This window comes from Leopardus geoffroyi, chromosome B1 (assembly GCF_018350155.1).
Source record: "Leopardus geoffroyi isolate Oge1 chromosome B1, O.geoffroyi_Oge1_pat1.0, whole genome shotgun sequence".
Lineage (NCBI taxonomy): Eukaryota > Metazoa > Chordata > Mammalia > Carnivora > Felidae > Leopardus > Leopardus geoffroyi.
The window spans coordinates 192,707,838-193,284,553 of NC_059327.1; the positions used below are offsets into that span (position 1 = coordinate 192,707,838).

Here is a 576,716-nt window from a genome sequence, read left to right on the forward strand (position 1 = left end):
CCAGAGGATCCTTCTAAAGAGGTGAGTTTGAGACATATTGTCCTACTTGTGTCTCTAATTCCCCCCGCCAGTGAGAACCTGTTTCCCATGTTGTCAGGAGGGAGAAACTGAGGCTCTGGGAGGTTAACGTGCCTGAAGTCACAGGGTCTGGTAAGTGGCAAAGCTGAAACTCTCCTAACTCTCTAGCCAAGTTTTTCTTAGGACTCATCTAACCTCATCCTATTTGTACACTCGCCTTGCACAGAATCTCCCGGCAGGCACTCTACCCCAGCATCCACCTAGATCCCAACACATAATGGGGCTGCTTTATGTCCTTACTGGCCTCCAGTTACCATCACGTGGTTTTTATCCTATTGGTTGTCCTGTATGTGTGTTCCCCCCCTGGGGGCCCCAAATTGAGAAAGTATTTTTGGCTGGGAAGACAAATCTTGGATTTGTAGCCTTTTCATTTCAAGAAATGTTTCTGTTGGTTTTAATTTAATTTCAGGTATGTAAAACACACACACATAAGTGGAATTAAACCATTTCATCTAATGTCAAATATTAATTACAAGGTTAGGAATAGAACTCTGATTAAGTGATTTAGAAGCTGGGAGCAGGCTTCTCTTTAAAATTATATCCAGCCCCAGAGCCATTTCTGGGCATTTCCTCTCCTGCTGCAGAAGCGTCAGGATTGACCCTGCAGGTCACTGGGAAGCCGGGAGGCGCCGTGCTCACTGGGTTACTGAGATGTTTACAACCAAGATGACCAAGCAAGATTTAACATTCTGGGGCTTTTACTCCTCCCGGGTACTGCTGCTTTGTCTTCCACTCTAGATACTAGGAGCAGCAGAGGAGGGGGGAGCCGTATGAGACTCAGCTGAGGGGGGCAAGAAGAAAAGAATCCATTTCGTCACTTAAAATTGTGTTTTTTAATTAACTACGTTTTCTTCCTGCCAGAGGGTGCCACGTTAGACTTTCCATAATATTGCAGAATACACTTACAGGCATTACTTTTAAGTCATATTCTAAGAAGACTAAGATAATAAAAGCATGGGGTTCAGAGACAGGCTTGCATTTAGGTCGAAGTTCCATCACTCGCTGGCTATGGGATCGGAGCAAGCCGCGTACCGGATTGTGGCTCCGTTTCCTCCCTGGCGGAGCAAGGCCAATGGCACTGGATGCGGATCTACGCTACACAGCGTAACCTGAGGTGAGGTCCCCTCCATGCCCCATAGTCCTTCTCTTTCCTTTCAGCATTGAAACCCCAAGCACCAACATGCTGCCTGTGTTCTCTGGCTGAATAAGTTTCCCCTGGTTCCTCTGTTCTCAGTGGCCCAGGGGAACCTCCCTTCTCTCTTACTTCATCACATCAAAACTTACTAGTCTTGTGTCCCTTTCCCTCAGGACACTGCCTTTCGCTCACCCCTCGGTCTAAACAAAGGGTCCTCCGCTAAGCGCTCATAGTTAATGATGACTTAATGGGTCGTTATGGGACTTGTCCCAAGTCATTCAGTAAGGTAGTAAGAAAGCAAGGGCTACAGCTCAGGACAGCTCAGTGTAAAGCCAGGCTGGGCACCACCAGAGCCTCCTTCCCATTCCATCTGGGGCCTCAGAATGGTGTCCTTCAGTCCCTGTTCTTGTTGGGGCTCCCGTGGCTACATCCCTTGACACTATTTACAATGTTGAATATGCTCTGGGTTTGGGATTCAGCTCAGAGACTTCTGAGACCAATAGGGCAGTCTTGTTTTTGTTTCGTTTTGTTTTTTGCTGTTGTGTTTCTTTTCCTTAAGCCAGTAGACTGCTTTGAGAGGGACAGGCGTGTCAGCAGTAGCCTGGACCTCATACTTCCACATTTATTTTGCTCTTAGCTATGCTTTAAGGAATTGGAGAAAATGCCAATTCCTGCTCTACATGGCAACATATTGTGATAGATGCTTCTTCTGAGATCCCATATGCCTCATATTGTCATGGAAAAAGCACTGGCATAGCAAGATTTTTTTTTGCTATAAATTTCCCTAGAGATTGAATTGGATTTCTGTTGGTTGCTTTTATAGCAACATTGTCTCGGGAAGGAGAGAGAGAGAGAGATAAAGAGAGGGAGACAGAGAGACAGAGATTGCACATTAACAAAAGGAGTGTGTTTTAATGAACACTTCCTTTAAGATAGCAGCTTGGAGGACATGGCCCCAGAATATTTCGGGTTATGATTTCATGAGCTAATATTAGAAGAGAGTGGTTGTGGACTAATGGAGAAATAGTGAATTTAGGAGAAGGAAGGGAGCCACAAATCCTGACTTGGCCATTCACCATCTCTGGATCTGAGGCAAGTGTATCCATTAGGTTTTGCTGAAATCATTTAGTGATTCAGACATACTTTGAAGTTCTCACATTCTAGGCTGAGCTGGCTCTGAGAGGGCTGAATGGTAGAAGGTAACTTCGCTCATGTGTCTGGCGGTTGGAGTGAGGTCAGCAGGGGCAACGGGGCAATTTGGTCTTATGTCTCTTCTCTTCCAGCGGCCTAGCCCTCCCTTGTCCCCACGGTGATGGGCATCATCTTGGCAGGACAACCTTCCAAGCCTCTGCTTGCATCACATCTGCTAGTACCCATCTTGGTCAAAGCGAGTCACACATCTAAGCCTACATTCAAGGGGCAGAGAAATAGCCTCCCCCTCTCGACGGGTGATGTCACAAAGTAACACTGCATAGGAGCGGCATAGACAATCCACTGCAGCAATTAAAGTATGCCCTCCGAGCCTAAATGTCCTCAAAGTCCAGATGGCGACCACTATAAGTAGTGCACATCTATCACGTCAAACGTGAACTCTGACTTGGCGTGCCACACCATCCCCTTCTTCCCCATCTCTCCAAAGCACCACCAGCTTCGCGCTGATGAGCTGAAATCAGAAACCTGGGAGTCACCTTTTACTCCTCCTTTCCTCCCGCTATCCCTCCCATGCAATCCATCTGCAGCAAAGATCTAAGAACTCTAACTCTGAAAATGATCTTGAACCTGTCCACTTCTCTCCCCGCTTGCACCCTTGCTCACTCCACAAAGATGATCTCTCTTCTCAGAACAATCTTCTGACAGATATTTGCTTGGCTCTTTCTGGTCTTGGTTCAAGGTCACGTTGAGTGAGGCCATCCTTGACCACCAGATGTTATCATCAACCCCACTCCCACCTTATATTTAATATCCTCTCTTGCTTTATTTTTTCCCGTATACTTCTCACCATGTCATCTATTTTTTAATTGTCTGTCTGCCCCACCAGAAGTTCAGCGCCACGAGAGCATGAGGTTATTTGGCCATTTGGTTCACGATTGAATCCCTTGTGCTTGTAATAGTACCAGAACATGTTTAGTGATATCTGTTTTTTGAATAAATAAAGAAGGAAGATTTTAAGGAGTGTTAAAAGTAATTTATCTAAATTAGTATGCTGACATGTAGCCTTATCCTGAATTACAATGTCCTGTTTCCTTGTACAAAGGCCCTGAGGTACCTAACTAAGACATAAAGAGTCAGAGAAACATGCCAGAGAAGTGAGATCTGAGACATAAATGATAAGTACTAATAAAAAACAGGGTAGTGTGGGGCACCGGGGTGGCTCAGTCGGTTAAGTGTCCGACTTCAGCTCAGGTCATGATCTCGCAGTTTGTGAGTTCGAGCCCCGTGTCGAGCTCTGTGCTGACAGCTCAGAGCCTGAGCCTGCTTCAGATTCTGTGTCTCCCTCTCTCTGCCCCTCCCCTGCTCGTGCTCTGTCTCTCTCTCTCTCTCAAAAATAAATAAACATTAAAAAAAAATTTAATAAAGAAAAAAACAGGGTAGTGAGAAGCTAGAACAGGGTAAGACAGTGGCCCATCTGGCCCGTTGGATAGAGGTAGATCACCCATTTATGTTTATTCTTGATAAGAATAAAATAAGCATTACTTATTTTTAATGTGCTGATTAGTACTGAGATCCTTACTAAGTTCCCAAGGGAGGTAGACAGGGGTCTCTAATGGACACTAGGAGTCTAGGGACACTTGATTGAAGACACTGATCAAACTAGTTATAACGAAACTAACCTTCGCAAAATGGACAAGCGACTTGGAAACACTCCTGGCAAAGAAACCAGCTTGGATAGCAGATCATACTATTAAAGCAAGTATAAAAGAAGGCCAAGAAGGGAGAGCTGATATTTCATCTCCTAAAAACAATGACAATCTAATTAGATTAGACACAAAGGTTTGGGTGGGGGAAGATAACATTGCATGGTCAAGACGATTTGAAAAATAAATTTTTATCAGTTACTGTGAACAATTCTGAACAGATTATGCTCAGGCTATTAGCAAACCAGTGGTATGAAACATCATGTTGAGAAAGATATAAAATATTGCTCACTAAGATTTTAATCTTATTTTAGCCTCCTTTTTAATTGAGATATTATTTATGAACAAAAAACTCTACAGATCTTAAGTTCAATTTGTGTTGAATAATTTTGTAAAATCATATAATAACCACCCCAAACAAAATATGGGATATTTTGATCAACCTGGACATTTATTTATGCCCCCTCTTTGAATAAACCACTCCCCCCCAACTCCATCATTTTCTAACCTCTGTCACCATAGATTACTTTTACTTTCTTGCACTTTATGTAAATGCAGCCATTCAATATATCTTCTATGTGCTTGTAGGGGTTTTTTTGCTCACTATAATGTCTATAAAGTTCACCGTGTTATTCCATCAGTAGTTTGTTCTTTTTTATTGCTAAATAGTATTTCACTGTATAAATTAACCATAAATTTAAAATTCATTTCCTCATTGATGGGCATTTCCCTACTGATGGACATTTCTAGCAGTTGTGAATAAGGCTGTTGTGAACATTCTTATAAAATCTTAGTGGGTATTTGATTTAATTTTTCTCATATAAGCACCAAAGAGAGAAATGGCTGAATTGATGGATAGGTGAATTTTTAGCTTTATAAGTAGTAGTAGCATTCTGCATTGACACTAGGAATGTATGAGTGTTTTAGCTCTTTATCCTTGCCAATGTTTCATGTTATGTCTAATTTTAGTCATATTTTTTTGTGGTGATATCTTATTATAATTTTCATTTTCATTTATGTGTTTCCCAATATCAGTGGAGCATTTTTTCACATGCTTATTGGCCATTCCTGTATCTTTTTTTTTTTTTTTTTTTTGAGTAAGGGGAAGAGAAAGAGAGCAAATCCCTGGAGGGGCAGAGAGAGAGAGGGAGAGAGAAGCGGGCTCACCCAAAGCAGGGTCATGAACTCACCTGATGGGGGACTTGAACTTTTTAAGTGAAAAGTATTTGTTCATGTTTTCTGCCCATTTTCTTCTTACTCTTTTTTCATTATTGAGCTTATATATTTTGAAAGAGCTTATCACGTATATGCATACCATCATCTCTTCCCCATCTGTATCTTAACTGTTTTCTTAATGGTATCTTCTGATGATTCAATTGTTTTAATTTTCCCAAAGTATGATTTATTTTATTTTATTTTTTCTTTTTGATGGTTCACGATTACTGTATCCTTGAAAAGTTATGAAAGATGTTTCTCTCTCTTGTTTCTTTTTTAAGAAGACTTACCTTTCTGGCTTTTATGATTAGTTCTATGATTCATCTCAAATTAACTTTGTATATAATATAAGGTAAGAATGCAGGTATTTTTTTCTATATAGATATTTTTCGGTCAGCACATTTGTCAAATGGAGTTTCCATTCCCCATTGAATTGCTTTGCATCTTTGACAAAAATTAATTAACCATATAAAAGGTTCTATGTCTGAACTGCATTCTGTTCCATTAATTGATTTGTCTATCCTTATGCAAATGTCACTCTCTTGAAGACTATAGCATTATAGCAGATCTTAAATTACTTAGTATAAGTCTTCTAGTTGTATTCGTCTTAAAGACCGATTCGGTTATTCCTGATTGTTTCCATTTCCATATAAATTTTAGATATATTGTGCAAATTTTTATTTAAAAGACCTACCAGGCTCATAATTTAGATTGTGTTGAATTATTGGGGAGGACTGACATCTTACCAATAAGTGTTTTTAACTATAAATGGGGCATACCTTCTTATTTATTTAGGTCTTTTAAATTTTCTTTCTGTAGACTTACAGTCTTGAGAAGAGAGTTCTTGTCTATTTTTAGTTAAAAATTTTCCACAGTGTCTTAAGTATTTTGACACTATTGTAACTGGAATTAAAAAAAAAATTGTTTTCCAATTGTTTGCTGATAGTGCATAGAAAAAGTTAATAATTCGATGTTGACCTTGCTTGTTGAATTGTGAGACCTAAATTTACAGGTTTTTTTTGAGGAGAGGGATTGATTCATTATGATGTTCTGTATAACCAATTACAAATTGCAAATAGAGAAGTTTTACTTTTTAACTTCCAATCTTTATGCATTTCCTTCCTTCCTTTCTTTCTTCCTTTCTCTTTCTCTCTTTCTTTCTTTCTTTCTCTTTCTTTTTCTTTCTCTTTCTTTCTTTCTCTTTCTTTCTTTCTTCTTTCTTTTTTTTCTTTTTCTTTCTTTCTTTCTTTCTTTCTTTCTTTCTTTCTTTCTTTCTTTCTTTTGCCTTATTGAACTGGCTAAGAACTTCAGCAAAATGTTGAACAGAAGTGGTGAGAATGGGTAACCTTACTTTGCTCTTGAACTTATGAGAACATGGTTTAATATTTCACTGTTAAGTATGATTTTAGTTCTAGATTTTTATAGTTGTCTTTTATCAGATTTAGTAATTTTCCTTTTCACTGTAATTTTCTAAGAATTATTGTTATGAATGAAAGTAGAATTTTATGCATTTATTAGGTTGATCTTCTGTTCTTTATTCTATATGATGAATTACTTTGATGTACTTTCAAATGTTAAACCAAACTTGCTTAAATTCCATTTAGTCATAATGTATTTTCCTTTTCTTGTATTGCTATATTATATTTTCTAATTATGTTTGCCTCTAAGCTCATGGGGGATATTGGTGTATATATTTTTTGTCAGGTTTTGGTATCAAAATAATGTTGTTATCATAAAATAAGTAGGTAAGTGTCTCATCCTTTTCTCTTTTTTTTTCTTTTTTTAATGTTTATTTATTTTTGAGAGACAGAGAGAGTGATAGAGTGCAAGCCAGGGAAGGGCAGAGAGAGAGGGAGACACAGAATCTGAAGCAGGCTCCAGGCTCTGAGCTGTCAGCACAGAGCCTGATGCGGGGCTCCAACTCACAGACTGTGAGATCATGACCTGAGCCAAAGTTGGACCCTTAACCGACTGAGCTACCCAGGCATCCGTCTTGTCGATTTTAGTTTGAACAAGTTAGGGTGGAATTGCTATTTCATCTTTAAAGAATAGTACTTTCTCTTATTTGATAGAATTCACCAGGCCTTCTATGTGAAAAAGTTTTTCGTAACAAATTTAAGAAACATGAGTGTATTCAGATTTTGTAGTTCATCTTTGTAAGTTTCGTTAAGTTGTATTTTAATATCATCTATCTCATCTATGTTGCATTTATTGGCATTACACTACTCAACAGTTCTTTTTTTGATCCTTTTCATGTGTATAGAATCTTTAGGAATAACTTTTCTTTCATAGCAGATTGGTTATTTATATTTTTTCTTTGTCATTGATCAGTGCCTAGGAGCTTACCAGTTTTATTAATCTTTTTAAGAAGCTAATTTTCTATTTTGTTAGATTTTCATACGTTCTCTATTCCTTGTTTGTTTTTTATTTTATTGATATCTACTATGATCTTTCCATTCACTTTATTAGGATTTAATTTCACTCTCTTTCTAGCTTTTCAAGATTGGAAACTAAATAATTAATTTACATTTTCTCTTTCTTATATAAGACTTTTGGGTTTAATAATGTCACTGCAAATCGCCTCCCATGTTTTTTGATATATTCTTTTTTTTTTTTATGTTTATTTTTGAAACAGAGAGAGACAGAGCATGAATGGGGGAGGGTCAGAGAGAGAGGGAGACACAGAATCTGAAGCAGGCTCCAGGCTCTGAGCTGTCAGCACAGAGCCCGATGTGGGGCTTGAAGTCAGCAGCCGTGAGATCATGACGTGAGCCGAAGTCGGACGCTCAACCGGCTGAGCCACCCAGGCGCCCCTGATATTTCAAAATCTTTTCTAATTTCATTTTTTATTCATTCTTTGACTCATGGATCAAAGAAATAACTTGTTTAGTTTCCAAGCATAAGGGGGGGGGGTGTTCTCAATGACTTACTGGTATTAATTTCTAATTAAATATTATTGTGGTTAGATAACATACTTATAGATGTCACTGTTTTGAAAGATATTTAACTTGTTTTATGGTGACTTTTAAGACTGTTTGTCTGGGTTTTATAATTGTTATCTGAAATCCTTATATAAGAAAGAGAAGACTTAAATCACTGTCTAGTTTCTAGAGCATGTGGATGGCTCAGTCTATTGAGCATTCAACTCTTGGTTTCAGTTCAGGTTATGATCTCATGGTTTGTGGGATCAAGTCCTACATCAGGCTCTGTGCTGACAGCATGGACCGTGCTTGGAATTCTCTCTCCCTCTCTTTCTGCCCCTCCCCTCCTTGTGCTCTCTCTCTCTCTTAAAATGATTAAATTAATTAACTTATAAAAAATCCCTATCTAGTTTCCAACCAAGTTTCTCCACCTGCATTAGTTATCTGTTGCTGTGTTACAAATTACCACAATTTAGCAGTAAACAGCACAGATTTATTATCTTACACTTCCCGTGCATCACAAGTCTGGGTATGGTTTAGCTTGGTCCTCTGCTCAGGGTCTCACAAAATTGCATTTGAGGTTTTGGCTGGTCTACAGTCCTTTTTGGAACTCAGGATTGTCTTCCAAGCTCGTATAATTGCAGGTATGATTCCGTTCCTTGAGGTCTCCATTTTCTAGATGCCACTGGCAGGGTCCTGCCATGTAGAAGGTCCTCATAGGCAGGTGACAACATGACATTTTGAGGTAATCAAGAGGAGTCTCTCTCATCGTCTCATACATGCTAGGAATATGTGTGTGTGTGTGTGTGTGTGTGTGTGTACATACATATACATATACCTAATTCCAAGAGTAACATCCTGACACCTTTTCGAAACTAATGGATTAGAAGCAAGTTATAGGTTTCCCTCAGCCAATACACAAAAGTATGGAATTCTTCAAGATGTAAGAGGTGCCCGAGATCATGGGGACAATCTTAGAGTTCTAGAGACTACCATACCACTTTTACTAGTAGGCAAAACTCTGTTTTCCTTTTTAAAATATCTTTTTGCTGGATACAGAATTCTGTATTGACAGATTTGTTTTTCTTTCAGCACATAAAAGATATCACTTCATTGTCTTCAAACTTTTTTATTACTGGTGAGAACTTAGTTGCAATTCATATCGTGGTAGTGTATTTTTAATATTTTTAATCTCCCCCCCCCACCCCCCGCACTCCCCTAGCATCTTTTAAGATTTTATTCTTCATCTCTTGTGTTCAGTCAAACAGGTGCCTGTGGTGTGCCTGCATTTATCCTGTTTGAGGCTCACTTGGTTTTTAGATCTATAAATTGAAGTCTGGCAATTTTGAAATGAAACTTTATTTTTCAATAATTGTAGATTGGCATACAGTTGTGAGAAATAATACAGAAAGATCCTGTGGACCTTTTGACCAGTTTCCCACAATGGTAGACTCTGGTAAGACTAGTATAATATCACAACTAGGATCTTGACATTGATACAGTCAAGATACAAATTATTTCCTTCACCACAAAGATGCATATTTCAGTTTTATAGCCATATCCGCTTCCCTCCCAACCTACTTTCCTTAACCTTTGATGACCACTAATCTATTCACTGTATGTATAATTTGGTCATTTCAAGAATTTTACATAAATGAAAGCATAAATTCTGTAAACGTTTGGAATTGGGGTTTTTTTGCTCATCATAATTCTCTGTGTGTATCAATAATTAGTGCTTTTTTTGTTTTTTTTGCTGACTAGTATTTCATCATAGGAGTATATCACACTATATTTAACCATTCACCAATTGAAGGTATCTGGGTTGTTTCCAGTTTGAGGGTATTAACAAATAAAGTGGCTATAACCATTTGTGTATAGGTTTTTGTGTAAACATAAGTCTTTATTTTCCCGAGACAAAAGTCTAGGAGTTCAGTTGCTGGTCTGTTTGGTAGCTGCATGCTTAACTTTTTGAGAAATTGCCAATTTTCATGAGTAACTACAGTTTTATATTCCCACCAGGAATGTATCAGTAATCCTCTTTCTCTGCATCCTTCCCCCATACACGATGTTGTCACTATTTTTTTTAATTTTAACTTGAGATATCTCATTACAGTTTTAATTTACATTGCCCTATTCCTGTACTTATTTGCCATCTGTATATCTTCTTTAGTGAATGATTCTTCATATATTGTGCCCATTTAAAAATTGGGTTGTATGCTCTTTTACTGTTCAGTTTTGAGAGTTCTTTACATATTCTAGATGCTAGTCCCTGTTCAGACATGTGGTTTACAAATATTTTCTCCCAGATATCGCTGGTCTTTTCATTTTTAAATGGGGTCTTTCACAGAGCAAAAATTTTACTTTTGATGAAGTCCCGTTGATCAATTTTTCCTCTTACGAATTGTGCTTTTAGTATTAAATCTAAGAACTCTTTTCTAGCCTCAGAGCCAACATTTTCTCCACCTTTTCCCCTAAAGTTTTATTACATTTTATTCCATAATCAGTTTTGAAATAATTTTTGTATAAGATCTAAGAAAATTTCAAGATGATTTTCATGCCTACCCCTGTCCGACTGCTCCAGCACCGTTTATTGAAAAGACTGTCTTTCTTTTACTGATTCACATTTTTGGGGGTGGGGAGGACGTGGGGTCAAAAATCAGTTGAACTTATTTGTAGTTCTTACAGATATGTAAGGTCTTACAATAGTAGGTCTTACAATCAGGTAAACTGATTCCTCCTACTTTTTTCTTATTTTTCAAAATTGTTTTGCTTTTCTAGTTTCTTTGCTTTTCCATGTATATTGTAGAGTAATCTGTATCTATATTTACAAACTATCTTGCTGAGATTTCAATAAGAATTGTGTTAAACTTGTGAATGGGTTTGGGAAGAATTGACATCTGTACTATGTTGCAACTTCCAATCCCTAAACCTGGTATATCTCTTCATTTATGGAATTCTTCTTTGATTTTTTTTTTCATCACACTAGTTTTCATAATACGAATCCTGCCTGTAATTTGTTAGATTTGCATCTGAGCGATTCCTCATTAATTTTATCTAATATAAATGCATTGTATTTTTTTTTAATTTCTGTGTCCAAATGTTCATTGGTAGCATATAGATATACAGTTGGTTTCTATATGTTTATTTTTCATCCTGTGACCTGGCTGATTCTAGAAATATTTTTAATAGATCTCTTGGGATTTTCTATTCAGAAAATCATGTCATTTTCAAATATAAACAGTTTGATTGCTTCATTTATAACCTATGTGACTTTTATTTTATTATTTTTTCTTGTGGAACTGGATAACTTCTAACATTATGCTAAATAAAAATAGTGAGAGCAGAAATCCTTGCCTTGTTCCTGATCCCAAGAGAAAAGCATTTAGTCTTTCACTTTTAAATATGATGTTAACAGGTATTTTTTTAAAGATGTTCTTTATCAAGTTGAGGAAGTTCTCCTTTATCTTATTTTTCTGAATATGTTCTAATGAATAGGTATTGAACATTGTCTGATTGTTTTTCTGCATTGATTGATAAGATCATGTGATTTTTCTTCTTTAGCCAGTTAATATGGTAAATTACATTGATTGATTTTCAAATATTGAGCCAGGTTTATATCACTGAAATAAAAAAAAAAACATTTGGTCATGATGTATGACTCTTTTTATATATTGCTGAATTCTATTTGCTAATATTTCATTAAGAATTTTGGTGCCCAGGGGCGTCTGGGTGGCTGTCAGTTAAGCATCTGACTCAGTTCAGGTTATGATCTCATGGGTTCGTGAGTTCGAGCCCCTCATTGGGCTCCGTGCTGACAGCTCAGAGCCTGGAGCCTGCTTTGGATTCTGTGTCTCTCTCCCTGTCTGCCCCTCCCTTGCTTGCACTCTGTCTCTCTCTGTCTCTCAAAAATAAATAAATGTCAAAACAAATTTTTTAAAAACAGAATTTTTGTATCTGTATTTATGAAGAATATTGATCTGAGGTTTTCTTTTCTTTCTTTTCTCATTTTTTTATTTTTTGTTTTTTGTCTGGTTTTGGCAATACTAGCTTTATAAAATAATTGGGAATTATTTCTTCCTCTTCTATGTCTGAAAGAAATTGTGTAGGATAGGTTTTCATCCTTCTTTAAATATCTGGAAGAATTCTACATTAAAACCACTTGGGCTTGGAGATTTCTTTCTTGGTAGTTTTTAAATTAAAAATTCAATTTCTTTGGGGTGCCTGGAAGGCTCAGTTGGTTAAGTGTCTGACTTTGGCTTAGATCATGATCTCACGGTTCTTGGGGTCGAGCCCTGCGTCGGGCTCTGTGCTGACAGCTCAAAGCCTGGAACGTGCTTCAGATTCTGTGTCTCCCTCTCTCTCTGCCCTTCCCCCGCTGGTTCTCACTCTCTCTCTCTCTCTCTCTCACTCTCTCACTCTCTCAGAAATAAATAATAAAAAGCATTTAAAAATTTTTTTAAAATCCATTGCTTTAATAGTTACAGAGATATTCAGATTATCTATTTCACATTGGGTGAGTTGTGGTAATTCCTATTTTTCATGAGATTGGTCTATTTTTTCTGTCACAAATGTATATACATAGAGTGGCTATAATATTGCTCATTATGCATAAAAAGTCTGTAATAGCTCCTGTTTCATTCCTGATATTGGTAATTTATGTCTTCTCTCCTTTTTTTTGTTAGTCTTGCTGGAGTTTTGTTGATTTTATTGATCTTTTCAGGGAACTATTTATTTTATTGATTTTTTCTTTATTGTTTTTCTGTCTTTAATTTCAAAAATTTCTGCTTTATCTTTACTATTTCTTTCCTTCTGCTTGCTTTGGGTTTATCTTGCCCTTCTCTCTCTAGTTTCTTGAGGTGGGAGCTTAGATTATTGATTTGAAAATTTTATCTTTTCTAACGTCTACATTTAGTGCTAAAAATTTCCTTCTTGGGACTCATGGGTGACTCAGTCGGTTGAGCATCCGACTTCAGCCCAGGTCATGATCTCGCCATCTGTGAGTTCAAGCCCCATGTTGGGGCTGACAGCTCAGAACCTGGAGCCTGCTTCACATTCTGTGTCTCCCTCTCTCTGCACCTCCCCTGCTTACACACACTCTCTCTCTCAAAAATAAAATAAAACATTAAAAAATTTTTTTTATTTCCTTCTCAACACAGCTTCAGCTGTCTCACAAATTTTGATAAGGTGTATTTTTATTTTTATTCAGTTTTGTATATGTGTATAATTTCCACTAAGACTTAGATTGACCCACAGGCTATTTAGAAGTGTATTGTTTAGCTTCCAAGTGTTTGGAGCTTTTCTTCTTTTCTTTCTGTTACTGATTTCTAGTTTGATTACATTGTGGTTGGAGGACACACTGTGTTCGATATCAGTTCTTTTAAACTTCATTGAGGTTTCTTTTTTGCCTAGAATGTTGTCGGTCTATCCTGGGATATGTTCTTTGGGCACTGGAACAAAAGAGTATTTGGCTATCATCCTCTAAATGTTGATTAGATCTTAGTTTTTGCTCACGTTACTTAGTGATTCTGTATCTTTGCTGATTTTCTGTCTGATTGTTCTATCAGTTATTGAGAAATGGGTGCTAGGGTCTCTAACTATAACTGTGGATTTCAAAAACGGCTTCTTTTGAACTTCTACACTGTAGCTACTCACAAAACTTATTTATTTTATTTTTATTTTTATGTATCTTTTATACAAAAACAATATATTAATAGAGTAGTGTATAAATAGATACACTTTATTTTTTTTTTTTAATTTTTTTTTCAACATTTTATTTATTTTTTTTGGGACAGAGAGAGACAGAGCATGAACGGGGGAGGGGCAGAGAGAGAGGGAGACACAGAATCGGAAACAGGCTCCAGGCTCTGAGCCATCAGCCCAGAGCCTGACGCAGGGCTCGAACAAACGGACCGCGAGATCATGACCTGGCTGAAGTCGGACGCTTAACCGACTGCGCCACCCAGGCGCCCCGTAAATAGATACACTTTAGAAACGCATGTTGAAAAATATTTTTCTGGTAAGGATGTAGAGTAAGAGTTTGGAGAAGTCACCGGAATTAGTGTCAAGGACCATACATTAAGGAGCCTTGTAGGTCATTAAAGCATTTGCATTTTATCCTGATGGCATTGGGAAGTGTCAGAAGACCTTAAATAGGATGCTAAAGTGATGAAATAGGTTATTTAGATAGATTACTCTAACCACAGAGTAGAAGACTGGCATTAAAGGGATCATTTGGAGGTTGGTGAAGTTCTGATTCCGTCAATTTTTTCTAATAAGTTTGTACTGGTATAGGCCATATAAGTATACACGTGTGACATATGAAAGTTGTAGATTTCATAGCAAAGCATTTAATTGCGAACTTTTTCGCCATATTTTTTTCTGCCATTATTTCTGTCCCATTTTGGGTGTCTTTAATATCCCCATGGATCATGTTTCTCTTGGTCTCTTGGTTTCTCCAACTTCTTGACTCCATGATCTTTGATGTTCAATAATCTTACTCTTCCACTGTCATAGTCACACACTACACCTTGTCATAGCCTTGACTTCAAACATCTGTCCCTAGCCATCTCCTGTCTTTGCAACCTACTTACTTCCATACTCTCAATTTAGCAATTATTTGATTTCATCAAGACCTCAAATCCATTGACCCTGTCATTTTCTTACCGTCAATGACCTCTCTTCCTGCTTCTAAGAATGTCCCACATGATTCGGGACATCACAAGTCAATTATAACAATCCATTCATTCCCTCTACCAGTAATTGATTGAAGGCAGGCATATGACTCAGAGCTGATCAGTGAGAAATTATGGAAAGTCTGCACAGAGTATCTTCACACTTAAGAAAGAGATCTTGGGAAGAAAAGATAATATATACATATCGCACATATATTAATATACATTGCATATAATCTTGCTACTCTCCCATCAAGCTTATATTTCTTCTTGAAATATGCCTGCATATTATATATTGTATATAAACTTGGATCTGTGGCAGTGACCTTGAGGCCATAAAGGGAGACATCTTGTAGGAAATCTGCCATGTTGAAGGTGTTCAATTTAATTGAGTCAGAATTTTCTCTTTCTCCCTCCTTTTTTTTTTTTTTTTTTTTTTTTTTTTGATGACTGAGCACATCTAAAGTTAGGCCATCTTTCTCTTTATGAACTTTCTGAACATGCCCAGGTGCTTATCTTTTACCTGTCCTCAGGTGCCATTCTCCATCCCACCCTCCTTTGAAATCTCCTCTCTCCTTTCTTATCTAGCTTCCCTGCACACACATGGTTGATGGTAAATTCCAAAGATAATTGCAGCAGTGTTCTTATCCTATATGCTCTGCTAGAATCTTGCTACTCTCCCATCAAGCTTATATCTCTCCTTGAAATATTTTGATGCGTTGATGAATAAAGCATGGTAAAAATGACACTCTGTCTCCTGTTCGGTTCTGACTTTTTTGTTGGAATATTCACTACTTAATCCTTCCACTACCATGGAAGCAATTTGACTGCCCTGAGACTGCCATGTTGTACAGAAACCCAAGGCAGTTCTTCCCGGGATACTACCTGGAGAATCCCTGATGCCAAATTAAGAAAGAGAATCCCTGCCCATCTCCTGCTCTTCCAGATCTAGCCAAGCCTAACTACAACTCCAAGACAGACCATGGTTCAGAACCACTCAGCCGAATCCTCCCCTAATTCCTGACTACAAAGATCATGAGAGATAATAAAGTTATCATTTTTGCTTAAACTACTAGATATTGGGGTGACTTGTTGCACAACCAATAGAAAACCAGTAAAATTACCCTCATAAGAATTCAAAGTAACGTCATGTGAAATGTACATTTTCTTTTAATATTTGGACTGCTTTGTGAATGGGAAGAATTCACTGTATTTTAGGACAGAGTTTGAGTGGGTAGAAGGAAGGGGAAGCATGATTCAGATAGGGCAGTGGCAAAGAGTTGTCTCTGCCAGAAAGGTCTTCTCTACTTTGTGGAGTGGCTGGTTTCTTTTCCTGCCCAGGTTTCCACTAAATGGCCACCTCCTCCAAGGGACCTTCCCTGAATCTATAAAATAGCTTCTCTGTGTTCTTCTTTGTCACTACGCCTGGACTGATAGTTGCTCTCATTGCATTTATCACAGTCCAAAATTCTATCTTTATTGGCTTGCTTCTATTGTTGATTGCCTTTTTCCTTGCTATAAATCAAGAAGGAAAGAGCAGTGCCATATTTCTCTACCATGGTCTGCCCAACACCTACTCCAAGCTCCAGTCAGGGCTCAGTAAAGATTTTTAAATGAATAGGTAAATGAATTAATAAAACTTGCTTGGGGTCCTTAACTTAGGATCCATTCACATGACCCCACTTGCCTGTCCCACTGTGGTGAGGCTGGAGCTTTTATCTGGTACTAAGAAATAATCCATGGAGCCCTAAACATTAAGATACACTGATCTGGGGACAGGGTATGAGAAGGGATCCGAAAAGGGGTAGAAAAGAAAATTCCAAGGAAACGAAGATGTTCTGTATCTTGGTCGGGATGGTACTTGCATGGGTATATACATTTGTAAAATTCACCAAACTGCCCTTAAAATCTGCGCATTTTGTTAAATTAACACTTAATTTAATAATATTAATGGAAAAATCCATTGAACTTGCTTCATCGTATTTTTTCAAGCTAAAATAAAGAAAAAGGCTCTGAACAAATTATACATTAATTTTAAACCCTGAATCTGCTCTGGCCTTCAGTATGAAGAATTTAGAGCCTATTTAAGTTTTCAATTCCTTTTAGGACCTTTTTCATCCTTTTCTTACACTTACTCTTTTTCCCAAGATTTCCTCACTTTTTTTTCCTTCTGTGCACACGTAAGAGAAGCTAGCTTACAACTCTTAAAATCTTCACGAACCCATAGAAAATGAAATAATTTCTGTTGTAAAATTATAATTGATGACAGAAAACAATAAAATACCAAAAACCATGGAGAGGAAATGTGCTTTTTGACATCAATTAGGAATTGGGGTTTCACTCTTCCTTTCTGTAAAAGGAAGACACAAGGAAACTAATAGATATTGCAGTTCTTGTATGCATGAGACTCTTCTTGGGTAATTTTACATCATCAGGAGCCCACAGAGACCTGCCTTGGTGAGGTTAATTGTAAATGTGTTTGGAAATTGAAATCCAAAATGCCATATGTGCTGGTGCTTTGGAAAGTAAAAGGATTTCACAGCGTGGGAAAAATTTTTCATAACAGAAGTAATAATGACACCTTTGCTTTTTGAGTTTGTTAGGTCTGGAGATTTCGGTGACATTCATTCATTCATTTTGTAAGGATTTGTAAAGACCTCCTTTAAGTAAGAGACCATCTCGGGTCTGAGGGTTCATGAGTGAACACGGATTGGTGTCTGCCTTTGAGGGATTTCTAATATAGTAAGAGACAGGGACCTAAGAAAGACTAGTACGGCATGGTAAGCATTGTGATGGTGGAACATGCCATACGTAATGGGAGTATGCAGGCTGAGGACCACTTAAGGCTGAGAAGTCAGGTAAGCTTTGACTCTGGTGGTTGAATTTTAGTTAGGTGTTCAGATTCTGATCTGATTGACATTTTATTAGCCATTTCTCTGTTCTAGGTTTTTGTATATACGTTCTCTTGGTCAATCCTCTAAGTTAATATCTTGGGAAGTAGGTAATATTCTCCTGAAAGAGAAACCTGAGGCTTGAAAAGGTAAGAAAAACATTTTGTCTGAGCAACACAGGTGGTAAGTGGCAGAGCCAGAAATTGAATCCAGGACTTTCGTTGCAAATGCAGCCTTTCTTCCTTTCTTCCTTCCTCTCTACCATTGTTTCTCTTCCCAGTATCCTTCCTACCATGTCATCTTGGATATTAAAATATTACAAGAAAAATAGGAATTAGGCCACTGGAAAAGGGCATTTCAATCAGTAACCTCACCCCGTGAAAAGTCAAAACAAGGGGTGCCTGAGTGGCTCATTTGGTTAAGCATCTGACTCTTGATTTCTGCTCAGGTCATGATCTCATGGTTCATGGGATCAAGCCCTGCATCAGACTCTGTGCTGACAGCACAGGATTCTCTCCTCCCTCTCTCTCTGCCTCTTCCTCACTCTCTCTCTCTCTTTAAAAATAAATAAACAGGGGTGCCTGGGTGGCTCAGTCGGTTAAGCGTCAGACTTCAGCTCAGGTCATGATCTCGCGGTCCGTGAGTTCGAGCCCCACGTCGGGCTCTGGGCTGATGGCTCAGAGCCTGGAGCCTGCTTCCGATTCTGTGTCTCCCTCTCTCTCTGCCCCTTCCCCGTTCGTGCTCTGTCTCTCTCTGTCTCAAAAATAAATAAACGTTAAAAATAAATAAACATTAAGAAAAAAGTAAAAAGGGGCGCCTGGGTGACTCAGTCGGTTAAGTGTCTGACTTTGGCTCAGGTCATGATCTCAGCTTGTGAGTTAGAACTCGGTGTTGGGCTCTGTGCTGACAGCCCAGAGCCTGGAGCCTGCTTCGGATTCTGTGTCTCCCTCTCTCTCTGCCCCTCCTTCACTCACACTCAGTCTCTCTCTCTCAAAAATAAATAAACATAAAAAAAAGTAAAAAAAAAAAAGTAAAAAGTCATTATGAACAAAAGGCCCAGAAGTATCATAATTTGTTGAGACAACAGTCCAGAGATAGCAGAAGTTTTTCAAGTTCATATCCCATTTTGTTACATTTCTCCATTTTCAAAGCATGTCCTTGCGTCCCAGCTCTACCCATTCCAATCACCATGTTGAGGTTCCAGCTCCAATAACACCTCTCCACACTCAACAATAATTTTCGGATTCCTTATTTTTGTCAAGGTCCTGAACTATGATGTGATACCTCACAGAGTTGGAAAGATGGGAAATAAAATTGCCCTCTAAGAGTTCAAATGCAAACTTAACAGCTGAAAAAAATCATGATAGAGATGTCCACAGTCTCTTTAAGGAGAGAGAATGAGGTCTAGATCATAAGCCGTGTCTGTGACTTGAATGAATGGGTAGGCAAATGAGAAGATCCACAATGAAGCTTGGAGCAGTCCCAGGGAAAACTGGAGTGTTCTTCCCAGAGCAGCCCATGGAAGCCCACATTTGTGTCTTTGGATCTTGATGAGAAGATGAACCTTATGGTAAAATGTCTTCATTGGAATCAATCAGATTAACACTCTACCTTGACAAACTCATTTTGTTCTGATCCGTGCTCACCTAGCACCTTCTAATGGGGGTAGGGCTCCTTGGCCTGCAGCAAGAGGAAGGTATAGGCCATGCCAAAGAGAGCACTGTGGCCCAGTGGACATCATTCAGTGTGAAATAATACATTAGTGTCTCTATTAGAGAAGGCTTGTGGGGGCGGTGGGGGGGGGGGGTGGAAATCCACTGTAGGTCTGAGACCCTAAAATGTTACCATGGGATGACTTTCTGCTCACAGGCAGCAAGTGGGACTAGCAGACTGTGACACTGTTACAAAACAAAACAAAACAAAACTTGAGGGGCGCCTGGGGGGCTCAGTTGGTTAAACATCCAACTTCATCTCAGGTCATGATCTCATGGTTTGTGAGTTTGAGCCCCCAGATCAGATTCACTGCCGTCAGCACAGAGCCCAATTTGCATCCTTTGTCCTCCCTCTCTGGGCCCCTCCCCAACTTGTGCACTCATGCCCTCTGTCTCTCTCTCGAAAATAAATAAACGTTAAAAAAAATAGTTGATGTTCTCTTTTCCATAGGTAGACCACATCAAAGATGGAACCCAATATCACCCCAGAATAATCTTTTGTCCAAATCCTCTTTGTTTACAATTTCTGCTGGCTCGTTTTCCATGCTTCCATTATAGAAATGCAAGACACTTGGCCTTCTGTGTCCACAACAGAAAAGAGGGTTGTGAACGGTTTGCTTCTTCTCTAAAGGAGGACAACCTACAAGATCAAACACATGGAGAAGGATTGGCCACTTGGCCTGAGAGATTTGGCTACAATGTGTGGATACCCCTTTTCTCATTGCCTTCAGATCATTAAGTGATTACGTGTCAGCTTTGGATGTGGTATCATTTGCACAATTCAAGAATCACGCTTGAGCAGAGAGCTGGCAGCTGGGCCAGTGACATCTCAATTTGCCACGGCAGTGCCTTTATCAGGGAGTAAACAATCTATCTGGATAAAACATATTTTTGTCCCTTTGTTTTGTTCCTTGTCCCCCCCCCCCCCAATTTCCATCTCTTTGGGACTAAAAACAACACCAATAACAAACAAAACAAAATGAGAGAGAGTATTCTGTCATTTTGGAGGACTCTAGAAGAGTTTTGTGTCTCAATCATGTGAATTGGTTAGTAGGAGTCTGCCCTTGAGAGAGGGAATTATTCTTCCTACGTTATCAAAATCAAGTGTTTGAACCTGAAGTGCCGATGTAAATTAATCAGGACAAAGCTCTCTGGTGAGTCTCCTTGGAAGGGAGTCAAGGTGCCTCCTCCATCATCACCTCTGATCACACGTCTTTCTTACAGGGAATTGCTAACACTGTTCTGTGCAAGTCAAGGTAATGAATGTTCTCGAGGATAAACACAGGAGTAGCACAAGCCTCCTAAACCTCAAGACGGAACTAGTGGTCAAAACAGACATGCAAACAACTCATTTCCACAGAGGGCAAATAGCTATATGTGCCGGAAGCACCGAGCAAGGAGTGATTCCTTTTGTCTGGAGGGCTGGGAGTTCTTCGCGGAGGTAGCACTTGAGCTATAAAAATCTGTGATGACTGGAGGACAGACGTCTAAGAGATAATGCCTGGCGTGGGGTAAGTGTCCATTAGGTGTGGACGGACAGCTCCTGTACTCCAACTGTTCCTTCCCTAGACTCATGCCACACTTATGAGTCAGCATCATAAAAATACTGCCCCTCCCCCCTCTTTAGGCTTGCTTATTCTTACACACTAAACTCTACATTCCTTAGGTCCACATATTGTAGATCTCTGAATCCCTGCAGCTGGTGAACTGCCTGGTGCGCATCAGGTATTCCAACGATCTTGTTTCTGTAGTTGGTTATTGAAAGGTTCGTAAGCAGCATCTATAATAAGTCTCTTGGGTACCTTCCACTTTCAATATTTAATGCAGACTTGCTTCATACAGTTGGCACATAATAAATGTTGCTGACTATGCCACTGAAGGATTGAGAGAAAAAAACAACAACACCTTTTTTGAGATTCTGAGCCTGTCTCTCTGGGCTAAGGTAATCACACAGATAATTAAGGCAAAAAGAAACTCGCTGTTTTCTTTTGCACTGAACTACCAGGAGTCTAGGTCTGCAGTGATCAAATTCTCTAGTTGATGATTTAACTCTCTGTCTCCCCAACTTTTACAGACAACGCTGGAGCGCTGAGCCATCCTAGAGAGGAACAAAGAGCGAGAGTTAACATAATGGACAAGCATCAGCTTTAAGAGGGAGAAAGGAAGCAAATAGAGATGTCATTTTTATCTTTAGAAAAATGATCACCCCGCTTACTGCATTGTGGTAAATGATGGGTAGATGCCTATTAAGATAATGATCCAAAAGCTGAATAAAATCACAGAGAGAGGTCAAGAGCAGACTGCGGGAGATGGGTATTTGGTATTTGGTAAGATTAAAATATGGTGCCCACTCCCACCTGCCCCCCCTTCCCCATTTATCGCTTAGGATGAGGCTTGTTGTTCTTGTTAGGGAAACCCTGTCTACTAGACAAGAGGGAAACTTGAAACCCGAGAAGGCAGTGATGCTGTTGTGTTTTCCAGGCACACCTAGAGGAAAGGCCTCCTTCAGGCACACAGAAATGTGAGGGACAGGAAATGCAACATGAACTGATGACGAGGGTTTCTGGGATCCAGACCTGTCGCTGTAGCCCCAGGCTGGTGACAGAAGCCTCTGTCCTCTTCTCCAGGGACTCTGGGCACCAGTGCCACACACACAGCAAACAACACAGCCACTGGCCTACCCTCTTCTTTTCATCCTCCACTAAGGAATTTATTAACTATTTTTATAGCATGTCTACACACGCTTGTGTATATATAAACACCATTGTACTAAATTTAGTATTGCAATGACTTTGTCAAGATTGCATTGAAAAGTGTCAAACAACCAGTACAAAAAATACAATTATAGAGTTCTTCCTAATGCAACAGGTCTTAATATTAATTCTTTTACGTGTTTCAAATAAGAACCACTGCAAAAAAATAATACACTGAGGAATCTCAATGACCATTAAAGGCTGCTGAGCGTTGTAGGTGTTATGCTTTTAATCATTTTTTCCTTTTCGCATTTATTGAGGAATAATTTTCGCACAATAAATGACATGTATTTTCAGTGTACAATCCGATCGGTTTCACAGTGGCATATACCCACGAAACCATCACCACGATCCTGATCCAGAACATGCCCAGCACCTGCTAAGGATTCTTCCAGCCCCTTTAGAGGTCATCTGCCCCTCTGCTCAGAACCCGAGGCCGCGACTGAACCGCTTTTTTGTCGTAACAGATTGGTTTGCTTCTGTACGCGTGGAATCATACGTGCACTCAGCAAAATGCCTTTGAGATTCATTCACGTTGTTGTTGATCAATGGTACACTCCTTTTCATTGCTGAGTTGTATTCCACCGCGTGGTTTACATTACATTGGCTTAACCACTCCCTTGTTGATCCCTTTTTGTCTCCACCCCACAGTTTTTGGCTATTGTGAATGAAGCTGCTGTAAATGCATACAAGTTACTGTGTGGACATACAAATTCAGAATACTTACGAGCGGCAGAGCTGTTAGGTGCTTTTGAAAGGTGCAAGAGCTATGCCTCACAGGGACTATGTAACTAGCTCAAAGTCACCAATAAGTGACAGGGCTGGGGGTTGAACTTGACTTGATCTAACTGCAAACCAAGATCTTTTCTGGACTTGCACGTGGAATGGTGTTGCCTGTTGAAAATGCAGGTGCTTCTGGAGCCATAGAGATTCTAAATCCGTCTCAATGGGTTAGCTGTGGTAATCTCTCAGATTGGCTTATTTACGAAGACGTTTGGTGAGCTAGCCCCCGTGTTCAGTCCTGGGTCACATTCCCGTGTCCCTGCCCAGAGTCGCGTGTGGCAATATTATCCGGTGGGGTCAACGGGCGAAGTACATGTTCCACGTGTCATGAATCGGCAAAGCTCGGATTCAGGCTGAGAAGGCATATGAGGAAACACAAGCTGTTCGGTGTTGCTTAAAAATGGGAGACAGGAAAGGGGGAGAGTACAGGGTGGGATAGATGGGGACTCTATCAGGAGTCACAAACGCAGACATCTTGAAGGCCGGACAGGTGTCTGGAAGGAGGGATGGAAGTAGGAGGAGGGGAGGACCACGGAGCACCCCCACCCCTCCCAGGTGGTGCTCGCGTCTCAGCTTCAGCTGACAGGGCCCCGCCATCATCTATTGTCATCATATTGAAAATGACAGGCACTGGTCAAGCACGGTTTCGTTTATTTTGTGTTATTACTGAGAAAATAAATTTTACTGAGAAAAAAACTAAGGCATGAAGAGTCACTTCTCTTCTCAAGAGAAGCTAGAAACGTGCACCTTTTAATGGAAATATTAAAATGATTAGGGCATTACGGGCTGAAAAAACTCCATCTCCAGAAAGTGGAGAATGGGCTTAAAGGCAACAAGCTGTGTCAGCAAGGCCGGGCCGGGGAGGCCAGTGCGGCAGCTAGGGCTCAAGATGTAAGGGGGTGCAGGATATAAGGGGGCACAGGATGAAAGGGGGTGCAGGATGTAAGGGGGCACACACGTGCCCACAAAGAAAGACCTGAACCCAGCTAAAAGAAAGGATCCAAAAGGTGACATCAGGATTATCAGATCTCAGGGTGTGACAGGACTGGGGATAACGCAGGGGTGTTCCTGGCGTCAGATCACCAAATGACTGCGGCCTGGTGAATTCATCTGCATTTAACATCTGGCACCTTCACTCACCCACATGGAGACCTGGTGTGAATCTCTTGAACTGTCTGAGCCTCAGTGTCTCCTGAAGCCAAAGGTGAGAATTTGCCCTGGAGTTGGTATGGGCATCAAAGGAAGTCGAATCTTGTAATTGGAGGGAGGGGGTATTTACAATGACCCCATTGTGGGAGGGGGATACTCCTTCTAGAAAGCCGGGTCTGGTGATTCCCAATCCCTGAGAAACTTGTTTCGGTCAGGACACCATCATCCTGGCCCTGCCCCTTCCTGGCAGTGTAAGTCACTGGGTAAGTCCTCACTTCCTGGGTGAGCCACTTTACCTCTCCGGACGTATTTCCTTTGGCAAAATACAATTATTAGTTTAAATTTCTAAGGTCCTTTCTGACTCCGAAAGAAAAAACACCGTGTCTACGATTCCATAAATATGGAGGAAACAGACTAAAACACTAAAAATTAAAAAGAGAATCCTTCTGGTCTGAAATGATCATGCTGTGGTACAAGTGGACTTTTCCTTGTCTGCCATAGATGTCCCCTGGTCTTCTCCAATCGGGACGGTGCTCCGTGGTAAGGAACGAGGCTGCGTCTAAGGGCTTGGTGGTGGGGTTCTCAGAGTCCTGACCGACCCCTTCTACTGAAGACCTCCCCTGAAGACACCCTTACAGTCCTTTGTTCTGGGGGAGAAAAGGTTCTCCCAGAAGCCTCCTTTCAAATGTAAACATTCAGCTGCAATTTTCCCCGAGGGAGGCTCTTCTTACATTCCCACGCTGGGCCTGGTGTTTCCCCCATTTCTTCTTTCCCAGGTCACCACGCATGGCAGGTGGCAACTGGCTCCTCCGAGAAGCACTGGCTGGGCGTCCAGATTCAGCAAGAGTCCGGGCTTCTCTCTGCACTTCCAGAAAAGGAGGGGGTGGTTCACATCAGAGCCCCAAGATTCGGCGGTTTTATCTTTCTTCTGAGACTTCAAGCTGAAGCCAGACCTGATGTAACCACGCAGGTATGTTTGTACAAAAACGATAGCAGTTACTTAAAAAGCAAAACAAAACAGAACGCCGCAACGGCGGTTATGAGAATTTATGGAGCGGGGTGGACAGTGCGTTATTAGCAGTTGGCATTGGCATGTACCTTAGGGGGTGCTGATCCATTGAGGAAGAATCCTTTGATTAACCTCGTGGGGAGGAGACCCTGAGGGCGTGGAATCGCGGGAGGAAACGGGGTAAAAATCACACAAGGAAGGAGAACCTGGGAGGTGGTAGATGGATGGGAAATTGGTGTGGGGAGTTTGGGGCCAGTTGGAGGTACTCGAGGACATTTTTAACAGCTAACGGTGGTGCTAGTCCCCGCTCACCCTTCCCGCTTGTGAGTAGCAGAATCTTCCTCCCTCCGGGAGTAGAGTTCATTCTTCCTTCACGTGGCTCCACGGGAAGGCCATACCCTGATGTCACCTCTCTATGGAGGCTTCTCGCTCGTCCCAGCAGGGCTAGTCACCCTCCTCTGGACTTGGTGATGCCCAACCCGCCGCTCGCCAGCTCCTTCGTTTCCTTCCAGAAATGCTTCTGCTCTCTGCCCTCTGTTGCGTCTTGCAGCTGACTCTTGTTCTGCTACCTGCAATCACGGGGGGCCGGGGGGAGGCGGTGGACAGCGTGCTACTGGCTCTGTGCGCATGCCGCACAGAGCTCGGGGTTGTGCCGGAGAGCCGCGGGCCTGGGTTCAAATCCCAGTTCTGCTCGCATCCCGCCATGGGACCTTGGGCAAGCCGTTTGACCTCTCGGTACTTGAGCTTTCCCTTCTGTAAAGGGAGGATAATTTCCCTCCCGCATAATTTCCCAGCCGACCGCAGAGGGCTGTTGCAGGAATTAGAGCACTGCCAGGCACAAGGTTAGTGCAGTAGCTGAGTTACCTGTCATTCTATTTGCTCCCCTCCCACCCCACTGGGGCAGGAAAGCCAGGACTCAAAAAACCATTCCCAGGTCTCAGATGTGGTAACTGAGGCTTACAGGGGAATGTGCGTATCCAAATGCGGAGCCGAGGAGCGGTACCAACGGAGCAGGACTCACCTCATTCTGACAACTTTCAAATAGTTCACTCTATACTTGTGACTTAAATACTCACTCAAACGTATATATCTTTGATGTAAAGGAAGATCCAAAATCAGACTTTGTACAGAACCAAAAGTTCCACCGAGTTATTTTTGGTGGGGAGAGTCCGCACTTTTCAGTAAGATAGACTTTTCTAGTAGGTACCCACAGGGAAAGAGCCTGTGATAAAAAGGAATTTGGAGGTAGGAGATACACGGTAGGTGTGCAGGAAATCATCTTTCTTTTTTTTAAGTTTATTTATTTTTCGAGAAGGGGGGTGTTCAGAGAGAGGAAAGAGAATCCCTAGCAGCCTCCTCACATCGGCACGGAACCCGATGCAGGGCTCGAACCCACGAACTGTGAGATGGTAACCTGAGCTGAAATCAAGAGTCTGACGCTTAACCGACTAAGCCACCAGATGCCCCAGGAAATCACCTTGATGCAACAGTGGCCTCAGGTACAATACCAGGCAGGCTATCTCACGGGCCACGAGAAAGGAAGGCTCGGAGACCAAAGTAAGATAATTGAATCCATTTATTTGATCAATTTAAAAAACTCAGCAAGATGCAATAGAAAACAGAAGGTACAGGTTAGCACACTCGGGATAAGGCAAGGTGGGGTAGAGGGGCCATGTCCCTCAGATGCTGGGTTAGTCCTTTTTCATATATTCTCTCCCCCATCCCCTTGCCCCTTCCCCAGTCTTCACCACTGACGGTGTGGCACTAAGGATTAGAACTGAGGATTGGGCAGGGGTGGGGGGCGGGGAGGCATGGCAATAGAAGCCCCTTGTTCCACTGAAGACACTTGGGGAGGCTGGCAAGCGTGGCTGGATTCTAGCTGTAGCTTGCCCACGATCTGCTGAGCAGCTACAGGTTTTATCTGCATTTCTTGGGTAGATAACACTCAGAGCCAGAAGGAGACCACAGTGGATATTGCTGATGGGTGCAGGTGTGTGTGTGTGTGTGTGTGTGTGTGTGTGTGTGTGAGAGAGAGAGAGAGAGAGAGAGAGAGAGAGAGAGAGAGAGATGTGAATTACCAGGCTACCTGCTGGGACCGTCGTACCTTAATGACCAGATCATTCCATCCAGAAACACTCGTGTTTGTTCCATTCATTTCATTTATATTTAACACACATATACCATATGTGTTGTTTTATATCCGGTTTATATCCATATCCGGTTGTTTTATCTGTGCCTAACATAGCTCATGAACTACATGCTTCTGCACTTGGTTTCTATTTTTTATAAGGCAAAAAAATTATCTTAATAAATTAAGCAAGCATACTTTACACTGGGCGAGTCACTTAGGTTTTCCGAACTGCAGAATTGCTCAAAGAGCCAGTCAGATAGACATAAAAGTTTCAGTGGGAGAGAAACGCTGTACAAACATTGATTTTTAGACATGTGACCGTGGACACGATAGGATGTTCAGACAAGGCACTAGGACTCTCTGAGCTGCAACGTCACCACCTGTGAAGTGTGGATATTCGTACACGCCTCACAGATCATGGGGAGGATTAAGCCACACAGTTGCGGAAAAGCCCGGAACCCAATGGACGGCACAGGGAGGAGACAGGTGAACGTTAGTGTCTCTCCTCTTCCGCTTTCCTCTTCTGTCACCTGCCACTAAGTCACAGAGTTAAAATTGAACAAAACTCTTCCCCCCGTGGTTCTTTTACAAAGAAGCACAACATTCAATCTGACCCCTGGAAATGAGTTAATGTTTAATCAACAAACTCACGCATGGAGCTCTTCCTAAGTGTCACTTAATAAGCTAGCAACCTGCCAGGACTCCGAGGTGTGCAGACAAAGGGTATGTATCCATATGTATCTATTCATCTCTATCTATCGATCCACCATCTATCTAGATATATGTTAATTAAAATGCAAGCATTATTCACTGATTTATTCAACAAATATATTTTGAGCATTGTATTACTTTGCTAGAGCTATCATAACAAAATACCCCAGACTGGATAGTTTCAACAATAGAAACTTCTTTTCTCACAGTTTTGGAGGCTAGAAGTCTAAGATCAAGGTGTCTACAGGGTTCCTTCCTTCTGAGATCTCTCTCATTGACTCGGAGGTAGCTTTCTTCTCGTTGCGTCTTATACACGGTCTTCCCCCTGTACTTGTCTGTGTCCTCGTCTCTTCCTGTAAGGAGAAGCCAGATTGTTTTAGGGCTTGACCTAATGAGCTTACTTTTCCTTAATTAATTCTTTATTTTTTTTAAGTTTATTCACTTATTTTGAGAAAGTGAGAGAGGGCATGAGTGGGGGAGGGGCAGAGAGAGAGGAAGAGAGAGAATCCCAAGCAGGCTCCGCCCTGTCAGCACGGAGTCCGATGCAGGGCTTGAACTCACAAACCGCAAGATCATGACCTGAGCCAAAATCAGGAGTCGGACGTTTAACCGATTGAGCCACCCAGGCACCCCTCCTTAACTAACCCTTTAAAGATGATTTCGAACTGCAGTCACCTTCTGAAATACTGGAGGTTAGGACTTCAACATACGAATGGGGAACAAATCAGCTCCTAACAAGAAAGTGGCTCTGTGCCAGGTACTGTTCTAAGGTGCTAGAGACTCAGCAGGGAAGGACAAAAAGGACAAAAGGGGGGAGAGGGGATTATTAATAATAACGAGGGGCACCTGGGTGGCTCAGTCGGTTGGGCACCCAACTTTGGCTCCGGTCATGATCCAGCTCATGGTCTGTAAGCTCAAGCCCTGCATCCAGCTCGGTGCCGACAGCCCAGAGCCTGGAGGCTGCTTCGGATTCTGTGTTTCCCTCTCTCTCCGCCCCTCCTCTGCTTGCACTCACGCTCTCTCTCTCTGTCTTTCTCTCTCTCAAAAATAAATTTTAAAAAGACAATAATAATGAATAAGGGGTGCCTGGCTGGCTCAGTCAGTAGAGAGTGCGACTCTCGATCTCGGGGTTGTAAGTTCGAACCCCATGTTGGGTGTCAAGATTACATAAAAGTAATAAAATCTTAAAAAATAATAACAAATGATAAAGAAAGAGAAAGGAAGGCTGCATTCTTGGAAGTCTCCTTGACTGAGGGCAGAAGCCTTTGACAAGTCTTACACTCTAGAGCCACATGGTCAGTAAGCTCGTCCTGCGGTTGACTTTCTCACTGCCCCTCCTGTGCCCCCTCAAGGGGCTGTAAGTTCTCTCCTCTCTGCTTCCCGATAAACCTTTATCATTGCATCTCCTCATTGGGTTGTAATTACAAAAATATACACGTCTGACTCCTCTCTTGATTCTGAGCTCCCTGAGAATAGAATTGTCTTATCCACCAAGCTGGTTCAGAGCCTCGCACGGCGCCCGACACATAGAAGATGCTCAGTAAATGTTTGATGAATAAATGAATCAAACGAAGGCAGGCTCTGCTCTGCGGGCTTTGCAGTCCGGGGCCTGTGGGATCAGGCTACGGGTGAGACAGAATTTTAATCAGCAGCGGAAAATTCAAGAATCCGAGACATCTGAAGGCTGCTCGTCTGACTTCCCTGCCATCAGCTGCGGGGTTTCTGAAAGGCAAAGACGGATAAAAAATTTTGTGGGCTGGTTAAAATAAAATCTGAAGAGAGAAAGTTTTATTTTCGTTTTTAATTGCGAGGATTTTTGCACGAATTGTGGAAGAATAGCTCTGCTTACCCACAAATGCAAGCCTGAAACTGCGATTTGTCGATTTGTCGTTTCTTTAATCTTAAAAGTGCAAGGCGGGAGGTGTGTGTGGTGGGGGATGGTGAGACTGGGACAGTAATAAAAGGGGGCGGGGGGAGTAATAAAAACTACGATTTATTGAGTTCTTACTTAATGTGTCTGGCACGTTGCTCAACTTGTTACGTACATGATCCTATTCCATCCTCAAATCAACAAGCCAGTCCGAATGCTTTCATTTCAGCTGTGAGAAAACTGCTCAGAGGGTGTGAGAAACAGCTCTAGGACACACAGCATTCTGGTCTCAGAGCCAGAATGCATCCCGTTCCCTCCTGACCTCAATGCCCCTGCCTTAGACCTCTCTACTTAGATCATCTTTCTCCTAAGATGTCTCAGTTGTCTTCTCAATTCTGTCCTCACCAAAATTCCACTCCCACACTACTGTATCTAAGCTGTGCACGGAGACTCTGCATTTAAGTCAAACTCTGGTGCTCATGGATTCTGAGTCAAAAGAAAAGTAACAAATCTTGAAGTTGGGCAGGGAGCTGAGAGATCATTTTTATTTGTTTTTATTGTTGTTGTTTTGTTTTGTTTTTCCAGTTTTTGTCTCTGCAGAGCTTGGTATTCAGTGTTGAAGAAAAAAACAAGGCGATTAACTCAAGAAATTGTATTGCCCAATTTTGCTCTGTGAAAGGTCAATGTGTGCATCTCTTTCTGAAGGTTTCGTCTCCATCTCAGTCAACTTGGGCTGTTAGAACAAAATGCCACAGACTGAGTGGCTCGAACAACAGACATTTCTTTGTAACAGTTCCAGAGGCTGAAAAGCCCAAGATCAAGGTGCTGGATGATTTGGTTCCTGGTGACAGCTCTCTTGCAAAAGGCCGCCTTCTTACAGACTTGTCATCTTCACGTGATGGAAAGAGAGAGCTCTGGTCTCTCTTCCTTGTCTTTAAGGACACTATTCACATCATGGGAGCCCCACCCTCAGGACCTCATCTACACCTAATTCCCTTTCAGAAGACTCGCCTCCAAATAACATTACATGGGGATTAGGGCTTCAACATACCAATTTGGGGAAGACACAAACTTTCAGTCCATAACAGTTCCCTGAGCTGATTTTAGTAACTTAATCTGGAAAGAAAGAAAGAAAGAAAGAAAGAAAGAAAGAAAGAAAGAGAAGGAAAGAAAGGAAAGAAGAAAGAAAGAAAGAAAGAAAGAAAGAAAGAAAGAAGAAAGAAAGAGAAGGAAGGAAAGAAGGAAGGAAGGAAGGAAGGAAGGAAGGAAGGAAGAAAAGAAAACAAACAAGGAAGAAAGAAAGAAAGAGAAAGAAGGAAAGAAGGAAGGAAGGAAGGAAGGAAGGAAGGAAGGAAGAAAAGAAAATAAACGAGGAAGGAAGGAAGAAAGAAAGAAAAGGAAAGAAGAAAAGGAAGGAAGGAGGGAAGGAAGAGAAAGAAGGAAAGAAGAAAGAGAAAGAAGGAAAGAAGGAAGAGAAAGAAGGAAAGAAGAAAGAGAAAGAAGGAAAGAAGGAAGAGAAAGAAGGAAAGAAGAAAAAAGAAAGAAAGAAGAAAAGAAGGAAAGAAAAGAAAAGAAAAGAAAAGAAAAGAAAAGAAAAGAAAGAAAAAAGAAAATCTGTCCTGATCCACAGAAAGCTCATCAAGGTGAACAGGAGACTGGATCTGTACCTGAGACTAAAAACTAGTTTGATGGGTTTGTGATCTGAAAGGACAAAATGCCCAAGAATTTGGTAGCTCAGCTTCATGAAAGGTTTTGACTATAAGCTGAGATGCCTGCTTCTTTGAGCAGCCTAATCTCTATTCATACCACCTCAGAAGCATCTTTCTTCTACCACATTATTTGTGTTAGAAGGTGAAAAAAAATATTTGATACAAGGGACTCATTGACCCAAGTTTTAGGTTGCCTAAAGTGATTTAGTTTCTTGATGTGCTCCCTGGCATCCTAGTGAGTGTAATCACCCGGAATGTGTGTGAAGGTTGAGGCGCCCATCTATAAAAATATGCCCATGTCATCCCACATGCCCATGTTCAATATTACCAATAAGAGAAAATCATTTAAAATAAGTACATGCAGGGCTATATTCTGGGAAGAGATGGAGCAAAGTGGTTTGTTCATTTGGCAATTATTTTTTCACTTGTCTTAAAATTTTATTTTGGGGGTGCCTGGGTGGCTCAGTTGGTTGAGCGTTGGACTTTGACTCAGGTCTTGATCCCATGGTTTGGGAGTTCGAGCCCCGCGTCCAGCTCTGTGCTGACAGCTCGAATCCTGGAGCAGATTCTGTGTCTCCTTCTCTTTCTCTGCCCTTCTCCTGCTTGTGCTCTTTCCCTCTCTGTCTCTCAAAAATAAGAAACGTTGAAAAAAATTTAAAAAATGTTTATTTTGTTCACAGAAGTTCTCCCCCTAGTCCCATTCTTCCAAGATTGTACTGTGCACTCCTTTGACAAATCCAACATGGCGCGTGGGGTAACCTTAGCAGGGAAATTGAGAGAGGAAGCTGCATGCCCACAATAGACCTATGCCCCCTTGTAAGGTTTAAAGAGCACTGAATGTTGAGCTAGATACAGGTCACTAAGCCCTCAGCCTAGATGCTGGGATCAGATGGCTTGGGAATTCAGAATTATTGAAGTTTTACAAAGGTAACCCAGTGGAAATACATTGGATATATTACATGGTGCCCAGAGCAGTAGCCATGAGGAGGCATTCAGTATTGCAGCCTTACTATTTCTGCAGGAAAATATATTAGTAAACACACCAGGTGGGATAAAGACCATCAGTAACCATTAGGTTTTGCGGTTTAAACGAATTTTGAAGAAAACTTCCTATTTCCAAGTATTTTGGATTTCAAAATTCCAAAGAAGGGACTGTGAACCTGTAGTATATGGTTGAAAGAAAGTACAGGCTCTAAAATCTCCTGCTTAGGCCATCAGCTGTCTTGGAGAAGAAAATCCTCTGGAGAAATCCCGGGGAAAATCTTTCCAAGACCTTCTCTCCTACCATAACACACGTCAACTAAGCACAATGGGAACCTGTGCGATTTAGATTCAGTGCCAGAGAAGTCTCTTCCCCACCTCCCCACGCCCCACGCTGTTTCCTTCCTTGGTTTGGAGTCATAGTGATTTTAGATTTGGGGGGAGGGTGGTGTGCTGATGAGTGGGTTTTCTGTTTGGTTTTGTTTTTAGCTTATTGTTCTTTATTCTTTTTTTTTTTTTCTGAAGTCATATGAATTCATGGAAAAAATCAGCTCCAAAAACAACAAGAAAAAGGGTTTTAAGTTCCTGACCACCCAAAGATACTGTCAACAACTTGCTATGTATCTTCCTGGATTTTTATTTTTCTGAGTGTTTAACAGCTTTTTTTCAGCAAAATGAATACATACTATGCACAATTCTGCGACAGAGGATGCTTAGAAAAAACAACATTGTGCAAATGTGGTATCTATTTTCAGCAGGCAGAAAACATCTGTGATCCCACTGTTAATATTTGGGGATGCAGCTTTTTTAAAAAAGAAATCTTACATTTTGTTGAGGAGTTGTGGTAACCTCTTGTGCCAGAGAACCGCGTTCAGAACCTCAGCCTGGAGCTGCGGATGACCAGACTTTGGTTTCCTCTTTATAATTGGGACACGTAGGCTAGAGAGACAGAGAATATTGTGAAATATTAGAGCCGGAAAGAGGTGTAGAAATGAGGCTGAATGGCCAACCCTCTTATTTAACAAGGACCCTGGGGCTGGCGAGTGGTCCGCTCCACAACATCGACATTAGGTCCCAATGCCTGGGTTCCATGCCAGCTACTCCACTGGGCAAATCATTTACCTCCTCTGAGCCTCAGCTTCACAACCTGAAGTAGGGGAGGACTTACACGGATTTCGTAGCACGCCCTAAGGATGAAATGAGCTGATACACTTGGAGGGCTAAGCATAGGGCATGGCTCCTCGTGAGGGCTCAGTGAGTTTAGCTCTGCCTATTGGTGTCAGAACTTGGACCTCTTTACTCTCAGCCAAGGACTCTTTCCCTGACACCATCCAGGAGGACTGGGGGAATAGCCTGTGAGGGCTGGGCTTCTGGATCCGTGAGGCTGGTGGGAAGGGGCCGTGACCAGGAGAGAGCAAGCTGGTTAGACACACCCTCTGTCTTCGTTTAGAATGATCATTGCTGGGGGGAGCAGATATGGGGACAACCTTCCTTTTGTAACTGAAGCTTGAACCATGAGCAGAAGGTCATGTGCCTCAGGACTGTCAACAGAAGAATGGAGAGGGGCATGGCCGGGGATGCAGGGGAATGGAGTAATAATTCTGGAAGGGAGTCATTGTGCAGGGTGTGAATACATCCACCAGGCGGGCACTTGCCCTGACAAAACAGCCTTTCTGCCTAAATATGGCTAGACTTTTTATGAAATTATGATGAAAGGTGAAAGGTGTAGTCACATGCGAGGCAACAATGTATAGATTTCCTCATTAGTGCGTCAACGCTGGGCTGGCGTTTACTACCAACTTGCTACTTGAAAGATGTAAAAACACAATAAAGTTCGCCTTAAGCTTGATTACTGAAGGAGACAGGAAACAGTAACACAGATACGTCTGGCTGGATGAAACACTGCCCTTATGTGGCTCGAAACACCCCGGCACACCCACGCACCCACACCTATGTGTGTGCACGCATAAACACACCCATACACATCTGTGCATGTGCACACACACACACACACCTGTGCACATGCAGAGCCCCGTGCACATGCACGGACACACACCCTTGCACACACACACACACGTATATTCTCTTAAATTTCTTGCTGACCTGATAGATTAGCAAACTGGCATTGGGCTCATGGTATACGATTTGCTGGTCATATGATCCCTTTTCCTTGCTGAAAATCCTTCAGTTGTGAGATCCATCGTCTTCTTTCTAGTCTTTTTTTAGTGAGGCTGTCACAAAAGAGAAGCCGTGTTTGTAACAACCTGCCTGGTCTTCTAATCATATTTACTATTAGATTGCAGGAACTCTTAAATGTTCTTTTGACTTGGAGGATTCAAAGCACCCGTGCTTCTTGGAAGACTGTGATATATAACCTCAATTTACTTAAAAGAAAACCCTAATAGGGTCCAATAATTTGTGGCCCAATACTAATTTTTATGCAACGCTGGGATGGCCATTCATCCTTTTCCCTGGGGACGTTCTGGGGGGAAGGTACCATGTCCCTCTAAATCACAAATGGAATTAGGCTGCAAGCTGGAACAGTGTGCTTTGAAAGAAAGAAAATTCCACACCGTTTCTCTTCCTCGCTGAGAGGAGCCTGCTTGGTGATCCCTGGGGAGTAAAGAATTCGGGGTTTAAATGTAGTCTGGCATCAGTAAAAAGAGCCAAAGGAATCTAAGAGTCCACTTTGGTTTATTAAAAAATTGGGGAGGAGGTGTCAACAGAGGAAAGAAGGAGAGGCTGAGGTTAGTTACCTATTTGAAGAAACGCCATCCACATTTCAAGCACCAAACCTATTTTATCCCTTTTCCGGAAATTAATCCATTAGGGCCTCCAGAAATTCCCTTCTCGGGTGTTTCCTTGACGCATTTGGAGTGGGTGCTGGTGCAAATGGATAATGTACGAGAAAACCCCAAAATGGAAAAACAGAAAAGCCCGAACCATGCAACGTTAACAGCGTCTCAAACTTCCATGAAGCAAATCTGAAATGGATATAGGAAAATTTTTCCTTTCCCCTTTGAAAGAAGAACACACACACGCAAACCCAGTTCCTCCTTTACCAGGAAAGGAAGAAATCCCCTTAAGACCAAGTTTTAGGTCCCTTCAAATGGGTGCTAGGAACCCAGACCCATGCCGTGCGTGCCTCTGTGCTGTTGTTTTAAATGCCCCAGCGTGTCTGCACGAGCTGGGTTCGTGCCCGCCTTCTGGAGATGTGCACGCACATCTAATCCAGCAGCACAAAGCTGCCCGAGCTCTACCCCCAGGAGGCTCTGAGCTCCTGGCAGAATCTCAGCTTCTCTGAATAAGATGGAAATTTATTAGGAGGAAATTATTCTGGTGTCTTCAGAAATACAACATTCCTGATAAAAATCTTGCTCCTGACAGCAAACTAACAAGATACATTTGTTAGCGGTTTCTGTTCCTGGGAATCCATGGTGAATGCGCTGCCCTTTTACCGCACCGTTTGAGGGAGGTGCATATGCAGTGACAGACGTGATTCAAGGTTTTCATTTCGCAGACATTTGAGTTGGATGGTCCGTGCCATGGCCTCTGCTGAATGCACTCCCTATGCCTTGCACGCTTGGAGGGAGGGAGTGTGGGGAAGCACGTTCATCTCATTGGCACCCTTTGCTGAGCACCTACTAAGTGCCAGCGATCGTATTATTCACAGGCGATACAGGGTGGCCTAGTTCCTAGAACAGGGAATAGTTTCCTTTTCGGTCCTGGACAAATCACTCCATCCTTGGTCTCAATTTCTATCTCTGTAAAATGAGGACTAGAATAACTATCTCTGGTGTGTGTGTGTGTGTGTGTGTGTGTGTGTGTGTGTGCATTAAATGAGATTTGTAAAGCATTTTACACAGTGCTGACACATAGGTAGGTGCACAATTTTGGTGCGGAATAAATACTATTAGTATTTCGTATACTATTAGGATAGTAACTATAAGTTACTATTTTCAGTTTTTATTGTTCAGATACAACTTTTGCCTACAGGGAACTGATAGCCTGACAGAAAAACGGATAGCTTCAGATACTGGGAATCAGCCCAAAGGGCCTTTGCTTGGCCAACACATAGGAGTCCTTAACTCATACAGAAGCGTGTATGCACTTCACTCACCAGATAGCTCCTTAGAAAGCTGAGCGTTTATTTATTTCAGAAACTGTTGTTACAAGTTAATTTTCCAAAGTCCTAATTAGTTGTACATCAAAGGCAGCAATTAAGAAAGGCTAGAGCTTGCTAAAAGTGGGCACAGAGGCAGCAGTAAGGAGGTGTCCCATTCATTTAGAAAGCAAGGAAAGAGAAAAAACAATTATAATAATCTGGGCAAAGAGTTCGGGCACCATAGTTGGGGGGGGGAGGGTTTTGAAATAGAAGTTAACAGTCCTGTATTACGTCTCAATACATTAACCACATTTAAGTACATAGATGTCACCTTGTACAGTTGCTTGTGACCATCAGTTACCAAAAAAAAAAACAAAAAACAAAAAAAAAAAAACGCTCAAATCTGTTCAGGGTGGTGTAGTGAAGAAAGAAAACTGGGAATACCTGATTCTCTAAGAAAAAATTTGAACAAGTGATAAAATGTTGAACTTTTGGCACTTTATTTCTTCTTCTTTTTTTTTTTGAGGTTTATTTACGTATTTTGAGAGAGAGAGAGAGAGAGAGAGAGAGATTGCACAAGCAGGGGAGGGGCAGAGAGAGAGGGACACAGAAAATCCCAAGCAGGCTCTGAGCTGAGCCATCAGCACAGACCCTGATGTGGGGCTCGAACTCACGAACTGTGAGATCATGACCTGAGCCGAGATCAAGAGTCAGATGCTTAACTGACTGCACCACCCAGGTACCCCAAACTTTCAGCCCTTTAAAAAGAAGACTCAGGGGCGCCTGGTTGGCGCAGTCGGTTGGGCGTCCGACTTCAGCCAGGTCACGATCTCGCGGAACGTGAGTTCGAGCCCCGCGTCAGGCTCTGGGCTGATGGCTCGGAGCCTGGAGCCTGTTTCCGATTCTGTGTCTCCCTCTCTCTCTGCCCCTCCCCCGTTCATGCTCTGTCTCTCTCTGTCCCAAAAATAAATAAACATTGAAAAAAAAAATAAATTTAAAAAATAAAAATAAAAAGAAGACTCAGTATCTGGACAATTGGCTGATACACTTTTCTCGTTATCCACTCTGCTGGATAAATAAGATCTCACTGCATTCGGGACGGAAGAAGATCCCTGATTTCAGTAGAATTTAGCACATTGCATAATTGGGGTTTTTTGCCTCTTTTTTATTTGAATGAACACAGTGATTTATTAGTGAGTAAATTACCTCCTGTATTAAGTCTAAATTGTTTCAATTGGTTTCCAGAATACTTTACTCTCCATCTTCTTCAAATTACATCTTTTCTTCCACAGCACGTTGCATAATTGTAAGGAAGAGGGGGGATGTGTGTTTCTACTAAGTTCTAGTTAACAGAATCTTCTAAATACTTTTTGTAAATATCAGACACAGTCATTGAATTTTTTAGGATCGTGTATTGGTTTCCTGTTGTTGCTCAACTTTGTGGCTTAAAATAATACAAATTTGTTGCCTTCTAGTTCTGGGAGTCGGAAGTTTGAAATCAGTTTCACTGGGGAAAAGTCAAGGTGTTGGCTTCCCTCTGAAGGGTCTGAGAGGAGGATCTGTCTCCTCGCTCCTCCCTAGCTTCCAGCGGCCTTCTGCATTCTTTGACTCCTGGCCTCTCCCTCCATCTTCAAAGCCAGCTGAATAGCATTGTCACATCTCTCTTCACCTCGTCTGTTCCTTCCATCATCATACAGTCTTTGCCTCCTCTGTGGTCAACTCTGCCTCTGCATCCCTCTTATAAGGACATTTGTGATGACCTTTAGAGTCCAGCTGGAAAATCCAGAATAGTCTCCCCATCTCAAGAGCCTCCATTGAATCATATGTCCAGAGTCTGTTTGCCATGTAAGATAATAATGCCAAATTCCAGGGATTAAGATTTGGATATCTCTTGGGATCCTTATTCAGCCTACCACAGATCATAAGTAAGTAAGTAATCATTGGTACAGGGAAAGACTTCTTCCCCTCCTGACCTGGCTTCCTCACTTTGCCCTCCACCCCCCTCTACTCTAGCTGAGGAGGAGACGCGACTTAATCTGATTGTAAGTATGAAAGGAGAAAGAATCATCCTTGTCTCAGCCCTGCCCATGCAGTAATCTTAGCCTTAAAGGCTGTGTCCTAAGGTTGGGGGCTGGGGGCAGCTGGAACCACTGATATGAACTTCATTAGTAGTGATAATGTCATTTAGAGCCTTAATTTCATTACTGTTTTGTCATATATCACGACTGATGTCGGCCTCAGGTAAAGAAGAGGGTGCCTTGTCCAGGAGAACCCCTATAGTAACACATGCTTCTTACTAAAATTTAATACACATTTTATAAAATAGACTTCATAATCTTTCTCCTTAGAGATAACGGCTATGAATACTTTGATGTACATAATTGAAAGTCTTATGTATATTTAAACAATTATATATGCGGTACTTTTAGCCTCCTTTCTCTACTGAGTAATAATATATCATGGTTATCTGTTCATGTCAACATACGTAGATCCATTTCATTCCTTCCAGCAGAGGCATCCCATTGTATAAATGTACCCTGGTTTATTATACTAACCGCCTGATCTGCTAGGATGCACCCAAGTGTTTACTATCATAGTAGGCTCCACATACAATGTGGGGCTTGAACTCACCACCCTGAGATCAAGAGGCTCAGGCTCAGGTCAGCTAAGTGGCTCAGTCAGTTGAGCATGTGACTCTTGATTTTGGCTCATGTCATGATCTCAGTTTGTGAGTTCAAGCCCTGCACTGGGGCTCTGCACTGACAGCGTGGAAACTGCTTGGGATCTTCTCTCTCTCTCTCTCTCTCTCTCTCTCTCTCTCTCTGCCCTGACTCTGCATGGGTTCACTCTCTATGTCTCTCAAAATAAGTAAATAAACTTTAAAAAGGAGTCGCAGGTCTACCAACTGAGACAGCCAGGCACCCCTCACCTGTTTACTATTATAAACAATGGTACCATCAGTTTGTTTTCATAGTCCCCAAGGAAAGGTGCTAAATTGTTTAACTTCTCTAAAAAACAGTTTTCTCAACTGTAAAATGGGGATGATAGCAGTATCTACCTCAAAGTATATTTTAGGAGCTAAAACAGCTAATGAATTTACTATTGTTTCATTAGGATTTTCACTATACTACTAAGCATCTTTTCACACAATCTTTATTGACTCCTTTGGATAATTTCTTAGAAATGAAATTCCTGGATCAAAGGGTATGCACATTGTAGACTTTTGATTCAGGGGTGCCTGGGTGGCTCAAACTTTAACTCAAAGTTAAGTGTCCAACTCTTGGTTTCAGCTCAGGTGATGATCTCATGGTCGTGGGATGGAGCCCCACGTTGGGCTCTGTGCTGACAGCATGGAGCCTGCTTGGGATTCTCTCTCGCCCCTCTCTCTCTCTGCCCCTCCCCCATTCATGCACACGCTTTCCCCCCTCTCAAAATAAACATTTAAAAAAAATAAAAATAACTAAAAATAAAAATGTTGATTCATATTGCCAAATCTCCCTCTGATATGTGAGATTGTGTTTCCACACCCCTTCATCAATACTAGACAACAGTCGATCTTTGAAGTCTGATTTGGTAAGATTTATGTCTCATTGTTTTAATCTCCATTTACTTGATTAATACGGAGATGACACTGCTTTTATGACCATGGCCTTTTTATTTATTCATGTAGTTAAGATTTGCATGTTTTTAAGAAACTGAATCTTTTTTTCTTATTGATTTGTAGAAGCTCTTTATATACTAAATTTTTCTTATTCTTTTCAGTTCATCTATTTAATTAATTAATTAATTAATTTTAAGTTTATTTATTTATTTTGAGAGAGTGAGTGAGCAAGGGAGGGGCAGAGGGAGGAAGAAAAGGAGAATCCCAAGCAGGTTCCACACTGTCAGTGCAGAGCTAATATATCTATTTTATAAATATTTTTTCACACTTTTTCTTTAGTCATCATACCTTATTTATATTATATTTTCAACACTTCTAAAGCATCAACACTTTAAAATGGTACATTCCTAGAAATTGTATAGTAATAAGAATATTCTGAATACTATTGTAACAACCAGTAAGTAAGTAATTCAAGTAAATATTGAGTCACTGCACCTCCAAGAGAGAATGAATACAGTCTTTCTTCATTCGTAAAACATAAGAAACAAGTTAGTGGATAGATTTTCTTAATTTTTAGTTATTCTCCTTTAATTCACTAATCTACTAGCTAGTGAGAGCTAGTAAATAACAAAATGAATGAAGAATGGCAAGCATGTACTAAAGAGGAAATTTGGAAATCGCCATGCTTAGATATTTACTCTTTTATTTCATAGATATATGTGCGTCTTGGAGTATTTTCACTTGAGATATTTACTTGAAATCTCTCTCTCTATATATGTAGCTGGCTAGCTGTCCTGAATACCTTTTTTGATATTTGTTTATAAATTTATTCAATGAACATCTGTTGAATTTATAAAACTGGGCTCGTATTTGTAGCACATGGTTTTTCACAGTGTAGTGGTTTGAATCGAGCACTGGATTTCCCAACCTTTTCCAACCACAGATGCTCTCCTTACCTCTGTTCTTTCACTGTAGGTCATTTCCCCCCACCTTGCATTACGCAATTTTATTATCTTCAGCCACAGACCCGAGTCACTCCAAGCGGGTTCAAACTTCTTGAGGGCAGGTGACTATCCTGTTCACCTCAGTAGCTCCCCAAAGCCTAGGACGGTGGTTTGTTCATGCAAAGGTCCATTAAGTGTGTTCTCCTTGTGTGAGCTGAGGATTAATGTCAGGTTCTGTTGCTAGTTCTGCGACTCTTCAAAAGCCTCTTACTACTCAGTTTCCTGATCGGTGAAATAAATGGTCCAGATGGAGGACAGATGGGCCAATGGTGTCACCTGTCCTGCCAAAGCTGGTGATGTGTAGTGGCTTCTTGGAGTGAAAGATGCAACAGGGACACACACTGGCCAAGAAAGGAAGAGGCTGCCATTGCCGGCCAATGTCTGCCGCAGGGAAAGCAGAAAGGAACAACGCACCGCGATTTCTCTCCGGTGCGCTAGAACAACTCTACGGGTCTTTCAAGCCGGACAATTCTACGCTTTCCTGTGATCTGCTTATTAGTGACTCGGTTCCTTTGTTTTTATTTGACACGTACTGAGCAGATAGCATTATTCAAATCTGAACTAGCTTTTCTCCTTCCGTACTATTCTGAAACTCGAAGGGATTTACAGCCTGTGGAAAGTTGCCCATTTAAAGTCAGTGACACCAGATGGTCCCCAACCAAAAATATAATTACTTCTGACTTGAGCTCACAAACCAAGCAATGAACTCATAAAAAGGTAATCGTGAGGCATTTGTGATTTTGACAATTTTTAGAGTGTTGGCTTTTGTTTTTTAGCAAAAATGACTTTGGAATTTTTAACAATAAAATTTTTAAATTGTCGGCTTTTGTTTTTTCAGCATAAATGACTTTGGAATTTGTATCAATAAAATCGGGATCTATTTTTTTTTTTTGTCATTGACTCAAAATGTGTATGATCTAAAAGAACATTTAAAAACACCCATAAATCTACTGCTCCAAGATAACTGCCACTAAATGTTCATGCTGCCATTTCAGACTTTTTTCTATTGTTAAATGTTACAATAGAAATGGCGAATAAATGTAGATGTTTGAAACAAAACCAGAATCACAGCATATATTCTACTTCATAATCTTTTCTCCTAACAACATAAAATGAACGCCATGGTATATCATTCTGTCAATGAATCAGTATCTATTAAATTATTTTAAGCATGTAGCAGGATATTCCATGGTATTAGGTTGGACCTTTGAAAATGCCCACAAAATAGCCACCATCCTTCCTGAGTTCTGAACTATTTGAGATATTGAGTATCATTTTCATCCTTGATGAGGCTGATAGTGGACACAAGAGCTAACAGCCAAAGACTGGTAGACTTCCAAATATCGAAGCTTACAGTAGCTTCCAAATATCGAAGCTTAGGGTAGTCTCCTACCCAGCCCCAAGCAGTGCTGGGCAGGCAAATCGGGCCCCTATGCCCATGTGGATATCTCATTCCCAGGAGATGGGAGAGAGGAACCCGCTAAGCCCGCCCAGTTTATTCTTCCAAACTCAGCAGTTAGAAAAGTCACCCCCCTTCCCTATGGAAGAGTGAGGAAGGGTATAGAGGTGGATAGAGACTATGACGCTAGTGGACCTTCCTCTACATCAAAGGAAATATCAGAAATGGGGAAGAAACTCTCCCCAAGGTATGGATGTCCCATAATTCATATAACCAGGCTGGGTGGGACATTTGACTTATTTCCAATCATTCCGTTACATCACAAATTATTTTGTCGGGACATCATCGCTGTTCCCCACGGGTTCAGAAAGGGATGCTCAGTGAAGTTCCCTGTGTTATCTGGGAACTCCAAAGTCTAAAATCCCGCATCTACAAGCTGACTCGGAGATTGCCCAGGCCAGTCCTTCAGGAGGCTTGGGGAGAGGTATGGTAGTAATGGAGAACTTGCTGAGTCTTAACTACGGAGACAGAACGACCAGAAGATCACCCAAGCGTAGGTAAAACGAGCGTGTAATGGTCTAGTACAGACCAAGTGTATACATGTGGCAGGGAATGATCCCCGCAGAATGAAATCAGGTGGGCGAGATTCTGTGAAGAAGGAGCTTGTACCATTGCTGGCAGCCAGCCTGTAAACACAGGAGTCCGTCCTTGAAGCTTCTCTCTAAAGGACTGCCCCGCTTCAGTTCAGCTGACAGTGACCATGCCTTATCTCCGCTTCCTGGAATATGACAAGAGAAATTACAGACATGTGTCTGTAAGTCCCAGAGGCTTTTTATTGGAGACTTTGTCATAAACTATAAAGTAGAGAAAGCAGCACCCAGGTGTCAGCGATGAGACTCAAATGGCAGGGGTTCGCAGCCCCCTTCGTTCGCTGCTAGTCTGATCTGAAGACGGATGTTTCATTGACAGCAGGCACTTCTGGTGTGCCACATCCCACACTAACGGATCACTCTCGTTTTCTAGTTTCTGGCCTAATGGTCTGCCGTGTGTAAGTAGTTTTTTCTCCTCTTCATGTCTCAAAGCCCTGCTATTCGCCGAGACGGGAGACATAGTCACAAGCTTGCCTTTTTTTTTTTTTTTTTTTTTATGTATGATGGGCTTCATTTAGCTGGGATCTGCTAAGATGCTGTAGAAAATGCTTTGCCCAAGCATCACTTGGCCGTTTGTTTCGTAGCAAGTCTTGAATCAGTGCTGGTTGTTTGATTCGGGGAGAAAAACAAGACCGCCCAGTAGAAAATGAAAGCAGATGGGGTGGCGGGGTGGCTCAGTCGGTTAAGCATCCGACTTTGGCTCAGGTCATGATCTCAGGGTTCGTGGGTTCGAGACCAGCATGGAGCTCTGTGCTGACAGCTCAGAGCCTGGAGCCTGCTTTGGTTTCTGTGTCTCCCTCTCTCTCTCTCTCTCTCTCTCTCTCTCTCTCTGTGTCCCTCCCCCATTTGCTCTGTCTCTCAAAAATAAACATTAAAAAGTTAAAAAAAAAAAAAAGAAAGAAAATGGCAGCAGATGGGTCTGAAAAGGCAGAGGGGAGCTCTAGTTCATAAGAGGCCACTGGCAAACCCAAAGGAGAAACGGAGCAGGTTCACAGGAGTGGAAATGCCACAGGACTCATTCACTCATCTGTTTATTCCCTCTAGCCTGTAGGCAATAGGTGCTTAGCACAGGGGAGGCTCTGTATCAAGAATTGCTTTGTATAATGTGCCTGGATGATACAAAGAGGAACAAGACATATTCCCTGTTTCAAAGGGCGTAAAAATGAGACTTGTATATTGCTCTACAGTGAAACAATATGTGATACACATGAAATGGGACGGCTGTTGAGATGCTAATTTGTATCTTGTTTTCACTCTATACCGCCCCCTCCTAGAGTTTCCTGAACCCTCTATACTCTCTTGCCCCAGGGAAGGGGTCTGTTGAGGAGAGGGAAGTAGCCTGGGGGCCATGTATTTGGCCAGTGCTCCCTTAGATCCTGTGTGTCATTGGGGGTGAAGCTAAGCCTAATGGACTCCTTAAATTATCTGATGAATGTTTAGTTTTAATTTTTTTTTTACATTTATCTATTTTTGAGAGACAGAGAGAGGCAGAGCACAAGTGGGGGAGGGGCAGAGAGAGAGAGAGAGAGAGACATAGAATCCAAAGCAGGCTCCAGGCTCTGAGCTGTCAGCACAGAGCCCCACGTGGGGCTCGAACTCACAAACCTTGAGATCATGACCTGAGCTGAAGTCGGACACTTAACCGACTGAGCCACCGAGGCTCCCAGATGAATGTTCAGTTTTAACAATATTTATTAAGCACCACCTTAAAGCCTCTCTATTATTGTAGTAGTTGTCATTGGTGTTGATCCCATTTAAGAGATGAGTAAACTGAGGCCCAGAGTTTAAGAAACTTGTGCCACTTCTCACTGCTAAATTAGTGGCTGAATTGGGGTGTAAATCTGTGCTTGTCTCCATTCCAGCACTTTCTCTGGGTAAAAGTCTTGGATGGTGGGACTGTAAGCAGTACCTTACATTTGGTCAAGAATCAGCCAAGCTATTGTTCTAAGTATGTGGACTCTATAACCTAAGGAATTAAGTAACCCATTGAGGGCTCAGAATTGAGCAAAGGGAAGGTCAGGCTGGTGAAGTGAAAACAAGATTGATTGGTCTTGAGTTGGAGCTCACCTCCATCTTTAAATGCTCTGTAATTTTGGATCAGTTATTTTTCCCATCTGGTCTCATGCTTCTCTTCTACAATGAGGACATTGATCTGACAAATCTCAGATCTCTGCCTGGTGAAAGTGCATTGAAAAGAAAGTTTAAATCAATTCTATAAGAAAAAAAGAAGAGTTGCAATTCTTAAATGTAGAGTTTAGAAGAATGGATGAGCCTAAGACTTCAGTGTTAGAAAGGACACATTCCCTTACAGACGTATTTGCTGACTTGTATTTCTTCAGAAGCCTGGTACGTAGAACAGTGCCCGACACGTAATACTTTCTCTATAAATACTTACTGACTGACTACAGTTTGTATCGTAGGTGCTGAAATTTAAGTCACATTTTTTTAAAAATGTGGCTTATATTAAAGTTAAACCTAGAATAAGGAGGAAAATCAGGAATCTCTGGTCTACTGATTCTCAAGATTAGGCAAATGTCCATCCATTTTGATTACTAAAATAATTGTTACCCAAAGTATATTCTATGATGTGCTTGTCTTCAGGGTCTTAGGTGATGAAAAGGTTTATGTTCAAAAAGTTTAGCAAATGTTCATTCATGCCATATCATAGTCATTCTTGTTAGGGATTCAGTATTTAGCATATCAAAGGCCCTGAGAAGTCCTGCAATAAGTAAATCCATTTAACTTCATCTAAGATTTCCCACCACCACCTGCTCTTTTCTAAAAAAAAAAGTGATATTTAAATGAAGGTTAATCTGTAGTCATTTTTTCAAAGAATTTGGATTATTAAAAGGCACTATTTTAAAATATTTAAATAAAAAGTTTTAAGCCCCCCCCCCAATAAAAGAAAAAAACCTAATATTTATTTACATTTATGGAGTGAACTTCTTGAACACTAAATTAAGTATAGCTAATCCAGGAAAAAGAAAAATAGATTACATCATTCCCGAAAGTCCTCTTTGTAATTATAACATGTCGGCATTATAAATGCATGACTACCTCTTCCCCTTTAAATATTTGGAGATAAATCTGTTATTTTACTTGATTTTAATTTGGTCAACATTTTAAAAGCAATATTTGGAATTCTATTTTTAGGTTCAAAAAATTTTTTAGTTCTCTCTGGTGGTCATTTTCCTGCTTTTCACACAGCACTTTATAATCTAAGGGCATCAGATTGCTTTCAAAGATATATTACTTCTTTTCTCTGGAAAAATAATATTAGACAAGATAAAGACAGGATTTACGTCCATATATTCTCATGGACTTCTCCGTTTTAAGGAGGGTGATCTTTTGAGCTGAAGAAAATGGGGGTACATCTACGTGTCTATACACAGATTTATGTGGAGTAATATTCTGTAAACTAAAGTTTTACCCAAACATTAAGATAGGTCATCATTATAATAATCTAGAAAGTTCATGGTCCTAGACACAGATGAGATTCTTTCATGTATAATTTCTAAGCACTCAGAATACAAAGCCTATGATTCCAAATTTCACGGAAATGGAAACATTTCACCTCTAGATCATCTCAGATTTTGCTTCTCAATCTTTCCTGCTGATGCCCTACCTTCTAAGACATCCAGTCATCCCCAATTCTCAAATGCTACCCAGACATTTGGCCCTAAAGGGTTTGAAGTTAGCCAAGAATGGTATCTCCAGCCGCCTGTCTAAAACTGCACTTATCATCTGTCCCTTGAAATTCTCTTCTCCCTCCTTCCTTTTTATTTTTTTTTTAAATTTTTTTTTCAACGTTTATTTATTTTTTTTGGGACAGAGAGAGACAGAGCATGAACGGGGGAGGGGCAGAGAGAGAGGGAGACACAGAATCGGAAACAGGCTCCAGGCTCTGAGCCATCAGCCCAGAGCCCGACGCGGGGCTCGAACTCACGGACCGCGAGATCGTGACCTGGCTGAGGTCGGACGCTTAACCGACTGCGCCACCCAGGCGACCCCCTCCTTCCTTTTTAAATGAGCTGCGCTAACTATTCACCAGGAATTCACTAGTCACCCACAATTTACCTGAGTCACCTCTCTGAATAATATCTTCGATTCCTTTATAACGCTTTCTATTCCCAAAGAGTCAGTTCCCTGGTAATATCTCTTAAATTCATTTATTTGATTCCATTCATTTGTAGATTGAATCCTGTCTCCTTAAGAACATAAGTTCAGGTCCTAAATCTCTGTACCTGTGAAAGTGACCCCTCCCCGCCTCGCCCCCCCTCCCCCCCATTTTTTGTTTTGTTTTGTTTTGGAAATAAGGTCTTTGCAGATGCAATCAATTAAGGTGAGATCATACTGGATTAGCGTGGGCCCTAACCCAATGACTGGTGTTCTTATAAAAAGAGAGAAATCTGTGCAAAGAGAAAGAGACACACTGGGACAATGCCATGTAACCACGGAGGCAGAGGTTGGAGTTTACAAGCCAAGGGACACGAAAATTGCAGCCAACCATCAGAAGCTAGACAGAGGTAAGGATGATCCTCCCCCAGAGCCTTCAGAGAGAAAGAGTGGCTCTGACGGTTGCTTGATTTCAGACACCTAGCCTCCAGAAGTGTGAGAGAATGTATTTCTGCTGTTTTAAGCCACCAAGCATGTGATGCTGTGTTATGGGAACCTGAGGAAACTAATACACATGCCAGTATCATTTTCCTGGTTCAGGCTCCCACCAGCTCTTGCCTGGATGGCTGGCTACAGGTGCTGCCTATAGATCTTCCTCCTCCGGCCCTGCCTCTCTGCTTCCCAGAGCCGAGTTCCATTTTGCACCTAGCACCTGAATGATCCCTCTAGGACGCGTGCAGATGCTGTTCCTTTCTGGATTAAAATGCAGCACTCTTGAGATAAAGCCTCCACCCTTTCGGGCATAGCTTCTTAGCTCTCTGCCCTCTAACTTAGCTCCCACTCTCTGTCGTCCACTTACACGACATGTCCACTCCCCCCTGCCCCCCAAGCGAGGGCAGTTGTCCTCTCCATGAGCTTTCATAAGACTCTTTACTGGCTCAAAACATTCCGCATGATATTAGAATCGCCAGTTTGTTTGTTGCTCTTCCCTAGACAAGAAACTCCATGAAGAGAAGTCCTGGGTCAGGCTTCACCACTGCTGCTTTCCCAGTCACAGCACACGCAGACATGTGAGCACTTACCATATTGATTAATACGTCCATTCCTGGCTCTAGCTGTGGAGACTGAGGCTTGGTGTTTGCGTGAAATCTCAGAGTAAATGCCATGGAAAGGCCAGCATTATAGCTATCCTAGAATAGCCTGTATTTATCGCCAGGACTGAAATATCTTCACAGTTCTTTGAGGTGGGTTCTTTTATTATCCCTCTGTGCAGATGGAGAACACAGGGCACAAGAGGGTTAAAGAGACCTGCCTAAGGTCAAACCACTAGACCGTCACTGGACCCAGGCAGTCTGACTTTCAACTTCACAGTTTAGCATAGCTCTGCTTTCCCAGTACACTTTGGGTCAAATATTCAAATCTGTTTTGGACCATTTTGTCAGAAAGTCATATGCTTTTATTTTTGTTTTCTGAGTATATAGTCACTATGCAATGTAAAGAAACGGGCACCGTCCGTATACCTTCTGCACAATGCTTTACTGAAGCCTAGATAACAAAGGTCAAGGTCTGACTTTATCTTCATTCAGTATCATTTAGTGAGTACCTACGGTGCCCTGAGGACTACAATAGACACTGGACATACAGGCAGGATCACAACCAGGCATTGGCTTCAGGAGCTCACTGTCGGACAGGGGAGACAGGCAAATAAAAAATGCTGTAGTTCAGTGTGACTGATACGGTTGTGGATTCATATCCAAGGTAAAGAGATGGCCCTGGCAGGATTGGACTCATTCAATGTGGGGAAAGGGAGCAGAGGAAAAGCTTTGGCTGTTGAGTTGTTCAAGATGAAAGAATGTTTCCCAGTGGGGAAGGGCAAAGACTTGGGCGATAGTACACTGTTTTCTTCTTCTTTTGTTATTAATTCTAAGCAACTTAGTAATATCGAAACAGAACAAAGAGGGCAGAGAACAAGCCAAGGGGAAAAGGAGGGAGACAGAAAATAATAGTATATCAATATTATTCTATGAAACCTGAATTTGAGCATGGCAGTGATATAACTACTAAAAAATTTAAGGAAGAGGAGAGACACAAAGGCTTTTTAACATGTATTTATTTTTGAGACAGAGAGAGACAGAGCACGAGTGGGTGGAGGCAGAGAGAGAGGGAGACACAGACTCTGAAACAGGCTCCAGGCTCTGAGCTGTCAGCACAGAGCCCGACAGGGGGTTAGAACTCACTGACCGTGAGATCGTAACCTGAGCCAAAGTTGGATGCTCAACCGACTGAGCCATCCAGGCGCCCCAAGAGACATAGAGGCATTTGCTTTAAAAAGATGAAGTAGGTAGTCTCTGTGCATTATAAAATGTGTGTTATGTTTTATTACACGTACATATGTGCACCCATTTTCTGTGCTGATTTATATGTGTACACATACACATATATTTCTACTGCTATACAGTTGAACTGTATAGTATTGCCATTGTTTCTAGGTCAAAAAAATGGTCCAAGTCACAATTTCACAGTTGGACCTATAATTTACAGTGTGGTGGAACAGATTGTACAGTCAAAAACCTTAGGTTTGAATCTCATTGTCTTGGTCTGAGTTCCCTAGAACCAGACTCTGACGCACGACTCAAAGTCAAGGACTTTATCTGGCAAGCGAAGGATATACTAGCTAGGGAAAGTGACACCGAGATGGGAAGGCCACAGAGGCCATATAGTCAAGCCAGCTACAACAAAGGTCAACAAAAGTTTCATTTCACTGAGGAAATGTGGAAATGCTCTTCTCAGAGGTTTCCTACCTAAGGGGGGAGGTGCTGGGGGATTGACGCACCTTTCCCATCAGTAACTGGTGGGGGCGGCTCCAGGGGGATGGTAATTTCAGGCGCTCCTTGCTGAGAGACAGACAAAGTGACGGTCCAAGCTTCAAAGAAGGCCCCCCATGAATGAGGTTCCCATACTGGCAGTTGGAAGTCAACCAGGCTGCATTAAAATGGGGAGGCTCAAGGGACATGGTCCATCACACCCATCGTTACGTGTCACCAAGCTCTGACCTAGTCCCTTAGTTTCTTGAGGCTCACTTGTCTTATGAGCAAAATGAGGACAATAGGCATTTCACCTGGTTTTATAGGTTAAATTATGTCCCCCCAAATTCACATGTTGAATTCCTAGTCCCCAGTACCTCGAAATGGGACTGTATTTGGAAATAGTGTTTTTAAAGAGGTAATTAAGTTAAAATGAGATCATATGGGTGAGCTTTAATCTGATATGACTGCCGGCCTTATGAGAAGAGATGGGAACGCAGACACACGCAGTGGGGTGACCACAGGAAGACGCTGGAGGAAGACAGCCATCCACAAGTCAAGAAAAGAGACCTTAAAAGAAATGAAACCTGCTGACACCCTCTTGATCTCAGACTTCCAGCCTCCAGGATTGTGAGAAAATTAATTTCTGTTGTTTAAGCCCTCTGGCCTGTGGCCCTTTGTTATGGCAGCCCCTAATATCCCAGGGGAGGATGAATATATTTTACTAATCATTTTCTGTGATCTAGACAAATACTACTAATAGAGTATATTTCTAGTTCATAAACCCCCAAATACACAGTGGTCTCAAAATGTATGAAATAATTTCACTTTTCACTTTATCCCTTCTTATGACTGAGCCTTCATGCCTACTCCCTGAGAAATCCGACAGGTAAGTTGTGGGGACTGAGAGCCCTGAAGTCCATGGGGTAAGCACTTGGACCTGGAAGTAAGGTGTGCCTGTCCACACTGTTCCTTCCAGTCAGATACAACCCACTTATGGCTAATCAGATTTCTGCTTCTTCATCCACGAAGGATGTCAGTGGCAGGGTCACTTGTGTGGCCTGTAGAGAAAGTAACACTGTTTCCATGGTGTTACACTAAGAATTCTGGGTTGCTACTGTAGCAAGAGAAGTTCAGACAGGGAGGACCGCGGACTGCCCTGCACTGATGCTTAAGCAAAGGCGAATTCGGTTTCTCAGGGTGATCGTAAGAGTCCTGAGGCACAGGTTCCCTCCTGGCAGAAAGACCAGGTGGATGTGTCCTTCTACCTTAAAACACCTCCCTTGCTGGGGCGCCTGGGTGGCTCAGGCAGTTAAGCATCTGACTCTTGATTTCGGCTCAGGTCGTGATCTCACGGTTCATGAGGTCGAGCCCTGGGTGGGGCCATGTGCCAACAGCAGAGCACCTGCTTGGGGTTCTCTTTCTCTCTCCCCCTCTCTGCCCCTCCCCCATTCACATGCATGTGCACACACACACACACACACACACACACACTGTCTCTCAAAATAAATAAACTTAAAAAAAAAAACCTCTTTTGCTAATGTCTGAAATACCATCACTGACAACACATTCCTTTGTGTTAGGTATATTCTCCCTCTCTCTCTTTAAGTTGGAGTATAATTATATAGAATAAAATATACAGATCTTGTGTATAGAATTTGATGGATTTTGACAAATGTGTGCACCTGGCTAACCAGTAGCCCACTCAAAATAATAGAACCTTTCTGTTACCCCAGAAAGTTCCCTCCTACCCTTTTCCATTCATCTTCCACTGACAACCATTGTTTTCATTTTTATACCTACAGATCCATTTTGCCCGATCTTGGAATTCTTAACGAAACCATGCAGTATGTATTCTTTTGTGTCTGGATTCTTAAATTGGACACAATGTTTTCAGGATTCACTTATGTTGCTCCATTTAACAAGTAGTTTGTTCTTTTTAATGATGAGTAATATTCCCTTGCATAATATGTCACCATTTCTCTGTCTGTTTTCCTGCTGGTGGACATTTGAGTTGCTTCCTTTTATTTTATTTTATTTTATTTTATTTTATTTTATTTTATTTTATATTTTTTCTGTTACGAATAAAGCTGCCACGAACCTTCTTAGACACATCCTTGTGTGGACACACGGCGTCATTTCCTTAGGGAAAGTTAACTGAAATAATGCTTTACAAAAAAAGACATATAAATGCCCAATATACACATATAAAGATGCTCAACATCGTTAGTCATAAAAGGGATGCAAATTAAAATCAGTATGAGATATCACTATATCTTTTTAGGATGTCTATATTTTGCAAATATTGTCAGAATGGTCAAACTCATTAAAAAAAGTGTCTCTTTAAGTTTTTAATGTTTTTGGTAGGAAAGTTTTGAAACGCACAACAGCAGAAAGAATAGTGTAACGGACTGCCTTGTGCCCATCTCACCGATGCAACAATTACCGACATTTTGCCATAATTACTCTGTGTCATTTTTCAACAACATTTAGGCAATCCCCCAACACCAACTGAGCGATGTCCAACTCCACTGAGTTCTGATACTACCCATTTGGAGCAAGCCCAGATGCCATACATGAGTCAAGAGCTCACTCCCACAGGACTGTCCCCACTTTAGATGCCAGCGCATATGGGGTCCCCAGGTTACCTGCACTTCTGCTTAGCCAGCTACAAATTTGGGACATCTCAGGCTACCTCCCCCGGGTTCGATAACTCACTAGAATGACAAACAGAACTCAAAAAAGCGCCTTGTTTATGATCATCACTTTATGGCAATAGATGCAACTCAGTAACGGCCAAATGGAAGAGAGGCACAGGATAAAATTTGGGGGAACAGCTTCCATTGCCACTCTTCTAGCCTATCAAAGTGTTCACCGATCCAGAAGCTTCCCTGAACCTTGTTTCTCTAGGATCTTTGTGTGGGGTTTCATGATACAGACATGATTGATTAAATCGTCAGCCATTGGTGATTGAACTCAATTTCCAGTCCCCTTTCCCTCCATGAAGGTTGGAAGTGAGGCTGGAAGTTCTAACCCCCTAATCACATGGTTAGTTCCTCTGGTGGTCAGCCCCCATCTTGAAGCCATCTAAGACAACCCCACGGATCACCTCACTAGCATAAACTCAGGTGGGAGTGAGAGGGATTTTTTTTGTTACTGACAAAAGACCTATCGCTCAGGAAATTCCAAGAATTTTAGGAGCTTTGGTTCAGAAATAGGGGACAAAGACCAAATATATGTATTTATTGAACTGCATAACCTACGCATGCCTTATTTGTATTTTTTATCAATTGCTCCATTTATTTTGCTGTAGTATTTTCAGGAAAATCCTTTACATCACATTATTATACCCTTAAATAAGGGCATTTCACTCACAACCAAAATACTGTTTTTATACTTAGTGAACAATAACTTTTAGTATTACCTAATACTCTCTCCCTACTCAGAGTCCCCTAACCATCTCAAAATGTCTCACAACAGGTTTACATGTTGCTATTTGTTGTAATATATTTTTAAGTCTTTTTTATTCTAAAAGAGTCTTCCTGCCTTCTTTTCCCTTCTTTTCCATGCCATTGACTTATTAAAGAAATCAGGTTAGCTGCCCAAAGAATCCACACTGTTTGTTTCCTGATCATATATTACTTGTTCCTCAATGTCTGTCTTTTCTTTAAACAAGAAGCTTGAATTGAAACACACAAGTGTAAGGGTGTCTGTGTAGCTTAATCGATTAAGGGTCCGATTTTGGCTCAGGTCATGATCTCGTGGTCAGTGGGTTCGAGCCCTGTGTTGGGCTCTGTGCTGACAGCTCAGGGCCTGGAGCCTGCTTCAGATTCTATGTCTACCTCTCTCTGTCCCTCCCCTGCTTGTGCTCTCTCTCTCTCTCTCTCTCTCTTTCAAAAATAAATAAACATTAAAAAAAGAAAAAGAAAACACCCAAGTTTATGTGCAATATTTTTAAAGTAAATACTTGATAGATGGTATCATTTTCTCAGAAAGCGTTTAATTTTAAATTTAATTTATTTTATTATTATTTTTTCTAGGGTGTACCATACTTTTAATCCTGGGAATTGCAATGGTAAATACCATATGTCCTAGTCTCACCATTAAAGATCTTACAGTCTCTCTGGGAAGAAAGGCATTGTGGGGGAAGAAAAATAATTTCCCCTCTATCTTTCTAGGCTTTATTACACCCCTATAATAAAAAGACAGATTAAGAGAAGAAAGACATACAATTTTTATAACATATGTACCCCTGTGTATGATACCCAGGAAGAGAAGTAAGTGTTTGAAATAGCCCAGGCCATCACTTGTTGGGACGAGCACCGGGTGTTGTATGTAAGCCAATGTGACAATAAATTATATTTAAAAAAAAATGAAACAGCCTAGGCTGTCATGGTAAAATCATCTCAACCAAAGCAAAGCAGTATGTTGGGGGTTGGGGCACCACTTCCGGGAACTTATTAGAAAGCACAGTAAACAAAAGTATGCTTGTTATGGAGAGTTAAGTCTTTGAATTGTGCGTTGATCAGAGTTTCTGGAGATCTGGCCACCCTCTCTTCCCTGGACAGTGAGGGAGACGCCCTTATAAATGGAGGCTTTCCTTATGTGTGTATGTGACTCTTAAGACGGGTAACTTCTATTTGGTTATCAGAGCTTCTCCTGTGTCTGTAGTTTCTTAAAAACAACAAGCTTAAAATAATCCTTATGCCAAAAGAGCGCATTTTGAAGTGACAAATCCTGATCCCCTTTGGCGTGTATACCAATCAATATAATAGTATAAGGACCATGGAGAATTGGTTGGGGATATAAATTCTGATGGGGCATCAAGGCTGCAAGAGGAAGTGATAAATGAACTGCTTCTGGAGGGAAACATAGGTTTTGCTAGTCAAAGGAAAGAGAGTGTGGAGAAGTATTTTCCTTTTCCTAGCCTGCTCAGTGATGCTAAGCAAGTTCCAGCGGACAGTCTCAGCCGCCTGAGGTCCAGCTTTGGCTGACTTCTTCAGGCCCTTTTCTTCTGTTCTTCTGTTCTGTAGCTGGGGTCTGTGAATTAAACTGACAAAAGACAGATCAACAGGAAAAAAAGGTTAATTTTACATGTATATGGAGGCTTCACAGAAAAGTAAAAACCCCAAAGAGGTGGTTTGACCCAAGAGCTTATATAGCATTTTAACAAACTGTAATCAAGGACAGAGAAGTGAATAGGTAAAGGAAAGCAGAGATTGGGGCTTCTAGGGAGGTAAATTGTGAGCAGGTGACTAAGAATGATTAATAAGGTTTGTCATGCAGATCAAAGTCATCTCAGATGCTAAGAGTTGTCTCCTAAGAGGAGGACACCTTTACAAATGTAAATTTCCTTCACAAAAGGTAATTTTGTGCCCCAGCTTTTAGGCAGAGATAGGACCCAGGTCTCTTGCGTATGCAGTTTCTTTTTCTTTTTCTTTTTAATTTTTTTTAATGTTTTATTTTTGAGAGAGAGACACACAGGGCCTGAGCGGGGGAGGGACAGAGAGAGAGAGGGAGACACAGAATCCGATGCAGGCTCCAGTCTCTGAGCTGTCAGCACAGAGCCCAACGCGGAGCTCGAACCCATGAACCGAGAGATCATGACCTGAGCTGATGCTTAACTGACTGAGCCACCCAGGTGCCCCTGCAGTTTCTTAATTGCCTTCAGCTCAAAATAAGCCTGATGCCAAAGTGGCAGCTTTTGGGATGCCACATTCTGATCCCTCTCACAAACAAGGGAGTCAACACAAGAAACGAAAAACCAACCTAGATGGACAGGCAGGGAGGGGATGGGCTAAATGTTACAACTAAGCACGAAACTTCTCAGCAGCCTCGTAAGAGTTCGGAGAGGAGGCCTCTGGTACTTTTGTACAGAATCCCCCTTCTAGGCCCTATGTGATTGCACAGGTGTGACTGCTACGGCAGTAGAGAGATCCCAGATAGCAAAAGCCGCGGGGAAAGAATCACATTGTTGCATGGTGTTGGCCGTCACTGGCCAATAGACTAGACCAGGTGGCAAAGTGAGCATTCAAGAGCACCCAGCTACAGAGGGAGGCGTCGAACTCATCTCTCAGAGCCCTCTCACCTCAACAGTCCTGGTACCCCCGAGTGGAGAGCTCTGGCTGTACATTCAGAGTTTGCTTGGAATCTTCAGGTGGCGGCAAAGAGTATGTGCTCTGTCGGAAGGCACTTGATTAAAAACACACAAATGAGGGGCGCCTGGGTGGCGCAGTCGGTTGGGCGTCCGGCTTCAGCCAGGTCACGATCTCGCAGTCCATGAGTTCGAGCCCCGCGTCGGGCTCTGGGCTGATGGCTCAGAGCCTGGAGCCTGTTTCCCATTCTGTGTCTCCCTCTCTCTCTGCCCCTCCCCCGTTCATGCTCTGTCTCTCTCTGTCCCAAAAATAAATAAACGTTGAAAAAAAAAAATTAAAAAAAAAAAACAACACACAAATGAAAAACCAGCCCAAGCTGCAATCTACCAGGAGCGTAGGACGCTCAGTGAGGAAACATTTACCAAGTGTGATATGGGAGTATGGGTTCCACTGGACTCTACGGAAGCAATAGATGTGTTGTGTTGCTGAAAGACTGAGAACACCATATGTTAGTATTATGAACTCCAAAGGACTTTTTCCCAAGAACAGAAACTCTTACCAGTAAATTAAGTGGGTGTCAGCAGAAACAATTGTTTGTGAAGTATCAGGAATTGTTCACAGACAACTATCTACAGAGATTGGTAGAAGTCAAATATGTGTGTGTGTGTGTGTGTGTATACATATATATATACATATATATATACATATATACATATATACATATGTACATGTATACATATATACATATATATACATATATATATATATACACACACACACAGTATACACCCACACACCATATACCATATATATACCATATATACACCATATACATATATATATATATATATATATAATCAGTCAGCAAATGTTATTAGACACCTCTTTCATGCTTCTGTACTCATTAATTTTTTCCATGCATATTTCACTATCCACCATACTATGTAATTTATTCATGTAAGATATATTGCTTATTGTCTTGCTAAGGCATAAGCTCTTTTGCATCTGTGTTTAGTGATTGCCTCAATTCCTAGCTCAGACTCGTGCAGGTAGTAGGCAATAGAAACGACTTGTTGAATGCACGAATGAAAGGTGATGGTGCTGGGTTTCTGAGGATCAGAAATTACCCCTAATGTGATAGATTACATTAACAAAATGGAGGAGGGCCTGATATTTAAATCCAAATTGCAATTTATGAATTAATGCAATCTTTTCTGGATTAATAGGAAAGACGAGAAGTTCGTTGAACAGAGGGCAGTGGGTAGGTCCTTTTAGAGAGCAGATCAACACCAGCAGTTGGTGTGGTGAACAAAAACACAAAATATTTCCATTCTTTCAGACTATTTTCATCTGGCAGGGTGCTGCAAACAGAATTTTTTTTTTTTTTCATTTGGGGATTTTTCTAGTTAGATCATCAGAACTAGTTTCACTTCATTTGCAAAACCAGTCGGTGAAACCTTATGATCTTTGCTTATTAGGATAACAGTTTTAGAACTGAAGAAACAGAGATTTACTTTAGACTGTAGATTATTAACACCTCGACATCAGTGACCCAGTTTCTCAGGGTGAGCACACAGAAGACGCTTTCATCTGTATTTCTTAAATGGAACCAAATAACTTGTCCCTAGTTCATAAATGGAAGGGTCAAGATTTGAAAAAGGTCCTTTCTCTTTCCAATGCCCAGGCTGATGATAATCATGATTGCTGAAATTTCCTGACTGTTACCTATGTGCTAGGTACTGTTCTAAGCACTTTGTATTTTATAACTCTAGTTCCAGGTGAGAAGGAATTTGAGTCCAGGCTGTTTTCCTCCAAGCCTTTGTGTTGTTAAGTTTGCATTTTCATGCCCCTGAGATTGGTTTTTATACATAGAAAACACATTCAGAAGTTGCATCTTGCCTTAAACAATTGGAATTCAATTTATTAAAGTTACAGATTCACAAAACCTAGGTCTTCCTTAGGATTTTAGTTTCATCTTGTAAATTTATGCTTCATTTATAAATCTAACAAATGTTAGCAATCTCTGTATTTTTATGAGGTTGACATTTCTTATTATCTTATTTTGGAAAATATCAAATATACACAAAAATCGAATGAATAATATAATGCCTCCACATGTCCTCACCACTCCCTTTCAATGGTTATCAACTGATGGTCAATTTATTTCATCGGTACTCCCACTCATTTCTACTCTGTTATTCTTATGACCTAATTCTCATTATCATATCATTTCATTTATAAATACATCAAGATGTATGTTAAACAGGTAAGAATTCCTTTTTAAGACATAACCCCTGTTTCATTACTATACATAAGCAAAACAGCCATAAGTTATCAATATCAAGTGTCCAGCCTTATTAAAATTTCCAGTCGTCTCTTAAAGGCCACCTCTTAAAAAACATCTTTTCTTGTGTGAATCAGCATTCAATAAGGTCTAACTATTGTGATTGTTTGATAGGTGTTTCAAGTTTATTTTAACCTGTAGGCTGTCTCTCCCTTTCTTTTTCCTACAATTCGTTTACATTGAAGACAATGGATTATTTGCTTCACGGTCCCTTCTTTGCTGTCGTAAAGTTTACATTTGACATAATTATTCAACTGCATTGTCTCTCAAAGCAAATGCAACAATCTCAAAATAATATTGTCATGACCAATATCATCACTTTAAAACTTTTACACGTATTTGGGGGTGGGACCGGTTCTTTTTGTATCCCACTATGAATAAAAAGTCAACTCACTGTGCTTCCCCATCACTTGAATTTCTTGTTCTCTTGTGGATTTGACACAAAAGTGGACTTTCAATGAAGTTCATCTGTTTCATTTCACTTTTATTAAAAAAATGAAAGTTCAACTGAATAAGTTGGAAGGCCTAAATGGTTTTGTCCAGCAGTTCAAGAATCGGGCAGCATCCCGTCTAGCAAGTTGACAGGGGATGAGGAGCTATACAAAACGAAAGACTTCTATAGGCAGAAGTGGGTTGGGACAAGGAAATTACTAGTAAAAGAAAGGAATTGTTTCAGGCAAGGTTCCCTTCCTTTGGGGGAAGGGCAGGACTCTTTCATGCTGCTCACCTCCCTAATGCTAATCAGGAAATTCCAGATTGACTGGGTAAAGGTCACATTCTTGCAATTAAGTCTCGGTTTGTTGTGAGAGGGGCAAGTGGCCCCATTTGGACCCTGTGGTTTCTTTTTTCTCTTCTTTTTAAAAACACTTTCTATTATTAGTAATTGATAATTTAAAATTAAATTGTTTTAAATTGTGTAAATAATTTGCATGATTTGAGAGTCAAACCTACAAAGCAATTCCCCATAGGTACCCATTTTCTTTTGATTTTATGGTTCATCTTCTGAAGGAGTTCCGAAGGAACCTCCCCCAAATGTGCCATTTGGCATGTGGATTACTTTGAACTGAAGTTAGTCAAGGTCCGAAGGACTTAGGCGGATGTTTACCTCCTCCTTAACTGCCTAAAAGAATTTAGATCGAAGAGCTGGTCCAGGACAGAACTATCACTAGGGATAACGACAGAGAATGTGGGTTAGGTGTGGTAGGGCAGAGGTAGGCTCAGTACAACCAAGAGAGCAAATTCCTCTCTGTGTCCCATTGTCTGCAAGGCATAACAAGTATTTGTTTACAACATCAGCTCTTCCTAACTTCCTTAAGTTGTTTTTCTTTCCTTTGAAATCTCAGGCCCCCAACCCCTTCTCTTTAGGTCAGAATGGCATATAAACTTCAATTGCCTGATTACCTTGGGGTCTCATATTCTTGTGGGGCTCCTGTATGTATGTAATTGTTTTTGTTCTGTTAATCTGTTTTCTGTCAATTTAATTAATAGAGAAGTCAAAAGAATCTAGAAGGGTAGAGGGAAATTTTTTTTCTCCCCTACACTTCCATCATTTGCTTTTTACAAATATAAGCAGGTAGGAACTCCTACTCATATGCTCTTTACTTAAAAATAGCACACTATTGGGGCACCCGGGTGGCTCAGTTGCTTAAGCAACAAGACTCTTGATTTCAGCTCAGGTCGTGATCTCACAGTTTGTGAGTTTGAGCCCCACATCCAGCTTTGCAATGACAGTGTGGAGCCTGCTTGGGATTTTCTCTCTCTGCCCCCCCCCCCCCGACTCTCTCTCTCTCTCTCTCTCTCTCAATAAATAAATAAATAAATAAATAAATAAATAAACAAACAAACATTTTAAAAAATAGCACACTATTCACCTTTTCCTTGCCTTGCTTTTTTCATATAGCATGTCCTGGGTATCAATTCTTCTACAGAGCTTCATGTTACTGAACTGTGTTTCAGAATGTATTTATCCAATGCCCAATTGACAAACATTTGGGTCATTTCCATGTTTCTGCTATTATAATTAATATTGCAGATAATAATCTTGAAATCATAGTCTTGTCTTCCTTCCTTCCTTTCCGTATTTTGCCAGTGTATCTTTGGGATATGTTCCCAGAAGTGAAATTGTTAAGTCAAGCTTAAATGCACATATAATTTTGTCAGATATTTCCAAATTCCCTTCTATAAAAAATGTACCATTTTTTATTTCCATAAACAATATATGGAAGTACCTAGTTGCCTAAATAAAGCCTTGTCAACTGGATTTTTGTCAAACCAACACATTTGAATTTGCTACCTAATAGATAAGAAATGATATCTTAATCTGAAACAGATTTCCTTTGTTATAACTGAAATTGAGCAACTATTCATATAATTAAGTCCTTATTTTTTTGTGTGAACCATTTGCTTTATTCTCTTGTCTGCTTTGTATAAAATTGTAGTTATTTAAAAGATTTTTGAAGCTTTATATGTGTTAGGGATATACACTAACATAATTTATTGTTACATAAGGAACTAATGTTTTTGCCAGTTTGGCTTTTATCCTCTTTGTTTATGCTATCTTTTCCTTTGCAAAGGTTTCTTTTTATATATATATATATACAGTTTATTTTTTCTTATGGTTCTTTTGAATTTTGAATAATAGGAAAACATTTTCTAACCCTAAGTTCTCTAGAAATTCACTCATGTTTTTATCTAGTACTTGTGTTTTAATGTTTTTACACTTAAATGTCATCCATTTGGAATCTATCCTGGAGTGGGTATAAGAAATAGATACCTTTTAATTTTTTTCATATTACTACCCAGTTATCTCCATGTTACTTATCAAAAATGTCGATCTATTCTCCACTGATTTGAGATGTTTTTACCATATGCTACATTTGCCCTTGTAATGGTGTATCTTTCTTTGTTTGCTCTCCAGTTTCATTGGTTTGCCCATCTTTTTATGCACCAATATCGCATTTGAGATTTACAAAAAGTTGGTAGTATGTTTTAGCCTCTGAAAGGGCTAGCCTCTCTCACAATTCCTTTCTTCCAGGATTTTTCTGGTGATTCTTGCTTGTTTCTACTGCCAAATGAATTTTGTAATCCACGTGTTTAGCTTGAGAAAAAAAACATCAGCTGTGATTCTTATCGGATTGCATTATATTTATAAGTTGATTTAGAAAAAACTGGCGTCTCTGTCCAGGGACATAGGTGACTTCCTTTTTTTAAGTCTACTTTTGGGTCTTGCAGGAATTTTCTTTAATATGTGAATATATACTAATTATAGAAAATTATGTGATAGTAGTTATATATTATATTAACATTCTATTTTGTTACACTAATAAATTTAAAAATTCCACATACAACCTTAGCAACAGAGTCAGAGTCACTAAAAATGGAATAAGAGGTGCGAAATCCAATGCTATGTAACATTTTGTTTGAAGTATTAGTCATTGCAAATGTTACATAGCAATGGATTCCTCGAGCATCTTTGTGTGGAATTGATAGACATCACTTTTCTTATTACTAATTTTAGCAGCTTGGGTATTAAGGTTATGTATGTAATTTTTATATATGCCAAGGAAATATCCATCAATTCTTATTTTGTTGTTTTATTTGTATAGAAGTGAGTTCTGGCAGGTGCCCTTTTCACATCTCTGGAAATAATCATATAATTTTTCTCTTTCAGCCTATTAGTTTGATCAATTGTGTAAATACAACTCCTCATATTGAAACACGTTTACATTCCTTAAAAAGTGAACATTTTTTGATATATAATATCAGTTTCAGGTGTACAACATAGAGATTTGACAATTGTATACATTACTCGGTGCTCCCCATGCTAAGTGTAGTTACCCTCTGTCAGCAAAGATATAATGTTCTTGCCTATATTCCGTATGCTGTACTTTCCATTCCCATGACTTATTTATTTTATAATTGGAAGTTTGTCCCTTAATCCCCTTCTATTTTACTTATCCCCTACCCCCCTTCCTTTCTGGCAACCATCAGTTTGCTCTCTGTATTTATGCCTTTTCTTGTCTTGTCTTGTCTTTCTTTCTTCTTCTTCTTCTTTTTTTTTTTTTTTTAGTTTCCACATATAGGTGAAATCATATAGTATTTGTCTTTCTTTGTTTAACTTATTTCACTTAGCATATTACAGTTAGGTCCATCCATATTGTTGTGAATAGCCAGGTTCCTTGCTTTTTATGGCTGAGTAATATTCTGTTTTGTATATATAGATATATATATATATGTGATATATATACCACATCTTCTTTATCCATTCACTTATTGATGGACACTTAGTTTGCTTCAATATCTGGGCACATGGTTTTAATGTATATTTTTTAGCGAACTGTTTGCTCAAATTGTATTGAAGAATTTTAATGTGATTAGTCCATTCTGATTTTTTGTTTCATTTTGTTTTATTTCTGTGCAATGTCACCATCTTTTAGTATCGATATTATATTTACTTTATAAAATGCAATTAGAACTTCTCCTTATTTTTAAATATGGAATCCTTAATATTACTATAATTGAAAAATATGTATTTGTTAAGTAGCACTTTTAGTATTCCAATGAACTAAGTTTGCCTAGCTATCAAAGAAGGCAGATAACTTCTCAAGTTAACTATGTAAGACGCTTTGGCTATGAGTGAGGGTTGAAGCTATGTGTCAGACTCTCAGAGCTATTTTTTCTCATTTCAGAAGTTCGGATAGCATATAGTGAACGCTCAAAGACATTAGATATTGTGATAAGACGGCCAAAGAAACATGAGGCTGATGAAAATCATGAATCTGAAAACAAAATCAGTATATGCAGTGCAGCAATAGGATGAAATATTTGAAACTGGGTTTATCCTGGAAAGTCCTGGGTGTTTAGTTATAGCTTTTATAGACCCCCTAAGGTTTAATTGACTTTAACATTTGTTGTATAAGGAGAAGAGAAGAAAAAAACACGAACTAACATTGAGAGCACTTACTAAGCATGAAGCTCTGTGCTCAGAGTGTTTCTTACTTGATATTATTGAATTCAAACCAAGAACCCGTGGGGATAGTTATTAGTTATTAACACTATTTTCGGGTGACAAACTAAGGTTTGGGCTTGCAAAGTAACTTTTAAAAGCTAACTTTCTAGCTCGTAAGTTTAGGGAGTGATCAAGAAAAAATTGAAAGAGAAATGGACATTTGGTTACAAAGCCCACTTTTAACTATGACATTAAGAACTTCTGCATTTCTGAGATTTTTGGGGCAGTTTATATCAGGAGCAGAAAATTTAGAAAACAAAATGAGAAAAAAAAGGAAATGAAAACCTGAAATCTCATCATTTAAGGAAATAAGTTTTGAATATATCCTTCCAGAACTTTTCCTGCGTAAATTCATTCACACACACACACACACACACACACACTTTTTTAGCAAAAGTGGGAACATTATACACATAGCGTTTTGTTAACTTTTTTTTGACTTAATAATACATGGAGGATTTTTAAGGTTTTCGAGATTCTGCTTTTTAAAATTTAATAACAGAATTTTTCTTCTGGCTCCGATGTGCCCATGTGCACACGTGGGTATCTTTTTCGTGGACCCTGATGACTGGGCTTGCTTCCTAAGGCATTGCTTCTTAAGGGTTTGTGCATATTTTATAAGTAAGAGCAAAAGGGTTGAGGACAGATGGCTAAAGCAGGACCTGGCAGAGGTAGGTGGTCAATAAATGTTTGCTAAGTGAATTAAAGAATGCATGATGAATTACATTTTTTAAAAAATGTAAATGCTATCACTACATCCTTTTAGCAAGTTAGGAAGGATGCAAGTTCCTGGGGATGGGGCCACTGCTGAGAAACGATTGTGATTATATTATGGTTTCAGTGCAACTGTTTCTGCTCTTGAGAGTGAAGTGATAAAGCAGTTCAATAGTTCTTCTGCAAAGAAGCGGATTTCAGTGCCCTCTTTGTGCTGCCCTGCGTCTCCAAAGCTTACTCAGCTAACAGTCTACTAGTAGAGAAGCAGGCAGACGTCATACGCTGGCACGTTCAGAATAAGAAAATATGGAGATGAGCAAGTAACAGGAAAAATGCTTAATCTCACTTATATCCAAAGAAATGTCAATGATTATAAACACCTAGGTGCAAAATTGTTGTACACGGGCAGTAGACATTTTGTACTGACAAATTCCCTTCCAAAAAGGCAGGACACGTTCACACTCTTCCCCATGGTAACAATGGCCGTCTCTCCACATCCATGACAGCTTTGGATCTTTTTTGTTTCATTAATGTAATAGGGAAAAGAAAAATCTATCTTGAGTTTCATTTTCTTGATCATAAGTGTGGTTGAATGTCTTTCCACATTGTTGGGGACAAATTCTTTTATTCCACTCTTCTAGGTCCTTTGGCTGGTTTAATGATTAAATTGATAAAGACAGAGGAACAGGAAAAAAGCAAAATTTAATTTCATACGTAGGGGAGCCCTATACCCACATGAGATGCCAAGGCAGTCAGGGAGTCGGGGCTTATATGCCATCCTGAGCTAAGGAATGGGGTAGGGGCCTGGGGCTTCCTAGTGGAGGAGCGTGTCATAGGAAGATAAGAAGAGGGTTATTCGGTAGTCAGATGTTTGCCTGTCCAACAGGTAAGTCTTTCAGGTAAAAGTTATCTCTGGTAGTATCTCCCTTTCCGGACTTCTATGTAAATTCTGTTTGGCAGTTAAGGGAGAGGTAAAGTTTTCCTTGAATCCGCTAAGTCTGGACTGCCTTCACCTCAAATTAGTCCACGTGCCAAAGTGGCACATTTTCGAGTGCCACATCCTGCCCCCTTTCAACATCCTCTTGGGCCGCCTGCATCGTGTGAACTCGTTGTGGATATCTAATGTTCATTTTCTGTCTCACTCTTTTCTTTTTCTTATTAATTTGTATGGTTAAAAAATAGTTAAGGTCAGGGGCGCCTGGGTGGCTCAGTCGGTTGTGCATCCAACTTAGGCTCAGGCCATGATCTCACGGTCCGTGGGTTCGAGCCCCACGTCCGGCTCTGTGCTGGTAGTTCGGAGCCTGGAGCCTGCTTCCAATTCTGTGTCTCCCCTTCTCTCTGCCCTGCCTCTGCTCACACTCTGTCTCTCTCTCAAATATAAATAAACATTTTTTAAAAAAATAGTTAAGGTTATCAACCATTGGTCGGTCATTTACTCTGCAAATATTTCCGCCAAATGTAAACCTCGTCTTTTACCTGGTTGATTGTGCCATACAAACATTCAGCATTCTTAATGTCACATTGTCAAGACTTTCTCCTTACCTTCTTGGCCGTAATTATGCTGAACTTTAGAGTATCTTTTCTCTTTTCTCTTTTTTTAATTTGTTAACATTTATTCATTTTTTTTTTTTTTCAACATTTATTTATTTTTGGGACAGAGAGAGACAGAGCATGAACGGGGGAGGGGCAGAGAGAGAGGGAGACACAGAATCGGAAACAGGCTCCAGGCTCTGAGCCATCAGCCCAGAGCCTGACGCGGGGCTCGAACTCACGGGCCGCGAGATCGTGACCTGGCTGAAGTCGGACGCTTAACCGACTGCGCCACCCAGGCGCCCCAACATTTATTCATTTGTGAGAGACAGACACAGAGCACGCGTGGTGGGGGAGGGGCAGAGAGAGAGGGAAACACAGAATCTGGAACAGGCTCCAGGCTCCAATCTGTCAGCATGGGGCCTGATGCGGGGCCCGAACTCACAAACCATGAGATCATAACCTGAGCTGAAGTCAGATGCTTAACCGACTGAGCCACCCAGGCACCCCTAGAGTATCTTTTCCATTAAGATTCCCACCCCCCCCACCCCCGCCAATGCAATATTATAAGAATAGACCCCTTTAACTATCATCTCTATGTTTCTTTACATGTAGCTCTTTACTCTGTCCGGAATTTGTTTTTGCATATGGAGTCAACTGAGGATCTCCAGCAAATTGTCCTCTTGGTGCCATAATATGCCGTGGAAAGAGCAGCACATTGATTAATTCTGTCATGGCTATTGGATAGGTGAATGGCAGAATGGATTCATTAATAAATGCTCACAGAGCCCCTCCCTACCCTTTGCTGGACAGACTTTAAGGGCTGGGAAGGCAGAACTGAACAATACAAGCAGTGTCCTGGAATGGGGCTACAATGTAAGTTGCAAAGGAAGCAACTTAATACAAAGATAAACAGGAAAATATGAAGTAGTGATAAGTGCCGTGAGAAACCAGTAAAATGGGGCAATCTGACGAAGAAAGAGGGTTTCCTTAGCTGGGGTAGCTAGGGAAGACTTCTCCAAAGAAGTGGTAGTTAAGTAGCGACCTAAGTGATGAGCAGAAGCTCGGCTTAACGAGTCTGGGAGAAGGAAACTCTGGAGACTGAAAAGCAAGTACACAGTATCTAAGGTTGCTGAGCTTGGTATATTTGCAGTCAGAATGAAGACAGAGGTATTGGGAGGAGGAAAGAGAAGGCTGTCCAGGTAAGCAGGGTCCAGATGGTGTTTGCCCTTGTAGAGCCTGGTTAAAAAAAATAGGTTTTATTATAAGTGATGGGGAGAGACACTGGAAGATTTTGAGCAAGGGCTCCCTGTGGTGTGGTTTACAATTTACATCAGCGTACCTGCCATGCCAGAAGCTGCCACCAGAGGGAGACAGGGAGAGATGGGGCAGTCACCCCTCAAACTCCCCAATTCATATCCTTCCCCTCAGGAAATCACCTTCAATTAGGGCATTACCTGCTTCAAGAGAAGGCAATGCCCAGGAGGGGAAGAGTGTGTGTGAATAAGGGAAGAGATCAGAAACTTTGTCTAATTGAAAGAAAAAAAAAAAAAAAAAAAAAAAAAAAAGATGGGTGTTAAATAGATCTTTACGGACACATGTCTGAGATTGTTTTCAGTAGCAACCAAAGAAAGATGCATCCTCGGGACCGACCAGCTGGTTAGTTCCCAGGTAGCCATGCAAACCTCACAGGGTGGCAGGGACTCTGGTGACTTTTCTAGGAGGTATGGACCTGGCTCAGCAAGTTTGGGAGTTTGCTGTTTTATTAGTGATTCCTGAGGCAATGGGATGAGAGAGGCTGAACTACAGTCACCTCTAAAGAGACTGGCATCTACAAGCCAGGATAGCCATGTACCAGATTATAACAAGACCGCCCCCACCCTGTCCCCTGACAGGCAGGTATGCCCTGGTACATCTTCGCTCCAAGGAAACAAAAGCAGAAGTCAAACTTTGCCAGCCATATGCTTGGTGAATACAGCATATGTAAAACAGGTGAAAATGCTTAATGGTAGCCGGCTCTGATTTTCATGGTGGAGACAGCTGCCAGGTCAACATGAATTTGGTGGTGGGGGCAGGGGGTGGTTCCCTACTGGCAGTCCTTGAATGAGCACAACCAGTGCTGGCCTTAGTGGCTCTCTTGTCTGCCGGTGGCACTCAGCTTGCTGCTTCAGAGAGAGAGTGTTGGAATAACACAAGTGAGTTCTAATCGTGGCTGGGTGTCCCGCCAACTCTGTGATCTCGGGCAAGTGACAGCCTGTCTCTAAGAGGGGATGATGGGATCACACTGCCCACTTCCTAAGCTTTACATCCTTCATCTCTAAAAGGGGATGATGGGATCACACTGCCCACTTCCTAAGATTGTTGTAGGACTAAATGAGAACACACGTGGCAAACAAAATGGCGGCTTTCATCCTGTGGTCAATGCTCCTTTTTTTATTGACAGTCTTTCCCTATATGCACTCAGTTAATCTGTTGGATTATGTTTGTTTGTTTGTTTTCGGTATTTAATTCTAAATAGGCAATCCTCTTCCAGATATGGGGGTGGGTGGGTCACTTCCTGTTTACTATGTACTGACAATGCCACCCTGTGGAGGCCACCACCCCCTTCCCCTTGAGTCACTATCTAAGCTTCCAAAGCAGGAACCCTCAGGCCACTACCTTCCAAACTCCATCACCTGGATCTTGGGTAATTATTCAATTTCACCATTACCTTAAGCAGAATCCTGTAAATGGCAAAAATGGGTGGGTCAAATTTTCTTACAGGAAATGCGTTGGAGAGAAAAACGTGCAATCAGGTTAGGTGCCAGTAGATGACGAGCTTATTTTTAAAACTATTGAAACACATGCATCAAAATTCACATACAGCAAAACAATTGGGATTATGTCTTAGATTTTAACATAGCAGAAGTTGGGACAAAGTTGCTGATATGAAGACTGTGACGGCAAAAGAGAAATATCTTCAACATTTTAGACTCAAAAGAACATATTCCTCGCAGGGGAATGTGATCTAAGATCTGGGTCACTGACCACATTGACTACTGCGGCTTGACATGTTGCGGAATTCTAAGACAACACTGTCGTCATTTACGCGGTGACTAAAAGGGATGTCAAAATTTTAACTTGGCTTAGAAAATACACAGCTATGATGAATACTCCAAAGGCAAAATTAAAGTTACTCAATGACTGGGAGACAGGTGGTAACCCATATACATCCTGGAACTAGGAGAGTTAATGGCAACCACAGTTTCCTTTTTTTAATTAAAAAAAATATATATATATATTTTTTTTATTTGAGAGAGAGCGCGTAAGAGCACGTGCTCAGGAGTGGGGGAGGGGCAGAGGGAGAGCAGAGCCTGATGTGGGGTTTGTTTGATCCCATGAACCGTGAGGTCATGATCGGAGCTGAAATCATGACCTGAGTGAAAACCAAGAGTCAGACGCTCAACTGGCTGAGCCACCCAGGCACCCACAAGTTTTCTTTTTATTATTATTATTATCTTCTTACGTTTTCTTTTTAAATAAAGCAAAAACATGAGTATACTTCAGTTAAACATTGCTAGCAGTCAGTCTATATGTTTCTGATAGGCCGAGAGGAGCTTGTATTTAAAAAACTTTCGCCTGCACTCTAGCCATTTCCTGGCATCCATGAGCGTATTTTACATTTTCAAGTAGAAGCTTCAAAGTCAATCAATATCGTGTGATAATTATAATCAGTCTGGGAAATACCTCAACTATGCTGCCTTTTGGCTTGTTCCCTAAATGACTTTGGGGAGTGAGAGAAGTGACAAGAGAACCCACTCATATCAAAAATACCATAAGACAACTGTATTAGAGTTTTCCAGAAACAACCAATAGGAGATATATAGATGTAGATATAAAGATATAGATATAGATCCCATTGGTTCTGTTTCTCTGGAGAACCCTGACTAATACGTATATTTATAGCCCTGTCAGGCAAGAAGAGTTGATGTTGCAGATGAAGTCTGAAGGCAGTCTGTTGGAGAATTTTCTCTTACTTGGGGGTGGTCAGGTTTGGGGGGGGGGTTGTTTTTGTTTTTGTTTTAGTCCTTTGACTGATTGGATGAGGCCCACTCACCTAATGGAAGACAATCTGTTTTACTCAAAGTCCACCAATTTAATGATAATCTTTTCCACAAACACTCTTGAAGAAATGCCCGGAATAATGTTGGACCAAATATCTGGGTATCCCCTGGTCCAGTCAAAGTGACACATGAAATTAATGATCACAGCAACCTGCTTGTGGAGACTGTTCTTGGGTGAGAACACATTCAACCCAGTCTTCAACTCAGCCCTGAGGCTGAGACAGACAACTCAGCCTGGGCGACGTGATGGATTCCTCAAAGGGAGATGTTTTTGTAAACACTAAACTTGGAGACATGGCTAAAGAGAAGGGTGAGAGCAAATATCCCTTTAGTCTGCAGCAGACATGCCTAAAATCTTGGAATTTGTTTCTTCAACTGTAAAAGGAACATAAGAGTATAGTATCTGTCCTCCTTCTCTGGGTTTTTGGCCAGATGAATTTGGAATCGTCACACAGCTGAGGGAGGAGTTTAGCCACCTGGAAAGAGAGGTAGGTTGGTAATGATAGCGTTGAATTCAACACCCGCGGACATCACTTACCTGTACACACGCTAGGCCCTCAAATAACTGCAGAGTGAGTTTCTGTTGATGAGAATCAACATCTGTTGAGTGAATTTCTCAAGTACAGCTTGGTACGGTTTGAGGACTCTACAGAGCAAGATGTCTGACATAGACTGGGCAAGAGGATCCGCCAGGAAGGTAATATTACAAATTCTATTAGTGTATTTAATTTTTTTTTATTTAGAAAAAATTTTAGACTTACATAAAAGTTGCAAAAATGGTACAGAGAGTTCTCCTATGTGCTTTACCCAGCTTCTTCTAACGCTGCATCTCACGTAATCGATCTAAACCAGGAAACTAACGCCGATACAGTACTATCAACTAATACACAGACCTAGCTTGAAGTTTGATTTTTCTACTAACATCCTTTTTTCCTGGTCCTGGGTCCAATTCAGGATTCCACATTGATTTAATTGTCATCTTTAGTCTTGTCCAATCTATAAGAGTACCTCGGTCTTTGTTTTTCATCTTTGAAAGCTAGTGGTCACTTTGTAGAATGTCCCTCAGTTTCGGTTCGTCTGATATTTTCTTCTGATATGACTGAGGTCATGAAGTTTTGGCAAGAACTTCACAGAAGCGATGTGCCCCTCTCATTACATCATATCATACCGTATGCACATGATGTCAATGTGTCTTGTTATGGGTAATGCTGACTTTGATCACTTGGTTACGATGGCACCTGCTAGGTCCACTGTATTCAGTATTTTTTTTTTCAACAATTAAGCTTATGATGGGGAGAGAGTTTGAAACTCTGCATATAGCCCGTTCTCATCCTATCTTTGGTCACTGAGTTAACCTGCACCACTAGCCCCTTCTTGCAACAATAATTGCTGTGGTATTCGCCTAATGGTGATTTTCTAATTTTATCAAACTATAAGAGAGGGGTTTAGGCTTATTAATATTTAATTGGATTTTCACTTTTGCTTTCTTTGAATCTATAAATCAAGATACATATATAGGGTTTAAAAATGATAAAACTGCTAGGGTGCCTGGGTGGCTCAGTCAATTAAGCTTCTGATTTCGGCTCAGGTCATGATCTCATGGTTGGTGAATTTGATCTCTGTGTCGGGCTGTGTGCTGGTAGTTCAGAGCCTAGATCCTGCTTTGGATTCTGTGTCTCCCTCTCTCTCTGCCCCTCCCTTGCTCACACTCTCTCTTTCAAAAATAAATAAACATAAAAAAAAACCCAAAAAATTGTAAAGCTGCTGATATGCCCAACTCCAAATTTGAAAGCTATTTAAGCTATAAATTTATATGTCCATTATCAATAACCATAAACCTCTTTTTGAGTACGTACATATTGCACGATATGAACTTTTCCAAGGTAATTTTTCAGTTCTGACACCTATGATAATCAAATATATAAATAAATTGTACTTAAAATCTAGTTTTTAAATACTATATCCCTGTGTTAAACTATGATCTACCAAATACTGAAGAATGATCAAACCTATTGTTATCGCTAGGCATTTATTTATAATAGCCTTAGTAAGATTTCTCCCAAATTATCATTAATAGTGTTATTTGTTTTAACTTTATCTAATCTTTTAAAATTTCTATGCTGTGAATAGTTAGTGTTCAGGTATAAATAAAAAATAAACAAAACACATTTTTTGTGGTCACTCATTAGATTGGTTTTCCTAATTGGGCCGTATAAGCAGAAGATTTTGGAGTCCATTTTTATTTGAATAAGTAAAATTTCAAAAATGGGTTTCACAAGTTGTCAGCTTTTCATTTTGTCCTTTACAAATCCCATATTGTTTACTGTCAGTGTCATTTGCTAAAACAAAGAACATCTCAATACTAAAAAGCTAAGAAGGACATGATCTTAGAAAAAAGTACAGCCCTTCAAATGGAATACATTTAGCTTTACTTAAAACCTATGTGATAATCTTTCTTACTACTCCCTGGGAAGACTTTCTAGAAGATCCCAGTATTATAGGTTGAATTGTGTCCATCCCTGAAAAAAGAGAGGTTTAAGTCCTAACCCCCAATACCTCAGAAAGTGTCCTTGGAAATATTATTATTGCAGATATAACTAAAGTAAGATGAGGTGATACTGGAATAGGGTGGGCCCCTAATCCAATACGACTGGTGTCCTTATGAGAAGATAGCCACATGAAGGCAGAGACACACAGGGAGAACACCATGTGAAGACAAAGATTGGAGAGATGTATTAACAAGCCAAGTTACACCTGGGGCTACAGAAACTAGGAGAGAGAGCGGCAGGAGACAGATTCTCCGTAGGAGCACTCTGCTCCAAAGCCAACCCTGTCTATACCTTGCTTTTGGATTTCTAGCCTCCAGAACTCTGTGTGTGTGTGTGTGTGTGTGTGTGTGTGTGTGTGTGTGTAATGTACTATAAATAATTTTTATATATTTATGTATACAAATGCATGCCCATATGGTACACATCCCTAGGAAACAAATGCATTCGATAATTAGCAATCTTTGGGGGAATCTGGGTTATACTATACTGTGGAAATTCCATACTGAAGTTCTATTCCTTTGACCCTTAGAAGACTTCTGAACAGGGATGTGGTAGGTCAGAATTGAGCCTTAGTAGAATTATTCTGGCAATGGAGTGTAGAATAGATTATAAAATGAGGTGCCTAGAAGTGGAGAGCACGGTCAGAAGATTACTGCAAAGATTCGCCCAGGAGGTACGAAGGACACAGTCAAGAAAGGAGACCCTGGGAAGGAGCAGATAGTCCCAAGATTAGAGACAGAGTGGAGATTTTTAATTAAAAATCATTTTTTGTACTCATAATTGTTAGAATGTTTATCGAGTAGGAAAGAATTTTTAATATTGTTCAAAAGCCTTAAAATTGGTTCTGTCTTAGAACTTAGAATCCCATTCATGGGAATCTCTCCCATGGTGGTCACAAAAGTGCGCCTCCCAGGTCTTCGAATGCCGGGAGCGTAATTGACTGACATCCCGAATGGTGCTGCTCTCTGAAATCCACCATTGTGGCCCAGCTGAGGCCACTCTTGCCATGGGCTGCCACCCCCAATGGCTGAACTCAGCAGGGATTCTTAGGCAGGATGCTTCTACAAGAAAATGCAGGACCCCTCTGATGGACAACGTTGGCCTGAGTACTCCCCATTAGATTTCTGGCATTTTCTAGGAACTGCCTGTGTAATATTCTTCTACCCAACCTTCCTTCCTTTCCCTCTTTTTTTGTAGACGTTAGATCTGCATCTTGATGGCAGATGCTCCCAGCCTGCCCAGCTTCTTCCTGTTTTCCTGCAGGCACTTCCCCTAAAACAATCTCTTGAATTTCTAATCCTGTCTTGTGTCTGCCTCTCAGAAAACCTGGCCTATGGTATCTCTAAAGGAGGTATTAAGAAACAGTACTGAATGAATGAAATGAATATTCATCACAGTATTTTTCAAAAGAGCAAAAAATTGGAAATTTTCCTAAAAATCCAACAATAGGAAAATGGTTATATCCATTGTGGTACCCCCTTAAACTAAAATATCATGCAGTTATTTAAAACTATGTTTTTAAGATTAATGATATGAGAAAATGGTTTCATATATATATTCATATAATATATATACTTATGTAAATTATATATATATAATATTAAGTTAAAAATTACAAAATTTTATTTATAATATTACCACAAGCATATTAAAAAAATAGTCTATGTGTGCCTAAACTAGGACGTAATATGCCAAAATGTTAGTAATCATTTTCCCGGGTGATAGAATTTCCTCTTTTTTGTCTTCTAATTTTTTTTTTAATTTTCAAAATTTTCTATAATGATTATTACTGTAATTATAAATGGACTTAACAGATTGCACCTTCAGTTTTATTTAAATATGATATATAAAATATATGGTCTATCTAGGGGATTTTTCAATTTTATTGTTTACATTTTCAAGTGATCTCTCACTTCATTCCTTTTTTCAACTCTTGACTAGGTCTTGTGTAGCTGTCTCAGGGAGAGGGTGTTGGCATTTCAGAGGAGATAAATTAAAGAGGGTGATAGGGCGATCCCAATAAGAAATGACCCGTAGAGTCTTGCTCACTGTTAAGGGAAGGCTTCCCAGTTCCCGGAGATTGGAATGAACTACTCTGAACTCCCAATATCCTCAGCTTTTATCCTGATCAATCAGCAGTTCTCACTGCGAAGCACATTCTAGGTACACACATTATCTTGTAAGCACCTCGAGGGCATTTATTTTCTCTCACTCTCAATACTTAGTGCCCAGTTGCAACCAGAGTGAGCATCTGACTATGGCTTGAGCCATCGAATTGAGTCATCTATCACCCATAAGGCAACGTACATTTTTTCTTAACCAATGGGACAAAAAATAGTATTTAATTTAAAGTAATATTATTTGCATATCACTTCTGTTATTTCATACCAGAGACTGTGTGTGGATAGTCTTTTTTTATGTATAATTTTTTTATGTTTACTTATTTTTGAGAGACAGAGAGAGAGAGACAGGGTGTGAGCATGGGAGGGGCAGAGAGAAGGAGACACAGAATCTGAGGCAGGCTCCAGGCTCTGAGCTGACAGCACAGAGCCTGAGGTGGGACTCGAACTCATGGATGGGGCCGTGAGATCGTGACCTGAGCTGAAGTCAGACGCTTAACCGAATGAGCCACCCAGGCATCCCAGTGTGTGGACAGTCTTTGATGCAGATATGCTTTTTTTTTTTTTTAATGTTTATTTTATTTGGGCAGAGAGAGAGGGACAGAGGATCCAAGCAGGCTCTGCACTGACAGCAGGGAGCCTGATGTGGGGCTCGAACTACCCACAAACCATGAGATCATAACCTGAGCTGAAGTCGGATGCTCACCCAACTGAGTCACCCAGGCACCCTGATGCTTGATAATTCTTCAGGGATTTGAGTTTCTCAGTACATAATACTGACTTATTCTTCTATGACTTTGCATATTCTGTTCCTTTGGGCTTGAATGCTATACAATTTTCATGCCTCCACTGGATGATGGAGCTCTGCTGTGCATGCCCAACTTTATGGCATGGTGGATCAGGTAACCCCCAGTTGATGACGCGTAGTTCAGGTCACGTGGGAACTTGGTGGCCTGTGGTTAAACATTTAGTCTCTGTGAAGGTCCTGTAGCAGACCAAGAGCTGTCTTCTCAGAAGACGGCAAAGCTTTGCTCGACCATCTTAAGACCTGTGCTACGATTCACCTTAAGGGAACTGCCAAAGGATCCAGACTGCATTCCTGTCTGCCACTGCCACTCCAGGCACCATTAGATTTGCTGCATGACATGTCCCAAGTGACGGAGCAGCTTGATGGCAACCTGGACCTATCGTAGAACCTTCTTTTGTTCTGGGATCTTGTCAAACCTATCGACTTTTTGAGTTACTTGCTAAGTGGGCCGGAATGACACACGCAGATAAGGAATACAGTGCCTCTAAAATCCAAAGACCCCAGTAGGCACTGTGCCTCCTTTTTGTAGCAGATGTGACAATCTATCTCCACGTGTCCCAGACCCCTGCATTGCTAGAAATCTCACTGGGATAGAAGGCCCCCGAATTTTTGTTGTATTTATTTCCCATCTTAGATGTAAATGTTTTACCAATCCATTCAGAGTGGCTGCTACTTCCTGTTCACTGGGACCAATCAGCGTGATTGCATCAGTGTAACGGACCAATGTGAAGCTGTATAGAAGGGAAGGCGGTCGAGACCCCTGCAAACTACATTATGGCACAGGGCTGGAGAACTCATGTCCACCTGAGGCGGGACAGTGAAGGTGCATTGCTGGCCATGTCATTTGAAGGCAAACTGTTTCTGACGGTCTTTATTGACAAGTACAGAGAAAAAAGCATTTGCCAGATCAACAGTGCATACCATGCGTTCATTTGCTCAAGCAGGGAAACTAGATCTGATACAGCAGCTGCAGTCGAAGTCACCACCCGATTAGGCTTCCAATAATCCACTGTCTTTCTCTAAGATCTGTCTTCTGCACAGGCCAAACATGCAAGTTGAATGGGGATGTGGTGGGAATCACCACCCCTGCGTCTTCCAGGTCCTTGATGGTGGCACTAATCTCTGCCATCCCGCCAGGAATACAGTATCGCTTTTGTTTTTACTATGATTCTAGGTAGAGGCAGTTCTATCGATTTCTACTTGGCCTGTCCTACCATCATAGTCCTCATCCACAGGTCAGGGAACCAGCGTGGAGATTCTGCCTGTTAGTGGGTATGTGTATTCCAATTATGCATTCAGACCTGGGGAAATAGTCACGGGATGGCTCAGAGACCCAGTATGGGAGGGGCCCGAGCTAAAACTCCATTGATCACCTGCGCTCCCTGAGCGCCAGCTCTGACTGGTGCACCATAAGGATGTTTTGGGTCTCCTGGAATCAGTGTTGGTTCAGAGACCGTATCCAGTAGTTTCCAAAAGGCCTGATTATTTTTTTTTTCCTCCCCAAGGCACAGTTATAGATAGAAGACCATAGGTTCCTTTGGGGGAAGGTTGGGAGAAAGATTAACAGTATACATTTTCGGCACTGTACTGCAATCTTTCTTCAAAGGGACCCAACCTCCCCCTCATTCAAGGTGTTTTGGGTCTGTACCCTGGCTCAAGTCTGAGAATTGATTCAAGAGCCATGACTTCCAATTTTTAAGAATCAAGTTATACTTTTCTTTACTTAACCTAGAACTTTTCTGCTTATACGGGTCAAGTAAGAACGTAGCAGGCTTCCCATTTATTTTACTTCCAGGAATACCATGATCACCTAGTCAGTGCTCACGGTCTCTGTGAGTCAAACTATCCCGATTGCTGATTTGACTCTGTTTTCCATTACGGTAACCACATCCACCTTGCCTTTGGCAACTGAGCGCCTCCATTTGGCCCCTGCCACCCTGCGACCCAATTGTTCCCACTGAATTTAAGTTTCCCAGTTTAGTGACTGCAGTTCCCACCACAAGGTCAGGCCTATGGAGACCAGTGATCACAGGGCTTTACAAGGTTGCTGAGGCTCCACTCGGATTTACTTCAGTTATTGTGAAAGAGGTCTTGTGGACACACCCCTGCCCCCTGCAGAGTTGGTGAGTAGGTCTGAAATGACAGATCTACTCCCAGGCTCTGTGAGCCTCCAAATCCCTCCATCTACAATGAAACAAGCAGGTCCAGCATTTCCACCTCCCACACTGTGGGCTCTCTTGGGGTCCGTGTTTCAGCCCATGAACCAAACTGTTCCAGCCTTTCTAACTCCTCAAGCTGCAGCATTAAATGCAGAATCTCTTCTCTGAGCCCAGTGTGGTCTGATCCAACTTTATGTTCCTTCCACCATTATCCCATACCCTTAATATCTATGCTTATGTTTCCAGAGTTGTAAAATTGAAGCAGTTCTTTTGCAACTTAAGGCATGTCCCCATGGGTCACACTTTGTACCTCTCCTTTAAGGGCCTTCTGGGACTTGAGTCTAGTTATCGGTCTAGAAGCAAAAAGAGGTGGTGGGGTTGGTTCCGAGGAGAATCACTGTTGTCTTGCCTAACAACTGCTGTCTCAGGGGAGGCCACTGCTGTTTCCACCCCCCCTGGGCCGATGGAGAAGCCGGCTCACGTCCAGAGTGGAAAGAACTATTCCACTAATAAAGAAGACTTATGCAGAATTCAGGGGCTCAGTGTCCCCAGCCTCATCAGCGTTCCACCACATATTCCCATTTGCATCTCTCAAGATTCCATTTCTTCCCAACCAGTGTCCTCACCTTCACAATGAACAGGCTATGAGGCTGGGTGCTCACCCGCGGTGTCACTCAACCAGTCTCAGGATGCCGCCTCAGGTTTGGTTTGCAGTATTCTCAGCCCTGTGGCTCAACGAAATCCAGAACATACACAGAAGCTTTCAGGTCATTTACTCAGTGCTGGAGCTGAGAATTTGCACCGCTGAGCTCATCCCTTTCTTTCCCCGCTTTTTTTTCAGTGACATTAGAAGCAATGATCAATCTTATTATATTTGTTAGTTTGACAGAAATGTTTAACAGTGTCATATACACAGTCGCTCAGATCATTGCTTCTTGTAAGTGGGTTAGTAGGAGTACCCACTGGTGATATTGTGCATCTTTCTGCTGCAAGATAAGATCATGCCTTGCACCGTCAGCGCTCGCTTTACTACCCTAAATATAGTCATTAGAATCTTTAAATCTGATCGGCTTAGAGATTCAATTCCAGAAACCACAATTTGGAAACTTACCCTTAAAACTGTTCCTCAAGAACCACCCTTAATTCCAAAATCTGTATTAGTCTCATTCTCCAGAGAAACAGAACCAATAGGATATTCATCTCTGTCTCTGTCTCTAGCTCTATAAGGGACTTATCAGAAGGAATTGGCTCATGTGATTATAGGGCTGACAAGTCCTGAGACCTGTGGGTCAGTCAGCAAGCTGGAGACTCAGAAAGCCATTGTTTTAGCTCCAGTCTGAAGCCTGGCTTGAGATCCAGGAAGAGCCAATTCAGTTTCAATTTAAACGCAGGAAAAATTCTTCCTTACTTGTGAGAGGCTCGTTTTTTCTTTTTAGGTCTTCAACTGATTGGATGAGGCCCATCCACACCGGGGAGGGCAATCTGCTCTCCTCAATCTACCAATTTACATGAGATTAATCTCATCCAGAAACACCTTCACAGACAGAAAAATGTCTGACCACATATCTGGTCCAATCAAGTTGATACATAAAATTAACCATCACAGTCCCTAACTCTCGCCTAGGACTTGATACATCCTGATGCCAATAAATGTTTATTCAACTGAACTGAGCATACAGGGCATTGTGTATATAAAATCTCGATCCATTTTGAAATTAGGTGGTACGTGACAAGACATCTCACGGCAAGTATGTTTGGAACTGATCGGTACGTATCAGTAGGGTCATGCAGACGTAGCTTGCCATGATGTACTAAGTATAAGAGACCGTGGGGGTGTCAATTTCTATTCAGAGGGCTTAGGGCCTCTTAGGTCCAGTTAAAGAGTCCAAGAAAAAGTTGAAATGTAGGCTGGGGAGTTGGGGAAGGCCCCTTAAGAAAGTGACATTTACATCTAGACCTGAAGGATGATTATCGACTCGTTTTTTGTTTTTTTTTTTTTAATTTTTTTTTTCAACGTTTATTTATTTTTGGGACAGAGAGAGACAGAGCATGAACGGGGGAGGGGCAGAGAGAGAGGGAGACACAGAATCGGAAACAGGCTCCAGGCTCTGAGCCATCAGCCCAGAGCCCGACGCGGGGCTCGAACTCACGGACCGCGAGATCGTGACCTGGCTGAAGTCGGACGCTTAACCGACTGCGCCACCCAGGTGCCCCTCGACTCGTTTTTTTATAATTGTGAAAAATCAGAAAAGAGCCAGGGATCTGTCAACCCCAAAACTGCATGTTACACAATGGATGGTCTTCCACTAATTCTCAGAGGGGGCATCGCAGCTGGGCGGTGGGGGGGGGGCGGGGTCTACACATCCACCCACAGAGACGAGCTCCTCGGTCCTGTCTCATCCTGTGTGCGTGGAGAAAACCAGGTGCGTTTCACACTTTTCTTCGTACCGTGAAGTATTATGTAAAACTTCCTTCATGAGTATGAATCATGCCTCCTAACATAAAAACTAAGTCATAACTGCTGGTGGCCTATCTCCATCCAACTCATTTAGAGGGCAGCTTGGCAACAGACAACTAAAGGTTTACAAAGTAAATACCCTTTGCCTCAAAATGAGTTTACTTTTAGGAGTTTGTTGTGGATAAATGTGGATGTCCAAAAGATATGGATCGCCACACACACACACACACACACACACACACACAAAAGGTAACCATGTGAGGTGATGGATGTGTTAATTAGCCTGATTGCGGGACTCCTTTCACAGTGAGTATATATATCAAATCATCACATTGTACACTTCACATAGATACAATGTTTATTGGTCAATTATACCTCAATAAATCGGGGGAAAAAGATATGATAATATTCATTCAAGAATCGTTGTATTAGAGAAAAAATTGGAAATAATGCAAATATCAACTCTAGGGGACAGTTAGATCAGTTAAGGCCGACTTACGTAAGGAAACCCTCCACAGGTCTTAAAAACGGAGTGCCGAAAACTAGGTAATGACAATCCACTTGGGAAATAAGCAGATAAAAGCAAAAAGTGGGCTGATAAGGCGGTGGGTAAGTGATAAGTCCCGAGCAAATAGTAGAGGCAGTAAGTGCAGCTTTCGGGAACACGGGACTTTCTTCAAGTTACCTTAGCTGTTAAATACTTCAAAGCCGACGGCAAATGGCAGGGGGAAACCTGGCCAGTTCTAGAAAATGTACCATTATGTACAGTTATTTTCCAAAATAAATTGTTTGATCTTGGATTAGGACAGGGCTTTTATGAAAGAAACACACACACACACTTCCGATGTCAGTTTCAATAATAGAGGGACTCAGAAGTCAATTCTGAGCAGGCACAGGCATCTGGGCTCCTTTGTTCACGAATGATTGTCCAGGTCCAAGTTACACCACACAGGTCCATCCTTGGCGGGCTTAGGAGGCTGTGCGGCCACGCTGTCTTTCTTCCAGGTTTCAGGGTGCCTGTCAGAGTCCTGGGGTCTGCGCGTATCCCTGTGAAGGAAGCTCCAAGGGGAGGAGAGGGAGGCAGGAGGCCCGGGGCTGAAATACAGATGAGTGAAGCTAGTTCTGGCAGGTTGGGTTGGGGGTTGGGCAGCACTAAAAATAAGGTGGGGGGTAAAACAGAGCAGGAGAAAAACGTGCTATCACAGACAGTAATTTTTAGCATGGTAGAAAAAAAAAATTGGTGCACCCGTTGAGACATTTAGCTAGCATAGATTGCTATTTATTCATTTGTGAAGTATTTTTTATTTCTTTTTTTTTTTTAACGTTTATTTATTTTTGAGACAGAGAGAGACAGTGCATGAACGGGGTAGGGTCTCTCTGACACAGAGGGAGACAAAGAATCAGAAGCAGGCTCCAGGCTCTGAGCTGTCGGCACAGAACCCGATGCGGGGCTCGAACTCGCAGACCATGAGAGCATGACCTGAGCCAAAGTCGGACGCTCAACCGACCGAACCACCCAGGCGCCCCTGATTTCTTTTTAAAAAGCGTTTATTTATCTTGAGAGAAAGAGAGAGAGAGAGAACGAGCGGGAGATGGACAGAGACGGAGAGAGAGAATCCCAAGCAAGCTTCATGCTATCAGTGCAGAGCCTGATGTGGGGCTGGAACTCATGAACCGTGACATCATGACCTAGCCGAAACCAAGAGTCAGTCGCTCACATAGACCTGCAACATGTATTGTCAAGAAGAAACAGAAGTATAAATGAGAGGATACAATGTAACATTAGAGACTTTGTTTACAAGTAAAAGAAAAATTACTCTAAATGCCATAGGCAAAAAAGAAAAAAAAAATGAATTTATTGAATCGACTGAGCCACCCAGGCAGGCACCCCTCATTTGTGAAGTATTTGCCACCCGTTTTATTTGCTGCAAACACAGCTTGGTGTTGTGACACAGGTGTGTATGCACATGTGCACTTGTGTGTGTGTGATTTGGGGGGAGGGTGCCATATAAAGTTTAGTGACATATAGAAGCTGCCTTCAGGGATCTTACCCATAATTTCAGAAGTAGGACCATATTCTGTGTATGGTAGCTCCTTCATGCCTAGAGGGAAAGATAGCTAACTCAGCAGGGGTACTACGAAGATATAAGATTTGAAGATGTAATGTCATGTAAAGCAGCAGTCTACATTTGCACGGCAACTGGCAAGCAATCAGTAAATGAGACTGTTATTGTTATTATTATTACAGGGAGAGACGACAAACGGGGTCTCCTTGCACTTCCTTCCAACTCAGCTAAGCAGGCATCTTTGTGCTTGGATATCACAGGCTTTGCATTCCAGCTCCATTTCCTGTCTAGTAAAGTCCCAGGGACTCCGTACCACAAAGTGGGTGGCTTAAATCATCAGAAATGCATTCTTTCAGAGTTCTAGAAGGCAGGACCATGCTACCTCTGAAGGCTCTGGCAAAGAATCCTTCCTTGCCTCTTAGCTTCTGGTGGTTTCTGGCAGTCCTTGGTGATCCTTGGCTTCTAATGACGTCACCATTTGTGCCTCCCTCTTCACGTGGCTGTGTTCCCTCTTTGTGCCTTTGTGTCTCCAGCCACTGGACATAAACCCAATCTAATCCAATAAGATCTCGTTTTGACTTGCCTACATCCATGAAGACCTGATTTACACATAAGGGCACATTCACAGGTACTGGGGGTTAGGACTTGAGGATATATTTTGGGTGGACACCGTTCAATCCACTACACCTATCTTCTAGTGAGGATCCTGACGTTTGGGCAGGCCCCCAGCTTTAGAAGGATGAACTCTGGCCCGGGGCTGGAAGGGTGAACCTTTGACCTAGCACTGGCCAACTCTCTTGGCCACAGTGATTGGTTTAGATGTGGGCATGTATGTCCAAATCAGGCAATGAGATTCAACACCGGCATTTTTACTGAAACTCCCATGGAGGAAACTTCTTTCCGCTGGGCTAATTTGGAGAGGTTAGCCCGGCCCTGCCTGTAGTCACCATACGGATAAAGCTTGTCTGTGAATGAGGAAAGCTTTCAGGGCCTTACTTTGGGCCCCTGGATCCTATTGTACCTGAACTCAGATGCTTCTAACTTTTCCAATGACATAAGCCAATAAATTCACTTCTGTTTTCTTTTTTGCTTATGGCATTCGGAGGGGTTTTTCTTTTACTTGTAAACAAAGCGTCTCCAATGTTACGTTGTATCCTCTCATTTATACTTTTGTTTCTTCTTGACATGTTGCAGGTCTATGTGGCCGTATGCTAGAGAAGGTCTGTTCTCTGTTCTCCGGCAGGTCACAACCTAGTGTAGACATGGACAAAGGCTGTGGACCCTGGTGGCTGACAGTGTGCACAGAGAGAAGCCAGACCGCCTGGCTCCAGCTCCCAACCCCCCAGTGACTGACTGGGTAGCCTTGAGCAAGTTACTCAGCCTTCCTGGGCCTACGCTTCCTCATCTACAAAATAGGAACAATAATAGTTTTTATCTTCTGGGATTGCTGTAAAGACGAAACAAGTCAATATTTATAAACTGCTTAGAATAATGCCTGGCATTTCATAACAGCTATATAAGGGATTACTTATTGTTATGAGGTGTTCTTCCTTGATTCCCATAATGGCCCTATGAAATTTTACAAATAAAGAAATGAAAGCTAACTTCAGCGGTACGGTAATTGGTGAGATCTGGTTTACACAGCGAGGGAGTGACAAAACTGGATCCGGAGTGCAGCGTCTTTGACCCTTGGCCAACATGGTCTCCCGTGGGTTGGAAATAGACTACAGAAATCTCAACAGCAGCTCTGAGGTCTTTTGGATACTGAATAATTCACGACGACAAAGGTCCTCATAGGTAACTGGATCCTGGGAAGGGAGTCGCTGAAACTATAAAATTTGCCCATTTTTGTTTGTCCGGGACCTAGCATCGTACCTGATGTGGAGTAAGGACCCGATACATGCTTTCCAAACGAATAAATGAATGAATGCATAATAGGTTTTACACACCCTTCTTAAATGGAGAGTCTGGTCTGGAATTAGGGAGGCAAATTGCGAGGACAGCTCTCCTAGCTGTCCTTACTCATTTTGATAAGTTTTCATCCATTTGTTCTACAAAAATATACCATGCACCCACATGTGCCAAGCAAATTCTGAGTGCGAATGGGTGCATAAAATGAACACATCACCCACACTTCTAGAATTTACAATCTCGTAGTGAACACAGGCAACACCCAAGTCAATAGTAAATGCAGACGTGATTACAAGTAGTGGTCAGTGTTGGCGACCTCACAGACAAAATTCAGTGACGGAAAGTGATGGCCACGGATGGGTTTTTAGATCATTTGGTTATGGAGGACCTCCTCAAAGGGGTAACATCTTGAGCTGAGAACGAAGGCTAAGGAAGAGACAGGTGGTCATGGCAGCGACGAAGAGAGGACGGTTCTAGAATTTGGAGGAATGAGTTTGCTGTGTACTGCAAATGCAGTGGAAGGAGCAGGGCAGGAAGAAACAGAGTCTGGATGTGGCTGGAAGGGTAAGAAAGGGCCAGATCACACAGAATCTGAGAGAGGAGGTTTCAGCACACAGTGGGCCCTCGGCGAATACTTCTGGAGCGGTTGAGTGTTGGGTGGCCCATGCTGTGGGTTGGATTTTACTGTTGATCCTTGAGAAATGAGTGGGTTTTCAGTGGCTATGGCCTTCTTTGGTCATTACAATTACTTATTAGATTTGGTTGAGTCAAGAGGACATCAGAGAATGACAGTGGACGCCACAAGAAAGGAAACTCAATATGTCTTCAAAACTGTGGGGTGGAGACAGATTTCCAAGCTCCTTGGCGTAGTTAGCAATGCCCTCCTCAACCACGGACTGACTCCATTTGTAAGTTTTAAAGGCCTGGGCAACGATGACTGGTACCGATGAGAAGATGGCCTTTAGGAATCCCACAGCCTCATCAGTCATTTTCATTCCGAGGGAGAGTCAAGAGCAACAGGAGATGTTTTTCAGCCTCTGCTCTGGTTCTTCTGTTTCCTACGTTCAAGAGAGAAGTTTCTGAGCAAAGTGTGCGAGGGATGCCTTTGACTGAAATCGACTTCCCAGGGCAGAGTTCAATTCTTGGGTCTGAGTCCAGTTTATCCCCCTCGTGCCTGCAAAGCATCTTGCTCAAACAAGGCACTTTTCGGGGTGCCTGGGTGACTGAGTCAGTTAGGCTTCCGACTTCGGCTCAGGTCACGATCTCGCGGTCCGTGAGTTCGAGCCCCGCGTTGGGCTCTGTACTGACAGCTCGGAGCCTGGAGCCTGCTTCCGATTCTGTGTCTCCCTCTCTCTCTGCCCCTCCCCCACTCATTCTCTGTTTCTCTCTCTCTCTTTCAAAAGTAAATAAACATTTAAAGGCTGTTTTAAAAAAGTAGATAAACGTTAAAAAAATTAAAAGAAAAAGAAAGCACTCTTCTTGCCTTTTTCTGACTCCCTGCCATCCATGCAATAAACCGCACATTCCTTACACTGGTACTTAAACCTTCTAGAAACAGGCTTCGATAGCATTTTGCTGTCTCTACTTTCACAATATTTCTTGACTTTGCTTGGTGTCAGACATGTTCATTTCCGTTCTGTCTCCTCTGCTTGCGTGGCCTTTCTCTCTGAAAGATATGTTGAGGTTAAATACAAATGCCAACTCCTCTGTGAAGCCTTCCTTGATTTTACTAATTTGAATGAATCCCTCCTTCCTTGGAGGCTCTTTGTAGAATAGCATTTCATTCATCAGTTTGCAGATGCCTACTATATTATGCCTTAGGTTTTTCCTGCCCTGTCTCCACTGCTAATTCCAGGTGCCCCAGAAGATCTTAAGGAGGATCTGAACTAACAGCCGTGAGGCCAATGCAGGGTTTGAACTCAGGAACCATGAGATCATGACCTGAACTCAAGTCAGACGCTCAATCGACTGAACCACTCAGGTACCCTAAGCCTCTTTTTACAGAAGGGAAAACAGAGGCGCAGAGAGGTTAGTTAAGTGCCCAAGGTCACACAGCTAGATGCAGGATTCTGGATTTAAACTAAGTCAGTGAGGCTCCAAAGTTCATCCTCTAAAAGACGATCAAGTCTGCTTCTCTGTGGTCAAGACCCTGGAGGCGGGAATTAGTTCTGCAAGTAAGGTGTATGCTCAGCACTTCGGGGCACAGAGATAGGTAAGGAAGGGCCGAGAGGGGAGCAGAGAGTGCTAAGAAAACCGGCTTTCTGAAACAAGCGAGCAAAAGGAATTGGAGAGGGTGCAGTTGGGTAGATTTTAAAAAGGACGATGACTTTAATACCCAGAGGGATCAGGCGGATAAATGGAAATTAGGGACAGTGGCTGGAGAAGGCCATCAAGAGATCGAGGGAAAAGCAGTAAAGATCAGGTCCCACCACACGCCGCCGACATGGGATGGGGCCAAGGGTGGCCAGAGCTCATGAGGTTTCAAGAGAAGATGAAAATCTGAATTTCCTACGAAACTCTTTATTTTTGTAAACTGTTGGCAAGTATTCCAAATTAAAAGAAAAATAAACACTCTGTGGGCTAAATCTAATGTGAATATGGCAAGAGGAGGTCCCTAGCGTAAAGGTCAGGTCAGCTTTTAAATCGTCTTGAATGTCTGTGTGAAGAGTTTTGGAGTTGATTCAATACACATCATGCAAAATCATATGTAAACTCATGGCTCAGGCTCTGGGGCTAACAGGACTGTCACAACAGGGGTTAGACTCGTTCATTTTTTTACGGTATACAAACGTGGCTGTTGGATTTCTCTACGGTTTCCTGAAGGAGTTGATCTGCAGCCTTCACATGAGCACAGCCTTTCTCTTACTGATGCGCAGCCCTGGGCCAGAATAACATGAGTCATAGCTGGTCCCTTAAGAAATAGGGAACTGGCCAAACCAGCCAGGTGACCGGATGGTGCAAAGGGTTAAGCAGATACCTGCAATTTGGGGAGAACATTCTGGAAGATTTGGAGCAGCAATAAAAGGGGAAGTAATGAGGCCAGGCTTCAGGGAGAATGGGTAGAAGTGGGGGCGGGGGACAAGGGGTGCCTGCAATTAAGCAGGACAAAGAAGACACGTCATCCTCTTGTCTTTTCCTCCACTTACTCAGGTGTGTGTGGTTTGAGCACCCGCGGGGGGCCCAGCGCCACACTAGCCACCGAGGCCAAAGAACAGAGATGCCCTAAAGACGAACGTGGACCTGGATGTCGAGCCGCGAAGTGCGGAAGGATTTTGCCCCCGTGACTTACTAGCTGTATGACTTTGAAGAAGTTTCGTAGCAGCTTGAAGCCCCAGTTTCCATATCTGTAAAATGGGGAGAGTAGTCAAACGAATCACGTAGGCTTACTTCGAGATCAATAAAGAATATTTGTGTATTCCACTGAGCATAGTGCTTCCCACATAGTAAGGACTTAATAAGTGAGAGCAATGAGCACGTTGACATGTAAATTCTCCACTGGAAGAAAACAGAAGATCCAGTGTTGACCGAGATGGGGACATTGTTTTCTGTCCCTTCCTTTTGTTTACAGCAGTCCCTCTCACCCTTCTCCACAGTTTGGCTTTCTGGAGTTTCAAGTACCAGCGGGAAGCAGAAGCTTCTCCTTCTGACGACGAATGTCAACAGTAGGCTGGTACTGCGTCACATGCCTATGTCACTCACCTCCTTCATATCTGATCTCGCTGGCATGTTATCACCTCACATCTTCACAAGTGGGGTGAGTACAATACAGTCAGATCGTTGGAGAGAGGGAGCCGGAGAAGGTGGAGACCACTGTATTTCCTTCATAGCACACACTACAGTTTGAAATTAGGTTCCCAAAGGCTTTTTAGTTCTCCGAAGTTGTGTCCTTTCTCATCCTCAATGGACTGCAAGGGACAAGAGGACAGGGAGCATGTCTGCTACCCACGTTGGCCTCCCGGTGTTCCCTAGCACCTAAGTGTATGTTAGGTACCTAACAATAATAATATTTTTTGAGAATTTATATGTGTGGGTGCTTTTTAAAAAATATTTTTTAAGTTTACTTATTTTTGAGACAGAGAGAGAGAGAGTGTGTGTGTGTGTGTGTGTGTGTGTGAGCAAGCCGGGGAGAGGCAGAGAGAGAGGGAGACAGAGAATCCCAAGCAAGCTCCACACTCAGCACAGAGCCCGATGCGGGGCTTGATCCCTCGAACCGTGAGATCGTGACCTGAGCCAAAATCAGGAGTCGGGTGCTTAACCGACTGAGCCACCCAGGCGCCCCTATATGTTTGGGTTCTAGTACATTGCAGCGCGTTATCTCATCTAATCCTTTGCAACAATCTTATGGGTTGTTACTCTCATTGTCTCTGGTTTGAAAACAGTGTGACAGACGCACAGAGAGATGCAGTCACCTGCCGAAGCTCCCAGGGCAGGCAGGTGGTGGAACCAGAATTGAAAAGTGCTCTGACCAGTGCTACGGTCCTCCGGGCCCCCTTCTACCGTGAATGAAATACCCATGGAATAAATGAATTCATGAAGGATTAATGAAAAAAGATTCAGAGGGGAGGTGATAATTTAATTGGACAGAGGTCGAGTAAGAGTTTACAGGTGAACAAGGGCCAAAAGTACAATGTGCACATGTGTGTGGAACAGGATTGTAAAGTTTAGGAAGACCAAGGATAACAAGCAAACAAACAAACAAAAGGTGTGTGTGTGTGTGTGTGTGTGTGTGTGTGTGTGTGTGATAAAGACAGAGAGGGAGACAGAGAGAGAGAGGGAGTGGGTGCAGGTCTTAAGGCGCCCTGTGTGCCTCACCGAGGAGTATGGACATTTTCTTACTGGTGGCAGGGAAACCGTGAGGGGAAACCATGAGGGAAGAGCAGTTTTTCTTTTCTGCAGCCAGCATTCTGATAATGACAAAGACCAATCCCAAGTCAGAAAAGAATTGTGAATCTGAGCAGGGAGGCCAGTGTGCAGACTCTTGATGCAGCAAAGATGAGAAGCTATGTGGCCCAAGCAGTATAAGGTTTCGGATCTTTCTGCATTTAGTCTTTAGGTATTAACAGGAAGCAATATTTCCAATGATAACTTGGAATGGTCTGTAAGAATTAATGAGAGCAAAATTTTACCTTCTATTAGAAAGAATTTCCCCAAATGGATCTTTGACCTTTTCCTTTCCTTTCCTTCTTTCCTTTCCTTTCCTTTCCTTTCCTTTCCTTTCCTTTCCTCTTTCTTTCTTTCTTTCTTTCTTTCTTTTTTTTTTTTTTTTTTATCATATTGGGCTGCACATGCCTGCTAGGTGTTACTTTGCTTCTTTTTCCGAAAAAGCCACGTAAACACAAACTCAGGCAGGCACTAAACTCTTGGAACGTCCTTAGTTTGGGAATCTAAACACAAGGAACCGTTAGATTTTGCAGTGGCCATCATTCCAAAACATAAATCAAGCCAAATTTGTTTGAAATCTCGTCTTTAGAAGGTTGTGTGTTTTGACAAACCTTGCAGCAAATTTAGTCCAGCTTTTGGATTTGTAATGAAACTTGAAACTAAGCATGCTGGCCTGCCCTGGGGTCTTCTCGAACAAGTTCCAAGCAGCCCGAGTGTAATGCCTCCCCTAATCTCATCCTGGCAAGGGACTTTACTGTGTTGAGTTGCACTACAAGTTTGGGGTGGACCCTACACGTATCTCCTCCAATCAAGACAAAGGGCTGATCGAGACAGCAATTTGGGGGTATTTCTGCTCCTGAGTATTCTTAAAGAGTGTAAATTACAGAATTAGCAATACCTTATCCCCTGTTGGCTAGTGACTTGGAGATACCCCAAGCCATGATTGGGGCAGAAAGTTAATTAATCTGCTTATTAAAAAGAAGAAATGTCTCATTTGCATGCATTTACATTCAGGGGTTTGCATGCATCACCCTTTTTGGTGGTCTCTGCTTTCTCTTCTTAATACCACAGACCTAGCTAGGTCTTAGCTCAATACATTTACATTTTTTGCATCTAGGCTTTGTTTGAGGGGTATACGTCTGGTTATCATTGGGTCCAGTAGAGTGGGATTGCCATATGGATCATTTAGTTCTCTGTAGAGATCCTTTCCCCTCCCTTGAGCTGTGCCCGTTTTCCTCCAGCTATCATGTACCTCGGTTGCAAAAAGATTTATGTTCTTGACCAATCTTGGAAAATAAAGACTTTGCCTCCATCAGAGTTGGACATGTTATTTGGGGATGAGCCATTCAATTATCTGCAATTTCCTACTCAACTGAATTTTCCACGGTCATTTTTGTGGGAGTTTCCCCCTTGTTGCTTTTCCTATCTTATTTGGAGGTCGGCTTTGGGAGGTTTTTTTTTTTTTTTTTTTTTTTTTTTTCTTCTTCTTGGAAAAAAAAAAAAAAGCCCACTGCTCCAAGGGTGTATCCTCGGCATTCCACATTCGGAATGATTGTTTTACCTGAAAATGCTTCCGTAACCTGAACCCAGGCCCCCTTAAACCTGCTTGAACTGAAGCCTTGGGAGAAGAGGGAGGGGCTGGGAAGAGGGGTGATTGGGGAGCGTGGGGGTGAGGAGGGGGTGGAAATACAAAGGCTGTAACAAGCCCTTGGAACAACAGCAAGTAAACCCAAAACTATATGGGGAGATTAGTGCAGAAGGAAATCTTGGCTTGCCAGTGAATCACCAGCTCTAATACAGGGGACCACAGTGCAGTGTTGCTGTATTTTGTGGTAATCACATTTCTGATACATTACAACAGTGTGACTGTCAGGGGTGAGTGGCTCAGGCAGCGGTTAAACCACCTATATGCTAACAAGCTTAGCAATCAGGTTGTGAAGGGTCCTGGCTGGAGGAAAAAAATTAAAACCAAACCTTAGACTTCTGTCAGACTGTGAGGAGAATTATATTTTTGAACTAGTCTACAGTGTGGACAGGAAATGACCTCTCCACAAACTGCTTCTTTAAAAACAAGCAGTGGTGCCTAAAGCCATCCAGCCTCCTCTCTCTCCCTCTCTCTCTCTCTCTCTCTCTCTCTCATTCACTCCCTCCCTCCCTCCTTCCCTCCCTCCTTTCCTCCCTTCCTCCCTACCAACCTCCCTTCCTCTCTGAAGCTCCTGCTCTCTCCCTCTCCCTCCTCTCCCGTGCTCCCTCCCTCCCTCCTTTCCTCCCTCCCTCCCTCCCTCCCTCCCTCCCTCCCTCCCTCCTCTCGCGCTCTCTCTCTCCTCTCCTGCTATAGAGGGCTCCAACAGCAGTTCCCAGCCAGTGTGTTCAGCCTGCCTGCCTGCCTGCCTCTGTGTGTGTATGTGTGTGTGTGTGTGTGTGTGTGAGCGTGTGCGTGCGTCTACTTTGTACTGTGAGGAACACAGCCCATGTGCTCTGCATGGACGTTACTGATACTCTGTTTAGCTTGATTTTCGACAAGCAGGCAAGATGTCCAGCACACCACATGACCCCTTCTATTCTTCTCCTTTCGGCCCATTTTATAGGAGACATACACCATACATGGTACAGCCAGAGTACCGAATCTATGAGATGAACAAGAGGCTGCAGGCTCGCACAGAGGTAAGTACTCCAACCTTGGGTGTATGTTTGTGTGTTTTTTTCAAACTGTGCATGGGCTTTTCCTGGGCTGCTGGCTGAATTCTGTGGGAAGTGTCCCGCTAGATACTACCACGTACGTGGAAATGAGCGCCAGGATGAATCCACTAGTTTGAACGCCGGGCTTCCAGGCACAGCAACTCTTGGAGCTGGGGACAGTTTCTGCCGGAATCTTGAAATAGACAACCCAGCACTTGATTTGCCTGCCGGGGCTCCAGAAATGCTCTTCTTCCAGAACTCTGGGGTTTGCAGGCTCTGAGTCAGTCCCGTTAGTGTTTCGTGAGATATAATTCCAAGGGATTTTGTGATCATTTGCATCTGGCAAAATACATTTTTAACAAATCCCAGAGGAAGTCTGCTTTGACCTGCATTTGCTTTTCAAAGTCATCAAAATCGAGGTGGAGGGGGGAGAAGGGTAAGCCCACACACTTTTCTGAACTAGCCCTGGAGGGACACATTGTTTGTGTATTTCCGTGTTAAATTCAGAAACCAGTTGCTTGGGGCAAGGGGGTTCTCGACTTCTCTTATCGCTGCTGGGAGTGTCTCCTAAGGAGCTCTACCTTCCCCGGGAGCCGGCTCAGCCTTCAAGTCAGCTTGAGTTTTGCATATTTGTAATCTTGAGCCTGAGAGGGGGGAGTGAGCCTCTGCCTCCTCGGCCAGCAACTCTGGGAGCCGAGAGAACAGGACTTTCAGAACTTTGTAAATGCAAAACTCCAGACTGCCTCCTGCAATTTAAATATTTAATGCCAGCTGACTTTTTCTCTGGGCTAGCCTGGCCGGGTCTTGCTGCTGGGCTGCTGGGCTGTCCAATTTGCCTGTAAGTTGGGGCTTTGTGTTGAAGTGTTTTGACAAGGAGTTTGTGATGGGTGCACCAAAGTGACTTTGGGAAGTAGAAATCGCTGGGAATTCCGTCTTCTCTGCCGGAGTACAAAATACCCAGAGGGCTGATGGCACAGAGCTTTAAGGAAATAGCCTTGGTGGAATTTTAGATTGAACACTAAGTCTCAGCTCTGGAAGGGGACTCAGTTAATGTTGTATGATAAAATAAAGCACACTTGCTTTAAATTGTCAACAGAGCCATGGAGAATTCATGACGTTTAATGCATTTAATACAGCTAACAAGATGTGACCTGCTTTCTGATTGGCTAACTCCTGGACAAGGACTGATGTTTTTTTAAAAAACTGGGTTGTCTTTAGTACTGCTGTTTTCTTTATATGTTAATACATCATAGAAGTTAAATATAATTGATGATACTGTTTCTCTCCCCAGAAGCCAGTAGCTTTTACAGAAGTGTAAACTCTGTTTTGCTTAGGGTGGCGACCTGTTGGCAGGAAATGATATTCCTGTGTGTTGTGGTGTGTGTGTGTGTGTGTGTGTGTGTGTGTGTGTGACAGTTTGTATCTTTCATTCAGGTTTTTGCAACTATTTGTTGGACTCTTAAATTCTTGCATGAGCTGTTGGTTGTCATAGCCTGCTTATCAGAATTAGGGGGATAGAAAATGTCTTGTAGTTCAGGCACACATTAATTGCTATACAAATTTGAGGTTAAAAAAGGTCTTAAAAATATACTTGGTTGAAAACAAGAGAACAGGGGCCATGAAGACTCAATTCTTGAACAGCTACAGGATTTAAAAAAATAACCTGTGTCCAGCTCGCGTTTTAGAAAGTTTTTGAGAAGTTGTGGAATGAGGTTTTTCTCCCGTCCTCCTTGGTCAGAAGAACAGGCAGATTTCTCTGATGTCTATGTTCCCCTGTGCTCCTAAATTATCACTTGGCCAGGTCACAGCTAGAAAATCTGGGGGCACTTCTGTGTCCTGGCCCTCACAAAAATCTACAGTTGCAGAAAAGTCCCACATTTGTTTCCCATTTGAGAGAACACCTTCGAAAAGTCCCCCATTTGTGGTATGTTTCTTAAAAATGTCACATTATCTTTTGTGAGAGCTGAACTCAGGAACTCCTACCTTTTGGATTATGGGGTATTACTTTTAAAGATTTTCCCCCGAGTAGAAAAAAAAAACAGCTTCATAGCTCAAGAAACTGGAGAGAAAAGCTTGCTCTGACAAATCTTAAAGATTTTTTTAAAAACCTCTCTGTGACAAAAAAGCACTGTGAACTGTTTTCTGGTATGTTCTAGAGCCAACCCCGAACATTTCCCCACTAATTAGATCTTTTTTACAATTTTCCAAATAATTGCCCTGACACTTCTTTTCTCTTTGCCAAGCCGTAAATGATGTCATGAACCCAAGGCCATAAATTTGTTTTTATTTCATATGTAAAAAGGAGAGAACAAAATAATTTCTACTTAGCCATTTAAATATTAACATTAAATACTACATTTTGATCATAGTTTGTAATTGGAAAAGAAAATACTTCGAAAAAAAAAAACTTTTCGTGAGAAAGTTACATTGTGCCTTTACCAACATTGATTATTGATGATAAAGTTGTTCTGAGCCCTGTAGACAGTTGACATAAAATACAATAATACCCAGCAAGAGTTACCAGGTTATTCACACACAAAATCAAGTAGATTATTGAGTGACTTTTGGAACTTAACCAATGCATTCAATCATTGTGGACAAAAGAGACTCACTTTCTCCTGTCTTCTGGTTCCTGCTCCTATATTACATGGTACTATTTCACTGACTCCTCATTACACCACACACACACACACACACACACACACACACACACAATCTGGGTAATACTCTCAAGTCCCTATTCCTTTTTAAACATAGATTTGGTTAGAAAGAAATTGTAGCAAATCAATGTTGAATGAATAAATTGTAATCGAGTTTGTAGAAATTTCCTAGTAACCTCCTTTTTATGGAAAGGAAAGATAGCGGTAAGGAAGCAAGGGGTTTACCTCTTCTGCCCCAGTAGCTGACCCCCAACCCCTTCCCTGGGGCATTCTCTCAAGTGATTGGTGCATTTCTTCCAATTAAATCAAATCGAAGTCCATCAGAAGCTGAGTAGTTACAGTTTTGAGAGCACTGGATTGGGAGTTCTCCTGTTCCTAACTTGTTTCTGTCACTTACTAGCTATTTGGCAAAGATATCACGGTTCCTCATCTGAAAATTACCTTGCAATACCCCTCTAACTTAAAAATTCAGATTCTGCAAAAGTCCTGGGTTTGGTTTTCTTCTGTATGAGAGAGTGTTGCAAGCCAGCACGAGGAGCACAGACATTATTTCTTGGTTCAGGGTATTCGGTTCAAAGTCACAAATGGCACTGAAATAATGGGGTGATAGTGGAGAAAACACGGAAAGCAGAGACCCTGCCAGCCTTGTTTAAAGTAGCACTTGGAGCCTGAAGTTCCTGGGACATAGTAGTTACTCAGTAAACATCTGTTAACTTGCCAGTGGATGCATCACTACATGGAAGAGGAGAGAAAGTTTGAGAACTAGGTCCTTAGAATTAATTCTGATGCCTTTGGGGGCCTGGTGTTCCCTGAAGCTGCTTTGGGCATCAGCTTCCCCCACCCTAAAAGTGCTCTCTCTTCCCCACACTCTCCACATTTATTTCACCATGATGTAATTTAGATCCATAATCTTTGTGGCAAAAGCAAGCAAGTCTCTAAGAGATTATAGGACCTTTTTAAAGGAATATGAGTGTATTACAAAGCAAACAAAAACAACAAGAATATGTTTTCTATGCTATTGGCTGTTCTGGGAAATAAAGTTTATTTGCAACATCAGAATCTCAGTGGAATTTCGTAAAGAAATGCGTGGGTATCCTCCCTACCCCCCCCCCCCCCCCACTTTTTAAAGGAAATGAAGAGAAACTCTTTGAGATTTGCGTCACAGTTGGTCACTAGTAATTCCCAGGCAGTAGGAAGGGGGTGACATTTTCCGTTGTGTAGGCTACCATGATTTACCCGTGTCTTCCAAAATTCATGGATGGTCTTGCTGTCCCAAATGTATCCAGGAGGGACACAAGTGCACAATTATACAGTTAGTTTAGCATCGCACACAGAGTGCGATCAGGTAGGCTATAAAAACATGGTGTACAGATATCAGAATTTGTTCTCCGAAAAGCTTCAGTAATCACAAAAACAGCATTTTCCCCCCACTTCCTGAGCTCCGTGAAATGAAAATATAGGTAAAATATGAAACACATGATAGTGACCTTCATTTTTCGAGAAAAGATTTCACTGATGTTGGATTCCTCTAGAATTTCAGAAAGTTCATCAAGTTATAAAAATCTCCTTATCGTTGGTAACTTTTCTGTACTTTGTCCTCATTCAAACTGCCAAACTCGTCTGCATTGCAATAAAGCTGTTTTTAAGTATATACATATATTTTTTTCCTGTTGGCAATGCGCTCCTTTTAATAAAATACCACAAACTCCAGGCAAGTGTGGGTTCCATTATGTATTTGTTCTGTTTCGAGGGTTTTTCTCCCCCCCTTTCTTTTATCAACATTACACATCCCACTCCAAAAGAGAAAACCGTGATTACAATTGGAAGCCACACACACAAGGTTTTTATTAGAATTACAGTTTTTGGTTTTACAGGCTTTAATATGAACGTGAAAAATGTTTGAAGACCTTGAAATTTAAATCTGCTGCTTGTACCCCTTCTGGTCCTTCTCTCAAACTCCCTGGGGGGGGGGTGGGAGGGGACTGGGGGGGGCTCTCATTCTTCTCTTTCAGTTACATTTTTATATACTTCAGTCACAGGGTTTCCCGTTGTAACATCATGTTTATTCATGGGGTAGCTGAATATCCCTGATCAGACGGAGTCTAGTTAAAATGAGATTAGGTATTTTGGATAGGTAGAAAAAAAAGAGAAATACTTTGTGATAACTTGGATTTTTTTTCCCCTAGAAATTTAGAAAGAAACGTTGCCGTTGCTCCGCATCATAGGAATGATTTTCAGTGTTAAACACAGAACTTTCCAAGTTTTTCCGAAGGGGGTTGGTGAGGAGTGGGGGGAGGGGGCGTTGGTAGTGGTAAGGAAAGCGGTTTTGAAAATGTGAAATGAAACCAAAAGTGCAGTTTTAAAAAGGAGAACTTCCAAACTCTCTTATTTTTCAGAATCTCTGCATGGCCCCAGAAAACAAACTGCCGGACTCATACCGACTTTATTTTCCTGACGTCTTTTTATTTTCCCCCCATGCTCTTGCGATGGGAACTGTTTTTAATTAAAAATTGCTGCAAACTAACTATTAGTAGGGAGGCCAAGAAGAAGAAGAAAAAAAATCTCTCAACTCCCATTCAACACAGATTCTTATCAGTCTAAAATCAATGCACATTTAAATCTCTCCCTTTTTGGTGTGTAAATGATAATATAGGATTTAAAACAGTATGCATTTTTTATGCATCTAGCTTTTTGTTTGGGTTTCAGAAAGAAATTAATTTAAATTGTATGGAGAACAGGGCTATAAATCTCCTTTTATTACATTTGTCCACATTAACTCATTTTTCACGAGAAACACAGAACACCTCCTTTCTGAACAAGCCAACAAAACATAAAACAAACAACCCTGAATATCCAACTTTATCCATAGTCAAGAACAAGATTCATCAACTTATTTGGATTTGGTTGGTGGGTCTCAAAAATATAATTGATCTGGGAAAATAATCTCTTTTTTAAAGTGTCAGAAAACAGAGCTTTAAAAAATGTTCAACTGATGTGGAGAGTACATATACCTTTGTCATTATCTGACAAAGATATTGTTTGCTTCCCTTTCTGTTTTTTTTTCTTTCTTTCTTCTCTCTCTCTCTTTCTTTCTTTCTTTCTTTCTTTCTTTCTTTCTTTTCTTTTTCTTTCTCTCCCCTTCCTTCCTTCCTTTCTCTTTTTCTTTCTTTCCTTCTTTCTCTTTCTTTCTTTCTTTCTCTTTTTTCTTTCTTTTCCTTCCTTCCTTCCTTCCACCAGTTTGAGCCTAGATTTTTTTTTAAAAACTCACATTGTAGGAGCATGCATCTGGACATAGGCAACTATCAATACTTAAAACAAAATTCTGTTATCTCTTCAAGAATTGCCGTATTTTAGACAATGACAATATCTGGGAATACAGAGGTGATTAAAATATTTTTCTGTCCTCTGAAAGCTTACAACTTGGTAATGAAGGAAGACATACAAACCAAGTCTTACAATGAAGTGCCATGATAGGTTCATAGTGTATTCTGGGTGTGTCCATGTACTGAAACGTATAGACCCTTCTGAAAGGTCGTCAGGATGATAATAGTTAACATCATTGGGGTGCTCGCTATGTGTTGAACATGGGGCTAAGTGCTTTCTGTGGGTCAGTGCCTGTAATCCTTACACTTACCTCATGAGGTAGGTACTACTAACTGCATTTTTACTGAGGAAACAAAGGGTTAAGTAAATTGTCGAAGGTCACACAGATGGTAGTTTAGTTTTAGAGATTGTGCTGTTAACTTCGCTGCTGTAACACCTCTCTTGCGATAAGAAATACTAGCCAGGACTTTGGTTTCACCTGTAGAAATTTATTAGGCACTGCCTGGAAAGTGGACCTCGTCTACGTAACTTGACTTGACCACTTGTCTCTCAAATTCTTGACTGATTTCAAAAGGGATGATGTGAAATCCCAAAGGATGATGCCAGAGGTGGAAAATACACCCTGTTTGTTGACAAAAAGAACCAAAATGATACTCCCTATGGAAGAATGAGTGTCCTCGGTATTCATTGAAGTGGTCTTCTCTGAAGAGTCACTGAAAGTGTTGTGGGCTGTGATGCATAGTCACCTCAAAGTTTAATTCTTTGACTTAAAAATAGTTAGGTTTCCATCCTGTGCTGGAGTCTTCTCAGGCAGGCTCTGTGGAAGACGGTGTTTTAATTGTCTTAAACAATTAAAATATAAGGAGATTAAATTACAGCCAGAGTTGGTCCTGGTGTTAGCTTCCTTTGCATCAATTAGGAATCTTAGAGGTGCCCGGGGTGGCTCAGTGGGTTAAGCGTCTGACTTCGACTTAGATCATGATCTCCCGGTTTGTGGGTTCGAGCCCTGTGTTGGGCTCTGGGCTGACAGCTCAGAGCCCGGAACCTGCTTTGGATTCTGTGTCTCCCTCTCTCTCTACCCCATCCCCTGCTCACAGTCTGTCCCCCTGTTTCTCTCTCTCTCTCTCTCTCTCTCTCAAAAAAAAAAAAAACATAAAAAAAATTAAAAATAAAAGGAATTTTAGAGAAAATAAGGTGTCCAGGGGCTTCCTACCCACCTAGTTTGATCCTGATCCTCTTGTACGAGGCAGTCTCCACACCCTGTGTCTCTGCGTTTCTTTGTGGGAGGTGACGTTCCTTCCTTACCCTTGCACCCCTACTTCGGCTCCCAGTGAGGCCACTGTCTTTACAGTAAATGCCTGCCACTTGTCGGACATAAGATGGGTTTCCTCATTTATCCACCCCAAGCCTGACATGCATGCATTCTCGTTCTCCTTTAACAGATAAAAGTGAAACCCAGAGACGGGGAGGCGGAGTCCATAGCCCGGCATCCCTGGGGACGCCATCTTCTAACTCCTGCCTTCAGTGTTCTCTCCCAAGGCAGGTGGGAAGGGCTCCCCACCCCTTTTGGAGGCCCTGACTTGCCCTCACTTTACCACCACTTTTGACTAATCTAATTTGAAGTGTTAGCCTTCCAAATGAAAACAGAGGCTCAGGGTTAGAGATTTCACAGACCCCTCTGAAGAGGTGGGGAGTACTCTGTCCTGGTGACATCCCAACCCCATCCACTCTTTTCAGGGTTTGGAGGGCCACCCAACTGTGCTCCCTGCTGCCTCTCTCCATCTTAAAATCTGTTCCCCGCAAGCAGCCGCAGTGATATTTTTGAAGCGAAAATCCGATCACATCACTCTCTAGCTTTCCCTCACACCTAGCATCAGCTCCCAACTCCTTGCTCTAGCTGTGAGAATACAATTGATCCCGAGGGCTCGTCTCATCTCCTTCTACATGTTCCGTGGACTCCAGCCACAGGGACCATCTCTGGATCCATTAACTCTTCGAGCTCATTCACGGCTCAACATCTTTGGCCTCGGTGGTGGGATAGCTCTGTTCCTCCATAATAATCCATAGAAGTATTAGCAGGCCTAATGTGAATTAGAGTTTGGCCTGATGTTGACTTTATTTGCAGGTGATCAATTAAATATCTCAAAGAAAGCAATGACCACGAAGGGTAAGCGTCCAGCACTTAGTAGGTCCTCTACTGACCATCTTAAATGTGCCCTTCACAGAAAAGCTGCCCTGGATCACCTCAATTAAAATTCCCTCCCTTAACCCCACTCACTTTCTATCACATGGCCTGATCATTTTCTTCACAGAAATGACAGCAAGCTGATATTTTCTTGCTTCTAGTTTATTTCTTAAGCGTTTGCTTTTCTCCCCCAGAATATGAGCTGTGTGAGGGCAGGGGCCTCATTTGTCTTGTTCAGAGTTGTCAGTCACAGCCCCCCCTCCCCGCCGCACCTCCCCATGCCCCATAGCGCATAGTTGATATGCAAAATATATCAGTTGAATAAAGGAAATTAAGTTGTACTAACACTACCCAGATTCACACTGGAGTTTACCTCGAGTCTTACCAACAGTTACAGCTGGAAAAGAATCTGTAAGCCTAATAGCCTGGTGAATGTTCACTGATAGAATGCTCAGCCAGACCTGCAGAAAAAAAGAAGGCTGAAGAGGGAATTTCTTCTGTGAAGAAAGCATTGACCTGAGAATCTTGCCTTCTGGGTGGTGGTGCGAATCTGTGCGGAGTCTCCTGACTTCTGATTAAAAACCTTTATACTTATCCTAGTGTTTTTCCTCATCTGATATATCTACCACTTATCTCTCTTTGGATCTGCCGAGGGGGCCACAGCCATGAGTTATGATATGAATCGTGACCACACCTTACATTTCCCGGAGCACTTTGCATTTTGGGAAAGGGCTTTCAGGGCCATTAATTAGCTTGTTTGAAGTGATTTGCCCAACAGAAAATAAGAGAAGTTATATCAGTATATGATGTTGTGGTTTATGATAACTTTGTGTTTGCTAACTGTCATGTGTTTGTGTGCGTGTGTGTGTGCGCATGAGAGACAGACAGATAGACACAGAGAGAGAGAGATCCTTGCCCCAATCAGATTGTGTTTGTGTACGTGTGCACCTTCCAGCTGGGAAACATGTGCACCAGTGTCTGTTCCTTTGGAGCAACAAGAGGGACATGCATGGAGTGTAAAGATCTGAACTCAAGTATGACTGATAACAAGTCAGATCCGGATCCAAACCCGGGCTTTGCGTCTTGCCTGCTGTGTGATCTGAGGGAAAGTTTCTTAACTTTTCTGAGGGTTTGTTTTCTTAGCCTGAGTGTTAGGTTGGGAGGGGAATGGCTAAGGCACGTACAATGCCTGGTACAGTAATCCACCCCCCGCCCCGTGTGCAGTATTGCTTTCCTCGGTTTCAATTATCTGCCGTCAACTGAGGTCCAGGAGCCGGTGATCCTCCTGATATGTCGTCAGGAGGTCAGTAGTAGGCTAACACTATATCGCAATGCCTGCGTCTGTCACCTCCCTTCGCCTCATCACATAGCCGTTTTGTCATCTGGCATCATCACTGGAAGAAGAGTGACTACAGGATGCTATGGTATTTCGAGACAGAGAGAGCACCTTCACATAACTTTTATTCCCGCATACTATTATAACTGTCTTATTGTCTTGTTAATTATTATTAATCTCTTTCTGGACCTCATTTAGGAATTACACTTTATCATAGTTCTGTATGATAGGGGAAAACGTGGTAAATATGGGGTTTGGTACTATCCACAATTTCAGGCATCCATTAGGGGGCTTGGAATCATCTCCCACGTGGAAGGGAGGATTTCTATGTGTAGTAAGTGTTCGATAAATGTGAACCAAGATAATGATCATAAGCTGTTGCCCTTATTCTCTATCCTATCAGCAAATCGAGTAGTGTAAGTAATGAAACACTGCTTGACTTCCTGAAAGTATCTTTAAAAATTTTTTTTTTCGCATGGTTTGTACTAGCATATTTCCGTTTAATGAGCAAAGTTTGCTATGATGTTATAAGACTTGTGGATTTGGTATTCTCACAATATATGCTAACGTGACGAGGGTTTTTCAGTGCCATACAGTAGTGCTCACGTGATAATCATATACCTTCTGGTGGCCGCGATCGCCCCCAAAATCCAGGTTGTAATGATCTCTGAGACATACCCGTAGTCTCGGACTAAGGACTGACCGAAGTGTGGGACACATGTCCTCCATTCTGTTGGGAAGAAGCTACGTTCAGGATTTGCTCCGGCTAAGAACTCAGTGGAGAGACCAGAATGTTGAGAGGGTCCCTTGTGCCAGAGAGCCTTTGCAGGGCCACCTAAATGGAGAGCACACACCTGCTGGCCTTGACTGGCCATCTCCTTCAAAGAGGCGCCCTTCTCAACACGCAGCTTCGCACAGACTTCTCCAAGGGAGCTGTGTCAGCAAGGGCTGAAAGCCGGAAGCGCCACCTCCGTGTCTGGACTGATAACAGCCCTGCCAATTGATCATCCACTGTGACACCTTGTGGCTTGCTCCCTAACACAGTGAAAATGCACACGAGTGGAAGTGGCGATGTGCTGAATGGCACCATGCGGCATCCTTCTGGCCTCAGGGCTCAGGTTGATGGGGAGGAAAGCTGCCTCCTTCTGCTTTCCTTAGAGATGCACCTGGGCGTTCCAATGTGCTGGTATGTCCCACTAATACCAGGGTAGAGTTTCCTTGATTTTTCCTTACTGAATTCTTTAAACTACGCATAGCTTCCTACATTACATCTCCTTGACCAACTCACCTGCGATTTTTATTTAGATCTCCACATTAATATTTTTTATAAATCTTTCTAGTCAAGTATCTTGCATAGCTCAAACATTAAGCTATTTGCACATATATGTGTATATATATATATATATATATATTTTTTTTTTTTTTTTTTGAGAGGGTAGTGTTTGTTAAATTTTGCTTCCCAATAGGGTCATTTCTTAGGACTCACGAGGATTTTATCTTGAGACTGAAAATTGTGTAGACAAGCAAAAGCTAAACTAATAAACAAGGCTGACCCTTTGGCAATGCACACACACACACACACACACACGTCTTCTTCTGCCTTATAATTTCAGCCATGATTACCCTGTAGTTGACTAAAATTTCTTGCCTAAAACTGAAATGAAGCAGTTGGTGAATATCTCCTGCCTTTGAAAGGTTCTGATGGAGAACATTTGGTGGAGACTACCACTCTCAAAATAGCTGAATCCTAGAATTTCAGAGCTGGAATAGACATGAAAGATCATCCAGCCCTATAGCTCCTGACTTTGGAAGTGCAGAAACGACGCATAGGCGGGGCTTACCTGGGCTCCCAAGTGCTGTAAAATGGTCTCAGGTTTTCTAAATCTTAACACTGGTTACTTGAGAATAACCAGGAACTGGCCACATTAAACACCATCTTACCAACTACTACCAATCTTACAAAAATTTCCTTTTTTTTTTTTTTTTAAAGTTTATTTATTTATTTTGAGAGAGTATCCCAAGCAGGCTCCACGCTATCAGCACAGAGCTGGATATGGGGCGCCAACTCAGGAACCGGGAGGTCATGACCTGAGCCAAAATCAAGGGTCCGACGCTTAACCCACTGAGCCACCCAGGCACCCCCTACAAAAACTTGTATGTTTGAAATCCCTTTCACCTTTTCCGGTTTTCTGATTGTGCTAAAATAGTATCAGTCTTTAACATCATGCTGCTGATGTTGAAAAACACATCACTAGTCTACATTGCTGCAGACTTTATGGGGCGCCTGGGTGGCTCAGTTGGTTAAGCGTCCGACTTTGGCTCAGGTCATCATCTCATGGTTTTTGGGTTCGAGCCCCGCATCAGGCTCTGTACTGACAACTCAGAGCCTGGAACCTGCTTTGGATTCTGTGTCTCACTCTCTCTCTGCCCCTCCCCCGCTCACACTGTATTTCTCTCTGTCTCTCAAAAATAAATAAATGTTAAAAGAGTTTAGAATTGGGGCGCTTGGGTGGCTCAGTTGGTTGAGCTTCCGACTTCGGCTCAGGTCATGATCTCATGGTCTGTGTGTTCGAGCCTCATGTCGGGCTCTGTGCTGACAGCTCGGAACCTGGAGCCTGCTTCAGATTCTGTGTCTCCCTCTCTCTCTCTGACCCTCCCCTGTTCATGCTCTGTCTGTCTCTCTGTCTCAAAAATAAATAAACATTAAAAAATTTAAAAAAAAATAAAAGAATTTAGAATTTATGATTGTTTTCTCTGCCAATTTATTTAAAATTAAATTGTATATGTTTTAAAACATATATTTAATTTTTCTAATTTTAAAAACATGGTGCATTATTAACATAAAGTATTTATAAAGACAACAATGTGCAAAGAGGCATATACACATTTTCTCTAAAATACAAGCAAAAATGGCTGTTAACATATGTATGTATGTATGTAAATGGAATCCACACAAGCATGTGTATCAACCTTTTCATGCTTAGGAGCATAGTGGGTGCCCTTTTGAATCCAGCTTTCTAAACTAACATTAGGAGCGTTTCACCACGCTCTTAAACCTTTTTCAAATATATTATGAATTCCCTGAATTCTTTACACTTATGCTTATGTTTTGAAACATAAGATAGCATCTAAATATTAAAAAAATTGTCTGGCTCCTTTGTGTCATGATTTGAACTCAAAGAAGTAGAATTTTTAACAATCTGTCTTGTCCCCCAGTTCTGAGATAGGATACTGGTACTAGGGACTTAGCTGTGGTAACTATTATGGTTACCATTAGCATGTAATACTAGTCAGAAATCTTCACTGAGGGCTCTGTGTCTCCTTTTAAGAATGATTTTCCCTCCTGCTTGAAGGCAGATCCTTCCCACCCCCCCCCCCCCCCCGACTGTTTTTCTTTCTCTTGTATTTTTTCTGAGTCAAGAGGCAGCAGGCATGCAACCTTGTGTAAGGTTTATAAATCAAAAGATTTTGCACAATTTATACTGGGAAGAAGGAGCTTGAATTAATGTTAAGAGTTAGTGTTGATCTAGAACCGGTAGGCTGGGCTATAGCAAGTTAATTTATGACACCGTTTGAAGGACATATATTCGATTCAAGGAGAAAAGTGATATCTCAAAAAGTGGGCTGTGTCATGAATTGTATGCAATGTTATCTTATTTTCTTCACTGGATCGAAGAGATCCTTGGGGTCAGGTACTATCTTATTCATGTTTGTATCCTTCATGACAATTTACATTCTCTGTGGCCAATAGTGGTCTTTTTTTAAAGGCACATTTCACAGAGACAGCCATTTTGTAACTAGATTCTGAGTTATCACTGTTTTAATACGGGTAATATACATTTTATAGATAAGCTTCATACACATATGCTTCTATTACAATGTCGTGGTGTGCAATACCCTCCCCAACACAGCACTGGCATTAAATGATTAACTTCTGGAGTCATGCAGACTTATTTTTCTTACTATTTGTATGAACTTGAGTGAATTAATTTACCTTTCTGTGTCTCAGTTGCCCTCCCGGGTAATGTAGGAATGATGACAGAAACTATGTCTTTGGGTTTTTATGAGGATTGAGTGAGATCATTCTTACAAAGTGGTTAGCATGGCGTTTCTCTTCTGTATGTATTAACTATCATTACTATGGCTTATTTGTTTAGTGGATATTGGACACTTACCTTATGTGATATTTACTGGCCTAGAGATGAAGAGGGAAGGAGTTTAGCGAGGGCACAGTAAGGATCTGTAGGAAGGAGGGTCTTGTGGGATGAAGGGGGATTTGCCAATCTGAAAAGAATGGCAGGAAGAAGGTTTTGGCAGAAGGAACAGCACATGCAAAGAAATTGAGCTTTGAAAGGCGATATCCTGTTTGAGGAAGGGTGAGGATTTGGGCATGGCTGGGGCTCAGGGTCTGGGGAGTCAAGTCAGTATGTATGTATTCGTGTCGGGTGGGGTTGGTGAGGGTGGTAGGAGATAAGCATGGAAAGGAAGTGGGATTCTGATGGTGAAGGCCTTGGTGTGCTGAGCCAGGACGTGTGGTCTTCATCGTTGAGAGACTATTTATTTCCTGGACTTCACACGGTAAGTACAAGCAGGACCCTGATGTGATTGTTTAGTTTCTTTGTGCCTTGGTTTTCTCTTTGGGAAAATGATACCACAATAGTACTCACCTCACAGGATTGTTTTGGAGAATTTAATGAGATAAGGCTTATAGGTCAGGTCCCTAGACTAGCACCTGATAAATGGTAGAGATTAAACCAACATTAGCTTCTACCGTATTGGACAAAGGGAACTGATAAAGGTAGTTTTTTTGCCTGTGTGTGTGTGTGTATGTGTGTGTGTGTGTGTGTAACACTTTGATCTGCTTTTGGGCAAGATCCCTCTGGTCACTTTGTGGAGGGGGGACTAGCGGTCTGTCTTGGAACATACTTGTCTGCTGAGAGAAGGGAATCAGTGAATGGGGAGATGCACAAAGGAAAAATTACACACAGTTACTGGCTGATGGAGATATTTTTAGCCCAGCGTGTCTGAAGCAAAGGATGGATTTTCATGGCATTTTTTTCTAAAGATGCAAAATTACCGTGAGCCAGGGTTATGTAACTTGCCCAGGGCCACTTTATTTGTGTACCAGTGAGGCCCATGATATGGTTCATGGAACTTTTAGCAGTCATTTTAGAAGATGGGTCCCCATGTCTCCAGCCCTGACTTTTCCCTCTGCCTTTGACAGATTTGGGAAACCGGAAGTGATGCACTATGCCTTCTGGGAAAACCTCCTTACGTGGTAGCCAGCCTGGCAAGAGGACCCCATAGCGATGTGGCAGTTAGTCAAGTGAAAAGGCAGAGTGGGGACAGACAAGACGGAGAGATCTGAAATTCTACCCCGTCCAGGACGGGGAACATAAGTCTCAGAAACCCAGTTTCCAAGGTGGCAGGCTAGAAATAATCCATCAACATCAGGCACATCTTGAACACTCAGTGGGACCATGGAGGTAAATTGCCAAGACAGGGGCGGTGTTGGGTAGCGAGTCTTCCCTTCCCTCCATGGCATTTGATGCGATGTCACGGAGACTGTAGACTGTTCTCATTTTAGGGGTGGGTTTCCTGAACTCTTCTCATAGCTACTTTCCTCCCCAAACATGAGCCTATGGCCTTGGATAAATCTTTCCCTTTCCTGAGGCTGATTCTTCTTCCGACAGCTCTGGCGTAGACGAGATGTGAATGGCAAGTGTCTTTTGTCGGCCCCAGAGTCTCTGACTCCCATTAGGTGGACTATTTACTTCTGTTTTTAATCTACCACATTAAAAATAAAATCGAGGTAAATAATGTGTTATTGACTCTGTGTCAAGCCTCCTGTTCTTTCTCTCCCACCCTCATTGCTGAGGGGAGCTTGCTGAGTCACAACGCCTTGCCTTTCCTCACCAACCGGCTGGAGCTGGAGAACCACACTTCGTCTCCAAATGCTGTGAGCGCCATTGTCTTAACTGTGCATGAAAGAAGGTCCAGGGATTGTTTTTTCCGGTCATGATAAAAGAACCACAAAATGCAAATGCAGGATGTACTAAAATTACAGAGATCAGTGGGTGCCCTGTACTGTCAGTTGTTTTTTTTTTTTTTAAGAAAGGTTAAAATTCATCTGAACCAAGACTAGAAAATAAGCTTAAGGTGTTAGGTTATTCTGCAAAGACTGTTAATGCCTGTTGGCTAAGTGCATTAAACTGCTTTGAAATGATCACTTGTGTGTACTATTTTAAAAACCGCTTGCTGGGTGGTGATTTAAACCTGTTTTTTTCTGGACTCAAAACTTCACATTTGTCTGTTGAAAAAAAAACCCTGTATTTGAGACAAATAAACATTAAAATATAGTTTATTATATTTCCAGGCATTTGTCTGCAAGGAAAATATGTCAAGACATTTACAGTTAGAAACCTCTACCTTAATTCAGTCCATTGTATTTCCAAGGAGCTTAACCATATATATAGTGTTACCAGGTCTCCGGAGACCTCCTTGAAGGGATACCAGATACTCTTGGTATAACAGGAGAGTGGGGGGTGGGGAGAGAAACAGTGGGGAACGGTCTCCAGTGCTCATTCTATATTTCCTGTGATTTTTTTTTAAGTGGAGGCAGGGGAAAAGGAGAAAAGAGAGAATGCTGTTACTTTTATGATGGCTTTGATTTTAAAACCATTAAAGACGTAGCATTTACTGTGGCACCCTGCAGTGTCTATGATGGGATTGCATTGGCTTATTCATCCCTCAATAAGTGATTGAGTTTTTTTTTTTTTAATTACGTGCTCAATGATGGAGGACAACAAGCAAACCCTGCCCTCAGGAAGCTCATAGCCTAGTGGGGAAGGCAGCCAGTTAAACATCTACTTACAGTGTAGGGGTGTATGGTGACTCCTGATGAGCAAGACCAGACTGTTGAGAACAGTGAGAATAGAAGTTGTCCCAGCAGAAACCGCAATATTGTAACACACACATATGTGCACACATACACATGCACAGGAGCATGCATAAAACATGCATGCATACATGTGCGCACATGCACTCATACATGTGCATGTTCACACTCTAAGTTGCTTATAATATGTAGTAAATTGTGACCCAAATGTTCATAGTTTTAATCTAGGGCACTCTTACTAACTTTTTGACAATGCTGTGTATTTGGTGATCTTTAGAGGAATTGAGCTGCTTAAGCATCCAAACCCAGGGAGATAAAGCCATGCGGCATTAAAGTGATGGCTGCAGATTGAAGGGATGCTGCAGCAATGAAAGTGATGGCAGCAAATCGAAGGGATGGCTGCAGCATTAAAGTGATGGCTGCAACCAGGCCTTTTAACCTATTAGAATCCAAACCTCCGATGAGAGAGAAAGAAAAAAGGCAACCTCTCTAAGTCTGCTTAAAGGCCAAGATATAGCAAAAATAATCCTTTTGTTTTTCCTTGGTCATGAGAAAATGTCTGCGTGTAGGGTAGAAAACCTCATCCTTACCAGGGTGTTGAATGTAGAAATTTCCATGAAACTTTTAGGGTGTTACTTAGCGAATCTTAAAAAAAAAAAAATCCCCCCTCCTCCCACCATCTAGCTAGACAATACTGAGAAAAATTTAGGAAGAAACAAATCATGCAAAGTCTTGAATGGTTAGGTATCCATAAAATTGAAGGCAGAGACTTAATGAGAATTTTGAGAATCTCGCAAAATTCAGCAGCAGGAACAATGAAAATCAAGTGCACATGTATTGAGGGTTTGCTTCATGCCAGTCTCATAGTTAAGTGCTTTACATCATTGTCTCAAGCCGCACACCAATAGTATTGGTAGGATCATTAGGTAATCATAATATTAGTAATAGGTAGTATTATTACTTCCATTTTTCAGATGAAAAAACTGAGGCTGCGAGAGGTTTAGTACTTTGTGCAGGGTTTCATAGTGAGCAGGAATCACACGGTGGCTTGAACCCGGGTGCACCCAAGTCCACGGTTGATCTTCACTTCTCAACTCTACTGACCCTCAAGACAGTGCCCCACTTTACAGATGAAGAAACTGAGGCCCAGAGCACAGGGCCAAGTGCAGAAGAAATGCTGTAGACCTTTCTTGACCAAATAAGAAATATGAGAGAAACAAGAAGCTCAGAATTTTAAACCCAAGGTAGCTGTAAGTTCCACACAGCACTGTCTGTCGTTCCAGGCACAGCAGCCCATAGGACATGTTTATGTGAATTAGTAAAAGGTGTTCCTCCGGGTGAGCCTGCGGTCCTTTTGTACAAATGGAAAGCTTTCTGGTTTTCCTGTCAGGCAGACACCGGCCCCAAACTACCTTGCAAAGTGTTTTGGATTTCAGCCCCCTCTTCCTATTCTCTCGGCCAGTTGTCTCTTTCCAGCGCGGAAACTGCCCGACGGTACGAGAAGCTCTGTTTTTATCTAACTTCATCATCCAGGCTCTAATACAGGACCTGGAATCTGACTGATCTCTACTAAATATTGATTGGACACTTAAAGAAGTGCTAAATTGTCTTCTGGCATTATAATATAATAACTACAGTAGAGCGTTTGTGCTATGTGTCACGGAGAAGGTTGGAATTGAATCGGTCCTGTAAGAAAATTATAGCATTTGGATTTGTTGGAGGAAGAAGTCCTTCCAGCTGGAAGGAACAAAGGCCTGAGGTGCCACCAAGCAAACAGGTATGGGGTGGGAAGAGGATGTAGTTGCCTGACTTCTGCTCGGGGAAGTGTCTGCAGGTGTGAAGGAGATAGCATGTCTGAAAGAGAAACCATTTTCATCCATCCCATGCTTGGGTGCCATGGTCCACAGAATGCAGTGTGAACGGGGCTTCACAGACTTGTTAAATTTGCTTCTTGTTTCTGAGCGGCACACCCTTCCTTCTCTGCCCACTCAGTATTATTCAGAGGTCTACAGAGAAATAGAACTATTAGGATATCTCTCATCCTCTCTCTCTCTCATCTCTATCTCTGTCTGTCTCTGTATCTCTATCTATCTAGGAAGACATTTATTATTAGAAGGTATTGGCTCATGTGATTATGGAGGCTGAGAAGTCCCATGATCTGTCATCTACAAGCTGCAGATTCTGGAAAGCTGGTGATGTGGTTTGAAGACCCGAGAGTCAGAGGGCGAGTGGTCTAGATTCCAGTTTGGAGCCTGAGAACCGGGAGGACCAAGGGTGGGAGAAGATCAGTATTCCAGCTCAATGAGTCAGGAAGTTTATTCGACCATGTTCTGCCTTTTTGTTCTATTCAGGCTCTCACCCAATTGGATGATACCCGCTCACACTGGGGAGGGCCTCTGCTTTCCTCAGGTTTCCAACCGAAACGCCAGTCGCTTCTGGAAACACCTCCCAGACACACCTAGCAATAATGTTTAACCAGATAATCTGGCATTCCATGGCCTGGTCAAGTTAACCCATGGAATTAACCATCACGCTTTTTCCTGCTAAATGTCTGTCTTCTCAGCTATAAGAGAGAGTGGTAAGGAAGGTCCTTGAAAGCTTGGCCGAGGAGTTTGGATTTCACTTTGTAATGATAGGAACCATAACGTATTCTTGAGCAGATCCATTAAAATCTTATTCATTTCCTCATTCAGTATGGTATTTATGTTGAGTAGGGGCCAGGATGTTTAGCATACGGTGGTGCATAAAAATAGACACAGGCCCTTCTTGTAGGAAACGTACAACCAAGTCAGGGAGGTATACAGCCAGTAAATGATCACAGAAATTGATATACAGTTATAACGTGTAAAATGTGTACTATGTGGTGATAAAGGTCACAGGGGACAGATCTGGAATTTGGACACTGATTGACATACTTTGGAACCCAGGATCTGTCATACACTGACACCAAACTTCCCAGACCAGAAAGAACATTAGAAATAATTCAAGCAATAAGGTTTCATTCAGTATAAACAGTTATCATCGCATGGTTGGTGGACTATGTTATCACTTATGCCGTTTCATTTGTTTTTAAAAACTCAACATTACATTTGGATTTGCATAGTTAAATGTGAAAGACAAGGAAAGACTGAGGAACTGTCCTTCACTGGAGGAGACTGAGGGAACAAGATAACTAAGTCCTGTGTAGGAATCTGGTTTGGATCCTGAGCAGGTAAAGGACATTAGTGGGAAAACTGGCAGAATTTGAATAAAAATGTGTGGTTCAGTCAATAGTATTGTACCAATGCTAATTTCTTCGTAGCAGCAATTGTGCTACAGATATACAAGATACTGACATTAGGCGAAGGTAGGCGAAGGTTATAGAAGAACCTTACAATTTTTGCAGTCTTTTTGGAAGTCTAAAATAATTTTTTTTTTAATTTTTTTTTCAATGTTTATTTATTTTTGGGACAGAGAGAGAGCATGAACGGGGGAGGGTCAGAGAGAGAGGGAGACACAGAATCGGAAACAGGCTCCAGGCTCTGAGCCATCAGCCCAGAGCCCGACGCGGGGCTCGAACTCACGGACCGCGAGATCGTGACCTGGCTGAAGTCGGACGCTTAACCGACTGCGCCACCCAGGCGCCCCTAAAATAATTTTTAATAAAAAAGCAGTGCATTAAAAGTAGCACGTCTTATGTCCTCTAGTGTTCTATTGTATATGTATCTCAACTCCTTTTTTATATTCAGTCGTTCTATTAAATCACATTAACATTTAAAAAAAATACAATGTGTACTATATAACACAGTGTGATAAATGCATCAGAGAAATCAAGCTTGTTTCTGGAAAGCATAATATAAAGAAACCTGGTCAGTGCTGGTGGGAGCAGTAGTAAGGAAAGCCTTCTTTGAGGAAGTGAAGTTTCAGCTAAGATTGAAAGAACAGGGGTGCCTGGGTGGCTCAGTCGGTTCAGCGTCTCACTCTTGGTTTGGGCTCGGGTCTTGATCCTGGTCAGTCGTGAGATTGAGTGGGGCTTGGTGCCGGGGCTCTGCGCTGATAGTGTGTGGAGCATGCTTGGGATTCTCTCTCTCCCTCTCTGTCTGCCCCTCCTCTGCTCACGTGTGTGTTCTCTCTCTCTTAGAAATAAATAAACAAGAAAAAATAAAAAAAAAGAACAAATGAGATTCAATTAGAAAAATGGGATTCGTGGGGGGTGTCTGGGTGGCTCAGTTGGTTGAGCGTCTGACTCTTGACTTGGGCTCAGATCAAGATCTCAGGGTCTTGGAATTGAGCTTTGTGTTGGGCTCGCACTGAAGGAAGAGCCTGCTTAAGGTTCTCTCTATCTCTCTGTCCCTCCTCTACTTGTGTGCACTCTTGCACTCTCTCTCTCTGAAATAAAAAATAATGGGATTTGGGACACCAGGAAGGCATTTTAAACGAGGAACAGCAAGCGTTAAGGTCCTGTGGTAGTCGGGGGGGGGGGGCAGGTTGTCTGGAGTGCAGAGTACAGGGAGGAGATCGTAGAAGCATCATGAAGCTAAAGATACATGTTGGGACAGATCATGCTTGACTGTGGTTAGACATGTTAAGGGTTTTGGCTTTTTTTTTAAAAAAAAAATCATGCTGGGGTACCTGGGTGGCTCAGTCAGTTAAGCATCTGACTCTTGGTTTTGGCTCAAGTCATGATCTCACGGTTTGTGAGTTCGAGTCCCTCATTGGACTCTGTCTGCATTGGTGGCCTGCACAGAGCCTGCTTGGGATTCTCTCTCTCTCTCTCTCTCTCTGCTCCTAACCCACTCTCTCTCTCTCTCTCTCAAAATAAAAAACCTTAAAAATAAATAAATAAATAAATAAATAAAATTTAAAAAGTTATGCTAAGATCAGCGGGAGGTGTCCTCCTTTGAATGGAGTTTGAAAGAGGGCACCCCTTTGGAATGGCATTTTGGAAACATTGCTCAGGCTGCTGAGGGGAGAACGATTTGGGAGCATTTAATAGCAGATGCAAGAAGATAGGCTAGAGAAAGCTATTTTACTTTTCCAAGAAAAAGATGACCGTGCACTGGGCCACCAGGAGAGGGGACAGATGAGCACGGATGGGACAGTGCTTGGTGCACTGCATTGACTATGGATGGTTTTGAGCAGAAGAGGTCTCTCGGCTGGGATAAGAGCAGGGAGTCTTTTTAGGTTTCATCTCTATCCGTTCTTGTCAACGGCATGTACCTGTGTCCTCAAGCTGTAAATCGGTGTATGGTTTACTGTTTTCCACTCTGCTTGCTTCGCAGAACCCACTTGAAATGGCTGTAGCAGCATCCTCTGTCCATCCGTTCTGCCAAACCCCTTCATAGCCTGATCCGCCTCCCCTGAGCTGTGCATTTCCCAAGCTCCTCCCCCAACTTGCTTTCGATTACCTTCTACTTTCACGATATCTTTATTACTTACCAGTTTTTCAACATTCTTTGCCTTTTTTCTTTCTTTTTTTTTTTTTTTAAAGCAAAGATTGATTGAGTTCATTCTCTTCCCCATTTTTGAGTCTCGTTATTTCCCTGTTTCTTCTTGGTGATTAGTGGTCCTGTTTTCTTTCAAGTGCCTCTTATCTTTGAAAAGCTCTTGTGATTCTCTTAAACCCATTTGCCATTTTGTTGGCCTGTCTTCCTTTCCGCTATAAGCCTTAAGTATGGCATTATAGTTTTCTTTCACCCCCTCTTTCCTTCTTCAGGTACAACTATAGACACTTCACCGCTCTAAGATTGCTAAGCAGTGTCTGACACAATATAGAAGCTCAATAAATATTGGTTAAATTTGTTCCTTTCATTGCATGCACAGGCTTTGATGGAACCACTTAAAATGCTTCCTGTACATGCTCTCTTTTATATTCAAATATGTATGTGCGTAGCTCCCTGAATCCTGGCTTTCCTTGGGGAGACTCGCAGAATCATTCCTTTCTTTGTGACTGTAACAGGGAGGTAGCATTTCACCCCTGCCTGTGGGAATGCCTCAAAAGTGTTGGGTGAACGTCATAACTGTATGTCAGTTCGATCAACTTTTATCAATGCATTTATGGTCCCCGTTCATTGCTAGATGACTTTTGATATTTTTGCATAATAATTATGGGTCTTAGTTTCTGTGGCTGGTAAGTGAGAATAATCAAGGAATTAGAACAATGCAGGGACATTTAGAGAGGAGGCATTTATTCCACGGGTGGAAATTGTGCTAGCTTTCAAAAACGCAAGGATGACTCAGACTGGGAATAAAAAGGGAAAAGAGGGTGATTTGTTCGGTGATCCCCATGAAGCTCCAATTGAAAGCCAAAGGATTGTTTGCTCCGGGCCGGAAGTAGAGTTGACCCTTGAACCGCACGGAGGTTAGGGGCGCCGACCCCCGTGCAATTGAAAATGCACATATACATCTTGACTCCCCCAAAACTGACTCATTGCCTACTGTTGACTGGAAGCCTTGCTAATAACATAAGCCGTTGATTAACGTATTTTGTACAGAATATGTAGTACACATAGTATCCTTCCAATCCAGTACGTTAGAGAAAAGAAACTGTTATTAAGAAAATCATAAGGAACAGAAAATACATATACAGTACTGGACGGTATTTATGGGAGATAACCTGTGCATAAGAGGCGCCATGGAGTTCAAACCTGTGTTGTTCAAGGGTCGACTATAGTCCCTAAAGCGAAGTCAGTTCTTCCTCAAAACTGTCCGGTTGTCTGTCTCACCGGGTCGATGGTAAGGTGGAAATAAGGTAACAGATACGAAAGTGTGTTGAATAAATGAAATTACTTTACAAATCTATACGGGGAAATTATCACTGCATCCGTGGTTGGAAGGCTTATGCAATGGTATACATTTGGTTAGTGAAAGGAGATTTTTGGGGATCAATGGACATAGTTATTTCTAGAAATAGCCTGTTGTTTGCTGATTACTGTTAGCCGGCATCAGTTTAATGCCTTCCTCCTAATGTACCTAGAGATTTGTGATGGAATTATCTATGCAAATTGAATACTTAAAAAAAAAACTCCCCGCAAACCTTTATGTTATATTTATAAACTTTACATTGTACTAAAGTCAGCAAATGTCACAGAATTAGAATCAGTAAATGCAAAAGTGAAGGTTTCCATAGCAACAGTAACTAACCCATATTGCATGTAAAATGGAGTGTACATTAGGATTTACATTTGATCGTCTATTAGTAGAGAAACATACTATATAGAACAGTGCAGTATGGGTACATTCGGGTGACCTTAGTGGCTCTTTATCTTTACACTTCAGGCTTTAGCTGCTCTTCCTCTTTTGTATCCACCAAGTTTTGACTCCTTCAAGGAAAACGAGGTAGGAAAAATTAGAGGCAACATTGGGCAGAGGTGTGTACCCCTAGATTTAAATGAGCAGAACATCATCCTTGCATAAATTATCAATCAACTCGGTAGTTGTTTCAGAGAAAGAAATAGACCCAGAATACTAAATGTTTAGGAGATTGTTGCACATAGGGTACTTAAGAATTTCTGTCTCCATAGTTAGTGTATCCAAACTAAAACGTGGTAATGCAAGATGGTTTTGTGGCTTTGAGTTGGCTGGGCAGGGGTGGGGGGGCAGGGGGGCGGCGGGGAGCCCAGTAGGTGGGTAGCAGAACCCGAGGCAAAGATGTGGGTCAAAGCCCCAGCCCCTCCCTCCCCCCATTTCTGTGCGTCTGGCCTCCCTCGCTGAACCTCATTTTCCTCCTATTATGCATCCTTTATGACCAGAGGTTTTTGTTATCCCACATCAGAACAGGAGGAGGAGAAGGAGAAGAATCTACTTTCTAGACTCTAAAGCTTCCTACGTGGATGATGGCATTGCTAGTGTGTGAGGTGCCTCATAAGCAAGTGCCCCCACCCCTAAAGTTAGCCTGTCTTCCCTGGGGAGAGCCTGTCCTTGGCTGTGGCTTACATAACAGGATGTCTCCTCACTCTGCTGGCCTTCCCGGCCCTTCTGAGTGGAGAGCTCTGGTGAGTCATCGCCCAGAAACAGTCCTCCCTCTCTGTCAGTCTAGATCGGGAGATGGCTCTAGATAGACGCTCTTTTGTTGGACAAAAATTCCTTTGAGAAAATTGGAAGAAGGGTTGGTACTGACTAAACTTATGATTCACTCCAAAACGCAGTTGATTTTTAAAAATAATTTTAAGTAATATCAATCATGAGGTTTCCCCCCGCCCCCCCGCAGAAACTTGAATCGTCTTAAGTATTCCTTGGCTTTGTTCTCATCCTCTCTGATATCGTAAGTCTGGAGTAGGGCACAGGATCTGCTTTTCATCAAGTAACCATGGTAATTTCTAAAAATTTATTTTTAAATCAATCAGTTAATTTTGTACAGCTTTAAGGAGTTAGGAAGAGGTTATCTGGCTATGCCTGAGATCAGAATTTTGCGGCCAGCGCAGAAGCCCTGTCCCAGCTACATCCCCTCCTTGTACAGTATCAGTGGACTCTTTTGGTATTAACTTTCTAGTGTTTTTCTTCCAGTTTCAGCTGCTATTTTCAAGTTGGTCTGCCTTACTTTCCAGCGGATACCTGTTGGTTATTCTTGGTTCCCTTATTTTCTGTGCCATCAAATGAGCTATAGCCTCCTTCTGCTTCTTCCTGCCCAGACTGTGCCAACATGCATGTCTTGTACTTGTTAGTGGTCTGTCCTACCTGCTTGTGATTGGGAGTTCACCACACCCCCAAATGTCATCTTTTCCTATCACAGAATTTTTATTTTATACTTCTTAAAAAAGCTCCTTTAGCCTTTGACATGTTTTAAAAATCCAACATTACTCTTGTACATACGTAAACAGGAACATAAATTGGTTATGTATTCCTAAGAATTTTCAGATGCAGGGTCTAACTTTTCAGAGTTGTTCTTTGACTCATAGCTGTCCAAGATTTTCCATGTAGTAAAATCTCTGTGCCGTGAAACGTGTTGGTGAGACAGCATTCTTCAAAATAATGCATTAAAAAAAAATGGTGCTGGGCTCTGAGCAGGCTTTGCATTATGTGGAGCTTGCCTGATTTTGAATTCAGTATTTGGAAGGTAGCTAATCTTGTTGAATGTACAATAGCCCTGACTCTTACTCTGAAACATCCATTCCGAGAGGTTAAAGAGTGATCCGTTTTTGTCTTGCATTTTCTTCCAAGTCATTTACACCTGTTCTGCAAATTCTGATACTTCTTTTTTTTTTTTAATATCTGCATATGTGCAATGACAACAATGGTGACAGAGATGGTAAATTAAAGTCTTATTGTAAAACATGCATTGAGAATTCAGAGCCCAGAGCCATTGATAGAATTTATGATATATAATATATACAGATATAAATATTTGGAATTTTATTGCACTTCTTATTTTGAAACCTGCTTTCGCACCTGAAAATATATCCCAAACATTTTTTTTCATTAAGTGTGAGATAAAACTGCACCGTAAAATCTACTTGCTTTCCAGTCTATGTATTACCATGGTGCATGTAATTAAACACCTTTTTGATCTTCTTCTAATTTTGTTGCAAGTATTTTCCATGGGTTTTGGTATGGCACAACTCTGTCTGGTTTATGCGGGGAGTTGAAGATATTTCAAAATGATGCTATTCATTTTTCGTAACAGTCAAAAACCAGAAATGATCTAAATGCTTGTTTATTGGTGAATGAATCAACAAAATGTGGTATATCCATTCGGTGGAATACTTTTAAGCCATCAAAAGGAACAAAAAGGAACAACATGCTACAGCATGAATGAACCTCAAGGATATTATGCTAAAGAAGTCTGTCACAGAAGATCACACATATATACCAAGCAATTATGTGGGTGGATATGGTGTGAGGGCAGGAGTTCCTGCAATCAGCATGAGGACAATATGCTCAAACTGGTTGCAGTGATGATGCACAACTTGGTATATTTACTAAAAATGAAAACACATCAATGTTATGGTTTGTATATTATACTGCAAGAAAATCATTAAAAAAGCTATCTGCCACCCTTGCTGTTTTCTAGAGAGTCGCTTGGGTAGCTCGGTCAGTTAAGCGTCTGACTTTTGATTTGAGCTCAGGTTGTCATCCCAGGATTGTGGGATTGAGTCCTACATCAGGCTCTCTGTGCTGATAGCGGGGAGCCTGCTTGGGATTCTCTCTCCCTCTCTCTCTGCCCCTCCCCAGCTTGAGTGTACTCTCTCTCTCTCTCTCTCTCTCAAAATTAAATAAACTTCAGAAAAATTTTTTTTAATTTAAAAAAGAATATAGAGTTTTAAGACTAAACACTTGCTAAAAATACAAATTATAGAATGTTAAAATGCTACTTTTTAAAGAAAACTTTTGTAGAATTCAAATAATTTGTTTTCTGGGTTTTTTCGTTTGTTTGTTTTTGTTTTTTTTTTTTCTCCCTAAGGTATAAGGTAAAAGTGTAGGAAGCATTAAGGACAAAGAGTATGTTTTGTCAGAAAATTTTGGGGTGAACAGACAATATTTCCCACTGTGTGAGAGTTCCAGCTGTTAGAAGGAATAGAAAAAATGAAACCCAACTCAGTTTTTTAGCTGCTTTCAGTCATAAGGCCTTTTCTGAGCTTGTACAGAACAAGTTCATTCTGTCTTTTCCACTCTCCCAATATTGGGAGCTAATCAGCTCCTGGCTCCCGGTCCTCTCATCGCTGGGCTCCCTACTTGCAGGGGCTCAGCTAGTCCAGTGCCGTGGCGACACCCCGGATAGGCACGCGTGCTGTCTTCCTTCACAGCGTTTTTGACATCCTATCTCTTGACTTGCCCGACTCCCCATTGCACAGCGGCATCTCTCCTGCCTGGTTGCCTTTCCTGGCCACAGGGTTGTCAGTGTGACTCTTAGAATGTGGCCTGGATACAGAAAAGCCACCCCACAGGGGACGGGGCCAGTCTTGGTTCAAATACAGTGGCGGCTTCCCTGCTTTGTTTACAGATGTCATTAGAAGTTGTAGACCCTGTCATCTTTTATGGAATATGGAAAGTTACAGGAGAGTCACAGGCTAGTTACACAACACTGATCAGAAGCCATAAGAACGTTTTTTTTTTCTTTCTTTATTCCTCCCCTCTTGTACTGATTTCTAGGTTATCTGCCAATGTTCTTGAGCTTAACACTATGAGAGGGGTCTAGAGTCCTGCCGGCATTGACTTACAGCAAACGATGCCACGAATTTACCTAAGAAGCCGAGGAGGCCAGTTGCACTCATTCATTTTTTTCAAATATATTTATTAAGTACCTGCTATGTACCAGGCATCTATTCTCAGCAAGGGGAAACATAGACAGTAACCGAAACAAATTATTTTTGTTTTTAGTTCTTTGCTGCTTTAGAACTTACAATTCAGTGGAGGAACCAGATAAACAGGTAAACAGAGATACATAATGACATAGCATTAAGTAGAGATAAAATCGTATGAAGGCAAATAAAGAGGGGTCAGGGGATAGAAAGCCTGATGGACCCCACTAATGTGATCCGAGAAGACTTCTCTGGGCCAATGGAGGTTGAGCAGAGACTCAGACAAAATGCAAGAGGCCACTGGTGGGCTGATAACTAGCAACTAGTTCTTTAAAAAACAAATACATAAACAAACATGTTATACATATATGAATTTTTAAAAATAAGTTTTGCTGACAGAAAGATAGATAGTTCACAGTTGACATGTAATAATAAAATACACAATACTCTTTATTACAAATTCTATATGGCCAGTGAATTCTCCCAAAATGGTTTTGTTGATTTTTGCTAAACTCTTGTTTGTAATCATTTTCTGTAATTTTAATCGGCAGGAGTAGTTCTGACATGAACGTTGGCTGATATTTTCTTTTACCTTAATGAATAAGAAAAAGTGAAATAACAGAGATGAATATCTGAATTTCACCCGTTCATCAATGTCAGGAGTTCCTGTTCTTCTGAACAGGATAAGAGTTTTCCAACGCTGGAAAAATAGGTCCTCAAATGTCATGCTAGTTACAACGTTACGGCTACTGGCATGCCACACTTTTAGGCTTAATCTACATTACTGGCATTTTTGTCCACTGCTTTGGTAAATCTAGAGGAACAACAAAGCAAGCCCTGGTTGGTAGCTTGTGCCAATTTCTGCGGTGTAAATCCGCCCATGGTGGCCAGTTTCCAGCTACCAACATGAAGTTGTGGACGTGGGCTTGTATTCCTACCATCTTGATACAACACCCATAAAGAACGTCAGAAGCGCAAGTAATAGATGGAGCAAAATAATTCGGATGCGCTGAGTTTTATTACCTTTGTTTTTAACATAGTAACTTCTTTAAAACTAACCACTGTCTTAGTAAACTAACCACTGTCTCACAAAATTCCTGAAAATGTGATAATAAGGGACCAGATCTGAGTTGGCGTGTAGGTATTTGAGGAAGGAGCATTCCAGGCAGGGGAAGAGGTATGTGCCAAGGCCCCCAGGTAGGAGCAGGCTCGATAGGTTACAGAAAAACCAGGAGGTTGGGGTTATGGTCACAGAGTGGACGTGAGAAGGGGGGTGGGCAGCAGAGATAATGGGGCCAGATCAGAAAGGAACTTTGCACCTGGTGGAGGGGCCATTTTAAGGGAAGTGGGAATGCCCCACAGGGTTCCATACCCTCCAGGTGAGGCCACCCTCCATTCACACACACCACCCTCTACGTAGATGCAGAGCCCTTAGTCAGCTATGACTTTGAAGGAGTCATTACCTTCTTGGCCATCCCTTTTCTTACATGTAGGATGAGGAAGTGCACCAACGTGGCATTTATGACTCCTTCCCATTCTACCAACCTCTGAATCTAGTTAAGGCTTCAAATCCTTTTCTTAGAGCGAAAAGGGATGCAGTGGGTTCTGCTGCCTATTGACTATGTGGAGATTCCTGGGCTTTCTCTGCACTTCTGCCATGTTGTTTTTTTCCTCAAACACTGTGAATCCCCTGCCTCTTCCGCATCTCCTATTGGCCTCTGAATTTGGTGGCTTGTTTCTGTAGCCGTCTTGCAACAAAACAAAACAAAACAAAACAAAACAAAACAAAACAAACAAAAAGAACAAACCAGTGACTTGCTTTTGCCAGTTAAGCATTTGGGCTCATGGGGAGCAGCCCTGTTCATTTTAAATGTTGTTGCTGGCCGACCTTCCGCGTGGGCACCCACTCACATCAGCTCATGTCACTGTCACCCGGAATAAACAAGTCTCCAAAGACTGAGATGCCTGGCTGACGAAAGGCGGCAAGAGGGGAAATCGACTCAAGGAACTTACTGAGTACTTCTCTTGGATCTCCACATTGCTCTTCTAGGCTGATCGCAAATGAGGAACTGACAACAGCTGGGTACTCTTTATATTGTTAGGGTGGAGGACGATCGAAGGCATCCCTGGGGAGAGTGAGTATCTACATATGACCACATTCCAAACTCAAGAGATGGAGCACAGAAACGTACTCTTGTGACCCAGGAGCTTCCTGCTTCAATAATAATCATAATTTTTAGAAACACTCATAATGCACTGGTTAAGATTTCAGGCTGTAATGCCAGACTGTTGCGTTTGAATCCCAGGCCAACCATTCCTTGGCTAAGTTATCTGACTATGAATCATTTTTCTCATTTTTAAATGAAACGTGGTAGTAATAGTAACTACCTTGGGAAGTTATTAGGATTAGATAAATTAATGCTGTTACACAGTGTTTATGGCACACGGTAGTTGCAGAAGCCCCATCATACCTATGATTTCATTTTCTCTTTAGAACAACATCTGTCTTAGTCAGTTTGGGCTGCTGTAACAAAACTAGTATAGACTGGGTGGCTTAAACAACAAATATTTATTTCTCATAGTTCTGGAGGCTGAAGATCCAAGATCAAGGTGCTGGCAGATCTGGTGTCTGGTGAGATACACTTCTCGGCTTGTGGACAGCTGCCTTCTTGCTGAGTCTTCACATGGCTGAGAATGCCGGCTCTTGGTCTACTTATGAGGACATCAGTCCCATCAGGGAAGCTCTACCTTATTGACCCAATCACCTCCCAAAGGCCCTGTCACCAAATGTCGTCACACTGGGGGATTAACATTTCAGCATATACATTTTGGGAGGACAGATATGAAGTCCATAACAAGTTCCCTCTCTTGAAGGTTGGCCACTATTGCGACCTCCATTTCAGTGGGGTTGGCATAGCATGATCCACTTTTCCTGAAACTTCAGGCATTTGCAAACCATTTCTTAGGATTTTTGCTACATGTGTACCAGAATTCAACTTCTGTAGCTGGTCTGCCTGAGCTTAACTTCTAATTTTAATCATTTTACTACTTGAGTATCTTTGGGGAAGTTAATTACATTCTCTAGGCCTCACTTCCTTACCTGATAAAAGGGGGCAGTGATAACAGTAATGATAACCATGCCCACCTCATAGTGGAATGGAAATTGAATGAAGCAATCTTTATGGAGCACCGAGGCACTCTGCATGGTGCCTGGCAAAGGGTAGTACCAGTCATCATCACCAGTGACATCATCAGCATTATCCTCCTCATTGATATCGTCACCAACATCATCACCACCACCATCATTACCATCATCATCATCATCATCATTGTCTCAGGAGAAGAAACAGAACCCCAAAGAGGTTAAGTGATTGGGCTAAAGAAAAGCACCCAGGTGAAGGTCTCAGGCAGGAAGTGAGGGCCCCATGTGAACAAGACACATTTCTCCATTAGACTCTGCATGTGCACGGTTACGACTCCTTTGGTCTTCCCTTCTCAAGAGACTCCTTTGCCGGACTGACTATGAAACACAATGCAGGGGGGAAAGCATTGGGCCTGGAGTCCAAGTTCTGCTTTTGATTCTCTCTCTTCATTGACTAATCTTCACTGTGACCTCGGGTAATTCACTTTCCTTTGAGGCTCGTTTCTTCATCTGGTAAATGAGGGTGTGAGGGCAGATAGCCGCTATAGTCTTTTGCAAGGTTACAATAGTCTTTGGTTTACTTATGGGATTTAGTTGATTTACATACTTATGTACTTATTTATTAAATGCATTCTTAAAGTTAATACAGTAATGTAAAGTAGTATGTAGAATTTCAAAAAATAAAGAACTATTACTTATTATTCCATCACCTAAATCTCATATGTATCTATTTTATCCCAATCGTTTCCAGTGTAGTTGCAAGAGAAGTGTGCTGCTTTGTAACCCACATTTTCATTAACCTTGTTTCACGTGCACTTTCCATATTGATGCCTTTTTGTGTATTGATTGTTTTTAAACGGCACTTAGGAAAAAAAAAATCCTCTGCACAATCACCTTCCTTTTCTCCAGCTCTTATCACCCAGTCCTCTGTAGATATCCTGTTAGACTACAACAACAATGATTATACTTCCATGGAGCGATAAAGCCTTTGAAGGAAAATAAAATGGGACAAGGGGTTAGAGAGTGACTGGGGTGGGGGCAACTGATTTAGAAATGGCGATGAGGGAAGTCTCGCTGTGGGAACATTCAAGTGGAGGTCACCTGCAGGAAGCAGAGGCATGGACCATGTGAAGGTCTGGGGGAAGAATATTCTAGATGGAGGCAGGAGCAAACTCGAAGGTTGGAACGAGTTTGGGACGCATGTGGGGCAGGAAGAGGACCACTGTGGCTGGAGGCATGAGTGGATCATCCCGTCCCTGAGCTCTCTGGGACGAATGACGCTTCTCTTCTCTTTTCCAAAGTCAAATTGGATCCTTCCCAGAGTGACCACAGACAACTCTACTGAGTTAGAATATAACTGAGTTATATATAACTGAGTTATGTTCTACCTCAGCCGCTCTCCTGGTGTGAGGCTGACTTGGTTTGAAGCCAAAGGGAAGAAAGAGCTTGAGACGCTTTCTTCTCCATCTGAAGGGCTGGCTTCATAGGCGAGGGCATATTCACCAGATGGAAAATGGCCCTTCTCTTGGAAGGGCCAGGGCCGTGTGGTATCCTCACCATTGCTGGGCCTGGCTCGTGAAGACTTTCAGGATGAGTCTCCAGCGGGACTTGTGGAGAGTCCGAGCTCTGAAACATCAGAAACACCAGGCTAGTCACACAGTTAAGAAGGCAGACTCTTCCTGCCATAGGGCTGAGGGCAGTGGATTCTGAGTACCTGTTCATGGAGGCCACGGGGGTCTCAGGATGGCCAAGTGAAGTCTTTCCTAAGAGATGGCTGTGGCTCCCTAGTTCCTGGCTTTGTGGCCAATTCCTTTGTATTCCTGGTGCCCAAAAGGGGCCTTTAATTTCTCTGGGGATAATTACCTACCTCGGTCTTTATTTTACCAGAGCCTAACATTTACTGTATTAGTTTGGCACCAAAATTGGTAGAGGTCTAAGATATAAACTGGGATGAGCAAAGGAAGTCCAAGAGACCTATGACACTTGAAGGCATTTTCATTCTCATACCTGAGGGTAAGACTGGATTTTGATGTCATGAATCAACTTGGACTTTCCTCTGTTTGTTGACCAGTTTTGTCCTTAAAACACTTACCCTGGGGGCGCCTGGGTGGCGCAGTCGGTTAAGCGTCCGACTTCAGCCAGGTCACGATCTCGCGGTCCGTGAGTTCGAGCCCCGTGTCAGGCTCTGGGCTGATGGCTCAGAGCCTGGAGCCTGTTTCCGATTCTGTGTCTCCCTCTCTCTCTGCCCCTCCCCCATTCATGCTCTGTCTCTCTCTGTCCCAAAAATAAATAAACGTTGAAAAAAAAAAAATTAAAAAAAAAAAAAAAAAAACACTTACCCTGGATCTTTATTTATTTGTTTGTTTTTTAATTAATTTATTTATTTTAAGAGAGAGAGAGAGAGAGAGAACATGAGCAGGGGAGGGGCAGGGAGGGAGGGAGAAAGAATCCCAAGCAGGCTCCACACTGCCAGTGCAGAGCCTGCCGCGGGGCTCGGACTCACAAAATCAGGAGGTCATGCCCTGAGCCTAAAACAAGGGTCAGACACTTAACCGACTGCGCTACCCAGGCGCCCCTACCCTGCATCTTTAGAACGAAGCTCTGATAAGATCGCAGAAGAGAGAAGAGTCGTGTGTATTTGGCAGGTTAGACTAACTATGCTAAGAAAAATTCCAGAATCTCTGTGGCTTCATAAAATCAAGTTGTGGTTTCTCCTCCTCTCCCTCCCACTCCCGTGACGGTCCAGTGTGGGTTGGTGGGAGTGGGGATGGGACTCTGCTCCCCCTAATCATTCAGGGACCTCTGTGCTGCCTCCCGGGCCCAGGGCTCCCCTGGGGTCCTCTGCGTCCCACCAGCCGACGACCGCAGGCAGGGTGAGGATGATGTGGGAGGTCTTTGCGCCAGGCCTAGAAGTGGTACAGATTGCTTCTCCCCACCCTGGACAGAACTCGGTCAACCGCCCCAGCTCCGCACAAAGGGGAAGGAAGTCGTGTCCCGGGAACAGTTGTTAAGTGAGACGGAACACAGCTGTCAGCTGTGGAGCCGTGTTTCTCCAAGGGGTTTGCTGCCCACCTGCATCACTCCTTGGCGCGGGAGGTGACTGGTAAGGATGCAAAGTTCCTGGCCCAAACCGAGATCTGTGGGCCCGGGACCTGCTGCCCGGGCCCTCTGCTTTCAACACCCTGGTGTTGAAGATTCACAAAGCTAAGAAGGTGGGGGGGTGAAGTTAGACTGAAGCAAACGTGACCACGCTCCTAGTTCTGCTTTCTCCACCTTTGGCGCCTTTTCAAAGAGGAATTAAATTAATAACTTGTTGATTTGTAACTCTTGCCCTTTAAACGTGTAAGCTCTCAGCACGCTGGATGTCAGAACCATTAGTCAATACATCAATACTCCTGAGGAGTGTGTTCACTTAACTAATAAAGCCGAGGCAAGGTTGTTTTTTTCCTCTGTCCTTGGCCGGCCGGATCTGGTGCCCTCTGTGACTGGAAACGTGCATGCTGCCCGGGAAGCGCTGGTGATGGATGGCTCCTTTGCTCAAGTGGCTGTGACCCTCGGTATCCTCTTTCCTTTACCTCGTCCTCTTCCTTTTCCTGGTGACCAATCTCTGCAGGGCTTGGCATCCTTATAAGTGTTACACAAAGAACTTCCAATTTGCTGGACTTCAGGGGCGGAGGGCTGTGGCATTGTTCCTGTTTCTCTTATCGTTTGGTTTAATAATTCCAATTTCCTTATATTCCCGTGGGAAACTGGAAGCCTTTTGAAAACTACTGACAGTTGCAAACAGTGTGGGTTGCAGATAGCACTGTTTAGAGAGAACTCACCCAGGGCCAGAGCTGGAGGGCTCTTTTGATTCCCACAAGATAGGGCTGTTTCTATAGTTACACTGGTATCCAACTTGTATTCCTGTCTCTGAATATTTAGGGGAAAGATCCAAAAACCAAAAATGGAAAAAAAAAAGTGGAATATTACTCAGGATTCAAAATAAGGAGACTTCAAGGCTTTTGGTTCTATTTCTGTAAATCAGACATGTGAAGATCTTGTAGCCAAGAGAGTGAGCCCGTTCTTGTAAAACAATTTTCATGGGTTGGTAAGAACAGCAAGATAAAAGCACTTTAAATTGAAAGCTTATTATGTGGCAGCCACTTGATGTGCTTTATTTCTCATAAAAACCTTGTGAGGAAGGCATCACTGTGCCCATCCTACAGATGAGAAAATGGAGCTCGAAGACGTTGCGGCAATTGAGCCAGAAGTCAATTCAGTTCAATTCAATTCAATTCTAATAGCTCTTGAGAACCTGTGGAATGTTCATAGAAGGTGCGTTGGCTCAGGAGGATGAATCACACCGTATCTGTCTGGGAGGATGGGAACAGCATTGTGGGCAGAGGGAATAGTATGTGCAAAGGAGGAGTGGCAAGGCATAGTGTGTCTGGGGAATACGTGCAGCTACTATGATTCTGTAGCCGATGAAGGAAAGGCTTGTGAGTTTTAAAGCAGGGGTTCAGCATGACACTACTGTGATTAGAAGGAGGGCTGGTATTGATGAGAAAGTTGGAAGCGAATGGAGTCACCTGGGAAGGAGTGAGGAGTCCTGAGCCAGACCTCAGTCCGGGGAGCTGAAGACTTACTATCCATTCTGTCCTTCTTTGAACATCTGTATCTCTGGCTTTCGCTTGGGGTGATTTTGCCTGAAAACAGAACCTTTGTCAATGTCTGGAGATAGTTTTCCTTGTCAAAACCAGAGGGGAGAGCTACTGACATCTAATGGGCAGAAGTCAGAGATGCCGCTAAAAATCAGACAACATACACGACAGGCATCTACACCAAGAATTACCCAGCCCCAAACATCGATGGTGCCATGTTTGAGAAACCCCGAGCTACGGTGATTTGGGTAGAACTGGCGGGTTAGGACGGAACATCACAATCGGCACAGTCTTTTTTTTTTTTTTTTTTTTTTTTTTAACCTCTTTTGATCAGTGTAGGGAGTCTGTGCTCGAGGTTCCTTACCTGGAACGTAGATATAAGAAGATATTAGAAAGACTCCAGTGGTAAGACAAAAATCATTCTGAACTTTTCCATGATTAATGCATATGTTCTTTATAGACTTCTAAACAAGCATGGGAAGAAGTTCTCCAGAAGTAAACTCCTTGGTGGTGGTGGTGGCGGGGGGGGGGGGGGTCCTTTTAGTTAATTTATCTATTACATTTAAGCACCAGAATCCTTGTTTCAGGACTAGCACTTACCTTCTTGTCAAATTATTTTAGATTGATTTTTTTTAACGTAGCCATAGTTATGCTTCTGGGGTGTTCTCCCCCTCCCCCACTAGGCAGATATGGATCCGTGTAGTAAAGAACCACAGTGTTGCTGAGATCAGTATATTGCTACATATACTGTGAATATACTGTGAATACATTCACCAACTGTGACTTAGTCCACAACTGTGGATCACTGCCAGTATTGCTGCAGCATTATAGAGTCTCTCATTGAATAGGCTGGTCATGAAACAAGTGCTATTTGAATGAGATCATCGTAGAACAATCTGTCAAGGAGCCATAGGGCGTTTGGATGGGAGAGACCATTCTTTTTGTCCAGTCCATCTGCACTTTTACAGACGCACAAATTGGGGACTGGAGATGTGGAGTGAGTTGTATGAGGTCATACAGCTGATGGGTGGCAGTCTTTGGGCCCTATTTATAAGGGCATGGACGTTTAAAACCAGACCACTTGCACCGTGCTGGCATTCTGTACTCACAGATGACCAGGCATCATTTTCCTTGTTGGAGCAGATTTGGATCAGTTACATAGACACCTTTGGGTCTCCATGATACTCGTTGAACTGAAGGGCTTGCATATATGTTCACGCAAGAGGACTACTTGGTTTTCTTTGTGACGGTGGGTCTCTCTGTACCCAAACGATCAAGGCTTTGAATTGGTCTCGAAGTCCTCCTATAACACATGTTTTAAAAGCCCCATCAGTATTTAAATGGTACAGGAAACTACAGGTAAAGGAAAGTGCCTGTGGGGCTGGCAGATAATATTACTTTCCAGGCTACTGAAACCCATCTGTCTTTCTCAGTGTTTGTCTCAGCAGAAATCCATAGTTAGGAAGATCCTTTTCAGCTAGGTTAAGGCATTGGAGGGTAGCATTCTATGTGCATTTTCCCCATGTTTGCAGTAAAGCAAGGGCCATGTTGACAGATACGGCTGGGTCGTTGAATCCTATCCCCATGGCTAAGTTACCTCTCTGAGAATTTTTCCCCTCTGTCAATGGGGACGATGTTAGTACTTGCCTTTAAATTGGAGGATGATTTGTTTAAAATTTGCATTAAGCATTTTGCATAATACCTGACAAATGATAAAAGCTCGGTTTTTATTAGCTTTCGTTAAAAAAAATTTTTTAATGTTTATTTATTTTTGACAGAGAGAGAAAGAGAGCAAGCATGAGTGGAAGAGGGGCAGAGAGAGAGGGAGACACAGAGTCAGAAGCACGCTCCAGGCTCTGAGCTGTCAGCACAGAGCCCGACATGGGGCTCGAACCCACGAACCGTGAGATTATGACCTGAGCCGAAGTCGGACGCTTAACCGACTGAGTCCCCCAGGCGCCCCCCTATTAGCTTTCATTTTTTTATTATTTCTATTATTCTATTATTATTTCATTATGAAATGTGTCATCACATAACAGGTTTTCAACAAAGGCTACCTGTCTTGTTATGAGTGACTCCTCTGCTACCACGTGACTGTGTCGTCCAGAGAAAGGGACCCTCCTCTTGGGGCCTCAGCCTCCTATTTTGAAGGAAATGAAGATGGCCACTGCCCCCCCCCCCCATACATATTCTCAGTAATTAGGCTCTGAGTCTGTGGATCCGGTCACACTGCAGCTAAAGAATCCAAAGTGACAGTGTTGGGGGAAAAAGTGATGAGTGATGCGAACCTGCTGAAGAAAAGAATATTTCTCACGGTGCTGATTCCAGTGGGAAGGCTCACCCCTGCAATCAAATAGAAATAATTAGGACGGGAAAATAGGAATGAGGTGTTGTGGCAGCTCCCATATTGCCATATTGCTCAGGGCTTTCAAAATGCAGTTAAGGGGCTCTTATTAGCTGGGACCCGGGTGAATCATGCACACATACTACTAGTCTTGACAAGGAGAATGGGATCCTCTCTCTGCAGGGCCATTACTCACACAACTCAGTTGGTCACGAGTTAAAGTGGCAAAATGTTTCAAGGACAAGTAATTCCTCCCATCTCCAGGGAGGAGGTCCGCAGGAGGGCTTCCAAAGACCAGAGGACGCATCTGTGACTTACTGAGAGGGTAATGACACCCCTTTCCTTAGCTCACTTTTGTCATCTGTAAAATGGGAAATAGATCAACAGTCATGGACGTGAGATGATGTAGAGCATAGTGCCTGGAACATCATAATCTCAAGAAATGCTATTCTGTTGTTGTTATTATTATTATTATTATTATTATTATTATTTAAATGGAGTGGCTGAGCAAGGTCCTATTGGAGGCCTCTTTTGGTTTAAAAATATATGACTTCGAGGGTGGAGGGATGGCTGATCCCATGGCAATCTGCACAGTCTTGCAATGAATTGTAAAAAATGTCCTAAAGAACGTGGGCAACAATACAGAAAGCACCACGTATTGACGCAGTTTGTGGAGTTCAATAAATACTGTATTGGGTCCAGGATGGAAAAAGGATGTTGCCAAAATAATTGTGATGTGATAGTTTAAAAAAATAAACGCAACAATAGGCCAGTGTGCTGGCCAGCAGGAAGCCCCAACAATACCCCCGCCTTTTTCCTGTACCTTACCCGGAGTTCCTTCCAGGCGACACAGATAACCAGCGGGCGATAAAGCCGGGACCGGGTTCGGTGCCAGCCGAAAATAGAAGGATTAGTGTCTAATTGTTATCTGATCAGAACACGGTCTCAGCAAACACCCTTCCCAAAGTCTGTTAAAGAAAGTCCCTCGTGGAGAAAAAGCCCTTTTCTACCTGCTTGGCCCCCCTGCCCACAAGACGGTGACGCACCGAGGCTCTGCTCACCTGGAGCGTCAGCGCGGGCGCACATCCGGCTCCGGGACCATTATCGCATCCTGCACGCAGCCCTGCGGGGAGCAGTCATGGAAAGAGCCTTGCCTCGCCTTCAGAGAGAGCTCCACGCTTCCAGTGTGTTCGCTCATTCTTTACGCCAGTTAACTCTGGAGGCAGCTCCTGGCTGTGACCTTCATGACTTCCCGCAGGCTGTGAACCTGGGCAAATGACTCTCCCCTCTCTGAGCCTCAGTTTCCTGATCTGTAAAGTGGGAGATCATGATTATAACACCCTGGTTGGATTGTTGTGGAGATTATGTGAGATCATGCAGGGAAAGGGTTTAGCAGTGTGCCTGGCATTTCTTGCCATACTTTAAGAATGAAACAATAATAATTATTAACAATAATCCTGTGGGGGACAGTATTCTTTCCAGTTTAGAAGTAAGGAGACTGAGGCACATTCCATCAATATATTTATGGAGCAGTTGTGTCCCAGACAATATTGTAGGTTGGGGGAGGGGAGAAAGCGTAAACGAATGCATATGGGATTCTGCTAAGGGGTAAGATTAAGCTGAGGAAGGGAAAAGAGAATAAAGGAGCTGGATGGAGGTGGTCTGCTCATCTAGATACAATTGCCAGGCACAGCCTCCCTGATAAGGGACATTTTAGCCAAGACCCTCATGCTGTGAAAGAACGGACCTTGCCAACATCTCAGGGAAGAGTCTCCAGGCAGAGAGGACAGCGTATATATACACGAAGGCTCTGTAGCAGGAGTGACTCAGTCCCTCACAGGGAATGAATGACACTGAGAACCCAGAGCTGAGTGAGACAGGACGGCAGTAGGAAATGAGGTCAGGTCAAAGGAAGTCAAGCTTGGAAGCCCATGGTGATGATTTATAATTTTATCCAATGAGAAGCCATTAGAAGGTTTCAGAAGGGCTACTCTTTTTGTCTAAAGTTAACATTATGTAAAGCTCACTCTAGATCCTGAGGAGGGAACAGGTCACAGGTAGGCAGGATGGGAACGGGGTCATCGATCTGGAGATGGTTTTCGGTTCAGACAAGTTAAGATGGTGACTTGGACAGCGGTGGTGGAAATGGAGACAGACTCTAAGGAATAAAAGGGAGCAGAAGATCCATCTATTCCCAAGCCTTAAACAATTGGTGGTTTGCTAGGGGATGAGAAGACCTATTTAGGCAATATTACACTCCATACACTTCAGAGATTATATCTTCATCATTGTCATCATCTCTGGTGATTAAGAAGAATGGGGATCGTTATGGGCCAGCCGGGTCAACCAGAGCTTTGAGGACATGACACTTTGAATGTAACAGCAAATTTCAGTGGGCAAAGAAATGAAGGCAGGAACCTGCTTAAAGAAGTCTATATGAGGAAACACCCCAACCAGAACGATGTTTAAAGTCTCTAAATGTTTAGGTTGTTCCTAGATTTTTGCTATACAAAGTAATGCTTCGGCCAATATCTGTGCATTAGCTGTGTGGCTTTAGACGAGTTACTTAACATTCTGGGCGTCAGTTTCTTCATCTATAAAATGGAGAAACTGTCAGTATTTACCTGATAAGACTGTTGTGCGAAGACCGTTGTGTCGATTAATACATGTAAACTGATGAAAACAATTCTCAGCCCATAGTAGATAACGATACAGGTGTATTTCTTTCGTAGGCACTTAAGAGCAGAGCAACTGAACATTAAAATATAATTATTTTAAATATAAATAAGCCTTTAAATATAAATAAGGCTCCCCCCCTTCTTTTAGTCTTCGTAGAAGAAGTTTGCCAGCCCCTATAATAGACACAGCCTAATTGTCCTTTAAAGTGACTGTACCAATTTATAACCCATTAAGCAATCCGAGTATGTACTCTTACCAACCCTTGATATTATTAATTTTGAAAATTTTAGCCTGGCTCATGGATCAAACAGAATATCTAAATTTAATTTGCATTTCTTTGACCAGAGGTGCTCAAAGTTTTTGGTCTCAGGAACCCCCTCCCCCCGTCACTCTTAAAAATTTTGAGAACCCCTAAACGCTTTTGCTTCTGTGGGATATCGCTATCAAGAATCACCATATTAGAGGGGCGCCTGGGTGGCGCAGTCGGTTGAGCGTCCGACTTCGGCCAGGTCACGATCTCGCGGTCTGTGAGTTCGAGCCCCGCGTCGGGCTCTGGGCTGATGGCTCGGAGCCTGGAGCCTGTTTCCGATTCTGTGTCTCCCTCTCTCTCTGCCCCTCCCCCGTTCATGCTCTGTCTCTCTCTGTCCCAAAAATAAATAAACGTTGAAAAAAAAATTTTTTTTTAAAGAATCACCATATTAGAAATTAAAGCTGAGAAATTAAAAAAAAATAGTTGCTCCCCATTTAAAAATGGCAATATTAAACCTATTACATGTTAACATAAATGACATTTTTTAAATTAAAAAATTATATTTCCTCAAACAAATTAGAAGCTAGGTGAGAAGGTTGGCATTGTTTTGCACGTGTGCAAATATAATGTTTGCTTTACAGGAGATAGATGGAATCTCTTCCTGGCTTCTGCAGGCAATCTGCTGATATGTTGTTTTGGTTGAAGAAAGTCTGTAGAAAATGAGCCTTGCATAGATTTGTGGTTGGAAAAGGGAGGAATATTCTAATAGGCTTTTGAAATAATTCTTCTTTGTTCCTCTACCCAAACTCTACAAGGGATGGTTTCTTGAAGACGAGCTTCAACGTGGAATCTGAAACCATATCACTGAACTTTTCATGCTCTGTAATATTAAAATTCATTAGTCAGTCTTGCACATTGAACGGATCATTCCACTCACTCGTGAATTTGGAATACCGCATATAGGTTATCTGGAAAATATCTGTTCACTGAATTTTGCCCGTCTTCCAATTCTGACACTTTTCATTATGCAAGAGCAAAAAATCACATTTGTTAATATCACCACCGATCTCCTCAGAAAAGTCTTTAAGTATTATTGGGAAGCTGTCAAGCTCAGAAGGGCAGATATAAGTTTCCCATCATCTAATTGTTGCTCGAAAGCTCAACATTTATCATTGGCAACGAATACTGTCGGTTGTTTTCCTTAAAGTGATTGGCTCACTTTGCTCTTTTTTGAGAAAGTGTCTGCCAAATATACATCTGAATAACTATGGTGGACGGCTAGTTGAGCTTACAACAATCACGCAAGTGCCTTCTAGAGAAGCATTCATGCTTTTCTCATTTTGTCCCTCAGAGTGATAAAAAGGCAAATACTCAATGGTAGAGATATAATATGATTTATCATTTTTACTGCTTCATCAGACTTAGTTTTTAAGTGCCTGGTGGTGAAGAATACAATTACTCATATAGGTTTGAGACCAGTGCCTCGATTTGTGCTAAGGCTCCCCAGTTTTTTTTCCCCCCACCACTGCTGTGCTCTATTACAACAAAAGCCAACACAGAGAAAACAGCAAATGACATAAAATTCTGATAAAAATAGTTTTGATCTCATGTATCTCTTAAAATGATTTTGGGGACCATTTGAGAATGGCTGTCCTAGATAATACTGAGGTTGAGTATATTTTTGCCCGTGTCTTCTTCTGCAAACTGGCTATCCGTATTTTTTGCGAAAATTTTTATAAAGGATTTTTTTTTGTTTATTTCTCGGAGAGAGAGAGAAAGAGGCCACACGTGCTTGCATGAGTGAGGGTGAGGCAGAGAGAGAGGGGGACAGAGGATCCGACGCTGGCTCTGTGTTGACAGCAGAGAGCCCGATACGGGGCTCGAACTCACAAACTGCAAGATCATGAGCTGAGCCAAAGTCAGATGCTTAACTGAGTGAATCACCCAGGAGTCCCTTTTGCCAATTTTTTTATTGAGATTTTTTGCCTTCTTCTTACTGATTTTTAGAAGTGATGTGTATATTGAGAGTAGAGCTCTTTGATACATGTGTTGCAAATATTTCTTCACCAAAAGGGCAAAGCTTAAATAATAGGTACATCCATACAGAGTAAAACACTGCATTACATGGAATAATATAGAATATACTAACCTAGAAAGGCCTAAAAGATATTGTTTAGTATTAAAAAAATGGCAAGTTGTGGGAAATGTAGAGTGTATTATTTATAAATTGCTTTCCTTCATACAAAATAGTTTTTTTTCTATGTATGTATAGATATATATGTAAAATTGTATAACTGTTGCATATACAAAACAGTTACATGTTTACACACCCATAACTGTTACATATATCAAACATATGTATGTACAGATAATGTGTGTGTTTAAATGCACAGGAAAATAAACAATATAAACACCCAGATTATAACACAAATGATAATCATTCTTTTAGATGGAAGAAGAGGATACACAACAGAGAGTTATATTGATTGTGACTTTTGATTTGATATTTTCACATTAAAATTTTTTTTAAATGTTTTATTTATTTTGTTTGAAAGAGAGAGACAGACAAAGCATGAGTGGGGGAGGGGCAGAGAGAGAGAGGGAGACACAGAATCCGAAGCAGGCTCCAGGCTCTGAGCCATCAGCACAGAGCCAGACACGGGGCTCGAACTCACGGACCGCGAGATCATGACCTGAGCCAAAGTCGGACGCTCAACCGACGGAACCACCCAGGAGCCGTTGGATATTTTCATATTTTTATAAGGAGGCTGTATTTGTGAATTTATTAACTAAAATTTAAAATACTAAAATTTTACAAATTTAAATTATAGAATCTAAATATGATGTAAAGCATAGAATTTAAAGATAGCTTCAAATTATAGAAATATGGCTTCCTAATCTTTCCAGCATAATATCACATGAGGACTAGGATTTCCCTCTGCGATAGGAAGAATAGGAGGGCATACACACTTGAAAAAGCAAAACTGAGTTTTGGAAGCTAACGGGCTTTCTTTTGCTTGCTCCCTACTGAAAAGTGATGCCCTACCTATCCCATGATGGGGGTGTGGGCCAGTTTTCACTAACCTTAAAGTGACCTTTCCTTTCTCCATTTTCCAAATTTTGACCAAGTAATGTAAATAAGCCTAGTTCAATATTTATATGCAATCCTGGGTACGGGAACCACTGTTACTTAGAATATTTGGATCAGTTTGCTGGATTTAAATATTAGTGTCTGACTTTTACACTTTTGTAACCACCTGACTTTATCTTTACCATAGGAAAATAAAGTTAAGTTTTCGGCCCCAAAGGCACCATTTAGGGATTTAAAACAAATGTTACTCTTGTGTTGAGTTCATATAAGAAATGAGATCATCAAATCCTAAAAATAACTAATGTCAAATTAGGAAAAGCTGGAACAAGTTAATTCCCTAGGTCTGATGGTCTTCTGAAATCATACACACTTCCTATCTTCCCATGAATCATACCTTACAGAACACGTGATTGGTAATGACCCTGGACCTCCATGTAACATCTTTTGTCCAGATGATTCTCCAAGTGCTTTATGGATAGATTCCCCTGCCCGTGGCAGTGCCTAGCTCAGCCCGTGCGTATAAAAATTTACCACTTCATTGTGCAATCGATGAGTGTGAGGCGGGGGAGGAAAAGTCCGTCCTGTTTATCCCCTCATGCCCTGGGAGCTGCCTGACTTACCCAGCAGAAGAAACATTTCCTTCCTCCCCAGTCATGGGTAGAACACAGGACACCTTTGTAATTTTAGTTGAAATGTCTTAACGCTGTGGTGAAGGGTTGGAGCAGAGAGACGAAAAGGTACGTGAGGTCTACGGTGCGCCGGGCACTCTGATAGGTCCTTCAGATGTTTTAAGTGGTCGCATCTTCAAGAAAACCCCTTGAGGTGAAGTCGTTATTGTCTCCAATTTCCAGCGGAGGAAATGAGTCTTGCCTGAGATCACAAAGCTCAAATGTGACAGGATCAGGGTTGCTCCCGACTGTCTTTGGCTTCAGAAATCAAGGAGGGTCATCATCGCTTCTTTCCTGTTCGCGATAGTGAGAGCCGAGCAGGTGGAGGAACATTGCTCAGAAGTTTTTTTCTTTCTCTAGCATACGGTGGCGCTCCTGACCACCTGACTTGCTTCTTATCCTGTTGACATGGTGGCCATTGTCCTCAATTATGTTTTGGTTGCTATGCTCTTCTGTATTTAGTTGGTCATGCCTCTCAGGTTATTGTCAGACCCTGCCTTGAGCCTGCATCCCATTGTGGCCATGGCTTTATTTCTCTCCTGCCCTTTCTAAACCAGTGTTTTGAAAGAGTTGTCCACACTTGTCTCCACTTCTTTTCCATTTGTTCCCTGTGAAGTCATGGCAACTCGACTTGCCTTCCTCTCCCTTTGCTGAATCTGCCTCTTAGAGCCATCACTCACCTACATGTTGGCAAATCGAATGGTATTTTTTGTGTTGACTTCCTGAGCCTTTCTGTTGCGATTGTCATGGTGTCTACTGAGGAACTCAAGACCCTTGGTTTTCGTAGCACCGTTGTTCTAGTTTTTCCTTCTACTTCCTTGACTATTTCACTGTTCAGCCTTTCCTTCCTGCCATGCGTGGCATGCTGGGTGTGGTTCCTAAATGCTTGTGAAAACCTACTGTGAATTTTTAAGAAACTCTGTGAGCTTGTTGATGTCATGTTGGTAGCTTGAAATTGGCTCCGGTGGAGTATTTACACATAGAAATTAGCAAGTATTAAAAATCAGCCCCCCATCTAAGCCCAAGAGCATTAAGTATTCACCAGCACCCCAATGCTTCAACTTCCCCCATAAAGGAGGGTCTTTCCTTTTCTTTCTTTCTTTCTTTCTTTCTTTCTTTCTTTCTTTCTTTCTTCTCTCAAGAGCGAGACAGAGTGAGCTGGGGAGGGGCAGAGAAAGAAAGTGAGAATTCCAAGTAGGCTCCACACTACCAGCATGGAGCCTGATGTGGGCCTCGAACTCATGAACCATAAGATCATGACCTGAGCCAAAATCAAGAGTTAGACACTTAATCGACTGAGCCACTCAGGTGCCCTAGTATTTTCAATTCTTAACAAGTTGCTCCTCTCTTGACACATTCTTTCTGGGTGATATCTTGCCCTCCCCAACACACACACACACACACATACACACACACACACACGCACACACACACACACACACTTATGCTTTTAACTGTCACCGGTACCATCACATCTAAGTATCTCCCTGCAGACCTAAACTCATTCCAGAGTTTCAGACCTGTATATCCAAACACTTCCTGAAAATGCTCATTTGGATGTTGAACAGACACCATGAGTTCACCAAGTCCTGAACTGAACTCACCATCTTGTTTTTTTCCTATGTCCCTACTTCATTTCCTAGCTCCACTGTCCACCTCCCTTCCCTTCCAGATATTTTGTTGTGTCCTCTCTCTCCTCACCCATGCCGAGCCCAGGAAGACATTATTAAATGGGATTATCATTCTAGGAATTAGTTCCTGGGGTGGTCATGTGAGGCAAGTGGTGATTTTGAGTGATGGTTTTGCTCTCTTTCTGATTCTTAGACTGTTCGAATTTCTGCAGAGTGGGAAATCTGACATCCTCAGGTCCTGCAAAATTTCTGCAGTGAAAACGGCATCCTCCTCTGTGCTCAGGCAAGAGAGGAAATGAGCTCATTTAAATTAAGCATCTCCTCGATGCCCAGACTTTTAGAAGCTTTTCCATACATAAGCTTACTTAATTTCTGAATATTTCTATGGCATAGCTATTCCCAGAGTACTTCTGCAGGCAGGAAACATTGAGCTTCAGCTAAAAGAAATAGCTTGGCCACAGAGTGCAGCTAGTAGGTGGTACAGTTGTGATTTGGATAGGCCTGTTGGACTCCAAAGCTGGTGACCCTTTTGTTACGCCACGTCGTCTCTGCTTAGGTGCTACTGTGCGCAGGAGACTGCTCACTGGCAGCCTCAATGAGACTCCAGAAAGGGCTCTTACCCCCATCCTCTGCAGGACCTGAAAAGGCCCTCATCCTTTCTAGTGTCTTCATATTCTCCTACAGCCAAACCCTAAGGCCCACCAAAGGACCTATGTAGCAACAGCACCTGCTGAAATACCTGGGTGGGTAGAGTATTCATTCTGTTAGTGAAGTTCATTAATATTTTGAGTTTTTAGATGCAAAGGGCTTCATTTTCTTGAAAGCCTTGTTAAAGGCACGGTTTTCACACTTTCAAAAAAGTCAGTCACCAGTATGGAAATGTCTTCCATGAGACTGGCTTGTGCCCTGGGAGGGATCACATGTAACAGGGACCAGAAGTAAAGCTGCCTTCGAGGTGCTGACTCTCCAGTAGGGGATAGGATCTCCACCCATGAAGTGGTCAGAGAGTGAAAGGAGGGACAGTAGGAGCAAGAGCCCACGTGGTCTTGACACTCATATTTCAATGGCTACACTTCAGAGAATGTGTTATTTTTTGATAATCAAGAAGCAGTCATGTCATGAAGTGTCACTTGAGACTATGTTAGTCACTGTATTGGTCAATGGCTCCCAAAGCGTTAATCCCATACATCAGTTGTGTCAGAAGGGTTTGAAGGAAGCTACACAACTCTCTAGGAACGCTCCCCAGTGAGTCACTACGCTCCTTAGATAGTGCCTTTGTGTTCACCCTGTGTGGAATTTGGTCATGATACAGTATATCTAACATGCATTCCATTTGTATTAATTAAACAACTGCTTTGTGCCAGGCAAAAGCACTTTTTGTTTGTTTGTTTGTTTGTTTGTTTTCAACGTTCATTTATTTTTGGGACAGAGAGAGACAGAGCATGAACGGGGGAGGGGCAGAGAGAGAGGGAGACACAGAATCGGAAACAGGCTCCAGGCTCTGAGCCATCAGCCCAGAGCCTGACGTGGGGCTCGAACTCACGGACCGCGAGATCGTGACCTGGCTGAAGTCGGACGCTTGACCGACTGCGCCACCCAGGCGCCCCCAAAAGCACTTTTTGAATGAAGCAATGAACAGGATTGATACACTCCCTTTCTTGTGGAGCTTGCTTTAGACTAAATCAATTTGAAAAATAAGAAAATATCAGATAGTGATCTAAGAAAAGGGATGGGAGAGAATATGTTTGGGGCTACTTTAGATAGGAAAGTTAGAGAAGTCTCTTCCCACCCCTCCATGAGAAGCTGATATTGAAACAGACTTCTATGCAAGGATAAGCCAGCCCCATGAACATCTTGGGGGAGAATATTCTAAACAGAAACCAATGGCAAACACAGAAGGAAAAGGAGAGAGAGAGCAAGCCAATATGACTGAAGCATATAGTCTGAGGTTTGATTGAAGAGACAGTTGGGGCTGGATTTTATTGGTCCTTATAGAGCAGGAAAAAGGATTTCAATTTGGGATTTAATTGTGATGATTTAGGAAGCCTCTGGAAGGTGACAAGTAGGGGAATGGTATGATCTGATGTGCTGTCGATACATCATTCTGGCAGCTGTGCAGAGAGGAATTTCAGGGAGTAGAGAAAGAGTGTGGACAGTTAGGGGGCTCCTCCAGTCTGCACTGGAGACAAGATCCTGGTGTGGAGGAGGGTGGGGGTGGTGAGGTTGGGGAGAAGTAGGTGAATTTGAGATGTATTTTGCTGATGGACTGGATGTGGATGGTAAAGGAAAGACAAGATTCAAATATTTGACTTCAGTGAATATGTGGGTATTGGTGCCACTTACCAAGATGGGGATTACTCTGATGGAGGTGGGAGAAAGTTTAGAGAGGAGATGATTGCTTCTGTATCGTAGCACGCTGCCTTGCAGCTACTGCTAAATTCCTGTCCAAGTTGAGGAGGGTTAGGCTGCCCACTGCTTTGTGTCTGTAAAGGTGAAAAGACTTCCACATACTAATCTAGGCTCCACCTCCTTGCAGGACCATCCATGTTTCCATTCTTGCTCCTCCGGAAACACATGGAACACATCTGCTGTCTTCTCAGAAAGTTTTGTTAAATATTTGAATACTGAGATTCTTGACATTGTTTTAACACATTAAAATTTCAAATTAGTTCGGGTACAAATGCCATTAATTAAATCATGGGGTGTGTATGTGGGACTTCTCCCAACCTACTCTGTGATCTGTGTGGAACCATGTCATCCAGTTCTAGTTTTGAATGGGGTGATAAGTGTGTGTTGTCGGTCTTTTTCTTGTGAAGATTAAATGAGAGAATGCTTCCTGCCCTGCCTGGAGTTGGTTGGAAGGTGCTCTCAGCAGGGTCGGTACCACCTTGGTTCATTTTGCCAGCCCTCTGTTGTCTCAACGTGGGTGGCTTCTTTTCATCGACTGGGTAACTACTGGACCCTGGTCGTGGCCATTTGCCCATGAATAAGGCTGTGCCTTGTGGTCGGTCTCTTTGGCCACTTTCTTGGAAGGCATTTTTAGGAGCATTCTCTATCCTCCAAGCCATTACCCCTCATGGGGGACCCTGTGATGGCAACACCCTATTGGCACACACTCTGAGGCCAGTGCACAGGAGACCCTTTGCTGGTGGCACTGATTAGATATAGGGCAGCTCAGAGACCCAGAAAATGCAGCCACTGGGTGGGACATCCCCTTTTCTTTTCCAAACTTGGGTCTGATGGTTGGAGCTGCCACCTGGTGACTCCGCAGCACCGGGGACTGCATTAGGATGCAGGTGGAGTGATCAATGTTTAGTGATGACTTTTCATCAAGACTCTTTTTAAAAAATTGTTTTAAGTTTATTATTTTTTTAAAAAATTTACTTTGAGAGAGAGAGAGAGAAGGAGATAGAGGGAAAGAGAGAGAGAAAGTGGGAGAAGGGCAGAGAAAGAGGAAGAGAAAGAATCCCAAGAGGAGCCCAACTTGGGGCTCCATCTCATGACTGTGAGAACATGACCTGAGCTGAAATCAAGAGTTGGATGCTTAACCAACTGAGCCACCCAGGAACCCCTCATCAAGACTCTTTATGCAATTTTGTTTTGTTTTGTTTTCTGTTTTCTGCTTTTTATACTTCACTTTGTACTGAATTTCAATGTAATATATGCTTATGGTAGAGTATAAGAAAAATAGAGATGAGTATTTAGATTGAAAAAATAAATACCATCCAGCATCTAAACACCCAAGAACTTGACAGTATTTGGCTTACTTTTTTTGCAGTATTTTTTTCCCTTAAAGAGTTTCTCAAAGAATATTTCTCATAACACTTACTATTATTATTTTTTTTAGTCAATAAGATGACTTAATTTATTGCTAGAGTTTTAATGATTGTTGTTATTTTAATGCTGCAATGGTGAAGAGCTTTGATTATTAGGATTTTTCCACAGTTTGGGTAACGTCGTTAAGGGGGGCACAAATTCAGAGAATGTGGGCATTTCTGAGGCTCTTCATACTAAGTATCACCATCAAATTTCCAACAAGGTGATACAATTGATCCCGTTATTAGTATGCATGTGCATTAGTATGGCCATTTGAGCATGCTCTGGCCTCTGTTGAATATCACTGCAAGAAACATTTGCTGATTTGATAGACAAAACCTGTTTGATGTTGATATTCTCATTTGTATTCTGTGGCTCACTAGTGAGGATAAGTATTTCTCCTATATGTTTATCAGTCATTAAATTTTGTTTCCGAATTGTCTGTCTTTGCTTTTTTCCATTTATCAGTTGAATTTCTGTTATTTTTAAGACACTTGTCTGCCCTCTACATTATTATTCCCTCACTTGTTATAAAAACATTTAGAGGAGATTTTTCATGAACTGGAGTCCAACTAACTTGAACGTTAACTCTTCAAATTTTCGGTGAGAGGCAAATTGAAAAGAGAAAGATATGACACGCACTCCAAACATAGAGAAATTCAAATCGAGCACAGTCTTTCTCCAGCTCTCAGTATAAAACTCATCAAAGCAAAAACTGTTTTATTTAGACATCTGGGAAATGTACTTTGACAAACATCCGCTTGATGACTGTCAGTGTCATAAAGAGACTTTGATATCAAAAATCCACAGAAACTGCTAAAATAAATTATATATTTTTATGACAAAGCTCTCTTTGCTGACTCATTTGCATTGTCCATGTGATGTGGCTTTAGCTTCTTAATACAAAGGAGGGCCTATTTTCATGTAAATGACACGATAGAATTACTAAAGAGCTCCAGGGAGCCTAGGAACTGCAAATGTGGCATTGCCTTCTACCTGTTTGAGCAATGCTTACACATGGTGGCTTTATGGTATTTTTAACATATAAGTGTTTCCAAAATTTACATATTCGGGGCTTTTATAGCTCTGGAAATATTCTCTCAACCTACCACAGAAGGTAACAACGCATCCTTCAAAAGTCTGATTTCTATGCATGTAGGCCATAAAAAATGTATAGATAGAATCTTTAGCCCCATTTCCAATAAGTAAAAACGCAACTAGTTCTGTTGAGAGTCTGATCTTTTGCTTATCAACAGTCCAAGAAAGAACTTACTTTGCCTTCTATTTATAAAACCTGCAACTACTGGGCTATCAGTTGCGTGAAACTATTAAACCCGAGTCAGCCGTGTTGCGGGGCTTGCAAGTTACAGGTGAGCCTTCTCATCTGTTGGCGAACCCAGCGTATTAGGTAATGTGAAGAATGTCAGGAACGGACCAAAGCCTTAGAGACAATATGGCGTGTAGAAAAAGTCTGAGAGCTGAGATCCGAGAGACTTGGCCTGAAATGACAGACCTGCTGCTTCCTAGCTCATTTCTTCTTTGGCAAACAGTTTGACTTCTCTAGCACTCGGTTTCCTCATAAGTGACCCCATAAAGCAGGATTTATCATACCTACCTGGCTTGAAAATTGAGGATTGGATGAGATAGTGTATATAAGATAGGAATTCCTTGAGTCATTATGCTGTTATGATTGGTATGATTATTATTACTGACAACTGCTGTAATCATGGGATTTGTTGCTGGAAGAAGCAGTGCATGTGGGATAATAGGTAAGTTTGTATTTTGTAAGTAGCCTCTGTTATAACTCATATTATCAACCGTAACAAACATTTATTGAGCACCTAACATGTGCCCGGTCCTTGGTCTTGTTAATGGAAGGCAAGAGAGGAGAGTGAGTTCTCTGCATTGTTGTCTGGCTTCCTTTGATAGGAAAGCTGTTACTGAGAGGGAGGGCTAACACTTCTATGCTCAAAAGAAACAGATGCTCATAGAATCTTCACATGACAGAGCTGTAAAGGGACTTCAGGGGCACTTGGTACATTATGGTTGCGGTTACCGGAGCTACTGGGTAACATGGAGGCTCAGTGTCAACTTGGGAGTAGGGGGTCCGCTCACATCTTGCACTCATTTCTCTCGGGCAAGGCCTCTAGATCTTCAAGAACTGCGGAACAAAGATCACCGACATGGTACAACCCCATCCCCCAGCTGTAGATTAGTGATGTCGAGACCCCAAGTCTGAGGAAGGGTCCTCTAATTTGAGTGGATGAAACATTCACTCAACATGTCTACTGTATTGACTCTTAAAGAGCCAGAGTGACCTATCCCCACCGCGGGTGGTGGATTTCACTTCATCTGCTTATGGATGTTTACTCCTGACCTACCATTAGCAGAAACAGGACATGATATAGTTTTCCCTCTTGTACCTTTTAACCGCAGACCACATTCCATTTGCTTTGAACGTTTAATACAGTATCAGGCTTGAAATCAAACAAATGTAGGTGGAAGAAAACATTAGGTTGTAGAGGTCAGGGAAGAGCGATGTTTTCAGGGGCTCTGAAGAATGTGCTAATGCAGTGAAGAAGCTGGGCAATATGATCAGGGAGGTAGCACTTCGAACCACTATCTTCAGAAGTCATTGACAAAAAGCTTCAAGGTGAGGAAAAGCATGGGAAATGTTTTCGTGAAGGCAAAGAGTCAATTATTTGATTCCTTAAAAATTAAAAACTTCTGTGCCTCAAGGACATATTCCAATTACATCATAAAAAGCAGAATTAGAAAAAAAAATTACAAGCAAAATAAAAGACAAATCTTTAATATCTTTACTATTTAAAGGGCCTTGAGGGAGCCACAAGAGTTCTCGTGAAAAAGAGTTTAAAAGTCCCTTTTCCAGATGTAGAACTGCAGAAATGTAAATAAAGCTTGATTGAAAGGGTGTCTTTTTAGTGAAAGGGTATCATTGGCCAAGGAATTTGAAATGAGGCACCCAGGGAAAAGGAGAGGAATGAGGTATTTAGTTTTAATCTATACACCTACTTGCTGACCCACCAATAATTGCTTTTAACAGGGAAGGAACACCTTGATTTTCAAAGAAATAAAAATTAAAAAAACAATGTGGCCCCATTTTTCTGCCATCTGATACCTTCAACAATGGATATAATAAAAATATGCTATATTTTTTATGACTTGGCATTTACATTTTAAAGAATGATATATACATTTTCACCCAATATTTAACATATAAGAATCTGTTGAAGTGATTCATTCATTCAGTCAGTCGGTTAGTCATTCAACAACTATCTGGAACCAGACTTTATACTGGTCTCTGGGGAGTTAATAATAAAGAAGAAAGATGTGGTTTCTGTCCTTAAGAAGAGCACACATAAGGAATGCATCCTTAGGAAATTATCTAGTACGTGGAAAATGCTAAATTCACGAAGATGTTTATTACGGCATTATGTTTCACACTGAAATTGGAAGCAACTTCACTGTTTAAAAACGAAATGATTACTTATAATAAATTTTCTGGATGTAGATATTGAACATGGTGTTTGTGAGAAAAGTGTTTATGCTATATTAAGTAAACACAGCAGAGCACAGATTTGTATATACTGGATGATTACAATTATGCTAACAATGAGGAAAGGAAAAAAAAAATACAACAACAACAAAAATGGTTGTGTGATGAGATTATGGTGGACTTTCTTTTTCACTCCGCAGTGTTTCCATTTTGCTTTAGTATAATGACAACAGTTTTCCTTTCCAGTAAACTAACCCTGCTAGGCTTCATGAGATTTACATACGTTCGCTAATCTAATTTTCATTATAGCCAGACGTTACAGGTGAGGACACTGGGCACTGTAGAGCTTGAGTTCCGACCCGGAAGTCTAGTCCTTGAAACTAACCTCTTAACTGTGTCCAGTTGTTCCTTCAAAGAGATTTGGTTGAGCTTTAAAAATATGAATCCAAGCTGCGGTTCCCAGAGCTGAAGCTATTAAGTGTGGTTGGTAACATGGAGGTCTTAATAATACCCACTGCCCAAAGGCTACTGTGGAAAGTACCACACACAATGATGGTTATGGGTGTCTTCGGTGAATTTTACATTTCCATTCAAATGTCAGTCATTTTACCTTTCCATTCAAAAGGTTTTTGAGTGTCTTAATAAATGTGTACATTGTAAGAAAATTAAGCACATTTTTGTTAAATACACAACTGTAAATTAGCTAGTTTATACATTTTAAATAACTGTTTCGAACACGAAACATTTTTTTAAATTGATGAAAAACTATCCTGATTAAAGTCTGTTTTGAAAATTAGTTTCTTCTGCTGAGTCAGCTTCTCTTTGCTCTTTCTCCCTTTCTCTCTCTCGGACATTCTCAGTCCCACCCATCTATGATTTTCTTGACCTTTTCCTTTCATTGAACAAGCCCCTTCGAGGTCAAGAAACCACTCTAATCTGCACTTTGGAGGTATTTGGCAGCCCGAGTTTTAAACTCCCAGCCAGCAGTTGGGATTCCAGGCTTAGGTTGCTTTATTATGCTTTATATCTGTTGACTATGAGTCAAATATAATATGTGGGTAGAATTACAAAGGTGACTCTTGAAAGCATGTGGAAGGATTATAACCTTAAAATGTGCTCACCAAAGCCATGAAAATAGATGAGTTCCCCAAGAGGTACCCAGCAATATGCCTTTATAGACTTCTAGAATGAATATATGAATTCCACGTGGGCCTTGATGGCCTCCTGGAGAAAATGGGGAAGAGTTTGTGTTCTAAGAGTTTATGATGTTTTAGGCTGCATCATATGCAGTTGACATTTAATTTGAAAGTGGTCTGTTGAAAATGTCATCTGGTTTTCATTTGTAGGGGCCCACTTGAAAATGGGAGGTTGGACTCTGTGACCTCCTGGTTTCCTCCCAACTCTGGAGTTTTTGTAGTTGTTTGATTCTAAGATAAATGTAAAGTTTGTTTTCCAGCACAACAACTGATATTTGTGTAGGGCTTCCAAATTTACAAACCATTTTTCACACACTCTGCCCTGTCTTTTTTTTTTTTTTTTTTTAATTTTTTTTTTCAACGTTTATTTATTTTTGGGACAGAGAGAGACAGAGCATGAACGGGGGAGGGGCAGAGAGAGAGGGAGACACAGAATCGGAAACAGGCTCCAGGCTCTGAGCCATCAGCCCAGAGCCCGACGTGGGGCTCGAACTCACAGACCGCGAGATCGTGACCTGGCTGAAGTCGGACGCTTTAACCGACTGCGCCACCCAGGCGCCCCTGCCCTGTCTTAAAGAAGGGTAAAGGGGGGGGGGGAGGAATTCCCCGTTAAATCTGGGTTTGAATACCTACTATACAGGGCAGTCTGGTATTTTTCTGCGTGTTGTTTGCTTTCAAGATGGAAAGTAATGTTCTCATTCAAAGGTAACTATGTGAGAATTAGAACCTTACTCACATGCAACGTCTTCTAAAGGATTATCAAACACCTGGTAAGTAGGTGCACACATGATGTATAATGCCATTGAAAAAGAGTAGTTTCACCAGGTGGGAGAATGTGAATAAATCATGTCATCATCTAATTTAAATATTTGGTTCATCTGCTTCAGATATTTAAGGGAAAATATTGATTTTCCTGGGATATTGTGAATCCGCTCACATTTTCTGTCTTCTGAAATAGACCTTGGTAGACTGGTTGTGTTAGCTATGCTTTCCCTGGAAATTCAGCCCTGTTCAGAAATGTCAAGGCTAGCTATGGTTATGCCTGCCCTGAATTTTAAAAAATGTAATAACTGAATCTTTTTCTACAGGGGCTAAGGAAAAAAAGTGGTATTCTATAATTTTCCTTAGGGACTTGGGTAGATAAGGCTAGGCATATGTGGTGTACCCAATCAAAACACAATTTCACAGGTTATGAGTTTGCATGAGATGCAGTCTGTCTCGTGGAACCTGGGTTTGGGTGTGCATGCAGAAACGGGGACACTACAGCAACCAAGCAAATACCCTTGGCTATTTTTTTAAGTTTATTTATGTTTTTCAGAGAGAGAGAGAGAGAGAGCATGTGAGTGGGGCGGGGGCAGAGAGAGAGAGAGTCGGAGAGAATCCCAAACAGGCTCCATGCTGTCCATGCAGAGCCCGACGTGGGGCTCGATCCCACTAACCATGAGCTCATAACCTGAGCCAAAATCAAGAGTTGGACATGCAACCAACTGAGCCACCCAGGTACCCCTACTCTTGGATACTCTTAATCGAGGATGTCACTGGCGGCAGTTGGTTCCTTGTAGGGTCTCCTCAGGATGCAACCAGTACGCTGAGAATGGAGTATCACCCCAGTTGCTTCAGGTAGAAGAGAAGGAGATCTCTTTGTTCTTAGACAAGACATGAGAGCTTTGTCATATTAAAAGCTCTTGGGTTCTGCGTACTCTGTGCATGTTACGTTATACATACAGTGCAAGTGCTCTAATACATTTGATCGTCTTTGTGAGTCGAGTGTCTTGGTCTGAGACAGAGAGATGTCAAATGCGTCATCCAGGGTCAGAGTTCGTGGTCTAACCACTGAACTGTTGTATCACTCACGCAATCCAACACAGCCTCCGTGCTGTCTATGTGCTGCTAAAGCCACATGGTAGACATGGCTTTTCCTCTTACACTCTTTCCTCTCCCCAGTGTTGACCTTCTGGGAGTTTTCTTCTCGTACAGTTTCCCGGATAAATGTTTCATGGCTGGGAAAGATGAGATAGAAAATATTGGCATGTATTTGTGCATCAATTTGTAATCAGTTTCATTGAAAAAATGTGAGGTGTGTATATGGTTACATAGCTGTGATCATAGTACGTATGTAAACTTAGGTTACACTTTGTCACTGAAAGTCACGTCTCTGTCAAGTTTACCACTGGTGCTGAGGACCCACTGGGACTAGTGCCTGGCTTTGCCAATATTGGCTGATGAATTTGGAGTCAGTTACTCAACTTCTTAAATCCTTAGCTCTTCATCTGTAAAGTGATTACATTTCCTTCTGGATAGGGTTGTTGGAAGGTTAAAACAAGATTCTGCAAGTGGTTTATAAACTAAAGAAGGCTAAAGGAACAGAAGGTATTTATTACTAGCACACAAGGATTTAGAAGACCTTTGAGGTCCCATTCTACCCAAAGACTTACTGAGTTCCGTGAATATGTTGGCCTCTTTCAAAAGCTCCAAATGTGTGTGTGTGTGTGTGTGTGTGTGTGTGTGTGTGTGTGTGCACTATTAATGGGTCTGTTCACAGACAGCCAGATTCAGACAGAGATGTTTCCTCATCTACAAATCAAGGGTAATAATTTCCTCATTCTTCATAGTTTATTTTTTTAACTTCTTTATTTTGAGAGAGAAAGAAAGAGGGACAGAGCGAGCAGGGGAGGGACAGAGAGAGGGGGAGAGGTTCCCAAGCAGGCTCCTAACTGTCAGCGGGGAGCCTGATGTGAGGCTTGAGCTCACAAACCATGAGATCATGACCTGAGCAGAAACCAAGAGTCAGACGCTTAGCCAACTGAGCCACCCAGGCTCCCCTCATAGTTTAAATAAGAAAACAGATTTGAAGCTCAGAGCCACAGTGCCTGGCACAGAGGCAACTCTTAATAATGGTGTTTTTTTTTTCTTCAGTTTAAAACTTCTTATAAAGAATATTGGCTGGATTCATTCTAAATACCTGTTCTGCCATCAATTAGCTGCTCACCTCCACCCTGGTGAATCATGACAAATTCCTTAACAAAGACATATAACTTAAATCGTGACATATTACTCAATTTGACAAGATTACTTAACCATCTCAGTCTCAGTTTCCTCTTATTTATAATGAAAATAATTCCCACCAAGCCAGGACATGGTTAGGCTCAAATATAAGCATGTATATTGAATGCCTAGAACATAAGAAGTTCAGAAAATGGTTAATTCTCTCCTTCCTTCCCTTCCCATTCCTGGGATATTTGTAGTCCTGGGGAAGCTGTGATTCTCTCTTGTGGGACTTTTTCTTGAACACAGAGCCCAATTCTAACTCCTCATCGGTCCCAAGGAAGGAGACTTAAAAAAAAAATGAAGACAGGGGCGCCTGGGTGGCTCGCCTGGCTAAGCGTCCAACTTTGGCTCAGGTCATGATCTCATGGTTTGTGAGTCCGAGCCCTGATGCAGGCTCTGTGCTGACAGCTCAGAGCCTGGAGCCTGTTTCAGATTCTGTATTCTCCTCACTCTCTGCCCCTACCAGTGCACTCTCTCTCTCTCTCTCTCTCTCTCTCTCCCTCTCTGTCTCTCTCTGTCTCTCTCTCTAAAAAAATAAACATAAAAAAAATGAATACAGTTGGAATCTCTGAGGCAGAGTCACTAATGCGGCTATAGGCCTATTAGACATTTAGAATAAATTCTTCCAGAATGCACAGAACGATGTTTTTGCTTTTGTATGGAAGGCTGGATCATATATTAGCATTAACAGAAGATAGGTTAATGTCCTAAGCCTCACACTGGAAGTTTCCTGCTTTGCCAGGCAGAGAAATGGTTGAGTCAGAGTTTATGATCTCAGGGTTCGTTGAGAGCTCTGCAGCGACGTGCTTCTGCCAGTGCCTTCTGTGGAGGGTGATAGTCCACTCTGGGTGTCCTTCTGTGAACCCTCACCAAGAAGAAGTCCGCTAACATCCCAATAGTGCTTCTTAAATCTTGGTGCGAAGCTCTTAGCTGTAGGTTTCATAATTATGTATCTTATGTCTTTAAAGGCCAAAAGGGAGCCACAAGTGTGCTTGTGAAATCAAGTTTAAAAGTTGCTTTTCCAGATGTGGAGCCATGGAAATGTCAGGACGGCCATGGTGAAGAGTGCCCTCGTGGTCACATGTCGAGGGATTTGCGGGAGGGGGCCTGGATGAAGGAAAGGCAGGTTAGTTGATCCATTTCTGATTTCCCCTAATTAGGGGAGAAATCGGCTTCTTCCAGCATTGAGGCTGGAATGTGCCTTTCAATGAAAACTTTAGTTCACATATTTCTATGTCAGAAAAAGTCCAGGTTGTGAGAGAGGTCATTGCACGAGAAGAGGCTTAACAATCCTAGCTGTTCACATAAACAAAGCATTGATTTTCTTTAAAATGCAAGTGGAATCAAGCTTCGTTTACTGAGAAGATTCTTATTTTGTGCCTTCTCTTTGTCCAAGCTGTGTGAGATATCGTGGAAGCATGAAGCCTAGCTTTTGCCTTCAGAGATATCAATCTCATGCATGAGTTTTGTCCTTTACAGAACTCACTGAATGTGCATCACATGGCTTCCATATATGAGCTAGAGTGCTAAGTGATGGAAAGTTCACATATGAAGGACACATTCCAGTCTAACACACTGTTCCAATATTTAGTGGCTTGAAACAACCACCATTTTATTTGTTTAAAATCCTGTGCATCAACAACTTTGGCCACACTGGGCTGAATGGTCTTCTGTTGGTCTCCCTTGGAATCTCTCATGTGATTGCAGTCTTCTGGCAGCTCTTCTGGGGCTGGATGGTTGCACATGGCCTGGTGTACATATCTGGCAATTGGTGTTGGATATTGGGCAGCAGGCTAGCCCAGAGGGGAGGCAGCATTCTGAGAAAACAATCCCAGGGTACAAGTGACTTTCCAGTCTGTACTTTCCTTCTGTTTACTGATGTTCCAAGGACCAAACCCAAGCCCAGAGTCAATGTGAGAAGAGACAATGCCAAGGCTTGGATACAGGAGGCATCATTTACTGGGGACCATTACTATACCAATCAACGATAGGCTCTGACCTAAATAGTAATAGGGACCATTTCACTTATTTGGTCCCTCCCATATGCCCAGTAAGGGATCTGATGCTTCACGTACTCTATTTTATGAAATCTATAGAATAGTTCTTCAAGGTAGGTATTATTATTCCAAATTTTCTGAGATTAGTTAAGTTGCCTAAGGCCACAGAGATAGTAAGTGGCCAGGATTTCAACCCTGAACTGAATAAGTCCACAAACCAGGATCGATACAGGCCCAGCTAGCAACTATTTGAGACACAAAAGATGAGGTATGGAACCGTGGCAGGCAGGCAATGGTAGTGTAGCAGCTCTCTGTGTGCAAAAGTTTGATTGACCACCAGGGCTAATAATTTGGGAGCATCTTCAGTGAGTTTTTAGAATTTTAATTTGACCTTCCTGCAAAACGGGAAGCTTTTGGGCTTTGGTTATAAAAAGAGCGACGTTCAAAACCTAAGTTTGGTTATAAAAAGACTTAAGGTAAGCGCTACTTCGAGTTTGTGATTATTTCCATTTTATGAGCCTCCGTGATCTCGTCTTTAAAATGGGGACACTGTTCTGAGTGTTTAACGATTCTATGTATGTAGTGTTTTGAGCATGATGTTGGTACATAGATGGAAGTCAGTAAATAGTAGGCCTAAGTAATTTGGGTGGGAAAACGGAAGAGCAAAGAAGAGGATATGTCAGGCAAGAAGAGAAGAGCAATGTTGGACAGAGGGAAGAAGTCTACCCGCAAATACGACTTGGCTTCTGCCTGAGCCACAAGAGCAGCCAGTTTATAGCAGGTGTTAACACAAAGTGACAATGGTTAGGCAAGATAAAGCCCAGGTTCCAGAAGCCCGGATGTCCAGGGAGAGGAGCTAAATTTGCCAAGTCGGCAAATGGACTTCAGGACTTCCTTGGGACCTGCGAGCAACTACAATGGGCATGTGATTTCAAACCATCATCCTCCAAGTACAGTGGGTCCTCTACTATCCAGGTTCATCTTCCCAGCCAAGCTTTTTAATTAGTGCAAATGAGGTTTAGATTTGAGTCCCTTAAGTTCAATAATTTGAGTTTCTTCAAATGTTGCAAGCGGAGCCCATAGTGGAATGGAAAACCCCTTCTCTCTTCTTTGTTAGTGACCTTGATTCGCACCACGGGCACCTTCTTTCATACAGTCATTGTCATTGGAAAATGCAGTTTCTTCTCTATTAATTGAATCTCACCGTGAAGCACCAGACAGTAATACAAGAGCCCAGTGTGCACATTTCTTCCCAATTCTGTGTTTAGTGTTGGTAGCTCAACATGGTCTTTACCCGGAAGTGCCAGTTGTTAAACGTTTACCAGCACATCTCTGTGGCACAACTCACACAAGTGTGACATTGAGGAGGACAGCTATCCGGTGAAGCTGGGAAGAAAGTCCTACCTCTGAAAATAGAGTTTATTTTTTGAGCCACCTTAAAGCAAAGCACCACATATACAGAATGGCTGGTTGGTGAGATTACGGAGTAATTAGAACTCTCGTGTACCGGTGTTAGGAGTATAAGATGGTACGACCGTATTGGAAAACCCTTTGGCAATTCCTTATAAAGTGAAACTTACATCTACCTCTGTGGCCCAGTAATGTCATCCTTAGATATTTACCTAAAAGAAATGAAAATTTATGTCCACAGAAAGACTTGTACACAAATACTTATAGCCACATACAAAAAAATAATAATGATGAGAAATCATGGCAGGAAAAAGGATGAGTAATTTGGGTGTGTCCATGGGATGGAACACTACTCGACCATAAAAAGGAATCAAACTCTGATCCATGCAGCAGCAGGAAAGAATCTCAAAATATTATGTTACATGAAAGAAGCCAGAACAAAAGAGGATATAGCAGTAATTCCATTTATATGAACAGGTGAATGACCAGAACATTGGCTACCTCTGGGGGGTGGAGATAGGATCGACTGGTAAGGAGCCTAAGAGAATGTTTTACAGTGATAGAAATGTTCACATTTTGATAAGGATGGCAGTTACATAGGTATATACATTTTTCAAAACTTAAATTGTAAATCTGAGATCCAAACATTTCATGGTATTCAAATATGACCTCAGTTAAAAAAATCAAGGCCCATATTCTGGAATAGAGGAAATGCCTGAAATGAACTTTTCCTTCACTGCCTTTGTGAAACAGGTAACAAACAATTGGAGTCAAGGGGTGTGGTGTTTGAATTCCATCTACCAGCTCTGTGATTTTGGACAAGTTAGTTAACCTCTCTGAATTTCAACTTCCTCTTCGGAAATATATTCATTTGTTCTTTCAACCAATAATCTCGTGTGTCAGTCACTGTGCAGATACTAAAAATAGGATGTGGATGAGAGAAATTCTTCCCCTCCCTCATGGATCCTACCCTCTAAATCTAGTGCCTATAGGGGTCACATGCTTATAGGGGTTGAGACAATATTGGGCAGGTGGCCAAACTGCAGGACATATGCTGGTGTAAAGGGAACAGCCCTTATTTCATTTCAATGAAACCATGTCCTGGTGGCATGAGGGCCCAGTCATGCCAGATCTGATTTTTTTTTTTTTTTAGTTTGTTATTTATTTGAGAGAGAGAGTGAGAGAGAGAGAGAGAGAGAGAGAGCAGGCAGGGGAGAGCAACAGGCAGGGGGGGCAGGAGAGAGAGAGAGAGAGAGAGAGAGAGAAGATCAAGCAGGCTCCACACTCAGTGCAGAGCTTGATGCAGGGCTTGATTCCATGACCCTGGGATCATGACCTGAGCTAAAATCAAGAGTTGGACACCCAACTGACTAAGCCATCCAGGCACCCCTGCCAGATCTGATTTCTTTTCTTTTCTTTTTTTTTTTTTTAATTTTTTTAATGTTTATTTATTTTTGAGAGAGACAGGGTGCAAGTGGGGGAGGGGCAGAGTTACAGAATACGAAGCAGGATCCGGGCTCTGAGCTGTCAGCAGACACCCCGAAGCGGGGCTTGAACCCATGAACTGTGAGATCATGAACTGAGCCAAAGTTGGACGCTTAACCAGCTGAGCCACCCAGGCGCCTCCAGATCTGATTTCTCAAGAGAATCTGGAAATCCTGGTTGTGAAAGTTTGAGATTTCATGTACTTTTTTCCCAAAACATATTACAGGCCAGCTGCTTAGGGTTTTGATCTCTTGCAAAGTTTACTCATTCATACAATAATTCTTTTTAAACCCCAATCTGAGGTTTATCTGATCTTTTATCACCGTTTCACTTTCTTTATGATTAATTTAAGAATATCGAAGTCAAGTTGTGGAATCATGCGGTAGGTGCTTGGGAGATACTTAGTTTTCCTGAGTCCCTCAACTTACAGGGTTTTGTTTTTGTTTTTGTTTTTTTCAAATTGTTCAGATGGTCCTGCAATTTTGGTGTCTAGGCATGGGAGAGGTTCTCAAAATTTCATCCCCAGCCAACTCTTGTGTCATTCGCGTGCCCATTTGTCAGCAGAATCGGTGGCATCTAGAGAGGTCCCTCGAGTCTGATGATCCTAATCTGAGCAATTTTCTTTCTTAGAGCATTGCGGGGAGACTGTCAAAATGCTGCTCAAAAATTCAAAGCCAGCGATTGACCTCTATTTCAATCAATTTCCAAGACTTAGGGTGTGTCATTTTGTTTCACTCTGAATTTTGAAGTTACGCTCTAGAGTTAGTCTCCATGTGCTTGGCAAATAACCAAAACATTTTCGTTCAACCATTTTATACCTTAAAATCTATTATTCTTTGATTCAGTTATGATTAAGCTCCATTTTGAGCGACACGATATCCAAAATCATAGCGTTTTAAACAGTTGTAAATTTAGTTATTGTTCACGTGATGTTGGCCCTCCGGGGCTAGCGGGGATGCATTAGGGTCAGTGAGGACAAAGTCTTTCCCAACGGGTGCAGCCTCAATGCATTGGTTCCGCGTTAAGTCCAAGATGGCTGCTCCAGCTGAGGTATTATCAGCATGTAGAATAGAAAGAAAATGGGAAGGCAGTGCCCCCTTCCCTTAATGACATCTCCTGGTAGATGCATACACAACTTTAACTGCCTTCCCATTGGCTAGAACATGGCCACATGGTCACAAGGTCACACAGTCACGCTTGGTTGCTGGGGAGATGGGATATATAGACTAAATTTTTTTTTTTTTTTTTTTTTTCTGGGCCGTTGTCTCAGCCAAAATCCATGGTGTCCAATTACTGAGAAAGAATGGAACAACCGGCGTCTTTCCTGTCACATTCTTCATAGCAGAAGCCACATTCTTTTATAAAGTTGTCCTCAGCTACTTGGATTCTTCTTTATTTCTTTTATCTTCGAGCGTGTAGGAATACACGTTAGATATCCTGAGTCTGACTCTTCTTATCATGAGCACGGTCACCGTCGCTGCCCTTGTCCCGGCCACCGATGGAACTCGTGCTTCTGTGCCCACAGTCTTTTCCACACAGTAGCCAGAGTAAGTTTTTGAAATGTAGGTCAGATCACGTCTCTGTTCTCTTCAGTACCCTCCAATGATTTCTTCTTTTCCTCAGAAAAAAATCTGAAATCTTTGTCATGCCCTGTGAGATCCATATGACCCAGCTCTCGGAGATTCTCTCTCTTTCACTCCCCCTCACTATACCCCAGCCACACCAGCCTCCTCACTGCTCTTTTTATACTCGTAAGGAAAGTACAGACTTTCCTTATGCTGTTTGCGCTTCAGAGAGAGGAACAAGCTCAGAGATGCTAAGTAAGTCACCCAAGGTCATGCAGCTTAGAAGTGATGGAGCCAGGATCCCAAACCAGGTCAGTCTGACCACAAGTTCTGTATCTTTGTAGTCAACCCCATCGCATAAGTACTTAATGAACGCTTGATTGCTAGGGATAGGTTCCGTGGAGGCAGTCCGTCCATTCTGAGAAAAGGCTGCTCAGCATTTCTATGAGATCCATGTGTTTCTCTGCAGGAGAAAACAATGTCTTCTTAGGTTCTATCTCTGCCAGAACCATTAGGAGCCCCTTCTCTAAACCCTTTAGCTGTAGAAAACTATAAGCATCATCAGGCATGAGGTCGGCACAGGCTAATTGGATCAGCCATCTTCCTTTCATGGACCAAATAGAATGACAGTCTTTGGGAGTTAAGGTCGGACGTCCTCAGGTCAGAGGACTCTTCTGCTGTTTCCTGTGCAGAGTCCTCTCCGTTTGGCACAAGCAAAGTTAGATGCAGTTCTTACCCCATTCACTGAGTTGAACGTTACTGAACATTGCAGTTGATTTAAAGGAAATGAAAAGGAACATCCTTGCCCTTAAGGACTTCTTTGTTTAGATCAGTTATTTAACCTGGGGAGTTCTTGTTAGGGCTTCAGAGAGTCTGAGATTCCTTTGAAATTATGTGTAAACCCTTGTCTGTGTACGTGTGTGTATTTGTTTTCCTAGCGAGAGAATACAGAGTCTTTATCAAGTTCTCCGAGGGGTCTGCCACTCCAAAACATGGTGAGAACGACTGGTATTAAAAACTTCCCTAGATACCTATCATTTATTAAGTGCGGGTTATACACACTATGTTGCATCGTTCCTTTTAATACTCAAAACAACCCTATGAGTTAGTATATCACCATGGTAATTTTACAGATGCAAAGTCTCAGGTCAGAGAGATTTAATTCTTTTTTAACATCACACATAGATTTTAGGCACGGGAATCATACTTCAAACTTGAATCTGTTAGAGTCCCAAAAATGTACTCTATTTTTATATTGACATATATTTTATCAAAGCAGCATATAGACACATGGTTTTAAAAATCGGATGGTACTTAAAAAAAATGTTTTCTTCTGCTTCCTGCATTGTCTCTTTCCCTTGGATTCCTTCCCCCCTCTTAATTTGTGTTTGTTTCTCTGTTTCATGTTGGAAACTGCTTAAAATCTGGGGTTCCTTGGTTATCTTTTCGTATTAAATATGTGCTGCTAAAAAGCGAATTATAAGCTCTGAGTGCATGAGTAAAGCGTTTTGCCTGGTGGGTCACACCACTGGGGAGTTGGGGGGCCAGCTGGTGTGTTCGCTACAGAGATCTACATGAGTTTCTAGAGTCAGTTTTCTGTTTTTTTGTTTTTGGATCCTTTACGTCTCTACAAACAAGAACTTTCCAACTCTCTGCTTAGGGTGTGAAACACCTGTTCTTGTGAGGAGACAGGAGTTCTAGGTAGGTGGGAGGAGGTTGGGGCCAGGGATATATCTAAGCATGTAAATGCCCTATAAACAGAGACCCCTTCCTAATTCCACACTTCACACCCCTCCTTCAGCCACGCATCCAAGTTCTGAGCCTTTCTGGGGCTGTGTAGGATGTCCTGGCTCACTTCTCTTGCTCTCTCTTTCTGCAGACTGCCGTGGTCTAGGTGTCTCCACTTTTAATGAAGATACTCCCACTTCTCCATTCAATTCTTACCTCCCAAAAACTGGTTGAAATGTCTTACCTACTTTACCTCTTCCATTCCCTTTGAGCCCTGAAGTTGCATCTGTTCTATTCCTTCCCTGTGTCTTCAGATGGAATTAGAAAAAAAAAAAAAAAAAAAGTATGTGGTCCGGCCACAATTCTAAAATGGAAGGTTCTAGGCTTGCTTTTTCTTTCAGGATATTATCTCTCTACATCTGTTACATCCTGCCTACACTCTGGGAGAGATGTAAGAAAAACCTTCTAGGGATTCTGCCCTCAAGTGTCTCATAATCTGACCCCAGTGAAATCCCACCCATAGATTCTGTACCTCTAATGTGGGCACGTAATTGCACACCCAAGAGCGAATTTACACATTAGGGGCTGGAAGGAGGGGCCCTTCCTACCCAGAGGGCTCTAGAGAGATACAGAAGAAGGTGGAGAGAAGAGTGTCCCCAGGGGGGACAATATGCACAAAATCCTCAAGACAGGGAGGTGCAGGGACAGAGAAGAAGCAGTGGGTCCGTCGGCTTGAGGAAAGGAATGCATGAAAGGAAGTATTAATGTACAAACCCTCTGGGCTCCAAGTGGAGGTGGGCCTTGAATGTCTGATTAGAAGTTTGGGTAGTATTTTGTCCTAAGATGATGGCTTGCCACTGACATCCTCCTACAAACAGATGTTATAAAGAATGTCTGTAAGAGCTCTTCTCGAGCCAGGCTCCTAGAAGGGAAGGACTGAAGAGGAGAGAGAGAGAGAGAGGGAAAGAAAGAAAGAGAAACACGCTGGGAAAGGGGAGGAAATGAACTGTGGGCCAGAAAGGAAAGGAAACGGTTTGGCAGAACTGCAGTTGGGGCAAGAGAAAGGTTCCAGGAAGAGACCAGGGGCGTAAACGTGGCAACAACCAAGAGTCAAAGAGGACAAACCAGCTGTGCTTGTCTGCCTGACGTGAGGAGTTTGTGTCAGTTAGGAGATAAGAGGCTGGAAAATCACCGAAGGGCCTGAGGTCTCGTGTGTCACGTGGACGGGGTGACATCCCAGATGCTGATAACCCTGGGGATTTTCCACGAATCTTTGTGATTCCTGCTTGGATTCCCCCCGCCCCCGCCCCCACCCCTCTAGTTATTAAAGCACAGACATATGTGCAAAATTTTGGAATAAGAAAAACAAGATATTGTTGATTTTGCAGTTCTGGCAAAATGTGAATATTGAACTCTATGCAGACAAGAGAATGTTTATGGTCTATTCACATCCCAGATTGCTTATTTATTTATTTATTTATTTATTTATTTTTTTTGCTATTTGCAAAAATAAGGACTCTTCAGCACTAATCTGCTTAGTAAATCTTAGGAACAAAATGGAAAGCCTTGCAAGCCTCTTGCTGAGCAGGTCAGAACTGTAGACTTTCCTTAACCTGTGCTGCTCGTTCTCATCCTGTGTGTATGGTTTTTTGTTTTTTTTTTTCCTTCCCAAGTAGGGTAGGAAAACTCTTAGTATGTTTAAGAGTGTCTTTCAGATGCATGTTAGGAGTTATTTCTTTCATTTTTCTTAACTCCAAATTCTCTTTGAAAGGGTCAGCCTGCATTAGCCCCTCCACGTTGCCCCCAAGCCTATGTGCTGCCCCCCAGCTGTCTCTGTAAGACCACCCACAGTGTAACCATCTTCGGTCCAGGCTAGAGGTAGGCCGTGTCTGCCCCAGAGCACAACTCTAGGGCTGGATTCATGCGTCCCGATGGTGGGGGGGCACTGTTTTTCCTTTATGGGCACTCCTCTAGGTAGGGCGGGCTGTGGAGACGCACAGGGAATGAGAATTGTCTACGTGCCTTTCCTGTGGATCTGGTGGGTGCTTTCTTCAGACCTTGAGGCTTTCACAGGGTGGGGGGAATCTTCCTCTCCCTCTTAGGTTCCGTCTCCGAATCCTGATTATGATTGAACCTCTACACCAATCAAGCCTCGTTCAGTATTTAATCAATCTCGAATTACCCGCCAAGATATTGCAGCTCAAATGGTAGTCCAGAAGCCTCCCTAAGCTCTTTCCATTTGCATTTAGCCGACCCCTCTCTGTTCTCTTTTTCTTTCTCACTTTTCCTTTTTTATTTTTTTCTTTCTGTCCTTGGCCCTGCCCAAAATGTTTAAGCTTGTTGGGAAAAAAAAAGCAGATTTTTCTCAAGCTCTTGCAGTGAAATGAATCAGCTAATAAATTATATCTGGGCTTAGAAAGAGGATTTTCCCCTTTCCACGGCATACACTGGAACTCTGTTTTAGCAGTTGTTGGAAATGCTGTGGAAGAACTGTGTCTATCTTAGAAAACCATCTGCGGGAGGAGCCTTGCTCACCAGAGTGAGGCAAAGGGAATTGCAATGCGTCAGAGAGACCATGTCTTTTGCATAACAATTTAATCCATCCATTTGCGGGTGAATATTCATATTCTGGGGGTAGAAGTTTCAGGATGGACACGTTTGTGGAAGTAGGAGAGGTGGATTGGCAGGCACTCTGTAATGTGGTATTTACTTCTTTGTTTTAAATGGCCACGATCACCGAAACTCACTTACATTCTTGTCCTTCTGCTTTTGTTTACGCTGAGAGAAAGCCTGGAAGATTAGAGATGCTGCACTATTGGGACTAAATGTGCTCTGATGACTTTCATTTTGTGATAAGTGTGTGATTTAAAATCAGTCTGCCCAATTACGATCTGTAATTGTTTCGTCTTCTATCTGGGTCTATCATCTTTCTTTATTGTTTTCTTTCTTTCTTTCATTTTCTATCTACCCATTTCTCTATCTAATCTATAATCCGTAAGTAGATGAGATCGAGCATTAGAGCCAAAGCAATATTACTGATTTTAATACTTTCCATATGCAGAATGATTATATATGATAATATATAATGAATAGATGTGTGTGTGTGTGTGTGTTGTATATACACCCGTATATAAAATCGGTCCATGAGTCATTAATAAACCAAATTTGGAGTTTTTCAATTTTATTAAGACTTTCTAGAGAAAATGAAAATAAAATTGTTATTTATTAACCATCTTGGGAAAGACTTTGGCCTCATATCACATCTCATATATCTGATTCTTTTTTTTTTTTTTAATGTTTATTTATTTAGGGAGAGTATGTGCGCGTGCGCGCATGCACGTACGAGATGGGGAGGGGCGGAGAGAGAGGGAGAGTCCCAAGCAGGCTCCATGCTCAGTGTGGAGCCTGACTTGGGTGGGGCTCGATCCCATGACCACGGGATCATGACCTGAGCCAATATCAAGAATCAGATGCTGAACCAACTGAGCCCCCCCCCGCCCCCCCGGTCCCCCCCCCCCCCCCCGCCTACCCCCCCCCCCCCCCGTCATATATCATCCAATTCTTATAAAGACTCTATGATGCCGACGTGATAAAACCAAATCATGGAGAGTGAAATTGTTTGCCCAAAATTGTTAAGCTGAGTCCGGGGTGTTTTCTGTTTCGCAAGAAAAGCCAATCAGTTTCATCTCAGGAGGTCCCTCCTATTGATTGGTTTAGCTTCTGGAAGTGCAGTAACCCTAGGCTCAATAATAATACTAAAAAAAAAGAGTAGTGATCAACCCACTCATGCCACAAATATTTATTGAGCACCTATAATGTGCTCAATGTTCTAGGAACTGGGAAATACCAGGGAAGGAATAGATAAGTTCCCCGCGCTTAAGAATTTACATTCCAGGTGACAGCAATAGATCAAGCAGTGATGTCTGTCATGGGAAGGAAGAGTGGCCACCCCCCTTATGCATGCTGAATTGTGATCCCTGTGTCTGATTATATGAACAGCATGAGAGCTAAATTGTGTATCAGCCTCATTACCTTAAGGAAAGAACGCTTCTCTTCTTAATCCCCAAGGTCTTGCCTTACATATCATTGCATTACCCTCAAGGTCTTGCATTGGTCTTGTTTTGGATATCGTGTGGTCACCCAAAGACCCACATGGATCACAGATTGAATGTAGGCAACAGACGTTCAGGGTACCATGCTTGACTTGGGGATGTAAAGTCTCGGCAAAGGGCAGGGTCTTTGAGTGTTCTTCACCCTTTGAATCGCTAATATGGAAAACCTTAGCTCCAGTCTCAGAGTCATCGTTTGCACTATTATTTTTTTTTATTTGTTTGTTTTTTGGTTTATCTCTTTATTCCATGAATGGCCACCTCTAAGATTCGTATTTCAGAAAAATGATTGGAGCTGCGTATATCCCAAATCCTTAAATCTCGTTATACAGTGAAGCAGGTCTCTTTCTTCCCCCTGGAGTGTCCTTCTCACGTTACCTCCCCGGTGAACTACTCATTTTGTCAACGGCTCCCTCTACAGCCACCTCCTCCAGGAAGCCTGCCTTTTCTGAACTTACTGGACATAGTATCTCAGCTCCCACTGCACTGCAAATGCTTCTCTGTGATCCATATATATTTACGTAGCACCTGTCACGTGCCAGGTACCATTTAGGTGCCATTAATATGTGTTACTCCACAGTGTGATGCTTGCTGTCCTTAAGTCTCCCCTTTGTGGCCCTTAAGAAGGCTAAGATGCCCACTGTCTTACTCTCTTTCATACCCCAGCACCCAGGCTTGTACTGAGACATAGTTGGCACACTCAGAAGCATGTGTTGACTTAAGAAAATTGCCCTTCATTTTAAAAAGCATGGATTTAGGGGCGCCTGGGTGGCTCAGTCAGTTGAGCGGCCGACTTCGGCTCAGGTCGCGATCTCGCGGTCCGTGAGTTCGAGCCCCGTGTCGGGCTCTGTGCTGACCGCTCAGAGCCTGGAGCCTGTTTCAGATTCTGTGTGTCTCCCTCTCTCTCTGCCCCTCCCCCGTTCATGCTCTGTCTCTCTCTGTCTCAAAAATAAAAATAAACGTTAAAAAATAAATAAATAAATAAAAAGCATGGATGAATTCCCGAGCTGTGGGCATACTTCAGAAACTGGATGGATCCAAGATGCCACAGTTTTGGCCTGCGAGAGAGCAGGGAGAATCAAATAGAGGAGTTAAAGGTTAAGAACACAGACTTTGGGTGCAAAGTTGAGACCACACAGGTTTAGGTTCAAATTCCACTTTGCCTCTTGGACAAAGACACTTAATATTCTTCAAGTTAAAAAAAAAAAAATGATTTGCAGGGGCACCCGGGCGGCTCAGATGGTGAAGCGCTCAACTCTGGATCTCAGTTTGGGTCTTGGATCTCAAGGTCATGAATTTGAGCCCCGGACTGGACCCTCCGCTGGGTGTGAGGCCCACTTACAAAACATGATTGTGATAACCTCCCACGTAAGGTTGCTACGTGCATTCAGTAAGACGGTGTCACAGGGATTAAGACGGTTTTTAGCACACGGACTCCTCACAAACGCCCACGAAGTAACTCGGCCAAGGCGTGAGGGTGGCATGGGGTGTGGCCCGTATTCTAACACTAGTCGGCTCCGTCCGGAAGCCAGCGGTGATTGGGCACCATTCTGCTTTGTAAGAAAACCCCATGCTCCTGAGGGCACACGCACACACACACATACACACTCTCTCTCCCAGTGATCTTCTTAATCTTTCCTTTGGGTCTAAAACCAAAAGACAGTCGTCTGTCCTCCTTTCAACGATGTCCTCGGCGGCGAATGAGGGCATCACACCGTTGACACGCGGGGCTCTCCTTCACTCCTGTTTGTCCGCCCTGTGGAACAGGAGTACAGCACAGCCTCTCAGTGCCACACAGCCACTGGTGTTGTGATGCCGTGTTTAAAAATAGATGTAAATAGTTAACACTTCTTTGCAAAGGAATCAAATCCTCACTTATAGCCTTTATCAACCAGCTGGTTCTTGTAAGCATCTTCCCGATCTGTGTGCAAACATTACTTTTAAGTGATCAGCTGGCATAATTAGGTAAGATTGTACCCTAGAAGCACAATTCAGTTTTCTCTTCATCTCTGCTGGAAGAAGAAACAAACATCAGGGATGATGATACGAGGGAAGTGAGATGTGGGAGGTTTTTCCACAGCAGCTGCAATACCTTGCTAATCAGCAGACCCACTTATTTATTTATTTGTTTTTCTTTTTCAGTTCAAAGGGATGGCTTTGCGGGACCTCAGCCAGAGAGGTAGTTATGAAACCTGGTACCGTGGGCTCTAGACTCCTGCGATTTCTTTCTGGATGTTTTAGTATTAGCACCCCCCCCCCTTTTTTTTTTAATGCACTAAAAACGTTCATTGTATCGTAGATTTAAATCAGGTTTCAGGAAACAGAATTTAAGACCTGGTCGGGGATGGGATCGGGGCGGCGACTTCAGAGACAAGATGCTGTCAGGCGAGTAGGAGGATGTTGAACAAGGAAACCAACACAAGCCCGAGCTTGATGAAGTGCAGAGAGTGGAGGGTAGAGTGAGGAGCCCCACATTCTAAGATCGGCATTGCCCAGTGGGCAGGTCACTAAACGTCTCCTGACCCCACTCTCTAATTGTGAAAATGAGGGTCTGGAAACTTCACATGTATTGAGCGTCTATGGTGATTCTCACCTGGTGGAGGTCAGCTGCCCAGGAAGACAGATGATCCGTGCGCACGGATCAAGTGTGCTGAGTCCGGATCCTGACAGAGTGCGGGTGTGATAGGTTACCAGGTCTGCGCAGTGTTACCTACAGGAAGTCTGGAGCCATACTGTGTGGCGTCACAGCCACCACTGACGTTGCTAGCCGTGTCACCTTGAAGAGAACACCAATACCTACTTATTGGGCTGTTGTGAAATACATAGAATATTACCTGGCATATCGTATGTGCTCAATAAATCCTAGCTGTTAGTAGGGGAGACAGAGAAAACTAAGATTACTTAGAATGTCTGGCAAGACTCTGGGAGGAAAATATTAAACTGAGACCTGTAAAAAAATATAGCAAAAGATCTTTTTTCTTCCCTAAGCTTATTTATTTATTTTTGAGAGACAGTGTCTGTGAGCAGGTTAGGGGAAGAGAGAGAGGAAGAGAGAGAGAATCCCAAGCAGGCTCCACACTGTCAGTGCAAAGCCCCATGCAGGGCTCGAACTCACAAACTGTGAGATCACAACCTGAGCCGAAAGCCAAGAGTTGGACGCTTAACCAACTGAGCCACTGGGCGCCCCAATAGACTGGAAGAGCTTAAGACATCCCCCGTGTACCATGCTTCCTAGGTTAACGGACATGCTTCCTTCCTTCTATAGAACATACTGGTTTTTACCCAAAGCTCATGGCCAGCGGGCCATGCTACTTCTGCTTTACCAATGCTCCATTAACCTACTAATTATCAGGCCTCTTATTCCAGAATAAAGAGAATCTACTGCAAAAATAATTGTTCAGGGGCGCATGGGTGGCTCAGTCGGTTAAGCCTCCTACTTCCACTCGGGTCATGATCTCGCGGTTTGTGAGTTCGAGTCCCACGTGGGGTTCTGTGCTGACAGCTCAGAGCCTGGAGCCTACTTGGTATTGGGTCTCCTTCTGTCTCTGCCCCTCCCCCACTTGTGCTCTGTCTCTCTCTATCAAAAATAAATAAAATGTAAAAAAATAAAATAAAATAAAAAATTGTTCATATTCACAGGGCAGATACACAGCACAGACAGCAGAGGTACACAGACAGTTATACATAGATTATCTCATCTAGCCTTTTTTTTTTTTTTAACAATCCTAATAAGTCATCTTTTATGCTCATTTTACAAATGAACCCCAAAGTCGTAAGAGCTGAGGTTTGAGTCTTGTTCTTTTTTGGGCCAAAGCCGCAGCATCTGAAACTTCTTTAAAGGTATGTCAGGTGAAAGGAGTGAGCCAGGATATTCCAGGGAAAGAGAGCGGCATGTCCAAAGCCTTAGGACAGAGATGAGTTCTAGGATTCTTTCCTTTCCGCTCTACCATCGCGTTATTGATGATAGAGACACAGGTTTTGCTGTAGGAAATGAGGCTCAGGAAGCTTGACCAATCTGCCCAGTGATTTTTCCTGATAAGATCCTTAAAAAAAAAAAAGAAAGAAAGAAAGAAAGAAAGAAGAAAAAGAAAGAAAGAAAGAAAGAAAGAAAGAAAGAAAGAAAGAAAGAAAGAAAAAACATTGGAATGGCTTCCATTTTCAGGTACCAAGGATAAAATTCTTGCAAATATTCTATGTCCGAGGCCAGTGGCTTGAAAGGCTAGTTTCAGCATTTGGAAAAACAAAGACAAAAACAGAGCTCGCTCGGGATATGGAAATGCGTTACTGGTACCAGAACCCTGGGGAGGGCTAATCCGAGCCTTCACCAGTAAGTGATCTCTGCTGCTGCTGGTTGGTCCTCAGAATGAGCGGGAGTGGTGATGGAGGAGGAGGCAGAAGGCGCCAAAGGGGTGAAATATTTGGGGGAAAATTGACTCCGTTTTGCACAGTCACAAAAATAGTACTTTTCGTTTTTCTTTTGCAGCTGTAAAGCTTTTGGTGATTGGTCACCCCAAGTTTTAAATTATCAAATGATGATTAAGAAATAAAAAAGCTTGTCAATATTTAGAACGTGACAAGACCATGCGAATGAAAACGTGGCATTTGGAGAAATCAAGCTCCAGGGAAAGAAGAATATTCTGACACAATCTGATGTTATCAGTCTGATCTTTGTCCTAAAGAGACCTTAAAAATAAGAGTTAAAGATTATCAGACTATTTGGGGGCACCTGGGTGGCTCAATTGGTTAAGCGTGGGACTCTTGGTTTTCAGCTCAGGTCATGATCTCAGGTTCATGAGTTCGAGCCCTGCTGCATGCCCTGTGCTGACAGTGCAGAGCCTGCTTGGGATTCTCTCTCTCTCCTTTGCTCCCTGCCCCTTCCCCACTCTCTCTCTCAAAATAAATAAACTCAAACAAAAATTTTTAAAAAAATTATCAGACTATTTTGAGTGTGTACCGTGCAGAAAAACTTTACTATACTTTTTCCCAATTCTCAGTCTCTCTCTCTCTTTTTTTTGCAAAATATAGAACACCAGGAATTGGGGTTAGAAGGATTAAGAGCAAGCTTTTTAGGCGCCTCGGTGACTCAGTCAGGTATGACTGGCTGGCTCAAGTCGTGATCTCATGGTTCTTCAGCTCGGGTCTTGCCTCGGGCTCTGCACTGGTGATGCAAAGCCTGCTTGGGGTTCTCTGTCTCTCTCCCTCTCTCTGCCCTTTCCCCACTTGTGTTCTCTCTCTCTCTCTCTCTCTCTCTCTCTCTCAAAATAAATAAACTTAAAAAAAAAAAAGAGCAAGCTTTTTAAAGGCAGCATATTCACACGGAAAGGGAGTGTTGGGTATGTGAGATTCTTTGTCCTCTGCCTTTCCCCAGGTCTGTTTCCTCTGGAGGGTCTTTGCCCCAGCAAGTTCACTGCCAGGAAAACTCTGTCCTCAGGTTTGCATGGAGCTGACCCCTTCCTGTCAGCTTTTTATTTTTTAATTTGGTTTAATTTTCGTAAGTTTATTTATTTATTTTTGAGAGGGAGACAGATGAAAGAGTGAGCGGGGGGAGGGGCAGAAAGAGAGGGAGAGAGAGAATCTCAGGCAGGCTCCACACTGTCAGCACAGAGCCCCATGTGGGGCTTGAACTCCCAGACCGTGAGATCATGACCTGAGCGGAAACCAAGAGTCAGAAGATTAACCGCCTGAGCCCCCTGGGCGCCCCTCCTTCCTGCCTTGTACATTTCAGCTCAAATGTTATCTCCTTAGCGTTTCCCTGCACATCTGAAGTCATCGCTGAGCATCACAAGCTGATTTTCTCTTCCGTGACACTTATTGCAATTTGCAATGATCTGGTTCTTTTATTTGTTTTCTTGTTCCTTGTCATCCCCCTCTGCTGAGCTGGAAACTCCAGGGGACCTTGTCTGCCACACCGTTGCCAAGAGTAAGCCCTGCTACAAACTCGGTACCCAATAAATATCTTTGAATGAGTGAATGAAAAAAAGTACCTTAAAGAGAGTGAAGTGCCCCATAAATATATTATGTGAAAATTAAAATCAGGAAAAAACCAAGATGATATTTGTGATGTCATTTCTAAATTTTTTGAGCACACCGTATTATGTATTTTACACAAAGGCTATTTTAACTTTACTTCTCAGGTGCTGTTTACTGAGTGCCAATTTCTAGAAGTTTAGGAAATCAATACTTTCCAAAATAAAGTGCCCTTGCATATAGAGTAAAATGCATATCTTGCTTGTTGGCCAAATATACAGAGAAGAGGCTTCACTCTTCTATATTTGAGAGAAGAAAAATGACCAGGCCCCATATTCTGGCCAACAAAATCCAGTGGATCAGAGAAACAAGGTTATCCACAATTCATGTTGAGTCTTGACACTTCGGAATGTGTGCCTGTGTGAACATTTGTAGAACTGCTGAATCATGGACTTGCAGCATAAAAGGAAACTTCTCATTTCTTTGAGTCACCCAGTCCCCAAATTCGACAGTTGTATCCCTAAATCACTTCCTTAAGTCTGTGGACTGTATCCTCTGAATTAATTTAGCATTGATATGCTATTGCTCACACTTGTGTATTAAAAGATTCTCTTGAGATTTGATTTCTAGAGGTAGCAAAATTTCATTAAAAAAAATACTGCTTGAAATGAATAGAGAATGTGTGAGTTAGGGCTTGGGAATATTTGCTGGCAGAGATTTTTTTTTTTTGCCCTGAGGTTCAGGAAGATTTGGTACAGGATGCTTTTTATTTTCCTCTTTCCTTCCTTCCTTCCTTCCTTCCTTCCTTCCTTCCTTCCTTCCTTCCTTCCTTCCTTCTTTCCGTCTTTCCTTCCTTCTGCCTTTCTTCCTTCCTTCCTTCTTTCCTTCCTTCTTCTTTTCCTTCTTTCTTTCCTTCCATCTTTCCTTCTTTCCTTCCTTCCTTCCACCAAAATTTAACCCAAACTAGAAAAAAGTTTTTGATTTTGAATAATACATGAGCTGATAAATATGTCAAGTCTGCTATAACAAATAGTCATTTTATTCAGGGTCTTATTCAAAGCAAGTTTGATGTAGTCTCTGTTTTATACGAAATTATGGTTGACATCATGACCATTCCCAGAATCATAGCTTTTTGATCTGGAAGGAATCATAAAATGTCACCTAACCCAGTTTGCTTTCCTTCTTTTTTATTATCTACAGTGAGAAATACATTTTTTGGTATGATCCAGTTCTCACCACCCCCCCCCCCCACACACACACATAGGCAACCACAACTGAAACTAAAGATTCACAGTTCTCCCCCTCCCTACATAAGATGTGTTCTGTTCTGTTTTTTTTTTTTTTTTTTTATATATATATATACTTCACTTATTATATGCTGATTTCAAGACACATGAGTTTGGAAAACACTTACGTGGCTCAGGCCACTCACTTTACAAATGGGGAAGACAAAGGTGCAGTGAGGGGAGGTTACCTTCCTCAGGTCGCACCAAATTCAAGTCACCCTGTTGCCAGGTTGTGTGAGGGGGTCCACATACTGTGTCTTCTCTTTCACTCCAATCAGTGACCGAATAAAATCGTAAGAAGCAGCTGCGGTTTAATTAAAAAGAAAAATACGCACCACACAGTTCTTGGGTTTAAGTCCACGTCGCCACGGGCAAGTTCCCCAACCTCTCTGAGCCTTACTGTACTCGTTTTTTTGTTTTGTTTTGTTTTTTTTTCAACGTTTATTTATTTTGGGGACAGAGAGAGACAGAGCATGAACGGGGGAGGGGCAGAGAGAGAGGGAGACACAGAATCGGAAACAGGCTCCAGGCTCTGAGCCATCAGCCCAGAGCCCGACGCGGGGCTCGAACTCACGGACCGCGAGATCGTGACCTGGCCGAAGTCGGACGCTCAACCGACTGCGCCACCCAGGCGCCCCTGTTTTTATGGAGAGACTGAAACCTTCACCATAATGAGACTCAATATAGCTCAGTCAGGTGGTTATTGAAACAGCATGGATAAAAATGCCTGATAGAAATGCCTGGTAGATAAAAATGTCTGCTTTTCTACCTTACTTCCTAATAAGTAATGTTAAAACGAGAGAATGAAAAATAGGAAACGAAATACACAATACTGTATTTTGGTTCAACTGCCTAAAAGCAGGCAACAAATTTGCTGACCTTTCTTCTATCAAGAGGTGGGGTCTGGGGGCGCCCGGGGGGCTCAGTTGGTGAAGGGCCCCACTCTTGATTTCGGCTCAGGTCATGATCTCACAGTTCCTGAGTTCGACTCTGTGCTGACAGTGTAGCGCCTGCTTGGGATTCTCTCTCTCCCTCTCCCTCTGCCCCTCCCCCACTCATGCATGCTCTCTCTCTTTCTATTTCAAAAGTAAATAAATAAACATTAAAAACAATAATATAAATGCAACAGTGGATAACCAGAGATTCGAGTTACTACAATTCAAGTGGGCGGTTTCCTACAGCCAGTATAGCAGGGCACCAATTCTGAAGCAAGACCACCTCGACCGAATCCTCCAGCTAATGACTGAATCTCTTTGTCCTTCGGCTGCCTCATGTGTAAAACGGGGATGATCGTAGTATCTACCTCATATGGTTCCTTTGGGGCTTAAGAAAATATTAATACCGGTACCTATAAAGTTCCTAGAACAGAGCTCTGTACACAGAGAAAGGGCCGTGCAAACACGTGGTGTTATTCTAGGGCACAAAAATTTACGTTTGGTTTGAATGTCGATTTTAGATGACCGCTCAGGACCAGCCGGGACTACTTTTGGATTGCGAACAGGCCTTTGTTCTATGTCTTCAGCTCTCTTGAAATCTGACTTGCAGAATTAATTCAAACTGGTTATAGAAACGAATATCCCCACGGAACCTCAAAGAGGTTGAGGACTGGAAACAAGGGGCAGAGAGACATGCCATTTGCGGGAGTGGCATTTAGTAACAGGCCCGCTATTCTTTAATGTTGTTATTAGTGACGTGGGCAAGAGGTTGAGTAGCACATTAATCATATTTGTGACATCAAATCATGTAGAAGACAGGAGAAAACAGGGATTACATCTCTGTATCCGGAGGGAGTAGGAAGGTGAGCTGGGAAGAAAATGAAACAGTAAGATTAAATGCAGTCAAGTTCAAGATTTTGAATTGGATCTGCCAATGTAGAAATCCTTTCCAAAAAAATGATTTGAAGCATTTCGGTTGAACAAGCATTTACCGAAGGTGTGGCACACGCCAGGCGCTGTGCTCAAAAACGGGAGCCCCTAGGCAGATACGGCCTGTGTCTCCCTATAAGGAGCTCGTGGTCCTGTAGGTAACGCAGACCGAAGCCACTACAAATAAGACAAGGTGACGGGTGCAAAAATAAAAGTACGTACAGATGTCACACACACGAGGGAGTGAATGCTTCTGCTCTGGGATGATGCGTATGACAATGGATATAGAAACAAAATACGTGAAAACTTAGAGACGTAAATAAGAAATCGAGCGTAGGTACATAGAGAGCAAGAGAAACAGAAGCCTATAAGAGTTTGTGCATTTGAGAAGGCGATTTGGCTCTGTCCTTCTTTCTGTGAAGGACAAGAAAAGAAAACAGGGTGAATTAACAAGCTGTCGTTAGAGAGAATGAGAGTTACAAATCAAGACGTAATTGAAGAAAAGTGATCCACGACAAAGACATTTTTGAACTTGGGAAAAATACATTGAGTAAAGGAAAACGGACTTCACTGATATCCACATAGAAGGCACTTGCATTGTCTTTGGAAGCAGTAGGATTTTAAGGCAGACATATTAGAACTCTCTATTTCTTCTCTATTCATTCAGCAAAGCTGACCCAGTGGAGTAACACATAGTCACTGCTTTTCCAACTTTTTTCAGTCCAGCTGGAGAGAATCATTAATCAAATCATAACTTTCTCACTTACGACAGAAAAGCAAAGTGAGCTATGAGAGAGGCAACTGGGATCTGATATTGAGGGACTTCTAAAGAGGTTCTTCTCTAGAAAGATGATGCTTGACTTGAGGCTTGAAGGAAAGTGACAGAGGTAGGAAGAGAAGGGGTAGGGAAGGGCAGTTTAGTTAGAAACTGCAGCCTGTACAAAGGCCCTGTGGTATGGGGATCTTACAAAATACGCTTTGGGAAAAATAGCGATCTGCTGGAAGGGATAATAGATTTCAATATATACCATAAAACCTTTTAGATTTATTCTATTTAACTTCAATAAAAGTTGAGAGGTACGTAAGACCTTAATGACAGTTTCTGGATGGTGGAAACCCTTTTGAATATAGGAAAAACACCGAAGAAGCCTCTTCTATGGTTCTTTGCCCCTAAAGTCGTCAGTCACATCAGGGAAAATTTAGAGGTGATTTTTAAATCTGAGGTATTTGGTCTGGTTAGTGTGCTGACCAATATAGTATAATTATAGCTTTTAGTCAGAAAAATCTGGTTCTAAACCCAGCAGGATTTTATACTCATCCCCGTGATTGATCTGATGACTGCAATGAAAAACATAATACTTTGCTTTGGACTTGCAATTACAAATGTTTGTTAAAGTTCACGTTCTCCTGCTCTGATCACTTTCAGGCACGATGTGAACAAATTCTACATAACACATTTGAATGTTCCAAATATACAGGGTTGTATTCCCCAGAATCTTCTTCTTCTCCATAAATCAGTCATGACTTCTTAGAGGGAAAATAAATTTGCTTTTGCACTGTTTTTTTCTTCCCAGTATTAGACTCTGCATGTTTGAATGTGTTGCAAATCCTGCTCATTTTTCAGGATGCAGGTGAAGTCTCTCCTTGCAGGAAGCCTTCGTTTCCTCTCTAGGTAACTCTGATCTGCGTGTTTTCTGATGCCCATCACTGTATTCCCGATTGTGGCACCTCCTCATATTTTCGTATTAGTTTTTAATTTAACTCGCTTAGATGCTTACATTTTTTTTTCATTCTGATTGTGTTCCATACCATAATTCCTAGCATCGCAGCTGATAAATTCTCTAATAAATTCATAAATTCTCAGTCTGTCTGTTGATGGGACAGACGAGAGAGAGAAGCGGAGAGCATCGGTCCATCAGCTCGGGCTCTTAAATTGCAGAAAACAGGGTGCAGCTGTTGTTAACTTAAGCGAGGAGATAATTTATTGGAGGGTCGCGGGGGTTGCTGGGAGAATGGGCAGGGAGGCGGAGGGATCAGACATAGGGGAGTTGCCACAGTAGGCGCCATAGGATATTAGCAGCGGAAATGACTTCATGCTCTTATCCGGCTGCAGCCACTGGACTGAAACCACTTTTCTTCCAGCTTTGTTTCTGGCTATTTAAAATTCAGAGTCACAGGAGAGAGCGTCCGACCGTTCCGATCCAGGCTCCCCTACTGATCCATGGCTGCACGGGGGCACGAAGAGAAGAGACCGGGAAGAGTAGCATGAAGGGCGCTCAGCTTCCGTAGGTGGTGCCATTTAGCAGCAAACCAGCCCTGCGCACGCTGACCTAGTTTTCCAGAAGGAAATCAAAGTTCTATTAGTAAGATCAGTATGGGTAGGAAAAAAAAAAAAAAAAAAAAAGCCCAGAGATACGCGTTGCAGGTAACGCCACAGTAATGAAGTTGGTTTTGAATTTGTCTCGACTTCCAACAGGCCGGTGACCTTGGGCGTGTCATTTGTCCTCTCTGGTTCTTTGCTTTCCCACTCATTAAATGTAATAACCTTGGCTTCTCTGAAAACCTTGCAGGATGGTTGCAAGGGTCATAGAAGAGAACATATCTAGAAGTGCTTTGTGAACGAGAAGGGCTATATAAACGCAGAATATTCTTTTTATGGGTTTTTCGTGCATTCTGCAGCACCCTTGTTGACTAGGTGGTTGCAGAACGGAATTGAGAGATTTATTCCTGTCTTGAGTGTTGCGGCTCCAAAGGAAACGTGAAGGCGACTCTCTCTTGCTTGTGTATCGTGCATCCTGGTAATAATACTATCTCGACTTCCCTATGTGTTGGGATCTCATCTAGGCCTCTTTCTGCGTTCTTACTCCTCTAATCCTCACCATAACCCTCTGCATAGAGTACTATGAATATTCTTATCCTACAGATAGTAAAGTGAGGCACACCAAAGAGACAGAAGTACCTCCCCTCAACATTATCCACTGCACTCTGTATCCCATTGGTCAAATCCGAATGTTAGTGCTTGCTTTTTAACCATCTTGCCACATTATGAAGAAGATTAAGGAGGAAATTTCTAGGAAGAAAGCTTCTGGTGAATGCAATTATTGTGCGTTTTCATAATAATGAAATATGAAATATCGTATTCTTTTTACACTTTGTGCTTTTTAATTAATCTTCCCAATCCTAGCTCACGACCATCTTACTTTTTAAAGCCAAACACTTCCGAATACTGCCCTTTCTTATTTTTCTCCCTAATTTTATAAACATATATATCATTTATGGATTCCAGTCTTAAGTATTTCTCACTTTTGCTCGTGTTTTTCCCATGAAGGTTAGAGGCGTAGAGCTATAAGGGATTAAGTCCTGGGTCAAAGAAGAGTGGTAATTCATCTGGTGGTCAGATGAGCAGATTTGGATTTGGGGGAAGCAAACAAGCAGTGTTATATTAAAACTTTAACTGCAACCACAAAGTTAATGTCATGCTTCTTAGACCATAATAAGGAGCACTTCCTGTGTTCAGAGAAAAGGGAAGGAGAGAGGGAGAGAAACTGATCTGGAAAGAATTTCCCCTTGATATCTTTCTTGTCACTCACCCAAATGGCTGGTGATAATTGGACATAGGAGACATTTGTAAGATCAGACAGGATATCACTTCCTTAAGAAGCTACATCTCTGACAATGGAGTGTCCATCATTGTCTCCAGACACATGGGGGCTCTATGCCTTGCCAATGTCAGTGTACTAAACCTCAAGTATCAGAACATATGGTGGGAAATTATAAAAGATGGGACAGAAAGTTTCATCTAGGTGATAGAGTTTCAGATTATTTGTGCAAATGCCAAGTTTCTCCGTCAGCAAAATAAAGATGAAGGCATGATGGCACGGGATTGAGAGCCTAAAAGAAAAACAATTGATAAAAACAATGGGAAAGAGTTCCATAAGCCTAGAAATGAGCTCTGATAATTTTGTTGACTAAAATCATCTAGTATTCTTTGTGTCTGTAAAGTCAGTCTTCCAAGTTTAAAAAAGCACCTTCAAAGATCAAGTATACATATATTGGCTTCACTCTTTTTACCTCACTTGCTAATTGCATTTTTATAGCACTCTCCCCAATGGAGAGCAAAATGTTTTACAGCCGAACTAGGTATAAGTTGATATATGTCTGCATTAAAATACAAATGAAATGGTTATTCTGTTAAGTTCAATCTGGATGTTTAAGGGGGAGCAATTAGGTCCACACCTGATTCCTGGTTAGTGCTCAACAAATGTTTATAACATGAAGAAATGAACCCAGAAATCTTCAATGATACCAATGATTTTTTTTTCTTTTTCTTTTTTTTTGGGGGGGGGTAGATACTATGTCCAAAGTACCTCCCATGAACTAGTGTACCCAATCCTTAGAATATAGCTACACGGTAACTGGTTATTCTTCTTATTTTTTTTAATGTTTATTTATTTTTGAGAGAGAGAGAGAGAGAGAGAGAGAGAGAGAGAGAGAGAGAGAATGAGTGGGGGAGGGGCAGGGAGAGAGGGAGACACAGAATCCGAAGCAGGCTCCAGGCTCTGAGTTGTCAGCACAGAGCCCGACATGGGGTTCGAACCCAAGAGCCCTGAGATCATGACCTGAGCCAAAGTCCAATGCTTCACTGACTGAGCCATCCAGGCACCCAGCGTAACTGTTTATTCTTATATTAAGGATGGGTAGGCTGACAGGTTAAGAGACGTATTGGAGGTCAGACATCTGGGAGGTAATGGAACTGGAATTTGGTGCTGGGTTTAATTATATTTTGGGGGGGGGGGTTATGGACTCCCTAGACCTTCTGTGAAACCCTTGAAAGCCTTTTTTTTTAATTCTTTTTTAATTCAACTATAAATTGTTCTAGGGAAACCATTCATACCCTCCATCATCTTCTCAGGGAGATCCATACTGACATCCTGCATCTTCCAAACAAATTTCAAGAGTTTGTATACAATGAAAAAAATAAGATCTAGGGGCACTTGGGTGGCTCAGTAGGTTAAGCATCTGACTTTGGCTCAGGTCACAATTTTGCTGTTCTTGAGTTCAAACACCCCGTTGGGCTCTGTGCTGACAGTGAGGAGCCTGCTTGGGATTCTCTCTCTCTCCCTCTTTCTCTGTCCCTCCCCCACTCATGCTCTTTCTCTCCTAAATAAATACATAAATATATAAATACATAAATAAGTAAATGAAAATAGGGGCTTCTAGGTGGCTCAGTCGGTTAAGCATCTGACTTCAGCTCAGGTCATGATCTCACAGCTTGTGGGTTCAAGCCCCGCATCAGGCTGTGTGCTGACAGCTCAGAGCCTGGAGCTTGCCTCGGATTCTGTGTCTCCCTCTCTCTCTGCCCCCGCCCCGCTCGGTCTCTGTCTCTCTCTCTCAAAAATAAATAAACATTAAAGAATTTAAAAAAAACTTAAAAGAATAGGATTTAGTCATGACACAAAAAAATGAAGTTCACACATGTGGATGAATCACGTGCGATGTAGATAATGTGGGATGAATTGTCGCAAATGGTAGAAACCCCGTGCATGGTGTGGTTTTGGAAGGTCTTTCCTGGGAGGAGGCATTTGAGATGGCCTTGACGGATGCTGCTGTGCATGTGTTGAGAACTGGGTTCCAGCCTTGTGCACCGTGACCAGGCTCTCCCTGCCTCCCTTCTCCCTACTTCTAGTGACATTTGACAGCAAGGAAGAATTAATTACCACACGTTTCCCTCTGCCTACAGCCGATTACCTGCGAGACTGCTCCAACATTAGGCTGAGAACGGCACGGAAAACGCCATTTGGAAATGTTCTGCTCAGAACAGATGTCCAGCTGCTCATTTAGATCATGAACTGTTTGTCAATACTGACAATTAGTGGGCTAAAGATTGCATTGACCACATGACAAGAATCAATACATGCAGTACTTGTTAGTTATTTACCGCCAAGTGTATTAAAGCCTGTAGATTTCTTATAAATCCTTCAAAGCCATCCTGCTATGATCCTCTCGACAACACGCATTGACACATCAATAAATCCTTTTGACAAGGGTGATCTGTGAAAATCAATACCAGTTTATCAGCGATTCCCATGTACTTCTTCTCCTTCTCCTTCTCCTTCTCCTCCTCCTCCTCCTCCTCCTCCTCCTCCTCCTCCTCCTTCTTTTTTCTCCTTTGACAGGCCTGTGGAGGCTTAAGATTATTTCACAAAGCAGGAGAACCGACATGGTCTGGGTGCAAGGCTGGTAGTCACTGTGCCTGGAGGCACTGACCTTGATTAAAGTCCTTTGCTCAGAGACTCTTTGTAAATCCCTGTAAGGAAGAGAGACCCACTCAGGGAAGGTGGTAATGGGCGGCCACCTTCAAAAGTGAAGTGGTGACTTAAAAGTCTCAGTGCATTGGTAATTCGTGTCAATGCCTGCCCAATCTTCAGCTCCTCTCGATCTCAAAGAAAGCCTGAGAACTTATCTGCAGTTATTCACCCTTATTCTGGGACAGCCTTTAAAACTGGCATTCAATATCTGTTTGTTGAACAGGTTTGTTTTACAGTTTTTGTTACGGAGCTGAATTAAACCTTCATGCTAAGCCAAAATACCCTCAACGCAAGTTCATGTACAAAAATAGTGTATTAGGAGAAGGATAGCTGCTGTAACAAACAACCTTCAAAATGTCCATGTCTGCCATGTGATATGTGGTTCCACATAGCGGTTTCTGGACAGTGAGTGATTTTCCTTTACATAATGATTCAGGGGCCCAAACTTCGTCTATCGGTGGCTTGGCAATCCTCTAGTATCTGAGTGATCTGAGACTTTCAGTCTGAGAAAGTAGAAAAAGAGAGGAAGAGAAATATACCTACTTTTCAAAACCTTTGAACTTAAAATAGGACCACAAGAGGCAAAAAAAGACTTGTCAATTAGTCCTACTTGGGCAGCCATCTCCCAGTGACAATCTCATTTTGCAAAGGGAACATACATTTTCTGTGGAGACCTGTCCCATGCAGCCCTATGAACTGCCTGGGATTCGAATACAGACAAGACACTGTTTTGATTCTTCACAAAGTTTTCTAGCAAATGGGGAAGACAGGCCATCTGCCCTAAGTGAGCAGGATTTATGCAGGTTTCTTTCTCCTCTCTCTCTCTCTCTCTTTTATTACTAATCTCCATGGCAAAACTCCCTAAATGCTGATAACCTTTATTTCTCTGGGCTTCCATGAACCTCTGCTTTTGGCATAAAAGTTGCTACATCAAAACTGTGTCTTAAGTCTCTCCTTTGAAAGTTCTGTCATCAGCAGCATTTGAGCAGTTTTAAAGGAGACCGAAAGAGAGTTCATAATCATCTCACGTTCTCTCTCTCTTTTTAAAATATGACCTCAAAAGAGGCAACTGCACTAAACTTTGAGGCTCCCGGGATCCACTGGTCATTAATAAAATCTGCCTGCAGTTCTATTTGTCTCAGGGCTTTCTTGCTATCTCTGCCTTCTCTTTGCCTCTTATAAAACTCTTTGCTGAACAGTTATGCCTGTGTCTTGCTGAAACTAATAAAATTATATCTATCACTCTCTTGGGGAGCTCCATCCAGAGTTGCCTTTGAGCTCCAAAGACAGAAGTTTCTGCTATTGTTTTTGCTGTAATTAAAGATCCCAGAGTTTTCCAGAGAGGCATATTTGAAGAAAGAGATGTCTACTAACTTCAGGATTGTTGAGTTTCTTCCCTCCCTCTCTTCCTTCCTTTCTTCCTTCCTTCTTTTCCTTCCTCCCTCCGTCTCTTCTTTCCTCCCTCCCTTCTTTCCTCTTTCTCCTTCTCCTCTTCCTCTTTCTTAATTTTTTCTTCAATGGCCGTACAGACTACAATGAATATTTAAAGGTATCTCGTTTCTAATACTTTTCTTTTTTAGCATAGAAACTCCTTGACATATGGAGTTGGGAGACGAAAAAAATTGCTTTGGGGAAAGTCCACCTTCACCTTTTGTAGGTGGATGTAAATATTGAAATTCTGGGGGAAAATTCCCGACCTGCAAGAGAAACACTTCCTAAGTGGTCTTTCTTTCTTTCTGAGTTTCTGCCATGATTTGAACTCTCTGACATTTCTCATTTGCTGGGGCTGAGAGATAAATGAGTATTTGGAAGGACACAGGCAAACCAAGATTGGATGAGGGAGAAGAGGAAGCTGGTCTTGGTGTCTCATACGTTAGCCATCCGTAGTTTCTCTAAATACAATATTTCAGGAGGACACCAGTGGGGGGAGGGTTTGATTTCTCTACAGCTCACTTGTCCGTGAGAGTCAGAATGAAAGATCTGGTGGGTTTTCTGCAGCGTAGCAAATGAAAGAGCTCATTAGCTGTAAGCAGCCAATAATCTTCTGTGATTCACCAATAGCTACTATTCCTCGGGGAAATTTATGCCAGGCAGGGCTGGAATAGTAAGAAAGCAAGAAGAAAGGGGACGTGTCAAGCAAGGGAAGCATGAGTGAAAGCATGCTTCACATCCCTGCAGAAGACACAGTTCTGTTTCCGACACACTGAGAATTTTTTCATTGTATTCCATCTTTGTATATGGACTATTTTTAGCATCCAGCATTATTCCTGGTTAGAGTGATGACTTTGTTAGCTATGATTAATTAAGGCCATATGGCTCTTGACGTGTTCTGCTTGTGAATGCAATAATAATGGTAATAATAATAATAATAAATAACACCATAACTGTTTACATTTTTCAAAGCATGATCACATTCATTTTTAACCTCGTGAAGTAAAACAGGGCAGGAATTTACAACCCATTCTACAGATGGGATGATGAAATGAGACATGTATCTTAGGTGTATATTTCATGGATGATGACTTAAAACGGGGCCGTAGCCCCATGGAAGGAGGGCTTGTCAGCGTGGTTCCAGAATGGGGCTGATCCAGGACACCAAGCAGTTTCCTTAACTTCCAAATCCATGGCTCTTTCTGCCAAGAAGATTTGAAATAGAAAAATGCAGTAATAGCTAACACATATATAGCCTTTTGTTAAGCATTTTTCTCATATTAACTCATTTAATCTTCAAAGCAATGCTATGGGATAATTATTAGCATGATTTTCTAGATGAGAGAGTGGAGAGAAGGAGAGGTTAAGTAGCTTACCCTTTGTGACCTAACTGGTAAGGGAAGGAGCCCGGAACACAATCCAGGCAGTTTCTCTTCAAAGCCCGTGTTCTTAACCTCCACGCAACACCTCCTCTCAACATGAAACAGCTAGAAATTCCAAAATCCGTGCTCAGTTCTTGAAGGTGTTCCACGGCTTTGAGGATTCAGAGTTCAGATTTAAGACTTATCAATCTCCTTCCCTGAGTCCTAATGAACTTTTGCGGAAACAGTTTGTAGGTGTGTGGAAATGAAATCCCCCATAAGAAAGGTCCTCTGCAACAGTTCCCTGCCTTAAAAACTGGGGTGCATCTGCGTCCAGCTTCACAGATTGCCAGTGTCCGGTTGTCCCTCCGATGGGCATTTATTCACAGAGTCATCTGCCACGTACTGAGTCCTTACCACGAGCTAGGCACTGAACTAGGCCTATCGAGGGCAGAGATATGAAGAGTTCCTGGTCTTTGCCCTCAAGGACATCAGAGTCTCGAGAGGAGAGAGACGTGGAATCAGGTCATTAGTGATAAGATATGCAGGACGTGCTATAACAGAGCTATGAGCAGTGATCTCCTTGAGCCAGAGAGGAGGGGCTGATCTGGGCTAAAGAACTAGGAGTCAAGGCAGTAGGGTATTAGCTGTCTCCTCAGGAACTGAAACCAGAGAGATTCAGGTTCAAGTCATGGCTAAGTCAGTTTGTACCTGGGAGATGGTCAGGAAAGCTACTTTTCTTCCCTACGACTCAATTTCTTATCCTGGCAAATGGAGATGATAATTCTACCTCCCTCAGGCCACAGTGAGGATCCCGGGAGAGATGTCTCTATAACACTGGTCACACAGCAAGTGTTTGGGAGATGTAATGATAACAATAATAACCATCTCAAGAGCCTCACGGAGGTTGTGACACTTCACAGATGGCACTGTGGTTGACGTGAAGCAGGCTGCCAGGCAGTGAAGAGAGGGTGGGCGAGGAGAGGGAGGAAAATTCCCACACCGGAAGTCGGTGCACACGAACCTACAGAATAATTTGTCCGCACAGCACAGTCCTAAAAACACTGCCTGCCAGTAGCCTCCACCTGCCTTTTCTCTCTGCAGGCTTTGCCTACTCAAGTCGATTCCACATACAGTCAGAGGAATCAGCTTTCATTGCCGTAATTGCTATCATAGCATTTTCCCACCTGAGAAGTAGGCAGTGGCTCCCAATTGCCTCTTGAATCAGCGTCAATGAAATTGATCACGGGCTCCAAGCCCTCCGTCTTACCCAACAGCCTTTTCTCACCTCCTGCCATACCCTGGATTTTCCCTTCACTTCAATCAAGGAAGCTGGTCATGACTCTGTACATAAGTTTCCATGTCTCCCACCCCAAGACAGAGTGGACCCCTGCATAAACACTTGACAGAATTTCTAAGGCAACTGTGTGTGTGTGTGTGTGTGTGTGTGTGTGTGTGTACATGTGTATGTGCATATGCATGTGTGTGTTGTCATTTTAAAGTGATAAAACATGGTGAAGCATGGTGGGTAGAATATATCTGGTTGACCAACCCATGACTATGAGTCAGATGAACACTCCTTTTGGTTTTTAATTTTTTTTTAATGTTCATTTTTTTTTTAATTTTTGAGAGGGAGAGAGAGACAGAGTATGAGTGGGGGAGGGGCAGAGAGAGAGGGAGACACAGAACCCGAAGCAGGCTCCAGGCTCTGAGCTGTCGGCACAGCTCGGATGTAGGGCTTGAGCTCCCAAGCCGCGAGGTCACTCCGACCTCAGACGCTTACCAGACTGAACCACCCAGGCGCCCAGTCAGATGAACACTTCTTGATATAAAGTGAGTTTTGTTGGCCTAATCAGTACTTTCAAATATTTGAACATAATGTTACGGGCTAAATGTGTGTGCCCCTCCCCTGCCCCCAGCCACAGTTCATAAGTTGAAGCCCTAACTCCCAATGTGTAGGTATTTAGAAGGGGTGCCTTTGGGAGGTAATTAGGGTTAAATGAGATCGTGATGGGGGGTGGGGGCATGATAGGATTAGTGTCCTTGTAAAGAGAAAAACCAGAGCTTCCCTCTCTCTTTCTGCCACATGAGGACACAGTGCGTGTCTGCAAGTCAGGAAGAGAGTTCTCACCAGAACTGGGTCATGCTGGCATCCTGATCAAAGGCTTCCAGCCTCTACAACTGTTTCTTTTAAGCCAGGCAGTCCATGGTGCTTGGTTATATTAGTCTGGGCTAATACATCCAGATTTTTTTTTAATTTTTTTAATGTTGATTTATTTTTTGAGAGAGAGAGAGAGAATGCGAGTGGGTTAGGGGCAGAGAGAGAGGGAGACACAGAATCCAAAGCAGGCTCCAGGCTCCGAGCTGTCAGCACAGAGCCTGATGTGGGGCTTGAACTCACGAACCGTGAGATCGTGAACTGAGCTGAAGTCAGACGCTTAACTGACTGAGCCACCCAGGTGCCCCAATACATCCAGTTTTACAGCCACTAAACACAGAAAAAAGCATGAGAAAAACCTAGCAAACAATAAACAAGAAAACAAAATAAAATAAAGCGAGAAAGCTGAGCAAATAACTTGGCTCTCCACCCACATGACAACCAATTGCCCAGACTCAGTCCGGGCTTCCTTCCTTCCGCTGGCCAGCCAGCCAGTGTGCCCCAGTCCTCACTAGTTCCTACTGCCTCCCTCTGCTGGGCACTTGGCAGACCTTTCTGTACATTACCTTCGAGACAAGTGTTGTCATTTGAGCTTTGTATTCCTGCTTTAGAATTCTTTGCTGGGGACACACCTCCATTGAAGAGCAACCATTGAAGAGGTTGATTTATGCAACCTTGTATTTGCATAAATCAAACACAACAAAGTTGCTTATGTGATTCATAATCAGTCTCAATAAATGTGTCAACAGTAAGATGCAAAGGGCAACTTAGAGGAGTTAGGTCTTGTCGTTTTTCATCCTGTTCATCCCCGGGCAGGGGCCTTTAACAAATGTCTACTTATCTCTGTTTCTTTCCCTTTGTTTCACTCTCTCATTGTGTGTGTGTGTGTGTGTGTGTGTGTGTGTGTACGTGTGTGTGTGTATGTATCTATCTCTATCTCTCTCTATATATGTGCACTCCCGTGACAGTGTGTGTAGGTATATATATATATCTATATGCATGCATATCTATATGTGTCTACACATACATGCATCTGCATGTATATATGTATGTGTAGTATGTATACATACCTATATTTGTGTATATATAATATACATAAAACCTACTTGAATGAAAACATGTATCCATCTATCTTCTCAATTTACACATCCACGTGGATCAAAAAAAAGTCCCTACAAACTTTCTCCAAAGTGCAATTCATAATTATATTCTAAGGGCACTCAGTCAAATGGTGAAATCAATTCATAGTCTTAAGGAATCTGATTGATTCCAGTGGTAACTTGAACAGTTCTTAAAGGTTGAAGGGCGTAGATTCTTTATTCCTAACACCTGGCTGATTTGGAAACTATTTCAGACCTGTATTAAGAAGAAAAATTAAAAGATGGCACGCATTTTTATTAACAAGTGAACGTTACTTAAGCAATTACTTTGCGCTCGGCACGGTGCTGAATTTGTTGCTCTCTTCCTCTCGGGACACGAGCAAACCTGAAATAAGTGTGATTATGTCCATTTTACAGATGAGGGAATCAAGAGGCAGTGAGGTTAAGCAACGAATGAAAGCATAGAGGTGTAGCCCAGATTTCCTTGCTCTAGCTCAGTTCTCATGTCATTTTTGTCCTGTTTCTCAAGATTACGTGGTTGAAAAATTGTTTGGTTGTATGTGCAGATGAGATAGATACATTTTCTTCCCGATCAGTTGTTAGCAGTTTGGTGGGTTCACGTGCCTAATGAGCTCTGATTTAATTTTAGAATAAAAACAAACTTTCTCATGGTCAAATCCTCCTTTATAATTTGAACTCTGAACCATTTTTCTTCAGTGGTGTAAATCTCACTCTCCTCTCATTTCCAAACATTCTTACAAAGTATTTATAACATTGCTGGTTTCTTGGAAAGTCAGTATTCTTTTGTGCTATTAAGAGCAGTAATATTTTTTTTGTATCTGATTCCTAGGAAATTTATGAATTCAGTAAGTTGAGTCAGTGCCTTGATACAGGCTTGGAAACTTTTTTTTTAATGTTTATTTATTTATTTTTGAGAGACAGAGTGTGCAAGTGGACAAGGGGCAGAGAGAGAGGGGGACAGAGGATTCAAAATGGGTTCTGCACTGACAACAGTGAGTCCGATGTGGGACTTGAACCCATGAACTGTGAGATCATGACATGATTTCTGAATCAAAGCTAAGTGATTCTTGCCCAATGCACAAATAACTTGAGCTATTCCTTATGTAGTCCAACGGGGAGGGTCCTTACAAGGGGATATATTTCCTTCAAACAGTCTCCCTAGGATGCCAGCCCTGTGAAGTTTCTCCTGTAAGCCATGAGATGGGAAATGTATTTGTTCTCAGAGCCAGGGATGGAGGGAGCCTCTGGGCCCAATGACTGCCCTCTGAATGTCCTATGACTCAGATCCATCTCAAGGAAGTCAAGTTCCTCCAGCTTAGAGGATTTCTCTCTTAAAACCTTGGCCTGAGATCAGTGCTTCTGGTGGCCAGGAACTAATAGGAGCACTCAGAGCCTCTTTCATGAATTCAGGAGTTAATGCCCCCCCCCCCCGCCACGCCGCCACACCCCACCTCCCACCCCATGCCCACTGCAGTTCCATTGACAGCTGGCTACAGGCAGACCTCTCCCCAAAACTACTACATCATTTCCTAGCTGTGTGGTCTGGGACCAGTTCTCTCCATTCCTTATGCTTTGTAAGGGAATCAAACACTTCAGAGTATCAGCAAGAGATAAATGAGAGAGCAGACATAAAAACTCTAGCACCTAATTTCCAAACAAATACATCCTAATTGTTATGAGTTTGGGCCCTAACTTTTGATTTGTCTTAATTCTGTTGCTGCCACCATCATGTTATAAGACCTTGGGGACGTTTTAGAACATCTTCAAGAGTCATTTTCTTCATTTCTCAAGTGAGAACGGAAATGGTTCCCGCCACATAAACCTGGTAAGGAGTAGGTAAGAGAATGCATATAACGCACTTAGCACCAGTGCTTGGCCCATGGTCAGCCCTCAGTATATTTTAGCCCTTGTTCTTTCCTAGAATTCTTTCCTACCGGAGTGTGATTCTTCTGACAGACCTAACTTGTTTCCTGAAATGTGGACATTTGAGCAGGCAGTGTGATGCAGCGATCCAGCGAGACCTGTCAGTGGGGGTCCCTCACCAGCTCTACCCTGGGCACCCACTCACCCGCCTGGTGGTGCACAATCCTGAGTCCTCCCTCCAGAAGGATCAAACCCCCATCCTGACTCCAGCCTGGCCGTTGCATATTTTTCTGAGATTTCTTTTGCCAGTAGGTTGTATTCATTTAAAGGAGGGACGGGGATTCATAGCTGTTGAATGGCGAAGGAACGGCAGGCATTCAGGAGAGACTGCTGTCCCTCTGAGGCTGGCTGGACCTTGTCTCAAGAGCAGTGCAGGTGGAGTGGCACCTGTAGCACTCGGTCCCAGATCTCCCTCTCCCAAGGAGGAATCAGCTTGTACCCGCCGAGGAGACGGCGTGGTGTGTGAGGGGGGCAAGGGGGTGGGCACCCTTGATATTGGCCAAGACTCGGCTCTGCTGTAAACAGCATCTCCCTAATTCACCTGGGCGGGGCAATAAAGGAACTGGCTGTTACAAATGGGAACCACAGCCTCCAGAGCGGGCACTTTGGAAAGAGAGGGCTGGAAACCAGGTTGCCTTTGGGGAATTGTGAGGAGTTACAGGATCCTGGAATTCTATGGGAGCTTTTACTGGGTAATTGAAGGGAGGGATGGGAAAACCCATTAGGAAAAAGGTTTGGGAGTCTGTCTTTCTCCTGGAAGCACTCTTTCTAAATGGATTGGATTTTTTTTTTTTTTTTTTTCCAGACTGGGGAGAGGTAGGGTTCAAAAAATATTTTTTTCTTCTTTTTAAATAGGGAGCTTTTATTTTATTTTATTTTTTAGAAAGGCTGTAAACCACTTTAGAAAGTGTAAACCACTTTTAGGTGGACCTGCCCAGTATTATAATTTAATTTTATATAAAACAGGATGAAAATTGCTATGCTGTTCTTTTGAGTAATATGTTAATTAGTTCTGTGCGTTAGATGGGAGGAAATCGCTGAGTGGAGGGAGGGTGAGTCAGTACCTGGGGGTTGCAGGTAGCTTAGTGACTTGTCCCCTAAAATGTTTTTCTAAGAGAACAGAGCTGGTCCGAGTCCGCTTGCCTCCCTCCCTGTGCCTTCCTAACCTTTCTCGTCGTGTTCACAAGTGATCCTATTATGCTTCCGGTTCCATTTATTCATTCCACGCTCCTGTTTTGAGTCTCACTGTGAGCCAACACCCTCTGCTCGGGGGTGCGGGTGCACAGGTAAACAAATCAAAGCAAGTTTTGGTCCCTGCCCTCCCAGAGTGCAGTCTAATGCAGGCTACAGACAATTAAACAGTAATTGCAACGTAATAAGAAAAGTGCTATGGCTCGTGAAGCCCCAGGGGCTCACGGGAGCCACAGGCTGGGCATCCATCTACGCCAGAGCGGGAGTGGAAGCAGAGCTGGAGGGAGCCCCAGCGAGAGGTGGGGAAAGAGGGCGTCGGCAGCGTGCGAAGGCCCAGTGGCCCAGGAGCAAGCCCCCAGGGCGGCGGGTTCCCACTGGGTCCTCTGGGCCAAGTCCGCCGGGAGTGGGAGGGGGTGGGGCTTTCCCCGAGGAACGCCACGTGATCAGACTTCTGTTTCAGAAATGTCTTCTCTTCCACTCCTCTCCACCCAGTGTTACCTTTCATTTTGCGACCCAGTAACACCACTGCCCCTGCCTCGGCAGCACCCCCTTTGAGACCTCCTTTCAGAGAAGAATGACAAACTGCCAAAAGGTGATTTTTTTTTTTTTTTTTAAATCAAAGGTAACAGAGTGAATCTTATCAACACAGGTCAAAGATTCGCTTAACTCATTCATTAATGAGGGAACAGGTAAGACATTACAGCCAGTTCAAGGGAGAATTCAAAGAAAGAAAGACGGTCTTTTGGTGCCCCGAGGCCCCGCTGGGTTAAGTGTATATAAATAGATGCAGAGAACAGCCCGTCAGCAGCACAGTGATCAATCTCTCACAACTGATACGCAGCTACTAACAAAAGTCACTTACGTTATTAATCTGTTTTCTGCCACTTACACAGCTGTAGGATGGCCCAAAGATAATACGAGGTGGAGACGACCCAGATGCACCAGAAACTCGGAATCTTTTATGCCCATTTCGGGTTTTCACATTTGCTTCCTGACAGGAAAGAAACACGTGTCTGTGTTCATTTCTGAGCTCTGTCACTCTAATACGGACCTAGCAGTCCGGTCACCTTCCCCCTCTGGATCTCAGTCTTTTCATCTTAATTTGTTCATGTACTGGGCAACTGTGTGTGATACCATTCGAACAAAGCAATCTACTGAAGTAGTCTACACTGTATATGGGGTTGCCAGATTTCACAAATAAAAATCCCGGATGCCCAGTTAAATTTGAATTTCAGATAAATATCAAATACTTTTCTAATGTAAGTAGATCTCAAATAGTGAATGGGACATATTTACGCTAAAAAAAAAAGTATTCTTAGTTTGTCTGGAATTCAAATTTAATTAAGCAACCTGTGTTTTATCTGATAACCCTACTTATGTGCCAAATGTTAAGCAAATGGTGTAGACTGTAGAATTAAGAATCCAAGAGACGAAGGTCAATTCAAGAAGACTCAGGAAGCTGGAGATGCCGTTTTTTAAGTTTTTGCTTTTGTTTCGATTGGTGTTTCGTGTAGTTACTCATAAATCCTCAGTAGATGTGAAGGGAGAGATCAAGTTCAACATCAAACTGAGACATAGGCTACAGGTTGACCGGAACCTAAGTTCCTGGAAGGAAAGAGAAGGGAGTGGGAAGAGAAGGAGGGAAAGCAGCCAGTGGAGAGAATTTTCCATTCTCTCGCTCCCACTCCATGTTTATCCGTGATGGGCTTTGACAGGTATTTGCTTGTCGTGGGAGAGGAAAGCATGCCTGTGAGTTACATTACAGGGGTAGCACTTTGCTGGCCTTAGAGAAGAGCTCCATCCCTAATAAGCACCCGGCTCACCCTACAACCTTAGGTTACCATGTGTGTGCTGCAGGTCAGGAGGGACTTCGGGGATCGTGTTGAGTGTTTGGGGATTCTCAGAACACCATGTTAGAGGAACCCATTTCTGGTTCTTCCAGACTTTTATAGGCTTTAGTCATTCTTTTGTGGATTGCTTTGAATTTTCTCTTTTTCCTAATTGTGCAGTTGGCTGACAGATGGAAACCCCAGTCTTATGATGGGTAAGCATGGCAGAATCTCTTGTCACTTCATTTCAAGTGACCGCAGATTACAGAGTCCAGTTTCCCAGGCCAGAGGCAGAGAGAGGAAAGTGTGCAAGAAGTCTTCCACGTTTTCAAGGAGAACCGGACCTTCAGGGGCAAATTCTGTCTTTACAGAGAATGCTGGGTAGAGAAAGGTCCACTAGGCACTGGTCCTTAGGAAATATGGGGAGAGACTTTGGGGTATTTATGGCATTAGCAGAGGTGGTGTCTCTACCCAGACTTGAGAGATGGCCGTTAGTCACCGGGAAGGTGTTTATGAAATTGCAGAGTAGGCAAGATGAGTTTTGATTCTGTGTGCTCATGTTTCTAGTTTCTCTCACTTATCCTTTGGAATTTCCTCTTCATCCTGGGGTTTTGGTAGTGAGGGTCCTTTTACTTCTTTCCAAGATTCTGAGTCTTGTAACTTCTGCCTTGGGCTTCCTCCCAGATGGGCCTGATTCCATAGCTCTGTAACTGTGAGACCTGGGGCAAATTTAGTTGTTTCTCTCTCTCTCTCAAATCGTAGCTGGTTACTACCTCATATGATAATATTTGCTATGTAGGGAAACAACGTACGGAAAGCCCTTAAGAAGTCACAATGAGGGTGTTGAGCAATTTACTGTGTACTGACCACACATTCATCCAAATAAACACACTGAATTTTCATAATAACACTGTGAGACACATAGCATTATTAATCCCATTTTACAGCTAAGGAAACAGAGGCACAATTAAATGAATTTGCCTAAGATTGTGCCGCCTTAAAAAAATTTTTTTTATGTTTATTCATTTTTGAAAGACAGAGAGAGACAGAGCACAAGCAGGGGTGGGGCGGCGAGAGAGGGGGACACAGAATCCGAAACAGGCTCCAGGCTCTGAGCTGTCAGCACAGAGCCCGACACGGGGCTTGAACTCACAACCATGAGATCGTGACCTGAGCCAAAGTCGGATGCTCAACCGACTGAACCACCCAGGCACCCCAGGTCGTGCCGCTTTTAAAGGCTGACACTACAATAAGCAGGCTGGCTCATGGGGCTACATCATTAACCATGGTGCTCAGAACCTTTCTAAAAATGTTAGTTGTTATTATTATTATTATTATTATTATTATTATTACTATTCCCTACCATTCTAGGGAACACCAGGCAGGGCCCAAGAGAATGTAACAGTTATTCAGTCCCTTAATCCTATTAATTTGGGAAGATTCATAATGTATCTCAGCATATTAAAGCATCCGAGAAGTTGGATAGTAAAGGTACTATTTAATTTTTAAAAATAGTCTTATAAAAATTTTAGAATACTCTTAGATATACATAAAAGTTGCAAAGATAGTCCAGAGAATTGTCACATACGCTATGCCTATTTTCCTAGTTGTTAAGATCTTATGCTGGCACGAAACATTTGTCACAACTAATGAACCGATATTAATGCATTATTATTAGCTAAAGTCCATACTCTGCCCAGATTTATTCAGTTTTTATATAATGTTCCCAGGCTCCCATCCAAGATACTACATTACATTTATTTATTTTTTTAATTTTTTTTAACGTTTATTCATCTTTGAGAGACAGAGAGAGACAGAGCACGAGTGGGGAAGGGGTAGAGAGAGGGAGACACAGAATCCAAAGCAGACTCCAGGCTCTGAGCTGTCTGTCAGCACAGAGCCCGACGTGGGGCTCGAACTCACAAACTGTGAGATCATGACCTGAGCCGAAGTCGGACACTCAACCGACTGAGCCACCCAGGCGCCCTGATACTACATTATATTTAGTTATCACATTTCCTTAGGCTCCTCTGGGCTGGGTCAGGTCCTCAGACTCTTCTTGTATTTGATGACCTTGACAGTTTTGAGAAGTACCGGTCAGGTGATTGGCAGAATACGGCCCAGTTTGTGTATGTCAGTTGTATTTCTCGCGGCTAGACAGGGGTATTTGTTCTGGGGAGGAAAACCACAGACGTATAGTGCCACTCTCATGACGTGGTATCAAAGCACATCTTAGCAAATGTTTATTAATGTGCATGTTAAGCTTGATCACCTGGCTGAAGTAGGATTTGTCAGGTTTCTTCATCGTAAAATCGCTCTTTTCTTTCCCTCTTCCTGTGCCACACTGCTTGGAAAGGAATTACTAGGCATAGACCGTGCTCAAGAGGGAGGAAGTTATACCCCACGTCCGTGCAAAGGAGCATCTAGAAGAATTGTTTGTAATTCTTCTGCATGAGAGATCTGTCCCTCTTCTCCTTTTTATTTATGCAACCATATATTTCTATCAGTATGGATTCACGGATACTTATTTTATACCCTGGGTTATAATCCAATGCTATGTTATTTATCTTTTTACTCACTTGTCCACCAATGGCTATTAGAAGCTCTTCAGTTGGTTCCCATGTCTCATATGTCCATCAGTGTGTGTGTGTGTGTATGTGTGTGTGTGCATGCACGCACTTCCTTACTTTATTTTTTTTTAATTTTTTTAATGTTTATTTATTTTGGAGGGAGAGAGAGACAGACAGAACATGAGCAGGGGAGGGGCAGAGAGAAAGGGAGACACAGAATCCGAAGCAGGCTCCAGGCTCCGAGCTGTCAGTGCAGAGCCTGACGCGGGGCTTGAACTCATGAACCGTGAGATCATGAGAGGAGCTGAAGTTGGCTGCTTAACCTACTGAGCTACCCAGGTGCCCTAACACCTCCTTACTTTCTGACACTACAAGGTACTCCAGGCTCATTTTTTTATATTCACTATCCCAGCTCTAGAATTAGCAATCTTTTTTTCAAGGAACCCCGATTCCTCTTTATTGGAGACTCTGGGTGCTTAGTGAGCATGTTGCTACTGGGATGCTATTGATTCTAGAGCCTCTCAGTAGACACAGTTTAGTTAACCCCATTTCATGTTTTTAAGCAAATGTTTTTCAAACTTTGAATATAGGCCTCCCCCCAAATGGCCAAAACTTTGCTTAACATTTCTCAGAATATTAGTATTCCATGGAATCACTTTACCATGTGGAACCATAGCAAAAGCATCTGTGTGTCTGGATTTCAGCAGTAAGTATTAAATAACAATAGTCATAATAATAATAGTTACTATTTATTGACTATCTGGTCTGTCCTAGGCGTGGTGCTGGTCCTGGAGGTAAGGTGGTAGGACAGACTCCTAGGTCCCTATTCTCAAGGGATTCAGTCCAGCGGAACATAAACATACAGAGAGACAGTTGAAAGTCAGCATCCTGGGCAATATGTATGAAGCAAGCCGGTATGTTCTGGGCACCTGTATAAAGGGCCCCACTGCCTGAATAAGTGTCCCAGCTTTCTGTCCCGACTCCCCTTGCTTCCCTCTGGTTCATCAGCCAAGTTGAGCCAAAGTGAGTGGGGGAAGGTGTCTTTTTGCTTTTGAAATCCCTTCAAGGGCTTCCTGTTGGCCCAACAGGGATAGCAGTAGAATGAGATACTGAGGGGGCAGATATTAAGGAGATACTTGCTGTCAGGTACAACCCTGGGTAGCCCTGAGATAATGCCTCCTTAAAGTTTGCCCAAAAGTCTGTAGGTGACTTACAAGGCCTTTTATGACTGGGGCTCTGCTGCTTGTGTTCCCTTTCACTGCCCTCTCAGGACAGCCTCTGTGTCATTACAGCCACACCCAACACCCTTCTCTTCCACGAGCTCTCTCTCTCTCTCTCTTTCTTACTTCTGGACCTTCACAGAAAAGTCTCGATGTTTGGAACAATCTTTCGTCTCTTCTTCATCTGACCAATCTCAACTCGCCCGTCAGGTCTTAGGTAAAGATTACTTGTTCCAAGATTTCCCTGCTCTTAACCCATGTACTCCATCAGGACTCTATTGTTTTTTGTTTTTTTTTTTAATTTTTTTTTTAACATTTATTCATTTTGGAAAGGCAGAGAGAGACAGAGCACGAATGGGGGAGGGGCAGAGAGAGAGGGAGACACAGAAACAGAAGCCGGCTCCAGGCCCGAGCTGTCAGCACAGAGCCTGACGCAGGGCTCGAACTCATGGACCGCGAGATCATGACCTGAGCCGAAGTCGGCCACTTAACCGACTGAGCCACCCGGGCGCCCCAGGACTCTATTGTTAAGTAAGTTTTTTCATAGCCTCTCTACTCGCCTGGAGAGGCACTCACTCCATCAGTTGTCAGTACATGGTTGACTCTCTTCTCTGGGTTTAAGATCTTTGAGGGAAAGACCATTTGGCCTTACTCATCGTTAATTCTCAGTTCCTGGTACTTGGCCATGATGCTCAATACTCTGCTGTTGAGTAAGTGAACAAACACATGAGTGTATGGGGGAATGAACAGACTGGGCATCATGGAAGGCTTCCAGCAGCAGGTGATGCTTGAGTGTTTCTCAAGAGAAGAAAAGATGAGGTTTCAGGAAGTCTGAAAACATTTTTTTTAAATGTTGTATTTATTTTTGAGAGAGAGAGAGAGAGCACGAGAATGGGAGGGTCAGAGAGAGAGGGAAACACAGAATCTGAAGCAGGCTCCAGGCTCCTAGCTGCCAACACAGAGCCCGACACAGGGCTCTAACACATGGACTGTGAGATCATGACCTGAGCCTAAGTCAGATGCTCAAGTGACTGAGCCAACCAGGAGCCCGAAGGCTGAGAACTTTAATAAGTGATTGAACCATATGAAATTGTCAGTTAGCCAAAAATGGCTGACTATTCATAAGGTTCAACCTAATAATGGCTAACATTTCCAAACACTTAATATGTGTTTTAAGTTCTTTTCATGTATGAATTCATTTCTGATGTTATCCACTCAATTAGGGGAATACTCCAATTATTTACATTTGATCAATGAAGCATTTGAGGCACAGGGAAATAACAGACCCAAGGTCAAACATCCCAGCCACAAAACCAGGGCTCCATCCCAGGATGTCTGCTTCAGAACTCTGAAGCTCAGCTTTTATTTTGGAAGCAAAGAGGCTGGGGCACCTGGAGAGGCATTAAGGAGGGGATTGGAGGAGGAGATGTGCACCTTTCATGGAGATCTTTTGGGCCGGCTGAAGGTGAAGTGACCGCTTTGGACGAACTACAGCCATCTGCCTTCAGATGGTCCTCCTGAGATTATCACACCTCCTCCCTCAGCCTGGACACCTCTCGCCCTCACCTTCTGTCAACCAAGGTACCTTAAGGACATATGGACCACAGCCTGGCATCCCAGGCGGTTTACAGCCAACGCATCATAGCTCTGCCCCAGCATTTCAGCCTCCCACCACCTCGCCCTCTGGAGGCCATGTTATTGTGCTGTTTGCTGTGGGATTCAAGCAGGGTCTTCAACGGATTCAGAAAGGGCAAGTCCCTTTCAAGTCCTCTGGCAAGGCAGAGGACTGTTCCCCCCTTTTGCCAAGGCCCTTCTCCTGGAAGAAGGCAAATGGACTTTGGATATGGTAATATTTACTGAGGGAGGCAATGTGGTTTCATGGTCTTTAGCTGTTAAATCTAAGATTTTACTGAAACAGCTGAGAAAAGAGCTTTAATTGCTCTAATGACCGTATGTAGCTTTCGAAGACCTCAGTTAGCTTCGACATCCTTTTACTGCCTGCTCGAGTTTTCTCTGGCCTCTCTGAACCTCCAGTCTGCCTGGAGGGTCTCACCATGTCACGGTTCAGATCACTCCCAGAAGCATGTCACATATGCCGCCCCCAACAGAGTGACTGAGGCTGCAAACACAGGTTTCAAACATTACAAATCCCTTCATAATAATTTGTGAATTATTTACAGGAAGGATTTAGATCTATTCAGGTGTTTCTGTTTTTTTTTTTTTTTTTCCCCACAAACAAAACACTTTGCTTTTTAAAATGGTTGCTTACAAGACAAAAACCCCTTTAACTTGAGTTAAAACACATCTTGGGTAAAGACCCAGGTGATTAGAAATGAGAAGCTTGAAATGACAACCCCAGGAGCTGATGGCTCAAAGTCTTGGGCTTTGGATGAAATCCCACCCGCCGAACCTTTAAGTATAATTAAGCATAAAACACCACCTAAAGGAACACTGCGGATTGGATGTAAACCCGCAGAAGCCAGAAAATTCAGAGTTGAGGCTCTAAGGTCACCAGACTCCTCACGCCCTGGTTCGAAGGTGCTTTGATACTGTTCTCTTCCCTGGGGGCAAGAGCTGCCCCTCCTAAACCGTAAGGACCAAGAATAGGGGCACAGAAGCTTAAATTAAAGGCAACACGCATGCCAATTTTCAGCTGCTTTTCTTTTGTCTGCTGAAGGAAGCCGATAGATTCTACTGAGCACATTGAGAAATGAAGTTTCCTGATTTGGAAAATTAAATGCTTGAGCCGTACAAAGAAAATGGCCGTCTTCGACCTTGACTTACATAACCTGTAATCCTGTTACAAGGCATTGCAGCCAAGGGGAGCAGTTGCTTTGGGGTCCAATTTCTTTCCTTTTGGGTGTGAGGAAGGCTCTGGATGGTCTACCTTGTCCCTGAGAGTGGTGACATCAGGACCTCTCAAACTGCCATTTTCCTTCCCTCCTGCACTTGGGACTATTTCCCTACATTGCAAATAAATGAGAAAATAAATGTTAGCTGCTTCTTCTTCTTCTTCATAGAGGCAGCAAAATGGGACAGAATTGGTATACTGGGTGGAAATCAGCCCACCATGGCACATCTATAAAGTAGAAGCATTTCCTTCCCAGGACTTTGGGGGTGAGGAGGGTCTTTTTTTTTTTTTTTTCTTTTGAAACGTTACTTGTTATTTATTATCTGGTACTTGTGGTAGCAGGTTGCCTTGGAAACATACATGGAAGGAGGAGGAAATGAGGAGAGACCCAACATTTATGAAGCGACCACAAGGGGCCATTATGCTTATATTGTATCATATAATTGAAGTTTACCCAATTTTCATAAAAATCTATTAAGTACGTTTCCTATAGACAAGGCGACAGCTCAGGGAAGTTAAATTACTTGCTCAAAGTCACAGGGCAAGCATGGGGCAAAGCTGGAATTTGAACTCCCATGCCCATGTTTATTTCTACCATAAAACGTGGAAAACACTTTCCCAGCACATTAATACAATGTATCAGTGCATGCTTTCATTCCTTCCTCCCGTGAAAGCTTCTTGCAGGAGTTTTCCTAATTCCTGCCTGCAAGTCAACCAGCAGACTGCTTAATTTCAGAGATGACCAGAGTAAAGGGAAGGTGACAGGGATGTGGATACCTGAGAGGAATGGCGGGTCTTCCCATGTATCTGCCCAGATTGGCAGGGTAATGTCTTTGGGCTTGGTACTTTCCCCACAATCCCCGTGCCTCCTTTGAAAGGAAATGAGAAGTTGCTCAGAAAGAGGAATTACTTAGTTGCTTCTGGGGTGGAAGACTAACCACACCAGGAGCAGCCTTAACTCCATGAGGCTTTCATCTGCTTTAGAATGTGAAACAGGTCTGAAAACAGTTATCCTGGGTGATGCCGTGGCTATCCCACGCAGTAAAGAGGAACAGAATATCATGGCTAGGACTTACGTCAGATCAAATTTAAAGAATAAAAAATTAAGGGGGCAAATCAGTTCCTACCTCACAGGATTATTACAAAGATTCAGTATTTATTTATTTGTTTGTTTTTTGTTTGTTTGTTTGTAGTGAGTGAGCGAGGGGCAGAGGGAGAGATAGAATCTTAAGCAGACACGGCTCGATGTCACAACCATGAGATCATGACCTGAGCCGAAAGGAAGAGCCAGGTGCCACCCAGGCGCCCCGAGGATTCAATATTTATAAAGCGCTTAGAACAGAGACTGGCACCGAGTAGGAATGTAGGTATTTGCTAAGGAGAAGGCAATGGGTTGCCATGCTGTCTTATTGGAACACGAGTTCCCAGGGTAGGTGATATTCCGTCATGTAGTCGTGCTTAATGAAAGTGTGGTGAATGGAAAGCTTGGGGTGACTATAACGATCCCCAAATATGTGGAATTCTCAAATCCTGTCCAATTTGTTTCTCATTAAGTGTGTACATGTTAGGGTGTTGGGAGTATAGTAGCCCTGCCCTCCCCCGCCCCCAATCGGCGGTTTCTTTCTGAAGCTTCCTTCGCCTGCAGTCAACCACACAGGATCCTCTCTTTGAGGTGTCATCAGAAAGTCGGTAGTGGCCTAACTCTGTGTCACATTGCCTACATTGGGCACCTCGCTTCATCCCATCACAGAGGCATTTTATCATTTCACATCATCCCGAGGAGAAGGTGAGCGAGTACAGTACAGTGAGATATTTTGAGAGAGAGAGAGAGTCCACATTTACATAACTTTTGTTACAGTATACTGTTATAATTGTTCTATTTTATTATTGGTTATTGTTAATCTCTTACTGTGCCTAATTTATAAGTTAACCTTTGCCATGGGTATGTATGCACAGGAAAAAAAATAATATATATAGGGTTCATCACCATCCGTGGTTTCAGGCATCCACTGGGGATCCTGGAATGTATCCCCACAGATAAGGCGGTGGGGGGGGGTGGGACTACTATATAGAAAATTGCAAAATCAAGATGGAGATTGATGTACCCTTCTTCTCCAAAATTGGGAATTCATCTATATGCGTCTCTAAAAAGTTAGTACATTTCAAAAGAATTATCACAGGGGCGCCCGAGTGACTCGGTCGTTTAGGCATCTGACTCTTGATTTTGGCTCAGGTCATGATCTCGCAGTTTGGGAGTTCAAGCCTCACATCGGGGTTTCTCTGTCGCCCATTCTCTCTGCTCCTCCCCCTCTTGCTCTCTCTTTCTCTTTCTCAAAAGTAAATAAACATTTTTAATAACAAAAAGAATTATTGCATATAAAACATGTTTGGAGCTTCAAGTCTTAACCACATAAGTGGATCATTCCGTGTGAATCACTGAAATGCTCAAGTTAGTGGCTAAATGAACGTATAGAAGTTATTGTGTTTCTGGAGATTATAGGTAAGCACTTCATGATACCTGAAGGGTCCATTTATAATCTTCAATAAAGTGTTAGTTTATCCATACGCAGCTCCCAACCCCCTCTGCAACAGTGAGGACCAGAGAGGTGCTGCAACAAATTACTTGATTAGCTATCTTTCAAAATTAAATTGGTTCTGATCTGAATGTTGTTAAAAAAAAAAAAAATCTAAGGCCTGGGGAAGGTTACGGTGTTTATAAATCAAAACCAGCTGCTTCTGGTTGTAATGGCATTTTGCTCAAAAAAAAAAAAAAATTCTGATTTGACAATTCCCCTTTCAGGTTTGAGTCCATTACAAATGTGAAAAATAGACAAGGTGTTAAAAAGAATAAAGAACAGGTTTTATCATAGAAATTCTAAAACGCCCTTAACTGTTGAGGTGGTTTGAGATGTTGGCTGGGCTATCTATGGAGAATCCAATTCAGCAGTTGGTAAGGACAGGTAGTTATGAAAATAGGGGCAGTTCCATAGAGCATAGAAGAACGTAGGTCACTGATCAGATAGGATACTAAGGAAGGCCTGGTGTAAAGATACAGGCAGTTTTCATCTGCACACAGCACTAAATCCTGGGTTGCCTATTTGTGTCTTTGTTGAGGACAGCACGATTTAACAAGAGGCCCTTTTAGAGTCACACCATTGCTTTGAGTTCTAGGCATTTTTCTGCTTCTGGTTTATTCCCCAAAGTAAGTTTGCAAGAGTGTTAAGCTTAGCTGCGGGCTGGTTACCTGGAACAACAGCCAGAAAAGTCAGAGGAAATGTTGGTCCTAGCCAGGACATTCTAACATCAGAATCTTTCCTCCTGGTTATCAAGGAAAAAAATATATTAGTTTCAGCAGCTACTTTGTATTATGTTCTGGGGCGGGGGCGGTGACAAGACTGAGGGGTCATTGAGATGTGAGTCTCAATCCTGCCTTTATTCCTTCACGGACTTATCATGCTGGGTCAACTGACTAGGCTCTCCGGGTCTTGGCTGGTAAAAGGCAATGGATCAAACTGCCGACAGCTGATACTGAGAACGTGCTGCAAGGATTGTGTGCCTGGGAGTTAATGGGTGCCTTAATCACTGGTTACTGTTACTGACTGTGGAACTTTGAAAGGCACAGGGGCAACATTGCATTGGAGGTCACCTGCTGTATGTCCTCCAGCAGGTAACTAAAACACTCTGGGCCTCAGTTTCCTCATCTGTGAAACAAGGATAACTATGCTCATCTCAGGGTTTTCTGTGAAGGTTCAATGAAAGGTTAGTGAGCTTCTAGGATATGTGGGTTCTAGAATATCCCTGAGTATGTGGATTCATGGTGGTTGTGTTATTTTTGTTATTGGGTGAGACCGCCAGCCAAAACAACTTAATGAACTTCCCCATCACCTTATTCTGTTCCATTGATTTCATGGCATCTGAAAGTTTTGCTTATCTTCTTATTTCTTGTCTCGCTTCCCTCCTAGAATAGAAGTTCATGAGGTCAGGGAGCCTTTAGTTGTCTGGTTCACCGCAATTCCCTGCACCTCTCACTTCAGTGTCTGACTTGTCTTGGGCCCTCAATAAATATTTGTAGCATGAATGAATGAATGAATAGAGATTTAGGCGGAACACCACTTTCTCCATCCCTTGGGGATCCCTGGAGCACCGCGCAGTAGCTGTCTGTCCAGCCGCTGCCCAGGGCCTGATGGATTGTTCTGCTGTGTGCATCATCCTCTGAGAAGATGCTCTCCACCTCTCGGCATCTTCTCCGGCCACCTCCTACTTCTGCCTGCTCCCCCTCCCCCACCCTGTGTGTGCTCAGGGAATGCAAACTAATTTAACCAAAGCCAAACATAATTAGGAGAGTAAATCTGCTGTTGCCGCTGCTGGAACAGCAGAAAAAAAAAAAAAAATCATAAGAGTTCATTCCGAAATGAAATCCGGTCTGGCAGCTTTTTGGACCCCCTACTGGGCGCGTAATGGCTGCGCTGCTGAGGGCCGCCCCCTTCCCCACTAGCCCTACCGGAAAGAGTTAATTGCAGGGTGGCGCCCCTTTGCTGCCTGCAGTGTCAGGACAACATCCGCCCTACACATTCCCTGCTTCTCGAGGATTCGCCATTGGTGTCCTTTGAAAGAAGGCAGTTCACAATCCCAAGCTGTTTCTTTCCTTTATCCATTTGTTCCTGAGCTCATTCATTCATTCATTCATTCATTCATTTTTTTGTGGTTATTAATGTTCATCTAACTTCTGCTATTTGCCAGGATGTGCTGGGTGTTAGAATTACAGCAGAGAGCAGAAGCTGGTTCCGGGGGGAACTCTGCTGGGGTCGGGGTGTCTTAGGAGCCTACACGTTTTGGAAGACTGCTCTAGGATCTAAGCTGCCTCTTGGTTTCTCTTGGTTTCCGGTTAGACGTTTCGATAGGCCCCACCCTGTGGATCATCCAGAGACGGGAAGATTCTGCGTTTGAAAAATAACCACAGCAAGCACTAACCTTGACTTTGACTTTATGTTCATCTGGGCTGCCTGAGGTGGAGAAATGTGACACAGACAACGCACAGCCCCCTCTTCTCCCTTCCCATCACCCCTCCCCCTCCCCCCCAAAGTCCTTCCTAAGCCAGCCCTGGGCATCCTACCCCCCTGGAGGTCACAGCCTTATCTTAATAGAATGGGAAGGAGCAACATGGCCACTCCTACCATGGCTGAAGGGCAGTAAGGAAGACCTCAGGACTTTCTTGCCCTTTTTAAAAAAATTTTTAAGTTTATTAATTTATTTTGAAAGAGAGAGAGCAGGGGAGGGGCAGAAAGAGAGAGAGAGAGAGAGAGAGAGAGAGAGAATCCCAAGCAGGCTCCATGCTCTAGCACAGAGCCTGACGTGGGACTTGGTCTTACAAACGGTGAGGTCATGACCTGAGCTGAGATCACTTAACTGACACTTAACACTTAACTGACCTAGCCACCCAGGTGACCCAGGACTTTTTTAAAGCTAGAGAGCACACATCTGTCTGAGTCCTGAGGCTCAAATCCCCCCTTAATGGTCAAACTTCCATGCTCTACGGGGAGTGTCCATCGGACACGGAAGAAGGGAAGCGTTTCTGCAACCAGGCAGCAGGGGAGCCATGAGATACACTTACCCCACATCCCAAGCCTTCGCCCCTACCTAAGCCGCAGGAAGCAAATCTCAATTCAGGTCCTTGCATTCCTCTTGCTAGTAACAATATTAACAATGTAGCGAGTGCTTGTCTGCCGTGGGCCGGGCACTTCTTAAGCCCTTTAGTTATGGAAGTGCACTGAATCCTCACCGTAGTGCTACAAGACAGGAAAATGTTCCCACGTTTTGAATACAAAATCAGGGCCGGTCAGTAGGAAGTGATGCCTTCTAAATAAACTAGGGTTCATGTAGAGCTAGGGTTGGAAGGGAGGTATGCCCCTATTTTGCTCTTCTGGCACGCTGGGTTTCATTTACAAGGAGTCTCGTCACACTGTATTTGTATTACCTCCTTATTGTGTATTCTCTCAGTCAGCCGTATACTTTTTGAGGCAGGGCTGTGTCCTTACGGTTCCGCCTGTGTCCCCACCCTTGGCACAGCTGGCCACCACACATTTACTGCGTGAAAAAGGAAGCGAATGAACGAATGCCTCCTCAGCACCTGGTACCTCCTCCCCTCTCTAGAGCAGCCTTGAAAACATCAGAGGGAATGTTTTCACTTCCATTTTGTGGTGTCATTTATTTAAATATCAACAAATGATTCCCCTCCCTCTCAGTGCTCATAAGGCAACTCTGCTTCTGAGGTAAGATGGCAGAGGGAAGAGAGGCATGCTGGGCCATCACTCTGCCAGAGGCAGGGATGCCTTCGTGAATGATTCAGGAGCGAGTCTGCAGGACTTGGAACTCCATTCTGTATGGTAAGGAGAGGCAGACGTCCCTGGATTTGGGTGTGGCATGTGTAGTATTTTCCAAGGACAGGAAGGCTCGACCATTTGAGGAGTTCCCAGTTGTTCTAAGTCTTATGTCAACACTGTTAAGGAGGAGAAAATGCAGCAAGAGAACTTCTTGTCCTGAGAGTGTGATTTCTCCCTTTTCTTAAATCTTTTTTATTTTTTTTTCAATGTTTGTTTACTTATTTATTTATTATTTATTTATTTATGAGAGAGAGAGTGAGTGAGAGAGAGAGAGAGGCAGAGAGGCAGAGAGAGAGAGGGAGACACAGAATATAAAGCAGGTTCCAAGCTCTGAGTTGTCAGCATAGAGCCTGATGCGGGGCTTGAACCCAAGAGCTGTGAGATCATGACCTGAGCCAAAGTCAGCCGGCTTAACTGACTGAGCTGCCCAGGCGCCCCTTCTTAAATCTTTTTTAAAAAGATATTTATTTATTTTGAGAGAGAGAGAGAGAGAGAGAGAGAATGCAAACAGGCAAGGGTGGAGAGAGAGGGAGAGAAAGAATCCCAAGCAGGCTTCATACTGTTGGAGCAGAGTCCACCATGGGGCTCAGTCTCACAAACCTCAACATCATGACCTGAGCTGAAATCAAGAATCAGACACTTGACCCACTGAGCCACTCAGGTGCCCCTCACCCCTGCTTAAAACTTAATGTCTGTGCTGAGCTTTTGACCCTTAGAATACGCTGCCGTAATTTCTGTTTGAATGTGTGTTTTTTCACATGTGCCCATTGCCACCCAGTCAGGGAGACTGAAAGTTCATTTATGGTAGGACCTGTGTGCAGTCCCTAGGCTCCAGTTTCTCAGTACAGTAGAAATGTTTAGTGTAAGGGAGGAAGATAATCTTTTTCCTCTTAGATTCCTGGATTCTCTGATTGGGGCTCTGCAAAATAGGCCAATGAAAGACACATTTGCAAGAGAAAAACAAACAAGTTGATTAACATTTTCATTGTGCATATACATGGGAGCACTCAGTGATGAATCACTCAAAGAGGTGGTTAGAACTTGGGCTTATATAGCATCTTAAAAGAACAGTACATTTGTTGAGGAGTGTCAAGACAAAGGAAAAGGACTTCATACTTCTGGGGTGACATTTGTGGGAAGGTAAAAATATGGGGGAACAAATGGGAAGATCAGGTCTTTGCTAGCTAGCAAAGTTTATTATGTAGATTCTTCTGGGGCTGTCTCTGGCCTAAGATGGGTCTAGAGTTGTCTCAGTGATTGACTTCTGTCCTTCCTGGTGAAGGGGGGAGGATCACCTTTATAAATTTATGTCTTGCTTTTAGTCATATGGGGTAAGGCAGAGAGCTTTCTTGTATCTGCTTCCTCCCAATTGCCTTGAGCTCAAAATTATCCTCATGCCAAAGTGGCATAGTCTTGGGGTGGCAGATTCTAGTTGTCTCCAGTAGTCAGTAAATATGTGTCAGGTACCCCTGAGGGCCAGGTGCTACATGGCTGCTGTAGTGAGCACAACAGATAAAAATGTCTGCTGCATTGTGGTCACATTCTACTTGGGGTAAGACAGACGATAAACAAACAAACATAGAGGGGAGCAGATGCTCCCAACTTTTGTGGTCGGTAATGATGCCGACTTCAGCATTTGCCAGCTCTGTTAATGAGTCTCCCTGGAAACTTGAGTGGTTGATAAGAGGATTAAGAACCTAGAAAAGTCATACTGGTAGATCGACCAACTTATGAGTTACGGACGCCTGTGGATCATGATGGATGGAGGGTTCTATCAATTACAACCTGGCTAGGAAGAAATTCAATTAAAATGTATATGTTTAAACTTTCTTCTTAAGGTATTTGTTCCAGAAATCAGAGCTCCCTTTTAGTGGTTGTTAATATCAGGAAATGAATATCTGATTGCATTTTTCTAAGGCGAGTCCCTTAGCAGCAGGTGGAATCTCATCTTATCATATCTTCTGCATAATTCATTTTGGGGAAAGTCCCTTGAGTTTTGCTCTCAGAACTTGAGGAGACAAATGAAGCTGGTTGGGGGTCGTGAGAGTTTTTAACCTTTCTGGATAAGCAAAAATACCTAATGTGATTCCGGGAACAGACCCTGAAATGTGGATTTCTTGAGTAACGACAGAGGAGCCAGGTCATTCTCTCAGCTGGTGTGGGTGTGGAGGGGGAGGGGAGACAGCACGCCAGCAGCCACGTGCGAGCCTGCCTGCCAGCCCGCGAATGTGTCCTGCACGCCGTCCCGCTTATTCATCCTGCGTGTCTCCAGAACCACTTCCCACGCTTGGCTAGTGCTTATTATCGACAGAACATTATAGAACATTGTTTTCTCTGCTTGCACCCCATGCAGAGCCTTCCCTGCCACTGAAGTCACAGTTAGACGATGCTTGCACGTTACAGTTTGGCCTGTTCGTGGAACCAGAACGGGCACTTGCAACTGTGTATTATGGTGATGTGTCCGTCCTTACCGCAAAGCCCCTGTGTATCTCAGCGGAGCGCGAGGGGTTCCCCTGGGAGGTGACCTTGCCCTCTTCTGTGGTGGCCTTGGCCCTGGAACTAGGGCCCTGGAAGTGACTGGGAAAAGGTTGGAATGGACTTGGGCTTTCTTCCCTCTCTGCTCTTTCTGAGCACTGGGGTAACTGTGGCCTGGGGTCTTTGGGTCATTTAACCACCCAGAGAATTTCTTCTAGGCTTTTAAAAGACAAATGCATATTTACGAAATTGGGGACATTAAAGATACACATGCATGTATACGTTTAACTTTACATGGTGCTTCTTTCTTCACTATTCTATCGGAAGCATCTTCCCATGCTGTTATTAACAATTGAAAAATACCTCTTTTCCTCAATCATAAGGCAACACCCATCGCCCTAGTTTATTTGGGCTTCTATAACACAGTGCCACAGACAGAAACACCACAGAAATTTATTTCTCACAGTTCTGGAGGCTGGAGTCCAACATCAGGGTGCCAGTACGGCAGGGCTCTGGTGAGGACCCACCCCTACCTGCAGACCACCTTCTTCTTCCTGCTGGGACCCTACGTGGCGGAAGGAAGGAAGGGGCTAGGGAGAGCTCTGGGGTTTCTTTATAAGGGCACAGATCCCATTCATGAGGCTCCACCCCCACGACCTAAGCAAAGCCCTTACCTCCTGGTACCAGTACATCGGACAGTAGGTTTCAGCTTATGAATTTTGGGAGGACACAAGCATCCAGATCAGAGCAGCCATTTATTACAGAAAATTAGGTACTGTAGGGGAACGGAGAATATTTAAGGGTGGCAGGTGCAAAGGCATGTGGCAATTTATGCCCCGGGAGCCAGACCTTCAACTAAACGGGATCTTTTATCACTGCTAAAACGATACATTCTGTCACTACTTTAGGGAGAATGTAAAGATGGGCAGGAGCTCTTGCGGTCTGGAATGGGCCAGGGATAGAGTTGTGGGCAGAAGCTGGAAGGAAAGAGATTGATAAACTACCATCGCAGGTTGAGATTAGAACCCAGGGAGCCCTGCTTTGTCTACTGAGGAATTTGAACTTTTTTTTTTTTAGGTAGGGAATTTTGTTCAAGCCTCTGACCAGTGGAGAGAAGGATTAGGTGTGGGCTTAAATCAAAGCTCAGTGTTCTTGATTCACAGACTTTGGCCACCTTGACCTCTGAAACCATTTCCGGTTTTTGAGCCATTCTTCATGAACGGAAGAAAGAAGTGAACTGAGGCTGTTGACATAGACTCCCAGGCTTGGGACCTGTCTCTGAGACCCTGGAAAGCGATGGTGCTTTCTATCTCCCTCTGAAGACTTCATAACAATCTGGAAGTTTGGGATGCTGGTGTCCCGTGCTCCTTTAGAAATCACTTGATCTCGGGGCGCCTGGGTGGCGCAGTCGGTTAAGTGTCCGACTTCAGCCAGGTCACGATCTCGCGGTCCATGAGTTCGAGCCCCGCGTCAGGCTCTGGGCTGATGGCTCAGAGCCTGGAGCCTGTTTCCGGTTCTGGTCTCCCTCCCTCTCTGCCCCTCCCCCGTTCATGCTCTGTCTCTCTCTGTCCCAAAAATAAATTAAAAAAAACGTTGAAAAAAAAAATTAAAAAAAGAAATCACTTGATCTGGTGTATAACCCCATAATTTTGCAGATGGAAAGAAAGATCCACGGAGTGGAGCAAATTAGAGAGACACAGCAATGGCTATAAGCGCTCATCTTTGTGAGTGAGATGCCTGTCTGTCTAGGCCTTGCTGTCTTCATCTGTAAAATGGGACAACAGAGTACTTGCTGCGCAATGTTGTTGATGGGTTTATTTATTTTTTTTATTATTATTATTTTTAACGTTTATTTTATTTTTGAGACAAAGAGAGACAGAGCATGGATGGGGGAGGGGCAGAGAGAGAGGGAGACACAGAATCTGAAACTGGCTCTGGGCTCTGAGCTGTCAGCACAGAGCCCGACGCGGGGCTCAAACTCACGGAACGCGAGATCATGACCTGAGCCGAAGTCGGCCGCTCAACCGACTGAGCCACCCAGGCGCCCCTGTTGATGGGTTTAAATAGCACAGGGCATGAGCATGAATATTTAGTATTGATGCTTGGCGCATGTAAAAAAGTGTTCAGACAGCGGTAACTATAATCGCAATCGTCATCACACATTATCATCGTTATCGTTATTATTCCTGTAGTGGAGGTCATCTAACGTTAGTGGTATTGATGAAATCTAATGTCAGATGGCCAGTAAAAGGAAACTCTTGAATCATTGCCGTGAGCACAGAAACAAGTCCTTAAGCATAGCTCCCTGCCTGCTGGTAATCCTCCTGATCTAACATTTTCCATCCCAAGGCCCTGGGAGATGATTGTTAAGAAATAATTCAATTTCATACCCATTCATGGGAGGGCCGTGGGGCGCTCCATGATTGGGTTATGATGACGAAGTATTTGTTCCTGCCCTGGCCTCTTTGATATGGTGGTGGAGTTAGCCGACTGATTTCTTTCATCCTCAGGCAGAGAAACAGGACTTCCTGTATGCGGCCATGTTTCAAGTGGGATTAGGACATGGGTTTTAGAGACTTCAGCTCTGTCCCAGAGCGTGTCTATACCTTCTCCCATTCCTTCACCTGGTCATAAAACGCTTCCCAGTGGTGCCCTGTATTTCCAGCAACCCGGCCCTCCCAGATGAGCGCTTCTGGCGGCTGTGATTTGCACACACGTGCACACGGGCAGGGCTCTCTTCCGTCCGCCTGGATCAGAGGGCGTGGAGGTGATAGACACTTGGCCAGGGGAGGAAAGGAAAGCAAGATCCGCCACCGTCAGGAATGGGCCAAGCTCTTCACAGATACTCACTCTTTGTGAGGTTGGGGGCTCGATAAAGTCTGGGGGGATTTAAGTCACCAAAGAAGTGTTTTCAGCCTTCCGCCCACTTGTTTATGAGCCGACCACAAGGCAGTGTGGGTCCCAGATGCGTGGAGCTGTCTTCCTCTGGCAGGGGTCTGTCTACTTTGCCTCTGCAGGGCAGGAAAGCCCGAGACTTTTCTAGCTCACTCGTGCCCACAAGACAGGTAAGAAGATGTAGGTCCCTTTTATGAAACACAGGCCCAGGGGGACAATATGCAAATGTGTGCCCTTGGAGACCTCATATTTTAGTGACTGGAGCCTGAAGCTGCGTGAACAGATTTAGGATGGGCGGAGAGTACAGAGACCTGTGGAGTCAGCCATGGTGGGTCTGAGTCCTGGATGCGCTTTAGTTGTTCTTGGCCTCAGTTTCCCTATCTGGAAAATGAGACAAGGGATAATCTATCTCAGAATTGTCCTGGGGATTAGGTGTGAGGTATGCAAAGTGCTGGTACCATATATCGGCTAGACCTCCCAGCAGCTAGTCACTCTTCAACAAACTGCATTCGGTCTTCTTTCTTTTTTTCCCGCTATACAGAGCTTAAGTTTTACGTGATAGGTAGTAGTGATATTATGCTCATGTCACAGATGAGGAGATCAAAACACAGAAGTGAAGTCACTTGCCCAAATCATACACTAAGTAAGGAGCAGAGCTGGGATACGTACCTAGGGATCTGACCCTGAGCCCATGTTCTGAACCACTGTGCTACCCTGCCTTCTACAGGAGGGCTGGCAAGTTCAAAGGCACTGAGGTGGCCTGTACGGGGTGTGTGCAGGCATAATGAGGTATGGCTAGACTAACGTGTGTGCAAGAGGACGTAGAAGGAAATGAGGACTGAGAAGTGACAGTGACCATCTGGATTGCTGAGGGCCTGTGGACGATTCTAGAGATTTCTTTGTCGTCTACATCAATTGGAAAGCTACTAGGGAGGTTTTTGTAGAGAAGGGACATGATCTGTGTTGAGCTCCCGTGTTTTTACTCCCCTCTCTCCTGCTTAACCCTGGCAGGCAATTATTGAATGTTTAATGCGTGCTTTATTGGGCTAAGCACTTTGTGTGCACTTTCTTATTTAATGCTTAAGGCAAATTTCTGAGGTGGGAAACACCAGCCCCAATCTACAGATGAGGAAACTGAGGCTTAGCAAGTTTCAGTAATTGGCTAAAGGTCACATAGCTCGTGGAGAGTATAGTTAAGTTTGGGTTAAAAAAAAAAAAAAGTAGTGTTTGGTTCTGAAACCAGAGCCCTTCCCCTCCCTTCCCCTCCCTTCCATCTCCAAAGAGTTCCTTGTATACTATTGTTTTTCCATCCCGGTCCACAGACTGTGTTCCACATGGTCCACATCTCTTTGACAGAGAGGGCTCTAAGAACTGAGTTAGTACTCCACAGCAGGCCCATCAAATATGAGGAGAGGGGACTTCTCGTAACACCACCTGGCGTTATAGTTCACCGAGCTCCCTCGAGGGTACAGATGAGGAAGGGGGGAGGGATGACAACAGCACTTAGGAAAATTAAGACTCTCTAAGCTGGTTGACCTGGATTCTAGTTCCAGGAATGCCAGCAGCTGGTTGTGTGATCTTAAGCACCGACACTCAGCCAGCTGTAATCAAGACTGTCTATGAATTGTGTTGTAATGTCTGTCTTCCCATATCCCTTCATTTCTTGCTGTGTCCCCATTCCCTGGAGTGGCGTTTGACACATAGCAGACGCCCGATGACTATTTGCTGAATGAAAAATAAAAAGAGCCAGCCAGCGTGGAGTGTTTTCTTCCCTACCAGACCCGTCCCGTGCACTGTCCCATGTCATTTAATCATCACAACTGTTTAAGGGCAAATAGCATCATCATCATCTCCATTTTAGAGATTAGGAAATTGAGGCCAGCAAGTCGTGGCAACTTGCTAAGGTCACATGGATAACTACTTAATGAAGGTGGCCTGAGTTTCAATGTCCTTGAATGTAAAATGAGAGATCTGAATTAGCTCGTGTCGAAGGGTCCTTCCAGTTCTAAAATTAGATATAAAGAGCCTGACTCGCAGGGCAGTGCTCTTTTGTCTCAATCTCATTGTCTACCTATAACTCAGAGGAGGGAAATTTCAGGGCAGATGCATGGTTTTCACAAAGCTCATTTTCTATCTTTCTTGTGTTCCCCTTTTCAGGGAAACGCAACGGGAAGAATGAGTTAGTGTGGCGATCTAGCTGTGGGGGGCAGTGAGCTGGAGGGGAATCTCTTTGCAAAACTTGGCTTAGGTGGCCCAGGGATTTGAACTTGTGTCCCTGCTGGCAGGACTTCTCGCTGCTGCTCAGATGAGCAATGGTTGTGCAATTTGCTCTCCCTGCCCAAGGGCACCACAGGATGCCTGATCTTCTCGAAACCGCTCTCATTTAAGAATCTGTCTTTTTTGAAGTGCATGTGTCATCTGAAACCTTTTATGGCTTTATGGAAATCTAAATGCGCTTGCTAAGCGCGGATGGCCCAGGTTTATGTGTCTTTTTCCCCTCACACTGTTATCCGCATAGGAAGGAGACTGGGTGGCAAGTTAAATGTCTGTTTCACTTTAGTGGTGCCATCTTGGATGATGAGAAAACATGAAAACCCAGGCCCCGGAGAAAGAGTTCAAAGACCCAGAGATGATTAGCTTGAAGAAGAAGAAGGGTCATGGGAACCATGGCTGTGTCCTCCAGGGGTTGACTGCTACTTTTTTCTTTTTTAAGAGACTAACATTTAGGGCCCTCAGGTGGTGAACCAGCCCTAATGCCAAGTAGCCAAGGGAGATGAGGGAATAGGGGAAGCTAATTTCCCCCTCGTCCCCTTGATGTCTTACCTTCAGTTCATTTGACTGTAACCACAATGGCCAGGAATGTCTGAGAATTTTAGGCATCCCTTGGATACTTATTCTAGATTATATACTAGGTTCCTGACATTCTTTTTTTTTTTTTAATTTTTTTTAATGTTTATTTATTTTTGAGACAGAGAGAGACAGAGTATGAATGGGGGAGGGTCAGAGAGAGGGAGACACAGAATCGGAAACAGGCTCCAGGCTCTGAGCTGTCAGCACAGAGCCCGACGTGGGGCTCAAACTCACGGACCGTGAGATCATGACCTGAGCCGAAGCCGGCTGCTTAACCGACTGAGCCACCCAGGCGCCCCAGGTTCCTGACATTCTTAATTGGCTTTAATAATCCCACTAGCAGCAATTACTTTGACTTCTTTCATTTTCTTCTTCAAAATGCACAACCCTCTTCCATTTTTTTAAAGTTTATTTATTATTTTGAGACAGAAAGAGAGAGAGAGAGAGAGAGAGAGAGAGAGAGAGACAGCATGGGAAGGGGGGGGTAGAGAGAAAGGGAGTGAGAGAGAATCCCCAGCAGGCTCTGCACCATCAGCACGGAGCCTGATATAGGGCTACAATTCACAAACTGTGAGATCGTGACCCGAGTTGAAACCAAGAGTCGGAGGCTTAACTGACTGAGCCACCCAGGCAGCCCAAACATTTTCCATTTTTAAAAAAAGAGCTAAAATGATAAGAATATGGCACCTTCTCTATTTGCTGTGACAGGATTTATTGACTTCTTAATTCTTTCTTTTGACAAATTGTATTGATCATGTGGCTCTATACCAGGCACTGGGATTAGAGCAAGATGAACTTAGTATCCTCATGCAGCAAAAAGCGTAGAGGAGGAGACAGACAATAGACACAGTAACAAAATCATCGCTTACATGAGTGGTGTGCGGAAAACAGACAGAGAATAGAGGACAGATGTTGTCTTTTAGGTAAAGTGTTGATAAGACCTCCCTGAGAAGTTGATATTTAAGTTACCTGAAGAACAAGAAGGTACAAGCCCTGGAGGAACAACATGTTTTTGTAAAAAATGAAAATTTACATATTTCTTTCCAGACCTGAATCCAGTATATTCACTCCCTTAAACTTTATGAGCTCTATATTAGGTGTTCCAATTTTCTTAGTGCAATTCAAAAACATTTATTGAATGTATTCCGTGTGTCTTGAACTGTGCCAAATGCATTCTTGTTTTTCTTTAATTTATGTATATTTTAATCTTATTTGGTAGGAATTAACGTAAATGAGACAATCAATAGCCACTAAGAAAGTTAAGCAACTGACCTACGGTGAGATGTCTAATAAAGAGTAGAGCTCAGACTTGGACTCTGGGCTTTTCGATTTCTATTTCCATCTACTCTTTACTGAGGCCTGCTTTGTGGAACTTCCTGGACATCTCTGGGGTTCGGATTACCTAGACGTGGCTGAGATCCCTTCCACTGAGGGCACCAATGACGAACCCTTAATTCGGGCTTCAGAAACCTCAGTTCCCATCACTGACGGGCTAAGACTGTGCCTTGGAAGGAAGCCCTGAAAAAATGGATTAAGGATGGGAGAGCAAACGACCAGGAACGAAGCTAAACAAACAAGAAGAGGCAGCAGGGGGCATGGCCAGGATTTCAGGGGCCACACGGAAGTGGCTGTACTTTATGGCAGTTTCTTTAGCTGTCCTGAGTGCCTCAGAGTGAGTCTTCCCCCAGAGCATCTCCAAGGGGGAGCACTTCACTGGGCTTGTACAGCTGCCTTGGTTGAACCCAGAGCAGACTGCCGAGTTAGAGCATAAAGCTAAGGTGGGTGAGATTGAGCTCTCAGCTCGGGGAGGCCGGAGGAGGGAAGGCATGGCAGTAGGGAGAGTCGGCAGCCAGCCAGTGACCTATTTTGCTCCTCGTCCCCTCTGGAACGTTGACTAGATCAGGGGGAGAAGTATGTGGGTCACTCCTCACACTGTGGCATATCCATGTGCTCAGCAGAGAGTAAAATGCTGTCACACTAAATCCATCAGACAACTGGTGCTTGTGAAAGTAAATATACTTTCCAGAATCAAAGAGTACGACATAGCCAACTGTACTGGATTGAATAGTGTTTTCTTCACTCCCCTCCCCACCCCGTACCACCATGGATCCCGGAATCTCTGAATGAGTGAGCTTATTTGGAAACAGAGTCTTTGCGGATGTACTCTGTTAAGGTCCTACTAGATTAGGATGTACTTGAATCCAGTGTGCTTAGAAGAAAACTGAGACGCAGAGACAGACACACAGGAGGAAGCCCATCTGAAGACGGAGGCAGAGATTGGAGTGACACAACTACAAGCCAAGGGGTGCCAAGGGGTGCCTGCAACTAGCAGAAGCTAGAAGAGATGCATGGAACAGATTCTTCCCAGCCCTCGCTCTGCTGACACCTTGATTCCAGGCTTCCAGACGCCAGAGCTAGGAAAGAATAAGTTGCTATATTTCTTTTTTTTTTAAGTTTACTTATTTATTTTGAGAGAGGGAGAGGGAGAGACAGACGCATGAGCAGGGGAGGGGCAGAGAGAGAGGCAGAGAGAGAATCCCAAGCAGGCTCTGCACTGTCAGCTCAGAACTCGGTGTGGGGCTTGAACCCACGAACTGTAAGATCATGACCCGAGCCAAAATCAAGAGCTGGACGCTTAACTGACGGAGCCACCCAGGTGCCCCAAGTTTCTGTGTTTTTAAGCCACCGAATGTGTGGCAATTTGTCCCAGCAGCCACAGGAAACTAATACACCCAGCTACTTACCAGTGAGGACCTCGGAATTACATTCCTCAGGCCAGGAAGCGTTACCAGCTGCCAAGTGCTGGCCACTCCTTTGTGCCCTTATTCTTCACCTCACATCGTACTCTGGTGGACTCTTTCCTTCTCTCTCTCTCCTCCTCTACCCCGAATTCCTTGTGGGCAGAGACCCAGGTTTAATTCATCACTCTACCCCCAGCTCCTGGAACATACTCAACACTCAACAATGTTGAACGAACAAAGAAGATAAAGCAGTCTTTCCAAAGACTTTGCAAAACTCCAAGCAACCCACTATTTTATGTATTCATTCTATTGATGTCATTAAATGCCTGTTCAGTGCCAGGAATTGTACAAGCAGTTGGGGACACAATGATGAGCAAATAAAAGGTCATCATTTCTGCTTTCTTGGGGCTCAGTAGCTAGAGGGGGGCGGTTGGTAAGGGTTCAGGTTGATCGGAAACAGAAGTTACCACGTGGTGTTTGGAGAATAGAAAGCTGGTGAGCAAGGCATGCGGACCGAGGGGTAGGGGGTCACATCAGGTGTCAAATTTGTCTCCTCCTTCTTCCTCTGAACCCCAGAGAGTTCCAGTCATAGGACAGCGACCTATGTGTTTCTGCAGTGAGGGAGGTTGCTTAAAATCAATATTACATTTGAGGTGTATGGTTGACAAAGGGGAACCCCAAGAATGACCAAGCCCTGTAGGAGGAACGGGGCTAGGGTTTGACCAAGGCCAAAGAGAGGAGATGCCAGACCTCACATTTTCTCCTCCTGAGATCACAGGTCTAAATGGCCACCCATGGAGGCTGTCCTCACTCGCTGTGGCACTTAAGCCTGGACTTGACTTGAAAGTCTCATTTCCTTTGTGTTCTGGCAAAAGGCAAAGCAGACCTGACTTTTGGGGGATCGTGGCTCTGATGTTAGCTGATATTAGCTGTGTATCTCTGGTACAAACTTTTCACCTCTTCTACGTTCTGTGGGTTTGGAGGCAGGGGTAGGGAAGGGGCCTCTTGTTACACAGTTATTTTGTTTGTCCTTGGCTTTTGCATTTTCATTAAATCATACATGTCTCTAATTGCTTCCAAGGAGCCCACATGCTCCTTGATTGGAATTCTATGGAAAATAGAGTTTGCTTTATTAAATAGCGTTTCTTAAGGGATTTGAGTGGTCTTTGGTTTCCTCCCCCCTTCCCCTGCTTTTTTTGAGTTTTTAATTTGTTGCAATGTATAATCGCTTGGTTCTGTGCTGGAATTGCTCTCCAAGCCTCTGCAATTGTGTATTATAATTCCCTTTATTACTGCAGAATCATTTTTAGCCTTCAGTTAGGATGACTGGACAAGAATCAGATTAAACAGAATTAGCATCTACTTTGCATCGTGCACTGCTCCTGAAGTCAATGGTTCCCGTTGCGTGCTAACTTTTTTTGTGTGTGGTTTGGGGAAGAATAAAATTAAAAATAATCAATATCTGATCTCATGTAAACCTTACGGCACCCTGGGGCACACAGGTGTAAGTAATCCACATTTTACCTCCTTGGAGAGGTAAAATGACTTATCCAAGCTCATCCATGAAAAAGTGTGTCAGAGGTACAAGGCCAGCCAAGCTCCTGGAAATTCAAAGCCATCTCTCTGTTCCCAGGTGTGGTGTATTTTCCTGAAATATAAGTGAGCAGGGGGAGAACAAGTTGCTTCTGAGATGTTGGCACAAAACAAATTGCATCTAATAAAGTGTTTGAGTGAGTTCCTTGCTGCATGCTATTGATAATTTATGTTTCTTCTCTACCTGGAGTAAAAGGAATTCTATTGTTACTTAATGCAGGAGATGGTAACATATTAAGGCTTAGGTGTATACCACTGTTTTGGTCAGGGTTCTCCAGAAAGACAGAACCAATCGGATATATGTGTATAGAAGGATATTTATTATAAGGAAGTGGCTCATGTAGTTATGGGGGCTGACAAGTCCCAAGATCTCTAGGGTAGGTTGATGAGCTGGAGACGCAGGGCATCTGATCATGTAGTTCTAGTCTGATCCAAAGGCTGGAGAAGCAACTCAGCCAAAGGTGTAAGTTCCAGCCTGAGAGCAAAAGGAGACCAATGTGCCAACCCAACCAGTCAGGCAGGTGGAGTTTTACTCGTGCCTTTTGTTCTATTCACGTCTTCAGTTGATTTGGTGTGGTCCACCCACATGAAGGAGGGCAATCCGTTTCACCCAGGCTGCTGATTCAAATCTCATCCAGAAACACCCTCAGGGACATACCTAGAAATATCTGGCTACCTTGTGGCCCAGCCAAGTTGACAAACAAAATTAACCGTCACAGTGGAAAAAGAATTTTCTGTTTGTCATTCACTAGGTAGGTGGCCTTGTTTAGATTACTTAACTTCTCTGAGCCTTATCTTCTTTATCTGTAAATTGGACATGATCATATCTACCTCACAGGAATGTTGCAAGAATTAAATGAGACAGTTCTGTATAGGGCCTAGCGCACTGCCTGTGTCAGAGAAAATATTCAGTAATTGTTAGTGATATGATTTGCTATAATCACCACATTATTGTGATGACAGTAAGTCCAGCAACTTATAGGTAATGTTTCTGTTTACACGTGTATGGTGCACAGTTTGAATCTAAAATGTAAGGTTTTGGCAGATGGCACGTTTATTCAAAATAGAAGTCTTACGGGTGCCTGGGTGGCCCAGTCGGTTAAGCATCTGACTCGTGGTCTGAGCTCAGGTCATGATCTCAGGGTTCGTGAGTTCGAGCCCCGCATCGGGCTCTGTGCTGACAGTGCAGAGCCTGCTTGGGATTCTCTCTCTTCTTCTCCCTGCCCCTTCCCTGCTTGTACTTTCTCCTCTCTCAAAATAAATAAATAAACTTAAAAAAATAAATAAAACAAAATAGACATCTCACCAGTGGAAGTTAGGAAATTCTTATATGGCTTATGACTTTGCTGTTTGCTTCCTGGGTAACTCTGAACACGTTGTTCAACCTCTCTGAGCCTTGGTTGTCTCACATGTACAACACCTATGCCTTTGATTTTACTAGCGTGGTGTAAGGATGAACTGGGATGTGGTACGTGACATTGCTGTGTGTGCATCAACCCTCCAGTGGATATTGATGGGGGAGGGAGGGGCCTCTGCTTAGTGCCAGGCCCAGAGCCAGAAGCTGGCATTTCCAGCTAAGCAAAATGGAATTACTGATACTGAAGGTGGCGGGGAAAAGGGATTGGGTGGGCGTGGGGGTGGAGGCTGGGAAGGGAAACTCCAGTAGGTGTTGACTAGTAGAAATTCTCTGGACCACAAAATGGGAAGGGAGGCTGTACATGTAGGGGAGTTGTGTAGGCATTAATGGATTATAAGGACATAGTACAGTATCATTTGTGCATGTTAACTGGGTGGGGTGTGGTTTCATGACCCTCAAAGACGACAGTTGATTGTTTAAGAAGACCTTCCCAAGATAGGACAGAGATTTAAGATACACACGTATGGGATCTTAATGTATTGAAGCAAGAAAGAGGCCTCCTGGATGTTAGTCTTCAAGTGGAAGCATTTGCCCCCAGTAAAGACTATTGATAGGTAATACAAAGGCCAGGTTTGCAAAGAAGCTGGCAGGCAGGTGTGCAATAGAAATGGAAAGCCAGGGCCCTGGGAGTGGAGGCATGAGCTGGCCTGAAGAATGGGTGCAGGAGACAGGGCAGGGACAAGGAGGGTAGATATGAAAGCTTAACCTAGCAATAAATGTCACTTGGGCATTGGTAAGGGAAGAAAGGGAAAGAAAAGAAAGGGAAGGAAAGAAGAGTGATATTCATCAAAACTAAGAGTTTCCTGGGGCGCCTGGGTGGCGCAGTCGGTTAAGCGTCCGACTTCAGCCAGGTCACCATCTCGCGGTCCGTGAGTTCGAGCCCCGCGTCGGGCCCTGGGCTGATGGCTCAGAGCCTGGAGCCTGTTTCCAATTCTGTGTCTCCCTCTCTCTCTGCCCCTCCCCCGTTCATGCTCTGTCTCTCTCTGTCCCAAAAATAAATAAACGTTGAAAAAAAAAAAAACAAAAACAAAAACTAAGAGTTTCCTGAAGTATGTTCTGTGTACCAGGAACAAGGTCTGAGTGCTTTGCACACATTCGGTCCTCACCAGAAACCCACGAAGTAGATCTCTTCTTGTCCCCGTTCCCGATTTCATAGGTAAGGAAATGGAGGCCCAGTGTAGTGAAGGAACTTGCCCAAGGTCACACAGCTCTTCGGGAGTGGAGGTTACTTGGGCTTGTCATTGAAGGTCCCTGGAACCTAGAATACTAAACTGATCACAATACTTCCCTGCTTAAAACCTCCCTGTGAGGTCTCTTTGCTTGTGACAACTTACCTCAGGCCTTCGCCAGGCTCATCTTTGGCCTCTGTCTCCTGGCTCCCAGTAGTTGGCTCAGAGGCCCTCTTTTCAGTTCCTTAAATGCATCACAGTTCTCCCGTCTCTGGGCTGGGGCCCTTGCTGTTTCTTTGCCTAAAGTGACCAAGACCCGTCTTGAGGGCAAATATACTAGACAAGATATTTGTATTTGATATAAATTGCCTCTAGGTCGGGGCTGAGGCCAGCTTCGTTCGCCACTCGGCCTCCATTGCCTACCCAGGATCCTTTTAGATCTCTGTGTGGTTTCCTCTCTCCCTTTCTTCAGGTTTTTAACTCTAAGCCAGTGATGTTCAACCTGGTGGACATCTGGAAATGTCTGGAGATATTTTTGGTTGTTACCATTGAGGGAGGTGCTGTTGGCATCTCATGGGTAGAGGCCAGGGATGCTATCAAACATCTGGCAGTGCATAAGACCGCCCCCACGACGAAGAACCATCCAGCCTCCAATATCAGTAATGCTGAGGTTGAGAAATCTTGCTCAGAAGAGACATTCCCATCAAGGCCGTGCTTGCTCACCCGCTGTAAAATTTCACTGCCCCTTCACCCTCCCCTTTTTTATCCTTGTCCTCATTTTCTGCTCTCTTGTTCTTCTCCTGTGAACCTGCCACTCTATAGTAAATGATATATTTCACTTATCTTCCTTATTGTTTGTCATCCACTGACATGTATGCTTTATGAGGACAGAAATTTGTATCCTTTTTTTTGTTCACTGCTTTATCCTTCATGCCTAAAACATTCTCTAGCACATAGTAGGTGCTCAATACATATTTATTGCAGGTATGAATGAATTCAGAGTCCTCGGTAACAATCACCAGCTCATTAGAGAGGCCCCTTGGGTTGAAATCCATTTGCTGTCCTTGTGGAGACCATTCTTGAACCTGGAAAGTGATGGCATGAGAAATCTTTGCTCTTATATCCTTTGGTGGTGATCCTGCCTCCATTTTCGCTCTGACCAAGATCCCCCCTCCAAAATATTTTCCCTTAAAGGCCAGAGTGGGGAAGGTGGGCAGGTTCTTTTGGTGAGCAGTAAATTCCTGAAGAAATCAGTGTTCTGGCAGGATGCCTTTAAAAGTACCCTGAGAATTGTCCTTATATTTGGGGCCCCTGGGTGGCCCAGTCGGTTAAGCATCTGACTCGTGGTCTCAGCTCATGTCATGATCTCACAGTGGATTTGTGATTTCGAGCCCGATGGGCTCTGTGTTCGCAGTGAGGAGCCTGATACTCTGGCTCCTCTCTCTCTGCCCTTCCCCTGCTCTCTCACTCTCAAAAATAAATAAATGTTTTAAAAAAAAAAAGAATTGTCCTTATATTTGACAGATGGAGAAACCAAGGCACAAGCGCATCCTTTAAGGACATTATGGACACTTAAGATTCTGTTGTTTTTTTGTTTTTTGGGTTTTTTTTTTGATTTGGCATAATGGTTAAGACTCTCTTTCTTTCTTTCTCTCTCTCTCTCTCTCTCTCTCTTTCTTTCTTTCTTTCTTTCTTTTTTCCTTTGATTTGTGTTTGCTTGAGGTCACCCAGCATAGTGTCAGGATTAGAATCAGAACCAGTTTCTTGCCTCCCATGGAGATGGAAGGGGGGAAAGTGAAGAATCCTGCCGGACCATATATGGGAGCTGGCAGGCAAACCAGTTTTCTAAAGCTCTCTTTGCCGTGCGAGTTGTGATCTCTAGTTGACAAGGAAGCAAATCGAATAGCTAAATGCAGAGCTTTCTGAGATGCTGAGATGCAAATTAGCCCCAACCACACGCAACTGTGGATTTAAGGTTGGCGTGCAAAATAGAGACTTTGCTTCTGTCGGGCTGCGTGAAAACTCACTTTGATAGATGTGCACCCTTGTTCTTCCCAGGCAGGCATTGTGTAAGGCACAATTGACACAGTCACAAATAAGACACTTGATCCCGCCCTCAAGGGGTTTTCAGTCTCCTGAGGTGGATGCACAGAAGGCTGTGCCTTGTTTGTAATCCGTGGTCAGTGGCGATACTGCGACAGACTAATTGGGTTATACATTTTCCGAGAACAGGAAGCCCTATCTTGGGTGTCTTTTATAACACTGATGGCCAGAACTATAATGACGGGTAATACTTAGCTTATTGCCCGTCACTGTGCTAAGCATCTGGATGTATCAGCTCATTTCAACCTCGTAACAGCTCTACAATTATTACCATTGTTGTTCTCTTCTTCCCTGAGACTGGGTAACTTGCCCCAAGTCACAGAGCAAAAAAAGTGCTGGCATTGGTGTCTAGACCCAGGCTGTGTGGATGCAAGTGTGCGGGCTGTATCATGAGGTGCGGTCCTGATGGATATTATTTCAGATTCGCAGCAGCCCTGGCCTTGGGATTTTCCCCACCACTTAACGATAGTGCTCTTTACTGGATGTTTACTCTGTTCCAGTCCCTGGCCCATGCATTCTCTACTTTAATCCTCACAATGCAAGATGAGGCATCTTTACATGTGGTGAAACAGACATGGAGCGTTGAGGTAATTTGCCTGAGATCACACAGCTAGTAGTAAATGGTGGAGCCAGAACTCTGGATACTGCATATATTATATGGACATATAATATGGATATATGATATGGATATATGATATGGATATATGATATGGATATATAATATGGATATATAATATAATATAATATAATATAATGTAATATAATATAATATAATATATAGTATAGTATATATATACGATATCCAGAATCATGCAATATATGGCATCGTACAATACATACAATATATGGAATCATGCAATATACAGCATTTTGTGTCTGCCCTCTTTCACTTAGGATAATGTTTTCAAGATATCTGTTATAACATTTGTCAACATTTCATTCCTTTCTTTGCTAATAGTATTCCATTATATGGAGATACCACATTTGGTTTATTTATTCATCATTTGATGGACATTTGGATTGTTTCCATCTCTTGCCTGCTATAAATAATGAAGCCATGAACATTCATGCACAAGTCTTATGTAGGACCTTCTATTACTGATATTCTCCCACAATCCTTTCTCTCTCTCTCAACACACACATCAGTTAAAAGGGACAGGTTCTGAACTCTGAAGACATGGATTTGAACGCTGTCTCCAACGTGTATCACGTGTGTGATTGGGAAGATAAAGTAACCTTTCTGAGCTTTGGTTTTTCCATCTGTGAAATGAGGTTAATAACAGTAGCTGCCTGGAAATGCTCAAATGCTTCAAGTAGATAATGCACAGTGTTCAGTTCATAATTAAACACACAGTAAATGTGTGCCAGGTAAGCGATGGGAATACAAAGAACAACCCAAGGAAGATAATGTATCTGCCCATGGAGTTTGGAGTCTAATTGCTGAGACGTGAAAATATAATAACTAGACATAATGTAAAATAAAATAAAAATATGGTACTAGAGGAGTACTCAGCGTGAAGTTCACACCAGTTGAAAAATTAAAAAAAAAAAAATGTATCTCAGTCTATAAAATGGTGACTTTTCAGTAGGTTGGAAGGCCTGGGGGCTTCCGGCTGGAGGCAAGACTCAGGTGGAGGTCCTAAGGAATTAACACAGATGGTTGGGAAGGAGTGCGGGGAGCGTGTGGGGTGAGAAGGAATTTGCAGGTGGAGGGGATGAGGGGCAAAGCTTGTCGGGTTTCAGGGCCGACGAGGAGGGCGGTAGGTGATGAGTGGAGGAGCATCCTGGAATCCGCCCCTCTGTGTGCTGCCGTCAGACCACAGTGAGACGCGTCCACAGTCCGTGAGTTCCTGTGTCCCCCCACCCGTCCAGAACATGCGGTATTGTTCAGTGTTTTGATTTTTTTTTGACAACTACGTGGGTGGACGATGGCTTACTTTTGACTCACCTTGTCTTGATTACAAGTGAAATAGAGAATCTTTTCAGAGCTCTATTGACCATTTTCTGAGAATGATACTTTCATATCTTTTGCTTGTTTATATTTTATTGATTACTGAGTTTTTTAAAGTTTTTATTTTATTTTATTTTATTTTTTTAATTTTTTTTTCGATATATGAAATTTATTGTCAAATTGGTTTCCATACAACACCCAGTGCTCATCCCAAAAGGTGCCCTCCTCAATATAAAGTTTTAATTTTAATTCCAGTTAGTTAACATACAGTGTTATATTAGTTTCAGGCGTACAGTATAGCGATTCAACGTGATTTTGGATTTTTACAGTTCATTATATATTCTAGTTACTAGTCCTCTCCCAGCCTGTCACTCATATTGAAGCATTGTTTAAGGTCTCTTGTGTCATACGGTCTGTTTCTGTGTTGATATATTCAAGTGGGTGGCTTGTTTCTTGTGCTTTCTCCTTGTAGTGTGTTGTTGACAAAAGTTTCCCCTGTTCTGAGATCACATGTGGTATTCTGCTATCTTCTAATAGCTTCAACATTGTGTTTTTCTTCATTTATATGTTTAATCCATCTGGAATGTGCGTTTGGTCATGTGAGGTAGAATCAAACTTATTGATTTATTCCATGTGAAAAGCCAGTTGTTTCAACACTGCTTATCAAACAGTCCATCCTCCCCGCCGTCCCCAGCATGGCCATCTTGACCATGAACCCAGCTTCTGTCGGCTTCCCGGCTTCCCGGGCGCAATGCTGTCTTGCTCTGAGTTCCATTTGCTTTCTTCCTTTCACATTATAACGTAAGAATGCCTTTGTGTCGTAAACCATGGGCACACACTGTTTTTAAAGATTCCTCTTTTCTTCCTAGTGGACCTACCATGATTTCTTGAATCATTCCTCTCTTTCAGCACTGCGCATTGTTTTAGTTTTTATGCTGTTACGAAAGCTCCTATGGTGAATATTTTTGTGTATAAAGCATTTACATATTTTTGGATTATGTCTTTTGGATGGATTCCCAGAAATAGAATTACTGAGTCAAAGGGCATAAATATTTTTAATGCTCTTAATTCATGGCATATATTTATTTAAAAAATTACAGTGCATAAAGATTCTGGTAAGTTCTTGGTACTTTATTATGTAGTTGTAGTCAACTGGGCCATGACAAGTCTGAGTCCGAGAATGGCTGCCCTGTGGAAGCAATGAACGTGGACTCCTCAACAGATTTAGCTTTTCTTTTTTCTTGTTTGTTTAGCACATTTTTTGTATATTTATTTATTTGGCCATTTACTAAGCAGGTATTATGTGCAAGGTTCCATAGTAAAGCAGGCAGCAGAGTCCTGCGTTCCCAAGAAACTTAACGTTTTTCAAGGAGGTAGGAAGACAATAAACAAAATCGAGCGATAAGTACTTCCTGGAGGAAAAACACTGATGCGATAGTGAGTTGGATCCTATAGATTGCATGGTCACAGATGACAAGGAAGCCGAGAGCTGAATGCCAAGGAAGAGAAAACCAGGCCAAGTAGAGTAGAGGAAAGGCATCCACTCGGTGGCGGAATGGGAAAAGCAAGGGGCCCTGTGGAGGGGCAGAATGTGGCCCCGGAGCAGAAGCCAGGGCCAGGATCTGCAATGTGTGCTGACAGCGAAGTGAACTGAAGCCAGAGAGGAAGACAGAGTCCCAACCACGGGGCAGTGTGCTTCCTGGAGAAATGGCGTGGAGGAGCCATGGGGGGTGGGGGGGCTCTAATAGGGAGAGATGCAACCGGTGGACGTTGTTTAAAGGTCAGGCAGGCTTCTTTGCAGAGCACAGGCTCTAGGGGAACCGGGGGCCTGGCCGAGAGAAGGATTAGGAAGCGGTTACTGTTGTCCAGGCTGCAGTTCCTGGGGCCCAGACAAGGGGCGGGGGTAGAAGGAGAGAAAAACGTGGGTGGGTTCTGTTAAACGTTGAAAGGAGATTCCTGGGGATTGCTGGCAGTTTCGAAGTGTGGGGTTAGGAACAGAGAGGAAGGAAGAACATGCCCGAAAAGGTTGGCCTAAGCGACTGGGAAACTGGAATTACATTGTTGAGATGGAAAAGAAAAAAGGCTCGGAGTGGGGTGGAAAGGGGAGTAGGTCCGGCTTTACACATGCTCCTTCTGCCGTGTCTCCTGGGTTCACAAGTGGGGCAGCTGGAGCCACAGTTGAGGAGCCCCGGAGAGTACCCGAGGGTCGTGACACAGACGTCCGCTGTCCCTGGCAAATCAGAGAGAATCTGATAACAGAAATCTAAATGGAGAAGACAATGGAAGCCTTCAGCCATCATCAAGATAGGTTCATCTTCTGAATACGTTTGTTTTCTTGTATTTATCTTTGTGAACAAAAATCCTTTTTGCCTTTTTCTCAAGTAGGAAGAAAGAACAACTTGAGTTTTCTTTTCCAGTGGCTCCCTAATGCCTCAGCCCTGGCCCGGTCTTCCAATTTTTAGCTATGACTCCAGGAAGTATTTCTGTCACTGGATTCAGGTGCAATTGGGCAGGTCACAAAAACAAGCTTTTGCATCTTGCAAGCGTTTCCAGAAATGTCCTCCTGCCTGCTGTGTGTATGTTGGAACAGAAGATTTGTGCCTTATTTTATGATGAGCTTTTCTCAAGATATATAGGCTGCTGCCTCATCCCATTATGCCGCATCTCAGGACCCCTTGCACCTAGGTGAGGTGATGTAATATGAGGTACGGTGCTCACCGCCACAGAGGGGCCACCAATGAGACCGCTGCTTCTAGAGTAATGCCTCACCGTGCCATTTTCAGAGTGGATTATCGTGGGGTCCCCGATATGTTATTTTTGATATGTTAGAGTGCATGTCTCCGTGTCGAGTAGAAAACAGGAAACTTAATTATGGAGAAAACACTAGTCCTCCTTCACGCCAGCATAATACAGATTAGAACAGGTACTCAAGCCCTGTGGATACGACCAAATGTCTAGGAATCAGAATGATTAGGAATCAAATCCCAGTGCTGTGTCTTACTTGGTCTATGTACTTGGGTACCCCCTGGGGCATCAGTTTCCTCATTTAAATTGGGATAACGAAAGTGCCGCTTTGATTGGAATACTGTAAAGACTAGGAAATAGTTCATTGCAAAACTCGTAGCATTTTCATTGATTCGTATATTAAATATTTAACACCCTTGTGTAACAGGCATGTGAGCAGAGAGTGGAAGTGTTTCACAATCATGAAAAGACAACTATTGTTTTTCTTCAGAGTTTGGAAAATATTCTTGGTTTTCTTTATTTTTTCCTTTTTTTTTTTTTTTTTAAATGTTTATTTATTTTTGAGAGCGAGAGAGAGAGAGAGAGAGCGTGAGCCAGGAGGGACAGAGAAAGAGGGAGACACAGAATCCGAAGCAGGGTCCAGGCTCCGAGCCGTCAGCACAGAGCCCGATGCGGGGCTCGAAGTCACAAGCCATGAGATCATGACATGAGCCGAAGTCAGATGTTTAACCAACTGAGCCGCCCAGGCGCCCTAAAATATTCTTGGTTTTCACTGAATAAATATTTAAATTATGTAATTTAAATAATAAAAACATCAAGTACTTATTTGTGGCCTACTAGCTAGGTGTTTTGGGCCATGGAGGCAAAATGTACAAGACTTGCATATAGATACTACCCTCATAAATCTTACGGAAACCCAAACTTTAAAAGGAAATTATTCTTTTATTATAGTTATGATAAGTCCAGTGGCAAAAAAAAAAACAAAAACACTGAGTTCTGGGTGCACAAAACATGTATCCATTTTAGTCATTATTTTTAGATTATCGTAAATCACATTTCTCTTTGGAATGCTCACAATTAATTAACGATTTAGTAGGTCAAGGATGAAGATCGAAATACATGAATTTTCCCTGGTGTTTGGGGGAAAAGGCGCTGATGTGTCTTTTGCTCAAGAGCCATTACCTGCCGGTTGCCAAGTCTTGTCTTTCTGCCTGTTTTCCTGCCCTTCTTTCCCAAGGCAGCTTCCACTTTCACTAAAGAGTGAAATTCAGGGAGCACTTTCTGAAGGGAAGCCTTGCATTGTGAGTTGAACCCTGAGATATTCTATCAAGACGCCTAGTTTACTGTTGGATAACGTGGCATCTTAAAATTTCTCCGTTAAAATGATCGCTCGTGTTTATTGTCAAGTAAGATGCGATTTAGCTGAGAATGAGCGGAATCGTAGATGGCAGGAGAGAAGAAAAATGCAATCCCAGGGACGGGAGAATAAACACAGCCCCACGAAGATAAATAAAAAAGGGGCTGTAGAATGCTTTCCCTGCGTCCATCACGTGTTCCGGCAGTTAGCAGCTGGTTGGAGCAAATGATGCTTCCTTATTCCTCTCATTCTTGTGTCTCCATGTAGCATTCCACAGATGTGGCGGACAGCCTTGCTTTGGGCTGTGTCTTCAAGAGGGGTAGCCCCAAATAGTCAGTGCGCTTAGCACTAACTGGATGTTGAGACAGGTAAGAGGACAGTAGATGTCTCGAAGAATATTGTTCTGGCTGAAGGAACATCATAGAGTAGTTAAGAGGCGAAACTCAAAAGCCAGCATCCATGTGTTGGAACTCACTGTGTGATCTGAAGTGAATATTGAACTTCTCTGTGCCTCAGTCTTCACATCTATAAAATGGGCTTCTTAGAAGGACTTATAGGGTCACTACGACATTTCACAGGGTTTATATCATTCAGTACGTTCAGAATGGTGGCTGGCACACAGTAAGTGCTCTGGAACTGTTGTCTACTGTTATTAAATGTGCTTAGTTGGGAATAAACACGGTTTGATGCAAGGCTCCCAGGTTTGAAGAAAAAGCAGCTGGGGATTAAGGAAGTGAATAAGACTTTTGTTAGTTAGAGAACATAATTGACCTGCGCTCCCTTCGCATGAGGGGCCGTCCACAAAAGGAAAGGCACGAGATTGGGCTCCTTTACTGTCTCCTGTCTCAATCTAGTAGGAGTGTGACGGGCAAATAAATTTAGGGAAAGCCGGTATGGCCACGCACACTTCTGCCTCTGTCCTTGAGCGTATCATTCTTCCTTCAGTGTCTCCTGAGAGGGGTTGGCCGACATGTGCAAAATGGGAGTGACCGAAATGGTAAGATACAAATTAATAGAGTGCTGTCCATGTGTGTGTACAAGGAGGTAGGGTTATAAGACATCATTATTTTCTAGAACCACGAGATACTGAAGAAAGTCAATGCTCTTCTCATCTTCCTGTTTCCAGACCCCTTCATGCACTCGCTTCACTTTGACCTGTTTAAGTTTGTTTTAATAAAACACACACACACACACACACACACACACCCATTTTTCAAGAAATAGATGCTTTATGTATGGTTTCATTCTTTGGAGGGGGTGTATGTGTGCCATGTGACCAGTGGTTGCCATGGTAATTTCTCATTATTGTTGAATTGAAAAATAATTACTCTGGCAAAAATCCCACATAACCTGTCAGTGCTTAAGTTACAGATGCCGGGGGCCAGCCCTCGCACCGGGGTCCTGGTTTTGGTGGAGAGGGACAGAGATGGGAGCAGGAGAGAATCTGGGATGGAAGGAAAATGCTTTTGTGGATTTTTGAACGTAATTAAGCCTCTCTTCTGCTATTTGACCTGAGTGCGCCTCTCATCCTGATACATGATTTGGCTGCCAGTGGTTCTGGGACTCACCTGTGATGGGACAAAAGGACCAAGGATTTTAATCACAGAAATGCACATAGAAGCTTATTTGGAGTGGAGAAGCTTCCGTGGCATTTTTGCCTAATTAAAATATATGAGAATCACGGATACCACTCCCCCTTCCTGTGTTTAGGCTGAGTTAATTTCGTCTTTATTTACCTGGAGGCTACTCTGTGCTATTGTCGTTTTCCAGCTGTGGGAAAAGAATCCAGTTTTCCTTATTAATATTCACTAAACACTAAATATGTACTGTTCAGACACCAAACAACAGCAGGGATTGGAAGGACCTGTCTGTGTGGAAAAGGTGTGGCCCCGATCAGAAGCCTTGTGGCGGGTTGCACACAGCGAGATCCCCACCTCCTCCCACGCTGGTTCAGTTTCGGGAGTTATTTTGAAGGACCACAAAGAGCCTATGCTTTCTTTCCTCTGTCAGTGTCAAGAAATAATCCTCCTTTTGGTTAATGAAGCCCCTGAGACACACTCTGCCTTCAGAGAATAATGGGCAAATAGTTTAATTTCATTTTTAATTTAATATTTTATTATTATTCCATTATTGAATCTTCTCTGGACTTTTAGATGCCCATCCTTCTCCGGGCAAGCTGGTCTCTGTTTTGTAATTATATTGATCCTCTTATTAGATCCCACTTGGAAAAACATTGCTTAGAAATGCACCTTGTTTCATCTTTGCCCACGCATCAGTCAGACCAGAAATCTTCCATTTGGAAGAACAGAATCCTCGTCATGTATGAGCCAAAATAGAGACCAGTATATACCCTGTGCCTCGGCACAGGGACTTTAGATATATGCCCCAGGGAATTTACACAGGTGCACAAAGGGACACTATAAAGATACTTATCACAACAATGTTGTAATAACAAAAAATTAGAAACTGTCTAGAGATAAGTAGCAAGATGCTTCAGTAAAATATAGGACATGCATTCAGTGCACGACCATGTAGCTTACACAAGAGAATAAGAGGCTCTAATATATAAAATAGGTCTCCAAAAAGCAATGTTGAATGAAAAAAAAAGCAAGCTTAAAGAAAGGAACATAATGTATGATACCATTTAAATAAAATATTAAAACCATAAAATAAGACTGTATATGAATGGAGTCATGTGTGTGTATGAATATAAAAGATGGGGGAGGAAGAGTCACTTGAGCTCTAGGAGACAGTTGTTAATGGGAGCCTGGGGGAGGGGAGGAAAAACAAACAGCAGGATATGGGGACCCAGGGCATTTATTTTTATTTATAATTTTTAATTCCTCTTAAAGAGGAAAATAAGATACCATTTTAATAATTGTTAATTCTGGATAATGGACCCATGGGTCTTTACATTATCTTCTACTCTCTGTTTTTTAAAAAAAATTAATAAGGTAAAACCTCACTTACTTAAGTTACAGTCAGTAAAGTATATTCATTTAGCCAACGTTTTGCTGAAAAGGACAAGAAAAATACCCAAGAGGTGGCACAGTAGAATGGCAACGTGGGTGTGAGATAATTTTGAAAATTTCTGTCTCCATGTGAACCTCTCACATGCAGGGGTGGTATATCCGCTGATGGAAAGCGAGACAACAGAGATGTGACAGAGAGGGGGCTTAGCTGGAATGCCATCTTGGTTCCCTGGCCACTGAGTTTACACTCTCAAAAGATTCCTACGAAATTAGAGGAAGAATTTGTGTGGGTATGGCGTCTTCGTGTGTGTATTCCATTCTTCTGTTCCTTTATTGGGTAATCTACAGGTGGGAGCTCTGCTGAGGATGAACAATACCTAATGCCTAGTCCCTCCCTTAAGTATCACGCCATTTACTACACAATTGTAAGAATGTGATTCAATCATAATTTGATTTGCATTCTAACGGGGGCGTAGTTTTCGAAATTTCCTAGCACAAGATTCAGTGCAAAAGGAGTCCCAAGACTGGGACTTGGCGTTTGCTGCACATTCTGGGCCAAAAGAGCAACCTATTCAAAGACGGGGGGGGGGGGGGGGGGGGGGGGGGGGGAGGGGGGAGGCCACTGTTAACCAGGAATCCTTGGTTCAGGAAGGTAAGTTGCCCGAGGTCCATTGGCTACGCACAGGAAAACGACTAGTGCTGGCTCCTTTATAGCGTGGTAAGAATGGCTTTTCCCTGGATAGAATGTCTTTTTTTTTTTTTTATTTTAAATTTATTTATTTATTTTGAGAGAGAGAGAGAGAGAGAGAGAGGCAGAGAATCCCAAGCAGGACAGCACAGAGCCCAAGGCAGGGCTCGAGCTCATGAACTATGAGATCATGACCTGAGCTAAAATCAAGAGTCGGATGCTTAACCGACTGAGCCACTCAGGTGCCCCTGGATGGAATGCCTTTTACCATATATATTCCAAATGTCGTGTCTATTATCACTGCTAGTAACTGAGGTGCGTGCCCCAACCCACAGCCTAGCAATAAGACCTGTGCCTTGGTTGGCTTTTGAGGTCATTTACCATAACCCTTACTTGGAAGTCCCAAAACATTGGTCTTGACTCACTCGTCAACCTCAAGGCGCTTTTTGGCTAATCTCCAAGTTAGTCTGACGTGAGGGGATTATCGCCTGCGTGAAGTCAGAGTGGTCAGCCACACCTCATCCCCTTCAAAATTCTGACTTAGTGAGCTTCTCTCTGGAATCCTGGCTTCTAAGCAGCTTGGCAACTTCACTCACACAGCCTCCTACTGGTCAACTTGCTAAACTTGGCAATGCTCTCTGCTCTGGAAGGAGAACTGGGAATTTTGTGGTTCTTCCATTTCTCCAAAGACGGAGGCGCTAGGTTTCTGGTCAAGAGGCGGGGGTGCTAACCTGTAGGTTCAACTGTAGAATGTTAACCAGTCTGTCTTTCTTTATATCCCCTTGGCCTCTTACCGTTCTTCCCGTGACCAGGCAGAGCGCCTTCAGCCTTTGCAAGGCTGGCGTCATTTTAGGTGACTGACAATGTGAAGTTGAATGATGGAGGGACTGGTTTGTCATCGTTGTCCACAGCGCATGAGGTGGCCGTGAGCTCTTACCACTAGGCACTGTAAGATCTCTGCCAGAGGTTTCTTATTTGATTTCTCGGAAGCCTTTGTGGCTGCATTTCAGCCAGCCTGGACCCCTAGCGTCATTATTATGCAAATGTCTTCCCCCAAATTGCCTAAGGGATGCCAGGAACGGTAGTCAGCAGCAAAATGGAAGGAAGAGGTGTGCAAAGAGGAAGTTTATTGCTAGGAGAACGTCATGAAGTTGGGGGAAAGGGTACAACATCTGAAAACACCTGAGTCAGAGGTCTGCTCAGGCAGAATTTCCTCTCGGCAATGCCAGCTGCCTTCGTCTTCAACTTAAGGTGAAAAACCACTTTTCAAGTAGAATTTGTTGAGGAAAATCGTGGACTGGTAGTTCATCAATTGTAACAAATGTACCACTCTGGTGGGGGATATTGAGAATGTGGGAGGCTGTATTGGGGGGAGGCAGGGGATATAACAGATATCTGTGCAGTCTGTCATAATTTTGCTGTGAACCAAAACTGCTCTGCAAAAGGAAATCAATTTTAAAAAATGGACTGGAGTTAGGCAGACTTTTAAGTGAACTTTAGATTTACCACTTTGTAGCTGTCTGATCTTTATTCAGTTTAACTTTTCTGAAATTCAGATTCTGTGTTTATAACTATGTTAAGGGTCAAATGAAACAATAATGGATAATAATAGCTTTCATTTCTTGAAAAGCTACTGTGTGCTGGACAGTTACTTTTTCAGTCCTCAGAGTCCACCGAAATTATTATTCCCACTTTACCCATGAGCAAATAGATGCAAAGAAGTCAGGTGACTTGACTAAGGTCCTCCAGCTGATAAGAGGCAGAATTTACATGTATGAAGTTCAATGTGACATTGAGGTTAAAGATGTCTGTTTTCTATAGGCTGCCTGCTCTGCTCCTCGGTAGCAATCAGGACAGTTGTGAATACAAGATCGTTCAAGTCATGTACAGCACTTAGAAAATACCGGGTTATGGATCCTACTATTAACCCAGACCCCTCCCCCCTCCATCCCACCTCCCCACCACCGCGTGTTTCCATAATCTGCTTCCTTCGCATACACTCAACGCAAGACTGGCCTATACTTGACGTTTAGCAAGTTTTTTGTTAAAGCTTCTCTCCTTTTATTCCCTTTCCTACATAAACACCTGTCCTCTCATAATTAAGGACTAATTCAAAAGCGTTATATATGTCTGTTTAGCAGCAGTTGACAATGATAATTTTAAAATATATAAAAAAAATTATGCCATTTTAGAAATATCAGCCAAGAGACAAAGTAGGGTCACAGCAATCAAGATCTCTTGAGAACTTTGGAGAGTGAGTTTCTTGAGTTGGGTTTGTGATGGTACAATAAAGAATTTCATTCATTCATTCATTCTATCCGCCAACCCCCAATATATGTATTTTGTACCTTTTCTGTGTCTGGGATAATTATATATTTCATCTTTAGTTTTGAAAAGTTCTTCTAAGATTCTTCACCAAAACCAATAGATTTTTTTGGTGTGTATGGTTACCTGACCTAACCTGCCCCTGCCGCACCTGTCCTGACACTTCCTGAGACGCAGACTTATCTTATGTTCCCTTGCAGTTGGTTGAATCATCACTTCTTGCATTGTTATGCTCGGCTCTCGCCGACACTCACTTGTCTAGGCAACGTGGCTCCTGTGCGGCTGCTTCTAAGCATTTGCTACCCCTCACTTCACCCGAGTCCTTCCCTTTTTCCCAGTGACTTCGGAGCAGCCTTGGTTCTCCCTGGGCTTTTCCCTCCCACTGCTCCATTTCCTGGCAGAAATGCCAGAAACCCAGAGTTAGATTACGGAGCAATGGAGGTGCAGGATCTGATCTAGTCACTGGGCCTTTGAATAATCACCAGGGCAAAAGAGAATGGATACATTTCTGTTCCGTGTTGCAGACAGGAGCCACTGCCAGGTAAATGGGCTACAAATAGTTGAAATTCTAGGGAAACCTGTTTGATTTATCAACAGGCTGCTTTATAAAGTACATTTGGGGTGCAGTTCTTTAGAACATGCGATGTCTCACCCCTTAAAAATGATACTAAAGACGGTAAGGCAGGGGCGCCTGGGCGGCTCAGTTGGTTAAGTGTCCGACTTTGGCTCGGGTCGTGATCTCTTGGTTCGTAAGTTCGAGTCCCACGTCGGGCTCTGAGCTGACAGCTCGGAGCCTGGAAGCCTGCTTTGCATTCTGCATCCCCCTTTCTCTCTGCCCCTGCCTGCTCGCACACTTCTCTTTCTCTCTCGAAAATAAATAAACTTTAAAAAAATTAGAAAAAAAAAGAGATGGTAAGGTAGAGTCAGGAAAGGAGCATTTTCCTGATCTTCACCGTGTCCTGGGCATTCTGCTGGGCACGTTAGACTCACAAATGTATTTAATCCTCACACCCATCCCGCAAGATGATTATTGCTTTGTTGCCCTTGACCCATGTGCTCTGCCAGAGAATTGTTACTGTGCTCTTGCTATCGTTATCCTCAACGTGCAAGTTAGGAGGCAGGCTCAGGAAGGTGAGATACATTGTGAACCCTCAAGGTGAGATACATTGTGAACGCTCACTTAGCTGGGAAGAGGGATGTAGCCTGGGAATGAGGGTTGCTGGCAGGAGCGAGTTGCATCACTGACAGAGTATCGCCTGCCGAACTGCCCCGAGCTAAGCCGGATGCTGAGCATCCTCCGGGGCGTCAGTCCTGGCAACCGGGGCAGGACCGCGAGGCAAGGAGCTGGACGGAGAAACCAATCTGAGACAAAATCCTTCCTTTGCACTCTCCCTCCCTTCTTTCTAAATCCTAACCCCTGCCTCGGCAAAGTCTGCCAGAGAAAGGAGGCAGGCAGAGGCTGGGGCTCGGATGTCGGAGGGTCTGAGTCGGAATCCCCAGCTGCACTCCGCATCGGCTGAGTGTACCTGGCAAGTTCCATTTACCACCCGTGCTTCGGTTCCTGCAGTTGTACGGTAGGGATGATACATGATGTGAGCAGCTTCATTCATTCCCTGAACGGCTGCTATTGCGTAATACCATGGGCTCGACGCCATTCAGGGGCCTGGGAGATAGAGCAGTGAGCACAGCACAGCCCCTCCTCAGAAGAAAATGATATGAACTGGAGAGAAAGGAGAAGAAGAAAAAAAGAAACAGGGAGGTATTAAGGAGTGAGAGGGAAAATACACATGAAGCACTTAGAATAATGCTTGGCATGTGGTAAGCACTCAATAAATGTTCACTATTATTCTTTTCCCATCTGTGTAGCAATTTGAAAGAAAATAAACCAGTGTGCCCAGGCTCTCGGATAGGGTTTCTTTCCCCAGATGCCTCTTCCACTTCTAAGCCCACTGATTTTTCTAGAAACCCTGAGAGCTTCCACGGCACCCAGGCTTCGTGCTGTGGTCTGGGGCCCGGAGGGAGGCTGTCTGTTCGTTGCTCACTTGGCTGTCTCCTGCTAGTAGGTTTTGAGCGCTTTGAGGGGAGGGACCGGTCTCTCAATCAGCTGTGTACTCTGAGAGCATGCACGTAGTAAGTGCTCAATAAATATTTGTTTTTGGGGGGGAAAAAAGGGGGCGGGGCGGTAGTTTGTATGTGGAGCCAGGCGTTGCCCCGGGTGCTTTTATATTTTACCGTGTTTTACTAAGGAAAGCGTTGGCTTTTGGTATGGTGATTGGGAGGAAGCCAGAAAAAAAAAAGAGACCCCAAGATTCATTTGCCTGAGCGGTTGCTTTTCTGGAACAAGGGACAGACAGCATCAACCTTCAGTGGCCCTTTAATTATCCTTGCCAGGACTGAAGGCTCATTCCTGACGCCCGCCAGTGTCAACGGCTTCATGTTGTCATAAGCAGAGCAACTTAACGGGAAGGAGAGAGGCTTGCAGTGTTTCTGCCCCGGCCAAGCAGTGGGGGCTGCGAGCCCCTCCCTCCCTTCCCTCATCTGACAGACAGCTGCAGAGCATTTCCTCCTAAAGTCTGCCAGTAACCAGTCATTCTCTGGAAGAGGATTGTGCTTCAGAATTTTTTTTTGGGGGGGGGGGGTGGGGTGGGTGTGGCTGGGCGGCTCAGTCGGTTAAGCGTCCGACCTCGGCTCGAGTCGTGATCTCACGCTTCGTGGGTTTGAGCCCCGCGTCGGGCTCTGTGCTGACAGCTCGGAGCCCGGAGCCTGCTTCGGGTTCTGTGTCTCCCTCTCTCTCTCTCTCTCTCTCTCTGCCCCTCCCCCACTTGTGCTCTCTTTGTCTCTCTCAAAAATGAATTAAAAAAAAAAGTATTTACGGCACATGGTGTAAGACATAGAGCACGAGGCCAGGTATGATTTCCCCTTTTGAATACGACACTCTGCCTAATTCACAGTTATAGGAGCCCCCTGCCCCATCACGATTAACAACGATTTTAACTGCCTTCAACTGGGCCAATGTTCAAGTGTTTTCTGGATGAGCAAGAGAAAGGCTCAACCCAAGACAAACAGTTCACATGGATAGTTTGCATTCTGCTGGACTGCTCTATTTTTAATAATCATGTTCATAACAAGGCAACAAGACTGCCCGTAATCTTAAAACAACTCTCAAGAACAATCCACATGCGTGTGATGGGTGTTTCTGCCGCTGTGTGTCCCTCTGTATCATCTGGATAGACCCATGTGGCAAACACGTATCTCATGGGCATATTTGCACAGGGCAGGGCCACCAGTCGCACCAACCCCTTTTTGAGTTAATTATCTCTAAAAATGTACTCCCCTTAAGCTACTTGTGATATGGTGGTTTCCGTTTGTAAAATCAAATTCTTAGAAGAGCAAAGAGAGACAGGGAGAGACAAAAAGAAGTTGAATGAGTTTTACGTGGAATGTAAACCCTTTTGTTAAAAAATGTCACATTGTGTTCCAAAGTACATTTATGAAATCTCCCCAAACACGTCCTCAAGAAGTAATTTTCATCCAGTTTGCATTAACTCATTTATCGAATCGGAATTTGGTCCCCATTTGAGGCAGTTAATTTGAAGAGTGACCACACGCTTGCCCACCCGCCTTCTAGAACACCCACACACATATGCTAAGTAACAAGCGAATGGTGACTGGGTTTTTCTTTCTTTTTCCTTTTCCTCTTTTGTGATATTTTCTGTTCTTGCCTGTTAAATAAATGATCCGTCTCTTTGCAGGATAGCGACAACCTCTGGTGGGACGCATTTGCCACTGAGTTTTTTGAAGATGACGCCACCTTAACCCTTTCATTTTGTTTGGAAGATGGACCAAAGCGATACAGTAAGAAAGCAGTTTATTTTTCTAATATTCCTTTTTTTTTTTTTTTTTTGCGCCTGTAAGAAAACCACAGGGGTCGTCAGAGAATAGCACAAGGCTGACAGGCCGACAGTATCCTCTCCGCTCCTGACGAGGCTCTTGCTTGCGATCAAGGCATTGTCGCCGGGTGGCAGGCAGAGTTGGCTGTGAGAGCTTTCCTTCGAGGCTTACGATGTTTGGGCACCTGCCTGTTTAGCGAGCGAGACAAATACGAACCAAATCACCCAATGATAAGTGGGAGCTGGATTGAGGAGTTTCCATTCATTTCTTTCCTGTGACCCTCCTTTATCCTTGACAGCTGGCACTTGAGACCCAGTGTTCTGCTTCTGAAGGTTCCTTTAAAAAAAGAAATCTTCAGTCACTGTACCAGCCACATCCTTCTAATTTCTTCTTATCAATTATCTCCGGTATTTATTTGACAAGTGCTATCTTTTCTTAGGGGCAGGGGAGGCCACAGCGGCTTTGAGCATACAGTTTGGGATTAGTGTTGACAGAATTATAGTTCCTTGTCTTTCCAGAGAGTGATAACTCTGTAAAGATCCTCAAATTACTGCCTGTGGCACCTTGGGTAACAGCTGATCTGTCCTGATTAGGTTCAGCTAACTTGTCAGAGATCAGATTTGCTAGTTGTGCTATAAGACCAAGAGGCAAAGATACATCAGCACAAAAGCAATTAACGTCTGGTTAGATCAGAAAGAGATGTGTTTTCAGAAATCAGCGTTGCACGTATGAAAGGCTGTGTCAGAGGATAAGACATCCCGAATGTCACAAACACGGAGATGATGGAACCAACCACCGTATGTCTGAACAAGTCAATCCAGAGCACTGGGCAATTGTTAGATAATAAGGCTCATGATAAACATGATGAAAAGGTCTGATTGTTGCTATATGTATTTCAAGGCTGCTAGAGTGTTGTTTTTTTTTTTTTTAAACTTTAGAGGAGTTTGGACAACTTAATGGTATTTGGACTTATTCTGTGACGGGCTGATTAATTACGCTAACATATGCATGGTGATTTTGCCCAATGGCAAACTGGGGACGGCAGGACAACTTGAACTCGCTGCCCAATTGGAACTCATTGCCATGAGCATCTCTTTGGACTTCTTTGCTGTGGGCTTTTAAGGGCATGGGCATTTCCAGTAGGTATTTTGGGTGAGGGGGGCTGTGGGTCTGCCAGACAGCGGGCTGTTTCAGAGTCATTCAACTTACTGACTCCTGTCATAAGCACTGGTGAGCCCACCTCGTGGGGTCCTGAAGAGTTAACTCGCTTTCCTGTGTGTGGGTGCCCCCAGGCAGCCTCACGCCCTGGAGAGTAAAAGAGTCCGGTGCAGAGAAGCTGCTGTTTCCGAAGTCCCGGGAGATAAATGAACTCAGCAATCCAACAATTACTCTCTCCCCAAAAGCCTGCCTGATCAATGGTGAATAATTTCGAGCCATGCAGTCGTCCATCCTCTGAGCCTTCTTATTTTCTTTTGAGGCATAAGCTCAGATAACTTCAAGTTATCATTGTTTTATGTTCCTGTGCTTTTTCCTTTTTTTTTTTTTCCTTTATTTTATTTTTTATTTTTATTTTTTGTGAATCCATCAGAGTCTGCTCAGGGAACTAGGATTACAGTTTTGAAGCCTGTACTAATACAGCAGGGGCTCGATCTTCCCTTTGCCCGCCATCCCACCCCGACACCGTCGGAGGGTAGGGCACGATCAGTATCCGTTTAAGATCTTACTGATATCCGTGCACAGGAGTGAACGCCTGACTCTAAGCCATTGTTGTCCAGCTTCCTTTGTTTCCGTGAGCCAAAATATTTCCCGAGCAGAGAAGGGAAACAAAGATGATTGACAGTTTGGAGCGGAGTCTCATCAGCTGCTTTGCTGACAGCCTGGTGATGTGCACATGCTGCTGATGTGCGGGCAAGTGACAGCTGATTGACAGCCCAGGACGGGGAGACAGGGAAGATGAAGGATGCTTAGAACGCCTGACGCACACTGTTTATGCAGGGCTCTGAGCTCGGGCGACGCCACGTTAACCCGTGTGCGCACCAGGCGGTCCGTGCCAGGTTGGGAAAACACCTGCCAGCCCTGGACTGGAGGTTACAGCTCTTCCCTGAAGACTCCCAGGGAGCTGACAGCCTTGCGTTTTTGAGAAAGAAAACAAGACTTGACTACTACGTTTCTATATGTAAGGAATCGCCCCAAATTACATTTATCCTGGGTACCAAGAAATATGCCAGATGGGGTTTATTTAGCCCTTACTGGAAAAAAAAAATTCCTTCTCTCTTCGCATCTCTATGCATTTAGAGGGTCCCTCTGGCTCTAAGATATCTTATCTCCAAGCTAGAGTAAATCCTATGTGTCTGCTTATTTGTTTGGTGTCTGTCGCCATCCTATTAGAATGTCATCTCCCTGAGAACATGAGCTTCATATTGTTTATTGCTGAATTCTCAGATTAATACTGGGACTTGTACATAATAGGTGCTCAGTAAGTATTTGTTGAACGAATAATTGAACGAGTAATGGACATTTGGGGGGAAGTTCGTAACACCAAACAGAATGTTGGCCAAACAATTCTTTGACCGAGATCACTGGACTTTCTAAAATGGGAAGAACATGATCCACAGCACTCTGTTGGTGTTTTCACATAGGCCATAGGATATGGTCTGATCTACTTGAAGTGGCGGGGGGGGGGGGGGAACCAGTGAGATAATAATTCAGGAAATCATTATGCTTTCCGAGATCTATTACTCTTTCTCTCAGAAAGCTCCTCTGTGTTGATCATGTTCCTTCAGCCACTCTAGTCCTCAGCCCTTTCCTCTCCTGAGGGGGGTGGGACTCCCTCCCCGCAACTCCCCCTCCCCGCAACCCCCCCCCCCCCACCAGGGTGGGATATGGCTGGGGCAGGTGGAGACTGCTGATGTTTTCCTGGAAGACTGGGGCTGGGGGTGAGGTTGGTGTGGACAGGTGCCAGGTGGACAAGATTACCAGACCGTGAAATTGAGCTGTGCATCCCTGCCCCTGCCTTGTGGAAGGTTCAGGGAGGTGTTTCTTCAGCAGCTGGAGAAGTGGGCAGTTCCGAGAGGCAGTTTTCTCCCTGGATGACGCGGAATCTCAGGTGGGCAAGAGAGCAGGGACAAGCAATTCCTTCTCTGTCAGCAGATCGGTAGTTAAAGACTGTTAGAGCTGCAAAGCATCTTTTCCAAAAATGGAAACTTGGTCCAGAGAGCCCCAGCTGGTGAGTCACTGGGCCTCAGGCCATTTGACTCCAAAGTCAAAGCCAGGGCACCTTTCCTTCCCTCTCCGTTTCCTGTCTCCACACTGTCCCATAGCTAAAGGGAAAGGAATGGATTGGTCAATTCACATGTTCCCAGGAACATAAATCACAAATAATTACTGTGGCTTAGTTGACAGGGGAGGCAAGGGAAGTGGAGGACTGGGGCTCTCAAAGCCCCCTGCACACTTACTTTCTAATTCTGCATCCCGCGGGGTGTGTGGTCTCCCTTCCCTAAGGACAGAAGTGATCCCTCTCAGGTTGATCACTCCCGGGGAGCCTCCAAAAAGCACCTCGAGTCCTCCGGCCCTTTTTGAACACGTTGTGGAGTTGTGTCCCACACCATTCTCTCCCTCTGTGACCATCACAAACACCCTTTGGGTAACGGTATGGTAAGCCCCTCCAGAGACCTAGGCTGTGCCCAGGTCCACGCTGGCCATGGTCTTCATCTGTTCCCACTTCACTCAGGAGATCTCTCTTTGCTGGGAGAGATGCAAGGAAAAAGTGCTCCTGGCTCTCACGACATTGGAGAGCCTGGGAGTTTGCACCGTGTAGCAGAAAGGGCAGGAGGATCCCATGTGAACATTTTTGGTTGTCATATCATGCTTTGATGGGTGGACAGAAGCTCCATTTCCTCATCTGTAAGGTGTAATACTACCATCACTGGCTTGGGGTGAAAATTAAGTCCGATAATACAGTCCAAGAGCCTCAGACCATTTGAAACACTGACCGTTATTCTTCTTCTTAAGTTTATTTATTTATTTGGAGAGAGAGAGAGAGAGAGAGAGAGAGCACACATGTGGGAGGGGCAGAGAGAGAGAGAGAGAGAGAGAGAGAGAATGAGAACCGCAGCCAGGGTCCACACTGTCAACGCAGAGCCCGATATGGGGCTTGAACTCACGAATCATGAGATCATGACATGAGCCGAAATCAAGAGTTGGACGCTTAACTGACTGAGCCATCTTGGTGCCCCTAGCACTATTATTATCGATAACAATGCACGGCCTTGGCATTACTGTAGCTTCTGTGCCCTGAAGAGGCGTGCCATTGGGCAGGTGTTTTTCAAGTGGGCTCAATGTGCAGAGACTCACAGGTCAGCTGGGAGGTACACGACCTCACTGATGGGCAGTTTCTACTGAAATGCCGCATTGAAGAGACTATATCCTCCCCAGCTTTCAACTACACACATTCACTGTTATTTCTGGCATGTAGATTATGTTCAGGAAGGGAGAAATAGGGCAAGGGTGATTGAGAATGTGTGGGGCTTTGTACCTCTGGGGGCTGAAGACTCCAGACGCTAAACCGGGTGTAGGTTGGCATTGCCTTGGACATTAGGGAAAAAAGCGACGTAACTACTAAGTGACCATCGTGTTTCAAGGCACTTCTCATCGGCCTACTTTGCGAGGAACAGGGTTCAGGCAGGGGCTTTGGGTCTGATACCTGAGCTCAAATGTGGCTTTGCCTTTTGCTACTTGTGTGGTTTGGTGTACATCACTTTCTAAGCATCAGTGGCCTCATGTGAACAGTGAGGGCTCGATGCAGTGATGTATATTTCCAGCTCCTTGAAAATGTTTCTTAAGTAGCCGTCTTTTGATTGAATTCTAACGTGTGCCTTGCTGACTCTAGATTGAGATCCGAGGCAATTCAGATAAAATTGTCATTAATCCCTTAACTACTATTTGCAATTTGGGGCTGGGGGGCCCAGTAATTTTCTATCATATACTTGTTATTTTATCTTGACTTCCATATTCTGTCTGGACTAAGGATTTCTGGCACGACCACACGTTTCCACAGTCACGTTAGCCAAAGACTGTTGTGTTCCTCTCTGTGGCTGCTGGGGGCACATCTCACTCAACAACAACAAAAGAAAATTGTTCTAAGACATATCATCCTCCATATCATTATTTTCTTGTTTTCCTCAGCCATCAAGTCCTATTGATATTGTGAAGACCGGCCAGTCGGCCTCTCTGTGGAGCCATTTCTACCCTTGCTGTTTCTCCTTAACATTTTCTTTCTCACATCCCTTTTTTTTTTTCTTTGCCACTTCTCGAAAGCTCTGGTACCATTGCAATATTGACTAAGTTCTTCAACGTTGTCTTGTAATATGTGTTTTTATGTCCTGTGTATTTGGATGTGTTCCCCCTAAGGTAGGGAAATTCTATGAGGCTCAAGTAGCTTCACTATCTCTGGTTACTATTTTTCTCCTGCTTTTTATTGGTTCACCTCGTCCAGCTGTGTTTTTACTGTGCTTGCTGTATAGGAATGCTAAAAGCATTTCCCCTCTCTCCCCCACTTTCTCTTTCCCCAATATCATATCGAATGACTAAAAATATATTTCTGAGAAAATCATTCCTTGAATATATGCATAGGCATTTTGACACGGCATTTAATAACTACTGGGGCACAGACGTGGCCATTTTGAAAAGTTACCTGCAAAGAGCATGCACTACAGCACATGGGGAGAAGGGATTTACAAGGCGAGAATCTGTGCCTGTGTATTTTCTATGAATAACACCTCTATGGAGTCCACCTGAGATCTAGAAGGCGCAGGTTTGTGTAGCTGGGACTTAAAAACCCTGTGCTTTCTCAAGAGACGTTTGTTAGCTGGTCCCTGGGATCTTCCTCAGTCAAGTAATTTTGTTTCTCTGAAAACTCCTCCTTTAAAAAAAAAGTTTATTTATTTTTGACAAATGGAGAGAGTATGAGTGGGGAAGGGGCAGAGAGAGAGAGAGAGGGAGAGAGAGAATCCAAAGCAGGCTTCGTGTTGTCGGCGCAGAGCCGGACATGGGGCTCGAACTCATGAACTGTGAGATCATGACCTGAACTCACATCAGACGTTTAACTGATTGAGCCATCCGGGCACCCCTGAAAACTCCTCATTTAAAAAAAAAATTATGGTGGTAGAGATCAAAATCATGGACTTTGGATCCATGCAGATTCATTTTGAGTCTTTGTTCCCCTACAGCTGTGTGATATAGGCATGTGACAGGATGTTCGGCATGTTGCATAAACTATCTTCACCTCCGTTTTTTCACATGCAGCATTAAGATAATAATAATGCCAACATCAGAGAATACTTGTGAAGATTAAGTAAGATTAAATAGCATGTAACTTTAGCTTAGTGCTGCCCATGGAGAGCATACGATAAATATTTATTGTATGAATAAATAAATGGAATGAAAATAGAGGATAATTCCCATTACTCATTCAGTCATTTGGCACATAGCAGGGAAAACTTGGGATTTGGGCAGATCAGACCCGTCTTCTTTCTATATGGAAACCTTAAGAATTTAAAGACCAATTGGGAGAAAAACTGAGTGGAAGATGATGACTTAAATAAACAAGTCCTAAATTATTACAAGTCTGACCTGTCCAGGGAAGGGTGAGATTTCCATCCTCTGTTCTGCTCAGGGAGCAAGGAAGTGTTGAACGCTTGGGCGCCTGGGTGGCTCAGTTAGTTGAGCGTCTGACTCTTGATTTTGGCTCAGGTCATGATCTCGTGGTTGTGAGATAGAGCCCCACGTTGGGCTCCACAGAGCATGGAACCCTGCTTGGGATTCTCTCTGTCTCTCTGACTCTCTGCTCCTCTTCCACTTGTGCTGTCTCGCAAAATACATAAATAAACTTCAAAAAACATTAAAAAAAAAACAACCCTGTATCTTATGGAAAAGAATGCACCCACTCAGAGTAAGCCTTGATGGTAAGTTACTGGATGGCTCTGGCATTTTTGTTTCCTACGGATGTAGATGTCTTTGTCTCAGAAGACTCTGAAAAATGCTTTCCTTTGCATGGAGCTGCACTAAGTGGTTTCTGGATGACTCTAGCCTCTGAAGTTATGATTTTAGCATGTAGCCCTTTTAAATAGCAGTCTTCATTAAGCTGGCAAGATTTGGAGTAAATTAAGTTAGGATGAAAGCAGCCTTTCATTTGAAATTCATTTGCTCCTGCACTCATTCCTTGATTCATTCATTCAGAACTCAACAAGTGTTTGCTATTTGCCAGACATTGTCATAAAGAGACAGTCAATTTTTGAAAGGAGGACAGTTCATCACAAATTTTTCCATTTACTTTTGATTTCATTCTATTTAAAACTCTTACCTTAAGTTAATACAATCAGCTAAGTAGCTCAAAAAGAAAATATTCTTGGGACATTAATAAAAAATCTATGACTAGCTATAAAAAAGACTTAAGAGAGAGCTCGCAACTGATAGATGAACAGACAGACTTCTGAAAGGGAGAAAAAGAGACTAAATACCTCCCCGTTTGTGGTTCCAAATTGATGATATCAACAGTTGCAAATAGGCGGTGACAATAGATTGAGCAGATGTTACATTCTCTCTCTTCACCAATAAATAAGTACCATACTAATGGTCACGTGAGCTAATGGACCGAAAAGTGTTTTGAATAAATTTCAAGTGCTATACAAGTTAAAGGTATAATATCATTGCATTTATAATTGATCTTTAGGATTTGGTGACTTTTAATTTTCCCTTTATATGTCAAACTGTTAAGAAACCTGGACGATTGTTGGATCTTTCATCATAGGGTTAAAATTCACTATCAAATACACAGACTTGAGGATGTTAGGCCTCTGACTGCCCTTAAGAACTTAGTTGGGAGGTCTGAATGAGGTACTAACTAGGAAATGGACATTATATGTTGTTTTTGAGACTCTGTGTGACTAAGATATCTATGGGATCCTGGCACATGCATTTCCTGATTCTTGGTTTCATGGATACATTCCTATTCCCATGTCCTTCCTATGGCTCTCAGACCAAGATGGCAATACGATCTAGAGGGATAAATGTGGCCATGTTTTTTGTTATCACAATGGCAGGAGGTACTAGTGTTATTTATTGTCTGGGGGCTAAAGAAAATAAATATGCCACATAACAAAAAATTATCGAGAAACATCTCACCAAATCCTCTTTCCCTCCAATTTACTCATCATCTTAAAGACAGTGTTGCTAGATAAAATGTAAGTACACAAACGTAATGCTTGGGACATATTTATGCTACATAATTATTTGTTGTTTATCCAAAATTCAAAATTAACTAGGTATCCTGTGTTTTTCTTTCTTAAATCTGGGAGCCATACTTGATCCTTCAAGTATCCCAGTTTATTCTTGGATATGAAATCTTGATAATTCCAGAGCAGCTCCAAAGCAATGTGAGCATGACTCAGCATATGAAAAAAAAACAAAAAAAAAAAAAAACAAAAAAAAAACCTCTAAGAGATTTACCTGTTCCTGTTATTCACAGTGGTCTTGCCTCTGTTTATTTTCAGCAAATGTACTCACCAGCCCCACCTAAAGAATAAAACACCTCAATAGAGGGTGGGAGTGCAGGGTGAAGCCTGCCTAAATTTAAATCCAAAGTCCACCTTGCAGGCATTCCACGGTTGACTTTGCCAGCATTTGTGCAGATGCTGGGCATACATACATGAGTGTGAGAATCGCCTGTGTTAAAGGAGCTTATAGTTTAACGAGGGAGTCAGACACATAAACAATGAACTCTAATGCAATACCATCAACACTGGAGGAGTAGGCGGAGCAAAAGTACCATGGGGCATTGAGAAGTGAGTGATCAAATATGCTTTTAGTGAAAAAAGACTCAGGCTGGCAAAGACTTCTTTCTAAACTCCTAAAACCCTTTGTTTCTTACAGCCGTGACAGAAACCATCATGCCAAAATACCTTGCAAATATGAGGCTTTCAGAATGGATTGAGTGAATAATGCAGCTCTGGTCAATAGTACAAATATTACTCAAGGGGTCTGATTATTTAGACCACAGACACATTATTGCACATATGATTTCCCCCCGGTTTAATACGTTTCTATCATCGCAATCTCAAGTTGTAGCAACTCATTTTGTGTCATGGAGTAACAAAAATGTCAAAGAGCAATTTGGAAATTTAGCCACAAGCAGAATAAGGACTTGAGATTCACATCGACCCAACCTACAACACCAGGATTGATTTTTTTTTTCCTTTAATGCTTTTGGCTATGGGTTGGTAATTTCACTACTTGATTCGTCTGCTAATCTATTAAGTCTGATGGTACCACCAAATTTCATAGAATAAGTAATCCTTAGCAATGGTTAACTAGGTACATGAGTCTCGTTGAGTGAATCTTAATGGACAGAATTTCAGTTGAAACACTTATTTATCCACTGAACATTTCTCGAGGACTTTCCATGTGTCATCTTTCTGTGCCCTGGCAATAAGAAGACGAATGAGCAACATCGCTTGCCTTGGAGGAGCTAAAGGTCTAGTGAACTATTGTTTGTAGGACTTGACTGTTAGCAGGTTTTAGCCAGATCTTTTTAAATACATGCCTTCCGCTTTTGATTGTGAACTTGTTCTTAATAAGGGTCACCACTCTATTTTTAGACTCTGTATCCAAATGTGGTATTGGTATATTTTTAACATAAAGCATTTTGAAAACCCACTGTTAAGCTGGGATGTGTGCAGTATTTCCTTTGTATGACTCTGGCTTGTGACGTTCTTGTTCAGTGGGGTGAGCTTATTTAAGCATCTTCCCCCCTATCGTCACATTTGTGCTGTGTTTTCAGGTTGTGGATGCACCTTATTTATGCAAATGAAGTCAAATAGAGGATTTGTTACAGTCGGGATAAATTAGCACTCTTCTACAACTGTGTTAAGCAACGTTCAGGTGGATTTCATTAAGAATGTAGAGGGTCCATGATTTTTAGATCACCTATCATGGTGTGTTTCATTATTTATTGTTTAATCAAGGTAGTCATGTTGGAATATCTGAAATCAGGAGCTTATAGAACCTGGTGCCTTCATGTAGTTTGCTTTTATTATTCATTCTGAGAGAATGAGCTTCACGCAACTATCATGATGTACTTGTTTATTTTTATGAAGTTGATCCTTTCCCAATTGGTGTTGTCTTTAATCTACTCTCTGATGATAGCTTCCCTGGTGCAACATGTATCTTTGGCTTTTCAATAAGTCAGGAAGACTTCAAACTGACAACAATTGAGGCTCATAATCATTTTGAAGATCTGTAGAAGGAGGAAGTAAGGTCACTTGGGAGCGTGGCAATAAAGCGACTCCTTTTTTATGAGACAAGTTCTCCACCTTATCTGGAGTAAACAGAGCCTTACGTTATTGTTACAAACTTTTCTAAAAGTATGTGTGTCTTACTTCATCCTGCCTTTGAATAATCTTACTTACGCGTTGATCGTTCATCTTCGTTTTACTTTGAAAAATACATTATTTGCTCTGCCAGGTTGGGTTAGTTACCTTGAGAGCAATGAAAAAACAAAGCATTCTTCCAGCATCTTATCAGAAGGCGAGCCTAGTCCGTCATGTTGGGGAGGGTACTGCCTCACAGATGTGCATGGTATCTCCGTGCCACTCCTCTCTTTCCCTTCTGATGGTTCTCAGTGAAAGAACGACTGTTCGCGTGTTGTGTCTCGGACTTAAGGCCAGCTTTGAAAATAGTTCGAACGTGGAAGTTAGCTACCTGAGAGATGTTCAAATCCACATGAAATTTCCTCTGGAAACGTTTATCATGTTATACGTGTGAAGTAGGACCCGCATTTGATGACGCCAGCTACGTTTATTCACGTTTTGGTGGAGGTATTTAAGAAAGTCCAACTTTTATGTTGAAAAAAAAAAAATAGTAACGGTCAACTTTTCTAAGGTTGCCTGCATAAAATAGCAATGTTCCTTTGCTTCTTTGTTTCTCTTCAATAGAACCATAAGAGAAATGATACCTGGTATCTGACTAATTATGTAAGCAAACTGCTCAATATACCCTTAATCGTTCTTCATGCTTTTAGACACTGTACCCAAATGTGTTTCCTATAAAACGCTTTAGTACTTGGAGATCTTTTTTTTTTTTAAAGACGGGCCCCCAAATCAGTAATTATGAGAGTTACTATTCAGGTTCACGGCAGTGAGGCCACTGTTTTTCACTTGATAATTGCCTTGATAAACTAATAGACCGGCGCCATGCCTTATTGAAGAAAATGGTCCGCCGGCCCGTGCAAGCCGGCCCAGCTGTGGAAATATTAAAAGATTTATTAAATCCAGGCTCATTTTCAGCATTGCTTCGTCGGCATTCGTTATGGAAGTTCTCAAAAGTAGTGTATTTCTCGTGAGATATTTGTAGTATCTTCCTGAGGTCTCTTTGCATCTCTTGACAGTTGGCATTTCCACTGTGTTCTTCCCATTCTTAGCTCTGAGCTTTGCTGTAATCAGGGCACTAATTGGCACCATCTGCATTCAGAGCCTTCGGGAAGAGAAGGAGAGATGACCGACCCTCAGGGACACGGGGAGCGCATATGATACCTTTTCTCTTCCTACTTTCCCCGGTTTTGAATTGCAATGTTATTTATTACTTCTTTTTGGAAAGGAAATTAAAAAAAAAAAACAAAAAACAAAAAACAAAAACAAGACCCTCTAATATTAGCTATGGTTTTGTTGAAAAAGAGACACAGATTCCAATTTTTAGTCCAAAATAAGTAGTTCTTGCTATGGTATTATCATTTGAAAGAAAAATGAGCAGATACTTAGTGGATTCTTGTGTTGGCATTTTTCAAATGTGTCCAGTGGTAATCTCCTGGGCTGGTGAATGAGTTCAAATGACCAGCGTTCTGATAATGCTTTGCAGTTTATAAAATTCTGTCATAGATCGGGACCATCTGTAAGCCCGTGGAGGCTACTCGTTTCCGTAGCCTCTGTGTCTGCTGCTCGAGGGGACAGAGAGGAGGTCCGTGGTAAATAGTGGCTAAGCAGGACTGCATGGCAGTGTCTCATCCCATCCTTACTACGTGCCCAGAAGCAGGTGTTGGATTGACCATTTGTACCGCAGAGGTGAAGACAGTGAGGCCCCTTGAGTCTCAGAGCTCGACTCTCCTGCCATAGAGGCCTGCGTTGTGGACCTTATCCTGCTTCTCAGCACCTTTTTTAAATGGGAGAGAATCTTTAAATGTCATCTGTTGGATGAAAAAAAAAAGAATCTAATTTCTTGCTCTGGATTCTGGAGCCTTCTCTCCTTCTTTCCTCATCCGCTTCTCCCAGAAACAGCACAGGTTAAGAATAATTAGTTCTTAATGGCAAATGCATACCCCCAGCATATTTTTCTCATCATAGTTAAGTGTGGATTGCTTAAATCCCTCCAACATTGCTGCTACGAAGCTGACATTTATAAATTTTCTTTTTCAACGCAGTATGGGATCCTCCATATGTCTTCCATAATAACTATCTATGTTTTCAGGGAATCTAAAGATTTATTTCCTTCCAAGTCCTTGTTGCTGGCATTCCCTCCAAGCCTTCGAAACTGCCAAGAGATGAACTTCAATTTAGGGGAACTGTTACATTTGTCATTGTGAATTTGCTAAACTTTGGATAAATTTGAAGATTTATGCTTATTCCCAAATGGGCCCTGAGAATATCTTTGAAGCTCAGAAGTTCACGCTTGACTTCCTTTTCCACTGTTCTAAGTAAACGAGTTCTTAAATCCGTGCCGTTTCCCTGCCCGGGCTCCGGGTCTCTGTCATTGTCTCAGCCTGGCCATATTTGGAGTGCCAGGAACTCACATGTGACTCCCTTCTGAGGTGTGGGGGAGGAGCGTCCTCTCCTTGCCTTATGCTGTGCAAGTTGCACACTCAGTCTGCATTTCCAGGATGGTCTGATTAGAGAGGACTTTACAGTAACCCCTCGTTTTAAAGGCAGATAACCCAGACTGTGAGATAGACAAGCTTTAGGTATCAACCTTGTCCTGCAATAACCATATGACCTTGATTGTTACACCTAAGATCTCTGAGCTTCACTATAAGCCTCACTGTTTTCATCTGTAAAATGAACATAATGCTTATCTGGCAGTGATATAATGGTATTTGCAAATAATATGTATGCAGTCCCCGGTACATGGAAGTTTACCAGCGAGAAGTAGCTATTATAATGATTATTCATAGATAACATACCAAGAAGTTTACTTGGCTTTGACTTGTTCAGGGGAATCCAGCTGGTTAGTGATAGAGCCAGGATTCAAATTCATGTCTCTCGATTCTTTATAAAACACAAGAGTCTACCTAGTGACTAGTTAAAACTTTTACACTCCTCTCCTTTTTTTTTTTTTTTTTTTTTGTGGATATAGTCTTGAAGTAATGTGGTTTCTAGAGACCATATATTACCTAATTTTCTTCTTTGAATCATCTTTGAAATCTCTCAAAGCCAACTGTAATATGAAAGTTCAATAAACTCATTGAATTCAATGATGTGCAAAAAATTGTAGACAACCTATCTGATAGGTGTTTTAGTTGGCTATTGCAGTATATCAAATTATCACAAATGTAGCAGCTGAAAACAAGACACATTTATTATTTCACATTGGGTCAGGAGTTCAGGCACGGGTTAGCTGGATCCTCTGTCCAAGGTCTCACAGAGTTGAAATCAAGGTTTCAGCTGGGACAATGATCCCGCATGAGGCTCAGGGTTGCTGGCAAAATTCAGTTTCTTGCCATTGTAGGACAGAAGTTCCCACTTTCTTGTTTGCTGTTAACTAGAGAATGTTTTCAGCTTCTAGGAGCCTCCCACTCTTTCCTGGCACATGGTCCCCTGCACAACGTGGCAGCTTGTTCTTGCAGGACCGACAGAATTCTCTCTCCCTTCAACTCTCTCTGCCATTCCACTCACCCGATTAGGTCAGGCCCACCATGACAGCAATCTCCCCTTGGATGAACACAGACTCCTCCGTTTCGGGACTTTATTTACATCTGCACAGTCCCTCTGCCATTTAATGTAACATATCTCGGAGTGATATAACATTATAGTCTCAGGTCTTATGCTTGAGGGGAGGCGATTTTGCAGGGTACGTACACCAGGGAGCGGGAATCTTGGGGGCCATCCTGGCATTCTGCCCACCAGGCGTATAAGACAAGTACATAGCTATGATGCAAGGCTTCCTCACAAGTGTCATCAAACAAGTATCAATTGTCCCGTCAAGCCCACGAAGAGAAGTTATTTCTTGTTGGCAGGGGGGTGGGGGCTGCCAGGCCTGGCGGAGACAGTGGGTAGAATTTGGGCAGAGGTCATGGTGAGCGGTGTCAGTGAGGAGGGAATAGAGTGGAAGAAGCACATTCCGAGGGAGGCAAAGAAGGCAGTTTGGGGAAATGATTAATGGTCTGCTTTGGCTTCAAAGAACTTCTCCATGGTTTTCAAGAGGCTGTTGGGTTTTGAGTACACGAAACCTATGGAAAATTGGAGGAGGGCTGTCAGATTCCATGCGTGTCCTTTACTTTTTATTGTACTGACTGGTCCATGGGGGAGGATGGGCTGACCGTGTGTCCTTTGTTTACGGGCTCCTCATCCTCTCTCTGGGGTCACCGCCCTTCAGGGCCTGGGAACAGTTACTTCTTCTCCACCCTTTCTGACAGAGAATTCTAAATTCTGAGGCATCTACTGTTCATAAAATGCCATTCTCTGGAGGCCTGTCCCCTGTGTCTAGAAGCAGGATGGACAAGTCTGCAAGCATAAGTTCAATTCTGTAAACCTACACATTAAACCAACTGGAGCCCGCTGTAGGTTAAAGAATCCCAAACCACGCTGTGTAAGAAATAGCGTGCTTATTCATTCGTGTGTCTGTTCGATAAATACGCACTGTGTTCTTCTGGGCCCTCCTGTCTGCTTTTCCTCTGAAGATACAGTAAACGAGACAGCCATGGTCCCTGCTCTCATGAGGTTTATAATCTAGACCCTGGCATCTAGATAATTCTATATGATTTAGACTTTAGATTCGTGAGGGACAGAGAGCCAATAAAATGAAGATACATTCATTCATCTTTGATTTCAGTTGTGATAAGTGCCGTGACCAAAATATACGGGATGCCATGAGAGCAAATTGGAGGCTTAAACTGGTCTCCACAGAAGTGGCTGTAGAAGGCAGGCCAAGCTAAACCTCCCTGAGGAAGTTACAAAGGGTGAACAGAACCCAGGAAAGTAAGCGTACCGGGGAGAAGAGACCAATTAGAGTGGCCACAAGGGTTGCCCTACATCCATCAAGACGAGGTGAAGAATTTTTAAACTGGGGATAGAATGAACCATCCTGGGTGCTTTCCGTGTCTTCCCTGCCTGGTGTCCCCGTTCTCATCCTTCACGATCCACCTCTCCAGAGGACTAAATTGCTCCCTTCACTCTGTGCTTGTGACATGTGGCACATGGCACCCATCATGGCCTAGCTCTCGTAGTTCATGGTTACCTGTTTACACGAGGCTCAGGTGGGACCTCATTGGAGGTGTCTTCAGACAGTGATTACAGTCTTTTCATCGTTCCTCTCCAATACCTGATACTTCACCTGACACCGCAGTGGGCTCTGAATAGTATTTGTTGAATGAATAAACCAGAACTAGTTGGGAGTGATGGAAGTTAACATGCTGATAGGCTGTCACGCTTTAAAGGGAAGATCTTTCAAAAAAAAACAGTGGTCCAACATGAAATGGTCTGCCTCCGAATGAGAGGCAGAGCTCAGCATCCCCGGAGGCAACAAAAGTCCCATGATTCTGTGTGTGTGAATCAGAACTAAAATAGAATTGGTAAAACTCGATGATAACTATTATCAATTATCAAATTATGTTTTTGATCCTGATCAGTTGAGAACGTTTATGCGTTTTCTTTAAAGGGCTCAATTTAGGCCCACAAGTAGCCTTTTTGATTGGGAGAGTCCTTCCTGGCCATATATTTCTGAGTTGAGCTATGCATTTTGGTCTCATTTCTGAATGTTACATTTGTGATACAGGAGATAAAATTTTTTTAAGTATACCTAAGGTTTCAGCGATTCCATTAAGGAAATAGTCCAAGTAGTCATTAGAACGGAAAAGTCTGTCAAACTATGAATGAGTATACACCTGTAGGGCAGAGTAAGAAATCAAGACAGACAGAATAGTTGTGTCACTTAGTATAGAAGAAAAATATGCATTCATGCACATTGAGAAAAAGTCATCCCAAACGCAGCTCTCCAAGGGCAAAGAGAATCCCAAGGAATGGGTATGCTCTAGAAGTCCATGAATTATATTAGGCAGGTATCACGTTAGCATGAGACAAAAATCAGACTGATACATGAAGTTCATGAATTAGTACCTGACATGCTGACTTTAGTAGCAGGAAAGGCAAAGGATATCGAGGGGCAATCAGATGAACAGCTCACACTATTGGATGCCTGGTGGGATTGATCCATGGGCAAAGAACCAAAGGTCTGCGGTGTAGGTATGCTAGAGACGGCATCCTGATAGACACCTATAGACCTCCACGACTCACAAGAGGCCTGTTTAGGGCAGGGTAAGCTGAGAACATAACCAAATGCAACAGGATGAAAGAAGAATTTCAACAGTTAAGCATCCACAGGAAAGAAATGATGGAAACTGTCTCTTAGAGAATCCAAAACAAAGCTGATTTCTTTCAAATGGAGACGTCATAGTTGCGTGCTACTCCAGCAAAACCGAGAAATAGTCATCGAGGTCTTGCAATAAAATCTGCGGTATCTCTTTCCCGTCTCCATCCTAAGTTTTAAATTTTTTATTGCCATTAATCGTATGACTTGAACCATGTTATGGCGTGATTCCTTTATTTCCTATTTGAGGAACCGCCCTCATATAATCTAACAAGTGAACACATGCTTTTACCATGCATTTTTACTATAATTTTTAGAAGTATAAAAATTTGAATTCTGATATAAAATATAATCGACTTCAGTAAAAAATAAGTTGCTTTAGAGTACTTTAAAACCACAACAATTGACTCATTTTTTTTCTTTTCTGCATTGTACTCTCTGTCAACTCCTCCAAAAAATTATGTGCAAAAGAAAATTTAAAATATTTAGATCATCAAAAGGAGTTTCAGAAACTGATGGAGCGGGGGTGGGGGTGAAGATTCAAGATTCTAAAGAAAAATGATTTTGAGGGTTCCCTAGATTGGTTTAATTAAAGAAAAGCCCAGTTGAAAATTCCACTTGGAAGAATTGGAAGGCTGTCTGTCTCTCTCACTATTTCCCTCTTCCTCCAATTTTTTTAAAAATTAACTTTTCATTTCTTCTCCTATCACAAAGATTTTTGGACAGATAATGAAAAGGATAGAGATTTTCCAATTCTGGAGAAGTGGGTTCAGAATTTTTAGCTGGCCCCTTCATCAAAGGACCCCAAATTTCTAGAAATATCAGCCAGCGTGAATTGAGAAGATTTGCATAAACTACGGGTAAACAATCCACGATGAGAATTTATTCAATATGGGACTGCAAATGTTATTTCATCTATTTGCATATTCATTCATTCTACACTTAACACTCCTAACATTTGTTCAATAATTTGCCAAATGTTCTCTGTCTCCTTGTACTTAATACATATGAACTAGATTTTCACGTCCCTCTGAGGACACCTCTGGTAGCCTTAAAAGCCTTTATAGACTGTTTGAAAGCAAATGCATGTCTTTCCATTTGACATAAATAAATCTGGATTTTTTTATGTGTGTAGCAAAATACAAATTAATGTTATGTAGTGTAGGAATAAACATCAAAAGTCATCAAGGCTGGTGATAGTCTCGAGTTTTGGGCAATATATCATATGAAGGTTGCAGAAAAATAATTTCCAGTGTTCAAAGCTCTTTGTGTGTTTTACCCTTAAGCACTCCTCTCTCTCTTCCTCTTCCTCCTCCTTCCTCTTCTTCATTTTTAGAAATATAACTGTCATTATTTTGGTCTCACAATGCCAAAAGTTTTGGTGGTGGGAGGTCGGTGAGGAACAATGATATACATATGACACAGCTAATGGAATTACTAAATGTTTTCCCAATGTTCTATCTGAGCAACATGCCCCATTTATGGATCCCTCCCAAACAGCTGATGACATCACACATTGATACCACTGGTTGGATATTCTAAACGGATCCCCCAAGTCCTGTACTTCTGACTCTATATCTGTCAGCTTAACTACTACACTTAACTATTAAACTAAGTTGAAAGTAATTTCGGATTAAAACAAACCCATTTCAATGACTCTAGGAATTAGTGGTTTTCAACAATTATTGAATGACCATGAGAGGTAAATCCTTAGTCTAAAGTCCCTTCTTTGAGAAATAATACATTTGTTAAAAAAAAAAAAATCAGTGATATATGGTCTTTGAAGACAATTTTGAAAAGAGAGAAAAGACGTCTTCTTTGGTTAAGTGTCTATTCATGTCTTCGGCTCATTTCAACAACGTGGATGGAACTGTAGAGTATTATGCTGAGTGAAATAAGTCAGTCAGAGAAAGACAGATATTATATGTTTTCATTCATATGTGGAATTTGAGAAACTTAACAGAAGACCATAGGGAAAGGGAAGGAAAAGTAAGTTACAAATCGAGAGGGAGGCAGACCATAGTAGACTCTTAAATATAGAGAACAAACTGAGGGTTGATGGGGGTGGGAGTTTGGGGGGGTGGGGAAGGTGGGTGATGCGCCTCGAGGAGGACACTTGTTGGGATGAGCACTGGGTGTCGTATGTAAGCGATGAATCACAGGAATCTACTCCCAAAGCCAAGACTACACTGTGTACACTGTATCTAGCTAATTTGACAATAAATTATTAAGAGAGAGAGACAAAAGAGAAAAAAGGGAAAATAGAATTATGCCTAGCTTAGAGACAAACCACTTAATATTTGGCTTATGTACTGCTGATCTTTGTTTTCCATGTTCAAATGTCTGTTTATTTGTTTTTTTACAAAACTGAGATTATATTGTATGCCTTCTGTAAGTTGCTCTTACCCTTGCTCAATATATAATCAGCATCTTTTCTCATAGAGGTTTCGTTTACAAGATCCCTTTAAGTACCTGTGTAATATTCTATTTCACGAAAGAACTTCGTATAGTTAGCTGATCTTCTGTTTTGAATCTTTATTTTTTTTGTACTGCTGTTCATTGTGTCTGAGTGAACATGCCCTTACTAAATCTTTGAGAAGAAAGGTCCTCTTTTCCTTTGAATAAATTCATAAAAGAAAAAGTACTGGATAGAAGAAGTGTAGATTTTAAAACTATTTTTATATTTAAAGACTTTTAATGGATATGGCAAATTTTGTTCCTTAAGTTTATTTCCCTCTGAACTCCTGTCAGAAATATAGAAGGAAGGGGCGCCTGGGTGGCTCAGTCAGTTGAGTGTCCGACTTCGGCTCAGGTCATGATCTCACGGTTGGTGAGTTCGGCCCCGCATCGGGCTCTGTGCTGACAGCTCGGAGCCTGGAGCCCGCTTCGGATTCTGTGTCTCCCCCTCTTTCTGCCCCTCCCCACACGCGCTCTGTCTCTCTCTGCCTCTCAAAAACAAAGAAAACTAATAAAAATTCAAAAATATATATACGGAAGTCTATTTTCTTATATACCTAGCAGCACTAGTTATTATTATAAAAAATATAGTTTAAATTTCTATTCTCACCCCCTGTAATTACATATATAAAAATATCCATTTTGCCAATATTTATATTTAACACTAAGTATAAATTAGTTAACATAATTTCTTATGGGGGAATAAATAAAAATTAAGACCTTGCTCTCTCTCTCTGTACCTCCCGACTTACACGCTCTCTCTCTCAAAATAAATAAATAAACTTAAAAAAAGGGGTGCCTGGGTGCCTTAGTCAGTTAAGGGCCCAACTTGTGACTTCGGCTCAGGTTATGATCTCATGGTTCGTGGGTTTGAGCCCCTCGTTGGGCTCTGCACTGGTAGTGTGGAGCCTGCTCGGGATTCTCTCTCTCCCTCTCTCTCTCTCTCCCCCTCCCCTGAATCTCTCTCTCTCAAAATAAATAAATAAACTTCAAAAAAAAACTTAAGACCTCAGAGAAACACTTGAAAGTTTTTCTGTGTTTTTTTTAATTTAAATATTTGATAGCAAATCTTTTTGTGTAGAGGTCTCTATTGACAGGAATTTCTACCACATTTTATTTAAAAGCAAAGGGAGGTAAATTGTAGAATTTTGTTTGTTTAATAAACTGAAGAATAAACTATCAATGCTTCAGAATCTGAAGGTCTGCAGATATGATATAGATTATATTTCAAACCTGCACAATTTGATATTGTGCGTTCATGAAGATTCTGTGACTTGCCCAGGCTCCCCTCTGCTTAAATTGTTTTCTACTAGCAGTATTAACATCCCCTCGTGCCCAGTGCTTTATTCATGCCATTTAAAGAACTGCAGAAATGTTAGATTAGGTGTTAGATAAAAGAGTCAAGTCAAAGTTGAGGGTGGAACGAGCCTTTAAAAAATGTGGGCAAATCGATAATGTAAAGGTTGGATTCTTGTGTTTTGAGGGAACAAACTCAGGAAGACTATGTGGGGAGGTTTAATTTTTCTATCTGGAAAGGTTTTTACTTTATTGCTTTTTCTTTTCTTTCCTTTCTTTCTTTCTTTCTTTCTTTCTTTCTTTCTTTCTTTCTTTCTTTCTTTCTTTCTTTCTTTCTTTCTTTCTTTCTTGTAGTTGTCTGAGAGGGATGGAAGTTTAGAGAAGAATGCATGGTGGTGAGGGGCACCTGGGTGGCTCAGTCGGTTAAGCGTCCAACTTTGGCTCAGGTCATGATCTTGTGGTCATGATTTTGGTTTCGAGCCCCATGTTTGGCTCTGTGCCGACAGCTCGGAGACCGGAACCTGGTTCAGATTCTGTGTCTCCCTTTCTTTCTGCCCCTTCCTCGCTTGCGCTCTGCCCCCATCTCTCTCTCCCTCAAAAATAAATGAACATGAAGGAGCAAATGCATGCCAGTGAATGAGGTAGGTGAGATGGAATCTGTGCAGTGTGTGTTATCGAAAAGCCACAGGGAGGGGCGCCTGGGTGGCGCAGTCGGTTAAGCGTCCGACTTCAGCCAGGTCACGATCTCGTGGTCTGTGAGTTCGAGCCCCGCGTCAGGCTCTGGGCTGATGGCTCAGAGCCTGGAGCCTGTTTCTGATTCTGTGTCTCCCTCTCTCTCTGCCCCTCCCCCGTTCATGCTCTGTCTCTCTCTGTCCCAAAAATAAATAAACGTTAAAAAAAAAATTTTTTTAGAAAGAAAAGCCACAGGGAGCAGATGGGTGGAGGGGCCATTCCTGCCTAGAGCTGAAAATCAGGGGCCCAGAGAGTGGGAGAGAAGAAGGAGCCCTGGACGAGAAGCAGGAGGCTGGGGGTGGCCTCCATCTGCCATGGCTGGTGTCGTTGGACACACACAGGCTGCTGCTCAGAGGCTGTGGCGCCATGCCTGCACCTGCCTACAGGACCAGATCCATGGATGGTTGCTCTTGTCTTTATAGGCCCTCCAGGACCCTTTACATTTCCCCCTCCTTGCCTCCCACCATGGCAGTGTCAGGGGGCCACGGGCAAGTAGTGCAGGAGAGGAAGGTGAACTGGAACACAAACTACAAGGGGCCTGGAGATGAACAAGCACTCATAGTTTGATACCCCATCTGGGTACATAATCAGTCCCCACATTTGAGGAATGTTGACCGTTTGCATGAGTCCTTAGAAGACGGGAATCAGTTCTGCTTCATCCTTGGTGGGAAATGGCGAGGAAGTCGGGGCTTCTTGGATGTGGGCAACAGCCAGAGGGGGGGTACCAGTGATGGCAGAGAGGGATAGGGGTTGGTCAAGAGAGGGAGTGTGCAGATCAACATGTCCGCGTAGCATAAGGTGAAGGCCAGGTAATGGTGGCCCTCAGTGCAACCATGTGTGTTTGGGAATTTTGTTTAATACAGTTTCGTTTCATTCACTATGATACATTCTGAGCACCAGGCACTGTTCTAGGGAGCAGAGCTTCAACTTTTGAAATTTTTAGTGACTAGTAATGTTGGTGTGTTTCTTAAATTTTCTTTCATTTATTTTCTTTCTTTCTTTCTTTCTTTCTTTCTTTCTTTCTTTCTTTCTTTCTTTCTTTCTCTCATTCATGCATTTACTTACTAAATCAATAGGATTCTTTCTCTCATTCATGCATTTACTTACTAAATCAATAAGATTAAATATGTCACTGTTGGGTGAACTGCCTCAGTGTGTGGGCTTTCAAACATCTTACTGCAAAGGTCAGACACAATGGGCTTTTTTTTTTTTTTTTTTTTTTTGGCCATCATCATTAGTATTATAGCCACTTAAGGAGAACTGCTATGATCCACAAACTAGGCTAGGAATATCACATAAAGCATCTTTTCTATCTCTTCTGTCGGGTTCTGAAAAGGTGATTATTATTATTTTCATTTATCAGATGGGAAAACGAAGATCAAGTCAAAATCTGAACTCAGATTATTGGGCTTTGTTTTTTTTTTTTCTACCCAGGTCAAACCCTCTTTTCTTTTGCTGTGTCAAGATGTATCCCTAAAACAATACCTTGCCTTCTGCAGTTCTATCTTTCCCATGTAGCTTCCCCAACTATAAATAAAAATAGATTTTTATTTATTTTATCTGTTGCCGCTAATAACAATATTTTTAAAAATAAGACACTATGTGATGATAACATGAAAAGTAAACATGGTAATTAGGCAACATAGAAATGAAGTTAATTATTGCCTGGATGACTAGCGTACTTTGTGTATGATAGTTAAGACAGAGTAAATCATCGGATCACGTTGCCTGCTATTCCGCAAGGCGACATTCGTCCTATTAGTGGATAACTGGAAAATGAGCAAACTCTGGATTCACTGGCGCCACACAAGTAAGTTTTTACCCCGTGCTGCTGTTTCCATGGGGCTTTCTCCTCCATTATTCCATCGTATCCCAAAGCTTCCCTTTGAGGCAGTTAGAGTAACCCCCAAGTTGTAGATGGTCGGTTTTATAACCCAGAGTCATTTGCCTGGGCTCTGTCAGCAGCCAGATCCCTGATGCCAAGACCAATTCCTGGACTACGTTTGGGCACCTTGTATTTGTCAGGAACTTCCAGAACTTTTCAAGAATCAAGTTCAAGATTCAAGAGTCAATACAAGATGCCAAGTATTCCTGTACAAAAATGGGGTATTTGTTAAAAGTCATCTGAATTATGCTGCTGACAGCATCTTCTGCAGGATGAAATTATATGCCCCCCACCCCCCGCCTCAATTCACTCTATAATCATGAATGACTAGATTAGATCCCTTTTTATTCCTTCCTTTGCATTATTATTAAAGTTGGGGAAATACGCTATATCAAGGTAACAAGCAGGGTCCTTTGATTTGGGACCCTATCTTTCGCTGTGCTGACCTTTCGTCTGAACTCTCCATCTGAGAAGGGGCCTGGGTTTGGTGCCTGTCCTCATTTACAGTTTCATTCTTTTTTGTTCTGGTGGTTTTTAAAGATGTGTGTCCAGTTTCTATCGAGGGTAGTTTCCCCAACTGTGGTTTGTGTAACCGCAGCCACTAGTGCAGATGATTACAAACACCCCCTTTGCCTTTCTCCCCAACTTAACAAAGTCAGCCAGGAGAGCATAACAGTAGCTAGGTGGACAGTGGATGGATTTGCATAATCTGGTTTTCTAAGTGCAGTGCAGAGTGTTCATTTTAAGCTTGCATTGGCTTTGCTTTGTTGGCAAACCCCTTTTCGGGGAAGAATGCATCCCATTTTCTGCACCACCCTCAACCTTGTCCCAACAGCTGATACTTCAGATTTGTGTATTTGTCCAAGCAGATGAGAAACCACCTTGGCTTTCTCTATCAAAATACAACTTTCTGTATTAGGCGATTTCTCACATTTTCCAGTTTGACTTTTGTATAGAACTATAGCTGGAGATGGTAATGAGTTTGCCATGGCAATTTCAGGCTTCTGAACTATATAAATCCTATTCTATCCACGCATAATAATTAAAGTTATTAATGAGGGACTGAATTGGGAGAAAAAACAGTATACTGAGCCACTGTGATTTGCTTGATGTAGGTTAATAATCATACATTATCCAAGATTTGCAGCCTCCTTGGGCTCTGGAATACACACTATGGTGGCAAAGAGCATTGTGATCAAATCCGCACTAATGAAGTAACGTTTGGAGCTCGGCAGGGGATAAAAAGGAAGGTATTGTTATTGTGAGTGCTGTAGTATTGTTCTTTACCATTTTAGGATGTATTGAAATGCATAAGTAATAATTGCATTTCATTTATAAAAGAAAGCTCCAACCAAGTCCCAAGCTCCTTTGAAAAGGCAGAGCTGGGAGGTGAAAAATCATAAAGCTGGGTGTTTGAAATAACGGATCTTTAGGGAGGGAGACTTTTTTTTTTCTCTGTACAGCAGGTTCGAATCCATAATAAGGCAGATTGGAATCTGCACAAGTTGAGATTGATAGGCTAAATTGTTTACAAAAACTTGCTTTGAAGGAACAGATCTACTTGTCAAGGCGAGGCCTCTGAATTCCCGTTGGGACATTCTCAGAATCTCACCCACAGCTTGAAAGGCCAACTGGGTAGGTTTTGAAAAAGGAGTTAGATTTGCCTCAGAGAGCTTTGGGTTGGTTTTGGTTTGCTTTCCTGAAGTGACTACTTTAGGACGGAAGCAGGCAGACCAGATGGGCAGAAAACATTCCCAAAGAACGTTACTAGCCGAAGACAGTCTAGGTCAGACCAAGGGATTTAGAAACTGAAGCAGGCAGAAGAGGGCCCCAAAGGCCTTTTAGGAAAGTCTGAGTATAGTAGTCAGCTCAGGCTGCCGTAATAAAATACTACAGACTGGTGTCTTGAATCGCAAATTAATTTTCTCACAGTTGTGGAGGCTGGAAGGTTCAGGATCGAGGGTCTGGCCAGTTTGGGTCCTCGTGAAAGCTTTCCTCTGGCTTGTAGGTGGCTACCATCTTGCCCTGTGCTCACATGACCTCTTCTCTGTACACACAGTAGGAGGGGAGGGGCAAGCACACTGTCTGGTGCCTCTTCTTACAAGGGCATTAATCTCGTTATGAAGACTTTCTGCTCATGACCTCTTCTAATCCCAATGAGCTGCCCAGAACCCCATCTCCAAATACCATCACGCTGAGGACGATGAAGTCCTGGTTAGGGCCATATGACTTCAGTCCATGGCGGTGAGTAAACCCATATGCCAGAAATTGGAATAGGCCTGTGCCGAGGGCGAAGCTGGCCAGGTGTTTGAATTCCATTCCATTCCATTCCATTCCATTCCATTCCATTCCATTCCATTCCATTCCATTCCATTCCACGCTAATTGAACCAATGCCTCCTTGAGTCCCTGCTATGAGCCCAGCATACTGTGTCCTTTGACTTCCTCTTCCTTCTCCTAAGTATACCCTTTCCCTATTTCTATTTGATTACTTTTGGTGGGCAAGAATAATTCTCCCCACGACACCCCCTTCCCCAATTCCAGCTCCTCTTTGGAAACGCTGGGAAAACTTTGCCCCCCAAAAACATGAGTTTAAACTAAACTCTGCTTCTTACATCCCAAATAGCCTCAGAGAACTCACCTGATGTCTGAGTGGCAGTGCTCTTAACAGTCGATGGGGGTAATAACAGCGATAACACTTAATAGGACGGGGTTGTTGCATGTGCCAGGAAAGTGTCAGGACAAGGAGCGTAGTACCCGGTATCAGGAATCACAATGATGAATCAGACACGACAGTCTCATCCTGATCACTTCTTGGCCCAGTGTGGGACGCAGCTACTTGAAGAGATAGATCTATCGGGTCAGCCCCGGGGCTCTGAAGCCGGCCTCTGTGAACTTAAACCCTGATTCTATCCCATGATTTAATATCTGGGCAAATGACTTAGCCTCCCGAAGCCTCTATTTCTCATCTGAAAAGTGAGAGGATGATACCAGTGGCCACCTTTCACAGTTTGGGGGGAGGCATGTGTGAGATGATATGTATGAAGTGCTTGGTTGATAGTACATACTCTGTAAATATTAGCTGATATTATTATTACCAAAAAAAATCTGTAACGTGGTAAGTGGTGAAGTCTTGAGTCTTTATCACGCCTAGCTCACTGGATCAGGCAGGGAGGATTCAAGCTCTTCCCGTGTGGAACCCCCAGTGTCACAGGTGAGATAGGCGTTAGTCAAAGGTTAAACATTATGCACTTGTTGCCATGATAGTGACCGTGAAGCCGAGGTTTCTGGTGCTGTGCCGCCGGGCAAAGGGCCACGGGGGTTTGGATTGGGGACCTGGAGAGCAGAGCAATGGACGCTGAGCATGTCAGGGTCTCCCACTATGCCAATAATCAGGAAGAAAGCCAGGACAAGAAAGCCATATGCTTCTGACATTGCTGGCCGGAATTGAGAATTCATTGTAAGTAGAAATGCGAGTAGAATGAGACGGGACAGACCCCAGTACCTGGAAGGTGCGTGCCAGTGTTGATGTCAGCGTAAGAAGAATGCGTTTTCTCCAGGAAAAGCTGGATCTTGAGAGCAGATGCTCGCAGGTGGTCCTGGGTATGCCCCGATGTTAAACAGTTACACCACAACGGTTCGGTTCCCTCCCGAGGTGTTAAAGATCAATGCTGATGATGAAACACTTTGGGGTGGTGGCGATTTTAGAAAATCCCCATTCAAAACAAATGCAGGGGCGAAGTGTGCTCAGTGCCAGAGTTTTGTGTGTTCCTCGGAAAGATGCTCCAGTCCCCGGAGAGAAAGGAAAGAATTAGAAATAATAACCACTTTTTAACTACATCAGCTTGCTCATGTGTCGTGTGGTGGTGTATTTTTTTTTTTTTTTTATCAGCTTTTCAGGCAAGGCTTCATTTGATTTGTGCAGGGAGGTGTATAATAGGGGAGTCCAGTGAGCTGATTTTTATAGAGTCCGTTTGTAGCTTAAACAAAGATAGGGGATTTGGAGGATAAAGGCGGCCTGAAATATAGCAGATTATGCAGCTTTATTTTTCAGAGATTTGCTAATTCCCCACCTCCCCCTCTTGCTCCCTGGCTGAGCCGGTGTGTGTTGTGTTTTTTTTTTTTTTTTTTCTTTCCGTTGCCATTCAGAGAGAAAATGGTTAGTTTTAAACTTGAATTTTGGCCGGAATGTCACGTCACCCAGCTCTGTGACGTTGGCTGATCCCCTGTAAGCAAATACATATTATCCTTATACAGTGTGGCCTTATGATAAATAATGAGGCAAATAAAGGCTGAACTTATAAAGCCTCTTTTCATATGAGAAGCATTTGCAGCCTGAGCAGAAAGGGCCAGAGGGCTTGTATTTTTCACGTGAATGATGAAGTTTGCTTTGAAATCGGAAATAATCGGGAATACAATAAGAAAAGGGAGGCTCTTGAATTTTTAGTGAGGCAAAGACTTGCCTCTTCTGCGTAATTCAGGGGCTTGTCATCCATATTTTCAGGATCTGGCTGATAATGACATGGACCATCTTTCACGCATTAGCAGACCACAGATCCAGACCCAAGTCCTTCCAATAAAAAAGGGATCTCATTTGATTTTTAAATGTGGCTTTGATTTCTTGACAGGGTTTAGCACTTTATTTGCATGCAAGCTGCTGGGGCAAACAGTCCTGCGTGGCGTCCTTTTAGACTCGCTCCCCCTTTATTTGTTAGCGAGACCATTACTTTCTCTTACTGACTCATGTAGCAAATATCTATTGTGTTCTCGTGCTGCACAAAGCCTTGGCTGTACCTGTTGAGGGATACCGAGATGCATGTGATGTGGCCCCTGCCCTCCAAGAGAGGCCATTCTGGTGGTAATCCACGGGGACTGAGGTACCGGATGTTTTCGCACTGTGTCTGGTCGAAATGGCATCAATATGAAGGATAGACACATTATGTTAGTTAGTGGGCTATGTGATAATGATGCTCAAATTGTGACTCTATCATTGACTATTAATTATATAGACAATTATAGACTATTTATTATATGTTACAGACTATTCATTATATATGTATACATATCTGTCTCTATGTATCTATATATCTATCTATCTATATCTATATCTATATCTATATCTATATCTATATCTATCTGACTTCCATTCACATATTCTTAGAAGCAAAACAAAATTATAGTTCCCTTTTCCCCTTGCTAGTTTTTGAGTCCTTAAACATGCTTCAGGTTACTATGAATGCTTTGCCTGGTGCTTAATACTGTACTGTTTAATTTTCATTCTCTTTCCCTCTCCTCTCATCTACTAGAAAGCAGAATTGGGGGTGCCTGGGTGGTTCCGTCGGTTAAGCATTTGACTGTTGATTTTGTCTTAGGTCATGATCTCACAGTTCATCGGATCGAGCCCTGCGCTGTCAGTGTGGAGCCTGCTTGGGATTCTCCTTCCTTCCCTCCCTCCCTCCCTGTCTTTCAAAATAAATAAATAAGCAAACATTTTTTAAAAAGGCAGAATTCATGGAAAAGCTGCCTTCTTTAAGCCTCTCGAAGGAGGCTCCACGTCTGACAGCTCATGTGGCCTGTCTCGGCCCCCAAGTGTTTCCTTGTTTTTCTATTCAGGCAGATTTCATCGATTATTCCTTCTTTCCCTATGTGATCTCATGTTTTCTTTCTTTTCCTCCCACCCCCGTCCCATGTCCTTATTCCTTTCATTAGGCCCCTTTGTTCTTACACGCAGAAGTAAGCAACAAACACAACTTTCGGACTGTAGGAAGATGAGAAAGGTCTGTCAATGGCTGGCTGATCCTATGGCCTTGAGAATGTTTAGAAAGTAAAACTTCCCGAGCTTCCATTTCCTTATCTGTAAAACTGGAGCCAGGTAACAACCAAGGCTCCTTCTCCACATTAATGTTCTATTATATGCCCATCCATTTAACTAAATAGGATCTGCCTCCACTTTATTTTATTATTATTATTATTATTATTATTTTGATCTACCTCCACTTTAAAAAGCAAAACAGAGAAATGAAAGGTGAAGCCTTAACCACAGTTTGGAAATTAGTGTGGTTAGTGTTAGCACAGGAAGAGTGGGCTGCTGGCTAAAAATTAGCTTGAGGGATATTAGAAAAATAGACATGCTTATTGATAGGGCAAAACAAAGATTTTGTAAGTGGCTGTAAGTTATCTCTCTTTAAAGGCAAAGTATTAGCTCTTGTGTTTGAAGAATAAAACAGAATTGAGGAGAAAAGTCCGGTGAGGACAAAGGGTTTCTGAGCCACATCTCAACCACTCGCCCTCAACCCCGTGCCCTGGTCCACCTGGTTTATGGAGAGGGCTGTGGAGTGTGCCTCAATAAAGACTCGGGTTCCTTGGACAGAGACAACTTCTGGTCTTGCTTTATATTGCCCCTGATATATCAGCTTTAGCTTGGAAATTGCCAGCGTGGTTTGTTCTTTCTGCAGAATAGAACCTCCTCTGCTCCTCTCCTGGGGGCACCTCCTGGTAACACTGCCCTTTTTGTTCCATCTTCTGGTGGCCGGGCATTTTGCATCCCCTTTGGGTCCATGAATCAGGAACCCTGGGAGCATCTACCTTACTGGTTCTGCTTCCAAGTTACCCCAAGAGAACTGAGCCCCTCCGCCCATCATTTAAATGCATTTCCATTGATTTATTAATCTGTGCAGTTACTTATGAAATAACTTGCCATCAAACCACCTTAATTATGCCAGTTTTCGAAAGCAACCTGACCCACATCAGCACAAACACTAAAAAATAATTATACGTGTAGACCTGTAATGTACATACGCAATTTCCGTGTTCCAGGTTTCTTACTGCTAGGGTCCGCTTGAGGCTTTTGTAAGAGACTTAATCTTTTCTGGAGAATGTGCAAAGATGGAGTCTAGACTATTTTGTCATCTGCTGAATTTTTTTCTCTTTCTTCGGTTTAATTCTGATCAACGTTCAAAGACATTGTAAGCGGCCGTTGAACTCACGTTATTGGTAATGACTGGTTGTCAACAACCACAGGCTGGTCCTCCCTCCCCTTAAAGCCTTATTCGTAGCTAATACCCTGGTTAGGCTAAGGTGCTTTAAATAGCTTTTCATTGCCAGCACTTTGCTTAACGTGGACGAACATTTCCTGGCTGTTGTGCGGCTGACCCATGGCAGACTGCAGATACTCCTTTGGATTTGGACAAAGTTAAGGAACTTTATTCTTCTGGCTGCACTGTCTTCTCATCCTTCTTACTTTCTGTCATTTTGCATTTGTTAAAATATAAATGTATTTATTGAACACCTGTCATACCTGGGGCATTCACAAGTGCCACTGAATGTCATCGTCACCATGACCTTATTATTTTGGAGTTTTCACGGCCATTTGCCAGGGGAGGACCCAAGACTCAGAGAGGCTGCGTCACTTGTGCGAGGCCACGCAGCAGGTGAGGAGAGGAGTGGAGTTCAAACACAGGGCTTTTGTTCCTGCCCTCAGTGTTTGCCTAACGAAGTTGTGCACACTAAATACTGGTAGTATGTGAAGGGTTTTGAGGTGGTAACTGAAGCAACAGATTAACTTAACAGGCATTGTTTTTAGTGCATATTAGAAAATTACTATTGTCTGTTTAAAGATGGTAATGTGGAAATTAATTTTAAACTAAAATGTAGGGGCGCCTGGGTGGCTCAGTCGATTGGGCATCCGACTTCGGCTCAGGTCATGATCTCACTGTCCGTGAGTTCAATCCCCGCGTCGGGTTCTGTGCTGACAGCTCAGAGCCTGGAGCCTGTTTCAGAGTCTGTGTCTCCCTCTCTCTCTGCCCCTCCCCCACTCATGCTCTGTCTCTCTCTCTGTCAATAATAAATAAACACTAAAAAAAAAATTAAACTAAAATGTAAAGACTTTTACAAGGCATATATGTAAAGAAAAATATTAAAGAAACAATAATTCACTAGTTATGTTGGATATAAATTCAGATATATGTACACACATATATAAGTAATTTAGATATGCATATCAATGTTATAAAATAAGTTTATATATGTGTGCACACACACATATAATATATATATACATACATACAGGTATTTTACATACTAATTACATATATATAAATAAACCAACTCCAACCACATGAGAAGAGCAGAGGCCATTTATTCAGAGCCTGCTCCAGAGAGGGAGTGAGCCACCATCACTTCCTCAAAAGCAGGTAGAGGAATGGGAAAGCTTTATAGTGGAAAACAGGAAGGCTTCAGGCATGCCCTGACTGGAAGCTGTGGTCATGGGGCAGCTGGAGGTAGGCCGACTAGGAGCAGGGTAATTGGTCAAGGACCAATTGGTCAAGGACCATGTAATTGGTCAAGAGTGTGTATTTGGCTTTCTCTAGTTGGTCCTAAGTTGGAGGTGGGGACAAAATCTAGGGAAGCTTGGTTGTTGATGAATCAAGACCTGGCCAGTTTAGGCTGATTATCAGAGAAGTTACTGTTTAGCTTTCTGGAACGTCACTAGAGACAGAATTCTGGCTTCCTTGGGGTGCCTGGGTGGCTCAGTCGGTTAAGCGTCTGACTTCGGCTCAGGTCATGATCTCACAGTTTGTGAGTTCGAGCCCCTCATCGGGCTCTGTGCTGACAGCTCGGAGCCTGAAGCCTGCTTCGGATTCTGTGTCTCCCTCTCTCTGTTCCTTCCCCGCTCACACTCTGTCTCTCTCTCAAAAATAAGTAAAGATTAAAAAAAAAATTAAAAAAAAAAAAAAGAAAGAAATCTGGCTTCCTACAGTAACTTACAGCAGACTGGCTTCCTGGGTGGTTTATGGGAGATAAGGGGTCTGGTTCCTGGGAAGGTTGTTATAGATTGTGGGTCAAGGTTCTATTTTTATATATGGTATGACCATTGTCCGTATGTATATTCTCTCTCTCTCTCTCTCTCTCTCTCCATATACATACGTGTATATATACATTATATATATGATAGGGACTATATATATATATTTGTTATATATATTTGTTATATGATTCAATTCCATGTATATATGATATGTCTCTATCTATCTATCTATCTATCTATCTATCTATCATTTATCTATCATCTATCTATCTCTTCCCTCCAGAGAGATAGACATTTGGACATCTTATGTACTAATGGCTTCTCATTACTAATAACTCAAGTCCGTGACAGTGACTAAGTAGCAGTAAGCCAGGGACACTTCTGCAGCTGGCAAAAAGAGAGAACAGGGCAAGTCCTTATTCAAATCAGTTTCTGGTTTCTGAAGCAGAGTAAACAGACCTCAGACTTCTCCTGCTTCTACCAACGCCTTGTGGTGTCACCACCTGCAAATCATTCTGTCTCTGGGCTTCCCTCCCTATACCTGTAAAAGAAAAATCCCAATACCTACCAGTGAACTAAGTGACAAGAACAGCATGCACATGCCCTGGGAACTCCCTCTGAAGTGTTCACCCATCTCTAAGGGGAGCTTTTCTATGAAATCTTTAATTATTCATTTAGGTAGCATTTTTCAGTCTCAAATGCCATATTCTGTGCAGGGACTGAGCTCATATTTGTATACAGTCCTTCCTCATAATTTTGGTTTCCTAATATTGGGGTGGGAGTATTTAAAAAGTATTGATCTGGCTTAGAAGGTATAGATTATAAATGTGAATCCAGGAGGGGAGTTTTCCGGAGGAAGTGACGTGGCTTCAGAACTTTGCCATGATCCAGCTGAGGGTACACCCCAGGCATGGGAAACTTGAAATAGTGCCAGGGGGAGACTTCTGAGTTCAATGCTGGCTTTATCCACTCAGTGAGCATGTAAAACATTTCTTCTGCCTGCCAGGCCCCATCATTAAGGGCTGAGATCATGGAGACAGGATTTGTGACCTTGGGGAGTGCACGGAGAGGCAAATTTTCAGTAACACAACTACCTAGTTGCCAGCACTAAGGTGATTCCCCCCCTACCCGGGGAGGTGGCTGCGTCCAAGGCACCCATATAACTCACACTACCTTTCAGTGTTGGACCATTTACATCCAAACATCACAATGAAGAAACTAGCTGCATATTCTGTTGGTAGTTTTCTTAATATTTGTTAAGAACATTTATGTTCATAACAAGCCACAGCCCAGAAAACTGAGCAGAGATGGACTTTGTTATCAACCTAATGTTTCACATTTAAATTTACTGCTGTTATACCAAACTTCTTAAGGAACATTTTCAGTATCTGTATGATGAAAAATATTTTACTCATTCATTTACCTATGCAGTATTTGATTGACTACAATGTGCTAGGTACCGTTCTAGGCACTGGGGACCCAGCAGTAGTTGAACAGATGGAGGTTTTTAACTTTATGGCACCTTTATTTGATTGGAGGAAAAGCAAGCTATACGAAAATGTATTTGTCCTGTTTTAGGCGGTAGGCAATGCCATCCGCAAGATGAGGCAGCTGTGGGGAGGGAGCAGGGTGCGGGGTGCTGCTCCTTACTATGGATGGTCAGTGAAGGACTCTGACTCATTAGCATTTTAGCACCCATCTAAAATGAGTGACGAGGATCCAAGTGAAGGGCCTTTCAGGTAAGGATGTAAGATAAGGTGACTTCGTGGGTGTCAGGAAAAGGAGGCCAGGTTATTATAATTCCTTACTCTTTTTTTTTAAACATTTATTTTTGAGAGAGAGAGAGTGAGGGGGCTGGGCAGGGGCAGAGAGAGAGGGAAACACAGAATCTGAAGTAGGTTCCAGGCTCCGAGCTGTCATCACAGAGCCCGACGCGGGGTTGAACCCACGAACAGCAAGATCATGACCTGAGCCGAAGTCGGAAGCTTAACCGACTGAGCCACCCAGATGCCCCTATAATTCCCTATTCTTAAATATTCTTTCCTGAAAATCTTGGCTACAATTGGTTCCTTAATGCCTCTGCAGCTTATATGCTATTAATAAGTACTTTAAATATTTGTTGACCACCTATTATGTTACAGCTTCTGGGGTCACACAAAGATGAATGAGTCATGGTGTTGGCCTAGAAGAGAAGCCAACAGCAGTACCTTGTGGTATCATGAGTGTCAAAGCCAGGATTTAAGGCACTACTTATCTCACTTAGGATATACCGGCATATATGTATAAGGTACAGAGGAGGTGCCATTTGATCTGGATCTAGAAGGATGAATATTTCTTCTAATAGATGTTCTCTCTGAGGCTAGCCCTTTAAAATTTTCTATTTAATAGATTTATTTTGCTGTGTCATAGAATCACAGAACACAAGAGCTAAAGAATCCAGAGATGATATCTAATTCAATTCTGTTTTCTAGCTGAGAGGCAATAGAGCATGACGGTTGAGTGGGGGTTGGAATCTTATTTGATCCCAATATATGGCATTGCCATTGGCAAGTCATGTTCTATGCCTCTCTTTGGCCATCTGTAAAATGGGGTTACTAAGGGTACATATTTTTAAGGTCATGGGGAGGATTCTGGGAGTTGAAATGCAAACGTGTTTTTAGAAAATTTGCTGTGACATAGTAAGAAAGCACGTGTTGCTGTCATAAGCAAACTGCAGCCCGGAAGTGAAGCAACTTGCCTTTCACCTTCTAGGTAATCCTCAGCCGATCTGTATTTTGTGTCTACAACGCAAATCATCTATTTTCTGGTCCAGAGGTCTCTCCTGAGCATGGTGTTTCATTTTGTCCTGGAATACTTTATGGTGTTTTCAGTTTTTATTTAAACAAAGCAGAAATGAAGTTGAAACTTTTTCTCACTTTGCCCAGTCATGGCTCATGTTTTGGGAAACGAATTCGGTTGGTTCAGGCTCTATCTCTTTATCACCCTAGAACTCTGAAACCACCTGCAAAGGTCTCTGTGCTGGTACTCTCTAGTCTTTTGTCTTAGAACCATCTAGAAACTGACTGACGGGCAGCCCAATCCTATCAAGAGAGCAAAGGCAGGCAAAGTTTCCGGGTCAAGATAAGACAAGGTGCCTTCCAAAGTGGGAAGGTTTGTTGTGAGCCATCGTTATGATGCAAAGAACTTTTTATCTAAGACAAAACATTTAGCTTCACAATTTGGGTTTGCTAACCCATATACTATGGAAGCATTTGTGTGTAATCATTTTGCCCTTTCTGTCTCAAATTTTCAGTTGAATGGTTTGACCTTCAGGGAAGCCAGGAGAAAAAAAATCTTTTTTAATTTGGTGCTAATTCTTATTAATGATTTCATTAAAAATTCAAATACATTTCATCTAGAGACTTAAAAGTAGGAGGGACTAGAAGACTACCCAGGAAGTATGCACTTTTTGAGCCATTGTCACCTTTTGATTGTGGAGCGAGTGGGGGGCAGAATTTAAAGGCCAAATATAAATACTTCCAGCATGTATCTGCTATTTGGATTATCTGTCCATTTGCTTCAACTATCAATGTGGATAATTGAAAATTCACTCTAATTTAACCCGAATTTTTTGAGCATCTGTTTATAGATCTTTGTAGTTACTCTTGTGGGAGACCACAAAAGAAAAGGTTCACTGATTTATTAATAATTTTGCAAAAAAAAAAAAAAAAGAAAGGGTCCAAACATGTATGTACTCGGTCATTTGAGGGCAGTTTTGTCAGCAGTTTAATAAAGATATGATATGGATTAAATACATAAATTGCTAGAGGACAGAGTTTTGGAATAAGGGAATTTGGGGTTTGCCATCTTTAGCTACCATCCAATGCTGAACTTCCTCCTTAACTTTCCTGTCAAGTGACTTGAACTTGGGCTTGCATATCTTGACCGATGGAGAGTTTTCCTCCTCCTGGATCAGCTCAGCCAATCTTTAGGTTGCTCTTGTGCCTAGGAAATTTTTCTTTGTGTTGAGCAGAATCTTACCTCTTTATAGCTTACACCCATTAAACAAGATAATGAATTCAACGGTCTTGGTCCTTGGCTGGAACATGTCAATTCCTTAGTACATGTTAATTATTATTAGCATTGCTATTATTGTCTTAGAACTAATGGACAAAAGGTAGTGTTACATAAATAAAAAGAACGTTTGCATAGCTTATTCATGGTGTATATGCATAAAGCTGCTTAATTGAGTCAATGGGGACCCAATAAAGTCAAGATCTATTTGACCTAAATGAGTTCAGTTTTGATGGTTACCATGATGTTAGAGGTTGAGAATTGAACTCTGTCTCTGAACACAGAGATTCAGATTTGAATCCAGGTATATCAGTTAGGGTTCAACTAGAGAAACAAAATCAGTAGCAGGCATATATTAGGAAATTTATCGTAAGGAATGTCTTATGCAATTGTGGAGTCTGGCTAGGCAAATCCGAAAATTATAGGGAAGGGAAGAGCAGGATGGGACTCCCAGGCATAAGCTGATATGGCAGTCCACAGGTGAATTTCTTTTTCTTTAGGGGAACATCAGCTCTGTTCTTAAGGTCTTTTTTTTCTTTTTTTTCTTTTTTTTACACTTTATTTATTTTTGAGAGAGAGAGAGAGAGAGAGAGAGAGAGAGCACAAGTGGGGGAGGGGCAGAGAGAGAGAGTGAGAGAGAGAGAGAGAGAGAGAGAGAGAGAATCCAAAGCAGGCTCCAGGCTCTGAGCTGTCAGCACAGAGCCCAACGCGGGGCTCAAACTCACAAACTGCAAGATCATGACCTGAGCCATAGTTGGACACTTAACCTACTGAGCCACCCGGGGGCCCTGCTCTTAAGGTCTTTCAATAATAGAATCGGGCCCATCTGTCTACCTAGAATAATTTCCTTTCCTTCAAGTCAACTGATTATGGACTTCACTTACTTCTACGAGATACCTTCCCAAGGCCTCCTAGATTAGTATTTCATTGAATTACAAAGGGTTAGAGCCAGGCCAAATTAACACATAACACTGACCATCACACCAGACTCCACCATTGACTATATGACCTAGAGGGAGCTAGTAAACCCTTCTATGATTAATTTTTCTTATCTGTGAAAGGAGGAATATAATAGAGTTTCATGAATTACAAAAAGATAGATATTTGAATGGGCCTTTGATTATGTTTGAAATTATCCCCAGGATCCTTAACTGGTTGGTTTTTGCTTCAAGTTGTATAGTATCACTGAACTTCAGTTTCCTCATCTATAAGATACGGAGAGCAGGGGCAACTGAGTGGCTCAGTTAGTTAGGTGTCCGACTTCAGCTCAGGTCATGATCTCATGGTTCATGAGTTCAAGTCCCTTATCGGCCTCTGTGCTGACAGCTCAGAGCCTGGAGCCTGCTTCGGATTCTGTGTCTCCCTCCCTCTCTGCCCCTCCCCCACTCATGCTCTGTCTCTCTCAAAAATAAAAAAACATTAAAAAATTAAAAAAAATAAGATGGGGAGAACAATAACATCTACCTAATGTTTCTGAGGAATGAAGAAGAGATTGAATTTCAATTGCTGACAAATAATAATAAAAGCCAACATTTAGGCAACATATACTCTGGGCAGCTGCTGGTATAGATGTATCACCTATATTACCTCATGTAAGAGCTACAGTAAACATTACTCTTAGTATTAATAACTATAACTCATAACTATAGTCATCTTAGAGAAAATTTCACTAAGACCTCACTGGGCCAGGAACACAAAGAGTGGGATTCTAGGACAGTAGCGTTTTCAACAGAATCAATGGGATGGATGATGGAGTAACTTTTAGTGTATTATTTTATTTTATTTCATTTTTTCCATCAATCTATTTATTTTTTATTTATTAAAAAAATTGTTTTTAATGTTTGTTTATTTTTGAGAGATAGAGACAGAGTGTGACCGGGGGAGGGGCAGAGAGAGAGGGAGACAACAGAATCTGAAGCAGGCTCCAGGCTCTGAGCTGTTAGCACGGACCCTGATGCGGGGCTTGAGTTCAGGAACTGTGAGATCATGGCCTGAGCCCAAATCGGGCACTTAACTGACTGAGCCACCCAGGCACCTCTCTATCTCTTTTTAAAAATGACTTTATTTAGGTATGAGTGACATAGAGGAAGCTGTGCATAATTAATATGTGCAATTTGACAGGTTTGGATATAAGTATGTACCCGTGAAACCATTACCACAGTCTATTCACTAAATATATCCTCACCTCCAAAAATGTCCTCCTATATTTATTATTTTATTATTATTATTATTTTGTGATATAAACATTTGACCTGAGATTTGCTTTCTTAGCAAACTTTTAAATATACAAGACAGTATTGTTAACTGTAGGCTTTATGCTGTACAGTAGATCTCTAGGACTTATTCATCGTGCAGAACTGAAACCCATACCCTTTGAGAATGAGGTCTATTTAAAAAAAATTTTTTTTTAATGTTTATTTATTTTGGAGAGTGAGAGAGACAGTGAATGAGTGGGGGAGGGGCAGAGAGAGAGGGAGACACAGAATCCGAAGCAGGCTCCAGGCCCTGAGCTGTCAGCACAGAGCCCGACACGGGGCTCGAACTCAAAAACCGTGAGATCATGACCCGAGCTGCAGTTGGATGCCCAACTGAGCCACCCAGGCGCCCAGAGAATGAGGTCTATTTTTAAGTAATTTTTGATGCTACGGAAGGCCTCGTCAAAGAACAAAGGGCTAAAGGGATACTTTTTGTCTATAGAACTAACATAATGGGAATAAAATTATTTGACTTACTTCATTGATCTTATGAATATATTCTGTCAGGCTAATTCACTCCCCATGGCTTTCTGTAGGTTCTTTCTTGAAAAGCGAAGAACCTGACTACCTTTGGCTGACCATGTCTTCTGCTGAATTATTTTGAGCCTTCTCTGAAGGAGCAAACCCCAACTTGAGGCTAACAAAGTTCTCGTGTAAAAGATTAATTCAAACAGGTGAATCATGTTTATGTCAAGAAGAAAGAAATAAGGAAAGCCAAAGAGTTCATAAAGGCTGCTTAACAACAGATTAGCTACTCTGTGTAAAACCATTTTTCTTTTGCATTTGGTCACAACCTTTCACACTACAGATTATTCCTTCTTAGGTACCTACTTATTTTGAGTTTCAACTCGCACAGTTTGCTTCAATATACAAACATTAGGCTGTGGAAATGTGCGTGACAGAGTTTGGCAGTTTAATCTCTGTAAAGTCACTGGGGTCAAGGGTACAAGTGGCTATAAGTATTCTTTTAAGAGCGATAGATGTATGTTTATTATCTATTACTACAGCATGTCCAAGAGAATGTTCTGGGGAGCATTAGCTCGATGGAATGTCAATAGGTGCAACAAAAAAGAAAATTCCGCCCATGATGAAGTCAGTTTGGGAAAGACGGGTTTCATAAATTAAATGAGGTTCCTTAATGCAGTACCTTATACAGTTTTATTTTTTATTTTTATTTTTTTTAAATTTTTTTTTTTTTTTTTTTCAACGTTTATTTATTTTTGGGACAGAGAGAGACAGAGCATGAACGGGGGAGGGGCAGAGAGAGAGGGAGACACAGAATCGGAAACAGGCTCCAGGCTCTGAGCCATCAGCCCAGAGCCCGACGCGGGGCCCGAACTCACGGACCGCGAGATCGCGACCTGGCTGAAGTCGGACGCCCAACCGACTGCGCCACCCAGGTGCCCCCTTATACAGTTTTAAAATGTGAAGTTCCGTCATGGATCTCTAAGACGGAGCGCAAGTGTTCAGTGATTCCCATCCTCTGGTTTGTTTTGTTGAGGGTGATAATCTACAGGACGTACTTTGAGAAATGACAGAACAGCCATTAGGTCAATGACTACACAGACACAGATTGGCTGCCTTGAATGTGCAGGTCTCCATTTTGCCAATTTGTCTTATGTCTTAAGGTAGCGGCAAGAATAAAAGTTGTCAGAATGACATTCGGTTTAAAGCCACTAAAAATTCATAAACTCAATCTTGTCTTGAAAATTCTTTCCAACTATTCTCATTTTTTTCATTGCATTAGACTCAACTTATTAAACGAGTTGAAGAATGTATGCATACACACATTTATATACTTATTTATTTACACATTAAAACTGTTTCCCTTCTAGATTGGCAATTCCTTGAGGATAGGAATTTCTTATGTCTTATTTCTCTCTATTTCCTTTAGTTTCCTGGAACAATGCCCAGCACCCAGCAGAACCTGAATACATAATTCTCTAGTAGGTAAATGAATGTGCACCATCAATATCCTCTCTCCCCCCACCAATAAAACTCTCCTTTACCGTTTATTTTTCTCCCCAGAGGGAACACTGCTTCTTATTTATTTGCATTTTTAAACTTACACGGGTATCTTTTATTAATCCTCCCCAGGTTCCACATTTTGGAGGACTTTGTCTACTGAACGGCATTTATTACATAGCATTGAACTTGTTTTTCCCATTGTTTGCTATTGAAAGATAGAGCTTCTGATTATAGGAGATAAACACTGTTATCACACTGAGTTTCTAAAATTTCTGCCTAAAGCAAAGAAACGTGATATTTTAGTTAATCGTGGCGGCCATATTTGGGGGAAAATAATGTGTTTTAGGTGCTTTGAGCCTTGGAGGCCGCCATTGCCATTTTCAGGAATACTTACAGGGGACAAACGCACGTGGAGAATCACTGACTTGACAATTCAGGCAAAATACCAAGCAACATAATCAGTCCATCCAAGGGGGGTGTTGATCAAATAAGAGATTTGGATGTAATAGAAACATAGCAGTAAATGAATGTAAGATGATCCCATGGATTCACAGTTCACCTGCAGGGCTGTTGGGTAGTTAAAAGCTCATGCATTGAGAAATTTGATATGATTATTAAGATTCTTAAAGTATGAGTTTTAATCATAGTTTGAGATCATTTTTCTTCCTCTGGGAAAACTTCCCTGCCAGTGTAAGTAAGTCAATGAATAATGACTCCATATGCAGTTATTTGCATTACCGACAACTTCTCCAGAACGCATCTGATGAATGTGGGGTGGGGTGGGGGGAAGAGGATATGCTTTGTATTCAGGGTGAGAATCCAGTTTTCTCCAGCTAACGCCTAATTAACCAGGCCTGTTTTTTTCTGGCTTGTAAAATATCCAAAGCTACTGTTCCTTCTGCTGAGTCATCTGCAGTTTACCTGTTTCTAGTCTTAGTAGAAAAGGAACCGGGAAGGAGAGAGAAATGAATCTAGGCATCGTCATCACCATGGTTATCATCATTATTTGCTATCTGCTTTGACAAAAAGTGAAGAAACTAAAATTATTGACATTGGTCAGACTTTCCCTTTACTCCACACTAATCTAACCATCGATTGCTTTGAATATATATACTTTTAGGCAAATAGGGGAAATGGGAAGAACTTCTCTTACTTTTCTGCTTCTTCTCAATTGTCTTTCCCTCAACACAATCCTTACGTGTAAGCGGCTATTTGGGGTAGCATATTCTGCTACCCTTCAAATGTTATTACTAAGGACAAAGAGGGACCGAAACAGTAACTTGGCCTTCAACGAGCTAAGGGAGCTCTGAGTGGAGACCGTGCCTGCCACTCAGGCTGCCCATAAGAGGTCATAAAAAGGTCTGATACTACTCCCACCCCTTTCTCAGGCATCCACGTTCCTGACAGCAGACCCTTGCTTGTAAGTCGAAACTTAGTGATTGCCCCCAACTCACAAAAGAATGAAGTTGAGGTGATCCTCCTAGTGTGAAAGAGAGAGAGACAAAGAGGGAGAAACTTCACAAACAGGCGGCAGAGACCCATGTGAAAAACCCATAATGCACAGTCCCATGATATTTATGGTTTGATACCGTTCTGTAAAATGGATAGAGGGGGTTATTCTGGCGTCACATCTCTGGCTCTGGGAGTCTTGAATATTTGTCTTACTGCTAGTTTTAATCCAGCCCCAAATGAGGCCTCGCTGGAGAGGAGCCGTTTCTGATCTTTGACCACAGCCTACTAGAACCCGTTGACATCTGTACTCTGTTGTCCAGTACAGAGCCTGTGGTTCTTCAGGCATTCCTCCGTTCGATAAATGTGTGTTGAGCCCCCACTGTGTGGTTTGTTGAATGAATGAAAGACTGGAATCTGGAAGCACCTATCACCTGCACGACATTGGCACCCTGTGCTTATGCCTGCATGGGAGGCAACACAGAGTCCGTGTTGGAGAGTATTCTGGGAGGCATTCTGCATGCCTGGCTTAGTAGCTGAGTAGCGTGGGCTTGTCACTCAACCTCTTGGTCCCCTCGTTTATCAAATGGATACAACGCAAGTTTTTACCACAGAGGGTTGTTGTCCGGATTAAATGTCATAATACACCTGAAGCATCTGAAAACATTGCAGGTACATGTTCAAGTTAATTAATGCTAGCGGTTTGTTAGCAGGTTGATGGTGTTCCCCCAAAAGATATTCCCAAGTACCTGTGCATGTGACCTTATTTGGAAATAGGGTCTTTGCGGATGTAAAGATCTCAAGATAATATCTTCATTTGAGACAAAAGGAGAAGATTTGAGACACAGAGAGGAACATCGTGGGGAAGCCACGTGAAGACAGGAACAGGTCAGAGTGATGTGTGTAGAAAGTAAGGGTCACCAAGGATTGCCAGCAGCCAGCTTCCAGAGGCAGGAGAAGGGCGTGGAGCACATTTTCCCTCAGAGTCTCCAGAAGGAATTCACCCTGCGGAAATTGTTGATTCTGAAGGTTTGGCCTCTACAGCTGTGAGTGAATACCATTTGGTTGTTTTAAGCCACCCACTTTGTGGTGATATGTTACCATGTACTGGGGGACCAATATACTGTTTTAACTGTAAGGGGACAGACTGGAAGCCTGGCTGTTGCACAGACTAAAATAGAAGAGAAGGACATTTAAGCTAGAAGAGGCCTTGGGACCCATCTCCTCCGGCCTTCTCATTTTCTGCCCAGACATGTGGTGGGGTCCGCCCAAGGTCACACAGGCAGCACAACATTGGAAGGGTCTGAGGTGCAAAGAAGGCCTCCGGGTGGTCAGCTGGTGTCTTCTGGACGCTGCCCACACCATGCCAATCTCCCCAGGAGAAGTGTGCCTGGTCAGGGTAGCAGAGCCTTGGTTGAGTGGGCTTTCTCACAACTACCTGAGGTGGTCACCTGTTCATTTCTTGAGCAGGTAAAATTCCTGCTGAAGGAACACAGTGAGCATGTACTTATTACTTTCTAGTATCATCTTCCAAACCAAATGGTACCCTGGTTTGAATGATAATTAAAAAAGGAAAAACAAAAACAATTTTTTTCTCAAGACAAACTTCTTAGCAGGAAATAGGTATTAGATGCCTTTCTAGTTCCTGGAGGAAGCGGGTTTCCACCCCATGACTTCTCCATGACTATTTTTGGCCGCTTGTCAGAAGGAAGCTAATTGTTTTTTAAATATCTTCTCACTAGTGAGTGAGCCCTATTTGCGTTTAATTTCTTTCTGGCTGTTGTCCTTGACCTACCATTTGGCATTCCTGACGGTCTTGGGCAGAAATAATCAATCTGTCAGTGGACATTTGTGCAGAAGATGATGGCAAAACCGGCATTGGCTTGCTCTGACCAGGGTCCAAGGCTGGAAAAGAAGAATGTTCTCCCTCCTGGGTAGATCGAGATGGGCTGTGTGAATGTCAGGAGACAGAGGACTGTCGAGCATTATAATGGCTTGCCAGGGTAGCCTATGAAATTCATCCCCTCCTCTTGTCCTATTTGTTCCACAAATCGCTTTACAGTGTGAACTTCAGAAAATTTCTTAACCTCTCTGTGCCCCAGCAGAGTTTGTTCGCATTTAAAACATGGATAATAATAGTCCATGAGTCCTAATAAGGTTTCTATGAAAACTTTACACTAATTCATATTGGACGAATAACGGTGTCCAGCATAATGGTCATTCAATTAAGATTAGCCATCAGTATTGTCCTTGCTTTTAATTGTAGAATTCTTTTGGCCACGCACTCTTATTATATCCTTTTTGTTCCCAAGGTCTGCTGATGCTATTTTCTTATTGTTGGTTCCTAGCACTTCTTTCCATTTCTTATCTTTTTTTTTTCAGCAGCTTTACTGTTTATTTTATGCATACCATAAAATTCACCCATCTTAAGTATACAATTCAATAATTTTTTAATCGTATTTATAGAACTATATAGCTGGAGCCACAGTCCGGTTTTAGAACATTTCTATCACCCAAAGTAAGACCTCTGGGGCCCATTTGTCCCCACCCCATTCCTACTGCTAACCCCAGGCAACCACTGATCTACCTCTGCCTTTCTTTTTGCTTTTTTTCTGGACATTTTCTATAAACACAATCATACAATACGTGGCCTTTTGTGCCTGGCTTCTCTCACTTAGCATGATGTTTTCAGGGGTCAGCCATGTTGTCACAGGTATCAGCATTTCATTCTCTTCCATTTCCAAAGAGTAGCCCAATGCGTGGATGTGCCGCCATTTTATTCATTCACTCACCAGCTTTGGACATTTGCACCATTTCCACTTTTTGGCTTTTATAAATAATGCCGCGACGAACAAGTTGTGTCGAAATATGTTTTTATTTTTTTGAACGGATACCTAAGAGTAGAATTCCTGGGTCACATGGTAATTTTGGGTTTACCACGTTGAGAAAGTGCCAAACTGTTTTCCAAGGCAGCTGGGCCATCTCACATTCCCACCAGCGGTGTGTGGGGGCTGCAGTCTCCCCACGTTCTCTCCAACACCGGTGATTCTCTTTTTGACTGTGACCAACTGGGTGGGTGTGGGGTGGCATCTCACTGTGGTCTGGATTTGTGTTTCCCTAATGACTGAGGACGTCGAGCATTTCTTCAGGTGCTTTTTGGCCATTCACATATCTTCTTTGGAAATGTGCACACTCACTCATTATGCCCATTTTCAAGTTGGATTATTTGTCTTTTTATTGTTTGTTTGGTTATTTATTCATTTATTTGTTGTCTTTTTATCATTTTATCTTATGAGTTGTTAATAGAAAAGTTACTAATAGGGGCGTCTGGGTGGCTCAGTTGGTTAAGTGACTGACTCTTGATTTCAGCCCAGGTCATGATCTCACAGTTTAGGAGTTCGAGCCCTGCGTCGGGCTCTGTGCTGACAGTGAAGAGTCTGCCTGGGATTCTCTCTCTCTGCCCCTCCCCCGCTCATGCTCTCCCTCAAAAGAAAGAAAGAAACTTTAAAAAATGAGTTATTAAGATATTCTGAGTACAAGTCCTTTATTATATATATTATTCTAAAATCTTTTCTCCCTGTCTGTGGGTTTCCTTTTCACTTCCTCAATAACATCTTTTGAAGCACAAAATTTTTTAATTTTGATGACTGCAAATTCATTGATTTTTTTTTTCTTTTACGGATTATGCTTTAGTGTCATACCTGAGAAATCTCTGTCTACCACAAAGTCTACATTATCTTCTGAATGTTTTCTTGTTTTAACTTCTACACTTAGATCTACTGTTTGTTTTGAGTTCTTTGTTATGTTTGATGTGCTATAGAGGCTCAAGTTAATTCTTTCGTGTGTGGGTATCCAGTTACCCCCGCACCATTTGTTGAAAAGACTTTATTTTCCTATTGAGTTGTCTTGACATCTTTGTTTCAATCTATTTACTATAAACGTAAAGATTTACTTCTGTACTTTTATTCTATGCCATTTATATATAAGCCGATTCTTATATTGGAACCATACTGTCTCTATTACGATAGCTTTATAGTAACTTATGAAGTCAGGTCCGTATCTGTTCTTCCCTTGATTACCAGATCATTCTCCTCACTGGTTCCCCTGCCTCCACCCATTGCCTTTTGTAGCATCCAGGGAGATCTTTCTAAAACTCAGATCTGACTTGTCATCTCTGTGTAAAAACTTTCATTTGCTCTAATTTTAATGAAAACTCCTACACTTTACCTTGGCACTGCTGCCCCGCCTATCCCTTCTTCCTTATCTCTTTCTACCTCACTCACACTTTATTCCAGTATGGCTAGGCTATCCAGGCTTCCTAATGGTGCCATATGCTTTAGCATCCTTAAGTGCCAGAGAGCAGCACACTGGCCTAGAGCCAACCACAGTGCCTGACGCAAGGTAAATATCCATTATATAAGGTGAACACACCATGAATCATACTGTAGTCATTGCCTGGACACCATCTTATTCGTTTTAGCTGGTTAACTCCTGCCAGAAGTTCTTTAGCTGGTTTTCTTCTGTTTTAGCTGGTTAACTCCAGAGAAGTTTTTCTCTGCTCTTATATTCCCCTGTTGCCATGGGCTTGAAGGTGCCCTAGAAGTGCTTCTATCATACTTTTTATCATATTGCCTTGTAATTATGCGTTTACTTGTTTATCCATCCCTCTAGCTTGTAAGAGCTTCGGCACTGGTCCTTATAATGCCTGATGCTTAACAACATCATTGAATGAATGAATGGGTAAATGTGTGTTTTGAATTGTATCTTTTAGAGTTTTTCAGAAACGGCGTCCTTAGCCAAGGATACCTCAAGATCCGTGGAGTCTGGATCCATCACAGTTTGTAATAGCATTGTTTCCCCAGCCTTAGGCAGCGAGTGCAGAGCCAGTTGTCTTTTGGCCCTTTCTGGATCCTATCCCCTGCCCACCCTCCATTTTGCATCTTTCCCTGTTGACTCAACATATTCTAAGATGGCTCTGAGCCAATAAACAATGGACTAGAAACAAGAAGAGTGAAAAAAATGAAACAAGAACAGCTCTTGGCATAATGATAGAGCTCAGTCTGAATATTGCTTAAGGATAAATTGCTGAGTCTTATGTCCCAATGTAAATCAAATGTATGTCCTTCGAGGCACAGGAAATCTTTCCTGTCAGCTATTCAAGGGATGGCTTTCTAAGGTTGCTTTCCACATGGAAAGCCTCTTTTATCCTATCTCAATAGCTAATATTTGTCTTTCGTGTCACCTTCTAGGGTTTTACCCACACATAAATGACTCTAGACTTCTCAGGAAGTCTGGATCCACAGACTCTCATAAGTTTCCCTCATCATGTTACTGATGAGGGTAACCCGTGGAAGAATAATTTGACTGTCAGATGCCAGACTCGAAATGGAACCACTCCACTTTTTAAAGGTGCCAGTTGATCTCACTGTCAAACAAGGCATTCTTCTAGCCTTTTCTAGGCCGTGTGTTTTCATGGTCATCCGTTCTCTGCCTCACAGGCCAGCAGACACTATGTGGAGAACAAGGTAGCTGACCCCACCCTACTCTTTTCAGCTGGCTTGGCTAGTTTAGGAGTATTTCTGGTTTTATTTATAAAGGCAGAAATATGTTTTAAAGCTGCGTTTCTTCCCATCCCATCACTCTGTATTTTAAATTCTCCGTGGGGGAAAAAATAGGCAAAGGATTTAAACTACAAATTATTAAGAATTTAAGAGAGCCTTAGGGCTCGTAATTTCAAATGCTCTTTCTTGCTTCTTCCTTAGTATGTTTATTTAGGTCAGGGTCACAAAGGGTGTATGGATGCATGAGGCAGGCAAGGTAGGGGCCATTGTGAAGTATACAGTTCATGCCCCATCTGAACAAGATCGCCCTACAAAGTTCCAGACGAATCCCCCATTTGCCATTATTCCCACTTGTGCTATTTCTGGATCCTTTGATATTTCAAAGAAATGTTAAAGCCAAATTTTTTAAATGTCAGATGTTCTTATATTAAAATTTTTTTTATGTTGTTAAAAATTTCAAAATAAAACAACAACAACAACAGTGTGCACATCAAACCAAGCGCCTCTGCAGACCTCTAGATGAAATTCTTGTAGAGAAATCCTGAAGATACAAATGTCATGTGAGCCAATGCGAGCCAAAAGTTTATTTTGGCTCCTTCCTTTAATACATTCAACAAATGTTAATTGAGCACTTTCTTTGCGCTAAAGCTGTGTGCTAAGTGATAGGGACTCAATGTCGGATACGATAGACCCCTTTGTGCTCACGGAACTGGCAGACTTAGCCAGGTGTTTGGGACTTAAGGCCCCTTTGTCAGAGGCAATTGGTATACAGCTGATAGGCTGAGTTTCCCATTGGGTCTTGAAGTAGATTCATGATAGTTTTGAACTTCTTTATGTTATGATACACTGCAGAACAATTTTGTGTGGTCTACTTTTGTGGTCTCTGCAAACCCCATCCACCATTTTTGACTATGTGATGATTCTTAGAACAATTCATTAATTTAATGAATGTTTATTCATTTAACTTATTCAAGAAATATTTATTGGCCACTGGGCAAACACATGATAAGCCAGTGATGGGCAGAATAAACAGTTTCCATAGCATGGACAGCTGCTATCGGCCCCCGACCCCTACCTTGGGAGTCAAGAAGGGGTTGGCTTGCTTTCCAACACTTTGGAAGCACCAGGGCGGGAGGGGCACATTGTTGTTGTCAACTGTGCCCTTCCAGTGAAAGCCACAGTGTCGGCCCTCACACCCGCTGTTAGGGAAGGAAGCAGGGGTGGCGGGGAGATGTGGCTTCCAGAGAGAACCTGGGAAACCTGAAAAGAGAGGAGAGGCACTCTTCTGTTTTTGTAGGTCTGAGTACTATCCCAGATGTAGAGTTTCTATGCCTTTATTGTAATTACTATCTTTCCTTTCGACTCTAAGCTTTGTGAAGCAATGACCATTTGGACCTTGTCCCACAATGCATCCCCAGCACCAGTGGGGCCAGAATCTGGCACTTCACAGGTGCACAATAAATTTTGCTGCCTGAGGAGGGAATTTCTCTGGGGCCACATCTGCAGGGGAGAAAAAATGGTAGGTGGCAGGTGAATGCACACACAGGTGAGGGTGAAGAGAAAGGCATATCTGTGGGTGGGAAGAGGACATATCCATGGGACCAGATATGTAGGGATGAGCGAAGGGGCCCTGGATGGGTATGGCCCTGGATGGTGATAAGGTAGGTGGGAAGCGGGTCCTGGGGGCGCTGACTGTTCTGTAAGAGACCTTCTTTCTAAAGTTGGGTGAAGTTGGGGCGCCTGGGTGGCTCAGTCGGTTAAGCATCCTACTTTGGCTCAGGTCACAATCTCGTGGTTCGTGGGTTCGGGCCCCGCGTCGGGCTCTGTGCTGACAGCTCAGAGCCTGGAGCCTGCTTCAGGTTCTGTGTCTCCCTCTCTCTCTGCCCCTCCCCTGCTCATGCTCTGTCTCTCTCTCTCTCTCTTTCTCAAAAATAAATAAAACATTAAAAAAAGTAAAAAAAAATAAAGTTGGGTGAAGTCAAGGGGCCCTGTGGTGAGCTTCTCGGTGAAAGATGAGTAACCACCAATAAGGCAAGGTTAAAAGAACAGAGTTTCTAAATTAGATAAAACTCACTTTATTAAGCACACATGTTACCAGAGCCATCCAAGGTCACTGTGTGTCAGTCTGAACACTGGAAATCTCTCATTTGAGGCACACACAGGAATCTTTCTCCTTCTGCATTATCTAAGTTTGCATGTCGAGTTCCTTGCTTCCCAGCCGTGAGTCATGTGGGCCTCTGTAAAAGGTCAGTGTATAATGATACAACATCTTGCATGATGACATTTTTCACGATGTATTTTTCTACCCGAGATTTCTGAAAATCAATCACCCGGTTTTTAAGGCTTTTTCTCTTTTTGAGCCGAGGCTGAGCAGCTGGATGTTGGAATTTTCCATCAGACCATTCACCCATCCCTAACCTTTAAATGTTTGGAGAGAGAGAAAAAAAAAAAAAAAAAAAAGACCAGTGTAAAATAATTTAGTAACCCACAGAATTCATTTAGTTTAATTTATGCTAATCATGGCGTATTGGTGTACTGGCAGATAAAAATAAAGCCGCTGGAGGAGATTGCATTGAATAAACTGCAACAATTAACCCTCGAAATTATCACGTGAAATGATTTTTAGCTTGCTACTGAAAATAACAGGCCCGACCAATTGTCTTAACTAGTGATGATTAAAAATCTCATTAAATTCCGGGATTTATTTTACATTACCGCCGCGTCCATTTGGTCATTTTGTATAATATTTTAATTGTATGATTTTTTTTTTCTTCCTCGAAGAGGTTAGAGCACAAAATTAGAATTGTGTTTCATCATTACGCTCAGTCATTTGCCAAAATGTATATAATAGAAAGATGGCAGTTGAGTTATATGGCACAAGTGGTAAGGTGAAATTCTCAGTGACATAAAATGACCCAAAACATTATCTTTGGAGTTATATGATAATTCACGAATTATCAGATTCATTAAGTCAGTGTCTAGACTTCCAAGTGAAGCCTCTGTCCCTTATGTTAAGTAGGATGGGATTACTATTAATTTTATTATGGAGCTCAAATAAATGGAAACTGTGAATATTTTGTCTAAAAGTGTCACAGACTTTGCCTCATTCTGGATTATTTGCCAAAATAGAAAACAATCATTTTCCTAGAAGATGGGAATATATGGGAAAGAATTGTGGTCAATAAAGGTAAACCGAAAAAACACTGTGCTTAAACACTCCACTTTGCAAACATGCGCTGCTTTGTAACTGAGAGATCCTTGTTAACGTATCAGCCATGATGTTCCCGAGGAGAGTTGTTGTGCATGCTACTTTATTTTATTTTATTTTATTTTTTTAACATTTATTTATTTTTGAGACAGAGAGAGACAGAGCATGAACGGGGGAGGGGCAGAGAAAAGAGGGAGACACAGAATGGGAAGCAGGCTCCAGGCTCTGAGCTGTCAGCCCAGAGCCCGACGTGGGGCTCGAACTCATGGACCGCGAGATCATGACCTGAGTTGAAGTGGGACGCTTAACCGACTGAGCCACCCAGGCATCCCTGTGCATGCTATTTTAGTTTTCTCAATCTTATTATTCGCTCAGCTATCTCCTACTCATCATTTAAAATGCAGCCAGCTATCACCGGCTCAAAGAGATTTCGCCTGATTTCTTCCAGGTCTGAATTGGATACTTCTTTTATGCCTCCGTAGGAAGAATTCACTTTAGGGGTGCCTGGGTGGCTCAGTCAGTTAAGCGTCCAACTTCGGCTCAGGTCATGATCTCACAGTTCATGGGTTCGAGCCCCATGTCGGGCTCTGTGCTGACAGTTCGGAGCCTGGAGTCTGCTTCGGATTCTGTGTCTCCTTCTCTCTCTGCCCCTCCCCGCCTCATGCTCTGTGTCTCAAAAGTAAATAAACATTAATTTTTTTTTTTAAAAAGGAAGAACTCATTTTCTATCCAAACAATGCACCAAGCTTCAAGTGTCTGTGGTTTGTGTCACCTGCCGTAGTATATGTGACTGAAGGCCAACAGCCATCAACCTACTCTCCATATCTCAAAGACCTAATATGGGGCTCAGCACAAAGTAGGTTCTCTATCAGAAGACTTGTTCAGTGAATATAGGAATACACAAATTCACAATGATTTTTACCAGCATTGTTGGAGCTACCACCATTCAAAGAAACAGTAAATATTTTCTCCAACATGTTTAAAGTGACAGCTGAGCTATTGTCCACAAGATTTGCCTGTTTATTTTGCTCACTTAGCAGCAAAACATTATACAGTTATCGGGAAAAGTGAATGATGATCTCGTGTATTTTGTGGTTATCATTTTTTAAATGTGTATTTATTTTTGAGAGAGAGAGAGAGACACAGCATGAGAAGGGGAGGGGCAGAGAGAGAGGGAGACACAGAATCTGAAAGAAGGCTCCAGGCTCCGAGCTGTCAGCACAGAGCTTGATGTGGAGCTCGAACTCACAGACCGTGAGATCATGACCTGAGCCGAAGTTGGACGCTTAACGGCTGAGCCACCCAGGCGCCCCTGTGGATATCATTCTTAAAGTAGGATTGTTTATTTCTCTTAAATTCACAGCTTATGTTTTTAATGTTTGTTTATTGTTTTTTTTTGAGAGAGAGGGAGAGGGGGAGAGAGAGAGAGAGAAAGAGAGAGAATCACAAGCAGGCTCTGCACTTTCAGAGTGGAGCCTGACATGGGGCTCAAACTCACTAACCTGAGCCAAAACCAAGAGTCCATCACTTAACCAACTGAGCCACCCAGGCACCCCTTAAATTCACAGCTTATTAATGGGAGAAGACTGTAGTAAGCTAAGGGATGCTGCAGTAGACTCATAAGCTATGAAATATGTGCCATGACCTATCCTAAGGAATGGAGGAAACAACAATGGATCAGATAGATCTTGACTCTGAGTGTAAAACCACTCAAAAGATGATATCGTGTGTGATAAGGGCTAAAATATTTCCCAGCTATTGTCACAATCTTGTTGCGTAAACCAAAGCAGAGAGGCTTAAAACTGCAAATGTTATTATTATTATTACTACTACTATTATTCGCATCATGATCTGGGTAAGCTGGGGCAGCTCCATATCAGGCTGCTGGTTGGCTGGGCTGAGCTCTAGGCCACTGGTTGGATTTAGCCATTCTCCTTGGTTCAGCTTTGGGGCACATCAGTTCTCAGAGCAAATTGTGGGAGGGGAAGTGGAAATTCTGCCTCCGGAGACTTCAGCACAGAACGGGCACAGTCTCTCTTTTGCCCTCTTTCCATTGGCCAAAGCTTGTCACGTGGTCATACCCAATCTCTATGGGCGGGGAAATATAGGGACTCATTCTGAGAGGAGGAGCTGCAAAGGCAGAGGCCAGTGAGAGTGTGATGCTAATACAGGGAGAAAATGAGAAGTGGTTCGTCTACAATTGCCACGGTGGTGAGGCAGGACAGGCACAGGACTACCTTTATTGTTTACAGCAACTTTGTACATTACACAGGATGGTAGTTATATAAATGATGAGAGGACCGTACAGAATTATTTTGCAGCTCGTAAGAGGAGTCATGTTATTAGTAGTATAGAAATAAGAAACTTGAGCCAGTTAAGATTACAGTGTAAAATTACCTTCTAAATCAATGATCCTCAGGCACACGCATCCACACACACGAAAATCAATAAAAATCAATAAAATCATAGACCCGCAGAGTCACAGACCTAGAGAAAGCACACAGGACCCTTCTAGATCCTCTGGAACGCTACCTATTCATCTTTGTTTTCCATCTCCCTCCTTTAGTGTTGCATTAGAGTCATTCGCGATGGCTGTCTGTGCCTTTCACATGGAGGGGAGACCTCACCCCATGTTGTCTTCCCTACAGAGAGCCCAGCCTAGCATCATTTTACTAATATTTGATCGGAGGCTTTCTTTAGGTGTGTCTGTGTCACTGACCTTGAGAATAGACAGGAAACCAGCAGCTTGGTCTATGATTTGTAAATTTTTTTGGTGTTGAACTTCAGCCAAGATTTATTCTTTAACTACAAATCACACAGGCCATGTGAATAGATGTGTGTAAAGAGCAGGTGTGGGCATAAATGCGGAAGTGAGTAAAGATTTATGTCACTTGCTTTTGATTTTATTATCCACTCCCAATTTAGGCAAGAAATTTGTGGGCAGGTTATATCCCCCCACCACAAAAAAAGACATCATGAACCATAATAATGTGAGTTAAACTTTCTTTCCTAATAGGAGTAATATAAGAAGAACAAGAACATAGCTATGTGGATTGATTCCAGTTTTGGGGTGCAAGCAAAATAACATAACCCTGGTTGTTGTAAGCTAAAGAGAATGTATTTAAAGGCTATGGGAAACTTCTAGAATGAATAGGGAAAGGAGAACAGGCCTTATAAGAGACTAGAGGAAACCAAAATCGCAACAGTGGTTTTTCACAGGAAGAAAATTTCTTGGGTGCCATTGCCAGGATGAATGAATGCCACCCTTTTTCAGTCTGGTTGACTGCTCCACTCAGATTCCCAGGAAAATGTATCTGCTTGACTTCTGTGGGTCACTTGGCTGGGGAAATGGGGGGCACCCAGCTAACAGTCCCATTGAATATATCCTATTGGAAGAAGTCCTCTCTAAAGGAACTCTTGGCCCTGGTAGTTGGGGGAATAATTGCACAGCAGATGCAAAGCAGGAGACATCCATTACACTAACATGGTAAATACTAAAGTTGGGGCGCTGTATATAAATTATATCTAATTTTCAAAAGACTTGTGAGCTGGTGGTATTATTCCTTTCACACTAATGAGCAACAACAACGATAATGTGCACAATGTATTGATCATATCCTAAATTTCCAGGCTGATATATGTAGCACACTTTGCGTGTAAGTAACGTGAGCTTCAGAAAAGTTAAATATTTTGCCACTTAGTTATCAAAAGAGCAGTTATCTGACTGACTCTAAGGTCTGCTTTTAAGAACTGTCATGTGCTGATGAAGCTGATGATCAGAGTGGTTAAATAACATGCTCAAGGCCACACAGCCAATACATGGTGGAGATGACTGTTATTCTAAAGCTCTACTCGTATGTCCAATCACCTATCAGATGACCAGTGAATGTAAATTGATCATGACAATGATTTTATTGACATACCAATAAGCCACTAGTATTCTCCTCTAAGAAGCTCTGTCCAAACTCATTGCTCATGTACCAAACCCATTGCTGCCTCAGCATTTTTGCATAGCTTCGTCTAGCTGGAACATTCTGCCCCAGATCTTTCCATGGGTGGCTGTTTCTCAGCCTTTAAGATTCTGGTAATATATTAGTTCCTTTTCTTTAGAAAGTCTGTATCTGGTTTTCCAATTTCGCAAGAAATTGTAGTAAGATTTTTTTTTTTTTTTTTTTACTTTTTACCACATCATCCTGTTATAACTGTTATAGACCTTATTCCTACCTGAAATGGTCTCACTTATGTTGCTATTTTTCTCCCCATGTTGACGTATTCAACACTTATTTTCTCTATTGTTTAGAGCTGGGCTTAGCACATAGACGATGCTGACAAAGCAGGGTGACTGACGCTTGGGATTTTAAATACATGCAAAAGATAACTCATCCAGGTTGGTGATCAGGAGTGGCTTCCTAGAGGATGCCACATTTGCACTTAGCCATTCAGGATGGGTAGAGGCATGCAAGGGAGGGAAGAGAGCTTTCCATATGGAAGAATTATTTGTAAGAGACATGGATAGGGGGAGGGATTGTGCATCAGGCATTCAAGGGCTGGGAGCAGTTCAGTTTGGGGGAGTGGGAGAGAGAGGGCATGAAAGGTCATCAAGGGCACTCATCAGTAGCCCTATACATCATGGTAAGGAATGAAGCTCCAGCCATGTTGCTGGTGTTCTTCCAAGGGCACGTGTCTGTGCAAACACTGCTGGGAACTGGGCCTCGCTCACTGATTTCCGTGCAGACCAAGGCACCTGGACCTCCAACAGCCATCAATCCCACCTCCTCCTGAACGAAGTAGATAAAAAGAGAATGATGCTAACCCACATTACAGAGTCCACAGGGCAGAGGCACTTGGGCTAGGAAACTAAAGTCTAGCAAAGCCTAGAAACCAAGAGCAGCTTCTTTCACTTTTATTTCCCGCTTACCTATCCTTTGAAACTACCCTGCAAGAGAGAAGGCGTTGAATAAGAGGGACCCACAGAACCTCCAGTGCTGACTTTTAAAACAATCTATGTTCAGGCGATTCAGGGCGATGTGTGTTGTCAGGTGCAGGGGTGAAAAGAATGGGAGTGTGCAGGGCATGCAGTTGGATGTTTAATTTCAAAATGAAATATATTGATACATATATTCCTTCCTTCTTAAGAAATATATTGATGACCAAGGAGAGAACTTTCAAAGTTCATGCGTAGGGTTGGCGTTTCAATATCACGAAGCAAATGGGAATAAAGTATTTGAAATTCAAAGGAGTGGATATTTCAGATCTTTTCTGTTTTTGATCTTTTCCCAGCAGCCATTCATAAGGATTTCTTCCCTTCTAAGAAACTTTGGTCTTTGTTTCATTTTCTTTTTCTCCTTGCACTTCCAGATTTCTAGAATTTCAGGAATTCCAGACCTTTTGAGCTGTAAATCATTCCTTTATAAGAGAGAGACAATGTGGCAAAATAGGAAGGGCATAAATAGTGACAGCAATAGTAATAGTCAGCTTGTGTAGAATATATCTAAAAAGTTATGCTTCCAGTGTTCTCAGTGCTATGTATGCTAAATGCCTGGCCTTGTGCCTACAGATAGCAGGAACTTGCTCTAGGCTGACCGCCATTATCATTTTGTCAGTTTCCGTTCTGGTGAGGAGACCACTACAATGTGGAGGCCTGTGACTGGTCCAGAGTCACATGGCTTCCAGGCAAGTCTCAGACATTCAATCCACTCTACTCTTTTGCCATCACTTTGCCATCACTTTGCTTCTGGGAGCATAATAAGTGGTGAAGCTGGTCAGTAGACTAACACTATGCCGATCAGCTAAAAGGATACATAGTGAGCATTTAGGTCTTTGTTGTGGACGCTGAGGCTGCCTGGTAAGGATTTTGACAGAATCAGAAGGAAGCCTCTGGAGAGAACACTGGATTTGCTCTGCGTGCGTAGTGAGAAAATTTTGTTTTTCTTTTGCCTGTCGGAGAGTCTGAGGAGAAAGTGTCATCACAAAAAGGAAACATCATATCCTCTGCCTTGGTTTGAATTCCATCTTGGCTACTTCCTAGCAGTGTAACCTTGGGTCATTATTTCATTCTTCTGTGATTTAGGCTTTTTAGCAGTAAAACTGAGACAATAAGACTCCTTCCTTCACAGGACTAGTCTGAGTATCAATTGAGTTAATATATATAAAACACACTTAATGCAAAATGAGAGCTATTTATATTTGTATTCTTTGGCACAGGCTGTGATTTGCTTACTCATTTGTCCCTTCATTTGTGTTAGCTGATGAGAATATTTACTCTTATCTGTTGAATAAGGGACTTTGTTTGTGAAGTCATTACCTAACTGCTTTTGTATTCAGACTGGTCCAGGAAATATCAAAAGTGATTGTTTTTATTTACAATCTTATAAGATTTTGTTTTCATCTTCAGTCTTCACGCTTTGTATATTTACAAGGAAACATTGGTAAGAGGATTCCATGGACTTCTCACTATACAGTCTGGCTTCTGTTCACCATAACTTACCTCACTCTGATTCAAGACCTTATCTGCAGGTACGATGTGATTGAGTATGAAACGTCACTTGAAATAGGAGAAATAGGGTGATTTTTTTTTTCTTAACCCATTGGAAGTTTGCAGTGGGAAGGCAAGTGATAATCGTTTCTTAGGTCAGAATGTGTTTATGTGTAAGTGAAATATGTGTATACGTGTAAGTGACATACATGGTTCTAAGATGTTTGGAAGTTTTCAGGACAAGGATGTCTTATTAGATGACAACCAAATGTATTTAGCACATAATTTAAAGAGCTTGTATGTGTTGGGTCACCTCACAGTCATCTTTATGGAGTTTGGAATTTCCAAAGGGAAAAGTAGAAGTTGGTTCGCCAGAGAGAATACGGAATTTGAGACATATTTACAGTGAAAAATTTTCACTGTTTGTCTGAAATTCAAATTTAACTGGGTGTTTTGTATTTTTATTTGCTGAATCTGGCAACCCTACCATCCATGTATTCTCACTGAATGCAGTGCCAGCTATCTTGGGAACAGAGTGCATCATGGGAACGCTAGCCTCTCAGGTACTTCTGTCTATTCCCTCCCAGAAGAGGAATGAGCAATGAAGGGCTGATTTTCTTTGGGATAATGATCATTTTAAGCTATAAATCTATCTTTGGCCTTTTCTTCCTTGTTCCTCTTCTCTACAGTTTTTATTTTTGAGGGTTGGAGTTATTGCCTTATTTGTCTCACAATTCTTTGTGCAATTTCTTTATATTTCCAGGTATCCTATAAACTTCTTCATCTCAGATATTCTCCATGAGAACATATCTCTATTTGCATAATGGTTGTTGATACAAGGTCATCATATACCTAATTACATAATAAAAGTCAGTGGAAATGGTATTGATATACAGAACTTCTTCAACAGGCAAACTCAAGGAAATACATCCTACTCCCATGAACTGGAAAGAAATACTTATTACCTGGTAATATCACCAGAGACTGAAATCTGTGCCAGAATTTACTATGCAATTAGTTAGTGATGATCCTTATCATGCAGTGTTGGTTTGATTTTTGCAGCATGGTTCAAAAAGATTGGTGGAATCTTTTATTTCAAATATGTTCACTTTGTCACAAAATCATGAGAAAACATGAGGGGGTGGCTTCTGGCTGTGTATCAGGAGGAGCTAGGCCACATGAAAACTTAAGAATGTGTAACCCCTTAAGACACCACCATCTGCCCTTGACCTCTGTGTGTGCTGCCTTCTTGACTCTACCTCTTATTTGAACAATGAATAAAAAGTTGTTTACCAACATCAAGGGCTGTCTCTGAAAATGGGACACTTAGTTCCTGAGGAAACCGAAGGAGAATCTGGCTAATCTTCCATCAGAGATATCAGGGAAGGGATCATCATTGATTGCCTTCCTTGGTTTTCTTTAAGAGGTGTTTTATTGCCAAAGCCCTGGTTGTTTTTCTTTCTTTTATAAATTTTTATGGACTGAATGTCTATGTTAAATTGTTTCCACTGAATTGCGTTCAGTTGTTCGATTGTCTGAATGTTTCCTCCAAATTCACATGTTGAAAACTAATTCCTGATGTGATGGCGTTAGGAGTTGGAACCTATAGGAATATGATTAGGTCATAAGGGCGGTGCCCTGAAACGTGAGATTAGAGCTTTTCTAAAAGAGATGGAAAAGTACCCCCTCACTCTTCCACCGTGTGAGGACACAGCAAGAAGAGGTCTATGAACCAGGAAGCGGGCTCTCACTAGACACCGAATCTGCCCACACCTTGATCTCGGACTTCCCAGCCTCCAGAATGATGAGAAAATACATTTCTGTTTACAAGCCACCCAGTCTATGGTATTTTGTTATAGCAGCCCAGATGGATTAAGACAATTACTTTGTTTCTGATGAGACACTTACTGCATGAAAAATAAATCACTGCCTAGGAACCATAAAAGAAAATATGTTTGCATTTATACAAATTAAAAACTTCTCTGTAGGCCCAATAAAAAGACACTAATAAATAAATATGAAATAAAGAAACGAAAAGAAAAAAATGACAAACCAGGAAGAAATATTTGCACTATGAATCATAAACTAAATTTCCTTAATTGACAAAGAACCCACAGAAAAGAAGAAGGAAAAAAGATGAAGAGTCCGATAGAATAAAGGGCAAAGGATATGAAAAGGCAGTTCAGAAAGGAATGTAAATGGCCAATAAACATATGAAAAGATGCTCAACCTCATTCATAATTAAAGAAATGCAAATCAAACAGAACAAGGAGAGATTATGGGATCCACAAACTGAGAGTCTCATAATAAGGGCACCTGTGAAGTGGATGGAAACATTGTTATCCGACACTGGGGACGCATGGGAGTTCAAGTGGCGCCTTTGGTTTTTGAGGATAATTTGGGCCATATTTATCACAATTATATTACTCATATTCTTTTGACTCAATGATTTTACCCCAGGAATGTTCTTCACGAATGTGGTGCCTAGTGTATCCAGGTAGATATTCAAGCATGTCTGGTGAAGTGTTTGGAACCACCCAAAAATAAGGAAAAACAAAACCGGAAACAATCTGTCACCAGGAAACTGGATAAATACAAAGAAACTATTTGTGCAACTCAGTAGGAGGAAGACAATAATAACAGGGTAGGTCTGCATGCGATTATGTGGGAAACTCTCCAAGATATATTATTAACAGAAGAAAGTAGAACATAGGACGGTGCATAAATTATGATCCATTTTGTTTAAATATAAAGAAAGACTGTACATACATAAAGGGGAATTCATTTTGCGGCGAATACTTATTCAATGCCTACAGTGTTTCGAGTACTTTTAGAGTGCCTGGCACTGCAATGGTGAACACGTTTCTATCACATCATCTTGTTTTAATTTCCTTTACGTTACTTACCACTGCCTAAGCCAGTCTTACGCATTTCTTGTTTTCTGTCCGTCCTCTCCCACTAGAGGGTCAAATGGAAGAGAGCGGGAGCTTTCTCCCTCCTGTCCTCCGTCCTGTTGCCAACACTGGGCCTGGGATTGAGGAGGCCCCCCTGTAGAGGCACACAGGGTCAGGAACAAAGAAAAGAGCCAGCTCTGTCTGGATCAAAGGGTAGAGGCTTCGGGCAGAGGGGAGGCAAGCCCCAAGTCCAGAAGGTGGGAGCACAGGTGGCAAATTTGGGGAAAGCAGGGTGGCCGGCGAGGGTGGAGGAGGGAAAGGAAAGGAGACACAGGGAGGTGTCGGGTTGGGGGTGCAGAGGCCAGGCCCTGTGGGTCCTCAGAGGCCAAGGCGGGAAGTTGGCTTCATCCTTCAAGTTTGATAGAAAGTCCCGGAAGGTCTTTAAGCAGGGGAGTGACTTGTGATTTGTGTTCTTCAAAGATCTTCCAACTGCTATGTGCAGAATGCTCTGAAGGAGGGGGAAGGGGCAGCAGAGAGCAGCTGGGGCCATCTCAGTGGTCCAGGTGAGAGACCAGGGAGGGCAGGGAGAGCTTCCTGGAGGCGGATGCGGTTGTTTGGCTGATTTGGAAGAGCAGGTAGTGGTTAGTTATTCGCTGATGGAGGAGCACGTCGTCGATCTGGGCAGAGGGAGCTGCACGTCTCTAGCCCTGGGTCGGGGGGGGGCGGGGGGGAGAAGCATCTTGGCGACGTAATTAGGAACTTGTGCTCTGCTCGACAGCGTGAGATTATGGCCATGGAGAATGGTACCTGGGGTCACAAGCGAAGGCAACAGGTTAGTCGTGCATAGAGTTCATGCTCAACAAATGCTTTTTGGTAGTTGGACTGAAAGTGATATACTCGGTGGGCGGGGTGGTGGAATTTGTGAATAAATGAATATATTTGGGGAGGGTATAGTTCTCCTGGGGCAGACACATGGTGTGGTGGATTGAGCAAAGACGAGATTTTTGAAGAACTTATAATTCAGTGTTACTAAAGACAGAAATAGAGCACTTGGCAGTCCTTGAAGCTCATTCTGTTCTTGGCCACTGTGATGTCCATGGAGACTCTCAGCTACCATTTCCAAACTCCTTCCTCTCCCCCACTAGCTTACAGAGTCTAGTTAACAACTAGAGAAGTAAGCTCCAAGCCTACTGATACTAGACCCCGATGACTTTTTGTTATTATTATTTTCTTCAAATACATCCCCCCCCCCCCCCCCCCCCCGCACCACACCCGACCTACTGAATCCGAAGGAATCTGGGTGGACCCTGAGAATCTGCTTGCCTCAAAGCTCTGTGAGTGAGTTGGATATGGATATGGATATGGAGTGGTTGGAATGGGCTTGATAGCTTTTCGGTAAAAACCCCCAAAACACAAAAAAAGCCCAACCCTTTCACAACCACAGAAGGTACAAAATGACATCCTGATGGGCGGAAACAGGTAATATACTTTCTTCCATGACCAATTTACAACAGACAGAGGCGGGGGCTGTTGCCGCTGTGGTGAGGTCACCTGTCTTTGGTGCCCTCCTACATCTCGGCCCAGCTCGTATTCAGCCTGGAATTACGGCCCTGGTTTCTAAAGCATCAAAACCAGGCTGTGGAGAGACAACCCATTCTGATTCTTGAGGCTGACTTCCCCCCACCCCCCACATCTATTTACTCCTTCAAAAAAAGTGGGTTTTTTTTTATGTGTGTTTATTTATTTTGAGAGAGAGGGAGAGCACAAGCATGGGCAGAGAGAGAGAGAGAGAGAGAGAGAGAGAGATTGAGAGAAAGAGAATCCCAAACAGGCTCCACACTGTCAATGCAGAACCTGACGCAGGGCTTGATTCCAGAAATGGTGAGATCATGACCTGAGCTGAAATTAAGAGTTGGGCGCTTAACCAGTTGAGCCACCCAGACACCCCCCCACCCAAAAGTTTCTTAACCGTAAGTGGCAACTTCCTTTTTTTTTTTTAATTTAATTTTGTCAGAGTAATCATTAGTTTGTTCACGAGAACATCTGCTGCCTGCAGACTCGAGCTGCTGTGGCTGAAGGGGCAAGGATAAGCCCCCTTCTAGGCTCTGTAGCGTCGGACCACGTAAAGAACCCGTTCTTCATCAGAGCCTCTCACTGCCTGCTAGGAGCCAGGATGGTGGTGGAGAAAAAATGGTTCCTTTCTCCCTCAGAGTCAAAAGCAGTTCAGGGCTCCTGTTCTATGTAGGAGGCTCCCTTGTGCCCCTCAGCCATTAAGAAAGGCTGAGAAGACCCCTTTGAGGCAAGTCCTACTGTCCTTTCCCCTTTCCTTGTAGGCCTTTGGTGCCCCAGAGTCACCCCAGAATTGCCTGAGATCATTGTCACTCAGGAACCCCACCATTCCTTTTTTAAAAAAATTTTTAAATGTTTATTTATTTTTGAGAGAGAGACAGACAGACAGAGTGCAAGTGGGGGAGGGGTAGAGAGAGACGGAGACCCAGAATCCGAAGCAGGCTCCAGGCTCCGAGCTGTCAGCACAGAGCTCAATGCGGGGCTCAAACTCACGCCAGGAGATCATGAGCTGAGCCGAAGTCAGACACTTAGCTGATTGAGCCACCCAGGTGCCCCAGGAACCCACCATTCTGATACTGCCTTATTGGTGATTTAATCCAAGGGCTGGCAAACTACTGCTCAAAGCAGACTCAGTCTCTGCGTATGGCTTGCAAGCTAAGGATGGTTTTTATATTTTAGATACTTGGGGAAAAAAATTAAACGAAGAATATCTCATGACACATGAAACATGTGGAACTCAAGTTTCAGTGTCCGTAAAGTTTTGCTGGCAGAGAGCTATGTCCAGTCCTGTCCACATGGCCTGTGGTGCCTCCCCCGTGGGATGGTCGACTGGGGTAGGCTTCACTGGGACCTCCTGGCCCACAGAGCCTAAAACATTTACTATTTGGCTCTTGATAGAAAGAGTTTGCCAATCCCTGGTTCAACCTCCTCTGATTAGATGGTACTCATACTAAAAACTATTTAGGTACGTTTTAGAGCACTGCACTTTTGGGGATATAACTTCTTTTTCGGTGTTTTATTGGGCTTTCCATTCTCTTAAAAGCTTTTCTGGTGTCTCTGGTTCTATGACAAATCCCGATCACTGCAGAGAGATTTAGAAAGGACAGGGGCAAAGTTGAGAACCAGCGCTCCCTGGTGTATCCATGTCCCCATGGGACTGTGAGTTCAGCAATTCTCATTAGTATGTGTGTGTATATATATATATATATTTTTTTTTCTTTTTCTTTTTTTTTTTTTTTCAATTGAGGCCTATGTTCCCGTGCTGATACTAACCAGGGCAAGGCACAGCAGATGACCTGACCCACTAGCCTTTTCCCTCCTTCTACAGGAATTAAACTAGGATGCACATTTATGGGTGTAAACTTAAGCCGGCTTCAGTATTTACACAAAATGAATCGTTCAGACTTTGAACAGTTCGAGTTGTTTGTTGCTGCCTCTCCTGACTGGCCACATTGTGCCACTGAGTCCAAATGAAAGCTGAAAACCACGGCTCCGACTGACCGCCCCAGAGGCTGTCAGTGCAATCTGGGCGGGTTTTCTTGTATTCTGCCCCAAAGCTGCAGAGCTGAGCTGAGTGCCCACCCAGTAAGGAAGCTTCTTCAGCTAGGATTTGGCGTGCACGTTTGGGATAACTTAGTGAAATGATTTGAATGGATTCCTGACCCTGTTAGTTGCTTGTGAGGCAGCATTTCACAAACACGTTGCCGTATTTACTTGCACGTTAACACTTTCCTCTGATTTGGAGAAGAAACTCCGAAGAGGTTTCCTCTGTATCCTCCGCCCCCTTCTCTCCACATTTCCTTCCCCTCTGTTTTAAGAACGTTGAACGATCACAGCTGGTGGTAGAACAGATGACTGAGAGAATATTCGCTGCATGAAAGGGAAGTAGTTCATGTTTATTTTAATGAAGAGTGTTTCCATGCAAAAAGCAAAACACTGAATCAGGCATCCAAGCTATCCACCTCTGGGGCAGATCTACCACCTCCTACAAGGCATTGTCCCCTCCGGCTCTCCCGAATCTTGACAGGGCTCATGGTTGCGACCTCCAATGGGTTGTGTCTTGCAGGCCCTGCCACGGAGACAGAACCACGTGGAAACCAGTGGCGCCTTATCCATCATGGAGGCTCTAACCTCGTTGGGCCTCGATTCATAATTTCTTCTCTCTGTTCTTCCGTTTACCCACTGATGCGAGTGGACAAAGTACCTACCTGCCGGGGTCCTCGTGCTGATTGAAAGCCAACAGGTGTAGGACGGGGCGGCACGTAATCGTTATTTAACACTGTTGAACATCATGTAAACATTCTTAAACGTAACACTAGGGTTATGATTATAACTTTTATTTTTTTATCAACGCAAGACGTCTATGGCTTTTTAGCAACGGTTTGGATCGAAGAACAAAAACTCTGTGTACAGGAATCTCTGTATTTACCTTTCCTTTTTCTCTGTCTTCCCTTCCCCACTGCCGATGATGATGATGATGATGATGATGATGGTGATGATGAGTTATTTTGGGGTTTGGTGAATAGTGAGTTTTTATTATTTCATAGATTCCTGTAGCATGGATTCATAACTTGAGGTCCAAGGAACCTCAAGAGGGGGCTTCGGAGGCCTGTCAGTGCCCTGAAAACATATAAACAATTTTTAATATGTCTGTGTGTTTGTGCGTTTTTCTAGGGACAGTGTGCATGGGATTTTGTCAGAGTCTCAAAGGGATGCAGGCCACAAAAAGTGTAAAAATCATTGCTCTAGGAGTAAGTACTTCATAGTACACAGGTACAACACTGCCAGAAGATTCTAGGCTGCTTGGCTCTTCTCTCCAAAGATTCTTAGGTACCAGAGGGGTACCTAGGTGGCTCAGTCAGTTCAGCAACTGACTTTGGCTCAAGTCATGATCTCATGTTCATGGGTTCGAGGCCCGCGTTGACCTCTGTGCTGACAGCTCACAGCCTGGAGCCTGCTTTGGATTCTGTGTCTCCCTCTCTCTCTCTGCCCCTCCCCTGCTTGCACTCTGCCTCTCAAAATAAAATAAAATAAAATAAAATAAAATAAAATAAAATAAATAAGTAAATAAAGTATTAAAAATACAAATAAATAAATTAATAATGATTCTTAGGTACCAGAATTGATGAGGCTCAGATAAAAATCATGATTCGTAAGTATCCAAGTCTTTGATTCTCTTTCTCTGGGACTCACTGCTTACAAGCCTCATGACCTGGTGTCCTAGCTGCCAATATCCCACACGAAGCCAAGCCAAGGTCCCTGAATCTCATTTTATTTGCTTGCTTTTTAAGAGAATTACAGGGGGCTTGGTCCAGATAATTACCTAATTCTCACTGTAAAAATAAATGGGCCTTGGAGGTGGGGGAAAAGGAATTTTGGGAAGTCAGTACTTTTATACTAATTTCTATCCAAAGGAAGACAGGAATTAATCCAACAGCAAGGAACAAATTGCCTTGGGTTTCTATAGCACACGTCAGCCTCACGCTTTGCTTGTGTACATATGGGCCACTATGAGTATCCATAAAGAATGCAAAAGCGAATCACGCATAATCACTAACTTAGCAAAGGTGAAATCAGCCGTGGGGACCGTGAAACATTTCTGAAACTCACCAACAAATCCTTGTCTGGGCACTTCTTTCTGGCTCTGTGTCCCCTGCTATGTTCGCCTAACTAGACTGATGGGGGCAATGGAAAATTCCAGACCAAGGATGTTCTTTTTTTTCCCCTTCCCCCTGCAGTGCTGAGCTGTAACAAAAAAGAAAAAAAAAAAAAAGAGAGAAGTATTCTTTCTTTCCACAGCAAAGAAGAAAAAATTAAAGTTGTATGACTGTTATAAATATTACATGCTTGGGGAACTGGTACCGGTATATCTCCACATTCTGAGGCTAGGTCGGAAATAACCCCTTTCCTGCTGTGATAGAATTTTAGGCTTGATGCATTTCTAGTGACAAGGTTGCACCTAACTTTTTGCTTGTTTGTATATTAGCGAGACTTTATAAGAGGACCTCGACTATGTTTATTCTGAAGATCTCCGCAATTAATGGAAGATTGTTTTCTGTTTTCTATCCTCCAGGCATGAGCCAATGTATTTACATTTAGCTTTTACTGTATCAGATTAGGAGGTATGACCACATAAGTTTATATACATTTTGATGTTTTGATCCTCACGTGAGGCTTCTTTTCATACAGGATCTCTCTCTCCATGTACGTGTTTTTGCCTCTTAAGATCAAGCAAATGATACTACTTTTACACTATATTTATGTTGCTTTAATACTGGAAATTCAGGATGTCACCCATGCCAGAAAAAAGTCACTGGAATATCAAAGAGAAAAGGTCAGGAAATCAACTTCTTGTAACCACAAACAATGTTGGTAATTAGCAGGCAGAGAAAGGATGTAAATGAAGTTCAGGACAGGAAGCAGCTCTTCGAAGCATCATGAATCTGTTTTTTTTTTTTTATTGTTAGTTTGTGCATTTGTCATATTTTTTATCTTATGTTTTATTGAAGCATAATTAACATACAGTGTCATATTAATTTTAGATGAACAATATAGTGATTCGCTAATTCTCTGTTACTCAGTGCCCATCACGATAAGTGTACTCTTAATCCCATTCACGTATTTTACCTATTACCCGCCCACCTTCCCCCTGGCAACCACCAGTTTGTTCCCTGTATCTAAGAACCTGGTTTTTTTGTTTGTCTTTTGTTCTTAAAGTCTATCTGTGAGTGAAATCGTATGGCATTTGTCTTTCTCTGAGATGTTTCACTCAGCGTTATGTCCTTTAGATCCAGATCCATCCAGGTTGTTGCAAATGGCAAGACCTATTCGTTTTTATGGCTGAGCAATATTCCATCACACACACACACACACACACACACACACACACACACACACACACTCAGTAAAACCTTGGATTGGGAGGAACTTGTTCTGTGAGTATTCCACAAGATGAGCAGACATTTCTAATGAATTTTAACTTGATAGACGATCGATGTCTTGCAATATGATAAATGAACGACATCTTGAAATACAAATAGTGTGTGATGTCAAATGTCACATGATCACAAATGAGCCAATGGCTCTTGAAATTCACTTTGATATACAAGTACTTTGGATTACAGGCATGTTTCTGGAACAAATTATGCTTGGAAACCAAGGTTTTGCACACATATATATAGTAGTTTTTTATCCATTCATCTATTGATGGACACTTGGGTTGCTTTTAATATCTTGGGTGTTATAAATAATGCTGCAAAAAAACAGGTGTGTGTATATTTTTTTTCAAATTTTTGTTTTTTGTTTTTGTTTTCTTGGGTAAACAGCCAGTAGTGGAATTACTGCATCATATAGTAGTTCTATTTGTAATTTTTTGAGAAACCTTCGTGCCATTTTTCACAGTGGCTACACCAGCTTGCATTCGCACCAACAACGCACAAGTGTTCTTTTTTTTTCCCACTTCTTAGCCAACACTTGTTATTTGTTGTCTTTTGATTCTAGCCATTCTGACAGGTGTCAGGTGATATCTAGTTGTGGTTTTGATTTGCATTTCTCTGATGATGAGTGATGTTGAGGAAGAAGAACAAAACTGGGGGTATCACAGTCCTAGATTTCAAGTTATGCCGCAAAGCTATAGTACATGTAATAGTATGGCACTGGCACGAAAGGGGACACAAAGATCAATGGAACAGAATAGAGACCCAGAAATAAACCCCTACTTGTGTGGTCAATTAATCTTTGGCAAAAGGAGAAAGAATATACAATGGGGAAAAGACATCTCTTCAACAAATGGTGTTTGGAAAACTGGACAGCTACATGCAAAAGAAGGAAGCTGGACCACTTTCTTACACCATACACAAAAATAAACTCAAAATGGGTTAGAGACCTAAACGTGAGCCCTGAAACCATATAACTCCTAGAAAAAAACATAGGCAGTAATTTCTTTGACATCAGCCATAGAAACCTCTTTCTAGATATGTTTCCTCAGGGAGGGAAAACAAAAGCAAAAATGAATTACTGGGACTACACCAAAATAAAAAGCTTTGCCCACTGAAATAAACCATCAACAAAATGAAACAGCAACCTACTTAATGGGAGAAGATATTTGCAAATACAATAAGGGGTTAATATCCAAAATATAGAAAGGACTTCTACCACTCAACAGTAAAATCCAACTAATCCAATTAAAAAATGGACAGAGGACCTGAGTATACATTTTTCCAAACAAGTTGTACAGATGGCCAACAAATACATGAAAAGATGCTTGAAGGATCATTAATTTAAGCAAAGGAGGGGGTCCTTGACAGAGGGAATGAAAACCCGTATGCCTCAGGCACCTAAACTCTTTTTGATGGTCATTATCACGAGAAGAAAATAGGTGAACTTTCATTTTAGAATAATAAAATGGTATGGGATGCCTGGGTGGCTCAGTCGGTTGAGCGTCCAACTTCAGCTCAGGTCATGATTTCATGGTCTGTGAGTTCGAGCCCCGCGTGGGGCTCTGTGCTGACAGCTGGGAGCCTGGAGCCTGCTTCAGATTCTGTGTCTCCCTCTCTCTCTCTGCCCCTCCCCTGCTCATGCTCTCTCTCTCTCTCTCTCTCTCTCTGTCAAAAATAAATAAACATTAAAAAAAATTTTAAGAATAATAAAATGGTAGATTCAGAGTTTAGAAGATGGTGAACTACCTCTATTCCCCAAAAAAGGCTTAAAACAAAAGCCACCAAAACTGACCGGCCAAGTTGAGATTGATCCTCAGATGTGCTAGCCAGAGTTCTTATTCTTGAAATTGGATACTGCATTGCTTGTACTTGGAAGAAAGAGTGATGTTGGTTCTTACACTCCTGATTTCATCTCCTTCTGTCTGTCCCGTGGTTAACAAGTCTCATCTGCCTGATGGATAGAACCATGTAAATGCGTATAATAGCACATGCAGTCCTTATTTACAGAATGACCTGTTTCCCTTCAGGGCAGAGAACTTAACAGTGACTGTGAATAATTTGCTTTTGCAAAGCTGCTCCGAGCCATGTTTATTCTTGTTGTTTCAGAACTTAATACGGTTTCATGCACACGGTGGGCTCTCATTAACTATTTGTTGAATGAATGAGTGAATGAGTGAGTAATGCCGTCTCACATAAGAGACCTAGCTACCGTGGTCCAGCTGAAAGAGGAAAGTCCACAGAACCTTAGACACAAGCAGACCTGGATTGGAATCACACCTCACTACCTGGAAGCTGTTTGACCTTGGGAGCCTACCTAACCTCTCTGATTATTATGGTTTCCTCATCTCTTAAATTTGGATAATGATTCATACCTTGCACTTATGCAAGAAGACTTAGAAATCATTAATGAGCATAATTTGCCTGGTGAAAAATAGATGATTAGTACATGGTGGTGGGGGGAGCTTATTGTTAAAAGGTAGGAGAGGAAATCTGAGATGCTTTTTTGAAACTCAGGAGAAACTGTTTATCTGATTCAAGTTTATTTCTTTCTAGTCAGTTACAGAGTGGGCTTAAACTATATTTAAAGCATCTCTAGAATCCCATTATTTTAAACTTCAGGAAGTGTCACAATTTTGTCTCTCTTCCTGGTAAGTTTCGCATGTTTCAAATCTTGTGTTGAAGGTTTTAGCCAAACTGGGCTGATACGATTTCCATTTCTGTTCATTCTCTTTCTCTTGAGCCTGAAGGCTGTCCATCGGTTTAAGAAGACCAATCCCAGCTCCCAAGATGATCGTAGCAAGTGTAAAAATCCATAGATCTTCTAAATATTTGGTTCTTGATTGGAAAGTCTTGGCAGTAGCTGGTATGGCATTGTTTATGTCACGTACCCTTGTGATAAACTCCCCCATGAGTTAGTGAGGACAGTGTATTCTCTTTCTGTGTCTCTGCCCACCTCATTTGTTTATTCTTTGTGCTATACCTTTCATCCCCATGACTTACTCATTCCATAACAGAAGCCTGTATCTCCCATTCCTCTTCACCCCCTTTGCACATCTCTCCACCCCAACCCAATGGCAACCACCAGTTTGTTCTCTGTATTTACGGCTGTTTCTGTTTTTTGTTGTTGTTTGTTCATTTGTTTTGTTTGGTTTTTTAGATTCTACATGTGAGTGAAAACATGACGTTTGTCTTTCTCTGACTTATTTTACATAGCATATTACCCTCTAGGTCCATCTATGTTATTGCAGGTGGCAAGATCTCATCCTTTTTTATGGCTAATATTCTATTGCATCTATATACAACATCTTCTTTATCCACCTGTCAATGAACACTTAGGTTGCTTCCATATCTTGGCTATTATAAATAATGCTACAGTAAACATTAGGGGTGCACGTATCTTTTCAAACTAGTGTTTTTGTTTACTTCGGGTAAATACCCAGTAGTGGAATGACTGGATCATATGGTATTTCTACTTGTATTTTTTGAGGGACCGCCACACTATTTTTTTCCACAGTGGCTACAATGATTTACCTTCCACCAACAGTGCATGAAGGTTTCTATTTCTCCACATCCTTGCCAGTACTTGTGTTCCGTCTTTTTGAGTCTAGCCATTTTGACCAGTGTAGGGTGATACCTTATTGTGATTTTGATTTGCATTTCCCTGATGATGAGTGATGTTGAGCATCTCTGCATGTGTCTATTGGCCATCTGTACCTCTTCCTTGGAAAATGTCTATTCAGGTCCTCTGCCCATTTCTTAATCGGATTTTTTTTCTTTCTTTCTTTCTTCTTTTTTTTTCTTTTTTGGTGCTGAGTTGTATAAATTCTTTGTATAGTTTGGATATTAACTCCTTATCGGATATATCATTTGCAGATATCTCCTGCTATTCAGTAGGTTGTGTTTTTGTTTTGTTGATGGTTTCCTTCACTGTGTAGAAGCTTTTTATCTTGGTATAGTCCCGATAGTTTATTTTTGCTTTGTTTCCCTTGCTTTCTTTGTAAAGAGCATCGTGGCCAATGGAGAGTAGCACAACCATTTCTGTGTATCTGATTGGTGAGCTGAATGAAGCTCACTCACTAAGTATATATATGTGTTACACCCAAATTTGGGTTGACCCTTTTTGCAGCCTCCTTCTGAAGCTGCTTTCTACTGCAATTTTCTCATTAGGGATGAGGTTAAGGAAGGTAGAGCTCTGCAAATAGGTTTTCACATTTACAGCTTCAAGGCCTAACTATTCTTAAAACTTTCTAGCCAGGCACAGTCAACTCCATTAGGTAGTATACAGTGAGTGATTGAGGGAGATGAACCAATAGAAAATATTAGCTCTCCAAATGCATCATAATTCACTTGCAATCCAGGCAAGACCGCATTACAGTAAGAATCTCCTCTTTTCCAGAGCTAGGTGCTATTTTACTTAATCCTCATATTGGCCCTAAAGCGATGAGTTTCATTCCTCCTTATTATAGAAGATAAAACTGAGGCAGATTTAATAATTTAACAAGAATCAGAAATCTTATAAATGGGAGAGTCAGGATTTGAAGCCAGGTCTATCAGACTTGTATCTATTATGCCGCAGGCCCGAGAATATCACGAAGACTCCTCTGTAGGACTCATCTTTGGGGACTCACAGCTGTTCTACATACATAACCGTCATGGATGGCCACTGTGGCATCATGAGGAAGTTTATGTAAAGGGATTGACGAATGCAGAGGGGAGGATTCTTAGAGGGAGTAGTATGTGAAACAAACCAGAAGGAATCAGTTGGAATTTCCCCTTTTTGTTTGCCCTCTGGGTACCAGGCAAGCTCAGCCACAGGTAGAAACTGGCAGAAAACCGGAGAGAGAAGGAGGGGAGAAGCTAGCATGCCCCCCAGCCTCTGTTTTGGATGTTGTCCCCAGCAGAAGCTGTATCTCCCCTGACCCAGCTCCCATGTCCTTCTCTCCATGGCCCAGCTCATGTTAGGTTCCAGCGCCTATCACGTGCCTTTGGATCGCAAGTTCCTGTCTTTCCCTCCAGCTCCAAGAGTCAGAGAGCTTCTTGCTGTGGGTAATTTCTACAGTGCTCAGTGTCCCCTATTTGCGGTCTCAGTGAAAGCAGTTTGCTGCATAATATTCCCTCTGCTTGAAATGCCGAAGGTGGTGTTTGTTTATTTGAGTGGACCCTGCCTGATGCAGAATCCCAGACTATCAAACCGGCATATTGTTTTTTAAAAGAACCCAGCAAGACCAGGGCCATATGACTTTGGAGAGAACAAGGACTGCTAGGGACAAGAATAGAATAGAAGGCAGAGGTTCTGAATTTAGGCTACAGAGCCTGTTTGTTCTTGACATTGAGCCTGCAGATTTGCTGTGGAGAACTTTACATTGTGGGACTACCTTATTGAAATTCTACCCATTCTCTGTTTGAAACACAGCCAAACTGAAACAGCCCCAGACTAGGTCTGCTGGACAAGTCACACGTGATGCTCAGGCCAGCAAAGCTACGTTACAACGTTTTTAAAAAAATTTATCTTCAGATCCCATAATATAATCTAATGCTGGAACAGTAATTATGGACTAAAATGCCATTCTGTGCTTTTTTAAGAAAATGGAATAAAAGGGAAAGCAAGAACCTATACTTTCATATCTGTTCAGTGGGTGGGCCGTGGCAGTGGTTGCTGTGGCCTCTGTCACTTTCTGCCATTTGAGCAGATTTCAACACTTAAGTGTCCCTTAAGTACAAGCGGTGTCTCCTTAGTTTTACCAGTGTTCCAGCACCTTCTCCTCCTCCCTCCAGGTGATAGAAGAGCATCTTTCCAGCCTGGCTCAGAAAAGACTAGAATTTACTTGATTTCCTCTTTTGGACCTAAAGAGCTTTCTCCTTTCCTTATAACTTCCTCAGGAGCTCCTAAGATGTCATCCCGAGGCCGCTTTCCTCTTCTTGTCTGTCTGTCTTCCTCTTCCCAAAAGAAACACCCACATGGCAGATTAATCCAGATCCCAGCGCATGGAGTCAAGAGCGGGTGTCCTGTGTGGTTTGGAAAAGACTCCGCAATGGGCTCCGAACTGTACCCCCTCAAGCAAGACTCAAGATGACGAGCACAGATTGGAGGATGAGGCAAAGCTGGGCCTGAATTCTGGCCTTGTTACCAACCAAACTGTGGCCTCTGGAAAAGCAAACCCCAAAGCAAGTATTTCCTCAGTTAGTAACAATAAATCAACAAACAAACACATAAATAAATAAATAAATAAATAGGAATGATGATACCTCTTCCAAGGGTGATGCAGGAGAAATGGAATCATACGTGCAAAGTGCCTGATAAAACTCAGCATGAGTGTCCCATGGCAAAACCTAAACGGGAGCTGTCCTGCTCACACTCAGTAACATCCCGGAGTGTGCTGACCCTCCCCTCAGTTAGGCAATTCTTCACTGTTCCACGGCCCCACGAGTGCTGCCGTGTTGCTAGAGGCTCAGGCAGCTGCCCAGTGTCTGGGACCTGCCTCCTCCTCTGTGCAGAAGCACCGGCCTGAATCTGGTGGTATCAGTGATCTCTGAAACAAGACCCACATTATTCAACAGATGTTTATTTCGTGGGCATTTCCTTTGTCTGCTTCCAAGTTCCTGCATCTGTGTGCTGTTGAACGCCTCTTTTCCTGCTGGGTAGAGGCCACTCACGGATGCAGAGTGGTTGCCACAGTAATATGGGCTTCAGGGTCCAACAGACTGGAGTTCAAATCCCCATTCAAGTGCTTCCACATTTTGGAACTTAGAGTAATTCACTTAAGTCTTTATGTTTCTTTCTTTCTTTCCTCCTTTCTTTCCTTCTTTCTTTCTTTCTTTCTTTCTTTCTTTCTTTCTTTCTTTCTTTCTTTCCTTCTCTTTCTTTCTTTCTTTCTTTCTTTCTTTCTTTCTTTCTTTTAAATATTTTATTTATTTTTGAGAGAGACACAGAGAGAGAGAGAGAGAGAGGAGAATGCAAGCAGGGGAGGGACAGAGAGAGGGAGAGACACATTACCCAAAGCAGGCTCCAGGCTCCGAGCTGTCAGCACAGAGCCTGACATGGGGCTCGAACCCATGGACCGTGAGATCATGACCTGAGCCGAAGTCGGACGCTCAACTGACTGAGCCGCCCAGGTGCCCCTGTTTCATTTTTTTTTTAAACCTGACTCATAAAGTGGTTCTGAAGCTAAAATTTAATACAGAAAGTCGAGCCCGGTGCCCGCCACTGGAGAGGTGCTGAACAAGCACGAAACTGTTTCCCAATACTTACACAGGTAATGTGCGTTAAATTGGACAAGGACTCTTTTTCAAGCAGTTACTCCCCACATTTTTGTTTATGATAAACAAGGTTAATCCCAGTCCCCAAACTTGCTAGACTCTCTGTCCTGAAAACTCATGAGACAGTTCCTAAAATCACATATTTCTCACATTTTAAATTTTTTCCTGGAGTCCTTTTTGGTCCAGACCCAGAACAGCATCCTACACAGAGGAAGCCCTGGAGGGAAAAGTGGTTCCTTGCATAAATGAGTGCACGTTAGGTGGCATAAGTGGGTATCTCCCAGTAGGGTCTGATATTGTTTGGTTTTGAGCAAAATCCAAACTTAATTTATGTATTCCTTAAATCATCCTCTGCCTTATTATTATTCCCAGGATTGAGAAGAGGGTTCTTAACACAAAGCACATGGCATCCCATTAATGAACTCAAATTAATGCTTCTTTTTTTTTTCTTTTAGTTTATAGAGGAAAGTTGTACGATCTAAATATATATAAAAATGAGAAATCCCTCTCGCTCCGTGTTCTGCTGGTGAAAAAAGAAAATGTAATTTGTACTCAAGCTTTCTTTCCGGAAGCATTTGGGATAAAGATGAAGGAGGGTGAAAGGCAGAAGCAAAGGGAGAAAAATATGAGGCCAAAGAAAACAGGTCAGGCTTGGAAAGGGTGAAAGCTGGATGAATAAGGACGAGAGTGTGATTTGCAGCAAAAGCCAGGGCATACATTAAAGACAAAAACAAAAAATCAGAACCACGGTCATTTTTATCCATGGACCGTGTGGCACTGGCCGTCTGAACAGAGGCCAGTTCTTCATGGTTTCATTCATTCATTGATTCAAACCACGGAGTTCCCCTGCAATGTACAAGGCTCTGTTCCAACGTCAGGAACAATCTGGTACGCTCCTGACTTGGATTCTGATTGTCTCCCTGCTTTATCCGTCTTCTGAGAGTCCTGTGCTTTGCCTGGTGACAGTCTCTGGTTTTTAGGTTCATGGGGAAGTTTGGTTTCAGAATCCCTGCCTCAATTCGTCATCATTTCTGCCCAGAGTCTTACCTTCTCTTGAGATTCAGTGCCCAAGCAAGAGCACGATCTGTGGACTCAAACAGTCCTCCCACATGTTCTGTCTCTGGGCAAGTTATGGAGCCTGTGGAGCCCCAGCTCATCCTTGAAAATGGGAATTGTCATGCCAAGTACAGGTCAAGGTTGTAGAAATCCAGTGAGAAGAAATGTCCTAAGATGCCAGTGTGGTGACTGTCACAATGGAGGCAATAAACTTTATCCTAATTGTGCATTCGGCACTGGTGGCTCAGTCGGTTGAGCGTCTAACTTCCACTCAGGTCATGATCTCGAGGTTTGTGAGTTCGAACCCTGTGTCGGGCTCTGTGCTGACAGCTCAGAGCCTGGAGCCTGCTTTGGATTCTGTGTCTCCTCTCTCTGCCCCTCCCACGCTCATGCTCTGTCTTTTTCTGTCTCTCAATAATAAATAAACATTAAAAAAAAAAATTAAAAAAAAAAGATGTGGGGTTTTGACTTAGTCCATGAAAAAGGAACAGTCGCAAGGAAGGGACAAGTTGAACCATTGTTCTGTGAACATCTACTGAAAGGATTTGGAGGGATCTCCATTCATGGCCACTCCCTGCTTGGAGACTTCTTCCCTGTGGAACTGAGTTCTTGAGACCTTGTGACTAGCCTCGACCTGTCACATTTATGTATTTTTTACTTACTTTTACTCGGTTTTGGCTGATCACTTGCTAGAAGATGCATCCAGATTTTAAGGGGGTAGGGGTAACTTTGACTGTGTTTGCAGGGTTCTTGGGGTGAAGTTTTCTTTACGTTGGTCCTGGAATCCACATTTGGATTAGATTCACACGGGAACATCCAATCTGCTCCTGGCCCCCTGCTGCTTACTCTCACATACATTTTTTTTTTTTCCATTTGATTCTGTTGGGTGGGGAGCCCCGAGTCCATTGCACAGTTCAGGAAATTGGGGCAAAGAGGGTTTAAGTAACTCGTCTGGGGTGGTACGTGTAGCAAGCTGTAGGGCTATAAGTCTAAATCTGAAGTCTCTTCCAGCACAGTTAGCTTTCCAGTCTAAAAAGGATTTGAGAGATGCAAAGGATATTTGAGGTAATCTCACCTAACTCCCTGATTTTAGGGAAGCAGAAACAAAGGCCTATTGAAGTTAAATGAGGCAAGATCACATCTTCCATCCTGACAGAACCAGAATTAGAACTTGGTCTCCTGGGTCTCAAATTCTCTTCAGTACCAGCTGGTACATATCCTTCCCCTTCATCACCTGTTGATAATAGAAATGTTATTTATTTTATAAAGGAAGTTCCAAACAAACTTTGAAGATCCAGCTCCAAAATGGAAGAGGAAAACTGAGGTCCTCTCCCAGTCACGGCTGAGGAAGTTTTCCATTTAGGACTTTCTGCCATCTTGCCTCTGGTTTAGGGATCAGTAAACTACAGCCTGTGGGTCAGATCCAGTTTGCTGCATGTTTTTATAAATAAAGTTTTATTGAAACACAGCCATGCCCATTTGTTTACATAGCAACTATGACTGCTTTCTGTTTTCCTGCTACAAGGGCAAAGTTGAGTAGTTGGGAAAGAGACTACATGGCCCTTAAAACCTAAAATATTTACCATTTGCCCTTTATAGAAAGTTTCCCCACCCATGCTATAATCGATACTTGTTTGCCAAAGGTCTAAATTTATATTTTTAGTAAGTTTTTGTTTTTCACTGATAGATGACAATGCGTCGTGGAGATGTTATCAAATTTCAGATCCAAAGGCCCAAGTGTTTCTGCTCTACACAAACCTGCATTTTTTAAATCTAGACTTTTCTTTGCCTTAGAGAGCAAATTTAGAACAAGGCTCAGCTATCCAGATAATAGCACGACACTTTTTCAAAGTATTTTTTCCCCACCAAATGAGAAATATAACCCTGTCAGCAGCTCAATAAGCCAAAATATGATGAATGAGCAATCAAGGAATATATACATATTTTGTGGAATATTCTTGATGAGTTGAATTCTACCTGAATCCAGTCATTCTTCATGTGTTCATTCTTATTACAGTTTGACTAAAGTAACTGCTGTCACGTTTCTTCTTACCGTCATCTGGCTTATGTTTCTGCTTACATACATTGAAAACAAAAAGGCACACAGAGCAAAACACACACTAGATTTCAGCTGAGTTTAGCTTGATTTTAGTCCTGAATGGTGCTGTTTCACTTGGCACCCTTGTGTCACATAATTAAAGCCAGATAAAGCAGAAATTGGTTACTAATGTGGAAGTTGCCATAGAAAATAGGACGTTCCTATCTGTGAGGAGCACATCACATTAACTGGGAAAAATATGGCTCTCGCTCCCCAAAGACTGACTGCCATTTTCCATAGAGAGAAGTTATTGTTGCTAAGTGGATGCCCAGTCAGGAGCTAGAATTCCATACCCTCTTTCTTGCCCCTGTATGTTGAGACAAGGTCTTGTGACCAATTACTGACAATAGAATGTGACAGAAGTGATATGTGGTGCTTTCTAGTTGAGTGGTTAAGGAGTGCCTTCTTCACTCTGTATTTCCATGCTGGATGGAATTGAAGGATTAGAAACCCTGAAAGGGGGCGGGGGGTACCTCAGTGGCTCAGTAGTTAAGCATCCAACTCTTGATTTTGGCTCAGGTCATGATCTCACAGTCATAAGATTGAGCCCTACATAGGGTTCTGTGCTGACAGCATGGCATCTGCTTGGGGTTCTCCCTCTTCCTCTTCCTCTGCTCTCCCCCTGTGCATGAGCGCGCTCTCTCTCTCAAGATAAATAACAATAATTTTTTAAAAACTTAGAAAAAAAAGAAACTCTGATGGGGCCACAAGACAGAAGGATCTGGGGTCCTCAAGTCACTGCTGAACCTTCCCATCAGAGAGTCAGTGAGCCAGAAACAAATTTCTGTCGTGCTAAACCACTGGGATTTGGGAGTTGTATCTGCTACAGCAGCTAACGTTACTTTAATTAATACTCTAATCTATAATTCTGTTTTTCTCTGTCATGGCATCCCTCTAGTGTGAACAATTTCCAGTGACAGTGGTTCTCACCACGGAAGCCAACCCTCTTCTGGACAGACACTTCTCCACGTTTCTGAGCAGCTCTACTCTTCTGTTCTTGGTTAATTGGCCCTAACAAAGGACACGATTTTAGAGCCAGAAGGGACTTTGGAAATCACAGTCCAACCAACTTCTGCACAGATAATTAACTGAAGTTTATAAATGACATCTAGTGATAGGGTCAAGTTCCTATTGCTAATTACCAGCAGCACAGGCTCTAGATCTCAGGTGTCTTGATTGCCACTCCCCCCACCCAAATGAAATTTAGTTGTTTTTTTTTTTTAACATTACCATGGTATACCGTTTAATTTTATGTTAGTTTATTCTTGAAATGATGTTAGTTGTTGGGGTTGGGGAAAATGTAATATTAGCGTTAAGGCAGGAAGTAGGCTATGTGACATCTTTCAGCTGTACAGTTATCTCCCAGAGGGATTTTCCAAAACAGAAATATATTTGGAGATTCATGCACTTGTTCATTTTGTAATGGATTATTTAGGGTGCAATATTATTACCTTCTAGACCCCATACCATTTATTGAAGCTCACTTCCCATTTATCTCTGGGGTAAAGCGCTCCCAGTTTGGGTGAGTTGTCAGGTGGAGAAATTGCTTACCATAATTTATCAGAGACATTTATAAATAAGAAGGGACATCCACTAAGTGACACGTTCTACAGTCAGAGAGTCTGCTTTTGGTAGCCTAATCACGTACCTCGAAATAAAACAGAGATGAGTGATAGTTTCTTGAACGTGTTGTTGGGAGCTCAGAATAGAAATGCCAATAACGAGCACCCCATTTCCCATCTTGGTTCTGAACATGTAGAAACATAAAACAGAGCATTAAAAATTCGGCTGAGTCTATGGCCATACCACGGAATGAGCCCAATCTCATCTGATCTTGGAAAAATTAGCCTGAAATATCACCTTTATCATTGAGAAGTCAGATCAGAGGACTTGGGATGAGGGCTCCTGGCTCAGAATCCCAGAACAGGGGGCAGGCAAAGCTGTTCTCCAGTAAGCCCCCTCCCATGGAGCTGAGTTGGGTTCTGGAAGAACAGCTGACTTCTTGAAGGGGGGAAGGGAGGGGCGGAGCTGAGCATGACAGTGGTCTTAAATTAATTGAGCTGGTGTCCCAGGAAAGAAACGTTAGGAGCAGAGTTCAGCAGTTTGATCTCACAGTTCAGGAGTTTTAGCCTGCATTGGGGTGGGGGGGCGGGGGGGAGGGAGAGAGAGAGAAAGAGAGAGAGTAGAGGGATCTCTCCTGAGTATCTGCCAATACTTTCATTATTCTAAGTGCTTTACGAAGTAACATTGGTTGTCTTCCTGGCCGTCTTGGGCAAATGAAGGGGAGCCCACTGGCAGAGCCTGGTGCTCCCATATTCTTCTTTGGTCAGGCATTGGAATCACTCTTACTTCCTCTGCAAGATGAAACTGCCTGCTCTTCCCGGGCTGGCAGACTTAAACTCGTTCTGGTTGCTTCCTGAGATGTTCCTCAGGCTTTGCTTTTTTCTCCTGGCAGATTAAAACCATAACAGTGTGGGAACACACACTTTTTCTCTCGTTTAAGACTCAGATCCTGTCACCTATCTCACACAATGGTCTCCCCTCTGTCTTTATAAAATAAACATGTTAATGAGCAATGTTCAAAATGACATTGGAACTTATTTAAAAAAGGTACATGCTTGCCTGGAAAATCAGTCATTGCTGCACATTACTGTAAGTCTTCATTTATAAATAGGCTCCCGTTGCCTAGGTCTCCGGATGGTTAAACTTAATGCCGCTGAAAGTAGAGAAGATTTCCCCAGCTCTCAGTTTGCAGAGCGGGAATGCATTCATTTTATTAAAATGAGGAAGAGAGTGCATTTCAATAATTCACACCATCACAGTGAAGTCCTTGGATTCATTTTTATTGCTGTTTAACAAATTACAACAACCTTAAGGGTTTAATGTAACACTCATTTATTTTTGTAGGTTTTGTAAGTCTGACGTCCAGATAGGCTCAGCTACACTCTTACGGGGCCCAGGCCAAGGTATCAACTGGGTTGGGCTCCAAGCTCGTTCAGGCTGTTGGAAGAATTCCATTTCCATGGTCGTAGGATGAAGGTGTCCGTTTTCTTGCTCGCTGTGGTCCGAGCACAGAGAAAATTCCGTGCTTTTGAAGAGCTCACGTGATTGGATTCATGCCCTTGGATAATCTCTGCATCTTAGGACGATTGCTTTGGGACTTCATGATAGCTTCAAAATCCCTTAGCGGTGGCTCTGAGGTCAGTATTGCATTGGACAAGCAGGGCCCGGGACCCAACAGTGCCGTCCTCGAACTCTGCCTACCACCATTTTGTCTTCGTGTGACTTTTCATCTGAATGGCGACTTCCCAAGTTGATGATTTACGTCAGTTCGGTGTGGATGTTTCTGCCTGTTGTTGGTTACAGAAGCATTGGGTGCTGTGCATTCTAAGTAGTAAGCTAGGAGGGCGCAGAGTGGATTGTACGAAGGGTCTTTGTTTTTCTTTTGTTTTCATTTACATTTGTCCTCTGCCCATTTTACATCCTCTGCCATTTCCTGAAAAAGTGGAAAAAGGTTAAGTGTGCGACAACATGTAAGGGCCTGACTTTGGGGTGGGATAGGACAGGAGTTAATCCACCGTTTCTGTACTTACTAGCTCTGTGGCATGGGGCAGGCTCCTTAGCCTACTCGAGCCTCAATTTCCTCTCCCTAAACCAGATACAGAGTCTTCCTGGGTGATCTTCCCAAGCAGTAAGTGGAACTAGTCCTCGGTGCGGTTCCCTGTGTATTGTAAGGATCCTGTAAACGGTGACTAATGTAACTGCTCACATAGTGAGTTTTAAGAAGACAAGTACTGGTGAGACTCCTGGGTGGCTCAGTTGGTTAAGCGTCTGACTCTTGGTTTTGGCTCAGGTCGTGATCTCATGGTTTATGAGTCTGAGCCCTGCACTGCGCTCCTGCCCAGAGCCTGCTTGGGATTCTGTCTCCCTCTCTCTCTGCCCCTTCCCTGCTCACATGGACACGTGCACTCTCTAGCTCTCTGTCTCTCGAAATAAATAAATAAACTTAAAAAAAAAAAAGGAGGATGCAAGTACCGATACCCATTCCCAGGGGTGGTCTTTAAATGCAGTTGGTAAAAGAAAGATAAGCCAGAAACAGGTGGCATTTCTCAGCTTCCATGTCAGAGTCTAGAGGAAGGTGAAAGTTGAAATTAGCTTTGAGAAAGAGGGGAAGGAACAAGGAAAAGAAAAAATTTCCAAGCAGAAAAGGGATAATCTGTGTCCTCTCCCTCTGCACAGACCTCCACTCTAGTCGGGCTGGCTGGCAGGCGTCCCGCGGAAGGTCCTTTAGCCGCACCCCCCCCACCCTTTATTCACATCACCTCCTCCTTCTGGAACACTCATCTGCCCCTCCTTCACCCATATCCTCCCCACTTCCTCTCGGTGGCCCATCATCAGTGGCTGTAGAACATAAAGGTTAGGAGCACGTGGGCAGAAGGTGGTCTGTGGAGATTCCCCTCATGCCCTGCCCCTTACTGGTCGCGTGACTGCAAACAGGTCACCGACTTCCACCTGTCACACGTTCTTCGTCTTTGAAACGGACACGAAAAACGCCAGTGTCCGCCTTGTGGCATTGCTGTGAGGATGAAATGAGTTCATGAGGGTGGAAGGAAGAGTAGTGCCTGCCCCATAGTAAGTGCTTGGCAGACATTAGCTTTGTTAGAGTTACTGCTATTGTAGCCAGCCAACCTAGAAAAGTTCCCCTTCCTGCGTCCTCCTGCTGTTTCTTTTCTTCCTTCTCTCACTCTTGGTCACTCCCTGTCTTTCCCACCCAGTTTCATAACATCAAAAATTAGAAGCACCATTCATCCATGGTCACTCGGCGAAAACTTTTATTCGTTGCGTTGCCTTTCGGTTCTTGATCATATGAATGAAAAGGATGAAGCTTGAAACACTCATCTTAGTACCATTTACATCATTACAAGGCATTGAGAAGATGTGATTTTTGTATTTAACATCTTGCCAATTTTCTTAATTTGTATATTTATATATATATTTATATATATGGTTTTTGAGATATAGATATAGATATAGATATAGATATAGATATAGATATAGGTATAGATACAGATATGTTTTGCCTCCACAACTCGGCAATAAGATCAGAGTCTGTGCTTTATATTTTTTCGATTACCTACTGTTGAGATTTGGGGAAACCTAATAAATGGCACCCCTTGTCCCTACACTTATTTGAAAATAAAAGAGAACATAAGCAGATGGAAATCGAAAATCAGCTTTATAAAGAAAAAAGCTGTGTTAGAAAATGGGCCTCGGGGCCCCTGAACCAAGCGGGCTTTCCTATAGGGGACCCCGGAGGAGACACACTCATCCCACAGGGGCAGGTGCTAATAATCCCTAATCCTGCACCAATCTCTGCCCAAGCCCTGCCCTGGAAAGCATGTGACCGAGGAGCTGAGACTGGGTCCCTTCTGCAGGTCCCTCCCATGGAAGAGAAGAGGGGGCCAAACTAGATTTTTGTCAGTCACTTCCAGAATCTGCCAAATAGTTCATTCCGCATCTCCCGAGACAGAGTGAGGGAGGGTCCCAAGAGAGGCCCAGGGCATTGCTCTAGTGTCAGTCACTCCACTTAGAAACCTGAAGCCCGAGGCAAGGTGCCCCTCAGACCCCTGAAACCCCACCCGTGCCCAGTGTTATACTTTGCACACCGTATGTTTGTGGCACACATAAATAGGATACCTTGTGGCAAACGAAATTAAGAACACCCCCAAATCAATAATGTGTTCAGTTTGTTGTATGTCCCTTACACTTCAGTACAGTTATTGAAAACGAAAAGAATCTACCAGCAGGCCTGGCACAAAATAATTGCACAACGAACGTTAACTCTTGAGTGCACCTTTGCTGTGTTGCTATGGAGAAGATAAATGTCACTACAGTTCATCCTTAATATGCGCCATAGAGTTACAGAATCAAGAAGTGACTCACTGGGTCTCTGGCAGCCATTGTTTGGCAACCGTGGCCATCCTGCCTGGGGACTTCTGATTTGGGACCGAGCAAACACTGCTTGCTGTCTCTATCCACTGCTGGTCCTCATACAATGGCTCGTCTCTTCCGCATAGAAGTTCCCAGAACCTCTCATAATCATTTCAGATGCTGTCTGCATCTTCGAGGTATTTTCCAGATCCCTCAATGTAAATTTTACAGAGATCCGTATTCTAATTCAGGCAGTTCTAAATATACCCGACAAATATGGTGAAATATGTCCAGCCATTTCCTGGTGTTTCTAGAATAGACCAAAGACAGAAATTTAATATTATTTATGTGGATTGTATGCAATTCAAGCACATGTTTCAATTTGGCTGGAGAGTTTCAATTTACCCCCATTGTCCTGATATCCTATCTGGTTTAGCATTTGTCAGAACAAAATTCTCCCACTTCGGATAATACGCGATACAAACACCCTAATTACATGGAACAAGATATTTGACCTAAAAACAAAACATGTTTTGGAGGTATATGGAATCAGGTCGCACCTCAGATTAGTAAACCATCAGAACTTTCTCGAGGAGGCGTCTTGTCTAATAGAGACTGGCATAGCCATGCTGCCGAGTTGAAGCTCTGAATTTGGGGGATGTTGACTGCACCCTCGTTCTGTTCCCAGTAAGTATCTCTCAGCTTTGATCTCCGTTCACATCCAATCCCTCCGTCCCTCCCTCCATTTATCGTTTGCTGTTCTGACCCATGTACTTCACTGCTTTTCTCCATTCTGTTTTGTTGGCTGTGAATGATTTTTAATTTGTTACCTAGTTGATGCACATTTGCTTATTCATTTTACTCAGTTAGGTTAGATCAGAAGACCCTTTGCAGCTTGGAAAGGAGCTCCGTTCTTCTGCCTGGCTTCAGATCCCCCTCGAACAGCATCCATCCTTCTGCCCTTCATCCCTCCTCTTCCTCTTCTCTCTCCCTCACCCTTATAGCTGTCTTCCTCCATAACTTCTTGACTAGGTTAAGTGCCTCACAGGCATTAACAAATGCAAACCACACCACAGCCCCATCGTGTAGGTGCTATCCTATCCCCGCTTACAGATGAAACTGAGTCTCAGAGGGTTTAGGGAACTTTCTCAAACTCACTGTTAATAGGCGAAGGGCCAAGAATCAAATTTCAGCTCATCTGATCCAAACACTGAAAGGCAGAGTCTTTGTTCTGGCCTCTGCTGGCCCCTGGCCCCTCCCCCTCCAACTCTAGGCACACTTCACCTGTTTCTCCTTTTTCGTATTCTTATAGTTTATGGTTTAGAGCAGATGCTTTTTTTTTTTTTTTTTTTTTAAATCAAGTATTATGTCATTCTTATATCACCCTGGAAATGCTTCTAATTTCTGGCTTTGAATCTACCCTGTATACTTCTGAAAGGTAGAGATGATTTCTTAGAGCTGTTTATCTTTGGAACTTAGCTCTGTGCCATCTATTCCACAGGTAGTGAATAGTGCTTCCCGTTTGATAGATTTTTCCTCTTTGAAATCCCCCATAGCCACTGCTCTTGTGCCTTGTATAACATGGGAACGTAGAGATGCTGGCTGTCATCCCAGCCAGGTCACCAGTGTGTGCTGTGATCCTGGCCTAGAGGCTATGCCTTTGTGTACTTCAGGTCTCTCCCAGTTACAACACCATTGGGTCAGCTCTTTACTCTCTAGCAGTAATGGGGATGGAGTGGAAAAGAGGCGAAATGCCTTGCAGTCCTGTCTTACCCCTTGCGTCAACATCTCCCACGATCTCCCGTGGCTCTTGAACCCTGAACTGGGAATAGACTCCAGGAGAGAGCGGACTGGCTTTAGTAACAAAGAAAAAAAAATGCATTTGGAGTCAGTGGTAGGTGAGGCGACTTAACACACAGATACACAGCCCATCATGGGAAACTGAGTGTGTCACGTATTCAGACATGATGTTTCTCTGCTATAAAACGCTTCTCCTCTGGCTTCTCCCAAAAGAGGCTTTCATGTGAACATGAAATACTGTTCTTCTTACCATTATTTATAAAAGCTTAAAGAGCACTTGTCAATATGCCAGATATTCCCTTCTCATCTGACAACCATCTTTGTTTAATGAAACACAGACAGATATATGTATTTTATGGAATTCTAAATAATCTGATAATAAAGAAATGGGGAAGTCTATGCCTGAATAAATCAAATCTGGAGTTGATTTATTTTTATATTTCAACATATTGAATTGAATTGTTGCAATGGGAAAAGATACACAGACACCATATTGATGGATCATTAGAGCTAATATTTTTCAATGTTAAACATATGTTGCACGAGCACTCGTAATATATTAAGACATGTATAGTGTTAAGGGCTTAAATGACTTTGGGATCAAGGCCAATGTAATAACCACTGAAATACATAATTTTATTCAACTTGACTATTTTTGCAACTAATTGAAGGGCTTCTTTCATTTTGCACTCACTGGGTCCCGTGGTTGTCTGTGTTCCTGCCTCTCCCTGGAGACAACAAGTTCTGTGTTTTCTTTCTTTTCACATCTAGTATTTTTTATCTTGCATAAGTGCCTGGCACAGAGAATATCTTCAGTGAACCAACTGAACTGTTCTATCCACATTAGAAATGTGCCTCATCATTGTTTGGTGCTAATGACTTATACTGAAGTTACACTGAGTACACAAAACAAAATAAAGCAAAATAAAGTTCACGTGTGATAAAATTGCATAAAACTAAACCTGTGAACACGGGGACACACACTTATATACTAAGTATATATAGCATATACTTAGCATATACTTAGCCATATACTAAGCCATATACTGCTTCTTTTTTTTTAAATGCTTATTTATTTTTGAGAGAGAGAGAGAGACAGACAGTACGAGTGGGGGTGGGGCAGAAAGAGAAAGGGAGACACAGAATCTGAAGCAAGCTCCAGGCTTTAAGCTGTCAGCACAGAGCCTGAAGTGGGACTCGAACCTGTGAACTGCAAGATCATGACCTGAGCTCAGTTGGACACTTAACCGACTGAGCCACGCAGGCGCCCCAGCCATATACTACTTTTTTACCACTGACACGGACTACACCAAAGAAAGGAGGTGTGTGTGTGTGTGTGTGTGTGTGTGTGTGTGTGTGTGCGCGCGTTGTCAATAGATTGTTATTTCTTCTTTAATTTTCCCTGGGAAAATGGCAATAACAACAAATGTTAATTCAGTACCTTCTGTGTCCCAGATACTGAGTGTTTGCACAGCTCAAGTGATGTTCTAGATAATGTGTGCACTGGGGGTGGGGTGGGGGGTGAGGCAGACGATAGTTCGAATCCTGGCTCCCAGTTGTTCTTTCTTGTGTGCTCTGAGCAGTTGTAGAACTTCTTAGTTTATCCATCAAATATGGGCGAGTGACACTTCTTACCCAGCAAAAATACGGTGCTCAGAAATGAGACTCTAGCAGGTGAGTCCCACCCAAAGGCCAGTCCAGCCCAGTATGTGGGTACTGAGCACAAAGACAGGCGCTCCTGAATCACCACTGGGAAAAGCCAGGTCCCCTCTTGGATCACGTCTTCCATGGTGACTGCTCTTACCTTGGGGTCTCAAAGAAGAAGGAAGGGTGGTCTCTCTGTAGTTGTGCATCCAGTGAGGGATGCCGGCACAAACTGCAGCCGGCATTGGGATTCGGAAGCAGATGCCTGTGATGGATTATTACAATTTCCTATCATGTAATTGCTTTTCTGTTTGACCAAAGGTGCTTCGTCTAATCTATTTCTAATTTGTTTTAAACCGTTAATTCTGGAAACGCATAAAATGGGAAATATTCTTAGGGAAATCTCTCCAACTTCCTTCCCCGGCGTAGCTCCAGTGGAGTTAATGTGGAGAGAGTCCTCGGTAAACAGCAAAGCGACATACGAATGTGAGTCGTTACCGTTATTATTATTATTGATCTTTGCTCTAATTTCCTTATGGACTCTCTCTGCGCTCTGGGCACAGATATCCCATGAATTTAAGGGTATCGTGAAAGTGAGGAAGAAATGCAAAAGAGGGAGCGATGTTCTCATCTTGATATTCACGGTTCACCTCTTTTTCGGACCCCCTTGTCAGAACCACCCGGTTTCCCGACCCCAGCACGACAGTCACTCTGGGTTGGGTGATTTTCTGTGCCAGGGTCAGGGGGAGGGGCTGTCCTGTGCACTGTCAGATGTCCAGCAGCATCCCTAGCCTGCACCGACTAGATGCCCTATTACACCCCCCCACTTGTGGCCACCAGAAGTGTGTCCAGACATTGCCAGATGTTCTGTATAGTAAGTCACGCCCCCCAGGGCTCACTGATTATAATAGCAAAGAGAAAGAGCACACTCAGCAGCATAAGGAGGCCCAAACCCTCTGCAAAAATCTGATGGTTCCAGAAAGCTAATGGAACAATTTTCAGAGGTCACCAAAACTTATTCTTCAACGGAGGGCGAATATGGCAACAGGGCACATTGTGAGAACTGTTCCCACTGGTACTTATTTTATTTTAGTTTTTTAAAATGTTTATTTATTTATTTTGAGAGAGAGAGTGCACGCTTGCACGCAGAGGGGAAGGACCGAGAGAGAAGGAGAGAGTATCACAAGCAAGCTCCATGCTATCAGCACAGATCCTGATATGGGGCTTGATCTCATGAACATGTGAGATCATGACCTGAGCTGAAATCAAGAGTCAGACACTTACCTGACTTGAGCCGCCCAGGTGCCCCTCTTGGTAGTTATTTTAAAACGTGACACACGATCCCAGCTCCAAGATCCCACGCTAGAGCTGCAGGAATAGCCTTGATTTGGGAATTCTACGTCTAGTATTCCTTTCTTCACTCAACAATTACTGAGTATCCGCAAAGGTTTTCAACACAGTCTCTGAGTGGTATATGTACATGCTGATGCTCTGGGGGCCTAGAAACCCCCGAGGGTCAGAAGTTGGACTGGGGTTGTCAGCAAATCTCATCAAATAACAACTTGGTATTTATAGATTTGTAAGCAAAAGTATCTCCTGCGAGGCAGATTCCTTTATTGCTAAAATTCCTTTATTGCTAAAAATGAAAAGAGTGGTAAGTACCACTTTCCTTCAGAATCCCAGTCCCTATGGTCACATACCAGAATCTTAAAAGATGAGGAAAGAAGAAGGAAGGAAGGAAGGAAGGAAGGAAGGAAGGAAGAAAGAAGGAGGGAGGGAGGGAGGAAGGAAGGAAGGGGAAAGAAGGGAGGGAGGGAACAAGTGGGGAGGCAGGGGGGAAGGGCAGGGGAGCAGGAGGGAGGCAAGAGTTCTTTTCTTTCCTTGAAGCAACATTGTCTGTCACTGCGGGGAATGAGAATTGCCATTGTTTCTCATTTTCCTGACCGTGAGAGAGGCGGAATATTTAATTAGAGATCCTCAGGTCTGTTGACAGGCTGACGCCAAGCCCCTTCTGCACTGATGCCATCCTGCCTGTAGCTTGGCTCCTTTTTGCCTGTAATATATCTATCTGCCTTTGTGCGGTAGCTGCTGCATAAACAGATTTTCTGTTTTTAATAAGGAGCGGGAAAGTCTTGTAGTCCTTCCCAGTAGTATAGTTGAAAAAAGAAACTAGAACACAAGTAAACAAGGGCACAGATCCATTCCTTTAACTCTTGCCTCTCTGGTCATGAGACCGGGGCTCAGAGGGCCCCAGAACTACCCGCAGAGTTCCCCCTCCCCCACCTGGGCTTTCCTTCCCCTCCCCCTCTCCCTCCCCCACGTGTTCTCCTCCTCCTCCTCCTCTGACTTGACCACAAGATAATGTCTTACTGGACACATCTTTATCCCGGGAGCCATTAAAGTTAGAGGTTAGGTTTGCCGTCTCTAAACCAAACAGAATTGTCTTCTCATACATTTCTGGAACTCCCAAGCCGGGTGACCTCAAGCTAGCTGGTGAACATCTCCGTGTCTTGGTTTTCTCAGCGGTAAAAATGGGGTAATGACGGCACCTTCCTCGAAGGGCGTGTTTCCGACCGATGATGGAAGAAGCAGCTTTGAGGTCCCCAGGAAATGGTTCGTAAACGGTCACAGTTGCTATCATCACTCTCAGCTGGGCTGTGTCCTTGGAGGCCTGGTCTTCTCCATGCACCTGGCCAGGCAGCTGGGAGGCAGGTCTGCAAACTGCCTCTGGGTACCCCGGGCAACATTTTCTCCTGCTCAGACTAAGACAGTGGTGAATCACTGGGGTGCCTGGGTGGCTCAGTCGGTGAAGCGTCCGACTTCGGCCCAGGTCTGATCTCCCAGTTCGTGAGTTCAAGCCCCCCATTGGGCTCTGTGCTGTCAGCTCAGAGCCTGGTGCCTGCTTTGGTTTCTGTGTCTCTCTCTTTCCCTGACCCTCCCCCACTCACATGGCGCGCGCGCGTGCGTGTGTGTGTGTGTGTGTGTGTGTCGAAAAGATATCAACATTAAAATAACTTTTTTTAATGGTGTATCATTAAAAGAAGGGCAAGCCAGCTGCAGCCCACTTTCGTCCTGTGCAGAAAGCAACTGTTATTTTTGAACCTGGCGTGCCTGATGCAATCGGCCCAATCACCCCACTGCTGTGGAGGAGCTGGGTACAAAAGGTTTACACATGTGGTAGCATCTCTATACTTTGTTGCTGTCCCTGAGCTCTGCGTGTTTCTCAGTGGCTGGGCCGCCGCCTGCAGTGGGGGAGAGGTTGGAGCCCGTGATTCATCCGCCAGGCCCTTCCGACTCAAGAGTCTAGAATTCTGGCCTTCTGGGTCCCCAGACAGTGTTGGCATGAAGCGCTCATTCTTTTGCAGGCTCTAAACCCTGAGTTCTAATTGTAGGTTGATTTTCTGGGGGCATTGGCTGAGCCCCGGGATGGGACCGTGCTTGGGCTCGGGCTGCTGGGAAAGCCCAGAACTGATGGGACGGTGGCAGATGACCTGAGGTTTCTGGTGGCCACGGTAGCCTGTGCGTCAGTAGCCAGGGGCTGCGGGAAACAGGCTTTACCTGGAGAATCTCATTTCTTCCTCACAACGGACCTGGGAGCCTCTTTACAGATGAAGGAACTCCTGAAGGACTGAAGGGGAAATGTGATTCTAAGTACCCCAGAATAGAGATTTGCAAGAATTTTTCTTGCAAGATATACTTGATGAATGATGTTCACATGGTTGAGGTACGCTCAGGAATATATCTATTATTTTAATAAGCCCTCCTCCAAAAGTTTTAAGAGGAAGTTAAGAAAAATTGGGTTTAAGCTCTAAGCTCTTGTTTCTGTGTATGTGGTATTTTAAAAATAAATTCTCCAAGCATTTGAGTAATGATATCATCCGGTTAAAGATCTATTTCTGAATGTGGTATAGATAACACAGGCTGTGGGTGCCACACAGTTCCCCCCACACCAGCTGTAACTAATTCCTTCTTTCTCTTGTGGAAGTGTGTCATAAATCAGGTGACGGAGGCCAGGGTACAAGGTCAAGATAATCTATGCAAAGCTCTTAGCCTACAACTGCACATCATAAGCACTCAATGAGTGACAGTAGCTCAATCTCTATACAGCCCTTACAATATGCCGAGTACTCTTACTGTGGGGACACCTATTTTAACTAACTTAATCTCTGCAGAAACCTTTTGCAGATGAGTACTAGCGTTATTCCCATTTTACAGATGAGGATATTGTGGCACAGGTAGGTAAGTGACTGGCCCAAAGCCACGCAAGCAGAAAGCTGTGGAGTTGAGATTTAAACTCGGGTAGGTTTGATTTAATTCATGGTCTTCGATCTTTAACTGCTTCTGCACATTGTGTCACATTTTACTTTGCATCTGATTGGCTGTGTGTGTTTTTTTTTAAGCTTATTTATTTATTTGAGAGAAAGAGCTCAAGCAGGGGATGGGGGGAGAGAGAGAGAGAGAGAGAGAGAGAGAGAGAGAGAGAGAATCCCAAGTAGGCTTTGCACTGTCAACATGGAGCTGGACACAGGCAGGGCTCAAACCCATGAATTGTGAGATCATGACCTGAGCCGAAACCAAGAGCCAGGCGCTTAACCGAGCCACCCAGGCGCCCCGTGAATAGGCTATTTTTTTTTTTTAATTTAAGGTCAGTTAGTCCTGAACCTCAGGATTTAACTATTGTTATTAAGCAGTTAATTATGGATGTTTCACAGATCACTGTGAAGGCACTGGGCTGTGACTTTGCCCTTGAAGCTGCTCAGGATAGTGCCCAACAAGGAGCCCAGTGGTGGGGACTTAGTATTCGTTGTGTGAATACATATGGCAGTCAGCCTCCAAAATAAGAGATTCGCAGAAATGAGGAAAGAAATGTCTTCCCAAACAAAAGGAGGTGGTAGGCATTTGGAGATGCTGTTCAGGATCATTTGGCTTATGTTAGTGGAAAACACACTATCGAATGGATGAATACAGTTGCTTTAACTGGGGTTGCTTCAACTGGCTCACATCAGTAAATTGTACTTATTCAGTACTAATCCCTGGCCCCTGGTGAAGGTCTCCAGTGGCGGGCAATAGAGCAGATCTTTGACTAGGTACGGCCCATCTTCTTCATCAATGGTTTTGATTAGCAAAACCTTTCTGTAAAGGGCCAGGCTGTACATATTTTAGGCTTTGCGAACCATTAGGTCTCTCTCACAACTACTCAGCTCTAGCATTACTGCATAAAAGTAGCCATGAAAGACACTTAAATGAATGTGTATGGCTATGTTCCAATAAATCTTTATTTATAAGAACAGGCAATGGGCCAGTCCAGTGAGATGGACCTCTGGCCATAGTTTGCCGACCTCAGATTTAGTTCGAGGCACGGAAGGCAGAGTTATGACACTAGTAATGGCAACAACCTAGGAAAGAGGGCTCGGTGAAAGGTGGGTGAGGAAAATGAAGATCATAAAGCTCTCAATGGTCCAGGAAAATGTCAGGTATTAAGCATTAGAAATTATGTGAATAGCTGGATTGGAATTCTGCCTCTGTCATTAATTAGGTCTACCATTAATTAGGCCTGTCTGACTTTGACAAATCACTCAAGTCACTTAATCTTTCTGAGTCACACATGTGTCTTTTGTAACATAGAGAATATCAACCTTCCTCTGTGGATCTGTGAAAAGACCAAATGTATCACGATATTTATCAATATATGAATGTGAAGTATATTTTTAATTCCACAAGGATGAATATAGACTCCTCCATTTATCCTCAGAAGATAACACACAGAGGTTTGGGCTGGAAGAACTTGATTAAATATCAGCGTCCAGATTTTTGTTGACCAAAGGTATGGGATGAACCAGCCATGTGGTCTGGCCCCTCCGAAGGCAGCTGCATCTCTGCCCGTGAACATCTGGGTTGGGGAGTGGGGATCAAGGGAACTGGTGGTCAATCGGCCCAGCCAACCGGAACTGGGAGGTCAGTGCGGTCAAAGAAGCATAGCAGAAGGCAAAGAACAAGCACTGGGAATCGTGGGCTAGAATCCCAGCTCTGTCACCTCTTGGCATGAGATCTTAGTCAAATCACATAACCGTCCTGACCCTTCATTCCCACAACTAAAAATACCATCTTGCTTACAAAATTGTGAGGACCCTGGTAGGTGGCTCTTGCTTTAGTTTGCTCTGCATTCATTCCCCCTTTGTTAGCAAAAACTTTCTGCCTCTCAGTTTTCTTAGCATCACGCAAACCCAGGCTCAGCCTGTGAAGATCCATGGAATTGGATCTTCTATCCATTTTCCGGTAATGACCCAAGCAAGGTCAATGAGAACCATAACTGGGACTTCGGCTGCAGCTCTTGGGAAGAAGCGGCCCCTTTCCTTCTCTGCTAGAGGAGCTAGGATGTAGGTCACAAGTTGCTGGCACCCTGTGGAAAGCCCACCTGTAAGGGAGGTCAGCACAAAGCCAAGCAGAGGTGACCTGGAACAAAGGAAGCAGAGGTATAACGACTTTATTTGCATCTAATTGCACCGGAATCCCTTGAGTTTTCAGTCATGTGAGCAAATATTGTCTTTGCTTCAGCCGCTTTGATTTGTCTTTCTGTCTCTGGCACTGAGGGATACGGGCTAATAGGATAAGTAAAGCAGGCATAGTGTCTGGCAGGTAGGAAGGGTTAGAAATCATATAGTGTTCATGCTTCTTATTTATGAAAGTACTTTGCAAAATGCTAAAGGGATGGTGAAAAGGACTAGTAGCCCTGGTGGTGTCTGAACGGGGAAGTGGGGTCCAGAAATGCCATCAGAGGAAGAGAATGTGAAAGAAAGGAAGATGCTTGGCTTGGGAGAAAAAAGAATTCGAAGGGTCTGAAGGCTGTCGTGGGGAAGAAGCATTTGCTCTGTGCTGTGTCACTCCACAAGGCAGAGCTCAGGCCGGGTGAGGAAAGGAGGTGCCTCAGGACAAGCCTCTTGGCCAGGAGGGAACAGGCACTGTCTGAGGCAACGTCGTGCCTTTTCAGGATCTAGGTGTTTCCAGCACCAGCACTTTGCCCAACATTGTTTTCCAAACATTTGACCGTGACTCAGTATGAAATGCATTTTACATGCGACCCAGTACGCAAGTACATACCTACGTATGGAAATTTGTTTCACGGAACTGTCCTTTTCCTACATGAAATGCATTTTGATCACTTTCTAGTCTACTGTGTCTTATTCGTTCTGTTCTGTGTCATTTTTCAAGGTGCTGGTCTGGACTCCACAATCTGATTCCACAAACTCTGACGTATCCCGACGTCGCCTCGAAAAATAGTGTTACGTAGGATATTCTAGCCTAGAATGGGAGGTGGTGGTGATGAGGCTGGTGGTGATGGTGAGGTTGGTGGTAAGGGTGAGGGTAGCAGTGATGGTGAGGACGGCAGCGATGAGGAGGGTGGCGGTGTGATAGGAGGACTGGGAATATGGTCGTTATGATTATTACTAACGTTGCATTGGTAACTTGCTGTGTGTCAGAGTCTGTTTTAAGACTCTGTTTTTGACTCTGTTTAAGACTCTGTTTTAAGTCTCTTCACACATAAAGGGTATTTTTAACTCCTCTTACGTTATCTACCATTTCTTTCTTTGTGCAGCCTCGGAAGGGTTTAGCGTGCGTAACCAGGATTGAGAATTGCCTTAACGAAATCTCTATGTCCATCTGTCTTAGTTCAGGCTGCTGTAACAAACTAGCATAGACTGGGTGGTTTATAAACAACAGAAATTTGTTTCTCACAGTTCTGGAGGCTGGAAGTCTGAGATCAGGATGCTGGCAGATCTGGTGTCTGGAAGAGCCACCTCCCAGTTGCAGATGGCCACCTTCTCCCCGTGGCCTCGCATGGCAGGAGAGCTCCAGTCCCTTCATCCACTGATAAGGGCACTAATCTCACTCATAAGCGCTCCCCCGTCGTGACCTAATCACCTCCCAACGCCCCATCTCCTAATACCGTTACATTGGCAGCTGGGCTAGGATTTCAACGTATGAATTGGGGAGGGGACACAGATATTTCATCCACAACCCCTTTGGTATGATGGCTTGTCTGTTTGTTTTTAAGGATTCAGGCTTACAACGGGTACTCTCTGACTGTATTCTTGCAATGGTGCTCACAGAGAAGCTGGAAAACAGTAGACATGCATGCATAACTTGGGTCTCATGGACCCCAGAGAGCCATAGGCTTCAAGAAGGTGCTCGGAAGCAGATCTGGGAGCAGTGAAGACAGACCTGAGCTGGGATCTCACTCCCAGGATTGGCTCTCATGAGGATCGCTGTGCAACACTAATAGGTCACCCTTTCTGAATCTCAGTGTGTCCCTTCTCACAAATGGAGTGGGTTGGACGGGGCCATCGGTTAAGAACCATTCCAGCAGTGAGGCTTCCAGAAAAGCACATCTCATCCCCACATCCCAGAACTGGGATCCAGGTTTTCCATGCCTTTCCATCCCAGCTCACAAGGGCGCTCCGTGGGCTGCATGATCTCACGAGTACTTTAAAGGAGTCAAATCTTCTTTGCCCCGACCGTTTTACATTTCTGCTGATGTCTCATGGGAATCTGGCCCTGTAGTGATTTTCATTACCATGTTTTTGTGTTGTTTTTGCAATTTCCAGACTGCCGTGAAACCATCCTTGGAGGCAGATGTGTTGTTACTGAATAACATTTTTGAGCACCTACTCTGCGCTAGGTGATGAGCAAAGGTTCTTCGCATCGTAATTTCGTGTACTCATCTGCAGAACCTAGTGTGGCTCTATCACCACCCCATTTCTAGGTGAGGAAAACAAACTCAGAGAGGCTACAAGACATGCCCTCTGTTGCAAATCTCACAAATAAAAAAGGGCAAGATCCATAACCGAATCTGAGTACAAAGTTCCTTCTGCTACACCATTTACATAAAGCCATATGGAGGAAGCCTGAAATAACCACAAATACAAGACATGTCGTATGCTAGCATATGATGGACTCAGATGCAAGGGATAGGGCTAAACTTTCAGCGGGGAGTGATGTTTGGATGGCCCCGAAAGTTTTCACAAAGCACGAAAGCCTTGGAGGGTGGGTGAGAAGGAGAGAGGCCGGGGTAAGTAAATAAAGGCAAGAAGTCAGGGAATGATGAGGTTCCAGTGTCCTTAAATCTCAGGCACTTTTAGAAAGCGAAGGGAGAAACAAATATCCCCTCCTGGGTATTGGGGCTACCACGACATTTATCTTCCTGAATGTCTGAAAGGATGAGCTTCAGTATGAGCTGAAGCACTCGTTTCCTCTACCGGTTTTGGGGGCCACTGTCCTTTGTGAGGCCAGAACATACAGAAAGCCAGCCGAGATCCACAGTGAGAGGGAGGTGGTTGGCCTCGAGAGGCACACAGTGACCTGTAGCCGGTTCCCACGGCGTCACAGCGCACACAGGAAGCAAAGCCCGTGGCCAGTCAGGGACAGCTCTGCGTGGTTCAGGCCCTTCTACTCCCTCAACTGCATCCAGTCGGGCTCTGCTAATTGATCCCGGCACTCTTTCCTTCCAGGCCTGGATTTGGCCTCCAAATCCTTCTCAACCGCTCTCTCTAAACAGTCGTTCCCTGAGAAGAAAACTATTTGCCATCCACGAGTCAGTTGATCGAGGTCGGAGTCCGGTCTGAAAGCCAGTTCTGCCTGGTTCCAGAGCCCTTCTTTATTCTTTCATTCCTGCCTCCTCCAATCTGGCAGGGCCAGGACTGGCAGGTGTAACAGAAAGAGCACCCAGTGCAGAATCAGGAGGTCCCGGGTCCGCTGGGAACGGGCTGAATCGTTCCTCCTCTTGACCTCAGTGCGCTGCATCCTAAAGTTGGAACAACAGCAACACGTTACCTGTGGGCTCGTCCGAAGGACAGCAGGAAGCGTGGAGCCCAGGCCTTGTCCACTGCGAGTGCTCAAGAAATGCCCACGTCCTTGCCCGGCCACCATCGGGTCAGCAAGTTGGGACACCCTGTGGCTCGATGGGAATGCCTCTTCTCGGCTCTGTAAGGCACGAGTTCAAGGTCACCCTGAAAACACTCGGCAGGGCCAGATCTAGAAATGAAAGCTTTCTGGGCTGTGATGCAGGACCCCTCCGTGTCTCTGTGTGTCTTTTGGCATATCAGTGTCTGTGCTTCATGTTACTTCTCTGTAAGCAAAATTCAAATGGGAGTGGGTGGGGGCACCTGGGTGGCTCAGTCAGTTAAGCTTCTGACTCTTGATTTTAGCCCAGATCATGATCTCACAGTTCATGAATTCAAGCAGAGCCTGCTTGGGATTCTCTTTCTCTCTCTCTCTCCCCACCCCCCCCCCATCTCTCTCTCTCCCCTCTCCCACTCACACACTCTCTCTGCCTCAAAATCAATTAAAAAATTAAAATCATCTTTTAAAAAAATGGGAACGGGGATGCCTGGGTGGCTCGGTTAGTTAAGCGTCCAACTTCGGCTCAGGTCATGATCTCACAGTTTGTGAGTTTGAGCCCCACGTTAGGCTCTGTGCTGACAGCTCAGAGCCTGGAGCCTGCTTCGGTTAGATTCTGTGTCTCCCTCTTTCTCTGCCTCTTCCCTGCTTGTGCTCTGTGTCTCTCTCAAAAATAAATAAACATTAAAAAATTATTAAAAGTGGGAGTAGGTGATCTTTGATCTTCTTCTTCTGCAATGGTGGTCTCAATCGACAGATAGACATGGTGCTCAGGGGCCCGCCCGCCTTCTGCATGTGCTGACCCCCAATCCTCCAACCCCCTTTCAAAGGGCGAGTCCTGGGCCACCAATGTGGATGGAAGGAGGTCCTTTTCTTTGCCTTTTCCCCCAGTTTTTAAAACACAATGAGGCTCTGTCAGAAAACAACAGCCGCCTGTTCCGTCAAAATCGAGTCAAGGGGGAGAGATTATAACGCTGCTTTTGCACTGGCACATGTCCAATTTGTTGCCGTTTACCACCCCACCCTCCCCCCGCCCCCCCGGCCCGAGTCTTTCCATTTCTTAGATTTTGCAAAATATCGTGGATTTTCTACCGGCCTATCTCCATAAAACTGTCACCTAACAGTAGGTAACTGGAGTAAAGCCCCAGACAGCACAAAGCCCAAGCTTAGGGAGGCATCTCCACAGGGGAAACCCGGTGGAACCCTGATTCTCTTTAATGCACAGCAAGACCCCCAGAACCAGCAGAGAAGGAAGCAGCTCGTTCTGATGGCAGGAAGCTGCTGGCATCTGCATGTAGTCGACGTGCTCTGGTAACCTGCTTGCTTGCAGAGGTAGAAAGAAGAGCTTCAGGGAAGAGTCATGATCCTCCGAACTCCGACCTCCGACCTTCCGTGAGGCTGCAAATTGGAAGTTAGTTCCAGGCACAGAGGTTTCCTGTCCTTCTCAGTGCTGCCCCTTCGCCTTTTGGTTCTGCCTCGGGCAGCATTTGGGGACAAGAGCTGGGCTCGTTGAAGCTTCATCTCTCGATTACCACCCCACGTGAGCCAGAGCAGGGAAAACAGAAACCCCTGTAATTTGTGTATGGCCCATGCTTGTCCTGTGGACCGTGATGGCACGTGGCCTTATTTTCTGTTCCCATCATCTCTTCAAATTTGTGTTGGGTTGTACTTGCTTCCTGTGCTGCTTTACCAAATGACCGCTTGTTGGTTCACATCACACCAAGTTCCTGTGTCCTAATTCTGGAGGCAATAGAAGTTTGAAATCAAGGTGACCGGTGGGCGGGGAGGCATGGGGGAGAAGCTGTCCCATGCCCCTACCCTAGCTTCTGGTGGCCTCCCGGGCCCTCAGCATTCCTTCGCTTGGAGACATAACATCTCAATGTCTGTCCCGGTCTTCGCGTGTCCTTCTTCCCTGTGTCCTGTGTCTCTTTTCCCTTTCTTCTTTCCCTTCTCACTTGTCATTGGATTTGGGGCCCACCCTAATCCAGGATGATCGCACATCAAGATTCTTAACTTGCTCATATCTGTCAACACTTTTTTTTTTCCCCATTTATGGTCACATTTCCAGGTTCCAGGTAGATGCATCATTCGGGGGCTACTATTCTACGCCCCGATGGAGGTTTTTCTCCCATGTCCCTGGAGACTGCTGGCCACATCTTTTCTGCTCATTCTCCAGTGGGATTCAACCACCGCGAGATTCAAATGTGGTCTCCATTTAGTAACTAGAGTATCTAATGTTCAGTAACAGCCAAAGCTCAAGGTTGAGCTAGAGTCTTTCTCCCCTGCAGCTCAGCCCTGAGTCCAACTGGAAGGCGTGTGTGGGAAAGAGAAGCACTGGTCTGCTTCCTACTCTCTTCTGCTTGGTTCTTTCCTTCCCCCTGCATACATCTGCCGCTTCACTCTTCTTCAGGCTCTGAGGTGGGTGAGGTGGGCACGCTGGGATAGTTCCCATTGGCCGAGTGGATTCATGTTATCTCGGCCTGACCAATATCTAAAGGGGAGACTCTGCATAGGCCTAGCTATTGATGAAAGCATGGGGCCTTTGGACGTTCCTGTGGGTCCCACACCGGTCCCCTCTCTCCAGCAATCCCCTCGATGCAACTGATTCTGAGACCTGGCATTCAGCCAATGCCAGCAGGACGGCTTTACTGGACCTGCGCTCGCTCTCTTTGCACTTCTGGCTCGTGGGAAGCATGCACATGACACTTGCCCCCATGACCTCTGGGATGCAGGCTCAGCTCAGCCCCGCTGAGGATTCCTCTCCTGGTTGGCCTCCCAGTAGCCGTTCAGCATCCTCTGCCCCCTCCCAGGACTCACAATCCCATCCCTGATTCTCTCTAACTTTCTCAGGTGCAGGTCAGCCTCCAGGGATCTGCGACTTCCAACTGTCAGAAATGTACTTCACAAATCTTTGCCAGGGACACACAAAGATTTGTGAAGTACGTGTCCCTGAAGCCTCCCCTTGGAGGCTTGGGGTCCAAAGATGGCCAACCCCATGCCCCGGAGAAAGGGTGGGGTCTCTTATGAAGACAGCAGTCTTCCCCAGGTCCCTACGCCTTCACTCATGGTCTCTTTTTATCCAGTGGTTCCGGTTTCCATGTCCGTCTGCACACAGCTGCGTCCTGCCATCTTGCGCGTGCACTGCTCTTGGTTATTGCTTTGCCACCTCTTTCCAATGGGAAAAAGGAAAGGCCTACTTTAGGTGCATGGATTATCTTAGAGCATTCTCTCTTTCATGAAGGCGTTCCTACTATTTTAACATTCGCTGCCCAAAGGAAGGGAGGCACAGCCCAGTACATTGGGAGTCTCTGTGGAGAAGCGAGTCAGAAAGTTCTGGAATCGCGCAAAAGTACAAGTGTGTGTCTTTCCGGCATGCATTAGGAATAGGAAGGCAAGGAATGCAAACTTAAAGAGTGGGGAATCATAAAAAATCACATCTATGAAGGTGAAGAAACACCGGGTGGTCTTTCCTGATGAAAAAGAAAAAAACTCACTGGTAGCAGAAGAAATAGAAGCTCAAGAACTCTTTTCTGAGTCGCTATCAAACGACGAGGGTCTTGGTTCCCACCCAGCTCTCCCTTTCTGTGTTCCTGCCTCCTGCAGCTATGCCACCACCCTTGTCATCCTGCCCCTGCCCCAAGGTTATGTTCCTCATCTTTTCCAATGTCCGTTTTCTCTCCTACTTTTATCACAGCTTATTCTGTCACCACTCACTGCTCTGCCCCTCCAGCCTCTACCCGAGTGCCAAGAGTGCTGGAGGAAACAGTGACTCGCTCACATCCATCATGTCAATACAGTGCTCATCGCTTGGACTGCCTTTCCCATAGTGACAGCTGTCACTTGGGGAGACTGTGTGGCCCTCAAGGAAAGCTTTTTGCTCCCAGGAGTTGCCTGAGAATGGACTCTTACCAACCTGACAGCCTGGGAAGTTTAGATCGTATATCAGGACAAAATAGGGTGAATAGAACGTACCTAAGCAGACATGATAAGGAGAACTTTTGGGGGGGGCATGACGAGTTTCATTTAAAGGATCTTAAATTATATATGTGATCCTTAGAAGCAGCTGTTTATTAACTAGCCACACTGTACTGAACACCAGAAACACAAAGGGCTGAATCTCGCCTTCAGAGAGCTTCATGGAAATAGACTCTGTGCTTTGAATTTTTTTTAATGCTTATTTTATTTGGGGGTGGGGGGGGGCAGACAGAGAGGGAGACACAGAATCCAAAGCAGGCTGTCTGTGCTGACAGCTCAGAGCCTGACTTGAGGCTCAAACTCATGAACCGTGAGATCATGACCCGAGCCGAAGTGAGATGTTTAACCGACTGAGCCACCCAGGTGCCCCTGGGCACTGTGCTTTGAAATAGAACAGCTTCAAAAACTGTATTTGTACATGTCATGAAGGCAGTAGAGAGGGGATGGAAGTCGTCCCCCTGTGACATCTATAAGAACGAAGCTGGCTTGGGAATTCAGACAGTGGGACACTGGGGCCAGCTGTCAACGGTTCACAGCAGCCCATGTTTTCCCAACTCTGTTCTCAGTTACGTCCAGTGCATAGCTTGAAAGCAGCCACGTGGGGAGTATTTACACCACAGAAATTGGTGAGCACCGCAAACCGGGGCTCTTTTGTTTCTGGAGACCTGGTTGTTCAACATTTACCAGCATTCTATCAAAGTCAGGTAATGCTTCCTCCTTTCTTTTTGACTCGTAATTCACTTGGGAGCAAACCATTTAGCATCTCTGTGGCGCAGTGAGAAGAATCACACATGCTTCTAAGGGAAACTGTGAGACCCTCAGAAAGTATACAAAAGGAAAAGCTTTTAGCTCCCTGGAAGAAAAGCTGTATTTCCTTTATTCTTTGACTCAAGGAAACAAATGCTGGGGGGAGTTCACTTCTCTTCCAGGCTCCAGGAAGGCAATGGGGGAGGGGATCCTCTTTTCGGTTTGTTATTGTAATGTCCCAAGTCATCCTCTTATCCAAGAAAAATAAAAACTATGTGGCATAAAGTGTTGTTTTCAAATACCCCTCGCTATTTGTTATGATCAGGTGACATATCTTCACCACACATCAATTTATGCAAGGCTTTGTGTGGGAGACGGTGGCCTTCACAAAAGGCAGGAATAGGCGGGCAGGGGCTTCTCAAGTCTCTGTCCAATACTGGCTGTTGAGCTGCCCTCACCACAAGCTTCATTTGGGTTGTTTTCATCTTTCAACAAGTGATTAGTGAGCATCTCCTGTGTTTGGGGCAAAGATTAATAAGATGCTAATTCCCAGGACGAGGAGGGGTGTGGCGAAGGGCCAGAATCTACAGTGTAATGGGCAGAGTGGTGAGGAAATGCCTGAGAGAGGTGGTGGCCAAACTATTACTGGGCGCAATGCAAACAGAAAGATATCTACAAAGAGTTTGCCTAGAATTCACCCAAATTTTTTCAGCAGTCGCTTACCTTCCCCCTTTCTACCTGTGCCTTAGAGAAAGGAGAAATAAATAATGCAAGGCTGGAAGAGGCCCAAGAGTTCATCAAAGTCTCCTCTGGCTCCAGGCTAGAATCTGTGTGGAAAGCTTCCAAGAATGAATGTTACCTGCCCCATTAATTAAAGTTCCCAGAGAAGAAGATTCCATGAGCTCTTTGGCCAGTATCCTACAGAGCCTGATTTCTTACTGGCAGGAGGTCCCTCTGGCTTCCATTCTTCCCCGACTCACACTCTGCTCTGGAGGTCTTCCGTGGCACGTGGTCATTTCATTCAATCGTTCATTTATTCTCCAATCACAATGGAGTGCCTACTGCATGCTAAGTCAGTGGTTTTCAACCTTGGGGACCACTTAAAAAGATACTGATGCCGAGGCCCTGATCCCTTGAAACTGATGGGATGCATTTGGGCTGATGCCAAGGGCCTCTGTGATGATGATAATGATGATGATGGTGATGATGATGATGATGGAGACAATAAAAATAGTAGCTGCAGTAGTAATGGCAGCTACAGCCAACATTTATTAGGAGGCAGGCACTGTTCTATTGTGCATACATTGCCTCATGGAATCCCAACAGCAACCCTGGGAGGTAGGTAATTTTATCATCCCCGTCAACGAGGAGGAAACTGCAGCCTAAAGAGGTCGAGGTCCAAATCTAGTAAGCGGAAGCTGGCATTTGACCCCATTCAGTCCGTCTCTTAACTGCCGTGCTACTCAGCCTCCATCTTTCTGTGAAGCTTCTGCAAAGGTTCTGATGTATTTCCGAAGTTGAAGACCATTTCCATGGCGATAGTACCTGGCGTATAGTGGGCTGTTTGTCCAGATGTGTTTAGTCTTTACCTTTTGTTTCTTAATTTCACTGGGTGGCAGTGGAGACAGATATGTTAAATATGCAAATGTGTGTGCACACATTCACACCATGTGCCATGTGCCAAGTCGTGTGCGAAGCGTTGTGACAGGGACTGTTAATTGTCGAGAGAGCAGTTCTTCCTGAGTGTTGGAAGGAAGGTTGGAAAGGACAGGGTGTACTTTGGCTTTAAAAATCAGAAGTCTATTTACAGATTCTCAGGAGAATCCAATTTGCATCCCTGGGAGCCTTGCTCTCACGTGAAAGTCTTCTCTATAACCCCATGTAGGACCCTGGCTATCTTCCTAGTGCTTCTGGATTGGGGTGAGCCTGTGATGGCTTTGATTGGGCCAAACCCCAGCTGATTTATGCAGTCTGATTCCTAACCCAACCCAATGCATGTCTCCAGCCACACACTTATCTGTGTCCTTCTCTGATGATCACTGGTAATGAAAGGGACTCTGAAATAAGGAGTCCGGGACTCATCTGTATCATCTGTTGCCATCTTTGTTTCTCGTTCTATCCAGCGGTTATAAGAAGACACGGAAAATAGGAATTGATGCCGTAAAGGGATTGATGTCTTCATCATCACCCCAGAATCTAGTAGGATGCCTGGTATACAGCAGGTGCACAGTAAATGTTTGCTGAATAAATGAATGACAAAAAGGAATGAATGAAAATGAAAAGTATGTTACTTCTGTGGACATCTCTGATTCTCCTGCATAATGATGGTGGTGGGGGTGGCGTTGACCTCCAACAATGCCTGCGAGGCATTATCTCTGAAATCTCTCAGTGTCCTGTAGGATCGTTGGATCATCATCTTTGTCAGCCTCATTTATAAGTAAGGAAGTTAAGTTTCAATTAGTTAAAGACCTTGTCCGAGATGGTTTGGTGGCCTGTGCAAAATGTGGGTCCCGGGCTCAGCCTTCTCAAGTTTTGTGCCTTCTCTATATCTGTAGGAGGCATTGCTAATATACAACTGCAAAATAAGATTTTCACTTCAGAGTTGCTAGAGAAATATGCACCTCTTTTTCCTGCTGAGATCAAAGATGCTTGCATAATCTCTTCAGGGAATGTCTCCCGTTATACTCTGTCTATGTTTTATAGAATGCACTTACCCACCCAATGCTGGTAGCAACCCCCCCAAGTCATGACAACAAAAATGTTTCCAGACGTCGCTAATTGTCGCCTGGGGAGCGAAATTGTCCCTTGTCGAGATCCAATGATTTTGTCCAAATGGTAAATTTTCAATTAACTGAGTTCTGGTTATATTATTTACTTCATTTATTAATTTTTTAAAAATGAGAACACGGAGCTACGTAGGTACTATAAGTCTGGAAAGGATTACAGAACAAGAGGTTAGGGGCCAGGAGGCAAAGTCGAATATAATCACCAGGGTCGCATGACTCATAATCACAGCAAAATGATTCTATTTTCTTTTTTGTATTAAACTTTGAACTTCTGTCCACTTATCTTTCTCAGAAGGCTGATTCCATTGGATTTTGTTATGTGTGTGTGTGTATATACACATATATATACATATATATAATATATACTTTATGATATTTTTTCCTTCATAAGTATTCATAACTCTCTCCTTGCTGCCTACTTGAAATTCAAATTAGCCAAATAAATTAATTAAAAATAACTTAAAGTTAGAAAACTTTGGTCTTTAAGTCATGAGTAACATTTATTTTCTGCCCAACAGATGAACATTGAAATTCAGGAAAAGTATGGAATTAAAGCCTAATAAAATGTTATATAAACTCTTAAGTCATGTTGACTTAAGTGGTGAGATCATGCCAAGAAAGTTAATGGAGCTGGCTCTGGGGCCGCTGATCCAGTGATTTATCCACCTCTGTGCATTTCTAAGCAAAAACACATGTCTGCAAAATGAGCCTTTGCAAGCCAGAGACAGAAAGATCAAACTGCCAAGGGTATCTCAGACCCTTTTCATAAATACAGCTTGCGTACTTAAAAGCAGGCTTGGTCTCTCCATGCTTGAAACAGTACAGCAGAACTTCGACATCCCTGTCTTTGGAGAGCATTTCCTGGTGGTGCTCCCGTTGTTTGTAAAGATGACCCCATCCTAAACTTCAAGCCCATTTGGTAGGCCTGTTAGTAAGGAGCTACTGGTGTGGTTTTTTGTTTGCTTGTTCGTTTGTTTGTTTGTTTTCTCTCTGTTTAAGAACTGGTCTGGTATCTGTAATTGGAAGGCAGCCCATATAGTTGAAAGATCAATGGCTTTCACTTTCAGACCCTACCACACCAACCTACTGGTTGTGTGATCTGGGTGGACTACATATCCCTTCTGTGTCCTATTGTTCTCTGCTATGAGTGGAGCTAATGATGCGCACCACTCCGGAAGGTTGGGGGAGGTAAGGAGACATGGAACAGAAGTGGAATGGATCCTACAGTGGCTACTACATGAATAGACACTTAAAGGTGTTTATTCCTATCCCCTTTTCTTTCTTCCTTCCTTCCTTTTTCTTTTCTTTCTTTCTTTCTTTCTTTCTTTCTTTCTTTCTTTCTTTCTCTTCTTTTCTTTCTTTCTTTCTTTCTTTCTTTCTTTCTTTCTTTCTTTCCCTTTCTTTCTTTCTTTCCCTTCTTTTCTTTCTTTCTTTCTTTCTTTCTTTCTTTCTTTCTTTCTTTCTTTCTTTCTTTCTTTCTTTCTTTCTTTCTTTCTTTCCCTTTCTTTCTTTCTTTCTTTCTTTCTTTTTCTCTATCATCTATCTATCTATCTATCTATCTATCTATCTATCTACCTATCATCCAATTTAGTTAACATATGGGGTAATAATGGTTTCAGGAGTAGAATTTAGTGATTCATCACTTGCATACAGTACCTAGTACTCACCCTAATAAGTGCCCTTCTTAATGCTCATCACCCGTTTAGCCCATCCTCCCACCTAACACCCGTCCAGCAACCCTCAGTTTGTTCTCTGTATTTAAGAGTCCCTTATGGTTTGCCTTCCCCTCTGTTTTTATCTGTTTTATTTCTTAAATTCCACGTATGCATGAACTCATATGATATTTGATCTTTCTCGGACTTCTTTCGCTTGGCAAAATACATTCTAGTTTCATCCATGTTGTTGCAAATGGCAAGATTTCATTCTTTTTGATCTCTGAGTAAAATTCCATTATAGATATATATATACTACTTCTTTTTCCATTTGTCAGTCGACGGACATTTGGACTCTTTCCATAATTTGGCTATTGTTGAGAGTGCTGCTATAAACACTGGGGTGCACGTGCTCCTTTGAATCAGCATTTTTGTTTCCTTTGGGTAAATTCCTATAGTGCAATTGCTGGATTGTTGAATAGCTCTATTTTCAATTTTTGGAGGGACTTCCATACTGTTTTCCAGAGTGGCTGCGCCAGTTTGCATTCCCACCAACGGCGCAAGACGATTCCCCTCTCTTGATTTGACCACACCATGGGCCAAAAGTGGCCTGCATGTATTTTTATCTGCAGAATGCTTTCAAACATTCTGAATTAACTGCCAGTTTTAAAAAATTGGAGATTTTAAGGGGCACCTGGGTGGCTCGGTCGGTTAAGCATCGGACTCTTGATTTTGGCTCAGGTCATGATCTCACGGTTCGTGGGTTTGAGCCGTGCATCAGGCTTCTCTTTGGCAGTGTGGAGCCTGCTTGGGATTCCCTCTCTCTCCCTCTTTCTTTTCCTCCCACACTTGCATTATGTCTCTCCCAAAATACATAATTATGCTTTTTTTTAAAAAAAAATTGGAGATGTCAAGTAAAAATCTACATTGTAGGATTTTGAATAAAATAATCTGAAGATCTAGCAACACTGGGACCATGTAGATGGAGCACGTAGTCCCTAGGCCCCAATCTCCATCATTCTCTGATGCTTTGCACTCAGCCTGCTTCACACATTTATGTCCTGGGCCTGAAATGTTTAGGACTTAAGGTTTTAGCCACAATGCCCATAAACAATTACGGAGACTCTGGTCATGGGAGACCTCAAGAATTCCGACATCTACTGCCATAGACCCTGCCTTTAAGGAACTCACAGTCTTATTAAGGGCTTATTGTAAGTGATGATCTCAATCTAGCAGGAATTTATTGAATTCCTACTACAGACCTGGCACCAAGGTTGCAGTACTTAATAAGATATGGTCCCGGCCCAGGAGGAACCTGCTCCTGCTGACCTCTTCTGGGTTGGAGTTTCTGTTTTCTGTTTCCAACCCGGGGTGAACTCACAACAGCATTAACTTTTTATGTTCTGCTTAGGACATCATCTGGTCCGGCCCTAGGTTTTGTTTTGTCTTTTTGTTTTTTTCAATACACTGACCGCATAAAATTATGGCCGTGACTTAGCTGTAGATAAGTTTAGTCTTCCTAAAATTTGGGAGAACAGAGAACACAAGCAGAAACCAGTTTCCCCTTTATTTCCTATAAAGGGAAGGTTTTTAAAACATCTGGCTTCTCAACTCCTAGCTTAGCGCCTGGCAAGTAGTGGAGACTAAGTAATGTCTGTTCACTAAAATAAATGGATGAATGGATAAAACATTGACGGATGGATGAAATTTCAATGTCTAATCCAATTCACCCTTTCCCCCACCCCCCCCACATCCATTTATGTACTTAACCATCAGATTTGTACAGAGCTGGGGAAGGAGTCCTCCAGGCACAAGGGACAGAGACTCCAAAGGTCCTGAGATGGGAACAGGCTGGACACGGTCCAAGAAACAGAAGGAAGGCCAGGGAGGTTGGGGGACAAAAGTGATTGGAAGTGGCAACGGTGCCTGGTTTATGCAGGGCCCATGGGCCTTGTGGCACGCTTTCCATATTTTAGGGAAACAGAAATTTGGGAAATGAGAAAGCTGATTTTGATTTTTTTTAAGTTTATTTTTATTTATTTTGAGAAAGATACGGCAAGCGAGAGGCAGGGAGGCAGAGAGAGAAGAAGACAGAAGCCCAAGTAGGCTCCATGCTGTAAGTGCAGAGTCCGATTCGGGGTTCAAACTCATGAACTGTGAGATCGTGACCTGAGCCGAAATCAAGAGTCAGATGCTTAATAGACTGAGCCACCCAGGTGCCCCTGATTTTGATTTTTAAAGATCCCACTGGCTGCTCTGTACTGTATGGATTACGAGGAAGGAAGAGTATAGCCAGGAGTCCACATAGGTGGTTTCTTAGAGCAAGCGAGAAGTGGTGGGAGACACCCAGAGGTGACAGCAGCAGTGGGAGCAGATTCGGGACAGATTTTGATCATTCACCATCATGTACTGACACTAACGGATGGATAACGCTAACCACATGTGTAACTTTAAAGTTTCTACTAACTGCCTTCTAGGAACAACATTTTGGGTTTGAATGTTGAGGGAAAAACTTCAAATTTACTCTATGTTTACTAGAAAACATCTCTGTATTGCTCACTTTTTTACCTTTAAATTTCTTTTACACAACAAACAACCTTGTTTTGCTGTGCTGCAGCTAAGTGCAATGGACATCCCTCCTGAAAGTTGGAATGTTCCTTCTTCTAATCATTTTTTTTTTTCTTAGCTTTTCTGGTTCCAGAACTGTTTTGTTATCTGCCCCTCGATTTTGCACAGGTATCATCATTTTACATTTTAAGATCTGTCTACACTTACTTGTTTTCACGAGAAACTAATCTAATAATTTAGAATTAGAACAAATTAGTTTTATTTAATTCCGAATTGTGAATTACACAGTTATCCCTACCTACTAACGCGTAACTTGTGCCACCTGCATAACATATTTAAAGACACACATTATAATGTTACACGGTGCAAAGATAAAAGTCATTGTAGCTGAGTCAATCTGATGACAGAGACTAACACACATTGCGTGGTGTTTATGTGCAAGAGCAGAAATGACTCATGTACCTGACACACTCACTACAAAAACGACAGTGTTATCTTACGTGATGCAGCAGTGAAACGGAAATGTCAGGTGCTTGGTGGACAAATACTGCGCACTGCTTCCGTTTTTAAAGTTAACTTCCCATCAGTTAAAATTAGTAAGATTTAAATTTAGCTCTTGAGTCTCACTAGCCACATTTAAAGGGCTCACCAGCCACGTGGGGCTGGAGGCTGCCATATTGGACAGTGCCGCTCCAGGGAGGGGTAGAGCTGGGTGGGCCTGCCCTCACCTCTTCTGTGCCTCAAGAGCAGAGAAGAGGTTCTAAATGTCATACCGTCTGGCTTACTCCCCGCTCTTCTCTCCTGGGGTACCCAAAACCGAAATACCAGGGTGTGCTTACGGCATCCCATTAACAAACAAGTCAGGGGAATGTGAAACCAAGCTCTTAGAAACCAGATTACGTTTTTAAAGGGTGCTTTCCCCACAGAACAATGGACATTTTCCTTAAAAGGAAGAAATGATCCATTGGACATCAAAAAATTGACCCACGCACACGAACATGATTTTTTTTTTTTTTTTTTTTACCTGTCATGGTGTAAATATACATGTCCGTAAACCCAGCAACACTGAACAGGCCAGGACTGGCTACCAGCCATTATGGCAGGTGTCCATATTATGGCTGTAAGGAGTCACGGCCACTGGTTTGCTGAATACGTGCATTTCTGTTACACGCCAAACACGGGCTGTTCAACAGCTGTCACACCCTATCAAACAAACAAAGCCAATAAATGCCATCGGTATTCAGTAGACTGTAACATTTCTCAAGTCTGTTGAGCAAATTACACTCATTTTAAAATTTGTATAACTGTGGATTGACACATTCGTGTGTTTGTGTGATAGGTGGGGTTACTGCTGGCTGTCACACACACACAGCCCCACACTTATCTATAGCCACAAGCATTTTCCTCTCCAGAAGCACTACCCTGTTTCAACTTTGATCCTGCCGCAGCCCCCCTAATGGGTCTCTAGACCTGCCATCAATGTGCCTTGTCTTTGGGTAATACTTTGAAGCAAGAACAGACCCCTTAATGTCTGTGAGAATCTGGATTTCAAGAAGGATCAACTTTGACTTCCCGCTGCTGATGCAAGACCCTCTTTGCCCCCCTGTCCCCCATGGCTAGTGTCACAAATATTAATGCCATGCTTTCACATGCTGGGCTCCGAATGGCCCCTTTTAATTAAAATATGGATCTATTTTTTCAAATGCATTTCCACATTTCTGCATGGGGAGAAGTGCTTCTCCCGCCGAGCGCAATTTCAGATTGGGCAAAATAGGTGCAGATTTCATTCGAATCTCTTTGAAGTTTCAGAACGTCCTTAAACCCTAGGATGATTTTTTGCTGCTTTTATATTCTCAATGGTTTCCTGGACATTAGGGAAGAGCTTTCATGTATTCACATCTTTGGGATTCTGAAACATTATTGGATAAATATTAAAGAGAACCAAATTGAATCCAAGTTAAAATGAATCAAATAGGCCCTAAATAAAATTTAAAAAAGCAACACTTAAAATATATTGTTATTAACCACGACTTTTGGGGAAGTTATAGACTACATGTGATTCTCATTCCAATGAATTCCAATTCCAACTTTTTCTTATGGGAAAAAAAAATACATGTATATGCTCCACTTATATGTCTCCGTGTGTCCACATGGAAATAAAGCTCCGAATTTATCTCTTTAGATAGCTAGGAACAGATATCAAGAAAGGAACTTTCTCTGGGCTAAGTTTCCCAAACTTTCTGAATGCATCATGGTTTTCTTTACCTCCCACAATACGTTTTTGGGGCTCGCTTTTGGCACTTATGTAATACTTTATTGGCATTTCTATCATCCTTTCTGTGATTTTTTTTCATGCACACACCTGCCTCTTCTGCTAGGTTATTAAACTCCACGAGGACAGGGATGACGTTGGGTGTTGACACCTCACTGCCTCTCCGTTGCCCCCTTAGACTCTTCATCATTTTGTCCCTTGGCTTAGTCTACAAGGTGATGTGGCTCCGGTAGGGCAGCTTACAATGACCTATTCTGCAAATAAACAGATGAAACAGGGTTGGGAGGGAAGGAATCGTGCTGACAGTCCATTCTAATCTTGTTTCCACTAGTGTGCGGAGATTCAAGAGAGATTCCTAGATCCCCGTTCCTTGTATTGCCCACAACTTCCTTATGTTGGTCAATGTCTTCATCCTCAATGCTTGTCGGCACTGACCTTTTCGTGCAAGTTCTTTGCACCTTGAGAGTGTACGTCAATTATAGATAGTTTAGTCCTGCTATATATCATTAATTCAGAATCATCACCCAAACCACAGTGGTGAAGGGGTTGCATGTCTTGTCTGGAACTTTCTGGAATTCATCCTGCAAAGTTCAGAAAGGGATTCTGAATTTCATCCCTTCTTATCCACTTAGTTACCCCAACACAAAGATGTGCTGACAGTGACCAGATCCGAGAAGGAGCGATCGTGGCCTATTTCACAGACTCCTAAATCATAACCTGCCCTCGTTGGGACCCTTATCTCGACTTCATCGTATTGTTTGGTTGTGTTTTTCTTACCGAGCCTGCCCTCTGTTTGCAAAGTCTCCCAAATCTGCTTTCTCTAAATATCTTTCTTTTTTTCTTCCTCGGCTGCTCGGCTGGAGTTAGCCATCCTGTTGTCCCGATTTTCAGCACTTTGAGAAGAGGGGGGCAGGGGTTCGGTCTTTATGAGGTTGCCAACGTTTCAAAGACAGATGAATGCTTCTGCAGATCCCCCTTTATTTGGAAACTTAACCCTTCGCTTCTGCCACAGTGCCTTCAAGGAGCTTTGTTCACAGGAAATAATTTTAGTTTTAGTTTTGTCTTCGTTTTAAATCTCCAGCCACCGGCTGTCAGCACAGTATCGCTGCGTGTAAAACTCATCGCCGTTCGTCTGCCTTCCCCCCACCTGCACGTACCTGGCAGTGTGTGTTTGGTGGCGGGGACAGCGGGCACTCGGCAGCGATCAGCAGACCCCTGAACGTGAAAGAGGGGGTGTGAGTCAGGAAAGGGGTCTGAGGGCCCTGCCAGGCGGGGCAGCTGGGCAGCGGGCGCGTTCCCGGCCGCGCAGGGCCCCGGCAGCAACGTGCTCAAGCTGTGTTTCACAGCTACTCACAACAGTCAACTTCAAGCACATTTTCACACTGTTTGGCTCAAGCTCCTGGCAGCGTTCCTAAACACTCTGAGGAAATAATTCCACAAAGTGGCATAAATTAATGTGACTAATTAACATGATGTTAATTATTTGTAAATTGTATGTTTGGATACACATTACTTGAGAGGCATATGTTACATTCAATGTTTACTGAAACAAGTGACTGCTAATAGCTCCTCCTGAGTGTTCCCTTCACGACAGTCAGCAAATGGAGGCTCCTCTAAAAATAAAAACCGTGTCCTCCGGGGAGCTGCGTGAACGAGTGAATGTAATCAAGTGCCACCGAAGTAGCCCCCTTCCCTGGAAAGGTGGGAGTTCCTTGTGCCTCCTGCGTCGCACCCGCTGTATCGGGGGTATGGCTTCATTGAAGCTGTTCCTTCCTCCCCTGTGCCCGCAGACAGGTGGAGGTTGGGGACATCCCTGAAGTGTCCAGCGTCTCAGGCATCTCCTTGCAGATCTGTGTCTCTGTAGACCGGCCCCACCCTCAAGCCCCCGGGTTGGGGCAGAAGCCTCTGTTAGGACCGGGGCAAGTTTAAAACTCTGGCAGCCTGGCCGTGTCCTATGTTCAGAATTGTTCGGGGTTTTTCATGCAGCAACAAAGCATCGTCTTTGGCCTCACACTTGACCTTCCAGTTCTCGGTCCTGGAATAAACCAATCTGTTTAAGTGGCTTTTCAGTTCTGCAGAAGGCATTTTGTTTCTCTAAGGTCCATTAGTTTGGGATGCTTTGGGTACATGTTGTTAGCACGCAAACGAAATGACCCTTTTTACTTGAAAAAAGAAAAGTACAGGCTTCATAGCATTGTCTGGATCTTGTGGCGAATAAGGGGGTTTCTCGAAGGGCAAGTCCCCTAATGATACCCCCGGACTATGGCTTGCCATCTTCCGCAAAGTGAAACCTTGTGTTTTGCTGATGTTCTTTAGTCAGGATTGAGTGACCAAGTCCATTAGGGGAATAATCTGGATCCCTTGGCAAAGAGAAAGAGAACACAAGCCCGTGGTTAGATCCTGTTGATGGCAAAGCCAAGGGAAGACTTCATCTTTATTCTCAATCCCATTACCTGGGGGAAATATGTTGAGCTTTCATATTTTACTATAAGCCTGGACTTTTTTTTTTTTTTTTACAAGAAGAAAACAACCCCCACGTTCCAAGAGGTTCAGCTGAGGAAGTAAAAAGCAGCTCGCTCTGGTGCTCCCGTGTTCACTCCAGGACAGACGGAGCCCTTCCCCGGACCGCTGTTCCCAGGGGGAATACTGACTGGAATTTGCCTTCTGGAGCGGCATGTGAAAATAATTATGGAAAGCCTAAAGCATTTGAATTGATTCATGAGCACTAAGGACTTAAGTAAAAGCAAAGAATTGTACTTAAAATACACACTTGATTAGCCCAACAGTGGGGTTGCAACGAAGTCCTAAATGCATCCTAACTGTCTTAATTGCTGTCACATCTAACACTCACCTCACCCGTTCTGACCACCATTAAGACGAGTGCCTGGACGGAGTGGATGGAGCTACAGACGCACGAGTGTGTGATTCCAGCCACGTGAATGGCTGATTCCTGACGCAGAACTGAACACACGATGTAGATCTTCCTCAAACCTAGAGAAGACGGCCATTCTCAAAACTATGTAAAACACAGATATAAAAATCCTGCCAAAGTCTCAGTTGATTTTATTTAAATCGTGTGGATAAAATGAATGTGTGACACTCCGGGGATGGAGGGACATAGGAAGAAAGTGGGAGGAAAGTTGGCAAAAACTGAATTGCCCGTAAATGGGATAACCCACGCGTCCTAGGAATGAAGAGACTATTATTCTAGAAGGGCTTTTTCATTTCAGTTTAGGAAGTAGAACCGGGGCTTGAGAGGGAAGTTTTGTCTCCTCTGAGATAAAGGAGAGTGAACCTTTATGTGACAGTACGGTAGGAGCATATGAAAGACAGAATCAGGAGGAGCCACGTTTGGGGGGGGCTCTGAGAATCTGGGGGATGTCTTGCAATGCGTTCACTTGAAGAGATGGCACAATCCAACGTTACCAACTGTCGCCGCACCTCACAGGGTTGGTATTTCAAAACACAGACACAGGGGCACCTGGGTGGCTCAGTCGGTCGAGCGTCCAACTCTTGATTTTGACTCAGGTCATGATCCCAGGGTCGTGAGATCAAGCCCCGCATCAGGCTCCGCACCGATGCGTGGAGCCATGAACTTCAGTGCAACTAGTTAACCCTCAGGAAGTGAAATAATTTACTGGGTGAATGAAAGAATTACAACAAGCAAAGTGACAAGACACAGAGAAGGTGTATAATAATGGCAGTAAATGTGCTGTTTAGAAGTTACTGTGTTACTGGCCCAGTTCCAAGTACTTTGCCTGTATTAACTCGTTGAGCCCTCACATAGCTCTTGAGTTCTGTCATTATCTCCATTTTACAGATGAAGAAACCTGGCACAGAGAGGTCAATGAACTTCCGCAGGGTCACACAGCGTGTAGGTCGCAGTACCAGGAGGGGAGATTAGTCATGTTGGTTCCAAGGACTGTGCCTCTAACCACCCCTTTGCTTGATTAAGTAGCAGAAAAGCTTTCTTTCGAGGGGAGCGTGCTTTCTCTTGTGTTGATGAGCAATCTCAGAAAGATCCACGACATGGGCCACGCTTGGGGGCAGAATCGGGAACAAAGTGAGACGGCCCCCCTACCCCTACCATCCTCCCCCCCACCACGCATCTACAGGGTAGAGGGAAAGGATAAATCTTCTTTCAAATGGATTGTTTTCTCTGTGACAGTTACCAGCTTGATAAATTCCTTAAAACACTGTTCTCAACAGCCCTCCCTTCTGAGGTATCTTGAGAGTGTGGCATTCAGTATTTAATTTTCAGTAATTTGTGTTAGTCTCTAAGTTCTGATAGTAATAATAATGAGTTAATATTAATTCCGTGTGTTCCGTATGCCAAGCACTGTTGTAAGCGCTTTGCAGTCAAATGCTCTGCCCCTGACCTATACCCCCCGTTCTAAGCGCTTTGTATAGACTTGTGCAGTAGGGCACAATTATTGGCATTCCCATTGTACAGATGGGGAAACTGAGGCATGGGTGTTGAGAGCTAATTGAGTGGCAGATCTGGGATCCGGGCAGTCTGGATGGACAGCCCCTCCCACGGTTCCTGGTGGGTCTTAATGCACCTGTAATGAAAAAAGAGTAAAGAAAAGTACCCTGTGTACTAACTTACTCTACTCAAACGTGGAAGATACATCACGGCTTTGCAGTTCTTTGTGTAAGAGAAATCTGTTAAACTTTCTTCCTTTCTTTTTAAATCTATGCCAATCTGTCTGTGTGTGCAGAAACCTAAGGAAAGTGAAAAGTTTATAACACATTGGAGCAATTAGACCTCGGTCACATATTTTATAGGGAACATTTTGGACAAACTTACACTTCACCGTGAGGAATGGAAGCATTTCATTCCCAGTGTAAGCCTCGCTAGACCTGCAATTCTTACTTCAGCTTTACCCTGAAGGCCAAATATTGTAGTCACCTCTGGACAGCAGAAGGTTCTGGGTAAGATTCCACCAGGGTTTTGCCAAGAGAAGATATAAAGAAATGAAGTTTGAAGCTCAGATTTGGTTTCGTTTCACCTAGTTAACAGAGGATTAATATTTTCCTTTTCTACATAAAAAAGTAGTTTTCTAAGGGATCATAAATTTTTAAACCAGAGACTGTCTGTGATTTCTGATTTTTTTTTATAAATTCAAATTATTGGCTTCAGCTACCATTTTTTTTTAACTCTGCCCTGCTTTGTACTTACTCAGAACATTCAAACTTCAGAGCCCGTCATCTGTGAATTAATCATGGGCAGAGTGTATGCAGTTGGAATTTAGCTATAAATATAAATGAAATTGCCCCAGCCATGGCTGGGTTCAAAAAAAAAAAAAAAAAAAAACTAGAGAGATTTGGAGTTTTCAGTTTAAAAAAATAGAGAAATTTTAAGGAAGAAAACAAGGAGTTAAGTTGAAAGGAGCTATTAAATATGATACAGTCTTTTTGCATTAAAATATTGGGCTCGTATGTTATAGATACTTTATTCCTGAGATTCTCCAAATCAGCTTATAAGCTTTACTGTCAAGGTGGAGGGAACTGAACGGGGTTTACCAGACTCCGGAGCATCGCTCTCACTTGACCTGCAGACACGTGAAAGGAAGCTGTGACCATTTACCACCGCAAAGGATGAGCGCATAATAGGTTATAGAGCTTTTCCTGGTACCAGTTGGCGAGAAGGTTCACCAGGCTGGGGAACCAAGAAGGAAGAGACGCGGAGGGACAAAGATGGATGAACAGTGCCTGCCTGCCGAAGAGCACGTACCTTAGGCTATGTTTTCCTCCCAGCAACGTCTGTGGCTTGAATAGCTTAAAGCACTTTCCTCATATCTGGTAGAAATGTCTTCATTTCTCAGGAGGGTGTGGAAAGAACTGGGATCTGAGGTTGGAGCTCTGAGCTTCAGTCCCGGATGTAACACTCACTAGCTCTGGGGCTCCAGCAAATTACTGAACACTCTCACCATTCGACTCCTTCACGTACAAGGCAAGAGCATCCACCTTTTTATTTATTATTATTATTATTTTTTTAATTTTTTTTTCAACGTTTATTTATTTTTTGGAGGACAGAGAGAGACAGAGCATGAACAGGGGAGGGGCAGAGAGAGAGGGAGACACAGAATCAGAAACAGGCTCCAGGCTCTGAGCCATCAGCCCAGAGCCCGACGCGGGGCTCGAACTCCCGGACCGCGAGATCGTGACCTGGCTGAAGTCGGACGCTTAACCGACTGCGCCACCCAGGCGCCCCTATTATTATTTTTTTTTAATTTTAGAGACAGAGAGTCAGTGGGAGAGAGGGGCAGAGGGGAAGAGAGAGAGAATCTTAAGCAGATTCCATGCTCAGCACAGAGCCTGACTGGAGCTCAGTCCCATGACCCTGGGATCTTGACCTTAGCCGAGATCAAGAGTCAGATGCTCAACCGACTGAGACACCCAGGTGCCCCAAGAACAGCCACTTCTTAAAGTGGCTATGTCTCCACAGCTGAGATCATCTGCTTTAATTACAGACATATATTGGATGCTTGCTATGTGCTGCAATGCTGTATGAAGGACTAAGAATGTTTCTGGAAATAAAGAAGTTATGGGGATGAAAAGTACAACGTAGGGAGTAGGGAATATAGTCAGTAATATCGTAATAACTTCGTGTGGTGACAGATGGTAACCACACCATAGTGAGCATTTCGCAATGTATATAATTGTTGAATCACCATGAAGCACACTTGAAACTGTATAATATTATATGTCAACTGTACTTCAGTGAGAAAAAAATTTAAATAATAAAGTCACATTTATTAATTCAGGCACTAAAAGAAGAAAGTTACTTCTGGAGGAATTTATCTTTGACTAAGGAAGACAGACTAGTTCTTCTTCTATACTGGACCAACCAGTATTCTCTAATTACTGGGAGATAATTAGAGTATACTGAGAGACATAAAATGATAGAAATATGTCGAGAGGATAGGGTTGGGGTAGGACAAAGCTGAGTAAGCCTGTTGGGTGTGCTAACTCTGGCTGCAAATATACTAAACATTGGATGCATTCCTTCTCTCAAGGTGGGTCTAAGAGTCAACAAGGACTCACAGAGAGGGTCTGCGAACAGTATGGGTATTTGAAGTGTGGGTTGCCCCGCTGAAGCAGAGTCTGGTGGGGGAAACTTGATTGCCTTTCCAGGAGCATGGGCTCCATCCTGGGGACCCTGACCAGGGGAGATGTACAGTCACATGGAACCTGGGACCCACTGCTGGGACCCAAAGAAGTTCAACGTCAGGGGCTGGCTGCACATCTCTTATTGTACACTATTCAGGAATATTTTTCTCTTTTCTTTTAGCTTTTCTTATATCCCAGCCGTATCGAGATACAATTCACGCATCATACAATTCACCTATTTATATTCCACAATTCTGGGACACCTGGGTGGCTTAGGTGGTTAAGCGTCCAACTTCAGCTCAGGTCATGATCTTGTGGTTCATGAGTTCGAGCCCCTCATCTGGCTGTGCGCTGACAGTGTAGAGCCTGCTTGGGATTCTCTCTCTTTCTCCCCCCACCCTCTTTCTCTGTCCCCCCCTCACTTGCATGCTCTCTTTAAACTTTAAAAAGAGATAAATAAATAAATAAACTTTAAAAAATAAAGTCCACCATTCTTTGGTTTTTGCTATGTTTTTGATCTGTGGAACTATCTGTGGTGATAGTCTAATTTTAGAACATTATTTTTCACCTCCCAAAGAAAGCTCATTTCCATTAGCAGTCAGCTGCCTTACTTACTTGCCCCAGCCCCTGCAACCACTGATCTATTTTCTGTCTCTATAGATCTGCCTATTCTGGATATGTCATAAATGGAATTATACTATATGTGGTGTTTTGTCATTGACTTCCTTCACTTAGCATAATGTCTTCAAGGTCCACCCATATTATAGTATAAACGTATCAGTGCTGCTTTCCTTTTTATGACCACATAGTATTCCATTACGTGCATATGCCCCATTTTATTTATCTACTCCTCAGTTGATGGATGTTTGGATTGTTTCCACTTTGGGCTATTATGAATAGCACTGTCATGAACACTCACGTACAAGTGTGTGTGTAGACCAATGTTTTCATTTCTCTCGTGTAGATGATAGCAGTGGTATAACTGAATTGTATGGTAATTCTATTTTTATACCTTTGGAAATCCTTTTCTACAGTGACTATACCATTTCCCCCCTTTTTTCTTAATGCCTGGTATCTTGGCAATTTTTTGTAACCATGCGTCTGGGGAAGAGCGCCAGAGGAAAGAGATACAGCTCAAATTCAGTATTTTTTCACTTGCGAGTCTAGGCAGTAGGCTAGCCATTATGGTGATCGTGCTGCATAACAACCCCAAATCTCAGTGGTATACAATAACAAATACTTATTTCTTGCTCTTAGATCTGCAGGTCAGCTGTAACTCTGATGGCTAAGATTGGTAGGGTTTGGTTGGAGTCTGTAGGTCAGATTCATTCAGGGGCTAGTGGCTACCCAGGTCATATCCTCACGGCAGATGACGGAGGTATAGGAGGCCATGTCAAACCACTAACATTCCTTTGACCAAAGCAAGTCACACAGCTAAGCCCCAAAAAAGTCAGTGGTATAAGTAAGTTTGCTCTGCCTATTTTTCTGGAAAGTTCTGCAGTGTCACATGGCGAAGTGTGCATTTATATTATCCTATTATAAGGATGGAATAAAGGATGGGGGAGAATGATCCAATATTCCACAGTCAGTATGGAATTTACAGTACTCTAAAACTGAGTTTCTCTCTTTTTTTTAATTGTTGTAATGTTTATTTATTTTTGATAGAGAGAGCGAAAACGAGCAAGCGGGGGAGGGGAGAGAGAGGGAGACACAGAATCCGAAGCAGGCTCCAGGCTCTGAGCTGTCAGCACAGAGCCTGATGCGGGGCTCGAACCCACAGACTGTGAGATCATGACTGAGCCGAAGTCAGACGCTTAACCACCTGAACCACCTAGGCGTCCCGAAAACTGAGTTTTTCTAAGACAAAATGGCGAATGGGGAAGTAGAAAGAAAGAAAAGGAAGAGAGATTTCCAAATTATAGCCTATTTTTAAGATTAAAATGTGAGAAAGTCATAGTAACTTAGAAGCCAGTCTTTGGAGATGTGCTTTAATGAAAAGGTGAAAATAGTTGTACTTAGCCCATTGATTTTACATACTCCATTTTAGGGCTCGAGGAGTCCTTGAATTCTTGGTTACTTCACAGAATAATGAAATTTGGGGGTGAAAAGAGCCTTAAGGGACATCTCATTCTGTCCGTTGAATCACTAAAAAATGCTAAAGGACACCTTGGCTCCAGGGTGGATGATAGCCAATTCCTGAGGCAGCTTGGTCCTCTGCAAGCCACCCTGGGTGATTCTCATAATAATTACTTACGTTCTACTTATTTTCAGGGAAGCCCTTGAAGTAGATGCTATCATCATCGCATTGTACAAACAAGGAAACACACTTAGGAGGATCAGGGCCAAAGTCACAGCTACGGAGTGGCAGTTCTGAGATTCAAGCATGGGGCTCTCTGACTCCAAGGCACACAGAGCAGCCACAACCCCAGATGCTTTGGGATAGAAGTCCTTCTTCTGTTGGTTCTGAATCTGCCTTTCTTCACCAGAATCTATCTTCTCTTATTCATTTTATCCTCGTTTCTCTTTGTTTGTTGTTAAGTAGGTAAAACATTCCTCCTACAGTCTGGCTTGTACTTTGAATCTACCTAATCGACCCTTTCTTTTTTCATCAGAGTTGTGATAAAAGGACACCTGAACTACCAGGTGAATTCGCTTGGGCTCTGAATGGCTGCGATCTGAATTATTGGGGTTTAATCTACTGCCTACAAGATGTTGTACTTTATCAATGGGCTTCAGTTGTCCCCAGATTGAACACAGGAAGTTGTTTTATTTCAACACTACTTAGGATTGTTCTTTTCCCAAAAAAAAAAAAAGTGTTTGTTCTTGTGCCTGGGAGCAAATGGGATCATCAGAAGGTAGCTGGAATAGTAACAGAGCGATGGTGAGGAAGGAAGAAGGGGAAAGCAAGGATGTATGGAAACGTAGTTGGCCTGAATATCTAATAGGGAAGGAAAACAGAAAAGATACAGTTAACAAGAGAGGATCACTGGGATGTAAACGGTGGAATTATGAAAGAGAGGAGCCTTATCAGAAAGTCTACGATGGAAACCGGTTTGTGTGAAATACCTAATGATGAGGTTGGTGGTGAAAAATGGTATCTTGCTGGAGGAAGGAGCTAATGGCATTAGATCAACCATTCCTTAAGGAAACACCTGGAGCTTGGAATGAACTATTGAAGCACAGACACCATTCATTTGTGTCTCTGCATCGGTCGGTGTTCAGTATTCAAAGAAATTCTGTCAAAATCAGAATTTGCCAAAATGGCGGCAATAAATCTCCCGTGAACTCTCTCTCTCTTCTTAGATGTAAACAGCACTTACGCAAACAGGGCTGCCATCTTCGATGGCATTCCAAAGGGATGAGCTTCCTCATCAGACTGTAGACAGCTGTGCTACGAGAGTGTTCGTAAACTGTGTGAGCAATTGACAAGTTGACAAAACATGGACAAACAACAATTACTCAAAAAGCAGCACTTGGAGAAGTTGTTTGTTGTTTAAGAGATCCCAAAGAAACCGAGGAAGAACCAAAGTGCTGTTTTTGCCATTGCACTACAACATTATGTCTCGGAATGCATTTCAAGACTCGATCTGTAAGAAAAAGTCAGGAAGTGAAATAATATGCTATGATATGATAAGTTGATTCCTTACACTTTATTTCTGAGATGCACTGAATGACTGGAAATCTTTTTTTTTAAGATCACTAATTAATTACTGCCCATCGAAGACCAAAATGTGGAAGTTATTTTAAAATGTCTATATGCAAATAACAAAACGTTTTGAAGGGCTTAAAACATAGAGTGTATCTGACTAGTTTGAAATAACTGCTATACCTTCAGCCATGACCTTCACATCCATTTGGTGTGGGGAAAATGCAAAGGAATCAAGATTTTAGCACCATTTAACAATGATAATAGAATATAGAATAGAATAATTGAATAGAATAATAGTAATAGAATAATAGAATAACAATGGTAATTGTAATAATAATGATATCAAGCAACATTTAAGTCTTATTTTGTGACAATTAGCTGTGCTAAATATTTTACTTGTGTTGTCTTAATGACTTCTTAATACCGCTCTAGGAGAAAGGAACTTGTATCAACTTTTTTCATAAAGAAGGATCTTTGAAACAGTTATGTTACTTTTCCAAGATCTTGCAGCTAGTAACCAGTGGGATGAGGATTTGAACATAGTTACGTCTGAATCCAGGCCCTGGGCATTGTTGCGATTAGCACATATGGAGTCTCCATGGGAATTAGGATAAAGTGCCTCTCCCTCAAGATACTTCTATCCCCATCTGTTAAAAAGTTGTTATAATAAACTGATTATGTAGACCAAAACAGCCTACCGCCATCTACCGGAAAAATTGCTGTAATAAATATACAAATCTGTGATGTCCAGGATGTAAGATGTTCCCATACAGGTGGTTCCACCAGCACCAAAGGTGGAGGGAGGTCCAGGATCTTAACCAACCCTCCAATTCAGGCAGGAGAACGTTCCCATTTCCTAGGAAAAAATAAAGAAGAGAAAGTCCTTTTGCTTACCCTCTTCTGTTGTTTTTTTTTTTTTTTCCTTTTTAGTCCACCTTAAGCTTGCATGAAAACGAGGCATTGGTCTTAAGACCAATTATCTGTCTGTTTATTCAACATCTACTCACTAAGTGTTTGCACTCACTCATGGGGATGTAATGAATAGTAAGAGAGAATGTTTGCTTTCCAGGGGCACATAGTCTAGATAGGACAATCATTAAACACACAATTACAATATGGAATAAAGGTCCATGGGTTTCTCTGTGAGAAATACCTCCAAGTGTTTGGTCACGGCCACCTGCAGGAGAGTCATTGGCAGTGAGAAAACAAATGGACCTTGAATCTGGGTTTATGGAAAATAAGTGGATAATTATTATTTATTCCTTGGTGTATTTATTTATTATTATTTGTTCCTTGGTGTGGTTTATTAGATTTTATTTTTAATTTTCAATTTATCTCCTTCGGGTATTTCTTCATCCTGTCTCTAAGTTTTTGGTTTGCTGAATTCATGTTCTTGTCAAGTTGTTCTATATCATGTAGCTTTTATGGGACATTCCCTGTTTCTTTCTTTCTGTTTTTCTTAGAAGGGGGTTGTTGTGCTTCTACCTTCTGGATTCTTTCTTTTTTCCTTTTCTTTTTAAAAAAACATCATTTTCCTCTCGTATATTCCTGTAATTACCATGTAGTTCATTGTCATATTAATCACGGTAGGAAGTTCAGACTCCTACTTGGCCTGACGGAGCGGGCACGACCCCTTTGTTCTCTCCTACGCTGTCTGAAACTGCTTTGATTTTTCCCTTCTAAAAGATTCTCTTTTCTAAGGCAATGATTTCCCGGAGATGAGACCAGCTCTGGAAGACATGCTGTTTTTCAACTCTCCATTCCACTTCAGAATTGCCATTTTTTTTTCCCTCGGCTACTGGTTCTTAAATTGCATTACACTAGGTCACTCCCCTTTACTTTGATTACTCTGAGTAATTGTGGGGCGTTTTCGCTGCTATTTACTTTTCTTTGTTGATACAATTTCATAGTAAGGCACGCCCTAGTCCCTGTCCTTACTTCTCTGACTTTTTTTTTCCCCCCTATGGGATTGTGTGTGTCTTTTTCCCCCCTGAACCACCTGCTTTCCCAACATACTTACCACTGGGCTCTCCCACTACAAACTTTATCTTTTCTTCCTTTCTCACTGAATGCGATTTCTTCCGCGTAGACTCATTTTCTGCTCTTTTCATTGATACTAAAAGGTAAGCCCCTTTATTCAAAAGCTGTTGGCCACTCTGGCTCCTCCTCAGATACCAACTTCCTGTTTCCCAACCATCATCTCCTGAAATGAAGTCTTCTTCTCTCACAGTGCCCTTCCTGTTTCTTTCCCTTAAAAAGCTGTTTACTCATCAGAGAAATATCATCTCCCCCTTCTCTACATCCGGCCCCCTGAGGGAAGCCCAAATTCAAAACGTTTCCATCTCTTCAGCCTTATTTTTCTCTTCTTTATAGGTTTCCACTCTCTGCTAGTGTTGGAACAGGTATCCCCTGTCTTTTAACTGTGCAGTCCTGGGTTAGGAAGTGAAGAGCACTTTAAGGCTTTAAGGCTTTGATGTAGGCTGTACTCTGTTAACTGCCCGAGACTGACGATGAAAGTGAGGCTGAACCTTCCAGAAGACCGGTGAGACGTTGGTTTGCTCCGCTGCATCTTGAAGGCAAGAATTCCGAGCCTCGAGTAAAAATGGGCTCAACGTAAATGCAAAGTGTCATCTAGCTATCATGGTTGACTTTCAACGAAAAATGACTATTTTCTGGGGCGTCTGGGTGGCTCAGTTGGTTAAGCAACCGACTGCAGCTCAGGTCATGATCTTGCAGTTTGTGAGTTCGAGCCCAGTGTCGGGCTCTGTGCTGACAGCTCAGAGCCTGGAGCCTGCTTCAGATTCTGTGTCTCCTCCTCTCTCTGCCCCTCCCCTGCTCATACTCTGTCTCTCTCGATGATAATATCTGCCTCTCGATAATAAATAAACGTTGAAAAAAATTTTAAAAATAAAAAATAAATTAAAATGACAATATTTTCTAATAAGGACCTGTTTCAAATGTGAATCTTACGTTAGGTATGAAATAATAAACAGTTTATTAGGAGTCTTTTAAAATAGAATTTGCTTTTTCCAGAGGAAAATTTGGAGCAAGACAAGCCAGCTTTGAATCCTGTATATGTCACTTCCCAACTGTATGAGCAGGGCCAGTTTACCACACCTCTCTGTTGGTCAGTTTTCTTATACGTAGATAGGGGATAATAGTAATACCCACCTCATAGACTCTGTTGTGAGGATTAAATTAGTTTGGGGACGCCTGGGTGGCTCAGTCGGTTAAGCATCCAACTCTTAGTTTAGGCTCAGGTCGTGATTTCACAGTTTTCATGCTGGTTGCACAGAGCCGGCTTGGGATTCTCTCCCTCTCTCTGCACCTCCCCCACTCATGCTGTCTCTGTCTCTCTCAAAATAAATAAAAACTTAAAAAAAATTAGTTTACAAGTAGCAAGTGGTTTTAATAGTACCTGGCTGGCAGTAAGTGGTCAAAAAGTATTAGCTGTTACTATTATTTTCCTTTCTTCCATGGATCTGGGAAACGGAGGAGGAAGGAGTGGATAGATATATTATCTGTAGTATTGGCCTTGTGGGGTATTTCTGCTCCTTAACGTCAGGACCATCTCTGAAGCTTCTCCAATGGCCCGGCACACTGAGGTGGTTCTTTTTTTTTTTTTTTTTTTTTTTTTTTTTTTTTTTTTTTTTTTTTTTTTTTTCAAGTTTATTTATTTTTGGGACAGAGAGAGACAGAGCATGAACGGGGGAGGGGCAGAGAGAGAGGGAGACACAGAATCGGAAACAGGCTCCAGGCTCTGAGCCATCAGCCCAGAGCCTGACGCGGGGCTCGGACTCACGGACCGCGAGATCGTGACCTGGCTGAAGTCGGACGCTTAACCGACTGCGCCACCCAGGCGCCCCTACTGAGGTGGTTCTTAACAACTTGGTTAACCTTGTAGAATCCATCACCTGTTTGGAGAATTTCTGTTACTACATTTCCCAGGCTGCATTATTGTTCTCCATTTACTCATGTCTTTCTTCACTAGTCTATTAGTTGACCTATTTGTTCATTGTGCAAATTGTTTTTTGCAGACCCACAAGTCACCTTGTATTCCTTACAGAATAAAGGGGTAATAAGACTCGTAAGCAGTGCATGCTAATTGACCGAAGTACTATAAAGGAAAGGTCTGGGATCCTACAAAAATATATAAAATAGGGGGACACCTAGTAGCTGTCTAACAATGAATGAACGGATGATGAACAGAAGTTGGATGGATGAAAATTTGGGGATTAACCACTTAACAAAGTGAGACGACTACGAAGTCGTTTGGAAATAGATGCGTGATGGATGTGATTGTCTTCTCTGGCTGTTTTGCAAGACTGCGAGTGCCTTGAAGGCAGAGTCGCATCGGATCCACCTGCCCTGTGTCTCCTGCTCGTTGCACAGCTGGGGCTCTGGTTATGTATTCGTTGAAGAAATAAATTAAAATGGGAGCTACCTTCAACACTTGAAGAAAATTCTCTGGTTGCATCTTCCTCTACACTTATACTCTTTCATCATAATCGCGATCCTTTTCTCATTAAAAGATTTGTTTTTGCCAGGTATGTGCTTGGAATGTTAGACCTATCTTTGGATTTTGTTTTAGAGCTCTCTCTGAAGCCAAGGCATGCCCATGCCAAATTCCTATAGACCCAAGTTAGCACAATTAGCTTTTTAACCTTTAAATTATTTCACGTGGCAACAGAAATTTGCAAGCTTTTCCCCCCAGACAATGTTAGAAACACTTTGTCTAGAATTAATTCTACATGTAATTATTCAGGAGGAGAAATGTGAAACCAAGTAAAGATTATAATTCTTATTTAGTTTGCTTTCCTCCTTCTGCAAACGTTATCCATGTTTTTTAAAGCTCTCAAACTTGTCTCTGAAACTTTATTTCAAAGTTGAAGAATCCAAGCCTGAGTTTATTGTTGTCTTTTGCATCAGGAGGGAACAAAGCATTAAAAGTCATTTTACGGGAGCGCCAGGGTGACTCTGCCGATTGAGCGTTTGACTCTAGATTTCAGCTCAGATCATGATCTCACAGTTTGTGAGTTTGAGCCCCCACGTTGGGCTCTCCTCGGGCTCTGGGCTGATGGTACTGAGACTGCTTGGGATTCTCTCTCTCTCTCTCTTAAAATAAATAAACTTTAGCTCTCCCTCTTTCAAAATAAATAAACTTAAAAAAACAGCATCTTACAAATTCCAAGCGGGAGATTTCTGCTTCTGTAAAATCATGTGCTCACTTCTGTCACAGAGCATATGTTTGTGTCTTATTGTAACAATCCTTCCTTATCTATGCGGAGTCCCAGATGATATACTTGAATGCAGGAAATGTACGGTGCCTACCTTTCTGCCCTAAAAACAGTGCTTGGCAGGTACAGGTAATTCACGGTAAATATTTGCCAAATGAGTGAAGAAACAAAAGAAGACGCAGACTTTAAGAGTGCGATGTGGAAAGGGTTGGCAAAACAGAAAGAAGCTGCAAAAGTTCATTTGAAAATAGAGGAAAAGATTGACACATGGGATATCATTAAAGTTATTCCCATTTCCCTTTCATTTAGCGAGTTCTTTAAGTTTTGTTTAAAATACTCCTTCCTTGGGGCGACTGGGGGGCTCATTGGGTTAAACGTCCGACTTCGGCTCAGGTCATGATCTCACAGTTCGTGGGTTCGAGCCCCGTGTCGGGCTCTGTGCTGACAGCTCAGAGCCTGGAGTCTGCTTTGGATTCTGTCTCCCTCTCTCTGTATGCCCCTCCCCTGCTCGCACCTTGTCTCTCTCTCTCTCTCTCTCTCTCTCTCTCTCTCTCTCTGTCTCAAAAATAAATAAACATTTAAAAAAACTTTAAAGTACTCATTCCTCTTTTCTCGGGGAAGCCTGAACTAGACCTGACTGAGCTGGGCTGGGCGACTTCCCGAGCTCCCCTCTCGCTTTGAGTGCTCACCCAACAAATACTGGCTGAGTGCTTCCTCCAGGCCACCTCGTGCAGCATGGAGAGCTCTCATGGGTAGCATCCTGTGGCTACAGCCATCCAGAAAGTTGTCATGCCCATTATACAGAGGAGGAAAATGGAAGCAAAAGACGTCAAATCAAAGAACAGAGCGCTCAGCATGGTCTAACGTATTTCCTTCTGCAATGCTGAGTCTTTTTTAGATACATTTTCTAGTGGAACCCATTATTCCCTTCTTTGCACTCACGTGGTACATAGGTCATAAAGCCCATTCCCTCACTTAGGTTATAGTGACATTTGTAACTATTCTTTCCCTGGAGGTTGCACACTCAATATATAGTTGCAAGCACACGCACATACCCACACCCACGCACACGCACACACACACACGTGCAAAGCCCTTGTGTGCCAAGGACTGTTTTAAAACACTTAATGCGTGTTAATTCATTGAATCCTCACAATCCTATAATGCAACGAGGTGAATGCATTAACATTCCATTTTTAAGAAGAGGAAAAGAAGCAGAGATTGGTGAAGTCACTTGCCCAAGATGTGTAGCCAGTTAAGTGGCAGAGCCGGGATTGGAACCCTGGCACTTATCTCCAGAGCCCAGTATGCTCAGCTCCCTGTGCTTTGACAGAGGGCATGGCTAGTTCAGTTTTTATCTCAACATCAGCCTCAGCTACTATTTCTTGGCCAAGTCTCCGTAGAAGAACGGAAGAAGAAAACTCCACAATTAAGACACTGAAGAGTAATTCATTCTTATGCCCTTGTCCCCACTGTCTTATTCCCTGACTTCTTTCCACGGCCAGCCCTAACGCCCCTATCTTGACGAAGCCCCCCACCCCTATTACACTCTCCTGAGCATCCAGTCTTCTTTTTATCACAACTCATTACTATATGTTCATGGGTGCAATCATCTGGTTTATTGTTGAGTAGATTTTAAACTCCCCGAGGACAGATAGGGGGACCTTCCGTTGATGGTGTCGCCAGCCCTGCACCTGGCTCCCAGTATGCACTCCAGAAACATTTGTGAAATTCATGAATAAAGCACCCTTAACTCTTTAGTCACAGTGTATCACTTAAGCACCCATTTAGTTGCTTCCATGAACACCAGCCCTCTTTCAAAAGTCTCCCTCTCTAGAAGGGAAGGGGATGTGGCAAAAAACAATAAAATAAAATAAAATAAAATAAAATAGCAGCCCGGGAAAGGATTTTCTTAGAGCATTCAGACCTTTCTCTCAGAGAACTGGGATTCCAAATTGAGGAAAACAACTAAAACCTCATTGATTTAGACTCCACAAATGTAGACTGAATATGTTACCTGGGCTGGGCTGGGCTGGGCTGAAGAATGGGCTTCCAAAGTCAGTGATTTACTACAAGACAGTACCAGGTTTTGTTTTTCCTACAGCAAAATGGTTTTGAGGAATGTCAGCATTTAAATGGGTTGTGATCAGATGCGGGGTTCCGATTCCCATTAAAGCAGATCCGACCGACCGGACTCCTATCTGGAGATTCTTTGTTATCAGGGAGTGCAAATTGCAGAGTAAACTTGAACGCAGCACAGATAGTGCTTCCTAACGTCTTAGGGCAATTATATTGCTTTTCCTTCTATATGGCTTCTAAGCTCTCCTTTGTGTGAATTGTGTTTGAACTGCTTTGACATATATGAGGTTTAATACACCAAACTGCTTTGCACCTTTTTGTTCTGCTTGTTTTGGCTGGCAGATAAATTATAAATTTAAAAACCATGTCATCTCTCTAAAATCATTAGATGGTTTAGGTTTCTCACCAATTCAGACTGCTCCCTCTTCTCCCCTCCCCCCTGCATTCCCCTGTCCACACGTAAGAGGATTTGGGGCAACAAAATGATTCTTATTATCAACCTCAAAGAATAAAGATGCAGAGATGAAAACAAAGTACCCAAATAGAAGTTGTCATCCAGCAGGAACGAGCGTCAGGTAAATTACAGGATCTTACTGTCTACAGATCAGTGTCCCGCCTTCATAATCAGAGCCTTACCAGAAACACGACACTGCCCTAGACTCCCGCAGACGGGCATCAAGGTCAGCTGCCTTCAGCCTCGTGCCCGTGAAGTGTGATCGCTGAACCCCCTGGTTCCAGTTTCTTTGGTCTGATGACTTTCGGAGAGGAAGAGCAAACGTGGGCCGGCGGGGGCAGCAGAGAACAATAAGGGCTTTTCTGCATTCGTGCGACACTCCCCGTGGACCCAGGCCTACTGGAATCTCGCCTCTGCCTCTGACATGGTGATATGGCCCTAAGCTGGCCACTTTAGCTCCCTGGGCCTTGGCGTTCTCATCTGTGAGATGGGGATGGCATAATCGCGACTCTCAGGATTTGACCCTCAGTGTAACTCAACGGCCACGTTAGTAATTTGTGACGGTACTTTCCGCGGCATATGCCCTCGTCTAAAACAATCCTAAACCCTGCAAAATTTCTAGATGGCTAACCACCTGGATGGTCATGCTTCTTCCAGTCTTTAGGGACTGTTCTCAGTGAGAGCTGCTGCTTGTATGGAACATGTCTGAGAAACTAGGACATAAAAAAAATGACAAAAGCCCACCTCTCCAAAATGATAAATCCCATGCAGCAAAGCTCCTGTATTTCGCTCATACCGGAGTTCACGAGCCCTGATTTGAAACTGTTATTTTACTCTTTGTGCACATATTCAGAAGGCTTGGGTACCTGGTTCTCTAATTAATGGGAGACTCAGCAAATGAAAGGCAGCTACCATTGGCAAGCCAGCACAAAAGAGTCAGGTGATGGCATAAAAAAAGAGGACACAGAATCGATTTCTTCCCTTTCCTTTCCCCCAACACCAGAATTCAAAAGCATAAATGTCGTGATGGCTTGATACAGATATGAACTTCCCCACGTACCTTTCAGTAGCCCTTAAGGGCATGACTGCCTTGCAGCACAATCCACAGACAGCAAATGGCACACACCTCATCACTCCCTCCACCTGTATCTAAACAAAGCCGACACCGGAAGTCAATCTTGATAGCTCTTTTCATTGATGCCAATTCAAGACATCCTTGTATTGTATTGGCTCCAGAATCTTTCTCCACACGGCCTTCGGGCACTAATTTTCAATCCTTTGAACTGAATCCAGGAACTCCTATCCGTTCCATATTTCCATGTAAGTGATGACTGTTTGAAAGGACAGGGTTTGGGGACACCTGGGTGACTCAGCTGGTTAAGTGTCTGACTCTTGATTTTGACTCAGGTCGTGATCTGACGGTCCGTGGGTTCGAGCCCTCGGTCAGGCTCTTGTGGCTTCTCTCTCACTCTCTGCCCCTTCCCTGCTAATGCTCTCTCTCTTTCTCTCATAATAAATAAATAAATAAACTTTTAAAAAAATGGATAGGGCTTTTCCACATTTAAGACAGGTTTTCCCTAATGGTGGTGAGGTATGGTAGAAAGGGTTAGATGTGTTGAAGGATGAATAGGATTTTGTCAAGTAAGAAAGTTGAGAAAGGCCTTCCCCCAGATTATTTTTCTCATCCTAAAATCGTTAAGAAGACAGAGCATGCAAACTGATCTGAGGCAAACTCACTGGCTATCAGTTTGGGGTAGAATCAAATATTCTGGGGCAAGCCTTCCGTAGGAGTCAAAGGGATAGTGCGATTCTGGAGAGATTCTAGGTCAAATGACGCCCTACCGTGTTGGGGGACTATTTGGAGCATCAGGAGCATGAGATAAAGGAATGCCACCTTTCAAGGGCTCCCTGAAATTCACATAATCCTTACAAAACATATTTTGATGAGTTGGGTCAGAGGAATGCGACTCGTATGTTTCTGATTCACGGAGTGCACGAGGGTTTGGAAGTCAGAGGAAGAGGTGCTGGGCAACGTGCACCATCCAGTTTCACTAAACCCAGAACATTGGAAACAGAGCCTACTTTTCCCTTCCTGGCGTTTAACCCCAAGCTCAGGGACTTTCTGGCCCATTCATGAGCCTTTCTAAGCTCCTCTGGGTTTTTAAATTTTTTTTTTTTTTAATGTTTATTTATTTTTGAGACAGAGAGAGACAGAGCATGAATGCGGGAGGGTCAGAGAGAGAGAGGGAGACACAGAATCGGAAACAGGCTCCAGGCTCCGAGCTGTCAGCACAGAGCCCGACGCGGGGCTCGAAATCACGGACGTGAGATCATGACCTGGGCCGAAGTCGGACGCTTGACCGACTGAGCCACCCAGGCGCCCCATCCTCTGGGTTTTTATTACCCACGCAGGGATCAGGATGTATTGCTGCAGTGGAATACACACAGCAAAGAGGGGCAGATCGGCCCGTCAGCGGCTGGTTTACTTCACTTCAGCTGCGTGGCCCTCCACATCTGCAGCGGCTGGGTGGTCAGGCCAGTGTTGAGAAGTCAGTTTCTCTCACCCTGCAGTAGGACGTGTATTAATTCACTAAAAGGGCCAGAGCGTCTTTGTCCAGTCTTTGTCCAGTCCCACCTCAGGGACCAAGCATCCAGTCTTCCTGCGTGGGGTTGCTTTGCCTCCCATGGCCTCCCCTCACATTCATTTATTCGTTTCAAAAATACTTTTGAGATACAGACATGCATGCCATAGGTTCTGTCCTCCAGGCACTCCGTTAACAGGGGAGAAAGACATACGTACAGATAATTGTAATAGTGTGACGCATATTACATTAGAAGAAATACTTGGTTTTATGGGAAGACACAGGTGGTTTCTCTGACCCAGCCTGGGATCTGGGGTGTGAGCTGATCACCAGATGTCCGTAAAGACTTCCTGAGGAAAAAAAAAAAAAATGGTCTTCGAACTGGGTTTTGAAGTATATGTAGGAGTTCACCAGGAAGATAATAAATGTGGAAGGAAGGAAAAAAGGGAGGTGGGAGGAGATAGCAGTCCTGGTGGAAGGTGCCGCAAGGGAAAAGCACTGAGGCCTATAGAAGTGTGGGGTGCTGGGTGGTATTGTTAGGCAAGCAGTTTTGTCCAGATGATGCAGCACCTACCGTATGCCACAGTTGGCGATGAAATGGAGACCCTTTGAGCTCCAGGACTTAGTAGACTCATCGCTTCCCAGTTCTCCTCAGAGCTCAGCAATGGTAGAGAGCAGACGTGTCAGTCTTTGGAATTTCTTAACCGGCTTCCTTTCGCTCTTTCTTCTCTGCTTCCCAGCCCCCGCCTTGCTGTGTTACGCCCTATTGTGGACCATCATTGAAATGAGGTTCCCCGAACACTGACTTGCAGCATTATCATATAAAAGCAAGTGTCTCAAGGTTATTGTGACATGTACAATGAGCCCAAGGGCCAGGCTGTGGAATCGACCAAACTGAGTTAGTATATTAGTTAAATAGTGTTATATAACAAGTTGCTCCACAATGTAGCAGCTTAAAGAACAAACACTTATTATCCCACAGTTTCTGTAGTTTAGGACTCTGCTGTGTCTTTGCTGGGTGCTTCTGGAACAGCGTCTCTCACAAAGCTGTAATCAAGATGTCAGCTGAGATTGCATTCATCTCAAGACTCAACCGGGGGTGGGGGCGGGGGTTCATCTCCAGGCTCACTCCTGAGACCGTTAGCAGATTTAGGTTCTTGGTGTCTCGAACCAGAAACATCCATTCCATAGTGCAGCTCACAATATGGCACCTGGCTTCCCTCAGGACATGCCAGCAACACAGAGCAGCCATGACGGAAGCCACCGTCTTCTTGTAACCAAATCCTGAGAGTGACATTCCATCACCTGTGTCACGTTCTATTTTACTGCTAGAAGCCAGTCACTAAATCTAGCCCGCACTCAAGGGGAGCGGATTACACAAGGGAAGGAACTCTAGGTAGCAAAGATATTTGGAGGCCATCTTAGAAGCTGCCTATCACAGGAGGAATCCCACCTCTTTGCCACTTAGCGGTTGTGTGAAGTTGGCCGAATCTCATTGTTCTAAACCTTCATTTCTCTACCCACAAAATGGAGACAGGTAATGTCAAGGACCTGATATGTAATAAATGGCAGTCAAAAATAATGATGATTGGGGCGCCTGGGTGGCGCAGTCGGTGAAGCGTCCGACTTCAGCCAGGTCACGATCTCGCGGTCCGTGAGTTCGAGCCCCGCATCACGCTCTGGGCTGATGGCTCAGAGCCTGGAGCCTGTTTCCGATTCTGTGTCTCCCTCTCTCTCTGCCCCTCCCCCGTTCATGCTCTGTCTCTCTCTGTCCCAAAAATAAATAAACGTTGAAAAAAAAAATTAAAAAAAAAATGATGATGATGATGATGAAGATGATGTTGATGATGACGAATGTTAGTTTTTCTTTCCTTGTTTCCAGAGGTAGGGGGAGCTTCTCATGAGCACCTACAGGCGTGGTCCTTTGTATGGCCAGGTAGATTGAGTGAGTGGACCTAATTCTTTTAACATTCACTACTCATCTTCTACCAAGCTGGAAGGGAATAGAAGCACACTGCCCCAGTAGTATGGACCATACCAATAACCACCGCATATATTTCTAGTAACCTCAATAATGAGTTACTTTCCAGAAGTTTCAAGTGCATAAAGTAGCGAGTGGAAAGTAGAATTATGGTGTGGTAGGCATGACACTGAAGGGAATAATTCTTTAGTCACTGGCAACCCGGTGTGACTCACGCACTGTGTTTCACTGCCAAAGAGTCCTGGCTATGAATACACAGCCATCAGGGAAGAAGTTGACGAATGGATGCTTTTCCATAGAGCAGCAGCAGCCTTTAATATGGCTACGATGCAGCTGTCTCTGCTCAGCCTCTCACAGTTCTTAGAGAATCCTGTCTATAGTCCAGGCCTCCCTTTACTCTCACCCAAAGGGATTTGTTTGCTGCAGCATTTCCCTTCTGATGCTGCAGCCCATCCCTTCTGAGGGGAGGGCCAGAGAAGTTTTCTCCTGATGCTCATGTGGGTTATATACAAGGCTAGCCATCATGGCTGCCCTGCCTTGCTGGCACATCCTGAGGGAAGCCAGTTGCCGTATTGTGAGCTGCACTATGGAATGGATATTTCTGGTTCGAGACACCAAGTACCTAAAGCTGAGAGTCACTCGAATGAAGACATTACATAAGCTATCTTGTCTAAAACTCACAACAGTCATTTGAGGTAGGGGTTCTTGTCACTCAATTCAATAGATGACAAAATAAGATATGGTAAGGATGAGCAAACTTGCTAGTCAGTAAAAAAAAAATATTTGTGATGGTTTGCAATAAAATGAAGCTTTGAAAAAAAGAAAATGAAGGTTTGGCCAGAGAACTGACCACCGGGGAAAGGTACAAGCTATACTTACCTGACTTTTCTGAGAACCTGGTGAGGTTTCAGGTGTATGGGATTAGAGGGCAGAATTAGTAGGATTGGGGAATAAGGTCTTATCAAAGTTGTCAACATATGCTGCTCACTCACGACCGATTTCTGACTGTTAGGCTTTCTGATGACATATCTCCCAGGGCAGGTGCACTGAGAGTGAGTATGACGACGTCCGGCATTGTTCTATGTCAAACAGAGAAAGAACACGATGCGGCAAATGAAAGCCAGGGGTTAGATTGGTAATGAGGGTCAGAGCTTAGCTGCTCTAGGGAGTCCAGGAACCGATGTGTATTCTGACCGGAATGCAGTGGTTTGGAATTGTGGACGGAAAGAGTACGATACTAGATGCTCCCACTGCTTTGTGACTTTGGACAAGCCACTGATCTTGAAGCCTCCCCTCCCTCATTTGTACAAACGGGTCCATAGCGGTCCTTACCTCATAAGGTTGTGCTGTCGATGAACCAAGATAAGACACGAAAGCTTGGTTCAAATATGCACTGTTCTGCCCACTACCTAGGGGCCTTTGAGCATTTCAGTGCCCTGTCCTGTATCAACCCATAGTGGAATGACGGTATTGGGCAAGGTGGTCTTCAGAGACCCTTCTTTTGAACCATTTCGTGCTTCCAAGACACAGCAGAAGAGAATGAGGGATGCATGTAGTCATTGTGGGAAGCAGGAGTGACCTGTCTTCCTAAGAAGCTTCCAGGCATCCTTTACAATAAAGGGCATGCCCAGGTGAAAGGGCATGCCCAGGTCAAGAAGTGCTTCCCATTGCTAAGAGAAGCCACAGAAACTAATAACTTGTGTATGCAGAGTAAAGATGGACTCTAAAGCTTTCATTCAAAACTGCCGGATGAAGTTAGCCGATAGCTATTGCTGGTTTTGATATTTTATCTTGAATCCCCAAGGCCTCCTGAAGACTCAGGGGCTTTGGTGCAGAGGGGAAATTATACAAAAGCTATTGCCGTAACTGGAAGCACCGCCTCATCTCAGTGATGTGTGATTTGTACCCTTCCTGGCTTTCTTTCTGGACGCACACATCTATTTCATGTATGTCATTCAACCGAAACTTCTTGAATGCCTCCTGTGTGCCAGACATTTATAGTTTTTGTTTTTGTCTTTATTTGTTCCCATGGAAATATCTAGTTCAATCTGTGGTTTCTCTGAGTCTAAATAAGCCTTCACCATTGGTTCTCCAACTGGTACTGGCCCATTCATCTAGAAAATCAAAGTAGCCTTCCCTATCAAAACGCTAGTTTCACTGTTCCACCGATTATTTCCTGGCTGTATGACCAAAAGAAAAGACTCATGGTAGGAAAGGTGGGGCTCATTATATAGATTTATTATCCACCTGCCTAGCAGTCATCATCTGTCTTAACTTCAAAGCACCTCCATTTGTATTCTTGAAATATGGTTCTCAATCTGGGAAAAATCCCCACTATATTAATTTTGAAAATACCTTCCTAAATTTACGTAATTTATTTGGAAGTGAAATTGTTAGGAGAGCTGAAATCTGTCTATGATCATTTGAGGTGGAGATGATTTTTATTTTCTTCTCAACACACATCTTCTGATATCTAGCAGGACTCATCCATCCATTTATCTAGCCAATCATCCCATTAAAATGCTCTTTGCCAAGCCTTGTTCTACACACTGGGACCAAGAGTGGGACTCAGAGTTCTTTCTTTCAAGGAGCTCACATTACAAGATACATTTGGGGTTGCAGAAGGGGGTCCACTAAAGATTTTGGATATCTGAACCTGGACACTGGACAGTGGCTTTTGTCACTGAGTCATTGGTCATGACATCAGAGACCCAGTCCTCTCTCTTGAGTCTAGAACATTATGGAGGTACCCCGGCCTGGAATTTTGTCTCAGTATTGGTGTAATCACTCTGAAATGCAACATGGCACTGTACACATAGTAGGTGAGTGAAAAACATTTGGGAAACTGAATTGAGTTGGAATTTCTTTGCTACCTTCCAACTGTTTGCTACCTTCCAACTGTGTGATTTGGTAGTACACTAAATGACACCGTTTTTGAACCAACTGGGATCTGATCTGAACCAACTGGGAACTAAGACAAAAGAAATGGCACATATAATACACACCATCCATAATTCTGGCACAAACAGTTATTTGTGAACATGGCTTATATCTATAGCTATACATAGCTTTCCTAATATTAAATCCAAAAACATGTAGACCCACATACCTAGTCATCAGTGTCACTTTCTCATTGTTCAGGACAGAGTCTGCCCTGGGGAAGGTGATCAGAACACACGTACCCTGTAGGGCCTGTCTACAAGAAAAGGAAGAGGAAAGGGCTGGGTTACACATGCCCATTTTCTCCTTTTGAACTTGAAACGCTAAGATTTTTTGCTTCCCTGCTTCCCCCAGGTGGAATGAATGAAAAGGCAGAGAGAGATGGGGAGTGTCACCTCATGGAGATTCATTCATAACAAAGAATCCTAAGAGTCTGAAAAAACTTTCTCTGGCACCCAGTTCTCTGTTGATTTGGAACCCACTTCTTACCTATTCCCTGTTGGTGTTCTTCGTGTTTTATTTTAGCCTGTTCTAAATGGCCTAAATCTCTTAATTTTTACATTTCAGAAGTTACTGCCTTCTCATCTGATTTCTCTTGCCTACACCTTCCACCTATAGGCTCATCCCTTTTCCTGGATCATATCTACCTAATCAGCCCTGTCTTCTGACTGTTGGAGACCCAATGTGATGAATGAACACATTAATTATATGGTTATTGTGGCAAGCACTGCTTTGGACATTGAAGATGTAGGGATGATTGAGATAGATACTCTCCCTTCCCTCGTGGAACTTTTGGACAACCAGGACCTGGAGAGATGTAGCAGACGATCACATCCCATCCCTGAACATTCCGCAGGAAGAGACAGCAGTACATCTGACACAGAGAAGGTCTTCCCCGCATTGGCTGTAGATATTAAAATGTGCATTTAAAATCCTTTCGATGGTATTTAACGTGCTGATAAGATGGTTATTCATAATATTTTTATCTACTATTTTGATGTTTTTTTCTTCTTAAATTTCTCTACTATTAACTTCCCTGGGAAAAGGAGGGGAAAAAAAAAAAGAAGAATATCTTCCCAAAGTTTTATGCAGCCAGAAAAAAAAAAATCAAAGCTATCCACCAGCAGCTTGCAAAAACAAGAGGGAGTTTTGGGGGTTATAAAACATATGCTTGACAACTGATATTATCCACTAGTGAGATATCGTTCGTATCTCCACAGCCTGAAATTGCACGAATGATCACCCTGGTTATCAATTCATACATGCTCACAATGGCCTGGTGGCTCTGGGAATTACCTTCTTGGATTACTGCAAATCCCTCATCTCCAACAAATTCATCATGCAAAGTCCCCATTATAATGAACCTTGGGTAAAGCTCAGCACTCAATTGTATTTGCACATGTTAAGTGAAGTGTGGGTAGTCTCAGAAATAGAACAGTTTGGGGATGTTAGAAAAGAGACTTCACCTTTTAGATCTGTTTCCCACAATTATCTTGCCATGTGGGCTCACCGCAGTCGGGGTTGTTTGAAATGGAAATATCTGCCCTCTCCGTACAAGTGCCCTTAGGGGAGGCTCCCACTCCGTGGTACCGCGTTCCCTTGGTCAAGGTCTGTGCCCTGGAGTAATCAGCAGGGTAAACGATGCAGACTTTCTGGCAGCATGGAGGTGGCCAGCATGTTACCTAATAGTAACAGTAAGTGGGAGTTTTTGCTTTTGTTTTGCTTTCTGAGAACCCCATCCATTCTCTTGACAACCCATCATGGAGGAATCCGTGATAACTGGAGGCTTTGAGAGACCACACCCAGTACTTGATGCCATGGTCATTTTAATCCCTGTTGAACAGGGCGAACTATAACATACCAAACACAACTTCATGTCACATTCACTCAGCTCTATGGATGTATACATGTGTGCATCTACATGTATACAGATACGAACATTTATGCGCACATATACGTGCATACCATATGCACACATACATATATGCTGGGTGCTCGAGCAAGTCTTATGGATATAACTGTAAAACGTGGCACATGTGGCATCTGTTCTTATGGAACCTACGTACTAAGAGAACAAAGAGACAATTCAAATCAGGTAGAGTGTCCCTGAATGTGGTCTGGGGATAGCTGGAATCTAAAGCACCTGGGACACTTGGTACAAATTCCAGACCATGGCCCGATCCCAGCCCTACTGACGAAGATGCTTTTGAGAGGAAGACCTGGGGATCTTTAGCCCAAGATGCTCCCCAGGTAGAGTTTGTTTGAGAGCCACTGGCATGTGATAAATCTGTAACAGAGAAGCGTAGGTTGTCAATGGAATTTGCAGGAGATACGCCTAGCCAGTATGGCCTGTGGAAATCAGAGAGGGGGCCCTGGAGGAAATAGTCCCCAAGTTGGGAGCTGAAGAAAAGAAGTATCCAGAAAGACATAGAGGAAGGAAGAAGACTCAGAAAGAATGCCCAGCAGAGGAATGCCACAGAGACTATGGACAGATTTTTCAAAACATACGACCATTAGTCACTAAGGGATTCCAGTAAATAGAGACCAGTGTGGTGCTGCCTCTATTTGTAATGTTTCCAATGTAATAGAAGACCACGTTTTCCTTGGCATCCTGATAAGCTACATACATTTGTTTCATGTCCTCTTCTTGCGCTTACTTCTTTCCAATAGTGACAACACCATCGAAACCTCAACTGTTGTTTGGACAGTTTGCAGAATCCAGACCTCAGATCTGGAAGCTTCTGTGTGGTGCTCTTAGGCACTGAATCTCTGACCTCATTCCAAGCACTATGGCTACCACCAATGAAATGGATGATGTCACATCTCCTATACAGAACCAAGAATATCCTGAGAGAGTGAAATTTCAAACACCTCCAAACTGATGGTCCATTTCTCCACTGGATTTCTACCCGCTTCTTAATTTTATGTTTGTTCAGGATCCAGCTTACTGAGGTCAATTAAAGTCAGGAGGCGATGTCGGCTTGATTTAGTAAAATTGGATTCTTTGTCTGCCTTGGGTTTATCTCCTTGGGCTGAGTTGTCATTTGAATTTTATGTTTTTGTCCTTATTTCTTCCGACCATTTTTTTTTTTCCTCAGAAAGGGTTTTCAGTGCTAGGCTCGCTCTATCTGTTTGCAAGGAAGGTGTTTGTTTCTATAAAGTGCCTGTCCCGTCTGATCTCCATCATCTTTATGGTCTTGCATTCTGTTACTGCGGCTCATGTCTGGCTGTGGTTTGTTATGTTTTGACAGGAGTTTGTTATAAAGCTGGGGATCACGTCTCCGGCTTTGCCTTTCAAACTTTCTTCTTTACGGTAGCCATAAACCCATGCTGCTAAAATGTTCCCTCTGAGGAGGGGGTGAATTTCTGACAACAAAAGCCTTGGGGGTAAGGAAAAGAGAAGGGGGGAGGGGACGGAGGGAGGGTGAGATGGAGGGGGAAAATTTTTGAAGACATGTTCTAGTAGCAAGGGACATACTAGAAGTCATTCAAATGCAAACAAAAAGAACACGTACAAACTCCAAAGGTTTGAGAAAATAATAAGAGAAAGGCAGGAGAAATGCACCTAGGTTAACCTGCCCTGCTGTTTTAAGTCTTTAGAATCTTGGACAAGTCAGGAACTGTGGATGAGTCAATGAAATTAGTCCTGGGTTTGCAAGAAAAGGGAGAAAGCATGATGTGGGGACCGTGTGCTGACATCTGTAAATCTTCTAACAAGCATCTTGCAAATTCCTTTTGGAAAACGCTTAGAATTCCTTTTTTTTATGTGTAGATGGCGGGATGTAGACAAGATTTATATGATCCTTGATGTTGTGTCTGTATTTTAACCTTTCTTCTCCTCTTCACTGAGCAGTTATTGAATACTTGCTGTATGCAAAGGCCCTAACTGTGCCTCCCTAGCTGGTAAGATCTGTTGAACACGGCTGTGCCCTGGGAGCTTGGCTAGACACTCAATGTACTTTTTCTATGTCAGTGAATCATCAAGGTCATCTAGAAACAAAATCATACCTACGGAACTAGCATGTGACCAGCCAGCTAGGTACATGCTACATGTATATTTATATGGGGCTGTAGGTGGGAGGTTGCAGATAAAAAGGACGAGAGGATGGGGCGCCTGGGTGGCGCAGTCGGTTAAGCGTCCGACTTCAGCCAGGTCACGATCTCGCGGTCCGTGAGTTCGAGCCCCGCGTCGGGCTCTGGGCTGATGGCTCAGAGCCTGGAGCCTGTTTCCGATTCTGTGTCTCCCTCTCTCTCTGCCCCTCCCCCGTTCATGCTCTGTCTCACTCTGTCCCAAAAATAAATAAACGTTGAAAAAAAAAAAAAAAAAAAATTTAAAAAAAAAAAAAAAAAGGACGAGAGGATTCATTTTTGTCAACTATCCTCAACCATGGCTCCCTGTAGCAACAGAAGTGGGATTCGGTCCCGTTTGTCTGATTCCAGAGCCCGTGTTTTTTTGCACAGCGCCAGGCTGATTTCTCTCTAGCCACCTCGTGAGTAAGAGAGTGGAAGAGAGCAGAGCCAGCTCACTTGACAGGAAAGTCTGGGGACCTTTCACTTGAGCAGGCAGTGAGGTCTGTCTCCCTGATTTCCTAGCCCTGGGAAATTTCCTAGCCCTAGTCAGGAAGACGAGGCCACCAGAAAGTCTGGTCCCTCCACCAAACTTTCTGGTGGCCTCGTCTTCCTGATTCCCAAGCTTCACATCCCCCACAGGAGCCTGGCCAAGCATTTACGTGGCTCCTGCTTCCTAGGACTGACCACCGTCTTCCCTCAGCGCCTCCCACACACAGGGTTGGTTCTTCTGCACGTCTGTGTGGGAACATACCTACCCTTCTTTCCTTCTGTCCATTCTCGCTTTCCGTCTCCCAACCTTTCTTCCTCTCTTTCTAGACTTTTTTTTTCACTGTATGTTGAGCACAGACACACACACAATACTCAGGTATTCTCCATGCTATTTAATTCTCATGGCAAGCTGATAATAATAATAATAATAATGAGGATAATATAATAAAACGACGGCTCTCGGTGGCGTACATAGCTTTCCGTGCTGAGAATGTAACCAGATGCAAACAGGTACAATTCATCCCTTCTTTGAGCTTATATTCTTGTGAAGGAGGAGGTAACATAACAAAATAACCTTGTATGAGTAGTGATGAACGTTATGAAGAAAAATTAATTAGGGTCGGGGGGATAGAGTCAGGCTGGAAACGAGAGTATTTTGTAGATGTTTCTATGTGCTCTGTATGACACCCCTGGGAGGCTGGCACTGTTCTTGTCCCCCTTTGACAGATGAGAGACCTGAGAACAGAGTCATTAAGTAACTTGCCCAAAGTCACACAGCTGCTTTGGGGTAGAGCTGGGATTCAAGTCCAGGCGGGGGGCTCTAGTTCCACACTCTGACCCTGCCACCCTCTCCAGGGAGGAGATCAGGACTGGTGAGGCCTGGGAGGAGCAGGGCCAGAAGGGTCCCTGGACTTTTTTTTTTTTAATCAGTTCTTAATAGTGACAGAGGAGGAAGGTGGGAGCCAGCGAGAAGCCTGAGATGCAGGGGCCCTGCTTCGGGTGCATGTGATCCATCGCGTAAAGAGAGAATTACCTCTCCTCCCAAAGGCAATGGAGTGCAGACAGAGGCCATGAGTGTCATTTCATATCGGGGAATGGGACCACAGTCCCCTCCCTGGAGAGGAACAGGCCAGTTTCAGGGAAGGGACTGTCATGGAGTGGTGGCTTGTGAGGGGAGTTCTTCATGCAGTTTGGCCCACGAGGAACGTTACAGGTGGGTGCGAGCCCTGGTAACTATGCGGGTACCAAGGCTCAGACAAACCAGACCCATTGCGGAACCCACAGAATGCCCAGAGGCTTCCTCCTCTGGCCTGAATCCTCTAGTCTTTCGGAAAGTCTGCACACAGCATGTGAGACTCCAACAGCTGGCGCCCATGCGGTTTTATCAGACTTGGGTGGGTGCATTTTGGCCCTTACGTCCTGCTGTCAGAAAGACTCTGCAACATTTAATTCACTGTCAGAATGGTTGTTCCTTTTCTTGTAGACACAATCTAAGGGTCAGAGGCACAGCCCCCAGTGGACTTGTGTGGAATGCGAAGCTGACCCTCCTTGACTACTTCTCGTTTCCAAGGATTTTTACTTCCCTGTGAAGTGCCCCTGGAATGCTGACTTGGCGTGCAAATGCAGGATTTCTTTCTTTCTCTCTTTCTTTCTTTCGTTTTTGTTCTTTTCTTTCTTTCTTTCTTTCTTTCTTTCTTTCTTTCTTTCTTTCTTTCTTTTTCTTTCTTTCTTTTCTTCCTCTGTCTCTTTTTTCTTTCTTCCTCTCTCTCTTTCTGTTTCTGTTTCTTTCTCTCTCTTTTTTCTTTTGTTTTCTTTTTCTTTGTTAATTCTTTTTTTTTTTTTAACATTTATTTATTTTTGAGAGAGAGAGAGAAAGTGCAAGAAGGAGAGGGTCAGAAAGAGGGAGACAGAGGACCTGAAGCAGTCTCCATGCAGTGAGTGCAGACCCCAACACGGGGCTCGAACTCACAAACCATGAGATCATGACCTGACCAGAAAACAGGAGTTGGCTGCTTCACTGGCCGAGCCACCCAGGCGCCCTTCTTGTGTTTTCTTTTTAAAGAAGCATCTTTTTTTTTTTTTTTATGAACTTCAAATGTGCATGAATTGTACAAAAATAAAATAAGAGAGAAGCCCATTGTAACTAAGGAGTCTCCTCACATGGGATGTTTTTCTTACCTGCAAAATTCAAAATTACCCTTAATCCCCAAAATGAATCTTTCAAAATGATTAGTCTCTAATCCTTAATTATCACTACTAGAGCATTCAGACGTGAAAATTCCAGATACGGGCCCTTAAAAACTGATTTTCTCCCTGTGATTTTGATTCTCTGCCCGAAACCCTGGAAGTGGCTTTGCCTCTGTGTCAGAAAGCTGCATGTGCGCATAACCAGCTTGAGCTTGGCTGACTGTCTCGATAGACATGCCAAGTCCGCGTTCATCCCTGTGCCAAATATCTCTTAAGTAGCTGTTTACATCATGAATGTGCCGTGGTCCTGAAATGATCAGGGAATGTTCCCTGCCTTCAGGGAACTACAGTCACTGAAGGAAAGACAATAAAATGGCAATTACAGTGCAGTAAGGTAAGTCTCACGGACTGTGCGGAGACGAGTGTTCAGGGGGTAATGACTTTGACTCATGCTTAGCGGAGTGGGATTCCGTACTCAGCTCTTTACACGTGCAGTGATGTTATTAATACCTGTAGCTGCTCGCCGAATTAGTGAGTATTCTATTCCTGTTGGACCAAGGAAGACACTGGGTGTGTCAAAAGCATAAGTCATCTGTCCGCGTCCACCTAATGACTAAATGGCCCAGCCGGTATGTGCATCCGGAAGTTTCACTGCAGCTTTTCCAAGTTTGTCATCTTGCTCAACCAGAGGTCATGGTGCTGTAGACAGGTATAAGGATGCTTCACACCTGGGATGAAGCAAAAGAGGAGGATCTAGGACCCTGAGGCAGAGGATGCTTCTGGGGCAAAACTTGGGAGGAGCTCAGCAAGGAAACTCTAGAAATGGATGGGACTGCAGTGGAGTCAATAGAAAGGTGGGCGGAAAGAGCCCCTTTGTTATTTTAATTCTACAAACCTTTCCTTTGACTTCAAAATCCACTTTAAAAGGTCAAATTTTATTAGCTTCTATTTTAGTGACCATTTAACACCTTAGAGGGAATGTCTTATATAATATCCAGCCTGGAGGGAAGGCCCCTTCTACCCAAGTCTGCACCTCTCTACGGGGAGGAAATCGTCTCTTGGCATTCATTGCTGAAGGTTGCCAAGCCCTGCTTTCTATTAAGTTTGGAATCACACACATTTGTCTGTTTCTCTGGCAACATTTCTCTAACCCCATTGAATTGTGCTGATATTAAAACATAAAATTGAATGACTTGTGGTGTCCCCATGGGTTTGAGTTTGAGATGGCCCAATAAATCATATTGAAATAATTTCGTAAGAATTCTTGAAGTTTGGCACCTTTGAAAAAACAAGGAATGTCATTTTCTCACTTCTTTTCCTGGGGCCTTTTTTTCCCTTGAGCCAAGTGAACGGGTTTGGTGTGAAAAATTAAAAAAAAAACATCCTGCAAATCATCTGAAAACATTAAATGTGGATGATTCATTCACAACAATAACCCCTGAGCTGGAGTAACTACTTAATTTCATCATCTACATGTAGAGAAAGCTTTGAGGACTAGACGACTGCCACCGTCCCTCTGTAAGGGACACACTTTGTGATCTGTATGGCAAAAAAAAAATGTACACCTTGACAATATTCAGTGCTGGTGAAGTTGTGAGTGAAACACGTACTCCTACTATCAGGACTAGTAAGGAGTAAATTTGTCACAGCACTGGGAAGGGTGATTACTGGTAACTAGTTAAATTTAAATAGATATATTTTTTTTTCCTCTTTCAGTGTCTACCCCATCGGAAAGAATTAAAAAACAATCCCTACATCCCTCAACATGAGAGTGTCTAAATGATGTGTGAAATAGCTACACTCTGGAATATGATGCAGTGTTTAAAATTAATGAATTAGCCTTAGAGCTCAAAAATATATTATTGAGTAAAACAAGACAAGTTCCACGTAGATACATTTATTATGATAACTTCTACGTAAACCAAGACAAAAAGTACCCACACAAAATGGTATGTGTCTTCTATGGGGACGTATATATGGAGATAAATGTATAATTTAAAAATCTAGAAGGCTACCTAACATACTGATAACAAAGGGAGGAGTGAAGTCACTCGCCTTAATGGATACAAGGGTCCATCAAGGGTCATGGAAACATTAGAGCTATAGTAATTGTATTAGTTAACCCTAGCTGCTTAGACAAACATATCTTGAAATTTCAGTGGCTTAATGCAATAGAAAAGCCTTTTTTGCTCCAAAGTTCAAGTGGGTTTTCCCAATATGTGGCAGCTGGTCCTTAGCAATTCAGGGATCCATACTCCTCCCATCTCCTGGCTCTTCCATCCACGAGGGTCCATGGAATCATTGCCAGGTCTGCAGGATTTGGTCATCAGAGGTGGGGAACAGTGTGCCAGTTACACAGAAGGATTTTACTTGCCATGTCTGGAAGTTGAATTTTTCTTCTGGATGTCTACTTGGTGGAAAAAAATGAAAACAATGGAAATGCCCAGTGGACACTGGTAACAGCTCCATGATGTGGCAGCACCCAGCTGGCAAGGTGAAATATATTTTTGAGTTAGAAAGTGAGGTCTGGCTCTATGCTTACAAAAAGAAATCAGATCTATTAAACAGTGATTTATTAAAAATTAATAAAAATCAAATTTAGGTATAAAAATAAACCAATCCTGGTCGATTAAAAACAACAAGCATTCTACTTTATCCCACATTGGTTCCAGGTAGCTATGCAGTTTTACTTCTCTAGCTGTTACGTTCTTCTGCAGTAAAATGATGGTGTGGAATATAATCATGGATAACATAATTACATTTATTAAATAATTATTAGTATTTTGTATGGTGTTTTTTCCACATATGTTAAGCACTATTCATAATCACTCATCAGGAGCTAATCAGTATCGCCATAATTTGAGTTCATTCCTACTCAAATCAGAGAAACATGCTAAACATAGTCTTTGTTTTAATGGCATTTTGGAAACTTGGAACTATATAGGGGTACATTTTAAAATCTCCAGAAGCCCTTGGGGTACCTGGGTGGCTCAGTCGGTTAAGCATCCAACTTTAGCTCAGGTCATGATCTTGCAGTTCATGAGTTCAAGCCCTGCATCAGGCTCTGTGCTGACAGCTCAGAGGCTGCAGCCTGCTTCGGATTCTGTGTCTTCCTCTCTCTCTCTCTGCGCCTCCCCTGCTTGTGCCCTGTCTCTCTCTCTCAAAAGTAAAATTTAAAAAACATTTTAAAAAATAAAAATAAAATCTTCAGAAGTCCATTAGAATTAGAAAATGCTACTGGGAATCACTGAACTAAACTTGAGATCTTTTCTGGCTCTAACATTCTAATCTAGTATGTAGGATAGTGCCTTATATAAGGCACCACTTGCCTGGATATTTGTTAAAGGAATCAGTGAATTGTAAGTTGAATTTATGCAAAAATTTGTACAAAAATGTATGTGCGTGTGTGTGTGTGTGTGTGTGCGCGCGCGCACAAGACAGCAAGGTTTATCCTGAGTAAAAACGTTATTCAATATTTGAAAATACCTTAATAGATAGCTTTCTAAGGTAAATTAGACAACCAATTCAATAGTAACCAAGAAGTCATTTGATCAAATTAAACATCCATCAGTATAAAAAAGAAGAAAATCATTAAAACAAAAATTAGAAGAATAATTTGATTTTCTTCCCATTATAAGTAATATGATCTGATTTCAGATCAACATACAGCACTTCTCCTAATCTTAAAGGCACTCCCTGAAAAATTCAGGGGGAAAAAAGAAAGAAAGCCTATTACTTCCCTCATTATTTAATACATTTGCCTAGAAGTTCTCTTCTAAACATTGCAATAAGATGAGGAAGTAATTCTATAAATATATTGGAAAGAAAGAAAGGAACCAAACTATCAATATTTGGGAATGATCAATTTCTTCACCTAGAAAACTCAAAACAAATCTTCCAAAAACCTATTAAAATTGATAAGAGCATTCAATTAGGTGTCTTGTGTTCCAAATAGAAATATAATGAAAGAACTATATTAACCATCAACATAACTAAAATATTTAACAACTCTCTTAACAAGAAATCTTAGCTATTTATATATTAAAAAACTACAGAAAAACAACAGAATCATTTTGTGATAGCAGTATGGATTTATACAAATGGATAAACATTTCATGTTCCTGTATGGGAAGACTGGTTATTTTAGAGATGTCAATCTTTCTTAATAAATCAAATTTAATTTAAATTAACCTCCTTCCAACTTTGGCGGAGAGGAGAAAGGAAGTTTTCAAAATTATCATAAGGCCCATCTTGAAGAAGAGAACATAGTTATGAAAGTGTTGAAATAAAAATAACGCAGAGGGCAGAAACAAATCTATCAGATGTAAACTGCATGATAAACTTTGGATAAGTAATAGAATAAGGTATTGTCACAGGAAGTTAGTGAGACAAATCTATGTAATAGAGTAGTTCATCCAGACAAGACCCTCTAAGGTATAAATATATAATGTCTGGTCTAGGCAGCAGCCCAAATCATGGGAAATGCACCGTGCTCCCTAACACATGCTGTTCCCTTGGCCCCCTATGCCTAATTGATATCAATTCATCCTGTAGCTTAGGTCTTTCTCTAACACCTTAATGACCCTGCACCAGGTCCCTAAGGCGTCAGTAACTAGAGCATGGCCTTATTCTGTGAGTCAGTAAAGGATTTTGAATTCATACCCAAAGGATATTGGCTCATGGTACGAAGTCCAGCCATGGCTGTGGACCATTCTGCACTATGTTATTGTCAGTACCTTGGATAAAGGGGTAAAAGAATTTTGCCCACAATGAAAGGCACACATCTGAGAGAAATACCCCGTGATATAGCTAACAGAATCAGAAACCAGTATTACCTGAATATGCCAGAGTGTTTGTTGAATTAAATGAGATGAAATGAGGCAGACTTACATGTGAGTTTCTACAACTTGAAACCCATAAATCTATTCGTGGATTGCATCAACTCATTCAGCAGATATGTGATAGATCCTAATTGTGTGTCAAGTATGGGGTAAACAGCGCAGAACAAGAGAGAGCATGACACACATCTCACTTGTCCTTAATTAGTGAATTAATAGCTTTAAGAATTGCTTGATCAGAAGCTCCCTAAGAGCAAGATGGGATCTACTGTGGTCATCATTGTCTCTCCAGCAACTAACGCAAGGTGGTGTGGGTAAAGCCTTAGTCAAGTTATTAACTGTTTCGTGAGTAGAAAATGGAACAAAAAATGCTTATTAGATTTCTGGGAGGATCAAATATTTTTTGTGGAGTTTTGGGATTTTGTTGGCAGATGAGTAACACATGTAAGAAGAATAGAGTATGTTCATCAGATCTTATCCTTGGCTAAAATTTTCCAGTGAGGTCTCTTTGCACTAAGAATACATTGCAAGCCATTTGCCATGGTCTAGATAGCCCCACATAATCTGGTCCTGCCTCTTTTTTTCTGAGCTCATCTCATTCTCCTTGACTGTGCACCTGCCAAGCTGCCTTCTTTCCGATACTGTGGTACACCAAGCTCACTGAACCCAAACTCATTCTTGTCCTGGGGCTTTTGCCCTTGCTGGTGCCGGGGCCTGGACCTCTTCATTCCCAGATCTTACGGCCCTGTGCAATCAGGAATCAGCTCTGTTATCACCTTCTCCCTGCCACCTTCTAGGCCATCCAGTCTAAACCAGCTTGCCCTCCCTCTCCACCAAGTTCATCTATCTCTCCACTTTTCTGCTGTTTATGTCCAGCACCGAGAACAATGTCTGGCCCGTAATTGGTGCTTCATAAGCATATATTAAATGAATGAATCTTTGGAATAGTAAGAGAGGTAATCAGAAAGAAGATATTTGAATCAAATTGGTTTGATTGAGAAAAGAAGTAAAAGGTGTTGGAATTAAAAGATATGCTAATAAAAGATTCCAAATGCCAATTTATGAAAGTGAAGTTAGTTTGACCTGCTTTCCTTTCAAGACGAAGGAATTTGCTTTGAACCTCTATCACCCCCCTTTAATTTCAAGCATATGTTATGTCCTTTGTCTTGGCTATTTATGTTATTTACCATAGACGAAATCACCAGTATTGTTTACTTCGCTAAGAAGAGCATCTCCATTTACATGTTAGAATAATGCATTCACTTATTTCTGAATACTGATAAGTTTAAGTCGAATGAATCTTTGTGTTTATTATTTATCTCAGTAGTAGAATTTTGATGTGGATTTCTGAGGTACTACAGCCTTAGAACAACTGTATAAAACTACCCAGATTCAGACAACCAATGTGTCCTTATCATTTTACCAAAAAAAGAGTTTTTTTTTAAACTGTAGTAATTGATGATTTTATTATAATTAATTTTGCCTCATTGAAAACACAAATATGTGGTTATATGGTTTTCTCTTTCCAGCCAGGAGAAAAATCATTAGTTAAGTAATTGCCAAGTGTTAAGTGGTACTAATACTAATATATCCTTTTATTCCACATTTTAATTAGGGTTCTCAACCCTTTTCATTTTTTTTTGAAGTGAATTGTCTTTGAAAGTTAGAAAATATAGGCATTTAGAAGAGTAAATCATCACCCCAAAGCAAAAAGTCATAACATTAGACAGTATTTTCTCAGAGGACTTGGAGAACTTCAGAGCACTTAAGAGCTGCACGTTAGAACTGCAGTTTGGCAAGAGTATTTACACCTAATAAGCTACTAGAGAACTAGAGATTCTCAAGATGAGGAGTAATTGCTACGTTGAATCGCCCGGAAGTGTTTGAGTATGTCTGTTTTACCACAACCTCGCCAGGTTTATGTTTTTGTCGTTATTACCTTATTTTGTATTTTGATTGCTAGTTCGAACATTTTCCCATACAATTATTTTCTACTCAGAATTTCTTTCATGTGAACTACTTACACACATGCTTGAGTTTTAAAAAGTATTTCCTTATGACTAACAGAGATGGAATGCTCAAAACAACAGACGCACGGTAGTTTATAGCTTCTCAGTGATTAAGAGTTCCCAGTGTGTACCATTTGGTTTCTAAATGGGGAAAAAAATCGCTAATATCTACAGGTGTAGATATCGTCCTATAAGTAACACCTACAAGAAAAGATGGGAGCTAGATAATGCTCCACAACACTGTCAGCCTCCCAACTCCAATGGCAAGAACTTCTGGAGAGTGGGAGTCAATGGTTGGGAACAAACCAGAACAACAAAAACCTCCCAAGGAACTGGAATTCAGAGCTCAGCATCTAAATTACCTAGGAGTATATTTTTAGCTATTTCTAAATGTTTACCCACAATGTAGAGTGTTATTTAGACATTATACACATTTCAGGCTCCTGAATAATTTAATCTGTCATTTTCTTGTCTTTCATAAGTACGTAGATAAATAATACATACTGTATTCCATCTCCCTGTATTTCACCCACAGAAAAGCTCCCTGTGCTATCATGTTCACTTCCCCTTCCCAGCTTCTGGAACTTTGACCTAAATGTATAAGAAAAATGGAATTTCTTTTAGATTCTGCTATAGTCTTACTATCTATTCAAGAACGTTTGAAAGATGCAATCCTTTTCATGGGAGCAAAATGTAGATTTAGGTGTATCATTATCGAAATGATTTTTAATTCCAAGTATTAAAATATAAATGTAAAGTGTAAGTGAAGCGTATGAACATGGCAGTATAAAACTTAAATAGATTCAGAATCGGTGTACCTGAGGAGTGAGGAGACCACCAAATTTGACTCTGAAATGTTCACTGATTTAAAGCAATTTATATGAGGGTGTGCAGTGTGGTGGCACGATTTACTAAATTAAAAGGACATTTTCGTCTTTTCAGCGCTTCAGATATAATAAAATTGTACATTGAAATCAGGATTCAGAAGAAATTGGCAAAGAGTTCAAAATCACAAGTCCATTTTTTAAATCTATTATCACACTGTATTATAAATACTTACATATTTGTTAACTTTCTTGCTACAACTGAGTTTGAATGGCAAGGACAAAAATCTCTTTTTGTGTGTCCAGCGCCTACCAAGGAACCTTACACCTACTATGGGCTCAGTGAATATTTATAAAAGAAATCTATGAATGAGTTGTAGAGTGATTTCCTTAAGCACAAGTGGTTTTTTTCTGGTTATTTGTCCCATTCACTGCACATTATCTATATATTGCTTGTCGTGTGTGTGTGTGCGTGTGCATGATATTTTGTAGTGTACTCTCTTGTACAACAAAAACTCTTTAACAAAGATAGCCTCTAGAACAATGGCACCCAAAGATGTCCGGTTCTAATCCCTGGTACCTGAGAATATGTCGCTTTGTGATGGTAGATTATCCTGGATTATTTGGGTGGGTCCCATGCAATCACAAGGGTCCTCAAAAGCAGAAAGGGGAGGCAGGCAAGGAAGACTCAAACCACTATTGCTGGCTTGGATGATGTAGGAAGGGGACGTAGCCAAGGAAAGCAGGTAGCCTCTAGATGCGGGAAAAAGCAAGAACAGATTCTTTTCTAGAGCCTCTAGGAAGAAACACAACTCTACTGACACCCTGATTTTAGCCCAGCAAGACCCAGGCCAGAATATCAGGAACGATGAGATAATCCATAGAGAGAGTTTACACCACTGAGTATACAGTGATTTGTTATGCAGCAATAGAAAAACGAATACGGTCTCTGACACAGCTTGTGTATCCTCATCAGCTACTAACACAAGATGTTGCACAAAAAGACTCCGCTCCCTCTCGTAGTTCATTTTTCTCATTCACTTCCTTTCTATTTTCACATTAGTGTTCGTTACCCTATCCATGCTAGAGTAGGACAGCATTTATGAGGATTCCTCTGTTTATAAATGACAAAAAGCAAACACAAACTGACATAAGCAGAAGCAGGGTGCAGATCTCACAGAAGCGGGACCTCCCAGGGACAGGGCTGGCTTTCACTCCTAACTATAATGAGGTCCCGGGTCAGTCTACAAAGACTCTCTGTCTCTCTAATCTGCTTTCCTCTCCATGCAAGCTTCTGCATTTCTATAATTCACATTTTTAGGAGCAAGACTGCCCTCTCTATCTTTCAGAAAAGGATTCTGATTTGCTCATCATTGTAGCCTAGGAAGTTAGTTGAAAGGGTGTTAAGATTATCCACTGTTACATGAAACATTTATTGGCGAAAAGTACAACCATTTATTTTATTTACTCGTGATTCTGCGATTTGGGCAAAGCATATGGAGGACAGCTCCTGTCCGCTCTATGTGACACCAGCTCGAGGCGGCTAATTGGAGCTCTAGGATTCACTTCCAGGATAGCCTCCCTCATGCAGGTCGGTGCTGGCTGTTTGCTGGGAGCTCAGCTGGGGGTGTCGGCTGGAAGGCTCGGTTCTTCATGTGACTGTTCCAAATGGTTGGGCTTCTCAAAGTATGGCTGTCTTAGAGTAAACTTGGTACATAGCCACTGACTTCCCACCCCCACACAAAGTGGAAGCTTCTAAGCCTTGGTGAGATTTAGCCCCAAACTGAAACAAGGTTATTTGTGCCACAGTCTGCTGACTAAAGTGGATCACAGAATCCAGTCCAGATGTAAGGAGAGGAGACTGCATCCACAAAGATGTAAATGTCGTTGTCATGGTTCATCGGGGCCACCTGTAGAAGTCTACCACAGTGGATGATAGAGCTTTGTGAGCGATGGTCCAAACAAGACCATGGGGGAAATTGTAGGGGCCGTCCCACAAAGAAAAGAGACCGGACACAAACCTCAGGTGTCCTTAACAGTCAGTTCCGAGAGTGCCAGAAAATGTTAAATAAAGCAAAGCTCCATTCCCTCTAAGTATATTTACTATATAGTTCGTACGTATTCTGGAATTGGAGAGGTAATTAAAACTTAGGTTTAAAAGTTAAGAAGTCACAAACTTTTTCCCTGCTCAATTTTTTTTTTCTGTGAATGAAAATGATGATAGTATATCACAGAGATTACTACAAAGTAATTAAATGGTGCAGGATCCATAATGAATAAACTATAATGTGGCTACTCCGGTGGTGTTTATGTGGAGGAACCTTTTTCGTGTGACAATCCCTTTGATATTGTAGTGAAATATTTTCACTCTGCATCTACATTTTTATGGTTTGTATTTATTCTCCACAGTACCGATCCCCAAATGTCAAATTACTAGAGCTGTTTTATGGAAATTCGTTTTAGGTTGGAATATTTGAAATGCATTAACTTAATTTTATCTGTTTAGCAAAGTACAATAAGGCTTTTTGCATGAACAGAGTTTTCTTTATGGTATCAGCTGTGCATATGTTTAAAGACATGATGGACTCAAATCACTCTTGTTTGAATTTTATATTTAGCAAATGAACATGCACTGTTAGGGATTAAGCAGTATTTGGAAAATGTATGTGTAAGGATTATTTAGAATGGAATTGCCAAAAATCCCGGAATATTTAGCACACACTTGTTGATTGATTTTACTGCAATAAATATGAAGCAATAACAACTATATAAATTATTCAGAGACTAGTCATCCACAGCAGGATTCTTTAGAGATTACTTCAGAGCACAGTTTGGCAGGATATTCTTTTTACAGTTTTTTTTTCTTTCCAAATCCATGTACAAAAGAGATATAGATACATATGGAATGGATTCATATTGATTCTTTGAAAATGAAATTAAACATTTTAAAACATTCAAGTGAAGACTGCATGATCTTTCGTACTGAAGCTCTCTTTGGTAATTTATTTACCTTAAATATTATTTTTGTCTTTCAGAAGGCATTACACAGTGAATGTAAGAGATTTATTAAAAACCTTGGATCGTTTGAGAGTGCTTTAGTACTTTGCCTTAAAATCTGCACATAGGCAAAATTCCTGATATTATGAGTTGGGATTTTCAGCATAAGAGGATTTAAAATCTCTGCTAAAGCAAGGGCTTGTTAGGTGTTTCTAGGCTTCATATATCAGAGAGTCCCAGCTACTTACCAATCGTTCAAACTAAAATGGGGCAGGACAGGCAGGACACATACAATCAAAGAGACCAATTTAGACCAAGTAGAAGGTATCAGGTTCTCTTAAAATTGGTCTTTTGTTCTAGAAAGAAATCTTATCCAGCTCCAGAAGCAGATAGAATAATCAGTATTTACATAGGTATGGACCTCTTTGTATATTCTGATCCTGATCGCATTTTAAAGATTTCCATTCATTAAAGCATTTGGAGACAAGGTATTGGAAAGAGCAAATGTTTGCAGATTTGGAGTTAGAGACCCCAATTATCTACTTCTAAGTCATATGACTCTGATACAGTCCTAATAACCTTTTTGGTTTTTTGCATAATAATCCTTTTGAGTTCCAGTTCCTTACTGTCTTGAGGTTGTTCTTAAGATCCAATGAAATAACACCCCAAAATACTTTGCACACTAAAAAGCATTACATTATTAAAATTTACATTATTATGAATCAAATATGGTTAGATGACTGCTCTATAAACAGCTCATTGAAAATTCCAAGTCAGTTGAATGTGGGTTTTTTTTGTTGTTTTTTTTTCACTTGGGGTACCTGGGTGGCTCAGTCAGTGAAGCCTCCAACTCCTGATTTCAGCTCAGGTTATGATCTCAGTTTGTGGGTTCGAGCCCTGCATTGGGCTCTGTGCTAGCAGCACAGATCCTGCTTGGGATTCTCTTTCTGTCTCTCTCCTTCCCTCAAAAATAAATAATAAAATAAACTTAAAAAAAAAAGAAAATATGTCCACTTAGAGGATACTTATGAGATCCAAAGGAGTCAATGATTCTGTTCCCCTTAGTTTTAAAGTATCAACCCTTACATGATCAACTTTCGGTGGACACAAAATCTGAAGAGATGGACGTACAAATATTCCCTGAATAGTTGGAGATGTTGTTTTACTAACTGTAACCCAGAAGGGTCATGGCTGTTTATAAAAGAAAGACATTTGTCTCCTGGTATGATTGGTTTCCTGAAATGATTCGTACCCGTTGGAGGTCTGGCAACGATGTGGGGTGCGTGGGACCATTGGATATTTGTGTTAATGGTTTATTTCTCTGTGTTTCTCTCCCAGCTATCGGCAGGACGCTTATCCCTCGTTACTTTAGCACTGTGTTTGAAGGAGGGGTGACTGACCTGTATTACATCCTCAAACACTCGAAAGAGTCATACCACAACTCATCCATCACAGTGGACTGCGACCAGTGTGCTATGGTCACCCAGCATGGGAAGCCCATGTTTACCAAGGTACAGGACACCCTCAGCAACATGGCTTGTTTCTCTGTGGGTGTATTGAAGGATAATGATTGTGGTTTTCTTCTGGAACTTTGAGCTGATTTCTCACATCTCAGACGCTTTCAGCACTATGAGATCATCTCTTTTGTTTGTGGCACGGCTAGACTCTTGGTGAACACTCTTCTAAGATATGTGCAGGTGGTACAGAGCACCTGAAAGTCAAATATGACAGAGCCTCGGAACTAAGAGGGAGAGAGCATTGGCTGGTCTGTCAAACCCAAGTTGCTAAATTAGAATTTTGACTGTAATACAAAGAATTTTCTACAGCTAAAATAATATTTCCCTATTGTTGTGTGGTCAGTATTTGTGTTTTGTTTCTGAAATGAAACACTTTTTCAAGCTAAATTCAAATGTTAACAAACAGGGAAAAAGTCAACTGACTACAACTGAACTAGTTTTAATCTCTAGGGAACATAAAAACATAAATGAAACTAGGGAATTCAGAGTTTAAAGGTTGTTTCCCCAAATTCTAGGAAGTTCTGGTTGGTCAGTGAGCAAGTGAGCACAGTAGAGCCAAAGGCTGGTTGTGAGAGAAAAGGAACACAGGGGAAGGGTTGTGGAGGGAGGAGGAAGTGACACATTCTTTGAGGCAGAATTCAAGGACCTTGAAGGATGTAAAATGAAAGAGAAGAGATAGAGAATCAACCTGGCTTCTATATGTTCTACACCTATGACCCCTTCCTATCCACAGACAATTGACAGATGGAACGTCCCCCTGGGCAAAGACCTTTCTGGAACACTACAGACAATCCCTTTATGTCTTCTCCCAAGTAGAAACATTTCTGAGAACAAATATTTAGCTAGAGATTCTGACAAACCGAAATTTGTTTTAATGCACACTAGTTCATTGCATTTTCACAAAGACTCAATTTGAACTAATTTGTAATATTAATGATAGCACCTATCTCTTTTAGTTGCAAACACACACGATGATCCTCTCTTTATAGTTCAGAAGTTGAATTATCAGGGTTAATTGCAAAAGCCCAAATTACCAAACTGAAGATGTGTTTGTTACCTGTGCTCAATTTTGCTGAAAGAATAGAAATAAAATGTTTATCGTGTAAAGTATCCATTGATCTTGTTGGTACAGTTTAATCTTTCTGGTGCTCACAATGATGTTAAAACACACACACACACACACACACACACACACACACACAAGGGCAAAGAAAACAGTTCTAAAATGCCAAGCAAATCATCAAATGTCATCGATCTTATGGTATCTTGATTTTGTCAATAGACATTTTTAAATGCAGGATAAGAGTTGGGTTTTTCTCTTTCTTCCTTTTTAATGGTTGAGCAGAAAGGAAGGTTGCTGATCAGGGACAAAGCACATTCCCACTGTATTCTGGGAAGAGAGTTTTGATATGTGGAAAGGAATGATCACCTGGGTGATGGTTTAATCTGCCCATGCCTCACTTCATTTTGGAGATGTAAAATATTTCCATAATCTTGTATGTTAGATGGATAATACAACCTATTTCGAATGTTACAAAGTCAAAGCCCCACAGAGAAAAGCTTTCTCTGCTAGCTCATTATGGTTTTATTTGTTTGTTTGTTTAGTTTTTGTCTAGACTTAGCATTATATTTAGGTAATCAAGAAAAACACACCAATTTCTTATGCTTTAAGGGAAAAAAGAAATCCATGAGAATTAAATAAAACAGCTATAATGAAGAAGCTACTTCCAAAGCCTACAGCCATGGAAAGTAAAAATGCATTTTGTGGTAGCCCTTTCATAACACATAAAATAGTTTATGGAAGTAAAATAATATAATATTTTATAATAATTTTATTATAATAAATAACTTTAAAATAAAACATATAACATTTTATATGCATGTAAAATATATAATAGAAGGCAGCCCTATCATTTATATTTTTCCAATGTCTTTCTTTTCAGGCCAAAGCTATCTCATAAATGAGCATAGTCAGTTGCTCTGAGGTTCAAGTGCCACACAGTCAGGACTGGTTTTAAATTTGAAAAAAAATCCCATTCTTCTGATGAATCAATAATAAAGTGCTCTTTTTTTTTTTTCATTCAAATCAAGAAGCTAAAGTTTTCTTCTGTTGATTCTTGACTCTTCCTCATCTGCGGATGCGCCCCTCTCAGCTGGCCGAGTGGTTTGTTCAGGCATCCGAGGTAGTCACCAGGAAGACGGTGGGAGCATCCTCTTGAACTCAGTTCTTTCGACCCCAAGCTTCAGTTATTTAGATCACCACTCCCTCTCCTCCATGGCAATACGTTCCCAACTCTTGTAATGAATATTTCCATACCATGAAGAAAAATACCACTTTCTGGGAAATGTAGCTTAGCTATGTGGACTTAGTCCAGATGCTAATTATGCACATTTATTTTTAGAAAATTCTAAAGCGTTCCTTTTTTTTTTTTTTTTTTTTTTTTTGCTCCTTGGTGATCATTATACTACCCAAGGAATCCTTCCAGTTTTTCTTTTGTTCTTATGTTAATTAAAAATAAGCCATCTTCACGTAATAAAATATGACTATTTAGTATGAAACAGTGAGCTAATGACCTTTCAGTACCAGAAAGAAAAATATAGCCTGGAAGCCGATGCTCTATTTTTAAAGGGGAGGCTGCTGTACATGGAATTATTTAGCACATTAAGTACAGGCAGTATCACATTGTTCTAATTTAGACTATCAATATACTCTAATTCCCCCAATAGCGTTTGACCCAGTGGTTCCGAGTTGCTTTTATGAAAATTTGGTCAACTGGTGAATCAAAAATCAGCTGCAGTCCTAATCAACAGTAATATTTAATATTACCCAGGAGTATAGTGTGCATTTTGCAATTTCCTGATCCTAGGAACATTATAGATTATGGATAAATATGTAATTAGAGTTTTAAGACACACATTATGAAGCCTTTCTTTTCTGTATTCAATTTTGAATCAAATTGAAAACAAGGCTCAATAATCTGAAGGGCAATCACCAAGGTTTTCAGAATCAAAGACCCTTGAATTGTATTTGAGGGTGTGGATGCCGGCAGATGCCGAGAGGAGCCCTCTTTGGGGTACACATCTGGTTACTTTTAGATTTTACAAACTGAAATAATAATCACAGCCAGGACTGAACACCCTTATCACTCTGTAAATACAGCTTTATGCTTTCTCTGGTCTCAATTATTTATTATGCAATTATTTATTACTATAGAAAAGTACCATGGAAATGCCCCAGCCACTTTTCCTAGATGAACACTCATTCATGTCTTTGACATCATTCTTATCTTAGCCTGTCTACAACATCATCCTCCAGGATTTATACGTTTCTACTCTTAGCCCAACTCCAATCAAATTATTATAATATCAACGATCATATTGCCCTAATATATGTATATATATGCATTTCAATATGCATTTACAGATACAGTATCTCTACATAAAATACAATGAGCTTTGTGCGCTTGTTAATTTGAAAGCACTATTTCATGCATAAAGACTGAGAAAATTAGGTAAACACTTCTACCTGAAAAGCACATTTTCTTTTCGTAACAGCTCTATGAAAATCACTGTATTGTGCAGTGGCATGGTCAACATTGCTTCGCAATTAGCCAAAGAAAGAAAAGGGTTAAAAAGCTACCGGTTAGTTTGAGAAATGTTCTTTTTTAGTTCTCTTGTTCCTGGCCTAGTCTCAAGCTAGCACGTGATCCGCTGAATGCCTGCCAGCCTCTTTCTTGTTGATCCTCCGGAGACCATCTGTGCTGGGGGCATTGATTAGAGCGTGTCTGCTGGGATTACATCTTTTCTGTTGCCATGCCAACTAATCAGCTGATTTTGGTTACCACAGAAACAAAATGTCAGAGCTCACAGTACGGTAACATGAATTCAGCACAACAGAAAATGTTTTCTTAATTGGGGACCCTTTTGATTTTGGATTCCAAGTGAAAGGCAGCTTTAAAAAAAAAAGGCCAACTTTAGATAAAAGCTACGTTAATTGTATTGATTAAGAGCAATGCACAGAATTTTTCTGGAGAGAGAAAATATTAATTCCCCTTTAAAAGCTATGTCTGTTTTTTACCATTTCCAAACAAGGAATATATATATGTATATATATATATATATATATATATATATATATATATATATTCCCTCCCCCCTTAGGTGCCTTTATTCCATTTGCTGATTGTTGCATATGAAATAAATCACAAAGCCTTCAACTGCCATGATGGGGGCAGGAGGCAGTGAGGCTGAATAGGGCTTGGGAGAAGGCCATGGTATCACTACTTGGGGGAGACCAACAGTGACCAAATTCTTCTCCATTCTTCCATTCAAGGAAGTCAATGAATTTTCCTTCAGGAAAACACCCAAAACAGTCAACGTGGATTCACTTTCAAGGATTCCTCTCTTGCACGTGACCTGCTTGGGAGAAAGCTGATTTCTTGGCTTTGGCTGACAAAGGAGGAGCCCAAGGCTTATTACAGTTTCCCCTTTTGTAGACCCAGGACGGTTTCATAGCAATAAGGGTCCTCAACTGGTTTGCAATGTCACAGTAAACAGAGAACACAATTTTACTTGACCTTACAGATGCTACAATTGAGTAATTCATCAGAAGGACTACATCCATACCTTCTCATTATGAAATTCTGTTCCAGTAGAAGTAAGCCAGAACCTACGTCTGCCCTGAGTTTGTGGCTAATAAACACAAAACAAATAGATTAGATAATAATAAAAAAAAGCATGAGATTTAACTGGGCTAATATTTGTTTAAACACCTAACAATACCCTTTCTTTAAAAAGGTGTAGCATCCAAATATCCCTGTCCTCTACTGTCAGGGTATTTCAACTGTCACGGGCTGGCTGCGGTCACCTCCCTTTTGTGAAAGCTTTCAATGCAGGTGGCTTCTGTCCTACTAACACCCCAGGGGGAATTGTGTAACTTAATCTCCATGCAACCCTTGGTGAATTAATTCCAGTGCTAAGGGTGTTCTAGAGGAGTGGTTTGGGGACATGAAAGTCTTCCCGTTTCAGAGTGCACAACTATCATGGCTAAGATGTCAGAAGGAAGCCCTGAAGACCATTCTTTCGAGCAGTCTTGGGGCAAAGTGCTTTAAATGCCAGAAATTACCCACAGATTCTGCTAGTAGCATCTCAGTTAGAGGTCTTCACCCACGTCATCAATAATCATCCCACAGTCCCGAGACTTTTGAAAAAATGAAAATGGCACATGGCAATAGCATCTTTCTTAAGTAGTGCCCTATCGACACATGTTACTAATTCTCTTTGTAGTGGTTGTTAGTTCGTTAAAAAAAAAAAAAAAACATTACCTTAAATTAGAGTAAATAGAAAGCACCTAACCCAGTGCCTAGGACATAGTTGGAACTCAATGAATGGCGGCCTTTCGTATTAGATTCCCAAAGGGAGAAATGATTGTTAACATCTCATAAAAAGTTAGGTAAATTGCTAATTATCTTCAGGGACTATAGTTTTCAGAAGGAGCATGCCCCTTGTTGAATGAATTGTTATTTATGATTTTTAAAAATTGTGTAGTGCAGTGGCTTCCGAAGTTTTATATGTTTGTTCTTAGCATAGGAAAGCTTTCTCCAAAAAAGCTTGAGCAGAAGTCCAATATATTGAAACAGTAGAACTGAAGCTGTTCTGGTTGAATTGAAAAAATGGGTGGAGATCACATGGTCTAGAAGGAGGCCGAACTCTTCCCAGCAGAGCCCCTGAGACGCCTCCATGGATCCCTAGGTCTCAGAGAGCACTTTATGACAACCACCAGTCCAGGGTTCTTTGGTTGTGTTTCTTTTATCTTTAGAGCTATCATTTGCTATCATCCTCCTGTGTGCCAAGTATAATACTGGGCAATCGACACACACAATATCATCATACATTTCCCCAGCAACCCGAAGTAAGGTTAGTATTATTGTCATTTCACAGAGGAGGAAACTGGAACGCGGGGGATGTATTCAGTTGTCTCAGAGTTCCAAAACAAGTACAAAGTAGAGTTGGGATGTGAATCTAGGACTTTGATATCAAAGCCTCCACCTGCTCTAAAGCAAAGACGAACTGAATAAGCAGTTGTAATTATGTAAACTGAACACATACACTGCCACTATTTTTTAGCTGAAGTTGGATCAGTGGGATCAATGGTGTCTGACTACCTAGTATTTTCTATTTCAAAGTCATTAACGGTGAAACAAAATAGGTAAATAAAATAGGAACTACATGCTAAAACTGATCTGAATATCAAAAGAAGAAAAAAAATGACTACCCTGTCAAAGATCACTGCATCACGGAAGAGAGCCTCACAAATTCTTTTTTTTTTTAAGATTTTATTTTTAAGTAATCTCTACACCCAGCATGGGGTTCAAACCGATGACCCCAAGATCAAGAGTCACGCACTCCACCAACTGAGCCAGCCAGAGGCCCCAAGAGAGCCTCACAAATTCTATGTTTCATTAATAATATATATTTTTCCTCGAAAGAGAGCATGCCTCTATGCAAGCAAAATTTGTCACTATTCATAGCATGTGATTGAAGGAATACACTCTAAACATGCCTGGAATTTGTCTCTAAAAATGAAAACTTCTTCTGATTGGGTAACCTTGTAGTAAGTCACTCGTAAGCATAAATAATTTTAGCAGATACTTCCTCCCAGAGTAGGGCAACCACGATTAGAACAAGATTTCAAGCTCTGATGGTAGAAAGATGATGACAACAGAAGTAAAAGGAGGTGGGGAGGGTATTATTTTAGCAGGTACACACTTTTGACATAATATTACAATAATGTGGGTTTTGGTCCCCTATGTGCAAATGAAGAAACAGAGGTTCATAGAGTTTCGTGGCAACCAGTAAAGTTACTAGTAAATCATGGCTAGCGAGCAACTGTGCCGTCTTCGGGACCCACAGATTCTAGGGCTCACACTTGCCTCACTGTGCTGTGGATAAAGCACTTGTGTCACATCCTTACTAAGATACAGTGCTGCCCAAGGACAGTCAGGGAGACCCCGCTGAGTAGCTGACGTGTGAGTTACAAAAATGTGGCATTCACAAGGTGCACAGCCAATGAGTGTGATGTTTGTCGCTTCTAGGTATGTACAGAAGGCAGACTGATCTTGGAGTTCACCTTTGATGATCTCATGAGAATAAAAACATGGCACTTTACCATTAGACAATACAGAGAGTTAGTCCCAAGGAGCATTCTAGCCATGCACGTAAGTAATTTCATCACTATTTTACTGTCTTTTCTTTTACCCCCTCATTTCTTCAACGAGAAAAAGTCCGGTTCTCTCTCTGTAAAGAATGCCAACAATCTTCACAAGCTGGGCAATGAACTCTCAATTTTGAGCTTTTCCCTCAACCATTTTATTCCACAGGTCCTTTTCCCTCTCCTTTGTTTGTGAGTTTGGTGCGTTGTGAGATTTTTTTTTTTTTTTTGATACTTTACTATTTTAAACTCCAAACTGAGGTTACCGCAATAAACAGTTTGTACTTTTCTTAAATTCCATGGAGTCATTATCAAGTATTGCTCTGCCTGGGCTATTAAACCTGTTATGTATAACTGGGGAAAGAAATAAAACAAGAAGGAAGAAAAACAGTTTCCAGTCTTGATTAGAACCAGCTGACAAGACGTGGGGCTCATGTACCTCAGATCTGTGTCAACGTCCCTCCTAACCATGGTGTTGGAGTGAAGCAGACGATTTGGGATTCTCTCGGTTTCATTTGACCATGAACCACATCAAATTTATTGAGCACCAACTAGGTGCAAGGCCAGATTCAATGCCAAGTTGGGGATGTGTGTGAGGGGTAAGACTTGCTAAGAGCTAGCTGAGTGCAGTCCCTGAAGAAGGCGTCAAAGGCATTGACTAAATAAATCCCTCTTCCATAATGCATGATGCAGCAGTTTCTGTGAAAAAGCTTTGGAGCAAAATCAGACTTAATGAGCCTGATTTTTAAGACCCTTTACAATCAAAAGAGAATACAATAACAGTAGCTAGTATTTACTGGCTGTTTGCTATGCCAGGCCTTGTGCTAAGTATTGTACACATTATATTTAATCCTCCCAGTGACCCAGAGAGGTAGGTGCCTTATCACTCTCCCTGCTTTAGAAGGGAGGAAACTGAGGCTCAGGCTTGATAAGTTACTCCATACTTCTCAGCCCGAAAGTGGGAAATCAAGATTTCAACTCAGCTGGTACCGACTCCAGAACCCAGGCTGATAAGCTATCTGTCTCCCGACCATCCAATTCTAGTCTGTGTCCCCAGGCTTTTGTCCTCGACCCTCTCCTCCCGACTGGTTAACCCAATCTCTACCTTTTTCACTGACCTTGCACTTTCTGCTGTGGCGCCCAACTCCCCTGCTCCAATCTTCCCTCCTATCTGTACCCCCAAGTTCTTCTCAACTTTCAAAGCCCAGTTCACATCCTTCGCTCCCCTTGAAGCAGGTTGGAGTTGTCACTCTTATTGTTTTCAGAATAGACAGAAAGACAGCAGAGGTTAGTGGTCGGGAGCCTGGGCCCTAAAATGAGACCACATAGGTGTATCCCTGTTCCTGTGTGACCTTGGGCAAGTGGCATGGCATCTCTGTGCTTCCAGAACTTCATCTGTAAAATGGATACAGTAATAGAGTCTGCCTCAGAGGATTGATTGGTATGAGGATTAAGAGTTAATGCACGTAAAGGGCATAAAACAGTGCCTGGCACACAGTAGGTCCTCTTCAAGTAGTAGTGATTGGCTTTTCACAGCAGCAGCAACATAGTTCCATTCATTTATTATTATCCTGTCCTCCTTGTGCAAAGGAAGCTCCTTGATGTCGGTCATGACTAGAGAATATCTAGAGAACCAGCTTTTCTTGGCTCGTGAAAGGGGTTCCATAAATACTGGCTCCATATTCACAGAGGACGCCCTTTCCAGAAATTGACATGAGAAGTGACCAGCTCTCTTTTTGCTGACATCTGTTTTTTTTACTGATATACACAACGCCAAGTGGTTGTGTGACTATGAGGAGAATTAAGTACAGGAAAGAATAAATTAAAGTGTTAGAACAACCTAGATCGTCTCATGACTGCAGGCAGGAAGACAAAAGGGTGCTTACTTGAGTCTCTCTATTTCATTCCAATTTGTTTCTACCAGTTAAGAAAGAAGAAAAGACAAACCGAAAGAAAGAGCATCAACCAAGAGACTCACTTTACAATGCAATCCAAAAGAACTTTCTTTTTTTTCTAGCCCAACAGAACACTGGGGTAGCCTATGGAATGCCACATTGCTCTTATACATGTGGCGGATATTTTGGAAAATGTGATGCTTCCCCTTACAGTCCTGGAGGATGTGCGGGGTGAAAATTGTTGAGAACATCTATTGCTAGCCTCAGCTTAATGGGGAGGAAAGTTAGGATTCTTGAATATATATATATATATACGTATATATGTGTGTGTGTGTGTGTGTGTGTGTGTGTGTGTATAGGTACGTATATGTACATATATATATGGATGTACATATATATATTTGATAGAAATGGCAAAGTTTTCAAATATAGTCTTGGACTCCAAGCTGTTAAAAACAACACTACCACAACACAGAACAAAGGCCAGTCCTAAAGCATGGCTCTACCAAATCCAGGGGCCCTGCCTTTTCTGGCGAGTGCCAAAGACTTGAAAGTGTCCTGGCTTAATGACCTTCCTCCTGAAGACACGTGGCGTCTCACTGGTGGAAGGAAGTAAAGCTATTTCTCCCAAGGACTGAAAGCTTGTCTGACTCATTCTGGTTCTACCTGGCCACAGATCTTGCACCATTGATCCAAAAATGTTCTTGAGCCATTATATTCAAGTGTCTTCAAAATGTAAATTAAATTATCTCCAGCAACCTCCCCTCTGAGAAAAACCAACAGTGTCAAGATTTCATTTCTTAGCAACTGTAGTAGAATCCAAGACTTTCCTGGCACCATGATGCAGAGATAAAAGATACGATTTTCTTTTCCTGTTTTAGGCACAAGATCCTCAGGTCCTGGATCAGCTATCCAAAAACATCACCAGGATGGGACTAACAAATTTCACCCTCAACTACCTCAGGGTAAGACCAATGGGATGATTACATTTCCTGATGAATTTGAAAAGTGTTTTAGAGATTTATATGTATCTTGAACCAAGGAGTTAAAATGAGGCAATATAGCATAATATGTATGTTGTCTTACGCCACAGTGTGTGTGTGTGTGTGTGTGTGTGTGTGTGTGTGTGTCCAATGGGGGATGGGGTTTAATTAACAAAACGGCAAACTTAGACATCATCAGGATTGAACTCCCTCTCTCTGTATGACTCTTGGAATTCATTATTCAAAGGCTAGCAATGTCTGCTCATCAAATGTTTGGGCGCTATGCCCCTTGTGGTTGTCTCGGGTTTCGAATGTACTATTGTTGAGTTCACTGCCTCTGCATCTCCACCCAAGGAGTGTCTCTGAGGAGACTCTGTGTGCCTCCAGAAAGAGGGAAGCCCAACGGTGTAACACAGACATTTATTTCTAAGTCTTCTTAAGAACTCTCTGGGTAACACATAACAGATTTTTTGGGTTGGATATGAAGTCAGTTTTTATTTTTAAAAATTAAGGGTTAGGCAAGATTCTCTGCCTACGTAATAATTCTAGCTTCCATATTTGGTCTAAAAGGGTAACATATGTCACAGTGGTATGTAATGTAGAACTGCGGTCGCCATGTTGCAGGTAGAGAATATGATTTCCGTCATAAGGCAAGCATTGTCTTCCAAACTCCACAAGAAGGCAGCGGCCACATTCCACATTCCTTTGTTTCTGAGCTCCATCATTGTCACTTGCAGCCACTTCTTCAGGCCCCCACCCCATCATGGAGTTCACGCTGTTGTTTCTTTATTCCTGAGTGCTGTGTAGGTTTGAGAATTTTGTTTTGAATTCACAATCCTCTATGCACAATCATTTTGCATATGTGGAAATGTTGAAATGTTTTGGCTGGACTTTCTGTTCTGTGAATTAACAATGATTTGAATAAACGCTTCCAAGTCATGCACTCAGTGCCATGGGCCACGCCCTGGGCTAGACAGTGAAGATTCAGAGACGAAAGTCATGGCACCTGCCATGAAGAAACCCACTCCTATGAGGGCTAGATTCATAGAGAGAACATTATATACAAAATGGTACGTGCCATGACCGAAAGCTCCAAGTGGAAAAATGGGAGTGCAGAAGGGAGACCTCTCAGAAGACTACATCAGAGAAGCTTTATGGAGGAGATGGTGCCTGACTTGAGTATGAAAGAATGAACAAAGGCAAACAAGAGGAAGGGGAGGAAAGACACTCCCATCAGAGGGAAAAGAAGGAGCATGATGGGTTAGGGGATGGAATTCCAAGCAGTTTAATGATGCTGGGACATGGAGTGAGAAGCCAAGAGAGGAGGGAGAGTAACTTGGGAGCCAGGTCTTGGAGCAACTGGCTGCTCAGGCTGCCAGGCCAGAAGCCTCCGGAAGGATCAACCATGAGTATGGTTGTGTCCCCCATCTGAGTAGAGGGAGAAGAGCCCTTTTCCATCCAGCCTAGATGCCCCAAAGCCACATCCAGACAAGGAAAAAGCTGGATCAGCTTTGCTGCCCACCACCCTACTTTGCTCCAACACCACCACCATTTTGGTAGCCCTGAACTGGGTTGTTCTCCAGTAAATAGCCCTGTGGTCTCTGCTCAGAAGGAATCCAGGGTCTGCCCAGGAGGATGGGTGGACAGGCAAGTGACCCCAGCCAGGGTAGCTGGAACTAGGTTTTTCCAAATCTCTAGGCTCTGTATTTAGAATTGCCCCCATGGGGCCACTGGAACAATAGAAGTGAGTAGCAAGGACTGGGGAAATGGGGGTCCCTGGCATGTTCTAGCCATAGGAATTCAGAAGGCTGTTCTCCACTGCTAGGCATTTCATCATGCTAGAGACCATGAGAGGTTTAGTTTAAACTATCTGAAGATGCCTCTTCTCAGGCAGAGAAAGAAGTTCCATACTCTGTGTCCTCAACAGACTCCACAGAGGAGTCTGGTATTTTAGATTCTATTCTAGACTTGGTCACTGACTCTCTGGTGAAATCTGGACAGATTCTTTATTAAGTCTTTTAGCTGCATTTAATGCAAATCAATAAATGCTAAATTCTCTTCCTCCCCTTTCCCTAGCTCCTCCTGTTATCATCAGTAAAATGGTGACCTTCACTTTGGGGTCAACAAGACCCACCTGGCTCCCACGTTCTGTGGTTCTCTGATTTTAACCCACAGAGACTGAGAAGATCATATTTGCAAATTGAGGGAGACTGGTACCAACCCCTCTCCCAACAGTGATACAAGAAAACATGTGGGGGTTTGGGCAATACAGAACAGTGTTTCCAAGGTTACCACTTAAATGTAGCACTTACAGCATGCTCTCGCCATCCATGCATGTCCTGACTCAGTAGCCTTCACAATGGCCCATGTGCACAAGCACCATTCATGTAAGAGAGCCAGGCACAGAGAGTGCAAGTGAGTGAACTCAGTCACCCAGCTTTACACCACTGAGTGGCTGGGCTGGGACTTGGACGCAGGCTGTCTGGCTCTAGAATCCATGGTGTTCCGTGCAGAGTCCTGCTGCTTTTCTAGTAAGAATGAAGGATGATGATATTGACAGGAACTGGATCATGTCTCTCCTGCCCAGGGGAGTCAACATCTATCATGGGCCCTTAATCCACTTTGCCAAAAGTAATGCCAGCTCCTTGTAGGTTTTCATGTGCAAGTTAAGCAAGACAATCCCTATAAATGGCCTAGAGCAGTGTCTAGGGACAGAAAGCACCCAGTTATTGTTCATTGGCATAATTTATTGAACGCCTACTATGTGTCCATCATCGTGGTTCCTATTGGAATCACAGAGATCCACATGGCACCTGGCTGTTTACTCCCACTCTGGGTCTACCTAACACTCCTTTACTTCCTCTGCTCACGCATCCTGGGTGGGCAGCTATTTGACCATCCTGCCTCCATTCCTCCCTTTCTTCACTCCCTTGATCACTTCTTCATCTACTGATTGTCTCAGGACTTTCATTGAGCCTACTCTGTCTTCCTGGCCTTGCCAGGTGCTGGGCCTTCAGTGTGGAGAAGATGTGGCCCCTTCCAGCGCTGGGTGAGGCGAGCAGGATGTGGTTGGCCACAATTCCAGTGAGGTATGCTGATAAAGAAGGACCCACAGGATTCATGAGAACCCAGGGAGGGGTCCTCTGGTCTCCGGATAGAAGCCACCCCTCCTAGCAAATACTCGGGGCCGCCGTGGACCACTTGGTAGGTCAAGGCCGAGCGGAACCTCACATTCAGTTCCCAAAACCACGGTTTTGGCTTCCGTGATGAGACCTGGCCTGGTTAGTGGTTGCTAAGAATGACAAACAAAGCTTTTCTTTTCGGATTAGAAGTGGGATCCCAGATTTCCCTAGTGCTCTTATCAGCTGATATTCTCAAGACAGCTGAGCAGTCACCAAGTGCATTCATTTATAAACCTGCTTTCCCCTCTACCCCACCCCCCCCATCAACCCTCAGTTTGTCCTCTGTATTTAAGAGTCTCTTATGGTTTGCTTCCCTCCCTCTCTGTTTGTAACTGTTTTTCCCCCTTCCCTTCCCCCATGGTCTTCTGTTAAGTTTCTCAAGATCTAATTTGAAAATAAATTATAAAATAAGGTAAGATAAGATAAGATAAAATAAAATAAAATAAAATAAAATAAAATAAAATAATAAAACAAAACCTGGAGCTCCCCCATCCTTCTGAGGAGCCAGGACCTTGCCTTTGGCTTCAGGGGGTCATCTGAGGCATTGTTTAGATTGTTCATGAGGAGCTCCAAAACCACGCCCAGATCAGAAAAGGAGGTCAGACACGAGTGTTGGCAAATATTAATCCACGGCCTTCTAAACCAGCAAAAGATTTTAATTTTTTTTTTTTTTAAATTGGTGCATCCTGCTTTGGAAAGAAGGGCTAGAGATTTGAAATACTCCAGACATCTTAAATTTCAATATGCTGTCTTTTATGTCACAAAATTAAGCAGCACAGAAGGTAAGCAGTTACAGCCATCTAGCTTCACCAAAACAGCGTCATTCACTGCCGTGACATTCCGATTCAGTCTCATGGCAGCCGGTGGTCAGGGACAGTGGAGAGTCGATTGGGGTGACTGTCGTCGCTGGAGGAAGGGGCAGGTGCAGCACGGTAGCCGGGACTGCTTCCTGCCTGGGAGACACTCCTGGAAACTATGTGATGCATTTCACAAAATGTGTCCGCCAACTCCTGGGAGGGAGGTTGTTTCCCTGTGTAGGGTGATAGAACCCCTCTAGTGGGGAAACCAGAGACCTATGGGTGGGGAGAAGGAGCTAGGATTTCGGCAATGTGTCCTTTGCCACGATTGCTGGAAAACAGCAAGTCCTGCCATCCCCCAGGCATTTCAGAAAAAGATCCAGTCCAGCAACCACAGGGAGGCAGGGAGCAGCTTGATAGGATCGTGGCATCTGAGTCCCTGAGACCCGGTTGTGCAACCTTGTCGTTCCTGCCAGATGCGCTGTTCATTGTTCATTGTTTGCTCCGCATGCAACTATTAGACACCGTCTTTGTGCCAGGTCTCCACAATTTTCAAGGAGATCTCTGTATGTTTAAGTACACAAGAAAACCAGATCTGTGCAAGAAATCTGTCCTCGGTACAGTGAACAACGTAATAGCTAACATTTATTGAGCACTTAGTTTGTGCAGGTACTCTTGCTATGGACTTTTTAGGAAGTCTTTTTTTTTAATGTTTATTTGTTTATTTAAAGAGAGACAGAGAGAGGCAGAGAGAGCGGAAGACAGAAAAATCCAAAGCAGGCTCCACGATGTCAGACACGGGGCTTGAACCCGCGAACCATGAGATCATGACCTGAACCGCAATTAAGAGTCAGATGCTTAACTGAGTCACCCAGGTGCCCGGGAAGTCTTTTCTTAATACTCACGACAACTTTATGAATTGGGGATTCTTTTTAGTCCTGTTTTTCAGGTGAGGAAACTGAGGCACAGAGAAGTAATGTTTTAGAGTCACAGAGCTGGTAGGTGGCAGAGGAGGGATTTGATCCTATGGCCTGAGTCCAGGCACAAAGGAGGGAACGGTTGTTGGAGGGTGGACAGGGGAGGCTCAAACCCTTCACGGAGGAGATGACCCTTGAATTGATTCTGAAAGGCGGGTAGGTGGTCCCAGGTAGACTGGACAGAGGGGCTACCTCAAGTGGCAACACAGAAAGATGGAGAAAGTTAGTGGGTTTGGGGAACTCCAGGCAGTTTCCCGTGGCTGAAATGTAAGTGTTAAGTTTGTTTTAGGCACTGGCACAAGGTAGGTGTTGTGACCCAGAATGTATAGCTGAGCTGAGTGGCACAGTTCTGGAGAGAGCTTTGTTCCAGCAAGAACACAGCCCAGTCAGGGAGACCACCTCATGCTGGCACGTGGGTTGGGAGCAGGCAGAAGTATGTATCTGAGCTCAGCCACTTGCCAGCTGTGTGACCCTGGACAAGTTACTTAACCTCTCTAAGCCTCAGTTTCCTTGTCTGGAAAATGGGTATTACACCCCCCTCACTGGACTGCAGTGATAGAGGTACGTGGAGGTCCCATCTCCTATTTGCCAAGTGTGCTTTCGTGAGGGTCCCTGGGAAGAGTTGAGTTGTTCATTGGATTCCCCTGGATTTGGAGCTCCTGAGAAGAACCCCTGAGGACAACACAATTCCTCCTAACTCTTGCCTTTTATTTCGTCAAAGTGAAAGTCCTTTCTCACTCAGGGTTTGAAATTGCCATCATTTCAAATTTCCTGTAAGCACTTCTTGTACGTGAGTGTTTACGGTATGCAGTTTCCTAAATTTGAATGACTTTAATGAATTTGATTTTCCAACTGAAAAAGAAATAATTGATGTTGATTTCATTTCCTCTTCCACAAAGAGAATGGGAGTGGGCAATACAGAAATCGTGTCCATAAGGACTTAGACAAGACCTGGAGGATGCAAAATCCCAAGATGCCTTGAGGGGCAAGCACAGTTTTCATTCATTTCCCATCCATGATGGAGGGGGACGATCCTTGCATGCTCAACACGGGCAGGGCGACGTTGGCTTGAACAGTTTTCTCCCACCTTGGGTATTTAAGGTGCTCTGTTTGTTTTTTTTTTTTTAATTACTTATTGAGAGAGAGAGAGAGAGAGGGAGAGAGAGAATCCCAAGCAGGCTCCACACCATTAGCACGGAGCCCAAAGCAGGGTTCGAACTCACGAGCTGTAATCATGACCAGCGTTGAAGTTGAACCCTCAACCGGCTGAGCCACTCAGGCACCCCTCTGGTTTTGTTTTTAAGTTTTAAGTCAGATCATCTAACCAAGAGACATTTTGGTGACATCTACTGTGTGCCAGGAACAAAAGGGGATGGGGTGGGGTGTTGACAAGAATGGATAAGGTATACTCCCTCTCCCTAGCTGTTGAAGGTACCAGAACAAGTACATCTGCCTACAGTTCGCATTGCCTCCTTGGCGGAGGACTTGGGTCATCCCCCAATTTCCTTCTCTCCTAATATCCGCGAGGAAACCTTGCCCCGTTGGTCTCAGCATATGACTTCAATTGGACTCTGTGGTTTCCCATGCACTGGTTGACTGCTCTGCTTCCCCATGCTGTCTTACGGTGGCACTCAAGGCCCTCCATGCTCAGGCCTCTGCTGCTACCCAGCCTCGCCCCATATCCTTTCCCCATCTCACATGTCGTCCTATCGCCACATAAACCACTGGCCGCTCCCCTAATGTGTTGTTTGTTGCCTCCGTGAGTCAGCGCAGTATGACTTTGCTTGACTCACTGCCTGGAACACTGTTCCTACCTTTCTCTTCCCATCCAGTATTCCCAGTATTCCCTGGCCATCTCCTTCTCATCCCTCAAGATTTGTTTGTCAGTCACCTCCTCTGAGACTCTCTCTCTGAGACTCTCAGCCAGGGCAGCTGCCCCTCGTCACTACTCCTGGAGCTCTTTGCACACGGTCTCTCGCTTAGCTCTTGGTAGGTCCTGGGTAAGAACTGTCACTGCACTCGTCTGTCTTCTGCTCTAGACTCAGCAACCAGAACATGGATGGATTGTCTTGTGTTTCCAGAGCTTCATAAGCTCTAGATCACAATAAGTACCCAGTAAATGTCTCTTGAATGGATGGCTGGTGGATGGGAGTTTGGTAAGTGGAAAGTAGATTTTGAATGACACCCTTCCCTCTTCCCCCCAAAAACACACAGTAGAATTCAGATGAATTCACTGGCCCAACAGTATCCAGGGGGGAAAAAATGTGTGATTGATTTTCAGAATCACTACCTAGAACTTCACCATGATATCTCAAGAGCAGAAAATTTGAACACATTGAGAAAATGAAAGGAAACAGGCATGGGACGTCCAGATTCCCCTCGTGTGCAAAATTTCCACTGAAATTCTCCCAAGTTCCCAACGGGAAATTTTTATTCTAATACTGCCACATCCACTTGCTCTGAATCAGTATTTAGTTTTTATTCTAAATGCCATTACACCCTTTTCATTATTTTGGAGATGTGTTCTTTCAGGGGCGCCTGGGTAGCTCAGTTGGTTAAGTGTCTGACTTCGGCTCAGGTCATGATCTCACGGTTCGTGGGTTCGGGCCCCACGTCAGGCTCTGTGCTGACAGCTCGGAGCCCGGAGCCTGCTTCAGATTCTGTGTCTCCCTCTGTCTCTGCCCCTCCCCTGCTCATGCTCTGGCTCTCTCACTCTCAAAAATGAATAAATGTTAAAAAAAAAAAAAAAAACTAAAAAAAAAAAAAAAAGAAATGTGTTCTTTGAAATCTTAAAGACAAATTTCTTAATGGGTGATTATTTTTGTCTATTTTCTTTGGCCAGATTTTCTTCATACTGAGATACAGAAACCTCCCCCCCACCTGCAGTATGCCTAACATGACTTTAAAACATCTTATTATCCTGCATCCCAACCAAGAGATATTTTCTTTGTGTTTCCCCTTACCGTTTATCCATTCATATGCATAATTTCTGCATAAATGTAATCAGTATACATATGATTTCTTAATGTTATTTGGTAAACACGTTTGCATGTTTCTACAGAGTCATCATATCATCCGTTTATAATAGTGGCAAATATTCCAGTGTGGTGCTCTGACAGTGTTTATTTAATCATTCTCTAAGTGTCAAACACTGAAGTCATGTTCAAGTTGTCATTGTCTCTAATGTTGTTCCTCTGAACATCTTTGCCACATCCTGCTGCTCCCAGCAGTGCTCCGTGTAAGCAGAGGCTGAACTGTGGGGTCCACGTGCTAAGAGAAACAAATGTGCTTTGGATTCGGAGAAAGAGGGATCAGATCCTCCCCTCCTTACTACCTGTAGTGGCTTTGAGCAAGTTGTTCCAGTTCTCTGAGCCCCACTTTCCTCATCCTGAAATCGGGATGAATAATGCCTCACAGGTTGCAATGACTTATGATTCACAAGATTAAATGACTTATGGTTTATAAAAGCCTGCACTCCGAAGGAGCATAATAAATACTAGGGCCTTCCTTTGCTATCTGAGCGCAGCGGATCAGCGCTCGGCTTTCACTTTGGCCACTTATTTCTTGTATGATATCCACCAGCTGCCTTAATTCTTCAGGGCCCCAGTTTTCTGATTATGTACCTTGTGAATCATAGTAACAGCATCCTAGGTGAGGGCTGAAATGATAATGCACGTGAAAAGCACATTTAACTCTAAATTACGACCCTGGAAGGCTGAGGGAGTCTCATCCCATTCATCATCTCCTATATGTTGGCCATGGCCTTGAATTCTACGCCGACATTCTGAAGCCCTATGATAGATCAGAAGACAGAGAAGCGATTGATTAATATCTGCCAAGGAGGGAGGCGAGAGGGAGTCTGAGACACGTGCCGTATATTGGTACCCCCCTTCCCAATACAAATGTTATTACAAGGGTATAATCATTATCACTGGGTGTTTTCAACACTATTTATAACCTTCTGCTGTTGGTGTTGTTGAATAAGTCTAACTCTTCAAGTAAGCAGCACCATCAGCTGGGCATGAAGGCATCTCATGCTTTTGGCCGCTGTACCTTGAATTTCCCGAGTGAATGAAGACTTTTGTTGTTATTGTCATACTGTGAGAACATCGGTCCCCACACGTAGCCTCTACTGGTAGCAAATGAGTAGAGTCCAATGCCCGGAAGAATTAGGTAGTTGGCTTTGGAAAGTGATCCCCAACACCAACGACATGAAGTGGCCTCTAGGAGAGTGAGTGTGGGTGGAGTCAGTGTTTGGAATCCTGCCAGGGTGTTTTGGGTTTTTTTTGGTAAGGTTTTGACTGCCAGCAGGTTCTTTTCCTTGGTCTTATAACATGAGAAGGGATGACAGTCCAATCCCGTTTCCCACCTAAATGCCAAGCCAAGCCTGAGGAAGGAATAGGAATCCCCGCTTAGTGATGGAAATGAGGCATAGTTACTGGTGGTCAGAACAGGCCGGCATCAGGGCAGACCATTTACCATTTACGCACTCAGACTGGCAACAAACCCTGTTAAGCACTGACGTTTGAGGGGGTGCGCAGAGCCGTGCCAGCAGACCTTCTGCACCTCCCACAATGCTTACGTGTTCTAGACTCTCAACAGGCTCGCAGCTGAAAGTATGCTATTCAAGACGTGGTCCATGGATCGTTGCAGGTTTGAACCTGTTTGTTACCACTCTGTGAGGAAGTCCGGAAAAATGAGAGTAAGAACGTGAGAACCGCGATAGCAATTTGACATTTTGCCAGGACATCCAAGTGCACGACCAGTAGACTCATCGCACTGATTGGGATCTAGGGCGGTTCCGGTATCATCAAACTTGCACCGCAAACGGCCACCAACCAAGGGCTAGAGGAGCACATGTCACACACAGATTGATGAGCCCTTGTATGTAGAGCACTGACATGAACCTGATTAAAAGACGAGGGCCAGCTTTTCCCAAGGACCGTCTTGAAGAACAAGTATCATTATAATACCATCAGTTTGGAGGAACTTCTATAGATCCTCAATAAAACAATGAGATAGGTGTTATAATTCCCATTTTACAGGTCAGAATCAGTAACTGCCTGCGATCACAGAGCCAGTCGGAGAGAGCAGTGCTTTCCTGGACTCACGTGTGGCCTGTCCCCCAAGACCACTATGCACAGCCACGGCTGGTGAGAAACGGTTTCTTGGCATCGGCCCACGCAAGAGAGCCAATGCTATAACAAGTGAGGGATGTGGCCTCTGGAACAAAGCTGCCACCCCTCATTCTGACTCTTCCACTCCTCCTCGTCCTCGTCCTCCTCCTCCTCTTCTTCTTCCTCCCCCTCCTCCTCCTCTTCCTCCCCCTCCTCCTCCTCCTCCTCCTTCTCCTCCGAGAAAGGCTCCATCTGAGAGGAGACAGAGAAAGCCCTTCTGAGCCATGGGAACGCTCCACACACAGAATGATTAAAACTTGGAACACCCGAAGGGCACTTTTAATTGCATTTGGAGATAGAAAGGTAGTACGTATGACTGTATGATAAAGGAATTAAAGTAGTTAACTCTTAAGGAAGTGAAATAACCGTAACATACAGACATCGCAGTGTCTAGAAAACAGTGATTTCTAAAGTCAAGCCAGAGGGAACGGCTATCAGAACGTTAAAAGAAACACACACACACACACACACACACCACCACCACCACCACCAACAACAACAACAGTATTTCAGCAGAGCAATCCTAACTGAAAACAATTTCAGAGCCATGAATGCTTCTAAAATTCTTGGCTTTAAAAGTACAAATAGGGCTCGGATTAAAGAAAGTAATTTCTCAGTCTCGGGCACGAGAGAAAGAGAAAGAAATTTTTGTTTAACAAGACACCAAAAATCAAGGGAGATGGCCAGGTGGGAAATTGGCACTCTGGGGGAAGAAAAGCCGAGGGACGGTAGTTAAGTGCAAGATGGAAGCCTAGAGTTAATTCTGCTGGGAAATTGCCTTCCTAATTGTCTAGAATGGGTAAGAAAGTGTGTCAGGAAAATGCAGGAAAGGGGGGAAGGGGAGAGCTATTCGAATTTAAGAGCTTAGGCAGGGAAGTAGCCTGAAATATGAGGAGGGGCTGGGAGGTCTCACTGCTCAGCCCGAGAGCTTTCTGCATCTGGTCTCGGGATGCTCCCCACCTCCGCATAGGCACCGTCTTCCTGCACACAGAAACTCAAATTATTTGAATATAGTAACAGGTATTGGATTGGACGGCCTCGTCGCATGGCCCGAGTAGAGTTCAAGAAACATACTAGGGAGACAATAAATATGTGAAAGGGAGGGGGGCAGTTGAGGCCAAAGTCTGTGGTGTCGATCTGCACAATGAGCTTGGGAATGGCTATAAATGTGTACCATAATTAAGAGAAAACAAGTGAAATTTGCAATGTCTGGCATATTCCACCAAAGGACAAGGGAAAGCCTTGATTGACCTGGAAACGTTGATTGCCTACTATGTGCAAGATGCTGACTTGGTTTTACTGAGTCCTGACAACAAGTTTGGGAGGCGGGCATCCGTGGTTTCATTTTCCCGAAGTAGAAACAGACTCATAAAAGTGTTGGCTCGATGGGTGAACTGCCAGGCTGGGACTGGATCCCATGTTGGCCTGATGCCTCATCATTCTGTCATGCTGCAGAAATGTCACCTCCTAACTAGAGCAGGGTTGAAAACCTGGATGAGGTCGCTCATTTCCACTGAGATGACCAAGCAGTTCTGCCAAATTGTCAACAGAGTCAATGGATCGACAACTCTGAACACTTGAGCGTCATGGGGTCAAGGCCCTGACCAGACCCATCGCACAATCCCTGTTTCTTTCAGACTTCTGCAAAATCCCAGGCCTCAAGGCTGTTACCCTTCATACATATTTTTACCCCTACTACTACTACACCTGGACTAGTATATCTAGTGCCTGAACTTATATCTTAAAAACATACGTCAGGATGTGTCATTCCTCCGAGGTGGCCCTTAAAATCATCTGCTTAAAACCATCCAGTGAAAATCCAAAATCCTTAGGTTGGTCTATAAAGCCTTAAGGGATAGGACCTCCCCTCCTTCATCTCCTAGAAGTCTCCAGCTCCGCAGCCTGATATTTCTTTTCCAGCATACCAAATTCCTCTCTCTGGTGGAGTCTCTGGACTTCTGTATCAGACCACCTATCTAGCTATAGAACCTTGGCTAATTAATTGTCTACTCTTTCAAGTGCCTCAGTTTCCTCATCAATAAAATTTCCTCATCCATAGTCCCTGACCTCAATGAGTTTTTGAGAAAGTTAAACAAAACAGTACTGGCAAAGGGCTTCAAATAAATCTTGGCACACGGTAATTGCTCAGTAAGTACTTGCTATATCATCATCATCATTCTTACTGCCTGAGATGCTCTGGGCATATTTTTGCATGGCCGGCTCATTATTATTCAGGTCTCGGGGCACGTCATCTTTTCCATGAGTTCCTTCCTGGTCAGCCCATCTCACATGACCTTGCCACCGCAGCTACTTGCCATCACACCTCATTGCCTGTCTTACCTTTCCCGTAGCATCTTCATTGGGTTGAATTATCTTACACAATCATCAGTTTACCTTTCTGTTGTCCCGCTGTTTGCCTTCTGACCTTCCATGCCTGTCACTGGAATATATTTGGAAAGCAGAAATCTTGTTTCTTCTTCCATGATGTCTGTAACAGGACCAGATATGCAGTGACTAGAAAGTCAATGAATTTAAGTCTACTCCACTCCAGATGCACTCCTTAACAAGTCAGAAGTTTTAAAGAGAAAACCAGTTATAAAATCCCAAACCCCAGGATAGCCTTGGAATACTTGAGAATGTTCATGGAAAGGCTGTTAGCCATCTTTGACTTCCTGGACTGAATGCCTGCAGCACTTTCCTCCAAGGATTTAATGTTCTTCTTTGCAATTTATAAACAGCCCTGTCTGGGATAGCAGATGAGGGTCATTCACTTTATTTGATAAATGTGCCTCATCTGTAAGAAAAAGGAGATGAGCATGACCTCTAAGGACTTCTCCTTAAACATTAAAGAGAAGGAAGGCCAAAACAAAAATATTAACTAATTCCACAAGTAAAATATTAATAAACCCAATGCTGGAAATGAAGAAACAAACCAAGTGATTTGAGGCTGACCCAAGTCTACCTGCCTATTAGTGTAGGATAGTTTCTGGTTTTCTTTTCATTTCATACTCTGTTTGCAGGACCATTCACATCCATTTAATCTACAAATGTTTACTGATCACCTACTCTACGTCTAAGTCTGCTCTGGTCTCTAGCTATCAATTTCTGTATTGTTAATAAATACGTCTGGGCTAATGAGAATCTCACAAACATTGCCTCTGATATCCTTAAAATCTTTTATAGGCCAATCATAGCATAAGACTGGAAGTCATCCCAAGAAGGTTGCTAATTTCTCCCTCTTTTCTTCTTGCCTCTCCCAATCTTTGTGAAATAAGGTAGGGAGTCACCCCTTTTCAGTTCAATAGTGCCAAGGATCATCACGGAAACTTTTGGTCTACGAGTAAAACTCAACTCCAGAAACCTCACAATGTGGATTTCATAGGAAAGTATCAGTAGCCTTAGGAACCAGTCAATGAAATTGTTTCTCTTCCTTCCTTTCCCAGCACCCTCTTTGGATTCTGTCAGGGTTTTACCTACAGAAGAAATTTGTGGCCATCTATCATAATTTTTTAACAGTTTTACCATGAGTTGGAAGCTAAAGGGGAAAATTGAAAGCTTTCATGATGCTGATAAGCAGAATTTACAAACATTTGCAAAATGGTAGCAATCCTACCCTTTACACTCAATTCCTGAGCTTTAGGACTTTGGGTATCTCACTAACAGACAGGAGGCAGGAAGGACCAGTGCTTGCTTTGGAGAGAATAAGAAACGTAGTCTTAGTATTGAAGGTGGCCATGATCTGGCAGTGGGTCTAGTCCTTTGTCAATTTCCTCAACACCAATCGTGTTACTCTGTTCTGCTTGCAGTTAAAAGCGGAAACTGTTCCGCTTCTGTGAAATTGGGTGGAGGGTGGACTCATACTTACCTCCAGAGATTAAAGAATACAGGAGGCCACTTACACTAAAACGCTTTGTAAGCTGTAAAGTTCTCCTATGAAAACAGATTATTTCTCAGTTACTACCCAAACCCTCCGTGTCCAAACTTCTGCTATCCTGACTCAGGAATCAATGAGTTTTGAATAAAATTGTAACTGTATCTTTTATTATGCAATTCAAGTTACTCATTGTCCAGACCTCGGGAACTAAATTGATTCATACAGTTCGGGATCCTCATCACTCAGCATAGTCTCTTAATTCTCGCTCTCCAAATCTGGAAGCCACATGAGTTTGGATGGCAAGAAATAATTGAGCTAAGAGCCACCATTATTGTCACTATCACTTAACAGTCTAGTTTCTACAGAAGAAAATAATTTGGGGTTGAATGATAAGAAATCACTATTTTTGCAGGTCAAACCCTGCCAAATTTTGGCTATTTCATATGGTTCATGCTAATATTTAAGAAACAAGACCCTATAGAAAAAGAAAACAATTGTTGGGCCTCACGATTTTTTTTTTCATTTCCGACTATCATCATCCAATTCCTACTCAGCTTCGTGATTGTAAACACAATAGCCGTTTATTGTCTGGTGACTTTGTGCCAGGAACTGAAAATTACTTAACTAACCTTGCTAATCTCACTTTCAAACTTAGTTATTTATATTTTAAACAGATATTTTACTCATATACTAGTGCAAAACTCAAGTGCAAAAACCTTTAAAATCTATGCCTTCAGTCCTAGTCCCCAACTTCTGAGTTCCCCTTCCCAGAAGACTCAACATTGCCAGTTTCTTGCATTTTTTTTCCCTGGACATTCTATACACATGCAAACATATTTTGCTTTAAACACACACAGAGACACACTTGCACACAAATGATAATCTACTACGCATGGAGTTCTAAGCGTTGAGCAGTAATGTTTTTTATAAAAGCAGCAGACATATATCCCGAGGAGGTATATTACTTGAGAGATACATCATATTTTATTTTACCAGCGCTTTATTGACGAACACTTAGGTTGATTCTAATCTTTTCCTGCTATTAACAACTGTGTGAGAATATCTTTCCAGATTTGGTTTTTCGCAGGAGCAACTACAAAACTAAATTTGTCGGAGAGATTCCTGGAAATAAAATTGCCAAGTCAAAAACCATGTACATTGTAATTTTGGTAGATATTGTCAAGCTGTTCAACTTAGAGATTGTACTGGGTTTCAGTTTCCCCAGCAACATGTAAAAAATGACTATTGCCACCCTTTTCAACAACTAGAGGTTATCGAATTTTTCTCCTATTTTCCAATATTATGGGTGAAAAATGATACCTCATTTTCATTGTAATATGCATTTTTCTTATTACAAGAGAGATTTATTATCTTCTCATATACTTAAGAGCCATTTGTATTTCCTTTCTTGTGAATTATTTGCTCCTAATTTATCCATTTTTCTATTGGGTTGTTATTCTTAGAGATATGTAGGGCTTTATATTTTAAAGAAGTACACACTTCGTTGTGATATAATTGAAATTACGTTGCAGGTTTGTGGTTTTATTTTTTAAAAATTTGCGTAAGGTGGCTTTGTTCACGGAATATTTTTTAGTTTTGTGTGTGCGCGTGTGTGCGTGTGTGCGCGCGTGTGTGTGTTAAATGAAGCAGTGTTCACCAGTGCCTTCTATTTTGCATTTCGTATTTAGCATTAGCCCTCTTCGAGCTATAATAATAAAAATATATTTCTCTTTGTTTTCTAATGCCACTTTGAACACTGAGGGGGGGGTGTTTATGCTTAAATCCACATGGAATTTGGGGGGCAAGAAGTGTGGGGAGCCTGTTTAATTGCCCCATTGTTCAAACATCATTTGTTGATTAATACATATTGTTCTCACTGATTTGAAATGCTAGTGTGGCATGTTTTAAATTGCCAGAGGTATTTGAGTCTGTTTCTGGACCCCGATTCCCGTTCTGCTAATTTGTCTTTATATTCTTTGTCTGATGCTACACTTCAAAACAAACTGTTCTTGTTTTATTATACATGTTAGGATCTGGTAGAGCTGGCATCATATCATCATTCTTTTTAGGATTCTGAAATCTGTGTTTATTTTTTCATCTATACTGTACGTTAGCTTATCTGATTTTAAAAGGAGTTTAGTGGTATTCCGTTGAAATTCTGTTACGTTTGCAAATTAATTTGGGGGGAAGTGTTATCGTTATGATGTTGATTCTTTCTATCCAAAATCTTGGGTAGCCTTTCCTGGATTGAGGTCTTTTTTGTGTTCTTTGGTTGGTAATATTTTGAGGTTTTTCTTTGTCTGTCTGTATGTGTTATAAGGGCATGTCTTTGTGCATGTGTGCTTGGTTTTATTCTATTTATTTTATTTTTTTTAAAGAGGTTTTTTTTTTTTGTGTTTATTTTTGTGAGAGAAAGGGGGGCAGGGGCAGAGAGAGAAGGCCAGAGGATCCAAAGTGGGTGCTGCGCTGAGAGTGGAGAGCCTGATGCAGGGTTCAAACTCATGAACCATGAGACTGAAGTCACACACATAACCAGCTGAACCACCCAGGAACCCCATGTGTATGGTTTTATTTACAGATGTATGTATTTAGTTTGCACCTAGATAAGCTTTTTGTGTGTGTGTTTAGAATCATAAATATGGTCTTTCCCACTTTATAGTTTAATTGGTTTTATTTGTATTTATGTAAGTTATGATTTCTGTATTTTAATTTTATTCCTAGGCACCTTACAGAATCTTTGTAATATTTGTAATAGTTTCTTTTTTTTTTTAAAGTTTATCCTCTTGGGTGTTCCAGCAAGGTTATATCATTTGCAAATAATGATGCTTTTACCAAGTCTTTTCCAATTTTTATATTTTATTTCTAATTACATTGGCTAGTATCATCAGAAAAGTGTTAAATAATAGTGAGGATAATTAACATCCTTATCTTGTGTCTGACTTTAATGGGAATGCTTCTGGATTTTTTCATTAAGCAGGATGATGGCTTATGATTTGAGATAGATATATTTCTCATGTTAAGGTAATGTCTGTCTATTCTTATTTTATTAAGAGCTATTTAAAGTAAAAAAAAAATGGATATTGAATTTTATCCAATGTACTTATGGTGTCCAAGGAGATGGTATTATTTTTTTCTTTTTATTATTATGATTAAGATTATTAGTAAGAATGATTGATCCTTATTTGGTGCAATTGATACCCAAGGCAGTATCTCAGTTCTTTACATGTATCAACTCATTTAATCCTTGCCCAATCTAGAACTCATTACTATTCTGATTTTCACTTTAAAGTTAAGAAAATTCAAATTCACAGAGGTCAAGTAACTTGAACAAGATCAGATCACCCGTAAGTGGCAGAGCTGAGATTGGATCCAGGCCAATGCCTTGTGTATAAATACTGTACAAAGGTTCATCTTAATAGATTTCTTGATAGCTAGTCATAATTTCATTCCTGGAACAAACCCTACTTGTTCAGAAGGTATCCTCTTTTTACTGGGTCACAGATTCCATTTGTTAATATTTATTTGCAATTTCTGCATCAGCCTTCAAAGGAAAAATTTAGCTAAATTCTCCTTTTTATAATGTCTTTGCCAGTATTGAGTCTTATTGGTATCCTGGCCTCATGAACATCTTGGAAACATTTTTTTTTTTAATTTTTTTTCCAGAATAATCTGAATGAAGCTATTTGCCTTTGAATGTTTTGTAGAATTCCTTATGAGATTACTTCAGCCTAATTTTCCTGTGAAACCATCTGGGCCTTGGGCTTTTTTTTTTTTTTTTTTTTTTTTTCTGTGGAAAGGGGATTTCTGATAAATTTTCTTTATTTGTTCTAGGAAATTGGTCTATTTGGATCCTGTCTTCAATATAGTTTTTCTTCCCAGGTTGATTGAGAAATAATTGACATACAGCAGTGTATACATTTCAGGTATAAAGCATAATGATTTAACTTACATATATGGTGGAATGATTACCACAATAAGATTAGTTGACATTCATCACCTCATATAGACAAAAAATATATAAAAAGAAAAATATATAAATATGTATACATATATATAATGAGAACTCTTGTGATTTACTCTCTTAACTTTCATATACATCATACAGCAATGTTAACTATAGTCATCATGTACATTACACCCCTAGTACTTATTTATCTAATAATTTCAAATTTGGTCTCTTTGATAACCTTCCTCCAAGTTCCCCTCCCCTTACTCTCCACCTCTGGTAACATAAATCTGGTTTCTTTTATTATGGATTTATTATCATTTATATTCTGTTTAGATTCCACATACAAATGAGATACTACAATATTTGCCTTTCTCCATCTGACTTATTTCACTTACCATAATGCTCTCAAGATCTATTTTGTTTCAAACAGTATGATTTCCTCTTGTTTTTTATTTTGTTTTGCTTTTTGGTTTTTGCTTATTTGTTTGTTTGTGTATGGCTGAAGAATATTTCACTCTGAATGCTTAGGTTGTTTCTATGTCTTGACTATTGTGAATAATGATGCTATGATCATTGGGGTACAGACATCTTTTCAACATAGTGTTTTCATTTTTTTGGATGTAGTCCCAAAAGTGGGATTGCTGGATCATAAGGTAGTTCTATTTTCAACTTTTTGAGGAACCTCCATACTGTTTCCCATTGTGGCTGCACTAATTTGCATTCCCACCAGCAGGGCACAGAAGTCCTCTTTTCTCCACATCCTCACCAGCATGTATCGCTTGTCTTCTTGATGCTATCCATTTAACAGATGTGAGGTGATATCTCATTGTGGTTTTCGTCTGCATGTCCCTAATGATTAGTGATATTGAGCATCTTTTCATGTACCTGTTGGCTAGTCATATATCTTCTTTTGCACAAATGTCTTTTCAGGTCCTTTGCCCATTTTTAATCAGATTATTTTTTTGAACTGTCATTATAGTTTAACACATGGGAGCTGTGCACATTAAATGAGAAAAACTTAGAAATGTAAAATCACAATCATAGTAGTTCCAGGAAGGAGAGAAACACATGTCACATGACAGAAAGTAAAAGTCATAGAGGTTGGAGCTTGAAGAAGAGTGGAGGAGAAACCCTGCCAAAATGAATACAATCCCTGCAGGGCTAGGGGATTTTTATATGTTTAAGGAACCAAAAGAAGGTTAATGTGGCTGGATGACAAAGAGCAAGATGGTGAGCATGGTTCAACCTGAGGCTGAGGATATCAGCTAAGCCCATATAATGTTAAAAAGTTTACCCTAAAACAATGAGAAGCTGTTGAAGGAAAGCTCGCTCAGAGAAGCGGGTGCCTTTGAAAGTTTTTAGGAAAGAAAAGTTAGTACCTTTGGGTGATTAGATTGGATTAGGAGGTTGACAGTGGTAGAATTATCAACTATGTGCCCTTGTTTTAAGCTTATAGAACAGGCTGGACGATGAGAGCAGAGATAGGAAGAAGATTGCATGTACGGTGGGCATGGGGTGGTCAAGTATAGGGAGACATTAAGTTGGTTTCTCTGTGTGTGTGTGTGTGTGTTTATATGTTGTCTTTGAAGGCATTTGAGACATCTAAAGGTGTCAAAAAAGTAGTTGCGTATAAGCTGTGAATCTTCTGAATATCTGATCATTAAAACCTTGAGGATCATTGTGAAGGATGAAGCCCAGGAAGGAAGGAGAAAGAGGAAGAGGAGAGCCTGGGTCTCTGCAAGAGTGCTATTCTTGAACAATCCCATCAGATGGGGAATTGGTCTATTTCGCTAGCCACTGAGATTCTTTTTCAGGGCTTCTGGGGATTCTAAGAGGGACAGTCTAGAGATCCTCTAAAGGACCAGCTCCGATTTGGGGACTTTGGGAGCTCTGGGCTTCTCTCCTAAAGGAGACATTTGGTGTCCTGGGTCAGATCTAAAGTGATGTGACTGCCTTCTAGTCTTTTTGTTATGTTGTTTTAGAATCTCTGAGGGTTTTTTTTTTAATGTTTTTAATAACACAATGTCTTGTAATTCAGTACATGTACACAAAAAGCCTCTTGAACATGACATAGAGGCTTTTACTATAAAAAAAGTTCTGCTGTCCAGATGCACATGTAGAAGCCATTGCCTGGAATCCTGAGGGAGATTTGCCTGCTTATGAAAACCCCACAAATTATTTATGGAAGGGAGTGTTATATAGTTTTAATATTACTCTCTGGAATAATCTCTGGATGTGATAATATTAACACATGGAGTTACTTTTTAAAATTTTATTTAACAAAGGTTAACTTGGTTTTCTGGATGTAGAGTTTTCCAGAAAACTCTAGAATCTGCCTTCCCCCAACTATGAGTCTAAGTAATGTCTCTATGTTATTTCTTTTTTCTAAAAAAAAAAAAAAAGTTTGGTAGACTGACTTTATTAAATGTAACTATAAATTGGTGAAGAGAATACCTCATTTAAATAAAGGTAGTTATAACCATGGTTTCTGTAATTATATTTACATGTTGATTCAACTTTTTACTACATATGTTCACTTAGGTTTTCTCTTCTTAGAGGTCTTTCACCCCTCTGAAAACCATTATCTTCTTACTAATTTCCCAGTGGCTTTAGGCAATACTTAGCTGTGGCAATGACTATGCAAATACCCAGTGTTTATTGTCCCTGGTTTTATGATGGGGAAAAAAAACACTTTTGATATAGTTAAAATGCTGATTATTAGATGAAGTGGAAACAATAGTCATTAGGTTTGATAATATACAAAATAACCTCTTATTGAGTGTCCCTGTACCCCGAAATCTGGGGATTATAAAAATGAAGATGTGTTGTTTGCTCTTACCAAGCTTAGGAGTATTAACTAAAATATGCTGAGCACTTACTATGTGATGAGCGTTCATTCGCTTTTGTAACGGATGTTTATCAGACACCTGCTAGGTGCCAGGTATGGCGGTAGATGCTGGAAGTAGAAAGAGGAACGAGAACAGTTACATTCCTGTTCTCCTATGCTTATGATCAAGTGGAAAGGCACCTACCAAATAATCACACACAAATGTGTGTATAATTGCTAAGTAAATTCCACCCTGGAACATGATTTTGTGAGCGAATATTACAAAGGGAACTCATCTCTGGTCTAGGAGAGATCTCAGAAGTCTTCCCTGAGGAAATGATGAGTGGACCGAGTGAGGGATGAGTTGCTTTGAACTGGGGGGAGCAGGAGAAGGGCATCACGGAGTCATGCCATGTGCTGACTGTTCTGTGAGCTCAGAGGGGAGAGGGCCATTCGGTTGGAGATGAGAGAAAGCTTCCAGGTAGACGGACATAAAACTAGGTTTTTACAAATGGACAGGAGCTTGGTAATCAAGATAAGAGAGAATGGCTGTTCCATGCAGAGAGAACAGAATGTGCAAAGACTGGTGCTGTGGTCTGAATGTTTGTGCCCCCCACCCCCAATTTACATGTTGGAATCCTAAGTCTCAAAGATGAGACCTTGGAAAGTGTTTAAATCGTGAGGCTGGAGCCCCCATGAATGTGATTAGTGCTCTTATGAAAGACATTCCAGAAAGATCCCTCAAGCTTTCTGCCATGTGAGGACACAGCAAGAAGTCAGCGGTCTGCAATCCAGAAGAGGAACCTAACAGACCATGCCGATACCCTGACCTTGAATTTTTAGACTCCAGAACCATGAGAAATAAATTTCTGTTTTCCCAGAAGCTACCCAGCTTGTGGAATTTTGTTATAGGAACCCAAACAGACTAGGACACCTGGAAACATAAAAGAACACGGTGTGTTCAGAAGGCATGTATGACTGGAGTATATGTAGCGTGTGTATATTAGCTGGTGTGCATGTGTGTGTATATACATACATGCACACAAGCAGGGGGATTGGAGTCGGACGTCTTAAAAGATGCATTTAGAAATTCAGCTCGGGGCATTAGCAAAGCAGGACCATCAGCCACGCTAAGGAATTAGGACCATCCCATAGTAACTGAGGTCTTTTAATAGGTGAGGTACCTCTTATAAACTCATATTTGTGAATTTGGAAGAGTATTTCTAGCTCCACTGAATTATCAACATCAGTGGCAGGGGCAGGGGGCTGTTTAAACTTCTGAAGCTCAGATATATCCCAGACCAATTGAATCGGACCTTTGTGGGTGCACCCAGACATTTTACAGCTTCCCAAGTGATTCCAATGTGTAACCAAGCTTGAGAGCTGGTGGTTTAGGGACAGAGACTCCCCGGGTGCTTGGCAGAGATTAGAAGCCAGGAGGCTTCCATAATAAAGAAGAGTGAGATCTTGGAGGAGGCAGCACTCAATGGGAACAGAAAAGAGAGGATGGGTTTCAAAAACATTCAGGCCACTGAATTACAATAATGATACTAGTCGTCTCATTAATGGGGGGGGGCGGGTAGGAGAGCAAGAGACACAGGGGACTAACTCCCGCTTTCTGAGGGTGGTGTCGTAATCCAGACAGCAGTGGCTAAATGCCTGAGGGTGTCGTTGAGAATCCCTGCTCAGCCAGTTTACTACCGGGCTGACCTTGGGTGCATCACTTAATCTGTCATCTGTCAGACCTCAGTTTGCTCAGGTATAAAATGGGGTAGCAGCAAGACCTGGCTTATCATGAGATCTAAATGAGCTAATTCACACAAAGGACTCGGAACAGAAACTGATGCATCAGATGCCCTTTATAAATGCCAGTTCTTTCCTGTGAAGAGCAGCTAAGGCAGGGACAGGGCAGGGCACTTAAAAAAAAAAAAAAATTAAGCCTAAGCCACTCAATACGAAAAGGACCTTTCTTAAGCTCTCAGTTTTAGGAATACCAGCTTCTTCTGTACCTCTGCTGGCTATGCAGTCTGGGTCCCAATCAAGGTCCAAAAATAAAACCACTTCTCTGTGCCCCAGCTTCCTCACCTGGAGAATGGCAATCATAAAAATACCCTGTGTTCAGTTTACTGGGAACATTAAATCTACTCCCCCTCCCCCAAAAAAATCCCTCTTTGCTTACCTGATGCGTGTTTCTCAGGAATGCATGGGATTCACAGTGATGCTTGTTTGTGCTAAATGTGTGAGAGGGATTGAGATCCTGGGGGTTGACCCTATTTCAGGCCAATGAAGGAGCCTGCCCTGGGTACAATTGATTCCTTCCACCTCCTGGACCCTCCCTGGCCCAGCCTGTCTTATGTCTCATCCTGCGGAGCTGGAGAGATCCTTTCTCAGCCAGAGTGACATCGCCTGCCTGTAGAGACCCCGTCCTTGTACCTGTTCATTTTTTTGTACTTCAACATGTTTGTTCTCAGCCATCCAAGTCCAGAGAGCCTCAAAATAAGACGTTTGGAGAAACGTTTGTTGAACGGTGATACAGGGATCATTGAGAGTGGTTGGTCTGTGTCTTTGCTTGCATTGGGTATTAAAGCAGTTGGCTGCTGGGAACTCTGTGTGGTAGGAACCGTCATCTGGGGAATAGGAGAAATCGTGATATTCGGATGAGTGGGGGTGGAGCAAAGACGGGAGAACAGTAAGCATTGTTCCCTCCGAAGATGTATCATCTGATGTATATCTGACATATAGCTGACGTATCATCAGATATCCTGTGGATATCTTTTGTTTGACAGATATCAGTACCAGCACCAAAGAGAAAAGAGGGCTGAATCCTAATTAGCTGGAATTGTTGATTATTAAGGAACGGAAAAGGCTTGGTTATTTTTAATGTGTTAGGTATTTTTCAAGGAAAATACTTTTATTCGTAAAATTATCATTGAGGACATTAGATAAGAGATGGAAAAATTCTCAGTAAGGCAAAATTCAAAGGAACTTAAATAATAAAGACTAGGATTTGTTAATGCTGTGAACGCACTCTTAAGTCAGCGCCATCTGTTAATATATTCAACTTACCGAGCATTCACTCTGTGTTGGGCGCGGCGGTGAGAAGTTCTCCATTGCTGCCTTCAAGGAGCTGAAACAGATACAAGAACTATAACACAAGCAAGTGAGGGCAAAGACTGAATCAGATGATCCCTTTTTCAACAATCTACGCTCAGGACCCGGAAGAGGGTGTAAATAGTTTTGCTTCAGCAAATACTTGTTGGGCAGGTGATGAAAGAATGAGTGAATGAACGAACAAATGAACTATACACATAAGACTTATAAAGCAGAGAGGAACAGAAAATGATTCTATAAAGAATGCAGGGGGTGTTTAAAACCGTGTACTTCATGATATCTTCAAGAAACTCAAGTGTATTATGCCCTCCCAAATATTTCCATTACAAAAATATGAGGCAAAAAATAGTGGAAAGGAAAGAACAAATATATACAGAAGGCTTTTTCACGGAGCTGGTCCATTCTGGGACTTGTTCAGTGGAGTTTATGTATTAAATAAACGTATGAAGGCTGCTGTCTCACAGGTGCATCGAAAATAATTAGCTGGCAAGCAATTTCCATGGCTGAGATTAGATTTTTGTTTAACTCTCTTAAAAAATTTTTATGAAATAAGGGCTCCTGGGTGGCTCAGTCGGTTGAGCATCTGACTTTGGCTCAGCTCATAATCTCACGGTTCATGGGTTCGAACCCTGTGTTGGGCTTTGTGCCAGCTCAGAACCTACTTTGGATTCTGTGTCTCCCTCTCTTTCTGCACCACCCCCAACAATGAATAACCATTACATTTTTTTTTAATTTGTATGAAATACTTTAAGATGACTGTAATGAATGATCACGTATTTACCACACAACCTTTAAAACTTGTAACCTTCAGGCATATTTTTCTCTGAGTCTTTTTATTTGTGAAATAACCACATTACAGTTGGGTTAGAAGATTCTTCCTAAAGCCCATTTCCCTCTTCCCAACCCTACCATTCAAAAATTTTGTGGTTACCATTTCTTGGGTGGTTTGGAACTTTATCATATACGTGTGTAACCAGAAATAATATTTGGCTTTCTCTTTCTGTTTTTAAACTTAATAGAAATGGTGTACCATATTTCATACATTCTTTGGCAACTCAGTTTGATTTTGAGATTTATTTCTGCAAACCAGTGTTCTTCTCATTCATTGATGTCACCTGCTGTAAAGAGTTGTGTAGGAATATGTCACCGTTTACATCTGTTTTGCTATTAATGAGCAGTTGCATGGTTTCCAATTTTATTGCTCTTATAAACTGTGCTGCTGTGAGTAGCCTCACATAAACTTCCTTGTTTGTGCGTGCACGGGTCCTCAAGAGCGGATCCCTGGGAGTAGGATGGTTGGTGAAATGCCATGTGCACCTGCAGCTTTTTTTTCCGAATGGGTTGTACCAATTCACACTCCCGCCAAGCGTGTGTGAAAGTCTCCCCCGCTCCTGTCCTGTAAAAAGTTAGCCTTGGGATTTTCACCAATCATACTAATATCAAATGGTTTTGCGTTGTTTTCCTTCTCTCTCCATTTACAACAGTTCCTTTTCTTCTAGCACAATGATATAATTTGCCAGCATGAAGGAACAAATCTCTTGGAAATACAAAAATCACAACTGACTTTCATACAAGAAATATACTTTCCAATTACTCCTGAGATCTCATGCACTTGGTCGACAAACATGGCCAGTTTGAGAACACAAAGACAAGTAAGACATCTCCTTGCTAGCCAGGAACTCATGAGGAGAAGGCGGACATGCAAAATAAATACGAAGACGTGATAAATGTTTTGATAATTTATTACGAGTAGGAAGGGAAATCACAGAAGGGAGAAACGGATTCTATTACAGCAGAAAGTGATGTCCCAACAGAATTCAAGATAAATAGGGTCGAATGCACGTAATCCTCTAAAGTATTACTGTTATCCCATCTTACAGGTGAGGAGAGTGAGGTCTAGGGGGTTCACCGTAACACACCTGGGTGAGTAAATGGTAAAGGAAGGAATTGAACCCAGATCTTTGTCTCTGATGTCAGTGTGGACCCAAAGACTGCACATTGTTTAAGAAATCCCAAAGTTGCCATTGGTACCAAAGTCCCGTGGACACGGATTGGGTAAGCTCTGAACAGAGTGAAAGAGCATGCCTCCCACAATATGACTCACCCAGATGTCTGATTTGACTCACACACATCATTTGAATTTTCAGTTGGCTTCGGCCCCTCGACCAGAGTCATTAATTTTTTCCTGCCGGTCAGCAAAATATTTTGCGACTGTCGTAGGAAGGGGAATGCAGTGTCAGCAAGAGTCTGCCATATTCCTCTCTCAGAGCTGAGCTTAATGGCACTGAGGCCACGGAGAAGTAGATTTTCTAATCCTTTCTAGAGGAAGGTCATAGAAGGTCCTGCAGACCTCAGAGAGAACTGGAGTTTGATCTGGGTGATACTGCAAGTCTTGAGCACGGGAACACTATGGTCTGACTTAATTTGGGCAGGAAGACCAGCTGCTGAGCAAAATACTTGGGAGGCGGACAAGGGTAGAACTAGGGACACAGGTCCAGAGGCTGTCGCGGAAATCCAGACGTAAGATGGCGGGGTTTGGAGCTGAGTCATGGCGGTGGCGATGGCCTTCTGGATTCACTGTAACACCAACAGTGTTCCCTGGTAGAAGGCATGTGGACTTAAGGAGAAAAGGGGGCAGCCCTTCCTGGTTTCCTACTCATTCCTCAGAAAATTGCTGAAAAAAGGTGGAGATGGCCTTGTTAAGAATAGACACCTGAGGGGCGCCTGGGTGGCTCAGTCAGTTAAACATCCAACTTCAGCTCAGGTCATGATCTCATGGTTTGTGAGTTTGAGCCCCACATCGGGCTGGCCTCTGTCAGTACAGAGCCTGCTTCAGATCCTCTGTCCCGTCCCCCCTCCTCTCTCTGCCCCTTCCCCATTCTTGCTCTCTCTCAAAAATAAATCGGGGCGCCTGGGTGGCGCAGTCGGTTAAGCGTCCGACTTCAGCCAGGTCACGATCTCGCGGTCCGTGAGTTCGAGCCCCGCGTCGGGCTCTGGGCTGATGGCTCAGAGCCTGGAGCCTGTTTCCGATTCTGTGTCTCCCTCTCTCTCTGCCCCTCCCCCGTTCATGCTCTGTCTCTCTCTGTCCCAAAAATAAATAAACGTTGAAAAAAAAAAATTAAAATAAATAAATAAATAAATAAATGAACATTTGAAAACAACCAAAAGACTAGACACCTGCCACAAGTTGTCTCCTCTCGGAGACCCTTGCTTTGCCTCCACCATCAGTTTGTCATGAAAACAAGACCACTGAGCTCCCCTAAAGCCTGTGGCCTGGACATCTAGATGAAACTAGAAAAAACTTTGAATAGACACTCGGTTGCAAGAGACTCTTAGAAGTTGTTTTCTCATTGGCTCCATGATATCTAGAAAAAGCTTTGAATAGGAGAATGGCAGGTGTCAGATGTCTGCATTAGTGCTAGGTCACAACTCAATCAACTTGGTTTCAGGACCCATGAAGGCCTTGACGCTCCAATGCCCCCTACTCACAGAGGATGCCATGCTTCTATTTCCTTCATCTGCCTCAAGGCACAAGTATCTGGGGTCTTGCTCTATGCCCTTAACCTTCTAGAAATCCGATTCCTTGCCATTAATCTCCATATTATCACATCTCTGCCACTGTCACACTTTGCTGTGCTTTGTGAAGTGTATTCTGCATCTAATCAGGCAGGACTGCTTTGTAGGAATCTAAACCGTGAGTGTAGGGTGTTGTGCTTTGTAGGAATCGAAAGAGTAACTATTACATTTCCCTGAAGGCTTTCAGCTAATTGTTAAAATAGAGGATTTGAGGGCTCTAATTTGGTGGCCAAGGTCCTTTTTCAGGCCTCCACCAGACACTCACCACCCAGAGGGAAGAAGCTGCTGAACAAATGGCGATTCACTTCACAAGGATTGCTGGCGTCTCCTCTCTCTTCAGGCAGCGTTCCAAGCATTGGAGGTGCGGATAGGAAGAAAACACAGTTGCTGCTTGCGGAGAGCTGGCAGTCAAGTAAAAGAGACAGATTAATAGAAGGATCATTGTACTTCAGCTCCTGGGGTCAGTGGACAGTGTCTGGAAGAGGTTTCATCTTAGCTGAGTCCAACTTGGGAAAAAAGGTGGGTGAGAGAACAGGAAAGAATGGCGGGGGAAAAGGAAGACCATTTCAGGGGAAGGAAAGAGATTGGGGGCCAGAAGCCAAGGAACCCCCTGGAGGAAAGCGGGTGAAATGAGATCACGCGGTAAACTGTGGAATGTGGGCTTCTGGCGCACTGCACAGATGGACCCAGAGATACCCTTCAGAGCCATCTGGTCAATGCCTATGCTTTCCTTCCCGGATGAGGGTGAGGGCTCACTGACCTTGAGTTTGGGTCAAGAACCAAGAAAGTTCCAGGTACTTGTAAAAATTTTACTTACTTCAAAATAAACAGGGGCGCCTGGGTGGCTCAGTCGGTTGAGCGTCTGACTTCAGCTCAGGTCATGATCTCGCAGTCCGTGAGTTCAAGCCCCGCGCCGGACTCTGTGCTGACAGCTTGGAGCCTGGAGCCTGCTTTGGATTCTGTGTCTCCCTCTCTCTGCCCTTCCCCACTCATGCTCTGTCTCTCTCTCTGTCAAAAATAAATAAACTTAAATAAATAAACAAATAGTACTTTTGATGGACTGGACACTTTACAAATGGCAATTAATTCAATTCTCATCGTGCTCACTGGGGGTAGGTACAGTTATTCTGTGTTACAGGTGAGGAAACTGAGGTAACAAGATGGACAACTTGCCCAAGTAGGAACAGTTGGCAGGTGACTGAAAAAGGATTCAAGCCCAAGACTCGGGCTCCAGAATCCATGCTCTTTGCTCCTGCATCTTGCTTCTGTCTGTATCATCGGGGTGCAGTTTGGTTGTGCGGATAGTTCTTGAGTGATGCCAACAGTCTTGGGCTGGCTGCAGCAGCAGAGTCAAGGAGCAGACAGAGCCTTTAGGCGGAGTTGCATCTCAAGAGGGAGCTGTTTTTAAGACAACTGGACAGACAGGTCCGGAGGGTCAGACACTCGGGTGAGAGTTCTGAGTTGGAGCTGCGGAACTGATGGCCCCCGGGTTCAAGGTAGCTGTTAAAATCTCCTCAGGGTGAACCCGTTCGTTTCCTGCGGCTCTTCAAAACATGGTGACACAGTTGAAGGCATAAACCAACTGAAACGTATTCTCTCTGTGTTACGGAGGTCAAAAGTGTGTAATCACAGAGTTGGCAGGGCCACATTCCTTCTCAGGTTCCTAGGGAATAATCTTTCCTGCCTCTTCCAGCTTTTGGTGGCGCCAGGCACTCCTTTGCTTGTGGCCACATGTCTCCATCCTCTGCCTCCATGTTCACGTGGCCCCCTTCCCCTTTTGTGTCTCTGTGCCCCCTTGTTTTCTTGTAAGAACATTTCCCCTTAGATTTGAGATCCACCCGAAATCCAGCGGGATATCATTCATCTCGAGATCCTTCGTTACATCTGCAAAGACTCTATTTTCAGATGGTTTGCATACACCTGGGTGTATCTCTTTGATGGACCTTATTTAACTCACTACAGGGAGGAGCTCGTTCTGAGGAGGTTGTGAGCAAGGAGGCAAGTGGAACTTAAGCAGAACACAGGGGGAGGGTCAACTCTGAGGGGAGAGACAAATGGAGAATGCCAAGAGGCAACCAGAAAGAAGCCCCCAGACACAGAGGAAGTAATCAGGAGAGAGACCTAGAAAAGCAAGGGGAGCGTATTATATATAAAAAGCACGGCTTAAGGGCGCCTGGGTGGCTCAGTCGGTTAAGCATCCGACCTCAGTTCTGGTCATGATCTCATGGTGTGTGAGTTCAAGCCCCACATCAGGCTCTGTGCGGACAGCTCGGAGCCTGGAGCCTGCTTTAGATTCTATGTCTCTCTCTCTCTCTCTCTCTCTCTGCCCCTCCTCACGTGTGCTCTGTTTCTCTGTCTCTCAAAAATAAATAAATGTAAAATTTTTTTTTAAAAAAAAGCACGGCCTGAGCAGCAAGGTCAGGTACCCCCAAGAAGTATGGAGGTTTCTGGCAAGAACAGTTTGGTTTGTTCGTTTGTTGGTTTGGGTTTTTGTGTGTATGTGTGTTGTGTTGTGTCGTGTTGCTCTTTAGCCTGGTAATGCTGATGGGAGAGGGACGAGCCTGGAGTTGGAAATTCTGGTAGCCGTTGCTATCACACCATTTGCAAGCTGTTAAATGGCATTAGACACATTAGCAGCCTTAGAAAAACCCCGGTGAGGACACTCTCCCGTTCTTACACTCCATCTCTTATCCATACATAAGAATGTGCTTTACATTAATACTCTCTCGTAAAACATACCGAAGTGCAGATATATATGAATGACTGCCTATATAAGGCAATTATTTTAGATGACAATATTTTGACTTTCCATTTCCTCTAAATTAGTTTTACGTGGTAGGGGGCCAATTCATGTTTTAGAGGTTGTTCAGAAGCTGTTTTAATTGTGCCTTCCAACACAGATACCCGTGCTCCGGAGATGTCAAAACTCAGCTCCATTTCTGATAGCATTAAGCGATATTTCCGATACGTTACATTTCTCGAGCATGATTGCACTAGCGTCGATTGTGAAGGGCTTGCACGGAGCTGATCCCAAGTTCGGAGGCTTAAAAAATTACCTTCTCTTATCTGCTAGTCTAAAATAAGAATGTAACTTTTCTTACAGTTACCAGAGTTCATTTCAATTAAATCTTAATGAGCAAAAATGTGACAAATGGGTCCATGAGCATTACCTCTCAGACCTTTTAATTTTTATAAATTCACTTGCAGAGTTAGACTTACCCTGTTACAATTATTTCATTTGGCTCTTGGAAATTTCACCCGAATTGCGTACGGCGGGTGCCAGAGGCAATCATCTGCTTCGGGGCCTAACTCTTGTGGTCATGTTATCCATCTAAATCTATAATCGGAGAAGGGGCATGGGAGAAAGGTGAAAAGTATCATTTGTCACAGCATTCTTGCGTAAAGATGGCTGGGGATTTGGGAATAAGGCGGTAGGAGCAGTTTTTCTTCTCATTAGCTGCTTTATTTGTAACTGCAGGGGCTGTCAGAAGCATGGACTTAATAACCTTCAAGTTTTTCTGCATTAATATAAAAAAGGTTGCATGAATTTTTGGCAAATCATTGTCCCCATGAGGCTATCGGAGGTACTTTTGCTGGTGAATACAGAATAACCCTTCTTTGGGGAGCTCTTGGCTGAATTAAATATATAATTGAAGTGGATTCATCTAGAATGAGACATTTATGCTGATCGTGTACACATTTTGATGATTCTGAACCTTCACTTGGAGTGCCTTTTCAATTCTCCATGGGTAAAAGTTGGAAGGAAAGTACCAGCAGCACTTTTAATATGATAACAGAGAGCAAGGGATGCATTTTGTGCTTAGATCTGATTTTATCTATTTCGTACTTAGATATCTTTATCTGCTGTGTCTTTGCATGAACTGGGCAGGGGGTGGGGGATCAGGAGGAAAACTAGAGTCCTCAGTTCCATGACAAGGACCAGAGAATATCTGGCCTATGGGATCTTAGACTAACAGAAGGAAGGAAGGAAGGAAGGAAGGAAGGAAGGAAGGGAAGGAGAGGGCAGGAAGGAAGGGAGGGGAGGGGAGGAAGAGTGGAAGGGAGGAAGGAAGGGAGAAAGGAAGGAAAGAAGGGAGAAAGGGAGGAGGAGAGGAGGAAGGGAGGAAGGGAGAGAAGGGGAGGAGTGGAGGGTAGAAGGGAGGGAGGGAGGGAGGAAGGAAGAGAGGAAGGGAGAGAAGAAGGGAAGAAGAGACGAGGAAGGGAGGGAAGGAGGGGGGAGGGTAGAGGGAGGGAGGGAGGAAGGAAGGAAGGAAGGGAAGGAGAGGGCAGGAAGGAAGGGAGGGGAGGGGAGGAAGGGTGGAAGGGAGGAAGGAGGGGAGAAAGGAAGGAAAGAAGGGAGAAAGGGAGGAGGAGAGGAGGAAGGGAGGAAGGGAGAGAAGGGGAGGAGTGGAGGGTAGAAGGGAGGGAGGGAGGGAGGAAGGAAGAGAGGAAGGGAGAGAAGAAGGGAAGAAGAGAGGAGGAAGGGAGGAAAGGAGGGGGGAGGGTAGAGGGAGGGAGGGAGGAAGGAAGGAAGGAAAGGAAGGAAGGAAGGAAGGAAGGAAGGAAGGAAGGAAGGAGAGGGAGGGAGGGGGAAAGGAAGGAAGGAAGGAAGGAAGGGAGGGAGGGAGGGAGGGAGGAAAGGGAGGGAGGAAGAAGGGAAGGAAGAAATTTTTTAAAAAATCCAGTTATCCTTTCCTTTGATACAGTTCATGTTGTTTCTCCAAACCTTTTTTTTTTCTTGATTTATGCTCTTTTGGTTTTCGTCTTTCCACACTGGCTACCTTGTCTCAATCCCTTGCCCCAGGACTCCATGCATAGATTTCTTCTTGGCTCATTTTTAACCCATTTCCTAGGAGACCCTATCCAGCCTCACGCCTTTCAATGCTCTCTCTAAGCTGACAACTCTTTAGTTTATATTTCCTGCCCTCACTTCTCCTTTAATTCCCAGCCCCAGAGATCCAACTGCCAACGCAACATCTTCACGTGGAGGTCTAACGGAACAACGTCAAATTCCCCTTGTTCGTAACTGAACAGATTCCCCCACCCCTTTCCCCAAACTTGCCTTTTCTATATACTCTCATCCAGTACGGGGGGCATTTCCCAGCTCCCCTCTCTATTCCCCAGCCCCCAACCATCCTACTGAGAAATCCTGCTGGCTCATCTTCAAACTCTGTCTTGAGTCGGATGACTCTGCCCATCTCCCGCCAGACCAGTCCCACTAGTCTCCCTGTTTCCACTCACTCTGGTTTCCATGCAGCAGCCCGATGTGATCATTTTAAGCTTAAATTGAATAATGCTGCAGCACCTCTGCTCAAAACTCTCCAGTGTTTTCCCATCTCAGAGTGAAAGTCCTCGGCCCACGAAGGCCAACACGGTCTGGACTCCAGCCACTCCCACGAGCCTCCCCGGCCACTCTCCACCTCCATCCCTCCAGCCACCTGCTCTTCCTTAGCTCTTCCTGCTTTGCTTTTGAACTTGGGGTCCCCACTTCCTTGACTGCTTTTCCCTCGGGTGTTCATAGGGGTCTCTCTTTCCAACCCTTTCTCCAATCGCCCCATCAAAGAAGTCATCCATGATCCCCAGTCAAAAACAGCCAGCATGCACCTACACACGTGCATGGCACTATCTTCCTTAGCATCTTCCATTTTTCCTTTGTGAAGCTTAATACTTCCTAACCCATTATATCTATATTTTTTAGTGTTTATTCGTTTTTAAGAGAAAGAGAGAACGAGAGAGCAAGTGGGGAAGGGGCAGAGAGAGAAGGAGACACAGAATCTGAAGCAGGTTCCAGGCTCTGAGCTGTCAGCACAGAGCCCAATGTGGGGCTCGAATTCTTGAGGCTTGAGATCATGACTTGAGCCGAAGTCGGACGCTTAACCGACTGACCCACCCAAGCGCCCCTATATATGTTTTCTTATTGCTTCTCTCTCTTTACTAGATTATATGACCCATGAAATCAGGAATTCAGTTTTTTTAAGTGTTTATTTTATTTTTGAGAGAGAAAGAGAGCGTGAGCAGGGGAGGGGCAGAGAGAGAGAGAGAGACAGAGGATCTGAAGCAGGTTCTGTGCTGACAGCAGAGAATCTGAAGTGGGGCCCAAACTCACAAACGGTGAGATGATGGCCTGAGCCAAAGCCAGATGCTTAACCAATTGAGCCACTCAGGCGCCCAGGAATTTAGTTTTTGTGCACTGTTTGTTGTGTCTCCACAGTGGAGCACAGTATCTGGTATAGATTGGGTGTTATGTCAGTACTGAGAATAAAAATAGAATGAATGATTGAGAGAGAAGGAGACAAAGAAAAATCTTTCTCAAAAATTGCCTAAAGTTCAGTTCAGAAATGCAGACCAATGGATAGGATGGTCTTTTGAGACTTAAACCCTTAATAATAATGTCCAAGAGGAACCCTCGGATGGCCTCCCATTGTGCTTACAGAAAGATCCACATATCTTTATATGGATCTGAAGGATTGCCATCACCTGGCCTCTGCCTCTCCTCCACTTTCCCAGTCTACTGCAGTCCCTCCAGCCTGCTGGAAGCTTCTTTGCCCAGGTCGTGACATGGCTGGGCCCTTCTCAAACGTCATCTCAGAAAGACCTTCACCAATCCTGCTATCCCTTTCTCTACGTACTTCCTATCACATAATGTTTTATTATCTTCATGGCATTTATCCACATCCAAAACGTCTTGTTTATTTCCTAACTTTTCTATCTCCCCCTTTAGATCATGAGTTTCATGTGGGCAGAGGCCTTCTCTGTCTGTCCTGCTCAGTGGGGCGTGCCAAGGGCCTATACCTCCGCCTGACACATGGTGGGTATGCTGTCATCGTTCGTGTAGTGAACGAGTAACTGAGGCTGCCTTCCGGGACACTGACTTTCCTTGTGTCCTCCTGCCCTTTCCTGATAACATCACAGATGAGGGCTATTTACAGATTTGCTGTTTTGTGCAAGGCAGTGAGTTGGGCACCTGGGCAACAGAACAGAATGCCACAGGTCTTGCCAGAAAGGACTCCAGGAAGTTGGAAAGACTGAGGCATAAAATCGTTTGGAAAAGAAACTGTCATAGCAAACCTAACGAGGTGAATCTTCCTTCCTTTAGGAAGGAAAAAAAAAAAAAGAACTTTTAAATAGAAGCTCCTCACACGTTTCCTGGAATAGCACTTTCCAGCTCTGAGGCATCACAGTTCATTGTGAGAGGTGCCACGGGGGGTAGGCAAATTACCAAATTTGGGGTGATATTTATCTTTTATGCCCTAGACCAAGTGAGATGTAAGGTCGTTCTTTTACTATTCTTCTCTTTCATTAGATTCTGATAAGTTTTCTTGAACCACTGAGGGATGAAGTGATAACTGGTGTGCTAGGGGTTGTAAATAGGACAGACTTCCTGGCCTACTGTCCAGCCCTTGTTTGGGATGCCCCAGGCAGGGTGAGGTATACTTGGCTGCCATCCATCATGTCTGCCATAGAAGAGGAAGAAAAGATTTAGGAACCCCAATCACGGTGATACTTGGATTTCACCAGCTCTGTGCCCCACACATAACTATCCAAACACTTCAGTTCTCTTGTGTTGTGAGCACAATTTTAATGTTTAACAGATTGTCATTATTTGTAATCAATCTTCATGCTACAGATTTGGTAGACACCATTATTTTTTGTTTTGTAGCATACCCAGCCTCTCATGTAAAGCCCAGAATTCTTGTTCAGAATTCATGTAAAGCCCAGCAAAGATAAGGTATAAACATTGTCCAAGACTAAAACACCTAGACAGAGGGGCGCCTCGGTGGTTCCGTCGGTTGAGCGTCCGACTTCGGCTCAGGTCATGGGTTTGATCTCACGGTTCATGGGTTTGAGCCCCATGTCAGGCTCTGTGCTGACAGCTCAGAGCCTGGAGCCTGCTTTGAATTCTGTGTCTGCCTCTCTCTCTCTCTGCCCTTCTGACACTCACACTCTGTCTCTCTCTCTCTCTCTCAAAAATAAATAAACATGAAAAAAATTAAAACCAAAAAAACTAGCCAGAGACTCATCTGACATTAAATAATATCATTACTAAAACCCACTAAATTGCCATGGGTATCTAAAAGTGTCCCAAGCAAAATGGTCTTTTCTCAAAATTCCTTTTTTCAATGAAATTTGGTCCTATGCAGATTTTTTTGGTATGTGCCAGACTCTTCCTGTGAATTATTTCTTTTCCCAAATGATTGTTACAGCTTTGCTCCTAAGGAATTTACAATCAAGTAAGAGAAGAGGAGACTATCTGTAAATAATTCTTGAAGGACATATCCAGGGAACCTAAGTGGTCCAACAAGGCCCCCCCCCAAAAAAAGGTACATTGGGGAGGAAATGCTGGTGGAAAATAAAATATAAAGACCAATAGATCATTAAATACCTTATATGTCAGGGTCTGTAATTCAGAAATTATCTGCTTAAGCATTTAAGTGTCATTGAGGACTTTTGTGCAAGAATAGAAAATAGAAGTGATCTCAGCTGGTCTTCAGGAGTATAAGGTTAGCAGTACCTTGTTTTCTACGGTGTTTCCCGGAATATTTCTCTCTCGCGCTATTCTGCAGAAGGCATGTGTCAACTTGAGGTGAAGAATGAGAGAAGGTGAGGAAAAAGTGCCAACATTTTGAAAACTGTAGTGGTCAGGATAGGAGAAGGCATGCTGGAGTAAAGAGTAGACCCCAAACTTCAGTTGGCTTAACCCAGTGAAGACTCGGTTCTTACTGTGGAAGTCCAGCTTGGGTTGGCCACTGCCTCCATCTTGAGACATGACATCCAAGATTGCCGCTGGGAGAGCAATGAACTACTTTCGCCTGATGTGATACCTCACTCCCACTCGCGGCCCATTGGTCACAGCTAGTCATGTGACTTCAACTCAATGGCAGGCAAGGCTGGGGGACCCAGCGGAGCACGTGGATATTTGGTGAGCAGTCACTCTGGCAGAGTAATGGGGAGCCTTTGGTGAATCTGATTAGTTGTTCTGTTTGTTTGTTTCCTAACTGGATAAGAGAGAGAGCAGTGAACTCCTGGACTCCAAAGAAAAAAAGAAAAGAAAAACCCTTTGTTTGACCATGCTTTTTGGACTGGCAGAGTAAATTTGGCACAAATTCATGTAAGCAATTGGAAGTTAAACTATTTTTGTGTAATATGAGGATAAAAATACTCCCTGCCTTGCCTTCTTCACAGGATCAAATGATATACTGTAATGTAGGTGATTGTGTTTTATAAACTGCTAGGTGTTGTGCAAATCTAATCTATTATCAGCATCGCCACTATCATCACCATGGTTACCGAGTGGAGGAGGGCAGAGACTGCCGTGGTCTGTGTATGTGACCAGAGAGAATTAAAGCCCCTGCTTATCTTTCTAGCTTTGTTTCTCTTCTGTTTCTTCTAAGTATCCTGTGCTCCAACCGTTCTGTACTCCTGAGAATTTCCCGACGTGCCTGATCTTTTCTCTGCCTTTGTCCATCCTTCTTTCTCTGCTTGGAATGCTCCCCCCTTCCTTTCCCCTCCTTCATCCAAAAAATATCCATGTGTCCCTCAAGGCTTAACTCAAAATCCCCTGATCTATAAAGCTTTCCTTGACCCCCAACCCTAAGACAGCTTAGGGTTCCTCCCTGTGTCATGTCCGTTGTGAAACTTTACCTACATGTCATTTAATCATTTATGTGCCTGTCTCCCCTACGAGGCTGTGAGCATCTTCACATCAGGGACAGAGTCTTATGCTCCATTCAGCAGAGCAGGCTCAGGACTGAGACCAATTCCAATCCCAACTCAACCACTGAAAGGGTGTGTGACCCCAGATGGGGAATTTCACCCATCTTTGCCTCAGTTGCCTCATCTGTGGTGTAAGAACAAAACGGACCACTTCAGGGTTGTCATGAAGATTAAATAAAAAATACACACAGGGTGCTTAATAATACCTGCACATAGTAGGCGCTCAGTAAATATTTGGCAAATGAAAGAATGAGTGGGTGATTAACTGACTCAGTCTCAGGAGGCACTATGTCACAGGTAAAGACACTGAGGCTTCAGGGAGGTTTTTGGCTCAAGGTCACACAGCTAGTGGGAGTGTCTGAGTCTAAAACCTCCTCCTGATAAATATGTGGACCCAGCAGATGCTCAACAAATGGGTGAAGTGAACATGAGAACTGATGACCCCGATCAGAACGGTGGGAAAGGAAAGGATGTGTTGAATGAAGCCCCAGGAGAACATGCCTCGTCTCCTGCTGAATCTTTACTATTGTGATATTTTTTGCTGGTTGGACTGTTCTGGTTTCCTTCCAGCAGATATAAAAGGAAAACAGCCCGTGCAGTAGGATTGGAAGGCTCTGGGCGCAGAGCAGGGATTTTTCATTTCACAGGTCATATCCAACGCTCTGCAGCCCAGCTCACAAAGTCAGTCTTTATTCTTAATGCCTCCTTGATGCTGGGAGAAAGCAAAACAGGGTTTGTTGTTAGCAGTTTGGTCCAGGCCCCTCAGAGAGTGATTGCACTTTCCTCTTTTGCTGCATTAAGAGGGGAGGTAAGGAGTCCTGGGACACAAGCCAAACAAGTGGGAGGTTTGAGTGTAATGCATAAAGGCAGGAGGGACCCTGAGCATCACTTCTCTCTGTGAGTAGACACTCTCAGAGCCCTTCTTCACAATCAAGTTCTTTGGTCACCAATGTGCCAGGTCACCCACGCCCATGTCCCTGGTCCCAGGCCCTGACATTTAAAGAGATAAAGTGACATGATAGAAATCCAAGGACCTCCCACCCTTGACAGTTTGGCTGCTCTTCTTACCCTTGGAGATGACTTCTGTAAGTAATAAGTGACCGCCTTGTCCTGTACTCTAGGCAACTATGTGGAATGAGGGTGCTTTAAGACACCAGCAGCAGCCACGGACAGACCGCAGAAAACTCAGATTCTAGCCCCACTCCAGTATTGACCCGCTAGGGACCTGGGGGCGTTGCACATAACATCTGCACCTTGCGCTTTGAGGGCCTGTAAAAGGATGAAGGGAGCCCCTCGTTGACCCTTCTCTCGGGATTTTTAGGACATCAGGAACCATAAACCGTCCTCCAGGAAAGCTCTTTGTAAACTGTTATGATCAATGCCCACATAAAGACAGAGGACAGAGGCGAGTGTCGACCTCAGACCCTGTGTTATGCCGAGTTCCCAACCCCTTACGCTGCTGTCATTCAGAAACTACAGTCTTGTCTGTAAAGGAGGGAAGAATATAAGACTTACCAGGCTGTTGTGGACTGTAAAAATGTTTTCGCATGGAATGTGTTTCATACATGCATTGTTTTTTCCTGAACTATCCCTTCTTAGGAGGCAAGATCTCTATGGCTACGTCTTCATGCCGAAGGAAGAAACCAAGGAAATCTGTGTATTTCCTTCTAGAAGAAGGGAGATCAAGGGAAACTCAGTGTTACTTAGTGAAAACCAAACCAGATTTGCCTGTCAAATTCTCGCGTTGTTTTCCTGCTTTGTCAGGTGGGGGAAAGATGATGTTTCTAAGATCTTGAGTTGTTTTTTTTTTTTAATGTTTATTTATTTTGGGGGGGGGGAGGGGCATAGTGAGAATCCCAAGCAGGGCTCCACACTGTCAGCATAGAGCCCAATGCCAGGCTGAACAAATGCATGAACCATGAGATCAGGACCTGAGCTGAAATCAAGTTGGCCCCTTAACCAAAGGAGCCACCCAGGTGGCTAGAGGGAAAGAAAGTCCCTCTCCCCAAAACAAAACTCAGACTCGTAGCCACACACACATGCATACGACGGTCAAACAATTACCAACTTTTTAAAAACTTCCAAAAGGACAATATACAAATATAACTTCAGGAAAAAACAAAACAAAACCCAAGTTAGATTGCGATTGATGATGAGCGCCTGCTGCGTGCCAGCATCGTATGGGGCACATCCATCATCTTGCTTAATTTTCAGAGCAGCCCTAAGAAGGGCACTTTATTTTGAGCCCAGAGAGACTAAATAATACAGCCCCAGCCTGTACAGTCCATAAATGGGGAGCAGGAGTAACCACCGGGCTTGTGTGACTTCTAACCTGTGCTTGTCTCTCTCGGCCGTCCTCCCTGCCCCTTGAGCCTTCTGAAGGGTTGCAGCAGCCTTGTCACCTTGACTGGCCATCCTCCCTCACCAGAGCCACCCAAGTCACTTGATTCCCGAGAATGGCACAACCAGGGTTCTCTCCACTGCAGGAACCAACGGTGATTTTTTTTATTTTTACATTTTTTTTAAAATTTTTTTTTAACGTTTATTTATTTTTGGGACAGAGAGAGACAGAGCATGAACGGGGTAGGGTCAGAGAGAGGGAGACACAGAATCTGAAATAGGCTCCAGGCTCTGAGCTGTCAGCACAGAGCCCGACACGGGGCTCGAACTCACGGACCGTGAGATCATGACCTGAGGTGAAGTCGGCCGCTTAACCGATTGAGCCACCCAGGCGCCCCAGGAACCAACGGTGTTAAGGGAACCGATGTCCTCAACACAGGCCAATTGGAGGTAACACAGTGCCTGTCGATAACACCTCTGGCTTCTTCTCCTGACCAAGCTCTCAGGGCTTCTTGTGTCACCTGAGGCAAAAGCATCCGAAAGAAGCGCTGACTTCTCTGGGCAGTGGCTGAACGCCTGGGACATTTGACCTACCAACCAGCATGCATGAGCAGACACCCACAGACCGCATAGGAAGGCAGCACGGTGATGGTGACCCATACAAAGTTGGAGAAGCTACGGCCATCAGACCCCCCGCCCCACCCTGAAGCATGAGTGATACGTCTCTCCATGTAGTTCTATCCTAATGGTTGCATGTAGCCATGGAAAAAAGGATTGATGCTTGTTACTTCTTCTCCTACAGAAAGAAAATACATGAGTATCTTCCGTATTTGCCACATGTCTTGTGCCCTGTACAGAAGACAAAGGTGGTGGCTGGGAGGAGAACCAGCCACCCTTCATGGCTAATATGTCACCCTTGGTAAACTGGTGTTTCTTCCAACTTTCTTTATGCCCTTAGATCCCTGGGATTGGGTTTCCATGCTGTTTTGCCCCAACTGCCTTTGCAAATGGTGCTTCAGTGCTCCTTCCCAAGATCGTGTTCCAAGGATCTTTCCCAAGGCTCACAGATGAGCAGTATAATGCAGTAGGACCTCTGATGACTCAGTTTGCCAAGTTCGGTTCCCAGCTCTGCACTTCCTCGCTGGGACCGTCAACTAAGTACGGAAACTGTTATTATTCAACATTTACCAGAATCAACATCTAAACCTCTGGTCTCAACTCTGATAATTTTTTCTCCCAGGAAGCATTTGCAGACACTGAGCCTCCCTCCACCAGTTGTGGGCTTGAGTGTCCTTCCCTGGTATTTTCCACAGCTCTTATCATTCCCACATAATACTTTGTATCACCCAGTCTTGAAGGCAGGGATCAGGTCTGCTTTGTTTTCTGCATCTGGAACAGAACCTGTCGCACAGAATGTGGACCCTCAAAATATAGTTGTTACATGAGTTCATTAATTAATTACAGAATATAAGGAGAGCCTGTGGCCTCTGCCATGTTCAAGAGCCCAAACACTAGTAAAAGCACCAAAGTTGCTAATTAAGGCGGCCTGAGAAGACAAGACTTAACAATGATGGGAAGAGATGGCCAGGGTCATCAGTCAGGTCTGCTGGCCCCTAAATCCCATCCATGCCTTTTATATTGCATCATATTATGAGGAGGGTCTCTCCTGCCTGTGAAAGTCGTTGGTTCGCCTTTGGTCATCCGACTGATTTTCTGTTTTGGAAACAGAAGTCATTTCTGCCTTCCCCTCACTCAAGTCCCAGTGGCTCGCTCACCGGACCCCCACATCCCAGATGCGTGGAAGGGTTTGTTGCAATGACTATGACTAAAGAAATCCTTGCTTTCTTTTAACCTGTCAAAAATGAGAGCCATGTGTCACTTGGGGAAGAGCTGAGACCGGCACGAGGCCCAAATCAGATTTGTCATCATTCTTTCTCATTTTCTCACGTTCGTTAGTGTGTTATTTGGCTCTGGACTCCAGAATGGGGTGAGGTGTGCTGGTCCAATGGCAGTTGCCTTCGTCGTAAACACTCGAGACCAGTTCATTGACCTTGGGCCTGTGGCTGACCCACTTCCATTTTTGCATATTATATCCTCAGGTGTATCAAGGATGACCTAGAAACATTTCAGCCACCAGTGGGCAGGTCTTCTTGTCCCGTAGAAAAGTCCACCAAATTTTGCCTGATTTAAAAAAACTTTACTAAACAACTCTTTGTCTCAAAGTGGGGGTGGTACACAAAGAAATTATGACACGTGTCTCTTCTTCATTGGGCATTGTGTTCTGGTTTGATAAAATATTTGTGTTCACATTTTATAAGCTGTTCTCCAAAACGGAAGTCCCTGAGCAAATAGCTTGGTGGCAAAATGTTAGGTTGAATCATATAAAATTACCACTCTTTGACTGTTAATTTACTTACAAAAATGGCAATTTTGATTTACCAAAAATCCAACCCAGTAAAGTGAGAAGTTTCGGAAATCCTGTATCCTCCTCTTGGGAATTGAGCTGAAAGTTCTGCCAAGTCCTGCAGTAAAGAAAAAGTTGCTTAATTTTAATTCACTCAGTATATTTTCCCCAACTCCTTCAACCTGGGATTTTCTTAATTGTCTTGCCTAACACTTTTAATATCTGCAAAATACATTATAGGAAATATTGATAATATACATTTTATGAAAGCGGGCTTCATTTCCTACCGATCTTTCCCCCAGTAATCCCAGACACCCCCCAAGTAGACAACAGCACCGTGTCCTTCTATACATCTGCACATGACTTTCCCTCTGTTCTGCCTGCCAAATTCCTTTTCACACTCAGAACCTCATTCAGTGGATTTTCCTCTTTGGGGATTCCTTTCTGACCCTCACCCAGGAAAGACAACAACTCCCTTCTCTGAGCCAACGGATCCCTGCCGAGCCAGTTGTGATAAGAGGGACCAGAACACTGTGGGCCACACCTCACTGGGGTTTCAACCAGTTGGTAAGACCCCAGCCAACAGGCTCCCCATTACCCTGGACCGATCATAACGTTCTAGTGAAGACCACTGCTGTCTTCTGAACATACTCACACATTGTAACTCAAGATGGGTAAGAAAGAATTATCACTCTGTGATTATTTATGTTTCTGTTTTCCACACCAAATTATAATTTAGTCTTTACTTGCCCATCTTCCTGCCTAGGCTGTGAGCTCTTCTGGGCTAAAGAACAGGGCTTATGGAATGGGCATCTCCAGAAGCTCTCCTAATATCCACCTAATGTCTAGTAGATCCTTGAAAAACACTCTTTCTTTGATCCTTTACTTGAATTTAATGTAAAGAGTGAGAAAACAGGGCCCCTGGGTGGCTCAGTCCGTTAAGTGTTGGACTTCGGCTCAGGTCATGATCTTGCGGTTCGTGAGTTTGAACCCCATATCGGGCTCTGTGCTGACAGTTCAGACCCTGGAGTCTGCTTTGGATTCTGTGTCTCCCTCTCTCTCCGCCCCTCCTCATGCTCTGTCTCTGAAAAATGAGTAAACGTTAAGAATTTTAAGGGGCGCCTGGGTGGCTCAGTTGGTGGGCATCCGACTTCAGCTCAGGTCATGATCTCACGATTCGTGGGTTCAAGCCCCACATCAGGCTCTGTGCTGACAGCTCGGAGCCTGGAGCCTGCTTCAGATTCTGTGTCTCCCTCTCTCTCTGACCCTCCCCTGCTAGTGCTCTGTCTCTTTTTCTCTCTCAAAAGTAAAGAATAAACATTAAAAAAAATTTTTCAAAGAGTAAGAAAACAATGAAATGCTAGATTCTGCTGGAGGAGGAACACTTGCAATGGCGGTCTGGAGCCCGGAGTTCTTGAGTCAATGGGAGGTTCAGGAAGGGCTTTATGGGGGAGGCAGTGCAGTGTGGGGCTAGGTGGGTAACCAGGGGGACTCTTCCAGAGGTTTCATCGGAGTCTGTCCTCAGACAATCTGGGTCTAGCATCCTCCTTCTTCTTGGCATCTCAGCTGAGCTGTGCTCTTCCAAATTCACATTGGAAAATGAAAATACCCAATCCCATAGCATTTTTCATCTATCAAGTTGGCAATTATTTTTTTAAATGATAATACACAGTGTTGGGGGAAGATACATGAAAAGGGATGTCCCTTTGGAATATAAATTAGCACAGCTATACGTTTCCATATTTTGTTTCCCCTACTCAGGACTAGCATGGGCCTTTAACAGAACCATTGACGATAAAACTTCCCTTCCCCCGGTGCTTCCTAGGACTACAGACAAGAATTCCTGCAATGCCCAGCCCAGAGTGTTCAAGCAGGGGGGTGGAGATGGTGGGGTGAGCCCCACTGGGGTGAGACTCAGTTTCTAAGACCCTAAGTGAGACCCTGGTCTCATCCACATGAAAGTATCATGATGTCCTGCGGGTCATAAGATGGAATCTGAAGTAGAATAAGCAATGCTAGGGCATCGGTCTTATTTTGCTACACAGAACATTTGGGAACGCAGCCAAATTCACTCAGCCTTGGGCTTTAAAACGGGTGTCATCCCCGAAGGCTTTGTGGACAGAACATTCACTGTTATTTAGTGATCACCAGAGAGACATGAACTGTGCGGAGGCTTCATTCTCTGCGTGTCGCCCCCACCCCCGAGTTTAGGATCGTTTACCTTGAAGGCTAAAATTAGAGCATTGGTGCTCAGCAAAAAGGCTCTGTTGGCGCAATTAATAATGCAGAGTCCTCGTGTGCTGTATGACATGAATTGTGTTGCTAATTATATTGTTATGAATGTGGTTTAGAGTATTATTAATGCAGGAAATATCAATACTTAAAAGCTTTGCTGGCAGCGAGATTTTTGCTTTAGCATGAGCTGGTCCGTAAGCATTAAATACTCTCTTGCTTAGAGGCATTAATCTGTACTCCCTTTGAATACATTTAATTAAAAATGTTGACTTCCTAGCAATTGTTGTTTTTATGTAACCCCAAAATGGAATTTTATTGGAGGTCAGGGCCTTTTATATAAGCACCCATCTGTCCAGCCAGGGTGATGTCCTTAGACAAGGCCTCTGTTGGTGTCCAGGAGATGGTGCTGGGGGCTGGCCTTCTCCGTGAGTCTTGCTGTCCAGGAAAACTTCCAACTTTATGGATAAGAACAAAACCACGTTCAGAATCAAAAGGAGGAGAATGCCACAGAAGATATGGTTTTGCTCCGTCTTTCATTGTCACTTTTTTAGTACGCTCTCTTGAGAGTGTATTTCAAACCACTTTGGAGCCCATTGACCTGGGTTCTAAAGTTTGCTGTTTCTTGAATGAGAAGACACTTTTACACACACGATATTGCTCTGTCCCCTCAGATTTGTGGGGCAGCCGCTATTATTTCCATTTTTACAGACATGAATGGTTTTATAACTTCAGAAGTGGCGTGTGGATGGGCTGGAGGGAGGGCACTGTGTTCTACAGCTTAAATACCTTATCTCACGTAAACCTCATAACCGTCTAAGACTCGACATCGTTACTGCATTTTGGTACCGCTGAGGCTTGAGGACGTGGAAATCTTACCAGGGTTACAGAGTTGGTAGACCCCAGCTGGGATTTGAACTTAGATCTGACTCCAAAGCTTAAGCCCCTTCCCGGCTTCTCATAGGGCCAAGTTGGTGACTCTTTGATCTAGGGTAACCAAATGTCCCATTTGGATGGGACTGAGAGCTTGCCTGGGAAGTGGGACTCCCACTTTTAAACTCTGGAACAATGCCAAGCAAATTGGATTGAGATAGTCACCCTAATTCCATCCCTAATTCCTCATTTTACTCCATCTCCCCAGATGACTAAAATCACGAGTTTATCCAAGAGAGTGGATTGGAGTCTGTCGACTGGCTCCCTCTGTAGGAAGTGGCTGACGTCCAAAGGATGTCTAACTAACACATGGAGGGAGCGGTTTGTCACCGTGAGGGGCAGAACTCTCCCATAACAATCATGACCCAGAAAAGTCACACTAACTGGCCCGTGGACCAGCTACCACCAGATGCTAATCCCTGTGTCGGAGAAGATTTCCTCCAGCATTGGGTTTGGGGAAACGTAATGGTTATTGTTCAGTGCAAGGTGTCATGGAGACAAATAAACAGACCTGGTCTACAGGGTGATGGGGGCGGCGGGGGGGAAAGCTATGTTTATCAAATGTTCACCACTGCAGATGATTTGCAGCCCATTTAAGAAGCCCTCCATGTACACACCAAAGACTAGCAGGCTGTAAGACTTTACTAATAAAGTTGAAAATATGCTAGTATTCATATAGCTGGCACTAAGAAATAGGAAATAAATGCCTGGAAGTTTGTCAGCTTATTAATCATTCCTTTGTAAGGGGTGTTTTTACTTTCATTGCTGCAACATCGGATCACAGTTCATTGGCTAGAGGCCAAGCTAGCTTTTGCGTTGGCATATTACCCCGCACCGTGGTTCGGTGCTTCTTGTCCACTTATTATGCTGCAGACTTCCTACAATTTAGTCTAAAAATAGCATCAGTTCTGTGAAAAACACTGCATTTCTGCTTTAGCCATGGTAGAGAAACATGGAAGGGTGTGTGTGTGTGTGTGTGTGTGTGTGTGTGTGTGTGCGTGCTCCCGGAGAAAAAATCATGATGCCTGAAATCTATCATTTTTTATTCTCCCGAAACCTTCTTTTTTGGCATACTGAAAATTAAAAGAAAAAAAAAAGGAAAAGGAAAAGTGGAGAGAGAAAGATAAAAACAGAAGCAGATTTTCCCCCCAGAACCCTAGCTATGCATAATCTCTGTTTATTTTTAGTGAACAAAATGATCCTGCCAAGCTAGAATGAATCCCCAGAAGAGCCTTTTATTAGAGCCTTTTCTTCTCCCTAAATGAAAACTGTGTGGCACTCATATTATGTCCTATTCTGCTTTCCTTCATCAGTTTGAACTGCAAAGTGGCCATGGAAAAATGATTGATTGGCATATTTCCTTATATGACGACTTACAAAATTACATCCTCTTTGGGTGCTTTTGGACAGAAAATTCCTAGATAAAAAGTTTTCCGGTAGTAAGGTTTTCCGAACCCCCATCCCTGGTTGGAATGTCTGTCTGCCTATTAGCCATGCCAGCACTCAAGCATTGGATGATACAGTGATGATTTCCCTAAATCCATGATTTATTTTGGACCCTGAAGAACTCGAACAAGACAAATAGCATTTGAGAAGCCATGTGAACCTGAGGGGGCTGCCAAGGACACAGATGAAGAGGGACAGGGGATGCATTTCATAATCAAAACGAAGAGCGGCAAGAGTGATAAGGTCTCAATGCTGCACAAACAGAAAAAGTGAACAGTTTGCATATCAGACGTATCAGGTGTTTGGAGTTGACGCAGAACTTCTGAATAATGTGTTGTTTGCCTTTTGGAGAAATTAAGAGGAAGGAAATGTCATTCTGCAGCTTCGCACAAGATAGCGAAGAAAGATGGCAGACTGGGAAATTGTCATTTCCTAGGCTGCTTCCGAAAGATACCGCTGGGAGCCAAGGGTTACAGGGAGGTAATGGAGGAACCGGGCAGCCCAGAGCCAGCCTGAGAAACAAGAACTTGGCAGGATGCCTTTTGATCAGCCTTGGTTTCAAAACCATGTGCCAAAGGAAGAGGTAGCAGCTTTGCAATAGTCGAGGGTCGTGGAAAGAATGTGGCCTTTGGGATAATTCATTTCTTCGGGTGATGTTAATTGAGCACCTGCTATTTGTTGAACACCTTTCTGGATATAGGATTTAAAGAAGTTATGCTCACATCTGGCTCCGTTAACGTCTAGCTGCGGGTCTGGGGACAAAGCACTTAGCTTCTCTAAAACTCTGATGGTAGCCTCTGGAAATGGGGATAATCAGTCCTAATCCACTTTTGGTTAAGATAAAATGAGATAAATTTTATCTCAGATTACTCATCTGCAAAATGAAGACAGTAATACCTAAGCTAAAATGAAGATAGTAATACCTAAGCTATTGGGAAATTTAAATGGGGTCACAGCGACTGGTCGTGTGCCAGACCCCCCAAAATAGTGGATGGCCTTTTTTAGGATTTTTTGGCAGTGGCTCAGGTGAACAGAATTCAAGAACAAACTTTGAGAGCATTTCTGGGGGAAAAATGGGAACTTGTCACATTGGGAAGTTCTCCAGGCTTTAATCATGCTTTAATCATGCGAAAAATGATGTCCCCCAACCTGTCTGTGTTCACACCAAATGAATATGTGCTTTTAACCAAAATGATCTGACACTTCCTCAGGACTTAAGGTATTAGGTTCTGCCTCAGATCATGAGGGTCGTGGAGATATCACTTGCATGGTACCCCTGGGGAATTTATTTCTCCTAGGGGCCAAACTGAGATTAGCCCATACATGACAGCAGAGCAACACAGAAAGTTCTGGATGCCATGAGAGAATCTCAGGTTGCAAGAATTTTCCAAGAAGGCGGAAACCAGCCTCAAAAGAAAATGTCCTATGTGTTAAGGAGAACACCTTACCAAGTGTCACAGTGTGATGGAAAGCACAGACCCTGAGCCAGAAGAGAAAAGAACCACAGTTCCCCGGCTGACCGCAACACAACAGTGTGAGACCAGGCAGAATTTCTTGAACCCTATGAAGTTTCGTCTCCACGGCTGTAAAAATGGCTAAGAGATTTCCAGCTTTCAAAAGCCTGTCATTTTAGGGGCTTCGTGCTATCTGCTTACTGATTTATAAATAATTTGAGACTCTGTGACTGCATCCAAATGTGGTAGCCTAGTATGAACTTGTAGTTAGGTTTTGTGATTTCTTGCTGGAAGGCCCCCGTGGTAGTTCTGCTAATTGGTCCCACCAGCTCCCCTGAAGATGCTCACCCCCAGCTCCTCACTGTTCTCAGAAGGCCTGAGGAACACATTCTTTCTCACGTCAAAGGGCCAAAGAGGGCAAGGTCAGGCAGATGTCTCCCATAAAACTCTCTTCAACACACACACACACACACACACACACACACACACACGAAAAGAGTGGAGGCTGAAGCCCCAGCAGGCTAGATCAATTTAATGGCTAGAACAGGAGCAGATTTTCAATCACTGTATACAGATCTTCTGTCAAGGGTCCAGAGATGTTCTCGGAGCACAGAAGTGAAAGGAAAACAATTAGACAAGCACATGAAGAAAGATAAGGAAGGGAAGCTTCCAGTGTGCAGAACTGTAGATAGATGAAGGAAAAAATAAAAACAGGAACTATAATCTGTGATCCCTTTTGAGACTTTTAATACCCGCTGTGGGAAAATAAGCACAGGGAAATTAGAGGCGATGCATCTTCAAGTTTTCACGTAACTCCAGAAGAGAAGTGGCAAAGAGGCAGGAGCCTCAGTGCCTTCTCAGTGCTGAGAAGGAAAGAACAAGCACCTGCTTCTAGCTGCGGCCTGGCCTCATCAGTCTTTTTACAGAGACTTAGAGGACATTTCATTCATTCATTCATTCATTCATTCATTCATTCATTCAGTATCAATTCATTTTTATGATTGCCTACTCAGTGCCAATTTCTGGTGATGTAAAGGTGGGCAACTCCACCAGAATCCCAGTCTTGTTAGGGAAGCAGCTTGTTATAATGCTGGGTGATAGAGACGTGTTCGTAAGCATGGGCTTAAAGGTAAGAGAGGGAGTAACTGGTTGGTTTGGGGGCTAAGGCAAGGAAGCCAAAGCTAAGGAATCCCCGAAAGCTCTGTGACTTTGGGCCAGTAACCCACCCTCTCTGGTCTCCCGTTCCTCATCTGTATGTGTGTGTAGTTGACATGCTAGAAGACGAGGGGAGAAAACCCACGGGCATGAATACCACATGCCCGCCATGTTTCGGGGTAGTGAGTGACAGATTAGCAGGCTGCTACAAAAAGTTTTATAATCACAGTTCTCTTCCCTCTTGTAACTTTTCCGAGGAAACCTTCACGTGTTTGAAGAGTTGAAATCTGGCTTCCTCACGTCCTGGTTTAGACTCTGCTGCTCAGAATTAACTGGAGTAGACGGTGGACGTGATGCTCTTTCCTGAGTTTTCTTAACACTTGAGTTCCGGAGTCAAATCCAGCTTTGTGCATAATGTCTTTGCCTCCAGGAAGTCCCCGCACATGTGTCCTTTCCCCATCCTTACAGATCTCCCTACATGCTTCGGATTTCTCTTGAAGAACCACTTCTTTCCTCTTAAAATCTTCCCCTTTCCTACCACACATGTCCCTATACCTTTCTGCAGGTGGCCCAGCACTGAGTTATACCAGTGAAAGGGCCTGCTGCCCTCCCAGCCCCACGGTGCTTGATAACCTACCTCTGTGCTAGGTCCAGGGCAATGCAAAAGTGGATGAGACCTTGTCCTCAAGTCGCTTACAGTCAGCATCTCTCCATTCTCCAGAGACCCCAAACATCAGCATTCCCTTGCCCCAAGCCCTCCAATGTCTTCCCATCCCACTCAGACCAAAGGCCAACATCCTCCTGATGACCTTCATGATTCAACACCTCACAACCTCTCTGGACTCCTTTTCTCTCCTGTTCTCATTCTCACCATCGCTGCCATATTTCTCTCCTAGATGTTTCTCAAAGCTCCCAGGCCTTTGCCCTTTCTGTTCCCTCTACTCAGAATGCTGTTCCTTCCGCCTGAAGTGTTTTTCCCCCCAAAAAACCCTCTCTTCCTAGTTTCCTCTGAGATTAAGATTGCCAGATAAAATAGAGGATTCCCAGGTGAATTTAAACATCAGATAAAAAATGAATAAATTACTATTCTATTTCTTCATTATTATAATAAGTTATTCTTTATTAGCTGAAATTCAAATGTAACAGGGCACCCTCTATTTTTATTTGCCAAATATGATAACCTCACCAGAGATCTTTACTCTGATGTCACTTTCTGGGTGATTGTAATAGTTTTCTATTGCTGCCGGGACAAATTACAGATTTATTGTTTTACGGTAGATTAGAAATCTTGGCATGGGTCTCACCGTGTTAAACTCAAGGTGCTGGCAGGCCTGTGTTCCCTTTCTGGAGGCTCTAGGGTAGAATCTCTTTCCTTGCCTTGTCCAGTTTCTAGAGGCCACCCACACGCCTTGGCTCTTGACCCCCTTCTGTCCTCAAAGCCCCAAGGTCACCTCAGGTCCTTCTCATGCTGACTCTCCTTTCTGACTCTCCTTTCTGAGCCCCTCTTCCACTTTTTTTTAAGTTTATTTATTTTTGAGAGAGAGAGAGAGAGAGAGAGAGAGAGAGAGAGAGAGAAGGCACATGTGTGCATAAGAGCAGGGGAGGGGCAGAGAGAGAATGCCAAACAGGCTCCACACACTGTCAGGGCAGAGCCCAACACGGGGCTCGATCCTATGACTATGAGATCAAGACCTGAGTTGAAACTAAGAGTCGGACCCTTCACCGACTGAAGCACCCAGGTGCCCCCTTTTCTGCTTTTAGATGCTCTTGTGATTATATCGGACCCACCTGAATAATCCAGACTAATCGCTCCCTCCCCAGATCACCTGATGGGCGACTTTAATTCCCTTTGCCACGTAACCTAACATATTCCCAGACTCCAGGGATTAGGGCCCGGACACCTCTGCCCAGCCACCCCTCCAAGCAGTGACTTTAGCCAGAATACCCAGATTCTAAACCCTCCCAACTCTCACATGTCCTGCCTCCTTTCCCTGCTTGCTTTTGCTCTTTGATACTTGTCACTGACATATATCGCGTGCTTACTTATCTGTCTCCTTCCCTGGAATGTTGTTACGTAAGAGCAGTGATTTTCTTTATTTCTGTTTACCGCAATCTGAGCATCCGGACCAAACAGGGGGCACCTAGGACAAGTTCAATAAATATGTGTTGAATGAGTGAACGAATGAATGCATCCCAATCTCTGCCAACTCCATTTTCATACGGCGTCGCCGATGTCTGCGTGAACCCTGCTTTTCGCCAACCTCACCTCTGTTCCTGGGTGGGGACAAGGCTGCTTATATAGGCTCCACAGGTGCACCGCGATCGCGGCGGGCGGGAGCAACCGAGCGGCTGAACGCTGCCCTGCTGAACAATTGCTCCTTCCTTTGAGTCGGAGCGGAGCTGGAGGGCTGTTGCCTGGCAGAAGCTCCCAAGAAGGCAGGCAGGCATTCAAAACACAGCCATGCACTGGGTGCTCAGGGCCAAGAAGTCCCTATCCCCACATTGCCCTAAACGGTGGCCATGGGGATGCTGGCCCGTACCCCAGAGCACAATGCTGTCTTTAACAGTCTTGTGGGTATTTGTACCAGGGCGGGAGGCAGGCATCACCACGCAGTTAATGTTCAGGAGGGATTATAACTGCACGAACAAGATAGCCCTGTTCCTTGGAAACTGTCACTGACGGCTCCCAAGGACCGTATCCAGATTCCCCTGCTCGCAGTATTAAGATTATTAGGCCCCATTTATAAATGCTAGTGTTTAAATGTTACCTCGTTGTAAGTGCACAGTCTCTTAGTTCCTTGGGAGAAATAACCAGCACGCTACAAATGCTCCCTATTTCCGGTGAGGACCAGCGCGGACCAGCGCAAAGGTCCCCAGCGCTGTGATCAACGGCACTCAGCCTTGGGGGGGGGGGGGGGCGGTCTCCACCGCCGGAGCCTCGGAGCCGCCAATATTTGCCTTCGGAGATATTTGGTGCTTTTGTGTAGCCAAACACATCAAAAGAGTGGTGATGCTTTTCTCGTGCTTAGGAAACGTGAGTGAAAGAGAAACAGTCCGATATGCACCATATTGCAGCGTCCACGCTGATGGCACCGGTGGGGCCACGTCACGCGCGGAATGCCCTCGCCTGTATCAGCTGCACCTCTCAGCTCTGCTGTGGCCGGAAACTGAGGCCCTGACAAACCTGACCCCTGCCTGGCCACTGTCGCTGGCTCCCTGATTCCATCATGGAATCCAATCATTCCAAGGATTCCGTTCCAGTCATTCCCCGTCTCCAACACCGTGTCCTCTCTTGCAGTCACATCTGTATTCCCCCTGCTGAAGATGTCCACCCAACTTTTGTCCTGGCTGCCTCTTCTTTCGCCTGGCCGACGCTTCAGTCATTTTTTTAGGTCTCAACTTAAATATCAGTTCTTCCTGGCAACTTTTCCTGACAGCCCTCATCCTTCTCCTTTATAGTAGCCAATCCATTTGGAAGTCTCGTTTATCACCTGCCTCCCTTCTGGATGGAGGCTTCCAGGGAGGGATTGTGCCGTGTTGACCGCTACATCCCTGCTAGCCAAGTTACCACAATGACAACGTGCGTGAAGCAAAAGCTGACCTGTTTGCGGATGTCTAATCACCTTTTTTGGGTTTGTTCTCCATCCGGTCATATTCATGTATTCAAGCATGCATGCATTCCACACACATTAGATCCATTGCTTGGTACGAGGTAATATTGAATGAATGCATGCATGAATGAATGAATGAATGAATGAATGAATGAAAGAAACAGGACACAACCCAGCTTTCCAGTTCTTCACCATCTAGTGGGAAACTGGAAGTTTTATGTGTCAGCTTAGCTAGGCCATTGTCTTAGTGTGCTCAGTCTGCCTTAAAAAAATACCATATGGGAATGCAAGCTGATGCAGCCGCTCTGGGAAACAGTATGGAGGTTCCTCAAAAACCTAAAAATAGAACTACCCTACGACCAGCAATTGCACTACTAGGTGTTTATGCAAGGGCTATAGGTGTGCTCTTTCGAAGGGGCACATGCACCCCCATGTTTATAGCAGCACTATCAACAACAGCCAAAGTATGGAAAGAGTCCAAACGTCCATTGATGGATGAATGGATAAAGAAGATGTGGTATATATGTACAATGGAGTGTTACTCAGCAATCAAAAGGAATGAAATCTTGCCATTTGCAACTACGTGGATGGAACCGGAGGGTATTATGCTAAGCGAAATGAGTCAGTCAGAGAAAGACAAATATCATATGACTTCACTCATATGAGGACTTTAAGACACAAAAACAAATGAACACAAGGGAAGGGAAGCAAAAATAATATAAAAACAGGGAGGGGGACAAAACATAAGAGACTCTTAAATATGGAGAACAAACAGAGGGTTACTGGAAGTCTCGTTTATCACCTGTCTCCCTTCTGGATGGAGGCTTCCCGGGAGGGATTGTGCAGTGTTCACCACTACATCCCTGCTACCCAAGTTACTACAATTACAACGTGCGTGAATTGTGGGAGGGGGGATGGGCTAAATGGGGAAGGGGCATTAAGGAATCTACTCCTGAAATCATTGTTGTACTATACACTAACTAATTTGGGTGTAAATTAAAAAAATAAAATTAAAAAAAACAAAACATAGACTGGGCGCCTTAAGCAAGAGAAGTCTGTTTTCTCATAATTCTGGAGGCCGTCAAGTCCAAAATCATGGTCAACTCTGACCACGGGCTCAACTCTGGTGAGAGCTCTCTTTTTGGTTTGCAGATGGCCACCTTCTTGTTGCGTTCCTGCTTGGTCTTTCCTCAGCATGTGCACACAGAGAAAGAGCTCTCCGGTATCTCTTCCTCTTCTTACAAGGCCACCGGTCTGTCAGATGACAGTCTTATTTAGCCTTAATTGCCCCCTAAAAGCCCTCTCTCCAAATACAGTCATATTGGTGGTTAGGCATCAACATATAAATTTGAGGGGCCAAATTCAGTTCATAGCAGCTATAGTGCCAGTTATTTAATCAAATGCTAATCTTGGTTTTGCTATGAAGATATTGTGTAGGTGTGTTTATCATCTATAGCTAGCTGACTTGAAGTAAAATAGATTTACTGTTGGGTGAGCTTTGTTGACAAAGTTGAAGGTTTAAAATTTTTTTTTTAACGTTTATTTATTTTTGAGACAGAGAGAGACAGAGCATGAACGGGGGAGGGTCAGAGAGAGGGAGACACAGAATCTGAAACAGCCTCCAGGCTCTGAGCAGTCAGCACAGAACCTGATGCGGGACTTGACTCACGGACCGCGAGATCATGACCTGAGCCGAAGTCGGCCGCTTAACTGACTGAGCCACCCAGGTGCCCCCGAAGTTGAAGGTTTTAAAAGCAAAACTGGGGTTTCCTGGAGAAGAGGGAAATCTGCCTCTAGACTGAAGCACTGACTCCTGCCTGAGTTTCCAGCCCATGGAAACTGGATTTCAGACTTGCTGGCCCCCTACAATCATGGGAAAGCCAATCCCTTAAAATACACACATACAAGCATGCACTTCCTATTGGTTCTATTTCTCTAGAGAACCCTGACGAATACAGTCATGGACAATAAAGAGATAGTGTCTTCAGGAGGCCCCTTCATAATCCTGAGCCACTGGTATTCATTTTCATTATCTGACTCATCCAAAGGCATACCATTGGGTCAATAAGAATTTTTAAAATTTCCCTGAAATTTACTCCGAGCCCTACAAGTGACGGACAGAACTCCTTAAATGTTTGTTAATCATTGTAGAGTATTTCCAAGCAGAGTTTTTCTCTTTCCTTTGAAACATTCCAGGACCGTGCTGTAGAACTTAGAGATGCTGGCAGAACACCTGGACAGGGTATCTGAGGCAACGGCCCAGTGGTCAGGACAAGGGATTGATAGGAAACGCAAATTGACTAAACATTTGAGATGTCCCTTGTTTCACCAGAGTCTAATGTTTAGGCTGGGTGCATACATACACATATACATAGGGCAAGAAACATCTGTAAATTTTTAACAAGTATGTCTTGACAAGTTTCAAAATGTCTTCCAGAAAGCCCCTGGCCCCCAGCTTGGTTATACCCCATCATAATAAACATGCACAGAGCACATTCCATATGCTAGGAATAGGACCCAGGTAAGTACTTTAAGTGGATTTTCTTGTTTTTCCTAACAACCCAGTTAGTTGAGTACTATGGTTATCCCAACTTTCCTGATGGGGAGCCTGAAACACCAAGAGACTGAATAATTCATCCACGGCCACTCAGTTATGAAATAGCTGGAATCTGAACCCAAGCTGAATTTGCATGCTCAACCCCACTACACGTGATGCCTCCTTACACCCAAAGTCCTTCATCTTTTATATATTACTTAATTTCTTACAAACCACAATGTCAATCAGAGTCTAGCCAGTAATTACCAAGTAATTTCATAGAGGAAATTTAATATGGTGAATTATGCACAAAGATGTTGGAGCTGGAAAAGCCACCAGAAGATGAGACAACCCCAAGAGGAGCAACTGCCACTCCAGGGGACAAAGGCAAGAGGTGTTACTGCCTGCCACCTGATAGAAGCTATAGGACCTCCGGTGACAGCTGTGGGAGAGGCCGTCTGAACCAGAGAAGACAAGAAATACCCTTCCTTCTTTCTTTGCCCATGTAGTAGATCGAATGGTATCTCCCCAAAATTCATGTTCACCTGGAACCTCATGGTGTGTCCTTACTGGGAAATCTAATGGCCACTGTCCTCATCAGAAGAGGAGCAGACACGGGGACATAGAGCAAAGGGCCACATGAGGACGGAGGCAGAGACTGGAGTGGCGTAGCTACAAGACAGGAAACACCAGGAGCTGGGGGAGGCAAGGGAGAATTCTACCCTAGAGCCTTTGGGGGGAGTGTGGTCCTTCCAACACCTTGGTTTCAGACTCCCAGCCTCCAGAACTGACAGAAAATACATTTCTGTTGGCTAAAGCCACCAGTTTGTGGCACTTCGTGACGGCTGCCCTAGGAAAATAACCCAACCCACTTCCCTCCATTCTCCCTGGTGCCTCCAGCCGGCCCAACCTCACGTGAAGCCTGTTGGCAAAAGAGCTGGTAAAGAGTGTGCAGGGGTCTGTCCTCGTCAATACAGATCTGGAAGGAAGGGGCACTATGGAAGGGGGTGCCCATACCAAATGACATGGTGAGACAATCAAGTCCATAGGATCAGAAGGATAGAGAAGGTCCTTCCAAGGCCTTGAACCTTCTGTTCCTTGACCTGACAGGTACAGCAGAAACGCCGAGTGTGGCTAGTCTGTTGGGGCCTCCCGAGCTCCGCGTTTTTCTGGTGGGGGTGGTGAGAAAAGCAGCCAGAGGTCGCACACAGGAGTCCTCTCTGTTGGCCTCAAAATTGAGATCAAGGCATAGATACTGAGATGTGCATGGCTGGCCTGCTTGCTCTGGAAGGAGGATGGCTCCTGAGGTGGCAGCTGCTGCTGGGGAAAGTCAGCTCCCCCGGGCAGCCACCTACCTCCTCTCCCAGAGCAGAAGAGGCTGCCTTCTCCAGGGCTGGATGTGATAACTTTCCCCACAGTCAATTTGCGAAACAGTTGAGAAAAGGCAAAGGCTCCCCTGGTTGAATCTTCAGATAAAAAAAAAGAGAGAGAGAATGTTTTGAATTTGACAACCAATCTACCTTTAATCCTATCAGGAAATAAACCCAAATCATAATCTGATGTTTTAGAATTGCCTAGTTTCTAAGGGAAAGCATTTCCTTCTCTCTTGTTTTTCATCCTCTGAGGCACAGTGGGTTTTACTCATGTGGATGTCTGTTACTCATTCTTATCTGCTTCTAGGTGTGATTATCTGTTTATTTTGCTTTGGTTTTTTTTGTTTCGTTTTTTCTTTTAGATTCTCTGTATCTTTCTATTGTTTTAATGTAAAATATCTTTCTGTGATATGTCTCTTAATTAAGAGATACTCCTTCACCTTAGATAAGAGTTTGTTTCTTAATCACCCCCACACTCTGATATCTTTTTAATTCAAATTTAGCCAGAGGAGCAAGTTACTGGAGGAGGGGGAGCAGGGGCAAAAAAACTCTGGTTTGTGGATTCGAACATTTTGTATTTATCACTGAATTCTAAAAATGGGTTTTTATCAGAGACATCAGCCGCTAAAATGCAATGTAATTGTAATTAACACCCCTTGGAATATTATATCTAGTGACCCCCTAAGTCTCAAGGAGACCAAATGATTTACTCCCCAGTAGCTAACCAATCACATCACACATTGATCTGGCTCAGAGGAGCCATTGATGCCACTAGTATTTATCATAATACCAATTTCCATCCTTTGAGTACTGGCCTTGTGCCAGCCATTGCATTAAATATTTAAATACGTTATTTCAAACTGTCAAAGATAAGTATCATTATCCCCATTTTACAGATGAGGTAACAGATTCAAAGAGGCTAAATTCTTGGCCAAGAACACAGTAGTAAACGGCACACTTGGGGGTTTGAACCCACATGAATCTGGTTCCAAAGCCTGCACCCCTCGTGTATGACCTACCTCTCTGTATAGAGGTCAATACCGTGTACAGGGAGCCATATAAAGGCAATGAGAGCCTGTGTGTGTGTGTGTGTGTGTGTGTGTGTGCACGCACGCATGTTTTTAAGGAAGAGGTCTTTTCTTAAGTTTATTTACTTATTTTGAGAGAGAGAGAGCGAGAGAGAGAGAGAGCATGCACAAGTGGGGCAGAGAGAGAGGAAGAGAGAGAGAAAATACCAAGCAGGCTCCACACTGTCATCACTGAGCTTGACCTCACAAACTGCAAGATCATGACCTGACCTGCACATAACAGCCAGCCGCTGAACTGACTGAGCCACCCAGGCACCTCACAATGAGAGAGCCTTTGAACTTGGTATCTTAGTAGCGATTTAAGCCACTCATATGTAGAAAGGTAGACAACAGAACAGTTTGTTGTTAAGAACACATCATTGGAATCAGGCAGACTTGACTACGAACCTCTTCTCTGCCCTTCGAATAGCTGTAAAACCTTGGGTACGTTATAGGAATCACACTCTTTACTATCAGCTCTAGGTGACTTAATGGCTTTGAGTCTGAGTTTCCTCACCTGTGGAAGTGGGCCAGTAGCTGGTGAGGGTTAATGATCTAGTATACGTCAGGTATGTACTCCAGGGACAGGCATAGGTTAGATACTCCACCGCGATTATTAAGTTACGACTCAGCAAATATTTGAGTATGCCTAATACTGTGTTAAATAGAAGGGAGAGAAAAATGAAATATGGCTTGCTATAGATAAGCAGACGAAACAAGTCCACAAGAAAGGAATATTCCCAATGCAAATATAAACACGAGGACGTACCTAGATTAGTAATAAGTGCTATAGAAGCAGAAGTCCCTTGTGGGCGGGGATGGTCAAAGACAGATGTGGGCTTTGAGCTGGACCTTGGAGGACATTAATGGTCATATTGGTATGACTCAAATGTGGTTTTCAGGCCAGTACCAGACTGTAAACTCAAGGAAGCTTGCTCTGGAATATAAATCAACTGCATTGTTGAACACATTGTTTAGTTCATCTGACTTTTTTTTTTTTTTTTTTTTTTTTGACATAAGATTTTCTCAGTGAAGGAAGCAGTGAACTGAATTACACTGTGCCTCAAGCTGCTTATCCTGTCACGGAAACACAACAAAGAGTTTGTAGACCACCTACTTTGAGCAGCACCGGTTTAGAAGAGAGGTCAGCAATCTTTCTGTGAAAGGCCAGATAGTAAATATTTTCAGGTTTGCGGACTATATGAATGCTGTCACAACGATTCAATTCTGGTGTCACTTCACAAAAGCAGCTACCAACATTGCGTAAGCATGGCCATATTCCGCCTACAGACTGTAGCTTGCCAACCTCTGGTTAAAAGGACTGGGAATGAGGGGAAGTCTTCTAGGTGGGAATGAGGGGAGGTCTTCACAACATGAAGAAAGGCCTGAGCTGGCATTGAAAGAGTAACCTTGAGGGGCGCCTGGGTGGCGCAGTCGGTTAAGCGTCCGACTTCAGCCAGGTCACGATCTCGCGGTCCGTGAGTTCGAGCCCCGCGTCGGGCTCTGGGCTGATGGCTCAGAGCCTGGAGCCTGTTTCCGATTCTGTGTCTCCCTCTCTCTCTGCCCCTCCCCCGTTCATGCTCTGTCTCTCTCTGTCCCAAAAATAAATAAACGTTGAAAAAAAAAATTAAAAAAAAAAAAAAAAAGAAAGAGTAACCTTGGGCAAACCTATATACAAAGACTAGGTGGCTCAGGCTCAGAGGATGTCATCCATCATCCAGAAAAGAGTGGATCAGAATGTTGGCAGTAGACGGGACCTAGGTTTGGGAGTTAGCCAACCGCCAGCCCCAGGGTGTTAGCTTTCTCCTCGCCAGAGCCGCCTCTGACAAACATCACCTATTTCTGGGACTGGCTTTGGGCAGGGAGTTGAACAAGAAGAACAAGGAGAATCAAATGTCTCTGGGAGAACCGTCCGATGAAAACAAAGCAAAACACAATACTGTCTACATTTGCTCGGCCCTTTGTTACTGTGACAAGTCCCAGGTAGGAGATCTTCCTACCTGGTCTGGACATGTAGTAATTGAGTACATGCATGCGCATTTGTGCAAAGCCTTCTGTATAGAGGAGGCAATTGGTTATCAAATGGACAAATTCATCACCTCTAAGCCCCCGGGACGATGCCTGATTTGTCTGCTATTAGCAAATGACTCCTTGCTATAAATCTGGCCAAGCTGTTTATTATCCATCCACGCATCCATCCATCTACCCATCTATCCATCCTTCCATCCATCTATCCTTTTACTCACCCAGCAAGTCACTGTTGTAGCTACAGGCATTGATTCCATACCCAAGGGTCAGTGCTGGGGCCAAAATCCCAGAACACAAAGTCAGAAGCATAAGGAGATCAAGCCTAGCTTAAAATTCTCACTAAATCTGCAAAAAGGTGTCCTTGCAGCTTTGCTGGGGTGGGTGATAGCTTTCTTTGAGATCCTAGCTGGACCTGGCGAGGGCTGAATGTTCAGGGGCTTCGTACTCAAAATGAGATCTCAAGCCTTGCTGACTCCTGCCCCCTTCCACAGTGTTCTAGAATTCCTCCTGGTAACCCCCCCCCCCCCAACACCACCACTGGAGGAAACCAAACTAAATGACAACCCTGCGTGCAAGGTGCTACAGAAGTTGCACAAATGCTGTCTGGGACCTTCCTCTTCAGGCAAAGGGACCCAACCACTAAGACCTTTGCAGCAGGTCCAAGTTTGCATATGAAATTGTGCCTCTAAATCAAAGGACTCTGTTACTATGCTTAGCTCCATTAACATGCAGTCGACTGATGTGTGCGCTCGCGCGTGTGCGTGTGTGGGGTGGAGCAAAAGGCACGTGTACCGTAGCCTGGTTTACACTTATGACACACAGGGAACTCTTTCCCTAGAGTCTATGGTTGGGAGTATAAGCTGGTTCATAAACCTCCAGATATTTTGTACAAAATTCGAGAGGCAGGCTGCCTAGCCTGCACCAGCTTCTCAGGGGGGTCCAAGACCCCAGGGACAGCGGGAATCTTGGCTCCAGAAGGAACTGGCCAGTGACTGCGGGAACCGTTCCCCCAGCTGTCTTCCTGATCTCCTTTCATAACGCCCCAGGCCTTGGCTGTGGCCCGAAGGCACTGGCTTGCTGCTTGAGAAGGCAGGCTCTTGTCTGAGTTAGTTCCGCCACCTACAGCATGCAGCCCAGCAAAGCCAGAGCACCTCCACAGCAGGCTCGCTTGTTTGCACACAGGAATCCAGGGGAAGGCTGCCTCTCCAGCCTGGGAACCCTCCCCTGGAAGGCAAAAACATGGCTTCGGGGATTCCTGATTAGTATTCAGAGATACGAATTCCTTTGGGGTGGGTTGCCGGGATGGGAAAGTATTTTTACATTAAAGGGGGAGGGATCAATCCTGAGGATTAGCCCCTGAAAAAAAAGTGCTGCCCCAAAGCCCAGAGAGGAAAGGAAAGGAAGGCACCACAAAAAGAAGTAGATGATGAGCTCGCAGGTTCTCAGGATAAAGGCAACTCTCCTGTGTGCCAGCATGTATCCTGCCCAGGGCCCCTCTGGGTCCACAACGGTCACTTTGGCCATCTGACTTGTCATGTAACGAAAATACCTGCTTCACAGAGATGTGATTCCCGGAGATGCTTGACATGGAAACTCGAGGAGTTTTCTTACTATCCTGAAATCATTCCGAAGGGGGCTGAAGACTCCCTGAGGGCAGAGATCCTATTATCCTCATTATGTCCCCAGCGCCAAAGCAAGAGTGCCTGACACTTAGAAGAAAGCGCAGTAAATGCTTGTGGATGTAAAGTAATAGAAATGTCATCTGTTTGACTGTCTGTGCTGTACTTGTTAACACGTAATTGTCATATCTACGGTTTGTTGACCTCTGATGTGTCAGACATATTACCTCAAATTCTCACAACAACACACAAGATGGGTATTGTTTTGCGGGTGAGACGGAGCCCCGGCACTCTTCAGGGACTCCCCCAAGGGTGCATACCTAGTGCGGAATTAAAATCCATACCTAGACCTCTCGCCATTTCTCAAGAACGGGGAACGGCCCAAAAGGAAACGGCCCAAAAACTTAACGTTGTGGGGTTTTTTAATTAAAAAAAATGTTTTCCCAGCCCTTAGAACTTCCCTGAAAGCTTTTCCTTTCTCACTAACTTAGCTTAGTAATAGATGCAAACATCTTCCGACCCTGTCTGCATCTCGCAGTGGTCCTCCTTTGATGGATAATCCGCCCTTATCTCTGTTTGTAGAGATGACTATGGAATCCTTTACTCTGGTCTGCTGAGCATCGGCCATTGGGGGAGACCTGCGGCCGTCTATGGCTTGCACGTACTTTGATTTCCAGCAAGGAATTCTTAATGGAGTAATGTCCACATCGAGTCTTCACGGTGTGGGAATGTGGAGCTCATTGCACAGGAATCTCCCCTCTTTCATGGGGTCTTCCTTACTAACACTTTACGTTTCAGGGAGGACTCCAAATAAGCAAGAAGATAGACAAGATTGAAGATGTACCATCACGCATCCAGATCTCATTACTTGACAGCCTGATCCACTAGGGTTGAGTGGCTTTGTCTCTTTGGCTGACACATGTCATTTAGGCTTTGAAGTCTTCCTCTCTTCTTCCTGAGAAACTGCAATGGGAAAGAGATTACAGTTGTCCTTTCAACGGAGTTAGCGGTTTGGGTCAAGTTTAGATCATTGTTAGGTAAAAAGAGCAGACAATGTTTTCTAGATGAAGGTAATCTTGATTATCATGCTTAGGCTTGAGAAGAGAGGAGCAGCATGGGCAAGTGGGGTTAAGTGAGAAGAGAGTGGAATTCAAGCTGGAAACCACAGGGAATTTGCACATGTCTTGCTGTTTATATGTATCTTTTCTAAATCCTAGCACATATGTAGGGCAGCAGACTTCGGGAGTATGTATCAGAATACAACAGGGGCATGCTTTTCCAAAAGGCAGATTCAGGACCCCAGCTCCAGACCCAGTGAAACAGAAGGGGAAAAACCTGGAAATCTGCAATTTTTTAATGTTTATTTATTTTTGATAGAGAGAGAGAGAGACAGAGCACAAATGGGGGAGGGGAAGAAAGAGAGAGGGAGGGAGACACAGAATCCGAAGCAGGCTCCAGGCTCTGAGCTGTCAGCACAGAGCCCCACACGCAGGGCTCAAACCCACAAACCTCGAGATCGTGACCTGAGCAGAAGTCAGACATTTAACTGACTTAAGCCACGTAGGTGCCCCTAGAAGCCTGCATTTTTAATTATCAACTCATTTGGTTCCGATGGAAGTGTTACCTAGACCATACTTTCAGGAACATTGGCATGGAAAAATCCTCCGGTCTTTCTAAAGACACCTTAAATGCATCCATTCACTTGAGCCAAGCCTAGGGACACAGAGATAAAAGACACAGTCTCAGCATTCAAAGAGTTCAAGGTCAAGTAGAAGAAAGACTAGAAGCAGATAGTCGCAAAGCATGGATGAGTACATTCATAAAGCAGAAAGGGCTGGGTGCATGGAGAGAACCATAGAGAGGCACCCAATGCAGTCTGCGTAGGGAGATGCAAAACCTAGAGATGAAGGCGAAGGTGTAACAGGAGCAGTGACCTTGTCGCAAGGACGAGTGGGCATTATTGGCCAAGAAGAGGGGAGGGGAGAATTCCAGGTGAGAGGGAAACCAGTGGATAAAAGCCAACGTGTCTGCTGAGTAATGACAGAAGGGAAGGGGGTAGTCGGAGCGATGGGCCGAGGAAGGACGAGATTGCACATCTGCCTTTCATAATGAACTAGTGTTTTTCCACATGGGAGGGTGCATTGCCAATATCTGTGTGGTTGTAATTGCAACAGTACTGGATGCATCATTCCAGGTTGTGGTCTTTGTCTTCTTCGATACGGCACTCTCCATGTGGCAGTATTCTGGTGAGCTTCCAACGGGAGAAGGAATTCAGAAAAGTTCAAGGCAATCCTAAATGGATTTCCGTTCTCGTTTCATTCATTAATCTTTGTCATCAGATGTCTTGGACCGAAGTAAATCTGAAAAATCTAACCAAAGGAGGGAAGAAAGCAACAGTGTGCAGCGCCACAGAAAAAGCCCCCACGCTGAACTAATGTGGGCATATGTTACTGACATTATCATCATGTGTAAAATACAAACGAGCACATGAATAAAAATAAAATAGTGTTCATCACGGGCCTTGATAAGAATGAGGATCAAAAAAGTACTTGCAGTTGCCACTCTGTCCTCCAGAGTTTAAAAGATGGCTTTCACTGCCACGTAATCTACATAAACTAGCATTGTAACTCACAGTGTGTGGTTATACAAACAGGAACAACAGCAGAAACCAGAGTAGAAATCAGAGCCTGCTGTGCTCCACGGAAGAGAGCTTTTCTTCTTTAACCAGAAAGGATCATTTGAATTCAGAATAGAGCTACATACATCCACCCAAGAGTTTGTACAGAATGTGTCCTTGGATATGCACACGCGTGCATGTGTGCGGGTATAAATCACATTCAGCTATATAACATGGTAGTATAAATAATAGTAAATGAAGTGGGCATTATCAGGTATTGGTAGTATTTCTCTTCCTCCAAACTTGCACAGAGAAAATCAAAAGCAGGAGAAAAAGAGAAGTACCTTTAAGCTTTCTAATTGTTTCCAGCTGTTGACATTACTTACTGCAAATGATATTACCAAGTAGCGAAACGCCACCGTCTTTGAACTTTTTTTGCAGTTGTGTGTAATACTGGAGCCAATGCAGGAGCTGATGTCGAGACATAAAACCTACAACCTCAGTCCACGAGACTGCCTGAAGACCTGCTTGTTTCAGAAGTGGCAGCGAATGGTAGCACCACCAGGTACGACCTCGTTCTTCCCTCCCATTCTAAAAATGCGTCTTCTGAGGGAGGCCTCTTTTGGGGATAAAATGATGTGAGAAGGAAAAGTAGCTCATTATGGATATTTAGACTGGGGGACATCTAATTTGTAAAATAAAAACATCCTTAGGAATCATCTGCAATCTCACTTGGGACCTGAGACCCACAAAAGTCAACTGATTTATTCAATGTTACCAAGGTCACTGGCAAAGCCGAAATCAGAACCAGGGTTTCCTGTCTCCCAGTCTAGTCTTTGTTCCACTGGACAAGACTGATGGCTTCTCACAGTCTGTTGTTATTTTGCTTGGTTTTTTGTTTGTTTGTTTGCTTAAGAATCATAGAAATTATAGGGACGAAAGGAGGGAGGAAGGGAGGATGGAAGGGCAAAAGGAAAGAAAGAAAAAATAAATAAATTGTTTCATTTTTAAAGATAGATCTAATATCAAAGGGTACTCTGATCATGAAGAGAATACATAAAAGATTCCATTTTCCTCACTTCCTTAGAAGGCAGTTTAGATACTATAGTCTCCTGCTGAGGTTCTGAAATTACTGCTTCCAGTTATCATTAATTGTCATTCTATCTAATACATTTTTACTCCCAGGCGTGTGTCGAGCCTCATTGATCATAAAAGCAAAACGTATCCATTCGCTAAAAATTATTTTTATAAAGAGTAATTATTAACACGAAGCACATAGCTTTCTGAATCACAAAATATAATGGTCACCTTCCACTGGTAATTGGCGAGGCATTTTATATAAAATGAAGATAGACTTAGCCAAGTACATATTTAGACATCTGAGAAAATGGGCATTATTTTACATAGAATAGTTACATCCCCCTCTTAGAGGAATTTTAGACATTTAGAGCATTATTTTTCAAACACATTAAATGTGCTTAAATTATATTCTCTTTCAATATCAATAGGGCTTTATGAGAAAAAATAGTTCACTCAATAAATGCTTTGAGAACCTGTATTTTCCAACATATGCATACATAATTTATATATTATTTATTAATTAAAACATTCATTCAATAGTTATTTATTGAGCCCCTCCTAGGTGCCAGGCACTGTTCTAGTCACTAGAGGTACAGCCCTGAATGAAACAGAAATCCCAGCCCTCACGGACCTTCCATTCGTTTGCCGAATCCTCATTATAACCTTCTGAGGTACTTATTATTTCCTATTTAAACATACAGGGCCTGAAATTTATTTTTTTTAATGTTTATTTTTGAGAGAGAGAGAGAGAGAGAGAGAGACAGAGCACGAGGGGGGAGGGGCAGAGAGAGAGGGAGACACAGAATGCGAAGCAGGCTCCAGGCTCTGAGCTGTCAGCCCATGAGCAGTGAGATCCCAAGAGTAGTGAGATCATGACCTGAGCAGAAGAAGTCCGTGGCTCAACAGACTGAGCCACCCAGGCGCCCTGAGGGCCTGAAATTTAAAGTAGTAATTTGCCAAGGTCAGTCTCATACCTCATCAATGAAGGAGGCCTGTGTCACAATAGGTTTTTATGTCTCCAGAGCTCATGACTCTCTTACCTCAGCTACCTGCTGCCAATGGGAATAATCCAGAGCACGCAGTTTCGATATATTTCCCCCAAATTTCATGAAGGAATATAGATACCAAAAAAAAAAAAAAAAAAAAAAAAAAAAGTAGTCAGTTTTAATTCTTGAGGTAATGGAAGAAGCTATTTGTCAGGGGAACTAAGTATTTGATTGACTTTGAATGTGTCACTCAGCTCTTTTCCAGCTTCATGCGCTGGAAAAATTCTATTTCCTGTTTCCACAACTTTTAGGAGCAGCACCCATAACTCTCTACAGATAAACAAGTTAGGACCTTTGATGAAGATCTTTGGGCACCTGGGGGGCTCAGTAGGTTAAGCATGCGACTCCCTCCGGATTTTGGCTCAAGTCATAATCTCACAGTTCATGAGATCGAGCCCCGTGTCAGGCTCTGTGCTGACAGTGCAGATTCTGCTTGAGATTCTCTCTCTCCAACCCCCCCCCTCTTTCTGCCCCTCCCCTGCTTGCACACATACACTCACTTGTGCTCTCTCTCAAAATAAATAAACTTAAAAAAATTAATCATGTTTACAAAAAAGAAAAAAAGAAAATCTTTGCACATAAGAGACAAAATATTTACAAAAGAAGAATTGCTATATAAATAGGAACACAATCCTCTTCTTCCTCAAATGTTAGGGGTAATTTGGTGGACTAAGTGGCCTTTGAAATGAGCCTTAAAGGAAATCCTCCCCACTGCCCATCAGAAGCGCATAAATGTTTTAAGAAAATGCTACAAGGCTCTCTCGCTGGGTCCCTGGCTCACCTTCTCTCCATCAGCGCTGGTTCAAAAGAGGGTTAGCAAAAAGGATGCTTTTACATGACATTTCCAACTTAGTAAATGCCTGGAAAAAGTTTCCGCAGATTTCTCATTTACAAAACAAAGATCAGAATAGAACCGAATTAACAGAGTTGCCAGGAACATACAATAGTCATGACATAAAACACATGAAGCAGATGAAACCATTACAAACATGAAAACATTGTGTACTACTCACACCACCTAATAGGTTAACAAATAACCTTCCTGCGGCCCCACATCACCACACGTCCCTCTGCTTCCACTAAGACGTTGTTCAGCTGGCGGGTCCGCAATATTTTCCTCTGTTTCTAAGCGGGACTTGGATGCAAAGATCTAGTTCCCCTTCGTGCAGATGCTGGCCCTAGCACACTTCGACCTTCTCCCCCCAGCAACTTTGAAATGAGCAGCATTCTTTAAACACCGGGGTCCAAACCATGCGACCTGAGAACTGTACTGAGCTAGGGACCCTACGTGTGACACTCTCAGCTGATAGGACTCATGCTTCCTCTTTTCTGTACTTGAGCATCTCAAGGTCTGCGCTGGCCTGCAACCAGGTGCCGACTGGGAGATGCTGGTCTACCACCTTAACTCGTTTTAACCCTTTCTCTCATTCCTCGGAGGCCCCCCGGGGGAACGCAGAGCCCTCCTTTCCCCCTAAAGAGCCAACAGTCCAGAGAAAAGGGTTTTCTCAAATTCTGTAATGGTGATAATATGTTTCACGCGACTGTTAACAGTGGTATTTGAGGCTCGCCCCTAAAATACATTTACTAGACTGCAGGCACTTGTCTAACGGTAGAGCGAACAGTGAAGCACAAATCGTTTGATCTAGAGACCAAAGAAAAGAGTTGCACCCATTTGGTGCTAAAAGGATAAAGCCACGGCTTCCTCCCTTCACTTAGCGTGAAGCTAAAAGAAACGGCAACAATGTAGAGTGTGCTCTTTGTCATTTACAAGCACAGCTTCCTTGGGGGGACGGTATGGTGACGGTTGCCCCAGATCTGACCCTCCATCCATTGTCCGTATTGCAGCAGAACCCACAAGGCAGCCGACCACGAAGCGGAGAAAAAGAAAAAACTCCACCAGCAGCACGTCCAACAGCAGCGCCGGGAACACCGCCAACAGCACCGGCAGCAAGAAGAAGACGCCAGCCGCTAACCTGAGTCTGTCCAGTCAGGTACCTGTAAGTCTCGCTTTCCTCTTAGGCCCGAAATCCCGCCTCCGCCTGTCCTCCGCCTGCTGGGGGCCCAGGGAAAGTCCCCGTTAGCCGCTCCTGCCTTCTGGGTTGGGGGCGGGGGAGGGCCAGGCAAGGGCAGGGGGAGGGTGGGCGGGAGGAGCTCTACCGTGGAAACCTTCCCCTGCAAACTGGGAATTAGGAAGGAATATTAAGCGTCTGCGCTGCACAGGGGCCTGAATTACAGAGCCGTCAGAGGCACAGACAGGAGATGTGTCACGTGAGGCTTAATTAAAATATCACTTAGCGCCATGCCTGGTGGCAGAGAAGGGGCCCTCGGCAAGATCCCCGGGGACCCCTGTGCTCCACTGGAAACTAGCTTCCGGCGTTCAGGCTCCACGTTGTAATTTGACTGGGCCTTCCCAACATGGGTGCCCTTCTCGTTTTGAGACTCAGGTAATTAACTCTCGGCCACTAAAATCGCAGCTCAGTGGATGCCACTTGACCCATTTCATGAGCTCAGGGGGAGGGTCCGCCCTTGGTTTGGTCTCAACTCTCCTGACCTCTTGACCCTTTCTTTCATTTCTGGGTCTTGACAGAGGAAATGGGCCGCTTAGAAGGGGGCTTCTTTGAACTCCGAGGCTGACAGCTGACGGGTGTCCCCAAATAGCGCGTTGCCCGTGTGGGCATTTTCTTCATCTCCATTTTTTTTTTTTTTTTCCAAGTTCTGTCCTGTCTGCCTACTTCCTTCCTGACTCCAGATTCCTCAGCCCAGTGTTAGATCATTTATCGCTTTTAAATTCTCATGCTCCTCTAAACATTTCTCGTCCCTCGTCCCCTCCACGATTACTTGTGGGTGTCCTTCTCTGCTGCCCTTGTCACATCACCCTGTCTCCAGGCGTTTGACTGTCGTTTGAACCCTGATGCTTCCGTGGTGCTTCATGGCTATCCCTTGGATACCATGTCTTCGGAAATGTGTTCTATTTCTTATTAACTTCCCTCAACCAGTACAATTTTACCTTTTCTCTTTCACACCTTTTTCCCTGTCTTGGTCTGTTGTCCTCATATCTCTCCCCATGTGAGAGTGAATTCTTCTTTCATGGGGATTCTCCACTTACTTCTAAATGTGTCTTTCAAATCTGGCCCCAACCCACTTTTACCCACTTTCCATCGGTCGGTTTTCTTTGGCTAGAAGCAACCCCATCAGTACCTGAGAATCACCTGGGCCACTGAGACTCTTCTCCTGTCTTCCATAGACAGAGGGTATGGTTTTCATCATCACTGCACTAGAAAGAAAGGGTCATGGAGAGAGTGGCCAGCCTGTGGGGAAGGTACCATTTTAATTTTAAGACCGCTAGGAATTATAGTTTTTAAATAATGCCAGACTCACCTCTGTTTTCTGAACTGGCTAAAGAGTCAGAAAAAAAAAAAAAATCAAAGAAAAAAATAAACAGAGTCTTTTTATTAAGGTACCAATAAGTTAGGCCCACTTCTGGTTAAATTGGAAAATACACAGAGAAAATGGCCTGGTATAAATAAATCAACCCCAAAGTGCACACAAGTAGCCTATTATTCATCTACTCCTGGAGTTTTAGAAACTAACATTTGTTAGTTTCCTCTAGCAAATGGAAGTGCATTCCAGAGAATTCTGGAACTGTGGCATTGCTCCTTAAAGGCACAGTGACTGCAAGAATTCAGTTCAGTTCAACAGTTGTTTTGAGCTCCTACTACGTGCCCCACACCGTACCAGATATCAGCAATACCGAGATTAAACAACCACAACAAAAACCCAGGCCCTGTCGGTCACTGAAGAGCTCAGTCTCTCCTGCCAGCTCAGTCTCCCGGTGTCAGCCAGCAGGGTACGGCACTGAGCAGGATTCTGAGGCCTTGGGTTTGGTGGGCCATCCATTGGTGATGTCTGCCTCAGGTATAGAATAGCAGTATGTGTGTCACAGATTTCGACATCCCTAGCCTCGTCGGAAACATTTCAATTTTATTTTAAAGGGCACATAGTCTGTTCCGCTCCCTTATGCTCCTATCCTCCAAGCCAACAACTACATCGTAGTGGAGGATCCCTGTGTCGAGAGGGCTTTTAATGAAGTGAGACCCCTTGGACTTCGAGAGAACAAGGCACCATTAGAAAGCGAGAGCAGAACGCCAGCACCACCCCCGCACCATGCAATTCAAGATGTTTCAATGAAGTCAAGCTTACAGATGGCCAAGGGGGGGGGGGGGCAGGAAAAAGCCACCGCCACGTTAGGAAAATGTGCACATTTCGGGGTGCACTCTTGCTGAATGGACCCTCCGCGATAGGCATCGTCTGGCTTGTAGCGACCCCCTCTTTTAACCCTGTGTACTGAATTACCGACACGATTTGACTGTTGAACTAGAACGCGATCTGCAGGCACAAGGGCTGCCTCGTTCGAAGGCACGGCCAGGTTCTCTGTGCCACCGTGACCACAGCTGTGGTCCGCCTGGCTGCCACGGCAGCAAACGTGCGTGTCCGGCGAGGACTAGGGTTTAATCCTTGGATTCTGCTTCTCACTCCATGAGCAGGGGCTAGGAGCGATCCCGAACTGCAGCCTCAACCCTGGGAGGGATGGAGACCTGTGTCATTCAACAGCAGTGACCCCTTCTGGCCAATTTAAGGAGAAGCATTGAGGGGCCCTGAAAGGAGTCACTTCCAGTCCTCCTCAGAGGTTGGTGGTCCTTGCACGGGGGATTAGTGAGAAGATGTGACAATGGGCGTGGCGCCTCCAGGCCTCCGGCGAGGAGCAGAGGTCTGCCTCAGGGGGAGCGAAGGGCATCCGGGGTTACCCTCAGACAGACCAGCCCTGCCTCCTGTGGGACACACGAGATAGCAGAGCCGGGAAGGATAATGCAACTCTCACTACTCATGTTGAACGTTGGGGGGATTTTTAAAGATGGGGGGGTGGGGAAAACGGGGCCAACATCCGCTAGGTAGAGGCAGCCCAGAACGTGTACTATGTCTCCGTTCGTTTTGTGTGAGGCTAACCAAGTGAGACTGCCCGAGCAGAGAACCACTCTTTGAGTCTGTAGGTTTAGAAGAAGCAGGTAGAGCCCCGTGCATAGCGGCCTAAGCGGCCTCAGGTATCTATGCACATGAGAAGCCCACGGCACACATCTGTCATAGCTTGCCATCTGTCACTCATCCACACAGGTACACACAGGATTATGTATCTGGCTAAGGATTTTCTCGTACAATCAGGAAGGCAAATGTGGCATCACTCTGAAATTTAGGATGCTTACAACTATCCATGCCTGTTCCAAACATGACCAGCCTATATCAGTCCCATTTGAAGTGACTCAAATCACTATTTTCACAGTACTTTTCTTGAATAACTGTTATTTTCTGATGCAATGAAGGCACCCGGGGTGTCGAGAACTTTTTCTAATGTCACGCTTAAGCTGCCTTCTGATTTTTCTCCTCTGTTTCCAAATTACGCTTACCTCCTCACACTGCCCCAGCCTCTCTCGATGACCTTGGACTCACAGTACTAATGCGGACCCATGTGGTCACTTCCCACACCCTTCCCCTGCCCTGTGACACCTTCTGCATGTGTTTTCCGACCCTTTCAACGTGTGCTGCACGTAAGTCATGAAATGAGATGAACCCGTGTCATCCTCTGCCCAATCTTGCCCCATTCTTCCCCCCCTCCACCTTTGTTCCTGATCATAAGCACTGTCTCCTAACTGCCTGTAACCGAGTGGCACTTTTTTGTCCCCAACACCCCCAACGGGTCATATGGCTAACCCGATAATGTCCCCTCCTCTCTGGAGGCCACATTCCATCTCCAGTCCTGTCGGCATTCTTGCCAATCAGAGTCTCTGTCTATGTTGTACCTCACCTTGAGCCCTCATGAGTCTCCCCACATGTCAATGTCGTGTCTGGCTCTTCGTTGCATAGTCAGTACGTTCTTCGAAGCACACTTCTGATTGTCCTGCCAGTACCTATATTTGCTGAGTTTACCCAGTGCATATTTGAGGCATTTACTTAATCTGGGACATATCTCTTTAAAATCATGTTTATCAAATCACAAGATCGGTTAGTCAGAAAACACAGTTTGGAAATCTATTGATTATCTCCCCATAATTCTAGGGGAACCAATCAACCAGTCAATCAAACAAACAAACAAACAAACAAACAAGGTTTTCCACTGCAAAATCAACCAGGCGACAAGTAAGGGTTTTGTTCAATTGGCACCTTCATAATTCTAGAAAGAAACGGGAGGGCCCAATGGACCGTCTCCTGACCAAAGGCAGTATTCTCCTATACCGTCCCAGGAAAGCCTCTCTTGCCCCAGTGAAGACAAAATGTTCGCCCAGTTACCAAGGCATTTCATCGTATTAGCCTCCGCATCAGGAAACACACCCTTACGTCTCCAAAAGCATCTGGCTCAGCCCTGCTTGTTTTGGCAGAGGCGGAAGCTGATGGCCTTGGGCCCTCGCCTGGAGTCACCGCACTTTTGAGTAGATTATTGCTCACAGCCTGCCCAGCGAGTATCATCCAGTATCACCTGACAGGTGTCCTGTCCCATGCCCAGGTCACCCACCAACCCCACACAGCCCCCTCTGAACAAAGAGGCCGGAGCCGTGCCCTGTGTATGCCCCCTTCTCCTCCCGGGCCCCGGGCCTCTCCAGCTGTGGCCTCCACGATGCTCCCGGCTACAGTAGGTGGCTTCCTTGTTTGCATGGAAGGACAATCTGTGCTTAAAGGAGTGATTAGATGGATTCTTCTTGCACGCTTCCATTTCTGATGACTGCCAGCTTCATCAATGTAATTATAATTAGTGCTCTTCTTCTTCCTTTTATGGCACCAGCTGGACAGACTGGTTCTCTTGACTGCCCAGATTGGTGGCAGGGTTGCCTGTGTGGGGATAGGTGACAGGCACCATGAAATAACAGATGGTAAATTCAGGGCTTGTTGGCAATCAGCAGGTTTTTGCTAATGACTTAATTAGCTATGCAAATTGTCAAATCAGTGTGAACATTGTTTTTATCGAAAACTTTACCTAAATTAATTACCATAATTAAGTAGCAGAATGTCAAGGATATTGGCTGCATAAAAGGGCCTGGCTGAGTGGAAAAAAGAGAGATTCTGCCTTCAATTAAAATGTATACCGTCCTTGGGACAGAGAGAACGCCATTTGGAATGAGTTGCGTGAATACTGCAGAATGGCACCCTCCCCCTGTTGGCTGCTAGTCTGAAGCCATTCAGAGGCCCTAACATAAAAAGTGGCGGAATTTTGGAGGTAGTGGAGAGCACCCAGCAGAAGGTTCCACAGCCCTCTCTCTAAAAGTCCCCAACGTCGGCAAGTTAAAAGCGTGGATTTTTTTAATCTTGAAAAATCCATTTTTTTATTTCTGCAGATTGCTAGCATTGCTCGTTCTCCGGTGTCAGGCTGCGCACTAAGGACATAAAGTCGCGTGGTTGTTCCACGTCAGGAGGCAATGTTTATTTCCTGTAGAAATCCAATATGCGTCTCGCCCCCGCCCCCCGACTTTGAGACTTGACCCCCGGTGCACAGTACACGAGCGTGTCTGTCCTAGACCCCCCAGCTCCTCCCGCTAGTGTTTTAAGCTGAGCTTCTCTGTCCCAAGGTTTCCCTGTAATAATGTCAGCTGCTGTTCACAGGATGTGATGGTGGTAGGCGAACCAACCTTGATGGGAGGTGAGTTTGGGGACGAGGACGAAAGGCTAATCACTAGATTAGAAAACACGCAATATGACGCGGCCAACGGCGTGGACGACGAGGAAGACTTCAACAGCCCCCCGGCCCTGGGGAACAGCAGCCCGTGGAGCAGTAAACCCCCCGCCGCTCAAGAGACCAAATCAGAAAACGCCCCACCCCAGGCTCCCCAGTGACACTGACCCGCACCCGCAACCGCACCCGCACCCGCACCCGCCGTCAGTAGGTCGTGGGGCACGCTCACGCTTGCAGATCCTTGCTTGCAGGAGAGGAAGGAGGAGAAATAAAAAACTCTTCCACGCAAATACCTGTTTCTAAACCACAATGATCTGAGTTTGGGTTTCTTTGTTCTTTCTTTTTTTTTCTTTTTTGAATTGAGAGGATCGTTCCAATAAACTTCCCTGACCCTTCCCTGGAGGCCTTCACAGGTAACACAGAGAGTGGCACTGATCTTAATGAAAAGAGCGAAAGCTCGCGCTTCTCCGGGCTCGGTGTTAACCACGTGTTTGTTAATTACACCCCACCCCCAACCCCACCCCGACGAAGGCCATATTGTCAATACGCCCTCAGTGCTCAGGGTCTCGTTATATGCCGACCCTAACTACAGATGACTTTTTAATATTGTAAAATATTTTCTGCTTTTTGACTTGCATCTGAGAGTTTCTTGTTTCAGTAAAAAAAGAAAAGAAAAAAAATCAGCCTTTGGACAGTAATTTAAATGTATCCTTATTATTATTTTTTTCCTTCACCTTTTCTTTCATTGGGTAACAGCTAAGAGGGCCTTGCAGGGTAATTATTGGGTGAGCTAATGGCAGTCGGTTCTCCAACCCCAGCTGGTTCAGTTGAGCCCAAGGGCTGAAACAAGAAATGTCTTTTTGTCATCGAAGACACCAAGGCAGGTTTTTATGTAAAGACAGACACCTGGCCCCTCGAGAACCTACTCGTTTGTAAAATTGCTGTTGATCCAAATCTTTTCAAGCCATGTAATCCATTAATTTTGTGGGCAGTTTAATAAATCTGAAACTTTTTTGTGTTTTTTATTGTATCTGAGTTGACTGTTGTTTCTTTTCATGGTATATTTCTTGTATAATATTTTGTAAAGCCCTCACCTGGTTCTTTTATGGGGATTCTTCTTTGGGGGCAATTCCAGTGTATTTATGTGAAACTTTATAAGAGAACTAATTTTTCCATTTGCATATTAATATGTTCTTCCACACATGTAAAGACACAGTGGCTCCGTGTGTTATAAAACAGCTGTATTTTATGTATGCTTTACTGATAAGTGTGCCAATAATAAACTGTGTTAACGACCAAAGCAACTGAGTCTGGCTGTTTGTGAGCGTTTGGCGAGGGGTTGGGGGGGCGGCGGGGGGAGAAATCTGCCCACGATCATGAGAAGTACTGAGCTTGGATTTATTGCCCAGAGTCCAAATGGAGCGGAATTGTGACAGCCCTGCCATCCTTTGTAAAGTCTGATTCCTTTCCCTGCTCACTGTGGTTCAGTCGGGCAGATGTGTGAGAGTCTGCTGTGTGCTGGGCACATGCTTGCCGTGGACACAACCATGAGAAAGCAAGAACTGGCCTGTGCTGCAGCTTGGCAAGTGGAGGAGCGGTGGCTTCCCCACAAGTGTTGATTCTGCACCAAACAGCCCTACTTAAGGTCCACAGATACTATTTCAGCTAATCCCCAAAGCTTCACAAAGTTGGCATTGCTATCTCCATTTTTAAAGATCAATGTCTTGCCCATTTTTCCAAAAAGTTGCTATATGAGACTACAGAAAATTCACTTGAGGACGTTTTTCTTAAAAGACATTTCCTCGTGTTTTTCCACTTCGTTTTCCACCAGTGAGGAAGATGAGAGAAGAAGTCAGCATTTGTTGGATGTGTATTAAGTGCCAGGTGATTTTAATTTATCATCTTGGCAAATTCTGGAAAGGCGAATTTGAAAAAGAGAAGTTATGGAAGGCCACGTGTCTTAGGTTGGGATTCCCAGAAGCAGAGCCTGAGATCAGGATTTGGGGGCACAAGATTATTGAAGGAGTGTTCTTCAGGTAAAAACAAAAGGAAAAAAGAAAAAAGGGGCTGTCGATTACCTGGGGCAACTCCGCATCAGGTCTGTCCCTCAGATCTCTTTCTGGGACAGAGGGGCATGCTGCTCTCTTGGCAGACTCTGGAAAAAGTGAAAAGAAGTTAGGCCAAATCACACATACGCCTGCTCACCCTGCATCCGCTGGCTGAAGCAAGTCACAAGGATAAGCCTCACACCGGTGGGGTGGGGAAATATACACTCCCTCCTGCAAAGTCCCGTGGCAAAGGGTAGGAATAAACAAGTGGGAATCTAGTCAACCGCTGGTGACCTACACAATGTTGCCTGAAGAAATGTCTAATTATTTGCCAACACTTCAAAACTGATTTTAGAATTAAAATTTCGTGCTGCTCCTAACAAATCGTATCGAACAACAATGCAAAAAAAATTAACAAAGATTCCCGTTTCTGAATCCCTGGATGGTGACAGTTGGCTGGTGTCAAGGCATGGCTACCCTGCTTGGATGCTCTCCACCGTGGCACACACTTGACCCATCTCACTCACTCCACCTGGCTGGCTTCCACAGGCTACTGTATCTATTACACCCATGCTCTCTACTCCTTAAAACCATGTTCGGAAGTCAACATCATTGGCTCTATTTTACAGATGTGCAGGCTAATGTTCAAGCAGGTTAGGTGAGCCCGTTTGTCACATAGCTGGTAAGTACTAAAGTGGGCTTGCAGGGCCAAAGTCAGTGCTCCTTTCAGCAAGCCACACTGGTTTAGTGGTAGTGGGTCAGCCTCTGTGGATTAGGTTAGGAACGTGGCAAGCACGATCGCATTGAATCTTTGCACTGTTCCCGTGGGCAAGGTAAAGTTATCCTCCTCCATTTGGCAGCTGGTACTCAGAGCAGTTAAACAGCTTCCCCAAAGTCATGGAGGTCACAAGTGACAACATCATGTCACCTTGACTCTCTGAACCACTTTATTAGACTTACTGTCATGTACACGGTCTGCATGTTGGGTGTTTGGAGGTGTTCTCTGGCCTGGAAGAGGGGTCCTGGCATCCACCTTTCTACCATTTGCTGTGTATTTTCAGGGGTTGTCGAGGAGACTTCCAGAGATCAAGAATTGCCACTGACCTGGTAATGGAACAAAGTGGGGAGGCCCCCTTTAAGACCTTGAAATCTCAAGGGCATCTGACAAGGGATTTAGAAATAAGTGGCCCAGGCCCTGCAGGAAATTTTTTCTCTCTCCATTTCTTTTTAACCTTGAGGTGAGCATTTAATGCAATAGGAAGACACAACTTGCACTGATACTACGTGGGGTGGGCCGCAGGGGAACAAGGTCAACAATATCAATGTCCCTAAATCAGGAATGGCAGCATCCTTGAGAAATTCATTTTATAATGGGATACCTTTCCATTCTCCGTAGAAACAATTACCAGGGTTTTTTGTTTGTTTGTTTGTTTGTTTGTTTCTGATTAAGTAATACATGCTCATTGTAGATCATTTGAACACACAGGAACAAGAAGAAAAGTAATTCCACTACCCCAATATAAGCATTGCTAATACTCTGATACTTATCTTTCCAGTTTTATTCTTGGCTCATATACATTACAATGTTGAAAAGATACAGAATAGACAATGATGTATCCTGCCCCTTTCATATAATATCGTCTCATGAGCCACCTCTGTTAACTATTCTTTAAAAACATGATTTTAATTTCCATGTAATGACCCACTAATGGAATATACCATAATGTATTAAGCCATTTATTTATGGCTGGTCAACTCCCTTTTTTACATCTCATTAGAATTTCATAATCATTAACAAACTGGTCCAAGGTTGATTAGAGTTTGTTAAATCAAAATTCACTTACTGGGTATTTGCCACATGGCTAGCACCATTCTGAGTGTTGTATGGGATTCCTGTGCCTGGTCCCACCCTCAAAGTGCTTATAATTCACTTGGGATAGAGGACAAGTACATAAAATGCTGTCCAAGCATATAAGGCTGAATCTATTCAGAGGATCAACAAAGCACAGAGAATAAAACCTCTAGGAGTTTAAAGGCATTTGATTCACACTCATTGTGTTCTACCATGTCTGCGTCTTGCTTTGCATCTCACTTAGTCTTTACCACAGCCGGAGGATGTGGGTGTTTTGTACAGGAAGCTCAGAGAAGTTGAACACCTTGCCCAAGGTCACATACATAGAAAATGCCAAGGTCAAGTTTGAACCAACACATGACTCCAAAGCCTGTTCTTTTGCTGGTATGCCACAGGAAATCCCTCGGGGAAACAGCAAATGCTGTGACTGAGTGTTGGCAGGAACGACTTCGTGACAGAGCAAGAGGGGACAATGCATCGATACACGCACCCACATCTGAGTGTCTGGCTGACTCTCACAATTCGCTCTCTGGCTTCATCTTTTATCCATCACTGCTGTCAAGATGATGTCTCTGATCGCTGGGGATATTGAGGAGTTTGGGTTTTGAACAAAACCTAATGTATCAGCACTCTTGCTGTTTTCGTAAAGGTATTTTCAGCACTTGAAGCCATTAAGCTGGAAAAGGCATTGAAAGGTTATTAAAACTATAAATTAAGGGAACTGGTGAAGCATTGTCTATGGCCCTGCCCAGCCCTGCCTTCTCCTCCATTCCTATTCTTTCCAGAACTTCACCATCTTGGACAAAGAAAACATTTCTTCTTTCTCAATGACTTCCAAAGAACTTCTGGAAAGTATTGATTCCTGAGTTAAGCAAACCTGTTTTGAAGGAAGTTCTTCTTTGTGTCTCTTCCAGAGTGGACATGATGTATCTTGAGCTCTTCTCCAATAGGAAGCCATTCTTTCTCTTTTAATTCTTAATTTGTTAAAAGTAGTATTCGCTCCTTGGGGCTTTGCAAATTCTTCTGTTATGAAAGTGTTAATGCTTTCGGAAAGATCTGCAAAAAGTCTCAAACGGTTGTGGAACGGCTTTAACTCCTGAAGCCCACCTGAAGTCCATTGTCACAAAAGTGAAAACTTCCATTTCGTAGAAAAAGTGAATTTTGGAAAACCTGGGCACTAAGGGATCAAACACCCTTCACTTCCTCTAGCCAGTACCGACCAATATTGGCAAGTCCTGTTGTTCCAGGAGAGGTTCTGAGGAGCTCACTCAGGGAGAAGAAGGGTGTGAATATTGGCAAAGCCTACCACTGAGGTAAAGGAGGGCTCAGATTTCCCTGGATTTGCCTTTCTGCCCTAAATCACCAAGCATTTCAAAGGTAGAGGCCTCTGGAATTCACAAGATTGTTTTCCTATGATAGAAAACCCTGCTTTCCCCTTTCCCCATTTTAGCACTAAATGTCCCTCATCCTGGGAAATTCCTCACTTCCAGGCAGCCCAGCCCATTCCTGCAGCAAAACAGACAAATGCATAATCAGTAGCCACTGCTACAAAGCATCTTTTGCATTCCAGGCACCTTGCACACCCACTCTGGGAAGGAAGGGGGGCGTTAATGTTATTGTTTTACTGGTAGGAAGACTGAGGTGAAGAAACATTAAGGAAGATGCCCAAGGACCCCGAGCAAATAAGCAACAGAACTTAGATGCAATCTCAGGTGTGACTGGCTCACAGCCTGTGCTTTCTCTGCTGCATCGATGGCTTTGAACTCTTATTCTAAATAAGACCAAGGGAAGTGCAATATATAAAGTTAACTAAGAGAAACAGTCAAGCATCAGAGACCGTGAAACCCAGAAAAAATCCTGAAGAACCAGAGTCTTGGTTGTACAAGTCAGGTCTACACCTGTATTCTCCCACTGTCACTAGGCTGCAAGAGAACACCACTGGCTCAGTCACGCTAGCGATCGAAAAAGCTGCTGTGCGCTATGGCATTTGGCCGATGAGGAAGTATTCAGACAGATGACACTGGGAACCTACCACAGATAGCCGAGGTTTATCCCATCTGGCCCAATGAAAACGTCCCTTTCCATTGCAATGGAGACTAATCCAGCCTGTCTTAATGACTGGCCTGTAGTTTTGCTGAAGTCCAGAAAGCAGTTAGCAATATCTATGGCCCCTTTGCACTCAATCCAGTTACTTCTGCAACTGGGTTTGGGCAGTTTGCATTTGCCAAGTGCACTTTGGGAGATTCTTTACAAATAATTAGAAAAGAAAGTTGTGTGGGGTGGGGGGAGGCATCTCCAGGGTGGGCCCTTCTCTAACTCAACCCTCTACACAATACCACCACCCAAGAGTGACAGAATGTTGCTTACCTCTCACTGCAGAACTCCGACAATGAGGTGGCAATAATCCCCAGGCTATCATTTTTAATGGAAGGACACAGTACTTTTTATTTTATTTTCAACTTAATTTCAAGTTAGTCAACATACAGTGTAGCATTGTTTTCAGCAGTAGAACCCAGTGATTCATCACTTACGTATAACACCCTGTGCTCATCCCAACAAGTTCCCTCGGTAACGCTTATCACCCAGTTAGCCCGTCCCCCCACCCACCTCCCCTTCAGCAACCCTCAGTTTGTTCTCTGTGTTTAAGAGTCTCTTACGGTTTGCCTCCCTCTCTGTTTTTATCTTATTTTATTTTTCCTTCCCGTCCCCTATGTTCATCTGTTGTGTTTCTTAAGTTCCACATATGGGTGAAATCATATCTTTCTTTGACTTATTTTGCTTAACATAATTCCCTCTAGTCTCATCCGTGTTGTTGCAAATGGAAAGATTTAATTCTTTTTGACCAAGTATATTCCATTGTACATATATACCACATCGCCTTTATCCATTCATATCAGTTGATGGACATTTGGGGGTCTTTCCACAATTTGGCTATGGTTGATAGCTCTGCTATACACATTGGGGTGTGTGTGCTCCTTTGAATCAGCATTTTGGTATCCTTTGGATAAATACCTAGTAGTGCAATTGCTGGATCATAGGGTAGTTCTTTCTATTTTTAATTTTTTGAGGAACCCTCCATACTGTTTTCCAGAGCAGCTGCACCAGTTTGCATTGTCATCAACGGTGCAAAAGGGTTCCTCTTTCTCCCCTTCCTCGTCAACATCTGTTGTTTCCGGAGTTGTTAGTTTTAGCCACCCTGACAGGTGTGAGGTGGTATCTCATTGTGGTTTTGATGATGAGTGATGTTGAGCATCTTTTCATGTGTCTATTAGCCATCTGGATGACTTCTTTGGAAAAGTGTCTGCTCATGTCTTCTGCCCATTTCTTCACTGGGTGATTTAGTTTTTGGGTGTTGAGTTTGGTAAGTTCTTTATTGATTTTGGATACTAACCCTTTATTGGATATGTCATTTGCAAATATCTTCTCCCATTCCATCGGTTGCCTTTTAATTTTGTTGATTGTTTCCTTCACTGTACAGAAGCTTTTTATCTTGAGGAGGTCCTAATAGTTCACTTTTGCCTGTTTCTTTTGCTTCTGGAGACATGTCTAGTAAGAAGTTGCTGTGGCTGAGGTCAAAGAGGTTGTTCCGGTTTTCCCCTCTAGAATCTTGATGGTTTTCTGTTTTACATTTAGGTCTTTCATCCATTTTGAACTTATTTTTGTGTATGGTGTAAGGAAGTGAGAACACATTATTCTTTAAAAGAGAGTAAATTGTCTCCACTAGCAAATTTAATCTCCCTAGCCATTGAGACCACCGACATCCTTCATTCTTTACTTCCTTTCAATATGTGCACAAGGTTGGCTCCACATTTTAAAGAACCAGACTAATTCTTGCTTCATAGTCCTAGGAAAGAGGTTCCTGGATAACTTCTGATTTAAAATGACTCCCAGTTTAACATGACTTCTAACCACTGCCCTTGAACCAGAGGACAACTGATGTTACAACCATCAAAACCAAATACAGAAGGCACTGTCCAAAACATTTTTGAAAATGAAGAGCGATGAGGGGAGCCTGACCCTAAGATATCCCAAAGCAGAGCGTAAATGAGCCTAGAGGTGGACGCACCAGGGGAGCTCAGAAACACATCAACACATATATCTGAATTCGGGGTATTTTACATTTATGAGAAAACTATGGGATTAAATATCAGTTAATTGATTGGCTATACATTTCAAAATGATTATCTTACTTTAGTCCACATGTAAATATTTCAGGTGAATTAAAGACTTCAACGTAAGACAACAAAAGCAGTAGAAGAAAACAGCAAATCATTAAAATAGGAATTTAGAAATACCTCTCTTCTCTAAACACCAAGACTATAAAGATGGTTTCGTTTTGTTTTGTCAGTACACACATTCGGTAGACAATATTGAATCGTGAAGCGTCTGAACTCCAGAGAGAGTTAGACCTGTGTCCATACCCTGATCTTGACACTTACTGGCTCTGTGACCTGGGGCAAATTGGTCGCCTTCTCTGACTCCCTGTGCCTTCTCTGTAAAAGAAACCTGTTTAATAGTTCCGACTCAAAAGGTTATATTGTGAATTAAATGTGATATGATATGTAAGATGTAACACATATGAAGAAATCAATTATCATTATGAATTATTAATATTTTTATGGTAAAAGACATAAAGTGAATTTCAAGAACATATAAAAATTAGAAAAGACAAGACAATGTAAACAAGGTCAGGGTTAAGAGTTATGACAATAAGCTTAACAAATTTAAACTCCTCTGTTAAAAGGCAAGCCACAAAAGAGAGACTGAGACAGAAAGAATCGATGCTCAGCAATAAAGAAAAGATGCATGAAAGTAAAAGTGACCCACAATGACAATGAAAAGGCTGGGAAATGATTTATGAGTTACACATAAACAAAAAGAATTCGAGAGTTAAAATATTAATTTTAGGGACACTTGGCTGGCTCAGTTGGTGGAACGTGAGACTCTTGATGTCCAAGTTGTAGGTTCATACCTTACGTTGGGTGTAGAGATTATTTAGACATTTTAAAAAATATTAATTTTAGACAAGTTAAAATCTGTCTTAAAAATTGTAAATTTTATATTGATTAAAAGTGCCACTATATTACAAGTAACATAGCATTAAAATATAAAGACTGTTAGAATTCAGGCATTTGAATACCGCATAATAGAATATTAAATAATGTAATTAGGTTGAAATAATAGACACATATTTATCTTTAGACAGATAATTAACAAGTATGCCACGTTTTGATGTAATATACGCAAAAACTTTCCAAACAATAAGTCCAAAAAAAAAAAAAAGCCTTAAGGCATTTTTCCAGTGTAGTAACTATATAGTTTGCCTACTTTGATCACAATATAATGACACAAATGTTTAACAGAAATGTAGACAAAATGTTCTTAACCAGACATTTAAAAATTTAAGATGTTCTCCCAAATAACAATTGGATCGTGGAAAAAATAAAATTAATACGCACATGCTATCTTGAAATAAGAAAGTTGAAACCATTGCTCATAAAAACCTATGGTATTTTTTCCTATTCTATTTTCTGGTTATTGCTATGATTTTTGTACACCGATGTCTTCATTGGACAACTTTACGGAATTTTCTCATTAATTCTAATAGTTTTTCATTTCATTCTCTTGTGCTTTTTAAAGTGTATAACCAATTTGCCTGTGAATATTGAAAATTTTCTATCTTTCCAATAGATGTATCTTCTGTTTTCATTACTTTGCTTAATGCACTGGCTAAAATTTAAACTGTGTTAAATAGTGATGGTGATTACAGGCATTTTTGTATTAATCTTGGTTTCAATGAAATTGATTCTTATGTGTTTCTTCACTTAACATAATGCTGTCAATCCTATGATATGTAGACAATATTTTCAGATTTTCTAATCCTTGTCACTCAGTCACCAAGAGAAGTTAAATTTCAGCAAATGCCATTTTGTCAACTAAAGACATCATCAAGTTTACTTTTCCCTGTTGTGCTATTAGTGAAATATATGTTGTGGATTTATTTCCTAACTTCACTAGGTTAAACTCTACTTGGTCATGGTAGATTATTCTCTTAATATGCTGTTACATGATATTTGTTATTATTTCACTTATGCTGCATAGGTCTGTGTTCAGAGTGGAACTAGGCTATTGTTTTCTTCCTTTGTTCTATTTTTACTCCATTATGCCATCAGAATTATGCTATCTGCATAGAATGAGCTTGAAAGTGCCCTATCTTTTCTGGATTCTGTAATAGTTTATATAGTTTAGGTGTAACTATAGGACACCAGAGTGCTTTTGAAAGCACTATAATGATTTTTCTTCAGAGATTTAAGTTCACTTCAAACTGATATAAGAATTAATTAATTTCTGTTGTTATTTTTAGGAGTATTTTCTATTTTGTTTTTCTAACCTTTATTTCCCTGGGCTTTTGGGATTCTCTGAATTGAAGCTTGACTCTTTAATATTCATTCTTTGTTGTTTGAGAATGATACACTTTGAAACTAATAATTTCCATCTAGTGGCAGTGTTTGAGGGTCCCTCAAGTTTTTATAAGAATTAACACTCTCACTGTTATTTTTCCCATTGTGTTTATTCAATATTTTTCAATTTATTTACATATTAAAATGAGGATAATGGTTGAGAAATTGAATGAAGTAACATAGGTAGAAGAAAATACCTGAAAAGGTAAGAGGCACATAGTAAGAATATAAGAAAGTTAGCCATTTTAAAAGTTTTGCCTAATCAAACAAAATGGCAACCCAGGTCCACTAAAGTCTAGCAGGGTCCAGTCCTAGAAGGTTACCTAGACGGTTATCATTAAGTGTCCAGGCCCAGCATTCATGAAAGCACATGTTTCCATGTGTGATATTTGCTGGGTCTCTGACTTTTCATAACAAGGCAGAAAATGATAGATGTGTCTATCAGAAAAAAAATACAGAATTATTTTTTACAACAGCTTTACTGAAATATAATTTACAAAACATATAATGTATCTATTTGAAATATACAGTTCAGTGTTTTTTAGTGCATTCATAGAATTGAGCCACCATAACTGCAATCAATTTTAGAACATTTTCATCATACTCCGCCAAAACCCCATACCCATAAGCAGTCACTCCGCTTTTCCCACAGCCAGCCCATCACAAGCCCTAGGCAACCACTAATCCACTTTCTATCTCTATAAACCTACCTCTTCTGGACATTTCATAAAAGTGGAATCATATAATCTGTGGTCTTTTGTGACTGATTTCTTTCATATAGAATGATGTTTTCAAGGTTCATCCATGTTGTAGCACGTATCAGTGCTTTATTCTCTTTATCGCCATATTCCACTTAATGGATGTACATATTCATAAACCATGCATTAATTGACGAACATTTGGGTTGTTTTTACTTCAGGCTATTGTGAACAATGTCACTATACCCATATGTGTACAAATTTTTTAGGTGGATATAGGTTTAATTTCTCTTGGGCATATACATAGGAGTACAATCACTGGGTCATACAGTAATGCTATGTTTAATCTTTGAGAAACTTTCAGACTGTTTTCCAAAGTGCCTATACCATTTTACATTGCCACTAGCAATGTATGAGGGTTCTGATTTCTCCACATCCTCACCAACATTAATTATTGTCTATCTTTTTGATTATAGCCATCCTTGTGAATGTCAAGTGTTATCTCATTGTGGTTTCAATTTGACTTCCTCTAATGGCTGATGATATCGAGCTCTTCATGAGTTTATGATCATTTGTAGAAATTATTATCTAGTCCAAGATCATGAAGATTTATGCCTATGTTTTCTTCTAAGAGTTTTATCCTTCTGGCTTTTACATTTAGGGCTGTCATCCATTTTGAATTAGTTCTGTGCACAGTATGAGGTAAGAGTCTAAGTTCTTCATTCTTGTGCATGTAGATATCCAGTCGTCCCAGCACCATTTGTTAGAAAGACTATTCCTTCCTTCGTTGAATTATCTTGGCATCCTTCTTGAAAATCAATTAGCCAGAAATGTAAGAGGTGTTTTTTTTTTCCTTCTGAATTCTCAATTCTATATCATTAATCTGTATGCCTGTTTTTCTGCCAGCACCACACTGTCTTGATTATTTTATCTTTGTAGTAAGTTTTGATATCAGGGAATGTGTTTTCTCCAATTTTGTTTTCCTTTTATACAATTGTTTTAGATATTCCGGATCCTTTGCAATTCCATATGAATTTTAGAATTAGCTTGTCATTTGTGCACGGAAGCTAGCTGGAATTTTGATGAGGATCATGTTGAATCTGTAGATCAATTTGGAAAGTGTTGCCATCTTACTAATATCAATTTGATCACCCTTTGCTGGTGAAAATCCAAGACAAGCAGCTGAAAGCATTTTAAACAGATTGGTAAGTTGGCCAGGTACACTAGAAATATAAAAATGAGCACTATTTAGATATGTCACAAATAGCCATAGAGAAATAGAATAAACAAAAGTGAAAGTACAAATAAAATATCTAGAAACAGTCTTAATTTAATTTTATTTATTTTAATTTGTTAATGTTTATTTTTGAGAGAGAGAGAGAGAGAGAGAGAGCACAAAAGGGGGAGGGGCAGAGAGAGAGAGGGAGACACAGAATCCGAAGCAGGCTCCTGGCTCTGAGCTGTCAGCACAGAGCCCGAAGCGGGGCTTGAACTCACAAACTGCGATGTCATGACCTGGGCCGAACGAAGTCAGAGATACAACCAACTGAACCACCCAGGCGCCCCAGAATAATCTTAATTTTAAAAGCACAAAATATTTATAGGCAAAACAATAAAACCACAAATTATCTATGGGCAAAATAATAAAACTCTCCTAAGAGAAAAAAAAATAATAACACAAAGCAATTGGAGGATCTCTCATACACAAGTACTTGAGACAGACCTAAGCCTAAGCCCTGACTCTTCCTCTAATCAGCTATGTCATTTTCGGAAAGGTAAATAATTTCTCAAGACTTCACTTGTCAAATGAATCCCACAATAGTACCTATTCCACAAGATTATTTTGAGAATTAAATGAGATCATATTTAGGTAGCACTTTTGGACTTCAAAAGTATTCATTAAATACTACGCACTGTTATGATTATGTTTCTAGGAAGATGTAAGTTCATCTCAAATTAACACAAACATTGCATCGAAGTTCCAAAATAAATTTTTGAGAGAAACATCAGTCCAACTTTCTTTAAGAAATACGATCAGGCACAAGTGCTAAAAAAGTTTTTGGAAAAATAAGAACAACTGATGTGGAGAGTTTTTTCCTATTTAAATGAATTATAAAGCATCACTAATTCAAAAATACTATAGTTAATGACAATTGATAGGTTGTGAAACCAGAATACATAGCTAAGAAATAAACTCTAGTATATTTAAGAATTTCATTAATGACATAAATGACATCACAGATTCGTAGCGAGGAAAAATTATTTGATAAATGACATTTCCACAATTAGCTAACTATGAGCAAATGACATACTTGTAAGTACTCAGCACTCACAAGAGAAAAAAATAAATTCCATATGGAATAAGGAGCTAAATGTACAACACAAAAGCATAAAATAAGAAGAAAATATAGCTTTATTATATGTCTGATCTAAAAGACCAACTTCCCAAGTATAAATACAAGAAAGTTGCATGAAAAAAAATTACTTGATCTTATGTTATAAAAATTTAAAACTTCTTCACAAGATGAAAATCAAAAGGAAATCATTAACTGGATGAATTAAGTATTACAAATCTATGACACAAATGGTTACCATTGTTATTAAATAAAAAGCATTTATTAATTGGAAAAATGACAAAACTCAGAGACGAAAAATAGGCCAAGAGTATAATAAAATTTACAAAACTATGCTTATTAATAAATACATGGCAAACGGTCAACCCATCATGAATCAAAGAAATATAAACTTAACAGCAGCCGTGTACCTGTCTCTCAGATGTCAGGTGCAGTCTACTAACTAAACTCACACTCCCAGGTTGACAAACCAGAGGTATTCCAGGCCACTCCCCACTATGTCCATGAACCATCCCTTCCCTCTGTCATGGCTCAATGCAGCCCCCCTGCATCTGCGTTTGTTCTCTCTCTCTCTCTCTGTCACTCTGTAACTGACATGAATTGTCTTCTAGTCTTGTAGCATCCATTCTCCTCCCTTCTAGTAACAATGGTCTATTGCCTTTACTTTCTTGGGCGAAATGTTGGTAGAACTAGAAATCAAGGTGCTCTACTCTCTCCTGTAGCCAAGGATGTGGCTTGTGATCCAAACAGACTATTCAGAAGATTGGTCCCAGGAAATGTAGTCGGGGAAGAAAGAAAATAAGTAATCTCAAATGGTGATGGGGCACAAAGAACCCGAAACATGAGAGCGGGCTAGAACCTACCTGCAGCTGCTCTCGTGAGGAACCTCAGGTCACAGTAGAACAAACTTGACCTGCATCCCTTTTACCATAAATATGGATGGCGCCAAGGTACTCCTGAAGTCTGGCAGGAGTTGATCCTAGGAAGTATTCATTAAGTGACAAAATCCAAGGCTTATGAAAGTTGATGCTCCTTTGTCTCATAAATGTTTGTCCCGGGACTTCATGATTTTTATATTCAGAAGCTCAAGCATATGTTTAGAGGGGTGGCCTCTTCCTTTCCACTTCTATTCTGCCACTAGACCTCTTAATTTGTTGTAAGCATTAGATTGTTCCTAATATAATCTTTATTTTTGTTGTATTGTTCAGAGAGCAATGAATGATTCTCTATTTTGAGTACTAGTCTTCAATTGTTTCCATGGAGATCAGCTTCACTTAGAAAGGAAGAGAGGGGACAGCAGGGGCTCAAGGCCAGAGCACATATATTTGGCTCCTCGAGGATGAAAAATCTGAGGCTCCGGGAGGTGAAGTTGTAACCCCATTACCGTGGGCATGAAGTGGTTAAACAATAAAACTCCAGCTGCTGTGCTTGGGAAAGAGGGAAACATGTTTAATCATTTTTATAGCCGATGTAATAGCGTCTGAGTTTCTGCTCAAAGGAGGAATCCATTTTCAGATCAGACCCCAATCAAACGGTTGCTCTTATTGCCAAGAGGAGTGGACTATAAACACAGTGCCAGCCAGACTCGAGAGGAAGAAAGGCAGACATCGAGCATTGTCAGAGCCTGAGATGAGCAGGGTCACGTGAAAACACAGGGCATCCATTCCAGGGACAATACCTTTTTGGAGAGAGTTTTCATCAAATGCTCATATTTAAGATTTTCGTCTTGAACAGTGGTATGCAGAAGCCAAGATTTTGTTCTGCAATCTCCCATCATGTCAATAATCAAGGAAGACCAGACACCCTGGGGAACTGACCCAGGATGAAAGTTATAGGGATAAACTAGCAAAAGCTAGCTGAGCCTGAGCAACAAATAAAGAGAAATTGGGACCATGACAAATAAAAAATGTTCTTTTATTCACAACTGGTCAAATGCTTTCACCAGTTCTTTATACGAGGAAAGTAGAAAAGTTATTTCAAAATCCCTTTGCATTTTATTTACATTTTGCTGTGTAGTAGTAAACTTAAGTTGACCACTTAACCATTTAGGGTCTGGGTGTCTTGATGGTTAAAGGCAATGGGGGAATTATGAATGATGATTTTTATATGTCAGAGTGGGGGAATCCCAAAGGAACCACTTTCCCAACCAAACTCTCAATCATTTTAGAGTTGAATATGGATTAGGTTATATGGCTATCAAAATACAGCCTCATTATGGAAAATGCTGATACAGAGAACGTGACTTACATCTGCAGGCACTCAGCTTTCCTGGAGTGAATTAGAGACTTAGCCAGCCAGTCAGAGGTGGCCCTGCAGACCTGAAGAATCCCCTGGAAGCCTGTTTCACCACATGACAGGAAGCCAAGCCAGCTGAGTGTGTGCTTCCTTCACGACAGCAAAGAGAGGACAGAGGGCTGTATCTAGTTTACCTTCTCAGAGTCATGGACCCAGTGAGACACTCCATTGCCCAGGCAGGAAGGGTAACAGAGGTCAGGAGCACTAAGCCAGTGGATGTCCTTGCACGAGGTATGGGGCACACACATCCCATTACCCTGCTCCCACATTAGGGTCCAAAGATTAAACAGTTTTTGAGAAAGCAAATATTCCTCCTGCTGAAACTTGAATTCCCAGTGCTATGATCTGAACTTCCTTTTCAAAGCAATGTACCCCTTCCATGTTCTTCAAGACCAATGCCTTTATACTGATAACAACAGGAAAAATTATCTTTGAGACTTGTTCATAGGATCTGAATGGTACTCCCCACAGGGGAGAGAATATGCCTTTTAATATAGGACTGTGTTAGTTACAAAGGAATGAACTACTCATAGTGAGGTTTCAGAGGGTCATGGTATTGGGGAGGGATAGAGAGAAAAGGAAGAAGGAGAAGGCTCAAAACCATGTTATTCTGCCATTTGAGTTCACCGATGAGATTCCAAGTCTTCAGATTTGTGAGATAAGAATAAGAACTGAACTAGTACTTATTGAGTGCATGCTTTTCACCACACTCCATTATAATAGCCCTTGACCTCTTCTGGTAAGAGTCACCTAAGACACTGATCCAGGAAAGTAGTCCTTGTGACAACATCACAGCAGGAAATACAGATTATGGAACAGAACCGAAGTTAACTCTCCAAAGCCCGAGGTTTTTGTCATAGATGTCATGTGGAGCTACAACCAAGTTTTGGGAGGGATGTGCGTGTTGGATCCTCAAAGTTTCAAATTCTCTCCATCATTCTCTTCACCTGTAGATACCTTCCTAACCAAATATCAGTAAGCAGAAAAGCCAAGTTAACCATCTGGAGGATGGTGGCCGTGGTGTAGGTCAAATTCAACTCAACAATTCATTTTAAGAATTATTTTTGGAATTCCTACAGTGTACAAGGACCTGAAAAAAAAAGCGGGTCTTGCTTTCTAGGGGTGCTCAACCTACTCAGGGTTTTGGAGACACCCAGAGGCCACCCCCACCAATCCACCAACAGAAAGCTATGATGTTAGAGAACAGAGAAAATGTGCTATGGGCATACAGGAAGAAAGAAGTATTTATTCTACCTTGGAGAAGAGAGGAGTTTTGAATTAAGCTTTTGTGTAAGGGCAGGGATTGAAAAAATTGAGGTTGTGGTTCATCTTGTACCTAAGTGCACGGCTAGTAAAGGGCAGGGTTAATTTAGAAAGAGTTGTTCAACTTCTGGGAATGTGCCACTGTCTTTTCCATATTCTAAGATCTAGTCCTTCCCTGAAGTTCTGTGCATACAGGTCAGAGAAGGGTCCAAGCTACCCACTGTCTTTTTCTGACTTCTCTAAAATGACTGCCTGTGGGCACCCCTCCATACTTTCTAATGACATCCAACACATGGACTGGAGGCAGGGTGGGAAGCTAGGATCAGAGTTTCTCTACATCAAAGATTTATCCGCTAAGGCCACTAAGCTCTAGACTCTGAACTAGTCAACTAGGGAAAAAGTCCTTAAAGACCCAAGGTCATGCACAGGTGACCTTCGAAAATGGAGGTTTATTGCACATAGAAAGGCCCACCTTCTTATGGCTATCTCCCATGCATAACTCAGTTCTTGGTTTATACCACACTTCCTCCAGAAGCTTCCCTGACTCCCTCAGACCAGGTATGTTGCCTTCTCTGTGCTGCCATATCATCTTGTGCTTTCCTCCACTACCGAATGTACATACTGTCTTGTAGTTATCTTTTTACTGTCTTCCCCCACTGGTAGGGAGTGTGTTCTATGATCATAAAGACTGTTTTGTGGTTGGTCATATGCCCAGTGTCTAGCAAAGCAATTGTCCCACATTAGCCATTTTATTCTTTTTTAATTTTTAACGTTTATTTAGTTTTGAGAGAGAGAGCACAAGCAGGGGAGGGGCAGAGAGAGAGGGAGACACAGAATCCGAAACAGGCTCCAGGCTCTGAGCTGTCAGCACAGTGCCTGACGTGGGGCTCGAATTCGTGAACTGCAAGATAATGACCTGAGCTGAAGTCAGAGGCCTAACTGACGGAGCCACCCAGGCACCCCCACATTAGACATTTTAATAAATACAAATGTGAAAGAATAAATCAACCATACAATTGCATTCCAGCAACTCTGACATCGGAGTATGTACTAAAGTCAACAGAAAATCAAAGAAAACACTCATTATTGCTTCAGAAAGAAACCCTGAATGAGGTACCTTTCTCTTGTTCAGCTTGAATTTAGATTTCTACAAAAACAGGAATCGGTCTGTTGATGTTGCCACCACTCAGCATGAAGCATCCCTGTTAGCTTGAGTTTATCCCAAGTCACGCTGGAGGTGGCTGGCCGTGTCACAACCAATCTTCTGGGTCAGTCACCATTTGCTCACATGTTAATGCATTGTCCACAGCTGGAGCTTGGGCAATAGACCTGCTTTCGTCTTCAAGTCACAAGTATCAGCAGTTTATCCAAAAGAGAAGCATTTAGAAGCCCTTTCTGGAGCAAAGTCCAGGGAATAGAGAGTCTTTAAAGATGCCACCATCAGCTTATCCCAACCAGACTCAGAAGTAGCCTCCAACCAGCCACACAGGGCACAAACTGAAACACACACACGTGGAGAATGAGAAGCTCCAAGCCTCTAGGGGCTGTAGAGATTCCTTAAGTTGGAGCCTTCAGTGGGCTCTAATAAAGATGGCTGAATGAAGGGGACAACCGGGTGAGTGGGGTTCTTGCAGGACGAAGCAGCCAAAATCAGGGGTGAATCAATCAGAGAGTGTACCCGCAACTACTTTTTCCTATAAACAACAGAATGCGTATTGTTTTCCCTTAGAGGAAAGCCTGGCCTGGACAACATTATGATCCAGGCTGTCATTTTCAGAATTTTAAAATGCTAATAATCATTCCGTGTTAGATTTGCATAAGCACACTTAAAGTGTCTTCCTTATTAAACTTTTAAGATTAGCATTTTAATTTCTGAAAGATTTATTACATATTATGGCTCCCTTATCAGTAAACGAACACAAACAGTTGGAAATGGAAACACTCCTATTCGTGAGACTCACCCCCTTTTGATATGAACAACAACAAAAATACCTCAACAGGGAAGAGCCGCTGTGTCTGAACGGTTTCGAGATGCCCCCGCAGCCCCCACTCCTGCTCTGAAAGTCATCATTTGTCTCTGAGGCATTCTGGGAGTTGTCAGTGGGCCTCCTTGTTTGGGTCCCGATCAGGAGCCCAGCTTGCGACCCAAGTAAATCTCACCCTCAGGTATAATCAATGCTGGAACCAGTATTTGCAGTCCCATGGAGGCAAGCAGATGAAAAAGCTTCAAATAATTGACCAGGGACATTGCAGGAAGGTCTGCTTACAAGAGAGAACAACAAGGCCCCAGTCCAGGCCTCCTCAACTCAAGGAAGGCTTCCCTGACCACAGCCCACAGTGCTCTTCCTCCAGAGAATTTCTATTATCTTTATTACACTCAATTAAATGCTCATTGAACTATAGACGCTCAGAGCTGGAGGGGATCTCAGGACATCTCAACTTAAGTCCCCAGATTACTGCCTACAGGCGATGTGACCTGCAGATGTACTTTGGATGCATAATGTTTTGGAAAATATTTAATTAGCAGCATGTAGAACCAGGAAAATTTCTCATAAAAAAAAAAGTATAGAGTTGCTTCTCTTGAAAAGTAACTCTTACAGTGCCGGGCATGATGTTATTAAACCATAAGCCTATTAAACCATAGGCTCCATGCCCCAAACTCATCCTGTCATCATCTGGTCTATGACGTGGGCACTAGGACCCTGCTAACATTGCCGTTGTGCCCGCTGGTTCCCTGTTAGGCTCTGCCGATAGAAGGTGCTAGAGACAGAGAGTCTGGAAGTCTGGAGGAGGAAGAAAGAACACATACCTTCCTGGGTCCTTTCTTTTCTGTCATTGCCACCCGAGTAACAATTCCTGACCCTGGCAGGGCAGAGGCTGCGGTCTGTGGTTTTCCCCTACCTCCCAAACTTTTGCAGTTAGACCCCTCACTGGGATACAGGTACCAGCCAGCTGGCGTTCCCTCTCAGATGTGTGGGTCCCAACTCCACGGGGCCCCTGCTCTAAGCTTCTAGGTTAGCGTTGTCCAAGAGAAGGATAATGAGAGCCACAGATGCAAGTCAGGGAAGTAATTTGAAATTTTCTAGTAGCCACTTTAAAAATGATTTAAAAAAAAAAAAAAGCAGGAGAGGTGAATTTTGGTAATAAATTTTGCTCCTCTCAATCTATCCAAACAATGATCTCAACGTGTAATCAAGATTAAAAACGTCATGAATGAGATAACTTACATCTTTTTTTTTTCCATATTGAGTCTTTAAAACCCAGCATGTATTTTACACACCGAGCGTTTCACAACTCAGACTGGCTACATTTCAAGCCTTCAAAAGCCAAACGGAGCTGGTGGCTGCCATATTGGATGTCGCAGCTGCAGGTTCTAGGGGTCCCGCTGCCTCTGACCCTCATTTCCACAGCACCAGCAACATGGCAGCTCTCGCAGTTATCAGCTCAGCATTATCTCAGTGTCCTCCTTATGCCTTCTCAGTTCTCTGCTTTCTGCTTAACTATTCCTGATCATTCTCCATGTTAAAATGATTGATGTGTTTTGGTTTTCCCGAGACATCCTCACCAATACAGGGTACTCATACCAACAATCGTTAAGTAGACCCTGCCCCCTCTGCTGAGTCCAGAACTCAGTCTTTTACCCCAGGTCCCATCTGCCTCTAATCCCAAGGCTGTGTAGCAGGTAGGTTATTTATCACTCCCCTTTAGGAAGAATTATGAAGAAAGTGATATTTCCAATATTCTCTCTTTTAAAAGTTGGAAACTAAAGGGAGAACTGATTTTGTGAGCCAAGAAACATGTGAGCAGCCTTTTTTCTTTCTTTTAGGAAGTAAAGACTGTTCCTATGGGTTTCGTCTGTAAATAATAGCTACGTTTCTTACCTCGCACCTTCACTCAATCACGTTGTTCCCCTGGCCCCATGGGTATTTGTGTCCGCAGTCCCCGTTCCAGACTGTTCTGGTTATGAGCCGTCAGAAGATAGAGTCTGCATCCCAGGGATAGCCACTAAGTTTTCTTGACTGGCAATCAACCTGATGGACTGCTGTTGGTCACGTCATAGGTAAGGCTAAGGATGGGCAATGGTAACCGTGACTGTGCATTAGAGTTCACAGGATACCCTTGCCTACTTTTGTCACATTGCCTACACTTTCTACATTGTTTTCCTGCGGGAACTGCTCTACAGCCTTGCTTTCTGCTTCACAGCCCAGCCTCTACAAGACTCCGGGCCTTTGCAAAATAAGCTGCCCCATGCAGTGGTTTGGAGTGGGGTCACTGAAATCAGAGTGCCTGTGCTGAAATTCTGGCCTACCACTTTCCAGCTGGAAGACAAGTTCCTTAACTTCCTCTCTGTGCCTTGGCATAATAATGGTGCTGACCTCATTGGGATGGTGTAAAGGTTACATGTGTTAATACATACCCCAAACTGTACTTGGCATATAGTAAATGCTCAATAAGCATTTGGTGGTATCATCACCACCATAAACCATCATCATCTCATCATCATCAGCAGCAGCAGCAGCATCACTTTCTGGCCTGACTAGACCAGCCAAAGAAGGCAGAGATTAAGAATATGCATTTGAACGACAACAAAGAATTTTAGCTGGAATTTTCAAATTTTGATTCTTCCACATACCAGCTGTGTTACCGTAGGCAAATCACTTAACCTCTCTTTGTCTCAGTTTTCTCATATATAAAATCGCAACATATGTCTCCAAGGGTTTTGTGGAGGATAAAATGAAATTAAAAAAAAAAAAAGAAGTATAGTCCTGATGATATGATAAGGGCTGAGAAGAATGCCTATTATTATCATCAGCATCATTACCACCACCACCACCATCATCGTCATCATTATCCTTCCTCGTGATAAAATACAAGCATGGAGAAATACTTTATCTGTTTAGATTTACTGTGTTCAAGGCCAGGGAACCTACACAAATTGGTGTGGTATTCCCACTAAAGCCTGAATCATTGCCCATGTTACTCAACCTGTTTTCATAAGTAAACTAAGAGATATAAACTAAAATCCCCAAAATCTTCCTAGGTTTAAAATGTTCTATTTTTTAAGCCTATAAATATTCCCATGAATTGGTTTATCTGATAAATTTCAGATGTCCAGAGAGTTTCTAGGACAGAACACAGGAAGAATAAATTTGGAGTGGTAGAAAAAGGGAAGGTCAAATATGGTCAAAATATAGATGGACAGATGGATGGATGAATGTTTACAGATAGATGATAGGAAGGTAGGTAGGTAAGTAGATGATAGATAGATAGATACATAGACAAGCAAATGACTAAATCAAGCAGGTTCAAAGATTCATCTAGTACAGGAAATCCTGGGAGGAAGATTCTGTAAAAGGAAAAGAAGAGAGACTAAAAGTTTATTGTACATCCACTCCAGAGGTCAACTTAAACTTGCTGCTTTATTTTATTGTCTCCATATTATGGTTGAGTCCCAGAAATGAACTCTCCAAAGTCACAGCACTTGTAAATGGAAGAACCTGGACTTGAATCAAGGAATATTGAACTCCAGAACCCAAGTTCTGTTTCCAAACAGTTGAGTCTCCTGGTTCAGAGTAAAGCTGGCTGGAAGGACAGCCACAAATCTGAGTCCTTAATTAGAAAAGCAAAGGCAGAATAAGAAATGGTGCTTTGTTAATTTCACAGGAAACCCTCTCCTGTTCCACGTATGAGCAAGATGAATTTAAATGAAACTGTCATCTTGGAAATAAAATTCGCTCCATGTAGCCCACTGCTTCTATGCATAATATGCTTATGACTGGCTCTTTGGACATTTGAGTTGGCGTTGACCTCCTTAACCAATTATAAATTCAGGCAAATTTAAAACATTTTACTCTGGAAAACAAAAAACCTTTTTTCATAAACCAGTTAAAGGAGCTGAACAAGAAATGGAACACCTTTTCTAGGGATAGAGGATGGGGTTACTTGTCCTTCATTTTCATCACCTGTTTACTCGAGATTTTTCTCACAACAAACAGCTCACACTGTAGAGAATTCCCCATCATCCATGTTAATCAACTGCTGTGCTCCACAGAAACCCTCTCAGCTCAAGCTAATCCTCTCATCAGTTAGATAAATAATATTTTAGACCTTTCTAAGAGTGGTCCAATTGGCTCTGTTATTATGATAAACTTGTTACTTTCATTACCACAATCATGCTCTTTGCTACTCACACCTCAGCAAGAGCCCACCTGGCTTAGGTCAGGGCTTGACATCAGAAAGCCCTAGGGAAAGAAAGGTTTCAATGGAAGTTCAAAGTGTTGTCCCAGAACATCCAACAACATCAAAACACTTGGCAGAGGGGGACCAGTTGAGATTGTTTATTATACAGTCATAGACACTGAAACAAAAGCAAGGAAATGGCTTTCCCAGACACTGGCTAGTGAGTGACAGTGTCTCGACTCATGCCTGGGGCTTCTTCTCCATCACTTTGATTCTTTAGGTTGCCATGTTCTCTTCCTTCAAAGAACCAGAACACATTCATTGAAACTCTTCACCTTCCACAGCCCCCGGTTTTCCAATCCATACCAAGGCATGAGAGGTACTACAAACAAACCCAAGAGATGGCCATTGTTGTGGGTCAGGTTGTGTCCTCCAAAAAGATACCTGTGAATGTGACCTCACCTGGAAATAAGGCTTTTGCAGATGATCTAGTTTTGCAGGTGAAATAAGGTTGTTGCAGATGTCTATGTTCCAGAATGCCTTCAATCCAGTATGACTGTGTACTTGTGAAACAGGGAAATTTGGTTGCAGAGACAGGCACATACAGAAGAAGGTGATGTGTAGACACAGGAAGGATGCCAGCTATAAGTCAAGGAATATCCGAGGTCCCCAGAAGCTAGGAGAGAAGCCTGGAACCATTTCTCCCTTGCAGGTCTCAGAAGGAATCAACTCTGTCAATGCCTTGACGAGAGACTCCCAGCTTCCAGACTCTGAGACAATATTAATAGAACCCAGCATGCAGTTCTTTGTTATGGCAGCCCCAGGAAACTAACATAGGTGTCCGTGGCATTTTTAAAAATTTAAGTGCAAGTTAGTTAACACATAGGGTAATAATGATTTCGGGAGTAGAATTTAGTGATTCGTCACTTGCATATGACACCGGAGTGCTCAACCCAAGTGCCCTCCTTAATGCCCATCACTCATTTAATCCATTCCTCCACCCACCTCCCCTCCAGCAACTGTCAGTTTTTTCTCTGTATTTAAGTGTCTCTTATGGTTTGCCTCCCTCTCCATTTTTGTATTATTTTTGCTTCCCTTCCCCTATGTTCATCTGTTGTGTTTCTTGAATTCCACATAAGAGTAAAATCATATGATTTTTGTCTTTCTCTGACTTATTTCACTTAGCATAACACACTTTAGTTCATCCATGTTATTGCAAATGGTAAGATTTCATTCTTTTTCAACGCCAAGTAGTATTCCATTGTGTGTATGTGTGTGTGCATGTATGTATGTATATACATATACATATACATATACATATACATATACATATACATATACATATACATAGATAGATGATTGATAGATAGATAGATTGATTGATATACAACATCTCACAGAGAATCTCACTTCATCACTTCATCTTTCATCAGTCCACATCAGTCAGTGGACATCTGGGCTCTTTGCATAATTTGGCTATTGTTGATGGGGCTGCTATGAACACTGGGGTGCATGTGCCCCTTCGAATCAGCATTTTTGTAGCCTTTGGTAAATACCTAGTAGTGCAATTGCTGGGTCATAGGGTAGTTCTATTTTTAATTTTTGAGGAACCCTCCGTACTATTTTCCAGAGTGGCTGCACCAGTTTGCATTCTCACCAGCAGTGCAAAAGGGCTCCCCTTTCTCCGCATCCTCACCGACATCGGTTGTTTCCTGAGTTGTTGACTTTAGTCATTCTGACAGGTGTGAGGTGGTATCTCATTGTGGTTTTGATTGGTATTTCCCTGATGATGAGTGATGTGGAGCATCTTTTCATGTGTCTGTTATGGGTAAACAAACTGAAGTCCAAAGCTGTTGTGATTCTTCAAGCTCACAGTTAATGTAATTGGATATAGAATCAAGATCTACAGTGAAGGCTCCTAGATGAGTTCGATGATAGTGGAAGAAGGGCTAAATACAGTCGAGATGTTTAGACAGGAAGAACACTGAAGACTAGGACTAGGCCTTACACCCAAGAAGCGCTGCCTTCCAAGCTGTTCCACTCCGTTGTCCGTAGAATGAAACCCGCACCTGCTTGGCTGCTCCGTGAGGCCCTTTGGGATGTGGCCCTTGTGTCTGCCTTTAGGCATCATCTCCTGCTCTCCCAGACTTCACTCTGTGGGTCAAGACCAGGGCCTCCCCAGATCCCAAAGTATCAGTGAGATTGTATCCAGCTGCATCTAACAGACACTCACCTGTGATGGCTTAACTGAAAATAGAGCTGGGGTTAGTGGAGCTGCTGGAGGAAGGCAACGGGCTCCTGCCGTCTTCCCGCCCTGCGATCCTCAGCATGTACCTTTCATCGCTCACAGGCCCGTGGGGTTGCTACACTTTTAGACACTGAATCTGCGCTCCAGAAAAGAAGAGAAGAGGAAATAGGGCAATAACATGCAAAAGGCACCTGCCAGCTAAATCTGTCCTTTTCCATCGGGAAATCAGTAGCCTTCCCCCCAACACAACCCAGTGGATTCACATTTCCTCCACCAGAACTGGGTCAGGTGGGCTCCCAGCGCATATCTGCAAAAGAGTCTGGAGAGGTGAGCACTTTTAGCCAGGCCCAGTCCCGCCTCAAACCAAATGGAGTTCTGCCGGTAGACAGCAGGGACGAAAGGATATTTTGTAGACTCCAGGGGTGTCGAACACAATGCCGAGCACACGGCATTGGTGGTACATGGAAAACTCTAGTTTCAACTTTTAATAGTTAAGCATTCAGTTTAATTGTGTATTCGGAAAAAATGACTGGTATAACAAAGTTGAGGTTTTAGAAATAGTTTTATTGATAATGATACCAAGGAAAGGAACAAGGCAGGGATGTAAATTTATTTGAACAAAAATGTGAGGTAAATTGCACTAGTGGCTTGCAGGTATGATGGGAGATACTGACATTACTACAATTTGGAAATGCTAAGGTGACTCACTGAATTTCCCAGGACGTAAGTGACCACTTCACTTCTCTGTGCCTTTGCATATGGATATTTCATCCTGAAATACACTCCCCCGTGCTTTTCTATCTGGATAAAACCTAAATGCTTCCCGAGTGTTTTCACAGGGCTTATTTCCTCTATCATGCCTTCCCTGGCGTCTCCAGTTCCTTATTCCCTTCCCTGAGTTTCCTCCAGCACTATCTGTACCTTTCTGTATCTCCTTGTGTCTTCAGTCAGCTTTGTCTGCAACAGCAGTACACAACGATCTCTCCATCGCCAAGATTTATAAATACAAATATGCCTTTCCTGCTCGGGCTGCATTTCAGCGGCAGTGGGTCAAGGGCTGTGGCTCTGCTGGGTTATGACTGAGTCTGGGTCTGATCCATGGGTTTCTCACTCAAGGCTGAAGAACTATCCCTAATCAGGAACGCTACGCTCTCATGGTAGAGGGCGGGAACACGAAATAGAAGTTGAAGAATATGTGTGACACCTTTTAGGACCTCTGCTTGGATACAGCAGACCATCAATCCTTTCCACTCACAATTCCACAAACAAGGGCAAGCCACACGGCCAAGCATAGCGTCAAGCAGAGTGAACGTGAGTATTTGCTGTCTCGTAAAACAAACTCCCGTGCTCCTGATGTTGTAGTCATGTCTCTGTATCTCTGACTTTGGCAGTTGAATGGGCTCTTGGAAGGCAGAGACTCGGTCCAATGGACGTTTGTCATGGCTTTTGGGGAATCTTACTCCAAGTTAAAATCTAGAACTCACATTTCCAGATTGCCTTGCAGCTTGGGCATCTAGCCCATGAGCTAGGCTCCTCCAGTCAGAAAAACTCATGAGAAATTTCAGTTCAGATGTAGTATCTTGAAGAAGGGGAGACCATGTGAAAGCCATTCCAGCAAGGTGGACTTTGGCTTTCAGTAATAGCTGCAAATGGAGAGGCGTCCCCTCAGTGGCAAGGGCAGAGGGTCCACTGGAGCAGTCCCATGGAAGCGGCTGCCAATGTTGGACAATAGCTGGCCCTCCCAGAGATGCTACGGTCTACCACATGTCCTCTGAGAAGTTCCTTTCTGCCTGAAGTACCTAGAGTATATTCTGTTGTTTTGCAACTATGAGCCCGACTAATATACTATGTTTTACCATAACACCAAGCACGGGGGAGGTGCCACTGGCTTGATGGAAGAAGTGAATTAATAAGATTAAGACTAGTTAATTTCTTGAGTGCTTACTGTATGCCAGGCACTATTCTAAGACATTTAAATTAATTTTCTCATGTAATCCTCATACCAACCTTTTTGAGGTGAGCATTATTACTGTTCCCATTGTATAGATCTTGACACGACAACGTAGAGAAGAATGATTAATATCACATCTTCACAGGACTAGAAACATCTCCTCTGACGACATTATTTCTCTTGCACTGCTTTAATTTAAAAGTGTGGCTTCCAAAACTTTGTAAGACTCTGATCCAGTCAGGAACCCCCCTCCTGAATGGCCATGTGGATTTTCAGTGGCGTCTCTCCTGTCAACACACTTAGGACACATTTAGCAAACACTTGACTTGATGTCGTCATTCAACACTTCTTATCATATTCTCCTCCAGTGCTCATTTCATCACATAAAGTTTTATTCTTCTCCTTAAATGATCTCTTGGGGGTTGAAGGACCGAAAAAGCTTTTAAGAACACTATTTCAGTAGCTCCACCAGCCTCTTTAGGAAAATGGCTCTGAAATAACTCAGGTGTTATTTTTAAACCTTTGCTTAGTGAATTAACCCATCAGCTACTTTCAGAGATGGGCGGCATTATCAATTCCATTTGCTAATTTTCTGCTCCAAGATCAAATACTCAGTAAAGTTAGAGCGAATTCTGCAATAGCCTGGAATATTATCACTTGAGGCAGACTTTCTGGCAGCATCTTAAAAAATAAAAAATAAAAATTTTATTTCAGCTGATTTTATTGACGCAAGGTAGCTTTTGGCAGGGGAAAAAATGAGATTCAAAGCAACTTACGACCATGCAGATGAGGAAAATCGGCTCTTTCACATGGACGCCAGCCTCGTCTCTCTCCTCTCTGTTCTGGTCCTGGGTCTCTTCCTTATTATTCGTCATCCATTAGGAAGGAAGAAAAGCAAACAATGGTAAGGGCCAGATGAGCAGGTGCTGAGTAGGAAACATAATCTCATTCAATATTCACAACCACCATTGTGAACCCAATTGAAAAGAGGTGATACTGACATCCAGAGTAGCTAAATATATGGTTAATAACCAGCAGATTTGAGATGTGAATCCCTAGTACAGTGTTCATGGCGCTAGACCATGAGGTCATAAGACCAAACATATCAACCTGGTGAGGGACGTTTGCACTTTAAAGCTCAAGGATGAAAGTTCTTAAAAGCACAAAGCAGGGATGCAAAAGGTGGGACCAGAGGCAGAGAGCCCTCCACCAAGCATGTGAACCTGCAGGCAAGGTGAAGGAAGCCTGCAACAGGCAAGACCAGCTCTACGCGCTTTGCGAATTGCTCGAAGGTACTCCTTTGATGTCAGAGTGTTTCATCCAAGGAAGAAATTCATCCAGAGACTGACCAAGCCACGGACCATGTCAACTTCAGTGCCTGTTGCAGGAACCCTTTCCTCTTCTAGGAGAATGACAGCCTCACAAGAAAGGAAACCTTACCTGGTCTTCAAGCTCCGTGCGTAGATAACATCTCCTCCAAGCCTTCTCCCTAAGGAAGAAAGAAATTGTTGAAAATCCAGGAAGACTGGTGCTCAGTGCTCAGTGAATTCACTCTGAATACGTCCATTGTGCCTGTCTACCCAGTGACACAGTGAAATATCCCGATGGCCACCACATACAGGCCAGAACCGTGTAAAGATTGAGGGTAAGGGCTCGGGTGCAGGACTGCCTGGGTTTGAATCCTGCCTCTGCCATCTCTGGGCATCTTCAAAGCCTCAGCATCCTTATGGGTCTTCTGTCTCCTTGTTCTGTCAGTTACACAAAGAAATGTATTGAAATCTCCAGCTGTAATCCTGGATTGTCTTGATCCTTCAGTGCTATCACTTCTTGCTTCATATATTTTGATGCTCTCTTATCAGCATCCTAAAACTTCTAAATTGGCATGTTCTCATGATGAACATTCCCTTTTACCATTACGAAATGGACTTCTTCAAACCTGGAAAGAGTTTTTCCTCTGAAATCTACTCTGTCTGAAGTTAATACAGATCCTCCGGCCTCCGTTCATTAGTGCCAGCCTTTTATGGCTTTTCCCATCTTTTTGTTTTCAACCTATTTGTGCCTTTACATTTAAAGTGTATTTACTGTACTCAGGATATCGAGGGACCTGATGTTTTATTCATCCTGATAACCTGTGCTAAAATGATTCTTTTTTTTTTTTTAACATTTATTTATTTTTGAGACAGAGAGAGACAGAGCATGAACGGGGAAGGGGCAGAGAGAAAGGGAGGGAGACACAGAATCGGAAGCAGGCTCCAGGCTCTGAGCCATCAGCCCAGAGCCTGATGCGGGGCTCGAACTCACAGACCGTGAGATCGTGACCTGAGCCGAAGTCGGACGCTCAACCGACTGAGCCACCCAGGCACCCTAAAATGATTCTTAATATAACTAGGTTTAAATCTATCATTTTCTGTTTGTTTTCTATTCACCCCATCTGTTGTTGGCTCCGTTTTTTCCTCTTTCTTTCTGTCTACTTTTGGATTAAATGCTTTCATGATTCCATTGTATCTCCTTTTTGGCTTATAATCTATAGCTCTTTGTTGTGTTAATGTAATGGTTGCTCTAGGGTTGACTGTATACATCTTTAACTTATCAGTGTACCTTCAAACGATAGTATACAATTCCATGTATAGTATAAGAAACTTACAATGTTTCTTACCTCTGAGTTTCCCCTTCCACCTGGCTGACATCATCTTCATACATTTTGCTTTTATATAATGTTACAAATCACATACTACTTTGTTGCTTTTATTTAAACAGTGAACTATCTTTTTTCAATGTTCTTTCTTTTTTAAAACTTTTTATTTATTTTGAGAGACAGAGAGAGAGAGGTGGGGAGAGGAAGAGAGAGAGAGGGGGAGAGAGAGAGAATCCCAAGCAGGCTTTGCACCGTCAGCATGGAGCCTGATGTGGGGTTTGAATTCACTAACTGTGAGATCATGACCTGAGCAGAAAACCAGAGTCAGAAGCTTAACTGACTCAGCCACCCAGGTATCCCAGTAAACTATCTTTTATTAATTAAACTTTTCATTTTGAGAAAACTGTAAATTGTAAGTAATAGATTCTATGTACCGTTTTCCAATTTCCTCACCGTTTTCCAATTTCCTTCAATGGTAATGTACTGCAAAACTATTGTACAATATCACAAGCAGGACATAGACTCTTATACAAATGACCAATCTTATTCAGATTTCCTAAGTTTTCCTTGTACTGTTATGTGTGTGTGTGCGTGTGTGTGTATTTAGTTGTGTACAATTTCATTACATGTGTAGTTTCCTATATCTACTACCACAATCAATTATCTTTTGAAGAGATTGTTATGGACTGAATTGTGTCTCCACAAAATTTGTATGTTAAAGCCCCACTATGATGTTATTTGGAGATGGAGATCTTTGGGAGGTAATTAGAATGAGTGGGGCCCACGTGATGGGATTAGCGCCCTTATAAGAAGAGACAACTGAAAGCTCGCGCCCCCCCTCCAACTCTTTCTCCCATTTGAGGAAACATCTAGAAGGCAGCCATGTGCAAGATGTGTTACAGGCTGAATGTGTCCCTTCCTTCTCCCACGCCCGGTCCATGTCAGAGTTCTAACCTCCGATTCCTTAGAGTGTGACTATATTTGGGTATGGAGTCTTTAAAGAGGTAATTGAGTTAACATGAGGTCATTAGGATGAGCCCTAACCCACTATGACTAATGGCCTTATAAGAAAAAGAGATTAGGACACGGACAGGGATAGAGGGACAACCATGGGAAGATACAGGATGGTGAAGAAAAGGAGAGAGATCAAGGAAGAAACTAATCCTACTGACATTTAGATCTTATACTTGTAGCCTCCAGAACGGTCAGAAAAAAAAAAAATTCTGTTGTTTAAATCACCTAGTCGGTGACACTTTGCTATGGCAGGCCCCGGCAAAACTAATACACTCATCACTGGTGGGGAATGGGGGGAGCGGTGGTGGCTGAGATTGAATCCTACCCAAATCATTGTACAGTGTTTTTCTTGCATCCAGAAAGCAACCTGGGAGATATTTCTTTGGCGCTATTCAATTGTCCAGTTCTCCAGGAAGCATTCATCTATTGTTTTAATGCCCGCAGACAATCTTCACTTCAATCAATATTTCCAGAGGGTTTATAAAATGAGATTTGTTAACTTTCTCATTCCTCCTATTTCTTAATTAATGCTGTCCTATAAAATAGAGATTTCTTTCATCAAATAGGGCTATTTTGTAATAGCAAAACGTAGGTTCTATTGGAAAGGTGGGATAAATGTTTACCGCTGCCCATATAATTACTGATTTTCAGAGTAATCAGTTATCTTAACAGTTACCCCAGATGATAATAAATGAGGTTTTTTCTCTCTCTTTTTAAACTATTATTACGGACTCATGGATTTTTATTGATTAAATGTTTTAATCTACTATAATAATTACCATTTTCCTGTTCAAATCCCATAACATTTTATGACAACTTTTAAGCCGACTCCTGGGTCTTTTTTATATTACACTGTTAAACTTTGCAAATTTCCTTGCTTTCTGGCACAATAAGATGTTGCAAGTTCATCTCGGCCCCAGAGCTGGAATTTGCCGTTTTTCTAGGAATCTCCAGTGCCTTTTATTGGGTAACTGAATTAGAAGCCATAATCCCAATGCTAGAGGAGTGCTGACTGCCACCATTTCCATAAATAGGGGTAGGAACAACCGTGACTGTGTACATGTGTGTTGTAAAATCATGTGCGCTTCTTGATGCTTCAATTTTAACATTTTACCTGATGTTACAAGTGTATCTTCCAGTGAAAACAATGACTTCTAAGAGCATTAACACGATTAGTTGTTTGCTTTAACCGACAGCATAAATAGTTCCAGAATACCAGTGCTGAAATTGCTATCAAATGTATGAAAGTTCAAAGTTTCTTGGTACCACTTTTCATTCTTCCACGGTTTCCCCTTAAGGATTACGGTGTTCTGCAGGCCAGTGGAATAAATTTGTTCTCTGTGCGGCCTTGCTGCCAACTTGACATATGGTTGGGTCCTTTTGTTTATTTTCAATTTAAGAGTTTTTTTTTTCCTTTAATTTCTTAAACGGCAGTGTACGTGCATGATTTAAAGGTCAAAGCTCTATAGAAAAGTCCATTCCGAGCAAGCTTGTTTCTCTTCCTTATCCCTCCCCCCCTCTCTTCCATCACAGTTGACCATTTTGTATTCATTTGTATCTTTTCAGTATGTTTGCCAGCGTCAGCGGTGTAAATATTCCTGGGGTAGTCACTGCAAGCTCCCACGGGGATGTCAGCCGGCCGACAAAATTCCTGACGCCTTAGCAACCAGCCCTCCTCGGTTGGGACACGCTACTCTAGCACAGCCTTCCTGTCTCCTCCACCCCCCCCCACTTACACAAGAGATCATTAGCTGCTCCGAACCTGGGTCTGGTCTTTCCTCCTTTTCCGCTTTTTTTTTTTTTTCTCACTTAGACACTGTGAAATTGCCATGTATATCATTAGAACCTCTTCTATTCTCATCTTGTTTCAGGTGACATGACCTGCCACTCTTTCCCTAAGTGCGGGCTTACGGGAGAGTTTGAATTTGGAGTTGGAAAGATTGGCGTTCTCGCCCTGAATCAATCCTTTCACGTGCGTGGCCTTTGCCTGCTTACTTTCCCTCTCTTAACCTCAATATTCTCATGTATGAAGTGGGGAGCATAATAGAAGTTTGTGGTATCGTCAAATGAAGTAAAATGTGCAAATGTAATATTAATGATAATATTAATAGCCAGTACACTTTTCCCTACTGTCTTGATGATTTCATTTATTCACAGATTTCACAGCTTAATATCCACGGTTAATATAGATACAGATACACTTTATAATTAAGTCTATCCTATAAAAATATATCACGCTCTAGCATCATTATTCTTCTATCATTAGTTTTGGGAGAACATGCTTCTCCTAGTTCACCAAACTGGCAGAATTTCACCTCGTTGTGAATCTCTGCATACAGGGATGTTGGGCTTCTGGCCACGGGATTTTTCACATCCAGAATATCCACAGGTTTTCATTCCTAGATGTGTTGATGAAAACCTTCTCTCTCACTTCATCCACACATTTCCTCCCTAGTGTGAAGTCTATGCTGTCTAATTAGACTTGCCTTCGGAGAGAATGTTTCCCACAGTCAGAGCATGCATAGGATTTCTTTCCCTCCAAACCTTATTTTTCTTTTCCAGACCCCCGTTAGCACTTAACCCCCATTAATTCACTTAATTCTTGCAGCATCAAAATGTGGTGTATGCGATTGTTACGCCCATTTTACAGATGGAGAGAGGGAGCTGCAGAGAGGCTAGGAAACCTTCTCCAGCTCACACGGCTAGTAAGGGACAGAACTGGGGTCACACCCAGACTGTCTACCTAGTTTCACCGCAACCCTCTCACACCACCTGGTCCAGAATGGCCACTCGGTAGTTTCGTCACCTCCCTCTGGTTTCGTGGTGTCAGTTACAACGTCCTCTTATTATTCGAGGACAGGTCCTCCCAGCTGGTGGTCCTCCCAGGCTACTCTCAGCCACTTTCTAACTTCCTTTTTCTGGTTCCCTCCTCCAAATCACTCTCTACCCACTCCAAGGTCATGGCCACAGTCCATATGTGAGGAAACTGAAATAGAGGAAATAGGGGAAAGGCTCGACTGGCGGCTTGCCCTGACTTCTCCCAAGAGACTCTGAACTGTTCCCACCTGGTTATCCAGAACAGCCGGGGACTTCTGTGGAGAGTCCCCCGCACCGATGGGTTGGTGTGTCCACTGGACTAGTTGTTGAATATCTCATGTAGTTAACAGGATATTTTCTATTGCATACGCCCTCACTGTTTAAACGGGGAAACTGGCTCACGGAGTTAAAACAACTTGCCTGGATCCTGGGGGAATAATCAACCCTATGATTCAATCTCAGGCCAATGTGACTACCAAACCCTTAACCTTTGAGGTTGGCCTGGCAATTTGGAAGGAGATGGAAACCCGCATTTCCAAGAGCACTAGGGGGAAGAGCTGGTTTCAGTCAGCGAAATTAGATTACAGTCTGTCCAGTTAGAAAGCTTTAATCTCAATGCTGCCCTAAATCGGATTTACAATCTCCATCACCGTCATTTGGCTTGGGTTCAGGACCCTAGGGCTGGCATTTAGATTTAATAACTTAGCACATACTTGGTGATGATTTAATGGGGATCTTGCTGCATTCAGAGTGGATGAAATTAGAGGATTCAGCCGTGATTCATTCCTAGCACTGTTGCAAGGATTAAATGAGATAACGTATGATGTCTGGCATACCGTCGGCGCTCAGGAAATGCTATCAATTCTATTATACCTGCAGGAAACTGTACATGAGAGAAGATCTATATTTAAAACGCTGATGCTAAGTGACCCTAAGCAAGTCCTTCACTTCTGAGTGTTCTCATCTTTAACAGCTGTGGGGGTTAAGTGAGATAATATCTACAAGGCGTCTAGCACGTGGTAGGCACTCATACAAAGATGCCAACTTGTTTCTATACTGGCCTGACAGCAAAGAGTTAATGAAGAGTCTTAGCTAAGCTCTGATCATCCGTTATTCTTTGGAACATCCGTCCATCTTCTCTCCACTGCTGTGAGGCAGCTGGTTAGGCATTGTGCCCATCGTACAGATGAGAAGACCAATACTCAGAATGTCAGGGACTCTGAATCACAGACTTTTAGGGTCATGAGGATCTTTAGAGAATGTATTACCCTTGATTCTTGACCTCTGAAACCCTTTCTTCAATTCTATTCTCCTTCGTCAGGGAGCGGGTGGGGGCGGTTTGTCCCTCTTTGGTCATATCGAGAGTCTGGCAGAGAAAGCCAGGTGGCCAGCTGTCATGATGGCTAATGACCCAGAGAACGGGCTCTGCCATCACACACAGAAAAGATGTGGTGAGAGATGGGATAGGACGGGGTACAGATTCAGGAATCCTTGGTTTCTTTTCCCTGGTCACAGCCACACCAGCAGGAGAGGCAAGTTCACATGCTCGGTGAAGCCACCTATCCGTCACCCGATGTTCCCATAGATGGGGTTAGCCTCGATCATCTGCCCAGACGTCACCCCAGTCCTTCTTGCTGGAGTTTTAGGAATATTAAATCTGCATCATCTCCTTTCTCTAGTTCGGCAGCTGTCTCTGCACATGAAACTCCCTCCTTAGTATATGTTACATATTAAAATTTATCTCTAATTTAATGCAAACAATTTCACCCATCTTTTCTGGAAGCTCCACACACACATTTGGTGACTTGATGGAAAGGCGTCACAGGCCTCAGAGGTGGTTGTTCTTGCCTCTACGCTCTGTTGCAATGAAAAGATGCACAGCAGGACCAGCATGAAAATAACGCTGTGGAGGGAGTCTACCCGAGTCCACAGGCAGGCTTTCGATGCTCTCCTCCCAAGGGGATGCTCGTGTAGAAAGTGCTCCTCCCCGCATCGCTATATGCACCACGTTCTGTGTAAAGAAGCACCCTTAAGACCCAGGGTGCAGGGCTTTTCTTGGGTGCTGGTCACCAGGCACCTGGTGACTCCCAGGAGGAAAGCAGGTGCTCACCACTCACACTGTTTGCCATCTAGGTGAGCTGTACAGCTGGCCTCAATGCCCGAGGCACGCAAAATAGCCTTATCCATTAGTAACATAGGGAAACCTCTAAAACCCAAGTTCTCGGATGCCAGCCAAGGATCAGCTCAAAAGCAGGCCCATCTAAGGAGCAATATCAAGCCTACCACGTGAACCCCTTCCTGCACACCATGATCCATGCCTCCTCGGGGCCAACATACAAACTCCCATGCACTTACTTAATTTTTGAAATTTCATAAGGGATTGAGTATTAAGACTATATTAAGAGTGAGTGTGATGTCTGCCCGTGAAGAGTGATACAATGGTACAACACTTCCCTCTTCCACAGAGGAGAATCCCTGATGTGATCCCCTAACCAACTCCCTCAATCACACGTGGACCTTGATCCCAGGCCTTCTAAACTCCCCACTTAGTTCTCATACTTGGTTGCACTTTGTGATCACCCGGGGAGCTTTATAAACTACCGAACTCAAATCCTCGCCCCAGAGATTTGGATTAAACTGGTCTGGGGTACAGTCTGGGATTTGGAATTAGTTAAGCTCCCCAGGGGATCCTAATGTGCAGCCAGTGTTAAGAACCACTCCCTCCGTAAGTTCAGCGGTTCTCCACTTGTGGTTCCCAGACGAGTCACGTCAGCATCACCTGAGAACATGTCAGGAAAACAGATTCACAGGTTCACGGGCCCCTGCCCCAGGCCTACTGAATCAGAGACTCTGGATGGGTATCCCAGACATCTGTTTTCACAAGCCTTCCAGGTGATTCTGATGCACTCAAATTTGAGAACCATTGCTTCAGACCAGGATGCAAATTTTCTACCTGCCCTTTCAGCTCTTCGTCAGGCTGCTGTCACACACAGCCCTGAGCACCTGAGCCGTGGCTTCTGCGAGCCACCACTTAACACGGCTTTGCTTAGCATCCCTTTTCCTCCCAGATTTCCCATCGTTGGCTTCGGATATCCGGATGTGGGATCCAGCTCGTTACGCTCACGGCCCAGTACAGAAAGATGGATATGTGAACAAAACGTGCATACTTTTGCAAAGGACAAAGGAGGGGGTGTGGACTCTGAACAGCCAAGCAGAAGCGCCTGCCACCAGGGCAGAATCCAGAAGCAGCAGGTCCTGTTTTCCGCTGTGAGTCTCCTCACACCCAAACATCGTGTCTCTTTTCATCTTCTACAGAATAGAGATAATGATTCCTCCCCAGTCTAATCCCGGAACCCTGTCTGAGGGTCACACACAATAATGTATGGAGACATGGACAAGTCTGACAAAGACATTGTTCTCTAGTCTGTAGGGTTAGAGGCAGGGCTGGGGGTATGTGTCGTCTGCCCGCTGGGGAGCTCACTGACCCCGTCTTTTCTTTAAGATTTATGTTCACCGAGTACCCGGTCTGGAAAGTAAAAACTCTACCCAGTTCTTAATCAGTGTCATGTTAATTCACAAAACTAATTTACTAAGCATTTGACTAATTTCAGTCTACGTTTTCTCCTCCAATTCAGTGAAATTGCTGAATTGATTTAACAACTTATCCCAGTGTACCTACCCCTGGTCTGCCGGCATTGGCACTTTCAGTGGACTCCTGGAGGGGTAGGTGAAGGGAGGAAGGGAAGGGAACCAGCATCCCTGGCACCTGTTATGTACCATTTGCTTTATTTTTCTTATCATTTAATCCTTACCATAAGCCATAGAAAGTTATCATCGTCCGTATGTAATAGATAAAGAAACAGAAGGTCAGAGAGGTTAAAGAACTTGTCCAGAAGCACTCAGACAGTTGGAGGCAGAGTTGGCCCCGTGCCCATGTCTCTGACATTCACATGCTTCCCGCCAGCCCCGGTGTCTCTGCCACTCGCAGACTCACCCCTGACTATGGGGTGAAGTTCGGGGGACCCCATAATCGGAAAGACTGGGATTCCAAGCCACGTGTGGTCTGTCTGTGACTGTGAACCACCTCCCCTGCGCTGTCTGAGTCAGGTAAACAAGACAGAACCTCAGAAAGAGCAGAGGTCCCCTTCTGAAGCTCTGCGCATTATGCTTTTCACATCGAAATATCCCTGGGGCACCTGCAAAAATCAAACTCTTTTGTGCGTGGACAGAGATCGGTATAAATCCCTTGCCGATATGAATCACCCAACCTAGGGCAAGGCGCTTTGGAGCCTAAATAGCCTTCCTCAGGAAAGCCAGGCACGAATCTATCTTCAAAGAAAACACTCCCTCTCCTGAGATGTCCAGCTGTCTGGGCGCACGTCCAGGGCAGGGCGCTGACGCGGCTGAAAGACGCCCGGTATGGCTAGAACACCATTTCCTCCTGCTCCGATGCACGTGCCTGTGGGCACCTGGCCATCTGAGTCATCCACTCTCTGAAACTCTGAGTGACCAAGTCTGAGTGCGCAGGCCCCCCCACAGCTGCTTCCACAAGCCGAATTTCTTTCTTTCAGTTGCAAGGATGTCTTAGCAATGGGGTTTCATTCTTTCAAGGTGGTCTCATTTCAAAGTCCCTCCTGCTCCTTCAAGTTCAGGTTTAAAAACAATACTGTGTGAGACCCACCCATGGATGGAACTTACATGGCCACATTCCCAGAACAACGCATGTCATTTTACACTTTGCGCGTCTGTCACACAGAACCACACTTTGCCCCGAAGATATAGCAGCAGAATATCTGAACCTAATGTCAGTTTACAGAACCCGTGGGGGAATCAGACCTGAGCAAATCACCGCAAAGTGCCTTGTTAGTGGTATAATTCATAGTGCCCCCCACCCGCTCTAGCACCTCTCCTCATCCTCCCACAACACCCCGCTCCCCTTTGGGGCACTTAGCACATCGTGTTGGTGCTGATGGCTTACTAACCAGTGTGTCCTACAACACTCACAGCTTTTCAAGGGCTCGAGCAGTATGTCTGGGGGCTCCACTGCATTCCCAGCAACTATTAGATAATAAGAGTTCATAAATACCCGGGTGGCTCTCGGTTTCTCATCGGGTCAGGATCTCACGGCGCTTGAGTTAAATTCCTGCATCAGGCTCTGCATTGACAGCTTGGAGCCTGCTTGGGATTCTCTCTTTCCCTTTCTCCCTGTCCCTCCCCTGCTTGCTCTCTCTTTCGGTCTCTCAAAATAAATAAATACACTTTAAAAACAAAAATGCGGGAAGAATGAATGGGGATAAGGAGTTGCTTGTGAGCTAAATGTTTGTATATCCAAATCTACCTATAGTTTATTAGTTAAACCCTTTTGAAGTAACCTTAGGGCGAACTTCTTTTGAAAGTTGCTCGTTCAGGTCATGTTAACAGCTGAGAGAGTGAGTAAGCTGAGGAAAGAGGGAAGGCCCTGCCCTGAGGAGGGAGGGACACTCATGCACCAGCTAGGAGTCCTGAAGGAGTCCTGAAGTCAAGTCAGACTACATGGGCAGGACAGAGGACAATGCAGAGCTCAACCCTGGGGCCTGGACCAGCTTGCCAGTGGTCTTGCTGTGATGCAGGGTCAGGATCTCTGGCTCCCCATACCACGAAGAGCACATGGGATCCCAGCTGTGGCTTTCAGGTGGGACCCCTGCGGTGGCTCCATCTGTCCATCTGGCAATGGGGCTGAGAGAGATGAGAGTAGGAGCCACGTGCTCGATGGAGACACGTGGGTGGCAGTTCCACGCCTGGGAGCTGTGTGAGCATGGGCGGGGGGGGCGCTCCGGGCCAGGGAGCATGGAGAGAGGTGCCAAGCAGGTGGTACAAACAGGGACAGAGAGCTAGAGCCAGCAAGCAATAGCCCAGGGCATCATCACTGGAGAGTGTCCCGGAATGTTCCAGCAGATCCTCGTACCCTTCTCATCACCACTGAGAAGCCATTTCTAACATGCATCACTCTGATGAGCAAGCTAATGTCGCCAGAAAAATACTATTTGAGACATTCACTAGGTTACTCAGCAAAACCCAAGTGATCGATCCAATAGGGGAACAGACGTCTGTGTCTATCTCCATCAGAGCGTGGGGCTCCTGTCCGGTACCAGTAGAGTTCTTCAGAGGGGGAGGGTGGTCTCCTGATCAGGAGGTGAGTAGCATGTGGGTGGTAGTCTAATACACACAGGTACACACACACACACACACACACACACACAATCACATGTTGTATTAGGAAGCATGCTCAAGTAAATTCCAGGTGTCGTAACTAATAGTGGCTTGATTGCATGGTTGCCTGAGATCTTGCCTTTGTTCCCAGACACTTGAGAGCTGAGGCCAACAGCTCCATAGCTAAGCGAGCTCGTAAGTGGGAAGCATATACTGCCAGAGGAGCTCGGCCCCACGTGGGCCTAAGCAAGACGAATCTCAGGGTGATGTCACCAGCCTGAGAAACTCCTGTAGCCATTCACCCAACTTGTAACAACCCTGTGAAGGAGTCACTAAAAATTTGGATTTTTTTTTCATCTGATTCTGGTATGGGTTGGGTCCATTTGATTTGGCTTAGAAAAAAAAAAAAGAAATTAAGGATGCCTGGGTGGCTCAGTCGGTTAAGTGTCTGACTTTGGCTCAGGTCACGATCTCTTGGTTTGTGAGTTTGAGCCCCGCATCGGGCTCTGTGCTGACAGCTCGGAGCCTGGAGCCTGCTTTGGATTTTGTGTCTCCCTCTCTCTCTGCTTCTTCCCTGTTCACACTCTGTCTCTCTCTTTCTTCTCTCAAAAATAAACATTTTTTTTAATTTTAGAAAAGAAATTAAAGCAATATTCCTTATACCCTGATTATGATGAAGCAAAAAAAACCTACTCATTATACATACATTATCTATTTTAATTCCCATGGCAGACTATGGACCTGATATTAAGTTCTGAAGGAGAGAAAAGTTGAGATTCTGGAGGTTTACAGACCCATGTAAGGCCACACAGCTGATCAGGCAGGATTCAAACCCAGGCAAGCCTGCCGGCTTCTAACCTTTCTTTGTGTTTTCTGTACTCCATGGGCTGATGTTTACATCAAGGGACAAAGCTGTTTAAGTAAATGAGGAGAAACAAGGTGTGCAGGATACAAAGAGTTAATAAGACACAGGGAAAATATTTCCATTTTTATTGCCATTTCTGTCCATGTAAAATCTCTTTTATTTTAGGTTCTAGGCTTCTGACCCCATCTTCACTAAAGTAATGATCGCAGAGTCTTGATTGTTTAATTAGGAAATACGGCACCATTATTCAAAGAGTTGTCATTACCTAAGCTGTAATGGTCAGAGGACAGTCTTAATAAGAACAAAACTACTTGACACATCTCTCTAATTTAATTGTATTTATTTTCACATTTCTAAAAATACCCTCTCTGCAAACAGCTTCTGGGCACAAATTCAAAACTATAAATTGGCCAAGCTGACAGCACTCTCCTCCTCAGCTTCCTCGTTTAGGAAATGCCCCCAAAGTCATTTGTAGCTCTATTTTTTTAAATACTCTATCCACCTAAAATTTCCAGCTGTCACCTGGCGTGGTCAATATCCAAGGAGCACCTGTTATGGGCCGCAAGTGGAAGTCGGTCCAGGATTCACAGATGCCTCAGACTCAATCCTGCTCCCAAGAGGTCATGTCCAGCCTGGGCCTCTCAGACCGGACTGTTATGGACACCGGTGGCCACCTGACCATGCTTTCAGAAACCACGGTCTAGGCAGAGGGAAGGATAACTTCCAGACCGCCTGTCAGGAAGATGAAATGGTTGCTAAAATAATAACTAGCAGTTATTAAACATTTACTCTGCGTCAATATTGCTGCATGAACTTAACTCATTTACTCCTTAAAACATCTCTGTTTAATCCCATTTCACAGGTGCAGACACTGAGGTGGAGTTACTGAGGGAACAGAGAAAAGGATTCCTAGGGGTGGGGGTAGGGTGAGGAAAGGTTCTGGGGAGGATTCCTGAGCTGAGTCCTAAAGAATGAGTGTGGCCAGGCAACCGGGGGTGGGGGGGGGGGGTGGCGGCTTAGCGGGAGGTTACAGACAAACCTGCCTGCAAATAAATCTATTGGAAGTCTCTTTAGCTGGTCCAGGGGGTAGAGATGTAAGCCCAAACTAGGGCAGGTGCTGTTAAAAAAAAAAGAGAGAGAGAGAGAGAGAGAGAGACAGAGATAGGTATATTTTAAAAGAAAAAAAAAATCAGCAGGACTTGATTGATTGCATGCAGAGACAGGACAAAGAGAAGTTCAAATGCGGACAAAGAGAAGTTCAAATGCCTACGCAAGTGGTGTCATGGGCTCTGTTCCCTGAAACCAGAAATGCAGGAAGAGGGGCAGCACTGGGAGACAGGATGGAGGTCGGTTGGCCAGGGCCATGGGACGTCTCGGAGGTGCTCAACAGACAGCTGGACGTTGGTAGAAGTCTGGAGGCTGGACATAAGAGGTTGACAGGTAACCGGAGGCAGAGGGAGCCAACATCAGTAAAAACGTGCTTTCTACGCTTTAATGGGCACACGAATCACCTTGGGGTCTTGCTAGAAATCTAGATAACAATTCGGTGGATCTCGGGTGGGTCCTGAGAGCGTTTCTAACCAGCTCCGGGTGAAGCCGACGTGGCTGGTCTGCAGACCGCATTTGAAGCCGCAAAGTAGTAGAATGTTCGAGGCCCCAAGGAAGATTATTTAGAGATAAAAGTGGACAACACACACCTGTAGGAACACCAAAAAGCCCTGTTCATGAGGACACAGAGATGAAATGGTCACAGGGGTAAAAGAGGAACTAGGCCCGAATGAACTTTGTCTCTGGCGCCAAAGACACACAGATTTTGACAAACAGGTGTGTTCAGCACGGCCAGGTGAAGGAAGTCAGGCCCTGGCATCCTACGGATCACGGAACATGGGAGCTCTGTTCTGGCTCTCACCAACTTGCTGAGACTGGGACCTCAAGAGCAGCAGCAGGGTCTGGTCTGTAATGCCCCTCAAGGGCTAACCCAGGCACCTGACTCGTGGTAGGTATAATGGGCTGGATGGTAACCCGCGCCCCGCCCCCTCGCCCCCAATTCATAGGTTGAAGTCCTAACCCCCACCTCAGAATGTGACTGTATTTAGAGGCAAGGCCTTTATTTATTTATTTTTTTTTTTAATTTTTCAATGTTTTTATTTACTTTTGAAGGAGAGAGACAGAGCATGAGCAGGGGAGGAGCAGAGAGAGAGGGAGACATAGAATTTGAAGCAGGCTCCAGGCTCTAAGCCATCAGCACAGAGCCTGATGTGGGGCTCAAACCCACGAACTGTGAGATCATGACCTGAGCCGAAGTCGGACGCTCAACCGACCGAGCCACCCAGGCGCCCCGAGACAAGGCCTTTAAAGAGGTAACCAGAGTCAAAGAAAGTCATCAAGGTGGGCCCTAATCCCGTATAACTGGTGTCCTTAGAATAAGGACACAGACGTGGACACACAGAGGGAAGGCCTTAGAAAGGAGGCCACTTGCAACCCAAGGAAAGAGGTCTCAGAAGAAACCCACCTCACCCACCCCGTGATCTTGGACTTCTGGCCTCTAGAACCGTGAGGAGATAAATGTCTATTGTTTAAGCCCTGCGTCTGTGATATTTTGTTATGAAAGCCCTAGAAAATTAATGCCACACATGTTCAAAAGCGACTCAGCTGAAGTGGCCTGGGACAGTGTTGCAGACCTGCAGCCCTTCCAGGCTTGGAGTCCCACACCTCGCTTCCCTGGCAGGAATTTTTAGGTGTCCCCTCCCCACGTGGCCCCGCCCTTCCCAGGCCTCTGTGATGCCTCCATGAAAGATGCATTGGCCGTGGCTCAGAATACAAGTGGCCGAAAGCAGAGCTCCGGGTAGTTATAAGAAGACTGGAAAGCAGTCTGGGGGACCACTGTTCCGACGGCGTCCACTCTCTCTGAACAAGCTGAGAAGTCTCGAGGCACTGGGCCTCTGCCTTCCTGCCCAAGGGGACTGGCTTATTTATTCAGGACCAATGTCTTTTTCACAATGACTCACAGGTAGCAGCGACTTATCTTTATGTTGTAGTCAGATAGCAGCTGACTGCTGTAAGAGGTCTTACCCCGGGGGAACCAACCAAATCGAACACTCCAGATTCACAACTAACAGAATTTAAATACTTCCAATGCTACCTAATACCCGTTCCAGCTAATATTTCTAAAACTGACCACGAGTGGCTATATGTTTCACCCATGTGGCAGTGCCCTCTACAACCCCCCAAAGCTCAAATTCTTTAAACAAATGAAACTTCTTGCATCAGAATGCAACTCAGAAAAAATCACTTTAAAACCATTTTCTGGGGGTAAAATCAAGTGATTTATTCAGGTAACAGTTGCATGCAGAGAAAACATCACAAAGCTTCCTCTCTGTAGCGTAAGGATACGATTTTCCAGTCCGGTTTGCAGACACCTCAGTATTTTCTTCTTCCCCAGAATGCCTGGCACCTAGCAGGCTTCTTTTCCCAAAAGGCAAGCCGTCAAACCCTAAAAATAACCGTTGAGGTATTTGTGTCCAATTTGTACAGAGGAAGATATTTAGGCACAGAAGGGTTTAAGCAACTAGCCCTCTGAAACCACATGATAAACAGAGAGGCAAGGATTTTTATCTCCGATTCCCCTGACTCCAAAGCCTGCAATCTTTCTACACTTCCAAGCACCTTTTTAAAAACGAGTTATCCTCTCCCCTTCGGGGTTACCTGCGATGCTCATGTTTACACCGATTTGCCCAAACACCATTTGGGCCCCACAGAAGGGTCCACGCAGGACCAGGAAGTTCAGCCACAAAGGACCAACCGGTGGCCTGTTGACCACCTTCCCGGACTAAAGTCACCAGTCCCCTTTGCTATGTTAATCAACAGGCCCCTAAATCTAGTTCAAAGAAGACCATTGTCTGGGATCTGAATTGCTCATTCCACAGTGAGTTCAAATGATCGCTCTGTTTACCTGCAAATTTCAGGAAGAGACCAGGCTCTTTTCTCAACTGTTGTCTCCGTGATCAAAGCAAATCACTCAGCCTAGTGATCAAAGAGAGGCTAACTCGCAGCTGGCCTCCTTTCCCAAACTGCACAATCCCCACCCCCTCTACCTAAGCCATAATTAAAAAATGGCTCAGCTCAAGAATTCTGATTACAATATATAAATGACCTTCTCACCAGCAGGCTTTGAACAAAGCCGCGGAGAGGGCCGGCATAAGCCTCAATATTATGAGAAATTATGGTGACAGCTAATACTGTGATTTTGTAGGTCAATATGCCTTGACAGTTTCTAACCTGCTAATTGGCCTTAGAATCTTGAGGGCACACAGCACAACCCACGCAGAAAGGGGAAGGAGGAGGCAAGGTGGAGGGAGGGGAGGAGAACCAAGGGGCTGAAAAACATGCCCCAAGCCTTTGAAACCCTCCCAGCTTCCACTGGCATTATTTGCCAACAGGACCTCTGAGAGACTGTAAATTGAAGTGTCACTTGGTGACATCCTGTGTCTGGGGTAGTTTAGTGAATTATGTCTGCAGCTGACACAATATACATAACAAACTTCTTGTTTCCCAGGCTGATACCATCCGGCAACTTGGGAGATCTAAATTACCCATGGCCAGGGCGGGGGGGGGGGGGGGGGGGGGGGGGAGGGGGGGGGGAAGGTGCACCTTCTGAAACGTGACTTATTAGAAAGGGCTGGAGCAGAGGCCAAGGAGACAAGACAACTTAGCTAAGCTTCTCCAAAGGTGGGGAGGTCGGAACAATAAGTCATTTTTGCAAAATAAAACAAACCATCCCAATCACCAGGAAACTAACAGCCGGCCATCCTTGGTGATACTGACAGAGCGTGTGCAGCACAAAGGGCGCTTGTTTACAGGCGGTCGAGGCCAAGACCTCTGAAACTGAGCTGGTGAGAGGGGCTACCTGGACGGCACTAAGGAACATTCTGAATTGTCCTTGCAGTCGAGGATGCTGATGTATGTTGTAAAAGCCAGGTGAGAGCACCCTCAGAAGTGAGCTCTAGGATACTGACCTGGTATTACATTTAACAGAAAGCTGCCATTGGTATGTTCAGGTCAACTTCCCTAAGAAGTCATCAACTCTCCTGACACAAGTGACCTGGCTATAAGGCTGCACTTCTCCCATAATTCTCAAAGTAGTCTAGTTCTTATCTAGCAGACTTGACATGGAGGAGAAGATGGGTGGGCAATGAGGAGGGTATGTGCCAATTTGAGGAATAGGAAGGGAAGTGGACTGGCATGGCAGAGTAATACACAAGTAATATACAATTTGGGAAAGTAGAGGCCTTGGAAGGACAGGGTGATCAAGCAGGTAGCCCATAACCCCGACCGCCCAGCATGAACTCAGACCTACTCGTGTTTGTTGCCAGGAGGTAATCACAATATTGCAATAGCATGTATGAAGATTGCTTGTGCAGACACTAAGAGCTCTACAGATACTATTTTTGAATCCACTCTCAATTCAGTGCTATTTATTATCCTATCTTGCAGATGAGGGAAAGGGAGGTTTGCAAGGTTAGGCAACATGCCCAAGTTCACACGGCCAGTAAATAACAGAGTCAGGATGGGAACTTTTCCAGTCCTGTGCAGACTAGGAACTGCTCAGAAAATATTTGTGAATTTACATCAAAGGGATACATGAATGCCAAATCGATGAATAAGTAAATGAGTAGTATCTTGATCTTGGAGTGGCCCCATGTTCTTCCACCCGACCAATTCTCTGCCTCATAAAAGTATTTTATATAAGATGAGGTCCATGTGATAAAAGTAAAGAATTGCTGTCGTTCTATTAGTAACGAACCATTGTTAGTAATTAATAAAATGAAATATTAAGTGCAATTCAACTGTATCTTTTTAACAGGGATATCCAAGATATAATTTAAGACTTCAACAATGGTTTGCAAATAGCAAAGCTACTGTTATCACATATGACAGCCATAGGTCAAAGGCAACACAAATTATATCATTTGGATAAACGGTGCAAAACACTTGACAAAATTTGTGACTAATTTCTATCTTATTTTTAATTTTTAGAATTTTTTTTATCTTGGAGAGGGGCGGGGAGGAGCAGGGGGAAAGGGAGAAAGAGAGAATCTCAAGCAGGCTCCACACTCAGTGGAGAACCCAACACAAGGCTCAATCCCACGACCCTGGGATCATGACCTGAGCTGAAGTCAAGAGTCAGACACTCAACTGACTGAGCCAGCCAGGCGCCCTGACCAATTTCTATTTTAAAAATTCAAGTAGGAATATAAAAGCTGCTTACCATAAAAAGGCAATATATTTCATAATAATAGTTGGCAGTCACTTTAAGGTAAAATATCAAAATCAAGAACCGAGAAAGCAGGCTTCTTATCATTCTATTTGACATTGGTTGAGGAATTCTGACCAAAGGAAAAAGAAATAAAATAACAAATAGCAATATTACAAAGAGAAAAATCTCTTCTTTATAGATCACGTACTTATCTAGAAATGAAAAGAATGTGGTAAAAACTATCAAAATTTAGTAACACTTAGGAGCTTGAATCCAAGATAAACAAAGATTGCCAAAAATAATGTATAAAATAATTTTTAAAAGCCTATTTCCAGTAGCAACAAAAATGATATAAATAATGTGATAAAAACTGCGTGACCTATATAAAGGGAGACTTTAACAAGAGATGTAAAAGAAGCCTGGAATACAAGAAGCGACAGACCACATGGTGATGAAGAGTGTTACAAAGGTTTAAATTCTTCTTAAATTATTGTGTGGCTTGCTACAGTTGTAATAAAAAATCCCAACCTGACTTTGACAAAAGGATTCTAAGGTTAACCTATAAAAAATAAACAGGATATTTAAGAAATTTTTTAAGGGGAAGTACACCGTATTTTATAAAGTGATTAAATTTTAAAGAATGTGACAATGGTACAAAAATAACATCAGGGACAATAACCCAGAAAAAATGGTCCCGTCATATATTGTATTCTAATATATGATAAAGAATTCATCGCAAGTCAATTCCCAGAAAAGCTACAGTTTTTCAATAAATGAGTCTGGGACAATTGCTAACAATTTGGAACACAAGGTATTTAAATAAACACCTCATTCGGGATACCAAAAGGCATTTCTGACTAATTACAGAATATAACATATATACATGAAAATTAAAAGAGAATTCAGCTTCATTGCTTTGTCTGGGAAGGAGGAACTTTCTATTCTAGCAATTCTATGAATTATTCTAAAAATAATTCATGGAGGGAAAGCTGGACAGACACAACCCTGGTAGGGCACGCACGCAGCACCCACCCTGATGGACTCCGACTCGCATTGTACTTGTTTTCATTTTAAACGTCACTCTTGTAGACAATTACACATCAACTAAAATGTTTGTGGGGTGAAAACAAAAATATGGAGATAACTGGCAAACTAAGAAAAATAATGCAACAAATGTGAACAGCAGAAGAAAAGCACGAAGACTCCCGTCGTAGATGAGTCAGCAGTGGAAAGAAAAATCCACCAAAAAGGAAGCTGTAAATAAAATCTGAGACAGGGTTCGACCTCAGTGATCATTATGGGATACTATTTTTGGCTGATCAGCCATTTTATCTGTGTATGTCTTAAAAAAATAAAATAAAATAAAGTGAGGGTAAAAAGTGAGGGGAAACAGAGGCCCTCATGTATTACTAATGGCAATTTCATGGGTAGTTTTGAAAAGGAACAAAGCAATTTGCATAGGAACTTTAAAATGCTTATTTGCATACTTTGACCCACAAAGTCCACTTTGGGGAATCTATCCTAAGTCAATAATTCTAGGTCTAGGAAACGCTCTGTGAATGAAGATGTTAAATGTGTGGGATATGGAATAGTGAACAATTGTAACAGTTCTTCAACTTCAGAACAATGGTGTGAGACATTGAATTCTATCTCCCCAAAAGGTATGTTCAAGTCCCAACCTCCACCACCTGCAAATGTTACCTCTGGAGTCATCAAGTTGAGATGAAGTCACACTGAAGAAGAGTGGCCCCTAATCCAATATGACTGGTGTCTGTATGAGAAGAGACACAGAGACACATGGAGAGAAGGCCATGTGAACATGGAGGGTTGGAGTGATACATCTACAATCAAGGAATAACAACGATTGCAGCCACCAGAAGCCAAGGAAGAGCCCATGGAATAGATTCCCCCCTCGAGCCCCCGGGAAAAGCATAACCCTGCTGACACCTTGATCTTGAACCTTTAGACTCCAGAACTGTGAGCACGTATACTTCTGTTGTTTTAAGGCACGAGTTTGTAGTCATTTGTTACCCCAGCCCTGAGAAACCGATGCAGATAATAACACATAATTTTGTTCATTGAAAAACAGTTTCTCAATGGAATATTCAGCCACTGAAAATAAGTTAAAACTGTGTAATTAGTTAGAAAAAAAGGTTACAATATTTTACAAGTAAATAGAACTCAAAAATCTATAAAGTGATGAAGATATAGGGTAAGACGATTCTCTGATGTATAAAAAAAAAGATTGGAAGGGATTTCAAGAAAATGTTCGAAGTGGCTGCATTTGTATAGTGAAACATCAGTGTGTTTTCTGCTTTTCCAAAGTCCTAAATTGCCTAAAATACATCCATAATTAATTATCATGGTTGGTTGAGACTAATCAAGACTCACCCCTAAGAGCGGGACTCTAGCTGCCCCTTAGAAGGCCATTGGCCCTGCAGTTGAAAGGTCTGAAAAAAAATTAGGCTTTTATCCAAAAGAAAGAGGGTAGGAGGGGCCCCTGGGCGGCTCAGTCGGTTAAGCCTCTGACTCTTGATTTTGGCTCGGGTCATGATGTCACAGTTCATGAGTCTGAGCCCCATGTCGGGCCCTGCACTGACAGTGGGGAGCCTGCTTGGGGTTCTCTTGCTCTCTAGCACTCTCTCTCTGCCCCTCCCCCTCTCTCATGCACACACTCTCTCTCAAAATAAAGGAATGATCTTTAAATTAAAAAAAAAGAAAGAGGGTAGGATGTTAGGTAGGCAACTAAAAATGCCTGGTGCCACATCCCTGGAGGTACTCCAAGTTTTGATAGAAGCTGTGAAGTGGGGTGGATAGTGTAAAGATAGTATAATTAAGGGGGAGAGGGAGGAGAGTGTATTTCCTGAAGAGCGCTATGACTAACATGGCCATTTAGTTCATTGGTAAAGCTCAACATTATTATGACAAAAACTCATCCTGAATCTTAGAATGATGGACAAATTAATTTTCCTATTTTTGATGAACCAAATACTGGAAAATTTCCTACAGCTCTTCCTTTTATTACTGTGTGGGATTTACTCAATCACAAAAGGTACGTTCACAAAATTCAGTGGTCTCTTATTACAATTCAGCTGGGGATACCCTGATAGATGTATTTAAACCTGCATACATTCATATTTCTTAAACATCTACCGTATCCTCAACACTGGGTTTCGAGCTCACGATACAGTGCTGAACAAAACTTCACAGTTCCGACCCTCAAATTTTGTGCAGTCCCATTTGAGACACAGACTTTAAAGAAAGCACCGCATATAATGGGTAATTATGACTTTGATTAAGTGGCACAAAGGAGAGGCGACGGGCACCATGGGAGTGTATAATGAGGAAACCTATTCTAGCCTGGGGAAATAGGGATGTGGTATTTACGCCGACGTATTTAAGATGAGGTTAAACTCATTCAGCCAGAGAAAGAAGAAATTTGCTAAGCAAGTTGGAGAAAAGGAGTGATGTGAGCATCCCGCACAGAAGGAGCAGCTTGGGCAAAGGTCCCAAGTCTAGAACTATTTTGATGGATTGGAAGAAGTAAGAGAAGGCTAGTGTAATTGATATGCAGTCAATGCGGACAGTGGTAGCAGATGAGGTTGGGAGTGTGTGCGGTGCCCTGTAGACGGAAGCCAAGGAGCAGTTGAAAACAAAAAAAGAGTGACTTATGCTTTCAGTAGATCAGGACAGGGCAGCAGGAGATGAGAGGAGACAGGGGAACAGGGATCATGGGACAAAGACAGTGGTGGCTTGCACTGGGAAAAGATTAGAGATATGTAGATATAACTGAGTGATTTGGTCCCAGTAGAACGCTGAAACATTGTACTGCATGATCTAAGGTTTCCTTTTGATTTACTCATTCATGCATTCATCTAACATCCACTTACTACATGAAAACACCAGATTCAAACTCACGAAATCATCGTTCAGCTGTGTCCATCCTGTTGGGTGCTTCAGTTGAGTTTTCCGTTTCAATGGTTGCATATTTTTTTTTCATTTTTAAAATCTCTAGTTATGTTTGTTGCCTGCTTAGTCTTTTCTCACCACACCCATTTTTGGATTTATTACTCCATTCCTCTTCTTTCTCTCTCAGCTAATATTGAATATGCTTTTAAAAGTTTTATTCTGCCTGTTCTTGACTTCTCACTCTATCTCCTTACATATACAGTTTTATCATTTTTAGGCTTACAGTCTGTTTCATAATCAGGGCCTCGCTCAGATATTTAGTAAATCTTCTGCTCTCCTGTATGTGAACTGGGCTGGATGATAACCTTCATTAATTGCTGTAATATCCTGTGGGATCACATCCTTATTCAAAGAATATTTACTCCCTCTACATCCAACCTCCACAGAATGAGTATGCAACCTTGAACCTTTGAAATTAGGCATGGCCATGTGAGTCTCCCTAGCTGATGAGCCATTAGCAAGCCTAACATGAGTAGGGACTTGTTTTCATGGTTAATCTTGCTTTCTTAAACTTTTGCCACTTTCTTTAAAAGAACATTCGTGTGCAGCTCCTGGTCCCAGACAAATGAGAAACTTGGGAGAAATGTCTAAACCAAACCCTTTGCCTGAAGCCAAGAAAAAACTGAGCCTGACTTAGATTGGCTATAGGCCAGCCAACTCACATCCCATCACTTGAAACAACACCAGGCAGCTGGCCCCCAGGCTCATGAATGAGAAGTAAATGTTTATTACCATATGTCACTGATATTTTGTGGTGATTTGTTACACAGCAAGAGATGACTGATACATCTTACCTCTTCTACAAACAATTTTTCACAGTTTCTTTTCCATGAAGTGCTGGTGTTATTCATTTAGTTATCATTTTTAACATATTTATTTTTTAAATTTTTTATATCATGCATTGATGATGAAGGGGGACTTTTTAAAGACTTTCCAGGCCACCATCTTTGAAATTAGAAATATAAGCAAGGCATGGAATCAGTTACAGAATTATTCTAACTGGTTTAATTAGAAATCTAGGAAAATTTGGGAACAGCACTTGAAAACTCCTACAGATCTAGTAAGGCTCCTACAGATCTAGTAAGAACGTCCAAATGATAGCAGAGGTTTGCTCCCCTGGTGACATCACCCCCACCAGCACTTCTGGGCACAGACACATGGATGGCATCGCTGCTTCTAGAACCTCTGCCCCTGCCACCTTTGCATGCTGGGTCCTGTCACTGGCCTCACCAGCATAGACTCTGCCCAGCACCTGCATGTTCTCTTAGCTAGTGTCTAGATCGAAATCTCATGCAGTTGTTTGTGTTCCAGAGCCTCAGTCACATTCCAGCCAGGAAATTGGGAAAGGTGAATTTCTGGCTCTGTCTGGGGGAGAAGTGAACCCATAATGTAGGAAAGTTCTCAAACATAAAAAGGCAGCAAAAAAGGTTGATGGGCATGCCTTATGATCACGGCTTCATTTCGTTAGAGATGAAATAAAAGAAATAAAACAAGCCTGTAGCCTTCTAAAGGTCATGGACTACAGCCTTCAGTTATAATTAATTGTGATAATACTTGCAGAAGCTCACAACAGAGTACCTGTCACACAAATGATAAATCAGTCAATCCCTAAATAAGACCACAAACTACTTCTATTATATGAAGCACAATTAGTCCTTTATTCTAGGTTTTTCGACTTGCCAGGCAGTCAGTTTGCTCTTCTATTCACATCTCCATTCTTCACTTTCCATTTATCACTTCTGATCTTCTGGTGGGATGATTTCATTTTATAGTGCACACTTGTCAGAGCCTCACCCGCTGACCTCCTTATGCCTTACCACCTCTGGCTAACAGTCTCTCCTGGAACAATGTTCATTCTAAGCTGTTGGTCTGGATTAAGAATTTAAAGAGATAGAAACATCAGTGGACCAGTGATCCTCAAAATTGTAACTTGAGAGGCATGGATAGAGAGAAACAAGTTCTGGCATTGCGAAACTGATACATCACAGAGTGTCTCCCCTCCTTTTCCTGTCTTCCCAGACTATTGAAATTCCAAATGCGGCATGACAACAGTTTTTGCTGTAAAAAACAAGAAAAAAAAACCCACCATAACTTTCTAACTTTGTTACTTTAAAACTAACCTTTGCACTTTCTGTTTTTGGTGGATTGGGCAATGTGGGTTAACCACGTTTGCATTTTTTTTTGTTTATTTATTTATTTTGAGAGAGAGGGGTGAGGAGGAGCAGAGAGAGAGGGAGAAAGAGAGAGAGAGATATCAAGCAGTCTCCACAGTGCCCCACATGGGGCTCAAACTCACAGACTGAGATCATGACCTGAGCCAAAACCAAGAGTCGGATACTAAACCAACTAAGCCACCCAGGTGCCCCTGACATTTTTTAAAAATACACATTTATTGAACACTGGCCATGTGCCAGATTGTTAGGTTGTGGGACACAGAGGCGACCGGGTACCAACGGGGTACCTGTTCCAAATCTTCTGCAATTGAACTGGGCCTTCCAACCAGATGACTCCACTAAGATCAAAATATTTCTTTATCTAAGAAAACAAGTCAATATCACTGAGAAAAAGGAAAGAATCAGGGAAGGAGGGAGAACAGGGAGGTTGGGAAGGAAAGACAGAGAGTCTTAGCCTGGGTTCTTCTGAAAGCAGAGTCTGAGACGAAGGCTTATGTGTGAATGGATTATTTTGGAAGTGTGAGCTCGAGGCGCAGAAGTGAGGAGAGGGGAAGCGAAAGAGAAAAGAGAGCCTGTCTGCTTCCTGCCTGCTTCCTGCCTGCTTCCTGCCCACCTGCCTGCCTTCTATTTTTCAACGTTTATTTATTTTTGGGACAGAGAGAGACAGAGCAAGAACGGGGGAGGGGCAGAGAGAGAGGGAGACACAGAATCGGAAACAGGCTCCAGGCTCTGAGCCATCAGCCCAGAGCCTGACGCGGGGCTCGAACTCAGGGACCGCGAGATCGTGACCTGGCTGAAGTCGGACGCTTAACCGACTGGCCACCCAGGCACCCCCATTGGCTGCCACAGATGCCTGGATCCTTGATCCCACTAAGACGCCTTTTGGAATGTGGAAGGAAGGGAGGAGAGAAGGAAGAAAGAAGGAAGGAAGGACGGAAATGAGAGAGAAGGGGAGAGAGAAAAAAATATAAGTTCTTGGCATTCTGATTTTTGAATCAAGAAGGATTAACAGAAACACTCAAATATTTGAGTTTCTCCTATATTACATTATTATATAAATCATCCCAATTCTTCCATGTGATCGGAACAAGCCTTGAAAGTAGGTATTATTTCTTACATAGTAGTGTGCTTACAAGCGTGGACTCTGGAGTCAGCTTAGGATGAAACAATGTCTCCATCGCTTATTAGTTATGTGACCTTGAGCAAATTACTTATCATTTTTTCTCATCTGCAAAAACAGGAATAATAAATACACATACCTCAAAGGGCTGTTTGTTGTGAGTCTTAAATAAGTTAATGCTTTTAAAGTACTCAGAATGGGTCTGGCATATAGTAACTTTGTTTTTATAAATGCCTGTTTTTTTTTTTTTTCTGATGCTCTTAACTGTGGCTAAAGCAGATTTCAAATGCCTTCTGATCCATCAAATAGGAGAAGCTCCTGCATTAGCAGAATTACTTTGAAACTCTTCAAAGTAAAATCCTCTACAAACTGTCTCAAACATGGCTACCGGGCAGCCAAATGAGCAGGACCCAGCCAGGAAGATTTGGAAAGGATGGGTGGGGCTCAGCAGGCAAAGGGCGTGTTGAGCAAATGCACATTTCACTGATCAACAGCTTCTTGCGAGATGTCCTCCCTAAATTGTCTCTCTAAAATGAAAAATCCTCACTCTAGGCAGAGTGCCAAGATTCCTCTCTTCTGTACCCGATGAGAGAGTGTTCCCTTCTCCCTGGCCATTGGGAGCTAAAGTGAAGCCAAGATCCTGTTTTAGTCCAAACGCTCAACATTTACTGAAACGTGTTTGGACGGCTTACAAAGGATAACCCTCCCCTTGCACTCCAGTTGAAAGACATTATAGCAATCCGGGGGGGGGGTGTCTTCACTGCTTCCCACTCATATTCTTTGCAGACTGGCACAGACGTCCCCTCCCTCTCTTGTCAGCACTCCACTGGAGTCTATGATATCTGTGAGTCCATCAACATTAAAAAAAATGTCCCTATCTGAGGCCTTGAAGGCCCTCTTTAGCACAATCGGGGATAGGGAGTCATTGAGAGAATGAGTGCCTATTTTTATACGTGGGTAGCAGTGTCTCAGCTGATTAATGAAGCCTTCAGCCCCAAAGGAGGAGAGGATCTGGGGAGACAGCAGGGTAGGCAAGATGGTGAGAGACTGAGCCATATTCCCAACTTGGGAGGTATATTAAATATTGGCAGAAAGCAATCATTGCAAAATGTGTATGTGTTTATTTATTTATTGGAATGGATGTGCCCAGTCATTATCTCTTCCCTCTGGGGGTAACTGGAAGAATCGCAGAAAATGAGACTGACTCATATCTTGCTTTTACAGCTTCTGCTACTCATATCCGATCCCATAAACGCAAGTTGTCTATTATATTCTCACCAGTTCTTACACCCACCCTCGGATCGCAATCCAAATTTCATTTATATTCTCCAATCCTAAAACCAAAATGGACTCTTGTGTTTCCTAGCAGCCGTAGCGAGGAGACCAGAGGCTCGCTTTGTGGCTCATTCCTGCTTATCAATTTTGCCCACGTACACACACACACACACACACACACACACACACACACGGAGTACCCTGTCTACACTTCTGAGTCAAATAATTTCACTCCTCTCTATTCAAAAATCATTTATGCTTCCTGAGATTTGTGGAGAATCTTCTAGATGAAATCCCTAACAACCATACATCTGTCCCATTTTCCCCACCCATCATGGTCTTCCTCTTCCCTCCCACCCACATTACAACTCAGGATTCCTCATCTGTCAAGCTCTGATCATTTTCCTGTTTCTGTCCCTATTTCTATTGTCCAAAAACAAGATCTGTTTTCCCAGTGAAACATCTCTCCCTTTTGTGTTTCACTGAATGTTAGAGCCAGAAGGTCAACTCCCTTTTTTTCAAGTAAGACACTGAAGTCCGGGGAGAAAAAGTGGTTTGTCTGCTCCCAGACAACTAGACGTTCAACTGCTACTGTATTTTGATCCAGCATGGCACTCCACTGAAGAGGGCAGAAAATACATCTTAAATTATATTTCTGAGTCTTTCCACCATCTTGGAAGACAATGGCAGTTGACAACTTTTCAAATTTACACATCCAGCATGTCTGTTCTGGTTAAAGAACACAATTTACCAATAGGCATAGTTACCCATGGGGGTTAGTGGAGTCAGCGATTGGCCTGACTGTATTCAAAACCCAGCTCTGCCTCTTTGTGGCCAAGGGCAATCTTATACTCTCCAAGCCTCCACTACCTTGCTTTCCCCATCTGTAAAATGGGGCTATTGATATAGCACTCATGAAGTTGTTCTAAGATTAGATGAGATCCAGAATTAAAATAATAATCAGAATAGTTACTATTGAGCACCGGGGCCAAATGTTTTAAAATCTATTTTCTACTAGAAAAACACCGAACCTTGGAAAGGTTAAACAACTTGCCTAAGGTAACACACATTATTATGTGATACGGGCAGGATTCAAACCCCATCTGCTACCAGAAACACCCATGCTTTCCCACTCCATTCCATGCTTCACATGGCCTCAGACGCTGTGCCCTGTCCCAAGTCCTCAGGGCATAAAATGTAAGGATTTTTTAATATAGATTATTATTTTTAATTCCAGTATAGTTAACATGCAGTGTTATATTAGTTTCAGGTGTCCAATATAGTGATTCAACAATTCTGTACATTACTCAGTGCTCACTACAATAAGTGTACTCTTAATCCCCTTTATCTATTTCAACTCCGTCTCCCATCTAGTAACCATTAGTTTGTTCTCTATTGTTTAGAGCCTACTTTTCGGTTTGTCTCTTTTTTCCATTGTTTGTTTTGTTTCTTAAATTCCACATAGGAGTGAAATCGTATGGTATTTGTCTTTCTCTGACTGCCTATTTCACTTCGCATTTTACCCTCTAGATCCATACATGTTGTTGCCAATGGCAAGATTTCATTGGTTTTTATGGCTAAGTAAGATCCCGTTGTATATACCTACTACTTCTACTTCATCCATTCGTCTGTTGATGTGGGTTGCTTCTACAATTTCGCTCTTGTAAATAATGCTGCAATAAACATAGGGATGCATATGTCTTTTTGAATTAGTGTTTTTATATTTGAGGGGGTAAATGCCCAGTAATATGATTACTGGATTGTAGGGTAGTTCTATTTTTAACTTTTCGAGGAAGCTCCATACTGTTTTCCACAGTGGCTGCACCAATTTGCATTCCCAACCACAGGGCACAAGGGTTCCTTTTTCTCCATAGCCTCACCAACACTTGTTGTTTCTAGGTTTTTGACTTTAGCCATTCTGACAAGTGTGAGGTGCTATCTCATTGTGGTTTGGGTTTGCGTTTCCCTGATGATGAATGATGTTGAGCATCTTTTCATGTGTCTGTTGGCCATCTGTAGGTCTTCTTTGGAGAAATGTCTATTTGTGACCTCTGCTCATTTTTCAGTTGGATTATTTGGGTGTTGAATAGCGTAAGTTCTTTGTATATTTTGGATACTAACCCTTCATTGGACATGTCATTTGCAAGTATCTTCTCCTTCCACACTAAGTTTTGTTGGAAACCTTGTTTTATTGGTTGTTTCATTTGCTGTGCAGAAGCTTTTCATTTTAAAGTAGTCCCAATAGTTTATTTTTGTTGTCATTTCCCTTGCCTCAGGAAACATATCTAGAAAGATGTTGCTACAGCCAAAGTCGGAGACATGATTTTAGGTCTCACATTTAGGTCCTTAATCTATTTTGAATTTATTTTTGTGTATGGTATAAAAAAGTGGTCCAGTTTCATTCATTTGCATGTAGATGTCCATGAAAAGACTGTCCCCCAACCCCTCTTTGGATATTCTTTCCTCCTTTGTCAAAGATTGGCCACATAATTGTGGGTTTATTTCTGGGTTTTCTATTCTGTTCTTTTGATCTACTTGTCTGTTTTTATGCCAGTACCATACTGTTTTGATTACTACAACTTTGTAATATAACCTAAAGTCTGGAATTGTCAGTCCTCCTGTTTTGTTTTTCTTTTTCAAGATTTCTTTGGCTATTTGGGGTCTATTGTGATTCCATACAAATTTTAGGATTGTTCTGTGAAAAATGCTGTTGTTATTTTGATAGGGATTGCATTAAATGTATAGATTGCTTTGGGTAGTATAGACATTTTAATAATATTTGTTCTTCCAATCTATGAGCATGGAATGTCTTTTCATTTGTTTGTGTTGTCTTCAATTTCTTCCATCAGTGTTTTACAGTTTTCAGAGTACAGGTTTTCCTTTCTTTTTTTTCTTTAAATGTATTTATTTATTTTAGAGAGAGAGAAAGATATTTGAAAGTGGGGAAGATGGACAGAGAGAGACAGAGAGAGAGACAAAGAGAGAGAGAGAGAGAGAGAGAGAGAGAGAGAGAGACAGAATCGCAGATTCCACACTCAGCATAGAGCCCAACACAGGGTTCAATCCTACAACCCTGGGATCATGACCTGAGCTGAAATCAAGAGTCAGACGCTCAACCGACTGAGCCACCCAGGTACTCCCAGAGTACAGGTCTTTCACCCTTTTGGTTAAGTTTATATCTGTATGTATTGTTTGATATTCTCTTTGATTTCTTGGTTAACACATTCATTATTTAATAACATATTATTTAACCTCCAAGTATTTGTGTTCTTTCCAAAGTTTTTCGTGTGGTTGATTTCTAGTTTCATAGCATTGTGGTTGGAAAAGATACATGGCATGACTTCAGTCTTTTTGAATGTGTTGAGACCTGTTGTGTGGCCTAATATGTAATCTATTCTGGTGAATGTTCTGTGTGCATTTGAAAAGAATGTGTGCTCTGCTGTTTTACAATAGAATGTTCTGAATATATCTGTTAGACCCATTTAGTCCAATATGCAATTCAAAGCCACTATCTCCTCACTGATTTTCTGTTTGGATGATCTATCCATTGATGTGAGTGGGAGGTTGGAGTCTCCTACTATTATTGTATTACTATCAATTACTTCTTTAATGTTTGTTATTAGCTGCTTTTGTACTTGGGTGTTTCCATGTTGGGTGCATAAATATTTACAATTGTTATAATTCTTGTTGGATTGTTTTCTTTATGATTATATAGTGTGCTTCTTTGTCTCTTATTAGGGCCTTAGTTTTAAAGTCCATTTTGTCTAACATAGGTATTGCTACCCCAGCTTTCTTTTCACTTCCATTTGCATGATAGATGGTTTTCCATCCCTTCACTTTCAATCTGCATATGTCTTTAGGTCTGAAATGAGTCTCTTATAGGCAGCATATAGGTGGGGCTTGCTTTTTATCCATTCAGTCACCCTGTGGCTTTTGATTGGAGCATTTAGTTCATTTACATTCAAAGTGATTATTGAAAGGTATGTACTTATTGACATTTTGTTACTTGTTTTATGGTTGTTTTTGTGGTTCTCTGTTCTTTCTTCTCTTACTCTTTTCTCTCATGGTTTGATGGCTTTCTTTAGTGATATACCTCGAGTCCTTCCTCTTTATTTTTTCATATCCATCACTGGTTTTTGATTTGTGGTTATGATTAGGTTTATATATAACATCTTATGCACATAGCAGTCCATATTAAGTTGATGGTTACTTAAGTTTGGACCCATTCTTTATTCCTCTCCCCCACCCCATCCCCAGCATGTTTAAGGTATATGGTGTCATACTTTATATACTTTTATTTTGTGACTTCCTTGACTGATTTTTATAGATATACTTAATTTTACTGCTTTTGTGGTACCTACTTTTCTTACTCTTGCTTATGGTCTTTTATTTCCATTCATAAAACCCCTTTAACAATTTCTTGTAGGATTGGTTTAATGGTCATAAATTTCTTTAACTTTTACTTGTCTGGGAAATTCTATTTCTCTTTCTATTATGAATAATAGCCTTGCTGGATAGAGTATTGTGGATTTCAAGGTTTTTTTTCTTTCAGCACTTTGAATATATCATGTCACTCCCATCTGGCTTGTGAAGTTTCTGCTGAAAAATTAGCTGATAGTCTTATGGGGCTTCCCTTATATGTAATTGTTCTTTTTTCTCTTACTGCTTTAAAAAATTTTTAACATTTATTCATTTTTGAGAGAGAGAGACAGAGTGTGAGTGGGGAAGGGGCAGAGAGAGGGAGACACAGAATCTGAAGCAGGCTCCAGTAGTCTGAGCTGTCAGCACAACCCAATGTGGGGCTCAAACTAATGAACCGTGAGATCATGACCTGAGCCGAAGTTGGACACTTAACCAACTAAGCTACCCAGGCACCCCTTCTCTTACTTCTTTTAAAATTCTCTCTTTATCGCCTAAATGTCCATCAACTGATGAATGGATAAAGAAATTGTGGTGTATATACACAAAGGAATACTACTTGGCAATGAGAAAGTGTGAAATCTGGCCTTTTGTAGCAACGTGGATGGAACTGGAGAGTGTGATGCTAAATGAAATAAGCCATACAGAGAAAGACAGATACCATATGTTTTTACTCTTAGGTGGATCCTGAGAAACTTAACAGAAGACCATGGGGGAGGAGAAGGGGAAAAAATAAAGTTAGAGAGGGAGGGAGGCAAACTGCTTCCTTTCTGACTTCCCAAGCAACATACACCTGAGCACCTGTTCTTCCATCTGGTTCCTTTGGCCACTGCTACCTTGCACATAAAACCTCTAGATTTTACAAGATCTGCAGAGATATGAAAACTGTTAAGACCTATGATCCTAACTCAAAGGAGTAGGGACCTGTCAAGGGTACATGAACACAAAGTATCTCTTGGCGTATTTTTAGAGACAATCTAAATCGTCTCCAGAATAATCAGCACACTGTGATCATGCAGGAGTCAGACAAACCTTGAATCTAGAACAGCCAAGGTTATTTGGGATTTCCCTCTCCACTCAGCCAGCAGTAACCGGCCGCAAAGCGTTCAACAAACATGGTCTCAGGGCTAGCTGGGCACATTTGTCTCCTGGGCAGTTCTGTAGCCACATGGCCCTATCCTGCTGAGTTTGACACTATCTCTGAACTTCTTCCATTGTCTTCAATTCCACTCCCACGTTTCTGTGTCATTATTCCACGCATTGCACTGATCTGGGCCTCAAACAGAGTGCAGGGATGATCATGGAGCGGCTTACACAAAAACATAATTAGCAAGTGTGCTCGCCCAAAGAGTTGTCCAGCTAATGAGATACAGGGGATGAAAGAACAAAAAGCAAAGAGAGAGGGAAGATATGATTAGGAAAAACCTGACGGAGGAGGTAATATTGAGATGGGTTTAAGAGGTCATTTATCTGACTCTTTTTCCCAAAGACAAGATCTTGGGAAAGAGAGGTTCTAGCGTCAGTTGTATGATCTGCCCGGAAACTATCCACCTGAACAAATCCATTCCATATTCCTCTCTGTTATTTTTTCTAGCATTAAGGACAGACTCCATGGTCAAGCCCAAACAACCAATAGCCTGCTGTATCTTGTCCAAGGTCTGAGTGATTCAGTCTTAAGTAACACAATGGTGAAGATACTAGACATTTAGTGTAAATCCGCTCCTTAGCAAAACACTTCTTCCTTTCCAACAGAAGCACCGTTGACATAAAGACCCACCCAATTTACATTCATACACAGAACACTGAGTTCTACAGCTCGCAGCTAATTTTTGGCTAGTGCGACATTTCTCTTTTCCCTCTGTCTTTTGTTACCTCTTCTGCCACATGCAGGGAGCACTGGCCTGCCCAAGGTCAGCCCCCGTGGTCCCCTCCCCTGACACAACCAGCGTAGAAACGCCTGGCACGGGACCCCAGCCGAGCTTGCTCTGGGGCTCTTGCACATTCTTCTATTTCTCCACAGTAGAAGTAACTTCTCTTCCAGTTGGAGTGATAGGATCTAAGTCCCGAATGTGTGCTCTTTGTGGGCAAGCAGCAGGAACAAGCTCTTGACTTCACTTTGAGAACAGCACGTCAGGCTGACCAAACCTCAGGAAAAGAGATACTTGCCCCATGTGTGCTTCACTCTGTGGTCCCCTTTTCTCCTTGCGGGCAGAAGCTGGCTGTCTATTTGCTGAGACTACAGCTGATGGTAGAGAATGCTTGAAAGAATTGTCTCCCAAATAATTTATGTTCTTTGCTATATCCACACACTACCTGGGCCATTATTTTCTCGACATATTTTAATTGAGCATAAATAGATTCACTATTTAAAGCTTAGCATGGTCCTCGGCAGTAATATCTATGTAATCACAGCTTGATGTTCCAATTCTGTGCTTTAATACTCATTAAAATAAATCCATGGCTGTTAAAACAAGAAAAGGTAATTGACTCTCTATCACCTGTGATCACCTGGCCCACCATTGAGGATGTGCAGACCGCACCTTGGCGATTGCCTTCTGATGCTACGGTTCTGTGATTATCACATAAGAGACTTGAATCTGTATGAAGGAAGGGAGATATGATGCTAGCTCAATAAAGAAAATGTAGCGTAGCAAGAGAGAGGCAAATGTGTCCATTCTGGACTCGGTTTTTTGTTTGTTTGTTTGTTCGTTTGTTTATTCAGAGACAGTGCGTAAATTTCTGTTTGCATCTGAAGAGGAATATTGATTTTTCTCTCACTTGAAAAAAAAATGAAAGGATTTTACATGTCTCTTCTTTTTCAACAGGACAGAGAGGGCATTCTCCTTTAATATCTAACCACACCTTTTCATTGGTAGTTCTGGGGTGTCCAGAGAAAGAAGGGACTGTGTCTCCTCATACATATGAGAATGGATACAAGTGGCATAGGTTTTAATGTGCCTGCATCAATCCATAAAGAAAAAGCCACGGAAGACTATGAATTTGCTCAAGTCCAAACGCCGTCTTATGTGCGAGGCAGAAACAAAATCTTCACTGTAGTTTTCACGATATGTGTAGCATAACCATCTAAGCCACAAGTGGTATTTTGTCCAAGTATTGTTAGCAGAACACCTACCTTCTCCCAGAGCAGCATCTGGATCATCTATCTTGGTACTTCCCACACCACAAAGGGAGCATTAACTCTGGGGGAAATGAAAGATGAAGGCAATATTGGTTTTCAGTGATCCAACTCTGCTTTTGGACACCTTTTCCCCTTTTGAAATACTGTCTCTCTGATCCTCGTGATTCATTTCCCGCATTCTCACGGTTGTTGGAGAATCTCTCCATCACCTTGACAAAGATATTCACAGGAAAGGCTCTGACATCGCTGACCCCTCACGAGAGAGTTTGCCAGTGGCCTCTCCTCCCCAGCGTGTCTGAAGACTGTCCTCACAGAAAGGACGCAGTGAGCAGCCAAGAGGATGGCACATTGGAAAGAGTGTTATTTTTGCAGAGTTCAAATCCCAAGTCACACACTGCAAATGGTTTGCCTTAGGGGAAGCTAACTTTCCCCCCCAGCACAGCCAGTTTACCTGGTATATGGTCTGCTAGTCATCGAAATATTTTTGTACTTATTACAAATGGTCATTGTCTCAAGCTTCCTTGGGGCACTACCACAGCCGTTCCAACCCTGTTCTGGGGGAACTCAAGGACCACTGCCAGCATGCTTCTAAATGGTCACTGCCTGTCTTTTCTGGCTGTTATATTTTGAATAGGCTTCTTGCTCTCAAGCCTCTGTGTCCCAATCTGTACAATGGGGCAATAATGCGAACCTCAGGGGTTCTTACGGGGATTGAAAGAAAAAGCTGAACATATTTAATATTTAGTAAATGATCAACATGCTAATTGCCTTTGTTCTTTACTTCAAAGGGACTCAGGCTTAAATCAAAGAAAACTTACTTTCCCACCATTTCAAATCAGTGTTTCCAAGCCTCAGATTCAGAAGACACCCCCTAACTCACACACACATACACACACACACACACACACACACACACACACAGAGTAGAGGGTCCTTGTCACAACTATTTTGGAGCCCAAAGATCAGAGGGCCCTGCTGATGTCACAGCCCTTGACACGAGGCAAATCCTTGAAATTACAGAATTCCACATTACCGAAATCAGCCTCTCTCTTGTGCTTCCCTCCCCACCTCCAAACTCCCTTTCATGGGCTGTCAGATCGATTTTGCAGCCTGTTTGAGTAAGTTGATTAGGGCCTGAGGGAGCAGCCCCAGCTCTGCAGTGGACTAATGAGGAGGGGAAAGCCAACCGCTCGTTCCTCTTCAAAATATGTGCTGAAAAAAAGACCATTTTTGCTCAGTTTTGCAGTTTTTTTAATGTTTCCCAGTCATTTGGGCCTGAAAGTATAAATCCAAGCTTGTGCCTGACACGCATTTTTTCAATCAGCCTATTTTAATTGCATAAATGTTCTTCTTTGTCTAGAAGGGAAAATATGATGCATAGTTCGTTGTAAAAGGATGTGGTCTCGATTGGCATGATTAAGATTTTCTGTTCAAAGACGCCATATACAGACCAGGACTGGGGAGGACTTCTGCTTTCAAATCACCTCCAAAAGTTAAACGGTTCTCACCCTAATCTGCATGTGCAGATTAACATTAAAAAAAAAATAATAATAAAGCATGAGGGGAGGGGGAGGAAAACAAACAAACCAAGAACAGAAACCTACAGAATGCTATCTTTAAATATTCTTCCCAAATGCTAAGGGGAGGTTTTATATGTTTAGCATGTATTGAAATACTGTAGGTGTCAAGAAGGAGATTCTTGGGCTGGGGTGGTGGAGGCCTCCTGTCCTGAGAAAGGACCAGAGCTGCCAGGATACTGGGAGTGTTCTTCGAGCCATCTCATATATCCAAATTTGCCACCGAGTTACCACGGCTTTTGATTTATCTTGAGGAACTGTGATTTAGCTTCTTTCCATTAAAAATATTGTCTAGACCCTGATGTGTATTGAATTGTATCCTCAACAAAGAGATGTTCAAGTCCAACCCCCTGCATCTGTGAATGTGAGCTTATTTGGCAATCAGGCCAATGCAGACGTAATTAAGTTAATTATATCCTATTGGATTGCCATGAGCCATAATCCAGTGGTCGGTGTCTTCCTGACAAGGCTGTGTAGAGAATCAGAGATCCAGACAGAAGACACTGCAAGGCTGTCACCAACCAAGAGAAGCCAAGCATTGCCAGCAGCCACCGGACGCCAGAAGAGGCAAGGACAGATTCTCCTTGTCCGCCTTCAGACACCGTAAGGTGTCCTGCTGACACCTTGATTTTGGACTTCTGGGCTCCACCACTGTGAGAGAATACATTTCTTTTAAGTCATCAAGTTTCTGGTAATTTTTATGATAGCCCGAAGAAACTAATACAGACCCCAATTCCTAGGATGAAACAGAGAAAAAAGATGATAAGACTTCCCACTATATTGTGGGCAAGATAATATGGCCAAAGCTCCTCAACAGGTGACAGTGAAACTACCTTGTTGAGCCTTGCCTGGTGTAAAAGCATGAGTCTGTATTGACGTCTCCATGCCTTCCTGTGTCTGCCTCTTTCTCCCCACATTAGTCTCTCCTGACTTTCCCTAGAGCATTCTAGCTCCTCAGATCCTGTCTTCCTAGTCTTTCCACATCCTAGGACTAAGAGGGGCCAAATTTGAAATCTACAAGTATTGGGGTCAAACACTTTTGACTTTCCATCTCTGCACACCCACTGATTAACTTTGCTTTCATGAGGACGTCCGGCGATCTCCGTGAGCCTCACTGCCCCATTTGGAAATTAGGGACAGTCATAACAACCTCACACAGTTTGGGAGAGGTTTACATGAAATGGTTTATGTTGAAATCCTGCCATCTACCAGTTCCTCAATAAAATTTAATTTTCCTCATTTCCCATCCCAAGAGATGTATGTGCTGTGAATCAAATATTGCAAGAACACAAGCCTAGAGAAGTCAGGCTAAGCAAGGAGATTAAGGGTCCCTGAGGACAGAGGTTGTCTGGAACCTACCATGGGCCAAGCATTCGGCTAAATCTTTTACAAGTGTTAGTACAGTGGATCTTCACACATACTATGAAGCAGATCTCATGGTCACCCCATTTTTCTGTAAAGAACCTAAAGCTTAGAGCAGGGCTTATCAAACTCAGAACTAATAACATTTTGGACCAGATCATTCTTTATATTGTAGTGATGCCCTGTGCACTGTAGGATATTTAGCAGGATCCCTCCCTCTACTCACTAGGTATCAATAGTATCCCTTTCCCTAGTTAGGACAACCAAAAATGTCTCCAGACATTGACAAATGTCCCCTGGGGTGCAAAATTACCCTACTTGAGGACAACTGGTTTAGGGAGATTCAGTTGTTAGTCCAACATCAGAAAACCAGTATAACCTAGGTTTTCGAAACCCAGGTGGGTATTATTAACAAAGTGACAGAAAAGGCGCGTGTTTAACCTGAGACAGAGACAATTGGCTTTTACTGTTGCCTCAGTGACACTGACTTTTGATGAGACCAGTAAAGGGTGCTCTTTAGACTCCAGCCATATCACGGGACAGAATTAGTTACGGGTACTAGGCTTGAATCAGGAAGATTCTCTCAGGTATCAGGTTAAGAGCAGAAGGTACACAGGAACTGAATTTTTAGGTGATCTCAGAGTCAACTGCACTAAAGACATCCAGGCCCAGCCACACTTGCAGCTTTCATGTGACTCAGATCTGGCCAGTTGACGTGAATACAAGTGATAGGGGAATCTTTTAGGACATGTGCTTTAAAGGAAGGCATATGCTTTCTCTGTAGTCTCTCCTCTCTGCGGATGCCTGGCAGATGGATACATGGTGAAATGTAGGAGACCACGAAGATAAGGATAGCGCCATGGAGATGTCAGAGGAATGAGACAAAAGCTGTCTGGGCCATGAAAACTTTCAGAGCAAAGCTATCTGATCACCTTGGACTTTATACAAGAGAGGACGAAGCTTCCATGTTTCTTTAAGCCTCTTTCATTTTGGGTCTCTGCCATAGGCAGCTGAGTCAATAGCTGTATCTCTCTATGTATAAGGTATAAATACCTTCAGAATGATACATTAGACCTTTTGACATTTGAATTTAATAGGGGCCATACCCTAACCCAAGCAATTATTCAGGTGTTGAATCTCAGCCACCAATGGAAAGGGCTGGATCAGAGTTGGCAGAGCAGGAGTCTGGAGTAGTGGTGGAAAGCATAGCCTTCAGCGCTAAGTTGGTCAAGTTCAAATTTCTACCTTCTGCTTACAAGCTGGGTGACTTTAGGCAAATTACTTGATCTTTTTATACTTCAACTTCTTTTGTTATAAAATAGGGATTATAAGTGTTCCTGATTCAGGAAATGTTTGTGTGGATTAAATAAGTTATTATGGGGCGCCTGGGTGGCGCAGTCGGTTAAGCGTCCGACTTCAGCCAGGTCACGATCTCGCGGTCCGTGAGTTCGAGCCCCGCGTCAGGCTCTGGGCTGATGGCTCAGAGCCTGGAGCCTGTTTCCGATTCTGTGTCTCCCTCTCTCTCTGCCCCTCCCCCGTTCATGCTCTGTCTCTCTCTGTCCCAAAATAAATAAATAAATAAATAAACGTTGAATAAAATATTAAAAAATAATAATAATAAATAAATAAATAAATAAATAAATAAATAAGTTATTATGTATGAAGTCCTTACAACAATTCTTGGCATATATAGTAACCACTCAACAAATATTGCCTGTCATTATTCCTTATATTGTGATTTAAAGAGAATAGGAAGGCCCCTTTTCTACCCACTTCCGACAAACATAAAACCTGAGACAAGGACTTAGGAATGGGCAGTTTATCTGGAAGAAGATCCCATAAAGCCCAAGTGAGGAGTGGGGGAAACTGAGGCATAAAATAAAAGAAAGATAGTAAGGGATACATTAGACAGTAGATAAGCACTTTGGGAAAGTGAGACTCAATCCCACTGGGGACCTCTAAAGAACAATATAGAATACCCCTCAGTATTGTCCCACTAGAAGCAGAGGGTCTGGAATAATTATCCGAGGTCTTTACCTTCCTCTGGTTCCCTTATTTCCAGATTGTGTCTGACTACTGGGACCAAGCTCCAGAGGTGCAGAGAAAGTCTTTAGGTAAAAAAGATGAGAGATAAAGCTACTTGAGGTTGCAAGTAGCTAGTCCACTGGCAAGTCTTCTGGGACTGCTGGTCAACTTGGGCAGGGCAAGAGGACATATGGGCAAAGCCTCAACTTTGCTACTCAGAGACTGCTTGCTGGACATTATTTAGAATGCCAAGGTAAAGAGACAAAATTAGTCTTTTTATTTCTATGGAAAGAGAATCTAATTAAATAGCATCCCAATTTGTCCAGTGGTTTGTCTTTGGAATTTATAAGGTCTATCATCTTGCATCAAGGTTTTTTACAAAAATCGGAAAGGTTGGAAAAGCTTGTGCTTCATTATGTTTTAGCAGAATTCATCAAGACTGTTGGCAGCCTTGTGGCTAACAAGCCATTTAGGGCCATTCAACTTCCTGAGTGTCTCCTGAAACAAGCTTGCAAAAACCACCCTTAGCTTTAATACATATGGAGAAGGTCTTGTGGGTCCAGGTGTAGTCTGACAAGAGCAAAATTAACATAAACAGAGATAGAAATGTAACACACCAGGCAAAGTGAAGAAAATCTGCTTGAGGTGCTTTCCAAAGCCCTGGACTCCAGTGGAGGAAAGGACATGGTCATTAACCCAGTGTCTACTATGTACAAGCGCAGTGCTAGACATTTTTAAACCATTATCTCATTTGGTCCTCAGAACATTCCTATGCAGGAAGAACTGTTGTTTTCACTTTACAGATGAGATAACCAAGTCTCAGTGAAGTGATTAGTCCATGGTGACACAGTAAGACTGAGTCAGTATTCACATCTTGTTCATTCCGTCTCCAACTGCTTTCATGTGCTTTCATGGGGTTACTCACTCCCGCCCGTGCACCAGAATCATTTATATATAAGCAAGTTTCCCAGGCTCTACCCAGACCTACTGAATCACAATCTCTGGGAACAGGCCCAGAAATATTTAATGTAAATGTTCCCCCAAGAAATTCTAATCATTCACATTTGGAAACTTCTGTTCACGATACCTTTTTTTCTTGGGATGTGTTTAGAATCATGGAAGGGATTGAAAAGAAGACTGTAGGAAGAGCTGATTTACAATCAGTCAGTATGAGAGGAGCACCCATATTCTACAAAAAGAAAGCATGCTCTAATGCAAGGACTGGCAAATATCTGTAAGGGGCCAGATAATAAATATTTTAGTCTCTGCCATAACTACTCAACTCTGCCATTTGAGAAAGCAACCATTGACAATATGTAAAAGAATGATTGTGGCTGTGGTCCAATAAAACTTTATTTGCAAAAAATAGGCTGTGGGCTGAAGTTGGTCCATGCATCATTGTTTGTGAGACTTGCTCTGATGGCAGATGCTTCTCAGAAGTGTTCTGGGCAACCAGACATCCTCTGATGGTAGAATATCACTCCAAAAGGAAAATTTTTCTCATTCATGTTCATGGCCACAAGATTGAGTGTACATTCATACACATAAAAAGAATAGACCACTACATAGATTATCTAGGGTTCTTTTTTCTGGTTTACTTAATTTTTGATGTGAATCATGCACAACAATGGCAATAGTTGATTGGATAAATTGGCCACGACTGAATAAATTGGAGTCAAAGAATGTTCCCAGAGGCATTGGAGCCTCATGGTAAAAGATCTACCTATTTCAAACCACAGGAATCTTCACAATTTGGAGGCTAGAATAGAGAAACAAAGGAATGTTCTGTCAGCTCTCAATGACCATGAACACTTGATCCTTCTGAACTTCATGCCCACCTTTTCCCACGGGTAAAACGAGGGGTTTGGTGAGATTTATTCAGTTCTCTTCTGGATGGCCCTGTCTTTGCTGATGCCAGAGGAACCTCTAAGAAGACTTTATTACAGGTCAGGACGTGATGAATGGAAATCCAAACAAAATAGCATTGTGTATCTAGATCATCTGATTTACAGGGTGACTTTCATCTTCCCTTCCATTACAGAAGTATTTTTTTTAAGTACATCCATTCCCCAGACACCTAGACTCCTCAAGTCTGGTCTCTGAGACAAAGAGGAAGAGAATGTCTGGGGGAAGTGGCTGAAGTCCCATTGTTATGGTTCACAGGCCTATTCGACAATCTAAAGCTAATTGTCGGATGATAGGGCCATTTTGCCCCCAAAGAGTTCCAATGGGGAGGCTTATGATATAATAGCATTATGTATACATATCAAATATTATAATACGGTAGGTGCTAAATGGAACTACTAACCCATTTAATCACTTTCAGACAGGGGATAAGATTCTAAGGTCTCCTCTGATTCAAAGCCTTGTGATTCTGGAGCCCACAGTGGGTGACATTGTATTTCCAACTCTGACAATTACCACAAAGGCTAATTTGTTAGTATTCTTGGTTTACTGTCGGCTGTCTAATTTAAAAGATAGGAAGACACCCAGAGAGTTCACTTTTATGTATCTCTCCTAAGAAAAGGTGTCCTAAACATCTTCAATCTCTTCTCAAAATACACATCCACAGAACTATCACCCATTCATTTATCTGAACTCTTCTTGTTGCTATTTCTATTTTCATCCTCTGGTACTTCATGGAGTAACATTGACAGTCTCTAGTCTTTGGAGATTGTTCTTTTCCAAGCTGAGGCTCATAGATTTGTGTATAAAGCATTTGACGCTGATGGCTGGATTAGGCTATACCTGCCTGCCTCCACAGCACCCTTTGCCTCATCTATCACAGCCCTCACCACTAGGCATTGCAATTACTTTTTTTTTATTAGGTGTGATTTCCATCATAATACTGAGGTTCATGAAAGATGTTATTGCTTTTTTTGCATATCAAATAAAAATATAATCAAAACTTTATATATATAGTGTTGAGAAAGCCAATCACAACCATCATTTGGATGCCTTCCCCCGCAGTCTCCAGTCCTGAAATTATTTAGAATATTCAAGGAGGTCCTCCTGATCTTTTGTCCATAGGCTGTCGTATGTTCATCATCTAAGGCCACAAGATTCTTCAGGCTGGACCTTGAAGCTCCCATACCGGCCTTGACCTCTGGATCTTTGCAGATGCAAATTTGATAAATTCACAGTGGAAAACTGGAATGGGAGGACAAACAGCAGTCTCCATGATGTTCACAACACACACACACACACACACACACGCACGCACACACACGCACCCGCACTCACCATTCCTTCCCTGTGTGTCTCCGGTGTAGCTCTATAGCAATACTTGATCTACTCATATCAGACTGATTTGTGTACATGTTATTTATACCTTATCAGGCTTCCCTTCTGAAACATTGTATTTTCCCTCAAGTTAGTAATTGCCTTCCATTCAATTTGCTAAATTTTCTGTTTACCTATCACAAATCCCTTTTCAAACCCTCTGAGAACCCCTCTCAACGCACCCATCAGTCGGACCTCTGTCAGAAAACCTCCACAGTGTCTGTCCGCTTCAGCTTTTCTGGCGCTCGGTACCCTTCGAAGGCTGCTGTAAAACCATCCTTTCCAGTCACCCCGTGAAGCCTCTCCTTGCTCTGCAGTGTTACATTTACTCTACGGAACCTCATACCCCGCAGCTTCTAATCTCATTCCACTTGTGTTGCGGACATATTCTTCTGAGAAAGGGAGCATGAGAAGAAAAATTCTTGAGATCTCAAATGGCTGCAAATGTCTTTGTTCTAGCACCACATTTGAATAATCATTTGTTGGACACAGAACCCCGGAATGGAGAGTAACTAGCCTCTGAATTTAAAGCTGCTCCTTTGTCTCCCAGCCTCCAGCGCAACTGTTGAGAAGTCTGATGTCGTTCCGATTCCTGACACTGTAAGTTTGCTGGCTTTCTCCCTTTGGAGGACTTAAGATCTTCTTCTTATCTCCAATGTTGTGAAATTTTGTTCTAAGACGCACTGATAAGGGTCTCTTTTGTTGTTGTTGCTATCCTTTGTGTTGTGCCCTTTAAAATCTGGGAGATTTTCTTTCTTTTTTTTAAATTTTTTTTAATGTTTATTATTTTGAGAGAGAGAGAGAGAGAGAGAAACAAAGTGTGAGCAGTGAAGGGGCAGAGAGAGAGGGAGACACAGAATACGAAGCAGGTTCCGGGCTCTGAGCTGTCAGCCAGCACAAAGCCCAACGTGATGCTCAGACTCACAAACCCACAAACCGCAAGATCATGACCTTAGCTGAAGTTGGATGCTTAACCAACTGAGCCATCTAGGCATCCCGGGGAGATTTTCTTATATGATTTCCATGGATTCCTCCTCTCATTTTCCCCTATTTGCTCTTCCTGGAACTTGCCTCTGCTTTTTCCACTTTATATTTTCTTTTCTGGGAGATCGCTTTAAGTTTACCTTCCAACTGTTTCGCTAAATTTTAATCTTCCTACTCTCATATATATTTTTCGTCTCCAAGATGATTTGTTAAACTTTTCTGAATATTCCTTTAAAATCTTTTCATGGATAAAATACCTTGTCTTACCTTCCTAAGGAAGTAGTATTAATGATTGTGTCATGATTTTTTTTTCTAGTTACCACATTGTGTCTATTGCCTCTGGGTTTCTTTCTGTTGATGGCTTGTTTGGGTGCCTATTTTTTTTTTTTTTTTTACATTAGATGCTTTCTGCAAATGTCAGATGACCCACTCTTTTTTAAAAAAAAAAAGATATTTATTTTTGAGAGAGAGCGTAGGAGCAGGGGAGGGGCAGAGAGAGGGAGACAGAGAATCCCAAACAGGCTCCGCACCATCAGGGCAGAGCCAGACATGGGGCCCAAACTCACAAACTGTGAGACCATGAGCTGAGCTGAACTCAGGAGTCAGAGGCTCAACCAACCGAGCCACCGAGGTGCCGCAGATGACCCACCCTTATTCAGGACTGAGGCGTTTGCTGCCTGGAACCTCTGTGCGTCGGCAAGTTTCATCAAGTAACGGACTTCAAAGTGATGGGACTTGGACGTGGCTCATTCAGCAACTTTCTCCACAGCTGTTGGTATCTGCAGATTTTTTCCTAGGCTTACTAGTTTCTACCCGGAGAATTCTCTAACCTCCTGTGAGAGGCTATAGGTTTGCTCGTTCACATTCTTAGCACCGTTGGGAAAAGGAGCCGGAGAATTTCGCAGCTGAGTACGTAGACTCCCACACAATGCACATTTTTTTGTTATTATAGTGCTTCTGTCTTTTCTTACTTATGTCTCGGGCCCCAGAGTCCAGAGTCCGGAGTCTATGTGGTTTAGCCTCTGCGGAGAACAGTCTCCCAGTTTTCTACCAGATGGGGCAGGGTGGTTGCCTAGTTGGGGAAACAATCCAGGCTCTTACTCTCCCGTAAGAACTTTCACGCAAACTTTTTGCTTTCAGCTCATCACGTTCCCTGCTTCCAGTGCTACCTGATGCCATGAGTCCCTGACCTTTCCAGGATTCCTAACTTGGATCTGTTTCCTTCTTATCTTTACCCCCGTGGGTACTTACGGTTCGGCTTTCACAGCCACAGAACCCAGTGACTGGCAGTAAATCTGCTCTTCAGCTTTTAGAAATGTGCTGATACCTGCCACCTGCTTTAGTCTCCTGTCTCATTATCTTGCACGCGATGGTTTTATGGTTTTGGCGGGGTTTTTTTTAACCCTTTACTGTCACTTTAGTTAGATTTGGAGACAAAATGATGCAAATATATATATTTAATTTGTCACATTAAAGTTGAAATATACATAAACATCATTTTTATGTTCCATAAAACTGGTTCCATCCTGTTTATTAGTAGATGCATTATGTTCACATAACCATTATCCAGTTGTTGGGCAGTTAAATTGTTGCCTATTTTTTTCACCACCACTAAAAACAACACCACTAGGGAATCTCTTTATGCACAAAGTGCTTTTTACCTTTGAGATTACTGTTTTTTAAGATATATTTCTGGAAACACAATTAATGACTAAGCTCAGAGGTTTTCACAATCCCTTTGCAAAATAGTTTTATTGACGAACATACTTACCAGCAGAGCATGGAGGTGTCTGTGTCTCTCCGAGCTCACAACCGCGTGCAAATTTCTCTTCGTATTTTATTTTATTTTATTTATTTTTTTAACATTTATTCACTTTTGAGAGACAGAGAGAGACAGAGCACAAGCGGGAGAGGGGCAGAGAGAGAAGGAGACACAGAATCTGAAGCAGGCTCCAGGCTCTGATCTGTCAGCACAGAGCCTGATGCGGGGCTGGAACCCATGAATCATGAGACCATGACCTGAGCTGAAACCAGACACTTCTCCTCATATTTTAAATCAAGGCCACGTTAGAATAGAGTTTGTGTGTGTGTGTGTGTGTGTGTGTGTGTGTATCTTTAAAAGCAAGACTTCTCTCCATGGAAGGAATCAAAGTGGAATCCAACAAGGGGAACAGCAGGAAGAACTCCCTGAGCAGCAAGGATGCCTTCAGGGAGCGCTATGAAATCAACACCATACAAAAACAAATGCTATTCTGTAAAGGAGACTGAGCAGTGAGCTACTTGTACTTTATTTCTTTATTCCCCCGTCAAGCTGAGATGCTGTTTAAGAATGTAAATGCTCTGCTTGGAGATCTATTACTGAATCTTGAAGGGGTATCCAGAAGAGCATAAAAAGACTGAACCGTGAGTACCAGAAAGGCACAGGGGTAGCTGGATAGAGTAGCAAGATGATGGGCTTAAAAGCCAAAGAGATTTAGATGTGTGACAATATATCCCACCCCTTCTTCCAGGGCCTCAGTTTTCTCATCTGTACTATGGGAATATTGCTATCTTCACACAGGATTGTCAGGAGACCCGGGAGAGAGGATGTTGGTGTAGGCGTCTTGCTCAGGATTTCACCTGTGAAGCTGAATAATAGCCTAACCCCTTCCCATTCCTTCCTCGAGAATGCTTAGGTTTGCAAGGAAAAAACCAGAAGCCTCATTAGTTACTGTTTTACATTGCAGCTTGATCATTGATCTGGTGATTTCTTCACTTTTTAAGATCACTGACTTTAATAAGCTAATATCTTTTTTTAAATTATTTTTGATGTTTGAGAGAGAGAGAGAGAGAGAGAGAAAGAAAGAACATGAGCAGGGGAGGGGCAGAGAGAGAGGGAGACACAGAATCTGAAGCAGGCTTCAGGGTCTAAGCTGTCAGCACAGACCCCCACGCGGGGCTCAAACCCACGAACTGCAAGATCATGACCTGAGCCGAAGTCAGATGCTTAACCGACTGAGTCGCCCAGGCGCCCCTCTAATAAGCTCATATCTTAAAGGGTTTGTGTTTTCTTTCCCTTCTCCTGAGAGTGCCACTCCAACACTTTACTTTTAAAAGATGTGCCCCCCACAAAAAAAAAGATGTGTCCACAGTTTCTGACACTTCAGTTGTTTATCGTGGGTCAATTAGTTTATTAATAGGCTACTCCAGTTTGTTTTTTTGCTGTGTTGTGTCGTGTTTTGATATATAGTTACTACAGTAACGACGCACAACACAATGGCAAGCTGGGATTTCCTGTCCGTAGCTCAGAAAATCCCAAGGTTGATGTGCCAAGGGTGTTCTTAAAAGCTGGAACCTATGTGGCTTAAATCAGATGTGACTTTTAAAACCTCCTATTAAATTTCAAGTGAGTTATTTTAAAAGTAAACTATAAGTCTACTATAGCAAAGAAAGCAGTATTTTATCAGGAAGCTCTGGGAGATGCCCAGATCACTCAAATGGAGATAGAAAAGCCTGAAATATATATGGCCAGATTAGATACTAACATATCCATAACGATAACGGTGCATTTCTAAGACTAGCAACATGCTGTGGGCACCCAGGGGTTAACAGAGCCGGACCTGAAGGGAGATATTGATAAAGACAATTTATATGAGCAATAAAAGACACTGAATAACTCCTGGCATGAGATATGATAGATGGCTTTGTTGAAAGATTTATATGACCAATCCTGAGCTGAGGTATAATATGCCCCTGCTTTGCTGGCTATGGTACCTAGCAATGAACAAAATTTTTGCAAAATTAAGCTAAAACATATATGAACATTTCACTTATATACTAAGTTATGTGGTGCTATATCTTATATAGAGGTTCCCTACCCAAAATCTTGTACATGATAGAAAAATCGAGAAGCATCTGTAATGCGTAGAGTAGGTTCTTCCCATCCACTGCCTCTATATACCCCTTTATCCTCTTGGCAGGCAAAACTCCCTAAAAGGGGTTTTATAAAATCTTTCTCAACCGACCCATAGCTTTACATGTAGATTCTTGTACACAGGCTTAAGATGAGAGAGCTCACAGAGAAGAGGCAGACAGACAGACAGACAGACTTATCCAATAACATGTGACCAGAAACGTCTGCTTTCTCCCAGGCTCTTGAAATCTTGATAGGATTAGAACCTTTATTTTACAACCTGTAAAAATCCCAAAGCTTTCTGCCAATATTTCAAAAATGGAGTGGGGGGGGGGGAGGTGACAATCACATTATTATGGTCTTCTCTCTTCTCTGCCTTCAAGATATTGCTTCTGCTGAAACAGTGTTCTACAAATCTTAATCTGGAGGTGAAGTTCAAATCCTTCCTCAAGTTCACCAGCAATGACACGAAACAGCTCACAGGAACGATCTGTGAGTGCACGTGCACAGCGCACTTCATTGACTATTTGCAGGGGAGCCGGGGGGAGATGGAGAAGGGGTTTTACATCATGGAAAAACAAGCATTTTAAATTGAGCATTAGAACAATGTTGTTTTTAAAAGCTCCTTTGGCTGTGTCAGCACCATGGAATTTCCACTGCTCACTCCACCCCCTGCTGAGACTCTCAGGGACTTCTCTCCCCTTTTCCCCCTCCTCTCCTCCTATCCACACTTAGACTTTGGAAGTCCTCTCTCACGCTTGTGTCTGACAACCCTGCTTTCTCCATCCCTGACTTCCAAAACAGCCCCAGGCAAGCGTCACCCCATCCAAACCCATCCTGTGGGACAGAGTCCTTGCTTCCCCGGAGGCAGGTGCCCCACAAAATGTTATACTCATTGCAGTCAAGTGAGAGGTCTGGCCCGGCCAGCTGATGTCCAGTCTCTGCGAAGCCAACAAGCCACACACAAAAGGCCATGCCAGCAAAAAATGCCCAGGGGCATGCTGCTCACTCCACCCATGGCTTCTCCATAATTCATGCTTTTTCGTCCTGTCTTTCTCTGTGGGCTGCAGCTCATAGCCATTGTTTTCCTTCTGCAGCCAACGCAGACCTCAGGACCCCAAGCAACCTGTCTAGGCTCAGTGTCCTGCAGAAACGCATTCCAGCCACAAAGGCCACCAGGTTGAATTCCAATTACACACCTCTCAGAGGACTTTAAAGATGACCAAATTAGCTGTCTATTGCCATGCTTCTTAAAATTATTTTCCCTTCCTTTTCTCTTCTCCATTACTCTCCTGTCCCACCCTGCCGATATGTGTATCTACAATCTTCAATGCTGACTCTCTGTTCAAATATTTTCAAAGTCCATGACTCCATATTCCTGTTCTTGCTTTTATCCCCCATGCTGGTCTCAGACTTCTTTCTTTCTGGCTCTTTTTTTCCCATCTCTATAGCACAAAAGCCCAGCAACTCAGCAGGAGTCAGGATTCTTCCAAAAGGGCGGAGAAGGGGAGAAATAGGAGCGTTGTCCAATCACCACTTGGGTTTCTATTCACACCCTCTTTATCTCTTAGTCTCAGAGCTATGGCCTCTTCTCTTGGCTATACATCCATCTTCTATGCCCTTCACAAAATCCCTTTAAGCAGAGGTCCAGTTCATTAGCAAAATAAAATTTACCTTTCGTTTTCTGAATTTAGAGAGATTTGGTCATTTAGAAATACAATGTCCTGTCTTGTAGTGCAGAAGGAATGAAGTAGGGGACAGAGGAAGACAGCAAAACGCTCATTTGTGTGCGTTCCCACTGTTAATGGTCCCCGCATTTGGCAGGAGGAAGGGACCCCTCACACGGGCTTTGAATCCTTGGGCAGGGACCTTCCAACAATTGCAAATCACTCTGTTGCATGTGTCCTGGCTCCAAGGACAGTCCAGAAATTAAGAGCATGTTCTAGGAGCTTAGCAATGAAATGATAGTCTTCCTAGAGGTCAAAGGGATGAGGAAGAGACAAAAAAGACACTACAGAAGAAAGAACATGGAGCTGGTTCTCGAAGGATCACATCACCAAGTGAAAAAAAATGGGGCCAGGTTACTGCACCAAAAGGTAAAGTGTTTTTGGAGGCATTGTATGGACAGAAGAGATCTCACAGGGGAGCTCACGGGTCCCATGAGCACTCGACAAAGTGATTGGGCTTTGTGGGCTTAGTATTTCCCTGGACATTCGTCTCCTCCCAACAGGGGCCCTCCAGGAGGGCTGCTCGGGAGCTAGCCTTCTCTCAAGATGTTCTCTACATATTTTTAGCAATAACATGCCCATTTGATGAAAATATGGAGAAATGTGATGGAAAAAGTGTGTTGACGGAATGCGGTTCATCAAATTTGCTTTTGTAAATCATATTAGGATCAGTAGTGATGATTTTAGAACTGAAAGAGGCCTCAGCAGGCTTCCTGTCTTACTCCCAGATCTCACCTGACTTTGAAGGTGGGCAGACCTTGCTTGAAACTTTATACTCTCACCTCTAGCCATGCAACCCAAGGCAAGTCATTATTTCCCTGAGCCCCAGTTTCTTTATCTGTAAAGGGGGAACAATAATGCCCAATTCACAGAGTACCATGAAGATTCAACAAGATAATGAACTTCAATGACTTAGCACAAAGTAGGTGCTCTGAAATATGGCAATGACCATGATGCTATGGACTTTTAAAGGACGAAATGTCTGAGTTCCCATGAGATAATTCATCTGCCTTCTAATGAATATCTATTTAATCCACTCTTCCTTAAAAGTTCTCTTTAAAGATGTGGTCTGAGGAAGGGCTGATTCAATGAGTCGACTCTCTGTAATCAGACTATTCCATGATGGGCCATCTTCTCAGCAAGCACCAGCAACGAGGTCTTGGGGCCCAGGGCCCCTTCTTCAACTCCCGTGCTGTGATAGTATTGGGGAACTAATGATGTGAGCTGGAACTTTCAAGGATTTTTATTACTGCCTAAAAAGAAATCCCGGTCTGCCCTTAAAAATCTCTGCTGTTGCTTGCAGATAAGAACAAGGGTAAAGTTCCTCTGAGAAATACAACCCTCTCCTCCTAGAGTTTCTCTTGCAGAAAAACAACACTATCCCCCAAGGAGTGGGGAAGGGGGAAGAAAGTGAAGTTGTAATGGAAGCTTGCAGGGAATTTAACCTGATCCTGTGTCTTTCAACTTCTCTCCAGGCCTGCCAAGGGCTCTCATAACCTTTCACCCTGAGGCTGCTCTGTATTTTATTAAATGAAACATACCCGTCATTCCCCTGTCCCCTGGATGTATGCAGCTGTGTGCCATGCGAGGCAGAGCCTGGGCTTCAGTCTTCTTCCCAGGAGTTTTTCCATGAGGCAACACCACAGGTGATGCTCGGAAATCCCTGTGATTTGTGCTTTGCTTTGTTGTTTGCTCCTTGCCTTGTTCCCCAAGGAGTTTGAAGCATTTTCAGCAAAAATCATAAGGACAAATGAACAAACAAACAAATGTACTACTGTGACCAAAACAGTTTCTATAAAACAAGAACTGAAAATAGAGGCCAGCAAAAATTTAAATTAGAAAAATTTGGGGTGCCCACGTGTCTCAGTCGGTTCAGCATCCAACTCTTGATTTCGGCTGAAGTCATAATCTCACGATTTATGAGATCAAGCCCTGTGTCAAGTTCCACAGTGAATGTGGACCCCGCTTGGGATTCTCTCTTTCCCTGTCTCTCTGCTCCTTCCTGCTTGCACATAGGCTCTCTCTCTCTCTCTCTCTCAAAATAAATAAACTTTAAAGAAAAGAAAACAAATTCAAGATGGGGGATGGGAAGAGTCATCACGGGCCATAAATACCCGCAACTCACTATGCATGATTACCCCTTCTAATGGGTTCTCCCTTCCCTCTCTGACTCTTCCTGTTGCTGCCTCTTGCCTTTGGGGAAGGCAGCAGACACTGTAGTGTGGACAAGTTTCCCTGGATGCCCTGCCTTCTTGAAACTCACTCTGTGGCTTGAGGCAAGTCGTTTGCCCTCTCTGGGCTTCAGCCTCTTGGTCTGTAAAATGAGAGATAAGATTAAGTATAAAAGAGGCCAATCTACTACAAAGCTGTAATCATCAAGACAGCATGGCATTGGCACAAAAACAGACACATAGACCAAGGGAATAGAACAGAGAACCCAGAGTTGCACCCACAAAGGTATGGCCAACTAAACTTTGACAAAACAGGAAAGGGTATCCAATGGAAAAAAGACAGTCTCTTTAGCAAATGGTGCTGGGAGAACTGGACAGCGACATGCAGAACAATGAAACTAGACCACTTTCTTACACCATACACAAAAATAAACTCAAAATGGATTAAAGACCTAAATGTGAGACAGGAAACCATCAAAACCCTAGAGGAGAAAGCAGGCAACAACCTCTTTGACCTCAGCCACAGGAGTTTCTTGCTCAACACATCTCCAAAGGCAAGGGAATTAAAAGCAAAAATGAACTGTTGAGACCTCATCAAGATGAAAAGCTTCTGCACTGCAAAGGAAATAATCAACAAAACTAAAAGGCAACCAACAGACTGGGAAAAGATATTTGCAAATGACATATTGGATAAAGGGTTAGTATCCAAAATCTACAGAGAACTTACTGAACTCAAAATCCGAAAAACAAATAATCCAGTGAAGAAATGGGCAGAGGATATGAATAGACACTTTTCCAAAGAAGACATCCAGATGGCCAACAGACACATGAAAAGATGCTCAACGTCACTCATCATCAGGGAAATACAAATCAAAGCCACACTGAGATATCAGTTCACGCCTGTCAGAGTAGCTAAAATGAACAAATCAGGAAACTACAGATGCTGGTGAGGATGTGGAGAAACGGGAACCCTCTTGGACTGTTGGTGGGAATGTGAACTGGTGCAGCCGCTCTGGAAAAGAGTGTGGAGGTTCCTCCAAAATTAAAAATAGAACTACCCTACGACCCAGCAATAACACTCCTAGGAATTTATCCAAGGGATAGAGGAGTGCTGATGCATAGGGGCACTCATACCCCAATGTTTATAGCAGCACTTTCAACAATAGCCAAATTATGGAAAGAGCCTAAATGCCCATCAACTGATGAATGGATAAGGAAGCTGTGGTTTATATATACAATGGAATACTACGTGGCAATGAGAAAGAATGAAATCCTGCCATTTGCAGCAACGTGGATGGAACTGGAGGGTGTTATGCTGAGTGAAATTAGCCAGTCAGAGAAGGATAGATATATGTTTTCACTCATATCTGGATTTTGAGAAACTTAACAGAAGACCTTGGGGGAAAGGAAGGGGAAAAGATAGTTACAGAGAGGGAGGGAAGCAAACCACAAGAGACTCTTAAATACAGAGAACAAATTAAGGATAGATGGGGGGGGGGAGTGGGACAGAGGGAAAAATGGGTGATGGGCATTGAGAAAAGCACTTGTTGGGATGAGCACTGGGTGTTGTATGTAAGCAATGAACCACGGGAATCTACCCCAAAAACCAAGAGCACACTTTACACACTGTATGTTAGCCAATTTGACAATAAATTATATTTAAAAAAAAAAAAAAAGAATAAAAGAGGCCAAGACATTTGCTCACAATTTAGTAACCCTGTTCCCCTCCCGACAGACACATGATAGAAGGAATGGAAGGGCCTCCCCACTTCTCCTCCCCCCATGCCTCGAGGTGGCCAGGGCAATAGGCACCTTTGTGCGGTGTTCTGAGATCCCAGGAAAAGGTGGGGCAAGAAGGAGGGTGAACCGGCTGACTGAGTTAGTGGCTTCAGGCCCTGGCATTTTATTCTAAGGAGGGCAGCATGAAGTGAGTGGGCAGAGAGCAGTGTTGCCCAATGGAAACACAGTCGACCCTTGAACAGCACAGGATTGGGGCCTCCACTCCCATGCGGTCAAAAAACCACATGTAATTACTCACTCCCCAAAACTTAACCACAATAGCCTGCTATTGACCAGAAGCCTTACTCATAACATAAACAGTCAATTAATGCATATTTTGTATGTTTCACATATTACATTCTATATTTTTATAATGAAGTAAGCTATAGAAAAGAAAATTCTGGTAAGAAAAGCACAAGGAACACAAAATACATTTACAATGCCACAGTGTATTTATCAAAAATATCCACGTGTAAGTGGATCTACACAGTCCAAACTCATGTTGTTCAAGAGTCACCTGTAATGTGAGACAGGTATGAATTTTTACCTTTCTAGAAAACACTTTAAAGAGTAAAAAATAAATGAATAAATAAATAAATAAATAAATAAATAAATAAAATTGATTTTAATTATGTTTATTTAACTCAATATATCGACAATATTATTTTTTTAATTTGTTTTAACATTTATTTATTATTAAGAGACACAGCGTGAACAGGGGAGGGGCAGAGAGAGAGGGAGACACAGAATCGGAAGCAGGCTCCAGGCTCTGAGCTGTCAGCACAGAGCCCGACGCAGGGCTCGAACTCATAAACCGGAAGATCGTGACCTGAGCCGAAGTCAGATGCTTAGCCGACTGAGCCACCCAGGTGCGCCTAAAATATTATTTCATCATCGGGTCGGCATAAAAATTATTATTCATATGTTTTACATTTCTTTTGTACCAAATCTTCGAAATACGGTGTGCATTTTACACTTAGAGCACATTGCAGTTTGGACTGGCCACAGTTCAGGTGGTCAACAGCAGAGCCACCTGGAGCTGGTGGCCAGCATCTCGGATGGTGGCTCTTGTGCTCTGAGCGGAAGAGAAGAGGCTCATTACCAGAGAGCTGCAGTCCGTCCAACAAGGGGAGGACACAGGGTGGAGGCTGGGGGTTCACCCTCAGAAATACTCTAGGAACAACAGGACCTCAGATGAAGGTTGCGTGGGGGCTCGTAGGGAGAGTCAAGCCACCAAGCACAGGGACTCCGAGGCCAAGTGAGGGTCCCCGAGGCGTGGCGTGGATCTGCCGAGCCATGTCTCTGAAGTTGCTGGCAGCAGAGATGCCTCCAGGGCCACTGCAGGAGCAGCTTCTGACCCCTGCATTGTGCAGCAGAAGGAGCGTGACCAGTGTTGGCTGATAGGCGACCTCAGCCCCCTCCCCATGTTATAGTGCACAGAAGCCCCAAGTTCCATGGCTGTTTGGGGGCTTCTCACGGACCTTGGTGAGGTGGGAATCTGAGCCAGGGTGGATTCACTAAATTCAGAAGTGTGACATTTTGTCCACCTCAAAAGTTACAGAGTAGTTTGTACCCGTTTTATACATCCTCAAGTTCCACTTCACATCTTTCTTTCTTCTTTTCATCCACAAAACAGGAAGCTTGCTGTTGAAACAGTTCCGGGAATAAGCAGCACAGAGGCCCCCTCCCCTCCGACCATCACTCTCATCCGGCATCATGCCCTGTCTTCCTGCAGGAAATCTTTGCCTCAGATTTACCCAGATGCTCAAAGCTGGAGGACACCTGCCAGTCAGCGGTCTTCTTTTCAGCGGCTCCAGATTCTTCCTGCTGTTTTTAATCTCCTATAGGATGAGGACCATCGAGCCGGCCACAGAGCGAACTCCCTACCCTCCACCAGCCGCTTTCTGTGGTTGACATCACATGTGCAGAGATACTCCAGGCAACCTCTCCCGTTGTTGTCGCTGGAGATCTGATCCTAAAGCCTTATCGGGAATTCTCCACTGCAGGGTGATGAACACTGAAATTCCTTCACTTACTCCCTTCAGCTTAAGGCCTGGATTCGAGGTTTTTGAATTTGGCCACGTAATAGAATTGCCTGGGTAACTTTTAAAACATACCAGTCTCTGTTCCTGGTTTCTGGTTTACCTGGTGTTTGGGGGAATTTAATGAGCCACTCAGGCTGAGAAACACGGACCTAAACCAAAAGTGGGTGCTCTAGGGGCTGCTTCCTCTTCCCCCCTTGTCCTTCCTGTTCCCTTTTCTCTGAAATAGAGAGCGACTTCACCCTCTCCCGAGTAGGCGGAGTCCCAGATCCAGTTGTACATCAGCGACCACACAGCCCCTGAGTGAGGGCGTTGCTTGTCACACTTTAAAGTTCACATGGGTCACCCGTCCTGTTGAAGTGCAAGATTCTGCGCTTCCAACACTGTCCTTGCTAACGCTGCTGGGTCATGCTTTCAGGAACGAGGCATTCAAGTGCATCCCATGGAATAAAGAATTGTAATGTCATCTTTCTTCACGGCCACAGCCCCGCCACATCACACCATGACCCAGTTATGCCCGCGGTCCCGAATGTGCCGGAGTGAGTCTACTCAGGGATGCGGCTGGAGAAGGTCTGTGCATTCGGTAACCTTTCTGAAGGCTTTGGAGGGTCACAGCTGGAGTTCACATGCACCGAACACTGCATTTTTTACCCCACTGGATCCACCCACCGGCATTTCCCATCATCTTCTTGCCCCACCTCCCCCAACTGCAGACACATAACTCCTGAGTTATGAGCAAGGTCTTCCCTGGTCTTGGCCAAAACAGATCCATCCATGTTCAACTCTGCTTTGAGGTCCGCCTTTCCAACCCGTGAGCTCTCCTGACACTCCTCCTAAGAGAAAGTCTGGTCAAGGGTATATTCTTTATCTTGCTGCATATAAAGCAGAGGAGTTCTTGTGGAAAGAGAGCCGGAGGGCAGAATGTGCGGGTGCACTGGGCATCCCCCAACCCCAGGGGCTCTGAGTTAACTCTGCAGAGCCCTCTAGAGGTGGGGACGCTTAATACCGACCCTGGATGGTGCCAAGCTCTGGTCTGAATACTTCCTACCAGGACCACATTATAACTTCCATGCATGGCACATCTGTTGCCTTCATGAGTCCCTTCCTCCATGAAAATAATAATAATAGTAACAAAAATGGAAAATTATATTTTGTGAGTGCATTGGTATAAAGGTGGTATCACATATTAAAAATGCTCTCTCCCACCAAGAAAGGTCATTTTTTCCCTTTTGGTTTTGCAGAAAATTAGAACATTTTCCTGGGCCCCTAAAATTTAGTATTGCAACCTCCAGCCCTATGCCTACAATGCCTAATGGAAAAGTGGGTCTTGCTTCGGACACATGCATCCATTTAATACTCAAACAACCCAATTTACAGATGAGGAAGCAGAGCAGAGAGAGAGAGAGTGTGCGGCCTAAGTCAAGCAGTAAGTAGTGGGGCTGGTTTCAAACCCAGACTCTCTGGTCCCACGCCACAGTCATAACCACTCTATGACGCCAGCTCTGTCCTTCGAGTGTTTGGACGGATCTTTGGGTGCTCACTCCTGCTACAGCAGATGCTCCCAATACTTGGCATATTAATAACAATAAGTTAATAAGTGGGAGCAGCTGTTTATCGAGCACCTGCCATGAGCCCGACATGATCCTGCTCCTATGACCATCATTCTGTCTTTAAATTCTCACAACTGCCGAATCAGACGTACATATCACATCACTATCGCTACATCAAGATGAGGAAACAGAGGTCCGGAGAGGTTAAGGAAAGTTATTCAAGGACACGCAGTCAACAACACATCCAAAATTCAAGCCCGTCACCTCGGATCTCTTTGCTAAACAACAGTGTACTGTATCAGGACAGAATTGTTATTTCATAAAGTCCTCGTCATTTTATTGCTATCATCTAACTTCTGCATGGGGCCTGTCAGACACAGCTGTGTGTGCTTTCCATGAATTAGCTCCCACCCATCTATGAGCAAAGCCTTGTTATTATGCCCACATGATAGACAAGGAAAATGAAGCACGACATTGAAGGAACTTGCTGTCTTCCATGAGGCTCTCCAGCCGCAGACCCTCTGAGGAAGATTCACGTACAAGTGATTTGTTAAGGAACTGCCTTTCAGCCTAGCAGAACAGAGCAGGGAAAGTGGGACCAGGAAGAAGAGGAAGACAAGCAAAGGGTAAGAAATCAGGCAGTCTGCAGAGAGGAGCATCGGCCTGATCTTGCACCTATACTCTGCATGTAAGTGATCTCGGTTTTGCCAACCCAAGACAAGGGAGACGAGCCTTCTACACTCCCGTGTTCCCCAGTCATTAGTTAAGTATCATCCTAGGGGATCCACGGTGAAGGGAGTCAAGGGCATGAGAGCCGAGCACCAGCATTCTCCCTACACTTAGCCAAGATGCAGTTCTTGAGTATGAAGCTGGGGTCTGAACCCAGCCAGGTTCAGTGGATGCTCTAGCATCCACGATTGTAACCCCTATTAAATTTCTCTTTAATGAATCAAGGAAGGTAAAAAAGAAGGACTCATACTGACAACTCTACATCATGGGCTACCCTGCCTCAGTGCCCTACACAGCAGCGTCTGCTTAGCCCGTTATTCTAAGCTCATTAAATTAAAAAAAAAATGTTGAATTAATTGAATCTTACAAAACTAAAGAGCTATGAAGGGGAAAAAAGACTCTTAATTTATTTATGCAGATTATATGTTTCTGCATCTGCTAGTGTAGAGCCAGCAGACGTAAGCGTTTATTCAAATGGGCCCACATTTTAGAGTTGTTACAATACCTGCAACTTACAAGATGAGCATAATTATCCTATTTTTACAAACTCTAATATGATTTCAATTGATGTCAGTAAGTTTTGATTGAATTTGCTGCTGATTAGAGTTGATCATCTCTTTGAACAACAAGAAATTATGTCTCATTCAGTTCGTTAGCAAGACTAGTGTTCAGCTTATGAGCCATAGCACCAATGGTAATTATCAAGGATAATTGATTTCTAATGTGAACATATTAATTATGTAGATATAGGGAAATTAAAATATTCTACCCTGCCAATTATTATTATGAAAAATAAACAAGCTGTAGACTGTGGACAAGAAAGTTTAGTTTACTCTGCCAACTTACCTTTCTTCTTCCCCAGGAAACCGTACATGTCGATAATGTGGCGATGGCATAGACATACCACAGAGAAAGGCTCCAGCCAACTCCAAGGGAATCTGAATGTGACCCTTGCAGAGTAAAAGGAGGAAGAAGATGGACATGGAAAGAGAAAATTAAGTCCTCTGTATCATCTGGAAACTGGAAAGATTGTACTTCGTGGAGATAGCACATGGGAGAACTCATTCAGTCGTGCATTCAGGCAACAAATATTTACTGAGCACCTACTATGTGTTGGGCCCTGGGGTTAAAGTAGTGACGTGTGGCTGCCCTGATGAGCCTACAGCTGAAAGGGGACGTTTGGCATCACCCATGAAAATACCTAAATACCTCCATAGATCTAAGTACTATAAACAAAAACTACAAGCTAGTATGAGAAGGGCTAACAGTAGGAGCTTGTTTAGATTGGAGGTGGGGTCATGGGAGGCTTCTCTGCGCAAAGGGTCCTGTAGCCAGAGACTCGTTGAGCTAGAGAGGTGGAGAGGGGAGAGGGAAGAAGTGTGAGTGACAGTGGAAAGAGTTGGGTGCATTGGAGAAAATAGGAAAGAGTCTGAAATGCAAGCCCCCTGGTGATGTCGTGAGGTAGTCAAGGCTAGGCTATGCAGAATAGCACCATCCAATAGAATTTTCTAGGATAAGAGCAATGTTCTATGTTTGCACTGCCCAAAACAAATGTGGCTATTTGCCAGAAATGAGGTCACTGCGACTAAGAAACTCCATTTGAAATTTTACTTTTAATTAAATTCAAAAGTGACATGTGACTGGAAGACACCATATTAGACAGATTAGGCCCTGATAAGGATTGCAAATTTTAAGACTTGTAAGAGGTACTGAAGATTTTGTAAATTCGAGAGCACCACAGTTCCATATATATTTTTAAAGATTACTCAGTCCTTAGAGCCAGGAGACTCATTCACAAGTCCACTCACTCTGGGAAAATAGAAATGAGATTTGTCAGATGCCTCTGTCAGCCAAGAGTATCATGTAATATTGTGCGCTTGTTGATTCAACCTGTTCTCCCAATTCTGTCCGTGGTGCTTGTAAGGAGTAAAGATGTCTTAAGTGTAACTACAGTGATCCCAAGTGTAGTGATTGATTCCCAAGTCTGACACAGGCTGAACAAAGCAGAATATTTTTGGGCTATTTTTAACCTTGACCCTTCACACCAAAGACAGGAGACAAGAAGGTCTTACACGTTATGCATTAATGCCTCATTCTGGAGAATGCAACCCAGGGTTGCATTTTTGAGCCAACAACTGCAATGGCACGTGAAGAACAGAGAAGACACTTGACTTGCCATGCAGATGTGGCCTGACACACCAAGCTTGATCTGAATCAGGAGAATTAAAAATGCCCTAGGAGAATGGTTCAGATGACCCAGAATTGAGTCCTCCTGAATTCAAATCTGGCCAGTGTTCGTGGGATCCAGTGACAGGCAACTGAGCCCAAGAGACAAGGCTACCCTTTGGGGCCACAATTTCAGCACTGCAGTTAGGAGAAACAATTAAGGTCAAGCAGTGACCCAAGGCCCCCCTCCTGTTGAAGAGCCACTTCTTCCAGTCCTGCCCCGGTTCATAGCTAATAAGCCATCATACTTATGTGACACGTATAATGTGTTGGGCACCGTTCTAAGCAGTGGGGGTGATAATAGCGTGGACATTGTGACAAAGTGAGAACTAGTGAATGTTTTACATACACACATACATACATACAGATAAAGATATATACAGAGATACATACTCAGACAAAATCTTTAGTGCTTACCTATATTATATATACACCTTTTCGCCTCGTATATTTTATACACATTTATATTTAGTTTTAATGATATCTGTATTATTGTCTCCACCCTTGTCCCCAATCATCTTCATTATCCTCAATAATAATAACATTATGAAAACAAATGATCTGTTTACATATACACACAGTGTGTAGGTGGTACTTATATGTATGAAATGTATGTATGTAATACATATATAATGTAAAAATGAATGTGTGTGTGTATATATATATATATATATATATATATATCACAATATCCACATTATTATTATCATCTCCATTTTCAAATAAGTAACAGATGGGGCATAATGGGTTAAATAGCTTGTCCAGGGTCATGCAGCTACACAGTATCACTAGGATCTGTGCTCATCTCCCCATATGGTCTCTCCTACAACTGAGGCAAAAGTTGGTGCATGAACTTAGCACACTAGACACAGTACTTAGTCTGAGGGTAGACCACTAACCCAGACTGGTCTTATCACGGACCTAACCCATGACCACTCAAGTGTCCAGATTGTGTGGACATCACCCACGTTTTGGCCAATCAGGGTATTTCCTGAGAGTTTCTGTCTCTCTGGAAGCCAGCCTGAGAAGATGAAAGCAAAAAGCTGTGGATGCTATGAGGCCAGTCTTGTATAGAAAACAGTGGGAGAGAAGGATGCTCAAAAGCAGAGAGAAGGAAAATCAAGTGGGAGAAAGAGTACATCATGGTGGGGTCAAAGCCATCTGTCTACCATCTGTCTAGTTCCTGGAGTGCCCAGAATTGCCCTTTCTTCCAAGCCCAGGTTTCTGCCCTTTTTCTAACTCTGAGAACAACTTCAGAATCACAGGCTGGTTCTGATCAGGTTCACGTCCCTTGGAACGCTAGTACGGAAAGTGACTCACTAGAAGAGATTTGCACAGATTTCCACTACCACTCGGCAGGCCCAGGGTGAGATGCAGAGTGCCGAAAGTAATATTAATTAAGTCTAAATGTTTTTGTCCCCTGAGGGACTTCAAATACAGTGATTAAAGTTCTCAGAAATCATTCACTCAACAGCTTCAGAACATTTGGATATAATCTGAACTCAGTGAGTTTCTGCCTTCAGCATTTAATTTGAGCGATTGCCCTCAACAGCACCCAGCAAAGGTGGAAACCATGCCTCCATATACTTTTCATTAGTGGTCCATCAGCCTGCATTTTTAGCACACTCATTGTCCTCTGAACCTTTGTTCAGTAGGTACCTACTCAATTTTAATCACTGATAATGACATTTCTATAATTAAGAGGACAGAAATCATCTGGACTAACAAAGGTCAAGATCAGCTATGGAGGTAAGGAATAGAGTGCTGAGAAAGATACATTGATTTTTTGCATTTGGCCAAAGTATGGCTTTTCTCTGAAAGTTGTCTTCCTTCTAACTAAATTACGTTTTAATGTCATTTTAATCAGTCATTCCACATACTTATACTGAACACCTGCTATATGTGAGCCGCTGTGCCCAGGGTTGGGAGTATGAAAATGAAAGAGGCAACATCACACATCACTGTCTTCAAGGTGGATTTGAGCACAGCACAAAACACTGTTGACAGCTTACTCAGCATCTATAGCCCCCTCCTCCTTCTTAAAAGACTCCTGTTATTGTTCAGTTATTCATGAGCCCCAGAACAAGATGGCCGCATCTCTAGCTTGAGGACTGGGCATGCTGGTTCTAAAGGAACCCCGTAAGCCTTGCCAGTGAGTTGATTAGTGCAGGAACCCAGGCCTGAGCCCTTCAGCACCCGGTCTTCCCAATTACCAAGACTGGTTCAGAAGCAGACACATGACCTCAGAGAAGTCAATGAAGTAACGAGGGAAAGTTTGCCATCTGTCTCTGGCCATTGGATGTGGTGAAACCATGACAGTGATGATTTGCTCAACCTGAAGATGAAGCCAGCAGCCAGAAGACAACAGAACCAAAATAATTACAGATAAACTGAGCAGAAGCCTCCAGATTAGGTCCACTGTGAAGTCCAATCAGCCTCTGCCTTCCCAGCAGCGAGGGTCTAGGTATTTCCTCATGATTTCAACCATTTTGACTTCGTCTCATTCTAATGAATAGAGACAAATGAACAGAAACCTGGGATGCAATGCTGAATATTTGAAGAGTACAAAAGGAAAACTGAGGAGGGGGTGGCAGGATATCGCAGTGGAGAAAGTGGCTGCATGGGCAGGTCAAGGAAGAGACACCCAGGTGGAGCCTTAGAAGATGGATAAGAACCAAATGGATTAGGGTAGGGGCTAGGGAAGGAGAGCATGTCAGATTGAGGGAACAGCCTCTATCCTTGTAGTACAAAAGCAGCCAGGGATTGTCACTAAATTAATGGGTGTGGCCATGTTTCCATAAAACTTTATTTATAAAAATAGTCTGTGGGCTGACTGACAGATTCTTACACCTCTGAATCTCATAAAAAGCACAAATCAAGAAGAATTAGCCCCCTGCTCATACCAGTCCCGTGACCCTCTCATCACACTTGATGAAACTGAGTCTTTCCCTCCCCTCACAGCTCTGAGCAGCCCTGTTTCCCTTATTGACTTCACCTCTTGCCACTTCAGCCCTTGCTGACTTTGCTTCAGCCACACTGGCCTTCTGTCGCTTCTTGGGTATTCCTGGCTTACTTCCACCTTGGGACCTCGTGTGGAATGCTCTTCCTCCAGGAATTGGTATGGCTCACTCCTTCATATTATCTATGGTTCTGCTCAAATGCCACTCCCCAGAGACACTCTTCTGCTCACTCTCTTCCAAACAGCTCACACACCTCTTCTAGCAATCTCTGTCTTCTAACCCTGATATTTTTTTTTCTTCACAGCACTTATTACTGCTTGACGTTATATTATTTATTTGTTTGTTTACTGCCTTCTTATCTGTTTCTCTCACTGAAATGTAGCTTCATTAGAACAAGTAATTTTGTCTGGCTCACTGTTATATCCCCAGCATCTAGAATATTGCTTAGCATGTCACAGACAAAGAATAAGTATTTATTAAATGGATGAATGAATAAATTTCTGTCCCCTGTCACCAGAACAAGCCTTATTATGAGGGCTTTATCAGGAGAGACCAAAGCCTAATTTGAAGCTGTGACCTTCATTTGATATACAAAGATGTTCACGTTTCCCATTTAGTGATCTCAGCTCTGCTCATGGGCTCTTAATACCCTATGATAATTCCTGTGTAATCATCCTGGAAAAAATCTGCAATGCTCTTACATCAGGATGTATCATTTGCAATATCCAGAAATACCAAGCATCCAAAATCACCAAATAAGTCTGTAAATACTTTAAGGTCAAAGGGAATTCAGGATCTTAGTATGATAGGGACATGACACAGAGGGACAGAGGCAAGGATGTCGGTCAGGTGGGTGGAGTACAGATTTAAAGGACAAGTATAGATTGGCCTAATGAGGTTTAAGAATCTCAACGTCACCACCAACTGCTTGAGATGAAGGAAGTTGCTCTGAGATCATCCAGCCCCCTTGCAACTTTCTGTGTGGGCCCTGGACCGGCAGGATTGGATCACCTGGGAGCCTGTTAGCATCCCACAACCTCAGGTCTCAAGTGCCAGTCCTCCTGGATCAGATTCTGCCTGTCAGCAAATCCCCAGGCAATTCATGTGCACGTTCTGAGGTGCCACTTTAGCCGCCTCGCCTGGCTGCTCAACATCCAAGGTCTCTGTTTGGTCTACCAAGCTTCGTCTTGCTCAGAATTACTATAAACTGATTTTTTCCCCCACATTTAAAAGGCAAGAACATCACAAAGAAATCTGATCCCTAACTTTTTTTGGAAAAATCTAGAAGCTGTCAGCCCTAGGTGTGTGCATCCCACACGGTGCCCATTGGTGGGGGGTAGGCAGTGACTCCCCTTTACCAAGCCTACACCCGCCTGTTGCAATCATCAGAGACACTTGTCCAGACACCACAGCTTTCTCCGTTTCCAACCCCTCATCTAGTCCAACAATCTCATTTCACAGAAAGGGAGAACGTGTTCAGAAGGGCTAAGCATTTGGGCTAAAGATTCATAACTAGTCTGATACTCATTCACTAATATTATCCTACCTGAAAAACAGGTAACTTCATGGCTACCTTGAAGATGAGAGAATTAAAGTACTTTAAAGACATTTTCCGGCTCTCTTAAAGAAATAAACAACAAAAATACTCTGATTCCCCAAGGCTGGCAGGGAAGAGACAGAGTCTCCCGATGGAGAAGAGGCTGGAGGGACGACTGAGCAACTGTACATGCAAGCAAGGACTGGCCCTGAGAAATGGCCTTTCCCTTGGAGATTCACCCAAGACCACTTCACCAGTCCTTAAGAAAAGAAATCTTGGGAGGTTGAGAGATCTCCTCGGCAAATGGAATTTACCTTTCCGCTGACAAGGAGGGGAAATTATGATGTGACACAGAAGTAAATTGGTGGACCCAGAACATCAGTGATCGACTGAGGCTCGTGCAAGTGCCAGAGATAAAAGACAGGGACGGAATTCTAAATTCCAGATTAAGCTGTTGCACCCCAGAACCACAGGCTATTTTATACTCCTGAGTTTACCAAGCTTCCAATTCTCCAATTTCTCACTCTGGAAACTAATGATAGCAGTAATAAAGATAGTAACAAAATAACAGTAAGAAAAATAAACCATTGGAGTAACAAAACAGGTTGCTCTGATGGGTATTGTGATCGGAATTTATCACAGACATTATCTTCTCCGAATGTCACAGGAAGTGTGATCACTCTCTCATCTCACAGATTGAAAAATAACCTCACCAGGCCCGGAGAGTCAATTGGTGCTCAAAGTAATACTCCAATCCACATCACGGGACTCATTTAAAGCGCATATTTCCTCAAGCATATAAAAGTAAATTAGCTGAGGGGTGCCTGAGTGGCTCAGTCAGTTAAGCGTCCGACTTCAGCTCAGGCCATGATCTCACAGTTTGTGGAGTTTGAGCCCTGAGTTGGGGTCTGTGCTGACAGCTCAGAGCCTGGAGCCTGCTTTGGATTCTGTGTCTCCCTCTCTCTCTGCTACTCCCCACTTGTGCTCTCTCTCTCTCTCTCCAAAACAAATAAATGAACATTTTTTTTAATGTTCAATAGCCTTAAAAAATAGCTGAAAAAGAGACCATGGTGTCATGTAGGTAGCCCGATGAGAATCAATAGAAAGACCATGCACAATGGCCATATTTGAAGAGAATACAGCTCAACAATTAGGAGTCCACACTTAAGAGTGAAAAGATCAAAATGCAACCAGCTAACAAGCTGTGTGAACTTTCAGATGTTACTTAACCTCTCTGAGCTTCAGTTTCATCATGGACTTTATAGGGTTAACAACAGCCCTTACCCCATTCTAAGAGTCAAACAAAGTAATGTGTATAAAAATGCTTAGTCCACTGCCTAGCACAGAGAGGAAATAGTCAATAATTGAGAGCAATTATTTTTACATCAGTTTGGAAAGAAAAATCTCTAAATACAGCACCTAGAAAGACCTTAGAGGTTTATAAACCAAAAATTTAGGTACAGAGAAGAAATGGAGAGAGAGAAATCTTATTCCTCTAATCTAGCAAAAAGAGACTCCAGGGAAGCAGAAATTGTGATGTATAAACAGCTTTGAGATTACAATATAAATTAATCAAGGGAATTATTCTTCCTTTCAGAGGATTTAGAGTAAGGAGCAATGGCCTGAAGCCACAGAAAGGGAAATTTGGGTTAGATACAGCAATACAAGAATGTTCTCAGCAGGGAAAGTAATTAGGAAATGAAATAGACTCCCAGGGGTTAGGATGGTGGAATCTGCCTTGGCAGTAATCAAGGAGAAATGAGGGAAAAGAGAACAAGCAGGCAAGAATTGCAAATATCCATCGATTGGGAGGAGAAGGGAGAGTTTCTACTCCTTTTAAGGAACCCATCAGAAGGTCAGTCAGCAGTCATTGATGACAGCCTATGTTCCTGGTGCCCCATGAGATCGTGAGGGGGATGCAGAAGGGCAACAGGAAGGATGCTGACCCCAGGAAGCTTGCCATCTAGTAGAGAGAGCAGATTCTAACCTGGTGGACCACTTTTCCCCTTAGGTAGCACTCAACTGTTTCTACACTGTTGTAGAACAAAAGGCAGGAGTTAGATTTAACAACCGATGTTATTGGTTTTACGTAGACAATTAGAAAGTCCTTTTTTCCCTATGGGTCATAATGATGTTACAGCGTGAGATGTCACAATCAGACCTTATTTTGGTGGGGATAGCATAGAGAGATAATGTAGTGAGCCTCGTAAGTACAAGAGAAAAATAGGAAAAGTCACGAGACAAAGTTGACATTGATACCTACTTCTGTGGTAAAGAAACTTGGCTGAGAGGAAAATCAAGGTAGGCTAGAGTAGGCAAAGATGTCCCTTGGGATAAGCTGAGATTAAAGTTAGGTCTTGAACTGAATCAAGATGTATGAAGACAGTAGACATCCATCATTCACTATCTATTGCTTTGATATTGCTGCTTAACAAAAATCAACCCCAAACCCAGTGGATTAAAGCAATAACCATGTATTAATTCTCACGATTCTGTGGGACATCTGGGTGGTTCTGTTGACCTGGACCAGACTCGGCTGACCTTCCCTAGGTTTGCTCACGGTCTGAGATCATTTGGTGTGTAGGCTGCAGCCTGGCTGGTTGAGAATGGCTTCACAGACATGTTCACCCACGGGCATCTTGGCCTGTTCTTACGACATTGCTCTGAAAAAGCACAGAAGCACCAACACCTCATAAAGCCTGGGCTCAGAACTCAGAACTCCTCCGGACCATCTTGACGCCCTCTTGCTGAAGGAGGAAGATTCTGGTGACGTTCACTCCTGGCTCTTCTTCGGCTCTATCCAGATCCTGAGAAGCAGGGGAAGATTTTGATTGACCTGAGAAATAGCTAAGCTGCAAAAGGAAAAGGGAGGAAAGACTGAAAATCTCTGGTGATCCCATTGAAAAAGCATTTTGCGGGGAGTTTAGAGAGCAGCAGGGTTTGAAGGCAGCGCATACTAACAAAGCCTATATGGCAAAGATGGAAAAAATAGTTTTTAAAATGCTTAACTGGAAATGAGACTGAGATCTTATTTAAAATCTTGTAGAAGCTTTGGTAGAGGTTGAATTTCTCTGCGCTTATCCTTGATTTGGTATTGGCATTGCTTTGAGCGTGCCTCGGCTCAGCTTGGCAGCAGTTTGGTGAAGGGAAAGACAGGGGGACCCACCGGGAGCAGGTGCATCAGCTTCAAGCTACAATAAACATCTCACATACACCCTGGTTCAGGACGGAGTGTGTGGCACTTAACCAAGGGGATAAATCAATCCCAACTTTAAATGAAGACTGGGAATGAAATGGCCTTTTCTAGAAAGAGATGGCCAATTCACCCAACCACACATAAATTTTGCCTTCATTTGAATTGGAAGAAATTTTGCAGCTCCTTCTTCTTGATTAAGAATGCCATAAATCTTAGGGATCAGAGGGAGAACCAAACTCTGTGGCTGGAGGAGTCTAACACATTCCAGAATGACATTGACCCCACTCATAAAAGTCTGCTCATGTTTTGTACTAAGACCTCAGAAAGTTAGTGCAGAAAATCAGAACTTGCTAACTCAAAAATATTTCCAAATCATGTCCGAAAATAAAGCCTTATCCAAAGACTGTTTTCTATGCCTTCAGTATCTGTAAGCAGGAATTCATAGAGACTTGAGGCACTATTTATTTGCTTTCTGACCACATGAGGAAAATGCTAGCCCAGGGGCCTGTTAGCCACAGCAACACCTGACGGGCAAGTTCATAAATTAGCAGTGGTTCCGATCCTAACACAAAACCCTTGAAGATCTCTATCAAGGAGGGAAAGAATGGATAAAGGACATGGGGTCGCCTTGGAGGAGCGCCCTTTTTGCACGGCTGCCAGTGTCAGCAAGAAAGCAGAGCCTGTTACATGGGGTCAGGAACTTGGGAAGCTAGAGGGCTTCTTAAGTCTTGAAACCTGAGAGCTGTCAGGTCATGTCAAACCCTTGCTTAAAATCCTTCCATGCTGCCTATGTCTTTAGAGAAAGGGTCTGTTCCTATGGATCAAAAAGGCTGCCCAAACTCAGGGTCTCACTCATTCCCCCAGGGGCACCTCCCTTCAGCTACTCACCCACTGCTCTCTCACAAACCTGAAATCTTAGTGGGCAGTAAGGTCTGGTGAATACAACGGTCCCATACAATACTCGTGGTTCTAAGCTCTCTGCAGAACCTCTCCAGCTTAGGTGTCTTTGCACGTTTTGCTTCTGCTGCTTGCAAAGCTCTTTCTGCTGCTTTAGATGAGGAAACCCCCTCATTCAAAAGCCATCCCCTCTGAAACCTTGCCACCCCAGGCGGGCATATGCTCCTGCCATCCCCACCTCCTTGGAGCTCTGTGCACTCTTTGTCCATAACACTTCCTTCCTTGTCCTGTTAAGCAGGAAGGAATTTTCCAGACATCCACCAGGGAGTGCTGATATAAAGATAATGAGAACTGTATAAATTGATGGGACTATTTATGTTAGTCCCACAGACTCAGCGGTTATCAAGTACATACCATTGACCAGGCATCCCCGATAGATAATCTGCAGCTCGTTAGAGGGAATACCAGTTTTATTCATTCATCCACTCATTCATTCATTCATCAATACATATTTGTTGAGTATCATCTATCGGCCACTATATCAATTATCTGTTCTTATTTAATAAATCACTTCAAAACTTAGTGAATTAATATTAAAAATTGAGAGGTTTCGATATCCACAACCATTTAATTGACCACCATTCTACAAGTTTGGCGGGTCTGGGTTGGAACCGCCGTATCTGTGGTGTTGGCTGGGACAGCGCAGCCGGGCTTGTAGGATACCAGATGACTTCACATCAACATCTGGATCCTCTGCTCAGACGCTCAGAAGGCCTGCAGTCTGGCTGGCTCTCTCTCTCACTTCATACCGAATCTCTAATCCTCCAGCCTCTGTCTTTCCATGTGGTCGCACTAGTAAGATAACTTGAACATGGTGTCTCAGAGTTCCAAGAGCGGGAAGACAGAAACTATAAGGTCTCTTAAGTCCTAGACTCTAAAACTTGCATGATGTTATTTCTGCCACATTCCGTTGGCCGAAACAAATCACACAGTCAGCCCGCATTCAAGGAGTAGAGGAATAGACACCATGTCTTGATGTGAGGTGCAAACGGGCAGGATGCAGGGGAGCACAGTTCATGGAGGGGGGCGGGGGCTAGGACATCCAGGCAGTGTCCAGGGTGGACCCTGGGAGCACACTGGTGAATAAGACACAGTGGTTGTCCTCAAAGAGCTCAAGGGAGGGTTTCAACAAATGGCTTAGTGGATAATTGCTAATTGCTCACTCAGGTGCCACAAACATCCACTGGGCGGGACATTTTTCACCCTTTGCAGTCAAGGTGTCCTGAGCCTGTTTGTAAAAGAATACTGTGATGCTGTGTTGGTAGTGGGGAAAACATATTTGCTTTGTTTCCCCAGAATATTGGCAGACTCCTCAGAACTGTTAAGACCCAGATTCTCCATTCAGACTTCTTTCTCCATAGGTTTGCCACACATAGGTCTTGCCACACAAAGTGTTTGCATTCAGTTTTTTATTATCAGGCATCGGGTGAAGACACCCCAGGAGAAACTGTTGCTGCTTGTCCTGTCTGGATGCTATGACACTTGGCTATCTTTGTCCACCCTCAGGAATTGATATTTTCACGTGCACACCCCACCATCTCTCCACCCAACTCAGATTGGACCGCTATATCCTACCCATTATCTCTCTCAAAAGCCTTTACAACAGATCTTTCCCATGAACCAGCAACTCTTAAGCTTTCGCGAACCTGATCGAAGTTCTGCATTCTCTCTCTGGATAAATGCATATTAGCATAAGCATGCATTTTGATTACAAAATCAAGGGGTCCACAGACCTCTAAAGCCCAGGTGAAGAACCATGGTACTGATGTCGCTCTTTTAATCTCTGTTTCTCCATTGCTTTACGCAATGCCTGATACATAAATGAATGAATGAATGAATGAATGAATCACTCAATCAATTCACCAATATTGTAGGACAATGCTTAATATCTCATTTTTCTTGCTTAGAGCAGAGTGAGGGCCATTTTCCCTGAAATGTATACTGTCCTCTCAATGGTTAATCAAGAACAAGGATGGGAGGATTCCAGAAGTATTCACAGTCAAATCCTTCAAGCCTGCGGTGAGAGCCAGGGAGTCTGAGCATTTAGAAGAGGCTTTCTCTTTACAGTAATTCACCAATCCCTGTCTCAGGCCGGATCACCCCCTAAGCCTGTGTCAAGGATGGAAGCTTAGCTCTTGGTCACATGATCGCACTTCCTCTGCCTCCGCGTTTCAGGCCCACAGATCTCTGTTGGGTTTGGTGTAGGAGGAGAATATAAAAGCTGCCAGAAGGAAGACAAAACTGTCAATCACTCTCAAATTCTTTCCCGGTACAAGGGGAAGCAGGGGGAGCCTCTGAGCCCTTTTGTACATAAAATAACTGATAGCTCGAACGCAACAGGCTGGATTCAGGAATGTTACCCTAGTGTGGCCAGACCTAATAATTTCATCTAAGGATAACTTTTCTCTTATCTTCCCTCCATCTCCCTGTTCTCCAAGGAACAGAGAAGGCTTTGTGGACTTGATTTCCATAATCTTCAGAAAACCCTGGGGGGCAGCCTTGGGGGAAGATGCTGAATCTTTTTGTGCCTGCAGAGAATGTGTTCAGGGGGAGGGAGAGGTTTGCCGAGGTCACAGGATGCACATCTTGAAAAGCTGGGAGCCAGGCTCTAAGCCTACACCAAAACTGTCCAAACTGCTTGCCACGGGGTTTTGCAGAGGGACTCGGGGACAAAGGTGGCATCAGGTGGGTACCTGGGTGAACGAACCCTTCATTAGCCAATATACCGACTGGTCATCCAAGACACAATAACCTATAATCTAATAAAACCCTGTATCTAACAAAACTCATATAATAGCCTGTATCTAATAAAGGCCTACAATCATCATCATCATCATCATCATAATCTATGACATGTGTTATTATATATAGTATATACAGTTATAGAACATATAACCTATAATAATAATAATAATAATAATAATAAATTATATATAATAAAATCCTAAATAACCTATATCTGATAAAACTTTTCCATTTAATCATAGTGTAAGACCAGGTCCCTGGCACCCTTTAAAATCAGATTAATGGTCCCAATCTCCTTTCATATTGACACGCTGGAGTCACCAATGCCAAGGGCAAGGAGAAGTTGAAGAGAAAGGGCACAGAAGACCCTCCTAGAGCTACTATATGTCATATAGTAGCTGAACTAGTTCAGTTGAAGAAAGGGTTAAGTACTGCTTCTTTAAAAGTTAGGACACCATTGCTCTTGACTGCCAGAAAGAGTCCAAATTTGGCTACAAACAGTATTTGGCGAGAATCATAAAATCCTTAAATCACAGCACTGCTGGGGGGGGGGAGGGAGGGGATTGTCAAAGACCCATAAATCAGTCAGCAGGGAGGTTTGTGCAGCCCTTTCTTAGCTCAAGTCACCATTTGGGCATTACCATCATTTGTAAAGTTTGCTGACTCAAGTAGTGTGAAATCTCCTTACTTAAGTGTGCAGCCTGCATCGAGTGTCTTGTATTTTCCTCTCAGGTGTAACCTCGCTACATAAGTAATCCTGGAAAAGTTGAATGTCTCCGAGTCTTACGTCCCACATTTGCAAAATGAAGATAATAATGTCGACTGACTAAATGCTCAAGGAATAGGAACAGGCCCTATTTCTCCAATTTGCATGCAGGAGGCTCACTCTTTTCAAAATTTGTTAAGGAAATTTGTTCCATTCTCTATTTCTCTGGCTTAATGTGGAGCTATGATCTCAGGATGTTCCTAATGTTTATAGAAAGAATGAATGCTCTCTAAGATTACATATAAATGATTTAAACACCATGCGGTGTTTTGGAATGTCTACCCTATGATTCAATTGTAGAGCATCAATAACCAAGAACTAGTTATATGATCAGTAGGCAAAATGTCACCAGCATGACAGAAGTTGCCAATTAAGTAATTTATCATGGAAATATGTTGAAAGATTCTAGAACTATGTGCAAAGGGACCATTCTGTTATTTGGATCCACATTTTTTACTGGTAAATTTATGTCAATAAAGTAACATAAATTCATTCTCATTAGGCATAATGAGTTCATCCAACTCAACTAATCATGGGGAACATCTGTCAGAGTGACCTTCTAACATGCTCTTTTCAGTGATGTCACAGAGCTTGTTGATTTGTACCTCCTCAAGTGCACCAGGAGGTCAAGGTCAGGGGCTGGTCAGTGCACAATGTCTGTGAAGCCCACCTCTCTCTTGCTATTGTGGATTGGTAGAGCTATGTTACCCAAAGTATATTCTAAACAAGTCCAGTCCTTTGGGACATGAGGAGAAATAAAGAAAGGAAGAGAGTGAGGAGGGCAAGAAGGTAGGAAGGAAGGAAGGAAGGGATGGAGGGAGGGAGGAAGAAAGGAAGGGTTTTCATGATCCTTTATGTTTGGCAAACACAGAATTAAATCATCTTTATTGCAAGACTTCTCAGAGCCATTAAGACTTTCCAAGGGGAGGATCGGATATTCAATATTTTGTGCTTTCTCTGCATGGCATATTCAGGGGAATACTGAAGAAAATATTCTAGCCCTGTGTTCCCTTTCCACAAAATATGAGTCAGGTCAATGTTCTTGGCTCAGATTCCACTGAAGTCCTCAGCTAGCCTCACAGTAGACTCTTTAGGCATCATGAGGAGAACACAGCATAGTGTGGATTTATTGCCAATCTTTGCTTCCTCAGTGCCCTTCAGAGCCAGCATGAAGAGTTCCTTCAGGACACTATAATAAGTCAGAACCAGCCTTGAGTTCATAGTTAGAGCCCCTAAGTGGAGAAAAAGCTGGAGTGAGACTATATAAGTACTATTTTTAGGCAGGGCTGAGGTTAAACTAGGGTGTCTTACTCAGACATCAGTTTTCAAGTCTAAGGAGTAAAACAATAGGAAAATCCAACAATTCCAAGCCCATTTATCCACTAAAGACGAGCAAGAAACAAGAACAAAAGGGATTCTGGAAGCAAAAGGAATGGGTCTAAGGCGTTAAGAAAAATGGACTTGGGGACATAGTGAGTGAAGGGGTCAGCCTGCTTCTAAAGCCCAGGGTGCATGCTGACAAGAATGTCCTGAGAAGGCTCTAAACAAGGCAGACTATGGTTGAGGGACCCAGGCTCACAGGCTGGTGGCATCTGGAGTTGATCTTGTTGTCACAGTCTTGGAATCCAACAAGTCTGGGAGAAGTCTTTTGTCCCTGCAAGCCCGCTGACACCTGACCACCACTGTGTCTGCCTTAACTTCCGGTTGGGTTTCTGATAAGGGCTTCAGTTCCTCACTTCCTGCAGACCTCGTCCTAACCATGACTTTGCTTCTATGACCCAGCCACCAGAAAGGGTCTTGTGTCAAGACAGAAAGCCATGTAGAAGAAGAATTTTGCTACCCTCCTGAGCCCAACATCCCAGCTGCCTGGAGGTTCCTGAGTGGGGATGAGGGCAAGAGGAGAAGATCCCAACAAGAAAATGAAAGGTCACAGTCCGGAAGAGTTTTCATCGGCTTCTTGCTCATTTTACCTTCTACGTTTATCCCTTGACTGTAGCGTTGAGCCTAAGATACTCCTGAATTTCCCTCCCATTTTCTTCTAAAAATACTTATAAAACATTATGCATACTGGAGAATACTTTATACATAACAGTATGATGCATATTTATAATTTTCATAACAATAAGATAGAGACCCAGTATCCACCTTGGAGTTTAACAAATAGAACATTGTCGGTGCCTGCAAAGTCCCTCCGCACGACTAATGGACGCGTTCACCCTCCTCACTATCCCCCTAAAAAGCTGCTATCCTGAATTTTATGTTGATCATTCTCTTGCTCTTCTTTGTGATTTTGCCATGGTAAACCAAAAACAATATAATGGTCAGTTTTGCTGGGATCTGAAATTTGGGTTACAAACATCATACCGTATATACTCTTTTGTAACTCGTTCTTTTCACTCCGTTTTGAGAACTGTAATGAAAAATATAACTCACTTCTTAAATTTCATTGCTGTATGGTATTCCATTGTTTGAACATATTATACATTATTTTGT

At 42.9% G+C, this 576,716-nt stretch overlaps 1 protein-coding gene and 2 long non-coding RNA genes across 14 annotated transcripts; 1 reads left to right on the forward strand and 2 right to left on the reverse strand.

Moving 5' to 3' along the window:
- Nucleotides 1–54,251: 54,251 nt before the first annotated feature.
- On the reverse strand, nt 54,252–59,264 carry LOC123596139. Its single transcript, XR_006711553.1, has 3 exons — nt 59,087–59,264; nt 56,342–56,432; nt 54,252–55,305 (listed from the first exon to the last, which is right to left on the reverse strand). It is a non-coding gene; the product is annotated as an uncharacterized LOC123596139 (long non-coding RNA).
- A 31,744-nt stretch (nt 59,265–91,008) lies between these two features.
- On the forward strand, nt 91,009–474,794 carry LDB2 (LIM domain binding 2). Of its 11 annotated transcripts, none has more exons than XM_045474456.1 (9): nt 91,281–91,663; nt 234,111–234,213; nt 389,389–389,561; nt 396,662–396,784; nt 399,554–399,637; nt 464,096–464,219; nt 467,626–467,777; nt 470,325–470,467; nt 473,160–473,502. In XM_045474456.1, exons 1-8 carry the CDS (start codon nt 91,532–91,534, stop codon nt 470,427–470,429), a joined length of 996 nt encoding a protein of 331 aa, XP_045330412.1. In that variant the 5' UTR covers nt 91,281–91,531; the 3' UTR covers nt 470,430–470,467; nt 473,160–473,502. The 11 variants fall into 11 exon arrangements, with proteins under 11 accessions (XP_045330407.1, XP_045330412.1, XP_045330416.1 ...); XM_045474460.1 differs by having other exon boundaries at nt 467,626–467,771; XM_045474458.1 differs by having other exon boundaries at nt 467,629–467,777.
- On the reverse strand, nt 126,406–132,626 carry LOC123596141. Of its 2 annotated transcripts, none has more exons than XR_006711555.1 (3): nt 132,051–132,626; nt 129,745–130,736; nt 126,406–127,127 (listed from the first exon to the last, which is right to left on the reverse strand). It is a non-coding gene; the product is annotated as an uncharacterized LOC123596141 (long non-coding RNA). The 2 variants fall into 2 exon arrangements; XR_006711554.1 differs by lacking the exon at nt 132,051–132,626 and having other exon boundaries at nt 129,745–129,787; nt 130,488–131,743.
- Nucleotides 474,795–576,716: the final 101,922 nt, after the last annotated feature.

Coding starts and splice junctions, on each gene's coding strand:
- LDB2 (XM_045474451.1), top strand. CDS start 91,532: ATGTCCAGCACACCACATGACCCCTTCTATTCTTCTCCTTTCGGCCCA. Junction 234,214..389,388: donor AGATGGACCAAAGCGATACA/GTAAGAAAGCAG, acceptor TTTCTCTCCCAG/CTATCGGCAGGACGCTTATC. Junction 389,562..396,661: donor GGAAGCCCATGTTTACCAAG/GTACAGGACACC, acceptor TGTCGCTTCTAG/GTATGTACAGAAGGCAGACT.